Here is a 506,007-nt window from a genome sequence, read left to right on the forward strand (position 1 = left end):
GGTAAGAGAAGGGATGTGCCGAGACGGGGGAGGGAGTCCCCAGTCTATTCATGCCCCTCCCTCCCCGAGATTGGATGCGCCAGTGTGATTTTGACCATGAATTCTGTTGTATGTGATTGGATAAAGACTTAACGGGGGAAACTAGTAATGATAGCAAAGCAAGTGATGCTGCAGCTCCATCTGTAAATCGAGAGGCGAGGATTTGAAGGTTAAATGTGCTGCGAGGCTTTTGCTTCCTACACAGCAGAAGAAAAGCACTTCCCTAATTTTTCAGTTCCTCAGCCTTGTTTGTTTGTTTGTTTTGAGAGTAGAATAAATGTGATATGCTTTTGGTACATGTCATTGACCTAATGCCAAATTGAAAATCATTATTGTGCCCACATACATGTAGATGCTATTTCATGTTGTCATTATCATTGTTTGGTATTAAAAAGTATTTGTAGGGCCAGCTGGTGCATAGTGGTTAAGTTCAAGTGCTCTGCTTCAGCAGCCTGGGGTTGGTGGGTTGGGATCCCCAGTGCGGACCTACACACTGCTCATCCAGCATGCTGTGCTGGTGTCCCACATACAAAATAGAGGAAGACTGGAACAGCTGTTAGCTCAGTGACAATCTTCCTCCAGGAAAAAGAGGAAGATTGGCAACAGACGTTAGCTCAAGGCCAATTTTCCTCACCAAAAAAAAAAAAAAAAATTTCCTTGTGTGAATTGTAAAAGTAATTTTAGAATACATTGTTATTTTTATTGATATGTTAAATACAATCTATATGAAAATATGCAAACTGCTATGTAAATGCTAATGAAAGATAAAACTCCTAGCCACCTCATCTCATCAGACTGTCACTCTAAAGTCATCCCAGGGGATATTTGATATCTAAAATGGGTCACGTTTTAATATCCTTTCTTCTATACCACAAATTTGTTTTCAACAAAATCATGAAATAACACAAATTCATTTCTCATATGAACGAAAATTTGTACTCCCTGAACTTAAAATAATACACTTTACAGTCTGCATTCTTCTTTCACTGTTTTAAATTTTAAACATGAATAGTCACACGACTAGAGAATTGAAATGACTCTAGTTCTGTTTCTTTATAATCCTGTCTGTGCTATCATGTTTATTTCAAATATGTTTAAATGCAAGAAGATAGAAGTAGCACAAGCTTCGAGACAGGGTGTGAACTGAACGCATGTAGCTGAGTCCCCGTGTGCGGAGGATGCGGGCTACTGTGCAACAAATTAACTCCCACGCCAATGCAAGCTTCATTAAAAGGTAAGTAATAAAAATATCAAGAGTACTTACAGTAATTATTCAGTAGTCTCATAAAAGATTTTTCAGAGAGGAATTTTTAACACTAACATTATTTAGAATTGCTGCCATGTGGTGACTAAAAAGAAAAAGCAGGCCAACTTTTGATCAGTTTTATTACTGTTTTTAAATTCCCTACAGCCAATTCACCTTATGATTGCCAGCAGGTGGGTGAACTGCTCTCACTGCTCTGGCCTTGGTAAGCCACTGGCCCATCCTATTTAGAAATTCTGGAGTCCGGGCCACTCTCCTAAAAGCCGGAGCACTGAATAGCAACTGCTGTCCGAGGAAATGTGTCATGACCGGCCGTGGCTTCACCCTGGCTTCCATGCCAACTCTCTTTTTCCACTCCCACCTTTCTGACAGAAAGGCATGAAAATGGAACTGCCTGCTTACGGGGAGGTAACCTCCCAAACTGATCCTTTTTGAGTGAAGGGATAGAAACCTCAGTCATCGCAGCAAGCCAGGTGATGAGAGGAACCTGTGATGAGGGTTGAAGGATTATGTGCGAGAATTGCTGCTCTAGAAAATAAATGGCTAGAACTGAGGTCTGATTAAAGAGCATGCTTTTCTTCTCTCCAGTAATGACTAGACAAAGTTGTTGTTCGAAAGTCTGACAATTTAAAGCAGATAGAAATAGTGCCACACGGAAAAGGGACGAAAATGTATTGAGCACTTACTGTGTATCAACACTCTACTCGCTTTGTCTCCTTTAAGCTTGATAGACATCATTTCTATTCTATATTATAAATGCATTGAAGATTAGAAGAGGGCGTTTACACACAGAGCTAGGGTGAACAGTAAAGGAAAATTAGCTTTTGTTAAGGATTTATTTTGTGCTAGCCACTGAGTGTCTTGCTTTAAATACATTACAAAAAGCCTTGCAAAATACATATTATTATTCTCAGAGTACAGATAATGAAACTTAGTGCAGAGTTTATGATACTCAAACTTAGCTCACCCCACATTAACATAAAGCAAGCTAGTAAGACTCAAACCCAAGAATGTCTAAATCCCCCCATAAAACCTGCCTAATTTACTACAACACGCTTTCCTGTGGATGTAAGCAGTGGTTCAAGGCACTAAAAATAAATCAGGCCAGACCTAATGAAAGTCAAGTTCAAAGTCTGAAATAAATTTGATAAATCCTGTGTCCTGATTATAAGAATTGGTGTCTATGGGAAAATTTGATGTATGCTGGCTGCAGACAAATGCTCTTGCTATCGTAGCCCAGTAAATGGAGTGGAACAAGGCAGGCATGTTTAGAAGAGAAAGAATGATGATGACAAACTGACAAGAACCCGTGCTGTTATTACATCCATGCTTTAGTTTGGTGCCCCCTGAAGCAAGTACAGGCTGGAGGATTCCAGCGTGAACAGCTCATTTGGGAGGTGATTCAGGACATGCTGGTAGGGGAGTGGGCAAGTGGGGTAGGGAGGGGAGGCAGCACGTGAAGAGGCCATTCAGATTTTCTTTCCAGCTGGTAGTTTGTGGTTGATGTGGTATACGGAAAAGATTGGTGAATCCCAAGGTCATGTGCTTATTGTCTCACCTCCTTACTCATAAAGTGGGTCCATTTGTTCCATATTTTGGGTGATTCCATGATAATGTACCAGCATTCTGTCAGCTCTCAGTATCACATTTATGCCTCTGATCGCTGATCACATATATGTATCAGACCATATATGTATGAGTTGGTGCCCTCCAGGCTGGCAAAGGCCCAATGTCATCAACTCACCACCAAACGCAGTGTGTGCTACCTGCAAAAGCTGAAGAGGCTGATCAAATACTGTGATTCTTTCTTAGTAGTAGAGGTGCAAGGTGTAATACTTGTGCTTGGACCCCAGACAACTGGACCTCTAAGAACTTCACTATATAGCTTGCCTCTTATCTCTGAAGGACTTACCTTCTAACCTCAGGCGTCAATGTTTCTTGCCCGAGCGTTCATAGAATTTGCCCCTTCTTGCTCCTCAGGTTGAATTAACACAGTATCATCTCATTAATATGGTGGACCAGCTCAACGTTTAAAGGAATGTCCAGATGATCAAGGTCCCTTGGACTGTACTATGAAAGACAAAAGGAGAGTAAACAAACACCCAGGACAAGACCTTTAATGTGTACTGGTCTCAGTTCTAAGTGAATGCCAGCTTCTGGTTCTACTTGCTGGTGGTGATTGAAAGAACTCAATTACCAGATCAGTAGTAGCATGATTTGTTCTATAAAGATAGCACATCTGGCACTGCAGCTGAGATTAGGCTTAATTCTTGGTTAAGTTTACAATAGTCTTTTGTCACTCACCATTATGCATCTATTTTTATCAAGAGTGAGACTGATGATTTAATTATTTTTAATGGCTGAATAATATTCCATTGTGTGTGTTTGTGTGTGTGTGTATCACCTTTTTTTTAACCATTCATCTACTGATAGATACCTGATGGACACTTAGGTTGCTTTCATATTTTGGTGATTGTAAATAATGCTGCAATGAACATAGGGGTGCATATATCTTTTCAAATTAATGTTCTTGTTTTCTTCAGATAAATACCCAGAAGTGGTACTGGTGGATAATATGGTAGTTCTATTTTTAATTTTTTCTCACATTCATTTACATAGTAAAATGATCACCCTGATGAGACTAGTTACCATCTGTCAACCTACAAAGTAATTACAACATTGTTGACTATATTCCCTGTGCTGTACGTTACATCCCCATGACATTTATTTTATGACTGAAAGACTGTACCTCTTATCCCCTTCACCTATTTTGCCCTTTCTCCCACCCCACTCCTTTCTGGCAACCACCAATTTGTTGTCTGTATCTATAAGTCTGTTTCTGTTTTGTTTTGTTTGCTTACTTGTTTTGTTTCTTTAGATTCCAAATATAAGTGAAATCATATGGTATTCTTCTTTTTTGTCTGGATTATGTCACTTAGCATAATACCCTCTAGATCCATGTTGTCACAATGGGAGGATTTTATTCTTTTAATACAATATTGTATGTCAACTATACTTCAATAAAAAAATTAATAAAAATTAAAATTAAAAAATCCAAAAATCCACTAGGGGCTGGCCCTGTGGCCTAGCAGTTAAGTTTGCATGCTCTGCTTCGGCGGCTCAGGGTTTCACCAGTTCAGAGTTCGGATCCTGGGTGTGGACATGGCAGCACTCATCAAGCCATGCTGAGGCAGCATCCCACATGCCACAACCAGAAGGACCTACAACTAGAATTTACAAGTACGTACTGAGGGGCTTTGGGGAGAAGAAGAAGAAAAAAAAAACTCCAAACCATTTTAAACGCTGAAAAAAAAAGAGTGAGACTGCTGAGTTAAATAGGGATGTAATGAGGATCCTTTAAGTCCTCAAGGATGGCTCTAAGTGCTGCCATTTCTCAGGGAACAGCTTTGCTTCCAATGTCCCCTCTTGACCAGGAGGGAAGTGGCAGTTTCAGGGGCTTCCACTGGGCCTTTCCTATCATGGTTCTTACCCCACAAACCAGAGAATCAATCTGAGGTTTCTTCCAACTGCTAAGTCTATCAAATCACACTACACACTCAGGATCTAGGGAAATAACCCAGGTGGGTCTGTGGACTCAGTAGACCCACAGTGAGACAGACTTGGGCCAGGAATCCGTTGATCATCTGGTTTCTGTATGACTAATCCCCAACCCCTCAGAGGGGGCATGATGGTGTTTTGGGTCCCTGATGTCAGTTTCATTCAAATGCTGTATCCAGGAGGCCTAAAAGGATTTGCGTACTTCCTTGTTCTCAGTGTTCAGATACTCTAGAAATGGTAGCAGGTCCCTTTGAGGAAGAGTTGGGGGAATTGTGCCTGATGCCTCTTGCGATGTTACAGAGTTTTTCCTAAAGGAACCTATCCTCCCATGCAATTATGGTTTCTTAGTCTGAGAACTGGCTAGGTCTGGAAACTGGGCAAAGGGTCAAAATTTTCAATTGAGGAGCTGAAGTCATCAACTCTTGATCCTTTTTGGTTAGAGTGGTGAAACAGCATTTTCATTGTCTGCCCATTTACCTTGCCTCTAAGAACACCATGGTCCATTAGCCATTGCTACAGATCCCTGCTGTTCAGAGCCCTGGTTGCCATTCCAGCCCTGCTGCCCTTTTCAGAATTCCATTCTCCTTGCCTCTGATGATGAAGTGCAACTACCTGATTTTGCTATTCAGAAATCCTTCTCTGGTGACACGAGGGAAACCCATTTCCATAGTGGTATTCCCTATCATCAACAGTGGCCAATGGAATGAGTTGTCAGATTTAGCAAGAAAAAAAAAGCAAAAGGATGTCAGTTAAATTTGAATTTCAGATAAACAGTGAATAATTTCTTAGTGAAAGTCTGTCCCAAACATTGCATCCTGCACGTTATCTGGCAGCCCTTCTTACACAGGACTTGTGAAATCTTCACAGCATTAGAGAAAGGAGTGTCCTCTGGGCCCTCTCAATGCGTATAGGCAATTGGTGGGATCTCTGGTCTTTCCTAATATTTATTCTATCACGACCAGCTCTCTGAGCCTTTGGCCTCTTCCTCAATACTTTGCCAAGGAAGTTCTGGCATCACCATCTTATTTATTGTTTGCCACTGTTTTTCCCAAGCGGTAAGGAGACATCTCAGCAGTACAGGTCTCCTCGGCAGGATATTAAATCCTCAGCCTGGGAGAGCACCCCTGTGGCAATAAACTCTCTTTTATCCAGTCTTACCTTCCATCCCTCGCCACAGCCCAGATCATCGAGATCTCTTCCCAGGCATGTTTCCTGGCTCATCCTGGTACATTTTGGCCAGATCCTGCAGCTCTTTCATTAAATAACCCCTTTCCTCCCATAGTAGGCCATGCTGAGATGCGGCCCTGGCTATTAGTCCAAAAGCAGAAAGGAGAGGTGGGAGTAGATCTTGAGGAAGATTAGTATCATCTTGAAAGTCATCTGCCTAAGGTGGGTCTTTGCGTGGTCTTCAGACAAGGGGGAGTGTGACACTTCTCCCAGCTCAGACGTTTCAGGGAAATCTGGGGTTCTGAGTCCTCGAGTGCATCCTCTCAATGTCCCCATCCCGGGTCTCAAGGTCCCAATCATTCTTTATCAGAGCTCTGATTTTACTACAGAAGGCCCTGAAATGAGCCTTCTAGATAACACAACTACTCGTCCCATCAGATCCTGGCTTGATTTTTCAGCACAAGCTACCCTCCAATTGCAAGAAATAAAGATCCCTCTAAATACCGCCATAAAGACTTTCTGGATTTTACCATTCTTTGAGATGATAGTTGGGTGACCTGAAGCTTCCTTCAGTACTTCACTTAAACTTAGCAACAATCAACTAATGCCACAACCTCTAGTTATCACTGTGCCTTCATCTCGCAGAATACTACAGATACTTCATAAGCCAGTTCGTCCTCTTGAACCTGCATCTCATTCTATAGCTGAATTCTTAAGAATGGTGATGCTATGGCACACCACAAGTTATCACCTCACTACTCAACTTCTAGCACCAACTGTCAATTTGGATTCTTCCAGAAGCAAACCCCTCCAATGATGATTAGATTACAAGTAGTTTATTTAGGACGTGATCTCAGGAAACTGGGAAAAGAATGAAGAAGGGAGAGAAAAAAAGGAAGGCAGCCAATAAAGGATGTATTAGCAAACAAGTTACCACCTTGAGCGTGTAAATTCCAGTGTAGAATTCAGGCCTCAGTGTTATCTACTGAGGATTAGGGAGCTGGGATGTCGATTCAGCAGTCCTCTTCACTGGTTGGTTGAGGGCTGCTCCAGACACAGGAGAAGCATTAATTCTCCAGCACTTCTGGCCTGCCCCAGGAGGGGTCGGAGCAGTGATGCAGACAGATGCTAGCAGTTGGAAGCTCATGGCTCACACTGAAGCTGTGAAGCCTCAGGAGAGAGGGGTGGGCAGCAACAGTATGTTCCACACAATGTACCAGAATTTTCCAAGACCTGACTTATTCAACAGATCCTGGTCTCTTTGGAGACTGATGTGTATATGTATTTTTACTTTTTTTATTTAAAAAATTTATTTACTTTCTTAATACTAAATCTGTTCATGTGGTTCAAATGAACAAAATTTTAAATGGGGACATAGAAATATGTCTCCTCCTATTTCTCTCTTCAGAGACTTGTTTCCTACCTCACCCCTCACAGGGAACCACTGTTATTTGTTTCATAGTTTCAAATATATTCTTCCAGAGATTATATTAGGTGTAAATACATATTCTCGCTCCTTCCTCTCTTTGTACACAAATGGCAAAAAAACCCCATATATATTATTTTCTATCATGTTTTTTCTACCCCGCAATGTGGTGGTGATCTTTCCATGTCAGTCCATCAGTATATCGGCTGCGTAGTAGTAGTAGTAATCCAACGTATAAAGGGAACATAATACAATTAAGGAGTTTACTAAACATGAGCATTTAAATAGTTTTCCATCTTTTGTTACAGAGATTCTGTGAATAACTTTAAAGGCAAGTCTTTTCACATATGTGAAAGGATATCTACATGTGTGAGTATATCTATAAAGCAGAAGTAGAATTGGTGTATCAAAGGCCAGATGCTTTCTAAATTTTGATAGCGATTGCCCAATTGTGCTTCTAAAGGCTTTAAGGAATAAAGCTCTCTAAAAATTTGAATGAATTTTCTATTATTCCTCCTTTCTGTAGGGAAATCTGCACTTCTTTAAATTGGTAGGACAAGTGAGTAAACACTTCGGGAAAATATCCGTAGTCTGTAAAATACTCAATGATGTTTTGAAATTGTCAGTGGTATTTTTATGCTAAAGAAATGCCCAAAGCAAAGATTAAAATAATTTAGTTGCTACTGTGTATAAATAATTGATAAGATCCTTGGAGAAAAGAATTCTATTTTTAGAGGATGAATATGGAAAAATTTGACAGCTTTTTCTTAAAAACAAAGGAAGCCCATTTCGGCATGTCTGTTCTGACAAATCATGTAATAGTTTTGTGGAATAAATCATCTGTGTGAATCCTCACATTTTGAACACCAGGAATAAATACTGCAATTGATAACAATTCTAAACAGGCCCATTTCTTAGTCAGTATTTGAGTTTGAATTTAACAACAAAAAGTCAGTTGCTATTTTGTTGTTGCTGAAGAATTATTTTCTATAAATTATGGACGCAGAGGTTTTTCTTCATGAAACTGTTGACATCATTGCCAGAATTTATCAAAAAGCATGTGGCAAAAGGAGACTTTAAGTGCACTTTCTTTGATTTAGACAAGTCACCCTCACTATCCACTTCTGTTGGAAAAAGGAAATTAATTCCTTACACTCTCCTCAGGCTGCAAAGATAGTCTACACACCCAAATCCTTCTCTTTCCGCCTACAAGATTGATTAATCTATAGCATAAAAAAATGTAAATCTTTGGGGATCTTGTCACTTTTATGATCTGCAGAAGATGAATTCAAAGAAGATTTCAATATTGCTTGGCCCTCTGGCCCCAAAATAATATAGCCATGTCACCAGGGGAAAGTCTGCGGGAACATGCTGTGCTGTAATAGTTTACAGATTCATAAAAAGTATTGATCAAGCTTTGCTTCCTGTAGCTCTAAATAGAGTATTAAAGGATTTTATCTTCTAGACTATAGCAGCCCAATAACGCTAAGCATGGCAATGAACAAACACATGGAAATCAAATACAATCAACAAACACAAAAGCACCTGGCTTTGTATTTAACTCAACTTATCATCAAGTTAATGGTGCAGTCATGTAAAGCTTCTCCTTTTATTTAAATAACGAGCCCTTTTCTGATGGACAGCTTTATGCTTGGCCACACAGGCTGTTTGTAGAAGCAGAGCTGGTAGGCAAGCCACGGCAGAATAATTTGTATAGCTTCAACAAAATTCCAGAAAGCATCCACCCACTTTTTTTCTGGTTATAACTTCCCTTCCATTTTCATAAGTTTTGCTGGTGCACTGGGTATTGAAAAATTGATGACATCGACATGACAACGGTGCTGACATTTCAACCTAGTTCTAATTCTCAAATTCAAAGATCAGATAATTCTAGACTCTTACTTTCTGAAACGGGCTTTCAACAAATCACAGTAACATTTAACTTTCATTCATTTTTCTGAAATTGTAACTACGAATTTTTTTTCCACAGGTAATGTGGTGTGGCTTTGCCATTGCAGTGCCAAATGTTCTCCACATTGCTTAAGATTTTATTTCTCCCTGGTCAACTGTCCTTTTAAATTTAGGTGTTTTTGTAGATATTTTCATTGGTTAGAAAGAGATCCAAGAATGGCAAAATTCTTTTACCATTCTTTGACAAGAAAACTTCAGTTATATGAAGGAGCTATTTCAGATCAAATAATATCTGCACTATTGTCAATAGGGATAAATTCTGTAAGTAAATTTACGTGTGTGCTATTGTAAAAGTCCAGAAGTCTCTGATTCTTTTGATATGGAATAAAATATAAAGATGTCAGTCGACTTGCATACATAACCCCAAATCTATTTATCAAGTTATGTTTCCTAACATGTAGATAGTCTCAAAGAAGAGGGATGCCTCTATATTTTCTTCCTTTGGGAGGGAGTGGTGAGTAGGGAGGGGCTGAGGTACTGGGAATTCTCTGGAAAAGGCACATCTCCTTCATTGTTTCATCAGAGAAAGACCTAAAACTTAACTGCTAAAAATGTTATTTGCATTTTGCATTTTTGCAACACTTACTATTCACTAGTGGTTAATGGGTATTTAAACATTTCTCTAATTAAATCGGGAAAACAACTAATCTTCACTATTAACGATTTTCTTAAAGAGGCTTTCAACAGAGCATCAAGGCAATTAGTGACAACTTATTTACCTCCATACATGAGAGAAATCTTGTTTTTCTCAATAGTCATTTTATGGTAAATTCAGGTATGATTTTTATTTTAGTGTTGATGAAACCAGACTTCTTCTTGGGTCCACACGAGAGAATAATTTCCAACTACACTGAGCTCAGAGATTATCTTTTATCTTGAAGAAATAAATTCTCCATCAAATAATGCACATATTTTTAATGGAAAATCAATATCACTTCGAGAAATAAATCTTTCATTCTCAAAGATATACTCCGAACTTAAGGTGAACGATGAATTAACAACATCTATAACTTTACTAACATAAAAAATTACCACAGGTGCCAGCCCGGTGGCATAAAGGTTAGGTTCACAGGCTCTGCTTCAGCGGGCCAGGGTTGGGAGGTTCAGATCCTGGGCGCCAGCCTAGCACTGCTCGTCAAGCCATGCTGTTGTAGCATCCCACATAAAACAGAGGAAGACTGGCACGAATGTTAGCTCAGCAACAATCTTCCTCAAGCAAAAAGAGGTAGATTGGCAACAGATGTTAGCTCAGGGCCAATCTTCCTCACAAAATAAACAAACAAAGTTGCAATGAAGATGCTTAAACAGCGTAATAACGTGGTATACAGATCCAGTAGAAAAATTTTGCTGTTTTCAACCATTTCTGTGAAAGTAGCTACACAAACGAATATTCTTGAAAAGACAGCTCACGAATTGTAGATTGTACACACACTATATAAGCAGATATATAACCCGGACTAAGTTCCCTTTTCTGTAAAATGAGGAAGTTAAGATAGAGGTTTTCCAAGATTCCCCTAAGTCTATAACTAGTCTCATCACAGAACATTGGCTGCTTATGCTTCATGGTCCAGAGCTCATCATTTGGATGTCCCACAGAGAAGGTGTAGCTGTGTTCCTACTCCCCGTTTGGCCTTCTCAGGCAAATTTAATCAGGCCTAGCTCAGACTGCTAGCTCCACAGGGGGATCCATGGTTCCACTGGAAATCTGCCTTCAGGAGGTTCTGCATTTCCCCATTTTTCAGGACAACATCTGTCCAAAACACAAACATGTAGAGATGCAGGGCCTTAGGCATACATTCTCAAACCAGGCCTCTAGCTTTCTCTAGCTCTACTTTGACTGGTAGTGAACACTCCTGGAGCGGAAGCTAGGGGGTGACACACATAGCTCCTTGGCTGTCTGTAGCTTCTTTAGAAGTGTAATCACCAGCAATGCTTGAACAAAATGCCCATCAACGGACTTCCAGGTCTCCTAGAACATGTCCAAAACTAAAAGAAATGCAATGTACTGCCTCCAGGAAGTGCTATGAAGCGACAGCAGAAACTACGCTAAAGGATTACTAGTTCCAACAATTTCTTTCAATCTGCTGATCATTTTTTATTTGCTCTATCTGCTTGATTAAAATTTCTCTGGCTTAATGATTAGGAGTTGTTTAATTCTGTGTTTAGTTACTAAATTTGTTACTCACGTTTCTGAGAAGTATAGACCCCTTAGCCTGGGTTAGAAGCTACATCCTTTTCAACAGATTTGGATGTCTCTGCAACTTATTAATGGTGGAGAGTTACTTTTGTTTCTTCTATCGCATAACTTCATGACTAGTACATGCTAAGCCACTTGTGGGAAATACATATCATCCTGTGTGATTGCCCTCAGTAGCAAAAGTAAAGGCAAAAAGGGAAATATTTGATACGGTATTCATGTGTCTTTTTGTTGATTACCATAATTTAATAGTAAATTTAGTAAAGATTAACTTACTACTTTTTTTCAGTATATTTTCTTTTTATAATTGACTAAGTCCACAGTGTTACAGATAATCAGTACCCTGACCCATAGCTCCTCCTTTCTGTACATCCGAATGAACCATTCTTTTATTGCTTAGATTGGAAAATAGAGAAAACACAAAGTTTTTTACTTTTAATTTGTTTCTTTTGTTTCAGAAGATCAGTATTTGGTAGATACAGCAAATAAATAATAACAAAAAAATACGTATGTATGAAAATTAAACCTTAAACATCTAAAGAAAGTTATAAAAATTAGAATATAAAAGCAAAACACTAATTTTAACAGGACTTTGCACTTGTTTATTTTATTTGATGATAATAGAAAATAATAATGTAAGATAAATAACTTTATTTAGAATGCAGAATATACCACAGTGAGAACAGTGTCTTTTTCAGCATATAAAATATCTTATTCCCTTCCAGAAGTAGAAAAGAATCCTAACTGAGAAGTGTGGCACTGGGTAAATTAGAAGATAAATATTTCAGCTTATATATTCAGAGGAGAAAGATGTGTAAGAGGCTGAAGAATGATCAATACCGTTCAATGGATTATCAAAGTCCTGAGGCATTTGTTCTGACACTTTATATACGTGCCAGCCTTTGTCAGTCGGCAAACTTTCGTCAATAAATAGATTGCAAAGAGAGAGAACGAGCGAGAATCAAAGCTTGGCTTACTTTATTTATTTTATTTTCTGGCCTTACTTGAATTTTCTTTATTGTTTCATAAGCGAATGTCCTTCCTTATCCTTTGCCCAACATCACCTGTTTCATCTATTTATGACACGTGACACTCCTATGACTTGTCTTAAAATCCTGCATCCTGCTTTGAAGTTAAAGACAGAGAGTTGGAGAGAGGTTTTCCAAGACCCTACATGGGGATTACACAAACTAGTACTAAGATTTTGATATAGGGTTAAATCACTTGAAGCAGTATGTAAAATATTGAGGTAGGTATTTTGCATTTTGTTTTGTTTATATATCTTCTTACCTTAAAATGATTTTCTTTCTCTCTTCAAAATAAAAAGGTTAATCAGAAATGGTCATGACTTCCATTTAATATTAATAGTATAAAACAATTTAGCTTCTTAAGGAAACAAACCATGCACTCCTATACTTTTAGGATAAGTGTGAGATTTCTTACCATTCAGAGAAACATATTTCACTTCTTTTAAGATGTAAAGGTGTTTTATGGGGTATTCCTGGGCTCTAAGAATACCTGAAGAATTCAGTAGAATATCAAGACAATGGGAAACTGATTAACTACTTTTGATATTTCTTGAATGCCTACCCTGTGCCATGTTAATTTCTATAATAGCTCTCTCTGAGATAGTCAGCAAAGTTCTAACTTGCAGGGTATAAAGCTAAAGCTTTATCTAATTTCACTCCTTCCATTAACCCATGCTGCTTTCCCAAATACGGAAAACTTCAGCTAAGCAGAGGGACAGCGCAAATATAACATGTGCGAGACGCACACAGGGAAAATGCCTCCTTCAGATGCCATTTTGCCAGGAGGGACTTAGATGTCGGTCCTCTCTGAGGACCTGTGTCTTTAGTGTAAACGACAGTTGGGCTCCCATCAAATAACATTACTTTTTGCAAGAGAAACTTGCTGGAAATTTTATAAATACATTAAAAGAAACTGCTGTTAGAAATTCAGCTCACACTATGGATGACATAATTTACTCTCCAGCTAAACTAAGTATAATTTCAGAGCCAGAACTTGGAAGGCAATGGTAGGATGCCACCAGAACATGGAAATGGGTTATAAATTTGTCGTTGAGGAGACGTGAGAAACGACTTATTTAGTATCCACAAGTGTATCTACTATTCATGACTGGGATTAATTGGTGAGAGAAGTTACTAGAGCTTTATCAATGACATTAATCTCCAGAAAAAAATGAGTCAGTAAAAGAAGGTCACATCCTCAGAATTCAGGGGGAAATTATAGTGTTGATGGATGAGGGGAGGAGAAGAAAGTCTAAAAATTGGTATCCAAGTCTTTAATAATGGCCCAGGAAACAGGGCATCCTGATAAATCCAAGTGCATGATTCAAGCTCTCTGTCAGGTGGATGTCTTTGTTACAGATGGATACATCAATTCTCACAACATGGTATTACGCTAGCCACAGGGAGAGTTAGTATGTAAATAAACCACTTGGCTTCTTTCCATAGTTTCTATCAACCCTCTGAAAATAGTATGAATTACCTTGTATTCTTTCCTAGCTTTCTGTCTTACTCTGTCTGGGCAGCTATATTTCTTGTTGAAAATAAATACAGTTACATCTGAGTTTTTACAAGTGCTCTGTCTTATCAACTCTGGATGCACTAAAGAAAACACAATTTCTGTGTGCAAGCTCAGGACTAGTACAACTATGATGGTCCATTTCAAATAATACTATTCTGAAAGGTGCAGTCTGGTTTCACATATTTGGTATATAAAGTATGTATTGTGTGGGGGTGTGTGTGTATGCATATAGAAGAACAGTGTTGGTCTGACAATACAGTTTTCAACTATAGACCAACGTCCTTCCTCATGTATAGCCTGCCTGTGTGTCTTTGAAGCTGAGCCATCAGTCTACACCACATACCATCAGTCTATACCTCTATCCCTTCTCATCGCTGCTTCCTACTGATCTTCCGGACACTTGGTGTTTGGCTCATAGCCTTACTTTCAACCATACATCCTGCCGCAACCTGCCAAAATGCTCTTGGTTAAGAACGATGTAAAACTGATGATTCAGGTTCAGTTTAAGCTTCAGAGGAACTTGGCTAAAAAATCTAACCAACCAGTACAAAAACTGTAGGTCAGAGCTATAGGTGAGGTGACCTGGCTACCTGATGTAGAGTGAGAAAACTGCCAGGTCACAGAAGCCATAGCCTTATGTTTGCTGGCTTTGGAGCCATGAGGCAGGAGGAAAGAACAAGCCAGCACTTGCTCTGCATCAGTGAAAGATGTGTGGCCTGTAGTGTTCCAGTTCCCAGTATGGCAGCAGAGCGATAGCGGGATGGCTTGCCACTACATCCCATCCAAAGGCCACTTCCTTTCTTAACTGAAAAATAAAAAAACTGCAGTCTGAGATTCTCCTGTTGTCCATGTTTTATTTTCCTCAGTCTCAGCCAGAGAGCTTCCATTCAGATGCCTGAGTAGACTGGCCTCCTCTTTCTGCACCTGCAGCCTGAGTTAGCACCTCCCGGGTTGAATTAACATAACACCAAGATCCTGTGTGTCTCAGTTTTCCAATTTTACAAAGGTTAATAAAATACACAAAGACGTTGATGTGCCAAGTAAATACCCTAAATATTGAGAATTAAATACAAATTCCCTTATCCCAAGCTGGAATGGGATATATTGCCCATTGGAATACGGGAAAACTGCGTATATTACCCCACACTGCTGTTATCAGTCACGCCACCTGAAAAACGAGATCACGTAAGTGGTAAAACAAACTAATGAACAACAACAACGACAAATTTCTGTGATTCACCTTATTAAAATGCCAGTAAATTTGTGCCCATTGTTCAAAATCTCTTAACATGTGAGGTACTAATAATTTAGAATCTCCACTCACTTTTAGATTAGGATTGCATTTCTGTAGGTGTTATCCTCATCCACTTGATGTTTTCCACTTTCACTGAACAATAGGGATCTAATTCTATTTAAATGTCGGTCATTGGCCAACGTCCCTGAGGGTCTATGTCAGTTCAAACTGATTTGTTTATTGCTCGTTATGAAAGTGACATAATTGTTGAACATTCTCAATCTCTGAAGTGCTAAAGTTTAGACAGTAAACTTCCACATCTTAATCATTTGTATTCCTATAGGCTCAAACTATTTCGCTAGTATTTTTTACTTCAAAATCTGCAACTTCAACCTGTGCAGCATTTCTCCAAAGCATATTCCACAAAAATGCCTGTAGTATTGCCAGAAACTGCCAGCAGCATTTTAGGACTTCACAAACCACCTGAGCTCCCTGAGTTTTGGCAGAGAGAGGAACACTCTCCAGGTTTAGTGCTCTCTTCCCAATTTTGCTTATTACTTTGAAGTTCTCTATTCTTTGTTCACTCTTTTGATAATGTCACAACTCTCAAAAATACAATCCGTTTGGAGCAATTTGGGATGAAAAGGGTAATCAACGACCTTCGCCATTCAGCTATTTCATACCCGGCCATTTGCTGTGTGACTTTTCAGTCCCTTTGCCATTTACAATAGGCAGAATTCTAAGACAACTCACAAGATTCCCAGTCCCTGGTATACGCACACCGTCTCCTAGTTATTTAGTGAAACACTAACTGAGGTACTGCAGAGAAAGGGATTTTGCATATGTAATTAGCTCCAAAATCAGTCGACTGTCAGATAGAGAGCTTATCTAGGTGGGCCTGATCTAATCACACGAACCAGTTAAACATAAATCCAGAGTTAGAGAGAGACAGTGAGAGAGAAAGGGGTCAGAGACACTGGAAGTGTGATAAGGAATTGACAGGGAAGAGATTCTTTGGTGCTGGCTTTGGAGATGAAAGGGACCATATGTAAGGAATGTGTGTGGCCTCTAGGAACTGAGTGTGGCCCCCAACTTACAGCCTGCAAGGAAATGGGGACCTCAGTCCTAGAATCACAGGGAACTGAATTCTGCCTATGGAAGTGGGCCCTGGGCTCCAGTTGAGAATATGGGCTGGCCAACACCTTCATATCAGCCTGCAGGATGCTGAACAGAGAACCCAATGATGGATGATCAGACTTCTGACCCAAAGAGCTGCCAGCTAATAAACGACTGCTGGACTAAGCTGCGAACTGCGTGGTAATTTGTTACATAGCAATAGAATCAACTATTCTTCAACTATTTCTTGTCTACCAGTTTACCAGGCAGATTTCAGAGAGTTTGCCTCCCACCTTACTTTTTAAAGTTCTTACCAGGGATTTGAGCTCAGAATTGAATTCTACATACGGAAAAGGGTGGTGGGGTGAAAATGTAAGGAGCATATCTAAGTCTACGGTATTTCCATGTGAGGCCTTATAGCCCTTATAATGATTCCTAAAGACTTAGTTTTCAAAAGCAAGAGAAATCATGACCCTGTCTACTCTGCAGATATAAAATATAACCAATTTTTCCTTTATCAAATGTATAAAAGCTTTCTCTAAGTGCTTTGATAAAAACAGTTACTTCACCATATAACTAGTCCATTGGGTCTATACTTACATATACATATATATACCATTTGAGAATTTTTTAAGCAGTATATTTCATTTTCTAAAATATATAATATGTAGACTATAATTCTATATTACATATATATTTGGGGTTATAATTAACAATAGAGGAAGTAGTCAGATATGTTAACTCAGTACATAATATTTATTGTTGAAACTACTCAATTCAACAGGGAATATTTTAGATACCAATGTAGGTGAGGGCATACATAAGGAAAAATTGATATTATCAAGAATTAAGACAATAATGAGCTAGTATTCCCAAGATATAACTATTTAATTCATAAACATTCATGGATAAAAGAAAAATGGAAAAAATAATGTTAAGAAAAATAAATGACTTTCTCTACTAGTGTATGGAAAAAATAAGTGTTACTCACCAGTGTATTATGATAGCAAAAAATAGGAAGAATAATGCCATCAGGGACACAACATGTTATTCACTGATTAAACCTCTTTAGGGACCTATGAACACACACAGATGACCCAGAATAAGCTTGAGAGAGAGAAAATGTGAATGAAAACCCGATAACCACCTACAAACATTTGAACATTGAACCTGAAATGGAGCTATATATCATTTCACTCCAGCTACAACTAAAAGTGATAACAGGACTTTACAAAGGGTCATTTTAACCTAATCTTGTATAAAAGTCCTCAGTGAATCATCTATTCTCTTTGGGATTTGAAGACGATTAATAACTTAACGAGCTAGATTTCTTTAGTCAAAATAAATTTATGACCCTAGTCAAATTGAAGCGGTTTTTAGAAGTCTCTACTGCTGTTCCATCTTAAACATCTTTAAAAATTTTATTTCTCTAAATACTTTCTTTCTATTAAAAAATATTTTTGATGATCTTTTGCGTTTCTAATAACTCTTTTTGGACATTTCTGGAACTAGCACAATTTTTTCCAAGTCACCATAGGGATAATCAGTACAAAAATGTAGTAACATAGTAAATTACATTCCTATGTCCTAAAAAGGATAATATATTTCTTTGTGCAAAGCATAATATTTCACTGACCGAAAGGTAATATCATATCTTACTCGTAGTTCAATGCTACACTGCCTAAAACTTAGATAAAGGAAAACATATTTAGGTGCTAAGGATTGTAAAGATAGCATTTGCAAGAATTTTTAATTTGTAAAAAAGAGCAGCTCTGTGGAGACCTTTTAAATTAATTACTGGAACACCATACTTACCACAAGGGGCTGTTGTAAATTATTTTTTAAAATATTAAGTTACATGATTTTGTTCATTTGCCCTGCAACACAAAGCTCGTTTCAAAGCATATAATAGAAATCTAATATTGCTAAATGCATATTATTTTTTAAAGGCAGTTGATCAATTCACGCAGCAAATATTTATTTTGGGCACACTATATTGGCAGGCCCAGTTTAAACCACTATAAAGACTACAATGCCAGTCTTCCATGAAATCTCTAACAATGGCTGTTCAGCAATAATAAAAATGCTTGGCTGGAATTCCTGAAAGGTTATGACAAGTTTAAAGTTCAACTTTATGTTGATAAGCAGAGCTATGTATATTCTGAAGTTAAGTTTGATATACTACTACCTGCATAGCCACTGGCAAGATTCCTGTAGATTCCATCTCTCCATTCCCTCTGCTTTTCCACCATTCCTAGTGCTAAGGTGTTCATTCAGGCCACTATCATCCCTTGCCTAAATTAATGCAACAGCCCCCTCACTTGCTTCTCTGCCTCCAGCCTTATGCATTTTCCACACTGCAGCCAGCGCGAGCTTCCTGAAGTGTTATTCTCTTGCTTATTACCTTGTTCTCCCCATATTTTTATAATAAAGTTCAGATTCCTTAAAACAACATACAAGACCCCTGCAAACATTTGCAACTTCACATTACTCACTCCAGTGTATTATATGCTCTTGCCACACTGAGCTATTTTCTGTTCTGCGAACACGTCATGCTCTCTCTCACCCCGGAGCTCCTCAGGTATGTTTTCTTACGACAAAAAAGTCCCCCTTTCCCCATTCCCCCACTTTGTTCTCCATCCCATTCTTCAAATTTTAATTTAGTTGCCACTTCTGGAACTTTCCTTGATTCTCCCTGACCACTATCCCAAGGTTAAGGGGCCCTCCCATCTCCTCCGCCTAGCATTTCTTACTAAAACATGACTGTCTCTCATTGCTTTTCTCCAACGAATGTTCAGTTCCATGAGACCTCATAGTGTCACATCCTTCACACTAAACACAATGCCTTGAGCATGGTAGACACCCAATAAGTAGGTTTAATGAGTGAGAAATGAATGATTAAATAAATTAATCAGGGAAGGGCTCTCCTTTCTTATCTGTTAAATAACATGATTGAACTGGAAATAGATTTATTCTTTAGTAGATAAAGCCTGGCTTTATGATTTCTGTCTAGCTACAGAGGAGTCCAGGTGGCATGGTATACCAAAACTGGGTACATTTAGGAAAGTTTAATAAGCAGACGATTTACAAAGATGTAGGCAGCTTTCAAAAAAATCATCCAAGAATAGTGTAGACCTCCAAGGCTAATGAAGGGATTGAAGGGGTGTGGCGTTAGCACCTTTAGGCCCGGAGGGAAAAGAGACGGAGTGGTCCTAGAGCCCAGAGCAAGTAGCAGGCGTTTGAGAGTGGGGTAGCTCCCAGGAGCCACAACCTTTGGAAGAACATTTTAGCGCCCCCTAGACAACCTGGAAGAAAGCAAGCCTAGGGAATGGGGCTCTTCTGTCTCTCTGACCTCCTGTGCCAATATCCCGTTGGCAAAGCCCAGCTGGAAGCCGAAGGACAAGGAACTCTGTAAATACAGTCCAAACAGGTCTGCGCTCTGACACAGCGCAGGATGAGGAGGTGACATTTGACATGGAGGGGAAAAGAGGAAATATTCACCACAGTGATCTAATGTTTCAAGAGTTGGCAAATAATGATTTTTATACAATGCACCAAGACAATGAACTGCTGTGTGAGCACAATTCTGAGTAAATGGAGAGAAACATGTCGTACAACCAGCTGGGAACAAGCATTGTAATCAGTGAGTTTCACTAAAACTAAAATAATCTGACCTTCTAATGTAAAGGTTAAAATTACTTTGCCTCATATACTCCTTTTCTACCATGTTTCTAATCTTCTCCTTCCCAATCTAAACACCATATCATAACAAAATTCTATCACCCTTGAAGTTACCTTCCTTGAAACCATTGTCAGGCCCTTATGTTATAGAAAAAAGGTCTCTAAGTACTGCAGACTTTATCTACTCTAGTACAAGAAACTAAGGATGCCAAATATGGGATTCTGCAAGTCTAGATTGCATGAAAATTGTGAAGTTCAAGATTGAGTGGGGCTCACTGAGGTTCAATCTGAATAAATAAAATTTTAAATATCTTTCCTTTTAATTTTCAGATTTCTTACCTGCTGTTATGGGTTGAATTGTGTCATCCCAAAATTCATATGTTGAAGCCCTAACCCCCAGGACCTCAGAATGTGACTGTATTTGGAGGTAGGGTCTTTAAAGAGGTAACTAAGTTAAAACAAGGTCATGAGGGTGGGCACTAATCCAGTATGACTGATGTCCTTCTAAGAAAAGATTAGGACATAGATAGGTACAGAGGGAAGACCATGTGAAGACACAAGGGAAGACAGCCGTCTACAAGCCGAGGAGAGAGGCCTCGGAAGAAACCAACCCTGCCGACACCTTGATCTCGGACGTCCAGCCTCCAGACCTGTGAGGAAATAAATATCTGTTGTTTAAGCCACCCAGTCTGTATCACTTTGTTACAGCAGCTCTAACTAACACACCCCCATCATAGCTCTTGCAATTTCAAGCTGACAAATTTCCTCCATAACTCTAGGATGTATTTTTCTCCCATGAATTACGTTGTTTCTAAGGGATTTGGACAGCCCACAATTTCATAATATGATTGAAACAACAGCGAAATAGTGAAAAAGGTTCCCAAATACCAGGAGCACAGCCAGTATTCCTCAGGCAATGAGCTAGGGCCTGCTGTTTCCTGTCATCAGAGAGTCTGTGAGACCCACTTCATGGGCATGCAGCTGCCGCTGGGTACTTTTCTTCAACAAAGAGTAAAAGCAAGCAAGACCCTGAGATTGCTGTTGTTTCAAGGTGTAAAAGTTCAAAGAAGGCCACAATTTTAGTAGGAACGCCAAGGATAAAAATGGAAAGAGACCTTGAGGAATCTTCCCTCTACAGATCACTTTAGCCAAATGAAAGATCCATTCATAATCATATGCAAAACGACACCAGAATTAATTATAGGACTGATTCTAAATTTCATCATATACCTATAGGGTGATTTACGATTTTTGTTAAAGACGTAAGTTAGAAACAAAAATAATTGACTTGCTATATTGTCTGTGTGTGTATGTGTGTGTAATTCAGACATACAAGGTCTTCATGTTATAATGAATAAACTAATTATTTCCACACACCTAGAGGTAGACCCCCATAGAGAATATTCCTCAAGGAGAAATAATTCTATTTTAAAAGATGTTACAATCCATGAAACAATAATACAACCTCCATATTGATTCAAACTATTGTTTATTTATATTCACTATCAATAAATCTAAGTCTGACTATGCTTAAAACCCTTTGGTGGCTTCCCACTACACACGAAATGAAGTGTAAATGCCTTATCATGTCCCACAAGCCCTCCATGAACTAGGCCCTATCACTTTTTTTAGCCTCAGATCATGTCTCACTTTGGCACAGCCCATTTGGCTTCCCTTCTGTTCCCCGAATACACCAAACTCTTTCTTATCTTAGGGTTTTCGCACATGTTGATCCTTCTACCCAGAATACTGTTCCCTAGGCACTTGTCTTAGTTTACTCTCTCTCAGCTTTAAGGACACAGCTCAAACATCACCTGCTTTCCTGAACTTCTACCTCACTATCCCCTCTCTCATATGAATCCATACAACCCTGGGTATATCCTCCATAGAAATTTTCAATCTTTACTTATCATGTTTATTTTACGTCCTTGTTTAGTGTCCTTTTCCCACTAGAGCACAAATAGCATGAAAGCAGAGATCTTATTTTTCTTATTTACATGCCCATCCCCAGAGGCAACTGTGACCATGAGAGATGTTCAATAAATATTTGCTAAATAAGTGAACAAAATATATGGTTTCCATACACACACACATACATATATATATTATATAATCCTTAATGCTGTCAATCTTAGCCCATTGTCTTTAAAATATTTTTCATTTTTTTCAATCTTGAAGACAGCTTAATGCTAGATTATTTGGTCTTTTCCATGGATCTTATTTTAAGTTTAATTTGATTGCATCAATAAATAAACCATGCTTACCTACAGTACGGTGGGCAGTACACTTGGCACTTGATATAACCATGTAGTTTTCCTCCCGATTCTCTTTCCATTTTCCATATTTCTCTGAGATTATGGAGCTCAGAAGTGCAGAACAACTGGTAAGAATCTCCCTAGAATTTGCTTACCCTCAACACTTTTATCTGTAAATTGGAAATAGTGATACCAAACCTCTACACCTCTAATTCTGTTGGTGTTGTAGTTCTGTTTCCATTAACTTATCTTCCTAGCAAGTCTTTATATTTATACAGTGGATAAATGTCATAAATGATTATGCCACATCCTACTGAGAACTCTATTTTACTTTCCTGCAGACAAGAAATACATGGCAGGAAAGAGACGGTTTGAGGAAAATTTTTTTCCTCATGCAGATACAATTTAAATCCTAAAACAAATGTTTAAAAGAGGCCAGTTTAATCTGATAAAGTGACAGGCTACCTAAGGTAGGCAATGGTATCTATAAATATTTACTAGTTCTTTCCATCAACAGACATGCTTTCTAAATATTCAAGAAAAGCAGGAAGGAATAATAAACACTGGGCTTTTCCTTTCCTTCCTAATTGGATGCTTTTTCATTGCTTGTAAAGATCAGATTTTGGCTGTCCTTTGCTCATCCTGCAAGCTATAGTCATTTTTTCCACCACCTATGATAATTCGTTACGGTTAAAAGTAATACCAGGTTATTGCATTTAATCCAAAGGGTAATTTAAAAGTTATTGCATTTAATCCAAAGGGCGATTTAAAAGTTTATTCATAGCTAGAGAGGGCCTGTTAAACATTTCATTTTTACACTTTAATTCCTGGTATTTACCACATTTACAATAAAGTCATCAAATTGGGACATATTTGTTCCTCCATGCCTCATGTAAAGCGTTTGCTCTCCTCCTGCTTCCTCATCACATTGAAACACATTTCACTTTTACCTCCTGTGAAAGTCTCCAGTCAGCTTGACAACAGACACGGGCGAGCTCCTACCCTGGGGAAGATATTTGCACATCTGACCCAGAGGTATAGACAGTGTTCAAAAGCTAATATACGGATATTTACTCCTCTGCTTTTAGTGGTGGTTGAAAAAAAATAACATGAGAGTTCTATAGTTTCAGGACATTTGCATAATGTATAAGAGATTTAGTACTTCATGAAGTGCAGTCAAATGTGTCTTAAAAATGCAGACTGAATATCTATCTATGTGCAGATTTGTTAAATAGTCCTTCCACTTAAATTGAAAAATAAAACGTAAAAGGTGTATCAGCTATGATGTTGTGAAACCTTCTAATGTGGTCACTCAGCACTGAAAAATTACATTGAATCAATAACTACACTACTGATTTCCTCTGTGCATGGAGAATTTTTCAAAAGAACATTGGTATTTTGAAATTAAGAATTAAACTGCTCAGTGCAGTAGCTACAAGTTAGAATGTGAACCAAGAGAAAAGAGAGCAGACGACGAAGCACATAAGAGATAACAGTGATATCATATCATTGAGGTATTTTTAATATCCTAACAATTAACTCATAAATGCTAAAACTATGATTCCCCATGAACTTAAATATGACAACATTTTGAGGGAGTTGCATGAAGACACATTTTTCCTTGGAAAGTTTATTCTTGGATGTCACCATGTGTTAGAAAAATGTATTGAAGGATGGACTTTAGCCAAGAGATTATATCCAGAACTCATCTACTTTTACCTTCATATCTAAAGTTCAATTACAAGCCAGAAATAGTGCCTTTTGTCCCCTAAAATAAGGCAGTCTTTCAAGTTTTAAATCCCACTGTCACCAATTCTCACAAATACAAAAGCAAGACAGTAAATATCTAAGAGATATTAACTTCTTTCTTTCCCTCTTTTCTAAGTACTATGAGAGAATTTGTTTAAATTCTTTTTTGCAACGCAAGGGAAAAAAAGACTTTTAAGTAGAACAAATAGCCAAAATAGTGTTTAGAATAACTGTGTGTTGACAGAGATTCAGATGGGAAGAACTAAATAAACAACATGAGTTTAATGATCCCTGAATTAGTTCTGTTTTCAGCTATTTTGAATATCAACTTTAGAAAATATTTGTAATACATTTCTGATATTATATTCTAAATTTTATGAGGCTACTAAGTACAGGATTTTGTGAATTTTACACTAATTTTTTGATCTTATACATTCGTTTCAAAAATCATTATTTACCTTCATTTAAAAAAATTCCCCTGTTACCAATACACACTTTCAATGAACAGTGGACAAAAAGTCCTCAAAAAGGCTAGGACGGTCACCATGGTCTGTGTCCCCCAGGGCTGAATTGATATTAAATTTGGTGAGGTGAACCATATATCACAAATACTCCCAGTGCTCGACAAGGAAATATTTCATCGTATGGGAGGGGTGCATTTAGAATTACTCTCTGCCCTCAGATGCCATATTTTATTGGGATACATCATTGACATATTCTCTTGATTTCATCAAATCTCTTACAACCTTGCTTGCTTTCTCTCTCCTTTTCAAACACAGACACACACATGTATATCATTGAAGAGAAATCATATAAAGCTATCTTGATCTTTCTTTTTCTTTTACTTCCAGAAAATCTTTCCTTTTTTCCTGTAGGCTTAGCCTTTCTAAATTTAATGATATGTAATTGAAATTCATTAGTTATCACCTTATTAAAAGGGACCACATCTTCTTAATTTTTGTATCCAAGGCACTAACACAGAGTGCCCACACTGACTGACAGCCATGCTTGGTAAATTAATTAGTAAAATATTTGTTAAGGAAGGCTCCATCACTCACTCTTCCCTAGACACCACTGAAACTTACAGTATGGAAGGCCCGTCATCAATTCAGACCATTGCAAATTACTTTTTATTTTGAGTTAGGATCTCTGAGTCATCTATCAATATCTCAACTGCCCATACCAAAAGCTGAAGTCACTTTGGAAAATAAAAATGTATGTGCCCAAATATTGCTATAGAGGAAAGTATTGCACTTTTGTGGTAACCTGTTCACATAGAATTTTCCCTATTTCAATCATCTATCAAAAAACATCAAAAATGTAAAATATAATTTCTTTATACAGAGGCACGTTTGTATTTCCACATTGTACATATTTCCAATTTAGGTTTTTCTATAGATTAAACACTATATTATAAAATTTTAATAAGATTTCATCGTTCAGACTGAAAAGTGACTATTTGGAAAGGTTTCATTTTTTATTACTTTTTAAAGGAAATTCATACTTGCTTAGTTTAAGAAATTACATACATAACTTCCCCAGTGACTTTGATTTTCCTAAAATAACTGCAAGCAGTTCTTATTCAATCAACCAATCAATGCATATTTATTGACTTGCTCTATTTACCAAGACTATTAGGTGCTGACTATTCTAATTTATTTGACCTTGAATCATTGCTTTATTTGGGCTGCAGATACATAATAAAAATGGCGACATATCTTGTTTCATTTTTATTTATTTATAATTATCTTTTAGTTTTTCATCTGACTGACATTGTTTTGTCATATATTAAAGTTTTCCATTCTTCAGGGCTCAGAGTTCTTCCTCACTTAATATTAATCCTATGCTTTCTCCAGTAATTTCTTTTTCCCTTTGTTCCCAATAGTCTTCTGAATACTTAATTTGTCCTTTAGTTATATATGTCTGGTCCTTGCTGTCATTCTTAATTTTTAAGAAAATAATCTCGTCCCTAAAAAAGTGTTAAAGACCGAGCTCAGAGAGTCAAATCTTTTTAATTTCCCCATCACACAATAAGTTGGCTCTACACTGAAGTGCAAAATTTGCTATACCGTGCTGGGTGTAGCAGGATCACTATGCTTCCAGAATCTTCCTAGACTGTAAAGTTTACTGCTTTGTCCTTTGCTCTACTTATTCCTGCTATTAAAGCCTTAAAACCTTTTCCTCTTAAATTTCAGAGAGGAAGTTCTACTTTGTATGATACCACATTCTGCATCCTGTAGGTCAACTTCAGCAAATCAGTCCCGCATTCCTCTAGTGTGCTCTCAGTTTTTGTTTTGAATTTCTTCTACTGAGGAAAAGCCTACACCAGCCTTTCATTTTCTGATTAGAATTTGCTTTGAACGTCACTATTCAGGTAAATTGATTTGTGAAGTTGACTAATCATCTGAATAGCTTGATCAAAATAATTGACTGTGATCAGACGTCACAGAAGTTTTGAAGTTGGAAGGGTCATTAGGGCCCACCCAGTTCAATGCCTGCATGTGCTACAGATGATAAAACCGAGCCCAGGGAGAGAAGACTTACCCAGCTTCATGGCACCAAATCGAGTTCTTCAGCACTCTTTCCAGTTCATCTCATTAGCTTAAGCCAGGTCAGTGGGATAGCTTGTGTTCTCTTGTTTGTGAATCAACATAAATCATGTTCTTTCATTATTTTCCTTGTTTTACTCCTGCTCTACAGAATAAAAGCAAGAGAAGTTCCCACCGAATAAGAACAGAATAAGAGCAAGAGTAGTTTCCTATAGCTACCGGGCTATCCTCTATTGACTCGTAAAAATACTTCTTTCCAGGTAAATATATCTCTGTTTTCCCTCAAGGAAACAGTTGGAGCCACAAATAAGATGGCTTAGAGGTATCTGCAACCCCTATATGACCTTGTACATTGTGCTTAATGCACTTTTGCTGAATTATTATTTTGGCCATTCATTAAGCCAAGTTTTCACTGAGAACTGCGTGGTTGAAGAAAAGCACAAATGCGAAAACAGCAAGAGCTATCCCATAATAGTGCTGTACCCACACCTTACAGTAGCTCTTTTGTACATAGACATACCAGGAAAATTTCCTTCCACACTGTTATCCTACCCCTCCACCCCTATCTTCCTTACACACATTATTCATAAAAGGTGAGCAGCTCATTGGGCTCCCTCTTTATACTATTAGTTACATTTTCAAAGTCAAGTTTGGCTGCATTTCTTATGCTTAGTCCAATATTATCTGTATTGTGATGATCAAGTCCCCCTTCCACAAAGGCATTCTTGCCATCAAATGTAACTTGAGATTTGATGCAGAAACTTCTTTTATGACTATGATTATTACTAACCTACACATTAAAGGATCAATGATCCATAAGCTTCACACTTGCCCCCAAACAGTCAATAAACATTTTAAGAAAATCAAAGAACTAAACAAAATTAATAGACCAGAGAGCTTAGAAACATGCTGTGAACCAATGTTTTAAAAATAACTCACCATGTAAAAATAAGCTTAGTTTGCCTACGAAATTTAAAAAGGTGGTATTTTCACTTAAGCACATAAGTTCCAATCAAACGCTATGAGAAGATGCATCTTATACTGATGCCTGGTATGCATTTTTAGGCGATTCTTTGACGCTTTATTCATCAACCTTGGATATTCACAAAATTCAATTTCCTTAGTTATTAAAAATATTTTTAATGGCTTTGGACAGAGGTTCACAGTTCTAAGAGTTTAATTTGCTATGATAGATGAATGAAATAGACTCTGAAGAATGGAAAATCCCACAATGGACTAGCAATGCCTAGCAGTACATCAATCAAGCAAATTCAATCAGAAGTTGACCTGACCACACCTAGTTTCCCCCATTAGCTACAGAAACTTTAAGAATTTAGAAGTAATCGAGTGATAATGATATTCTTGCTCCATCCCTTTATTTCACAAATGAGAAGGCACAGGCCACAAAAGTTGTATAACTTTCAGCAGCCAAGAAGTGGAGTCCAGATCTCCTGAGCCCGGTGGCTGGCATTTCTTCACTGCTCTGGTTACTGGATGGTCACAAGGCCAAGAGTTCATAGGACATGGAATGACATCCATGGGACCAAACCAAAAGTTACCAAGTTAAATTGTTTAATTCATTCAACAAGCACTCACGAATTGCCCACCAGTTAAATACAGCTCAGGGACACCACCTTGCTTCTTTAGAAGTCCAACTGCAGGAAAGGAGCTTCATTCCAGGGGTGAATAAGGACCTTCACTGCAGGAGGACAGGCAATATCTGACTTAAGTGTTAATGATGAACCAGCAGACATATAAATTAAAAATAAAACTCTTATAACAGAAAAAATAAATCAGGCTCTGAATGGGACAAGCAAGTCCTTTAATAGTATTTCTTCAATGAATCAAAGATCACTACCTCCCTACGTGTTATTCCTAAACCACTAGTAAGACAAGACCTGAAAATGTAGAAACTTGATAACATCTCAGTTTGAAATATATATACAATATCTCATAACATAGCAATGAGATAGGCTTAACCATTTACCACTTGAAAAAAAAAAAGATTTTGGGCCTGCTGGTGGCATAGTGATGAAGTTTCCCAACCTGCTTTGGCACCTGGAGTTCACTCGTTCAGATCCTGGGCACAGACCTGCACACCACTCATCAAGCCATGCTGTGGCAGCATCCCACATACAAAACAGAGGAAGCTGGGCACAGCTGTTAGCTCAGGGCCAATCTCCCTCAAGCAAAAAGAGTAAGATTGGCAACGGATGTTAGGTCAGGGCCAATCTGCCTCACACACACACAAAAATAGTGTTTCTTTGTTAATTCGTAGAAACCGCCTGAATCAATGCCCAATCAAGGGTCAGGTTAATTTTATTTGCCCCAGTTTGGTCAGATTTGGCACAACATTTGGAATTAATTTTAAAATCTTTTAAATTTAAAGATTTAATCTTTTTAAATCTCAGTGAACTGTCTCCTTTAATGATTAAAACAAAAAAATTATCCTAATCTTGGTCTTTGCAAAGCCCTTTACAAACTGCCAACTTCAGCTTGTTCGATTTTGAAACGCGTGGCCTGAGAGATCTACGAGGTCTCCAATCCCGGAAACGGCCACTTGGCTCTTTCGTAGGAAGACTGTGCCTTCCGCGATCCTGCTACTGGACTCACCAGGGCAGATTCCCGTACTGCGCCTTACGGACCCATTATCATTAATATAGACATTTTTTAAAAAATCTGTAAAGCAAAAGAAATTCTAAGACTTTGGAGTCAGTATTTGAGATAACCTACCAACCTATTGATTTGTCCTTCAGGTGCTTCTGGAACACCTGGGAAAGCAATCCGAGACAGGGCAGAGGTGAAGAGGGGAGGGTGAGTTAGGGAAGGAAGGGTGATAATTGCTTCCAGGACCACGAGTGGGTGGCACTGGAGCCCTGGGACGGGCCGGGGCTGGGAGGGAGGGCGAGTCAGCAGCAGAGGAAGGCCAGAGAGTAGGAGGAAGAGGCAACGACAAAGGCGGAGAATAAGAGGCAGAGCGGGCGGGCGATCAACGCGGGAGGCGGAGCTGCCCGGGCAGGCGGGCGGGCGGGAGCCGGGGCGGCGCCGCAGCCCCGCCGGCCGAAGGAGAGGGCGAGCGGCCGACTCCGCGCCGCCCCGCGCCCGGCTCCGCGCTCACCCGCGCCTGGCGGCCGCGCTCCCTCCTTCCCCCCGCGGCCGCGGTGGGGCGGAGTCCCCGAGAGTTTGCCCCGGAGCGCGGGGAAGTTTCCTGCCGCCGCGCTGCTCCTGGAAACGCAGTCGGTGCCCGCGCCCGTTCGCCAGGTAACCGCACTTGGGTGGGGGCGTGGGGGTCCGAGATTGCAAGGGCGGAGAGTGCGGGGCGCCGTTCGCAGAGAGGTCTGGCTGGGCGGGGAAGTGCATCCTCACCTTTCCAGGTACTTCGTCTCTGTTGAATGTTGAATGCGGGAGGCATCTTCCTTTTCTACCCCCGCTCCTCCCCGCCCCCCATACTGGAACCTACTTCCATTCACTTTATTGGACGTGCTGGGGTTGGGGTAGGGGGTGGTGTCCAGGAGATGAGGGGTTGCGAAGACTTTGAGAGGGGTGGCGAACGGGGACGGGGTGCCTGAACTTGTTAGCTACCTGTGCTGGATTCCTGGGCCCTGGCGGGACACCTTGGACTCCAGGGTTCCGGTGCCAGCCCCCACTGGGGGCGTGCAGAGGTTGGAAAGAGGACATCAGAAGGAACAGTGTGGAGTTTCTGATGCCGGTCTATCCGGTCCTCCAGCATGTTTGGCAGAAAGATGAGCATCTCTGCTGTGGTGCCCCTTTTGCATCTGTCCCAAACTCCACGACCTTCCTAAGGCTCTCTTGCTAGGGCGGCGGGCAGTGTGGGAGGGAAGTTAGGAGCCTCGGAGCCCAGGTTCCACGTGGCCCCAGCAGAGGGATTGGGAAGGGGGATCTGGGGCGGGGGCCTTGAGGCGCTTTGTGGAGAGCTGGAAGTGCGTGGTTGTTTTGTTGCTGCTGCTGTTACTTTCACACGGTTCCCGCTCCCTCTGTCTTCTGCCCCGTTTGAACATCCTGCCTAGCAGCATGCTTTTGTTAGAAGGCTAAGAGGTGTTATGTTTGATGCCTGTCAGGAGTTATTTCCAACGAAGTTCACAGGTGCCAAGCCAGAACTGCCGCTTCTCCTCTCTGCTCTCCCTGCAGGTTCACCCCATCTCCTCCCACAGGCAGACTGTTCCGGAATAGTTCCCGGGGTTTTGAAAGGGATGGCAAGTAAATGATAGAGTGTGCGTGTTTGTGTGACTTTTTTCCTTTTATGTTAACAGAACCAAATCAAAACACTGGGGATGTTTAATAGGACTTTCCTTGCGCAGTTTTTATAGTAATTGGGTATTATTTACCAGTGTTTCTTCTTCTTCATTGTAGCCTCAAACATTGCGTTAATCTCTCTATACACAATTTTATCTATACTGTCACTGTTCCACTGGGTTTAAAGAACATGGGCTTCTTTTAGACTCACATATACACACCAAAATACAGTATGACTATATTTAATATTTATCTGTCTTCCTGATTCGTTGGCCTGGCACCTGCCAATTCCAGTACATAATCATAACACCATATGCCTGTCTACAAAATTGAGGGTAAGGAGAGTGTTATTGTTTTTCGTGGGCGACAGTACCCTGGACTCCCAGATTTTATTATTGCTTTTTGGTTTATTATTGGTTTTTAAGGGCTTCGGTCAAAGTGAATTAAATATACAGAACAAAATTGCAATACTTCCCAGTGCATTTAAAAAGAACACAATACCTGGACACTTGGAGTTGACTCGTTATTGAGGAAAAATTAAAATCCTCTCATCACACAGAAGACATTTTGATTGAATATCATTAATAAGAAATAGCAGATGTTGAATGCCTTGAGAAAACGAGGAGAATTTTCCTTTTGCCTCATTCAGTTTTTATCTCCTTTATGACAGTAGCATCCCCCAGAAAATGAGCACCTTGTCCGTAGATGTTGGTGTGTACTGACTAAACACCGTATTTTTTAATACGGAGGCTTGGTGACAGTCCAAAAACATAAATGTTTTAAATCATTACCGACCATCTGTTCTCTCCCACTCACTTAAAGTGCAGTGTTTTATTTTCACAGGTATCAAAATATACATTCTCATTTCATACATTTCCATTAACATCCCAAAAGCTGTCGTGGTATCTGATGTTGACCCAAGTTCAGCAACTGTTGTGTTTGGCTTATTTCACTATAAGCTCCTCTCCTATTTTCAATGAAAGAAGAAATCAAAAAAGTTTTAAAGCCTTTGGCCAAGGCTGCTGTATACTCCAGTGAAATCTGATTGCTTTTTTTTTTCCCCCCACCTTTTTGTTAGCAGAGAGAAGCTGAGATTTAGTGCAGCTGCAGGCTGTTCCTGATGACATTCTTTCCCTTCCTTCCGGGTCACAGGGGCAGCATTTGGTGCTTGGAAGCAGTGCATTAAACAGCCCCATGACTCCAGAAAATTAGTATGGTTTCCAGAAGAATGTAACATCTTCCCAGGAAGAATTTACAGATGGGAGACTAAATATTCCAAACCCCAAATTAAGTAGACCTAAGACATGCGCATTGTCTCCCACACAATTATTGGCTATGAATAATATAGGATACTATATAGGATATGAATGAAATGTCTGTGTAGATATATGTTTTATATTTGTATTTGAGAATCTAGATGAGTTTTTATATAATCAGTAGATAAATTCACATCCCTAATTTTGTTCGAGTCATCATTAGAGCAAGATTTGAGGTTTTGAGTCCCCCCCATCCAAGAATGCTTTCCCATTTAGGGGTGTTTGCTGTGGCTAGAACTGCAATGTTAGGATGTTGTTATGAACTCAAAATTCAGTTGCAAATAAATATGTTGTTCCTTCGGTGTGGCCAGAACATTGGGAAATTCTTTTTACTCAAAGCTAGGTGTGATGTCCCAAAGTCCTTTCATCTTTTTAAGGAAAAAGATATTGACAGTCTTGCTGACACTTTGCAGATAATTGATATGTACTTGAAGAATATTAAGAACCAGAGAAAGGTGGAGCTCTTCCTGCTGAGCTGCTACATGCTGTCTACTGCCCTGGCCTTGAAAACATAAGATTCTTACAACCAGGGTAGCATAGAAGGGAATGAACCCAAACTATAGATAATTTTGAAAATAAAGTTGCCTTTAAAAATATGGTCTAATATAAACCTTTGGAAATACATAAGTATGTTACCTCTTATTTTTCTGCATACTAAAAATGAATTATTGAAGGAAAACACTTTCACCATGTATAGTAAGCACTCTGAATTATTCATGTTAATGAGAGGAATAGAGGCAGAGATAATCCAAAATCATGGTTATTTTAAAAGTCATTTGTGTTTGTTTTTGGAATGTATTACATGTTTGGTTTAAAAAAGATTTTCGTTGTTGTTGTGGGCAAGTTGCCTTTCTAATTATTTTGTTTTGTTTAGGTTAATTTTTAAATGAGCTTACATACCTCAAACAACAAAACCGATTTATAAGGAGATGGTACACACGGGCAGCCTGCCCAGAAACGAGCTGGGTGACAGAAATAAGCAAACCTAGTGTGACAGCTTTGCAGTAGGTTATATATAAGTCACAGGAAGAACAGCAAGGCTTGATTGTATACCTGCTTAATGAATATGTGTTAAAAATTAGACATGTTCCTGGAAAAAATAAAAGTCCTTCATCAAAATTTGAGAAATTCGTGGGGCCGGCCCAGTGGCAAAGCTGTTAAGTTTGCACCTTCCACTTCGGTCGCCCAGGGTTCGCCAGTTCAGATCCTGGATGCAGACCTACACACCGCTTGTCAAGCCATGCTGTGGTAGGCATCCCATGTATAAAGTAGAGGAAGATGGGCACAGATGTTAGCTCAGGGCCAGGCTTCCTCAGCAAAAACAGGAGGATTGGCAGCAGATGTTAGCTCAGGGCTAATCTTCCTCAAAAAAAAAAAAATTTGAGAAATTCAGTCCAACTTTACATGTAAGCGTGATTAATATGTTTTTAAAAAATGATAGTGGGGTGCTCCTGAAAACCAAATAGGAATATTCTCATTTATGAATCTTACTAGACTGAATTTTTAAGCATGAAGTTTTCCTAAAGAATACACGCATGTATGTGTTAAGGTGATATGTATGTACTTTCCAAAAGAGGAAACAGCAAGAAGCCATGAGAAGAGGGAGTTGGGTCCATTTGATCTCTGCACCTGTGCCCCAGATCAACGCACATTTCTTCCAAGAGAAGCTATTGAGTATCTGCTGTTGCCGTGGACCTGGGTAGATAAAGTAGTTGAAGTTCAGCAAGATTGCCAATTTAACAGATTCCTATTGTGTTTTTCAACAGCTCTCGGGCAAAATAGGTTGTGGATGAAATAGTTACTTGAACAAGAAGTTGATTCACACCATAGCGCTTGCTGTTAAGCATCTCGTTTATAGTCAATCTTCAGTTGTCTATGCATTTTGTTTAATTGTTAGTTCTGCGGACTGTTAGAAAGAATTGAGAAAACCTCTGTGAAGAAGGTTAGAGCTGCCCAAAAACATGATTGGAAAAGCAAATAAGATCATTTTTATTTCAAGAATTCAAAGCAAAAAGTATAATTGTAGCTTTTACAGCATTGAGCAGAATGGTAGTAGAAAGATAGATGTCCCTTTCAGAATGGTGACAATGTTCTCATAATGAAGGTGCTTACTCCTTAAAGTGTACAGGTACTTCTTTTTTTAGGAAACATTTTTGTTTTTGATAGGGCATGACATTTTTTTAAAGACTTGAGTCTTTAGAATGAGTATTTTAGAAGAAATATTGTGGTTGGAAATATAATTGAGACCCACAGGATATATTTTATATCCATTTATTAAAGGAATTAGTTTCTTTTGATCAGTGCCTAAGTCTTAGGATCAAAATTATGCATTTTGTTATAGAGTTGGACAAGATCTTAAAAGTAATTTATTCCAATGTCCTCATTTTACAGTTAAAGCAATGGAGGCCCACAGTGATCCCTATGAGCTGCTAAAGGTCACAGTGGTAGTTAGTGGCAGAGCAGAAACTAGAAATTTGATCTCCTGATTCTTCATCCAGCTCCCTTGTAGAGAGTTGGGTAAGGGGTGTTAACTCTTTCTGGCCATCACGGTATCAACTGTACGTGATAGTCACAAAATGAAAAATGGTACAGGGGTAAATGCAGAGGCTGGTGATTTTTCTGTCTTCTGTCATTCACTGGAATTCTCATTGTGGACAAAACTGTGGTCCTCAACCCTCTTAGACTCTGTCCTCTTTTTTAATAACAAATATTTTATGTTACCCACTTAGTATCTTGAAATGTAATTCATCAATAATATAGCTACCGAATATACCTGTAATGAAAAGGAGTGATACAATGAAAGTAGTTTGTAATAAAATGTGCCATTTCACTGTACTAATGTTTGGGGACGACGTCATTGGAACACATGTTGAAGAAGTCAGAAGCTTGCACGTATATATAATGAATAAATTTGGATGTAAGACAAATAAAAATATCAGAAGACATTCCATACAAAAAGCACAGGAAAATGAAAGAATGAAGATAGACTGAAAGTAGTATTATAACTACATACGAGACTTATTTGTATTTGATAGCAGAAAGATGGAAATAGTGGTAATCATTGTAGGGAAAGTATGCCAAGTCAAATTATAGACTGTTGGAGAAAATGTGGAACTATGATATTTTGCAAAGCTGAAAGTGAATATTGTTAACATACTTCCACCAAAATTCCAAAACTACTTTATGGAACATTTTCATGTTGTTACTAGTGTGAACTCTCCTGCAAGGGACTCTGCAGGTTACCCACCATATCATCAGTAATAACAGACAAAATATTTCTAAAATGAAAATTATTTAGTGTCAATATTGCCTTTTAAAGTTTATTTTTTATTAATATTGTAGTCTGTGACTTGTAGAATTAGGAGACAGACTACATGAAATGATTAAATTATTCACTACAGCAATGTTATTCTAAATCTTTGAGCTTTAGCTGGAAATTCTTATAGTTATGATTATGTACCAGATCCTACAGATTGATATTCCTTGTAGGTTTAGTTCAGTGGGGTATTGCATGTTGTATGGTTTATTTGAGAAAATTCTACTTGAAGTAGGGCTCCTTTTCTACTAAGAGTCAACAGCTCTCCCTTCCCCCAATAATTGTGACAAACCTAAGCATACCAACGCTTCCCAAAATATTCTCTAGGGGTAGCCTGGCCCTGATGAGAGTCATAGGGCTAGATAAACAAGATTTTTGTGATGGCATTGATTATTCTTGGTGCTCTGACCTCTCTATGATTAACTTTTTTCTTTTCTTTTTGGTGAGGAAGATTATCCCTGAGCTAACATCTGTTGCCAATCTTTCTCTTTTTGCTTGAGGAAGATTGTTGCTGAGCTAACATCTGTGCCAGTCTTCCTCCATTTTGCATGTGGGATGCCGTCACAGCGTGGCATGGTGAGAGGTGCATAGGTCCTCGCCAGGGATCTGAACCTGTGAACCGGGCAGCCCAAGCAGAGCGTGTGAACTTAACCTCTATTCCACCAGGACGGCCCCTATCTCTACTCTTTTTAGGTGAAACCATCCCACTTGTCGACTGGTCTCCTGCCTTCAGTGGTCAGGATTACAATCTTCACTGACCATCAAGCTCCAGCTCATGTTCTCATCTTTTTCTGTCACTGTCACCTTTATAAAGATATACTTCTTCAGGTCCTTCTTCCTCTCAGGAATCTATCTTTTGTGAGTAACCGTGAGTGTTGACAAACTAATGTGCAAGCTGGCTAATATTTTAGTTCTCCCAGGTTTTAGCCTTATTTAAATGCATGTCTCATGAAAACATTGAAGGCTTTCATATATAGAGAGAGACATTATATGTCTCTGGAAAAAAAAAAAAACAACAGGAAAGGAGATATTATTAGAGATCGTATTTTTAATGCCCTTGAAACATGGTTATGCAAAGAATCACTCTGGTCCAATATTGGAAGTTGCACCATAAAACACAGTGCTGTGAAGTGTGCTCACAGAAGAGGCCAAAATATGTTACCAACCCAAATAAACAGTTGTATTAGGATTTTTTGTATTGCTTGAAATAACATGTCCTGGGCCGGCATAGAGGAGTTGGGATAGGGAGGGAGTTATAGACCACTGTGTTGTGTGCCTTGGATTATTTAGTCTATGCACCGTTGATGCACTAAAAGTGCACCAACATCTCTTCTCTTTGCAAAATATATGGTATTTGCAGAGATTAGAGAGTTTTGAAGATTCCCCGTAAACACAATATACAGCAGAGTGTAGGATCGCAGAAGCAAGGAGGGAATTGAGAGTGAAACTCAAGTTTTCTTACTTCTAATGTTCTGTCAACTAGACCATAACGTAAGACCTGCCCTTGATAATTAAGAGTTAATATGAAATGTCATTTCAGTATTAACTACAGCGAGCATCTTGAATTTACCAAACCATAAGTAAGAATTTTTTTTATTAGATTACTTCCCACTCCAGGCCCATCTTAGATGTCTTTTATAACATTATGTATCTCATTCTTTTTAAAGAAAGCTTTTTGATTTAAACTCTTAACAATTGAGATTGAAGTCATAATGCATCTCTGTGTGTGTGGTGTGTGTGTGTGTGTGGCTACACACACACACACCACACGCACACACACATAGCCACACACACACAGAGACAGTTGCTTTTGCACAATCACGAGATTCTCTACATAGAAGGACATGTTTCACCCAATTGAGAGAGGCAGCTTTTCTTACAAAAGGGGTGCAGCAATTGTACAGGACACAATTCAATCTAGGATTGTTTGGCTGCATATTGTTCATTCTTACTGGAAGCTTCTTGGTCAATTGAATGACCCAACACTCAACCTCAGACTGACCCCTAACTTTATTTGGTCTACTTTTGTTACAGTTTCTAATAAGAGTATAGTTGTGCAATGGGAATTGAGAGAAGATGAAATTGAGGTTGTTGGATGGTGAAGGTGATAAGGAAAATAAGGAGCTTCTTTCATTTGAGCATCACAAAGATCTATATAGGTGATGAAATTTTATTGGAATATCTGCCTTTTCTTGTTATGCTTTTTATTCTTGTATGGAATAGAGGCAAAGATTGTGTAAGTAAAGCCCTCCTTCCTCTTTGTAACTGGTAACTCCACTATACAAGAGAAAACCTTCTTTGTCAGAATAAACAGATATGACACATTCCGGTCACTGGGTTCCTAGTGCCTCCTTTTACTGTGGTACTTCAGTACTGCCCTAAAGTGAAATCTAAAACATTAAAGAACGTATTTAAGAAAAGGGAAAATACACCTAGTTAATGTCGTGAAGAGATATCAGAAGCCTCCGTGAGGTATGTGTGAAAATGGGAAAACCAAATAAGACAACTTTGTCAATTCAAATCAAGAATGTGATACCTACTCTACCATTAGTTTCAGAGGCAAGAAGCTCAAAGCTGACTTAGCTTTTTAGTCATTTATATTGTTTTCTTCTTCATCACAGAGGGAATTAGAACTGTGACCTATAGTTACAGGTTACTTTAAGCAAATATAGTCTGTGAAGATTTAGATAAAATGATGATATGGATTATATACTTTAAAAAAGAAATTTCAAATTTGAAATGTAGGCAAAATTTTTTAGAACTGTACTTCTAAATAAACTTGATTTTTCCACAGCATTCTTTGAACAGTAGAATAGAATGAAGATAATTTATTCCCCACCCCCAAAATCAATTTCCTTGATGTATTAAGAAAAATGCTTAGGTGTTATAGACATTACTGGACTAAAAGCAGTAACTATCAGTACTCCTTTGCCTTCTAATATTCACACTCTATTTTCACTTAGGAGTTTTTAACATCAGAGAATGAGATTCTATTACTGTGACAAAGTTGGCATTCAGCTGGAGGCACTGGGATAGTCTTACTGGTTATTTGTGGCTGGAGCTCAATTGTACTGATTGTTAAATATTTTAAGTATTAATCCTGTGCTTATAGTTTCGTGACTTTAATACATATATAGTAGATCTATCTCACTTCCTGAGAAGTCATATTTTCAGATTTTGCAGATCAGGGAATTATAACAGCATTTAAAATAGAAATAGAGTTGCAAATTACTAAACTCCCAAGTAGCAGAGATTATTCATCTAGTCCCTTAGAACTTTAGTTCACCTTGAGTTTTCCCAACATACATACACAGAATACTCTCTGATAAGAATTCCTTGAAATTATTGCCATACGTTTTATGCAGGGCATGCTACAAAACGTACTAATGGCTCAGAACGTCCCTCTAAGTTCCCCACTTGTAGATGCAGCTGTGTACTGACATTTCGTCTTGTCTGTTTTAAGGAAACATCAAATGAAACATGTCAAAATCAAACTTCTGATCTCTGCCCATCTCACCCCAACCCCAAGGATTCTCCAGGTCCTCACCTGGATTTTATCCTTTCCATCACCTCCCCTTCCACCTCATATCAGGGCCTTCACCCACTCATTGATTGTTTCCTCCAAAGTATGTTACAAATCTGCCTTTGGCCATCACTCAAGTCTAGCTTTCACCATTGGTTGTGTAGAGAACGACAAGGGCTTTATAACTGGTCTCTTGGCATCCGATATTGCTGTCCCTCCAAATCCATCTGCCACTAAGGTGCAAGAGGAGTCTTTTCAAAATGAAAATATGGTAACTATCACCCCTTCAACTACACACATCACTTAAATAGATTACCATTGCTTTGTTTATAATAAAGTACCTGATTTTTTGAAACCCAGCAAAGTCATGCTCCTCCAGTCTCATCTTTTTTGATACTCCCACTCCCTCCCTCTGATTCAGCTGGCTGGCTTTCTTCCAATTGCTCTGACTCATCCTACTGTCTCCCATCCCCACACCTGTATATGCACATACCCAAACACTGCCTAGTTAACTCTTAGTGAACACTTCAAATATCAACCCAAATGTCACTTCCACCAATGAGTCATGTCTTCCTCCTGGACTGAGCCAAATCCCCTTGTAACACACATATACACACATTTATGTTTGTCTGCAAATAGTTGCAAAGAGCTGTAAATTCACATTTATTTATGTAGTTATTTAATTAACCACTAATATAGGGACCTATCTAGTTTGATGGTCTTTATATTCCTAGAAAATACTGCAGTGCCGGCCCAGAGTGAGAGTGTAATAAGTATTTGTTGAAGAAATGTTGACTGAACATCCCTATCTTTAACCCCACGTGCGCACATGCATACACATATACTACGCAGAAATACACGCTCACATCCACCCTCGCATTCTAGTGAAAATCAATTAATAAATTAAAACTTACAAGCTATCAGGCCCCACTTTTTCCTTTCTTTGTGACCTCTGCAAATATCACACTCTTCTTTCTTCGCCTTCTCTTCCCTATCAGTGATTCATTCAGAGCTGACTTGAATGTGCTACATTTGCGAACAAAGTGAGGCTGGTCTATTGAATTTCTTACCAAATAAACAAACAAAATGCCCAGCATCCCTTTACATTATTTCCTCTGACATGTGAAATCCCTTGATAATTTCAGGAATTTTAAAAGGCTTTCCTTTCTGGGGGTTTTATGCTGTGCTGTTTGTGCATATTTTGGCATTAGACAGTGATCTAAGATTGTACTGTGTTGCAGAAAAGAAAAGGAAAATTCTTTGGAGGTTACCTATCCATATGGTGCCCATATGGAGATAAGAGAAATGAAGGAGAACAAAAATCAAAATAAGAATAAATATATGAAATTGAAAGAGTAACATAGAAGTCTATGTTGTAAATTAAAAGTTTATACTTTTAAGAATTGCACAAAGGCTTCCAACTATGGCAAAAATGGTTAAGGAAGAGACCTACCATGCTCACTGGCACTTAGTATTTCTAGGTACTATTCTAATATTTGTGCCTAACTTCAAATTCCTGTATTAAAATTGAGTTGAATTAGTCTCCTTTTTATTTAAAGCCTTCTTGCTTCAACTAGTTCAGGGGAGTATCTGCTAAGCCTGGAACACTTTGTGCCAGAAGACAAGGAATTGCTCAAAAATTGATGGGGACACATCAGAAGGACATAAGAGCTAGATTTCAGGGACTCTCACTGGTCCAATTTGGGATCATTTGAACATAAAAAAATAGTAATGTATGTAATGGATTAGGGCACCCTGAATAAGAAAAGACTCTGTCAGCCCATAGTATGTGCAGTATGCAGATGGGGTGGAGAGAAGGAGAGGCTCTGTTTCACTCAAGAACATAAGCTAATAATTTTTTTTAAATGATGGAATTGTAAAGTCACCTCTTTGCAACTGCTGTTACTAGAATAATCAAAGGATAAGCCACCATTGGGTGAATGGTTGGTGGGGACAGGATATTCAGACTATCTCTACATGTCCACCCAAAGATTGCTTATTAATTACAAAGAGGAGAAAACACCTTTACAGGGAGAAATCTGGCAGACACCAGGTTAACCAAATGACATCACGAATGACTGACATCAGTCACACTTGACATCACAAATAGTGGGACAAGCTGACATCATGTACCTCTTGATATGACACATACATGGAGTAGGACACACAACACCTCTGAATTAATTTTGTCAGAAGAGTTTCACCTGAATCAAATCACAAGGAAACAATCAGACAAACTCTAATTGGAAGATATTCTTCAGTATAACTGACCTGGGCACTTCAAAAATGTCAGTGTCATTAAAAAAAAGTCTGGAAAATTGTTCAGGATCAAAGGAGACTAGGAGACATAGCAACTAATTGCAAGGCATCCTTCTTATTAGATTTTGGATGAAAAAAAGCTAAATAGGATAATATTGGGACAATTGGAGGAATCTGAATTTGGGCTGTAGATCGTGTACTAGTATTACATCCATATTAAATTTCCTGATGTGATAATCATAGTGGGGTTATGTAGGAGAATGTCTTTTTGGGGGAGAAGATATATTTGGAAGAATTTAGAGATGAAATCTCATGATTTCTGCAACATCCTTTCAAATAGTTCAGCAAATTTTTTTTTTTTAATCTAGGAAAGAGAGAAATAAGAAAATGTGGCAAAATCTTAACAGTTGTTTAATCTAGATAAAGATTGTATAGTATTCATATTAATGTTAATTTTCTGTAGGTTAGACATTTTTCAAAGTAAAAATTGGGTGAAATATGCTATGATTTTAAGCCAACTATGGAATGGATGAGATCATTGTCATGTTGTATTAAAGTGAGCTAGCATGTTCAAAAGTTGTTTAATTAGTCAATTAGTGAAGTGTCCTCTCTGAAGTATCTAAATATTTTCATTTGGCATTCCATAATATTCCATAATTTATATTTAAACACTTAAGAAAATGCTATCCTTAAAAGAATATGTTTTAGGCAATATAGGAGACAGTACCTAATGAAACGGAGAACTAAGGAGTTAAAAATTCTTGCCTAGAACAAAAACTTTGAGATAAGCTGTGCTAACTGCAGCCGGGCTTATTCAGCATAATCGACTGTTGTTCAACACTAACCAGGTCTGTCTGTCCCTCCTTAGTATATGAGTGAGCTGTCTTTCTCAGGAAGTCAAGGCCCAGACGTCAAGATTCAGCCTCACAAGGCCAAACGCAGGCTGAAGATAAAACTAACCAGAGAAGTCCAGACAGTCAAGGAAAAAGAAATTCCGTCTTCAAGGCTGAGCTCAGGCTGGTGGGAAGGCTCCAACAAGCAAAGCCACATGCTCTCCCTCCCCTACCTCAAACCTCAGATAAAAACCCCTACCTTTTTCTCTTCAAGGAGGTAGATCTGAGTTCTAACTCCCTTCTCCTCGCCTGGCTGCCTTTTGATAGTAAGCCTCTTGCCTTGCCGCAAACCTGATGTTTCACTTATTGGCCCTACTGTGTGGTGGGTAAACGAACCTGTTTTTGTGTTCAGTAGCACTAATATAATACTATCGGTAAACATTAGACAAATTAATATTTTTTCCATTTTTCAGTTATATATGAGAACTTTTCAACATAAGAAATTTTAAAGGGAAATTAGGCAATATGGTTTTTCTTCTTCATATTTTTCCTTAATCATTTGGTGCTTGCCTGTAAAACGAAGTGTAAGATTACTGGTAATTTTCACTAAAATATCCACAACATAGTAGACTGCAGTGTGCAGTGTAATATAGACCTGGCCAGGGCCCCAGTAAGATTTGGATCCAGTTTGATGGTCAACTGTACATCGTCTGGAAGGTGGGCAAGCACTGTGTGTACTTATGTATTAGAAACAGGTACTGAAAGCCCAATACTGTAGATTTGCAAATACCAAAAAGACAATGCTCTCTGTTTAGTCGATTGAGGGATGATTCTATATGAAGCGCAAAGGAAAAGAGGTTAAATAAAAAATACTCACAAAATTTGTAATAAATTGACTCTTCAGAAAAATTTTAACATCAAAATAAGCATTTAAAATATTCTTCTTACCATGAAAGTATGTGATATAATATTTTTACTCAGATCCCTGTGACAATACTTTGCATAAATACTTTTCTGATGACTTTTAGGGCTTCTTCGGATACGTGCCTTTCACAACACCAGAACAAGTAGAGTAGTGCTGCTTGATGTATGATAAAAAAAGAACTTCTAGATCTTATTTCTTAAGATACAGAAAACCGAAGATAAGAATATTAATAGAGTTCTTTCTCATTATATTTCATATGATAGTTCATAAATTATAACAAGCAGAAGAGGTTTGAGTTTCTGAAAAAATCTGAAAGAGCCAGTCTCTTGATACTGACAGCTTATGCTGTCTGTCTTGAGGCTAAATTTCACTGTGATATGAACATCTCACAAAAAAAATTATAATTCATCTTCAGCTTATATTAAGACAAATATTACTAATCAGTTTGAACTCGGTATTGTTTTAATATGGGAAAAATAGTAAGTGATTATGGGGAGAGAGTTGGTTCTTAAAGAGTCTTGACTGTCTTCAAATAAAGGTGATAATCAGGGCCGGCCCTATGGTGTAGTGATTAAGTTCATGAACTCTGCTTCTGTGGCCTGGGGTTTGCAGGTTCGGATTCCGTGTGCAAACCTAGCACCACTTGTCAAGCCATGCTGTGGGGGCATCCCACATAAAATAGAGGAAGATTGTCACAGATGTTAGCTCAGTGACAATATTCCTCAAGCAAAAAGAAGATTGTTAGCTCAGGCCCAATCTTCCTCCCCCACACACACAAAGGTAATAATCGGTTTAGCTCTTATACCATTATCCCTCTACACCCCCCCTCCAAGCTACTCATGTGTATATCAGTAATAAGACCATCGATACCTGTCCTAGTGAGAAAATTTTAAGACTTGAGAGAACTGGGTGAAATGGAATTTTGTAATCTTATTAAACTAATATATTTTTATTTCATATATTTTGAAAAAGTTCTAAGACCGTGAACAGCATAAGTTAAAAGTTGTTTGAATTTATTGCAATAGGAAAAGTGGGCTTCCATATATTTGGCTTTAAAAGAGAACAGCTATGCAAACAATTTGTGTAGGTAATTATTAGCTAGAAGCTATTTGTACTCTAAGTTTACTGAATATACACATATGATAATAAAACTTTGCACAAATAGAAACTTTTGATAATAAGTCCATGTAAAAGATTATGCCTTGGGGAATAATTCTAGTAGTTGTAAATATATTGAATTCCCTGCACTAGACCAAGTATGTAACTATTTTTCATTTATGATGTTTAATACATCATCATTTTACCTAAAGTCTCAGAAAGGATAAGTAAAACAAACAGTGGAAAATGGTGGTGTTCTATTTGCACATATATTCAAAACATTGCAATCACAAAAGAAATAGCAAAGTAGAACCGTGAAATCTGTTGCCAGAAATGAGCTAAACTATACTCAAAATCATAGTTATCAGAAATAAATATCTGATGATTACCTGAGCCAGCCCTGGTGGTCTAGTGCTTAAGATTCAGTGGTCTCTCAACCACAGCCCTGGGTTGGTTTCCTAGTCGGGGAACCACACCACCCGCCTGTCGGTTGTCATACTGTGGTGACTACATGTTGCTATGATGCTGAAAGTTATGCCACCAGTATTTCAAATACCAGCAGGGTCACCTAGAGAGGATCAGGGGAGCCTCCAGACTAAGACAGACTAGGAAGAAGGAAGAAGGACCTGGCCATCCACTTCCAAAAAAATTGGCCATGAAAACCCTATAAATTGCAGCAGAGCTTTGTCTGATACAGCACCAGAAGATGAGAATGGCTTGAAAAGACCAGGCAGGGTTCCGCTCTACCGCACATGGGGTCACTGGGAGTCACAATTGACACAAGGGCACTAACAACAACAATCATTATCTAAGAAGTCTTCCTGTCATTGGAATCACTAATTAACTGCTTTTTTGCTCGTTTGTGGCATCCATTCACCTGCTTAGAAAAAGCACTTTAGGGGCCCAGCCCTGCAGCATTGTGGTTAAGTTCGCCCATTCTGCTTTGGTGGCCCGGGGTTCGCTGGTTCATAACCCAGGCACGGACCTAGACACCGCTTATCAAGCCGTGCTGTGGAGGCATCCCACATAGAAGAACTAGAAGGCCTTGCAACTAGGATATACAACTGTGTACTGGAGCTTTGAGGAAAAGAAGAGAAAAAAAAGAAAAAGTACTTTAGTAGTAAAATAAAATGTAGAAGAGCTGCTTCTCTTTATGAACCCTGTACATTTATAACACTTCATGGAACTGTATATCCCCACCCCCAAGTCAGCTTTACTGTGTGTTAACAAAATAAAAATAAAATGAAGGATCCTTCCAGTTCCTTTTGCTCATTTTAGACTTTTGTTACATTTTTATTATGTTATATTTCGTATTTACATGAAATCAGTGCTCAAAACCAGTCCTTTCATTACTGTTTTCCTTCCTGAGTTATTTTGATTTATTTTGTGGATAGTGAGACTTCATCTTCACAGAGTTTATTCTAGGAGGGCTCATGTGGACTACACTTCCTGAATTTTTGCTTGCCTGGTCCTTATCCCCCTCCCCCGCCTTTCTCTTTGCTGGTATCTCTGTCTCAAAGTCATAAGATGTTTCCTGTTTCACTCTTGATGTCGTATATTCTGTCAGTTTAGATAGATTTATAATGACACGTATCCACCTTTATAGTATCATACAGAGTGATTTCACTGCACTAGTGAAGTGCTTACCTCCTTCCCCTCTAACTCCTAGCAACCATTGATCTTTTTTCTTGTCTCCATATTTTTGCCTTTTCAACAGTTGAAATCATATAGTATGTAGCCTTTTCAGATTGACTTCTTTCACAAGCATATGAGTTCACCCCATGTCTTTTCATGGCTTGATAGTTGATAATGTACACTGAATAATGTTCCAGTGTTTGGATGTACCACACTTTATTTATCCATTCACCTACTGAAGGACATCTTGGTTGCTTCCAAGTTATGGCAATTATAAATAAACTTGCTTTAAATATCTGTGGGCAGGTTTTTATGTAGACATAAGTTTTCAACTTTTTTTGGTAACTACGAAGCAGCATGATTCCTGTATAGTATGGTAAGGGTATGTTCAGTTTTGTAAGAAACTGCCAAACTGCCTTCTGACGTGATAGAACCATTTTGCTTTCCTACCAGCAATGAATGAGAGTTCCTGTTGCTCCACATTCATTCCAGCATTTGATGTTGTCTTTGTCCTGTGTTTTGGCCATTCTGATAGGTGTGTAGTGATAGTTTGTTGTTGTTTTAATTTGCATTTTCCTGATGACATATGATGTGGAATATCTGTTCATATGCTTATTTGCCCTCCGTATATTTTCTGTGTTGAGGTGTCTTTTTAAGGTCTTTGGTCCACTTTTTGAGTTATTTGCTCTCTTACTATTGAGTTTTAAGAGTTCTTTGTATGTTTCAGATATATCTTCTGCAAGTATTTTGTCCCAGTCCATGACTTGTCTTTTCATTCTCATGATAGTCTCTTTTGCAGATGAAAAACTTAATTTTAATGAAGTCTGGCTTATCAATTCTTTCTTTCCTGAATCATGCCTTTTGTGTTGAATCTAAAAATGTTAGCATCAAACTCAAGGTCACCTAGATTTTCTTAAGTTATCTTCTAGGAGTTTAATAGTTTTACATTTTACATTTAAGTCTGTGATGCATTTTGAGTTAATTTTTGTGAGAGGTGTAAGTTCTGTATCTAGATTCATTTTTTTGCATGTGAATGTCTAGTTATTCCAGTACCATTTGTTGAAAAGACTGTCTTTGCTTCATTGTATGTCCTTTGTTCCTTTGTCAAAGATCAGTTGATTATATTCATGGGAGTCTATTTCTGGACTCTCTATTCTGTTCCATTCACTTATTTTTCTTTTTTTTTCACCAATACCACACTGTCTTGATTACTGTAGCTTTATATTAACTCTTGAAATTGGGTGATATCACAGTCCTCCAACTTTGTTCTTCTCCTTCAATATCGTGTTGACTATTCTGGGTCTTTTGCCTGTCCGCATAAACTTTAAAATTATTTTGTTGATATCCACAAAATAATTTGCTGGAATTTTGATTGGGGTTGCGTTGAATCTATGGATCAAGTTGGGAAGAATTGACATCTCAGCAATGTTGAGTCTTCCTAGCCATGAGCATTTATTTAGTTCTTTGATTTCTTTCATCAGAATTTTATAGTTTTTTCATGTAGATCTTGCACATATTTTGTTAGATTTGTGCCTAAGTGTTTAATTTGGGGAAGGTACTAATATAGATGGCATTGTGTTTTTAATTTCGAATTCTACTTGTTCATTACTGGTATAGATTAAAGCAGTTGACTTTGGTATATTTACCTTGTATCCTACAACCTTGCAGTAATCACTTATTACTCCCAGGAGTTTTCTTGGTTGATTTTTTCGGATTTTCTATGTAGATGATCATGTCATCTTGCAAACAAAGATAGTTTTATTTCTTCCTTCCTAATTTGTATACCTTTTATTTCCTTTTCTTGTCTTACTACATTAACCAGGACTTCCAGTACGATGTTGAAAAGCAGCAGTAGGAGGAGACATCCTTGCATTGTTCCTGATTTTCGTGGGAAAGCTTCTAGTTGCTCATCATTAAGTATGATGTTAGCTGTAGGTTTTCTGTAGATATTTTTTATCAAATTGTGGAAGTTCTCTTTTCCTAGTTTACTGAGAGTTTTTTGTCTTGAATGGGTGTTAGAGTTTGTCAAATGCTTTTTCTGCATCTATTGATAGGCTCTTAGGATTTTTCGTTTTTAGCCTGTTGATGTGATGGATTACATTAATTGATTTTTGAATGTTGAACCAGCCTTGCACACATGGGACAAATCCCACTTGATCATTGTCTATAATTCTTTCTATGTATTGTTGGATTTGATTTGCCAATATTTTGTTGAGAATTTTTATGTCTATGTTCATGAGAGATATTGGTCTGTAATTTTCTTTTCTGGTAATAACTCTGTTTGGTTTTGGCATTAGGGTAATTGTAGACTGAGTTAGAGATTATTCTCTCTGTTTCTATCTTCTGAAAGAAAATGTCGAGAATTTGTATAATTTCTTTCTTCAGTGTTTGAGAGAATTCACCACAAACCTCTCTGAGCCTGGCACTTTCTATTTTGGAAAGTTATTAATTATTGATTCAATTTCTTTAATGGATATAGGCCTATTCAGATTGTCTGATTCTTCTTATGTACATTTTGCAAGATTGTGTCTCTCAAAGAACTGGTCCATTTCATCTAGGTTACCAAATTTGTAGGCATAGAGTTGTTAGTAACATTTCTTTATTATCCTTTTAGTTTCCTTGGGATAAATACGGATGTCTTCTTTTTAGTTTATGATGTTAGCAATATGTGTCCTCTCTTGTTTTTCTTAGTTAGTCTGGCTAGAGACATTGATTTTATTGATCTTTTTCAAAGCAGCAGCTTATGGTTCTGTTGATTTCTCTATTGATTTCCTGTTTTCAATTTTATTGATTTCTGCTCTAATTTTTTTTATTTTTTTCCTTCTGCATGTTTGGAATTAGTTTGCTTTTTCTTTCTAGTTTCCTAAGCTAGGAGCTTAGATGATTGATTTTAGGTAGTATGTGCATTTGATGCTATAAAGTCTCCTCTAAGCACTGATTCTGCAGCATCCCACAAGTTTTGATAAGTTATATTTTCATTTTCATTAAGTGCAAAATATTTTTAAATTTCTCTTGAAATTTCTTCTTTGTTCCATGTGTTATTTAGAGGTGTGTTGTTTAATCTCCAAGTATTTTGGGATTTTCCAGCTATCTTTCTGTTATTGATTTCTGATTTAATTCCATTGTGATCTGAGAGCAGACATTCTATGATTTCTATCCTTTTAAATTTTTTAATGCCTATTTTATGACTCAGAATGTTGTCTATCTTGGTGAATGTTCCATGTGAGTTTGAGAAGAATGTGTATTTTTGGTGTTGTTGGATGAAGTAGTATAGATGTTCATTATATTCAGTCAATTGATGGTGTCGTTGAGTTTAATTTTGTCCATGCTGATTTTCTGCCTGCTGGGTCTATCTGTTTCTGATAGGGGGTATTGAAGTCTCCAACTATAGCAGTGGATTCATCTATTTTTCTTTGCAATTCTATCAATTTTTGCCTTCCTTAGTTTGATATTCTCTCTTGTTAGGTGCATATACATTAAGCATCATTATGTCTTCTTGGAGAGCTGACCTCTTTATCATTATGTAATACTCCTCCTTATCTCTGATAACTTTCCTTGCTGCGAAGTCAGAAACAACTTAACTGAGTCCTCTGCTCAGGGTACCCCAAGGCTGCAATCAGGCTTTTGGCTGGGCTGCTGAAGCCCAGGGTCTTCTTCCAGGTCCATTGAGCTCATGGGCAGAATTCAGTTCTTTACAGCTATAGAACTGAGAGCCTCCGCTCCTAGAAACTGCTCTTCTCCAAAGGAAGTTCACAGGTAGCTTTTTACTTCTTCCAGGACAGTAGGAGAGCATCTTGAACTTCAGGGAAGTCCTGGACCTTCTTTTAAAGGGATCACCTGAGTAGGTCAGGCCCACTCAGGATAGTCTTTATCTTTTTCATTGTGTAGAACATGATGATTTGATATATGTATACATTGTGAGATGGTTACCATAATCAGGTTAATTAACACATCCATCACCTCACATAGTTACCTTTTGTGTGTGTGGTAAGCATGCCGAAGACCTACTCTCTTAGCAGATTTCAAGTATACAATACAGTATTACTAACTATAGTCACCATGCTATACGTTAGATCCCCAGAACTTATTTATCTTATAACTGAAGGCTTGTCCCCTGTGCCCATCAACTCCCCATTCCCCCAGCCCCCTAGCCCCTGGTAACCACCATTCTACTCTCTGCTTCTATGAGTTCAGCTTTTGTTTTTTTGGATTCCATATATAAGTGAGATCGTACAGCATTTGGCTTTCTATGTCTGGCTTATTTCACCTAACATGATGTCTTCTAAGTTCATCTATGTTGTTGCAAATGACAGGATTTCCTTCTTTCTCATAGCTGAGATAGTGCCTCTTTTAATTAACGCAAAGGCAACCAATTAAGGACATTAATTAATTCTGTAAAATTTCTTTACCTTTTTCATATGATGTTCATTAGAAGCAAATTTCAGGTCTTGTCCACACTCAAAGGGAGGAGATTATGCAGGGCTGGGCCTATTGGGGTTCGTCTTAGAAGTCTGTCTACCCCAGAGATCTTGACTTGCATATTTAACTCCCTGCCTGATGCCTCTACTTGGTTTTGTCATAAATATCTAAAATTCAACATGATCAAAACTGAGCTCTTGACTTTCTCCTTTGATTCCCCCATCTCAAGTGTCATCTCAAAACTTAATTTTAAGTTTTTTCACTTCTCTCCATCTCTACTGCCATTACCCTGATCCAATTCATCATCATCGTCTGTATTTGTAGACTGCAACAGCCTCGCTCTCAGTCCATTCCTCATACAGTATCGAGTGATCTTAAAGCGTAGATCTAATCCTCTCTCTCCTCTGATTATAACCAGTCAATAGTTATCTGTTGCCCTTTAGAATTGTCCTAATGGACCCGATAGGACCTTGCCTGTCTTTCCTAGCTCATCTTAGACCACTTTCCTTTTATTCTTTAAGCTCCAACCATACTATCGCCTTCCAATTCCTACAGATTCCTTTCTCTTTCAGAGTATTTTCACATGTGATGCACTCTATGGAGAACTCTCTCCGTTTACCAGCACAACTTTGCACGTGACTAGATCCGTCCCCGCCTTCAGATCTCAGCTTGAACATTACCTCTTCAAAGAGGTCTCCCTGACCAACATGTCTAAAAGAGGTTTGCTGGTCCTTATAACCAATATTCTCTACCTTGCCCCTTGCTTTTAGCACTTGTCATTCTTTGTAATCCTAAATTTCATTTATTTTAACTTGTTTTCTTGATTTTCCCTGGCTCACTTTTGTGTCCCAGTACCCAAACAGAGCCTGTCAAGTAACAGATCATCAAAATACATTTGATGAATGACTAAAGCACTGCTATTTTCGTCAATATGGCTGGAGTAATTCAAAGAAAGCTTTATGGGAGAAGTTGGCCTTGAGCTGTCCATTTGTAGGCTAGAGAATCAGAAAGGAAAAACATTCCTTGACAGATGGTAAAGAGCAAAAACAAATTGATGGATGTGGAGGTGAGCATGGAGTCTCAGGAAATCAGTAGACCGGAGAGGAGGCCTCATGTTGGGGAACACAGGAAATTAGGTTACAGAGGTGTAGTGACCACCTTATGAAGAGCCTAAAAGGCAGACAGCAGAGCTTCCCACTTTAAATTTAAAAAAACTTGATGGCTTTTTAAGAAAAGGAAAAACATTTATTAAGCAATATTTAAGAAAGATTATTGAGGCAGCATTATTTGTGTTGAATTGAAGAGATTATCTGAGATAAGTCATTAATTCAGGAGTCTTTTTGTTCATTTATTCAACAAATATTTATATTCCATTCACTATGTCTAAGGCATTGTGTTTGGCATGAGGGTACCGTGAGCGTTGCTTCAGAGATGAGTCCTAAAGAACAAACAAGGACCAGCTTGAGGTTGGTGAAGGGTTTGAAAAAGAGAGAATGTTGGTATGCCCAGGGACAAAAGAGAACACGAGTAGTTCTTAAGAATTTAAATAGTCCAGCCTACCTTGAGAGTAGAGTTTGAGGTAGAGGTATGAGTGATAAAATGAAAGAAGTGATCAAGGCCAGCCCCATGGCCTGGTGGTTAAGGTTGGCATGCTCGGCTTCTGCGGCCCTGGTTGTGTTCCTGGGTGCAGACCTTCAGCACTCATCGGCAACCATGCTGTGGCGGCAGCCCACATACAAAATAGAGGAAGACTGGTACAGCTGTTAGCTCAGAGCACATCTTCCTTAAGCAAAAAGAGGAAAGTTGGCAATACGTGTTAACTCAGGACCACTCTTCCTTAGCAAAAAAAACCAACAGCAACTAAATAATTAATCAAGAGTTAGATCAGGAAGGGCCTTGTTTGTCATTATAAGAAATTTGGGCCAGCTAAGCAGTGTAAGGAATGGTAGAGTATAAAAATGGAAATGTCCAATTGGCATTTGGAAATAATGAGGCCAGAACAGGTGATTTATTGGAATTGGAACATGGGTTAAATTTTTATGTTTGCAGAAATTAAATCATTTCTTGGGGGATGGAGCAGAGAAGAGAAAGTAGACCTCCAAGAAAGAAAAAAGAGAAATGAGTGAGGTTGTTAAAGCCTGAACAAGCAAAGATCCCATAGGAGCCAGGGATGTGAGACCTTTCAGAATGGTTCAAAGGTCAATAGCATGAAGAGGTCAGACGTGAAGTGGATATATTTTGCTGTGCCAAAAAGGAAATAATTTGTAACCATAAAAAAGGAAAGTTTCTATGTTGCCTGGATGACCAATTGGCAGCTAATCAGAATATTTCACTGTAGATATCCACTTTTGTGAGTACCTTAGATGCGGGTAAATGATGTAATGATGTCAGTTGTTGGAACATAGACTGTTTTCTTAAGACAAATAGCCCCTTATATCGTCCTTAGGTTATCAGTTTATTTAGTCAGCTCTGACTTTTGGTAACTAATACAAAAGTAAATTACCTCCTTTTGAGCAAAGTTTAATAAATTTCATAATTTTGGCATCACTCTGTGTAAGTTATTTGGGGACTACACTTAAGTTTAGTGGAAAGAATGTAATTTGGAGATAAGGCTGAGTTTGGATTCTGGCTCTGCCTGTTATGAGTTATGTGCTCTCTTTTATTTTGGCATTTACTTCCCTGTCTCTAACAATCTACATTTTGGAACTTCATATTTAGTTTCAGGCTTTATCTATTTTTTTTTTTTTTTTTGAGGAAGATTAGCCCTGAGCTAACCACTGCCAATCCTCCTCTTTTTGCTGAGGAAGACTGGCCCTGAGCTAACATCCATGCCCATCTTCCTCTACTTTATATGTGGGACACCCACCACAGCATGGCTTTCTTGCTAAGCAGTGCCATGTCCACACCTGGGATCCGAACCGGTGAACCCAGGGCTGCCGAGAAGCGGAACATGCAAACTTAACGGCTGCACCACTGAGCTGGCACCAGGCTTTATCTATTGATTATCCCCCATGATAGAAGAGAATTTGGTTATGTTTCCTTCCTCATCTTACCACACATCTACATCCTTGTCTTCCCTCCCAAGCATCCTTATCCTCTCAATATAGTGACAGTATTTTCTTTCCATAGGTATTCAATGTTTTCATCATCGTGACTGTGTAAATGTTATCCACAGCTTAGCCATGCAATTTAATCTAATTTTTTCCTTTCCTGCATCTTCTCTTTTCCCTAAAGTTAGTAGTGTCTTGCTCTTTCATTTGCTTAATGTTCTAAGACTTTATCACTGATTCAGGCAATCTCTTAATCATTGTCTAAATATCCTGTCTAGATGTTCAGAGAAATCAGCTAGTCTACCAGGTTTATCTTTCTAAAAAGTTTTTCCCAAGCGTCTGTCCTGCTCCAATTTGAACTGCTTGCCCTCTAAACCTCTATACAGTTTTCCTCCTTTCACTACTGGCCAGAAATTTCTCTTACGTCATCTCTCTCCTTTTCGGGACCTGCTGTTTTCTGTATCTCATTTCTTCCTCTTATCTTACTCTCTTGCTTTGTCAGGTCCTCCTGTAGCTTTTTGGGAGGTAAATTTTTTGAGAACTTGTCTTAAAAATGTTTATTTTACTCACATCTTTGATTGAGACTTTGGTAGAATTTGGTAGCATTTAATAGAATTTTAAGTGAAAGTGATTTTCCTTGAGGATTTTGACGGCATTCTTGCTCCATCACCTTACTCTACGTTCCAGTGTTGCTCTTGACAAGTCTGACGTCATTCTGGTTCTTGATCCTCTGGATGTGATCCTTTTTGTTTCTCTGTGACAACACGTGGACTCTTTTGCCATTGATAGTGTTCTGAAATGTTAATATGATGTCCTCTGATGTGTTTATTTCTTATCCATGGTGCTGAATGCTCAATTATCCCTTTAAATCTGGAAACTCACGTCCTTCAGTTCCCTGAAGTTTTCCTGAATTGTATCACTGATGGTCTCCTTCCTTTTGTTTTCTCAGTTGTCTCTCTCTGGGACTCCTATTATTCAGATGTTGAACCTCTAAAACTTATTTCCTGTTTTGCTTTGTTTTGTTTTCTCTCCACTTTTCCATCTCTTTGTCTTTTTGCATTACCTTCTGAGCAGTCACCTTGTCTTATAACCTGTGCGTTGAGTTTCCTATTTTGGTTTTTTCATTTGCAAGAGCTTTTTTTCTCTCCCTCTCTACTTTCTTTCTTTCTTTTTTTAAAATTATATATAGGGTCCTGTCCTGCTTTGATGGAACCAATATTTTCTCTTATTTCTCTAAGGATAGAATGAACAGTTCTTTTGAATTTTTTTTTGTTTAGGTAATGTTGGTTTTGTTTTTTCTCGTGTTCTTTGCCTTGGTTCTCTTCTGGTTATCTGTTGCTTCTCTCATGCCTTTCCTCTTGTTGGGAACCTAGTGTACCTTTCCTGGATTGTATAGCACACAGCATCTTGCTTCTTTTTTTTTTTTTTAAGAGTGCCACCTGAGCTAACAACTGTTGCCAATCTTTTTTTTCTTTTCTTTTTCTGCTTTTTCTCCCCAAATCCCGCAAGTACATAGTTGTATATTTTACTTGTGGGTCCTTCTAGTTGTGGCATGTGGGATGCTGCCTCAATTTGGCCTAATGAGCAGTGCCATGTCCGCGCCCAGGATCTGAACAGGTGAAACCCTAGGCCTCTGAAGCGGAGCGTGAGAACTTAACCACTCGGCCATGGGGCCAGCCCCAGCATCTTGCTTCTTGTCCGTATCTGTGGAAACACTTTGATTTCAGCATGTGTGATCTTTTAAATTAGTTATCACTCCTCTGCTTGTGTTTCATTTTCTAGAACTTTATTATCATCTTTCTCTTATAATCATCTCCTCTTCCTTTGTTTATATCTTTGTAAATATTTATGTTTTATATATATACATATTTTAGTTTCTTTGCTTTTATTTTAGAGAGATTTGAGGAGGGAGTACCTGAGTTCAGTCTGCCCTCACTTAGCTAGAAATCCTCTTCATTGAATTTTTAACTAAATTAATTAAACTAAACAAGTACAATAATAGTATTAAAAGCATCAGTAATTATTCCTAAGTTTGTAATACTCTTGAGGTTTTACTATACTGTTTTTATATGTTTTGTTGTATTTCCTGCTTTTTTATGGAATGTTAATTTTCAGAATTATATATTATTCCTTCTTTTGCTTTGTTGACATCATTTCAGGCTTCCTGGTATATCTATACTTATTTCAGTAACTACCTTAGGCAGTTACTTTGGTATTTTAATATGAGCACTATTTTTGTAGTGTGTTCTTTGAAAATCCCTTCAGAGCTTACTATATGATTTTTGTCAGTAGATACTTTTGCAGATTTAATTTATTTTTCTTTTTTAAACCAAGATTTGTGGATTAGCACCTTTGCTGTTTAGTTCATGTTATTTCTCTATTAAATGGTTGCAGGCTAAGTACAGATGGACTAGAATGTGAAATGAGGAAAGAGAGGGAACATGTAAGAGAATTTAATAAATATTTGCATGAGATTGCTTGAAGCTAGTGCTTGGATCACAAGTTTTACTATCTATAGGAAACAAATCATATTCATTTTAGAATATACATGTATTTCTAGTGTTTTATAGAGTTTTATGTTGGCCATAGAATTTGACTATTTTATGGAAAGCAGTATTATCCTTTCTATAAGATACATTATACAATAATAACAAGACATCAGATGTATAGAAAATATATAATGAAGAAAATGATCAGTCTTCCAAATAGGTATTGACTGTCTAGCTAATCATTAACAAAAATAATCTACTCAACATATCTGGCATAAGGATGCTCTCTAAAATAATACCTTTACAAGGATTTTATTGTGATGAGCAGAAGGGGGAATTTAGAAATAATGTAATATATAGGTGATGACATATAAGAGATATTTCATCTAGATAACCTGTAACAATAGTATTTATGTTTTATTGTCTCACCGTAAAAATACTTATTTGATAGCTAGACAATTTGTTGAATTTAGAGCAATGCCAAACTTTTTGTCTAAATTATTCATCACAGGAATTTGTTGCAATAGGAGTAATCTTAACTATTCGACATTAATTAAGTACAGATAGTGCTATTTTCCTGTAAAAAGTAACATTCCAAAAGCAGTTTGAACCATTCTGTTTTGTATTGTAGCTAACATTCTAATTTGAAGTACTGTGTACTCATAAGAAGTGAGTGGAAAAATTAAAATAACTTCTAACTTGCTGCTGCCTGTTGCTTCTCTAATGCTGCCAGGTTTTGTTTGCTTGTTTTTTGAGGTCTTTTGGAAGTAGATATATTGCTATGAAGCTTTAAATTTCTCTCTCTCTCTCATGAATTATCCTATTTTAGGATTATATCACGTTTTTCAGCCATAATGTCCCACTAAACTCACTAGATTTTGTAATTTCTTTATATATTGGACTCTCTCCCTGAAAAGCAACTCCCTTTATTTGGTTGACATGAAAACTTATGGAGCCAGGTCTGATTGCCTAGTGGTTAAAGTTCGGTGCACTCCACTTCTGCGGCCCAGGTTCAGTTCCTGGGCACAGAACCACACCACTACTTTGTCAGTAGCCATGCTGTGCCGGCAGCTCACATAGACGAACTAGAGGGACTTACAACTAGAATATACAACTGTTTACTAGGGCTTTGGGGAGAAAAGAAAAAGAGAGAGAGGGAAAGATTGGCAACAGATGTTAGCTCAGGGCAAATCTTTCCCAGCAAAAAAAAAAAGGAAAACTTATGTCCTACTATCACTGAAACAGAAAACAAAAATTTAAATTAGCATATATTGCTTGTTTACATAGTATCCAAAGTACCTCATTATTATTTAAGATTCAAGGGTATACAAATAACATTTGTATATATAACCACTAGCTTTCTCTTCTGTGCTCTATGGTAAAGCACAGACTCTTTTTCTCTTCTGTTACAGTCTGTGAGACAGTTCAGACTAATGGTTGGAATAGTCAATTTCTCATCTTTCAATTTCCCTCCTCAAAATCCTTTGGTCCATTTTGCTCTTCTCTTGATAAGTTCCATATTGACCAAGTCATCTTTTCTGGTTTCATCTTATTCAACTTTTGGGAAGAATGTATTTCATAACCCTCATTCCTACTATTCGTTAAATCCTTACCTTACATTTATTTATTAGACAAATATTTACTGTCTACTGTATAATAATATCCTATCTTGGTTTCTTAACTGCATGTTCCTTATGACATGTTTCACAATACTTTGCTTTGCATGTTTTTTTAGAAGGTCTATTCCCTGTTGTTTGGACAGAAGGAAACCCCTAAGGCGCTAACCTGTAACCTGTTTTATTCTCCCATTTTATCTGTGGATGCACTCAAGTTTAGCCATCAGTTTTATGGTACTGATTCTTATAATGCTACCCATCCATTCAATCCTGCTTGGATTATTGTATCTACTTCTGAGCCCTGCATTTAAAGAAAAGTATTAACAAATGTGAATGTGTCTGGAGGAGGATGATTAAATTGATTGAATGCTCCTAAATCATGTCCCATAAGGAATGGCTGAAGGAATTGTGTGTATTTATTGTTTATCCCGGAGTAAAAAAGATTAAGGGTAGACAGGATAATTGTTTTCGATAATTGGAAAGTCTGTCATGTAAAGGAGAGAACAGATTTGTTATGAGTTGTTCTAGAAGACTCTACAAGAACCAGCTTGTGTAAGTTATGAAGAGATATGCTCAGATATTCTCTGATGAAGATCAAGGATTAAACCTCACTCATTTTGGCTTTGCCTGGCCCCGGGCGTTAGTCCTAGTCAGGCCTAATGGATGTTTATTGATTAGATTGAATTGGCTTGAACTAAAAGAATAAACCTCTCTAACAGTAAAAGTAGACTGCCTTTTGAAGTAAAAATACCCAGTCTTTCAGCAGATACTTATTGATTAACTACAGTTAAGCTGTCCCTGTGCTCAGCATCTGGATTATAAAGATATTAACATCTTAATATTGTAGCATACTTCTATGGGCCAAGCATTCTTCTAAGTAATTTTCATGTATTAACTTATTTCACAGCAACCTCACACAGTAGGTATTTTCATTATCCTCAATTTAGATGTGAAGAAACTGAGGTACACAGAGGTTACATAATAAGCTATGTCACAAACTAGTAAGTCGTTAAGCTGTGATTTGAACCCAGGCACTCAGGCTCCAGAATCTTCATATTTAACTGTAATACACTACATAGTAGCGTAATGTGTATGTAGTGTAGTACATAGTTCGTATGTAGTACAAAGTAACTACATACTTAACTTACACTACAATAAACTGCCTCCCGTAATGAAAGACAAGAGGATGTACATGAATGAATGAACAGAAGGATTTTGGGATTGGAATATGGTCTAGTCCAATTCCTGCTCTGAGGATTTTCTGGCCAATGGCTATCTTTCTCTTCCTGAGTGCCTATTGTCTTTCTTACCATCATTCCAGTCTTTACATTGCCTCTAAGTAATCTTCCCAAAATGCACTTGATCATTCCACTCCTTTCGAACCCACCCTTGGTTCCCCAGTGTCCAGAGGACAAATCTGATCACCATAGGTTGATGCCAAGGCCCTCTGTGGTCCTTCTCCACCTCTCACCTCATCTCTCACTGAACTCTGCATCAGACCATTTGGTTACATGAGCCAGGCCTGCAGATTTCTTGTCTGGAAAGATAACAGGGTTATTGTGAGCATTAAATTAAATAATCAATATAAAATGCTTAGAATAGTACTAAAATATAATAACTGCTCAATAAGTGTTAGTACTATTATTTCCGTTAATTTCTGCTTATCCTGACAAAATTCCTACACCCCAAATATAGCCTATTCCTTAGTTCTCTTACTATATTTACAATTACTTTGTAATAGATTGAAAAATACAAGAAATCTATTGGCTCTTCTAATTTACAAATTCAGAGGCAGAGTGGGTGCATTTGGTCTAGTCAGAGCTTTTTTCCTGTTTCTCTGCAGGTTTCTCAGCTTTGCCTGCCTCTGTGCTGCCTCATTTTTTAGGCTGGCTTCCATCAGGGCAGCCAGAAGGCCTCCAGCAACAGCATGAACTGTGTGCTTTCTTGTTCACACTCACTGGGAGAGAAAATATTACTTCCCGTGACCATCCAAGGGAGGCATCATTCTGATTCAGTCACCCCTGAAACAATCCCTGTGGTCACCTGGTGTGGTGGGTTGAATGATGACCCCCAAAAGATAGTCCACCTTCTAACTCTCAGAACCTGTGACCTTCTCTGGAAAAAGGTTTGTGCTGATGTCATTAAGTTAAGGATCTTGGGATGAGCTCATCCTGGATTATTGGTGTGGGCCCTAAATTCAAGGACAAATATCCTTCTATGCCATGTGGAGGAAGTTGGAAGCAGAGATTGGAGCCACCAGAAGCCAGAAGAGGCAAGGAGGGATGCTCCCCTAGAGCTCCAAGGGGAATGTGGTGCTGACTACACCTTGGTTTGGGACTTCTGGCCTCTAGAACTGTGAGAGAATAAATTTCTGTTATTTTAAGCCACCATTTTTGTAGTGATTTCTTACAGTAGCCACAGGAAACTAATACACCTGGCCTTTCCTGAACCAACTATTTTGACCAGGACTGTGGATTCATTACCCAGTTAAGATTACACTATTTCAGGCCCATCACTGGAGCTGGAGGCGGGGGACAATCTGCTCCAAACTGTGTGGCTTCCACACAGAGGAGGAGAATGGATATTAGGGGGGGCAACATAGGACCCACTTGAGAATCCTTTAATTCCACTTCCTACTTGTAATCTACCCATTTCTATTGGTTACACCACAATTGATCCCAACTTTTATTGAAGCCCACTTTTATTTAGCACTTCTTAGGCTTCATTATTCATTACGACAATAACTAAAACTCAGTCATTTCATTGGACTTGCTAACGTCTTTACCCAGTCCATAGTAATCAATTATCTGGCAGGATCCCTTGCTGATAACACCTTCAAGCCATCTTAGACATGACCACTCAAATTACCGTTTTCTTGTACCACCATTGCCAAAGCCTAGGACGAAAAAACTTTTCAAGGACTCCCTCTATCTTCATAGGCCCCTTTAATAAAATAGAATTTGACCCCATATGCACCTGTGTATTACTTATTGTGATCCTGGTGATTCCTGACTGGCATGTAACTACATGCTAAAATTCTTGTGACTGTGCTTAAACAAATGTAAAATACAACAATAGTTTTGTATCATCTATATTTAACACTTTGAAATCTATAGAATGGGAACAAGTAAAAATGAGGAATGAGATGAACATATCATTTAACAATAATCTCTATGGGTGGTGTTTTTTTTTTTTCCCATCTCTAGTGCAAACAAATGTTTGCAAGGGCCTTTGGTTTTAGTCTTATGCAATCTTTAAATATAGACTATTGGGGCTGGCCCTGTGGTCAAGTGATTAAGTTCATGCACTCTGCTCCGGAGGCCCGGGCTTTCACAGGTTCTGATCCTGGGCGCAGACATGGCACCGCTCATCAGGCTATCTTGAGGCAGTGTCCCACATAGCAGAGCCAGAAGGACCTACAACTAGAATATACAACTATGTACTGGGGGGCTTTGGGGAGAAGAAGAAACAAACAAACAAACAAAGATTAGCAACAGTTGTTAGCTCAGGTGCCAATCTTTAGGAAAAAAAAATCACTAAAATGAATTTACAAAAAAAATAAAGATAGACTCTTGTTGCTTAAAAGAAAAAAGCCTCTGCACTGCACACTAGAATGTAAAATATCAGTTTAAAACTTTTTCTTTTAAAACAAAGAATATAAGAGGAAAGCCTTGTCTTGTTAAAAACGTTAATTATAATTAAATTTTAATTACAGCTAAAAGTAGAAGGTACCTGTTAAATAAATTATACAGGAATCAAAGTAAAAAACGTATAAGGAAGCACCTATAAATTAGTGTCTAGTAAGGGAATATGTTTTTATGTTCTGTATGACAAAACACATTGAACAATTGAGCTATTATAGGAATAGACCATGAAATACTATACCTGAGAAACCATGGGAAAAATATTTGAAAGATCAGTATTATTTTACCCATTCATAGCAATTTCCTTTAAAATGTTACTTTGTTATTTATACTGTGTTAGTTTTCTTTGCTGCTACAACAAATCGTAGCAAATTTAGTGGCTTAAACAGCCCAAAGGCATCATCTTACAGTTTGTGGGTCAGAAGTCTGGCACAGGCTAAAATCAAGGTGTCAAGAGGTGCACGTTCCTTTTTGTAGGTTGCAGGTAGGATTCATTTCCTTGTCTTTTCTAGTTTCTGGAGGCTACCAGCATTCCTTGGCTCGTGGCTCCCTTCTTCCATCTCCGTCATCTCCAAAGCTAAGAAGGTCTGGTGGAGTCCTCACATCACATCACTCTGACCTGCTTTGCTGCTTCCCTCTTCCACTTTTAAGGACCCTTATGATGACATTGGGCCTACCCAGGTAATCTAGAATAATCTTGTTATGTTAGGGTCAGTTGATTAGCAAAGCCTTCATTCTATCTGCAACCTTAATTCCCCATTGCCATGTAAGGTAATGTAATCACGGGCTTCAATGACTAGGAGGTGAACCTCTTTGAGGGTGCCATTGTCAACTTCCTGGTCTTTTTTGTAAAAGATTTTATTTTTCCTTTTTCTCCCCAAAGCCCCCCGGTATGTAGTTGTATATATTCTTAGTTGAAGGTCCTTCCAGTTGTGGCATGTGGGACGCCACCTCAGCATGGCTTGATGAGTGGTGCCATGTCCACGCCCAGGATTCGAACCAGCAAAACCCTGGGCCACCAAAGTCGAGCGCTCGAACTTAAACACTGGACCACACGGCTGGCCCCCACCTTCCTGGTCGTGATAAATTATTCTATGGTTAAAATGTTACCATTGGAGGAAACTGGGTAAAGGGCACACAGGCAGTCTACTATTTTTCCAGTTTATATGTGAGTCTAAAATTATTTCAAAATAAAAACTTTTAAAAAATTTTGAGAATTGAGTGAAAGTATATAGAAATTGCTTACAGAATTTCAACAATTTTATAATAATAAAATGGTTTAAAATATTTACTTCTACAGTAGTAAATACATTAAGTAATAAATAGTAAAATAGAAATCACATTTCCTCATTCAGTTAGAAGTAATTGAGTCAAAACTTACTGTCTTATAGTTGTGAACACATATTACAATGACTGAATAAGATGAGTACCAAGGTTTTTCTCTTTAGATGAAACACTGTCCGAAAGTGACTTAAGTGTCATGAGGCTGAATGCCACAATTTAATTTCACTATGGTTGATAGAGACAATATATTTCTTAAATGTTTATGTGCCCACAACACCTATCAAATAAAAATCTAGGAAGCCGGCCCTGTGGCCGAGTGGTTAAGTTCACATGCTCTGCTTCAGCAGCCTGGGGTTCGCTGGTTCAGATCCTGGGCGTGGACCTACACACCGCTCATCAAGCCATGCTGTGGCAGCGTCCCACATAGAATAACTAGAATGACCTACAGCTAGGGTATACAACTATGCACTGGGGTTTGGGAGAGGGGAAAAAAAAGAAAAAGAAGAGGAAGATTGGCAATAGATATTAGCTCAGGGCCAATCTTCCTCACCGAAAAGCATACTTAAAAAAAAAAATTCCTCATACCAGGTTACTTAAATGCTTTATAATTTCCCACTGTTTTCATAGTTTTCCAAAAAATCATTACATATTATTTTTCTTAATATTTCCTAAAGCTGTCAGATAGATAGGGCAGATTTCATTGTCCCATTTTTATAGATAAAGAAAATAAGTCTCCAAAGTTTACATGGGGATTTCTGGTCAAGAGAGGGAAGTATGTTTATGTTTTGGTATCCTCGTTTATTTCCAAAACAAGCCAATGGAAGATGACAGAGCAGTTAGAAATTACGTAAGATGTTCTCGAAAGGTTTCAAAATTTAGAATTTAGGGAAAAAATGTAAAAAAATGCTGAAAATTATTTGTGAAGTCAACTTCAATTTATTTATCAGAAAAGGAGAAAGATAGGGTACTCAAGCAAAAAATATAGTGTAAGAATGAAGCATTGTGATTAAAAATAAATCCATGACAAGATATATCCTATTGAAACTGTGGGCAGTTCTTACATTATTACATTGACAACTGATTTCTTGTTAATATCAGTGGTTGATAGAAGACAATGGATATTAATCTTCAGAGTGCTGAGAGAAAATAATTTTTATACTCAATTCATACTCAACTGTCATTCTAGAATGAGGACAAGAATAAGATAATTTTGCACATACAAAATCTAAGATAATTTGACACACTGTTATTCACTAGAAGAAATAGTTAAGGCTGTAGTTCAATAAGAAAGAAAGTAAACTCAGAGAGAGGGTGTACTATTAAAATATTGAGACTGAACACAAAATATATAAAATTGATAAAATACCAGTAAATTTAATCATTTAATAATTAATAATAAGAATTTATTTTAAATGATTGAAATTGAATAGAAAATCTCAAACATCATCATGGTGAGGAAACACTGTTTGATGAGTGTTGAAAGCATCCTAAACTTTTTGTGAAAACTGTAAACTTTATTAGAAAAACCTATAGTTAAGAAAGTATTTTTTAAAAATTTAGGGACCAGCCCATGGCCGAGTGATTAATTTCAGAATTTGGGATATAACAAAATCAGCATTAAAAATCAGTAGTAAAGAGATAAGCTACTCAATAAATAGAGTTGGACAAATGTTATCTGTATGGAGTGGATGCCTTACAATGCATACAAAAATAAATTCCAGGTGGAGTCAAGTACCACATATGAAGAGCAGAACTTTAAAACTTTTGAAAGGAAATATAGAAGAATAATTTTATTATTTGAGGGTAAGAAATATTATATTGGAAAATTCATAAAGAACACAAACTGAGCTTGATATCGCCCATCTCTGCTGTCCCCTACCTTGCTCTGTGGTTTGGGAGCCTCACTGGAATGTGCTGCATAGAAAGGCTTCCTGGTCCTCAGGCTATCAGTTGGGTTTGCCAAATGAGTCACTGACAGGAGGTCTAAGGACAGGGGGGAATTGAAGAGGGGATAGTTATTCTCTGGTTCCCTCAACACATGGTTACAGCATGTTGTTTGTGTCCCTGTGCAATAGGCTATAGCTCCTGTCAGTTATCCTTCCTTCCAGCTCCTTCTGCAGGTTCCAGGAATGGAGCTCTGCTTCCTGTCTTCACTTCTCAGAGTGATTGCTATTACTTGCCCTTGGCGACTGCTCTGTCCTTTGTTGGTTTCCCCAAACTCTGATCACATCTATTTTTTTTTTTTTTTTTGAGGAAGATTAGCCCTGAGCTAACTACTGCCAATCCTCCTCTTTTTGCTGAGGAAGACTGGCCCTGAGCTAACATCCATGCCCATCTTCCTTCACTCTATATGTGGGACGCCTACCACAGCATGGCTTTTCCAAGCAGTGCCATGTCCACACCCAGGATCCTAACCGAGAACCCCGGGCCGCTGAGAAGCAGAACATGCGAACTTAACTGCTGCGCCACCGGGCCGGCCCCTGATCATATCTTTGTAAATTGTCCCTTTACTAAACTCTCCACAATTTCATGAGTTTGAATACATCACGTTTTCTTTAAAGACTCTGATAAATCAATAAGGAAAAGAATGACAAAAATTGATTTAAAGCTTCTGCATAATAAGACAGCCACACCACCAGCAAAGGAAGGAAGCAAGGGAGGGAGGGAAGAAGGAAAGAAAAAGTCACAAGACAGGAAGATTTTTGTAATGCTTATAACTGCCAAGGAATTACCATCCAAAATGGGAAAAGAACTACAAATCAATAAGAAAAATGGGGAAGAAATGTAAACAGGAAATTCACCAAAGAGGAAACTAGATTAGCAACAAAACAAAACAAAACTCCAGAGAATTACGTTTTCAATCCATACACAACTTCTGAGCCTCGTCACATCTTCTCCTGCCACCTGGGCAGCTGTGGGTTGAAAAATGGCTGGGAGATAGATGCCTGAGGCAGTAAGGGCGAGTACTCTGTCTTCGAGCTTGTCTGGGAACGACAGCAATGGGGCAATCACTGGAGGGCTTACAGAGGAAGAAATCACTGGGTAAAGGGGTTCAGGATAAGACCCATGCTGGGGCGGTATTGATGGAGTTGAGTTTCACAGGAGCCTGGAGGAGATGGAGGAAAGAGTGAAGACTCTTGTTCTTCAGAGAGAGAGGCAAAAAAGTATGGATGGAGACAGATGATAGCCAACTTTGTGAGGGGCTGGTAGTAAATTGAGAAAGTTTGTCGTCCCTGATGGTCTCTTATTTGCTCAGAGGGTGGGAAAGACGCAGAGAATGGTACTGCAGCTGTCGGAGAGGCAGAAGGCAAGGACTGCTGAGGTCCTGCTAAGATTGAGGCTGACAGGTGGTCCCCTGGCTCTGAGGTGGTTCTTCACCAAACTGCATAATTTAGTCCAAACTGACCTTTCTAAAATTCCATAACTCCCTCCCTAAAATCCTATACTTCTGCCAAACTGGGCAACTCATAATTTCCTCATAAATAAATTGCCTCTATGTAGAAATTTATCACTATACTCAAGTCCCAAAATGCTGCTGTTGGTAACCAAGGTTATTTCAAAGGATTTTTTTCCAGGTTTATTGAGATGTAATTGACATACAGCACTGTATAAATTTAAGGTCTATGGCATAATTATTTGACTTACATATATTGTGAAATGATTACCACAGTAAGTTTAGTTAACATCCATCAGCTCATATAGACACAAAAAAAAGAAGAAAAAAATTTTTTCCTTGTGATGAGAACTCTTAGGATTTACTCTCTGAACAACTTTCGTATACACCGTACAGCAGTGTTAAGTATAGTCTTCATGTTGTACATTACATCCCTAATACTTATTTCTCTTATAACTGACAGTTTGTACCTTTTGACCCCCTTCCTCCAATTTCCCCTCCCCACCTCAGCCGTCTGCCCCCCCCCCCCGCTGCCTCTGATAACCCCAAATCTGATCTCTTTTTCTATGAGCTTGTTTTGTTTTTCTTTTTAGATTCTGCATATGAGTGAGATCATACAGTATTTGTCTTTGTCTGTCTGACTTATTTCATTTAGCATAATGCCCTCAAGGTCCATCCAGGTTGTCCTCAATGGCAGGATATCCTCCTTTTTTATGACTGAATGATATTCCATTGTATGTATATAATCTTCTTTATCTATTCATTTATCAGTGGACACTTAGATTGTTTCCATGTCTTGGCTACTGTGAATAATGCTTCTGTGAACACGGGGTACAGATATCTCTTCAACATAGTGCTTGTTTCCTTTGGATATATTCTCAGAAATGGAATTGCTAGATCATATGGTAGTTCTGTTTTTAATTTTTTGAGGAACCTCCATACTGTTTTCTGTAGTGGCTGCATCCGTTTACAGTGCCACCGACAGTGCACAAGGGTTCCTTTTTCTCCACATCCTCACCAGCATTTGTTATCTCAAGTCTTTTTGGTGCTAGCCATTCTAACAGGTGTAGGTGATATCTCATTGTGGTTATGATTTGCATTTCTTTAGTGATTAGTGATGTTGAACATCTTAAAAGAATAATTTTTAAATTGTTGGAAAAGAGAGAATGAAATGAAACAATTATGTTTACAATTCTTTTCATAATTGTTAGGGGTAAATCTATAGGATGTGCAAATAACAATAAATATATATTTTTTAAGAATGTCATGTAGACCTCTCTTTCAGTATTTTAATAGTCCATATTCCTCCATTTGGAGGTTAGGACTAAGGATTTACAAGTACAACTGGAGAATTAATTATCTGTATTTTGCTACTGGTGCTCTAGATTCAGTTCAATGCCACACACTGTTGAGTACCTGTTAGGTTCAAGGTACTGTGTTTATGAGCAGGAAGAGGAAGGAGCTGTACAAAATACAGGAAGCCTTTGACCGTGGAAGCGTTTTATAATGCTTGTACGTAAAATAGCATTATTCCAAGTAATTTCAATCTCCAGTAGTCTGCACTTTGTCCGCAGGCGTGGAGGTAGATGTATGATCTCCAAATAGGTGTGTTTTCCCATCATGACTGACCTTCAGGTTTGCTTAAAGCAACACTGCTGCTCCCCTGGCCTCACCTTTGTTTAATGAGAGCCATTTCCTACTGCCAGCGTTGGGTTAATGGACTGAGATGGGAGAAAATCAAACGTCTCTCCATTTTACACCAGATTGCCTTTCTGCCTTGTGGCTTTAATCACTCAATCCTACTCACATCTGCCATAATAACAATTATGGGTTTTCTACTGACTTCTTACCCAGGAGGATATGCCAGAGCAACATCTCCTGAAGAAAGGAAGGGCAAATTCTTAATCTTTTTCCAGCATCACAGGTAATAATTTTCCTCTGCAAACCCCCAAGGAGGACTTCTTTTGGCTCTCACACCCACCATTCCCACAGGTTTGTGGCTTTGTTCTGATTTATGTGTTTTCTTCTATCCTCTTTCTTCTGAGATAAGTTTTAATTATGTAGACAGATTGTAGAAGTCTCTTTCTTCTGGTAAACAACTATTTCTTTGTTAGTAGTAGATTTCGTTCGACTGCTTTCCTCCTATCTGGATCTTCTTGTGTGTCCAGGAATTATGTGTGCTCATTGTTTAACTGCGGCGTCAAGAGAGGAGACGACTGGCTTCTCTTTGTAGCTTTCCTTGAGGAAGTTAATCTTGGAATACCTCAAATTGCAAACCTCTCGGGAACTGTTCTTTGTTGCGTGTGTTTGGAAAGCCCATATTTTAGTTTTGAATCCATAGAGGAGCAAAGTGTCACCCATTAATAAGCGGTATAGTAATCCTCTCAGTTCTTCTACTTGTTCAAAAACTTCCTTGACTACCAGTCAAGAAAATGCTCGAAATCCTCAGAAGCACTGGGGAAAATGTTAACCGCTGCCCCTTTCTCAGGGGACTCAGAGAAGTGGATTCGAGAAGGCTCCGCAGGTCATGCTGACAACCACTGTTCTTACTCTGGCCCCTTCTGGTAATAATTAAAATAAAAGATAAAAAAAGCATATCTATAACATGCCTTTTTGGTGTTGTTCTGCATCAACACTGTTAACTATTTGGTCGTTTTCTTTTTTCTACTCAGGAGATCACTCTAGTACATTCACTTCTAATTCTGAATTTGTAGGTGACCTTTGAGGCCCAACATTTGTATGAAAATTGGTTTTGCCAAGAATAGCTAAATATTATCCTTTAACCAGCCTAGCGATTTCCCACAGCAGTTTTTAACTGTTACCTGGCACTTCACCAAATGCCTCTTAAAAAGGCTAAATCAATATTCTCCCAGAAGTTTTTGAGGCATATATGGAGGGGGCAAAAAAGAGAGAATTTTTAGACACAGCAGTGTGTGTGATGTCCTCACCTGGTGGAACCATGTATTCATTTCATCCAAAAAGGGGGAGTGGTCTGCGGCCAAGGAGCAGAGCCAAGGTCTTAGGCTAGCTTTAGATAAAAAGCCATGACCTTGGCCTCATTAGCCGGGCTGCTAACTCTGTGAGCTCATATTTGCGTGGCAGTTCATGAGGAGCAGGGCTTCTTAACTTGGGTCTCAGTGAGTGTACATTAATATACTGATATTTTATGCAAGATTTTGTGTGTGTTTATATTTTCCTAAGGATATGTTTATATTTTCATTAGATTCTCAAAAGTGGATATGGCTTTAAAAACAAAAGGTTAAGATTACAACAAATGAGTTTGTCCTAAAACAGTCATTTCAGTATTTCTGTAAATAAAGTAACCTTTGATTACTGAGGTAGATTTCTGTAATCTGAGGGAGATTCTGTACTCCTATGTTATTGTGAGAGCGCCCTTGAACTCTGACCTTTTAATATGTATCCCTTTATGCCTCTGAGGGATTTTAAACGTACCCTTTAAGGTGGAGAAATCTACTACTTTTACATGAGAGGGAAATGATACATTGAACTCTCTATTTTTGAACTTTATATATTTTTAAGCCATAAAGTGATTTTTTTCCTTTATTCCATGAACATGTTTTTCAAAACTCCTTCTTCAGCAATCCGTCTGTTAGTCGTCTCTCTCCTCACAATCATTTTAAGGTAACCTGAACCCTAATTTACTCTTTACAGTGTAGGAGGGTTTAAGTCTGGCAATACCATCACCTAATTAAATGTTAGGGTGTTACTTAGTAACTGTAGGGTAATCCATTCCTTAGATAAGATAAAGGTAGACAACAGAAAATTGCCCCTCTAGAGACATCTTCTGTAGTTTCTTCTCGTCTTCAGAGTGTTACAGTTCATGGAAGACTTCCATATTGTTGACAGCCTGCATATTTATCCCATATTTGGGAGGAAATGCCATTTGCAAGGTAAAATGTGGATTTTTTAAAAATTCTAGGTAACCTTCATGGAAGGAGCCCTTAAGAGAACAAGAAAGGATTGAAGCTTTCTGGAAAAACAAATCATGTGGTCTTCAGAAACGAGGAGAAATGCAGCCATCTGAAATGGTCATGAACCCCAAACAAGTCTTCCTCTCGGTGCTGATATTTGGAGTAGCAGGGCTGCTCCTCTTCATGTATTTACAAGTCTCGATTGAAGAACAACATGCAGGTAACATCTTGACTTTTTTCCTATTTTAATTGTAATGGTCATTTTCTATTAAATAAGCTGTGGTGTTTATAGAGATCTACAAAGTCAGAATATTTCCAACAACAACAAAAGTTAGATACGAACTGAAATCCCCAGCTCCTAAAAGAAAGGATGATTGTTCAGTGCTAGTGAACATTTGCTTGGTGGCTTGGGGCAACACTTGGAATTTTTGTTATCTCAGAGGGAAGCAGCAGTGGCCCATTAGCCCAGCAAGGACTGCTTGTAGGGAATTTGTCTACTCTAATGTGTAGCATTTATCCTACCTCTGGTGTGTCCACTAAGTATTAGGTACAAGCCTAAAAGGAGCTAAATGTACAGCAAACTCTCTCTTTTAATTCCTTCTTAATTTTCGTGTTGGTACTCAAAATTGGTGTAGAAATTCTTTAATTCCTTTACTCTAAAGCAGGCTTGGCAACCCTTTTCTATAAAGGAAAAGTTAGACAATATTTTAGGTTTTATAGGCTATACCGTCTCTGTCACAACTACTTAACTTTGCCAATGTATCACAAAAGCAGCCCTAGATTATATGTAAACAAATGGACCAGGCTTTGTTCCAATAAAACTTTATTTGCAAAAACAAGTGGTGGGCCGGATTTGGTCCACAAGCGGTAGTTTCCTGATCCCTGCTGTGCTTATCTTGCACTTTCGTCATCTTTGCGATTGCAGCACTTTGGAGGCACTCAATTACTGTTAAAATGGTTTATGTTTATAATGAAGGAAACAAAGGAAATGTTTTAGAGCATCATAGAAATATATACGCATAGGTGTTGTGAAATTCAGTTGTTTTCCATTAGCGGAAATAGACTATGGCTTATGACCATTTGGGAAAATAAAATAAAAACAGAAGAACAATTTCTTGATTATTTCCAATTGTGGCCTATTTTTAGATTATTCTAGCTATAAAGCCCATGGGAATCTACTCTGAAAGATACTTCAATGTTGAGTGATCAAATTCATTTTAAATACCACAAATATCATTTTAAAGTTATTTCCATTCTTAAATCCTTTTCCTTGCTTTATCCTCATAGACACTTTGGATTTATTTAATTTATATAGTAATCCTTGGGAAAAGAGTTTGCATACAATTATTTTCTAGAGAATATGTAACATACTGTAAAAACTTACTCTTAATTCCCATTACAGTTTACATAAACTAAATATCTTTGAAGTTTTCTGTATTCCTGCAATAATTTATCCCAGTAACATGATATTTGATGAAACCATCTGTGATAAAATATATAGGCTGATTCCTCCTGCAGTACAACTCCTAGCACAGATCTTGCCATGTAGTAAGCCTTCAGTAGACGTTTGTTGAATGAGTAAATAAAGGAATGAATGAATAGATTGAAAACTCACTGCAGATACAGACTGGAATGCAACCAAGAGGAGGAAACAAAGAGATCTCGTCATTGGGAGGTTTGCTAATATCATAGTGTCATAACAAATTTCACAAGAAAAGGATCACAATAAGGCTCCAATACATAAAAGAAAATATATTTGTATATACAGACTAATGGAGAAATGTTATGATTTAGTCATGTCAGTAAGAAACTACATGGTCTCTGGAGAGAGTCAAGTCATATAATAATACCTTACATATATATATAAGGCAGTTTGCAAAATGTGTCCACAAGCAGCGATAGCTACCATTTATTGAAAGCTTAATAAATGCCAAGTGTTTACATATATTTATTTTCTCTAATCCTAGCGATGTCTTACCAGGTGTGATGTTCTAAGTTTACGGATGAGGAAACTGGGGCTCAGGCAGACAAGGAACTTATCGAAGGCCTCACCTGTGCCAAGCTGCAGAGGGAAATCTAGGATTTGACCCCAAAGTTCATGCCTCTACTCTACACATTGCTTCTGTGAGGGGAAAAGGTGAATAGTGTTACCCCCTGGAATACAGTCTCAGAGTGACTTGTCCAAAAACACAAAGCTAAGAGTTGTCAAAGTGTGACCCATCCCAAGGTTTTCCTACTCCTCATGAGCTCTCAAAGTGCCTCCTAACCAAAAAACTGGATAAGATATAAATATATAAAAAATGCCAGAGTGTCAGTACAGACATTTTAAAATCACTGACTTGGTAAATCTAAGCTATTCACTGGTTCATAGATATGTAACCTCTTCTGCAAGTTGGATTCTTAATTGAATTCATAATTTTTCCAAGTTGGGAAATTATTTTCCTCAGTTAAGATAGGCTAGTAAAACATTTACCATTTATTCTCTTAATTTTTATCTGTAATTTACCAGAAGTACTTTATCTGATTTTGATATATCTTAAATGAATTGTATAATATTTCATAATCTACTCATGACAGTGAGTAGAAACAGTGAGTATTCCTTTAGATAGCGAGTATTCCTTAGGCAAGTATTTTACTGAAGAAAAGTTTAGTTCTTCTTCAATAAGACTTCCATCTGGAGTCTAGCCTTCTCCCAGGCTGGTGCCCTGGGTTGTAATGCTGTAGCTTTCTAGATAGACAGGTACATATAGATTTTATATGTGTTTCAAATGACATCAGGCGCATCAGGCATTTTTAAAGGGTGGTCTCTTTATAAATCAGAAAGTGTTGAATGTGTGCTTTGATGTGAAGTTAAAAATTGGAAAATCTTGGATACTTTGGAATGATCACTCGAAGAACTTTGGAAGATGAGTTGGTTTTGGCTCCTGAAACCCTCTGTAAGTCGAGCAGATTTTAAAACTCTGAATGGTTTTGATTGCATACACATTGCAGTTGTGTATGAGAACTCTTAGGTTCTTTTCATACATTTTATTTGAGGCCTTTAAAATCTAGTAAGATATGGACTATGTTCTGTGCCTTGCTAGTTTTCTTGGGTTTCTTCTATTAAAATAAAATGCTTTAGAATTACCAAAAAAAAAAACCCTTAAATATGCCCTGATAGGCTAGTAAAGATTATGAATAGGCAAGATGTTTTTGTAAGTGAAGAGGAAAAATGTGTGACAGAGAAACTGAAATCTATCCAGTTGTACAGAGTTCCATAATAACATTCATTTTTCAATATCATCATCAATTAAAATAGGCATTTCTTTGTGCTAATTTTCAGTATGTGGCTATATTATTATGACTTTTATTTTGTAAATTTTTTTCCCAGTTGCTAAGAGTACAAATTTTATATTCAGAGGAGTCTTGAAAATATCAGATCTGTTTGTTAGCTCTGTGATCCTGGGCAAATTCCTTAGCCTCTCTAAACCTCAGTTTCCTCATCTGTAAAATGGGGATAATGTTTTCCACATAGGGTTGCAGTGAGGATTAAAGAGGACAAGGCCTGTAAAGCATAGAGCATGGTGCCTGGCAAGCAGTAGTGCCCAACGAATGTGAGCTCTTTTTGTCCTGGACGTGACGCAGAGTATCTGCAGACTTGCTTTTTCTGAGTTACCACAATTGAGACTCAGCCACAATTCAGGAAAGTAATCCTAAGCTTGTGCCTTGACTGATTAAGAGAAAAAAAATAAAGGCTCAGTTCCAGCTCTGGTTAAAATGTTGGGAGACTGTAACTGGCTCAGAGCCATCGCGTTTCACAGTGTAGAAGTTGGAAGGAGAATGATAGGATTGAGTGCAGAGAGTGTAGTCGGCGTCCAGGAGGATCTCATGTCCATACAGGCTGCCTCCAACGTCAGGGTATAGGTTCATTCAGTACTGTTTTTTGAAAACTTAATAATCAGAGGTGCCAAACACTGTGGTGAAGAGAGAGATCTAATAGAGAATCAGATATGATCCCTGTTCTCAAGGAGACTGTAGTCTCATGGATTGTAAGGGAGAAAATGGTCTTGAGTCAAGGCCAAGGCGTTGGTACAAAAGGCCAATCCATTATGACAGAACGGAGACAGGCCCTCCATTATGAGGCAAAATAATGAGTCAGGACCAGGAGAAAGAGCCCAATCAGTTGTCAGGGATGCAATTGCTGACCAGATAGGAGCGGTGAAGGAGTGGCTTAGGGGTAGGGGCAGGGTTGGCAGGCACAGAGCACCAGATCAGAGCACAACAGACATGTCTGTGGGAAAGATGCCATAATGAAGAGGGCCAATTCAGGATAAATCACAAGAATGGGTCGTTTTTTTCTCAGCTACTATTGAGATTTGAAATTTGGTGCTCTTCCAGGTGGAATCTGACTGCTAAGTAGAATAAATGCCAAAAGGTCTGGTACTTAAGTGTTTTGTTTGTCCAATAAGACAGGGTTAAGACCCTATCATAACAAGAATCAGAATCTCAGCTTCAGAAAAGGATTTGAAGGTCATCTTATACACCACTTATTTTTATTGAAAATATACATTATTGAAAATATAAATCCAATTACATCACTCCTCTGTTTAAAACTTTTCAGTGATATCTCATTCCCTTTAAGAAAAACTTCCTCGGGCCCACCAAGCTATGTGGGATGGAGCCGCTGCCTGCCTCCGTGGCCTCATCCTCTGTTCCCTCACGGTGCTCCCGGCTTCTGTCTCTTCTTCCACCAAACCAAGCCCTTTGCCAAGTCAGCGCTCTCACAGCTTCAGAAGCTGGGATGCTCTCCCAGCTCTCACCTGTCAGGGCTTAGCTCAGATGTCACCTACTTAGATCACCCCCACAGTCAGCCTCCCCCCACCTTATTTATTTCCGTCAGAGAAATGATCATAATCAGCAATTGCCTTGTTTAGTTATCTGTTGATTTAATTATCTGTTTATTGTCAGCATCCATTACTGTTTTACAAGTTCCATGGGTCCATCTCAGTTACTTCCGTGTCCCCATTCCACAGCGTGGAACATGTATTTGGTGGTGCTCGGTAGTATTGTTGTACGGGTGGGTACATAATGCTTCACTTGGTTTTCCGACATCCAGCCGAATGACTACATAGACCGTGTTTGAATATTTCTGGGGACAAAGAATCCACTGCTCCCCGAGGCGTCCACTCAACCTCACAGCTACCTCCTTGGAAGGCTCCATATATTAAGCCAGAACTCACCTCCTTGACTTCTTCCACTTGTCCTCGTTGTATCCTGGCACCGTATGGGGCTCACCTTCTTCCATAGCATGGCCGACCATTTTCATGGTGAATGAAAGGTCAGATTTTTTAACCATTTCATGAAAAGACCATCTAGGTCACTCTCCTCTGAACCATAACATTTACTCTATATTTCTTTTAAAATAGGTTGTATTCTAGTCTTCTATGAAACCTGTGTTAAAAATACACATATCTAATAAAATCTCCTATCAAGTAATGGAGAGTTACATACACATATTTTTAAATATACGAAGTAGTGAAAATCAAACAGATCCCACTGAATAGCCTATGTTATTTTTTTCTTGAGATTTTCCAGAATTAAGTTTAGACTCAACTATTCCAAAGTAACGTTGTTCCCTGGATTTATCCTGCATTATGAAAATCTATATAAACAACTTCCGAGCATTTTTATTCACGACTCATAATTTTCTAAATAAATCAATTTATTTAAACTAAAAAACCCAAAAAATAAAACAGTTCACCCATTTCTCCTACCCCTAACCCCATACCTCTGGCAACCACCAATCTATTCTCTGTATCTATGAGCTTGTTTGTTTGTGGTATTATTTTTGTTTTTTTTGGTAAGGAAGATTGTCCCTGAGCTAACATCTGTGACAGTCTTCTTCTCTTTTGTATGTGGGATGCTGCCACAGCGTGGCTTGATGAGTAGTGTGTAGGTCCATACCTGGGATGCAAATCTGCAAACCCCAGGCCACCAAAGTGGAGCATGTGAACTTAACTACTGTGCCACCGGGCCAGCCCCTGTGTGTGTGTGTGTGTGTTTTTTAATGTATTTTTGTTTTAGATTCTACATGTAAGAGAGATCACGCAGTATTTGTCTGTCTCTGTCTGACTCATTTCACTTCTCATAATGCTGTCAGGATCCATCCATGTTGTTGAAAATGGCAAGGTTTTGTTCTTTATCACTGAATATTGTTCCATTATGTATGTATACGACAGGTTCTTTATCCATTCATCCATCAATGGACACTTAGGTTGTTTCCATATCTTGACTGTTGTAAATAATGCTGCAGTGAACATGGGGGTGCGTATATCTTTTGAGTTAGAGTTTTTGTTTTCTTCTGATATATTCCCAGAAGTGGAATTGCTGGGTCATATGGTAGTTCTATGTTTATTTTTTGAGGAACCTCCGTACTGTTTTCCATAGTGGCTCCACCAATTTACATTCCAACCAACAGTGCACCAGGTTCCTTTTTCTCTACATCCTTGCCAACACTTGTTGTTTCTAGTCTTTTTTTTTTTTTTAATATTGGCACCTGAGCTAACATCTGTTGTGAATCTTTTTCCTCTTCTCTCCAAAGCCCCCCCAGTGCATAGTTGTACATTTCTAGTTGTAGGTCCTTCTGGTTGTGCTATATGGGATGCCACCTGAGCATGGCTCAATGAGCGGTGCCCTGTGCATGCCCAGGATCCAAACCAGTGAAACCTGGGGCCACTGAAGCAGAGCACACAAACTTAACCACTTGACCCTGGAGCCAGCGCCTCTAGTCTTTTTGATAATAGCCATTCTAACAGGTGTGAGGTGATATCTCATTGTGGTTTTGATTTGCATTTCCCTGATGATTAATGATGTAGAGCATCTTTTCATGTACCTCTTGTTCATCTGTGTCTTCTTTTGAAAAATATCTATTCAAATCTTCTACCCATTTTTTTTTTCATGAGGAAGATTGGCCCTGACTTAACATTTGTTGCCAATCTTCCTCTTTTTGCTTGAGTAGTCTTCCTCTGTTTTACGTGGGATGCCACCACAGTGTGGCTTGACGAGCAGTACAGTGGAACGTGGGAACAGAACCACTAAGCCACCAGGCCGGCCCCTTCTACCCATTTTTTAATTGAATTGTTTGAGGTTTTTTGCTATTGTGTTGTATGAATTGTTTGTGTATTCTGGATATTAGCCCCTTTTCAGATACATGATTTGCAAATATTTTCTCCCATTCAGTAGGTTGCCTTTTCATTTTGTTGTTGGTTTCCTTTGCTCCAGAATCTTTTTAATTTGATGTAGTCCGAGTTGTTTATTTTTGCTTTTGTTGGATTTGCTTTTGTTGTCAGGTTAAAAACATCATCACTAAGACCTATGTCAAGGAGTTGCTGCCTATGTTTAGTTCTGGGAGGTTTATGGTTTCAGGTCTTTTGTTCAAGTCTTTAATCCATTTTAAGTTAATTTTTGTTTATTATGTAATATAGTAGTCCAGTTTCATTCTTTTGCATGTGGCTGTCTAATTTTCCTAACGTCATTTAATGAAGAGACTGTCCTTTCCTCATTGTATATTCTTGACTCCTTTGTTGTAAATTAATTGACCGTATATGTGTGGATTTATTTTGAGGCTCTCTATTCTGTTCCATTGAGCTATGTGTCTGTTTTTATTCCAATACCATACTGTTTTAATTACTGTAGCTTTGTTATATAGTTTGAAGTCAGGGAGCATGATGCCTCCAACTTTGTTATTCTCTCTCAAGATTGATTTGGCAGAACCAATAATTTTTTAGCTATTAATTGTTAATATTTTTACATTTTTCTTAAACAGAAACTTGACTTTTGTTTCATACCTCTAACTAGACTTTTTTTTTTATTTCTACTTGTTTCTTTCTGATTTACACTAAATAACTAATGATATCTGAATTTAGTTCAGGATTCAGCATTAGCATCTAGGGTCGACTATTTAGCAATGAATTATCATAGCTAGCATATGAAAGAATCATGTAGCTATAGTCCCACCTTTTCAAAATTTATTGTCACCAATCTAGGCTCTATAGGACTCTGATCCTGAACATAGTTGGCCTATCTTCTTTTTGGTCAGTGATGTGAACTTTCTGTAGGTCAGAGTTCTATTCAGATCCCACATGTTATTATCAATGGCAAGATAGCCAAAACAGATGGCTACTTTTAATTTTTTCTTTTGCTAAAGCACAGTAAACATCAGTAAGCTCGGGTTATATTTTAACCCTCCTGTGTTTGTGTGAAAGTGAGAAGTAGTAGGTACAAGCTTCTGATTTCCAGCAAAGTAAAGCCACCTTATTGCTTTTTCTCAGACGATTCAGGACTTCACAAGCAAACTGGCCTCCATGCTTTGGTATTTCTTAGGAGATCTCATCTTGCTTTTTTCAAACTAAGCACACTTTGTAGCATATAAAGTTTTGCTCCTAGACTGGGTTTGCCTAATTTCTCTTGAGCCTCTCTGATGAGAAAGTGTATTCTTTCCCTCCAGAATCAGGCTATTCATCCTGATTGTTATGTTGCTGTATTGAAATTCTGTTTTCTCCGAGGGGATCATTGTACACCTGAACTGTCACATGGAAGGACTGTATGCTTACTGCCAATCATATACTCAGGAAAACAAAATTGCTTTGCTTTAAAAAGTCACTCATTTGAGTTACTTCCTCTGATTTTGATGAGGGTGGCAACTATATTTTAATCAAATGAACACGTGCTCCCTCTGCCCACATCTGGATGCCGCCATATCCCATCTTCCTTTTATGTAATTTTCCCATCTTAGGGCCTTTGAGTTAGCTGTTCTCTTTTCCGGGAACATGTTTTCCTTGGCTGTTTCCATTGCTGGCTTTTCCTTATCCCTCAGGCTACAGCTTAAATATCACTTTCCTTCAACATCCCATGTATGGTAGATATCATATCCTCTGATGTTTTCTTTCCCAGCACCTGTTTTATTATTTCTTAAAGTTTACTTCATGGCACTTATTCTGATCTGTAATCATTCTTTTAATTTACCTCTTGTCTACCTTTCTCAAAAAAATATGATAACTTTCCAAGGGCAGGGACCTTGTATGTTGGTTAGGAATGATAGATGTCAGAGTTGCTTAAAATCTTCTGAAACTGAATAATGTTCACTGGCCAAGCTTTGCTACAGAGTCAATCCAATCAACATGGATTTTAAAAAATATAGCAGTAAATTGAATGCATTTGTCCTCCAAATATGTTTTGAGCACATGTAAACAATAATCCTATTGCTTTAGCCCACCACTCGCCCTTCTTCGGGGTGCCCTCCTCTGCCTCCATTTCTTTTAGGGGCTTCTCCTCCTCTCCCACGCCATCTACAGAGTTGTAGCAAAAACTACCATATTATAATGGAGCCCTTCATTTGGTCCATTGTCAGATGCCCAACCAACACTAGGCCCATCATTCATAGTATGCCACATTCACTGGATTACTAGTGCAGGGAATGGGTGGCTGATTCAAGCTTGGCCAGTGATTTCCTTTCTTGGGATTTAGGTTTTCGACACTGGGAGATTGGGCCCGAGTGCCTGGACTATGTGCTGCAAAACTCGGAAGCTATGTGGCTGTTTCCTACCATGTGGGCCAGAGCAGCTGAAGATCCTAGGCTGGAGAGAGAGAGAGTAAAAGCAGCCTGGAGGAGAGGAGCAGAGATGTAGAGGGAGCCTCAGCAAGTGTTTGGGTGCCTATGTCTGCTACTCCCAAGCGTCAATTCCGTTCCTGTGTGGTGTATTTAAGGTGACTTGTAGGGGCAGAAGAATTTTCCTTTCTTCCTTTCTGAGTTCTTTGACTGGTCTAATAATTAAATTGACATAAGACAGATTAATAGGAGAAAAACAAATTTAATTTCATATGTATTGAAGCCCCATAAAAATAAGAGACTCAAAGAAGTGACCAAAGCAGGAAGCTTTTATACCTTTTAGACAAAGAAACTATAAATTTTTGAAAAATTGACGAGACAAAGGAGTTTGGGCTTGTGGTAGTAAATTGGTGAAGAAGTCATAAGGTTTGTTTATACATTCTTCTCGACACTAAATTCCCTCTCTGTGGTGATAAGGACGCCTTCTACCCTCCCAGGACAGGGAGGATGACTTTCACATGGAGATTTATCTCCTGCTTTCATGGGGACAAAGGAGGGTCAAAGTGGCTTTCTTGGACCAGCTGTTTCTGAGTATCTTTAATTCAAAATCATCAAGATGCCAAACTGGCATATTTTAGGGTGACATATTCTGAACCCCTACAAGCTCAGGTTGGGTTTCTACAGGGGCAGCCCAAATAGTCCTCACAAATACAGTCTGGCTCTGATATCTTAATCTTCTTTCCCAGTCTCAGATGACGTTAAGCAAACATCTTTCTCAAGGCGGGGTTACTGCAGCTGTGAAAGGCCTCTATCATAAAGGACCCCATTAGCTTTATTCATCTCTTAGAGTAGGGTCAAGGAGCAGATGGCACAGAACAATGCTCCTTCACTGTTTCTGATTCATTTTATACCGTGGACCACAAGATTCTGCCTTATTTTCTGCTATGCCCTAGCACCTAGCAAGGTGCCTGGCACGTGGTAAATCTTTGCTGAATGAGTCAACCCACATTGAAAGCTAAGCTCAGCAGAGCTAAAGAAGGCAAATGAGGCTGGCACTTAACTCTGGATTTTTCAGAAGTTACAGTGTTTGGTTTGGAGGGGGTTTTCTCCAAGGATGTCCTGAAATGTCTTCTTGAGGTTAGGAATGAGTTACCTGGAGAGGCTTATTTTCCCTCTTGCTATGTTTTGTTTTTAACAAAGGCTGGATCATCGTTTAGCAGACATGTTAGGAAAAGTTGAAAATTAAATAAGGAATTGACCTTTTAAGGTCCTTTATAATGTTAAATTCCCTGTGACTGTCATTTTGTGTCTGAAAGACATATTAACAAATAAACAAAGACAGTCTCAGAAGCTCTCCATTTGGGAGGTAGGATTTTGTAGTGAAAAGCAATGAGCTCAAGCTACTAACTTCTAGCCTGTTTTGTGTCCTTGAACAAGTTGATTAATCTCTCCAGATTCTGGTTTCTTTTCTTCAAATTTCATACCTTCTTCCTTGCTCTCCTCAGATAATCACCATCCTAAGTTTGACATTTATCACCACATTCCTATGCATGTCTTTATAATTTTTTAACACTTGTATTTATTCTTTTTTCATGTTTTTAGCTTTATATAAAAGGTGTCTATCTGTATATACCCTTTGGCAGCTTGCTTTCTCATTCAATATCAGGTTTTTGAGATTTATTTATATCGATATATGTGGCTCTAATTCATTCACCTGACTGCTATGTAACATTTCATTATGTAAATATGCTGCAATTTATTTGTCCGTTCTCCAATTGATGTGCATTAAAGTTGCTTCTAATTTTTTGCTATCACACACAATCCTGCTAAGAACATTCTTAAGTTATCGCTGTTCGCATGTTCGAGAGTTTTTATAAGGGATCAAATTGCATGTTCTCAAAAATAACATCAGCTTCAAGATTCTATGATTCCTTATTACATCTTCTCCTCTGCTCGTGCAAATCAAAACAGGACTTCTTAAAACGCTGTAAATGTTTAATGATAATCCTGGTAAAATGGATACAGAAATATTTATTTGGATATGCAGATTTCCATTCAGAATTATGGATGGAAAGATACAAATATAGAGCACAGAACTTACTCTCACAGTACTTCTTGCTTTATTGGTACACCAATGGAGTAGTTAACAGTTCATAGTTAACAGTTCATAGTTAACAGTTCATTGAGAATCTACTAAAATGATTACCAGGTCATTACTTTGAGTATGAGTGTAAAGACCTCACTCACTAAAAATTTCATAGTGACAGGCAAGTTGACTCCTGCTGGTGAGTGTTGATTTGGTCCGTAACTAATACCACCTCTCTAGTCCAAATTCTCTAATATTCCTAACGAAAATAAGCTCTTTCAAATGCCAGAGCATCATCTAGCCCTAGCATCCTCCTTTTACAGAGGAGCAACTGAAAGGCTTAAATTTGTGTAGCTAGTTAGTAACAAAATTGGCACTAAAATGTGATTCCTGCTAACTGCCTGTTTTCCATACAATGCTCTGCCCCCTCCCTTCCTCCTGGCTGCCCTTCCGCTCCTTTCCTCTTGAGATAGAAGAGGATTCAGGACGTTTTTGAATTATTGCTTTTTTTCCTGAAGTGACTTGAACGTGGCCGTTCCAAAACCCAGTTGAAAAGTCTAGCAACCAGATGCAACAGGAGCAAAGACATGGTTTCTGTTCTCCAGTTGAAAAATTGGCACAGAGTAGAACTTACTGTTGTAACAGCCCAAACGTCAGAGTTCAACAGGACAGAACCAATGTCTTCAGGAACAACTTGCTTGGCAATTTTCTTTTCAAAGATACCTTTCAGGAGTAAACCAAGCAACTAAGAGGTTTGGTGGGAAGTTTCGTGGTATTCAGTTCATCGCCAACTACAGAGGAATAAAGTTTGTAAAGAAAACATGGATTGTTTTTAAATAAAATAAGGACCTCAGTTTTCACTGTATTTTCTCAGCTATGTTTCCCCGAGTCACAGAGTACCAAAATTTTATGGAGTTTTGTACATGGGATTGAAATAATTTTGTGCTAATCCAGCAGACAGAATGAATCGCTGGTCTCCCCTTTGCTGTTCTCAGCCTTTTAGCTCCATCTCTTATGGCGTGAGGCCTGGGTGGTAAACATTTGTTTTCATGCCTGCCTCCCCAACTGGCAGCCCACTGAGGGGTTAGGACCACAGCACCTGGAACATAGGAAACCTCAATTAAGAATTCAATGGAAAGAAGCAGGAGAGAGATTCCAGAGACAGAGAGTGGCCAACCGTTTATCCAGGACTCACAATGTGTCAGTCTTTGGTGTGATCTAGGTCTGTTTGTGAGCTTTGTAGCTCTAGGTATTTCATTTTGCCTCTTCTGAAAAATTATACAACTTTTGGGTGACTGATCATATTAACCAGTCACGTGGGGATATATGTGTACCCAGAAATCATTTAATTAATGATTATCATATTAATGGAGCTGTATCTTCCCAATAGTTAGAATAGCTATATGCACTGGCCCATCTCCCCCACTTTCCTAGGCTCAGGATGTTGGGGAAAAAATATACTCTCCTTGGGGTCACTTAATCAATTTGGAATATTCTTGCAGGGATGTTTTGCTCAGGTCATGAAGAAGCCTCATAAACTATTTCACAAAATATTACATTTCATGGTGTCGTCCCTCAAGATCAGTCTGGCTGTCTCTTTCTATATCTGGCAACTGTAGACTGTGATAGAAAACTACATGAGACAGATTGGTACCAGGATAAATTGACTGGCTCTTAATGTTGCCTGGCAATGCTGGGTTCCCTATCGAGCTTTTTCTCTCCTATTTTCCAGAGGCAATTTCTGATAGGTAACTTTCTCCTCAGTGCTCCGAGCACATCTGCTCCCCTATGTCTCTCTGTGGATCACCTCTTCTCCTACTGCACGTGAAAAAGATAGCATCAAAGAAAACTCTCAGAGCTTTTTCCACACAAAATGCAGACTTATCAACTTCTGTCCCATCTCTGGCTCTTCCCTCAGCTACGACTTCTTCCTCTTCTTTCATCTTTTTCTTCTCTCCTCCTTATCCTCTCACTCATATTCTGACTTCCAGGGGGTCTACTTACTCAGTGATCTAGCTCATCTTCTATTTCTTTGCTTCTCCTGTATCTTCATCTCTTTATCACTTCCTTGTATCTGTATTTATACATGATTCAATCTCACTGACCTAAAAATAAAACAACTCAAATATGCAATTCTTTCAACCATATTTTCCCTCTTTCCCCACTCTATCCCTTTCCTCCCCTTTAACTTCCTGAAAGAATTTTGTGTAATCACCATCTCTACTTTACTACTCTCCACTCACCCTCCTCTGCTTACTAAAGTCTGCCCCCATCAACCACTGGTCCTATTCCCGCCCGTAACCTGCCTGCCATTAAATCCAGTGAGTCCTTCCCAGTCCTTATGTTAGCTATCTGCAGCACTAGATACTTTGTTGTTAGTGCTGTCTAGTGGATTCCACTCCTAGCGACCCTGTATACAGCAAAGGGAACCCTGCCCAGTCTTTTTGGGCCATCCTCTGACCTTCCGGCGCTGTATCAGACAATGCTCCATTGCTATTCGTAGAGTTTTCATGGCCAGTTTTTTTGGAAGTGGGTGGCCAGGTCCTTCTTCCTAGTCTTCCTTCTTCCTGTCTTAGTCTGGAACCCTGCTCATGTTTGAAATATCGATGGCATAGCTTTCAGCATGACAGCAACACGCAGCCGCCGCAGTATGCATTAGATACTAGTGACCCTAAAATGCCACCTCCTCTTGATGTCCATGAGGACAGACTCTTCCAGTGTTCCTCCTCTTCTGTGGCTGCAGTCTCAGTTTCCTCTTCAGACTACTTTGTTTCCTTTTCCCATCCCTCAGATGTTGATGTTTCCAGAGTTCTACCCTTGGCCCTCCTTTCTTCTCACTCTACGTGCTTTCCCAATGTGATCCCATTGATAGAAACCTGATCCCTCACAGTTCCCTCTGGTGCCCTCTGCTTCCTGGTCATCTATGTTTAAATACCCCACAGATCCCTTAAACTCAGTAAGTACAAAGCTCAACTCATCAATTTTCTCCAAAGTCTGTCCCGAGGCAGTTGCCCTACCTAGAGACCTTATTGCCATTTGCGATGTCTCCATTTTCCTCTTCACTCCTCTGCATGAAGCTCTTCTTGGCCCCCCAGTGGCTCTCAGGACAAACCTAAACTCGATAATTTGGCTGTCAAGGCCCTTCATGATATGACCTCTCCTTAACTCTCCAGGCTCATTTCTGGCCACATTGCTCATGTTGCACTTACTCTCCAGCCATACTAAATTTCTTCCGGTTCCTTGACCTGGCCATTGGGTCTCTCATCCCAAGGCCTCTGCAGGTGGCTCTAGAAGCATTTCCTGAGTCTCGAATGTTTAAGTTGTCCCTCCTATGTGCTCCCTGTACCTCCCTATTAAAGCACTCATGATGGTGCAGTTGGAGTGTATGTTAATATCATACTCAGTGCCCTCAACCCACACAGATGTGTGAGGGTGGCACTAGGGGACCATTTCACCATGTGTCCCCTGTGCCTAGCCCGTGCTTCCGTTGGCCATGATAGCTAGGATTTAGTAACTCAATTTGAAAATACTGAGTTAGAAATCTTGGAAAAGAAATATATGTATATGCCTTCTCTTTTAGGTGCATACATGTCAGCCTCCCAACTTGCATAACCATGAAAATGATGTTTCCTATCATTGTCTGTGAGAATCCACCATCTGATTTCATGGAAAGAAAAATGCAGGGCCAGTCCCAGTGGCCTAGTGGTTAAGTTTGGTGCTCTCCACTTCGGTGGCCTCGGTTCCCTTCCCGGGCACAGACCTATACCACTCGTCTATCAATGGCCATACTATGGTGGCAGCTCACAGACAAAATGGAGGAAGATGTTAGCTCAGAGTGACGCTTCCTCAGCAAAAAGAGGAAAATTGGCAGCAGATGTTAGCTCAGGGCAAATCTTCCTCAGCCAAAAAAAAAGAGAAAAAGAAAGAAAGAAAAGAAAAAAAACTGCATGACTGTACTCCATCATGGTGACATACTTTTGCAAAACTTCATCGTACAGTATTTTAGTGATAATGTAGTTAAATTTTAGTGTAATATAATTTTATGGTTTTTCTCTGTAATAAAAAATTTCACTTTATAGGTTAGTTTATTAAACTTCTATTCTTTTGCTCAGAGTCCTCTCTTCTCTTATTTTCTCAATTTTACCTTATAAAATTTCTCTGTTTTCCAGAATGTTTTAACTTCATTTGGGTAGTCTATCTCTGTGGCCTATAGGGTAAAACTTATTGTCCACCATATTAGTGATTTTTATAAGCCAGTAAAGAAGAATGTGGGGGCAGAGTTGACATCTGTGACATTGACAGCTATCATCTCAGGAAGTTCCGCATTCATTTGGACTCATCTCAGAGAAGGAACAACATACATCCTGTGCAGATGCCATTTTCTTCTTTTCAAATGACATTTAACTGTTATGAAGGTGGCTGCTGGCTCCATATTTAGCCTCTTGATGGAGAGAGAATTTTCCTTATTAATTTTGCAGAAATTGAGAAGGCCAGAAATTGACATCACAAATGGTTCAGTTGTATTCAGAGAGGAAGCAATACAAAGGCAACATGTCCAGCTTCCCATGTTGTGGTAATGCACCGAGCACAGTACTTGTGGAAATGTCTAATTGTACTCTGAACGAAAGCATCACAGTGATAAATGTCGAATTCCAGAATGTTTATCATGTACCGTATGGGTAAAGTCACAATTAATAGTTGTTTGCAGCTGAAAAACGATAGACATAAATATTTGTATATTTTGTGGTCCTGGGAACAGCTTTCAAGTTACTTTTATAACCATCTTAATATGAATTATTAGTTTATATAAATTAGGCTCACACAATTTTGCATTTCCTGTAATGTGAAATATACTTAAAAATGCAAATGATTTTTATTGTAAGATATTCTCAGTGGTTTCTACATGACTCATCACATAATAATTAACTAAGGAAGACGTATATTGTAACACTAAGGAAAATTCTCAGTTTTAAAACTTTCTTGAGATGCATGAGGCCAAAGAATGTCTAACAGCAGGAAAAAACAAGAATAGCAGTCAGCTTTCATACGCTCAATAAACCGGTGTAGGTTTTACTAAGCCTTCTTTTGAGTTTGCTCAGGAGAGAGACAAATCCATAAAGCAGTCAGGCTGCTTATGAGCACACTGCCAGAAATACACTGTAAACAATGAAATTGCCTCCGAATTTTGGACTCAGAATTTTATGATTGACATTAAGGGTCAGTGCCTGCCTTTTAGATCCATCCCCAGAAGCAATTCAATAATCTACAGAAATCAGGAATCCGTTCACCGAATCACCGGCAGAAAATTAGGCAGAGACTCCCAGTTTGCTTTGGATCAAAGGTATGTCCGATTACCTAAAACTAAGGAAAAAGACATACTGCAACCTGAAATCCCCGATCCAAAAAGAAAGATGCTATGTTTTCGGAAGAGCTGTAAAGAGTTATGAGCCATCTCAAATAGATGGGAAAATGGTGATGGACTTAAACTCCTGGTAATGGAAAACTCATGGTAATGGAAAAAATTAATAGGTTTTAATTCTGTCATTCTTCTGAAATGTTTTACGTCAACTAAGTTGAGCTTGTAATGGCAGGTGTGCATTTGAAAACATCTGAACAAATTCAAATTTTACTACGGCAATATCCTTTGAAATTTAAATAGCATAAGTCTTTTTTAATTCACAGCAACAGGTAGGCAGCTTTTTTTCTTCTGTGTCTCTAATTTTGCATTTAAATTTCATGCTTTCTGTTTACAATTGGCAAGAGGCAGGTTATCCTTGATTTCTGCCAAGATGCCAAGCTTAACTTGGCTGATGTTGGATTCCAGAAGGCAAAGAGCCTTCTTCCCAGAGGCAATTTCTGATTAAGAAGAAAATGAGATCTCAGGTGTATTTTTAGCATCTGGAATTCTTAAATATTCATTTATTCAGTTTTGACTTCGGGGACCCTTTGGGTTGTTACATTTTTTGTGTGTGCAGTGAGTAGCACTACCACGTGAATCATTATATTAACTTCAAACAATTGTGTTGCCATTCCTTCCGGAAAGCTCCCTTGTAAGGCTCATATAACTTCATAAGGGTGTGCATCTATCCACATTTGTATTCTCTGAATATTCCTGAGAGTCATTGCCAGCCAAGGACTGCAGAGAGGAGAGAGGATTCCTGAGAGAGCAGGGTTTATGGAAACGTGACAAGACAGTATTTCATCTGCCTGACCCAGTCTGAAACACACAGATCCAAGGTTTCCTGTGGTGGCAGTGGTGGTGATTTGCAAAGAGAAGCCTTTTTGCCAGACTCTGGCTATCTGGTCAGATCCTAGCAGACCACATTATTGATGTCAGTGCATTAAAATGGGCTCTTCTCGGGCTGGCCCCGTGGCCGAGTGGTTAAGTTCGCGCGCTCCGCTGCAGGCGGCCCAGTGTTTCGTTAGTTCGAATCCTGGGCGCGGACATGGCACTGCTCATCAGACCACGCTGAGGCAGCGTCCCACATGCCACAACTAGAAGAACCCACAACGAAGAATACACAACTATGTACCGGGGGGCTTTGGGGAGAAAAAGGAAAAAATAAAATTAAAAAAAAAAAATGTTTAAAAATAAATAAATAAATAAAATGGGCTCTTCTCTTGCCACAGTATTTATGTCTGCCTTGGAGCATACTGCTCCCCAGCAATTCTGAAAGCTGACGGGGTGTCTTGGGGAAATGAGCAAATCTCCCTTGCTTTTGACATTCGTACCCCTTACCTCTTAGTCCTCCCCGGTCTTCTCCCTTCTTTTTGTTGTCTTTCTGTAGAATGTAACTAAACCTAGGACGTGATATTCTATCTTTATAGTATTATGGACTATCTTTTTCTACAAGTGTAATTTTCTATTTAAAAAACTCACATAATTCCAAAAGACTCGCTAGAGGGCTGCTGAGTCCTGTGGCCTTTTACCAGGATGGCTGCTCTGCGGAGTAGGAAGTCGTCAGATTTTCAGGGATTACTGGACACTGGCTCTAAATTGACACTAATTTCTGGAGACCTGAAACGTCACCGTCGGAGTAGGGGCTTATTGGGGTCAGGTGATCAATGGAGTTTTTAGCTCAGGTCCCTCTCACAGTGGGTCATCCCTGAACCCATCCTGTGGTTATTTCCCCAGTTCCAGGATGCATAATTGGACTAGACATACTCAGCAACTGACAGAAGCGCCACCCTGGGGATTCCAAGAAATATGTCTAAAGAAAGAACTTGACCTGATCTGAATGTTATTTCCTAATAGATGCATATTTCAGAGAGGTAGATCATCATCGATTAGCTCCAAGGACACTCCCACCGAGTAGCTGTGAGGCCATGGCTGAGGCTGTCCGCTCATCTGGATGTGTTTCCTGGCCTAAAACAGAAGGAAGTTATGAGAGAGATCGTTCATGTTTCCTCTTGGCTCTAAATGCTGATATTTTCATTCACTTGCAACTGGTTTCTTTCAGCAGTCTTTTCCTTGAGTAGTCAGACTGGAGATGTATTGAGTTCTTATCTATTTCCTTTATGTTATAATCAAATAAAGACGGCCTTGGCACTCCCGCACATTTTTAGTGATAGATTCTGCGATTAACGCTCATGCTTTCCTACACTCTTGCTTCCACGTGTATCAGATTTGCCTTCTCCCCTTTCCCTCTTGCAGCTCCACCTCTTCATTTTGGAGTTCTTGCTAGCTTGACATGAAAAATGTGCATTAGTAAGTCTAATGGATAATTACATCAAGGAGGCAGGGCAATGATCTAAATTTCAAATTCAGAATAATTACCTAAGTCTTAACTGTAACTAGCATAACATAATTACTTTTTCTTCACATTTTTTTTATTGTTCTACATATACAAGGCTGATTTTTCATTAACTTTTAATGCTGTTTATAACTCTGTTCTAGTTTATATTCAATGTGGCTTTGAATAGAGTTCAACTCACCATAAAACACAATATTGCAAAGCTTTAATATAGTGTTATAAAGGCTCTTACTGAGGCTGTGGGAAGAGCATTTTTATTAAGATTGTTTCATTTAATGGAAGGGACAGGCCCACTCATATCTGGGGTCATATCTCGGCAGTAGCAAAATTTCTGAGCAGTTCAGGATAGTAAATCAATTTTTAAAGTTTTTATGATGTTTATCTGATTCATTCATTTTAAGTACTTTGAAACATTTGCTCTCGGTTAGACTACATACTAAGCCAGAGCAGTGGCACTCCTGGCGTCGCCTCTCACCCATACCTCTGCTCTTACTTCTCTGGGCTGTTAGGGAGTTACCCCCAGCCTCTCCTCAAATTGGAATAAGCCACATTGACTACAGATATGGCAGGAAAATATCCGAAGGTATTGTGCGTAACTCTGGGTTTTAAGTGACAGAAATCCGTCTCCATGTAGGTTAAACCAGTAGATAAATAAGTAGATACATTCCACAAGAGAGTTCCTTAGCATCACCCAGGCCCTGGGAAGTCACAGTGGTTTCATAAATGGCTAGATCCAGCGTTCCAGTGACATCATCATCAGGACTGTCTCCAGCTCTGGCTTCCTCTCTTGGCTTTGCTTTCCTCTGTACAGTGTCATCCTCAGCAGGCTCCTGCATTTGATGGCAAAGATACCCTTGGGGAATTCCAGGCTTTTATCATCTTTATTGATAGCAATTATAAAGAAGAGACCCTTTTTCCCCTGGTGCCCATATCAATTACTAAAAATGGACTCTGATTCAGCCTGCTGGGGTCTTCTGCTAACCTCTGTACCAGTTGCTGTACCCATGGAAATAAATACCCTGACTGGCCAACCTGAGTTACAGACCTTCCTCTCTCTCACAGAAAGTGTGGTCTGACAGTTGACAGCCTCATGCCAGTCAAGGGAATGGGAGCCGTGGGGGCAATACTGCAAAAGAAGGCATGAAGGCAAGTTTTAAAACTGTAGCTGATATCCATGCTCCCATGTTCAACCCTGCAGGGGTGGAATTCCTGAGCTCTTAAAGGAGCTGACCTCAGAAATCACAATGAGAGATGAGTTAGTGGGAGTCCTCCTCTCTTTGGGACAACCCTGAGTTTCTAAAGTCCCTAGAACTGGTATTTCCTTCTGTGGTTGTGTTTCCTATTTAAATATGTCACATGAAGTCAGGATTCTCTACCTCTCATTATGCTGACAACAACCCCATAAGAACCACCATAGGTACCACTATGGTTCTCATTTTACAGTTGAGGAAACTGAGTCATAGAGAGGCTAAGTACCTTGCCCATGGGCACACAGCTAGTAGTGGAACAGGATTTCCCATTCTTTTTTCAGGTCATCATCACCTGAGAACTTTTTTCTTTTTTAACGTGGATTACCTGAGTCTCACCCTGGGACATCCCAATTCAGTAGTTCTAGAATTGGGGAACCTTACAGTTTGTAAGATGGCCACAGTTATTCTGATGTGTAACCAGGCTGCAGAGCCACTGATCCTGAGAGCAAGAAGGAAGCAGAACGGCAGAGGGCCAGAAGGTTTTAGTTATGGGATAAGCAATAAGAAAGAACAAGGGAAAAAAAAAATTATTTGATATCATTTGTGGCAACCTCCTGGTCATGAAATTGATCCTGTTAGATCAGGAAAAGAACATTCTGGGAAGAGGCTGAGTGGTACCATACACTGATCTCTCCTTCAATCACTGCTTTCTTTACCTGTAACCAAAATGTACTCAATATAGGCAACTGTTCCCTCTATCAGCTACAGTGAAAAACATGTCTTCTCTTTGGCTAACAAATGTTCTTACTAGTGTGAAATGCAAAACCTGAAGTCTCAGGGTGATTCTAAATGCTATTTCTTCTGCTTGGAATAGTCTTGCCCATCTCCTCAGCTAACTCCTCCTCATGCTTCAGTTCTCAGGTTCAGTATTACCACCTCCATGTGGCCTTCCCTGATCTACTCATCTCTGTTAGGTTCCTCCCTAGATATGCTCTCTATCAACACCTTGTACCTTTCCTTCAAAGCACTTCTGATGATTTGCAATTGTTGATTTACTTGTGTGACTGACAATCTAGTACTGACCTTCCACACTAAACTGTAAATTAGTGACTATATTTGATTATTTAGTGCTATATTCTTAGCATGCTATCCTGTACCTGACATATCCTAAATATTTGATAATTCTCTGTTGAATGAATAAAAAGGTAGATTCCTTTAAGAAACATTGGTACCCGGCATAAGTCCTCAAGGAGACATTCCCCTAAATGGAATTTCTCGAAAGAGGAAGTTGTGCAGAGAGGCTAGGAGCAACTTAGAAAAGGCTTAGGGAGTAAGTAGCAAAAAAACTGATAGGGAGGCAATTATCACCTGCAATTATGTATAGACATAAGCAGACAGAGCCTTACACTGAGAAAATAGCCAAGGAACCACTGGAAAGGGACAAGTAAGCAGGCCATTAGCTAGAGAAACAAGAGCTCATTACAGCGAAGTGGATATAATGTTCTTGGGGGGATTTTGTTGTTGTTTCTTTTTTCACAAAATATTACAACTAAAAAAGACTTTTAATAATACCTCTCCAGCAGTCCCCAAATGGAGGTCCCCATATCCCAGGTGTTCAGATTACTTGCTAGTGCCTCTTAAGCTCTGTTCAAATTTTCTGAAAGTCTAATGTGTGTTACATCTTTTTCTATAATGCAACTGAATGACTTAACAGAAAATGAAAGTCTTTTGCATTGGCTACCAGTCATGTCAACTCCAGGAGGTTATGGCTGCACGTTATTAATTAAAATGAGAAGGTGAAAGTAGTTGGTTTGGTGGGGCAGTCATTTACTGAGTCCGAGGGGAGATTCAATGGGATCTGGTGATTTTATACAGCGGCAATTCTCGTCGGCCCCCTACCCAGAGTCTATGGTCTTTTCAAGAACTCATGAAAATGTTTGAGTGCTAAAAGATGTAGTTTGTGGTTCCAAAAGAAAAAGAAAAAAAGAAAGGAAATTGCTAAATCAAAATTAATACATGTTCACTTAAATGCCTACAAAACGTAACTCAGTCAACTTCATTAATTGTTGAACAGAAATCATTAACATTTTCATTATACTTGAAAACTATGTAGTTGTTGAGCCAGGAGATTTTGATGTAGGTGTCAGGGGTTGGGAGGTCAAGAGGAAATGTGTCCATTCTGATAAGACCGAGGGGATCCTCAGGAAGAGTTGAGGGCCTTTTCAGTGGCTAAGTGAAAGAAGCCACCAGTGCAGTCTGGTGGTAATCTGAAATAGAATTTAGAGAAGAATTCCATTTGCAGTAGATTTTAAAAAAATAAAATATATAATTAAGGATACTTCTCACAAAAGTGTAAAACTTATACTCTGAACTACAAACCATTGTTTAAAGAACAGTGGCTTCAGTAACTCACACCTCTCCTACAAGAGATGTTGGAGAGGTCATATTAGTAGACTTATAAATCCATCCTACCCCAGATGATTAGTGGAAATCAAACTTGAACTTTAATCAGAATCACTGAAGGGTTTTTTTAAAGCATCCCCAGACTTATGAATTCCATAGGTCTTGGAAGAGGCCTGATAATTGACATTTCTAACAAATCCCCAGGTGATGCTGATGCTGCTAGCCCATCACTACACTTTCAGAACCACTGGTCTAACCATTGCCCTGGTTGTTCAAGGGTGAAGGAATGGGCATATGATCTGAATTTAGCCCCTGAAACACGAAGAGATGCCTACTGGAAAACATGACATACCTCATTTGGGAATGAACAATACCCTCTCCCCATTTTCCATCCTTTTCCCTTGGGATATTCTGTTTCTGGATGTGCAGCCTAGAAACAGCAGTGGCCATCTGATGACCATCTGTGACCATGAGGGAAGCTGCCTCATCATGAGTGAGTCTGAGATGGCCAGAGCGTGGAACTGGAAGAAATTTGGGTCTCTAATGTCATGTGGCCTGGAAGATACCTGGCCCGGGGCCTGAGCTTCCAGTTATATGAGAAAATAAATATCTTCATTGTTTTAGCCAGTTTGAGTCGGAAATTTCTATTCGTTACAGCCCAAAGTATCCTAAGTAATACCGAAATGTCAGAGAACCTGAAACCTATAAAGGGAACAAAAAGATTTTAGGTAGGAGAAAAAAAACCCATCAGATGTAAACAAAAGGAAATAGTAAACGTACAGTGTCCAGCAAGAGGAAATACAACCCTCGATCTAAGTGCAAGAAAGCAACAAAGTAAAGGCCAGTAGCAAATTAGTGAAACAAAACTTTTTTTAGGAGGCAGAAAGGAAACAATCCAAACCAAGAACTGGACTATAAAACTCTTGTAAGGAACTCTGCAGTGAACATTTATACTTTTGCAGTAGGATTTATTTTAATGTGTTTAAACCCTGAGGGAAAAGCTCTGTCTGCCTCCATCTGCCTTCCCAGACCACCCTGGTAATAAATTACTCAACTCCGCTTATGTCTAAACAGAGAAAATTAGACTTCCCCATCTCTCTGCTCAGCCAGGAGCTTCCCCTCCTGCTGATGGATAAGACATGGAGACCTAACTTCCCTCGAAGATGCCAAGGGCTCAGAGGCCGACTGTCCTGAACTATCTCTGATTACGAAGAGAAATATCAAATTGTCAAACTCACCTAGGTAACCAGGGCACAGCCTTGAGGTTAAAGACAAAAATTGTCAGAGTCAATTTTAGGATTCACTAAGAGCCGCTGTCAGACAAATGAAGTGGCGATGATGAAGTGATTCAGATAGAAAGTGATGGAAGTCAAGCAGCTGGCGCCAGCACCAATTAGAATCTGGCACTGGAGGAGGCAGTGTGCACATACGACTGTGTGCTCCCTCGGAATAAACAAGCTGTCATGGCTACATTGGGACCGAACAATTAGATAAACTACAGATCTCAGTTGGGTTAGTAAGAGGCTTTCTGTAGTCTTCAACTGTGGCCGCATGCCCATTTCTATCTAGGTGCAAGACAGCAGATATATCACTCAGTATTTTCCTGTCTAAATCCAGGGCAAAAATGAACAGCTCCCCACAATTTAAAATAACGCAACTCCTTTAGACTATGAACAAAAGTTACTTTCCTGGGTGAAATAAAAACAGCAAATCCCAGGAACAAATAGGCAGTGTCCCATGGGTTTGTAAGAGAAAAAACGTAGTGGTGTCTTGATTAAGGATTTATTCAAGGAGATGCAGTTCCCAGGTGGCCGGAGGCCATCTCAGATGTGGGCACAAATTCTTGATATTACAATATTATCTACTTTCACATGCTCTGTTTATTTGCTACATAAATCTTGCTGTGTAGTGGGAATTGCTGGAAACACTCTTGGCATCTGATTTTGAATGCAACTCAAGACTTCTGACCTCTTCATCCTACAGGTACCCCTTACTGCCTTGAGAATTATATGATATTTTGCATTTCCATTAATGCATGACATCATAGTCCTATATAGTAAGGACCATAGACAAAGAAGTACGCTGATATATGGTAACAACAAGGAAAATTTTAAAAGATATTTTAGTTCAAAATTTCTGGGAAAAATAAAGTTTCTGCCCCCTTGGCCTTGATAAAGAGCAGAACTGAAAAAAATAAAGAATGATTTCTACATCCCAATATGAAATGCATTAATAAGTATCATGTCTGTATATTGTATTTTATTTATGATTAACAATGATTATTTCTGTTTGATGTGATAAGAGGTGATAATAGAGCATGGTTTTTTCTACACCTCCCATGACTCTTTCTTCTCCTTTTATCTCTTCCCAAATTATTCAGATATTTCTTGGTAAAAAGTGAAATAGAATTATCTTGAAAAAGAAAAATATTCTTTGGAATAGAAAAATTCATATTTCTCTTTAGATGCATGTTTTTCTTTCCATTTTTCCTTTCCCTTGTATATCTTCCAGTATCTATAAATGTGTAAATGTGCAATCCAAACCCTCCGTCTCTTAAAGAGATTGTCTGTATTTATCATATAAAATTCTATCAAAGTAAAACATCGTTTGAATGTATTTCACACATATTTTAAATACCCACACTAGAAAAAGCTCATCTGCTTATTTCAATGAAATAATATACTTGTTTGCATCATTTTATATTCAATAGTTGTAGAGAATGATGAGTTAACTGGTGATAAAAAAAAAAAAGCAAAACTAGAGAATGTTGAGTCTCACCCCTCAACATTGGAAGTAGGTCCAACCACAGCTATGAGGGGAAATCTACACAGGTAGGTAGACCCTGATTCCAAGAGAGTCATACAAGTCTGTCCAGGAATAATTGGTGGGTTTCCCAGAACACAACTAGAGAAGGTTAACAGGATTCTGGGAGCAAGCAATAGGTTGGTGTCTAGGTGGGTAGATGGTTGACGTCAGGAAATTTCATAGAGAACTGCTCAGAGTAATGGAAGACTTCAGTCTCCAAGAAACTGGAGAAATGGACAGGGGACCAAGAGAGAAACAAGCCCTGAGTAATACCATGGACATGAGATTTGAGAGTACTACAGCATAAAGCAGAAATGCAAGTGGTAGGAAATCTGCCCAGTATGCTTTGCAATTGCCCTTCATCCACACTTCCATCCCCCAAACACAGTACACTTGGAGGGAAAAACATGCCATTAGAATAAAGCTTTGGAGATATTTATCAATTTAAGGTGAGTTTATGCTGAAATGATAGCAGAAGAGCTATGCTTATCTCAGTGGAATGTCCTCTATGATGACAAGGGAGCCATCTTCCTCCTCACCAGTGCTGTGAGAACAGGGGGCTAAAGACCACGCACACTCCAGAGCAGTGACAGACACTTGGTTAGGAAGCACACTATAAATTGGAACATTTTCAGCCTTTTTATCCCGGCACCAGTTCCTTACTGAAACCTGCATGTCAGCTATAGACCTACAGCCTCTGTTATAGCTCCCTTCCTGTGTAATTCCAGAGAGCATTTAACTGACAAAATTGGCTCATAAGCAGTGAGACCTTAGAAAGTTCTCAGCATGAGTCTTCTCTGTTGCTTATATGTAAAAACTGGGGGACGAGATGGCATCTAAGCAGCAGGGCTGTACAATGAGCTGAAACTGGAAGACCATAGCCAGGAGGACTCTGAGCAGATCTGTTATTTCTTAATCTAATTTTGGTAGTGCTGCAGAGATAAGCTTCCTAAGGTAAGTCCCCATCACACTACTGTTTAAAACCTGGTAACTCTCCATTGCCTGCAGAATAGAACTCAAACTCTATAGGCAAGTACTTTATACAATTCAAAGTGTCGCCACTACTTACCTTTCAAGACCACTCAACTATGCTTCTATGTCTTCATACACTTTATTCCTTCAGATGTCTTCTGCCTTTCCTTCCCAAAGGCCTTCCCACCCGTGGACATCCTCTTCATCCTTTATTGCCAGCTCTAAGCTATACCAGTCACCAATTGTCCAGCTTTGTCTTCAAATACACACCCACCCACACGTGAACATACGTAACCTACTGAGATATTGAAGTGTACCCAAAGTCCTATGATTATATTTTTCCTTTTGAATTATAAGAAAGATTTAGGTAAATAAAAAAGTTATTTTATGGAAATAGCATATTGAATAGGTAGATAAACTTGTCAGCTGCTTTTTATAGTTGATAAATTGTTGATTGCAGAATTTATCAAAAATTAAAAAAATTTTTCATGTTATATTATTTCAGGTTCTTTTTTTTTGGAAGATCTAATTGATTCTATTCAACAATTCATGAATTGGGCAGCATCCCATCCAGCAAATAGAAAGGAGCTCCAGTTATTTCAGTTTTTTGACATAGATCTTGCATAGTGAAAGGATGCGTTATGTTATATAAATGTCATGCTTTAATTTAAGCTTTATTCCTACATTTTTTACCATTAGCCAGAAACCAAACTGTAAATATGAAATCAATTTCCATTCAGCGTAGTTGGAAATAAATTATCATGTATGCAATATTTAGGAGGAGAAAAGTTTTATTATACAAATTATAAGTGTATTTTCTTAAGGTCATATGTAAGAAGCAATGACAACAAAATGGGAACAAATAGGTTAGGCTGGTAGGTGAACTTGCTCAACTCCAACAATAGCATTAACAAAATGAGAGGGCTGGTTTTCAAATGGAGCTAATCATTAAGAGGGAGAAGTAAGAAGAACTTTCCTTAATTAATTATTTTGTTCAAAGTTTAAGCTTGGCTGATTTTACACTTAGGGTGGGAGTGTCTCTGTTTCCTCAGAGGCAAACAAACCGACTGAAAAAATACACAATTCAGTCAATCAATGCTTTGGATGGTGATGCCAGCCAATTACTGAGAATAATGTGTGACTGAGTTTCCTGGCTATTTATGCATTGATTAATCTTTCGGAAATTTATTTGACTTTCTAGCTGTGTAAGTGGGATTTTTCCTCTAGACATTCAATTTATTTATTTATTTTTTTTTTAGTTTCACGAGTAAAATAGCCTGCTTATAGTGAAGTAAAATATTAAGTTTAGAAAGTGAGTTGGAATGCTCAAATTTGGAGATATATTTTTGATAAAGTGTATCATTAATGTTTTGCAATTTTTCCACATTTGTAAAGTTTTATCCTTAGTACCTTAAAATCTCCTAGGAGCTGTAAATTGTCCACTCTGATTAGCACTTGAAATTTGGAAATACAGATGATTGTATGTGTGAGGGTAGAGGGCTAAAGAACACTTCTGGTCCAAATAATCAGATTTTCAAAAGTTTCCATAACTGCATGTGTAATGCCACTTGACATTGCATAACGTGATATTCAAAAGAGTAGCCAAAGAAATTAAAACAGAACTTCAGTATTGAATTGGGTCTCTTGAGGAACGTGAAAGTGGGGCTGTTTCATTACACATAGTGATGCTTCTCAAAAGTTTCTTTCCTCGCTCTCTTATCCTCCCTCCTCTTCTTTTGTACCTTGTGGCTGCTTCAGAATTCCTCATACACCAAACCTCCAAAACATTCTCCCAGTAAACAACAGGCGTGACCTTTTTGCCTGTTGCCTCCTTTCTCTCGGTTCTTTATTATGAGGCTCTACATCTCTTCTCCAGATTCTAAATCACAAAGAGTCCTCAAGCTGGGCTGACAAAGACAGAGCTCTTCTTAGAGAGAAAGCGAAGGGAAGAAACTGGTCAAGGATTTTCTTTCTTTACTTTAAAGGAGTAGAGTGAATGATTTCAGGAGAGGAAGAGGAAAAGACCTTGAAAAACTCAAAATTAATAAATTGTGTCTTTGTTATATAAACTTGGGGGATTTGAGAGAAGTGGAAGGCCATGTTTATGTTCATAGTTATAAATTATTTTTTTCCTTAAAACATTCATTTATTTTACTAAGGCCCCCAGTGGTGTCTCTTTTTCTGACATTATTAGCAAAACAAAAGGAGCTAAGAAGAAAGAGGAAGGAAGGGAAGAAAACTAGAGAGGGAACCTTGAAAACCAAAATTAGTTAAATCTCATTCCCACAAATTACTGGAAGGTCGCAATTCCTCTGCTTAAAGTGACTAGCAATTGCTTCTTTTATTCATTTAACAACCATTTCTTGAGTACCTACTATGAGTCAGGCACTGAGTAGTCTTCCTGCTGCCTGAGATTTAAATGCTGGACGAATTTCATTTTTCTTAAAGGAAACAAAGTGAAAGCATGGAAAAGACGGATGCCATATTTTAGATATTCTATGGGATATAGTTATTTGTCCCAATATGGTTATTCTTCCCCTTGCTTCACCTTAATTTATGAAATTTGATTTAAATGATTATGGAAAGTACATGTCTCAACAGCACCATCAATCATTTTTCAAAGTTTAAATAAACAGTCAAAGCAGTGGGTTAGCAAAGATGCCACTTGTTTTGTGGAGACACGCCACCTGAGTCAGTAACTAGGGTAGTTTTGAGACTATCTTAATGACATATTCCAGTAACACTTCCCAATAGGGTCTCTTACCTGAACAAAATTTGATTTTATGAATAGCTTAAGGAAAGGGTCTTCGTTAAGGCTTATTTCACACAGAAAACAAAAGTAACAACTTCTGATATAAACTTCTACCTGTGAAAAGCAGGCGAAGAGTCCTTACCAAAGAGATTAGCAGAACACACGAAGTTTTGCATGTGTCCATCAGTCAGACACACAGCCTCCCACTTAGATACCATGACGAATCGCACCAGTGCCCTGGCTGAGTATTCCAATATATTCAGTCCAGCTTCTGTGACTTTAGAGACGGCCTTGGAGGGATGTGGAATTTAATTACATTGCGTGTAAGGGAGCACTTTTGTTGGGTACTCAGTGCTATGTCTGGCTCCTAGTAGGTGCACAGTTCATAGTGGTGGTGGTGGTGGTGGGAGTAGTGGTAAGGTAGTAGTTATTTGCTTTTAAAAATAATAGTAGTTATTCAGAGTCTGATAGAAAAATGTAAATAGCATGTTCTCTTGTGTAGTGAGCATTTCACTTGATATGCACTCAAGGTTTATCAAAATGAATTGAATTCTCATCCTTGTATATCGGGTTGTATTGATTCGTAATATGTCAGTAAATCCTAGAAATCACGTAATATTCAGAGAGTTCAGGGTGATGAGCCTCTGGCTTCTTTGTACTCACTACAGTAGTACTTATAAACAGCCATGTGAGAGCAAGGAAAGCATTTATTCCAGTTGTTATAATTAATTCTTTTCTTGAAGTCCGTTAATGACCAGCAGTTGATGATTTAAAGAAATCTGTGAACAAAAGACCACTTGGCTTCACTCGCCACGGGCATCTGTATACTCCCCTGTAGAGTCCAAGATTCTTCAAAAATTCTTTTTGGTTGTAAATGATCATATCACAGGATAAACTTGGTTTTGATAAACTCCACTTAAAGGACCCCTCGTGTGGTCTTCTGCATTTGCGGAAACCAACTCAGACCCATGCAGGTTATTTGCGACATGGACACCATTGTTTTTCTGACAGTGGATTTCCAGTTACCTTGGTCAGGTTATAGGAGTTTATGAAGAGGGAGCTTGACTGAGCCATTAACTTTGTGCTGCAGCACCTGGAAGTGAGGAGTGAGGCTGAACCAGAGGTTCCACCCGTCCCCGGAGACTGACCAGTGAGCAAAGGGCGTCGTGGCTAAGAGGCAACCGAGAGCAGAGTGACCGAGCACCATGCAATGCCGAGACCACGTTAGGCACTGCTGTTTCCACTATCTTATTATATGAACTTGAGGAAATCACTTACACTTTCTATACCTCAGTTAACTCATCTTTACTATAAAGGAGGAAGGTTGGAGAAAGTATCTTCTAAGGTACTTCCAAGCCAAAGAATTCTGAGGTTCTGTTCCTCATTCATGTGGTCATTTGTCAATTGTTTTCTCTCTCTGTGTTACACACTCAGTTGAACACTTGGGCAACAACAAGAATATGTTTGGCTACTACCATGTTAGCCTGACTAATGATTCTCCTTTTCACAGAGAGACAAATACAGACCCATTATACAGGCTGATAACTGATATGCTTTACCTCATCACATTCAAGTCAATCACAAACAGACTACTTTAAAATCCAGTACATTAAAAAACAAAACGTGGAGTCCCACCTATGCATCCAGCAGTGTTAAGCACTGGGGGCATAGCTTTGGCTAAAATAAACACAGTTCCTGCCTTCAGTGCAGCTTTGAGTCTTGAGGGGTGGCAGACATTAGACAGATAATCACACAAATAAATATTACAATTGAGACCACTCCTGTGAGGGAAAAGTTCAGGGTGCTTTGCGCGTGTATCCCGGTGGAACCTAATCTCACCCAAAGGGACAGGAGTCCTTTTGTGTGACTAAACTTACCCAAAGCTTAACATCAGATGTTAAGGTGATACTATAATTGTCCGAGAAGTTAAATAATATCAATTGAACAAAAGTCTCTATTTTGTCAACAAAGAACGCTACATACTTAGAGAAAAAAATCCACTGTTCACGATGGAGGGGAAATGACAATATAATCTTAAACCCTTTTTATTTTTATTGACATTATTTTAACAATTTGTGCCACTGGACAAAAGTAGACTGAATCCCCAAATAGGGAAAATCACAGCCATTGTTTCTCAAGCTTTAGTCCTCACAACACCTTCATAAATTTTGCCATAGCTGTGTATCACCCGTACTGTAAATTACTAATCTTTTTCCTTAAATTGATTTAAAAGACGCTTTACTTAGATTCACTCATCCAAAGATATCCATAAATTAGTGCAAAAGTTTTAATATGCTAGATTGTTTAACTTTTACAGTGAATGTATATCTATTCAAATAAAACTTGATCATCTGTATATCTCCTAACATTATCTTGAGTACCAAGATTTGGGAAACACTGACCACACCCTGTAGCCCTGTACACAAATACAGACCCAAACTTTAACAATGGAATAAGTCTTCAATGAATGTGGATGATGTGTAAGCCCACTTACGAGTCAACATCTACGCCTTTCAGCAGTTTTCTTAAATTTCCGTCATGAGGCCACCTGTGATTTCCAGTGGATTCTAATTTAATTAATAAATAATCATGAAGTGCCAACTGTGTAATATGATTTCTAAATACAGTGACCTCTGATCACTAAAGATTTGGAAATTTGGAGGGATTTTGATTTGACATGAAGACTAGAGCATTTTGTACCTCCAGTCTAAGAATATCCATACTTAATATAACTTTGCAACAACATGTTGGAATATATAGTTTCTCATAAATATAATTCAAAGCCTTTGCCATGGCAGTGAGAACCCTTGGGAATCCTGATAGCAGAAATGTCATTTCTGGTGGTTATCACCCATTCAAGAAGAGGGTGCAAGCCAGAAAAAGAATTTATTTTTCACCTCTGTGGAAATGTTAGCTTCACTCTGCGGTACTCAGAAATAATTATTCATGTAAAATAAGATAATTTCTTGAATTTTCAATACAGATTCCTCCTTTCTCTGAACAAGTTAATTATGCTTTAGCTCTTTCTCCCAAATACTATAACTAAAAGTAATTTTTCTGAGTCATAAACTTTGTGGGATGGGTTACATCTTACATAGTGATGTACTTTGGATTTAACAATAATTTAGAGATTACTGTTTTCTAATTACTTGAAAGCAAAGAAAATCAATTATATTTGGCTTTTCAGGGATTTAGGTTTCTGCATTAATAAATCAGCAGAGATTAAGGCATGTAGAACAAGGGTTTATCTGTGTCTGGGAACCAAGTTTTCCTGAAAAGTGTGCAAACTATTCTTAAAAGAGGAGAATTAAAGCAAGCAGTGTGCTTCACAGATAGGAAAATATACCTGCCTTGGCTGATAAAGGTTGGCTGCAGCAGTCAGATGCCAAAATCAATTAGGATGAATCCTGGACTATGGCAAGAGGGTGGGTGTATTGGTTGCTGTCAAAGCCCTATAAACTGGGTCTGAATGACATGTCATGGTTTCTTCCTGTTTATTTTATATAAAGTTATTTAAAATCTTAAATTGTCAGAAAGATATTTCAGGCCGCCATATTGATTTCCTTATCATGTTATGATTTCACTCTTATTGCCCATAGCATATACATACCAGGAATTCCACTTGTAACTGAACTGTGCAACTTAATTTTAGTTAAAAGATTGTTCTATTGGCATTTGTGACAGACCTGAGAATTATGGGGAAATTTACAATGTGCATTGCTTTTCTTTCAGACTAGCTCTTATTTCCTAACTGTAAAATATTTAGTATGCATTCAAAAAGCTCTCGTCCCACTAATTATCCAGTACTTATTCAATGCCAGGAAACAAAGATTTGCACATTTCATATGTGCCTTAAAGCTGTGAGTTAGTAAACTTTATGTTATAGGGAATCCACCCAAACAGTTATTTTATAATGTAAATTAACCTCTATATGTTAGTGTAGTGGATAGAATGCAGTTCTTGGAAATAGGAAACCTGGGTTTTAGTTGTACTGTAAAAATTGTATGAATCACTTCACCTTACTAGGGTGCTATTATCTCGTATGTAAAAAGAGGGCAACATGGTATATGGAGACAATCAAGGGCTTTAAATCAGAAAACAGAGGCGTGAGTTCTGTATTAGACACCTGCTAGCTATGTGACCTTTGATGAGCCACCTAACCTCTCTGGACCTCATTTTCCTCATCTCTAAATTTGGAGTTGTAGCTTAGACTTCATTGAGTTGCCATGAAGGTTAACTGAAATTTCAAAGTTCTAAACATTGTGTCTGGCCCATAGTAGGAACATAAGACTTGATAGATCCCATTCCTTTATCTCTAACTTACTGAAATCCATCTGTGGCATATTTAAAATGAAATGCCATATAATTTCCATTGCTAACATTCATATAAGTACACATAGATATCAACATAAAAATAGCTATACATAAAAGGAGATTGCTAAACCTACTTACCAATTTTGTAGCAGGAACTAAGAACTCAATCATAGGCATTTTGTTTAATGTTATCACCTGGCAGACAAGGCTTCTAAATTTTTCTAATGTCAGTATTTATTATGAATCTTGGAATATAAGAAAGGATTTTATTTAGTGTATATATATATATATATATATATATATATATATGACACAACAAAAAAAAATGAGAGTGAAGATTTTCTTTGAATAAGATTTTCTACTTTATTTAACATGAGTTCAGTAATTTGTTTCCTGCACCACACCCCAACAGTGAATGTGATGAGATATTCCAGTTTTGTCAAGTGGCCTCAGTTTTTGATGACTATGACCCTTTCAGTTTACTCTCTCTTTTAGAGCAAATGAGACATTTATTCTATGTATATATAGTGCCCTATACGTATTTGTGAGAAACATACAAATAAAAGTGGGAAAAATTAGTTTCCATGACATCCTTTATGTGAAAATGTGAAAATAATGTGAAAATAAACTCCATTTCCTATGTTTAACCTAAAATCTCGATGTCCAATAAAAGCTTCTTTACTTTTGATTCTGACTTAACATGAAGATGAAGAGTAAGATCATTAGCCTTTTTATGTTCGAAAGCATCAATCATGTCACAGCCTCTTTGGCCAAAAAAAAGAAAAAACAAAAGAGAAAAAAAGAGAGAGAAAAAGAAGAAGAGGGTCTTTATTAACAATTATGTGGAATATGGCTGTAAGTTTTGCAAATAGCATGAAGTTGGAAACTATGGGAAATTAACCAGACTATTAATTGATATGTTTTAATGTCAAATAAAATAATGACACTTTATTGGAAACAGTGACTAAAGAGTAGCCTCTTCTCATCTCAGTATACATAGGTTCTCAAGGGCCAACTGGCACAGCTGCCAGCCCGTTGTCCTTGGCATTCTGCAGTATTCTAAACTGGGTGCCAAGTCTGTGAAATCCTGTCCAGCAGCTCCTCTTTGTAGCATGTTACTAGACCTGTGCATCTCAAAGATGGCACTGAATTTACTAGCAACTTTCATAGATAACCCCCTTCTATTCCTAAGGGAAGTTTCCCAGCATATAGGCATAAAAAAAAAAGTGATAATAGCTGGAAATGCAGTGCAGATGGTTGTAACTTAATATAATGGCAACATGGGAAATCAGATGGGCAGGGACAAAGGTATAAATTATGGGTACATGTAACTTGAAGGTAAAGAAGACATTTCTCAGTACTCTGTCTCCTTTAACTTTGCCCAGTCAATCTTCCTTTACAAACTTTTAATTGCTAGTATGATTCTCCTATGGCCATATGTAAATTCCTTCCTGGTTTCATTTACCATGGAATCCAAAACTGTATACAAAGTAATCTGCAAAATCCTGGATGTCATATATTCTGAGATGATGGGAGAATTATCACTATTATAAAGTGAGAGCCTGTAATGTTACATTATACTTAAAGGACAGGAGTAAGTTTCCAGATTTCCCAAGTCTTTGAATATGAGCGTTTGTCCTTTTGAAGAGTCACCAAGTGGGAGGAATTGAAGGGCTAAAGAATCCCTAACATGATTGTCCTGTAATACCTGAAATTGTCAGGAGATTGCTCATTAACAAAAAGATCACTTTGGGCGCTCTGGGCCCAACAAGAGTATTCATAGGCCGCCATTTCTGCCTGCAGAGTGTCCTTTCACAAATGCTATTCACTAGGGGACTGGCTTGTACATTACCTTTCTTGGGAAGGTAGACTGCTAGTAAAGTTATCTGGTTGGTGATTATTAGCTAGAAGACTATTAGATACTCATGGCTTAATCCCAAAAGTCATTGTGAGATAATGTTCCTAACAATTTGCTAGTGTCTTGGGAGCTGGGGGAGGGGAAGGGCAGGCACGTAGGAAGATACAGTCACTATGAGTTATGGTTCTCCACATTTCAAATTCTTATAATTTGCAAAGCAGGACCTACTAAGAATATTGAAGTGAAATATGCCTCATACACTTTCTTTATGAAAAGAAGGCGCTCAGTAAATATTAAGGATGAATGATTGAATAACCTGCTGCAACCTGCTGTTGGAAAAACCAACCAACAAGGCAAAGATACTGAACAAAAGGGCAAAGAAGCTCAGTTAGAAAGGGAATTTTGCCAGTGTTTCTGCTAACGTTGGGTCCAAATGAGCACTGAAAGTAACAGGTACTGACAGCAGAGATGACAAGACAGAAACAAGCTTCCTGACACCTTTTTGAAGTGTTTTTTTCTCCTTTTCCTACTAGCTCCATGCTGACGTTTCTGATGTCAATAAATATAAATTTTTATAACAGCCTCTGGGGAAGAGAATAGAGGCCAATGCAAGAAAGCTAACTTTCAAATATCCAGTAACTGTTCTGCAGTTTTATTATTGTGTGATTAGATCCATACAGTAGAAAGTGTAAGTGGCTACCATTCTCTTTATAGACTTACTTTCAAGACAGTGTAACACACACTTCAATTCCTGCCTCATATGTATACATAGAAGCCATCCTGCTATCCATGAATCACTTCTCAAGGGTCTTCTTTGTGTTCCATTTGAACTTATTTAGAAAGTTGAAGAGGCCAGCTCATTCAAGAGACCCCACATTCTAGTTAAGCAAGAGTATCCAGGCTTCATATTCTGATACTTTCTCTTACTTTTTAGAGACCCTTGCAGAAACTCATTAGAATCTTATCTTATTCATCTAAGTACTCATTAAGACTTTGAATCTCTGAAATTATATAAAGTATACACCCTTCATCCAATTTTAGGCTTCTTCAGAGCTTTCCATCAGGAAACAAGTCACAAATTGTTTTATGGGTTTTTTTTTTTAAGTAATTGACGCCTTTGTTAAAAATCCCGTGCTTCAGAATGTGGTTTTGTTTAACATCAAGCACACCAGCTTTAGAGTCTGATAGGCTGGGTTCAGCTTCCAGTTCTGCTACTTAAGAGCTCTGTGACCTTGGGCAAATTATTTGATCATTTTAATCCTCGGTTTCCTTATCTGTTAGAAAACTCTTTTGATTACTGTTAGAATTCAATGAGGTGTTGTTTATGAGTGTCAACATAAAGAAAGCACTCAGTAAAGGATGCTATTATTTTTAGATTTTCTTGAGTAGTTTTAGGAAATTCCAATTCAATTTGCCAAACACCGTTTCCCCCAAGCTAATTGGCAAGGGCCAATTCACCAAATTTTCAGTCCAAAGAAAAATTTACTTTAAACTGTTAGACAGGTATTTTAAACTAGGTCTAGGACAGGTGGGTGCAGCCAGAGGTGGGAGTTGAGGCAAGAGTAAGGTCAGACAGGAGAGCTCAGGTGGGATGGAGACAGGTGGGAAAGCCAGAGGCAGAACCTCCGGAAGTTCTAGGCATCTGAAGTTTGAAACACGCCAAATTGGATCTTAGCTAAACCCAGCTGATAAGCCAGTGGGAGAGGAGGCAGAAACCATGTGGTGAAATTAACGCTTGGAAAAAAATTTGGCAAATCGGTCATTTGACAAACTAATTTTTGGTGAATGTGTTTTGTATAAATTAGCCATTTAGCAAATTGATCTGCTTTTCTATGAGGCCTATTTTTATAACAAGTGGAGAAGAATTAACATTTTGAATTTATCTTACAAAAACACATGTTCAGAGGCAATCAAATTGTAAGTTAATGTATGTACATCAACTTTGTAATACAAAAATAAATTTTTCACCTCACCCAAAGTTTTCACGTGCTTGGATCTTCCTCAGAATGTGCTTTGAACAATTCGCAACAAAATAAATTATAATGGATTCAAATTTTAATCATGCAAAACAAGCTTGTCACAATTCTAGATATGAGGATAAATGGTAAATAGAAAGAACACTGCATCACTTCTTTCCCAGTAACTATTTTAACAGCTTAATAACAGCTAAATGGGAGTTGATGAGTAAATAGAGCTATCATTCTTCAGGTTAATCTTAATGCCTTTCCTTGTAGCTCTCTCCATACTGGTTCCACATTTCTTTATGGAACCTTAATCACTTGGGTTGCAAATAAGCAATACTATATGATTTAATAATTTGTCTCACATGAGATCCAACACACCTTCCAACAAAGCATGATATTGTCTCACTCTAAAAAATATCCATTCCCTAAAAGATGTGAAAATCTCCTGATTCCTATAGGAATTTAAACCTAACAAATTGCACACAGCACACCAAATAAGCATTTAGAGAAAATTTTCTAGAGCTTGAGTACCCTTTCAACTGGACATATCAAAGCCTAAATGTGTTCCTCTTCCGCTGTCATCTCATTCCCTCAGGCAGAAAGATGCCTGAAGTCGTCTCTTCTCTGTGAATTGATAAAACTTCAAGCAAATGACAGTGGGAACCAGCTGTGAAAAGCTTTTGAAATTTTGCCAGAAAGTTTTACTTGGAAAGTGACTTGCTTTGAAAAATTAATCCCAGATTCTGAATAGTGTAATTCACTCATTAATTTGATTTTTCAGTTTTACTGTCATTCATAGTATTGAGGCAGGGTAAGTGCCACAGTGAGGATGGGAGAATCAGCAAAAAAGGTTAATGGACCCGTTGGATGGTCATTGCCGCAGAACATGCTTGGAAAGATGGAGGCATGGCTGTAAAGGAGCTTGCACTTATTTGGGTGTGGTAGACACACAATCTAAACATTATATGTTTTTCCATATAATATTTTCCTTTATGTAAATCAGCGCTAAATCTGAGAATTATCTGAAAGTAGGAAAACTTATTGAAGTTAATAAATTGTCATTTCTTTTACATTTAAATATAAAATGTGAACACTTCAATGAATTTTTCAAATATTATTATGACTATATTCAAAAGCAAATTGTCATTATCTAAATAATTTCAAATATGTGAATGTCCTTTGTCCTGAGTCTTTTGAAATTCCGTTCTGTGAGCTGTCTTTGTATTTAACATACTTTTTGAGATCCACTTTTGCGGTAAACTTGGTAGATCTTTTATTAGAGCTACATTTCTAGTAATTTAAGTACTGATTATCCCCAGGGGGGAGTATTCAGTCAGGGTGACTGATAAACATGTTACAGGTGACTTTAGGATTAAATCTTGTCTTGGGACAGAAAGCTCCCATTTATATTTTTAATTAAGTTCAGGCTTCTGTCCTTTATTTGAACCTGAGGAGTATCATGTAGCAGGAAGTTTCAGTTGAGCAGCACACCGGCTGTTTTCATGCAGTTCCACTTTGCAAACCAGGCAGAGAATCAACACAAGGTGTGCTTTTAGTCTGTGGGCTCTGCATAGTGTCTTTAAGCTCCTTTGTAACATTTGTTTTCATTCCAGGACCTTAGGCAAACTTAGGAGAAAATGGATATATTATTAAGAAAAGAAATACCACATCATCAGAATCTCATTAATTTATGATTCTGCTGATGAATATACTAAGTGTGAAGAGCTGAAGAGCAGAGTTCAGCACCTGGGAGACATGAAAATGGAAAGATGAAGCCCCTGCCCTCCAAAAGTGTATCAGCTAGGAGACTGGGGAAGACCAATGCTATCCTCAAATAACCATAATGCCAAGTAGATACACTAGGTTGTGCCATCTAGCGGCTCAGAGGAGGAGCAATCGCTTGCTCTCCTGTGAACAGAGAAACAGTCATCTGGAGAAAAATTGCTCCATGCTTCATCTGATGTTGGCTTGATTCTTTAAAAAGCACTGTTTGAGCTGAGTCCCTCTGAATATGTTTGCCAGCATTCTGTTCCTGACTCTTTTCTTTTTATTTCTTTTTGACCATCTTTCCCTTCAAGTCACCCCTATGGTTCATACTATCACTCCTAAAGAGACTAATTCCAAACACTACCCTGATTTTTCTCCTAAATTCTACCTCTTTGTTTCCTGGTCATCTCAGTCATTCTAGCTCAAACTCTTCAGATTCATGGAGCCAAAACTGAAGTCACAATCGCCCACATCAAATCTGAACTGGCACTATTTTTGTTATTATTTCTGTTATAGCCATGACCATCTTCCTGTTCACCCAGGCTTCAAAGTGGAGCTTCATCCTTGACTTCTCTCTAGACCTTTCTTCCAGCTCCTCCCTGATCCCTCCCCCTGCCATTAGTTAGTTGAAAAGGCCCTCTTGACCCCAGCTCCAGTATGTGGCTTACCTTCCCACTCTACGTGACATCCTCACTGCCTGAAATTAGATAGTTGGGCATCATGCGTTCTATGCACAGTGTCCACCCACGTTAATTCACTCATCAAATATTTGCTGGTATCTATTATATGTAAATCACCATGAGGTGTCAAGGATACAAAAACGAAAAAGAAACTGGAAGAGTTTCTTTTTTTAAAATTTTTTTTAAAGATTGGCATCTGTTGCCAATCTTGTTTTTTTTCTTCTTCTCCCCAAAGCCCCTAGGAACATAGTTGAATATTCTAGTTGCAGTACCTTTTAGTTCTGCAATGTGGGACACAGTCTCAGCATGTCTTGATGAGCGGTGCTAGGTCTGTGCCCAGGATGCAAACTGGCAAAACCCTGGGCTGCTGAAGCAGAGTGCACGAACTTAACCACTTGGCTATGGCGCTGGCCCCTGGAAGAGTTTCTTAGAAGACAAGAACTCTGTCTAATGAGAGATGCACATAATTAAACTATTTTTAAAAAACAGTGTGACAAGAGTACCATCTCTGCTTGGGGCATGAGGGGACATGTCCCAAAAGAAGTGACCCTTGAATTTTAAAGAATGAGTAGAAGTTAACCAAGCACAAAAGGAAGAAATGGCATTTCCAGATGAAGGATGAATAGGGACAAGGGCGTATGTTAGCTTGGGGATCTATGCAGATTGAGATTTATCAGTCAGTTGGTGACCCATCTCTTCCTTCTCTGAACTCCTTTAGGACTTGGAAGCTACTCTGCCTTGTTTTATGGTTATTGTAGTACTTGCCAGCTCCTGCCTAGATTACCGGTATTAAGGTAGAGACCATACCTCAGTTGTCTTTGAACTCACTATAGCACTTGTACCCAATAATGGCCCTAAAGATGCCCATATCGTAATCCCTAGAAATGATGAATATATTCCCCCACGTGGCAAATGGGGAGATTATTCTGGATTATCTGGATGGGCCCAATGTAATCACAAGGATCCTCATAGGAGGGAGACAGGAAGGTCAGAGTCAGAGGAGATGTGGGGACAGAAGCAGAAGTCAGAGCAGTGTGATTTCTGACTTTTGAAAATGAGGGCATCTTTGTGTACCAGGGAATGTGGACAGCCTCTCGAAGCTGCAAAAGGCCAGGAATGGATTCTCCCTCAGAACCTTCAGAAGCAATGCAACTCTGCCAGCACATTTTAGACCTCAGAACTGTAAGATAATGAAATTGCGTTGTTTTAAGCCACTGAGTTTGTGATAGTTTGTTACAAAAGCAATAGAAAACTGATATAATGTTTAATATTCATGAATATTGTATAGTTCATGACATGACAATATTTTCCTCTACATTAGCATGACAGTAGTAGAGTCATCTTTTTAAATTTTTGTATAGAGAATCCTAAATGTAACAACCGTTAGATTGTGCTCATTTGATAAAATAAGTGGAAAATTTTCATCATACAAGTTTTAGTCATCAAAGAAGATTAAAAAAGAAATCTGATGAGAAATTCCAGGTATTGTGATAAGGCCACTTTCATCAACTAATGATATCCTTTCCTTTGGAATACAGTCCCAGAAGATTTCTTTGGGTACAGTTATCAGAAAATATGTGAGGGCCTGGCCCAGTGACATAGTAGTTATGTTCACACGCTCTGCTTTGGCGGCCTGGGGTTCGTGGGTTCAGATCCCAGTGTGAACGTACACACCGTTCATCAAGCCATGCTGTGGCAGCATCCCACATACAAAATAGAGGAAGACTGGCACAGATGTTAACTCAGTGACAATCTTCCTCAAGCAAAAAGAAGATTGGCAATGAATGTTAGCTCAGGGAAAATCTTCCTCAGCAAAAAAAAAACGTGAATTTTTACGGAAGTTCCCACAAAATATTATTCTACATTTGTCTTTAGCTCCATAGAGTACAAAGATAATACTTAGTGTGCATTGCAAATCTTTCAGTGTTTTCAAAGAAGATCCATAATCCATTTTGATAGGTGTTGGTAGACAATGATGAAGCATGGTATAGAATGCAAACATTCAGCAGCCAGGGGTCTCAGAGGGGCCTCAGAGCACACTCACAGGTGTCACTGGCAGGTGGTAGAAACAAGCACTTAGGGGCCCTCAAGCCTATACAGGACATTGGCCTAGGAACAGAGCCACCCAGAATTTAGTCCTAACCTTAAATGACTTATGCTGATGCAAGATTACAAACACAGTCAATCCTCATTATTTGAGGATTCTGGATTTGCAAATTTGCCTATTTGTTAAAATGTATTTGTAACCCTAAAATCAATACTTGTGGCATTTCAACAGTCATATGTGGACATGCACAGAGTGGCAAAAATTTGTGTCACCCAAGGCATGTGTTCCCGCTGAGGTCAAAGAGGCCACACTCTGCCTTCTTGTTTCAGCTCTCCTACAGAGATGACCGGAGGAGGGAGACGGTAGCGGGCAGCACAGTGTAGTGCAGGAAGCTCTGGTTCTGGGGCCAGTTGGATGAGGTTAGAGTCCCAACTCTGAGACCTCTTATGGGGCAGTCTCAAGCAAGTCACTTAACACTTGAACCTTGCTTTCTCTTTTGTAAAATAAAGAAAAGTGGAATCAGGGCTGGCCCAGTGGTGTAGTGGTTAAGTTCACACACTCTGCTTCAGTGTCCCAGGGTTCACGGGTTCAGATCCTGGGCACAGACGTATGCACTGCTTGTCAAGCCATGCTGAGACGGCGTCCCACATACAAAATAGAAGAAGATTGGCATAGATGTTAGCTCAGCAACAATCTTCCTCGAGCAAAAAGAGGAAAATTTGCAACAGATGTTAGCTCAGGGCAAATCTTCATCATCAAAAAAAAGAAAAGTAGAATCTACCAGAATCAATTGTTTTTAGGATTTTAGGTTACAATATATGTGGGATATGTGCACGCACGCACATTCACACACACACACATTTCCCCTAGGAACAATGGTTCTGTGTTCATTAATTCAGTGTTTGTGGTGACTATAGAACATAACTACCACAATAATGAGAATCAACCATACATTTCAGTGTCGAATATTTTTGAGAGCAGCTGGAGCTGGGCATGATGCTACTTAGAAGACGACCGTAATCAACCTCAGTTGGAGGTGTATGGGCTGAACTCATGCCTTAGTGACACAGGGCAGCTGTATACCACACCCTAGTACGATGATTCTCTCTTGTAGAAACAATAATGGACAAAATAATGAATTTCATTTACTGTATTGTATTCTTTTCTGTCATTATGTAAGCAAAGTACATTATTTGCTTATTTATTTGTAGCAAGTTAGAAGTTTTACTGTTACAGTATTACATTTCAGAGATGCAGATAAAAATTATACAGAATTCATAGAGATTTAATCACTTTATCACTCCTCACTTTCCTCAAAGAAGTTTATTTCTTTATGCAAACCAAGGCTTCACCCCACAACGTTTATCTATTATGAAACTGAATTTTTGTTTTCAAGACTCTTTCAACAAGGATTTGTTAAGCACTGAGCTGAGTGCTGTGGAAGATTCAGATATAGAAGGTACTTTTTCTTCTCACCAAAGCATTTTTACTGTTCCTAGGGAAACTAAGTGAACATACAGAAAAGAAAAGGAAAAGTATATCATCAAATATATGCAAGTACATTGGAGTCTATATATTTAGTAGCTAACTTAAAGCGTTCCAAGAGAATTTAGGGAAACTGCAAAGCAGAATTTCAGCAATTGGAATTTTCCTTGATTTTCATTCATGTTCTAATTAAAATTATAAGTACTTTTCTCTCTTCTATCAATGTGATTGATTCCAAACATTGGTAAAGAAAAAGAAAACAAACACCCCAGACGCCACCAATGTCTATAACAAAAATTGTTCCAAAGTTTCTACACAGAGTCAATAAACTCTAGCTTGGTGGGTTAAATGAGCCATGTGAAGCTATACATTCAGAATTTTCTGCACCTTCTAAGAACACGGTGTAAAACGTAGAGGGACTGCCTCTTGTAGTAGAGTGAGAAGTGCCTGATCAGTGTTTGCAGTTATGCTTTGTATGAAAGCTACTAGAGTCCGTTTGACAAATCACCTCTCTCAAGGGCTAACTGTGTGGTTAAGTGATTGGTTATTCTCCTGGTTCACCTCCTTTCCCCTCATCTGGCATATCATCCTTGTCTCCTTTTCCCATTGTGTAAAGAAAATATGGAACAACCTCTGTACTAAGTTTTTTGTCAAACACGTTATTGGCCTGATTGTGGATGAAAGAGAAAGATGCGTAAGAGTCACTGCAGACAGGATGTCTGTTCTGGGCTTGTTCCGGTAAACACAAACAAAAACCTAACTGACTTTAAATAAGGTTTGGGGACTGCATATATTCATTCTGAACTCCTTGGCATTGGGTTCTGGGTTGCCACACCAACCCACAGCTATCCCAGGGTTCATTTATTGGTCAGGCACCAAAGTGCTCCAAGCATCCTAGAGAGTTCCCCTTTTGAGAATAATTTTTAAATGGAACCTTAGAGGGGTAGAAAAAGCTGAGCCTACTAAAGTGAGTCAATGTTACACACACACACACACACACACACACACCCATTCGTTAAAAACAAGTTGTCCCTTTAAATTAAATGAAATAGGACAGTTACTGCTACTGCTCTGGAATTGTCCCATATCAGAAGGCCTAAAATTTCTAATTATGTCATTTAACTAAACTCTCAGGAATCGAATCCTTTTCAATTAGAGCCTATTTTCTTGAAATTGCACATTTAGATAAGGGAGCTGAGTCCTTTTACCAAAGTACTTCATGCTTGTGGAGAAACGTCAGGTTCAATAATTTATCACCTGGATACCGCGTGCTTTGAAGTTGAGGACATGGTAACAGTGGTAATGACACGGTAAATTATGTTGCCATGGCATGACGGCCTCCAATGGCTGCTCGGGTTTCAGCTCTGTGGACTTCACATCTTTATCAGGACGTGGCTCAGAGGGGCGTAACGCGTTAAAATTGTTTGATCTCGTGGAATTTAACAGTTTGTTCCTTGGATTCAGGCATCCATGATGATCTTTTAGATACCGTAGGAAATCCTAAATATGGCAGATCTTTAAATATTAAGGTGTTTTGTAATCAATCTTAGTCATTCTCACACTGTATATTTGAGAAGAGTGAGTGTTTTCCATCTCTAATGGGAGATGTTAGAAGTTTCACGCTTGTGGGAGTACGTGTGTGGAAGAGATATTTCATTGGAGGTAATTGATGCTTAGTAAATGAGATTTTTAAGATTTATTATAAACCAAAAAAGCACTCCTGGTGTAGTCTAATTTTACACATTATCATGGTCCAAGAATCTACGTTCACATAAATTTTACCTACAAAAGGATAAATGAAGTAAATTTTGGAAACATGTCAGACTGTTTGGAGTCACATAGAATGTATTTTCTCAACATTGAATCAGAGGCTAAGTGAGAATGAGTGATACTTTTAGATAAGACCAGTTGGCAGCTCAGAGTTTGTTTTATTCTTCCTTCTTTGGTATCCTTCTGGAAATAAGGACTTCTTTGTGTGTGTGTGTGTGTGTGTGTGTGTGTGTATTTGTGTACTTTGCTTTTGTAAAGCAGTAGAAATTTAATATGTTTGCTATCTGGTTGGACAAGTTTATAAACTGAGTGTGACAAATATGAGTCATCCAGTGGAGCTCCTTGCAGCTAATGAAATGTAGCAGCAAAAAACCCCACTTCTCGTGAGAGCTGCTATGTGCTAGTCAGAGAGGCAGCTTCTGCATCAGCGCGGGGGCACTTCATTTTTCTTCATCAGTCATCTACAGTCTCTACTTCCTAGCTTTTAAAAATTAAAAAAAAAAAAAAATAGAAAAACATGGTGGGGGAACATTTTCTTTTTTTTTTTTTTTAGGAAGATTAACCTTGAGCTAACTGCTGCCAGTCCTCCTCTTTTTGCTGAGGAAGACTGGCCTGAGCTAACATCCGTGCCCATCTTCCTCTACTTTACATGTGGGACGCCTACCACAGCATGGCCTGCCAAGCAGTGCCTGTCCACACCCTGGATCCGAACCGGCGAACCCCAAGCTGCTGAAGAGGAATGTGTGCACTTAACCACTGCGCCACTGGGCCGGCCCTGGAACATTTTCTTTAAAGCATGGTTTTATTACTTCTATTCGATGACTGTGTTTTAGCTGTCAAATCTTATATATTGCTGTGCTCTCAGTATATAAATATATAAGATTTGTATGTATGTATTAGATATGATATAGTATTATATATGAAATGTATTTATATAATTACGTAAATTATTTATTATAGTTTTAAAATTACATATAAATTATATATTAATATTATTTATCTTACATTAGGATTTAATATATATTAAGTCATATATTGTGGTGCTGTCCTCCTCTATCAGTAATATGTTAAAAAAACAGGGTGTCATGACTGTTGCTTATGCAAAGCTAGCAAAAGAAAATATTGCTTGTGCTTTGTACAAGTAGAATACCAACATCAGGACACAAACCACTCAGCCCTATTACCAGAGGCAGGCTGATGGCACTATGTCAATGTGAATACTTGGGGTGCAGGTTGGGGGTTAGTCTGGGGGGTGGGAATCTTTTGTGGTCAACATCTCCTAGAGAAAGTCACAATTTGTCTGATGGAGAAAGGATAACAGTAGTAGATTCCATTTTATTCAGCTCTACAAAGAACACACAAAACCTTTTACCCCCCAGGCTATTTTGAAAGTGCTAATTTGTTATGTCACTCGCATTCATTTGAGAACATTTTTATAGTTTTTTCTTTGTTTAAAAACGCATACCAGTCATTAAAGACTCCATCAGTTACTAAGTAGATAGTATGCATGTGGATTCAGATATTTGGGATAAATGATAAAGAAGAAAATGAAATGAATTTGAGAAAAGATCCTTCATGCTAAACTGGCCAAAATGAATCACAGTTTTCAAAATAACATATCTCTTGGGAGAACGTTGCTTCCAGGCTTCATATCTTAAGGATGTTAGTCTCATAAACTTTCACACTTTCGGAGTGAATGGTAAACAGCTAGGTGTCATATTCAGAAGTGCTAAGATAAAATATGCACATCTGTATTCTCTTCTTAACTTTGTCACCAAATGTGCTACCTTAGGTGAGGCAGGTGGTTGTGTCACAGTTCTAGCTCAGTTTCGACTAATCAAAGATAAATTATACCTGCACCTCCTCATAGAGTTGTGGGCACAACAGAGATTAGATAAAATAAGGAAAGATGAGATGATAAATATAAACCCAGAGAAACAGAAAGTATGATGGACTGCTCTGTATACAGGAAAAAACAGATTTAGTCATAACAAGTTAGTAAAATACTGTTTAAAGATATACTAAATGTCAGAAGCCACAAATAGTTTCCTGGGGAGGAGCAAAAGTGAGTGAGCTGCGGTGGTGCCTGAATCCCTCAGGCCACAGATTGGCCTTGCCTTCTTCCAACAACAAGTTCTCAGCATCAGCCTTAGATCACCCCTCTGAATCACCCCCAGGAACTTTCCTGTCTGGGCTATGTCTTCTCTCTAGTCCTACTGCTAGTTTACTGCTAGTGCATACGCTCTAATGATGTCACCTCGGTGTGCCAGATAGTTGTTTATAGTCTGGGCTACTCAGTCTTAGCTACTGTCAGCTAAGTGCCATCCATGTGCTAGCCTAACTTGTTAACCCAGCAGTAACATCGTTCTCAGGCTGTCCTAGTCTCCAGAGTTGATCATGGAAAATCTCTCAATGAGGTCTGCACTCCAACTGGCTAGCCATGTCCCTCGAATACTCATGCTCTCCCTGTGCCAAGTCTCTGGGGCCTTGCGTGTCCCCTGCTGGTTGGAATTCTCAGAACACTGTGAGATAGATCAATATCAATTCCAGCATCCTCATCTAACAGCACAAAGGTCCTATTGCCAATGAGAGGAGGCCCAGGTACTATTTCTGCAATAGTCACCTGGTGATTTAGGTCAATGCTTCTCAAATTTCAATGTGCAAACAAATTACTTAATCTTGCTGAAATGCAGATTCTGACTCAGAAGATCCTGGAGTATAGGCTGAGATTCTTCACTTCTGATGAGTTGCTAGGTAGTGACAATGCACTTGTCCCTCACAGTTTGAGTTGCTAGAATCTAAACAGAGTTGAGTTGAATGTCTCAAATACAGAGGCAGCCCCCGTGGCTGGAGCATTAAGGACACTTCTTATGGAAAACTGCCAGCCACTAATTCCATCGGTTGCTTTAAGACTATAAACTGGAGTAGCGTCTTCTGCTAAGGCTTGGACTGGAGCGACAAAGCCCACTGTATCTGTTAGGAAAGAGCCTGTCTCTCTCTGCCAGGGCGGGCTGTCCCAACTCCCTGGATCTCATCACTGTGGCTTTGGGTCCAAGTGAAGCTGAACATCTGGCCAAGCAGGACTAGCTCACCTATGAGGCTGTGTCAAGGCTCTGTCTTGGTTACAGGTCACACATGTGGACACCCAGGCCTGCAACTTCAACCTTTGCACCCATTATGTTGCCTTACTAACTTAAGCCATTTCATCAGCTGTGGTAAATATGTTTTGCCAAGAAGTTGCTAAGAAGCCCTGTGGCATTTAGATGGTCTGCCTTCAATGCTCGTCATAAGCCCACTGGAATGAGCAAATCATGAAATTGACAATCCTGGTCATACAGCATTGCGAAGTGTGGGAACTGCCAACAATTACGCCAGAAGGAAGGCTTTAAGGATGTGCTACATCCTAGCTTCAAACAACAAAGCTTTGCTGTGGACTGCTAGAAGGCAGCAGAAACAGGGAGAAGAGGCTGGTGTATCGCAATCCACAATGGAAGAGCTGTTTCTCTGAACAAAGACTTCACAAGCTTGCTATTAGTTTAAGAGTTAGAGTTGCAAAGAGTCAGCCTCTCAAAAGCTCAGCTGTAGCCCAATCAAAGAACAATCTTCACAATGGACACTATGGAAATAGCTATTGAATCGACATTCATCCTGACAGCCACACTTATACGTACTGGTAAGCAGGAATAGCATCATCTTCAAATAGAAGAGACTGAAAATATGGAGAAGCCCACAGCCCACTTGATTATAAAATATCTCGAATGTAGATGTATGTCTTGTGGGAAGAAGGGCAAGTTGAGAGACTCTTTACAATAATTGTGAAGATGTCTATAAATTGATAGAATCTTAGAATCATGAAAATACGGACCCCTTCCTGAGGACTTCTGTTATTATATTAATGCCTGTCCATTATTTTTATGTCTTCAAGCAATGATAGCACTTTTATCTGAATAATACACAGTTCATTTTGTCCTGGCGATTAATTTCCCAACACTGTATTCATATGAGGAATGCAGATATTTCAATGGAAATATTAATTTCTGCAAAAAAACCAATAAATTAAAGTTTTTGAATTGAAAAAGATAGAGTATCTAACATTCACTATCTATTTAGAGGAATACAGCAATGTGTTTATTGAGTCCCTGGTATGACGTTGTCTTAGAATACATCTCACATTGCAGATGTGATTACTCACTCACTCTAGAGTGTGTCCCTGTGGTCAAGGACAATAGACACATCTACATAAGCAATTATCAAATAAGTTCAAACATTTTAAATATTAAAAGAGAACTATAAAAAGTGGACTGGACTTGTACTCTGAAGAGTGAATAGAAATACTGACATATATGAATGATGGAAGGCTAGGTAGAGAGGAGGCATAATTTCAGAAGAAAAGAATAAGATCCGAATAGAAAAGAGAAACTACTCTGGCTACACAGGGGCTTGAAGAGCTAAGGAGCCTAATAGTGGATGGTGAGACACCCCAAGATTAGTCAGAGCAGGAGGCCACTACCACCACGAGGACTGGAAGGACAGTAATGTTACTGGAGCCCAGAAGCCAGGGCCAGTTGGCAGAGGCTGACCAGCAGAAGCTGGGCCATGGAGGGAGAGGCTGACACTTGACAACTGGACCCATGGAGTTGTCACAGGACCCTGCGGGGCAGTGGGGGATGGAAAGTGGCATAAAGTCTGGCTACTCTCCTCCTTTTGTCGTCCAGACTTTCATCGATACCTACCATTGGCCAAACCTACCCAAGAGTACAAGAAAACCTGGGAAATTTAGTTTCTGGTGACATGAAGCGACACAAGATAAGGGTGGGGCATGAATTGGAGAGCAGGCAGGCAGTGGAGCAGCATAACTGGCAAAAGCAATGATCGCAGAAAGCAAGGGATGTTTGGGAATTGACAAGTAGTGCAGTTCACCTCTAACATAGGGTGAGTTAGGAGAGTTCATACCTCTTTTCTTCACACTTAACTAGAGGACCAGCAGAGTACCTGGCATATGGTGAGTCTTAAGAAATAAATCTTGATTAGACAAATGCATGAATGAAGGAATGAATGAAGTCAGGTAAACTAAATATGGAATCAGATATTAGAACCACATCTTGGAAGGTATTGAATGACAGGCTGAGAAGTTTGACATTTATGTGGTAGGCAATAGAGAGCCATCCAAGACCTTTATGTCTGGAAACATGATCACAGTTATGCTTCCTATTGGACAGATATAGAGATAGCCTTATTATATTTAGCCCCGTCAGGACAGGCTACATAATTTCTGGGGCTCAGTGTGAAATACAAATGTAAGACCTCTTGTTCAAACATGATTAAGAATTTTTAATAAAGACTTAAGATTACAAGACAGCAACAGCAGGGTGTTCAGAAACTGAGCTGAGCCCAGTGTTTTATATTAGATGCTTCTGAGAAATAAATTTACCAGGACTAATGTTAATCGTCAAACTTTATGCAGACAGTAGCCACAAGAATGTTCTAAATATAATTTAAGACAACTGTCATTATTTGGTTGATTCTTGAATGGACATTATCCTGCTCTTTCCTGGAATTAACTCTTTGTGGGCTAAACATAGGCAAATGGGGGCTTGAGACAAAAAGCTTCTTCCTGTGAAATAATTGCTTTTAAGATCCTGTAACATGTTAAAGGCTCTGTTGCTGAAATGTTAGGCTGTGTTCTCATGCTGTATTTCATTCATTGGTCTTGAAATACTTTATTTTCAACCTCTTCCTGGGCTCACATAGGAACTAGGACACTGATGTTTGGTTTACTAATATTCAATTTAGTACAATATTCATTTTGTCGTCATTTGTGTCTGGTGGTGCTCACTTCAATGTGGGTAGTCCCCCAAGTTATTTGTCATGTATCTAATTAATCTTCATTTTCCTGTTCGTCTTATACTTATTTTGCTTTGTAGCGATATAACACAGGTCTATCAAAAAAATCACAATAACTGAATATAGCAGGAATCTGGAAACTGGCGTCTCCCAGCATACAGCCCCTATGATGTCAACAGCTGTTCTGGAGTGTGTTCACTTGCTTACAGCAGACTGGTGCTATCTGTATAGTGGTTGGCATCTCCAATCTATCAAGACTTTATTCTCAGTGAAGAAAGAGTGTTGATTTTGTATTTAATATGAGTGTGGGAATAAGATTAACCTTTTGGAAAACTTTTCTATCATTCTGGCTTTTAAAATGTCACTTGTTTTCTCATTTTTCCATGTGAAGGACTTATAAAAGAAATTCTTAGAAATGCTTGCATTTTCTCATAGACATTTTAAACCGGAGAAATGGAGACAAGAGACCATGTCCCATGTAGGAGCATTGCTTTTTAGAACTATAAAGACATGTTAGGAAACTGTAAGGTATATTAGAGGGCATAAACAGCCCTTACTTAAGTTAGGATGGGAAAACTGGCGGTCAAAGAGTAAGCAATAAAGGTACCAGTTCCATAAATTAATTTTCTCTTATTCACTCATTTACTCATTCACCAACTATTTATATAGTCCCTCCAGCACTGTACATGTAGGCTATCCCTAGACTCATGAGCTTACAATCTACGGGAGGAGAAAAATAAGTAAAGAAAAGTAAGCAAGGATTTCCAGTCAGTTTGGCAACCTGAACTGATATAAAAGAATTTCCTCCCCAAATGCAAACACATCAAATGTCAGACAAAATACAACAAAATCTTTCAAGCTTAGCATTGAAACAACAATGGAAAACCTTCATATGCTAGAAACAAAGAGGAATTAAAAGTAAGAAATGTGAACAAGAGCAGAAGCTGATACCGTTCTTGTATCTACATTTGAAGAGAAATCCAAGCAACAGGGCCCCATGCAAACAAATGTATGGAATCATGACCATATTTGTGACAGGGACCTGGAAGAACCCAGCAACTGTCCCAGATGAAGCATTAGCGAGTAAGGTATGGGCCTCGAGAAGAAAATGAGTCACCCAGAAGAAACTGGAATCTCTGGCTTACATACTCTGTGGGTGTTGGATACAAATTCAGCTATCCTAGTGGGGCAGTCTGATAAATTAAAATAACACATGGTCCAAAGGTGGTGAAACACCTAGATACCATCAGAGGCAAACTCATAACTACCCTGTAGAAATATTTCCATGGCTGGGGAAAATGGAACGTCTACAAAGAACTCTCCCCATTAAAGGAGAGCTTGTGTGCAAAGATTAAAAAACATAAGGCCAGAATGCAAAAAGAACATTTACGTATATGTAAAAACACAGTGAAATTCTAGAACGTAAAAACAAGTAGCTCTTAAAATAAAATTTAATAAATGGATTGGACAGAAGACTAGTCACAGTTTTCAAAATTACTCATTTAGAAGGCAGATATGAGGAAATGACAGAGAATGAAATAGAGAGAAACTAAGAAATAAAAAAATGCCAGTTAAGTTAAAAGAGAAGGGCAAGGAAGTCCAACGTGTAGATAATAGAAGTTAAATAAAGAGAAAACAAAGAAGAAATAAATATTCAAAGCAATAACTATTGCAAATTTGCCAGAATTGAAGATTCTGAGTTGATGAAACCAATCAAATCCCAAATGTGATAAATAATTTCACATCTAGAAATAGCATAGTGAATCTGCAGAATGCCAAAGATAAAGAGATAAACACTCCCAAGAGAGAAAAGAATGTTATCTACACTGATGGTAAACATCTTCAGCAGCAATAGGTGTTAGAAAACAATAAATTAGCTCATCAAAGTGTTATGAAAAAATAACTGTCAACCTAGAACTCTGTACCTAGCTAAACTATCATTTTAGAGTTAGGAAAAAATATATATATTTTTTCAGGTATGTAAAGACTGAGAGAGTTTAATCTACAAAGAACCTCAATGAAATGCCAAGACCAAGGATAACTCCTGCCTTTCCAGCTTAGGCAACTGGGTGAATACTATTTCTGTTACTGAGCCAGGGAACACATAGGAGTATATTGAATTTTAGAGGTTTTGGAACATGTAAGTGGAGATGTTTGGTAGATAATGGGAGCTGACGGTTTTGCTGGGGATAGAGAGCTAAGAGTCATTGACATTTGAAAGATACTTAAGGATATTGGAATGGATGTGGTAGTCCAGGGAGAGAATTAAAAGTAAGAATAAAAGAGGACCCAGGTAAGAACCCTAAAAGACCCAACATTTAGGGGATGAGCAAAAGAAGAACATGAGGAAAGACTGAGAAGTATTTATCACAGAAAAAAGAAAAACCAAAAGAAAATGCTATCACATGAACAAAGGAAACAGCAGTAGACACCAGTGCTGCATGTTGGAGATGTCAGAGATGGTAGAAATGTCAGAGATGGGGGCTGGCCCAGTGACGCAGCAGTTCAGTTCACACGTTCTGCTTCAGTGGCCTGGGATTCACTGGTTTGGATCCTGGGTGCGGACATGGCAAGCCATGCTGTGGTGGGTGTCCCACACATAAAGTAGAGGGAGACGGGCAGAGATGTTAGCTCAGGGCAAGTCTTCCTCAGCAAAGAGGAGGATTGGCAGCAGTTAGCTCAGGGCTAATCATCCTCAAAAAAAAAAAGAAATGTCAGAGATGAAATAAAGACTGAAAAGCTTTCCACTGGTTTTACCCAAAAGGAGATTTTAGATGATTTAGGCAAGAAAAGAGTCATTGGAATAGTGGAAACAGAAGACAACTATAGTCACTTGAGGATTGAATGGGAAGTGAGCAAGTGAAGACAGTGAACGTGGGCAGCTCTCACAATTCTTGGCTGCGAATGAGGCGAGAGGGAGAACAGGAGCTGGAATGAAATGTAGGGCAGAGGGAGTTTCATTTGTTATTATAAAGGAGAGACTTCATCATATTTAAATACTATGGAAAGGATCTATTGGAGAACAAATAAGAGAAAAAGGATGTAATTTGTGGAGCTTGGAAGGTATGGGATCAAGAACAGCCTTGGAGAGAGAAGGTATACTTTTTCCATTGTGACAAAGAGAATGGAATATGAATTTCATGAAGCAGATGCATTGGCAGAACTTTGAATGGGAAGCCCATGCAATGGTGTCTATTTTAATCTCTGAGATACAAAATAGGATGATGTCCTTTTTTTGCAGATAAAGGAGAAGGTTGAAATGCCTATAAAACAGCCCTAGTGGTCTAGTGGTTAAGATTCAGTGCTCTTACCTCCAGAGCCCAGGTTTGTTTCCCAGTCAGGGAACCACACCACCTGTCTGTCAGTTGTCATACTGTGGCAGCTGCATGTTCCTGTGATGCTGAAAGCTATGCCACCAATCTTTCGAATGCCAGCAGGGTCACCCATGGTGGACAGGTATCAGCAGAGCTTCCAGACCAAGACAGACTAGGAAGAAGGACCTGGCCACCCACATGCAAACAAATTGGCCATGAACACCCTATGAATAGCAGCCGAGCATTGTCTGATAGAGTGCCAGAAGGTGAGAGGATGGCACAAAAAGAACCGATAGGGTTCCCTCTGTTGTACGCAGGGTTGCCAGGAGTCAGAATTGACTGGATGGACGCTAACAACAACAATTTGAAATGCCTGTAATGATTGATAAGAAAGAGAACTAAGGAAACCCAGGAGAATTTTGAGGCACCCTGACAGCCTGTTTAGAGTTGGATACCATGAATTTTGGGTTGTGTGTTGTGAATGTATCTTATCTGTGAAACGTGTGCATTCAAGTATTTTATTGCATCTTCACTCAACAGTCAAATGAAAAAGTAGAGAGTTAACTTTGATCCCAGAATGTGATTTGACCAGACAGTTAAGCAGAAAGACAAGAGAACAAGAAGGTTGAGGCCATGATAAGACAGAGTTCAAAGCGTGGACTCTTGGGGAAATGGCACTAATTTGCATATACAGTGTTCATTTATGGATCTAAGAGAGAGAGAATATTTTTAAACTAAGGTTGTTAACAATTTTTCACTTTTGATAAAGAAAATAATGTTTCCTGTAGTGTGACTGGCATAACTGGATTCAATGGTCAAGAACAATTTTTAGGATTAAGTGATTGGGACCTTTTTCATAAAGAATTGATCCCTGCCTCTCTTTATTCTCCTTATTTTCTCCAAATTAATTTCTACAAAATATTTGTCCTGTCTATAGGATCTTATCATCATTTCATCATTACCCTTGTAGGGGCATCACTGAGATTGGGAGAGAGAGAGGAACAGGCAGTGAAAGTTGCAGACGCAAACATTTATGAGAGCCTTCAGTGCACAAGAGAGAGGAAAAATGATCATTTAAAGAGTCCCCAAAGTAATATAATATGCCGTAGTTATAACTTGCTTGTTTTCTCACAGATTATAAAAAAAAAAAATCTGCTTTGAGTTTCAGTACCCAGACCATGCCCTGCTGTTGCTGCAGGAAAGTGATTGAGGGGCTGAGGGGCTTAATAAACTAAAAACTGGATAAGTATTCCCAGAATAATCAAACAGCCTGTCAATCTAAATGTATCAGATTTAACATTCTAAAACTCACAGTAACTATTCCTTTTTAAGTTCTACTTTTATAAAGGGGTGCTTAAGGCCTATAAAAAGTGGAGATAGGGACTAGGACTAGAAATGCTCAAAACAATCCACTTCTTCGTAAAAAGGGATAAATGAAAAAGGAATACCTTGGGTAGTATCCTGGCATTGAAATTGATAGAATTGAGTTAGTAGTTGGATTTCTTTGACCCTGTTTCAAGAAAGCTTTTTGTTTTTTCACTTTTCTTGCTTTTTAAGTTTCTAAAGAGGAAGAAAATGTCAGGCAGTAGTGTGTTGTCACTGCCACAAAATATTATTAAAGCATAACTACCAAACCAGAAAGCAGCACCCTGTAAATTTAATGCACTGTCAGTTTTGATCTAGGTATTTTGTTCTCCAAAGAGATGCTTAATCTTCTAAACAAAATTGAACTGAATGGATTTCAAAAAAAGTCTGTTGTGGTAAAGTGTCAGTACAGTTTACCAGCCAAATAACCAACTACAGACATTCCCATAGGTGAGTATTTGAATTTGAAACTGTGGTGTAACTATGAAAATATTGATCGGGTGGTGCAATGAAAAATGGTACCATTTTACTTTCAAGAAGGCAGTTAGAAAATTGGGTTATTACTACTTGAATTTAATGTTTTGAATGTAGAAACTTCTGTCTTAATAAAAAAATAAAATCAGAAGGATCAAGACCAAATGAGATCATAGACATGAAATGGAAGCCACTACAGAAATGTAAGGATTTATTAGAAATAATCTTTAGCAAGACTTGAAGATATTTACTGAACATAGTGATTTCCTGGAAGTCACTATATTTACAAAGTTTAATGAGACTTTAGTTATTAATCTTTTTAGAAGTGGCTTTAGTTATATTTTTAATAACCAAATAAATACACATAAAATGAAACATAATGAAAAAAGACAACTAAATTTACATGACCATTGTATGTAAAATATCAGCAACTAATTAAGACACTTCATTAAATAGTGAATGTAGGAGGTATGTGAATAATTTAGGCATTTTGGGGATAGTGTGATCCTGACAGATTTAAAGAATTATATTGATTTTTATTGTGAATTTAGATTCAGCATTTACTGAGAATATAATATTCAACATTTCTTTTCATTTTTATAAGAACTCTAATAGTTTGGTATTATTGCTTCCATCTTGAACATGAGGAGATGGAAATACGGAGAGGAAAGCAATTGGCCCAGATCACATGACTTAAATGGAAGAATGAGGATCCAAATGCAGGCCCTCCCTCTCTTTTGCCATGTTAATTCCTAGCAATACTCAAAACATGCAAATAACAGTCTTACAACATAGTCTTCTCCTTTTGATTTTGTTGCCTAGACCCCAAAGTCCTCTCCCTTTCTTCTGTCGCTCATTGTTTTAATATCCAAATAAACAGACTATTCCCCCATCCTACATAAAGTCCACTGTTCTCTGCTCCCTGCCCCAGAGGGCTTGTCATTTCTTCTGCTCATCATCTATTCCATCTTCTGCGTCACCACGTTCTTGATCCTACTCCATGTTCTGTACCCTAGAACAAAACACTCTCCAGCCTATATCAGTCCAAATATGGTTCATAACCTTTTGCCATCCTCACAAAACACTTGTGCCTAACCAACTATTATTGATTTGGGGGTTAGTAGAATGGGGTTCAGCGCACACAGAATTGGAAACCACTTAATATTGAAAGTATTTGTGATCCCAAACATGTGTTAGCCATTTCCTAAAAAGAGAATTTCTTCTGGGTTGTATCCTTCCTTAGGTTCCATGTGATCATCATATTCGTATATTCACTCAGCCTCTCACTTTTTGGAACATTTTTCAGGGTCGTTTAACCTCTCAAAAAGATTAATGAACAACTCCACAATTCCTCTTAATTCATTGTATAGAAAAACCCACCTTTCCTTTTCTCTATACTCTCTCAACTAAACTATCTCAGGAGTCTCACTTTTCTAACCAAAATGGATTTTTAAGGCACCAGGGAATTTTCCTAAAGAACCAGTTTCCCTAGAGATGGCATTCTGCCACTCTCCAGAAGGCAAAAAGTAGCTGCCATTTGTTTTGGTTTTAATAGCAAGCTTTCTTTGTTGTTACGTTAGTATTTTTAATACGTACGTATTTTCACACAGTGACTATGAAAAATACCAGAATGACAAATATAAGGCCTAAAATTGTTGGTTTTTCAGAATTGGGAAAAAATACTCCAAAGACCCTTGCATTCCTTTAAAAGCAGACCAAGCTGTGAGGTGTTCTTCACCCTGCCAACTTCCTTAATATATATGTATTTTAATTGCATTACGTGGAATTTTCCAGCCTTAAAGATGAAATATTAAAATGTTTATTGAAGAGTTTTCTGTCACTTACACACAGGAAGAAAAGCTCCAGGTGGTGACTCTTCTTTCTGTTCCCTCAAGTTTGTACACTGGAACCCTTATTTGTATGCACCAAAACGAAACATCTTGCCAGAGGATACGTATCCCCATGTGCCCTGCTAAGGAGGTGGTCTGTGATGCTTGAAATGTTTGAGATGACAAATAGCCCAGCAGGTCTGGCCTCTTCCCCTCCTGCCCTAAGCTGCTGGCAATCTACTTCAAATTGTGTGTGCATTGTAGGGTGAAGCGTGTATCAGCGAGTGCCAACCTCACCCCAAGCAGTGTCCTATTGAATATGGGATTAAGTGAGAGTCTCTGGGGACTAGCCAGAGAATGAAAGTGCCCATCATCACCAGAGGCATGATCAACTTAACAGAAGAAACCTCCACATTCCACGCTTCTTTCAAATGTTTATAGTGTCATATGCAATTCTGTCAAATATTTCTGAAATGGCAAAAAATAAAAACATGCACCAACCACATTTCTTGAGATGAATAGTTTACCCATCCTTGGGGGCATCATTTGAATACCAAGAACAAAATCTAGATTTTGAACTATCTTGAGTTGAAGCTAGCCTTGCCATTTTGTTTAAAGCCCAAGTAGTACTTTCCACTACAAAATGTCACTGGTCTGAATCTCAGGGAACAGAGTGCTGTGTTTGTGTTAATCCTGCATCGGAATGTGTCGGTGAAACACACACAGCAACCTGGCCCCATCCTGCTGACTCCATGAAAATGATGGCAGAGTTCACAACCTGCCTTTTCTTTCACTGTAAAGCTTACCTATTACAAGTGTGTGAGCTGGATTTTGTAAATTTTTCTTCACGCTTTGAAATGACTCTTTTCTATATATCTCTATATCGCTTTTCCAGAATTTCCAACCAGCTTCTCAAGAACTCAGATCAGCCTGCCTGTTAATGCTCAGACTTGATTTTTTTTCCCAAAATATTTAGCAGGGTCACAACAGAGTTCGAAAAAAAAAAAATATCAAGGTATATCTCATAGATATTCAGGGTTCTGGGAGAAATCTCTTAAGTGTCCCTAGAAATATAAGTAGATTGTGCACACGTGGAATTGACATCTCCTCCTTTGAGGGCTACAATAGGAAAGATGGAAAGCAATAATATGCAGGTCTACAACCCTCCAGGCCTCCCATGTCTACCGCCTTCATCCATGTTTAAATATAATTGGTTCAACTGGAGGATAAAACCAAAATTTTAAAAAACCGTAATATTCAAATCAACTCATAACTTTTTAAAAAATTTGTAGCAAATAGCGAATTGGGGAATTTAAAATCAAAGTGACAGATTGGGGCTATGTAAACAGCCAGTTCAGATAATTTTATGAAAAAAAACTTACATATTTTGCACAACAAAGGAAAAAGGATAGATATGACCCATTTCCAAAAGACTTCAGAGAACATTTTATACAAATGACAGTGGATCATTTATATCCTATAAGACCAGGCGAGGAGGAAAGGCTAACCCTGTCCCACTTTATTTACTTTATACCAGGATAGTACTTTTTAAGAATTTTTTCAATTTTTTAACACACAAATAACAATGATTCATTTATAAAGAAATTTAATGGAATTTAATTTATTTGTATTTTATCCCCTTAGAGAAAGCATTGCTAAGTATTTTTGAGATAGGAAACGGGAGACTGTACAGATGAAAAGGATAATTTAAATCAATCTGTATCTTAATTTCATATGGGAATCAAGCTGATGTCACAGATAATCTGAGGGAGTCTATGTGGTAAACAGTGCGATCTTTGGAAGTCCTGGATTCAAATCCAGGATCTAACTCTTACCCATCATCTTGGGCAATTCACCTCTCTGAGCCTCCATTGTCTCCTCATTTATAAACTGTGGATAAAGTACTTTCTGCTTCCTTCCCTCGGACTGCTGTGAGAATTCAGTGAGGATGTATGCATTTCCATTGTTTCTGTGCATTCTTACAAGAACAACCCTTGGTGTTTATGTCTTGACAGACCTGCCCCTATAATTGCTGGGCCTGGAGCAAGAGAACCAGCATAGACCCCCATTTCTTTCTACCTCCATCACAATCCCTCCACAGGCCCTCCAGCATTGTGAGGGGCCTCATGTACAAGTAATGGAACCAGTCTGCACACACATCCAAGCCTCAGGCATTCTCTGAACATCCCTCAGGCCTCAGGGTCCACACACCAGTGGTACAGTCTGGTCCCCTCTCTAGAGATCTGATCTGGCCAGAAGACTCATACAGAGCCTACAGGGCCTTGGGGATGTTTGGCCAGGGAATTCTGTCATCAGGTACTCAAAGCATGATCTAGGTAAGGCATGGACTCAGTGGGCAAACACCTTGGCCATCCTCACCTTATGTGGAGGTAATGTAAGGTTCCTCACCTTATCTGGAAAAGGACAAGAGTGGACCCTCTAAAGTGCAACCTCTGGCTGGGGAATAGTCTCACCCCCATAATTCCTGGGGCTTTCTTAAGGCCAATGCTCTTTCCTTCCAGTTTTATTCCTAGTTTCTTTAGCATAGAATATCTAGCTAAATGATTATTTAGCATTCTTAGTTCATTTAACATAGTGTAGTATTATTCTGTGGTTGGCCTATGTAGAATAGAGTATAGGATGTGTTCAGCTGCAAGTAACTAAAAACTTGGACTTAAACAAAAAAGACTTAAGTAACATGAGAAATCCCAAGATAGGGTGGCTCCGTGGTGCATTAGTTCAGAGCCTCAGGGACATCGTTCTGGGTTGTGTTCCCTTCCGTCATCCTTGTGGTCTGCTGGTTTTGTCCTCATGTCCCAGGCACCATACCCAGATGTGACAGCATCCACTGAAAGAAGAGATGTTTTCTCTCTTCTTTCCGTCTCTTTTTATTGGCAAGGAAAGCCTTTTAATGATGTTCTTCAACAGTATTCATCTCACTTGTCATTGGCCAGAAATGTCAAACAAGCACCTAAAGCAAGAGAATGGAACCAGGATGATTAGTTAACGTCAGTCATGTTTCATCCATGTCATGTGAGAGGAGGGCTGGGTACCAGCACAGAAAATAAGAGGAGAAATGACTGCAGGGTAAACGCTCAACAATGTCTGCCATAGTAAATAAAACTAGAAAGTTACTTCCCTCCCTGGGGAATGCCAAATTCTCTTGTGCAAATCTAAGCTTCCTGTGGCTGAAGACTGTTGGAAGACTCAATTTTCCCACTCCCTCCCTGTGCTCACCTACACCCACCCCCGAGGGTCCTCCAGAAGGGTCTACCGCTGTGCTGTGTCAGCACCTGGCTTGCTTTTTCTGAAATCATCATCTCACATTGAATGTCAATAAAAGATTTTGCCAGAAAATAGCTTATTGCCTTAGGTGTTCAGGTGATATTTACTTCTTCAGTCCTGGAGTGTCTCCCACTTTCTCTAGTATTAGGGAAAGGCCCATTTCCAGCCCCTCCTGGAGGCTGATTCGGTTGAGAGGTCTACAGATTCCTCTGGCCCCTTCCCTTGACTGTGAATTTCCTGTTTACTCTTTTTTTTAAATGTTTTATTTTATTGGGGTCATATTGGCTTATAACATTGTGTAAATTTCAGGTGTATATCATTATATTTCAGTTTCTTATAGACTGCATCATGTTCACCACCAATAGTCCAGTTTTTATCCATCACCATACATGTGTGCCCCTTTACCCCGTTTGCCCTCTCCCCAGTCCCTTCTCCTCTGGTAGCCACCAATCTGTTCTCCTTACCTATGTGTTTGTATGTTTATCTTCCACATATGAGTGAAATCATATGACATTTATTTACTCTTTACAGTAGCATCGCAGACATAGAATGCCCAGCTTTCTGCCTGTCACGCAAAAGGCTCTCAACGACCTTTGTTCTCTTTTTGCTTTCCCTTAAGTATCCACCTGTTGGTGAGCCTCTTCTACACATAAAATGTACTAGATAATTAACTTTTCTAGTAAATTCGGATAGTCAACCAGGTTTACAGAGGCTAGTTTTACATGATTGCAAAGAACACGGCAACATCTGAAAGCAGTAAATCAACATCCACAGCTCTAAGCACTTGCCTTATTGTCGCCCTTCTGTCCTCAAAATTGAGTTTCCCCAAATGTCTAAGGCCCAAACCTTTGATGCAGGCCCACGTGAACGAAAAGATGAGAATGATGAGGATTTTTTTAAGATAAAAAAGGAAAAACTTGAGGCTAGTGGGAATGAAAACCGTGCTGACATCTCAAAGAATAAAATTAAACTCACCTCTGGCCTCCACCAGCTTTGTCCACAAGCCAGTGAGGTGATGATTAAGAGCATCAAAAAGAGAGAGCAATGAAATGTGGTCGTTTCCTCCAGATGAAAAGCTGTGCAGGATGGTGTGTCTGTTAGCCAAATAAATTGCTGTTTAAAGGGAACAAACCCTGACTTCACAAGTCCAAACTCTGACTGGACTCATATCATTACCTTTCATAGTGAAATGTTTCCCCTTGTTACCCTCATACAGAAATTAACCCTAAATAATACTAAAGCTCTTCATTCAATGTAGGTTCTACTAATTTATCCTTTAAAAGTAAATCTACCTAGGGAAAATAAGGTAATTTTAAATTATTTAGCAGAAATCGCTGTTGAATCTTTTCAATGTTTCAGTTCAGGGAGTTTCTATATAATTCTAATGATAAATGGTAAAGTTTTAAAGCCTGAATGAATATTTAAATGTTGTTCCACATGGATATCCTATTTGATGGTTTACAAGTTGTAAAATGCTAGATAACTGGCAAATCTCCAGTTTACTTTTGGTCAGTAACCTGGACATAGGGTAAGATTGTAATACTTTTATAAAACCAAAATACGTATTCATCTATGTAGATTATACTTTAACCACACACCTACTAATAACAAGTTTTATTCTCTTCCATGAAAAGAAATAAGTTTAGATGCTAAAATACAAGGTAATAGAACATATTTATAGGTATAGTAAGCAAACCATCTTAGGAAAGAAGGAATCTAGGTGAGCCCAGCCTTAGGGGAAAAAATATCAATTGGTATAGATTGATATATATATCTCAATAAATATTCTCATTATGAAAACAGAAAAGGAGTGGCTTTTACTATCTTTTGCTGCATGACAAAGTATGCCAAAACTTATTGGTAAAATAAACGTTTATTTTGCTTGCACTTTTGTGGCTTAGGAATTTGGAAAGGGTTCAGCTGGGCACTTTGTCTCTGATCCAGATGGTGTCCGCTGAGGTGATTGGAGCTGGAGGATCCACTTCCAGGATGGTTTCTTCATTCACACACGTCTGGCACCTGGTTGGGGTGGCTGGAACATCTTGTTTCTGGTCATGTACAGTTTGGGCAGTTCTGTTTCCATGTGGTCTCTGTGTGTGGCTAGCTTGAGCTTCCTCACAGCATGGTGGTCTCAGGGTAGTCTGACTTTTCACATTGTGGCTGGCTTCTCCCAGAGCAAGTATCAAAAGACTCAGGAAGTGGAAGCTGCCTGATTCTTAAGCCTAGAAACTGGCATTTCTACCACACCCTATTAGTTAAGCCATTTACTAAGGTCTGGACAGATTCAATGGGAAGGGAATTCAATTCCACCTCTCAACATACACTCATGTTTATTCTAGCACAGGAGTGAATAGTATTATGAAAAGATTCCTTTACAAAATAATTTATTCCTGTTTCTTTTATAGAATGAACATTCCAAAGACATTTAGAATATTATATCATTTAAAAACAATTATTCACACCTAACTTACTAGAAACATGTTATTGCACAAAAGAAACAAAACACACATCCCTGCTTTGGCCCGTGGCTAAAGCATATGTTAGTAAAATTGGCATTCCCATTTTGCAGAGATATTTAAGACCTGGCAATCACTGGTTTGGGGTTTTGTTTTTTTTTAATCCAATCTGACTTCAACATCTAAAGGTCTTCCAAAACCTTCTCTGCCAACAAATGACTGTCTCAGAGTAAAGTTCTGAATATCAAAAGGTTTACCCTAAGATTTAATTCACCCAGGCCAGTGTTGGGAATCTGAAAGGAACTGTTGCTTGTCACATTAATTATGTGCTTGTCAGGTGGATCTAAGTGGGAAGAAATTCTGTGCTTGAGAATTTCCAAGACAACATAAAACTGTTGTTTCCCATACTGATTTTGCTATCTCTTTTAGAGGGGTCAGCCCAGGAAAAATCTGGGGGCATTCAGTTCTTCTCAGGCTTTCTACATGCTGTGACGGATGGCAGACCCCAGGGCTGGGGAGGGCAGATGGAGTGTCAGCTCTGCCAAGGCAGATGGTCACCCTCGGAGGTCCAGATCTATCTGTGTCGATGTTTCCGATGGGCCAGTTTCTGTAGCTGAGGACACACTGTCTGGAGTTCACAGCACGCAGTGTGCTCATAATGATTCTCTTTGCCTGAACATCCTAGCAACATGTCAACTAAGCAAATAGAAATGGCCAGAAGAGCAGGTAGAATTTATCTAAACTGGCAGGAGGGCAGTGAGGATCCACAGCCATGCAGAGGCTCATCACCCGTGCCTGCTGAGGCCAGCGCCCATGTCAACATCAGCATAATCCACACGTAAATAGTAAAATAAACTCCTCTGCCTTTTCATGCTATTGACCAAACAAGAACTATGCAGTTTATACTGTCTCGTGTAGACCACTTTAGACTAGTTGGTCTTAAAATTGGCCCAGTTAACCTTCTCTGTTCCTGCTCTACAGTACTTAAAATCTTCTCATATCCCTGTTCACACAATTTCTTTTGGTATTATTAAAAGAGAGTATTTACCTATATACCTAAAGAGACCATTGGATCTTAGAAAAGTTAGGTTACTTGTTCAGAGTCCTATCATTTGTTGCAAAGAGTAAGTTCTAGCAGTGAGGTCTTCTGATTTCTAGCAAAGCTCTCCTTTTCTGTTTAGATCGTATCAGACTTTTGATCTTCCATAGCTGCTGCTCACTATAAAGTGTGGATAAGGATTTGAACCACAAACCTGGGATTCTAAAATCCTGTCATCTTGGCTCATAATTGGGGAGAGGTTTTCATGTCAATTTGTGTTTCATCACCCCAATTTGTATTTGGAAAGAGTTATGACATGAGGAGGAGAGGAAAGAAATTTGCTGAAATGGAAAGCCGCTTCTCCCTTAGAAATTCTAAAGGAAGGCAAAAGAGAGAAGTAATGGTAAAGATGTCAGAAATTCTCAAAGGCTGAACTTCATATTATTTGTATAGATGAAGCCACTGACCTTGAGAATATTAAGAATTATCATATGTTAATAGGGACTACCTGACATGGAATGGTTGTAAAGAGAAGCACCCAGCAATACACTATTTGCTGTGTCAAGGTACTGTGGTGAAAGCATTGTAAACGTGATTGCATCATGTACTCAAAACATTTAGGATTATTGAACATACCACTTTATTTAACCCTCACAATGACCCCGTGAAGTAGGAACTAGTATTACCCCAATTTCCAGATAAATACAACATGATTTAGAGGTTAAATGATGTGCCCAATATCCTACACTGATTAAGTGGCAGAGTCGCCAGGTTGAGTTCTTCACCACTCTACAAAACTGTCCTCACTCTCCATAGGCAATAAGCCCAGAAAAGGTAAAAATCTCTGGTTCATATTTCAATCTTGCCAACCGCTAACTAGAACCTGTTACAAAAAAATTCTGAGCCTGCTTTCTCCACTGGAAAATAGAAGTAATTATCATCTACTCCATAGAATTATTGTGAAGATTAAATTAAATGATATGTTAGTATCATTAGAGTACCCAATTCATAGTAGATACTAAATAAATACTAAATTACTAAAAAAATTTCAAAGGCTGAAGGTCTTTTTGGCATTCTACTGCTGAAACATTGTGATTAGGTATTTAGCAGTTGATTCATTCAAACAAATAGTTTGATAAATAATAAATAGCTAGGAAAAAAAGTCTGCTGAAATATTTTTAACAAAATAATTTATAAAAAAATAATTTCAGGCAACCCTCCAAACCCAGGGACTGATTATATATGGCTTCTTGATATCCGAGGCCTTCCTCCTTCTCGTCCTTCCACCCCAACCATATTTTTTCTCTCTCACTTTTTATTTGTCACTTAGGAGTTCAGTGATTTGGCAAAGTTATTTAACCAATTTGTACCAAGTTTCCTTACCTGAAAATGGATATAATGTTTGTTAAAGGCTCATAATACTGTAAGGATAAAATTAATTAATTCATATAGTATGCTGATGACAATGATAAGTACATAGATATTGCTTAATAACATTTTTAAGATATTGATGCCAATTTTTTTTAAGATATTGATGCAGGCATTTTTTCTCTTATTGCTCAAACGCACGTTCTAAAGACTACTTTTCTCGTAAGTGTTGCATTATAATAGCTACACATGGCAATAGCAGTGACCTGTGTTTTAGGTTGGCTCTGCAAATCAGCCAGCACTGTAACCTGGTTACCCTGTCTACATGCCTGCAATTGAGGCATTTGAAGCGAGTAAATCTAAAGCCCTTTCCTCTCTAAGTCCCTATAAAGTAAACAGGATTAAAACCCTATCTCCTTCCACTTTTCTTAGTTAACTCAGAAGTATAGAAATACTACAGATTCTCATTATCCAAAAATACTGCCGATGTTTTTCCATTAAAATCTAGGTGAAACAAAAACAATATTAAAAAATTCATGGGAGTTAGCATCATATTATCTGGTAGTTATGTTACTCTCTCTCCCACCCCTACCTGCCACCTTTTGTTTTTTAATAAGTAACATATGCACAGTAATTTTCTTTGTCAGGTTTCTATGCCTTCTTCAGAGTGCATTTTGCCAAAGAATCATCGGACATAAATGAACATTTGCAGGTATCCTAGCAACAGGATGTGATTAATAATACCTCTCAGAGCAGGGCAGATAAAATGCCTGTGAGTGCACACAAACTCAGAATTGGCTACTGAGAAATTGGTGGTGCAGTGAGGGAAGCTTGATAAGATTCCATGACAGACTGTATTATACAGATGGAGGCAGGAAGAAGAGAGAGTATATTTTAGAGACTAGACTATTATCTGAGTATAAAAATACAGTGTATATGTGTATATATTCATCTACACATATACAATATGCTATGCATGTGTATGTATGTGTATATATATGCATGTACATTGTGTATATGTGTATACACACTGTCTCTATATACATATAAACATGTGTATATGTGTATACACACTGTCTCTATATACATATAAACATGTGTATATGTGTATACACACTGTCTCTATATACATATAAACATGTGTATATGTGTATACACACTGTCTCTATATACATATAAACATGTGTATATGTATGCACAAAATTTCGTTTTCACCAGAAGTGACATAAGATATTGTAATACAAATGCCCCTACTCATTATTAGTGAGACATCCTTGGATAGCTTTTTATCTGCTTGTGGTTTTAAAAGATCAGAAACAGTCATTGTGATTAAGGGACTATTTCCATATAGAAGTACTGAAATGTGCTAGAAATTGATATATATTTAATATTTCTTCATGGAACAATACCAACAACCTCAAAGCTAAAGCTTTTAAAAATATTAACTCAGTTTATAGAAATAAATAGTCATGAGATGTGGAATTTTAATGTTCAATTAAATACATTTTCTCAGAAGAAAAGTTTTACCCTGCAAATTTCATTTGTATGAGATTACAATCCCTTTTTATTCCTCACAGGCGGAGTGCTGCATCCAGGTTTAAAGAGAAAGTGCAAACCACACTTGAATGTTTTGTTTTTAAATAAGAATCTGTGATAAAGCACAACTAGGGCAGAATGCATGTTCATTATGCGGAAAGCCTCGCTGTTATTTTATGACCCACTTTTCTAACATCATAATTTTCTAGGTTGTCAGTTGTAATGTAAATACTTGGAAAAAGCTCTGTTCTTGGTTGTGCTTGCACTCAATGTTAGCAATATAAAATTTACTTCATGTTCTCCAGCATTTTGAGGTGGGTTGGGATATTACATAACTCTCTGTGTGTCAACTCCATCCCAAGCATTTGTGTTCAAGGCACTGTAAGGCCTGAGGTGACAGAGAGGCGTAGGATACACCCCTTGCCCTAAAGGAGGCCACAGTCGGGTTGGGGGCACAAACCTGTAATTAATTATGAACCAAAGGTATAAATCAAGGGCTAAAGGAGCATAAAAGAGGGTGATTAATTCCGCAGGGAGTGGGGAGTTGGGGGAGGTGTCACAAAGCAAGAGCTCGGCTCCAAAGGATGAATAGAGTTTTCATAGTCAGGAATGACATGGCAGGCCATCTCAGGAAGTAGAAACAGTATGAACGGGGGGTTGGGGTGTGAGGTGTAATTCCTGGCACAATTGGTAAGTATTCTGTATGGTGCTCGAAGGATGGTAGCAGAAGGTAGGTCATGGCCACATCTTCTAGGGTCATAAATTTCATATTAGGGAATGTGGATTTTGATCTTTAAGACTGCAGGGACAGAAAAAATGTCCCTAAAACCAACAAAATCAGTTAGGAGCCTGGAGAAAATAACCCCAGGAATAAGGATCAACTTCATGAACTAGGGCAATGGCAGTGAGAAAGGAGAGGACAGATCTGAAAGGCTCTGTGGAGAGAGAGCGTAATGATCTGAGGGTCAGATTAGATATGGAGGTTGAGTGAAGGGAGGAGCTGACGATCCTTAGGTTTTGTGTTTGAGTGTCTAAGCAGATTGGGGACAACTCTAAAGATAAGGAGTTTTGTAGGGGATTATAAGGATTTAAGTTAAGGACATGTGTTGTAGTGCAGTGGAAAATACAGATAGAAATTTCTAGTGGGCCTAAAACCTAGGAAGATTTTGGAGCTAGGGACATAGATCTGAGAATCATCTCTTTCTATGAAGGTGAACCCTGCAAGAATGAGAGATTGGATCACCCCTACAGAGCAAGACAGACTGAAAAGGAAACGTAGACGGCCTTCTCCAGTTAAGCAGTGCATGCTCTGTGTCCCTTCATCAATATAACATCATCTTATTGATCTAGTTTTCATTTTTCTAATTTGGAGTTGAGTGTATGTGTAACTAAGAATGGAACTCTATAACAGAACTAATAGGATAATAAAACTAATAAATAACGTTTGTAAAGCACTCTACAGTTTACAAAGCCCTTTCACATAACACGGGCAGAGAACTTTTTGAGGTCTCGGTAAAAAAGCATTATCAGCAACGCCTTCCAGTCTCCCTTCTGAAACATCAACCCCCAATATTTTATGTGAGTTTCCTCCATTTCTTGCTGGCTCTGCATGTGGAATTAAATTTTAATTAATTAAAATTAATTTAATTAATCCTCATAATATTTAATCCTCACAACATTCCAGATAAGCAGATTCTCATCTTCATTTTACAGATGAGAAAGTCAGGGAGATTGATTTACCACATCTAGCATCACTGTAGGTGTATTGTATTAAGTAATAAATTAACTCAAACTTTTATGATAAAATTATCTAATAGGTATTAATTGTCTATTACTGTACAACAATTTACCCAACACTTCGCAACTGTAAACAACAATAAACATTTATCATCTGACACAGTTTCTGTGGGGAACTCTGGAGTGGCTAACTGGATGGTTCTGGGTGAAGGTCTCCCATGAAGTGGCAGTCAAGGTGTTGGCCAGAGCTGCAGCCATCTGAAGGTTTGACCAAGGCTGAGGGATGGGCTGCTCATGTGCCTGGCAAGTTGATGCTGACTGCTGGCAAGAGGCCTTAGTTCCTCATTGGCTGTTGCCCAGAGGCCTGAGTCCTTTGCCATGTGTTCCACTCCATAGTACTGCCTGAGTGTCCTCATATTATCTGGCTTCACTCAGGAGTCATCTGAGAGAAAGCAAGATGGAAGCCACAGTGCTTTTTAAGGCCCAACGTCAAGGACTACATAAGGACATAAATACCAGGAGGAAAGAAGACGGAGATCATTGGGGTCCCCTTGGAGATGGACTACCATATCATATGATTTATGTGCACTACATTTATTGTCAACTTTCAGGATTTATGACTCTTATACAAGTTAAAGGCTCTCCAAAGAGATACTTTTTTAACATTTTCTAATTCAGGACTTGAATAACATTTTTAAAAATTCATGAAAATATTTGAGGCCTCTAGTATACAGAAATTTGTAATCAAATAGTAAACAGTAGCTTGCCCAATAAAAAAACTTAAATGAGGAGCTACCCTGTCACACTTGGTAATGAATGAAGCCTTTAAATGGACTATTCATGCCATTTGTCTGTTTGAATCATTGGAATAAATTGCATCAAACAAGTCCTCTGGAAATCACCCAGATGAATAGAATGCATTATTAATCACGTTGCCAGTTAAATGAATTCTACACTTCTGGCAGCTGCATGAACGGATGATTGTACATTGTCGCCTTATATTTTAGGATTTTAAAGACATGAAGGGATGGTAGACAAACTTGGATGAACTTTACATGCAGCTTCCATGTGCTGCATAAACTCTCAGTAAGCAGCTCCATCTGTGAATTGTTGATAGCTGACAAGAAAGCGATGGCTGGGAGAGTGCCCTTTGCCTACCCGTCACAAAACCAAGGCTGTCACCTCAACAGTGGTGCTTACACACACCACTGCCCTGGGGCCAAGATTCCTATCTAAGTCTGTAAGCATGCTGAAGGGCCCCACAGCCTGGCAGAAACCTTGACTGTGCTCCTGCTCAAGCTGTGGCCCCATCGTGCTCATTTGCATGCTGCCAAATTTCGTGAACAGAAGCCATTTCCTCAGCCTCACCTTCCTCGTCACCCACTTACTGCTCAGGCCCTCACAGTCTCTCTTGTGTTCCCGGCCCCACTCTGCTAAAACTGCTCTCTCACAATCTAGTACCAACCACTGGAACTCGGCAGCATCAGGTGCTGTTGGTCCCCCATACTTCCTGAAACTTTATTCATGGTACATGACTCTCTGCTCTATTGATCTCCGTGGATCTCTGCTTCTTATTAACTGTCCTCTCATGGTCCTACATCACAAGACAAAAGTAGCATTTTTGTTTTCTTGGTCACTCAGCCCAGCCCTCTGGGCCGTCTGCCTTTATGTAACCATTCACTCCCTTGTTCCAGCCATCTTCTCAACATGGACATTTTCTGTGTCTATAATTTCAATTCTGATCTCTCTCCCAAGCTCCGTGTCCCCATAGCACTCAAAACTCAGTAAGTCTTGGGGCCGGCTGGTGGCATAGTGGTTAAGTTCCTGTGCTCCACCTGAGTGGCCTGGGGTTCGCAGGTTCGGGTCCCAGCACAGACGTAGCACTGCTCATCAAGTCATGCTGTGGTAGGCGTCCCACATAAAATAGCGGAAGATTGGCACAGATGTTAGCTCAGCGACAGTCTTCCTCACACACAGAAAAAAACTCAATAAGTCTAAAACTGAACTTGTCACTCCCATGCTCCCATCACATTTTACTACTTCCCTGAATTGCATCACCACACCCAGGTGACCATCCATCTTGACCTTCCGGTCTCCCTTGCACTTCACATTTTGTAAATCCCTGGGCCCTATAAGTTCTGCCTTCCCGCTGTCTCTTGCATTCATCACCTCCCTTGTCTCCAATTCCACTGCCATTCTCAGTCCGTTACCTCTTGCCTAACCTCCAGGATAGCCCTCTTCCTATGCAACGCTACTGGTGTTCAAGTTCTTAAAGCAAGCTCTAAACGTGACTTTTCTTGCTCAAGTAGGCTTGTCCTACATAGCCCACACTATTTCTTTTGCCAAAAATCAATCTTTTCCCTATTTCAGATTCCCCAAATCACATGTATCTCTCAAGATCCGAGTCAAATACCATTTTCTCCATAACTTCATGGGCACCTCTTTATTTCTTAAAATAATCTCTTTATCCTCTCATAGCTTTAAACATTTTGTATGTTTTGGAGCACATCTCATTTCATGTTGTATTGGCTGTCCTTTATCTTCCCAATTAGGTCGTAAGAGGCCATGGTCTTATTTTATTCAGGTTTTCCCCATACAGTTTGTTCTATGAGGATTTGCACCTTGTGTATTTATTGTTGAGTAAATTACTCATACTAAGAAAATTTTTAAAACCCATCAGGGTATTTAATGGTACCCCTTTATTTTGGACTTTTGTAAATTGATTTGAAAGCATTTTTCCTGCCTTTCAGCAGTGCCCAGTCATCTCTAGACGTGTGTTTGACATGGCAGACGTAGTGATTGTATTTGGAAATTGCCGTAAACTGCACTTTCATCTGAGTTACATCTCATGGCCCCCACTGCAACTGATCTCCCACTTCTCATTTCAGGGAGAGTGGAGAAGAAAAGAGAGCAAAAAGTCACTTCAGGTAAGATTTTGACTAATTGGCTCCAGCTTTATTTTCTGTTTTTACTTCCACCTTTAAAAAGAAAATCTGTTTGCAATTTAAAAACTCACATTAAAAAAAGTAATAGTTTATGGTCCTAGAATTGATTGATATTAAATTAATTAAAGTATACGAATACATTTAGCTTTTGCACACTCATATCAATCATGTCTTTTTCCATCTACCATTTTATTTAAAAGAAAATGAGATGGAATGTTATTTAATTTTTTTATGATTACCTAATAAAAGGTAAGTCTTGCAACCACCAATTTTAAAACATGGAGTTATAATAGTTGATAACCATTTTATTTTCCCAAATATCTATGAATCTCAATTATTTTTCTTAAAACCATTTATGTAGTTGATGTTTTTCAGGACAGTGTTGATTACTTAACTGAGAAGAATCTTTACATTTTGGAGGAATTTTAAGAATTATTGCATTTCTAAACTCTAATATGTATCCAGAAGTGAATGCTGCTTTGGCACAGTGCCATTGCACATAGTAGGGGTCAATATTTGCTGCCTATACAAAAATAAGTTTTACATTTCCGTATTTTCATTGCTTGGATTTGGCTTAAAGTCGTGAGGTCAGATAGATTTTCATTTACCAAGTCGATCTTTGCATAAGAGCAATCTTCCAGCTCCCAATGCCCTCAGTTTGCCGATAATCATAAAAAGCTCTGATTTGGACTCCACCTTTCCAAGTCTCCACCAACCCATTATTCTATGCAATATAAGAGGTGCCAGCATAAAGACACATTGCTCCTAACCATTATCTCCTTTCAACTTCATTTCTTGTCTGGTAACAAGGTATTATGTGCATTTCCAAACAGTGTGGTCAATAGAAGACAAAAGTCTGCATTAATCAAAAAATGGATACACAGCCTAAGCTCCTGTCTCTTTTCTCCTTTCCAACCTTAGCATTCATCTCAGACAACTCGGCAACTTATTACCTGATGACTTCCCTCTTAAATGTCATTGTTTGCATTCTCTTTGTGGATCTTATAAAGCCTGATCATGAATACAAAAAAATATATATATAGGCAAGAAAGTGTCTGGTCTCCTCATAGATGCGATTACCTCCATTATTGCTCCTTGGGGGAAAATTATTTATACTGTTTCCAAATTGCTTTTGCTATGATCCTGTAGATACTGGCTTAAAGAAACTTTATAGCCTGGAAGAAAGCTAAATTGGCCAAAGCGTTAAACCAGATGCCTCTTTAAGGTCCTCCATACTCATGGATTCTAACATCTGTGTGACCAAGGTGACACAAAGGGCTAGAGGCAGAGGTAGGATAAGAACTCAGGTTTCTTCATGCCTTATTCTTTTCAATTTCCCACCGTCCTAACCTTTCTTTTCAAATCAAAGTCCTAGTCACTTTGATACTGTGTTGAGTTTCTTGCTTAATAAAATATTTTTCAATAATTGGAAAATCTTTTTAAGGCAACAGCATCTTTGGCAGGGAACACTAGTCACCATGTTATGAGGCAACTCTCTTTATTAATGGAGCTAATTTGCCCAACTGGTTCACAGTTTGTCACTGTGTCCGATTTCTATGAGAAAGTGAAAGAAACTGGCTAAGAGAAAGGGAAGTCAACGATAGCTAATGGACAGAGCTCAGAGTATTGGAGAAAATTGTTAGGCTCCTCATCATTTCAAAGAACACAGATCCCGCCCACGGGAAATCTATATTTGTAAAGATAGTCTGAGTTCTCAAAATTGGCACATAACCTTTACCAATGTAGTCATAAATATCACCACGTTCCGTTTGTGAAGCTGGTCTGAACGTCTGCATCTTTGGAGACCAAGAACATCATGGGCTTCCTTGCTTCTGACTTCCTGCCTGTTAGTCTCTGTATCATTTGTTGTTCATTCTGCTCAGATTCTGCAACCTGCCTGCTGAATTAGACAATACATCTCACACACGCCTGTTTACAGCAGCTCCATCTCTCAGCTATGGGAGATCAGTATTATGTCCTCGACCCTTTTAATCTACTCCTTCTTGTTGCACTGATCATGACTGAAACCAAAAAATTTAGAAAAAAATATTGTAGACAAAAATACTCCCATTGAAACAGGGACTTTGAGGACCCTCACTTTTTGGTTGGTTAAGGCTGGTTAATTCTTTGTTTAAGGAATGTTGCACTCAGATGAAAGTTACAGAGGTAAGTTTTTGCTCAGCATAAGAAATAACTTCCTAACAAGGAAACCTCCCCAGGACTGGAAAGAGTGAGATCCTGTGGGTAAAACTGTTAGGAGAATTTGGACCATCACCTTTAAGGGATGTTGATTAGAGATTCATGAAGTGTGGTGGGATCAGGCTCTTTCCAATTTTGTGTCTATGATTCTACTTACCATTATTACTTTATTGAAATGGCTCTACCGTGTGTGTATGGTTCCACACAAAGAAATCCTAAATGCCTCACACTTCATTATATAACTGAATGAATCATGTTCCAAAGCTTATGCTAAGTTAGTTTGGACTGAGTTGCTTAGTAGAGCATATAGCTAATGGGGTTCAGACATTGGAATAAAATTGTCCTATAGTCTATTTAGCTTCTTTTAGGGAGAAAGTTGTTTGAACCCTCATTGCAACCCTGTCCGTGGTGTCAAATATGATGCTCTTTTCGATAAGCCAGGAATAAGTCACAAGTAAAGTCACTGGTAAAGAAGAACAATGAGAATATGTATAACCCAATATCATTTTTGAAAAGTTGTGGTAAACTTAGCCTTTTTTTTAAAAGCAATTCGAAGTAAATATCTCTTGACACCGAGCTTAGAAACCCATGTCAAATTCATACAACATGGCCAACAAAATCAAAGCTAAATTTGGCTATTTGAGGTGGTAAAAAATATTAGAAATGTATGATAGCATAATGATAAATGGACACAATTTCAGGGGGCAAGTTCCTGATATCAGTAATTATCTTTTTTGCCCTTGATTTTTTTTAAAGACCCAATTTCTTCACAGAAAAATAGGAAAAAATGGCCAGCTATACTCCGTAGATTTTACATAAAACTCATATTGAGTTTGAAGTATTTTTATCTTATCAGAAGAAAGATCCCTTTTTAGGTCAAGGAATTCTTGATTTTAAAAAGCAACACAGCCAAAAAATGAAGAATTCTTGCAGAGAAAGGTGCTTGATATATCATTGTTTAGAAAAGCTATATTAGAAGGCTTACTAAGGTAGACTATAGAGACACCATCTGTTAAATATATATTGTTCCAGTTTTTCCAAGTAGAATGCTTTCAAATCCAGTTAAGTATTAAATAAAGAATGGTCCTGATGGACCAGAGAATGGAGTTATCGGTAGAGATGATAATGAGTATTTTAAAATAAAGTTGAGTATTTTGCATTTATGACATTAGACCATTCCTGAAGTTAGAGATGTTTTGTTCATTTGCATAATTTGCAAAAATTTACTGGTAAAGAAGAACAATGTTATTTTTTTCTCAACTCAAAAGGTGAAATTTATTATTGGAAATTCAGCAAATGGTAGAACATATGCCTTGCAAGCTCAGTCCCTTGCTGCTTACTCTTTGACTGGGCTTTTCACTTCTTTGAAATGTTCTAAAACAGCAACAGCACCTGCATTTCAAAACTTTAACACACATTGAACGCAGTCACTCAGGATTTAAAAAGTAGTTAAATAGATACTGAATAAATTCTTCCAACTGTGCGCGAATAACATGTTCACTTTCTTTTATGGTACTCATTTATTAAATGCAAATTTTCAAGAAGATGGCTATTTAGCATGATTTTTCTCTATGCTAGTACCATTTTTGTAGTGTTTTTTGCCATAGTTCCTATGCACTAGCAACAAACCCCTCAAAAATAAGCATGAGAAGACCTAATCTGTCATTGTTTTAATTATTAGTGACCAACATAAAACATATGAAGTTAGCAGGCAGAGTACGTTGTGACAAATACATTTAAGTAAATCATCATTCTTGAAAAGCCCACTGTTTTTTGCACGTTAATATTTTGTAATATTCTACATGTTTTACTCTCACTTTGTGAATCATTCTCCCAGTTAGAATCAAGTTCGAAAATGCATGTCGTCCTAACTTGTTCATAGCTTACAAAACCTCTTGTCCCCTAATACTGTGTTGCATATTTGAAAGTTGCCGAGAGTAGATCATAAAAGTTTTCATCACAAGAAAAAAAAATTATAGCTATGTATGGTGACAGATGTTAACTAGATTTATTGTGATGATCATTTCACCATGTATACAAATATCGAATCATTATGGTGTGCACCTGAAACTAGTATAATGTTATATGTCAATTATATCTTAATAAAAAAAAAAAAAAGAAGCTCTTGTTTTGACCTCATCTCCTTTGGCACCACAAAGGGGCAGGAAAGGAACCCGAGGTGACATTTATAAGTTGATATATTCGAATTGCTAAACCTTTTTTTTTTTTTTTTGAGAAAGATTAGCCCTGAGCTAACTGCTGCCTATCTTCCTCTTTTCGCTGAGGAAGACTGGCGCTGAGCTAACATCCGTGCCCATCTTCCTCTACTTTATACGTGGGACGCCTACCACAGCATGGCGTGCCAAGCAGTGCCATGTCCACACCCAGGATCTGAACCAGTGAACCCCGGGCCACCGAAGCGGAACGTGCAAACTTAACTGCTGTGCCACCGGGCCGGCCCCTTGCTAAACATTTTTGCGGTCCAGGCTTTGTGCTTGATATTGGAGATGCAACGTGAATGAGTTTGGCAGTAGTGTCCTCAATTCATTCACTTTCAGCTGGAGGAGAGAAGCAAGTATAGATGATTATAATACAGTGTGAAGCGTGTCTTTTAGAGAATTATGCACTAGGTGTCATGAGGATTTCAAAGAAGGCTTCATGGAAGAGGGGAGACTTGAGTTGATCCTTGAAGAAAGAATTGGGGCTTACTAGGTAGAAAAAGGGAAAGAGCTGGCTGTGCAGAGACAAAGACAAGAGAAAGTGTGGCCTACTGAAGGAAAGATTAGGGCTTTGATCAGAGTGGAGCACAGTCATGAACAGACAAGGAGCAAGAGATGTGGTCAGAAAAGTAAACATGAGCCAGAATCAACAAGGGCCCTTATGCCATTCCATGGAGTTTGGACTTTATGCAGTAGGTGTTGGAAGCTAATAAAGTACAAGGAATTACACAATCTATTTGCATTTTATAAAAATCCTTCCAGAGGAAGTATGGATTGGAAGAGGAATTGACTGGAGACAGAGTAGTCAGGTGGTATATCACTTTAATTATCTAAAAATGAAAGGATGAAGGTCTGAGGGGTCTTTCCTAAGAAAGTGGCATTGAGGTGGAAGCTAATGAAATGGAATGCAGATGTATTTACAAGAGAGAATTGGCTTGTCTGGATATGGGAGGTCAAGAGGATACTCCCAGGTCTCCAGCTTAAGAAATGAGATGAAAAGTGCATCCTGCATAGGGAACATGGGAGGAGGGACAGGTCTGGTGGGGAAAATGATAAATTGAGTCATATCTACATTTATTATAATGTGGCCTATGGGATATGGAGGCGGAAATGTCAAGAATGCTGAATAAGCAGTACACATTACAAGCCCGAGACTCCAGAGAGAGGTCTGGGATGCAGGCTTTCCTTTTCAGTCACTGGTACCTGGATGAGAGTTGAAACCCTGGTTATAAATGAGCTTGCCCAAAGGGAATGGGAGGTGTGAGAAGAGAAGAGGTGAGGATGAGTCCTTGGGAGATCCCTAATATTAATGAAGAACACAATAAGAGAAAGCAGAGACTGAGAGCCTAAGAAAGATAAATCACAGTTGTCCTGTGAGGAGCAGCAGCATTCTTCGTTTCTGAATCCAAAGAGGAAGAAAGTCAGAAGGAGGGACTGGTCAAGCATGTCACATGCCACAGAGCAATCAAATGAAATAAGCACTGAAAAATATCCATTGAAGTGGGGGGAGAAATCTGCTGGTCACCACAGAGAAATTATTTTTTAGGAGTTCTGGAAGTGAAAACTAGATAGCGATGAGTTGAGTGAGGGAGTACAGCACAAATGCAGCCTTGTTCTTTCAAAGGGTTTGTCTGTGAAGAGAAGGATAGAGAGAGAGACAGAGATACAGAGAAGGACATAATCATGAAGTCAGGGAATTGATGTGGACTGAGGACCTGCTATTTCTGGCTCTGTGCTCAATACCTTCTAATTTACCCTCAAAATGACTGTGTAATGTTGTATGGCCAACATTTTAAAACTTAGAAAATGGAGATGCAGAGAAGTCAAGTAACTTATCTTAGGCTCCATATATTAACTGATTTAGCCGGAAATGGAATCTAGGCAGTAGTGTGCTGGAGCCAGCTGGTAGTATCCTAGGAGATATCCGGAGAGAACTGCCTGTGCACATCTCTTCCCAACTCTGCCTTCAGCGAGGTCGTGCAGGTAGCTGAGAATTGGCCACAGTGGGAGTGTTTACACATGGAAATTGGCAGACATTACAAAGCAGGGTTGGTTGATCGATTGGTTCCTGGAGAGCCAGTTGTTAAACGCTGACAGGTGCACCCCTGGATCTAGGTCTGAGTGGTAGCAAAGCCTAAGCTTTTCCCATCACCCTGCATATGTGACTTGGCCAAGGTCACAAGATTAGCTAACAGATAGCAGTGTGAGACTTGAACTCAGACCTGTGGTCCACATCCGGCCCAATACAGGCCAAAGGGCTTTGATGAAAAAACAAGTAAAATCTCACATTCTATGACCAAATGGCCCAGGTTGGTATAAACAGCCTTACATTTATCCATCCTCTGGTTCTAAGCTACCAATTTTCTGCTTCGGCCTCTCAGGCAATCCATCTCTGGCATGTTTGCTTTTTTAAACAGCTTTCCCGAAGAACTGGCTCTCCGAACTCTGTTAATGCATTCTATTAAAAAAAAAAAAGATAACCAATTTTCTCCTGGGTTTATGGTTTCAAAACAATATTTATTATTGAGTGAAATAAAGTATCACAGATGCATTTTTCCATCCACAAAATGGAAGACTTACACACAGGCTGTTCATGAAAACAAGTCCCGAAGAGTTTATTTTTAAACAAAGTTCGTTTTCCAGCTAGTCGAATTTTTGATAGAGAATAAATAACAACACAGCTGTGCCACATTATTTCAAAAATACCTTGAATTTCATTGTGTAACACTGCTTTTAAAACAGTGTGTTTATGCAAACTAAACAAATCTGAAACAATCAGTAGCTGACGTAAGAGAAATTACCGTGTCACACCACATAGTCAAAGTGCAAATATGAAATCATTTCCCTGAAATTCCCTCCACATGTTTAATTTGGATTGCTATTGTAGCACACACAACAGGATTTATTTGCAGACAGTTGAGACTTGAAGCATGGTTTCTTTAGGTGGCAGGGGAGAAATATTATCTTTAGCTGCATCACAGTAGATTTCATCTGAAAGCAGTGTGCCTCATTGTATAACCGAAAAAAAGAACCTTTTATCTAGGTTGATTCTTACACAATATATGTGTTCCTTTCACCCAGGAAAGAAAATGAAGAAGAGCTTCATAATTTTGTTAGCCAAAAATTACTGTAGGCTTTCATCTTAAATATTCTATAAAAAAGCCACAAGGAATTCCCAATTAAAATGGAAAGTAACTCAAATAAAAATGGACGTCCAGGAGCTAGAGGATAGATCTTATTAAGGCAGCCCAGGCCAAAGCAGTTCTCAACAAAATGAGGCTCATGGTAGTTTGAATTTTTTGTGGAAGCTGCATCAAAGGGCATTCTATGTGTGTATAGCAGTCAATATAAGGGTAAGCACACTTTTATCTGACATGACTTGGAAATGGAGCATTCTAGGTAAATGCATATTTTGATTAGTTAAAAATAGAACTTATACTAACAAAAGATTTAAAACACCCACAGAAATAGAATATGGGAGATCCTTAGGCTCTCTTGTGAAAGGAGTCTTAAGTCATACCTGATTTTCCCACAGAGAAAACAATGAACTTGTATTTCTAACCAAGAAACAGATGCCCAGCTTTTTTTTAAATTTTCATATAAATGACCACAAACATTTTAATCAAGTGTAAATGATATACTTGTACACTGTGTAACTGAAAACTTCTTAAGTGAATGTAAGTCAGTTGAGCTGAGCAATACAGTAATTGATCATGTAAATTGTCCTATTATTTCACTGAAAATTCCCAGATAAAAGGATTTTTCAGGACAAGAGAGAAGTCAGGAGACTGTAAGGAAACAAGAAACAGCTGAAGACTGCTCACCCCAGAAGTGAGATTATGACTTGAGTGGCAGGTGGAGGAACCCTGAAAGGGGCGGAGCCTCGGCTGGAGAAGTAGAGAGAGCCGGGGAGGTCAGAACCAGGGGACTCTTTCAGAAGCAGCTGAGTATTCTGATCAGCTAATTCACACTGAGGGGCTAATAAATGGCCTTGAATTACTATATTATTGATTCCAGATAGCATATTTAAATTTTGTTCAACGTGATCATTAGTGTCTTGCCTTCCATTTGAAACATTTATAGAAGATGATCCTGACCACAGCCCATGCCTTTGTTTGAAGATCTTGGCCTTGTTGGAGTCCTTGCAGAATGTCTCTTGAATGCTGGCTATCCTTGCTTGCCTGAATTTGCTTATACATCTTCACTATGACCTAGTTATTAGTAAGGACTGTAAATCTCTGATACATTTCTCACTGCACAGAAACAATTTCTCAGTCAAATGTGGTCCTTTCCGCCTCAAAAAGACCCCTGAAATGCAATTGTACCCAAGCCTTCTCTGAAAACATATAGCTGTCTGTTTCACTGATACATCAAGACAAACGAAACACCACATTCAAAACCTGACTTTATTTAATACATCTTTCTCTTGTTTTCTTTGGCCATTTTTCCATCTGATCTGCTGACTTCCCTGCCGTTTCAAAATGTTCATCCCAGGATCCATAGATAAGCAAATATGAACTACGTTAAATTTAATATTTTTCATTGACCCTCATAATACCTAGAAATGTACTAAATCTTACTAGACCAATATAGTTATTTTCCCCACAAGGTTTTTAAAATTTTTTAATCTTTTAAAAATTGCAGTAAAATATGTATAACAAATTTTGCCATCTTCACAATTTTTAAGTGCACAGTTCAGTGGCATTGAGTACATTCACATTGTTGTACTACCATGCCCACCAGTCATCCAAAGAGCTCTTCTCATCTTCCAAAACTGAAACTCTATACCTGTTAAACAACTCTCCATTTTTTCCTTCCCCACCCTCTGGCAATGACCGTTCTACTTTCTGTCTCTATGAATTTGACTATGCTAGGTACCTCATATAAATGGAATCCTACAATATTTGTCCTTTTGTGACTGGCTTATTTCACTCAGCATAATGTCTTCAAGGTTCATCCATGTTGTAGCATGTTTCAAAATTTTCTTCCTTTTTAAGGCTGAATAATATTCAATTATATGTTTATCCATTCATCCATCAATAGGCACTTGGGTTGTTTCTACCTCTTGGCTATTGTGAATAATGCTGTTATGAACATGGGTATGTAAGTATCTATTTGAGACCCTGCTTTCAATTCTTTTGAGTATATACCCAGAAGTGAAATGGCTGGGTCATATGGTGTCCTATAAGGTTTTTAACTTAAGCAGGAAGAATGATTAAATTTGTAACATTCTCCAGATTTCAGAATTATTTGTTTATTTTTTCCTCTCTCTTGCTTTCTTGTAGATCAGCAATATCCAATAGAAATAGAATGTAAACTATATATGTAAATTGAAATTTTTGAGTAGCCACATTTTAAAAAGTAAAAAGAAATAGATGAGATTAATTTAATAATGTTATTTAACCCAGTGTATTAAAAATATATCATTTCAACATGTAATCAATATAAAGATAAAATAAAAAATTGTAAACGAGATGCTAGAAACAATGCATATGCCAGACATGTATATTACAATAAAGGTTGATAGAGTACATGATACAAAAGTCAAAGAAAAATATAGTCCTACCAAAACAATAAAGTTATGTTGAATGGAAAAATTATCTTACACTGCTTTAGTTTTTAAATTAAAAATTAAATTAATTAAAATTAAAATTTCAGTCCCAGAATGTACTAGTTGCATATCACATGCTCATTAGCCACATGTGGCCAGGGACCACCACAGTGACAATGCAGACCCTAGCATTTCCATCATCATTGGGAGTTCTATTGGACAGCACTGCTCTGGGCTGTGAGCTCTCTGAGGGCAGGGAACTTGCATCTTTTGTTTATCATCACAGCCTTATCGCCTGGTGCATAGGAAGTGTTCAATATTTATTTGTTGAATGATCAACTAAGTTTATTTAGCAGTCATTTATTGAATGCTTGCCATTTTCCAGGCACTGTCACTGTCATGGCACTGGGACCTTACCCAGTGAGCCGATACCAGCAACATGCCTCGTCCTGGAAGGCCTTTTCAGAGACTGAGGTCCTTGCAGGTTCTGTTTGCTTGGTTTCTGAGCTAGGTTTTGAATGAAATGGAAAAATGCAGTGAAAACAAAGACAGAAATTGCTTGTATGGTTCCGTTTTGTCTCTGGTGCCTCCAATAGGGCCTGGAAGAAGCAGACCCTCAGTAAATACTGGTTCAATCCACAAAGGAGCAAGGGGCTTGGTTAAATCATCAGACACAGCAAATGGCCCTGTGGGTTTCCTAAGGAAACAAGTCCCTAAGAATGGTGAGAGGGAATTGCAAAGGTAGTCAGGAGAAGATGGGAGAAACGGGCACATAGGTGAGAAGGGTGTGAACACCCTATACAGTGCACTTGAGGAAGTACAGAGGATCATCTCTAACCAATGCCAGAGTCGTGAGCACTTCCGTGTCCATAAATTCAAGTGAAAACTTTATTCATTCTGCTATAAATTTCTGTATCTTAATTCAATTTGGAAGCAAAGTCACTCATTTATTCATTCATTTGTTGAAGAACTATTAAAAGAATATTTATTATTTACAGCTAGGAATCAAGGGCAAAGCACTAAAGTTATATTTGAGATGGAGAGAAATCTCAAACATATTTTAAAAAGAACTTCTTTGATTTGATTATTTAGGAGAAGTGGGGATGGGATGATATTTTCTGAATTTTGTCTTCAGATTCATGATTGATGAATCTTGATTGCCCTGGAATGAGTCTGTGTGTCTGAAGAGAGAATGAATATTACCTTTTTCAGTGTCACTGCAACATTGAAAACAAAAATCACTGTGTTTCTTTGATAATTCTGTCTTTATTGCACTTGTTGGTTTTCGGTAGTCTGCTATTATTTTTTTTAATTATGTATGTAAATACAAGGAAAGAATATTATTTTGCATAAAGAATTCCTCTCCTACCTGCCTATGTGCTATTGGAAATGAGAGTCTACATTTAGAAGTAATTTAGGGGATTGGACTGAAAAGAGATTGCAGGATATCATTAACATTTGTCTCCCACCTTTAACACAACTCTTTGTTGCATGTCTTCTAATTGCAATCAATGACATTTATCAGTAACTCATTTGCCATTAATATAGGGGCCTCTAAGTTTTAGAAAATAATAGGATGTGAGTGATGATTTCTGTGTGTCAAGGAATGTTCAATCTTTTTTATTTTTTTTTTTTGCACAATGAACCTAACCAGTATTTGCATGCCTTCCCAGTGTGTGCTGTCAGCCAGGCCTTCTCAGCGGTGGTGAACAGTAGTGGTCATTGTGTGCCGGGGGGACAGCTGTGCACTGACTTCCTGGGAATTATAAGGGCATTTGTGAAAAGTCAAGCTATAGCATTCAAAATGCCTTAATCAACATGTTTGTACAATCACTGCTATAAAGTAAAAAAAAAAAATCCTCATATTCAGAATATGTAACTCATACTTGATTCATATGTAACTATGGTTGTTTTTTTAATATTAATTAAATGACAACAATAAACATCATTACAGTGGTTTAGGTAAAATAATTTTTGGCCTGAAATACTCAACACATGTCTATATAATTTATTATGATGTTTTTGATTGTTGAATATATTAGAAAGTTAGCATCTTCTCTCTTTATTTAACTTGATGCACATGTGCTGAGTATTTTTTAAAAGGTAAAAAGTAAATTTATTCCAAGAATTTAATTTACCTCTCTGGTGTTTATTGAGGAAACAAGAAAAAATCATTTTCCTCCTCCACATGAGGAAGAAAATCAAAAGAGAGAGAATTAATTGAATATTATTTAACTCCATAGCACAAGTCTTTAAATAACAACTTCCTCGCACATCTGGATTAGATCCTGGTTTCACATTAAAGTACCAGGGATGTCCTATTCTTAGTATTCTAATTATAGCCACACTGTTTGAATTGCTCTGAACTTTTCAGGAAGCATTTAAAGCTGGCAGTAGTTAAAGTCTTTGAGAGATTGTAAAAATTAAACAAACAAAAACTAAATGGCCTGAAAGATGGATTTCATTATCTCCTGTTTTAAATACTGTCTAGTGATTGGTGGCAGAAACAGATAAAGCAAACAGGCTCTGTTTATTAACTCCCCTCCCCCCTGCCCAGCCCCTGGTCAGTTCTAGAGATCTGCTGTACAACATTGCGCCTAGCGTTAACAGTACTGTATTATACACTTAAAAAGCTGTTAAGAAGGTAGATCTCATGTTAAGTGTGCTGACCACAATAAAATAAAATTTAACCTGAATAAAAGAAAATAGTCAGGTTCTATCTGCAGGTATAATTACACTAAGTAAGGTGAACAGAATGTCAAAACTGATCATGCAATGGTGCAGTCCTTTTCTCAGGCAGTTAGAGGTTTAGAATATAATGGTCCCACCTCCTTGCAGGCCATTTGGTCCTGTCCCAGACATCCATAATACATTTGGTCAAAGTCCTTGATACTTGGAAATATTTGGTCCTATCCAAGACATCCATGGAGACATTTGGTCCATGCCAAAAAGTCTTTGATATTTGGTGCTGTCCAAAATCACTTGGCATGAACCAAACATACTCATGGATGTTTTGGACAGAACCAAATGTCAAGGACCTTGTGGCGTGGACCAAATGTCTTTTGGACTAAATGTCTTAGGGACATTTTGAACAGGACCAAATGTCTGCTAATCATCCCACCCTGTAGTTGGGGAAATTGTTTTTTTTTAAGATTTTATTCTTTTCCTTTTTCTTCCCAAAGCCCCCCAGTACATAGTTGTATATTCTTCGTTGTGGGTCCTTCTAGTTGTGGCATGTGGGACGCTGCCTCAGCGTGGTTTGATGAGCAGTGCCATGTCCGTGCCCAGGATTCGAACCAACGAAACACTGAGCCGCCTGCAGCGGAACGTGCGAACTTAACCACTTGGCCATGGGGCCAGCCCCTAGTTGTGGAATTTTGAGACCACTTGGGTCTATCTGAAGTAGGGAGAAATGTGATCTTAAGTAATTAAACTTCCATTTTTCTGTATGTTTGAAATTTAATAATAAAATAAAATAAAGAAAAGGCATGGCAGGTTGCCTTTGTTTTTCCTTCTGTAGAAACCCTATAATGTAACTCTAGGACACATTATCTTTCCAGAAATTATTGTTGGATTCAGTAATCAGATCGCATCTTCCAGACAGTTCAGGCAAGCAGAAGAGAGAGAAGAATTTGTTTTTTGACTGTCCATCCACCTTCTTTCTTCCTTGAAATTGAAGAGAAAGGAGAGGTAAAGATCTGATCCCCCTCAGCTTTGGGAACTTACCTACAAAGGAGGATTCCTGCTTCTTCTGTGTCTCTTTTGACTAGCTGATGCTACTGATTCTCCTCTTTTCACCAGTTTGAATCATCCAGTGTCTGTACTCAGTCTGCATTCAAAATTATGTCATATACATTGTTACACAGTCATGAGGTATATGTGCTTTCAAATTCTGCACACGAATATTGATATATAATATGTAGCATTTTTATTTTCATTGGTTTTTCTAATTTTGAATAACCTGCTTTATCAGGTTCACATTTTTCTATTTTCAGTTGGTCATTATTCCAGAAGAAGAGATAAAATGAAATACTGGGGAGTTATACAGTGGGGTACCACTTTAGCTAGAGTAACCGAGAAAGACCTCTCTGAGGAGGTGGTGTTTTGAACTGAATCATGAATGATGCAAAGGAACCAGCCACAAGCAGTTCTGAGAGGAGGGAATGGCAAGTGCAAAGGCCCTGAGGCCGGACAAGCTTGATGGGTTGAAGGAACCAGAAGGAAACTCAGCATGACTGGAGCATGATGAGCAAGAATGAATGTGTAGGCAGCATCCAGGTTATGGAGGGCTGTGTAGACTGTGATAAAGAGCTTAGATTTTATGATAATTGCAATGTAAAATCATTGGGGAGTTTTAAGCAAGGTAATGAGATGATTTTTTTAAGCCCTCTGGCTTGGGAGGGATTCTAGAAAAAAAATGGAGATAGGGAGACCATTTAGAAAGCTGTTAACATAAACCAGGAGAAAAATGAAGTGGCCTCAACCAGGGTAGTTTCAGTAGAAATACTGAGACACTATCAGATTTCGGATTATTTTTGAGGTAGAAATGATGGCAAATTCTGATAGATTGGATGTGGGTGGATAGGAAAAGAGCGAAATAAAAGATGACTCTAGGTTTTTGGCTTGAGCAAGTTGGTGAATAGTACCATTATCTAAGATGGAGCAGAACATGAGAGGACCAATTTGGGGGCTGAGGATAAAAGGAGATTTCTATTTTGGATATGTTAAATTTGAGATGACTCTTACCTACCCAGGCAAAGAGGCTTCCTGGATATCTGTTGCAATTATCCAGCTGAGAAATAATAGTAGCCTGAACCAGCAATGTGGCAGTGGAGCTGTAGGAAGAGGGTGGATTTGGGAAAAGTTTGAAGAAGGAGTAAACAGGACTTGGTTAGTGATGACAAGGGAGCCATGAGGGAGTGAGAGAGGATTCCAAGGCCCCTGATTTAGGATGACTGAGTGGTGCCAGTCCCTAGAGGGAGCGCTGGGGAAGGAACGATTGAAAAAGAAGAGGACTTCATATTTAAAAAGGCTCAGCTTTAGCGCTTATGGGAGACCTAAGGCCATGTCACTGAGCATCTTTTTATTTGAGTCTGGGACTCAGGTGAGAGACACAGTTTAGAGAGATTTGGGAGTCACCAGTGTAAACATAGTCGTCGTCGATCTAACAAAGTGGAGGAAATTACTCAAAAAGAGCCTGGAGTGCAAAACCATGAAGAGACTGTATTCCGAATGAGAAGAAATAGCTTGATGTGGCTTATGCTAGTTAGCAAAGCAATCCCGAAAATGCAAAGAAAGGAACGAATAATGTAAATACCCTTCCAAATCAGGAGCGTTATTCTGTCTGCGGAGCTCCTCTTCAGCCAGAACTCACAACGAGGCAATATTGGACATGAAGGCAAGTCCCACATCCAAAGAGCAAAACCTACAGCCATAGAACAGGATGATAAAGAAGTCAGAAATTGCACACTATTGATGGGAATGCAAAACGGCATAGCCACTATGGAAATCAATATGGAGATTCCTCAAAAACTTGAAAATAGAACTACCATATAGTCCAGCAATCCCACTTTTGAGTATTTATACAAGAAAATTGAAATCTGGATCTCAAAGAGATATTTGCATTCCCATGTTCATTGCAGCACTATTCACACTAACCAAGATGTGGAAACAACCTAAATGTCCATTGACAGATGAATGGACAAAAAGGTGTGGTGCATACGTACAATGGAATACTGTTCAGCCTTAAAAAAGGAAATTCTGCAAGATGCAACAACATGAATGAACCTTGAGGACATTATGCTAAGTGAAATAAGATAGACACAAAAAGACACATACTGCATGATTCCACTTATATGAAGTATCTAAAATAGTCAAAGTCATAATCAAAGAGTGGAATGGTGGTTAGCATGAGCTGGGTAATATGGGGGTAATACGGGGAGTTACGAATCAATGGGCATAAAGTGTCAGTCAAGCAATATGACTACAGTCCAACATTGTACCTATAGTCAGCAATAATGTATTGTCCACTTAAAAAATTGTTAAGAGGGTAGATCATTGTATTTCCAGATGATATTTGGGCTGAGCGATTGTCTTTCAGGCATTTGAGGTCAGCAGAGGACAAGCCAGAAGTGATAGCTGCAGACTACTGTGACACGGGCCAATGACCCGGGTGCTGGCTATTAAAATAAACCTAGTTCTTCTGACTCCGAAATCAGTGAACGCCCACTCACCGGCAGCTGCCTCTTTAGAATAATAGAAGGTCTGTGTCTGGCAGGAACTCTGGAGATTATTTGGTGCTAATTTTCATTTTACAAATGGATTGAATGGAGCCCTCAAAGGATAACATGTTAAAAGTCAGACACTTGCTTTCAGGTGATGTCTGTGAGAGTATTGCAAGCGTTCCTGTTGCATCCTGATACTATTTATGGGACTCTCTTGAAAGGAAATGAAACCAATTTTACCTTTGCCCCATGTATGCTGCATAGCTGAATCTCCTCCTGGGGGGAGTCCAGTGTGAGGGTTAAGTGTGCGGGTCTAGTCTTAAACTCCAGGGCTGGAATCCCAGCTGTGTCCCTTAGGAGTCATACAACCTTAACCTCTCTCAACGTAGTCCCCTTACATGTAAAATGGAGATAGTAATAGGATTCTCTCATAGAATTGTATAAGGATTGAGTGCAAGAATTCCTGTCAAGCCCTGGGCCTAATGCCTAGCTCACTGTGTGTTCTTTTCAGCAATTTTTTTTATTGTTCATTTGGGAGGCAGCAAATCTCAGGAGTGAACAGCATGCCGGGCTAAGCCCCTGACATATATTAACGTATTTTTTCCTTAACTTCATCAGGTAAGTACTATCACCATTCCTACTTTACAGGTGAGCGGTTTTAGCAATTTTTTTATTGCTTTTGATAGTACTTTATATTACTTGCCTGTGTCTTTTAGCATCTAGGATGGAAACATTAACAACACACCCAGAGGTCTGTTTTTCTAGCATGCAATGTGCATAAAACAAATATTTGTCGAGGGAGTGACAAAGGAAGGAAGAAAAGAAAGAAGAAAGTGAGGGAGTGAGATTATAACATTGAAAGATCTTTCTTCGTTGTCTGGCCCACTTTCTGAAATCTGGAAACGTATAAGGTATTTTTATTATTCGTATTACCCCTTTTCTGATCTGTGAGATGTGCAGCCAGCACCTTGAGCATCACATAGGAAGGGTCAAGAGGAAGGGGTGTGTTTCTGTGTGTTTTCAGCATGGCAGACAGTATCAGAGGTTTGCCATTGTTTCTACTGCTAACCTCGCTCCCTGTACCTCTTAGTTTGCTCATACGGGGGGTGTCTGCAAGTCAGAGGTACAGAAGACAGAGACACAGCGCCTTCCCTTAAGGAGCTTGCATGTGGTAGAGACAGCTGATGCAGAAGGATTTACCTAACAACAGAAGCCGCTCTAGATCCTGTGCTGTGAGGGTCAGGAGCATGGACTCCACGGCCAGGCCACCTGGGTGTGAATCCAGCATCTAGCAGCTTTGTGACCTAGGCAAGTGAGTAACCTCTCTGAGCCACACGCTCACCCGTAAAGTAGGAATGGTGATAGTACTTACCTGATGAGGTTAAGGAAAAAAATACATGAATATATGTCAGGGCTTAGCCCGGCATGCTGTTCGCTCCTGGGCTTTGCTGCCTCCCAAATGAGTAGTAACTACCATAGTTCAGAAGATGACCGCTCTGAACACAGAATGAAGTCATCAAGGTTAGGTCTTGAAGAAGGAATGGGACTTTGTCAAACAGAAGGAAGACAGCCGGCTATTTCAGGCTTGGGAATAGAGTGGATGTGGCCTATTCAGGGGACTTTTAGGATTTGTAAAGGAAAGTTCCGAGTGACGTGGGTAAGCAGGAATCATATTTTAGTGAGCACTGAATGCAGAGTTAGAGGGGATCGTGTAACAGTGAGAAGCAGATAGAGGTTTTGGGGAGGAGATTAACATGGACAAAGACATTTTTTAAACACTTAATTTGGTAAATTAACATTAGGATGGACTGTAATCAGGGATACCAGTTTGAGACAATTGCAATACCATAGGCTTTGATGTGCTAGGGAACTTGGCAGGAATGATGAGGGGTTAAAAAAGAAGAATGTGTAAGAGACCTAGGGAAAAAAGGATCAAAAGGTGACCTCTGGAAACAGGTGTGGGGAGGAGACGGAGGAACTGGCTGGCAGGAAGAAAGCCTGACTGGCAGGAAGAAATCTATATAATAGACAGACATGTGCAAGTTCACAGGGGCAGGCGGTTTGGGGAAAAGGATTACGAGTTTCATTCACATCTAGTTGCATTTGATCCAACAACAGGGCACTGATGTGGAAGTTAGAATTCGGAGAAGCAGAATTGAAGCTCAGCTAAGGGTGTGTATATATTTGGGACTAAATCAAGTATAGGAGACAGGGAAAGAAATGAGAGAGGGTGAAATTTCTGAGGAGGTGAAGTGGCAAGAGGAAGGCAGGATAACATGCCAGCCAGTAAGCCCCCAGGAACAGCTGTGAGGATCACATGAGGTGAGGTATAGGACAGCACATACGGGGGCAGGGCTGATTAAATAGAGCATAAATAGGAAAAACATAGTGCGTGCATGATAATGAAAAGCTGCCTGCTTTTTTCTTCCCTCGCCCTCCCTCCCATTTCCTAGTATCTCAAGCCGAAATGAACATTAAGACCTTTTGTAGATGAGTGAATTAGGGCTCAGTGTTTGCCCCTGAGATAGCTGTAGAACCAGACCTGCCCTGTTTCGAGGTTGTTCTCACATTACAGGCTGCCGCTTGGGCTAGTCCGGTCTCAGCGCCTCACTGGATACGATTTGGTTAGTACTCGGTTTATACAAAGCACGCTCTCAACGAGCTGGATGCCCCTGCGCTGGGAGCCTGGCGCGAGTGCGGGTGCGCTCAGGAGCCCGCGGAGCACAGAGGACCCGTCAGCTGGAGCGCAGCTCCGTGAAAAGGAGCACCCAGTACAGACCCTGACTTTGGGTCTCGCCCTGTTTCTTTTTTTCTCTTGTAGTTCCTTTTAGTTAATTAACTAATTATGCAATCTTTAGAAAATGAAATAAGCTGTTTACTCATAGGCTCCTTAACTGTGTGCTCAAGTTAATTAATCAATCCATTGTTTCTAATATTGCTTCCAAAAAGGTATTGAAACGAAGTACTGTTTTATACAAAGGAGGCTTTAAATCTCAACCACGTTTATAGCCAAATAATTGCAACAGTTATTTTTTACACCAGATCAGTTAAAATCGAAGTAGCTATTTTCAAAAGTGTATAAAAATTATGTTGCATGTACGAACATTTTGCACAATTTAACATAATTTTATTGAAGGGATAGCCATTTGAGATCGTAACCTTTTTATGAATTCCTTATGAAGTCATAGAAATCTTAATACCTTTCTAATTTTCTTCTTGAAGGAAATAATTTGGAAAATGCCACGGACAGTAACATAGAAAGCATTTAACATAAACTGAAATCATTAATACTTAATGGAAAAACATAATAATGCATTCCAAGGCATTTTAAAACAGCAAGTATAAAATCGTCTCTTCTGGGAGGCCAGAAAGTTCTTCCAAACTGGTGCTTAGATAGTCTTACTCAAAGACGAGCTTGACGGAAATAGAACCTGTAAAACCCAAGGATTAGAAGGAAGTGGGTGGGGAGATTCAAATACCTTCATTTTAATTGCTATTTGTCATCACAGATTTCCACTGAGCTTGTACCCACGAGACCATTGGGTCAGAGGTTCTTCTGTGTTGTTTACTTTTTGCTGCAGAGGAGGGATGCCCTTTCAGGGTTTTTGTTCTGAAAAGAGTTGGCACTATCAATTGGCCAAATCTGTTTGCTGAAACCCCTTTTGTTTTGAATCAGTGAGGCCCAAGGTCAAGAAATACTTGGATTAACGTGAGGAAACCACAATTACAGGGTTCTTGTTTTGCAAATTTCTAAGACTTCTGCATCGTTTTCTGGCTAATTCTCTCTTCTGTTACTGTGTTCCCTCGCTGACCATTCTTGAGCTGTCTCAAGCCCCTTTCTGGGCGGCAGCAGCCCTCTCAACCCTCCACAGTCATCTCTGTCCTGAGACTCCTGGGCTAGAGGTAAAGAATGCTAAAATGTGAGGCTTGGAGGCCGAATTCTACAGCCAAATCTTAGTTCCACCTCTAGTTTCGAAATCCTGGACAAGATATGTAAACTCACTCTCTTCCTCCTTTTCCCTTCATTTAAAAAAAAAAAAATTATTTTTTATTTTAATTTTCTCAAAGTAATGCCTACACAGTTAAAGTATCAAATACAAGAGAAGTTCTTTTGCCTGGCTTCTCTTAAATGATTTTTCTGATTAAGCAACTCTCTCCCTTCCCTCGATTTAAGCTACTGACTGATGCTTACAGCTGCCTCATCACCGGGGCCTCACCTGCTGTCCCCCCAGCCCACCTGTAAACTGAGCCCACTTGTGGGCATGTATGTGGCCCAAGCGTCAGTTGTGCTTGTTCCCAAACCTGCTGTGCCAATTGTACTTGTTCATATAATTATTCAATTCAATTATAAGTTATGTTAACCAATGACATATGGGTGCATAAAAGAATTACTGTTTCTGTGAAACGTTTCAGAAAGACTCAAAGTTGAGTTACTGAAAATAAAATGCTGCAGAATTAGATGTGAAAGCATATTTCACATCTTATGTCAAATATTAGGTAAAATATTAGGAAAAACTCAAACAAATATTAAAGGATTCTGCTTTGTGGCTTTAAGTTCTAAATCCACTTAAATGGAACCGAAACTAGGAAATATAGATGCTGATTATGGGTGTGGTTTATGTAAAAAAGTGAAGAAGCAGAAACATGTAGGTAGTTCTATTCCATAAGCAGAAACCCAGGTCGTATCCCATAGGATTCTTCTGGTATTAAATTAGGTAAGGCTCACATACAGTGCTCCACAGCATGTCTGATGTTTAATAAGGATTCAGTACATATTTGTTGTAATTGTGGTTATTATTGATTTAATAATTGTACATCCACGTAATTTTAGAAGAAAAAAGAAAGTAAGGTTAAACCAAATCAATATTTCAAAAGAAAATATTGGGATAAACTTTTAAATCCAACAACCAAGTATTAGACAGCAAAGGACTTAAACTTCACTGTGATAATTTTTTTTGCATCAAAATATCTGTATGTAAAATTAAGAGGGTATTGATAATAACATTTATGAAAGGTTTAACTGGGGGAAAAACCCATTAGTTCGTGAAATGTAACCCTATTTCAATTTTAACATCAAATTGCCACATGGGCTTAAGAGACTGTCCAACCTTTTCCTGTCTTTGAGTTCTCTGTTAGGTAAGGATGATGACAGACAACCTACCATGCGGCCAGAAGAGTTACGTCGAGAAAAGTACATTGGTCCTATTTCTGTTCTCTCACTTGAGCATGAGCTCTGCTTGACTCGCTGAGCTATTCATGCTGCATGGAGCTCTCAAACTCTCAGGAAAAGGATCAGTGAAACGCTATTTTAAAAAAAAGGATTTCCCATCAAAGCTCTAGACCTGTTCACTTAGTATGGTGCTCATGCCAAGTTTCATCAGATGAAACGTGCTGTACCACCAAAAACAAAAATGGCTCAGAATAAAGTAATGTGATGAAGGGGGAAGATCACATTTCATTTGATTGTCTATGTCACTAAATTAGGACTTTAATATCGTAATCAATCTTGTAAGCACAATATAAGAACATGTACCCTAGATGTGGGGTTTAAACTCTTATTAATTTTAGGGACTCTGGCCAAACCCAATTAATTTCAGTTATGTGAAGCAAGCCAAATGCTGACATTTAAAGTCATTTTCACAGCTTGACCATAGAGGAATACTCATAATTATTTAATATATGATCATGTAGCAAGGAAGTCAGTCTATATTGATTATATGGACTTTGCCCAACATCCTAGGTAGTTGATACATTTAAAAACATATAGGAATAACAACAATTTAGAAGATATAGTCAAAACCTTTTTTTTTTTTTTGAGGAAGATTAGCCCTGAGCTAACTACTGCCAGTCCTCCTCTTTTTGCTGAGGAAGCCTGGCCCTGAGCTGACATCCGTGCCCATCTTCCTCTACTTTATACGTGGGACACCTACCACAGTATGGCGTGCCAAGCTATGCCATGTCCGCACCCGGGATCCGAACCAGCGAACCCCAGGCCGCAGAAGCAGAACATGCGAACATAACTGCTGCGACACTGGGCCAGCCCCTAGTCAAAACCTTTAAAGAGCTATACATACTGTTACTATTATTGGGAAGTGACAGAGGATGCCTTTTTTAGGAGACAAATCATAAATTCAAAATGGTATTTACTTTCTTTTTATCAGATCCTCAAAATTAATATTAATAAATATTAGCCCTTGAAAATAAATATTAGAATTTAATTGAATTCAATACATATTTATCCATGACACTAGACTGGGTTCAGGGAAGTTATAAAGAGGGGTAAGACTGGATCATCCTTGTATTCAACAAGTTTACTGTATAGTGTGGGAGACATGGATCCGTCTAACTAATACACTTTAGTTCTGTGATGTGTGGAGACCCAGACTAGACCAGGGAAGAGTACCCAATTGCTGAGTGTACTCTCATTCTTAATGCCCTAGCGTCAGGTTTCCTGAAACCCTTAAGAAATTGGCAAGTGGTGGCTTCCTGGGGCTGTGGAGAGGTGAATGGGGAATTGCTGTTCAGTGCATGAAGAGTTTCAGTCACACAAGGTGAAAAAGTTCTAGAGATATGCTGTACTACATTCTGCTTATAGTAAACAATACTGTACTGTACATTTGAAAATTTGTTAAAAGGGTAGCTCTCATGGGTTAAAGGGGTTTTGCTTTGTTTTTTGGAGGAAGATTAGCCCTGAGCTAACATCTGCTGCCAATCCTCTTTCTTTTTTTTACTGAGGAAGACTGGCCCTGAGCTGACATCCATGCTCATCTTCCTCTGCATTATATGTGGGACGCCTGCCACAGCATGGCTTGACAAGGCGTGTGTAGGTCCGCACCCAGGATCCCAACCAGCGAACCCCAGGCTGCCGAAGTGGAACGTGCGAACTTAACTGCTATACCACTGGGCTGGTCCCAAATCTCATGTTTTTTTACCGCCATACATAAAAAAGGAACTTGGCAGATGGCCTTGCACAGCCTTTATATTTGACTCGTTGTGGATGGGGGAAACAGCCTATCATATCACGTGTTTTAAGGAAATGACTCGATCATTATAAGCCAGAGAGCTTAAAAGCAATACCTGATGAGAAGAATTCCTCAAGCAATCAATAAACAACTGACCAGAATATCATAAGAGATAAAGAAGCAGCCTCAGTTGATTTTTCGAATAGCTATTTTTTCCACATCAATTTAATTTCCTTCCATGGTTACGTGACAGATTACATAAAAAATGAGAGTATGCAGGATAAAATCAGTTTTGTATGGAGGGAGATTTTGGGTTCCAGCCTAAACCACATTGTTATCACCAAGCCATGAAAGTATGACCTTAATCATGCTCCTGTTACATGGGTGAACAAGTAAATATCGAGTTGCAATTACATCAAAGTGAGTTGAAGCAGTGGATTACATATCAAGTTCCAACCCGTGGGGACCAGTTGTACTGTAGGACCTATAACTTATTGATGGGCTATACAAATGGCTTATAAATGCCTTCATCCAAAATGCAGAAATTGCTAAACCAAGTTGAGCTGTGGATCCCTTATACCAGGAAACTCCTGTCAATACAATTCAAAATGCCCTGGAATGTATCTTTCTAAATCATTCTAAAGACAGAATAGCATTTAATTGACATAAGTATAAACTGGTATGTTTTAGCACAAATGAAACTTGGTGAAAGATTGATCAAAAAGGCAGGAGCCAATTTGTCTCAATTGGGGTTAGAAAAGCAATATTATAAATGAATCACATTGATGGCAGGTTATTTCAGTGGAGCAGGATAGCAGGACAGAGAATTCATCCTACCACTGCTTAAACCTCCGTTCTTAAATATTTGTTCAAGTTTTTATCAACATAGTGTGAAAGGGATATTTAAAAAAAACAAGACAGTGGGGGCTGGCCCCATGGCCGAGTGGTTTGCACGCTCTGCTTCGGTTGCCCAGGGTTTCACTGGTTGGGATCCTGGGCGCGGACATGGCACCGCTCATCAGGCCACGCTGAGGCAGCATCCCACACAGCACAACCAGAGGCATTCACAACTAGAATATACAACTATGTACTGGGGGGCTTTTGGGAGAAGAAGATAAAAAAAGATTGGCAACAGATGTTAGCTCAGGTGCCAATCTTTAACAACAACAAAAAAAGACAGCATGTAGACAGCAAAACATTACAATACATGTCCATAATATAGGATATAATAGTTTGGTGTGCAATATATTATAAATACATTAAAATTATATAAAATATGTAGTGTACTGTACAGTATATAATATGTATTATATGTTTGTCGTCTTTTAAGGGAAAATTGGAATTGTATAATTTAGAAAGCGAAAGTCTAAATGGTCATAAAATTACCATCTTGCAGTTCCCTCGAATTGATCTCAGAATGAGCTAAGGCTCTCCTCTCCTCATAGATGACTAAACCAGAAGAAATATACTATGTTACATTTAGCAACTGCATTTGAGAGAAAAAAAATCCTTCTTGATTATCAAGGTGAAAAATCATTGGCTCAAGAAAAAACCCAAAATTGCTTTCTTAGAGCTTTTCACTGCAGATTAAACTATCATTAGTTCTGGATAATTTCAATATCCATGGGATCACTTCCCTCAAGAGCTTTTTTCTGTTATTGTAGATTTCAGTTCATTTACTCTTCTAAGCTGCACAAACCAAGGTGTCCAACAGTGGGCCACTGGCCACTCCATGCCAGGAGGTGCACATAGCATATCTATCCCAAGAACTAATTTTACCCCAAGAGATCTATCTCAATGCTCAAAGATTTTAAGCAGAAACTATAATTGTATGTCAACACCATGATATGTTATGGAGTAGATTACAAAGAATCCTGGGAAATTTTCTTTCTCTTGATGGATATTTTGCAGCTCCACCCACCCCACCAGTCCCCAGCTCCATTTCTCTGATGCAGAGGATACAGGCACAAAGTTCAGCCTTTTCTGTTGCCAAGTCTGAAGGTAATACCAGGTTTCCTAGTAAATGACACTAACCCTTTCCCCTCTTCAGTAGCCCAGAAACACAGGGGTGACTTCTCTTTTACCACCATCTCCCTGCCCGTGATTTTCTTTACTAGAAATAAAATATCAGACGCTTTGAGGCATCTTTATGTAGAAAGTTTCCTAAATGTCTTCACATGTGATGGTAATATATCAATTTCCTTTTTCTTCTCTTCTCTTTCAGGATGGGGGCCAGTAAATTACCTGCAGCCTATACCGGGAATCAGTGAGTAAATTCTCCATACTGTTTGAGTCTCAGGTAGTTGGAGATAAGCAGAGTGACACTAGAATTTCTGAAAACCCCATAGTGTCACTTTTAAACACCTGTTATGATAGTAACCATCCCCAGAAAGCACAGGTGAGGTGGCCTTCTTGGGGTGGATCAAGTCTTGGAGGGTGGAGGAGAGGAGCAAGCAAACCACGGTCCTTGCCCTCAAGAAATTAACAAAAGAAACCAAAGGCTTTGAAGGTAGATTTCAGTTATATGTAGTTTAATGAATAATTCATTTCATCTTATTTGAAAAAGTTGACATTTTTCCTACTTTCATTTTAAGACTATTTAGCACTTCCCTGGGACATTGCATTATAGTCTTTATTTTCCAAAAATGTCTTCTTCTAAGAGTATAGTAAAACCTTATTAATTCAGGTATTGCTAATACACAATTTTTGACGATTTGACCCAGACTAAGATGAAATTTACCTTTGAATTGTTGTGCAAGAAATGGATTTGATAAGAGGAATGGAGGAAACACCTGTAACTTATTTAAAGAGAATAATTGTTTTCATGGCTTTAGTATATACAGTGATCTTCAGGCAGAAGATTCAGCTATAGACTAAGGATCCATGTCATTAAGTAGATATGTCCTTAGAAAGACTTTATGATCAGATCAAAGTATTGAAAGTAATAAAGCTGCATTTATTTCAATAAATTCTGGCTTTCATAATTCAGGCTAGCTTGTCCCTTTTACTCTTCACCTCCCCAAACTCAGTATTCCAATCTAGTGTAATGTAACACTATTGTGTTGTATGTGAACGTAAGCATTTATTAATAAAAGAGGATTAATTCCTATTATCTGATTTTTTAAATTTACAAATATAAATTTTATTTTTTTGGATGCTTATCTGTGACATTGATCCCTTGGATGACAGTAGCATATTTACTTTTATAGGAAAAATGATGTATCATTCCCCTTCCTTTTTCATGACTTCATAGAGCAGGTAACGTTTTTTAATTTAAAACTCAATGCTTTCACAAAGCAGGCAAGACAAACTCCTGGGATAATAGTGAATATTTAAGTTGAGAAAAAAATAAGCCCCAAATCAGATCGTGCTCTCTTTGGGACATGTTTAAATTGGAGGAATAACTGAATCACCATTCATTTATTCATTCAACAAACACATAGTCAAGGGCAACGCTTATTACTTCAAGGTTTGTAGAGATAAGTAAAATTCTCTTCTTGTCTTCATTGTGCTGACAGCCTATGAGTTGAAACAGAGATGAAGATAATAATTTTCTCATGTGATAAGTAATGTGTTATCCTTATAAGCAAAGTGCTTTGGGAACACAGAGAATATATCAGTAAATCTGACTCGAAGGGTTGGGGAAATATTCATAGCAGGTATAACATTTGAGCTCATTCTTAAAGAATGAATAGAATTTCTACAAGTAGAGAAAAGGACAACATTTCAAATCAGTATGAGCAAAAGTAGGGAGGTATGGAAGTACCAGGATTGCTCAAGAGAAGCAGAGCAGACATGATTAGTCATAGAGAGCTGAGGGGGTGGGGCAGCGGGATATGGTGTATATAAAGGTGTGTTACTAAAAAAATGTGCCCTTCCTTCTGATTGGAAATAGCAGTTGGAGCTCAGAGAAAGATTTGAGAGTCATCTGCAGACAGTTGAAATGTCAAAAATGGGAGCAGATAAGACTGTTCATGGACAATTGAGAAAACTTTTAGAAACACGGAATAGAATCAACTTCTCCCTGAGACAGGAGGAAAGGAAGGGTAAAGAAAGATAAATTTGAAGGTAGTTATAAAGGAATTTGAGGGAGTCTATGTTTGAGAACTTCAATATTCTTTGCACTAGACGGTTGGAGAAGCATGGTTGTAGCATAGGAGGACACATGTTTGAATCCCAGCTCAGCTGCCGGCGATGATGTGACGTGGGCAGGTCACATAACCGATCTATGTTTCACTGTTATCTTCTGTAAAACAGAGGCAATAATACTATGTAATTTATAGGCTGGAGAACCACATAAGGTATGTGGAAGCACATTCTACACTAAAGCACTCTATTGACAAGTGACCTGACGTAGTGGCCAAAACACATACAGAGTGACCTTACTGAGCTCTTGTCTATAAAACAGGGATAACAATATATAACAGATATGAGGTATTGAGATTATTAAAGATAAGGTAAGTACAACATATTCACATAAAAGGGATCTTCAGATGGGAGCTGCTGGGTGATTCTCATCTGTGAATAGGAGCTTGTCTCCAGGGAAAAAGAAAAAAATTGCAATGGGGAATGAAAAAAAGAAAGGGACATGTAAAAATGTTTTTAAGCAGAATTAAGAGCCCATTCTGAAAACATGCCTTTGCATGTAGAGTCATACCTCTGAGCTCCAAAGCTGTCAAAATGGATAACTTGATGGTCTGGAGCTGGGGAAGGTCAAAGCAGGTACTATGCCATTGAGGGAACAATTGAAAATGGTGGTCAGTGCAGATCCCAGACGCTTGAAGGCCTGGCACCCCAAGACCTGTACTCCAGCCTCAACACTGAGTTGGCAGAATCCTTCCTGTGATCCTAAGGGTCTTGTCATTATCAAGTAAGTGAGCTGAGTTGCCAAATGTCCCCAAGGTTGTAGACTGTCCCATCAGCTAAGCTCCAGCCAAACGCTACTGCTCAGAGATCCGCCAGACCCCTGCCCGTCCCTCCTACCCTCTCACTTTTCACCCCTGGCTCACAATCCCTACCCCAGCCTATACCCAGCCTCCCCTTCCACTTGAGTTTTGAGTTTCTTCCTTAGCACACGAGGCAGTAAAAACGTTTTCCACCTCCTCCAGAATAGAACACTAGAATACGAACCAAGTAAAAAGGAGCCAGACTGCGTGCTACTTGTCCCTCATGCCTTCAGCATGAGTTCTAGATCTCAGTACTGAATTCACTGGTTGCAATAGGCAGGCCCATGCTTCCTCTCCCATACCTGGAAGTGGGTTATCTCACCGGCCATTAGCATAACAGCCAGTGTCCTCTTAAAATGCTTAGTGAGCTTTGGGGACCCCAGGAGAGAGCTGACAAGATCTATTTTGATAGTTACTAAACTTACCTCAGAGGGAGATTTGAATTACTACAGCTCATCCTCAATTTGCCAAATGGCAGTAATAAGGAAAATATAGGCTATATCTAGCTCATTACTGACTCCTATTTTAATTAATGTAAGACATTTCTCATTTGGGAACATGGGTGATTCATTCACTCAGTAATTATTCATTAAGAATATGCTAAATTCAAGGTGCTAGCTACTATCCAAGATCTTTGAAGATAATGAATATAAGTATCTTCTGTGAATAACATTTGAAACATTAAGAAAACCCTGTGAAATTCAGACAAAATTCTTGGTTTCTGTGAAAATACCACTGCAGAGATTCATTGTCGTTAGTGCAGTCGAGTCGATTCCAACTCCTAGCATCCCTGTGTACAGCAGAGCAGAGCCCTGCCCGGTCTTTTTGCACCATCCTCTCACCTTCTGGCACTGTATCGGACAATGCTTCACTCTATTCATAGGGTTTTTGTGGCCAATTTTTTTGAAAGTGGGTGGCCAGGTGCTTCTTCCTAGTCTGTCTTAGTTTGGAAGCTCTGCTGAAAGCTGTCCTTAAGAGACTCATTAGGGGTTGGGAAACCCCAGAGCTGTTTCTTCTCTCTCCTCACGCTTGGCTCCCAAAGCCTACTTTGCTGTGAATACCAACAGTGATCCCACAGAATTCACCTCTAAGCACCCAGCTTCCCATATATTCCTTTCAGTCGCCTGTGGTAACCTGCAGATATGTAGATTGTCCCAGAACATATAACATTCTCATCCCCCACACATGGTCCTTCCCTGTGTGGCGGGAGCCACGTCATACTGAAGTACAGCCCATCTCTGCCTCCCACAGGGCAGTAAGCCCCGTGTGATGCTTCTCCTGATTTGGTTTCAGACTGGATGTTCTCCCTCCATGTCACAAAAGCACATCAGCCTTTCTTGAATGCACTTTAACCATCAGGCGCCATGTCAACCAGACCAGAGCACCCTCTGCAACTACCATTTCATTTCTACCTGGTTTGTCCACAGTCTTCATTCTAAATCTGCTAAAGGGAGCAACTCACCTCTCATTAAAAATAAACACAGAAGGGTGATGTCAGCAGCATGGCAGAGTGAGTTGTTCCCTTTGTCTCTCCACTCTAAGTTACAACCAAATGGACATCCACTGACCAACAGAGGATTCCCAACACAGCACAACAGGACACCTGAGAGATCCACGCAGCTTTACATCTGAAGGTGGGTGGACTGGAGCCCCAGGAAGCAGTGGAACTAGGGGAGTGGACTCTTCCCTAACCCCAGGGGCAACGATCTAGGGTATAGATCCTCATGCAGCAGCCTGCACAACTGAGTGGAGACAAGGGCAGCCTGGCCAATATGCAACTGCCCATGGAGTGGTGGCAGCAGAGGCCCAGCCCATGTGAATGCCCATGGAATGATGGTGGCAATGATGGCCCCACTTGCACAAATGCCCACAGAGCAGCAGCAGTGAGCAGCCCCACCCACATGATGGCCAGCGGAGAGACAGTGGCCCAACCCACAAAACTGTGAGCAGACAGGTCAGGCAGCAGCAGAAAAAACAGCTCCTGCCCCTGCCCAATGGTGGCAGGTGGAACCTGCAATCAGAAGCATCAGGAACCACAGCAGAACCAGTGACCCAGCCTCCAGTGGTGGCACCCCCAACACCAGCTCCACTAGCAGCAGTGGTTGCATATAAGTCCCTGGTTCCCCAGGCCTTCACCAGCAACAGTGACACCCATGAACCCAGTATCCCTGGCAGTGGTGCAACCAGCTATCCCAGACAACCTGGGAATAGCAGCACAGGTGGTGCACAGGACAGCAGTATCCGAGCCTGCAGAGAGCCGCTGGAAACACAAGACCCAAGCTACCCTGGAAGCTGCAGAAGTGCTCACAGAGTGGTGATCCTGGTGGTGTCACCTGAGGCTGCAGCAACGTCTTAAGCAGCAAGGCACCAGCAACCCCAGAGGCACAAGTGGCACAAGGAGGGCACTGACAGCCCCTCTGGCAAAGGCGGAGGAGGGTGTAAACTACAGGCTCTCAAATACGATTAGAAGCAGCTCAGAACCAAAGTAACCAAAGCCATGCCCAAGTAAGAAAATGTGGTTACTACCACAAATGAGCTGGCAGAGGATCCAATTCATCGAATGCCATGGAGAACTACAGCAACACTCCAGAACAGAAGAAAGTGACAACTCTCCAGAAACCAAACCTGAAGTCACCGAAGATTACAATCTAACCAACAGAGAATTCAAAATAGCTGTCATAAAGGAACTCACTGAGTTACAAGAAAACTCAGAAAGACCGTCCAATGAACTCAGGAATAAAATTAATGAACAGGAGGAATATTTCAACAAAGAGATTGAAACTCTAAAAAAAAATCAAACGTTCTGGAGATGAAGAACACAATGAGATTAAAAAAATAATGTAGAAAACATTAAAAAATAGAGCAGACCTTATGAAGGAGAGAATTAGTGATCTTGAAGATAGAAACCTAGAAATTATTCAGGTGGAGGAAAAAGACCTAAGATTTTTAAAAAATGAATAAATTCTTCGAGAAATATCTGACTCAATTAGGAAAAGTAACGTAAGAATTATAGGTATCCCAGAGGGAGAAGAGGGGCAGAAAGAAGCAGAGAGCTTATTCAAAGAAATAATAGACGAGAACTTCCCAAACCTGGGGAAAGAACTGGACATGGAAGTACGTGCAACTAATAAAACTTCTAATTACATCAATGCAAAAATACCTTCTCCAAGGCACATAATATTACAGCTGTCAAAAGTGACAAAGAAAGTGTATTAAGGGCAGCAAGAGAGAAGAAAATAACCTACAAAGGAACTCCCAGCAGGATTTCAGCAGATTTCTCAACAGAAACCTTACAGGCTGGGAAAGACTGAAATGATACATTCAAAATACTGAAAGAAAAAAACTATCAGCCAAGAATACTCTGTCTAGCAAAATTATCCTTCAGATATGATGAGGAAATAAAAGCTTTCCCAGACAAACAAAAGCTGAGGGAATTTATCACCACTAGACCTGCCTTACAAGAAATGTTGAAGGGAGCCTTCCTACCGGAAACAAAAAGGCAAACATTTACAAAGCTTTGCAGAAGGAGATAAATAGACAAAGAAAATCAGAAAATTGCAGATCTATATCAGAATAGGTTAGCAAATGCTGAATTATAACATAAAAGATAAAGGGAAAGAAAGCATCAAAAATAACGATAAACACTTTAAGTGTTTGGTCACAAACTCACAACACAAAAAAGAATAATTCATGACAACAAAAACATAGAAGGGGAAGACGAGAGGGATAGAACTTGCAGAGGCTAATGGAGATAAGAGGCTATCACAAAAAGGACCATCCCATCCATGAGATCTTTTGTACAAACCTCATGTAACCACAAAAACAAAGACAAACATCATCTATCTTTTTCATTTCCTTACCTCTAACTACACCTTCTTCTGTTTCCTCCTTAATCAGCATGTCTCCCATTTCTGGATTCCTTGTGTATTTTCCTGTTTCCACCTCATCTCTCTACCCTTTATATATTTTACAGATTTTAGTAACCATTGGGAGACAGTCTTTTGGTTTATTTCCCACTTAGTTGGAAGAACACAGACTCATGTCCATTCAGTGGCAAACTCAAAATTAGGAGTGTGTGTGCAGCGGCATTTCATTTACATGTTTTCCTCATTGTTCTTTAAAAATCCTTTGCTGCATAGTGAAATGACGTTCAATGTGTGACAATCCCATAAATCCTTGCCAGCAAGAAGACAGTCCAGATTGTAACATCACAGACTTGGGGATCTTGATAAAATGGTCAAGGCAGAGTCTAAAACTTGAATCTTCTTCCTCAGGATCCTATACTTCCTTGGGTCTCCATTTGTAGAGACTGAAAAAAATGCTTTCCTTCTGTTTCCTGAGTGGAAGTAATTCAAAATCATTTCTTAGGGTCATTGAACTGAGAAATGTTCCTTGGATTTTCCTGAAGAAAATCATCAGGCAGGGTTTATGTCCCAGCAAATGGGTACACACTTTCAAGGATAATACCTTTTTACATATTGATGGCATACTTTCTCCCGGAGGAGAGGAGCCACATTTGTGGAAAAGCTTCAGTGTGTGTGATTTAAAGGAAGAGTTGCTCCTGGCCGCCTCTGCAGGTGCTCATGTAGATTCAGTCCACACTCACAGTGCTCCAGCCCTAGAGCTGTGCATTTTATAGACGTGTTCTCTGCGGCACAGTTCCTGGAAGGGACTGTCATTTATGTGTACCCAGTGTCCTTATGCTCATTCAGCTCCAAGGGAGGCAGGCACATGTGGTATTCATGACCACTGAAGATTGCAGAGAGATGGCTTACCTACAAGTGGGGACTCCAACCCCACACTGGGCATGGCCCGGGGCATTTTCTAGGGCACACGATGCTAGTTCCTCTGTGCTCAGCTTCTCTGGGGAATGAGGAGAATTGAAAAGAAGGTGCTACAGTGTTAGAATCAAGTCGGGGTTGTTATTAAGGTTAGAGTGTAAAGGGGGCAGTTGCCCAGATTGTTTGTGTCCCTACCTGGCAGCCCTGCACTTAGACATGCCTGGGACATGCTCCCCGCTGTCGGCCAGAACATTCTTTTCTTTAAATCTAGGATTACCAAAGCTAGTAAGAAGGGATTGTGAGAGACTATTCTACAGCCTTCCTGAGCTTATGTGAGAATTAGTCCTTACAAATCTTATAAGAATTGATGAACATGGTGATATTAAAAAAAAAAAAAAAATACAGCACAAACCTTCAGATTCATGGCCTAACAGTCTCAGCCGAAAAGCCCTCATATTGCAGGATAAAAAAAGTACTCTCTTCCAGTCTTCCCCACTCTGAGACAGACTCTAGTATCGAAACAGCTGCAAATTCTGCACAAACTGATGCTGTTATTCCCACATCCATAAAAACAATCCGTGGAGTTGTTGGCATTTTTTTCTTTTGTCGGGAAAGGGAATGCACATTTTTCTTGTATGGGAATAATTAGCAAAGAAAAAGTGGCATCCCACAGTTAATTTAGCTGTTCTTTTAAATATTTTCCTGGTACCTGAATTACATGAACATATTATTTTAATAAGCTGATCTGCAAGTGTTTTTCCCCTTCTCACTGAGGTGCAGAGTAATCTAGAGGGTCAAGGTTTCCAATCTTTTTCTCTTGCATTAAAATGATCTGTCATTTCCATTGTGCTTACACCCAAAAGTCAATTTTTGGTCTTGCTAAAGAGCCCTATAAAATAATTCAGTGGCTACGAAGATGGAATTTTTCTCAAAGTGTAACTACTCCCCTTGCTGGTGTATTGTGGCAATAACATTCATCCTTGAAAACTTAATCGTGATACAGGATTTTTTGTTTTGGGGTTTGTTTGGGGCTTTTGGTAATTCTTCATGTTTTTGAACTTCACAATAAATTGAGGCTTAATCTAATGAAACTGGATATGTTAATATTGTCATAAGACATTGTAAACCAGGTACGTTAAATTCAGTAGAACAAGAATGTTTTTCATGTTTCTCGTGCCTAGAAAGTAGGGAAATATTCTGAATAATGTTAGGGTTAAAGTTTTTTTAAAATAATAAAATTTCTTAATTTTTTAAATTGAGGTATGATTTATATGCAATAAAATGCACAAATCTTAAGTGGTCAATCCAATGAGTTTTGAAAATTGTATACACCCTGAATAATAGCCACTCAAAATAAGACATCAAATCTCGTATCCTAAATATTTCCCTCATGACCCTTTATAGTCAACTCCAATCCAGGACCCCACCACCTCCCTCCCACCCCTTCATCTCCCCACTACTGCCCAGGTAACCACTTTCTTAATCCTATGACTATAGATTAGTTTGGTCTATTCCTGGACTTCATCTAAATGGACTCATACAGCATATACTTTGTAAATGTTCTGTTCACATACCATGATATTTTTGAGGTTATTGCATATATCCGTAGTTAACTCCTTTTTTATTGTTGAATAATATTCCATTTTATGACTAAACTACAAATTATGTATCCATTATCCTATTTTTGACATTTGCATTGTTTCTAGTTTGGGACTATTATGAATAATACAGCTCTGAAAATTCTTGTGCTAGTCTGTTTGTGAATATCTGTTTTCATTCCCATTGGATAAAGACCAAGGAGTAGAATTCCTGGATCATAAGGTAAATGTTTAACATTGTGAGAAACTGCCCAGCCGTTTACCAGCAATGGTGAAGGTTCCAGCTGCTCCTCATCCTCACCAACAGTGGGGATGAAATGGTATCTCCTGTGGCTTCAATTTGCATATCCCTGATGGCTAATGATGTTGATCATCTTTTTATGTGCTGTTGTCCATTTGTCTGTCTTCTTTGGTGAGATGTCTGTTTGAGTTTTTTCTCATTGTTACTGGTTGGTTTGTCTGTGATTGATGGGAGGAGTTCTTCATATATTCTGGCTACAAGTCGTTTGCTAGATACATGTATTGTAAGTATTTTCCCAGTTTGTGGTTTGCCTATTCATTTTATTTTAAAGTGCTGTTTGATGAGCTGAAATTTTTAAATATGAGAAAGAGCAATAAATTACTTTTCTCTTTTATGGTTAATGCTTTTTAGTGTCCTGTCTAAGAAATCTTTGTTTATCCCAAGGTTGTGAAGATATTCTGCTATTACTCAAAAAGTGGTGATAGCAACTTTTTTAATTGAGAACAATCATAAGGACAGTTTTTAGGCAGATTTAGAGGCATGTTTATAATGACTGAAACACAGGGCTCTCTGCATTTTTATAAATTTGTGATTACGTGTTAATTTTCAAGTGTCTCCTTGATTTATCCTCCTTTTTTCTGAGAAATAAAAAGTAAATCTGGGTGTTTTGAAAACTGTCAGGATTGAAGTACTAGAAAAGAAAGCTCAATGTGAGCTTTGAATGTCCTATGTATGATAATGACTTTAGATAATGATCTTTAGAGTACAAGTGATTTTATAGCATTATTCACTGTCCTTGAGCAATGACTTCAATGCCAGGGAGCCACACCATGCTATTCTGTTCTTTATCCTCATCTTTGCAGCAAGAGGATAATAGCAAATTATCAGACTTTCTTTATAATATCATTCGTTGCATACATTGATTTAATATACAAAATTTGTAATATCTTAAATATATATGCAAGATATATATATATAATATTCTCATCACCTTAACTAAGGTGACACTCTAACATCACCTAGAGCTAAGGAAAGCTTTGAGAATATTTATTCCTTTGATTAATATTTATTGGGCAGGCCAGCCCTGATGGCCTAGTGGTTAAAGTTTGGCATGCTCTGCTTCAGCAGCCAGGGTTCAGTTCCTAGACCTGGAACCATACCACTTGTCTGTCTGTAGCCATGCTGTGGCGGTGGGTCACATAGAAGGACTTACAAGTAGAATATACAACTATGTACTGGGGTGTTGGGAAGGGGGAAAAAAAAAAAGAGGAAGATTGACAACAATGTTAGCTCAGGGAAAATCTTCCCCAGCAAAAAAAAATAAAAAGAAGAGGAAGAAGACTTTAGGGAAAAAAAATTTATTGATCCATACTATGTGCCAGGCAGTAGATATGCTGTGATGCACAAACAGACCAGGTACCAACCTCTAGGGGCTTACTATCTAAATGAGGAGAGCTGGTCAAGTAAACAAAGGGATTGTTTAGATTTTGTTAGATGTTCAGCAGAATATTATAGGGCACTGTGAAAGACAGTAACAAGAATTACCTCCTTTAGAGAGGCCTGTCTGAGCAGGTAACATCTAATCAGAGAGTTGGGTTGAGAGGGACCCAGCCATGGAGCAAGTGGGGGAAGAGGAATCGGTACAGGAGGAGCAACAGAGGTGAAAGCCTTAGGCAGGTAAGAGCCAGTGTGAGCTCGGCCAGGGTGGTAGGGTGCAGGGGCCAGAGGGAGAGACATGGTAAGGTGAGGAAGGAGAGAGGTAGCAGTAGGCTCATGGAAAGACCTGATTGGCCATGGTCAGGAGTTAAGTTGATGAAGACTAACCTCTCTTTCAGGACCTTACAAGCAAAGCCCACACTCCTCACAAAATAAGCATGAGGTGTTTATAGCTAGAATAAGGCATATTAATTAATACTTTTGTTTTAGAGTCTTGAAGGGTAGCTTATATTTATAAGTGGTGACTGATAGCATGTGGCCTGAGATGACTGGGGTCACTCACTGGGGTTCATTGAACAGTATTCTCAAGCCAAGATGTCCACAGAAGTGTGAGCCAGAGAGGGGGATACTGACCAGGAGGATGGGGATTTAGAACCCACCTAAGGGATGTGAGATACCTGTGCATGGACATACTGAAGAAGTGGGGAGAAGGCCAGGACTCCGAAGACTAAGTTGAAGCAAAGTCTTGAAATAATGTCCCAGACTTAGGATGAGACCATGTGGGGGACACCAAATCTCACATGGACCAACTCATTACAGATCATTCTCAGGCAGGTAGTGTAGACTGAACAGAGAGAAACTGGAAGGAGGGAATTCCACTAAAAAGAGTTTAAAAGAATTCATGTAAGTTATACAGAGTGGTAAGGGAAAGGAAGGCATGAGACCAAGAATTGTTGTGCAGAGACGTCTACCAATTGGTCAGGTTTGCTGATTAATTTTCAAGACCAGCCTAGTCTCTTGGGGTATAGGAGCCCCTACATGACCCTCTCTGGGACTTGAACTTATTTCAGGTCATTAGGAAGTGTGGACAATATACGTTAGCATGTATCCCTCCCCATAAAGTCTTCAAGAGAGGCAGGGATGTGGCTAGAAGCTACCAGCATGGCTCTGGGCAGGCAGATGAATGAGCTGGGTGCAGGGTCAAAGTCAGCATCCTCTCCCTGCCTCCATGCCCCTACCACAGGCTGGGCAGCATTAGTCCTTCCTCTTCTCAAATGAGCATTCCCCTCACCCTCTCCCGAGGTTGCACAGTGCCTGCACAGACTTACGCACAACTCCCTCTCTGGTGGTCATTTAAACTTGGGAAAATAAAAGTATGTTTCCCTCATACTGAAGAGACAAGATCCTTTTGAAAGAAAGATGTCGGGATGACTGAATATAGAGCATAAAACACCACGATTGTGAGCTTGCAAAAGAGCCAGAATACAACAGTTGCAAAAACATCTAAGCAGTAAAGTCAAGCAATTTTTTTTTTTTTTTGGAGCTTTAGGGTCAAGTTGGTTATCTGCATATGTCTAGAAATAAAACCTAGTTTTGGGAGAGGCTCAGATGGAAGTAAATATTCGGGAACAATTAACTTCATAGATGGGAGACAAAAGACTAGATGTAGAGATAAATGCATAAGGGCTGAGGGCGGAGTCCTTGGTGACACACACAGTGAGGATTGATAAAGGAATAAATTTTTTAAATGGAAAAGGCAGAGACACTAAAAGAATGGTAAAAACTAGAAAAGCAAGAAAGAAGGGCATCCCAGAGATAAGATCAAGGGCATGTCTAGAATGTGCTGTTAATAGTGTTTACTACCATTGAGAAAGCTAAGATTTAAAACAGGAAAAGTTCCCCCCGGTCTTTATAATGTGCATGCAGAAAATATTTTTCAATCAATCAGTTTGATTTTTTTTTCAAGAAATGAACTCTATTTCTTACGTAAAACCTCTAGTCCTTGATTCACTGCTTTTGCAGTCTAGATGCAAATCCATAGATATGCTCAGTTGTTTTGTAATAGAGTAGTTTGAGGGGCTCTTTTACAACACTAAATATATTTTTGTTGAGTTAGTTGCAAAAACATTAGTTTTAACAGATCTCTGATTCTTTAAAAGGCTTTCCCTTCATTGTGCTAGATATGTTTTCATACCTCCTGAGGCTAAATTTGGCTGGTTGATATCACTGTGGAATTGGAACATGGGAACATAGAACTAATTTCCTCATTTGACTTTTAAATTAGTTTTTTTGTGTGTGTTAACTAAAATTGAAATGTTTCAATTATGAATAATGCCAAGATGAACGGGTACACTCCATTGACTTTAATGAAGTGCACATGTTCTTCAGGCTTGTGAATGATGGCGTGGTAGTGCAGTCCTTGAATCTTATTATTTAATATTTGCTGCACTCACATATTTTATTTATGATACTACTTACCACATTCATAGCTTTTTAATTTTATGAACACAATTGAACTTAACATTTTTGTTTCATCAACTTTTCCAAGGGTTTGATATTACCAAGGGTGCCCCAACCTATTTTTACATAAAAACAAGAGTTGACAACCAATTTGTTAAATTCAAATAACTAACGTTTACTACATGACTATTATTTAAAAGGCAGTATGCCAGGAGCTTAATTTTCAAGGAATAAAAAAATCATCTAGGTAATTGAAACTTTCAAATAAAATTTTTAGTCTTCAGTGATCATAATAAAGCATGTATAATAAACACCAAACAACACTTGCTTCTAATATATGCAATAGAGTGGAGCACATAGGAAAATTCTGAATAATGACGTTGATTGCACAATACTTTGAGTAAGGCTCTTTGCTTATTTTTTTAAACCAGGAAGTCCTTTCTTAAGTTAACTCTTCAATGGTTGTTAGAAGAGTGAGATATGCTCAGATGCTTCTAAGTGTATTTAAATTTCATGTCTTATGTCTAGGGCTTAAAGCTCAAGCTATGGTTTTCTTGTTTGATTATTTTTGCTAATTTTTTCATGCCAAACAAGTAGTCAAATTATAAAAGTATATTTAAATTAACAACTGTTCATTCAGTATTAGAAGACTAAACAACTTAATAATTTGTGAATGTACTAATGTGTGTTAAAGAGCTTTGAAATGAACAGTGGATTCAGCATATGTAACGTGCTCTGAAAATTAGCTATTGCACAGACTTGGCAAGTGTTGTACTCTGTACCAATTCATGGAATGAGAAATTATGAACATCACTTTACTTGTTGCTATTGGATACGTTGCATGTGTCATGAAAGCCCTTACTGCTTGAACCATACAGTCCTTTATTTCATAAATGACAGAGTTTAAGTGGCCCTAGCCAAGCTCACACACTAAGTGAAAGAATTAGATCTAGAAGCCAGGACTCCAGTTTCTGGCTTGATGGAGGTGTATTACAGAGGTAACGTACATACTACAGGGGTTGCCTAGCATCTTGCACACTGAAAAGTTCGATGGGCATGTAATCTAATTTAATATCCAGTTTCAAAGTCTACAATTCTTTGATGGATAGCCATTAGCTACAGTTTTTAGCTCCGGGTCCAAAATGGTTGAAGGTAAAATTTATTTATCATTGCATCTTTTTGTTTTACTTTGGATTTTGAACTTGGAAAATATACATCCTGGACTAGAGTTCTAAGTCCATTATTATATCCTGTCTGTGTGATTTGAGGAATCTCACTTTACCTTTCTGAGCTCCAGGCTTCTGTTTTTGTTTTGTTTGTTTGTTGTTTCCGTGTCAAAGAGCTCTGTAAAGTGTACATAAAGTATAATTAACAAGTATGAATTTATTTATGTATTTGTTGGTTTGAGGGGTTGGGTGCCTACCAGTGGCGTCAGAGTCGGGGAAGATGCGTGCGTCCCCTTCCCCCAGCAACCTGTAGAAAGGCTTGGGCCAAGGCACAGCCACGTACACGTGGGTCTGTGCATCAAGGGAGGGGGAGCACACCTCCTTTGACAACTTTGCCCTTCTAAAGGGCAAAGGCAAGAGTGGCCTTGCCAGCAGAAGGCAAGCAATCTAAACTTAGGAGCCAGTGTGCAGCGAATTATCTGGAAATGCCAGCTGCTAACACCTGCCAACCTTGTGGGAATTTGGGTCCACGAGCTGCCTCTCCTGAGGAGGGGGCATGGGGACCAGAAGCCATGAATCCAGCTCATTACCTGACAACCCAGAGAGACCTTCTGGGTCACTCACTGACAAGCCTATTTGTCACCCTAAGACTGACAGTTTTGAAATGTTTAAATAAGAGAAATAGACACAATAGACAGTGATTTCAGCCATGCAAGTTAAACTGTACCCCTAGTTTACGTCTTTGTCTTTCTGTTTAAAGGCCCTCCCTTGTCTGTTTCCACGCCACTGCTGGGCTCTAGCTCTCACCCCCTCCCCTGGGTGGCTACGCTCATCCTCTGGTTGAATTTGCTAGTTCTAGCACCTCCACTCCACTATTCTTGGCTTGAGCCTCCTAGGTGAGTGTTACCCAGATCTGCCCTTGTCATGTTCTCTCTCTGCCTGACAGTGGCTCTCAAAGTTATCATAATCAGGCTTTCCAGTTCTGTCTGCATTCCAGCCCCTCCCTTCCACTCACACCAGACTTCTCATGTCTGCACATTCTTGACACTATGAACCTTTTAAGCATGTCTGTGCTATACCAATAAAGCACTGTCTGCCCTGTGTGGTCTCTGACATAAGACAAAAGTCCTATCACTTTGGTGGTAGGTTTCCACGCAGTTTTCCTGATTATTTCAGTCCACGCTGGTCTTTCATTTATCTGCACTCATGCTACCTTAGTTATTAAATGCTGATCAATTTGGAATTTAATTGTCCCACAATTGTTCAGCCTCCTGCCTTCCTGGACAAGACAAGAGACTGTTCCGTGAACTTCTGCTCTGTCATACCCTGCCCTTCCCACATCACATGCTTCATAACCACCTGCTTCTGGCTTCAAAGTACATAAGAGTGAAAGATGGACAATGTTGGGTCTATTTTATTTTTTCCCGCCATCAACCTTCCCCCTGTGGCTTTGTGCTTGATTCTGGCTCCCTTTCCTTCCCTTGGGCATTACAAGCCTTTGGACTCTGGAATCTGATAGAACTGGGCTCATGCCCTGGCCCATTGTAGGACCTTAGTCAAGTTGTCTGACCCCTCCGAGCCTCAGTTCCTCTATAAAATGCCCATGTATTAAGAGTTGTGGGGGGATTTTGGGGAGGAAGGCTGTTTCGTTTTATTTTATGGATGTGTTGACCATTCTATAATGCATGTAGAGAAGTGTTTAAAGATACATGTATAAAAGATGTTTCTAAAAGTGCTACTTGTGCACCAGGTTAAGAAGAGTGTTATTTCAGGGAATGGATGCATTGTGGATGAGAAACCCGAGATTCAGAAGAATTATGTTTCTTGTCCTCAGCCCCACAGTAGTAGGTGTGGAGTTGTGATACAAACCTAAGACGGTGGGACCCCAAACCTCACACTCTTCTCTTTCCTCCTGCCCTGTCTCTATGTCTGTGGAACATAGGATCACTCCAGGTGATGATAAGAGAATGTCTGTCTTGAAGGACTCTTACAATTACGTCAACTCATGTAACATTCATCCTTGGTCAATAACTTACATTAGTCAAGTGCACAAGGAGAGAGGGACTTCTTTCTCCATATCTCGCTAATACAATAATGGTCTGAAAGAGGACAGTTGAAGTGAGAAAAGCATTATAGACCATGAGAGGTGACATCACTTAAATCCCTGGGCTAAAAGCCAAGGATACTAGGTCCTGCTTACAGCTGTCAAGTATTATTTTGTTATCATAGATAAATTTACTCCATATGAAAAATTACCTATCTCCAGACATTTATAAATGAAATTGATTACCGAGTATTGTATAATTATATTTAAGTAAGGAACATAGCAGCCATGGAAATATCTACAATGTCTAAGACATATAAGCCTGCGCAGAAAGCTGAGGTTAAAGGGTGATATAAATGAAAACAATAAAAGTATTACTTTGTTACTTTTGCTGGTTTGGTTTGGAGACTGTGCTTTCAGGTTTCACCTCTGAGGCTTATGATTCGAAGTGTGTGTTTCTGATGCAACCCAAAGTAAGTTACCATGGATTTCATTCTACCAAAGGCAAAAAGAAAAGAAGAGGAAAACCTAAAGGAGACGAGAGAATGCTTTTGCAGAATTCAATAATATGAAAGAACTTCAGAAGTTGCGTTTCAGAAGATATGTTTTTAAAAGTATTTGATGCTACCCTTTTCGGCAGAGCCATAGCATAATAAAAGCTTATTTAATTTAATTTTCTACTGCATTACTCGCCAAAGTACAGGACCGAGCGAAGGAATGCCCTCACAGATTGCATGCCACATGTCAGAAATTTATTACTATACTCGCTGGCATTATTTCACCCATTTTTCTGTAATGTTTTAATTCTAAACTGAAGAAAGGGGAATTATACTAAAACCTAGATCCTAGTCTGATAATGACTTGGCAACCTCCATGGATCCAAATATCTGTGCTCATTTTGTTACTAAAAGATCCTGAACAACAAATTCAAATTACCCAGCATTCGTTAAGCAGTAGTGCACACAGAACACCATGCTAGTATCTGTGGGCAAAGAAAAATATGAACATGCCAACTCCTTGCCCCCTCCTAGGAGTTAGTTCTGTACTCTGTTCACTGAAGACTGAGGCCACCAATTCATGGAATGGGCTCCTCAGGCCAAACGTGAAACTGTTGTCAGTTTCTCGTCCATAAAATGGAGTGCAGTCCAGGCTGGTGGGGAGATTAACTGGTTTCTCAGATCCTTTTCTACATTAAAGTTTTGAGATTCTCTGACTGAGTCAGAGTTACACATATACACAAATTGCAACAAAATGTTAAGTAGAACGCAGCAGGGCCTCCTTTCTTCTTCAAGTCCTTGATGTTTATAGCAAAAACCTGCCTAAAATATAGAGGTATGTTTCTGTATGTGTGAGAGAGAGGAGCACAGGAAGAGAGGGAGAGAGCGCTTGCAAGTGACTTCCTTGGTTTCCAATTTGGATTTTCAGTATTTTTGACAAAGGAAAGGAAAAAGCAAAACAAGAAAACCAAGAGCCTACCACAACCCTGTGTCTCAGGTTTGAAGGGCCACTGTAGATCAACTCTTCATGGTGGCACAAAAGATACAATTAGAAATACTGATATTATGAATACTTCCTGTGAGCACAGCAGCATGCTGGATGCTAAAGGAATAAGAAAGCATGGAAGGAAGGGAGGGAAAAAATAGATACAGCAGAACTCGTTGCGGGTGGTTGAATGAAGGCATGCCTCCTGGCCAGCAAAGAACTTGTTTCACAATTTTATTTACAATTAATTTTCATTGTTTGCATCAAATGTTTTCCATTTAAAGAAACTTCTGCTCAAAACACACTATTTCTAACAGAAAAGTTTATTAAGTAACGGAAAATTACAAATTATGCAAAGAACTACATTTACTGTGGTTTTAACATAGCATATTTAAGAGGGGGGTGTAATGCTTTCAGGATTTCTATCTGATATACTCCAATTTCTGACTAATTATTGTTGCAGCTACATAAAAGGACCAGTTGACCATTCCAAAATTATTCTCCAGTTAGGTCATTCTCTGAAATAACCATTTCCTACTTCCTCTGGTTTGAAATTTCATCCTCCAAACCTCATCTTCCACACGCTCCTCCTCAGTGGAGGACCTTGCTTTGTGTTTCAGAGAAGTTAACAGAAGCCACCTGCTGAGAACTCTCTCAAATACCTACACCAAATCTGCAAGCCCATTTGCTTTTGTTCCCATTCCCTCCTCCCCCTCTTACAACTGAGGAAGTGGACCCACCTGCCATCAATGCTGAGTTCCACCTGTGCTCTGTGTCCCTTCTATTCTGTCCTCTCATGGACCTCCCTGAATGGTTTACTCACTTTTTATTCTGGATCTTAAACCTCTTCCTCTCTATGGTTGCTTTCTGTAAGTATTCACAAATGCTCTATTTCCTTCTTAAAAAAAAAAAATCCTCCCTGAATCCTGTATCTTCTTCCAACTACAGCCTTTTCCCCATCTCAAAAGAGTTATCCACATCCTTCCTCACCCCCCACCCATTTACTTCCTGTCCACACCAATGTGGCTTCTGCCCCAACCACTCTACTGGCTTGCTCTTGCTAATCATCTCTGTCTGAGTTGTTAAATTGAAAGGATACTTCACAGTCCATCTGCCTTGACCTGTCTTCATCTTATTACTCTTTCTTTGAAAAACGGGTTTTCCTCCTCCCTCTCTGAGTGTTCCTTCTCCATCCCTTTGAAGAGCTATTTTCTTCCATCTAAATTTTACATATTCGATTCCTTTTAATTCGGCCATAAGTCCACTTTGCTTTTTTCTTCCCTAGTGATTCCTATAAACCCGTTCCTATAAACCAGCCTCTCTTCTCTCCTTGCTATCTTCACAACATCAGAGGCGTATAACCAAGTGCCTGTTGGTGTACCACTATTGTATCCCCCTCAAACCTGCCCCTCCTCCAACATACCTCATCTCAGTAAATGTCACCTAATTGTTCCTGCTGGAAACATGAGACTTGACACTTTCCCTTTTCTTTAGCTCACATATTCAATTATCAAGTCCTATCCATTTTACTTCCAAAATATCTATCAAGCTGTCTCTATCTCTGTGCTTCTCCACCCGCCACCATCTCTCACTGGCTATGGAAACAGCCTCCTAACGGCTCTCCCCATGTACACTCTGACTCTGCTCTATTTCATTGTCCATATCACAGGCAGAATGAATTTTACCAAATGCAGATCTGAGTGTATCACTCCATAGCTTGAAATGTTTAAGAGGCTTCCCACTGTCCTTAGAGTAAAATGCGAGCTCCTTCACATGATCTTATGTGATCTGCTCTTTCCCTGTTGACCTCTCTCCCTACTTCCTATCGTTCTGTCTGACCCATTCACCCTGCTGTTGTACTGAGCTTCTCTCAGCGCATTGATCACAGAGTCTCCTTCGCAACCATGTGTTGTTCCTTATGTCAGAAATTCTCTCCCCGCCTCATTCCAGCCATCCCTCCCCACCTCCACTCTTTGCCTTGGGGTTCAGATTAAATATCACTTCCTCCAGGAAGTTCTCTAATCTTCCCAGCTCCTCTTGACTACATTTGTTCTCCCTGCTGTTTGCTAACACCCTCTACTCCATTATGTCAGTTACCACAAATGTACTTATATAATTATTGGGTAATTTTGTTTGACATACCTTCCCAGCCAGACTGTAGTCATCCTTGAACCTCCATCAGCCAGCCAATTTCCTAATACATAGTAGGTCTCAAAAATTTTTGTTGATTAAATGAATGAATAAATGATGAAGCTTCTCCTTTTTCTTTCTCTCTTTTAAGATCTTCATTCCAGCCACTCCAAGTTTACCTTAGGTAGGTTTCCCGTCTTGTAGGGAAACATCTGAATGAAAGGTAGAAACAGCTTTGATTCTGTTTTGGTCTTGGTCTTAACCCATTCCTTCTGAGGCTGTTCTCTGCTTTTTTTAAGAGAATAATAAATAATACAGGTGGAATTTAAAACCACTAATACATTGCATTATTCTCACAATAAATATCAAAGGGCTTTACTTCCGTTTGTTTAGATCCTCAGTGGCTTACATGAGTTAGTCCCAGGTCTCATAACTGACGTGTCATCAGGCTGCCTCTCTAGAGTGGGTGCCCTTCGTGGGTCTCTTGGTCCGTGTTTTCCTTTTGACAGATGTGGTACAGATTGAGAAGTTTATGTTCAATATTATAAATGTGAATTTTGACCTCATTCATCTACTTTTTAAAGTTCTATTTTAAACACGCTTTTAGTTGTAGGTAGCTGAAAGCACATCTCAGTAACCTAGATGCCTCTACCCACAGGTGAATTTTGATATTTCTACTTCTGATTCTCCAGGCTTTATGGGATTAGTAAGTCCCAAAATAAATAGATGTATAGATGTGTTATCTTGATTTAGATTTTGCAATAACGATGGTTTTTTTATAAGTCCGCACCCTTTTGTAATACCCCTTCTGTATTTAATAGGATATATGTATAGGGCAGCATGGTCAGAAGTACAGCCAATCATCATAGAACAAAACAAAACAAACTGGCCTACCTGGAAACACACCTGAACTGTGGCCTCTGGAATACTGTGTTTTGATCAAATGAACCAAACAACAATATATAGACACAATTAGTAGCATATAGCCAAAGAATCATTCATTCATTCATCTGGCCATAATTTATAGAATTCCAACTATACAGCAGTCATTGTATATTTAATAAATAAAAAATTTATATAAATAGTTTTTTAAATTAGCACCACATTTTGGGCGAATCAAGTATGATATCAATGTATGATACAATCAAAGGAATAGTCAACTCTTGAGGCATGTCCAAAAAGAGTAATTTGAATCTTCCAAGGTTCTATGATCTCTCAAAAGCAGGGTGAGACTTAGATGAAGGAGGCCTTGCCTTCTTTGTTGAGAAGGACCCACAGTCACTGATGCCCAAAGTACTCTTTAACAGGAGGCAGCTATTCGTGACATAATTGAAGGGAATAATTAAGCACAGAGGTAACATATTGCCAACAATTCACGTTTGGGTGCAAGAGACTAAAATCCGTTTCTCCAGTAAAGAGACTTTGATACCAACGTGGGGAATGTGCATGTCAGACTTGGAATTTTAAGAGTTGAGGTCAGCCTTGTGGAATAAATGGCAATGCACACACACACACACACACACACACACAGTGGGGACTTGAGTATTGAAATCAGACTGTGCCCTCTTGCCAACTTTCACACTATGCTTGATATTGTCATAAGTTCACTGACTCAGAGGGCTTGCTCATTGACCAGTGTCCTATTTACCAGCACTGAAGCTACTCGGACAACTTGGTGTTGCTGGCCTGACTTGTTAACCAGATCAGTGAGATTAGACCATTCTATGCACCTTTTTACTTGACAGGTTGAACAGAAGTAACTTCTAAAATTGCAGCAATCCCAGGAAGACTGAGAAATAATCACATAAATCAGTTGAATGTGGAAAAGGGGTTGTGGGGGTGACAGATTTTGGTACAGAATAACAGATCTGCAACTGAAATGGGATACAGTTTTCAGAAGCTGTTATTACAGCTATATAGTGACACACTAGGATGCTAGGAGGATAAAGAACTACAGATCTCTGAATATCTCAACCATACTTGATAGGAAGTGAATGAAAATTAAATGATAAAGTAGGCCAAACAGAAGTACAATAAAAATTTATATGGCAGGGAATACTATTTTAAACTCAGTTCATCATCTATGCATTGCTAGAGGATTTCAGAACAATGAAAGTACTTACTTGCCCCAAATTCATTGAAATTGGTTGACTTCTATGAATATAACATGCCCTCCCCATGCCTGGGGTGTAAATTTTTGAGATCTCTGAAAATAGATTCGTCAATGAGCATTTGATCCTTGCCAAATAAATAAATAGGAAAATTTAATAAAGCCTAGAGCGGCTAACCTCTTTCCCTTCGGGGCACTGGCTAAAGTCTATTATTCTGATTACATCAGAGAGAATATTCCAATTGCATACTGATCCTTTTAACTTCATGCTAATCAGTTTTCCTTTTAACTAGGTCTGTAAATAGGTGCTGGAAATAGGACTAGGGCGGTATTGGGAGTGGAAGTGAGGAAAACCAGAAATATTTGAAGCTAAAAATTCTGAATACAAGAATTAGAAGCAATTCCTTCTATGTGGCTGTAGAAATATAAATAAAAGTAAGTATGATTGACTTGGGTTCTAATTTAAGATCAGTTACTCACCCACTGGTCCCTAACCTTGTTCCCATCCCAGAAGTGGCTAAGGAATTTAATACACTTTTGTCAATAATAGTGGCTTGGGAGCTGCAAAGGCAGAACTATTCTATTCTTAAGCATCTCATGGCCATGAAGGAGTGTGGGAAAATCTAGGAAAATTACTCCGTCCAGGAGATTTGATACCTCCCCTGGAAGGCTGTCCCTTCCCCCATTGAGACCAATTGATGTAACCCTTCTGTTCCTTAGTTTCCTCATTGATAAAATGAGGATGATATGTTCAAGAATCTGTAAATGTATAAAGGGGTATACAAGGAAAACTTTTAATATCTCCCATTTGCCTTTTTTATTCAGACAATTTGTTAGATACGGTACAACAGGACTGGATTTGTTGGATGTTCTAGTTAAGCTCTTGAGCACTTAGATTCTAAACAGAATCTAAAAATAGCATTGATCAGAAGTAAACAAGGTCCCCAGGCTATCTAAAGGTCATTGTGACTGCTTCAGAGTATTGAGATTTTTTTTCTACCCAGTTTTTTTAAGAGAGAAGAAAGACACAGAGTTGGCCTATATCAATTATTGGGCTGCACATCATAATAACTATCACATGTTAAGCCCTAAATATATGCAGATATGATGCTAAGAGCTTAACATGTAATATCTTATTTAATCCCCCACAACAGTCTTTTTTTTATTATTCCCGTTTTACAGATATAAAAATGATGCTTGAAGAAATTACATAGCATGCCCCATATCCCACAAAAAGTTGCTAAATCAATATTTCAGCCTAAATTTTGATGATTGCAATATTTTTCCTCTTAGCTGCCTGCTAAGTTTATAGGGGTATTAGAAGTAATCAGGAGAAATCACAACTGGAAAAGAGTTGTAGAGCGGCATGTCATTCTTCATGGCTGTGCTGCTGTTTTATTGTTTCACAAAATGAATGAAAAGAAATTGTCAGGAATCCAACTCTTAATAAAACTTCACAGAAGAGGAGGAGCATGTGAGTGACTACACTCCCAAATAGTTTATTTTGTAATTGTATAACTGAGAGAAATCTGTTCTTGTAATGGGAGACTGTTGGTTTTTCCAGTTATAAATTAATTTACAAAGAATAGCAGTAACTCACTGTGATGGTGTCCAAGACCTACTCAGGAAACTTTCCCCTCTGCCTAATCAAAAGAAGTTGGTAATAATTGGTAATAAGGTGGACACTTTGTCCCTGAGACGGCCACATTTGTACCAGGAAAAGGAAACGTTTGGAACAAAATTACTGTGAAAGAGATTTTGAAATTGGACCTTGTCACTAGGGGGCACTTAGGGATATAAAATCAGCGTTGCCAAAAGTACTTTCTGAAATAGAACAATTACTGACATATGTCTTTTCAGGGGAGGAAAAAATATCTGATTATGGACATAAGAATTCAGGACATCTTCTGATGGACTATTTTTAGATGCCAAGTTGGTTAGAGAAAGAGCATTTAAAGGGAGCACCGTTTTGAAGTCAGAAGTCCTATCTTCTCTCTCCTTCTGTCTTTCACCACTGGAAGTAGACTGTGATGTTAAGGAAAAAAATAATAATAAAAAAGAAAGAACAGTGGGAACAAAAACCTTCGGCTTGCTCGGTCCCTTTCATTGCTTCCTCCTGGTCTCTTTCTCACTGTCCTTGGACCTTCCTTTCATCTTTCCATGAGGACATTCGTGCTCCCCTCTCTGTTGCTCACAGTTATTTGGTCTTCATTTTTACAGGCCTCTTTCATTTCATTTTTCCTCCCATTATGCCTAGCTTTGTTCTTCCGCTTTATTGTTGTTCATTGGTTTCATTAGCTGTGAGATTGAGTTCTCCTTTGGTTTTTATTCCTATCTTGTAGGGTTGTATTTTTTTTTCTTCTTTTCAGACACTTGCATCCCTATTTCCTTAAGAAATCAATAAAGTGTGTTTCCAGGATCTGTTTTACTTAAATCTGATGGTAATAGACAACATGTTATCTGAAGCCAGAAGAGAATAGTTTCTCACTCTGATCAAGTAAATGGGGAGAAAAATAGGAGCTAAAAAACACATTCTTACATTATAGTCTCCTGCAGGACACAAACAAGCAGAAAAACCTGTTTCATGGCGTGTATACAAGAGTAAAACCACAGATTGAAAAGTGAAAGGTGTGGCCAAAACTTGTTTTTGTCCACATGACACCAAACAACCAGTTTAATTTGATTTTTTTTTTCCAAATCCTCCGTTTCTTTTGGTTATCATGTGAAGAGGCTGTAAACTACATAAAATCATCAAGCGCTGTATTTAGGGATATCAGATATCTCAGCAACATCTTAGAGCAAAGATGGGAGACCTTCAATTGCCCTATTCCTTAAATGCAAAGGGAAAAAAAATCTTCCTATATTATGCACCCTGTCTGCGGAAATTACCCTGCAGTTATAATTAAGAAAATAATTGCAAGCACAATTTATGAGGTCCATGCCCATCATTTCATCCTGTAAATTGAAATACTTCACCCACCGACCTAGTTTGTGAGCTTTGGGCTAACCTCCCATGAGTGGTAGATCTGGGTCTTGAATAATGAAATGATGATCTGGGACTGCGAATCCTGAATTTGCTTCCTTGTTCCCCTGACTCACCATGTGGTCATGGGAAAGTCTACATAACATCAGTTTTTCTGGTAGGAAAATGATTAGTATAATTGTTATGTAGAGTACTTAGCGCTTTGATTTCAATAAGCCACTCTTAGCGCCCAGTTCTGCCCTCAACCTTTAAAGAAACTTTTTATTCACACAAACAACTAATGTTAATTCAGATGCCAGTTTTCACAAAATTATTATTTCAAAATTATTTTTAGGCTACGCTAATTTTTCTACTTATTTAAAGCTGAATCAAATCATAAGATGTCCTTCCAGTTAGTCCATCCACATAGTTGAATTATAATAAATGAATTAATTTTAGTTTTAGTTTTTTGCCTGAGTAGAAGATTTTTATTTGTCTACATTTTTGCCATGTGACTTCTCCTTCCACCTGGCACTACTCCAATGACCTAACCTCACATTTGATAAATTTATTTACACAGTCATTAATATTGTGTAATTCCTTAATGCCTCTGCTAGGTAGATAAAACGTTTGCTTTTCTTACACACTGTAGTACATTGCATTTCTATCTCGCATCCACTTCCTGGCTTCTAGGAATACAAAGATGGTGCATGAGTGCAAAAAGCTCAGTTTTTGTAGCAGGAGCCTATAAGCAGACTATCCTAATGCAAGACACTGTAACGTGCGATAATATATGCGACAACAGCAGGATAACACTTTATTGAACAGAGCAGTGATTTTATCAGGGGCCAGATGCCCTCCTAGGAAGAATTTTTGGAAATTTGTGAGGACAGTTTTTCGTTATCACAAAAATTGACGGTCACTGGCCTTTAGTGGCTGGGAGCCAACACTGTTGGACATCCTTCAACACACAGGTCAGTTCTGCCCAACAAAGAACCGACCTCAGTGGCACATGGCTTTCTAAAATCCTAGTGGACATTCTTGCAAATCATGTTTATAATTCGGGGGTCCTAGACCTTCACTCTATTTGAGATATAAACGCAAAGAAATTGTTGCTATTAGGGAAGCTAGATACACTAAATTTTCCAGAAAGTAATTTCCATGTAAACCAAGGGAAAACTCTTTGTTATTTTGTTCACGAATTGACCAAGAATTATTTCTTTGAAAAATTATGTCCCCAGATGCTGCTTTGGGCATTTGGAACACGAGTACACAGTCTGTATCGATCTGGGATGGTTGCTGGCACAGTCAGCGTTCTAGGAGTAAGTTCAGGCTTCTTCTACTTTGTTAATGCCTTTTGTGGTCTTACCTAGGAACTTCCATATTGAAGTTCGTATTGTTGTATTATAAATATTTACCCTTTAGTCCTCCTTTATTATAATTAGAACATTTAATTGACTTTTTAAAATTACGTATGCATGTAAGTTTTAACATCTATGCATTTTGTTTCAAGATGGCTGAATCGGTTAGCTATTGCTGCATAATAAACCACTCCCAAAACTTCATAGCTTCAAACAGCGACCGTTTATTTAACTCACAGTTCTGTCGGTTGGTAATTGAGGCTTCCTCATGATTCTGCAGACATGTGCAGGGGTCAGTTAGTCGGCTGTGCTAAGGTGGACCAGACCTTCTCGCATCTCTAGGGCCTCAGCTGGGACAACCAGGCTGCCTCGGCTCTACTCCTTGTCTCTCACCCTCCAGCAGGATAGCCTAGACTTGGTCACGTGGCAGAGGCAGGGGACTCAATCATGCAAACCTAGACTCAAAACTGTCACGCCAGACTTCTCTGGTATTCCATTTACCAAAACAAGTCACAGAGACTCCCAGATTCAAAGGATGGGAAAAGAAACTCCATCTTTTGGGAGGAGCTGCAAAGTCATATTACAAGGGGGTATGAGTACAGGAAAGGGAATTACAAACAACTGGCCACAAACATTTGTTATAAGACAGGTCTAATTGATGGGTCTAAGAGCCACTACTATAGTCAAAGCAGACGCGAGGAAACAGTACAATCGTATTTGCACTTAGATCATCATCCAGCAGTCTAGAGAAGGTGGATTGCAAGGATACGGGCATGGAATAAAGGAAGTAGCACGGCTGTTGCAGGCTTCCAAGTGAGGGACCGGTTTTTTAAAAATTAAGATTGATGCAGGCCCCCAGGCAGGGTTCTGCAGTTTGTGCACTTCAGGGTGAACAGGAACTGAAAGCTCAGCTACGTTGTTTCATAAGCTGTGGGCCCTGGCCCAGGGCTGAATTAGCTAAAAGGAAAGGGCACCTTTTCCTAATTCATCCACTCAAATCATGTGCCTTTTCTTTACTTCACCAGCCTCAAGGGGGAACATTTTTAAAAATGTGTCTTTCCACGGGAGCAGCATTTTGTAATTGGCACAAAGGGTCTATGTATGCTTGGCCTTGAGTCCAGAGGCTGGATTACTGTCTCACAATTCCACCCCTTTGCTCACGCTTTTCCTCCTGCTTAGAATGACCTTTCCCCTGTGTGCCGGGCAAACATCTTCTCGTCTTTCAAGAGTGATACTAGGATTACCTGTTCCAAGATTACCTGCTCCATGAGTGTTTCTGATTCCATGCCATTCCCCACCTTGGTAGAAGAGAATGCCACCCACCCCTTGTGTTGATGTTTTACCCAGTACAAACTTCCATCATAAGTAGGTCGTGTCTGAAACGGCATCCTGAATAATCCAGTTCTGTCCTGTCCAAGCTGCTCCTGCCCCTGCCACCCTCCTACCATGCATGTTGAGGTCGCCGAGGAAGGTGTGCACAGCAGACAGAATCAAGCAAAGGTACACTTTTTATTTTTATATTGTTTTTATGCCAAACCCCATAAAGGCTCTGCAAGCCAAAGTCAGAGGCAGGCCAAATGGCCTCCAACCCAGTCAAGCCATGGAACTTCCTTTCCCCTCCCGACTCGTTCCATATCCAAATCTCAGCTTGTCTTAACATTCTAAAAGTGAAAGCGCCCATAGGAAAGCAAGAAAAAATTGTTTGCAAAACAAATTTCCTTATATCTTTCCTGCTAATGCTACACCCAAATAACATTCTTGGGCTGGATGCAGTGTCTCTGCATCCCTCTCCACCAGTGTGAAGCCAGGGTACCGAGGGTGGAGCCTCTCCCAAGGGAATGGAATTCTCTCACTTCCTCCTCTTATTCTATCAAGATTAATGTCCAGTCATGCATCAGTCAGGCTATTTATTATCCCCTTCTGAGAAGATCCATGGATTCTTAGAAAACCTCAGCCATTCCTTTCTTAGACTATTTCTCCCACCCATGCCACTGCTCTTATGAATCTAAGAGATAAACACACACACGCACTCACAAACAACAACCAAAAACAATCAAAAGACTTGATTATCTAAAAATTAAAATCTTTTCTAAACCATGCAATGCCTTAGTCATATAAAAAGGCAAATGATAAACTAGGGGAAATAGAATTTACAACACACTTGAGAGAAAGGAGGTTAATAATCTTAGTATAAAGAGCTTTTACACATCAATAAGAGTTAAAAATGAACTCCCTAATACAACTGTGCAAAGGATGTGGGAATAGGCAATGAAAAGAAATGTTGTACACAATTAATCAAAGCAATCCTGGTGTTTGAAATGGGCAATATTAAGTGTTGATACCAAATTTTATATAAAACAGCAAAAATTGCTCAATAACGTGTATGTATAAATGTATAGAATATAGCAATATATAGAATATAATGGAGTACATGTATAAAATCTAACTTCATAGTGATTTGTGATATTATTGTTATTTTGGCAGTGACACATTGTTAAGTTTGATATGTGTATGTTTTCTGTGTCACTCTACTGTATTTAACTGTGGACTTGCTTCCACTGGACCACTGGTGAGTTTTCAAATTTATTCACGGTACCCGCCCCGGTGTCTGGCACAGAGCAGGCATTCAATGAATTTGTCTCAAGCGATTAGATTCTTGTGAAATATAGTTAGTGCTCTGTTCATTCTTGTCCCATTGAACTAGAGAGGAAAAGTATTTTACTGAATCAAATGCACTTAGTATCCAACTAAATTAATTATGTATTTTGAATTTTTGTTTTAATTTGTCAATAGACTTCCCTAAATATTTACATAACAAAAACTTTGCTACTATTAACTCTGTTATATTTTATAAATTATAATACTTGTAAAATTGTAATACTTGTAAAAACTGAAAGGTAGATCATTTTTATCCCTTTGGTTATGATGTAGAAAGTGAGAGAGAAAAATACAACTTTCTCAAGATATAGAAAATGATATACTATAATGAATCCTTTTACTTTTTCTAACTTCCATGTTTTCTTTATATACACTCTTAAAATTTGTAACACTCTTAAAATTTGTATTCTGTTTAAATTTAAAATTAAATATTGAGTTTGATCTTATAAAACATTTAATTACTTTTGGAAATGCATTTTATGAGACCAGTAAAGTCATTTTCAGTGATATGGACTAAAAATCTAATATCGTGCTTGGAACACAATTTTTGAGAACACACTACATCAGTGGTGGTATTTGCTTTCGAAAATGAATTATTGTGTTATGGGCTAAATCCTGCCAGAACTGATTTTGAAATCCAAAGTGGAATATTTTGGATACTGTAGTTTAATATGAACTGAACATGCAAATAGTATTTTTATTTCTAAAAGAAGTAATGACATGGTTTCAATAAATTGTTATATCTATTACCTGCTCTGTGACTCTGAACCATATATCAAGGGCGACATCTGAAGTGTAAGCAAATCCTGTTCTATATAAATGTAGTATAAGCATTTTCAAAGCTTGTTGCACAATCTCATTATCATGATCAGTTATTGCTTTTCTTCCCCAGAGAAGGGTTGTCCATCCTAATTTACTAGTGAAGAACTGATTTTTATTATGTTCTCCCAAGTGAAAAGTAGCTCCAATTCTTTCAAATGGAATGATAGCCAGAATGACTTATGGGGGAGCTGGGGGCGGGGGAACGGCTAGATCCTGCAGCTATAGAGAAAAACCCATTGATGCCAAAAATGGTGCAGCTGACTGTCCCCTTAGGGGATAGGCATGGCCTAAAAGGTCCTTCCCATACATTCCCACATGATATTCAATGATTTCCAGCATTTATAGGAAATTCTTTCCGATTTGATATGGATGAAAAAGAAGACTAAGACATAGTAGTCTCTCTGGATTTCTTTAAACTCTCGTTTTCTTGTTTTCATCTTTTCTGTTTTTTATTTTCCTTGTCCATTCATTATTTGTCCAATATTTTTTTAATATCTGTTTTGTGTGTGACCCAGTGCCAGGTCCTGAGGTTGCAGAGACAGGAGATTTACTCTCTCAGAAGGGAAGACAGATGTGCAAACCAGTAAGTGAGACCCAAGGGTACGAGTGCCGCAATAAAGCTGTGCGCAGGGTGCCACAAGGGCACAGTGGGGAGGAGGCGAGGTACACTCTGGAGTCTTCCCGCAGCCCAGCCTGGTGCTGCTCTGTGAAAGGAGAGAGCCTGTTCTTCAGATCTGACGTGGGGTTGTGCCCTAAGCCACAATCGGCCAGGACTGCTGCTGCTGCTGGTGATACTGTTGCTCCTGATGACAACGGAATTAAAAAGTTAAAGAACCAGCCATGTCGAATGGGAATTTAAAATAAAAACACATTTACATAATTTCATAATGCAAGGTTGTATTCCATAGTGTAGGACTGTGTGCTCTGTGGGGAAAATTAATGGCGGGAAATATGTATACTGGATCTTTCTAGGCCCTGACCAGAGGCCTGAGGCACACATTTGTAGTAGGCAGGAAAAATGATGGTTGGGCCTTGTTTCCCAGGCCTAGAAGACAGTGCAGGAACATAGTAAAGTGATAATATGCTAATATAAAGGAAAAGTAATTAGCAGTTGGAGATGAATTTTGAGTGGCATTGTATGGCTAGAGTACTAGAATAGCTAGTAGGCTACAGGACAGCAGCCATCTCAACCTCTTCCTTGTCAAAAGTTCCCAACTCGATTTGCAGGGACTCTTTCCCATGGAATCATAGCCACTCTAGTGATGCAGATCAATGGGATGATGCCTTTACATGCAGCTTAGCTGGAAACCTTCCATTGTGTAGAGAGATTCTCTCTTATACTCTGGTCCCTCCTCTGACTCCATGCCATAGGATCAGTTTAAATGAGATTATGTCATAATGAGCAACCATCCCCTCCCAGATGGTTTAGAAAAATGGATTTCATAATAACTCTTGTGCCTCGTAATAAATAATATTGAAACATTTTGGCTTTATAGCTAAAGACTACTACTAGTTATAGCACTTTCCCTACTTGGGATTTTGTTTGTAGTGGTATTGTAGAGAACTGCTTATTTCAGGGAAATCTCTTCCACCCTTCTGCATGATTGATGACATTTATTGAGCAATGGCTTGGGGTCAGGGGGAGTCCTAAGCATGCTACAACTCATCAGTAAAGTCTGCTGCTGTCCTCTTTTAAAGACAAAAAAGTGAAGCCCACAGATTGTACAAGTTGCCCACTTACCTAACAAGCGGTTGAGCAAAACTGGAACTCAGGTGGTCAGAGGTCAAGACCCATGCAATGACTCATGATGCCAAGATATATATAATTCTTCTAAAAAAATACTATATATTCTTCTGACGGTTATGGGACATTTGCTTAAAGATACAAACAATTATTGTTGACAACAGAAAAATATGGCCCAAATTAAATAATTTTCTACTGTTTTTCTCTGATAAATAGCATTAGGTCAAATTAAGAGATTGGGCATAGTTTATATACTCATATGTACACGTAGATATGATATCTGACATCATATTGTACACACATATGCACACAGGCATGCGCTCACACTACACACTCACGTACACACTGTAAAAGAACAAGAGACCATTGGACAGAAATCCAAGGCCATCCTTGAACTTGAGTTGATATTCTTGAGTCTGACTAGGAAATTATTAAGCTGCCAGGCTCTAGTATCATTTTGGGCAGCAATCCTTCCTCCTCCCTTTCAGCCTCTCTGGCCAATGGAGTTTGGTTTTGTCCTATGTAGAGTGATTGCTACCATAACTCTTAACGAATCATTGTAAAAGCATTGGCGAAGAACAGACCTTTCTTCTCCCTCATTTCCTGTGTCTAGAGCCCTCCAATATAAAGCTATGTTGCTGGCTAAGAGTCATGATTACAGAGTATAAGTAATAAGAGTGTATGTACAAAGTATGAAAGTATGGGACTGTGCATGATGAACTGTTTCCCAGAGCTGTCCCCCAGGCCTGCACACAGACTTCTGCATGGACAGAGTACCACAGGATGCAGTGCTGCACAAAGCATGATGGGATGCAGAGGATGAGTCAGATCCAGTCTTTGCTGGCAAAATGCGTAAGCAGTGGATAGATAATCTGGCTCTATCCCCAGATGGGCATTGCATATTGACTATATAATTTCTTATTACTAAAACTATTAAAAACAAGGTCTTTGCTAATTCCTGGATTTTTTAGTTCTCTCTTAAAAGGGAATCTGAAATTTCAACTGAAATAAAGGAAAACCCAACCTAAATTAGATACTTATAGAACTAAAATTAAAAGCAATTAAGATATGCTGTAAACTATTTTCATTTAATAATGGGAAGATAGAGCAAAGAAACTCTCTTTTCAGGTTCCCTGTTGTGTTAAAAACTGTGACATGGACTCATCCTAAATTTTTAATCTCAGTTTAAAGTTGTTAATAAAAATTATCTGAAATAGATTTTTTAAACACTTACTAAATTTTCACATATCTGTGAGCTCCAGCTTCAGAAGCGAATTTTTGTCTGATATTTGTAGGCTGAATTTGTATTAGTTATCTATTGCTGTGTAACAAATTACCCCAACACTTAGCCACTGAAAACAACATTTATTATTTCACAGTTTCTGTGGGTCAGGAGTCCAGTCACAGCTTAACTAGAGAGTTTTAGCTTGGAGTTTCCCATAAGGCTACAGTCATCTTAAGGCTTACTACTTCCTAGCTCGCTCATGTGAGCAGGCCTCATAAGATCTGCTTCCAAGCTCTGTCACATGGATCTTTCCTCAGGACTGCCTCGTGACATGGCAACAGGCTTCCCCTAGAAGTGAGCAATCCAAGAGAGAGAGCCCAAGATGCAAGCCACAATCTTTTTATAACCTAAAGTTGAAACTGATATCCCAACACTTCTGCCAAATACTGTTTCTTAGAAGGGAATCAATAAATTGTGCTCATACTCAAGGGGAAGGGATCACACAAGTGCATGAATACCAGGAGGCGGGGATCATTGAGAACCATTTTAGAGGCTGCCTAATGTGGTTGTGTATCAGAAACTAAACTGAAAGGAATTGGGGAAAAGAACTGGAGAAAAGATACTGAAAATCTCTCTTAACTTTCTCTCTCTCTGTCTTTCTTACACAAACACACACACACAGAGTAAGCATTTGGCTGATCATAGCTGTTAGAAATTAGAATACTTTAGTACTCAGAAGAATTGCAATAAAAAGGCAAAACACTTTCTAGCCTTTTGTTGTTGTTTTGCTTTTAGTAAGCAAACTTTAAAAAGATTGTTTATATTATTTTTAAAATACATGTATTAATATGTAAACATTTTTCTGAAGGCTAGAGTTATGGACTGAATTGTTTCCCCCCCAAAAATTCATATGTTGAAGTCCTAATATCTAGTACTTCAGAAAGGGCCTGTGCTTCGAGACAAGGTCTTTAGACAGGCATTTAAGTTAAAATGAGGTCTTTAAGGTAGGCTTTAATCCAATCTGACTGGTGTCCTTTTAAGAAGAGGAAATGTGGACGCAAAGAGAGACACTAGATATGCACGGACATAGAAGAAAGACCACGTGAAGACAAAGGGAGAAGCTGGCCGTCCACAAGCTAGAAAGAGATGCCTCAGAGTGAAATCAACCCTGCCAACACCTTGATCTCAGACTTGTAGCCCCTAGAACTGTGAGAAATGAATTCCTGTTGTTTAAGCCATCCAGTCTGCAATATTTTGCTGTGGCGGCCCTAGAAAACTAGTTCAATTCGTTGTTTTATAACCAAAATCTCTCTGTGTACTCTCCATGTCCCAGTTTCTCATTGGCCTTATATAGAACAAAGTAAAGGTTCTATTTTACTTTGTTTTAGTTACCTCTAGACATAGTTCTAACCGTTATATTTTTAAGATTGTTTGTATTTTTCCAAAGAAACAGATAAATTGAATTAAATCGTTATCTTTCTTTAGTTTTTTTCCTGTTATTCATTTATCATATTTCTTCCTCATTTGTCTTTGCCTCATCTTTACTAAGATAATATTAAACTGCCTTTGCAGTGTCTTCATAGCAATACTTGTGGCTTGATAGGAATCTCAGCACTATGGTGATAGCATAAAAAATTCAGAGATGAAGAACATTTCTTGGATCCTTTTGTCATTTTTTATGGGACACCCATTGATAAAATTATAGAAACACAATTCATTATCTGCCTTCATTTCTGGACCTAAAAGTTTTGACTTTTCCCGAGAGAATAACACTTAAAGTTTAAATTCTCTTGAATTTCTGTGATTTTTCTATTTCGTGGGATGGGCAAATACTCGGCTTTGGTGTTGAGTGCCAAAGAGTTTTCCAAAGTCATTGTGCACATTACACTCTTCCATTAGTGCTTGAGAGGTCCTATTATTCCATATCCTCACCTACGCTTGCCATTGCTTGTTCATTTTCGCCATACTGGTGAGTGTGTGTGGCATAGAATTTTCATCTCCCTGATGACCAATTGACATTGAGTAGCTTGTCATGGTTTTGGACATTTGAGAATCCTCCTTTATGAAGTGTCTTTTCAAATTCTACCCCATTTTTCTGAGTGGTTGACTTTATCTTATTGATTTGTAGGAGTTTTTTATATAGTCTTTTGTCAGATACACACATTGCACATATCTTATCCTTCTTGGTGGATTTTATTTTTATTATATTAATGTTGTCATTGAGTAGTCAGAGTTTCTTAATTTTAATGTAGCCAAGTTTACCAATTTTTTCTTTTTTGGTTAGTTCTTTTGTACCCTATTTAAGAAAGTATTGCTTATTCCAAGTTCATGAAGATGTTACCCAATGTTTTGTTCTAAAAGCTTTATTGTTTACCATTCTCAGTTAATTCTACAACCCATCTGGAAGTAATCTTTGTTTGTGGTGTGAAGCAGGTGTGAAGATAGGAGTAACCAATTGCCATAGCATAATTAATTGAAAAGACCATCCTTTCTGAGCCAGCGCTTTTTGATCATTGGTTATGCTACAGGCACTGTGCAAGTTGATACTTCATTTTATCCTCACAAAATCCCTATAAGATTGGTGTTTCCTCACTTCATAAATGAGAACTTATAATTAGATGAGTTAAATTAATTTCCCAAGTATTCATGGCTAGTAAATTTTGTGAATCTGGGTTTTCATCTTAGGGCTTTTGCAAAGCCTTCCTTAAAGTAATCGTAAGTCAGTGTCATCAAAAGGTATAATTACATTTTGTTAGTAAAAATCAAGATAGTGAAGGGGTTAGAAACCACTGGGAATGTGAAGGTGAAGAAGAGTTGACCCTAGAAAACAACAGGACCTTGAATAGTGTGTTGCATATAGTAGGACTCAGTAATAATTTACCAAATTGCAAGAGGCATCCACTTTGGAATAACTATAAAGCTTTGTTATTTATACTCCTAGGGCATATATGATTTTTATATACATGATAGTGGTTTCCAAAGCATGGTTCAATAACACCAGCATCATCTGGGAACTAGTTAGAAATACAAATTATTGGGCCTCACCCAAGACCTACTAAATGAGAAATTCTGAAGATGGAACTGGAAAATTGTGTTTTAACAGGTTCTTCAGGTCCACTAAATTTGATAAACACTAGCCCAGGGCCTACACTCTCACCATCCCTACTACAGAGGCTTCCTCTAACCTACCATGCTTGCTCATACCTCCAGGTGGGTGCTTATTGACAGTGCCTCTGCCTGGTTTCCCATCATGATTCCTAGCCTGGCTAATACCTTCTTGGAGATCAGCTCTTCTTCCTTACATATGTGCACACACACACAGATTTAGATCCAGTCCCTCATCACTCTTCTTGTCGTACTACTTTATAATTGTCTCCTTATCTGTATCTGCCACTAGACCATGAGGAGCTGAAGGCAAGGGCCTTTGAATTCCCAGAGTATGGCATAAAGTAGGTGTTCAATATAATTTTTTGAGTAAGTGAATTCTGTTCAATTTTATTCTTGAACGACTGTCATATTGAAAAGGAATTACATAATTTTTGAGTAAATCAATAAATATTTGTAGAACTCTTTTGTGAAAAAGGAATCATAGAAGAACGCACAGTGAATGGCAACTTCAAGAAGGCAAGGAACACTGAGATACCTGTCATAATAGGTGTTCAAGAAAAAACTGGAGTCTCCAAGGCCTCTTCAACCTCTTTCCCACCCTTCTAAATTGTGAGCTCCTTGAGGCCAGTGACAACATCCCATTCACTGTGTATCCCCAGTACCCAACAGGGGCTGGTATGGTGCCTAGCACACAATGAATTCACTATAAGTAAATGAATGAACAAGTTACTAATGGCATATGTGGAGTTCTGTTGTTGCTACTCTTTTGTTTGCGTGAATGTTTTTTGCTGGAGAGACAACTACAGTTCTAGATCACCCAGTTGGCCAAGTATGCAAATTCTTAGGAGCACCAGTAAAGCAGAGGGGAAAAAAAGTGAGAGAAGTTTTGCTTTGATAAACTTATCCAGAATTTTGTAATCAGAAATGTTTTAAGAAAAAATTTTAACTACAGTCTGCATATGTGTTCTGTGTTTTGTGGTTTCTTCCTTTTTCTTAATTACAAATGGGTGAAGGAACTAAGGAGTAGGGTACCATAATCTTTTCAGTGTTGGGAGGCTCTGAATTTAGCCCCTGGGCAGAGGCCAGACCATGAAGAGCCTTGTGGGTCTTGTTTACCCCGTGTAGGAGTTTGTACTTTATCTTAAAGGCAGCTGTAAGCCATTGACTGATGTTAAGGAGGGAAAATAACATAATAGATTTGCTTTTCTAAAGGTCAGTCTGACTGCTGCGTGGAGGATTGATTGGGGAGTGGGAAGAGGAGGATGGAGACTGGAGTACGGAAGACCGGTTAAAAGAAATGTTGAAACTGATCAAAACAGAATTGATGAGAACTTGAACCGGGGCTATGAGAGGACGGAGGAAAAGAGTGACTGAATTCAACAGATATTTATAAGTTGACTCAACCCACTGAATTTGCTGACAACGATAGGGGGCTTGTCAGAAATTATTAGAGTTAGCCTCAAATTTAATAGTAATAATTAAATTGTCAGGCCTCCGCTTCTTTGGATCTGAGAGGTTATGTAATAGAAGCCTTTGTTAACTACAAAGCACTGAATACACTCCAAGTGGGATAATTACCCACAGAAATCATACCTCCAAGTCCATGTGCCAGAGGCAAGCGCTAAGAGTTTGAAAATGAGTTCATGTTTATTGGTGATCAACAGCAGGATTGCACATGTATTCCTGAACAATGAACTTACTGTTCTTTCTCAAGTGCTCATTACAATGGAAATTAGTAACACTTGAATGATTGATACTGCTCTCCTCTAAACATGCCACTTAGCAAATACTTACTGCAGCTAAGTATGTTAGGAATTCACATGGTGATTGATGCCAGACATGAGTGGCTACTTTTTGTGAATGGGATGAAGGTGAGGACCTCGCCATGAAGAATAGCCTTCATATCCGCGTGGGTTATGAGCAAGATTTTGTTTATAAGTCAGCATTTGGCTGTGAAGGACTTGGTCTGGTTGTACATATTTGTGTTTTGGGCCCTGTATAAAGGAACATTTAGCTTCTTCTTACTGATACTTTATTTTATGGGTTTTTTCAAAACCCAAAGCCTTTATTGACCGTGTAAAATTCAGTCCACAACCAATCCTAATTTCCCAATCCACTTCTAATTTGGGAAACTAGAAAAAAATGATATGTAATATTCCAACTCTGCTATGAGAGTATGTGCAAAAATGAGAAAAACTAGGAGTCTTCTGTAGCCTTAATCCATTTCCATCAACCTCACAGAATTCTCCTTACATATTTAAGGATCCTTTTTATATAGACGACTATAGTTCAACATTTTGAAGAAAGACCAAAGAAGTGAAAAGTAGTCCCTATAATCTTTAAGATCACCTCATTTTTTCCTTTTTGCACTGGAATTTAGACATAGAATATTCTGGCTTCTGTTTTTGGCCATTGGGTTGCTATGAAATAATTCCATAACCTCTTTCATATCACTTTGCTCATTTTCTGGTTTTGGTAAAATATTCATTATTAACTGTTATAAATTATAAAATCTTTTTTTCCCAGGAAAAGTGTGGACTTTTTTTTAAACAGATTTGTATCTGATAGGGCTGCTTGCCTTAGGCAACAGTACTAGTAATTGAATCTGCATGAAGCAGTATAAACCCTAGGAATATTTGGAGGAAGGGAATCTGCTGTATAAAACAGAGTAATGGCAGGTTTATGTAGAAGGGAAAATTCATTGCTCCCAAACCTTCTGACTCCAGCATGTGACTCGTTGAATAACTGAATATTATAGCATGTATTGAATGTTAATTCTGTCAAGATTTCCAGAGTAAAAAATTCCACAAATTCTATATCTCTCTGGCCTCCACGTTATGTTTGGTACATAATAATCATTTCCATTATTATTTTTATTCGTGGATCAATTTTATTATGTAGTTGGATTAAATATTAGCTATTTGTGGTCAGCAAGAATGTTTTGAGAATCTCTTAGACTTCTGGGCAGTGGGGATTATAAAAATTAGTAAGACTTGTCTCTTGCCTTAAAAGAGCTCATAGTCTTGTCTGGAAGAAAGGAGGAGTAAATATGTCACTGTAATAAAGCATCGTAAGTCTATGGCGGAGGGTTATATAGAAGTACAGAGGAGGAACACCTAAGCTTGACAGGTCAGAGGTGGTAGGGGAACACAGAAGGCTTCCTGGAGGAAGATACACTAAATGGTCTTAGTGGCATCTTGACAAATGTGGGGATATAGCCTGGAAATGGTGAAAATAGATGCAACTTCTTTCAAAGTCATTGGGCAATATACGTCGTCATAAAAAAATATTTAGACCTAAAATTTCCCGTCTTTGAATCTTTGGTTTAAAAAAAACTGAAATACAGAAAAAATGTATATTTAAAAATATTAATTACATAGTTATTTGTAGTAATAATTTTGAAACCTACAATAGAGGGATTTTTAAGGAATTGTGATTTATCTACTCAAACGACTGTAGAGCAGACACTCATGATTTTTTGCTAAGAATTTATCACAATGTTCAGTGGTTTATTCTACAAATAATAGTTGAGCAGTCCATGCCAGCCACTGATCTAGGGTCTTTGTACTCAAAGTCAATAGACATGGTTCCTATTGAAGGAGCTCATGGTAAAATGGGGAATATTGATGATTCAATTAACTTAGGGGAAAAAGAGAGATGGACTCCAGTGGTGACCTAAGCTTGTTATTAGAATGCAGCTGAGGCTCATGTAAATCAAATTAGCAGGACATGTTAAGCTACCAAAAGGAGATGGTACAGGACTTGAGTTTTGAATGATAAGAAGAGAGAAAGGGAATGGAAACATAGAAAATTTCTTATTTTATAATGTTATTTGGGAAACAAAAGCAGACTATAACATTAGATATGCAGTTTGACCATAACTGTTTGACCATAACTATATAAAACCAACCAACCAAAAAAATACATGCATGGGAAAAAAAGAGAGCAAAGAAATAAAGCATTGATAGTGGTTGTCTGAGGATGGTGGTGCTATGAGTGATATTTTCCTCACTTCTGTTTTTTGATCTTTCCCAAATATTCTATTATGATCATACTGCTTTTTGTTTTGTTCTGTTTTTATTTTTATTTTATTTTATTTTATTTTATTTTTTTGCTGAGAAAGATTTGCCCTGAGCTAACATCTGTTGCCAGTCTTCCACTTTTTTTTTCTTTGGCTTGAGGAAGATTCGGCCTGAATTAACATCTGTGCCAATCTTCCTCTGTTTTGTATGTGGGCTGCCACCACAGCATGGCCCCCGATAAGTGGTGTAGGTCTTCACTCAGGAACTGAACCTGAGGCACCGAAGCAGAGCATGCTGAACTTACCCACTAGGCCACAGGGCTCACCCTGAACATATTGCTTTTATAATGAAAGAAATGGATGCAAGAGGTTGTCAGCAAGAGGATAAAAGGCACAAAGTGTTTACATTTTATAGGGGAACTATTCATGGTCAAATTCTCACAACAAAACAGGATGGGCACATTTCCAGAATGTAATAGCACAGGATAACATTCTCAAGGATAAAAGACCCTTCTGTTCCCCTGACATACTGGCCCTAATTCTAAAAAAAAAAAAAAAAAAATCACAGATAGAGGCTGTGTCACCTAAGTCACCTAGAAAATTCTTACTGCCTGCTAAAGTCATGACTCTCTCTTGGATTCCTCCCTTTATAGAAAACCCACTCTACTTAGCACTGAGCTAGGCACTGAATCTGTCACTTCCAATGCATTAGTGCCTTAAATTTACATAACACTTTGGAATTTATGAGGCACTTTCACGAAGTTTTCATTTTTATTGTCTCCACAGCCTTGGGAGGTAGGTAGGACCGATATTATTTTTCTCATTTTACAGTTGAAGAATTAAGTCTTAGATGAAGTTTCTTGCCTCCAGTTACAAAACTGGTAAGTGTCGGAAGCAACACTGGAACCCAGATTTCTTTCTGAACAGAGTGTTTGTTCTTCCACGTCACAAATTCCAAGTGATCGGTACTTCTCTCTTCAACTAACAACACCAGACCAACAGTTGTGAGGGCAGACGAGGTGGTTATTTTTAATTTATGTGGGCTCCAGTGTCTAGGGGAGTTCTAGCACTCAAACAGATGTTCCATACATTTTTCTTGGGGCAAACAACAAAAGAATTGTTAATACTCTGATTTAGTACTTAATAAACATACAGGTCCTAAATAAATCATCTATATAGATGTCATCATTGTCTTTAAGGTATCTATCTAAAGTGCAAAAAAGCAAAATAATTATATTAACACAAAAATCAGAAAAAGGGGAAAGAAAGAGATTAGTGAGAAAGAATGAAAAGGAAATCTTTGAGACAAAGGGATTCCTAATTAAATAAAGTAGAATAATTTATTATGAATTTCTGTTTACTACAAGAAAAGTAAATCGATTCCACATTAAATATCATTTTTAATTGAAAAAAGAAAGCAAGCATAGGAGAAGAGAATGTCTTTGAGAATCATCAAAGCACGTATTTCTTACACAGGCACACACCTGCTCTCCTTCTGCCTGCATCTGAAAGGGGCTCATTTAGCATTCACTGACGGCAGGAGAGTGTTTCTGCACTCCTGCTGAGCTCGTGAAGTTTTTTTAAAACTTATTAAGGTGGCACATGTAATCATGCCCTAGTGGCTTCAGCTATATATGCCCTTTGAAAAATTTCTAATGACCTGTTGGACACCCTGCATATAAATGTCACCACTTGGAATAAGAGTCGGACTTTTTGCTCATCAGAATGTTCTCTGTTTGGCTTCAGTGTAATATTATCCCCGATCTAATGAAAGCAAATGGATCTCAGTAACTCCCTCCTAAATAATACTGCATATTCTTTTTCTGTTATATGTATGGTGTTGGTACAAAGCTTAGCACTACACACAGGAACAATTCTACTGATGGGTAAGGAAAGAAAATTAAATTGTTATCTGTGTAGCCCTAGACCTTTTAGATTATTTTCAAAAGTCATCACAGCAACAATGATTTCCCCCATATTACTTTTGACTAGCATTGCAGACTTGGCTTTCTACATATATGGGAGGCATCTTTAAATCCATTTTACTTTTTTTCTTTTTGCAGATGACCTTTGGAAATGATTTCCAATAACTGCAGCCGACTTTAAGCTCAAGGCTTGGTAGTGAAAGGTCACTCTACATTTAGACTAAATGCGGATAGATTTGTACTCCCTGCAGCAGGCTATTGCTTTAGGACCCACTATTGTATTTGACCCAATCTTCTTTCTAACCCAAGCATTTAGACAGCTTCCATCTGGGTTTTGTTTAAACTGCTTTTTTTAACTTCAGTACAAATTAAATGGCTTTCTATAATAGCAAGTAACATATTTTCTTATGAGATGCACATTTTCCTTAGAAATTTAAGAAAATATAATGGGATATGCATGTTGGACTTCTCGTAAGATAATTCCGTGACTTTACACAGGATGCTTCTGGTCCATGCTAGCACTTCACACATTGAAAGGGTCTGGAGAGCATGCTCCGAGGCATGTGAGAGTCCCGGGTCCCTCGTCTTCCTCTCATTCTTCCCTTCAAATAGGACTGTTCCTTATAAAAGTGAGGGGAAGGAATAAAGCCTCTAATCCAGGCAGCTGTGAAGAAACCCTTCATGGGGCCGCATGACAGAGAATGCAAGGAGATGGATTTTTTTTCCCTCTTCTAAACTGAGAAGCAATGCCCACTTCTGCCCCCAGCTTCCTTCCCAGCCCCGGTCCTGCTGGTTTCCCATTTGAGCTTTATGTGGATTCTGTACCTGTGCCTGCCACGCCATGCGGCCTCCATAAATGAGTCACAGGGGTGCTTTTCTTGTCCTAAGAGAGTCCATTCATGGTAGAGAAGGACTTCAAAAACATCAATCTCAATTCAGCTTCAGAAATCTCAGTCTCCTCTCCATGTCTGAGCAGGCTCTAGGAATGCTGGCTGTCAGTGTCTAGGGAGGGAACACACCCCTAACCTCTGCCCTCCTGGATCCTTACCTCAGCCCTGCCCAGCTGGAAAGCAAGGTTGCTTCCTCTTGCTTGTGGGGATCTGGAAAGGACTCTGGACTGGGTGTCAGGAGACCTGGGTTCTGCCATTTACCAGTTAGTTATGTGACTTGGGGCTAAATCTCTTGTCCTCCATGCTGGATCTTTGATCTGAACAGAATGAGTTAATAGAATTAATTTTAATTAATTAATTAATTCAATGAAGCAATGTCCAGCCTTGACCACACCTCCTTTTTCTAAATGAGTATCTTTGATCAGATTCCCCAGGGAGAGAGTCAGGTTACTGCAGCTCTATCTGATTCTGATTACAAAGAAGGTGCCTGGATGTTCAGTCTGCCCTAAGAATGCAACGATATAAAATGATTTCTTATATTCGTATGGCATGTAAAAAATTCTAAGTTGCTTTCACTTATCCCACTTACAGTAGCTCATTTAACCCTGCTGATTAGCATAGATTTGGGGTACAGTGTCAGAACCCCTTCAAGTCTGCTGTGCTGCTAACAGGTACCCTTCAGAGGATTGCTCCAGGCACAGGGTGCTCTTCTAAGCTGGTGGAAGGTACCCACTGCTAACTGGCTAATGATAGAGATGTGTAGGAATACGAAAGTCCAACTCCTTTGCCTTGAGGTGGAATAAATTCTGAGATGTGATTTACCCTCCATAGCACCCCTCCCTCAAGAATCAGGCTGAGTCTGGCATCTGGAATCATCCATATTTGGCTCCTTCCTCCTCCTCATCCTGCTCCCCTATCCCTTACTGGCTTCTCCTGGAAGCCTGTCCTTACTGCATAACTTGCCCCTGAAACCTTGGCTCAGGAGAACCTGATGTAATAAAACAGTAGCTTTAAGTGACAAAGTAAGGTTGACACAGTAGGTACATTACCAAAAGATCCCTGTTGGCAGCTCTGCCTCTTAACAGCTCTGCAGCCTGGAGCAAGTTACCCAGAGCTTAGAGCCTCTCTTCTCATTTATAAATGCTCTGCCTACTGATGAGTTGTTGGGGGGGTCAGATGAGATCGTGGATTTTGGAAGTATTTGAAAGCTGCCAAACACCGTACAAACATAGGGAAACTGATTTTTTTCACCTAACACAAAACTTTAACCTAATACTAAATTCACTAACAAATTTTCAGTGGAAACCAACTAGCAGCAGTTTTAAGATTCAGAAAACATACTTCACATCTTAGTCTCCTCCCACCTCTTCCTTCCTCATACTCTTCATGCTTCTCTCATCTAAATGTTTCCTGTTCTTTTACTTAGCCCATCAGTGTTCCACATAGTCACTAAAGAAAGTGGAAAGTGCAGCATTTGCTTCTGTGTCTCAGTGACTTACTGTCCCCACCTGGCTAAAGAACTTTGCCATGCCTACTAATGCTTACCAGCATCCACTACCCATTCCTGAACACGGATTTTCATGTTATTAGTCCCTTATTTCTGTCATTTCAAAATGTATTGGGTTTTAAAACTTTTAAAAGGAAATAGACTTCTCCTTGTGTTGTCATATATCATAGATCAAATCTTATACTTCAGGTATTATAATGTTGTCATGAATTGATGGAACATGCCAAAATAGCGTTAATAGAATGTGTGACCCAGATGGTGGCTTGACTAGAAACATCTCAATGTATCTGAAAGATCATGACATGTGTCCAAAGTTTTTTCCATGAAGGCCCTACCAGATTCATGATAAGATTTTATTTTTAACAAGGATCTAATTAGAGAGCTCAGCATGAGAGAGTTAGAAGACATGAGTAGTCCATACAGTTTGGTACAAAAAGTATTTGTCAAACTTAGGCACCAGGGATAAAAGAAAGAATAGTACATAGTCCCTGGTGGAGGAAACAGATACAAAAACAGATCATTAAAAGAGACTATGATAAGTGCCCAGCACACTCAGAAGGATGGTATCCAGTCTGGGGTTCACAAAACACCTCACCGTCTAAAGCATCCCCTCTCAAGTCTTTATGAGATACTTGATAATCTCTTTAATTTCCCCTGGGACCTTTTATCCACTGACTTGCATCTTTGCTTCACTGATTCCAACTTATCCTTCAGTACTCTTCATTCATTTGTTCTTGCACACATTTGTCAGGCAGTGAATTCTGCCAGGGCTGATCTAGACACTGGAAATTCCACTTAGAACAAGACGGACCCAGTCCCAGCTATCTGATCGTGAAGCTTACATTGTAGTGGTCAGAAATAGCCAATTAACAAGGAATTAAATGCAATAAAATTTCAGATTATTTTAAGAGCCAGGAAGGAAATACACAGAGGAATCGTACCAAAAATAACCAAGAGAAGCCTCTTTAAGCTACCTGGTCAACGAAGCCCTCTCTAACGTGAGGCATTTGAGCTGAGACACAAAAAAAGAGAGTGTTCTCATGAAGGGAATGTCCAGCAAGGCTGGGAAGAACTTGGGGAAATCAAGTGCCTAAAAGGAGGCCAGTGTACCTGGAGTTCATGTACAAAGAGCAGGGCGTCAAAGGACAAAGCTAGAGGAAGGCAGAGGCCATCATGGGGGCCGTGGGAAGAAACTAGATTTCATTCTCAGTGTCATGCAGTGTTTGAAAACTAAAACCACATTTTGAAACACACTTCTGAAAGGAAATCTGAAATCAGAGCCCATGGCAAGGAAAAATGCCATCAGGCTGTGTGAGCCGGAGCCGTCGTCAGCTCACCCGGATGACTGCAGCAGCCGCTCACCCTTCAAGAGTTCATTCTTAACTCAGGTCCTTCCCAAAGTTAAGTGAAATCATGTTGTTTTCCTGCTCAAAACCCTCCCTTGGCTCCCTGCGTCATTCAGAGTAAAAGCCAGAATCCTTACAGTGGCCTCCAAGGCCCCACACGGTCTGGCCTCAGCTCCTAGGTCCTGGCTCGTCCCCATCTGCCCCAGCCATGTTAGCTTCCTTGCTGTTCCTCAGACACATGGAGATGCTCTCACTTTAAAGCTCCCTGCTGCTTCTTCTGCCTAGAACCCCCTTTCCTCGATAACTGACTCTTTCACCTCCTCCAAGTCCTCGTTCAATGATGTTGCCTTGATGGACACCCCAGTTTACACTGCACCCCTACTGTCATTTCCACCACAGCCCTGATACTCCCAGCCCCTTGTCTTACTCTTTTTCTTTTTCCATAACACTTATGGTCTTCTAACAGATTCTTTAGTTTACTTATCTATTGTATCTATGACTTATTGTCTACCTCCCCCTCTAGGATAAGCTCCAGAAGGCAGAAATCTTTGTTGGTGGGCAGCCATGGGAGCCATCCACTGACATTCAACTGTATCTCTTTCCAAGTCTAGTGTAGGGGTCTGGTTCCCTTATGCTCAAGTGTGGATGAGGCTGTGTGGCGTTTTTGGCCAATAGAAGGTGAACAGACAGCACATGTACCACGTCTGGGCAGAGTTTTCATGGCCAGCACACTCTCCGCCACATTCTCCTCTCCCTCTGACATAGCATCCACACCTTTCAAGATGGAGGCCATTGGGATCAGTCCCTGGGTGAGTAATTTGAGCAAAATCTCCCTGGCAGCCGTCAAAGAATATATAGCATGACCAAGAAATAAACCTTTCATTTTAAGCACTGTGACTTGGCAGTCTTTTGTTATCACAGCATCCCCTGGCCTAACCTAAGTCTCATTTTTTCAGTGATATGTCACAGGGATGTAGAGCAAAGCCTAGAGCATGGCAAAAGCTCAATAAGTGTTTGTTGAGTGAATATCTCTGTCTTTATTCTTAAGTTTTTATATGGCATGTTTTAAACTTAAACATACTAAAGTTTTCACTACCATCTGGATACAGGTTTTCTTTCATAAAGTATCCTATAACCAACCCAGTCAGCAATTGACATTAAGTACCTACTGAATGAGCTATGTCTTTCTTCGGGTCTCAGAGGAGTAAGCCACTGTATCTGCCTTGATGTAGTTTTCACTCTAGTTGCCGAAACAGAACACATATACAAAATCAGGTGTACCACTGTGCAGTGGTGGGTGTCGCATCCTAAAGTTATCCTAATTAAAATTATCCTGAGAATTTTGAGATGGGAGCAACCACTGAGGGTGAGGCTTGTTAGAGAGGGGTTGGAAGGCTACCAGAGCTGGGCGTTAAGGACTTAGACAAGCAGAAATAGAGCTAGGGTGAGAGCACTCCTGCCTGGAGAGACAGCATCAATCACACCCAAGCAGGAACGGATTTTGAAATGGTAGAAGGTAGTGTATATCACTCTGGTTAGAGGCCAGATTGTAAAGCTAGACTTCCTCAATTGAAATCCTGGCTCTCTATGTGCTGGCTCTGTGACCTTAGACAAGTCAGTTAACTTCTCTGCACTTCCGCCTCCTCATTTGTAAAATGACGGTCATTATAGTACCTTCCTCAGAGGGTTGTGAGGATTAAATGAATCAATGCATACAGTGTTTAGAATCATACCTGGCAGAGAGTAAGGGTTGCTTTGGAAAGAAGACTTGAGAATTGTGCAGACCTCAGATTTTGCAGGATCCTGACTCTGAGAAGTCTATTGTTTCATTCTGTAGGCAAAAATGTTTTCCACCAGCAGCTCAAAGGTTTTTATCAGAAAGCTGTAGAAGGTTAATATCACAGGGTGAGTAGGGGCTGAAAAGTGGAGGCAGAGAAACTGGTCTAGGGGCAAATGTGATAATCTCATTTGGGAAGATGAAGGCACGTGCCACAGCGATGGCCAAGGCAAGAAAGAGATGGCTGGTGAAGATGTCCTAGAGAAGCTGCTGTAGACCTGCTAACGGGCAGGCACAGAAAGAAAAGAAAGAAGGAAGTGACTCAAAGGTCTCAGGGTCTAGATGTCTTAGAGATAGAATGGTAACACCAACCAAAATGGTGAACACCAGAGGGGAACAGACTTTAATGGAAAGATGGAAAATTCTATTTTAGACACTGAACTATCAAGGTCAAGCTATTTAGAAGGAAATTAGATATGATAAACTGAAGCTTAACTAACTTAGGGCTATGCTCAAATGTCACTCAGAAAACCTGCCCCAGCTAGCTTATCTAAAATATCTCCCTCCTCCCCTCACTCTCTATCTCATCCCCATTTATTTTCTTCCTTCCACTTCATGGTGCAATATTGCATTATCTATTTGTGGATTTGCTTGTTGACTGTTTCCCTCCCCCCTTTCTATAATGTAAGCTCAGTAAGAACAGGACCTTTTTGTTCTTATCTATTGCCCTATCCTCAGAGCCTAGGATAGTGCCTGGCTCTGTAGTCTTTCAGAAACTATTTTGTGAAATAAAAACATATTTATCGGGGCCAGCCCCAGGGCCTAGTGGTTAAGTTCAGCACGCTCTGCTTCAGCAGCCTGGGATTGGTTCCCAGGCACAGACCTCCACCACTCATCAGTGGCCATGCTGTGGCAGTGACCCACCTACAAAACAGAGGAAGATTGGCACAGATGTTAGCTCAGGGCGAAAAAACCCAAAAAGCAAAAAAAGATATTTATCTGTGAGCACAATTGTCAAATATATGCTAACAACCAGAGGTCACCTTCAGCCTGTGTAGAGGCTTCCACCCTTATATTATTTGAAAATTAACAGGGGAAAAAAAAAAAGAGGAATGAAAAAGGAGGACTAGATAGTCAAGCATTAAAACATAAAGCTGCATAAATTCAAATAGACGGAGCAGAGTTGAGAGGCAGCCTGAATGTAGGTGGATATTTTGTGTGAGTGAAGGTGGCATTTCATCAGTGGAGGAAAGATGTATTTTTTAATCGATGAGTTTGGGCAAAACTGGCTAGCCATCTAGAAGAAAACTATATCTTGGTTCTTTCCTCAAGCATTGCCCCAAAATAAATTTAAAAATTTTAAGTATAAGATAAGAAATCAGCCAAAAATAATAAATCATAAAAGTACTAGAAGAAAATAGCTGATTTTTTAAAACAACCATAGATTAGGAAAAACGTCTCTAAGAATGACATGAAATGCATGCACCACAGTAGAACATTTAATAAACTTATTTCACAAATAGTAAAAATACCTACACAAAAAATATTTTCCACGATTCAACTCGAAAAACAGTGAAGAGGTAAAAATGCTTCAGAATTTGGCACACAAACGTCTAATTTCTTTTTTTTTAAAGATTAGTTTTTCTCAACACCTAACTTTTGTTTTTCTGCTTTTTTCTCCCCAAATCCTCCCAGTACGTACTTGTATATATTAGTTGTGGGTCCTTCTAGTTGTGGCTCTAATTTCTTTAAAGTGTAGTAAACTATTATAAATAAAAAGTAGATTGTGGAAAATGGACAATAGCAGAAAAAATAATCACAAATTATCAGTAAACGTGAAAGAATCAACCTCACTCATAATTTTTAAAATTCCAGTTAAAACCATGAGATAGCAATGGAAATGATTTCAAAGCTTGATAATGCTAAAGGCTAGAGAATGTAGTAAAAACATACTCTCACACATTGTTGGTAGAATTAGTGGACATTGATTCTGTCCAAAACATCCATAAGACATTTGGTCCATGCCAAACTGTCCTGAATAGTTGGTCCTGTCCAAAATGTCCATAAGAGATTTGGTCCATACCAAAAGGTCTTTGACATTTGGTCCTGTCCAAAAACCAGTCCGTGAACAAATTTGGTCTATGCCAAATGGTTTTGGACAGGAGCAAATATGGAGGACCTTTTGGCATGGACCCAATGTCTCCATAGATGTTTTGGGCATGACCAAATATGACCAGATATCAAGGACCTTTTGGCATGGACCCAATGTCTGGTGAATGTTTTGGACAGGACCAAATGTCTTATGGACATTTTGAACAGGACTAAATGCCCTGCAAGGGTTGGAGGGAATGTAAATTTGTATAACCTTTTTTTCGGTCATTTGGCAAGGACAACCAAAATTTTAAATTTACCCACCCTTTGGCCAAGGAATTCCAGCTTTGACAATTTAACCTACAGAATATACTTTTATGAGTACCAAAGGAAAAAGAAAGTTCATTGACAAATTGCTTGTAATTAAGACATTTCTAAACACATACAATAGCTAACTGCTAAAACGAGACAGGACTTCTATTCAGTAGAATACGATGCAATGATGGGGTATATCTATATGAACTGACAGGGAGATGTTTGCAATATACTGTAAAATGAAAGACAAAACAAGAGTAGCTAAACAAAACATATTGCTTGGTCCCATTTGTGTTAAAAGCAAAGAGACAAATGTAAAAGTCTTTGTGTATGCAACAAAAACTATAGAGAATGCTATATAGAAACTTCAGAATACTATACAAGAATATGTTAACTGTGGCTGCCCATGGGGAGTCAGACGGGGGTGAGGCGACACTTAGTTTTCATGTTATACTTCCACAATATTGGAAATATTTTCACAATGAATATGACTACTTTTAGAATTTCATAAAAGAAAGAATAAAGCCCCCAATATTTAGGTCACGCTATCCTTTTGACCTATTCCCCCCAAAAAGTGTATAGTAGTGTTTGCTTGATTATTCCTAAGAATAGAATTATGTGAATCCTCAGGCTAGCACAAAGCATCTGCCGACTGAAAGATTAGGAGGTTATGTAGATTTCCAGGATCCTTTGTACTTCTGCAGGAACTTCTGTAAATCTTTATTAGAGAGGAACAATTAAAGTCTTGTTTTAGTGCCCATCAAAGGACGAATAGATAATGAAGATGTGGTATATATATAGGCAATGAAATGCTACTCAGCCATAAAAAAGATGAAATTTTGCCAGTTTTGACATGGATGGACCTTGAGGGTATTATGCTAAACAAACTAAGTCAGAGGGAGAAAGTCGAATATCATATGATCTCACTCATAAATGCAAGATAAAAACAACAACAACAAACAAACAGACACAGAGATTAGTTGGTGGTTATGAGAGAGGTTGGGGGAGGGAGAAGGGAGAAAGAGGTGACCGTGCACATGTATATGGCAATGGACGGTAATTAGTCTTTGGGTGGTGAGCAGGATGTAATCTTCACAGAAATCAAAATATACTGATATACACCTGAAATTTGTGTAATGTTATAAACCAGTTACCTCAATAAAAAAAAATAAAACAATAAATAAATAAAAATGAAGTCTTGTTTTCATATCACTCGTAATCACCAAACGTTAGCCAAGGAGAACGGAAAATGCTAAAATGATTTGTGTGCCTCAGATAGCCAAGTATCCTTCACTTGTTCAGCTGATACCAACTCAGGATCCTTTCCAACATTGCCAAGGGAACTAGCAAGTGATGAGACAGCTGAGACGATGATGCCATAACAGGAAGATCTGTGCTTAATTCATTGCAAGACTGAAGAGTTATAAACAACTATGTATGTGTGTGTGTGTATGCCCATGTATGTGTGTGCAAGTGACTGTATGTGTGTCAGGGAGAGCAGTTCTCAGCATTTCAGCAAGGATTTGGTTTAAGTCAAGAAGTACTATATCCAATATTTATACTCTTGCCTTGTTTCAAAAGAATTTAAGGCAGGGAAATAAAATTTTTTAAATCTCCAAAGTACTAGATTACTATTCTTACAACTTAAAATGAATGTATATTTCTGTTTTAGAGTGAAAGACAACAAGAACTAATTTTTCAAGGCTTTGACTTACTTTTGCCATGCCTGATCTTTTCCAAGAATTTAGAAGAGATTTCTTTAGAAAAAAATGAAAGTGTCTTGGGGCTGGCCCCGTGGCCGAGTGGTTAGGTTTGCGCGCTCCACTGCAGGCGGCCCGGTGTTTCGTTGGTTCGAATCCTGGGTGCCGATGTGGCACTGCTCATCAAACCACACTGAGGCAGCGTCCCACATGCTACAACTAGAAGGACCCACAACAAAGAATATACATCTATGTACCGGGGGGCTTTGGGGAGAAAAAGGAAAAAAAATAAAATCTTTTAAAAAAAATGAAAGTATCTTATCAATTATAGGTTTTCTGTGATGTTTTTTACAATAGCTATCATAGAAATCCGTTTTTATAAAGTATTTCACCTTTGAAACTTACCAACAAGAATCTTGTTAAAAATTATTAACAATATTGAATTTTCCTAACTTACACTTCCCACCCCAAATGATCAGTAGAGTTTATCAATTGGGAATGCCAGAGACTTTAGAAAGAAACAGAACAATTAGTTGAGAAGAATAAAAACAGTATTATAAATAAACTATATATTTTTGCTAAACCACATAACATTAGGCATACAAACTGAGTTAGATCATACACAGGTTTGTTCTGTTCTAATTGCCAGTCTCCTCCCACTGGGTGGTAGAGTCAGGATTCCAGAGGGATTTTTTTCCTCACATCCACTTCTTCAATATCCTTTCTTGTCCCACTATGAGTAGGACAAGAGTCTCTCACTAGCCCTACCAGTTGGCCACTAGACTCTCTGATCCGCGTGAATTTATTCAACATCTGATGGCACTGATATAAGAGCTTGTTCCTGGTAACTCTCCAGGTACTTTTCACTGTTGTTGCAGGAGCAAAGAGAAGAGTCAACATGTATTAAGCTCTTCTAGGCACTTGACACACATCATTCATTTCATCTTCACAGCAACGCCATGAAATCACTTCTGTTTTTATCCACATCTCTCTAATTTGCAATCCGTGGCTTAGAGATGTCAAATAACTGCCCGAGGTTGCACAGCTAAGGAGTGGCAGTGCTCAGACTAGAACTCGGGTCTGTGGGTGCCAAAGTCCATGCTACAGGCCAGGGTCAAAGTAAAGGGCAAGCCAGATGGCCTGCTGCCGGGGGTGCCAATCTATAAAAAGCACAGAACATTACTGGAGTCAATGAGTAATGTGTTGTCAGTTCACTCAGGTTTCCACACACAAATCTTCACATAGTTATAAACTGGTTGCACTCCCACCAAAACAGACTGCTCTTGCAAGTGGAAATAACACTCCCTGGGCACCAGTACGTCTTACCTCAGATGAGTATTTTTGTGAAACACATGGCAAGTTGCACACTGCAGCTTCAGGCCCTGACCCACCAATCAGGTGACACTCACCTGAGGTTCACAGTCCAGTCACAGCCAGCTAAAATTCTAAACCCAAATAATGCCTGGCCCAGTGCTGTTAATTGGGAGTGATTCCTCGTATCGTTGTTTTGTTTTGTTTTTTATTGAGGTCACATGGGTTTATAACACTGTGTAAATTTCAGGTGTACATTACTATATTTCAGCTTCTATATAGATTGCATCTTGTTCACCACCAATAGTCTACCTTCCATCCGTCACTGTACATGTGCCCCTTTACCCCTTTTGCCCTTCCCCCACCCCCCTCGTATTAGGTTTTACATTGTTTTAATAAGCTTCCCAAGAAGTTGTTGACTTTGCACAACTGCAAGTAATAAGGGGAAGCAACAGATCACTATCCTAAACATGAAAAAGGAGGTATGTCTCTTATTTTCTAGACTAAAGCTCCCTGGCCTTACCTCGGACCTCTAGGGAGAAAGACCTCCCATATTACACCTTTCCCTGTGCATTGGTTTGTGGTGTGCCCTCTTTCTCATTGTGGTTGCTTCGTGCTCCTTCCTTGTGCTATCCTGTTAAATACAGCATCAAGCCTGCACATTTCCTTTGGCCTTGTTCTGAAAGGGCACCGCTCAAAACTTCTCCTTCTCCAAGTCAGAGCTTTCCATCCTTTCCCACATAACTGCACACAGAGAAAATGGTGTTACTGGTGAGGAGTACACATTTGTGCTATAAGCACACAAGACTGCTGGAAGTGGGAAGGCGAAGGGCCCAGAGACCTGGGCCACCCAGGACCTGGGAGCCGGGGCTCAGTATCTCGGCACAACTGTTTGCTCTTCCCAGTGCCCTGCCTGAGAAGCTCTGCCATAAGGAACACTAGATTTTCCATTACTGTAATCTGGGCCTACCTTTGATTTTCTCACTTATTGCAAATGCATCAGGAAAAATAAAACAGCACATATAAGTACTGGGCACTAAATGGGAAAAAGAAATTTGAAGTCTAAAATGATCATATCTGTTTCTGGAGGAAAAAAAATGCCTTCTCACCTCTCCCTGCACTTGCATGAATACATAATTGTCCTTTGCTGAGGCGCCAACCACACAACCCTCCCAGCCCTCTGCCTAAGACAGGTGCAAACAGACCGGAACGGACCGAAGCAGAGGCAGCCTGTCCTTATCTGGGCTCCAGCCTGGTAGCCAGATGGGTGGTTGAGAACCACCATACACTTTAGATAACCAATATCCTGTTAAGGTGGTTAACTGAAACGTGTAAGGCAAGAGCTGCCTCTGAGTAAATCCATAAATTATTGCATTCATTTCTTAGTGGCCAAGGTCAATGTGAGCAGCGAAATAAAGTACATGATCTGAATTTCGATTTGGTCTTCAATTTTTATAAAGCCCTAGATCTTGAGTAAATGTCATCAAACTTGTGTTAGAGACATCAAGATCTCAGTTCTGCTTCTAGTTTCTTATGTTAATGAAATTTATGGTTTCTCTCAAATTTATCTAAAATTTTCTTCTTATAAAACTAGGGCTTTGCTGCCCTGGTTACAAATGCTTGAGTTGTGCAATCATTTCCCCTTCCCTTCTTAGTGCTGTGGGAAGTAAAGTAGATCCAGCACGTCGTAATAGTGGCTAGATTTCTTGAGCACTTACCATGTACCAGCCACTGTGCTAATTAAGATACATGCATGATGGCATTCAGTCCTCATGAAAACCTCATGAGGTCATTCTTATTCTGATAATCCCCATTTTAGAGGAAGAAATCAAGGTTTAGAGATGCTAAGTACGTTGTCTGAGGTCACACAACCGGAAAATAGAGTTGGTAAGAATAGAATAGAATAGAAGCCTCATGTGTCGGACAACCAGGTCTGCGCTCCTGGTCACACATTCTGCTGCTACAGGATATCCTTTAAGTTGTAATAGGCGTTTACATTTGAAGAGACACATAGTTGTTTCACTTATTTTTTGAAGGCTCTTTAAAAATACAAGCTTGAATGTGTGCCGCCAGCCCCCTAGGGCTCTGTGAAGTTTTTCCATTTGAACAGCTGGGGGAGCTTGTAGGCAGCGAATCTTTTCATTCTCTGTGTTCTTAAAAATAGACCCAACAGCTCAGGAAGAAGCACCAGCCTTAGCTTTTCTGACTGGTCCCAGTGATGACTTACCAGGCTGCAGAGTTCTGGAAGCTTGGAGATACTGCCAGGCTTAACCGAAAGCGTGCATCGGAAAGAGGACAAGATGCAGAAGTAGTTCCACAGGCTGTGGCATCCCAGGAAGTGGAAGAGGAATGGGTCTTTTAAGTAATGTTTGGGCAAAGCGAGATGTCGTCAAATCCTTGAAGAGAGGCAGCATGAGGCAGCAGAAAGCGTGCGGAGTTTCGAGGTAGACTGGCTTGGGTTCGAATCTGGCCCCGTGGGGGAAGGGCTTTTAGTTTGTTTTCTCCACTCTTTATCCTCAGTACAGTGCCTGGTGGTTAGTATGCCCTCAGTATTTGCTGAATGAATGAATGGGCAAATTAAATAACTTATTAAAGCCTCGATTTCCTCATCTAAGTGATGAGTGTTTCTCAGAAAACATCAGCCCTAGAGTTCAAAACAAACAAACAAACAAACAAAAAATGTTATCATTATAAAACCAATACTGTTTCTCTGGCTCCATCCCATCTCGCTAATTATTTCTGTAAGTCTTCAGGGTCTGTCCTACTCGACTCAGAAACACAGTACCATCTACCACGTACCACCTGCCACCTACCAGTTTTCTCTCTGTTACATCAGACACCTGTACAGCTATTGGCTGCAGTGGCCTTGATCTCAGGGCCGAGGTGACATGTAGCCACCACAAGGGATGCAGCCGTCCTTCAGCCCTGTCAGTGCCCAGCTGGGCTGCAGCTGTCCCGAGGCCACAGCCACCCTGTATCAGTAAATGTCCCTAAGGAAACGGAGGCCACTCTCAAGTTGAGATAAGGAGAGACTATTGTGAAAGGGACCATTTCCAAAATGGGGAGGAGGGAAGGAGCGGACCACATGAGGCAAAGTAGTAACCCTGGGTTAGTGACAGGAGAGCTCTTACCACCGGGGGCTGGATAGACAGGAAGGGGAACAGGCCATGGGAGAATTCTGTAGGAGTATGTCCCTGTTTAAAGGCTACCTCCTTTGAGAAGTTTTTCTTGACACCCCCAAGTGCAGGCTGACATTGGCCCTCCTTCTCCAGTGTGCTGACCGTCCTTTGCCTTATTCCTAACGCCTATGACATTGGAATTGTTCTGTTTTCTCCCTGCTAGACTATGAGGAGGGAGTGGGCACATCCTCTCACCTCTGTGTTCCCCTCATCCAGCCCAAGACCCACACAAAGTAGACTTTCAAACAATATATCTTGAATGGTTGAGCAAATGGATGAACAAATGAATGCCTGTCCTAAGGTGCAGAGGAGAAAAGGCACATTCAGAGCCTTGCCATACCTTCTTCTCCAAAACAGAACTGTCATTCTCTTTAGATCGAGATTGATGCAGTGCGTTCATAGGAAGAAGTTTCTTAAAAAACAGATGTGTCTAAATCAGAAGTGAATATCGTCCCTCTACCGCAGGCCCCACATATAACCAAGTGTTAAAATGTTTCTCCTCTGACTTCTTTGTTTACATATAAATATATGTACTTTTAAAAGCAGATTAGTTATACATGCTGTTCTGAGAATACAATGAAAATATTGTTCTATATCATTACACAGATTTGATTGTATTATTTTTAGTAGCTACACAGTTAGACCTTTCCAAGCGTAACACTGAAGGCAGAAACAGGAAAGAGTGATGGCAGGCTCGAAGTCAGGAGGTTGGGCTCTCCGCTTCCCAGCTCTGTGGTCTTAGGCACATTAACTTCTCTAAGCCCCAGTCTTTACCGTCTGCACTACTGGATACCAACAGCCTTGTCTCAAGAGAGCGTGGGGAAGACTAAGTGGACAATGCTTGTGATGCGGCCAGCATGGTACTGATATACTGGAAGTGCTCACTAAATCCTGGCCATCGCAGTCATTATCTCATCCTTTGATTACCTAGACACTGTAAACAAGTAAAGGCAAATGACAAATTAGGAAAAATACTCACAAAATGTATAACAGGCAAAAATTAATGTTACTAAGGGAAAGAGACATGTTCTATTAAAAAAGGGAGCCAGGGAGATGAACAGAAGAAGAAATATCAACGTGCTTTAAGAATATGAAAATGGTCAACCTCTCTAATAAAAAAAGTGAGGCAAAGTCAAAACAATAGGATTGCATAACAGAATGTTTCCTAAAAAATTGTCACCATTTTTTTTAAGTCAAGTTGACAGAAGGGTTGGGAAATGGGCTTATAAGAATATTTTTAATATTAGTATTAGACACAGTAAAACTTTTTAACTCATCAATTTTACTTCTAGGAATCTTGCTCAGGAAGGGTCATGGATGTACTCAAAGGTATATATGTGATAGGGGCCCTTCCCCCCAAAAAAAACACAGTAAATAAACATCTTAAAAAAGGAAATTAGAGGCCAGCCGCGTGGCCAAGTGGTTAAGTTCGAGTGCTCTGCTTCAGTGGCCCAGGATTCACAGGTTTGGATCCTGGACGTGGACCTAGCACCACTCATCAAGCCATGCTGTGACACCATCCCACATAGAGGAACTAGAATGACGTACAGCTAGGATATACAACTATGTGCTGGGGCTTTGGGGAGAAAAAAAAAGGAAGATTGGCAACAGATGTTAGCTCAGGGCCAATCTTCCTCACCAAAAAAAAGAAGAAGAAGATGATTTGATATATTAAGAAAAATACTATGTAACCATTCAAAATGATACAGATTGAGGATACTTAATGGCATGCAAAGATTATGCATAATATATTAAGTGAACAAAAAAGATTTTAAAGTTTATGTGTTAGATGGTAACCATTTTTGAAAACATAAAAATAAAATATCTGGATGCACGTACCACAGTGTTAGAATCTACAGGTGCTAGAATCACAGGTATTCATTGTTTCCTTCTTATCTGTATTTCCTAAATTCTTCACAACAAACATTGATTTAGTAATAATAAATAAGATAAACTTTTTTTTAGCACAGCTATGTTAAAGGCTATGTTTCATTTTCAATTTATTTTAAATTCAAACTCTTTATTACGCAAGTAACACAACTCACTGTAGAAAGTTAGAATGTACAAAGAAACGAAAAGAACAACCCACCCACGAATCCATCACCCAGGGAGTCCTAATGTTTAATAAAAATAGGTTCATGATATAAATGCTGTTTTGTAACTTACTTTTATCATTAAATGTATCCATGGTTCGTTACATATATCCACATCATCATTTTCGATTGTCTAGGTTAAGAGGCCCACTGAAAGATTTCACCACAACTTCTTTAGCCAGTCCGCTCCTGAGAGCCTCTTAAATTGTTTTCAGACTTGCTCCTACCCAGCCTGGAACACACATGCTGAGCCAGATTTGTGTACTACCCTGAAGATTTCCTTCGAATAAATCCCAGAACGGGAATTCCTGCTTCATTCTTGAGTCTTTCCAATTCCTCTTGGTTGGTTAAAAATAGAGCAAGGCAATTAAAATTTGAGTAAGGCAATTTTTTTTCAATGGCAGTAAACCAAAATTCGGTCCCCTCACTGACAGAATTTCCTTCAAACTTCTTCTGATGGAAATTGAAGTAAAGCGTCTGCTCGTCTAGCTCTAAAGATCTATGGTTCTGGGGCAACTTTGTTGCAACCATGAGCTTAATTTCTGCTCTGCCTCAGCCACTGGCTCCCAAGGCCGCAACTGGATCTTGACCTGTAATTGCTCTACTTCAAAATCTGAAACTCAAAGATCCCAGTCTCTGACCACATCTTGCTGTTATTCTCTGGGCATTTTTGTTTTATCTTCCCCTCCCCCCCCCCCGCCCCCGCCCCAAGGAAGATTAGCCCTGAGCTAACATCTGCTGCCAATCCTCCTCTTTTTGCTGACGAAGACTGGCCCTGAGCTAACATCTGTTGCCAATCTTCCTCTACTTTACATGTGAGACGCCTACCACAGCATGGCTTGCCAAGTGGTGCCATGTCTGCACCAGGGATCCAAACTGGTGAACCCCGGGCTGCCAAAGCAGAATGTGTGCACTTAAGCGCTGTGCCACCGGGCCGGCCCCTATTCTCTGGGCACTTTTTACCCACCTAACTGTTCTTTGACCTCATAGATATTTCTGGGCCTTTCATCCTGCCATTCTCTACGTTATTCTCTGCCTTCAGCCACCTTCCTTCTTAATCTCTCCTGAGCCTCATGGTCCATCATCGGATCTCCCCTTCTTCAGGACCCTGCAGCCCTGGCACCTTCTATTTTCACATCGCCTGCCTAGAAAAGTGGAGAACATTACACAACGATGCTGACGGATGCCGCTTTGAAGTCATGACAAAGGCCTTTACATCACCCAGTATCCTAACATCCTCTTCCCTTTAATGATTATTCCAACCCTTCACTGCCTTAAATTTTCATCTTTTCATATTTAGCAGACTGCCTTGCTTCAGATTTTGGGGGGGAAATTGCAGCCACAGGAATGGTCTCTCTCAGCTTCCCACTTTCCCTACACACTCACTGTACACCCTCTCTCCTCATTTCCTCCAGGATCGGAAGATGGTGTGTCCCTCCTTAGTCCAAAGCCACGCCTGCGCCTTGGATATGTTGCCCACCTTCCTTCCCACCCGGGACCTGAAAGCTTCCATCACTTTCTGTCAAATATTGTCAACCTCTTCTTCTCAGTAGGCTTCTTGCCCTCAGCCCAGGACTATTTTTAAGTTCTCTGATTCCATTAATATTTCTACATTAACTCAATCTCTTGCCTCCATTTTCACTCAACTTTTGCATATGTGGAGCCTGGTCTTCCTGTTCCCACGTCCAAAGTCACTGACTCTGGCTCCAGCTCCCACCATTCTTTTGAAACTGTTCTTACTACACTCACCATGGGTCAAGAAGGGACTCTTTTTTTAGATCTTATCTCTGGCATACTTAGCACTTTCAAGTACTCTCTTCTTTTTTTCCCCCCAACTTGATATGATGAAAATTTTCAAACATACAGAAAGTTGAAAGAATAGTACAATGAGCATCTATATGACCATCACCAGGATTCACCAGTTGTTAACATTTTGTCTCATTTACTGCCCCCACCTCGTGTATGTGCATGTATGCGTTTAAAAGTAAGTTGCAGACATCATAACACCTCACTCCTAAATACTTCATCACGTGTCTCCTCAGGATAAGGGCATTCTCCTACATAAACACAATGCCATCTTCACACCTAAGAAAGTTGGCAATAATCCTATAATGTCTTCTGATATCAAGTCCTTATTCAAATGTCTCCAATAGTCTCAAGAATGTCTGTTACGACTATTTCCTCCCTGAACCAGGATCTGAACAATATTCAGACACTGAAGTTGGTTTTTATGTTTCTTTCTTCTTTTGTGATCTCGTACCCTAACCTTTTTTTTTTTTCCATGACATTGAATGGTTTAGGAGTCCAGGTCGTTTGTCTTTAGGATGTGCTGCATTCTGAGTGTTTTCTTATAGCATAGTTTACATTGCTTCTTTCCTAAGTAAACTGGCGGTTAGGTCCAGAAGCTAGGTTGAATTTTCGGCACTGATACCCCATGGGTAAGATGTCCACTTCATGTTACATGTTGTCACTTGTTCCTCTGCTTGTGGTGCCAAGTCTGATCACTTTGTTAAAAGTGTGAACAACAGCTCTCTATTTTAAAAGTATGTTTTTCCTTTGCGATTATTAGGAGATATATGGAGTAATATTTTGCATGATGGTAATATCTATTTTAGAATCCATTGACAATCACTGCCTGAATCAATTATTATATTGGAGATTTTAAACATTTTTTCTTAATTCTATCATTTCTTCTACATTTATTAGATGGTGTTTTTTAATAAAGAAATCTTCCCTTTTTTCCCCCTCTGCCTTTTTTTGTTTGGTCCGGGGAACCACTATGAACTCATTGATTTTTACTGATGCAATGTATTACAACCAGTTATAATCATTATTCTTTTTGGCGTGCACGTTTTTCCTAATATGACATTGCAAAACTCTTTAAGCCAGCTTCTGTGTCTTTTTGATATGACCTTATTCATTTTGAGCACTTCTTTGGATTGTTGGAGAAAAGAGCTATCTTTTGCCTGCCCCAGCCCTGGAATTGGTTTCTCTAAGGAGCCCTGGTTCCTTTTAATGGGGAATAGCATGTAAAAACTAAGATCTCAATGTTGAGTGTGCTCATTGCTGCTGGGGTGTTTGGTTTTTTTTTCCTAAATGATGGCTTCATATAATGTTTTCAATAGAAATTTAGGATTCCTCTGCCATGGACACTTCTCTTTTCTCTTACACTGAAAACTTGGGTTCCTAATAACAGTTATATATTTACTTATTCTCTTTATCCTGCAATATACTTAAAATTGTTTCAAACTTGTAATGCCAATATTACTACCGATGATAAATCTACTGGGTGAAGCTTACAATTTCCTTGCACTGCTTTTTTGTTCTTCGAATATAAACCATAAAGATAAATAATCAAAGGACTGTGTTCACAGTGACTTGAAATTATTTTTTTTCTGGTTTTCTCTGGTTTTCTTATCAGCCTGATACAGAGTTAAGTTCATTTGTTTCAGTTTGTGTTCAATTTTAGGATTTGCCTTTTTATTTAATTTCACATTTTGGATATGGAGAACATTCACATGGTTCAAAAGTCACAACTATATAAAAAGGTATTCTCAGAGAGGTCTTCTTCCCAATCAGGTCCTCTTCGCCCTGTCTACCCACACTCTCCCCCAAAAGTAACCATTTTCATTAGCATCTGGTTTATTCTCTCTGCATTTCTTTTTACAAATATGACCATATAGATATATACATATTCTTATCACAGAGACATTTTCCTTATTCTGTTTTTATAACTAAATAGTCCTCTATTGGGTGGATGCACTTATAGTTGTTTCTCATGGGTTGTTTCTTAGCTTTTGTTATTACTTGTAATGCTGTATTGAATAACCACATGTATATATTTTTTATATTGTAGAAGTGTATCTTCAGGGTAGGTGGTATCTTCTAGAAGTAGGAGTCAAAGGGAAAATTCATAAGTAATTTTGTCAGATACTGACAAATTCTCCTCCTACAGGGTTGTGTCATTGTGCCTCTGCTGCCACCAGTGAAGAGCAGATCCCTCCCAACTTCTTGATTCCCTTGATACCCATGATAACGCACCATTGTTAAATTTCTTATATCTTTGTGGTTACTCTTTCTCTTCACCTTTCCTCCCATCTCAGCCTCATTTCATCTCACTCTATACATTCTCCTTGAGTAATATTATTAACTGTCCATGTCAATTAACTCCTGTTCACTTCCTCACCTGATAACCCTGGTAACTTCCACACCTGCATTGGCAGTCCAGAGAGCACCCTGGAGCTCCAGACTCAGGTATTCCTCTGCCTGCTCAGCATTTCCATCCCTAGATGTCCCTTAGATAATGAAACCATGTCTGTATCAGAACTTATTATCTTACCCTCTAAAACTGCTCCTTAGATGGCACCACCATCCAAGTAAACATCAAACTTGGAACCTGCTAGTTGTCCTGATTTCTGTCTTTTGCTTATCCATCAGCAGCTGATTTTACTTCCTGTGCATTTCTGGAATGGGGCCCTCAACACCACTGCCCTCTCTCAGGACCTCCTCACCTCTCCCTGACAGCATTGCAATGGTCTTCTAGCTTGTCCTCTGCCTCCACCCCAGTCCTTCTGAAAATCCTCTCAACACAGTAGCCACAATGAGATTTTTTTATAGATTTCAAAGTTCTGCATTGCTTAAAGTGAAGGGTGTTGAAATAACTTGCTATAGTCATTGCCGAATAGCTAATCCATTAAAAGTAGTCTAGATTTCATGAATGTTCTGATGTGTTTGGGAGAAATTTTAGGTAGCAATTTAAAAGGAGAAGTGGCGGCCCAGGGTTCGCCAGTTTGGATCCCAGGTGCAGACATGGCACCACTTGGCACGCCATGCCGTGGTAGGCGTCCCACATATAAAGTAGAGGAAGATGGGCACGGATGTTAGCTCAGGGCTAGGCTTCCTCAGCAAAAAGAGGAGAACTGGCAGTAGTTAGCTCAGGGCTAATGTTCCTCGGAAAAAAATAAATAAATAAAAATAAATAAATAAAATGAGAAGTGGTATTCACAGACTGCTTTCTGAAATAACCCTTCCCAGGGCCAGTGTTGTTACAGAAGAAATATAATGTATCCAGTTATTTGAGCCAACAACCAGCATCATGCTATTATGACTAGTTTTTTACACAGCAAATATTCTCGAACAGCAGAAAAAAGAAAGTCCTCTTTAAGTAGTGAATTTAATCAAAGTCAAGGCAAAAGGATTTTCTAGTTGTATATAAGATTGTGATTGGTGATTCAAACTACCAAAATATTATTGACCCTAACTTGGTTAACAGAGAAGGGTGGAATGGGCAAGACAGTGAGAGGAGATAGGTTAGCATCTTAAATTCTTATTTATACCACTTGGGTGTAATTTAAATGTAAGGAGAATTACAGTGATGTAAGCGTTCATTGTAGCACTCTAGCGGAATTAGTATTATTTGCCTGTACCATAAAACTCTAAAGGCTTATGTTGTCTGTTGTTTCAAGGAAAAAAAGAAGAATGGGAGATTTTAAAATGAAAAATCATATAACAATTCATGTATAAAATGGTTTAGGGACTCATGAGTTTAAGTTTCCTGTTTAAATTATTACTTTCATAGCAACAACCAAAGTTGACCAGAGTTATACGTTTACCAAAGGGAAGGGAAAAAAAAACAAAAGAAAAGAAAATTAATCTGTCACCATTGTGAAACAGAATAAATCAACACTTTTTCCAAAAAGCAAGAAGCTAGGAATCAATGATGATTCAAATGAATATTAAATGTTTTCCTTTTAATTAATTTTAATGATGTAAAATAAATATCTGATTGGAAAAGAATTTGCTATGGTACAACTATAGATCACGTCCAACTTTGTTATTTCCACCCTTTCCTGGGTGTTTCAAAAACATTCCCACCACAGAAGTGATCTTATGACCCATCCGTATGCTAACCTACCGCCACCCCCTGCTCCCACCCCCTCACCTCTCACTCTCCAGCCAGCAGGAGGGGTGATTAGAATACACTTAGGACCTCTGAATTGTAAAGCAAGCAAACAAATGGCAAAATTCCCCCAAATGCCAAAATATACAAAAAAGTGAAAGAGATGAAATCCATCGGAATCCTGAGTCCCTCCTGTCCTGTTGGTATTGTACAGGAAAAATATCTCATAGGTTGATACTGGGAAAATGGTGCTATGTGGAGCCACCTACCAGCTGCCTGTTTACATTTGGTCTCTGCTGCCTGAACCACAGGCCCACCACATGCTGCAGCGTGACCCCCTGATCATACAGAGGGACCATTGGAAAAGGCTTAGCCTTCCCTCTTTCTCGCCACAGAACGTAATCTACACTATCCAAACAAACTCTCTGGAGGTCTGTTTACATCATGTACAAAGAGCTGGGAGACTGACTAACAATTACTGGACATTAACAATCCTTTCAGCTAGTTATAGCCTTAAGTGGGTGAATGTTGATATGTGGAAAAGAGGTAATTGAGAAAACATCCATATATACCATCTAGTACTCCAAAAGTTAGCTAAGAATAACCAGCTGTCCCAGTTCAATGTTGTTTTCTTAAAAAAAAATTCTTGCTTGAATTTGAAAGAAAAACAGCAGCCCATTTCAAAAATCTGCATTTGATTATTCTTTCAAAAAGCTAGTGTTTCTCATCATTTCCAAAGGTGAGGGGGAGGGAACTTTACTTTTAATTAGAATGTGGATCCTGCTGTAAGTGACATTGTGAGGTCCATTGATTGATGGTGTCATTTACACTTTCCCTGACTGTATACTAAGGCTTTGAGCCATCTCTAAGGCTAATTAGAAGCTGAAAGTACATGGGATCTGCAAATTTAGTAAGGGATTAATAAAACTCAGTAGTTTCTGGACAGATAATGGATGTGAAGCGAAGAAAATAAATTTAATGCTAAAATGTTAGGTGTGTTGAAAAACATGATTCTGACACTTAAAATGGTGAGGAAGACTTTATTTAGGTTTGTTGTAGTAGGGGTGCTTGTAATAGAGGAGAGAGAGAGGGCTCCACTCCAGATACAACAAGGATTAAGTAGGCATTTATAGCCAAGGAGCAGAGTGTGGGGGTCAGCCGGCAGTGATGTCCCCTACTAAGAGGGGACACCAAGGGTAGAGGAATCCTTGCTGAACTGACCTAACAGGATTCTTGCTAAACACAGGCCAAGGACTTAGACCCATCAAAGGTGGGTGACAAGAAACTTGATCAGATATCAAGGGTGATCACATATCAAGTGTGGGGGGACTCTTGCTAAACTCATTTAGCAGGATTCTTGCTAAGACTCGGCTGGACAGGCAGAAGACAGGACTGGGGTCAAAGTCAAGGCCTAGATGAGAAGAGGGCTCAGAGGATCCTGACTAAAGTTTGATCAGGGAGAGAATCTTTGTCAGGTGCCACATCGTAATTCACCCTAAGAAGTATCAAAAGATAAACAGGAAGTTGTACGCACTCTTCTTCTCAAAGCCTGTTTTGCATGAGAACCAGAATTGGTTTACTAGAGAGGCACCAACCCCCCAGTTCTCATGAGAAGTCCTGCTGCCTTTGTCGCAACTGGTCCCTCCAACCCCACTTCCCTGGAGCGAAAGAGCAGGATTCTGTCTCCTGTGCAGTGTGGCAGTCTGGGGAATGGAGGCCAAGGGCAGGACTTGGCTATATGCCTGTGCCTTTATGCCTGAAGGTAAAAATACGATTTTAAGCATTTTAATTTTTATTAATTGACTAAACAAAAGTTCTTGACTATTTGTAAATCATTTAATTTGATTGAATTTTTTTCTCTTTTTTTGACATTGAAAATACATATTATTCCTAGTTCTCTTCACTACTCCCTGGTCATTCCAGAGTAGAATACTTTGTTGTCTTGAAATTTGTTCTTAGCCTTCTTAACCACATTCAAAAACAGCTTCCATCTGGATTTGAAACACTCTGGTTTTATTCTCCTTGGCTAGGATATCCTGTGACACAAAGGAATGAGAACTGGAGTCATTGCAGATGCCAGGTATTGTGTTAAGCCCCTTACATATGTTATCTCATTGAATAACCAAAAATGATTCTATAATATAAGTATGTTTGTTCTTATTTTATAGATGAGTAAGCTCAGAGAGGTTGATATTTGCCCAAGGTCACACAGACAGAGAGTAAAGAATTTGAGATTCAAGTCCAGACATTCTGATTACTTGCCCTCACTCTAGACCATTACTAAAATCTGTGTTCTAGACTCAGCTCTGCCATTAACTTGGTTGGTGTCCTTAGACAAACTTTCATAAGCCTCAGTTTATAAATAAGGAAATTGACCTAAGTTTCTTCTGCTAGAACTTGCGATTGCCTTTATGATATTCTGATTTATAATAAGAAATATATATTTGGTCTTTGTCCCTGTTCCCAGCACGGGGCTCCGAAAACTCTTGGAATTTCCTAAGAGATGAGAGCAATTAATGTCTTTTGTTATGTTAATGAGGAGATTTTTGGACCTCACCAGAGGATGTGGGCCGGTTGCCAGGAGAACCAACCATGTGATTAGAGGGTTGGAACTTTCAGTCCCCTCCACCAGACTCCCTACCCCAACCTTCAGGAAAGGAAGAGGAGCTGGAGGTTAAATCAGTTGCCAATTGCCCATCAACAATGCCTGTGTAATGAATCCTTCATAAAAACCCAAAAAGATGGGATTCCAAGAGGTTCGAGATTGGTGAAGGTGTGGAGGTGCTGGGAAAGCAGAGCACCCAGAGGGCATGGAAGCTCCGCACCCCTTCCACATACCTTGTCCTATCCATTCTCTTCCATCTGGCTCTTCCTAAGTTACATCCTTATGTAAAAAACTGGTAATTTACTTACTGTAAAATGTTTTTCTGAGCTCTCTGAGACACTCTAGCAAATTAATCAAAAGTTGTGAGGACTTTTATCTAAGGCTGCTGGGTCAGAAGCACAGGTGACAACCTGGACTTGCCACTGGCGTGGAGGGGGCAGTCTTGTGGGACTGAGCCCTTAACCTGTGGGATCTGATGCTGTCTCTAGGTACATAGGATCAGAATTGAGTCAAGTTTGTAGGCTACCTGGTCAGTACCCATGAAAAACTGAGTTAATTGTTTGGTGTTGTGGGGGAGGAAGACATTTCCTCTACCCGCTCTGGGTTCTTCTGGCTGGGGAACAAATTGAATTCACATGAGACCAGAATAACAGGAGAAATTAAACAAAGTTTTATAACATGTATACATAGGAGAGGCTCAGGCAACCTGAGCAACTCGCCAAAATGGCTGAAGCCGCCACCTTAAATATCATCTTCAGCTAAAGACAGAGGAGGATGTTGGGTGTGGAGGGTAAGCCGATCATGGGAGATTACCACACCAGTACAGTAAACAAGAGTCAGGTTATTATGCAGACTTGAGTCCTTGCCTTCCACATTAATCAAGAGTTTCTAGAGATAAGGTCATCCCCGCTTCTTCCTGGTACAGAGAGGGAGACACCTTTACAGATGGAGATTTCCTTTACAAATGTAAATGTCTCTTAACAAAGGGTAAGCAAATTCCACTTTTCAGAGTTTCTTTTCTGTCTGCAGTTTTTAAAAGTAAGCAGCCCAAAATAATCCTCATGCCAAAGAGGCATATCTTGGGGTGGCCAATTCCAGTCCCCCACAGTGTGTTAAAGAAAAAATACACATTGGGATTGGTGTCAGGATTGTAGCCTTTGACTCAACTCCAGGACCAAAGAAAACTTAAGCTCTGAAACCAAACTTCTAACTTGCTAGTTCCTGATAGTAAATCCTTCTGTTAGCTTCAAAAGGGTGTCTTTTCTTATTCACTGTGGATGATGTAAAATTTGCATTCCATTACCTTAGGAGGCATAAAATGATTAAAATATAAATAAAATACAGTGGTCTCCTGAAGTTCTAATTTGGTATTTATTTCCCTCTCCATACTTTAAGTCTTGCACCCTGCAGGTTCCTCTGTCCTCTCTCTTCAGAAGACTGCCTGATAGTGACCTCTTTCCTGAGCTCACTTTCTGCCTCCTCCAGGATGTCTTCCTGGTATTTTAAACTTAACAAATGCTGAACTGAGCTAATCATCCAGCCTCTATGTTACTCACCAAATTGACTTCTTTAAAGATTTTATTTTTTCCTTTTTCTCCCCAAAGCCCCCCGGTACACAGGTGTATATTCTTCATTGTGTTTGCTTCTAGTTGTGGCATGTGGGATGCTGCCTCAGCATGGTCCGATGAGCAGTGCCATGTCCGACCAAATTGACTTCTTTAAACTGGCCTTATTCCTTGTTTCCTCCTTTGCATTAAGAGCATCTTCTTCAAGTAACCGAGCTTAAGATCTTGGTCATCTTTAATTCCTTTCTTTCCACTGTCCTACAGCCTCAACCCCCCATCTGAATCGTGAAGTCTGTTCTACCTACGCAGTGTGTCACCCATTCACCTACATTCTTCCATCTCCTTACCAGTGTCCTCCATCCTCAAGTCATAGCACTGTTAGATTGTTCTTCTTAAAACAATTTTGATCATTCTCTGGCTCAAAAATCTTCTAGAGATCCCTTACCAAATAAGTGTCAAGATCTCTCCTTAACTATTTAGGGCCCTCCATGATATTGGTCCATCACATGCATTTTGCCTGCCTCTTATACTCACTGATATACAGACTACACTTCAGTCAGGCAGGACTATTCACTGCTCTGTGTACACAGCCCATGCGTTTCCTGGTTCTGTGATTTTGCTCATGCTTTTCCTTCTGGGTGAAATGCCTTTCCTCCAATCTGCTTCTGTGAGTATCCTACCCAAATCAAATGCTGTCTCCTCCGTGAAGCCTCCCCAGGTTCCCCCACCACACCTGACCTCTTCTCTTTTTTGTTTCTGCCAATTCTATGGAAATTTTCAATCTCCCTCATTCTTTTTAGGGCCAAAGAACTTAAGTAACTATAAACAAATTTAGCGACCATCTGTACTTGCAACACTGTCATTATGCACTAAAGACAAAGCAAAGACGAGAGGAAGTGAAGTTATTGGCTAAATACCATATGGTTTGATAGTGGCAAAGCCAAGACCAAAAAAGTCTGAAAGTGAATCCATCACCATTTCTACTATATTAAGATTTAAGTACCGTTTTTTTTCTTCTCCCCAAAGTCCCGCAGTACATAGTTGTGTATTCTAGTTGCAGGTCCTTCTGGCTCTGCGATATGGGACACCACCCCAGCGTGGCCTGACAAGCGGTGCTAGGTTCATATCCAGGATTCAAACCGGTGAAACCCTGGGTCACTGAAGCAGAGTGTGCAAACTTAACCACGTGGCCATGGGGCTGGCCCCTAAATACCTTTTGATCTGACTACCTGTACAATTTACTAATAAATCATCCCTTTCAGCTCCATGATTTCATGCTGTTACTTTTTCTGTGTGCTCATCTTGTTTCCTCTACTTCTGTACCTCCAGAGCACCTAGCATATTCTCCAGAAAGATCGCTCGTTAAAATATTGCTTTAGGATCAAATGAATGAGTTTTGCTAGAGTCAAAGCATCTCTAGGCTTGGGGATAATCTGAAAATCCTTTAACCTGAACACTATAGCTGTTGAGAGTTCATCCATTCTTTTCTTTACTTTACCAATATTTTTTTGAGTGGTTCAAGTAACATATTTAAGCTCATAAAATTTAAACATTTAACTGAATACAACCAATGTGTTTATAAACAAGGAAGAGAAGCCATCATTAATGCATCTATGTCTCAGGTTGAATTAAATTCCTTTTGACTCTGATTGTTAACTCAAACACAAGTTATTTAACTGTTATTGAACCATCACTGTAGCCACCTCAAACACTTTCTAAAATGAACTAGAAAAAAATAATCAGCAATTTAATTTTTCAACTCATAACCATAAAATGTATGTAGGTACTTTTCACCTTCTTTTTTGCACAGGTGTGTGGGGATGCACACATACGTGTGCACTCACATGACACAACCCCCACATACACACGCAATCCACCTGCACCACGGTTATCTTTGAAAAATGGATAACTGCAGCTCCCAAGGGACATTCTCTGATGGTGGTGAAGAATTGTCATTCTTTATTATGACAATAATAATCGTTATTACTATTGTCATTATTATTTAAAGTCCAGAGTTGGTGCCTGAGTTTTTTAGCAGTAGAGTTATAAACAATGAGTACTAATTTTAAAAAATATCACGAGATCAAGGTAGTAGCTATACGTGACACCTAAAGATCCCTCTTTCTAGATAGCTCTCAGTGGGGGAGAGAACGCAATTGATAGCCCTCTTAGGGACGAAATGGCAAGATAACATGTCTACACTATATATATTAGAACATGGTCTTCTTAGCCATCCGTCACAGAAACAGACGGACTCCAACCAGCAGTTTACATCAAACTCATTTCCTAGACAGAGAAATTGAGGCTTGATGGAGAATGAAGTGTCGGCACAGAGAGAGGGGATCCTGAGCTCCCGTAATTCACTTCGCCCCTAGGTTCCTGCACCCCTCATCCTTTTTCCGATCAGCGTTTCAGGGCATTGTTCCTTCAGTTTGCACTAAGTTGGTTGGAGGTAGGCACCATAGGTTTGATTGATACTGCAATTTGCATCTCAAGGCATCGCTCGATAAATACAGTGCAATGAAAGGCTACTCTCTCACAAGCCAATTTCCCCCTCCGGGCTGACTTTGGAAGCTCATTGATGTCACTTCCTTCCTCAGTCAGCAAGTGAATTTTCTTTAATTCTCAAGACCAGCTGTCCATGCTGTCAACAGAAAGTTATTAAAATTCCTTTAAAGTGAATAAAAATAGCCTAAAAGCAAATGTACTTGGAAACAGGAAAGAATCAGTATGCAAAGTCCACAAACCTCTGAGCAAAATAATGTTGATCCAACCAGAGATTTCAAACACTGTATATTCAAGATGCTAGAAAAAATAATTAAAAGATACTAAACCACATACTTCTTAATCTTTTATTAGCAGCGGCTTATGCAGTTAAAATTTATCCCCTAAATTTCATTCCTCTTTTTCAAATATGATTTGAATAAATTTGGGAATGACTTAGGTTTTCCTTAAATGGGATTCCCTCCTTTTTTCTTGCAACTGCCAGGGAATATTTACATCTCCACCAGGCAAAGACTATCCATACGCAAGAAAAAAAGTTATTAGCAGCCATCGCAATCATTAGGGCCACAAAATAATTATATAATTATATATTTTAATTTATTAGGGTTTTAATAGCTCAAGGGAGGAGATCATGTTTCTCATATTTAAATGGCTGTGACTCACAGAAATGGTCTCTCTGGCTCCTGAGTCCCCATGATCCTCAACCAAGTGCCTGACCTCAGGAACCGGAAGGCTGCCCCGCTGCCTTCTGAAGCAGTCCTTGCCTAGTCCCTCGGCGTCACTCCTACCTTGTTACCTGAGGTGTACATGACCTGATACCTAAGTCCCTCCAAAACATGGCTATGTTCCCTGCCATTATGTCACCAATAGTCACCTTCCTCTTCCCTATTTGGACAGACACCATGAATCCCAGACTCACTCTGACCTTTGGCCAAGGAAACTTGTATCCAGCCTGTCTTGTCATCCTGAGACACAGCCCAGGTTTGTGTCTTGGGTTCCTGCCTATATCTGGGGCACTCAGGTGAAACCTGCCCTGGTGCTGCCCAGCCTGCCACCACCCAAGGCCCCTGATTGTGCATCCTGCCCAAGGCAATTAGAAAGAAGCCTATATATTCACTGCAGCTGTGCCAAGAAACCTTATTTTAGTAAATCATGGTTTAATGAAAGAAAATAGTAGAAGTTTGGGTAAATTCAACCTAAAAGGACAATTAAAATCTTGCTGATCTTCAGGAAAATTATAAAGCATGATGGTATAAGTTATCTAGAGTTAGCTCTCAGTCCTTCACTTCAACTCCCACATTTTTTAACGCTATTTTGTTCCTAACACACTGCTAGGATTCTACAGATGTTGAATAAAATAAAGGGAAGAAAGGACCTTTGGCATAATCACTGTTACTAGAATACCTAAACGTTCTTGGAAAATCAGTTGAGAACTAATAAAACATGGCTGCTTTCACAAAACAAAGTATTTGGTATGGTCCAGAATTCATCAGTAGTTGACTTTGGGCCCTAATGTGGTCCGTCTAATGCTTTTTAATGCATGTACTTTCCTTTCGCTAGGGAGTGAGAGCCAGGAGCAGCTTCCCTTAAAATGTGGGAGGCTGGTGCAAGCCTCCGCCACTGAAACAACTGTCAATCATTCCATAAATTTGTACTGAACCCCTAGTGCGCCAGCACTGGGCCCTGAGGACACAACAATAAGCAAGATGGGCATAGTCCCCAACCTCAGGGACTCACACTGTAGAATAGGAGACAAGCAAAAAAGCAAGCAAACATACAAATAACAAAATAATAGCAAGTTGTGATAAGTGCTGTGACAGAAACAAATGATGGACTGAGATCAAGAATCCTAAGAGGAGATGGAGAGACCAGAGAAGAGCCCATAAGGTCTTAATATTAAACTGGGACCTGAAAAATTCGAAAGAGCAAGGCCTGCACAATTGGAGAGACAACAGCATGTGCAAAGGACCAGAGGTCAAAAAGACCAGAAATTAATATAAGACTGAAGTGATTGGAGGGTAGAAAGGGAGAGGGGACAGAGAGAAAGGCAAGATTGGAGAGATGGGCAAGGAGCAGATGGCATGTAGGATGTAGTAAGGCATTTAGAGAGAAGAAGACTAGAAGAAGGGAACCACCAGAAGGCTAAAGTCATAATCCATGGGAGAGCTACTGATGGGCTGCCACGAGGCAGTGGCTGTGGACAGAAGGACATGAATTGTAGATTCTGAAGATACTGAGACACTGTCCCTACTGCCCATGAACTTCTCTGATAGCCCTCCCCTGCTCCTGTGTTTGGCTCCCTTGAACTCCTGGTCCCTGAGCCTTTTCATAAGCAATGGTTGTAGCTCTGTGCTCTTTAAAGGTAAAGGTTAAGACCCGAGTTCACCAAATTGATAGATCTGCCCTATTTCAGATCACCATATTGGTCGTCTTCTCCAAATTCTCATTCCTTTCTAAAATATTCTGTAATGGAAAAGAGGGGGGATGTGATACTCCAGAATCTGACAGCTGTAAAATATCAAATTATTCTATATAATACACAGAAAAATAATAGGCATATTTGTACTCCAAGAAAGAGGAAGAGATTCATAAGCCCACCTCCTTTTCCTTGCCCCATCTCAGGACTTCACAGGTGGCACCTTCAAAACAGCTTGAGCTTCCCTATAAAAAGGATAATGCTAAATGTAGGTTATAGTACAGAAGTAGACACCAAAATGTCACCGAAAAGGAGGGAACTGAGCTAACAAGCTCTTTGGGAGCAATGAAGGCCCGTTCCTGTCTTGCTCACAGTCGAATCCCCAGAGCTTAGTATCCCCACGTGACACATGGCAGCTGATCAGATATTTGTCAAATAAGTGAATAAATGAGCCAGATATGATGCTTTCTGATCTTTATTCCCTTTATCCATTTGTTACCAATTTCTCTCAAACATTTCTTCCATATGCTTCTTTGATTTTCTTCTTTATCTTTCTTCCCATTTCAACCTCCCTTGTCTAGGCTCAATCCATCACCTAGTTTATTCACCCCACGAACATCTCCTACATATTCTTCAACTGCTCTCCTTGCTCTGTCCAGTCTGTTCACCAGTTTAATTTTCCTTCATATCCTGTCTATGCTGAATAAATCATAATTGCGCCAAAATTGTCTACTGCTTCAAACATAAGGCAATTGACTTGTTTCCAGGGCACCCAACCCTACCTGAGTGATGGTATTTCTTCCAAAACCCTCTCCTCTAGTCAGAGCAGTCTTTTTCACAATGCCTTCCAAATTCGATCCATCTTGAAGATCTGGTTCAAGTTCCACCTTCTCATGAACAACTCCTACATCCCAAAGACGAGTCTTATCTAAACTTATTTTTAAGTTCTTGTATTCATCATATCTTTAAGCATTTGTTCAAACATGCCTATATACAGAAGATATCCTTGAACTCCATTAAGTAAAAGGCCAATAATAAATCAATTAAAATTGTGGTTCTTGGTTGTTTATGACACATTTCTGTATAAATTAAAAGGGAGAATAACAGTGGTCAATGGCAACACACCTCCCAGAAACCTATTTGTTCCCTAAGACCAACCACATTGGTTGCTCCTCTTCTGTTCCCACAGCATGTCATTCATAACTATTAAAATACTTCTCAGGAGGTGTTGCAGTTTATCTCTACTTATCTCTCTCTCCATCTCTCTCTCCCACTTAACCTTGACCTTCTTGAGGGTGGGCGTCCTGCTGTTTACATCTTTGCACACCAGCATTTAGGAGGCACCTGACACATTAAAGGTATTATATTTTTTAGAATGAATATACTATAAGGAAATGGACTCATACCTCCAGTCTGTGAAGTTAGGGGAAATGGCTAAACAACTTACGAATCTAGTTTTGAGGGACTAAAAATGGTCCAGAGGAGCTGGAATCTGAGAAATTATTTCATACGTGGGAGCCTATTGTTTAAAATAGACTTTAAATTGCAGATTCTTGCCAATCTGTGCCTGGCTTCAGAGGCCTCTTGGCCTTCTGGCTTTGTCCCATTTTGCTATGTGTTGGCATTTTTCTGAGGAGCAGATTCATGGCGACTCTTAGGTTCTCAAAGGGGCGTGTAACTGGGAAGAGTTTAAACTGTTTTGGCAGCAAAAGACTGGACCTGAAGTTTTATTCAGTTTGAGGTGATGAATCAAATTACTTACAATGGGAGAGATGAGTGAGTCTCATCCTAGAGTTCAGAGAATTTGAGGCAGTTATCCTAGAATTATAAATCTTGGAGAAAGAGGTCCCCTCAAATTTTGGTGAGGGTGGATTGGGCTGTTTCTATAGCTTCCATTCCTAAAGCTCATGATGGACAGCAGTGTCCCAAAACTATGTTCACTATAAGCTGAGCTGACAATGTCCATGACCTCCCTCTGCAGTTTATTCTGCTCCATTTTTTTAAGACATCATGAGATTAAAATGTAAGGATTCTGGAGTGGCTATTTCTATGTTCTGCTTAACCTGCCGCTCCAACCACCTTGCCTAGTGTTTTCATTTTTCCCCCTTCTAGTCCTCATCTAACCAAAGGCTGGAGGGACAAGACCCAAATGTGAGACAGACAGACTGGTTTTATCCTAAAAACCAGCTGTTGCTATGTGTTAAGACTAGCAACACTGTATCTTACGTCATTGGGTGTCCTTTCACTAATAGACCATGTGAACTTGAACAAGTTTCTTATTTGATCCTTTGTCTCCTTATCTAAAAAAACAGGAGTGATAGTCTCTGCTTCACAAGGTTGCTCCTGCGGTGCCTAACATAGGCCTGGGGCATCGTGGTTCCTCAGTCTAGGTGTGCTTCCTCCCCATCCCTTGAGAACAGCCAAAACAGAGCATGAGAGCTTGTTTGAATTCATTTCTCATGGCTGCTATAACAAATTACCGCAAGCTTTGTGGTTTAAAGTAATACAAATTTATTAATGTTGCAGTTCTAGAGGTCAGAAGTTCAAAACAGGTCTCACTAGACTAAAAGCAAGGCATTGGCAAGTCGTGTTCCTCCTGGAAGCTCTAGGGGAGAATCCATTTCCTTCCCTTTTCCAGGTCTTGAGGCTGCCCACATTCCTGGCTCATGATCCCCTTCCACCCACTGGATCTCTCTGCTTCCAGTGTCACACCGCCTTCTCCCTGCCTTTGACTCGCCTGTCTGTCTCTTATAAGAACCCTTGTGATTACATTGGGCCCATCCAGATAATCCAAGTTAATCTTCCCATCTCAAGATCCTTAACTTAATCACATCTATAAAGTCCCTTTGCCGTGTAAGATACTATATCCACAGGTTACAGAGATTGGGATATGGACATTTTGGGGGGGGGCCGTTATTCAATCTACCATACTTGCCACGTCAGCTTTCATAACCTACACATCTCTTCATTTTAACTATGGGAACAAGCCCATAGGGCTCACGTAATAACTTCCCCTTAAATTCTGTTCCTTCTCCCACTAGTATCATTATCCACAAGTTCCCCTAGCTAAAAACCCGGAGGTGGACCTCGCTCCCTGCTCCTGTACTTCCTGTGTCCAGTCTCCAGAACCCACCTCTGAAATGCCCCCTGCTCCAGGTATCCCTCCATCCCTGCTCTCACTCCTGGGCTGAAGCCCTCATCAGTCCTGCCTGGACATGGGACATGCTTATTGCTCCTTCTGCCACTGGTCTCCCCCTCACCCTCAACCCATCCTCCACACCACCACCCAAGCCATCTTTCTCAAGAACAGCTTTGGTTACCTCATCCCCCTTCTGAAAAACCTCTGCTGGCTTCCCACAGCCTGCAAAGCCCTTCTCAGTCTCAAATCAAGTCAACAACCTCCCAAGGCTGGTCTCTTGTCCTCTTGCCACACCACACACTTTCCTCCTGCTATGGTATGTGCTTGTTCTATATAAGCCACTCAGAACATCTCATGATTCACCCAACCCTCTTCTTGCCTCTGAGACTTTACTTACCTGTCCCAACTCCCTGAAATGCCCTTCTCTTTGCCTGCAGAATTCATACTTATTTCATTTTAATCCTCAAAAATCTGGAGGGGGTAGATATTATTAACTCTTTGATATATATGGCAAAATAGGACAGAGCATTAAGTCACTGGCCCCCAATCAAACATCTAGTAAATGGCAGGGCTGTAATTAGATACCAGGTTGTTGTCTGTTCCATTTTCTCGAGTCCAGTAGGTTACTACATTATTGGGTAGTGATTATTGGATTTTTGGGCTCTTATTTTCCTCTTGAATTCCTTCAGATTTCCTTCGTTCCCAAGGAAATGAAACTAAGATTCTGTAGTGCTGCTGCCACCTGTGACATCCCCTCCAGCCTATTTCCAGTTAGCAACCAGAGTTGAGTGGTCTTTTAAAAATGCAAATGGAACCAAGGCGTTCCTTCCAATGTCCCTACCTACACCTGGCCTAAATCTCCTTCATGGCTGACTTTCCACTGCTCTTGGCATGATCATAAATCTCCCAAAAATGGTCTACATGAAGTTACATGCTGTATGTTTCCTGCCTGGCTGTCCAACCTCATCTCACACCATGCCCCCCGCCTCACAGACTTCTCCACTCTGGCCACACTGGTTTCTTCTCTGTGGCTTGGACACACTTGCTCTCTCGTCACGCTTTGCACATGCCCTTCCTTCTGCCTGAACATTCTTCCCCCTCTTCTTGTCAATACTGGTGATCTGACTCAAAAAGCCAAATTTTTGCCCACAAACCATTAAATACTCATCTTTAAACACTTCACATGTAATCTGACAAAAGAAATCTAAATATTAAAGCATATCAAGAGTATCTAATTGGGCAATGCCATTAAAAATGAGGAAAATTTGTTCTCGTTAACTGGAAACTCCAAGACTGGCCCCTGGCATTTGTGGCAGTGGGATGATAGAATAGCTCACTCTTAACACCACCTTTCCATTTTCTGTGCTCCTTATACTTCTACCGTATCCCATATAACACCTAGCCTGGTACTGAACACTCAATAAATTTCCAAATATACTTATTATTGGTTGATTAGTTGACTGATAAATATCACTTATTCATTACGTGTCTTTTTTTTTGGAAAAGAGTTTGGCAGTCTACTAAGCAACTGAATATACAACTACCATATAACCCAGGGATTGCACTCCTGAGCATTTATCCCAGAGAAATGAAGACTTGTGTCCACATAAAAACTTTTACACAAATGTTGATAGAAGGTTTATTCATAATAGCTAGAAAATACCCAAATGTCCTTCAATGGATGAAAAGCCAAACAAACTTTGCTACATCCATACATTGAATAGTGCTCAGCAGTAAACAACAATGAACTCACAGGAATACACACAGCAACCTGGATGACTCTCCAGAGAACTATGCTGAGTGAGAAAAGCCTATCTCAAAAGGTTATAAAATGTATGATTCCATTTATACAACATTCTTGAAATGACAAAGTGATAGAAGTGAAGAACAGATTAGTGGTTGCCTTGGATTAAGAAGAGAGTGGGAGGGAAGTAGATGTGGCTATAAAAGGGCAACATGAGGGGGCCAGCCCCAGTGACCTAGTGGTTAAGTTTGGCCAGCTCCACTTCAGCGGCCCAGTAGCCATGCTGTGGTGGCAGCTCACATACAAAAAGAGGAAGATTGGCACTAGATGTCAGCTCATGGTGAAACTTCCTCAGCAAAAAGAGAGAGATTGGCATTAGGTGTTAGCTACAAGGCAGCATGAGGGATCCTTGTGCTCTGTATGCTCTGTATCTTGACTGTGTCAACATCAGTATCCTGGTTGTGTTATTGTACTACAGATCTTCCATATGTTACAGGCAGGAGAAACTTGGCAAAGGGTACATGGAATCTGTCTGCATTATTTCTTATAAATGGCGAGTGGCTGCACAATTATCTTAATTAAAATTTTAAGAGGACATATTTAATAAAGTGTATGTATCACACTGAGATGTGCACAAGCACATAGTAACTGTGGTGCCACAAAATTCCTTCATTCCTCTGTTTCCTAGTGGTTTGTTCGTTGTTTATTATGACTAAGGATTTATTTCCTTCTATTTAGGACATATATAACACTGATCTCTTTCAGGCTATTTTCATGACTGAAGTTTATTATTTTAGTGTCTTTATTTATACCTCTCTGTTGCCTTTCATATGTTACTCTCATTTCTTTGTGTCCTGACCAAGATACAGTTTATAAAACTATTGGTTTGTACTTTCATCTCTAGCAGTACTATAATAACAAAGTATAATAATGTCTTCATCATCTTCACAAGTAAGAGAAAAGTTTTAAAAAGTAGCACTTCTGCCACCTGCCACCTCCCTGTCCAGTCCTCAAGTTTCCACGAGCTCAGTGTTAGTTATACTTGAACAAGTTGTCATTGTTTGGAAACCTTTGACTGGCTGCTGTTCAAATTTTTCTTCAGTCCTTTTCATCTCTTTCATTTCTCTGCCAAAGTTTAATACATTGTTCTGGTCTCACCCTTCCCAGATTTCCATTTCACTTTCTATTATCTTTGTCTAATGTGGTTTATTTAGGTTTGACTTTTTTTTATTCCAGTTATTGGAGTGATTGTGAAAGTCTATATTGTGATACCAGTCCTTGCTCAGAGAGCCCGTGACTGCTATTAGAGTTTTGAGTGAGAACAGAGCAGGATTTTATTCATTTATGCATTTTATTCATTTTCATACTTTAATGTGAAATTTCTTTCTGCTTTCTCTTTCAGTGACTAGAGAAAAAATCCAGGAACATATCACCAACCAGGTATATCCTCACTTGTCATAAACTGTAATACAGAATTTTGCTTTAAATGTTAATAATTAAACATTTGTAAATTTTTTTTAAAAAAAAAGGCATTGGGGCCAGCCTGGTGGCATAGTGGTTAAGTTCGTGCACTCCACTTTGGCAGCCCAGGGTCCAGAGGTTCGGATCCTGGGCGTGGACTTATGCACTGCTCATCAAGCCATGCTGTGGTGGCATCCCACATACAAAATAGAGGAAGACGGGCACAGATGTTAGCTCAGGGACAATTTTTCTCAGCAAAAAGAGGAAGATTGACAAGAGATGTTAGCTCAGGGCTAATCTTCCTCAGCAAAAAATAAATAAATAAATAAAAGGGCATTGCTGGTTATGGGTATGAGTAATATATACATTATCAGTTCTAAGAACAAATGAATTGGTCATATGTGGATGATCACATACTTTCTTTGTCTCCCCCATCTCATTCCTTCCCTCCACACACCCAAGGATGGGAAACAGTGGAGAAGTGGGAATCTGCCAGTTCTCACTTGTAAGCTACTCTCTGAGCATGCTGTGACCTCTGCATTGATACTATCACGGCTGCAAATAGATACTTTTATCTACTTTTCCCTCAACTAAGGTGACTCTCCTCTGTGATTTTCCCAAGTTTTAATTCACCCAGCTGAAAGCCACTCCCTCCCAAACAGTTAAGAGCTGGATCCCTAGCTGTGGTAATGTACAAGCTGAATTTCCATTCCAGTCTTTGAGTTCTATCCACGTTAGCCAATGTCTTCCCGTCTGCTTCACTATTTTCTTATCCAATCTTTTTACTGATTTATTTTTTATATTTACCACCAGTAGATGGAGTCACTCTGTGTAACTGCTTAAGGGGCTTGACACAGGCAGCCACACATACAAATCAAGGACGGCCTTCGCCAAACCCTGTCTTGCCCCACCCCACCTCCTCTTCCCATAGGTCAGTATAGCTGCAGTTTCTCTGAATGCTTCCTGTGCCACTGGACTCAGGGAATGTGGATACTGACCTGTGACAAAATATGCCCAGGCTTCACTGTGGACATAAATTGCCATGTCTTTTTGTCATGGTTCTCTTCTCGGATAAATTATAACTCACCCTTGCCAAAGAGAAGAGTGGTAAATCTACATTTATACCAGACAAGAGTACATTTTCCACAGTCTTCTTGTAATGTACTCCAAATAAGTTCCAATTCTCGTCCCTATTGTCATTCCACCCAAATTAAGTTCTAAATTTACCTAATCTGTACCAGATGCCCTTTAACTCATCAAGCTTTAAAAATAGTTAACTTGTTTGGCTAATGGACTATACTGCAAATGCAGTAGGCAAAATCTAATGCTGATCAGGTGCCATTTTGCTTTTGAATATAATCTCAAACATTGACTCGTAGTAGCAGCCATGTTAATATTTGAAAATGCTGTCATTGTGCAATGGCAAAATCAGTTGGCTATTACAAACAGTTTGTTTGCCTTTTCAGCTTAGTTTCTTTATTATTGTATTTTCAATTATTTGTATATACTCAAGCGGTTTGGGAAGGCTGAGCAACAGTAGACCAGTAAAGTTTATTGCTACCATTTTTATTTATTTAAGTCACGTAGGGAATACATTTCCTTATAAAGAGACCTGTTTTCTTTATTAACAAGTTAAAGCAGTTGGTCAAGAAATATATTAAGGCCACGCCTTACGGGCAGATTTTCATTTCCTGTATTTTCCTTCTTTTTACATTTGGCTAAACTGATAGAAGATGTGGACACCAAAATAGAACACCAAATACTTACTCATAATCTTAAACATTGATTTGATGCCAGATAAAATCATAATGGCTGTCAGTCCCAAGAAGAGAGTGAAATTCTTTTGACTTTAACATAAGAGGGAAGGGTCTTAAGTATATTAGTTACATAGTCATTCTCAGAACAGAGAGCTGTATTGTTCAATTAGTACCTGCCAGCTGGTATTTCTAATTCTACAATGGAATTTCTATTCTTTCTTCTCTCAAGTAGGGAGGTGCTCCCCACTCTCAAGAATGTCCTGGCAGTACAATTCAGAGGCATCTTACACCTCTAATACATCTAAATTCTGGCAAAGAGCCAAGAAACAAAGTCTCACCCCTTCTTTAAATCACTGTGCCACCCAAAGAATTTGACCCTTCAAAAACATTTTTGAAATCTCACTTTGGATAATCAATACAGAGTTCTTTTATCAAAAAGGAATGTAAAATAGAGCACCGTTGAGCGTTAATCTTGCCCCTAAATCCTTCCCACCGGGCACTATATATTGTGTAATTAAATTGAAATTGAAAATCGAGTCCTTTTTTTTTCCCCCCCATTAGGCAAGCTACGAGTTGCACACCAATGAGAGAAATCAGGGCTGCGGTGGAGGGAAAGCTCAAGCCTGCTGGCCAACATCCAGCGTGCATTTCTAGCCCACAGCTATTTTACCACACCTGAGCTGGAGAACAAACAACTATTTGAGTTCTCCAGGGGGAACGCTGGGTTCTTTCCTGTGTAATTCACTGGGGAAATTAGTATGCTTTTTTAAAGTAACTTGTTAATGCAGCTTGTTTACGAGAAGAGGACAAAAATGAGCAGTGAACCGCTTGGCAGCTTATGTCCCAGAATGGGATGAATGCATGACCCATTTTTTTCAGCTGTCTCTTTGGCAGTTCAGTGCTGCAACAATTTCCTCTCTGAAAAATGTTCCTTATAGAGATGAAATCTCCTGTAGGTTTTCCGAATAATTTTTACTGTGGTAGATTAAAGATAATAGCTTAAAATACTACCCCAAATCCTTCAAAACCAAATTACAATATGGTCAGTAGGAGAATGGGAAAACTGAATATAAAAAACTTTTAACTTAACTTTTGGAAACTGCCTTATTATATAGCAGACAATTGAAACCTGTAGTAAATTAATACCTTCTGTTTCTGCCTTTCTGTATGGTAGATAACTGAAACCCATAGTGAATTAATACTTTGTTTTTATGCAGCTAGGTGACAAAGGGGGACACTGAATATAGGGCTCCGTTTCTTGTGGAGGATGTGCGTGTTGTGGTGAACATTCACAGTTCAGGCACCTGCTATGACAAACGCTTGTGTTCACCCATTGCCCAGTTCAGAGAGAGCCAACCCCCTCGGCGTGCTGTTACAGCTTACGGATTTGCTTCTGGGGCTGCTGTAACCAACTGTCCCAGCGCAGTGCTTTCAAACAACACAAATGCATTGTCTCACAGTTTTGGAGGCTGGAAGTTTGAAATCAAGGTGTCGGTAGGGCCACAGTCTCCCTGAAACCTGTAGAGGAGGATCCTTCCTTGCTTCTGGCAATAGCCAGCAATCCTTGACATTCCTTGGCTTGTAGCTGCATCACGTCAATCACTGCCTCTCATCACATGGCTGTCCTCCCTGTGTGTCTCTTCTCTTCTTATAAGGACACCAGCCATATTGGCCTAGGGCCCCCTAGTGACGTCATCTTAACTTGATTACATCTGCAAAGACCCTATTTCCAAATAAGGTCACATTCACAGGTACCAGGAGTTAGGATTTCAGCAGATGTGTTTGGGGGACACAGTTCAACCCATAACAAGCTGGAAACCTCAGAGGCGTCCTCAACTCCTTCTCTCCCTCTGACCTCCAAGCTCTGCTGGTGTGATCTCCTGTCGCCCTCTCCAATCTGGCTTCTCCTCCTCCGCCCAGCCCAAGGCCCCTGCTTCCTCCAGGCCCTCGTCTCACTTGCTGGGTGGCTCCTTAAGGCTCTCCAGCTTCAGTCTCACCACCTTTCCATTCATCTTCCATGCTGCTCCACTTTACTTTCTAAAATACCAATCGTCTAGCATCCCTCCACTGTTAAAAAGCACAAATTAAACAGAAACCCTGCCCCCACTTTTAGCAGTGATTATTAATCCTGCCTGTGCATTGTAATAGCCTGTGAAGCTCCCTTAGCACAGACCCTGAGACCCCTCCCCGACCCTCACCGCCAACCCAAGAAATTCTGGGTCAGTAGTTGGCTTCAGACATAGCACAACCCTTAGACGAGGCAAGAGGGGTCATGTGCTTCAGAAGACCCCAAACATCACAAACACAGAAATACAAAGACTTTTTTTTTTTTCTTTTCAGCCTCATTTTTTAAAGTTTGATAATTAATTAAACACACAAAATATATGGGAGCAGGACCACGGCTGAATTGGACCCTCTCATTGAGTGGGGTGGCGTCGGGCCGGGGGATAAAAACTCAGCCAGTGCTCTTTGAAACCAGAGATAGAGGAGCTGCTTTAGTTGCAAGGTAGCCACCCCACATCCCCGGAAGAGAGAGGACGTGTAGGCGGATGGCGTTCCTGGGGTAACTGTGCTTCCGCGCTTCCCTCTGCGTGGGAGGTAAGTGGAGCGGGTGGCTGGAGTTTCGGGTGGGTAGAAGTGCCTGGCAATCCCGAGTCAGGCAAGTGAGCCTGAGGTAAGAGGGCCTACCCTCCCCAGGAGCCTGCAGAGCCGGGCTGAGGCGGCCGCGTCGTTGAGGGGGCAGGTCCACCACTGCCGGGGAGTCCCTGGCCTGAGTCCATCTCCCCTACCCTCCTCCTGGAGGTCCAGGCAAACACTTAGGCTTCTGGTGGCAATATGGCCCTCAGGGCCTGGGGGGTACCCTTTAGCCTCCAAACTCAGAGCAGTCCTTTGGGACAGGCTGAGGCCCTGGGTGGAAACAAGCGCCAGGTCTTGGGTATCACCTACTTTAAAATTTTTAAATCTATTATTTTAAATAAAGGCATACAGTATGTGGGCCTCCATTCATACTCTTTCCCTAGGCCCCACAAATGTTAGGGATGACCCTACAGAGACATCGGCAGCTTTAAACACTCAATATGTGATTCTAATAAAAAGCCAAGGTTGAACCCCCGTGTCTGTTGTCCATAGGATAAAATCCTAACCTTTGAGTCTGCAATCTGAGGCCTTGTGATTTCATAGTCCTTTAGAAAGCTTGCTTCTCACCTCCAAAGACTTATTTCCCATTCTGCTCCCTTATGTAAAGTTATTGTGTAGTATATAAAACTGTTCGATCAACATGCCCCTTTCTTTGCATGTGCGAAATTTACTCATATTCCAAGACCTAACTTAGATACCACCTCTTCCATGAACCTTTCCTTCAGCGTGTAGCTGAGAATAATCTCTCCCTCTTCTGTGCTCCCATATTATTTTTCTGCCCCTTTGCTGTAGATCCTTGTATTTTCTACTCTATATTCTATTTATCCGTATATGATTTTGTAACCAGATAGTCTCCTCCTAAAGGGACGAAATCATGTTTGGTTAATTTCTGTGTTCACTGTTAGTTGGACCTTGCACATCATAAACACGCAACCAATTGCTGGTCGAATGTAAATTCTTCAGCTCACTAAATTATTATCCTAGTAGCCAGAGGGACTGCTCAATGTGGGCAGTCTACTCTCTGTACACCAGACTGCCCAAACCTGTTGTGTCATTGACGCTTACAAGGCAGAAACCAAGTGCTGTCCTTTGCCCTCCCCGGCAAGGAATCTGAACCAAAAACAGAAGGAACAAGCTAAGCCTGCACATGATTTCTACGAATAATGGTCACACAGTTGGAGAATGAAAGAGTCGAAGGGCAGGGAGACCCACACCATTGTTTCACCTTTATTTCTACATTCCATAATGCCTGTAGAATGTCCGTTAAATGATTTGCTCAGGTAAAGACTTGGGCAACTGATTTTTTTCTTGAATGTAAGTATGGCAATGCCATTCACTGCTGCCTTTTCAGTGTAGCGTGAACTTTACAACTTCTAAATTTAAAGTGGGATTGCATTACCTTGCACTATTCTTATCAAAATGGCCATGATCTCAAGGAAACAACTTTGACTTCAAGAGAGTTTCTCTTTGCAAGGTCACTACTAATGGAGCTAGTAAAGATCCCATCCCCCTAATTCTCTTTTAAGATTACCTTCGAGAGTTGGCAGTTGTGCTTTGAAAAAGCTATCCAACTTAGGAGTCTTTTTAAAAAATGCTTGAGAGCAAGACTGAAAAGATCAAAAAGTGGTGGCGCTAGTGGTGGTTAACAAAGAAGGGTTTATAAAAGATGGTCTTTATTAAAGGTCAGATGGCTTCATATCTAGAAAATACTTACATGTAAATGTAAAAGGTGAGCTGGGACTCGCTTCTTTAATTGGAAGCCAAGAAAGCAAAAATATTGTTTGAGGTTGTCTGTGGAAATAGATAATAGACAATAGTCCATGGAAATATATCATCAAGACAAAGGGAGGAGGAGAAAAATGGCCCCTGGGTGTTTTAAGCATGAACAGAAGAAGAATGTAATGGTTTGAATAAAGAAAATTGTTTATTAGCAACACTGCAAGATCTGTTAGGAATCAAATATGCAGATAATTCTCACTCAAACACTCAGAAGTCTTCTGAATAATTTCAACCAATAATTGTGCTAGTCACTCAATGCGTCATCTCATTTATTTGTCTCAACAACCCCATGAGGATGCATACTTTAATCTCCTTTTTATTCAGGTGGAAACTCAGGCTTGAAAGGTGTAGTAATTTTTCAAGTCCTGCCGTGCTTATCACTAAATTAGTAATAATAATGGTTGGCATTATTATTAAGTGCTTAATGAGCTTTCTGTGTGTTGGTAAAATTTTCTCTTGTAAACCTCACAGCAGTAACCCTGTGAGGTACCTATAAATCAAGGCAGTCAAGGCCAGTGAGGTTAAGTACCTTGCCCAAGATCACACACTAGCATGGAAGCAAGCAACCCAAGGCTACAGTGGAAGCACCAGCCACCATTCTATGCTACTTGGAATGTCTTTATTTAGAGGCACAGAGCTGGCATCAGAATCCATGTGTATCTCATTCTGAAATCGTTTCTCTTCAATCTTGTGTTATCACTACTTGTTCTGGAAGTTTTTCTTAACAGAAACGATCCCACTTATGACCACCTAATCGGCACTCCAATTTTGACACCAACTCTGAAGCAATTGGTTAAGAGACCCTAGCATACAGATATTTATGATGTAGTGGGTCTTTTTTTCAAAGCATTTTAACAATCAAGATGAGCATATACTCACTCTGGGATTCCTGTTGAGCATTAAATTGCCTTTTAATTAAGTGAAAAATCAAGTGAATCTGATCTTAGAGAAAAACTACTTGTCACCTGAAAAGAGATTCAAAGCTGGAAAACAAAAAAGTATACATTGGAATAATTTGTTGTCCACTGACAGTTTTCCTTGGCAGAGCCCAGACAGAACTATCATGGCCATAAAACGAAAATTGAAATAGAAACCTTTATTCTCATCAACTATAAAATGTTCTCTTGTTCTTTTATTTTCCAGAAAAATACCTTCTAAGAACTCTTTTATAAGTTCCTCACTATTAGTAATAACAGTATCATTGCATGTGTCCTCATGTGAGAAAATATGGGATACTGAAACAGTGCTGAAACTGTAGCATCTATTAAAAAGAATAAAAGTAGTTAATTTACCATCTAGTGTAAACAAATCACACCACCTAAGATGCTATCACCCAATAGGCCAGTGAAATATTTTCCCTAAGTGATTTCTAGTTAATCAGTTTCTCTTCTTTTTCCTCCTTTTTTTTTTCTTCAGTTTTTCTAATCATTTCCCTCCCTACTCGCTAACATCTGTACCTGAATGTGAGTAAGTGGGTAACTGAAACTTTTCAGCTTAGCAGATTTTATTAGTAAAATGGTTAGCACCAACATTTGTGATTTTTCTCTCAACATCTAACAACAAACCTCAGTAGCCAAGTTCTGCTAGCCAGGGACACAATTAGTAGAGACCCCCTCAGTACTCAATAACTCAAAGACCACCTGTGTAGAAAGTCTTTCTTTCACTTCTTGGGTTAAAGCTATGATCAAAATGGGGCATGGAGAGGCCGGCCTGGTGACGTAGCAGTGAAGTTTGCACGTTCCGCTTCGGCGGCCTGGGGTTCATCAGTTTGGATCCTGGGTTGGGACCTACGCACCACTTATCAAGCCATGCTGTGACAGGCGTCCCACATATGAAGTAGGGCACGGACGTTAGCTGAGGGCCAGTCTTCCTCAGCAAAAAGAGGGGGATCGGCGGCAGATAAAGAACTGAATGAAGGACTCATGTAAGAATTTGATATCTTCTGGAATTGTGTGAAAGAGGCACTTGAGTAGTCATCATTTTGAACAGAAGTTGCTTTTTGACATTGAAAAAAATGTCTTTTAAGAAGTAGTGATCAAAGGACCAGGAATATTTTTATAGTATACACCTATCATTGCTTAAGATATATTCCAAATAATGATACTAAAGTGACTATTTCCTTTGTATTTACAAATTAAAACACTTTCTATCTTTATCAGTTTGAATTTCAGTATTTCCAACAGTTGGCCACATAAGTATTTCTAAAAGCCCAAAAAGAAAACAGTAACAAGTAGTGGTCATTAATACTAGGCCCATTCTGTAGAATCCATGTTATATATGCGGTTTAGACCCCTTAGGGCAGATCCCCGAGGGATCCGTCGAGGGGCTTCCCTGATATCTTGTGTAGACTTTGACGTCTATCTGCATTTTGCTGAGGAAATGCTTTTTGGTTCTCATCGGAATCACAGGAGTGAAAGAAAGTACCCTAGACAATTTTTCTACCTCTCATTAGAGAGAAAGTGACCACACTTCTCTCTTTTATTATGCATAAATTAAAACCAATTTTATTCAAACTTTATTTTATAAAGTAGCGCTTAGAGAACAAATTTCTGGGAAGGAAAAGATACATAGACAAGTGCTGAAAATTCAGAGTACCAGTAAAGATCCCAGTGAAAGCTACCTTGTCTTTATTATCCAGAGAAGTGTTACGTTACATTCTGTGGTTGATCATCAAACAAGAGTGGAATAAACAGCATTCTTCACTGTTTCATCACTGGTATGCGCCTTGCTCAAAATGTATTAAAAGGGAATATTTTCATCATACTATTACTGGATAATTCAATTAGGCCAATGTTCTGTGGATGTGGAATAATGTAATTTACTATGTTGAATGATTAGCCAATCAGATTTCTCTCATTTTCTAAGGCAATGGATTGACTAAAATGTGACCATAAACAAAATAGATTTTATTAGGCATAATCTACTTTATAAACAAATGAAATTAATTCTTCGCCTGACCTAAAGCTTTGAAAATGAAAGACCAAAATTGAACACATGCTTCCAATTTTGGTTCTGTTACTAAGATGACACTTAATATAAAAGTTACAATTTAACTTCCCCTCAAGTATTCCATACTTGAGACTAAATGACTCTTAGAAATATGTTCATCAACAGATGGGAGCCACTTATGGCCTCATAAACTCCAAAGCAAGTGAAATTATCTCAGCAAAATAGAAAGATTACAAGAAAGCCTCATCTGGTTATCTCAGAGATGATTAATGCACTGCATATTGGTTCAATGGTGCAATGAAGATTGACAGATAATCACCCTTCTTCATATAGAGAAATACTGAAGAGAAAAATGCTAGTGATGTATGTTTTTAATCAATCAATAAGCAATTTCAACATGTGCCCTGTGTTTAGAGCTGTGCTAAGTGAGATGGAGGATGTGGAAGAAAGTGCCAACATGGAGCTGTTTGAAAGAGATTTTCTATCTTGAAAGAGAAGACTAACGTACCTTAAATACTGCACAGAATAACAGAGAAGTGGTATTACTTGCTTCCTTGTTAACGACACAGTATAGATAGTGTGGGAGTTTGGAGAAGTCAACAATCAATGAGAAGCAGCCAGGGAAGGATCATGGAGGACTATGAAAACCGAAACTATTCAGATTTGATTCAGCAGGAAATAGAATGTGCAGGTACTGAAAATTTTGGAGTTGAGAAATGACCTCAGGAAAATTAGTGTGGAATTTTCTTAAAACCTGTATTTTCCTTTTCGTTCCATCTCTACTGGTACCAGCCACCAGTCTCTCTCCAAGTTACTCTGACTGTCTCGTACTTCTTCTCTTACCAGCCCCAGTCCATGATCCACCTGGCCATGAGACTGAGCTTTATGGATCTCAACCACATCGTGCTATCCCCCTGTCTAAAACCTCCAATGGCTTATATTGCCCCCCTGATAAAATGCAAAGTCCTTCACGTGATCTCCACGATCTGATATTCCTGCAAGATGTGGTCCTGCCCTCCTTTTTTATTTCATCTTGTGTCACTGGGCCCTTCTCACTCATGTGACAGCCACAGCCTTCCCTCTGTCCTTCCACCCCGCCCAGCTCATTCCCACATGACGGCCCTTTGCACTTGCTACCCCTGGCTGAAATGCTCTGCTCCCAGATCTTGCTTTCCTTCTTGTCGTTCGGATCTCAGCTCAAGCAGCTTCTCCACAGATGGATCTTACCTGGATATCTGTTTAATGTAGTCTCTCCCACTCTCATCCTTCTGCTAACACTCTATCACATCAGTCTGTTCTAGTGTTTACATCACAGTCATCGCTATCAAAATTTTTTTGTTCATTCATTTGTTTGCTTGTTCATTGTCAACCTTCACCCACAAGAACCTGAGTACCATGAGAACAGGACCCCCATCAGAGATGTTTGCCCCTCTAACCCCTATACCATTAAATAGTGCACATATTAGATGCTCAATAAATACTTCTCGAATAAATGCATTGCTTAATTAATTCTGCTGTCAGGCTATGACAATAGTCTGGGCATGAAAAAAAAGTGTCTAAGTGGTATATGATAGTGGGAATGAACAGCTTGGAGGAAGGAGGAATAGAGTTTCGTGTCTGAACAGGGGAAATGAATGAACAATCTAAGACAAGGATTAACACAAGGTCCCTAGAGTCACTGCAGAAAAGTGACACTCTTGGCAGAGATGCAAAAGTTGTGGTTAGAAGCCATTTAATGAGTATATACCACATATTGGGCATTATGTATTTATTCTCTTTATTTTTCACAACTCTGTTAGGTAGCCATCATTATCTCTGTTTTATAGGTGGGAGGTTGGGTCAACTACCCCAAGCTGTTTAGTTAGGTATCCTGTTCCAGTGAGTGAGTTTGATTTGGTAGAAAAGTACTGATTTAAGGTCACTTGACAGTTGCAAGTAAAGCATGAAGTCTGGTCTTCAGAGCTACCTCCCTCCCATTTCACAAGTTGTTGGGCTGCAGTAGGTGTGGAATATGTGTCTCACAACCTACCTTAGCACACAGCGGTTCTTTTCCAAATTAGTCTGGGCACATGTAGACTGCCAAGGTTGTCTTCCTCATTCCGCAACCGTGCAGGGCTGGGGTCCAGGAATACGTTGAAGACACTGAGCAGAAAAGTGACTGGAGGAAGGTAGGAGATGAGATTAGTAGAGCAGGATGATACCAGTTACCTTGGAGACGACCACCTGAACGGTGATACAGCCCCCGAGAAACTAACCAAAATGCAGGACACAAACATTTTTTGCTTCCGTCTTTTTGGCTACTCATCTGATAAGTTACTACCTAGAACATGGGAACTAGATTTTGCTAAAAATGAGTTTTTATTTATTTATCTATTTATCTAGGGGCCCAGAGAGACAATCCTGCTGATGAGTCTGGGGAGTTAGGAGATGCTGCGACTGAACACTCAGGTGTCCTCTTAATTGTGGCAGGAAATAGATGGTTTTCCTCAATGTATAAATCCCCATGGAAATGACATCACAGAGCTGGTGTCTCAGTGATAAAAAGCCATGGGGACCAGGATCACTGGTCACTGGGATGTTATCTGGGACTGAAAGATGTCTTCAACGTCCCTGCTTTCATCTCGGATCCAGGCACACAGCTCACAAGTGCCCACACATTATTGTTTTTTCCCAGATTTGCAGCCACTAAAATGCCAAGATATAAAACATGTTTTTCTTGAAAAGGCCACCATGGATGGAGTGAAGACGTCATTACTCCATAGCTACTAAGTCTGGATGTATGTGTTTCTAATGGGAGCGTAGAGGCAGAAGAGGAAATAAAGACACCGTGCGGATAAGGAGCTTTGTTCTAAGGCTGGCATAAAAGCTGAGCAGATGATCACAAGCGCTGTTTGGCAAGAGACCCAAAGTCTGGGCAGCACTAGCTTACATCACGGTTTTCTAGAAGCAAGAGCCCAGTACCCACTTGGCCATGCTAAGCATTTGGGGTTGTTCAGCAGAGCAGCAGTTCCTGGTACCCAACATATAGAATTCAAATTGGAGGAGAGAAGCAACCACAGGGTGGGTGATGCCCACTGTCCACTCTAACTAGAGTTGACTCAGGCACATTTGGCCACCTCAACGTAGCCCTGTACAGAGGACAGTATGCACTTGGATCAAATAGCAAGGAAGCACTCTTCTAATCACAGATGTGATGGCACTGAGAACCCTGTGAGGTAAACGTGTGTTATACAAGAGAAACACAAGGTTTGGAGCCAGATGAGCCAGAATTTTAATCCCAGCTCTAGCAGTTGCCAGTTGTAAGACACTGAGCAAGTTTAATGGAAACAGGATTATGAGCCCCTGACAGAGCTGGAGTGAGGGTTAATTTGTACAGCACCTGGCACAAGTGAAGCACTCTGTCACTACTGATCCCAAACCCACTGTCACCATTCATTCTCTCCCAGCAGCCTTGGTCCAGGAGCTTTCCTTTAACTGAAGGAGACTGGAGCCCTGGCAAGGGCCAAGATAGGCAAACCAAACTTCGCTGCTAATTAGTGTAAATGCATCCCTCCTCGCTCGGGAGGGAGCATGCACTGGACCTGAGATTCTCAATATATAGGTCATGAGTCACAAGTGAGGCAAGAGGGTCTTCCCATTGGTCTGGGAACTAGTCCAGAAGCACTAATCTTTTCTTTGGTTTTCATGGGTGAATGGCACTCAAATCCATCCACTTCCATCTTGGTATAGTATTGGCTATAGGCTAGTTACTAGTGGCCTACCATTATAGGAGGCCCTAAGAAAATCCCCATATGGAGCCTGAGACTTCCTTCCCCCTGCTGTGGACAGTTTTCCTTTGTGTGGGGAGTAGATGGAATTAATAAGCTATGATATTATCTCTGAGTAAGGTATGCCCAGATGTGTTTGTACCGTCCAAGGAGCAGAGTACAGAACTGTAGTCAGGAGGGAGGGTGACGATGCCGTGTCTGAAGGACCTTTAGAGAATTATGCTTGCTTGCCTTATGATGTCTGTGTCTCTATATATAGACTAGGTAGAATCCTGTCCATCAGTGTCTCTATATAAGACAATTGTGGTAGATGTCAACACCAGCCCTGCCAGTGTCACTGCTGCTCTCGCAGTTGACATTGCTGTTCCCAGGGCTCAAGTAGATTGGGACTAGTAGGTAAGGGGTGGGGGAAGGCACAGGAAGGGTTGGGCCGCCTCCAGGCCCCCTCACCTCCACCAGTTGCACAGTTGCACTTACCTAGGCTGGGCTGCAGGTGGCAGGCACCCCTCTGTGACCCTCCCAAGTCCAGCGGGAGCTCAATCTATTCCAGCTCTGGGGAATGAGGTTGTACAGACACTGAAGACTCTCACCTCAGGCTAACAGATCAGGACCAGTGCAGCTCACACCTGGCCTTGCAAAGAAAGGGGGACCAAAAGGAGGGACCATGCCCCTGGTCATAGAGGCTTCTTAGTAGCCATTTCAATGACATCTTAAATCCAGTACCATCATCTTCAGGAGAAACAACCTATTTTGGAAACCAAAAAAAAAGCTTTAGGGGCCGGCTCTGTGGCTGAGTGGTTAAGTTTGCAGGCTCCGCTGCAGCGGCCCAGGGTTCGGATCCTGTGCGTGGACATGGCACCACTCATCAGGCCACGTTGAGGCGGCGTCCCACATCCCACAACTAGAAGGACCTGCAACTAAGATATACAACTGTGTACAGGGGGGTTTGGGGAGATAAAGCAGAAAAAGAAAAAAAACGAAAGATTGGCAACACTTGTTAGCCCAGGTGCCAATCCTTAAAAAAAAAAAAAAGAAGGTTGGCAACAGTTGTTAGCCCAGGTGCCAATCTTAAAAAAAAAAAAAAAGCTTTAAAATGTATAATTAATAAAATAATATTCTTAAAATAAATGTGATAAAATTTATCTTAATGCATGAATATATAAAACCTTACAAATCTCCATTTGATCATCACTTTGTTTCATTAGAGATTTGTTCGCTCTGACCCCCTCATATGGTAACCCACTCTACTCCTCCTTACCTCTCTTTCTTTCTGCTTTGCTGCTAGCTTATGTCTTACACTCTTCCTTTGCATTCTGTCTCAAACTGAAATCGCAAAAAGAAACCCTTCTCAGCCTGGCCTTGGGATCCCCATGCATGATCTGGTCACAGACAGCCCTCTCTTCCTAGTGCAGCGCCCAGGTAACCCATGGTAGCACTGAAGAGTGAGTGGCCTGCTCTAGACTGAGAGGGTTGGGCCAGACTTTGGGGAGGCAGCCTTGAGCAAAGCTGAGTTGTCAAACACGCAGGCGAAGTAAGCCCAAGGGGCGTGTGTGTCACTCAAAGGTGCTGACACAGGCAAATCTGATCTGGGGCTGGCAGATGCCTAACCAAATAAGACAAATGGAATGTGTTCCTGCCACTGTCACTGCTGCTCTCATGCTGGCATTACTGTTCCCAGGGCTTAAGTAGCTTGGACTAGTTGGCAATGTGTGGGGAAGAGGCAGGCCCTCAGGTATACGCTGCATCCTAGGATTGGGCTCTCCCCCGTGCTGGAACCCTCAGCCCCACCATTATCTTGACTCAGCTCTTGGGCTCTGTTTCTCTTTATGGCTGCTCTTAATTTTATTTCCTCTTTACCAGTAAGTGACCAAACTTCTCCATATTTTCCAGTCTGGAGTCCAGAGGGGAAATGGACTAATGGATTTAGCTAGTGACTGTCCACACACCTGGGCAGAGGCTATTGCCCCAGGCCCTCTCATTGGCTGCCAGCTGGCCTGTGGATAAGCTGCCCTTAGGGCAGGTGCCCATTCCTAATTGAATTAGTGTCCATCCCTCTCGTTGCTTACATGAACAGGAGCTGTTGCCGTGGTCATTTCAATCTGAGGTTGGGAAGGCGGGCATTCTGGATGACCTGTCCCGTGTAAAGGGAGAATCAGAGAAGAAAGCACAGAGACAAGATGCTTTAACATTTTGGAGAAACCTACTGATGTCAGATTCTGCATTAGGTGCTTTACAACTGCATCTATCTAATTAATGTTCAGAAAGACTCATCTTTCCCTGCCATTTGAGGTGGAGATTTTACATGACTTTGGGTAAGTGGATACAAAGAGGAGGCTTTGGTTGATATGACTCGAAATTCAGTGTTCTTTATACTCTGCTGATCTAGTCAGCCACCGTGCTCCTGGCCTCACAATAGCCTTCTTCTGTCTTACATTTCCATCTCCATCCTGTGACACCCCAACTTCCTCCTCCACTGCTGACCCATGTCTCTGACCCTCCCTGACCCCGTAGTCCACCCCAGTCAGTCTCCAATTCCTGTGTCACCTCATGGACTCATTCCCCTTGCCTAGGAAAATCTCTTGCTTGTTAATCCATGCCCATAACAACAGCCCCTACCCTAAAAAAGAAAAGTGTACACTTAGGCATTCCAACCCAAGGCAGCTGGTCCTTCTTCTCCGCCGTACTCCTGAAAACAAGAGCAAGAACTGCCTAGCAACTGAACTCCAGAACAAGCTGTCAGAGTCAGAGTGCCCTCCATTTCCTCCAGAACCCTCTGAAATAGGCTCACTATTATTGTTGTTCATCTTCAAAGCAAGAGGAGAAGAGGCTGGCTGACAAATACTAATTTTAGAAAACTAAACACCAACCTGGAGATAATAAAGAACCATATTCCAGATCTATTAGATATCTAAAGTTCCAGTAAAATAGCAAAATCCTAGTAGTCAAACATCCACTTATTCTTCTTTCATGCCAAATGTAATTGACTGGATTTTGTCATTCTCATTCACATTTGACATGTGCAACACAACGTAGGAGATGAAATAGGGAGGACCGAACATTTTGAATGTATTTCACTTTATCAAGTTGCAGCTTCCCATTAAGTTTTGAGTTTCTTTAAAAAGCAAGGTCTTCTGTTAATTAAAGCCCCCTAAGTTGGACTTAGAGAACTGTTCCCTGTTCCTAACTTCTCCACTGACTTTACAGAGTGACCTTGGGCAAGATAGACACAAGTCTGTCTTTATCTGTAAATTTGAAAACAAAAAAATAGCCTCATTTTCTCAACAAAACTTAGAAGGAAGATCAAATGATAAATCTATAACAGCATATTGAACCCGCTGGGGAGAAGCCTTATCTCCTTGTATACGTTAACGTTCTATCTGTTGTCAGTTTCTGATGGTCTTGCCAAACCAGAGAGCAGCCCAATTCTCAGTGGAAACTTCCCTGGATCTTCACAGGCTACATCCTCAGTCCTCATATTTTAAGCTTCTTTGGCTTTAAGGGAAGAAAATGGAAAGGAATTAAATCCAAAATTGAAAGCATTGGCAAATAAAATCATAATTTCAATCCTTGCATCCAAGATGACCATAGAAATTAGCTTGTTGGATCAACTTGAATAGCCTCACTACCAATCTGTTGCTTTGCGTGTATGCAGTTTAAACGATTTGAAGATTACAACCTGGAGAGGCTAAAACTCACCAGTTTCTCTCTAACCCGGAGTGTTCATTATTCCCTCCTATTACCTATAATTGTGCTTTCCTTTCTTGTTTTCTTTCTTTGCCTTTGCCTCCACTTCAATTGATTTTTTTTCTTTCCCATTCTGTCTCTCAATTGTCTTCATCCTTCTTTCTTCCACTCATCTTTATCTCCATTGAACATACATCATATCCTCTTAACTTTGTGAAATGTTAGAGAGAGAAGAGGAGGAAGAGATGAAAAAAGCAGAGGAAAACACTATCATTCACCTAGAAAATGGTTGTCACCTAGAGATAATAATTAAATATTTATTGAATAAATCAATAAAGATACATAATATTTATAGAAAATATACTTTGTGCTCAGCACTCTCTACACATATTTCCTATAATTCAGCTACCCTATGAGGTAGATACTACTATTATCCCCATTTTACAGACAAGGAAACCAAAAGTCCTAAATAAAATACGGGGCTGTCCCATGGCCTAGTGGTTAAGTTTGGCACACTCTGCTTCGGCGGCCTGGGTTTGCTTCCGGGGCACAGACCTTCACCACTCGTTGGTGGCCATGTTGTGGCAGCAACCCAGATACAAAAAATAGAGGAAGGTTGTCACAGATGTTAGTTCAGGGCAAATCTTCCTCAAGCAAAAAGAGGAAGATTGGCAACAGATGTTAGCTCAAGGAAGATCTTCTTCAGCAAAAAAAAAAAAAAGAAGAAGAAGAAAAAAAAAAAATTAGGAAAAGAAAAAGAAAATAGGTTAGTCAAGGTTCTCCAGATAGAAAATGATGGAACAGGGACACAAAACCAGGTCCGTATGACTCAAAATCCAGGCTCTCAACTACTGTACTCTCATGACAGGTATGTGCTTGCTGCTTTACTTACATCAATTCATTTAATGGCCATTAAACAGGGAATAGATTGCTTGATATATGATGCAGCTGAAAAAAGTCATAAATGACTAAGACTGAGATTTGAAGTACAGCATTAGCAATAGCTGTGTTACCTTGAGCAAGTTACCTGGACTCTCTGAGCTTCAAGCCCTTTATCTGTAAAATGAACATATCCCATATCCATGTCTCGTCTTGGGTTGATGCACTGATTAAATCAGCTTGCTCCATGCGCCAGCCTTTTATCAAGTCAAACAAAATGAAGAAGAATATTCAAGAGAGAGGAAACACGTCACAGAGACAGGAAATGGAAATGATTTTGCATGGTACACACCTTCTCCAAGAAACCCTCCCTGACTTCCAAGCCAGGCTTAAACGCCCCTTTTATGCTCTCCTAGCATCACATTCTTCTTGTGTCTCTCACCTGCCCTAAGTACGGTAATTCTTGATTTTCTTTTCTGTGTCTCTCTCCCCTACCCTGACCCCGAGGCTGCCCCATAGGAGTGGGGACCAAGTCTGGCTCACTAGCTATACCTCCAACTGCAGCCCAGCGCCTCATACACAGTAAGTGCTCAGGAAATATTTGCTTGATGAGTAGCTGAAGATGGAAGAGTGGGAGGTGAGGATGGAGGAGACAGGGACAGATGGCACTGGATATTAGGACTGATTACTCACACTTTTCCCAGTTGTCCCAGAGTCCTGTTGGAAATGCAGTCACAGTCTTCACTCCTCTCATAACTAAGCAATCAGCTTCTGATGCCCTTGACCTGAGGTTTGAGAGCGGTCGCTGTGGCACAGAGGGATCACGCAGAGATACACTGATCTGTATCCCTAGAAAGGACCAGCTTTCAAGCATCCCATCCACTCCCATCATTACTCTTTCTAATGGTTAGAACTTCATGATGGTGTCAAGAAATGTAACTGCACTCATAACTAGATTCAAGGTAAATCAGAAAAGTTTCATTATAAAAGCAATACTATATAATTAAACTAGAAAAATTGTTAAAGCTAAATGACAAGGGAAAAAATCACCATCTAATCACTGATATTATCATCATCAAATTTGTCTGTTAATTGCCCACCAAAGTCTCCCCACAACAGACACAGTCCACAATATTTAGGACACTCTCAGAAATGGCACCATCAGCACAACTTCGTAGTCAGCATGAAAGACACAGAGCTGACGGCAGGCATATTTACCATAAGTGCTGTCTTTCAACTTTGTAAAACCAAGCAATACTTCTTAGCTGGAAGCAAATAAATTCTTCCTGAAAGATGGCCATCATAATGTCGCTTGCTATGTGCCGGGAACTTTTATAAGCATTTTGCTTATATTAACTCATTTGATCTTCACCACCTTTGGGAAAGTGACTGCATTGTCCCCACTTTTCAGATAAAGTAACTGAGTCCTGGCAAGGCGAAGAAGCTTACCCACAGTCACTGCTCAACCAAAGCCCACTGCGCTCTTGGCCATTCCAGTGGTATCTGTCATTTTCAGGAGAAACTGGAAACCAGACTTGTTCCTACAACTCAAGGTTGGGTCCACACCAAGCCCTGAAGCTGCCAGTGGAGGGACTGTCACATTCCCACCCTTTTGGATTCTGAATCTCACAAAAGGGCTTCTGGGGGTTTTACACTTCTTCCTACTGCATCTCTGGTCCAGACTGGATTTGTGGAGGTGCCTGACTTCTCTTATACAAGGAGGAAGGCAGAGTCCCAGGCCCTCTAAGGAGCTCAGACAAGAAGAGGAGAGCATTTATTTGCACCACGAGCCGGTCATTACAGTGTCACTCACAGGCTCCTCTTCCCCCTCATCACTCTCCCAGTGGTGGAGTCCTTTGCATCACCGCCTAGATCCTCCTCTTTACTCCGCAAGGTACGATGAGAACAGGAAAAGTCTTTGAGCTCAGAAAAAAAAAAAAAACTGGGCTGACGAATGTCCTTTTTTTCTCAAGTTGTGTGACTTAAACAAATTAATATTTGTGAGGCTCCATTTCTTCATCTGGAAAATGGAAGTGAAAGATTATCGCAGCAATAGGTAGCAGTGTGTGCGCTGGCTCTGGCACGTAGCAGGCACTCAGTAAACGGCAGACGTTGTGAGCATTTCTATGCTCTGTCCAGGCAATGCCTGCAAGGCCCATAAATCCAGCTAGCACCTCCACCAGCCAACGCCTCCCAAATCTGTATACCCAGCTTTGGAGTTCTAATATCGACATCCAGATCTCCCGAGGGCGCCTCACAATCAAGATCTGAAATTGAAGGGAGTGAATACCCACACCTACCCCATAGCCTCTCCTACTCCCTGCTACTCCTGTTTGCTCTCTGGGAAATGGGAAGCAATTCTTTACGCTTCCTTCGCTCCAGCTCTTCCAGGCTGATCAGTTTCCTAAATTTGCCTCAAAGAATTCCCTTTTTATTCATTTTGACCCCATTGTCTCCGTTCCTCTCTGAAGAATTCCTGATGGACAGTCAATCACGGTTGTCTTCTAGATGACCCCCGTCCTCCCAGCCACACCTCCTCACTGCTGCTAGAATGTTCATTCTAAGTCCCTGCCTTATTGGAAACCCTGTCACCTGTGTGGCAAAGTCTAGACTCTATGTGGGCACAAGGCCCTCCTGGAGTGAATCCCAACCCTGCCTGCCTCTCCCTCTCATCTGAACCTGGTCCCCAAGTGTCCCTTCAATGGTGGCATATACCGTCTTCCCCATCTCCGGCTTGTCCACCTGCAACGTCCCACATCATCCTCTCAGACTCATGTCAGGCATCACCTCCTCTGCAAAACTTGCCCCCGAAAATCTCTTGACAAAAATTAAGTACTCTTTTCTCTGTTTCCCAAATACCCTATGCATCCTTTCATTATGGCAATTATCATATTTTTTGCGTAAACTGCTTATTTTTATCAATCCAATTGAACTTTTTTATAAAAACAATTTTTTTCAAATTTTTTTTGAAAACGAGTTTTTACCAAAACAATATCAAAACAAAACCGTTATGTCGAAACAATTGAACTAGGTTTATAACACTGCACACTGATCTTTAACAAACTTAAAGTACATGGGAGAGATAGTTGCCTAACCAACTAACTATAACAACTAACTAGGGTAAAATAAAAAGTGCTAAGCAGAAGACAACACTCAAAGTGAGTCACACTTGTCTTTATTCCCTGCACTCCCATGTGTGCTCTCCCTACCTCCGATAGTACATTGCTGTGGCCCTTGCCACCATGGTAATAGATTAATTCACTGGGCAATTTTTTGCTTAATATGTATTTTCCATATAAGAATATCATCTCCATGTGGGCAAGGACCATGTGCTGCCATCCCCGACATCTAGCACAGCACCTGATGTGTAGTATACGCTCCACGACTTTGAGGGCAAGAGAAGAAGAGCAATTAATTCCAGTGTTGAAGATCAGAGAAGACTTCACAGGAGGCATAGTGACACAGAGGCCTGAAAACCAAGAGGAATGACCTTTCAGTTTTACTCCAGAGTTAATGGATATTCCACAAATTTTTTTCATTAGACTTCTTCGAATACTTCTTTTTTTTCTCTGTAGTTATACATCTTTCAATGGACTTGGCAATAATATCAACTCTTGAGAGATACTTATGGAAAATTATGGCTTTCTGCCATAGCTTACAATTTAGCTGTGGTTAAAAGACTTTCTCCAGTGACAAAATCAAATAGTGTGAGCTGGAAAACAATTACTTTCTGTACGGGTGGTACAGACTAAGTTTTAAAGTTGTTTCAAAGAGAGTGGAATGTCTCACTGGAGACCTGAGTGGTTTGCATGGAAAAAGCAGGATTTTATATCAGCCTAGGATATTTGGAAAGTGCTGAGAAAGGGGGAGGACATGGGTGGGGGATGCTGAGAGCCTGATGAAAGCAAGTAGAGGACAGGGAACATGTCAAGAGAGGAGCAAAGCACACGGTGACAAGAGGGCTCATGGTGACAGGCCACCAATGCCAGCTAAGGGATCTGTTTCTTTCAACGTTTTATAGTTTTCGTTGTACAGATCTTTCACCTCTTTGGTTAAGTTTATTCCTAGGTATTTTATTCTTTTTGTTGCAATTGTAAATGGGATTGTATTCTTAATTTCTCATTCTGCTAGTTCGTTGTTAGTGTATAGAAACGCACCGGATTTTTGTACATTGATTTTGTATCCCGCAACTTGAATGTATTCCTTTATTATTTCTAAAAGTTTTTTAGTGGACTCTTTAGGGTTTTCTAGATATAAAATCATGTCATCTGCAAAGAGTGAGTGACAGTTTCACTTCTTCTTTTCCAGTGTGGATCCCTTTTATTTCTTTTTCTTGCCTGATTGCTCTGGCTAGGACTTCCAATACTATGTTAAATAAGAGTGGTGACAGTGGGCATCCTTGTCTGGTTCCTGTTCTTAGAGATAGCTTTCAGTTTTTCTCCATTGAGAATGATATTTGCTGTGGGTTTGTCATATATGGCCTTTATTATGTTGAGGTATTTTCCTTCTATACCCAATTTATTTAGGGTTTTTATCATAAATGGATGCTGTATCTTGTCAAATGCTTTCTCTGCATCTATTGAGATGATCGTGTGATTTTTATTCTTCATTTTGTTAATGTGGTGTATCACGTTGATAGATTTGCGGATGTTGAACCATCCCTGCATCCCCAGAATGAAACCCACTTGATCATGATGTATGATCTTTTTAATGTATTGTTGTATTCGATTTGCTAGTATTTTGTTGAGGATTTTTGCATCGATGTTCATCAGTGATATTGGCCTGTAATTTTCTTTTTTTGTGTTGTCCTTGTCTGGTTTTGGAATCAGGATGATGTTTCCTTCGTAGAAGGAGTTAGGAAGCCTCCCCTCCTCTTCAATTTTTTGGAAGAGTTTGACAAGGATGGATATTAAGTCTTCTTTGAATGTTTGGTAGAATTCACCAGGGAAGCCATCTGGTCCTGGACTTTTATTTTTTGGGAGGTTTTTCATTGCTGTTTCGATATCCTTACTGGTGATCAGTCTATTCAATTTTTCTACATCTTCTTGGTCCAGTTTTGGAAGGTTGTATGTTTCTAAGAATTTATCCATTTCTTCTAGATTATCCAATTTGTTGGCATATAGCTTTTCATAGTATTCTCTTATTATCGTTTGTATTTCTGAGGTGTCCATTGTAATCTCTCCTCTTTCGTTTCTGATTTTATTTATTTGAGCCTTCTCTCTTTTTTTTTTTTTTGGTGAGTCTAGCTAAGGGTTTGTCAATTTTGTTTATCTTTTCAAAGAACCAGCTCTTGGTTTCATTAATTTTTTCTATTGTTTTTTTAATCTCTATTTCATTTATTTCTGCTCTGATTTTTATTATTTCCTTCCTTCTGCTGATTTTGGGCTTTGTTTGTTGTTCTTTTTCCAGTACCTTTAGGTGCACTTTTAGATTGTCTATTTGGGATTTTTCTTCTTTGTTGAGGCAGGCCTGAATTGCTATAAACTTCCCTCGTAGAACCGCTTTTGCTGTATCCCACAGATTTTGACATGTCGTGTTTTCATTTTCATTTGTCTCCAGGAATTTTTTAATTTCTTCTTTGATTTCTTCATTCACCCAATCATTGTTCAGTAGCATTTTGTTCAATATCCACATTTTTGTGGCTTTTCTGGTTTTCTTTCTGTAGTTGATTTCCAGTTTCATACCTTTGTGTTCAGAAAAGATGCATGGTATTATTTTGATCTTCTTAAATTGATTGAGACTTGTTTTGTGGCCTAATATGTGATCGATCCTGGAGAATGTTCCATGGGCATTTGAAAAGAATGTGTATTCTGTGGTTTTTGGATGGAATGTTCTGTATATATCTACTAAGTCCATCTGGTCTAATGTGTCCTTTAGGGTGAGTGTTTCCTTATTGATCTTCTGTTTGGATGATCTATCGGTTGGTGTAAGTGGAGAGTTAAAGTCCCCTACTATTATTGTGTTACTGTCTATTTCTCCTCTTATGTCTGTTAATAGTTGCTTTATATATTTAGGTGCTCCTATGTTGGGTGTGTAGATATTTACAAGTGTTATATTTTCTTGTTGGATTGTTCCCTTTATCATTATGTAGTGCCCGTCTTTGTCTCTTATTACAGTTTTTGATTTAAAGTCTATTTTGTCTGATATAAGTATTGCTACCCCCACTTTCTTTTCTTTGCCATTTGCGTGGAATACCTTTTTCCATCCTTTCACTTTCAGTTTGTGAGTGTCTGTAGGTCTGAAGTGTGTCTCTTGTATGCAGCATATACATGGATCTTGTTTTTTATCCAGTTGGCCACCCTATGGCATTTTATTGGATCATTTAATCCATTGACATTTAAAGTAGCTATTGATAAATATGTATTTATTGCCATTTTGTCACTTTTCCTTTTTTTTGGGTGTTTTAGTAGTTCTTCTCAGTTCCTTTCTTTTTCTCTTGCTCTCTTCACTTGTGGTTTGATGTCTATCTTTAGTAATATGTTTGATTTCTTTTCTCTTACTTTATTTCCTGCTTGTTATAGGTTTCTGGTTTGTGGTTACCATGAGGATCCTATTTAATATACTATGCATATAACAGTCTATATTGAGTAGATAGACTCTTTAGCTTGACCTCTTTCTAAAAGCTCTACTTTTTCACTCCCCTCCTCCCACATTATATGTTTTTCTCATCATATATAGTCTTTTGTTTAGTGTGTGTATATCCATTACCCTCTTATCATTGAAATAGGTAATTTTAGTACATTTGTCTTTTAACCTTCATGTTACCTACACAGATAGTTGATCTGCTGCCTTTACTATACTTTTACCTTACAAGTGATTTTATTGCCTGTTTTTTCTTGTTGTTGTTTTGGGGTTTTTTGATAATTGTTTTTCTTTTATCTCTATTTGTGGTCATTACTTTCCCACTTAAATAAGTCCCTTCAGCATTTCTTGTAGAACTGGTTTCTTAGTGATAAACTCCTTTAATTTTTGCTTGTCTGGGAAGCTCTTTATCTCTCCTTCCATTCTGAATGACAGCCTTGATGGATAGAGGTTTTTTCCTTTTAGCACTTCAAATATGTCATGCCATTCTCTTCTCGCCTGTAGGGTCTCCGCTGAGAAGTCTGCTGACAGCCTGATGGGCTTCCCTGTATATGTCCCTTGTGGCCTTTCTCTTGTTGCTTTTAGGATTCTCTCTTTGTCTTTAATTTTAGACATTTTGATTATAATATGTCTTGGTGTGGGCCTCTTTGGGCTTCTCTTGTTTGGAGCTCTCTGCGCTTCCTGAACTTGGACGTCTGTTTCCTTCCTCAGGTGAGGAAAATTTTCCTCTATTATTTTGACAAATAAATTTTCTGCCCCTTTGTCTCTCTCTTCTCCTTCTGGGACCCCTATAATCTGAATGTTAGCACACTTGATATTGTCCCAGAGTTCCCTTACACTGTTCTCATTCTGTCTGATTCTTTTTTCTCTTTTCTGTTCTGCTTGGGTGATTTCCTCTGATCTTTCATCTAGCTCGCTGATCCATTCTTCTGCTTCCTCTACTCTGCTATTGAGTCCCTCCAGTGAATTTCTCATTTCAAGTATTATATTCTTCATTTCTGATTGGTTCGTTTTTACATCTTCCAATTCTTTGCTGATGTGCTCACTGTGTTCATCCATTCTTCTCTGCATATCTGTGAGCATTCTCATTATATTTTGTTTGAATTCCTTGTCAAGGAGGTTGCTAGTTTCTGTTTCACTTAGTTCTTTTTCTGGTGTTTTGTAGTGTTCCCTTGCTTGGAAAGTATTCCTTTGCCTCCTCATTATGCCTCTTTCTCTGTGCTATTTTCTTTGTACTAGGTGAGTGGGCTATGTCTCCTGATCTTGGAGAAGTGGCTTTATGTATGAGATGCCTTATGAGCCCCAGCAGTGTGCTTCCCTCTCGTCACCAGACCATAAGAACCAGGAGTGACCCCTTTGTGGGCTACTTGTGTTCTTCTGCTGTGGCAGGGTTGCTCCCACTGCAGGTACCCAGGGAGTCTGATCTTTCCTTCCCTGGCCAGCTGTTTGTAAATCCGGTTTGGAGGGGCCTCAGCACTGTTGGCTACAAAGTCTATTAGCACACTCTTATTGCAATTGCCCTCTTAATTGGGTTGGTACCCAGTGTAGCTGGTTGCTAGGCTCAGGGGCATACAGTTGTGATAGGCCTGAGGCCAACAAGGCTGATGTCAGTTCTCTTAGGAGTGCAGCTGAGTGGGGCTAGCCCTCGGCATGGAGGCACTCAGTTGTTTCAGGCTTTGGAAGGTGGGGCTGATCCTTTTTGTGGCTATTTGTGAAGCACAAGTCTTCTGCCGCTGATAAGCCTCACCCCTCTTTGGACCACATGCACTGTCAACACAGTCCTGGTCCGTGCACACTTCTCAACCCCCTGGAGCGTACCCCACCGTGACACTGCAGAGGCCCCCACCTCTGCCCCAATGCCCCCCACAGTTCACCTTGTCCTCACACAAGCCCTGCCCCACAGAGGCAGACACCCTTGCCTGCCTGTAGAGGATCAAGGCATTCAGTCAATGCAGGCTGAAAAGTAGCCTGAGGGCTTGCTGTTAGGTGGGGCCAGTCCCTAGGGCAGGTTGCCTGCCCTGGCTGAACGGGATTAAATCTGTACTCTAGTGGGTGTGGCAGACCCCTGGGCTAACAGCCCAAGGGACGCACCTCAATGGCCCCCACCAGTGTCCGTATCAGCAGGCCTGGACCAGCTCAGAACAAAGGCCCCCACCAATGTCTCAGTCTCAGGAGAGGATTCTCCTCTCACCAAGATGCCCCCAGAGCGCACCAGCTGAGTCTCGTTTCACCAAAGGACAGTCAGCCTTCTCTCTGGTGATTTTAGGTTGCTGCAATGAGTGAGTTTGTGCGTGGGCCCTTTAAGACCCGGATCTTTTCGGCTTTCGGCCGATAGCTTTTCTGGGGTGTCCTCGCTGCAGTTAATAGCCAGCAAAGCCAGACAGTAAGACCCCCGCTCTCAGTTGGGCTGAGTCCGAAGGATGGTTATAGCAGTATTGCCCCTGCTCTGGACATCACTCCTCCAGGGAGGGCTGCGTACCTTAGGTTGGCTCCTGCCTGGCCAGCTGAGAAGCTCCGCTGCTCCCAAAGGTGGCTTTTTTCCTCTCCTGCCGGAGTTACTGCCTCTTCTGCTTTCCTCAGGACTGTCCCTTGTTGTGGGGGTTCTTTTTATCCAGTTTTCAATCCAGGGTGATTCTTCCCAAAGTTGTTGTAACCTGGTTGTGTTCGTGGGAAGAGGCAAGTTCAACGTCTGCTCACAGCGCCATCTTGACGAGAACTCCCCGGCCGAGGGATCTGGACTTTAGTTTGTATATAGTTGAGCCAGTCCCAAATTTTAAGGGATGAAAAGTAAAATGTTTTAGGAAGACTAATTTGGTAATAATTTTCAGGGATACTAATTAGGAGGATACTAAAGAATATCCAATTAAGAGAGAACAAGTAAAAAAGAAAAGATTTCTTAAAAAGACATTGTGAGATGCAAATTAACCAATTTACTTTCTGATTGTTAAGGCATCTCTCTGATTTTGTGAGTGGGTGACCAGAATGTAATAGAACCATTTCAGAAATAGAAAAGTGCAGGAGGAGCCACTTTTGGGAGGAATGGGATAAGTTTGGCTTTATATACCTTTTGCTTTGGGAACAATTAGAACAGAGGAAGATGTAAGGGTTTACTCTTTTTTTAATTGTTGTTGTTGTTGTTATCACTATGATGATGGTGGTGGAACTTCATTGGTTTAAGCTTCAAATTTAAAATACCATTAACCTCAATTTTAGTCATCCAAGCCCCTCAGTCATGCCTGAAGGAAATGGGGTGGGGGTGGGAGGAGGGAGCGTGTCATCACATCCTATTAATAGTTTTTATAAGGTGAGTGATGATGAAGTGGTTGCTGGGAGGAGATCTAATGGCCATCCAACAAGAAGCCTCATGAGGTGTCCTTACTTAGAATTAACCCTTTGCCCATATCTTGATTTGGTCAGAGCTGAGGAAACTGACAAGTACTAATTAAACTAATGGGAGTTTAAAGTCTAACTTATGAGCAATGAACCTTTCCCTCATGCAGTGGTCTCCCTAGCCAAACTAGTCATTAGGAAGTGGCCTGGGGAACATGGACTTCCAGTGAAGGGAGGTGGATAAATGTGAGTGTATTTCATCTGGTCCATGTGAGGGCTGATGACATCCTTGCCTACTCCACAGTATTTGTCTCTGCTGACTGAAAAATTCACATCCACCATATCTGGTGTCTTTCTGTCCTTGATGGTATGAGATGAATTCTCATTTTTCTTCTCTTTCCTTTTCTATGCTTTAGTTCAGTGGTTCACAAATAGCATTACTGCCTATGGAGGGCCCAGAGAGCTTGTTTAAATTAGAGTCAGGAACCCCACCCCCCGAGATTCTGTGTAGACATGTCCACTGTGAGGCCTGGGCACCCAGATTTCTGGCAACCTCCAGGGGTTCCGAGGCAGCAGTGAGTGACTTTGAACCAATCTGATTTGGCAGGCAGATAAGGCTCCGAGCCTGCCATACCTACTTTAGCACGAGCAGCTCTACTTTGTGCCTATTTTATTTGTTTTCTCTCCTGCCAAAGATTTGTTTGAATACAGATTTTCAGCTTCTTAACAAGAACTGGTAGACTATTTATCTAAGTTAACCTTCACCTTTTGATTAACACTGTTTTTCTTTGACAAGGTCATAACACAATTCTTTGGAAACCCATCCTTAAGTTATAATCACATGTTCTCATTCAACAATTATTTATGGATCATCTCTGTGTGCCGGGCTCTGTGCTAGGTGCCAGAGATCCAACAGAGAACAAGAAAGATAAGACGTCTGCAGTCATAGTCTAGTGCAAGAGACGGGGAATGGGCAAAAAAAGACAATGCGGAAGTCAATAAAATCATTCCACATTGTGATAAGTGCTATGAGGAAAATAAGCAGGGGTCTGTGGGAGAGACTCTCCGAGGGGACCATAATTTAGACAAGGCAGACAGGGACCAGAGGTGACTTTCTAAGAGCTAAAAGAAGAAGAACCAGGCCTGTTGGATGCTAGGAGCTTAGATAACATGGTGAAAAGTGGCCAAAGAATTGCAAAACTGGAACTACTAATGAGCTGGAGGGTTAGATGATGGTGGTCGCAGAGACGGTGATGGCCGTGCGGGCTCCAGCAATGCAAAGGTCTATGCGAAATAGAGAACACGTCTGTTAAAGGTGAGGTGGTCAAGGAAGCGAGAGTTTATTGGGTGTCAGAGTCACTACACATAATGACAAGAGTGGGGATGGAGAAGCAAAGTCAGAGCTAGGAGCTAAGTCTTCAGTGCATACAGCGGAAAGATTAGTAGTAAAGGCAGATGACCGCGTGAGGGGGAGGAGGGGAGCTCAGCGGGACACTTGGGCTTCACAGAAGCAGGAGGCTTTGCTGGGGGAAGTGTCCTGGAAGCAGCAGTGGAAGTAGCATCCTGTCTTCTGAGCTGAGAGACAAGCAGTTCGAGGAAGTGAACTTTCATCTACTTGAGAAAGTGCAAGGGAAGCGGAGTCTTGGGGGCCAGCCAGGTTTCATTTAGAGAAAGTCATGGGAAACAAACATTCCAGAAGTCCCTGAAGATTAAAGGGGAATTTGATGACCACAAGCAAAAGTTCCAGAGGGCACAGGAGAAGGCACTTTTTGTTTTTGTTAGTGGGGCAGGGAGAGAACTAATTAGGGCATATGTAGAGACACACAAATTACAGTCTGCCTAGTAGTGGACAACCGGGGAACCTTGAAAGTCACTAGGTCACTGGAGCAAAATACCGTTACTCCTGCTACTATTAAAACAATAATAATAGCAAGTATTATTTATAGTTGTAGTAATAGAAGAAGTAGTAGTAGAAATATAGTGGCAGTTTATTTCAAACCTGTGTGAAGTACTTCCCATGCTGTCTACCAGTAACTCCGTAATCTTTCAAATCTCAAGTCAAATTTTATATTATCTGTGAAAACTTTCTGGATGACAAGTCATTGATCAGAGTAAAGGGAGATTCAGAGCTTTGAAGTCATCCTGGCAGTCTCTGAGAAGACAGCAGACAAGAGCTTTTAGAGTTGAAACCCCAAAGAGATGGCTCAACAGTATGGAGGATTTGGGCAGCGGTTTTATGGGGCTGCACAAGCTGGTGTTGCTCATATAATCTTGCCCTAGAAAGAGGCACCCTCCTTAAAGCTCAGCTAGTAAAAGGACCATGATGCCTGGAAGTGGCTCCCATCCACCATGCTTCGTTCCTCTGCTCTTTTGCTCAACTTGGTAGAAAATTCCTAATCAATCTTGAAGACCTAATTCCATTCATTCATTCATTCACTCATTCAGCAAATATCTGAGAGCAATTACTATAGGCTATAGACCATTCTAGATACAGGGTACAATGATAAATATAACTATATCTTTTTCTATATCTACATCTATATCTATATTATCTGTCTCTCCACATAGACTCATCTCCTCTAGGAAACTTTCCTCACCATTCCCTCCAACTCTAGGTTGGTGGCCCCATGTATTACTCCTGCAGCTCATCATTTATTCATTAATTTTTCCAATAACATGCTGATATGTATATGTATATGTATGTATATATATGAATATCTCCAGTCCAATATTCTCCTTAACCGTCCTTTTCAAGTCTAAGTGAGATCATGTTACTTCTCTGCTCAGAACCCTGCAAAGGCTCCCCAGTTCACCTAGAGTAAAGCTAAAGTCGTTACAATTTTTGTCCTATCGGAGGATGCCACCTTGTAAATCCTGTTTTCCGTGTCTTCCTTTACCCAGTCACTGTGAGAGTTGTAGGAAGGATGTGGTCAGATGAAGAGTAAAGGTAGATGGGCTGATTGATCCCGCTGACTAGAGAACTAAATTCTCATTCTACTTTTGTTGCAATTTTATATATCAGGACATCTAGTAGACTTTTCTGGATTCCTTAGTCATTCTTCGCTTGGGAAAGAGAGAAGTTCTCATACATGGATGAAAAATTGTATGCTAGTATGATTACAGTCATTAAATTATTCTAATAAATGAACTTAGAAAAGCAAAACATTTTCCAAGGGAAAAAAATATATCACTTTTTGCAAGTGCTTGAAAAACAGAAGCAATCATCAGGATTTTATAATCAGCCTTGCTACGATTTTAAGTTGTAATTTATGACTTTGAACTGTTCTGTGCTTCACAAAATTGTCCCACAAACAACAACAAAATTTTAATCAGAAAAAAGTTACATTTTGTATTTACATTCAGGTACAATAACTAGATCAGTGCTTGAAGGTAACATACTCCTTAATAGCTCAGGATAACTGACCTACAGAACGATGGAGTTACATTCTATTGCATTACAGGCGAAACTAAGATGAAAATTCAGGGCCCTTTCTTTCCATCTTATGGATACTTCTTTTTTTGTAGTTTGAAAGGTTATATAATTGATAACCATAGATGCAAAGATAGTACAAAGACAATAACAAACTTACTATGATCATAGATTCAAATTAACAACTAGTAGTTTTATCCCAATAATGTCCAGATAATTTCGCATGAGAAAATCTATTAATGTAATTAATGTAACATTGAATGAATAATAACATAGAAGTAACCAAAATATATATAATATAAAATATGAAACTGGTTCAAAATGATGCATAGATACCGTTTTTCATGGTAATGTTTTCTGGGAAGAAGCTTACTAGAAATGTATATTCAGCATGCTTTGCTAAACTTTTCTGGCAGCTTATATGAAATGTGCTCTCCTCTGTAGTATTTTGAAACAAAATATGTTAAGTTCCTTACCTGGTATATCCATGTTTGTGAATGTGCTGTCAACATTTCTCCTTTTCTATTTTGACAGAACACCAAGTTCCACCTACCTGAGGATCCCAAGGGAAAAAAAGAAAATCTAAACTCTGAGAGGCCTACTAGGGTCTTGACAGAGACCAGACACTCACAAAGAGAGGATCAATCTTTGGGTAAGACCACAGGGTTGCCAACAACTAAGTTGGCTGAAAAACATCAGAGAACTAAGACCCTTTTCAAGAAGTTCAATGAAATGAATTGGCCATTGGACATTCGCCCTTTAAACAAAACTTTAGTCCAAGACAACAAATGGAAGAAAACTGATGAGACCCAAGAGAAACGCAGGTCTTTCCTTCAGGAGTTTTGCAAGAAATATGGTGGAGTGAGTCGTCCTCAGTCACATCTTTTTCATATGGTATCCAGGATCTATGTGGAAGATAAACACAAAATCTTATATTGTGAAGTACCCAAAGCTGGCTGTTCCAACTGGAAAAGAATTCTGATGGTACTAAATGGATTGGCTCCCTCTACATACAACATCTCCCATGATGCTGTTCACTATGGGAAGCATTTGAAAAAGCTAGATGGCTTTGACTTAAAAGGGATATATACTCGTTTGAATACCTACACCAAAGCTGTGTTTGTTCGTGATCCCATGGAAAGATTAGTGTCAGCATTTAGGGACAAATTTGAACACCCCAATAGTTATTACCATCCAGTATTTGGGAAGGCAATTATAAAGAAATATAGACCAAATGCCTGTGAAGAAGCATTGAATAATGGATCTGGAGTCCAATTCAAAGAATTCATCCACTATTTGCTGGATTCCCACCGTCCAGTAGGAATGGACATTCACTGGGAAAAGGTCAGCAAACTCTGCTATCCATGTTTGATCAACTATGATTTTGTAGGGAAATTTGAAACTTTGGAAGAAGATGCCAATTACTTTTTACAGCTGATTGGTGCTCCAAAAGAGCTGAAATTTCCAAACTTTAAGGATAGGCACTCTTCCGATGAAAGAACCAATGCTCAGGTCGTGAGACAATATTTAAAGGATCTGACGAGAACTGAGAGACAGTTAATCTATGACTTTTATTACTTGGACTATTTGATGTTTAATTATACAACTCCGTTTTTGTAGTTTGCATTCATTTTCTAAAACCCTATATTTACTTCATGATTATGGCCTCAAATCAGCTAACTGTAATTTTCCTATAATTCTCTGTATGAGAGAAATTTAACTAAGTGCAGTTGTCTTGATTTAATGAAGATTTTTGCCAAATAGTATGACACCAATTGGCACAAAGTTATAGGAAAATTACCTAACAGAGACATGTAAACAACTTGAGTTGCTCTAAAATGTTTGGAAAAGAGCTGCTTTTGCATTATGAATTATATTATAGAAGCAATAACCTAGCCAGCTGCTACATTCGCTAAAACAGCCTCTTGCAATGGGAGGAGAAGGGTTCTAAAATAGCATGAGTATATGTCTGCATCCTGGAATTTGTTGTCTAAAATGCATGGATATATTTTTAGCTGTCTGTGGCATATTAATCAAACATTGGATACTTTTCTGACACCCTGGAAATCGTTTTACCAACTATAGTGATAAATCAATTTTGAAATGATATTTTGGACCTGGGCATTTTGCTTTAGATTGGAAGGCATTATGTGATTTAGAATATGAAAATATAGCAGAAAAACCAGATGAGGCTATGGCTTTTTATATTCAACAGCCAATAAAAAATGCACAACATGCTAAGATCAAAGCAACAGAAGCAACCTTCCTCTTCCAGAAAAACTTAAGGGAATTGATTCTGCTTTCTTTTGAGCCCTCTATGCAGAGACCAAATGAACACCACTGCTAAAGGTCTTCGCTTCTGAAGCAGGCAGTTGAGAAGTTTAACCCTCATCAGATATAAATGTGCTCCTAATTCTGCTTTAATTGGGCAGGGGGGAAATTGTTTCAGGATGGAATAATCATCAAAAACAAAAGTTACCACTCTGAATATAGACCTCAAACAATAGCAAAGTCTTATAAGAATATTATTTGAATCAAAGCATCATGTGCATAGCTTTATATGTGGAATATTCTCTAAGAATAGCTTATTTTCAGTCTAATTATTCAGCTTGGGAATGACTTTTTAAAAACTAAGATACCACTTCAAAGATACATTATGTTCTAGAGAATAAACTTAACAAGAGCCCCTAGAAATGTTTTTTAATAGGCTCATGCATAAACAAATTAAGTATTTTCTTTTTAAGTTTAAATATTCTTTACTAACAGAGTCAAATACCATTGCATTCCAATATTAAATCAAAGTCTTTGGAAAATAGGACCATGTGTCACGCCTATGAAAAGTTGTAATGTATTTTAGAGACTTTTTCCAAGGGACCCTACATTAGAAGACGCATTTGGATAGGAACTTAATTTAATTGGTCGACTGTTACCCTGAGTTAAGCAAACCACTGTTTCAATGCATTTCGTGAACATGGTCCACTTCTTAAACTATCATTTTTTTTTCTTGTCAGTAAATATTCGGCAATGTCTTTCAAAGAAAAGTAGGTATTAATATTGGAATATTAATAGACCAAGATAGTTAGAGCTGTACTTACTGCATTTTCATTTTCCATTTCATGGCTGAGTATCCATGAATTGCTTCTCTCTTGACACACGCCTGCCCCGTCCCAGCTGTGTCTCCCAAGGAGTGGCTCTATACTGGGCTTTCAGATCATAAGCATTAAACCCTCGAAACCACCTTTTACTCTTTTTCCACCCCATTTATTCTTGCCTCTAGACCATACACTTAAGCTGTGCTCTCTGTTTTTAAGGAGTTTTACTCTAGAGTAATCTAAATTGTATAATTTAAATTTTGCTATCCCATGTAGAATGGATTCCTCGTCACATAGAGACATTGAAATTATCTTTTTATGGAGAGAGAGAGAGAGAATAGAAAATATGCCAAGAAGCCTGAAATTTTATTCCTAAACTAAGCAAAACTAGTTTTAGATGGTCTCTGCTATAAAAGATAGAGGTAATTTTCTCAAAGTTACTCCTAACACCATATAAGGAACAAACAAAACAAACTTTCTTTTCATAACTTTGGAAAGAAAAAAATGGAAATAAAAAAATGGAAATAAAGGTCCTCTCTCTCTTATTAGCATTTCTAATGTACTTGAGAGGATGGTGTATATATATATATATTATACATATACAATTATATATATATATACACACACATATATAATACACAAATCTGTGATTGTTGGTGGCATTGACGGTAGAGAAGAGGGGTGAGAGGAAGAAAATGGTATGCAATGCTCTCTATCAAAGCTGCTCTGTCCCTTTTGCTATGTATGCTCCTTTCCTGACCCTTCCCGCCAAGCCTGATAACCATAGGTGGTCCTTCAGTCATTCTTTTCCTAAACGGACTTTCTGATGCCAGCTGACATCTTGTGTGGTTGTGCGTTCCAGAGGCCATGTGTGTTTTTATGAAGGAAGAAGACATTTTCTTTATGCACCTACTCTTCCTTTTAAATGACTTCTTTTCACGTTAAAACCAAAGAAGCCAGGCATCATCCTGGATTCCTTGTGACTTTAAGTACTTCTTCCATTTATCTCCCCTGAATTGTTCTGCTTTGAGACCAGCTTACATTCACCTTTGTCATTTCTGCCTGTGTGTAAACCCCACGTTGTGAGAATCTCTGCTCCTTTGGACAGCCATAATTTCTTGGGTCTAGTCCCCTAATGGCAAGTGACCAAATATAGACTCATCTTCCAGATGTCCAATGTTCCCATTTTAACATTAGCATGCTTTAGGTGTAATTATAAGTTCTCTAATTAAACCCTGAGGATCTTCTTTTCGTAGGCAGCAGTAATACACTGGGCAGGCTCCTTCACTCTGTTGTTCTCCTATCTGGAATAACTATTAAGAGCAGCAAGTTGGCAATTAAATTCAAAACCAGTTATTTAACCTGGTAAACTACCTATGGATATGCATTATTGATGTGATCGTGCCCAGAAGCTGCCGCAAAGTTAGATGGAAATCTATGTACAGGAGACCCAACTTTCTGATTTTCTCACATGTGTTTGGAAATGTGGGGCCACTTTCTAAATTCTTCAACTTCATGGTCTATAAAATATTATCTAGCAATTCAAGAATTACTTGGACACCACTGATAACTAGAAAGAGGAAAAAAGACTTTTACACTTTATTCATGAATAATTATTCTTCAAAAAGGTATTATCTTCTAAAGTATATTGTGTTTAGCTGAAGGGAATATATAAGCAAATGCAGAGAATTTTGACAATTAGAGTTCCCTTTGAAAAGATCAGTTGCAGAACTAGTAGAACTTGGAATTAGTTGGGATGACAATGAACATCTCCCTACTGTGAATTCTCATTTGCCCTCTTCGGGCATCTTTAGGCTCTAGGTCTTGGTGTTATACCACTACCAGACTCTATTCTTAGAATATTATCAACTTAAATATTTACTTTATTTTTCTTTCTTGCTTCTTCTTCTTCTTCTTTTTTTTTTTTTTTTTGCTGAGGAAGATTCACCCTGAGCTAACATATGTTTCCAGTCTTCCTCTTTTGCTCGAGGAAGATTAGCCCTGAGCTAACATCTGTGCCAGTCTTCCTCTATTTTGTATGTGGGTCACCACCACAGTTGGGCTGACAAGAGGTGTAGGTCAGGCTAGGATCTGAACCCACAAACCCAAGCCCCCAAAACGGAGCACGGCAAACTTAAACACTATGCCACAGGACCAGCCCCAACTTAAATATTTACTTTTGCTTTCTATTACCTATGTGCAGAACAGCTAAGGGCAAAAAATATGTATTAGCATCTTGAAAGTTTTTTGATACGAATATGGATATATAAACACGTGTGTGTGTTTAGCTAGTTAGCTATCTAGCTAGTTAATTATCTCATTTCAAATTAGCTTACCCCTTTATTCCTGCTGAGTTAAACTGACAGATTCAAAGATTTTGTAAGAAATGAGGCTTCCTTCTTCCTCCTTTTTTTCAATTCCCAGTCAATCATGGGACACAATGTTTTTAAAAGAGAAAAAAGTCCCTGGAACAAATTTAACCTAACAAAAACAAAATATCATTTTGACAAGAAAGTCCAGACAGCTACAGGAGTGGGCAAGGTCAAGGGGAACAGAGTCCAGGAAGGAGGGAATCAGCCAATTTTCCACACACAGGCACTCGATGGCTGCTGAAGACCATCATAGCTCAGCAAGCCAGCCAGAGTGACAGCTCCGTAGCTACCTAACCGACTAAGCAGTGGTACATGGTCTTTTTTTCCTGAGTCCGCACCCCAGTGTAGTTGTTAGAGAACCCTAAACAGACTCAGGAAGACTATATAGAAAAGAATAGAGGAGCAAGTTGACTTAAACCAACTGAAAAACACCATGAAAAACATCAGGATAAATAAGTGTGCAGCTAGGAGAGGGCAGACTTCTCCCAGGCCCGCGGGACCCTCTACCTGAGGAAGGCCCAGGCTGAGGAGATCAGCGCAAGGTGTTGCCTCGCATCAGTTAGTTCTCAGAAGGCCTGCTCAGTCCCTTAGTCCTTTACCAAGAGCATATCCTTCCAGGCATATTCACATCCATTTACGCAATCATTTTTTCCCATTGCTAAGCCTCTGCTCAAGTCTTAACTCTATCTGAAATACTCTCCTCTATCTCTGGACATCTGTTTCATGTTCACTCACCAAGGAATCTCTTTAAATTATTTGATTTGGAGTCTCATCACTTCATGAGCTCTCTGATCAATGGAAAAAGGCAAAATGATTTTCCTCTGATGTCACGTGTGTCAGACTCTTCTCTTACTAACAAAGATGCAGGCATTCCTCGGGCCGGCCCCATGGCCCAGTGGTTAAATTCACGGGCTCCACTTCGGCGCTCCAGGGTTTCGCCAGTTTGGATCCTGGGCGCAGACATGGCACCGCTCATCAGGCCATGCTGAGGTTGGGTCCCACCTGGCAGAGCCAGAGGCACTCACAACTAGAATATACAACTACGTACTGGGGGGGCTTTGGGGAAAAGAAGAAAAAAAAAGACTGGCAACAGATGTTAGCTCAGGTGCCAATCTTAAAAAAAGAAAAATGCAGGCATTCCTTTCATTAATTTATTTGTTCATTTGCGATATCCATTTTCATATGAATACAAAATCTCTGTCGTCATTGGAATATGTCTGAGGTCTTCCAAGACGAAAGGTACTGTGTCTGTTTCATTTACTTTGCGTCTTTTCTGGCAAAGCACTGCTTGGAAAGAAAGAGTTACTTTAATAAATGTTTTGGACGATGTAGTTTAAATGTTCGACTGAAGCTTCTCTTGGTGTCTAATATGTCTATTTCTGCCTCATCACTTTCAGGCTTCTATAGGATCAGTGGTTCTAAAGAGAAGGTGCTAGGGCAGGGCAATTGCGGGAGGTGAGCTAAGCCATGTGCCTTTCCTATACTAATAGTCACACCTTAACCTAAAGCACAGCTGTGTTCTAAGGTGACATATTTGTTTATTAAGTTCTTGGAGGAAATGTTGAAAAAATGCATGATTCTGGTCAATATGAGAGCCATTTACTGAGCATCTTCTAGGTAACAGACACTGGAAAAATACTTTACATACATTGACTTAATGACATGAAGAGTGTGTCTAATCCTTTTCCAAAAAAAGTAGAAGTTGGGTATTACTCCACCCATCATTTTATGAATGAGAAAACTGAGAGTCAGAGAGGTTTAGTGAATAGTGACAGGGCCAGCTTCCTGCCTGGGTCTCTCTTGCTCCAAAGCTGAGACCACACGACAGCCTATGGGCCACATCTGGCCACAGATATGTTTGGGTTGGCCTACAGTGCATTTTATTTCCTATTTAAATTAGTTGCCAACATTTTAAACTTGGAACTCTCTCGTCAATGGTAGGGAATTTCTGTGATCCTGCATCCTACATGCCCACCTGAAAATAGTTGGGCAGAATCGAGGCCAGCCCCTTTAAAGAAGAGATCTCTCGTTGTTCATGCTCTCCATCTAGCCGTCATCCCTCATTTACCTTACCTGGCTGGCCCCGAAGTGTCCCACTTTTCAACCCCTGTTCTGAAGTGTGTGCTCTTTCACCCACTAAGCTTCCAAAGGAAAAGCAATTCCTGAACCTTTTCTTGGACCATATTTGTGTTGTGCAAGCCGTGCGGTTGACATATTCTGGGTTTCCTTATCCTCAATCAAAATGCTACTTGTCCTTTCGTCTTCTACCCAATGGGATCGCCAAACAATATTTCATTGTTTAAGGAAGTCTCTTTTGACCAACAACAAAGTTGTTGGGAGAAATCCAGTACCTCTCTTTGGCATCCTTCTGTCTTAGCCACTGGGCCGCCCTGGCAACAACATTCCTTCCCATCCTCTTCAGCAGAGATGAGTCATTCTCCCATGCCCTTGGAACCTCAATGCCTAGGGACAGAAAGTGGTTCCCACTGACACATCCAGACTGCTATTCCATAACTTTCCTTCAAAAACTCCTCGTTTTGAAGGTGTACCTGCCCTTCCTCAACTCCAAAAATTGCCTGTTTCCCAGCTTCTTCTGAGGATTTCCCTATGTGGCTACCTTATTCCTGCTGTTATCCTGGGTGACTTTAGCATTCCCAGCAACATTCTACTATCTTTGCTCCTTACTTCTCTATCCTCCTGCTTCTCCCACTTGAACACTTGGAGAGCTGGAAAAAACAGAAACACAACCACGGGAAGCGATAACCATGACTCGTTCCCCAAAAAGCAGAAAACCTGTGACAAACTACATATTACTTTCTTTTATGCATTCATTTCCTCAAAATACTTCCAAAGTTTAGAAAATGTTCTTCAGAAATATTATGAACTCAAATGTACTCAGAATGCTACAGTATCTACTAACTAACTTAAAATGACAATATTATTAGAATGACTATAATTATCCTTAGGAAAAAATAAACCCTGATTTAGTTTATCAGTTCCTCAAAAAATAGTACATGGACTGCCTGTTTCAGAGTTTCCCAAATTTTTGTTAAAAATAGATTCCTGTGCCCCACCCAAGAGGTGCTGAATCAGAATCTCTGAACCCCACTTGAAAATTTTCTTTTTTAACACTCTCCTGGGATGAGTCTTAAATACCGCAAAGTTTAAGCATCATTTATGTGTGTGTGATTGTTTTTAAATCCTGGTCGGTTATAGGTGACAATAAAGTCTGCTGATTTCATTCCATTACTTTGTTGAAAAGTTAAAGACTCTCAGCTCAGAGAAGGGTGGTAGGGTGGTAGGGTACCAAAGTCTTCCATGGGACTGTGACCAGTACTAAAGCATAATCTTGGCTCTGAGGTCTGCCAACTGCAAGAAGTGGAGCTGAAATGATGAAGTGAGTTATGGGGACAGCGCTGGGCACTGCCCAAACTTTTTGAAAGCTTTCAGGAGGAAATGGGGAAATGGAAACTTTCTCTTTTTGAAACACAGAAGACAAATGTGGACTGAAGGCAATTTTGGCAACTCAACTTCACACTGAACTAAGTAAAGACAGGATGAGTTTCTCCAATAAAAACAAAAAGCCATTTTCAAATTGACCTAAGATGATTGAAAATGGAAAATGTTTGCTATTTGAGTTATTAGTTTGAAAGCAAGTGCCCCAGGAAATATTTTGCAATTTAACTTAAATGGTAAAGATGCACATTTTCTTGGACTTCATTAAGGAATTTGTCTCTCCTTGCCTTTCTATTAGGTTGAACCATATGACATTACCAACATTTGACCATCTCTGATGTACAAACCCAGCCTTTTCTTATGATTCCTGCTGCCTACCCAATTCTGGGCTCATTAGCATTCACTTGGCCTATTAGAAATGGCCTCTGAAAAGGGCTGAAAAGCCCTAGCCCTCCTCATTCTTCTCTTTTTTCTCTTTCTTTTTCCCTCTCTTTTTTTTCCTTTTTGGTTTTTAATTGTGGTAAAATACACATAACATAAAATTTACTGTCTCAACCATTTTTAAATGACATTAAGTAGTTCCACATTGTCATGCGACCATCACTATCATCCATTTCCAGAACTCTTTTCATCTTATAAAACTGAAACTCCACACCCATTAAACAATAACTCCCTTTCCCTTTCCCCCAGCCCCTGGCAGCCAGCATTCTACTTTCAGACTCTCTGAATTTGACTACTCTAGGTATCTCATATAAGTGGAATCATATAAGACTTGTCCTTTTGTGACTGCTAATGTCCTCAAGGTTCATCCATGTTGTAGATGTATCGGAATTTCCTTCTTTTCTAAAGGTGAATAACATTCTCTTGTGTGTATAACTCCTCCCTTTAATCCACTCCACACACATTGAAAATAAACTTCCTACAGCATCATTCTGCTCCCAGTTTCTCATTGCCTGGCTTCAGGGCCCCCAACAATATAAAAGTATAACCCTTACTCAATATCTCCAAATAACTGCATCACGCTCATTATCATCCAGCCAAATTGAACTATTACATTGTTTGAAAAGACCCTTGCCTTTCCTGTATTTTGTTCCTGACATTTGCAATACCTGAAGTGTCCATTTCTCCTCTCTAACGATCTCTTCATGTGGGCCCTCCAACATGATACTGTGCCCCCAATCCCCCCACTCCCACCACATCCCCTTCTCTCCTCCCCCACCACCCCTCACTCAGCTCGATTCACCCACTAGGCCTGGGGAATCTCTTCCATTCTCCTTGCTTTAATTCAACCCATAAGCTGATGATTCCAAAATCTCTTTCTCCAGCCCACACCTCTGTCATGGACTTTGACACAGATTTCCTACTTCCTGCTGGACCTCTTCACTTGAATGTCTCATTGGCACTTCCAACTCAACATGACTAAAGTTGAACTCATCATCTAACCTCTAAACTTGCTTTCTCCTTATTTGATGGCATCACCATCCATCTCCACTGTCTCCTATGTCAGGAACCGAGGAATCAAGCAGACTTCTCTCTGTGCTGGCTCCCCACAGCCATAGGAAAGACCATTAAGTTCATCACCTACATTTTTCTCAAGTTTCTCCTCTCCTCCCATCCATTCTGCTGCTCTCCTGGTTCCAACCCTCACCCTCCCTTGCCTGCAACACTGCAATCAATACTTTCTGTGCTCCCACTCTTGTTCCCCTCAATGCCACCCTCCATACTGCCGCCATTGAAATTACTCTACAAATTAAACCCAAGCCTGGCATTTCTCCACTTAAAGTTCCTTAGTGGCTCCAATCATCCAATTCTGTTTCCTGACATAGGATCCACTCTACATACCTACACACTTTGAAAATAAACCTCCTTCAGTGTACTCATGCAGTGTCTCCATGATCCCAATCCTTCTCCAATCACGTTTTCTGCCAATTCCTGCCTCCCTGTCTACTCTCCAACAACCTAGAATAACCATGATCCCCTGACATCGGGTAGTTTCCTGCCTCCTGGGCTTTTACCCATGCTGTCCCCTCTGCTGGAGCACCCACTGACCACTCATTCACCTCCCCGGTACCCATTAATCCCTAAACTCAGCTCAGGGAGGCATTCCTCGCCTCTGCCTTGGCTCTGATGAGATGCCCTGCTCTGAGCATCCATGTGATACTGGGAAGCAGTATACTGGGGTAGTTAAGAGCCTGGGCTTGTCATCAGTAAGAACTGGGTTTGAATTTTATATCTTCAACTTTCAAACTTTGGAACCTCTTCAATTTATTTAACTTCCCTGAGTGCTAGTTTTCTCATCTCAGAAATGAGGATAGCAATACCTACCTTGTAAGGTTATTGTGAGAATGAAATGGAAAAATGTGTGTAAAGTGTTTAATAAGTACTCAATAAATTATAACTATTGTTATTATCCCATTAGAGCCTGTGTGTATCTCTATCTTTGCACCTATAGAATTCTAATTATTTATGTATGTATTTGTCTCCCCCAGTAGACTGAATTTCTTGTCTTGTTCATCTTTGTAACCGCAGAGAAGGCACTCATTAAGTATTTGTTGAAGAAATGAATGCAGGAACGAATCCCACACATCCTCCCCTGTGTTCACATAGCACTGTGTCCTTCCCTTAAGGCACGTTCTGACTTGTATCATAACAATAAGAAAATGTGGCTTAACTTTTCTGTTAGATTTTAAGTTACCTGAGGGCAGAAACTATGTCTTGCTCAATAAATGTACATCTAATTGAATTTCAGACTTTCAAGTGTTGCTTCCTTTTAATAAGATAATGGTTTAAAATAGTGGGCTTCCTAACCACAACATAGAAACAAATAAACTAAAAAGCCATTACGTCGTTCATCTTCAGCCCCTTTCTCTCTATGAGCTCTTCACCTTGACCAGGTTGAACATGCATCTCCTCAGATAAGCCACGCTGTTCCCTGCCTTGGAGCCCTTCTGAGGGCAGCTCCCTGAGCTGGGAACACTGTGGGCCAATCTAATACCTCATTAGTCTTCAGAAAATCCTTTCCTGACCCCGAGACCAGGTTCAGTCATTTGCAGTTACTTTTCCAAAGTTACATGTTCCCAATGGAAAAGGAGACCATTCTCTGTGTCAGGGTAAGTCTCTGTCACATTTCTTGCTTTTTCCTCAGCACTGAGCATGTAGCAAACTCATGTTGCTCACTCAACAAACTCGTGTGATCGACTGAATAAACAAAGCTCTGGCTTTTAGGCTTTCCTTTACACAAGACATTGGTAACTGCTAGATTGAAAGGATTACAGAGTTACTTTATGACTAACTTCTTAAAGACTGCATTATAGGTGACAGAAGGAAAGGCAGAAGTATGGATTTGTTCTATAATGGAAAAGACTAGGAAAAATTAAAGGTGACTTCTATGTTGACCAAAAGCGCTAACTGATCTGATTTCACTTGGGAGTAATGTTGTGGTGAAACTCTTCCAAAAATTGGAATGGGCAAGAGAGGGGCTGGAGAAAACTTTGTCAGCTCACACCACTGGATGGTGGGTCCATCCAATCCCAAAGTTCCATCTTGCTGAATTCCTGACAAGCTGTATTCATTTCTGGTAGGGACTTTGTAGAACAGGTGTCATTCCCGTTTCTGTAGCCTTCCAGGCATTTCTTGCGGGTAGTGACTTTGCCGTGCTTCTTTACCTGTGTAATCTGCCAAGCCTGTGAGCCTCCCCACAAAACTTAATGAGGCTCAACATGACTAATACTTTGGCCTTGTGGCAATAGACAAATCCACAAATCTCCACTAATGCCAGTGATCTTATAAAGTCTATACAATCAGCCTTTATGTTCTTATTTTCCATTTATCCCCTGGCAAAGGTAACTACTTATTATTGTTTAATCTGGGTATTTCAGAGCCCCCTATTTGGTCTCGTAAGTGGGCCTTCCTAGGTACCCTACATAAGGCAGCTTTGGGAAGAACATTGACCCAAATGGTCCCTCTGTCATAAGGATCAATCTACTATGCAGTGGCCCCATTGAGCAAGGCCAGTACATCAGCTGCAACATGAGACTATCTTGGTGGCGGCCAGGACAGATTCTCGGAAATCACTGCTATGCCCTTTCCCAGTGCCACCATGCCTGTGTCTGTCCCTGGCCTACTGACTGTCAGATTCATTTCTCATCCTTCCTTGCTTTACGTCAAAGGTCACTTGTAGGCTGCTGCATTTCCCAGGACCCTGAGTCAAGTGGCTCTGGCTGCGTTCAGACAGTGAAAGGGATTCGCTGGAAGTTGGAGGTTAAGGAAGGGAGGAGCTTGTGCATTTTTCCTTCTCTCTCTTCTTTGGATGATGTCTGATAGCAGCTGCAGGTTCTCCATGGCTCCAGACGTCCCACTGAGAAAACCCAGTGTCAAAGCATGTGTGATCTGTACATGGACGAGAGTTAATGCCCCAGGAGGTCAACTTTTGATCAATGGAAATGTGACCATGTGCATATATTATTCCCCTTTCTCTCCTCAATAGACAGTACTGAGATGTTATTTCTGTATTCTTTTCAACAGTCCCACAGCTAATGGCAACCAGCTATATATTACATCCTTGCACTGGACGTCCCCCCTTCCCTGATTCACTCCACTGACCCTCACTTCTGCTCACTGGGATTGTACTACCTGATATAGGACTAACATGTAAGACCCCTGCCTCAGATAGTGTTTTCTGGGGAACTTGGGTGGATTCATTTCCCAGGGCTGCGATAACAAAGTATCAGAAACTAGATGGTTTAAAACAACTGATATTTATTCTCTCACAGCTCAGGAAGACAGAAGTCTGAAATCGAGGCTGTAGGGTTGGTTACTTCTGGAGACTCTGAAGGAGACTTTGCCCCATGCCTCTCTCCTAGCTTCTGGTGGTTGCCAGCAATCCTTGGCATTTCTTGGTTTGCAGCTTCATCACTCCAATCTCTGCATCTGTCATTACATGGTGTTCTTCTCTGTGTGCCTCAGTGTCTCTTCACATGGTCTTGTAAGGACACCAGGCGTTGGATTTAGGGCCCACCCTAACCCAGTATGACCTCATCTTAACAACTAGTTACATCTTCAAAGACCCTATTTCCAACTAAGGTCACCTTCCACGGGTCCAAGTGGACATGAATTTTAGGAGGACACTGTTCAACCCAGCACAATGGGCTATAATATTTGGAGACAAGAGTGAGGTAATGGTGATTCTTAGGAAGCAGTGGCATTACAGTTACTAAAGCTTTTACCTGTGGTTAGTTAGTGGTTAGATAAGGTTTATGTGGAAGGTGAGTCATTGAAATATGCAGTGTCTGGATAATGATAATTATAAGGGTTGTGGAGTGAGCTGGCTTCTTTTAACAGCATTTGAAACCTTGAAGAAAGAAAACGATAGGCTCAGGGTGGCCTACTGCCAACTCAAGGTAAACTCTCAGAGCCAGAGACCTTACGACAGTTTTGAAGTAGATTCTCAACTCTTGAAGCAGTAAGACAGATTATGCTGAAAACTCAGGCCAGAGATCAAACAGTAATGATGGCAGAGCTGAATACATAGCTCACCAGTTCCTGTATGTCAATGCCGAGGCCCTGAATGGAAGAGAGTGGGACACTAAGATCTGTCTGTGGTTCTTTAGATGGAAGGGTTTGAGAATCTTAAACAGAAGCAGCCCCATTCTCCTTTCTAGAGGAGAACAATCACACCTTCCATGAAGACCACAGAAAAACATACCAGAGGCAGGTATAAGGCAATGCTTGTTTTCCTCAAGATCTTCCATCACCACCCCTCTTTACTTCCAAGTTTATAATCAAGGTTAGCACAGCCCAACAGAGGAAGTTCTGGAATAAAAAAGTTTGTATTCCCAAAGCATTGTAGGACCTCACCAATAGGTCTCAGCAGGAATGAGGGGAACACATGTGACATGGGATACTTAGCTGTGCTGTACCGGCAAGGAGCTAATCCTGATAGTTGGTTGGGCTGGCTCCTTGAATCTCAGATATGATGATAGCCTACAGAAAATGAAATGGAGATGCCAGAACTTTTTGCACAGTACTGAAGAAGGGGTGAAACGTTTCAGAATATTCAGATTTTAGAGTGAAATTCATATGTAAAACCCTGATACTATGATACTGGACTATGATAACCAGTATGGATCACAGAACACTCTCTTCCCTAAGACAATACGGAGTGCACTAGTGAATGGACAGCAGCATTTTTGAGAAGCTCAAAAATATTTCTGTAGGGCAGGATTGACGTTGAAGATACTATGAAATACCTGAACTCTATAATATCACTGGAGAAGATGGGGTTTTGGAATGGTAGAAGCCAGAGTTGCACTTGGCTTTCTAAGACAAAGTAGATATGATTACCATAATGGGAAAGAAGGCTGGACTAGTAATCAGGGGCTTGATCTGCAGGGATCTATGGCAATGGTTAATAGATTATTTGTATCTAAGGGTGAGATAGCTGGCCAGCTGACCAGGAAGTTGCTCAATTTGTGTAATCAGAAAATTTGAGCACAAAAGAGCAGATGGGGAAATCATTTGCCTCAGTGGAAAATCATGGATGTCCGTGCAGTTTCTAGATCTATTCTGGTTTATAGACAGAGCCCCTTGGTTGATGAGAATATTATATTCCCTTGAGGAAGGACCTTGAAAAACTCCTGCAAGAATATGTAGATACAAATAATCCACAATCAATCCATAAATAAAAATTTGGAGTGAGTTTATTTAATGAGCCAGTTCTTAGGAATATAGCCCAGGGGGCTTCCTTCCCCAAGGAAGGAAGGGCACCAAAGAAGAGGAGTGTACAGAGTGATTATATACCATCTTGAAATAAAGAGCATACATCACATATGACAGGAATATTCCTTTTACTAATGTCACAAGATGCTTAGCTGGCACAGCACATCAGTGATCACAAGGTGAACCCAGCAGGTTGGTAGTTAATCTCTAGTTTCCAGGAAGAGATGCTTATCCTTAAAGAAATGCCCAAATGAGAGGAAGCTACATCCTTATCTTTTTTGAGGAAGATTAGCCCTGAGCTAACACCTGCCACCAAAGCTCCTCTTTTTGCTGAGGAGGACTGGCCCTGAGCTAAGATCTGTGCCCATCCTCCCCTACTTTATACATGGGATGCCTGCCACAGCATGGTCAACAAGCAGTGCTTTGGTCTGCACCCGGGATCCAAATCATTGAATCCCGAGCCGCCGAACCAGAACACGTGAACTTAACAACTGCACCACTGGGTCGGCCCCCATCCCTATCTTTAAGGGCATCATTCTTGTCTTTGGGACACTGTAAGTGTTTAAAGCAGATGTACAATGCATGCTCAATAGGCCACATCAGGTCCTTTTGGAAAAACAAGGTAGGGCCGAATTCGGTTTAAACCAAATGGCTTCCTCATATATTCCAACATATCCTATTACTTTTCATTTATTTATCAAATACATGGTGAATATTCCCCCAATATTTTCAAAAATGGACTTGCCACTATTTTTTAGGGTAACAGTGCATTGGGGTAAATACCTTGATTTTTCCAGGTTTGTAAGATATGGGATCTGAACTGACATTAATACCTGGGGACCCAAAATCCATTATGATCCTCCAGTAAGAGTGGAGGCATGTGAAGAACTGGTGACAAATGAAATTCCAACATGTATCTGTTTTTCAGTGAGCCCAGTGGGTTCACAGACCTACTCTGTGTTTATTTCCTCTGTCTCTGAGTTTGTAATTGGGATAGATAGACTTAGAAGTGGCATAATTCTCACATTGGTCCACTTAGCTGTGGAGTCAGGGCCATTATGATAGGAAAAGACAAGTGGAATCCCCTGAAATTGCTTCCAGCCCTGGCCCAGATGCTAAATCAGAAGCAATACCACATCCCAGGAGTAGTTTTAGATTAGTCCTCAAAGACTTAAAGGATGCAAGGGTGATGCTCTCCATCGCATCCACATTCAAGGGCTACTGTAATCGGAACCAAGTGATAGCTGACCAGATGTGGTGTCTTTGTTGCAACAAATCAACGTGGTCTCTAACATCTGGTTTATGGATTTTGATCTAGTGAGAGCATTCTTCTGTTTCAGTAGAAAAGATCGAACAGATCACCTTCACACAGAAGAGAGAGAATAGTCACTATCTTGCTCGAGGTCTATGTTAATTTTGTTGCCTTTTGTTGTAGTATGGTCCACAGGGACATTGACTATCTTGATATTCTGCAAATCATCACTGGCTCACTAAACTGATAACGTCAGGTTAATTTGCCATGTAGAACAGGAAATGGCAAGTTTCCCAGATGTCCTATGAAGATACACGTGTGCAACAGAATGAGAGATAAACACCATGAAAATTTAGGAGTCTGTCACATCAGTGAAGATTTTAGGGCTATGGCAATCTGGGAGATGTGGGACATTGCCTCTATCATAAATGACAAGTTGTTGTACCTTATACCTCATACACTAAGAAAGGGGCTTTGTTCTTGAAGGGCCTCTTTGGATTTTGGAGGCAGCAAATAGTGTACTTGGGAATACTGGTCTAACCCATGTTGGGAGCCACTCAGAAGACTGCCAGTTCAGCTGGGGCTCAGACCAAGAGAGAAGTCTGAAGCAAACCCAGGCTAGGGTGCAAGCTGCTCTGTCACTTGGCCACATGACCCGGCATGTCTGATGGTACCAGATGTGTCTTGGATGGATAAAGATGCTGTGTAGAATTTCTGGGAAGTCCCAAGAGGAAAGCTACAGCATATACTTCTTCGGTTCTGGAGCAAAGCCATGCCTTCAGCAGGTTAAAACTACTCTCCATTTGAAAAATAGTTATTGGCATCTAATAGAAACTCTACCTGACCATGGGACAGCAAGTGCCTCTGTAACTGGAGCTTCCTGTTAATAATGGAGTATAATCAGATCCCCAAGGTTATTAAGTCAGAGGTGTACAACAGCAATCCATTATACAACAGAATTGTTATATTTAGAATCAGGCCTAGCAGTTCTAGAAGGTATGAGTAAATCACATAAGTAGGTGATGAGTAAGTGGCCCATATTCCCACGTCACCTGCCTCTATTGCATCGGTGCCTCTCCTTCAACTTGGAGTAGGTCACAAGGAATCAGAAGGGGGATTCCTTATGACCAACTGATGAAGAAGGAAATAACCTGGGCCTGGTTCACAGAGGGGTTAATGTGACATGTGGTTTTAGACAAAAATAGACTGGGCCCCATTACAGCCCCTCAGGGGCAGTTCTAAAGGGCAGTGGATAAAGAGAATTTCTTGCAGATGGGAAAGCTGCAAAAAAATACATTTTGGTCATCCACCTTGCACAGAGGGAGTAGCTTGAGAGGTGGATCTGCAAGGGTCCCTGGGTAGAGACCAATGGCTTGGCTTTGTTCAAGAAAAGGCCTATAAAAAAATGAGGTTGAAAGATGAAGGAAATGATGTCCAGGAGGAGGTATGTGGACGGTCCTATGGGAATGGGCGCACACAGTGCATGCAGATATTTGTGTCTTAGGAGCATCCACTCCAAGAGAAGCTCTCAGCAATCACATGGACAGGACGGCTGTCAGTTTGCCTCTCGGCTCTACCTCCTCAGTGCTGGTACAATGGGCCCATGAGCCAAGTGACCATGATAGGAGCAGGGATGGAGGCAACGCGTGAGGCCAACAGCATAACTCCCTGTTACCAAAACACATCTAGCTATTCCCACTACTCAGTGCCCTATCTGCTGCCAGCAGAGACCAGACAGCTACATGGCATCAGTTGATTGCACTGAACCTGTCCCACTCTGGAGGGAGCATCAGTTGGTCTCACTGGAATTATATCTATTCCAAACGTAGGTTTGCCTTTAGTGCCATCATGGGCACCACCATCCAAAGCACTCAAAAAGCCTGATGGAACAGAATCAAGAACCCAGAAATAAACCCACATGTCTATGGACTGCTAATTTTTGACAAGGTAGCCAAGAATATATAATGGACAAAGGGAAGTCTCTTTAAGAAATAGTGTTGTGAAAACTGGACAGCCACATGCAAAAGAATGAAAGTAGACCATTATCTTACACTATATACAAATATTAACTCAAAATGGATTAAAGACTTGAATGTAAGTCCTGAAACCATAAAACTTCTAGAAGGAAACATAGGCAGTGTGCTCTTTGACATCAGTCTTAGCAGTATATTTTTGAATACCATGTCTCACCAGGCAGGGGAAACAAAAGAAAAAAACAAATGGGACTACGTCAAACTAAAAACCTTCTGCACAGCAGAGGAAACCATCAACAAAACAAAAAGACAACCTAACAATTGGGAGAAGATATTTGCAAATCATGTATCTGATAATGGGTTAATATCCAAAATATATAAAGAATTTATAAAACTCAACAACAAAAAAAAACAACCCAATTAAAAAATAAGCCAAGGATCTGAACAGATATTTTTAGAAAGAAGATATACAGATGGCCAACAGACAAATGAAAAGGTGTTCAGCATCACTAATTATTAGGGAAATGCAAACCAAAACTACAAAGAGATATCACCTAACACCCATCAGAATGGCTATAATTAAGAAGACAAAAAAATAACAAATGTTGGGGAGGATATGGAGAAAAGGGAACACTCATACACTGCTAGTGGAAATGCAAACTGGTGCAGCCACTATGGAAAACAGTATCGAGAGTCCCCAAAAAATCAAAAATATAATTACCATATGGTCCAGCTATTCCACCTCTGGATATTTATCCAAAGAACATGAAAACACAAATGCAAAAAGGTATTTGCCCCCCTATGTTCATTACAGCATCATTCACAATAGCCAAGACTTGGAAGCAACATAAGTGCCCATCAATGGATGCACGGATTAAAAAGATGTGGTTATATATATACAATGGAATAGTACTCAGCCACAAAAAAAGATGAGATCTTGCCATTTATGACAATATGGATGGAGCTTTAGGGTATTATGCTAAGCGAAATAAGTCAGAGGCTGAAAATCAAATACTGTATGATTTCACACATAAACGTGGAAGATAAAAACAACAACAACAACATACAAACATATAGATACAGAGATTAGATTGGTGGTTACCAGAGAAGTGGGGAGGGAGAAGGGTGACAGGGGCACATGTACACAGTGACAGACGGCAATTAGTCTTTGGGTGGTGAACATGATGCAATCTACACAGAAATCACAATATAATGATGCACACCTGAAACTTACATAATGTTATAAACCAATGTTACCTCGATAAAAAAAATATTTTTAACAATAAAAAATAAAACTCCTCTCGCCTTTGGGGGAAAAAGGCAAAGAAAGGAATCGCTATACTAGCAAGGGAATTTGACTCTGATCTCCATAAGAAACTAGAGATGCTGCTACCCAGCAGGGCAGGGAGGAGGACATCTAGACCCAGTGGATTCCTGGAATGTCTCTTCGTGCTTCCATGTTCGGTGAGAACAGTAAGTAAACAATTGCAGCAACCACAGTCCAACAAGCATCAAGCAACTAAATGTCTTAAATCCCTGAAGGATGCTGCTCTGACTCATAACACCAGACAAGCAATCCGATCAAGCAGAAGTGCTGGCTGAGGGTGAAAAGATTTAGATTGGGTCGTGGAGGAAGGAGGGGATGAATGTCTATCATAATCTTGAGACAAGCTGCAACAGAAGGGAGCCTTCTTGTTTTATTCTTTTAGAAAATTTTGGTTTTGAAGGAGACTCTCTGCTTGATTGAATTTATAACTTCCCTCCTGAGGGGACAGTGAGGACAACTTGTTCTCACAAAAGTGGAGGCTCATGTTGTAGTATGGGAGGCTATAATGGACGGCAGAAGTGGTAAAGGGGGGGACTGTATTGGACACCTCACAGACACCACTTCAGATCTTCTCAGCCTAACCTGCCTCCTTTTCAGCTGCCACTGCAGCAACCAGCTTTGCATGGGCTCCAGCTAACTTCCTGTGGTCTCAAGCTGACAGCATCTTACCTTATGCATATACTGCGTGGCCTCTTGTGCCTTTCCCCAGGGCTTTCCTATTAATCCCTTGTGGGAACATTAACACCCCATCAGGTGAACTTCTGACCAATGGAAAATGAGAACTAGTAGATAAATTCTTGAGATGCTGGGTATTTTTTCAGCTGCTCTGACAGTACCTCAGTATCAGGCAAGTAATCACCCTTAGTGGCAGTTAGCTAGAGAATGAATCCTTAAATCTGCTCTCTCTCTTTCCCTGCTTCACTCTTCTTGTCCCTCACTTTTGCTCCCTCAGGGGCATCACCTGCACTCTATCAGTGTTTAACCAGAAAAGAAGAATCACTAGGAATGAAATAGAGTGAGGGAGTTTTTTGTATTTTTTTTTTGAGGAAGATTAGCCCTGAGCTAACATCTGCTGCCAATCCCCCTCTTTTTGCTGAGGAAGACTGGCCCTGAGCTAACATCTGTGCACATCTTCCTCTATTTTATATGTGGGATGCCTACCACAGCATGGCTTGACAAGCGGTGCGTAGGTCCACAACCGGGATCTGAACCGGCAAACCCCAGGCCACCAAAGCAGAATGTGCGAACTCCACCACTCGCCACGGGCCAGCCCCAGAATGAAGGGTTTTTTTTAATAGGAATTTGGCTTTAGTGTGAACCTGTTAAAGAGTCTATGAATAGCTGTTGTTTATGTGTCTCATGCTAGACAGGGCAGATAGTTGGAAAAGAAAACTGCACATGAAGTGGGTGAGAGCAAGGACAAACTAGAACCCACTAGGATGAGCTGTAACCCCAGGACAGACTGGTACCTGTGTCAGTCTCTTATTACCCAGAGGTCTTTCAGTTCCATGATGCGGATGACCTATGGGAGTCACAAGTCAGATAAGCTGAAGGAGAAAATCTGATGGGGGCTGGGGGAGCTGCTAGCCTGGGGGCTACTTCAATGGGTTTGTGAACAAAGTAGCCTTAGTGGCATAAACAGAGACTATATGTGGTGTCAGAAACATACTTCAAGGCAGATCTAGCCAGAGTCACTGAGTGCCAAAACTGCCACCAGTAGAAAATACTACCCTACTCCACCCCCACCTCAATTCCAGCTGCTGATATGGCACCATTCCCAGTCCCCAGCAGCACCCGCCCGCCATCTGGAAGACAGGCTAATTACACAGCATCACGCCCATTATGGAAGGAGCAGTGATCTTCTCACTATTACTGCTAGTCATCCACTAGCGAACTTTCTCAGTTGGATCTAACTTCCTATTCTTTCCACCCTGATCCCACACCCTGGGATCCATTCCCACACATGTTCCCCAGATGTCTAGAGTTCTAAATATAAAAAAAAACAAACCTCCTTAGACAGGGATAGAAGAGTTGCATCTATTGGCAGAGGAGTATCAGCAGAACTTAAGGATTCAAGATCCTGAGCTTTATGAGAATATGCCCATATTTCTCCATCCCAATTTTTAGAATTCTCTACTTCCCAATCAATGCCCTATTTAATATAAGAGATCCAGTGAGGTGGAGAATCCATTGTATGTTGTAACTCAGCTACTTACAGGATTAGAATTTGGGTTTAGTTTTCATAAATCTCAGCCCTGCAGCTTCAGAAGATAAGGGGTTTGGGGGAGGGAGCACTCATAGAGACTTTCAGGTCCCTTATATAGATCTTGTGCTGGGAATTTAAAGCACTAAATTCATCATTTTCTTTCCCCAAGCTCTCCAGCACACTTAGAAGCAACCAACAAATCCCGTTAGACTCCTTATTTCCACTGAAATGGTAGCAAACAGTGGTCACCTAAAGCCACACCTTCTACAGGCACTTGATTACAGATGAAAATCTAGTTAAATGTTTGCCACTGAATGTGAGGAACTACCCCTGTCCCCCTTATTACTGTAAACAGTATCATTAATGCTTTTAAATCTCATCAGTTAAGAGAACCAATTCCAGATAAGACAGAATCAATTCAGAGAACCCATTCTTAACATTCTGTTTTTGTTCTTCTAGTACCAAATTTTCTCTCAGTCAGAATCTGATCAACAAATAGACCATTAGGATTGATGTACACTAAGGGATTTATTATAGCGATTTGACCTTATTCCATTGTGGGAACTGGTTAAACAGTCTATGTATGGCTGGTGCTTTTGTGTCTGGAGTGGTCCTGGAGTGAGCAGAGCAGGCAGTTGGGGAGGGAAGCTGGACATAAAGTGGAGGAGAGCAAGGACCAAGTGTAACATATACCCACCTCTCATGGCCTCTGAGCCTCCAACTTTGCTAATGCCAGTGACCTCACATGAAGCTGTGGCCCTTCATCATGGAGCCAAATCTACACTTGGCCCAGGAGTCAGAGAAGCTGACTGAGGCAATCCAAGACATCCAGTGTGTCCTTTATCCATAAGTCATGCTAAACTAAATCATCCTATAAAAGGTAACTGTCTACCTTTCATTTTTCATTGGAATATTTGAAAGTATTTTCATATTCCCTAAAATTACAAGTTAAAATTGAATTTAAGAAGCTCTTTTCAAAAGAGAATCATCCATTTTTCTGAATAATTAGTGGCACAAACTCAGAGAAAATAAAGCTACTAGGCTCTCGTTAAGTGTAATTTATATTACTCTAGCTTTGTTTTTGCTGATCTATTTTCTACATTTTCCCATTATACTTAATTTAATTTTAAAATATTTAGTTCCTCCTTTGTACATGCGAACTCTGTAGGAGATAGGCATATAAATAAGATTCTGCACCAAAGATTATATAATTTAGAAGGGAAAATAGAAATTTTTTAAAACTCAGAATGTGATAAGTTTCATACAATAACATTAAAGAAAGTTTTATGATAATTTAAAGAAATGAGAAATTACATCCACGAGTGGAGAGATTCAGGAATAACATACTAAGGAAATGGCATTCTGGCTGCATGTTGAAGCTTGATTTGGATTCCTACAAAAGTGGAGGAATGGGAAGAGGAGATCTTTTAAGGCAGAGAGCAAACAGCACAGGCAATGTTGTGTTTAAAAGAAAGCATAGCATGGCTTTTGATAATGAGGAGTATTCCAGATTGGCTAGGGTGTGAGAAGGATTTAAGGGAAAAGAAAGGTAGGTTGAGGGCATAGATCAAGGGACTTATTTCTGGGCTTCAGAGTTGGTGCTTTTAGTTAGTGGTCCATAGAGAGACACTGGGAGTTTTTGAATAGAAGAATGACAGATTCAAAGCAGTGTTCCAGGAAGATTTCTTTGGCAGTCGTACATAGAGAGGAGAAGTGCAATGAATTAGCAAGAGCCCCAGACTGGGAGGAGGGGCACCTGGGCAGATCTAACCTGTGTCTAATTTTTTGGCAAGTCATTTCCTCCAGTGGACCTCAGTTTTCTCCTGTGAGAAATCAGGAAGGGGTATTTAGTTACGTCTAAATTCCCTTCCAGCTCTAGAAAGGAAAGAAAGATCAATCATAAGAGGTTTTGCAACAATGAAACCTTAAAATAGGTGACGCTTACATCTGTGGTTTGCTTTATTACAAAGAAATTAAAGATAAGATTAAAAGAAAACATTCCTTTAAGATACTCATATGGGACATCTTTTATCAAAGAGTACTCCAAATGACTTCATCTCATACTGGCTCCAAAAAGAAGTTGGTAAGCAGTTTTAATAGCAATAGTATCTCCTTCTATCTATATACATTCTTAAACAATTATTAAGTACTTGCTGGAGTTACAAAAGAGCCAAAATGGCAGGTGAGCAGGCAGATATGGGAAAAAGAACCTGAGACAGCTCCCCAGTCTCTAGGGAACAGCAGGCAAGCTGCACAGTTCCCTGTGCCCTCTGTCGCCCAGAAAGCATGGAAAGGCAGTGAGCTAGCAGGGAACTAAGGGGGCTCACAGTGGTGAGGATGACTCCGAGCACTTGGGCCAATAACCAGAGACACTGCGACATAATAACATTCATCTCAGAAGATGCCAGAATGACAGGGATCAGCAACCAGAATTCACAGTACAGCTGTGGACAGCTCAGCAGTGGTAACACAAGCCAGAAGGAGGCCCTGGAGGGCACTTCCTTCCAGAGGCTGTGATGATATTTCTGCTGCTCAGAAGTTAAAGGTCACCTTAGAAAGGAAGGTGGGAAAGGATGAACCCTAAATTGTGAAGATTACCTATAAGATACTGAGAAAACCCTGAATGACTGAGTTGACTCAGAATTGGTGAATAAGCAATTAAGTTACGTTACAGAAAACCAAAGAAAGTACAACTTGAACACCCTGAGTGTGTGGCTTGTGAGAATCACACTGAGTTGATTAAAGAGTGAAATGAAAGATGAAGAATTTATACAGAAAGTATAGACTATTCTTTCAAAAATTTTGATTATATAAGGGGAAATATAGGATGGTGGCTACAGGGTTTGTTTTATTCTAGGATGGGAGAAACTTAAGCATGTGTATATGTAAGGAGAAATAACCAGCAAAAAGGAAGAGGTTAAAGACAGGAGGGAGAAGAAGGATTGGTGCAGGAAAGTCCTTGAGGAGACAGAAGAAGAGGATCCAAGACAATTGGGAAGATTAGCCTTGATTGGGATGTAAATCTTTTGTAGAGTAAAAAAGGGAAGAATATTTGGATTCAGAAAAATTGTAGTGGGTGGGAGATAAACTATTTTTAGATTACTAATTTTAAATTACTAATGTCATAAATGAAGGAAGGATCATCACTACTAATCTCATAGACATTAAAAAGATAATAAAGGAATACTACAGACAGCTCCATCCCTAAAAACTTGATAATTAGATGAAATGGACCAATTTTTTGGAAAGACACAGTACCAAAACCCACACAAGGAAATAAAAATAACCCAAATAGCCGTATATCTATTAAAGAAATTGAATCAGTAATCAGTAATCTTTCAAAAGGAAAGCACCAGGCCCAGATGGTTTTGCTGATGAATCCTACCAGACGTTTAAGGAAGAAATGCTCCAGTTCTCATGATCCTTTCCAGAAAGCAGAAGGAAAATTTCCAAACTCGTTCCATGAGGTAGCATTACTAAAACAAGATAAAGTCGTTAGAATAAAGAAAAACTACAGACCAATATTTTTTATAAACATAGATGTTTCTTCAAAACATAGACCATATGCTAAGCTATAAAAGCCTCAATAAATTTAAAAAGATTAAACCCAGAGTATGTTCCCTGACCACAATGGAAATAAATTGGAAATCAATGACAATCAGATATCTAAGGAAGCACCATATAGTTGGAAACACACTTCTGAATAATCCATGGGTCAAAGAAGAAATTACAAAAGCAATGTGAAAATATTGCATACTGAATCATAATAAAAATATAATATATCCAAATTTTGTGGATGCAGCTAAGATAATGCTTAGATTCCTCCATTAAATGATTTTATCAGAATATATGAAAGGTCTAAAATCGATGACACAAAATTCCACTCAAAAAGCTAGAAAAAGAAAAGCAAAGTAAATCCAAAAGAAGTTGAAGGAAAGAAATAATAAATACAAGAGCAGAAATCAATAAACAGAAGACAAACAATAGAGCAAATAAAGTCAAAATTTTGTGAGGGGCTGGCCTCGTGGCGTAGCAGTTTAAATTCGTACACTCTGCTTTGGCAGACCAGCATTCGCTGGTTCAGACCTTCAGCACAGACCTATGCACCACTTATCAAGCCATGCTGTGGCAGGCATCCTACACATAAAATAGAGGAAGATGGGCACAGATGTTAGCTCAGGGCCAGTCTTCCTCAGCAAAAAAATTTTGTTCCTTGAAAATATCAATAACATTGATAAATCTTTTGTTAGACTGTTCAATGAAAAGAGAGAAACACAAATTACTATTTTCAGGAACAAAATATCCTACAGATACTAAAAGGATGATAAGAGAATATTACGAACAACTTTATGCCAAAAAATTTGACAACTCAGATAAAATAGACAAATTCATTGAAAAATACAACTTACCAAAATCGATACAAGATGAAACAGAAAATCTAAATAATCCCACATTTATTGAAGAAATTGAACTTATTATTTAAAAAAAGAACTTTCCCATTAAGGAAATTTGAGGCCCAAGTGATTTGACTGGTAAATTCATTCATCATTTAAGGACAAATCTTTCCAATTTTACACAAAATCTTTCAGAAAGTAAAGGAAGAGGAACACATTTCAGCTTGTTTTGTGAGAATAGCAAGTCGAAATCCAGCAATATACAAAATGGAAAATATAGATGAAGAAGTAAGATTTAACTCAGGAATGTAATGTTGGTTTAATGTTCAAAAATCAATGCAATTCATAATATTAATAAAATAAAGGAAATAAACCATATGATCATTTCAAGAGATGCAGAAAAATATTTGATAAAATTTAACACTCATGTATGATTTTTTTAAAACTCTCAGAAAACTAGAAATTGAAGCCAACTATCACAAACTGATAAAGATAATGTAGCAAATGCTTTCCTCCAAAGGTGGAGAACAAGGTGAAGATGCTCACTCTCATTCCTTCTATTCAACATTGTACTGGAGTTCCTAGTCATTGCAATAAGATAAGAAAAAGAAATAAAAGGCTTAAATATCACAAAGGAAGAATGAAAGCTATCTCTTTTTCAGATGACATGATAGTATATGTAGAAAATCCCAAAGAATCTGCCAAATAACTACTAGAATTAATATGTAAATTTATCAATATTGCAAGGTATAAGGTTAATATATAAAATTCAATCACATTTTTAATACTATCAGCAACTAGACAATGAAAATTTTTCTAATTCCGTTTATGTAGGTAAAAACTAAAACTCTGAAGAATAAATTTAATAAAAATATGCAGAATGTTTTACACTAAGAACCATGAGATTTTCCTGAAAAAAAATTTAAAGACATATATATGCTTATAAATTGGAGGACTCAATATTATTAATACATCAATTCAGACTGATCTAGACTCAACACAATCCCAATCAAAATCCCAATGGTTTTTTTTGTAAAAAGTGAAAAGCTGTTTCTCAAATTTATATGAAAATACAAAGGACCTAGACTATTCAATGCATCTTGAAAAAGAATAAAGTTGAGGAGGGGCTGGCTCCATGGCCGAGTGGTTAAGTTTGCGCGCTCCGCTGTAGCAGCCCGGGGTTCGGATCCTGGGCACGGACATGGTACTGCTCGTCAGGCCATGTTGAGGCAGCGTCCCACATCCCACAACTAGAAGGACCTGCAACTAAGATATACAACTATGTACATGGGGGGGTTGGGGAGATAAAGCAGGGAAAAAAAAAAAAAAGATTGGCAACAGTTGTTAGCCCAGGTGCAAATCTTCAAAAAAAAAAAAAAAAGAATAAAGTTGAGGAAACACACTCCCTGATTTGAAGACTTACTACAAAGCTCCAGTAATCAAGATAGTGAAGGACTGGCGCATGATGTGTTAAATCAATGAAACAAGGAAATAGACCCACTCCTGTAAGATCTTTTGATTATACACAAATTCAGCCAAGCAATCCAATGAGGAAAGTCTTTTGAACAAGCGCAGCTAAAGCAACAAGATATCCACATGGAAAGAAATGAACCTTGGTTTCTGCCTCACATTATATACAAAATTAATCTGAGATGGATCATAGACAAACCCAAGAGCTAAAACCATAAAACACTTAATGAAAGAATGAGAGAATATCTTTTTGACTTGAAGGTATGTAAAAGTTTCTTAGACAAGTTTCAGAGAAAGCAAATAGCCATAAAAGAAAAGAAAAAGGTAAGTTAGATTTCATAAATTTTTAAAAATTTCTTCTCATCAAAAGACACGGGTAAGAAAATAAATATGGAAGCCAGAGACTGGGAGAAAATATTCATAGAACATCTATCTGACAAATGACTGGTAACCAGGATATAAAAAGAATTCTTGTAATTAATAATGAAAAGAAAAACTACCCAATTAAAAATGGCCAAAAAGTGGTCACCATCACTAGCCATCAAAGATATGCAAATGAAAGCCACAATAAGATAACACTCCACACCCACCAAATGTTGGAGAAGTTGTAGAGTAACTGAGCTCTCACGTATTGTTGCTGGTTCTTAAAGCTTCTGCCTGGAAGTAACCCATCATTATTTCTCAGCCAAAGTGACTATCACGGTCAAGCTTGAGTGCAGCCAGGTGGGGAGACTCAAGACTTCCTCAAAGAGGGCACCAGATACTGGCGAACAGTAATTCATCTCCCTCGAGTATAGTCTCCTTTAAAGTTAGGACTATGAGTCCTACTTCTTTCAAATCTCAATTTGATTGAGACAATCCTAAGCACCAGGAGACCCAAAATACCTTTTGGGTATTTTGTACTGTATGTGTTGTATGGGTGTTTTAGTATTTATAGCACTGTTTACTGGTTGCTTCATTTTGTTAGATTCCCACAAGCCTTTCAAGTTCCTTAAAGAAAGATATTATCATTTTTATATAATGAATGTTTAGCCCAGAATCTGAACTATAATTTACGAATCATTGAACGTTTGAAGAAGAAATGAATGAATGAATGAATGAATGGAACAATAAATTCCTAAGTTGATTTTTTTTTGAAAGATTGGCACCTGAGCTAACAACAGCTGCCAATCTTCTTCTCCTTTTTCTTTTTTTTCTGTTTTATCTCCCCAAATCCCCCCAGTACATAGTTGTATATTTCAGTTGGGTCCTTCTAGTTGTGGCATGTGGGATGCTGCCTCAACGTGGCCTGACAAGTGGTGCCATGTCCGTGCCAAGGATCCAAACCAGTGAAACCCCAGGGCGCCGAAGCGGAGTGCGTGAACTTAACCACTTTGCCAGGGGGCAGACCCCCAAGTTGATTTTTTTAATTGACTTGTTATAGTAAAACAAAAGATTGTTATCAATGATCTTTATGTCAACTTACATATGAAATAATTATACTCCTAAAAGTTAAAAACACATTTTTCAATATTTTTAAATGAGGTCATTTTTTCTGGGAAATAAATTTTTAAAATTAAAATCAGTTTTAGATCACTGAACTATTATCACGAAAAAATTTTTGAAACTGTTTTATTATAAATAACTGAAACACCTGTCCTGAGCTCTCTGTTCCCGACATTGCCAGTGACCATAGCAAGTACAGATTTTATGAAATTTTTATAAAAAAAGATAAAAACTTTAAATTTTCAGCACAAGGAACCTGAAATAACTATAATCATCTTTGCGTTGAAAATGAGAAAAGAAAATCCAATCATTTGTGATGTATTTTTTTAATTTTCCTGAATGACAGATTTTAAAATTCAGGGTAAAGCTGAGTTGCCAAAACTGGTTACCTACTGCATTTTTTATTATTATTATGGCCATTACTATTTTGATAATGCTTGTGACTGTAGTTACCCTCAAATCCTTTGTGGAAAGAAGTCATGTGTAAATACAAATGAAGGCATTTAAAGGTAGACTCTACATTTTATGGTAAACAGTTATTAAAATGCTGACCATTTCAAAATAAGAAAGAATGAAAGATGCACCATCACTTACTGAACGTTGCCACCTGGATATACTCAAGGCCCTTCAATCTCTATACTAGAAAAACACACGAGAGGTCTTATCTCTCTCTTTTTTCCCCCTCATTCCGTTGTCTACCTTAATGTACTACCAGCTCCCTCCCCTGCACAATCCCAAAGTCACTGCTTTATCTGAGGCCATCACTGTATCTACCTCTTTGGGCCTCCCGCAACAGATTTCTAACAGCTCTCCCTGGGTCTCTCAGTATTGTCATTAGAGTGACCTTCCTGGAACATAAATATCACTCCTCTGCCTAAACCTTGCTGATGACAGGAGACACAGTAAATGAACTGGGCCATGTCTTACAGAAGAATACTACACAACCTCCACAAATCACACTTTAGAGGAATATTTTGTGATATGAGAACATGTTCATGACAACTGAGTGGGACAAATTTCTTATGGAGTATGTCCATCAATGTCTTACAGCTTTCAGAATAAAGGTCTTTCACCTTCGTGGTTCAATTTATCCCTAGGTACAGAATTTCCATTTTTAAATACTGTATGCATGTTTTTAAATACATATATTACTGGGTAATGTCTTTTAAACACAGAAAGATCCTTTTTGATTCATTTCTGGTATGTGACCTGTCTGTGGTCAGCTTGAGACATCTTCTGCCTGGTTGGGGTTGGGCTGGGCCCCCAGGATTAGACCTGTCCCAGCAGAAAGAAGAAATACGAAGACAGTATTCAGCTTTTGGTTATTGAAATGGAATGTTTGTGATAGTCTTGAAAGCCACTCTTTACCAAAACAAGAACAAGAACAAGTTCTTTTAGCTCCTTTCTATGCCCTTAACATATAAGAGACCAGACTGGTGACAAGATCATAGAGTTGCTTAGATGTGAAGAAAAACTCAGGATACAAGAGAGAGCAGTTGTTCTCCAACGTTTGATCTCAGAACTCCTTCACAACTCATTAAAATTATCGAGGACCCTAATAATTTCTACTGTTTTAACTATTAATAGGTATTTGTTTATGTGGGTTACATCTATTGATAGTTACCTTGTGCCATAGACTGAATGTCTGTGTCCCCCCCAAAATTCATATGCTGAAGCCCAGATCCCCAGTGTGATGGTGGTTGGAAGTGGGGCCTTTGGGAGGTAATTAGGGTTAGACTAGGTTGTGAGGGTGGGGCTCTCGTCATGGGCTTAATGCTCTTATAAAAACGGGAGAGACATGAGAACTTTCTCTCTTCCATGTAAGGATGCAGCAAGAAGATGGCCATCAGCAAACCAGGAAGAGAGTTCTCATCAGACACTGAATCTATGGCCACCTTGATCGTGGACTTCCCAGCCTCCAGAACTGTGAGAAGCAAATGTCTGTTTTTTAAGCCACACAGTCTATGATAATCTGTTATAGCTGCCCAAGCTAAGACATCATACTAGAAATTCAAACTGAAAAATTTTTAAATATTTATTAATGCACCTAAGATAACAAATCCACTACTGTAACAGAAATTACATATTTTTATGAAAAACATATTTTCCAACCCCTAAAGAATGAGTGTGAAGAATGGAATTATTTATATTTTTGCAAATCTATTTAATGTTTGGCTTAATGGAAGACAGCTGGATTCTGATATCTGCTTCTCCATACATCCTGTTGTGATATATTGTTTTGGTTAAAGTATAACAAAAAAATCCAAAGGCTAGTCTGGTGGCATACTGGTTGGGTTTGCACACTCTGCTTAGGTGGCCTGGGGTTCATGGGTTCAGATCATGGGTACGGACCTATACACCACACATCAAGCCATGCTGTGGCAGTGTCCCACATGCAAAATAGAGGAAGATTGGCACAGATGTTAGCTCAGTGACAGTCTTCCTCACCACAGAAAGAAAAAAACATACAGAGCTTGTCTTTCTCTATCTGACTTATTTTGCTTAACGTAATACCCTCTAGGTCCATCCATGTTGTTGTGAATGGGATGATTTTATCATTTTTTATGGCTGAGTAGTATTCCATTGTGTGTGTGTGTGTGTGTGTGTGTGTGTGTGTGTGTGTGTGTATGTATATATATACCCCATATCTTCCTTGTCCAGTCATCAGTTGATGGGTACTTAGGTTGCTTCCAAGTCTTGGCTATTGTGAATAATGCTGCAATGAACAAAGGGGTACATGGGTCTCTTTGAATTGCTGATTTCAAGTTCTTTGGATAGCTACCCAGTAGTAGGATGGCTGGGCCATATGGTATTTCTATTTTTAATTTTTTGAGAAATTTCCATACTGTTTTCCATAGTGGCTGCACCAGTTTGCATTCCTACCAGCAGTGTAGGAGGGTTCCTTTTTCTCCACAACCTCTCAAACATTTGTTATTTTTTGTCTTAGTTATTATAGCCATTCTAATGGGTGTAAGGTGAAATCTTAGTGTAGTTTTGATTTGCATTTCCCTGATGATCAGTGATGATAAGCATCTTTTCATGTGCCTATTGGCCATCCATATATTTTCTTTGGAGAAATGTCTGTTCATATCCCCTGCCCATTTTTTGATCGGGTTGTTTGATTTTTTGTTGTTGAGTTGTGTGAGTTCTTTATATATGATGGAGATTAGCCCTTTGTCAGATATATGATTTTCCACTATTTTTTCACAGTTGGTGGGTTATCTTTTCGTTCCAATCCTGTTTTCCTTGCCTTGTAGAAGCTCTTTACTCTGATGAAGTCCTACCTGTTTATTCTTTCTATTGTTTCCCTTGTCCAGGGAGACATGGTGTCGAGAAAGATTCTTTTGAGACTGGTGTCAAAGAGTGTACTGGCTATATTTTCTTCTAGAAGTCTTATGATTTCAGGTCTTGCCTTTAAGCCTTGGATCCATTTTGAGTTTATTTTTGTGAATGGCGTAAGAGAATGGTCTATTTTCATTCTAAAAAAGAAGTGTTTTAACAGCCTTTTTAGATAATTGTGGATATTCTTCTTTGATACTATGCCAAAACTCAACAATTAATAGTTTCTTAAAAGTTAGTTACAATATGGAATCTGAAGTCAAATAAATGAACACTTATACTGTTACGTTAGAGTCCATTCATTTATCTTAAACTCTGAATGGATCTTTAACCCATGCATAATTTTAAACATCATACATTCATTGATCATTTGGAGAATATTAGTTCACCATGTTTTGTAGATTTTCCAAATGTTGACATTTTTATTTTACAATATTAAAAATCACATCTATTTCCATCATCACAAATCTCATCAGAAAAATCCTTAACTATTGGGGAAGCTATCAAGTTCCTGGCAGTAGATACAAGTTTTCCAAATGTCTACTTTTTGGTTGAAAGCTCAAATTTCATTATTGGCAACAAATAGTTTTAGTTGTTTTCCTTGATATGACAGGCTCACTTCATTCATTTTTGAGAAAATGTCCACCAAAAATGCAAATCTGACTACTCAGAGATTATCTGTTTATCATAGTTTATTACAGTATCATAGATTATCAGTTGTTCTTTCAGGTAAAAAATGGTGTTCCAGGGAAAAAGCTGCTAGTTCAGCTCACAACTCAGATAATTGCATAAGTGCCTTTCCTCAAAACAGCCATCATGTTTCAATATGAATCAGAAGTACTTTATTTGTGCTTCCTAGTTAGCCAGAATACAGAATATTAAAAAGATGTACAAGGAAAAATTGAGACTTAATATAGTTTTTTTCTGCTTTATCAAAGATGTTCCTAAGTGAAACTAGCAGGTTACTTTTAATTTCTTCCATGTCTCTTGGGGGGGTGGGGTGGGTGTGTTTCCTGTGTGGTGTTCAGAATACGACTACTGGTACAGTTCAGAGCTGCTGCCTGGGTTAGTGCTACGTTGCTTTGACATCATCAGTGCAAATGTCACAGAGTGCAAAGGGGAAAGAATTTCTCAATATTTTTATGAAAATAGTTTTGATTTCATGGACCCCCTGAAAAGGTCTCAGGGACCCCCAGAGATCTGTGAGTCACACTCTGAGGACTGCTGACACAGAGGAACTAACCACCCTTTCTTGCCCAAATGCTTTAGGGAACGAATTGGAGACAGAGGTAGAAGAAGCCAGAAGTCAGTCACCTGGCTTGGGGACATTTGGAGAGGACTGGTGGCATAGTGACCTGGGCATACTGGGAGGAGGTGATAGGGCTCCGGGAAATGCCTTACTTTTAGCAATTTCCAGCAGGACATGAGTGATGGTGCCGCTGGGCAGCAGTGGAAGGTAACTAGTAAGGTGAGTCTGAAGGAGCACTTCTGGCTCCCTCTGGCCTGTGTGACCACTGGAGGGAATCCAGAGGTTTCCATGAGCCCCATGGAGGGGTCACGAAGGTGCTGGGAGGATCACAGGATCGCCACATTTGAGATGAAGAGACCACTAAGAGATACAGACTTACTTGGAAGCAAATGAGAAGGACCAGGGACTCCTGCAGTAGGTACCAATACATCACATCACGAGACCAGATGACCCAGGGGCATTTTGCAGTCGCTGGGCAGGAGTAGATCAGAACAGCTCCTCTACCACAGAGGTCATACTCACCGCCAGAAAGGCACATAACTTGCTTCATACACTCAATTGTCACCTTGGAAAGGAGAAGGGAAAGAAGTGGAAATCTGAAAGACTGAGCATTCAACCACAGAGTCTAGCTCATCCAAAAGAAATTATTTAAACTGGTCTTGATCGGGACGCTGAAAAGACTGAATATTGAAACAGAAAGCAAGTATTTTTAAGACCGAGAGATGGTTCATTCTTGAGCAACGTTTCCCTACAAACCATCAGGATAAGACCTCCTAGACAGCTATAGAATTAGCTTTAGAATATTGTGTGAGTAAATTTATAGGACGCAAAAAGAAGTATGTTCAGTGTTACCAGCAGTTATCTCTGGGTGATGGAGTCACAAATTTCTATTATCTTATCAGACTTATCTGAATGTTGTTCATTTTTCATAATAAAGAACTATTACTGAGGGCCAGCACTATGGCTGAGTGGTTAAGTTCAAGCGCTCTGCTTCGGCGGCCTAGGGTTTCGCCAGTTTGGATCCTGGGCCGGGACATGGCAGCGCTCATCAAGCCGTGCTGAGGTGGCATCCCACATGCCACAACTAGAAGGACCCACAACTAAAAATACACAACTATGTACTGGGGGGCTTTGGGGAGAAAAAGGAAAAATAAAATCTTTAAAAAAATAAAAAGAACCATTATTTTAATAATCCCCTGAAAATATGTGGTGATGTCATATAACCTGAAAGATAATGTTTACATTCCTGAACCTGGCAGAAAAATGCTTCTCCCTCTGCCCCAGCTCTACCTCCTCATCGTCCTCTCCCACCCCCTCAACTCTGTGCCCCTCAGGCCAAGCTTGCTCAAGGTTTAAAAAAAATTCTAGCAATATATGCATACTTAAATAGAGAAACAGACCGCTATAGCAAAGTACAGGCCAAGGTTCACACAACATTTGTGTTACCCCCAAATATCTTTGTATTAAAAAGGATATCATTCGTCACTTCCAGAAGCTCACTTGATTAGCTAATATTTGAAACAATAAAATTACAGCAGAATAAAAAAAAAGCTTAGCAACTTCTTAGAGAGGCACTATTTAATACAGTGGCCACTTAGCCATGTGTTGCTTACTGAGTACCTGAAATGGGACTAGTGAAACAGAAATTGAATTTTCAGTTTTATTTCATTTTAATTAACTTAAAATTGTTACTCAATTCAGTTATGGGAAATTTTTAAAGTATGTTTGTGAATCTACTTTTTCAACTCTTAAGCTTTATGACATCTGAATACAAATCAAGTATTTCCAATGAAAATTTAGCATCCAAATGGAGAGAGACTGTAAATACAGAATACTAAAATTCAAACAGTAAGAAAAAAATGTAAAAGTTTTCATTACTAATTTTTTATATTGATTATAGATTGAAGTGATAATATTTTACACACGTTGGGATAAATAGAACACAGTGTTATAATTAAGTTTACCTGTTTTTACTTTTTTTAATGTAGCTACTAGAACATTTTAATTGTATATGTGGCTCGCATTGTATTTCTATTGGACAGTGCCGACTTCAAACTTGCTGTGATAGAATTAGACCCAAATAATTTTGTTTGCTATACTGATTTTTTTCTGCTTTTGACTGTTACTACAGATCTACTTAAAATCCTTCCACATCTCAACTGGAGATAGTAGTATTCTTTTTTCGAAGATTGTCGCTCATAAGTACTATAATCTCCAAGCTACTTACCCAGGTATGTGCAGTGTGTGAAAGAATGAATACTTACGATGAGTATGTGCTTATGAGGAGCATCATTATGTTACGGCAATTTGTTGCTATGACATCTCTTTAAACCTAGAAAGTTCTGTCTTTCTTTCAAAGCCATGCTAGGGGAAAACGGCTCCAGACATTGGGCACTTTTGTATTAAAGCTAACAGTACTTTTATTTTCTATTTGCCATTATGACTCAACCTCCTTTGTCTTGACTATGTGGCAAAGAATTAAACAATTAAAATTTCCCAGAGGTCCCTTTTCTAAACTCTTAACAAAGCCCTAGCAAGTGCTTCTGTCTCTTATTCACAGCAACGGTTTTTGCCTTTCAATGAAAAAGTAAAACTGAGAACAGTTTCCAGAGCTTTCAGAACTTTTTCCATTGAAATGCAAATACTCCTCTGGCGCCTCTGAAAATTCTGAGAAATTGTTGGGTTCTGGCGATGTTTCCAGAAAACCTGGCATTCTTCTCCTGTTCATGGCTGGTTTATGTTCTTCTCTTTCCAAGTGCATTCAAGTAAAGTCAGCAGTTGACTGTCTCTTGCAGGGCAAACTCCCAACTTGAACCTTGAACAAAAGAGTAACTTTTTCGTGCCAATTTTGGGATTGTGACAACCTCACAACCCCACTTTGTCACATCTCTCCAAATGCAACTGAGCTTCCTAACATACACCCTTCTCAACCCTGTCCATGACCTGCCCGGTAGGCAGCTTTTGCAGTGACTAGGCACACACTTGAACAAAGATCACTTGTACGTTATAAAGATAATGACAGACATTGTCTTGGGGCTTCTCCAGTGTGGACATCCTAACTGGTCTGAAAATTATCCATCCACAGTTTTTATTATGCCATACAGCCCATGCTCTCTATTCCAAAGTTTCAGCGCAAAATGAAACCACCGACATTTTCTATCTTCATCTCCTCAACAGGATAAGCAGTCTGAATGGGTAAACCAAGAGAGCAGCTTCCAGCTGTTCAATGAACACATCACCAGATTCTGATCTTAGATAGAATCAACTCAGATATGCCCTCCTTATTTTTCACCTATAATATACAACTTGGCTCCTATTATGCCATCACATAATAATAATTTGAAAGATGACGTTATTCACTGTTTCACATGTATTTATCTCATCTAGGAGTTGGAATCATGTCTAGTTTTCTTTTGTAGCTCATAGATTTAGCTCAGTGGAAACTTTTCTAATGATTGTGGCTTAAGAAAGAACTTATCTAACAGCTCCTAGGATACTGGAGGAATGAACACGGCAAATTCATGCTCAGGTAGAAGATAAAAAGATCTCATCTGGGATAGAGCGACAAGTGGCTAATGTATGTGGAACCAGAGCAAAGCAAAACTAAGAAGAGAGGCCGGCCCCGTGGCCGAGTGGTTAAGTTCACGCACTCCGCTTTAGTGGTCCAGTGTTTGTCGGTTCTGATTCTGGGCACAGACCTACGCACTGCTCATCAAGCCATGCTGTGGTGGCATCCCACATAGAAGAACTAGAAGGACTTACAACTAGTATATACAACTAGGTACTGGAGCTTTGGGGAGAAAAAAAACAAAACTAAGAAGAAATGACCTCTCTGCTATTAGGTGCTATGCAACCTCTCAATCTAGTAAATCATCTTCAATCTCCAAACACACCAAGTATCAGATACTTAAACATTATAACAAAACCCACGTTAAAATTCTTATAAAAAATTCTAGTATAAAAATTATTGTTAAAAGCACAACTGTCCACTTTTATCAATAAATCTCTCTGGGACTCTGATTCATCTTCTGAAAAGTGAGGGAATTGGACTAGACAATATCCAAATTCCAGTGATTCCATAAATCTGAGTGATGAACATTTACTTAATAAGTAATACTTAATAAGTACTTAATAAGTAATAAGTCTTAAATAAAGATTTGCAAGCCTGTGGCCCAAAATAAAATCAAAAGATCAGTACTAATTTTTAACAACAAAATTGACATATACAGTTAATAGTGATTTTTCTTGAAAATGCAAAACATTTTTTAAAAACCAAATGGTAGAAAAGATCAAAATACAAAACAACTTTTAGCGTTAGTCCCTCACTACTGTTCATACCTGGACACTGGGAGGGCTCAGGCACAGGGCCAGGCACATAGTACATATTCAGGAAATTGTCCTCTAGCCTCGTGTAAATACATCTCAGAGCACTCTGTGAGAGCCCAGATAGCAGGTCTGGAGAACTGCGGACCAGTCAGCATCTTCTGGACATGATGTGAATGAGGAGAAAGTGGCATCACTTACGTGAGCCCCACTGACCTTGCCCTGTGGTCAGGGAAGGCTCTTCTCCTGGACCTCCTCTCCCAACCACCCGTCCCCACCAACTCTCCATTCCACTCTACGGCTGGCCAAGAAATAGTTTCAGAGCATCTTTCATACACATTTGTAGGCTCTTGTGTATAGCTTTATTGGAGTTCAAACTTGAGGCTGTAACTAAAGTTCTAGTGTCAACAGCGCATTTCCTGAATACAGATTTTAAATGGTAGTAAATTTAAGAATCCAAAGTACTTAAAACTATCATTTGCAAGGCAAGATGTTGTTTGGAAAGTACCATATAGACAGTGGATTTCCCTTTTATTTTACACACACACAACCTTTCCGTAGTAAGCTAACAGGACAGACATGAGGACTGGGGAAATGAGTAGAGGCTATCCATGATCAATGTTGTATTCCAAGAAACACAGTAAACTTAGTATTTATCACCAGGAGAAAAAAACGTATTTTTCTTACATTTGATAGATTACTGATGGAGGTATAATATATTTAAAAACTATTGGGGCCAGCCCAGTGGTGTAGTAATTAAGTCCGTGCACTCCACTTCTGCAGCCCAGGATTTGCAGATTCGGATCCTGGGCATGGACCTACACACCACTCATCAAGACATGCTGTGGTGGGCATCTCGCATACAAAATAGAGGAAGATTGGCCCAAATGTTAACTCAGTGACAATCTTGATCAAGCCAAAGAAAGAGGAAGATTGGCAACAGGTGTTAGCTCAGGGGCAATCTTCCTCACCAAAAGAAAACCAAAGCAAAACAAACTATTTAAACTGGGAAATAAGATCTTGAGTAGGTGATGTACATATGTGGAAAGTGAAAATTCTTTAAAAGTCATTTGCTTGATTCTTACAATCTTCCAAGCAAGCAAATTGACAAAGGAACCAGTGCAATCACATCAGTACAAATATTAGGGAAAGACTCTCCTTGGTTAAATCATAAACTGACTCTAACTTTATCACTCTGCCACACATCTCCTATTTAGAAAGCCATGGTGGGGCTCTACCATATGGCACAGAACAGTACAGAGGATGGTGGGATCCTGGGTAGAAGAGGCAGAGCGAGCCAGCCAGAGCAGCAAACTGCTTTAAATCAGCGCTTCTGTTACAAAGCAGACAGAGTGATGTGTCAGTTTGCACAGAAATAAAATGAAGAATTGCTTTCAAACGCCTTAAAATGGTCCCTGCTTTGAGGCATTGGAAAAAATTGATTTCGGTAATTGAAAGCGAGTTTTGCTGTGCATGAACAATCAGCTTCGCGGAAGCTTCTGCCTCCACGGCCCACTGACTGTCCCCATCTCTGAATTAGGATGTTCTGTGCCCACAGACAAGCAAACAAGGCAGGTGGGCTAAAATCTGTGTCTCTTTTTCCAAATGCCTCTGAACGTAAGTCTGAAAGTTAGTTATTACAAATGCCAGTTAAAATCTTCTGCAAATGAAAGCAAATTTCTTCCCTGATGCGTCCATGTTACTAAATCTTAACCGAATGGAAGACTAACCCAATCCGGATTGAATTTTTTTCACCTGATAAAGGGAACATTGTCACAGACAGTGACAATTTTCAACCACAGTACAGGTAGCCAAATTATTTTGTTTGAAAATCTATCTTCTCAATTCTAAATAATGAGATTAAACCCTTATTTTTTTTTTCTATCAGTGGAAGTCTAATCAAAACAAAACAAAAAATATCAAGCTTAGTTTCACATCCCTAAAGATAGGAAGGGATTTTGGGTGATCTTATTCTTTACCAGGCTGCTTCTAAACATAGCTACATCCAAAATATTCCAAAACAGCCAAAATAATCCATCCAATATTTTAATGACCTTCAGAAAAGATCACTATCCTCTATCTCAGAAATTCTGGAATTGTCAAATCTTTAAAGTCAAATTGTTCATACTGAAATTCCATCCATCTCTAATGTAAGGTGAAGCAATTGGACACAAATTTCTGGAACCTTCACCAAGCCCTGGAATCACCCTGACCTTCCTTCTTCCCCAGCCTGCTAACCCTCTTGTAGTCACATGACTCCTGCTCTACCCAAAGATGATGCATTTAAAGACCTAAGAACAGAAATTGGCATATAGTAAGAGCTCATAAAAACAGTGATGATGATGATGACAATTGGCCCAGCCGGCATGGGCTGCCACTTCAGTGCTGCTGTCACCAAGCACTGGATGTTTTTTTTAAGTGGGAACTGTGCCAAGCTTGACATAACCCCCTCCATACATTTTCCCTCTTCCTCCTCCTGACTGTAGAGCATTGCTAGAGAATGTTACAGAATTTTGCCAGTCTCCCTACAGATTCATGCTAACTTCAAATGTGCTCCTAGTCAACCAAAACATTCTTATTTATCTCATGTGCCTTCCCGAGCATACTCTCTCAACAAATTAATCCAAATCTTCTCTATCGTAAATCTTCTCCACCTGAAGTCTCTTCTCCTTCCTAATCCCCTCAGGAATTGATTTTCATCCTATTTTATGTACATCAGTACCTTGCATAATACCTGAAAGATAGAGTTTGTTTGATACATACGTATGTGATTGAAACTAAAAACAATACTATAGTTTCCACAGAAACTTCCATTTCCTTTTTTCTAAAGAATTGGGGAAAATCTTAGCCAAATGCAGGTAAGAAAAGATTTTCTATGTTCATCCCATTCAGGCCCCTCACCTCCTCTTTTTTTTTCTTTCCTTTTTTTTTTTTTTTTTTTGCTGAGGAAGATTAGCCCTGAGCTAACATCTGTGCCAATCTTCTTCCACTTTATATGCGGTTGCCACCACAGCATGGCTGTTGAGTGATATAGGTCCGTGCCTGGGATCCAAACCTGCAAACCTGGGCTGCCAAAGTGGAGCATGCCAAACTTAACCACTACGCCATGGGACCAGCCCATCAGGTCACTTTTTCTTGTCCTGTTTCCACTACTTTTACTGTTCTGTGTCCTGCATTACCCTGTTCCACTTGGGTCTGCATCAAAATGGTCACAGTGGTGACTTCTATGATACTAGTTTTTGGCACTAATTGCACACAGCACCCCATCTCTTGGTCTGCAGTTGTTCAAGTTCCCATTTTGAAGAGTTTTCTTCACAATATTTGCACACCTCTAGCTAATTCTATTCTTACCATAAATTGACAAATATGTACAAATGATGGAACCCACAGTACATGTTCCCTTTGAACTGTCTCTCTTGTTTCCTGGAAATAGCTCTCTCTTTTTGGCTCAGTTCTCTGACTCTGGAGTAATCAACTTCACTCCTAATATTTGCAAGACTGTGCCCCTCTTCTCTTCCCAGTCACAGCTCCATGCTACACCATGAGGAGCCTAGCGTGCACAAGTGTGGACCTCCAGTCCAGCTCCATACACACGCATCTGCTAACAGCTCTTTGTCAGCCACTGTTGGGACCTAAGTTTGCACACATCCGCAGTGTGGCCCAGGCAGGGAGAGGGATGCAAAAGAAGAGGCTGGCTCAGACCTTAGAGCAGAGAATTCCAAAGTCCCAGTTATGGAGCTTGTGGTCTAGAAGGGCTCAGGTGTGCCCGAGAAGGAAGATGGCTCACCCAGAGGAAGGGCAGAGGCTTCTGAAGCAGGGGCCCAGTGAAGGGCCCCATTGCCTGCATCTAAGGACAGTACTGCTGCACTTTCAACATTTTCTGATCTGCATAACAGGTACCAATGGACAGCAGAGCCCAAGGCTTTCACCTGAAAAAATGCAAATCTTTTATTCAGAAGTAATTAATTCTGTAATGATTTCTGTGCTGCTCTATCAAACATTCCTTGATCTATGTAGCCTGAAGGGCTAACCATTTTTTACCACCTTCACATAAGATACACATAGATCTTCATTTCCCACCCTTTTTCATTCCATCTTGATATAAGGCATTTCCTCCTGAATCCTCTCTTCCTTTCCTCCTTTCTCAAAAAGTGTCATTTCTCATCATGGAGGCAGGATGTACACACTAATAGTATGCAAGGTGGCTTTAGGTGGTACACAGCATGGCTTTTGTGAAAATTATATACTGAGTTTAATACCCATTATGAAAATCTAACCAGCATAGCAAACTGGTGATACTGTTGCATATTACTGCTAAGTAAAAATCTGAGTTGAACAATTATGTTCATTGTAGCATTATTTACAATAGCCAAGACTTGGCAGCAACCCAAGTATCCATCAACGAATGAATGGATAAAAAAAGATGTGGTATATGTATGCCATGGAATAGTACTCAGCCATAAAAAAAAGACAAAATGGTGCCATTTGCAACAATATGGATGGACGTTGAAAGTATTATACTAAGCAAAATAAGTCAGATGGAGAAAGACAAATACTGTATGGTTTCACTCATTTATGTGGAAGATAAACAAACAAACAAACACATAGATAAGGAGAACAGACTGGTGGTTACCAGAGGCGAATGGGGTTGGGGGAGAGCAAAAGGGATAAAGGGGCACATATGTAAGGTGATGGATAAAAACTAGACTATTGGTGGTGAGCACGATGCAGTCTACACAGAAGCTGAAACATAACGTACACCTGAAATTTACACAGTGTTATATGCCAATATGACCTCAATAAAATAACTTTCAAAAAAATCTGAGTTGACTTTAAATATACATATATTTATAAGATAGTAGTAAGGAATTGACTTAGATATGGAAAAAATGGTGAAAGTAGAACAGAAATGATAAAAGTTTGGGAAATGCTGTGTGCAGGAGAGCCCATTAGGAAAAGATACACATTCCTTGTCCGGGGCCTTCCACTTCCCAACTGTACAAACCTGACCCCTGTCAAACCGAGTCTTCTCATCTGCCTGTTTCACAGGAGCTTTGGGAAGATCAAATGGAGAAATACACGGAAGCATTATAATGTGGTTCTCTCCAAGGCTGGCCTCTCTGGAATCCCAGTCCTCGCATTTCCAGACTCTGGCTTCCTCAGCTGTGCCTTTCTTTTCAGTAATTCATTTTTCTCCTATTCGTTACTATTGGCTCATTCCCTCCTACTTGGTTGGATTTCCAGTAGCCTAGAAATAAAATCCTCTACCTTACATCTTAGTCAGCTCGGGCTGACATAACAAAATACCACAACTGGGTGGCTTCAACAATGGATATTTACTTTCTCACAGTTCTGGAGGCTGGAAGTCCGAGGTCAAGGTGTCAGCAGGGTTCGTTTGTGGGGAGACCTCTCTTCCTGGCTTCTGGACAGCTGCCTTCTCTCAGTGTCCCACACAGCCTTCCCTCTGTGCACGTTCACAGAGAAAGAGAGAGATCTGTGATGTCTCTTCTTATAAGGACACCAGTCCTATCAGATTAGCACCCCACCCTTATGACCTCACTTAACCTTAATTCTCTCTTTAAAGGCCCATCTCCAAATACAGTCACGTTAGGGGTTAGAGCTTCAACATATAAATTTGGGGAAGGACACAATTCAGTCCACAACACTTACTATTTTCTTCTTTCTGCACGAGCCAAACTAATGAAATGATAAATATACACTAGTGATTTCCAACCAGAGGTTAAGTCACCCATAATGCTTTTTAAAATCACAGAATCCCAAGCACCGTTCCAGATCTACTGAACCAGAAAAGCTCGAGAATGGTGTCCAGGGAGCTGTACTTTTTGCATCTATACAGGTGAACTGATGTAATACCCAGTTGAGAAGCACTGAACCAGTTCCTGGCTTCACCCTCAACATCCACTTCTTCGCCATCCACTCTTTGCCCATTCTCTGATTTTGATTCTTATTATTCAGTTGAAACAGTTCTTTCAAAAGCCATCAAATGATTTCATAATTGCAAAATTGCATGGCATTTCTACAATCTTTATTTCCATTAATGTTTCTGCAACAGTTGTACCATAGAGTTTCCCTATTTCAGGAAATTCCCCCCTTTTTTGTTTTTCTGGCATTGTACCCACACATGTTACACCTCTAGCTCATCTGTGTTCTTCACCAGCTCTTATTTCCCCATTCCCCCAGGTACTGTCCTTGGCATTTTTTTTCTTCCTTTCCCACAGTGTCTAACCCATTCCGACAACTTCAAACACTATTTCTATGAAAGTAATTCTAAAATTTTCAGACCATTCTTGTGAGCAGCTTTCCCCACTAACCACTTCCAGATACTCATCTCCTCAGGAAAGTCCCATCGATTCCTCAAACCCAGCATATTTGTTTACTTATCAAATGTTGAAAGACAATTTAGCCAGGCCCTGTGCTAGATTCTGGGGATTCAAGGTGAAAATCAGACACAGTTTCGCTTTCCCCGAGCCAGAAATTAGTAAAGAAATGTAAACCAGAAGCTAGAATGCACCATAAAGTACCGCTGTGAGCGGGGAAGCCCAGAGTAGGGAGGGGCACAGCCAATCCAGATTTGAAGGGCAGGAAAGGCTTCTGGGGGTGGGGCAGGGCACGAGATAGGTGTGGCCATTTCAGTCAGCTCTCCCAGGACTTTGAATCTTGAGCAAACCAAGAACATGGGACATGCATTTTTTTCACACACAAAGAAGACTAGAGCAAACAGCAGAGAAGAAAGAAAACAAAGCTGAAGAGTGATGTTGTGGTTAACGGAAGCAAGTGTTTCAAGAAGGAGGTGTACTGTGGTGCTTAAGACCTCTGGCTTTGGGGTCACAGAGACTTAAGTCGGAGACTCTGCACTTCTGTTTGTGAGCTGTATGACCTTGGGCAGTTTCCTCGGTTTTCTTACTTGTGAGATGAAATAATAATCCTTGCTACATCTTCGGGTTGCCACGAGGATTAAAGGAGCTGCCCTGTGTAAAGCACTTAGCACAACGCCAGGCACATATGATCATGGACAAGCGGTCTGCAGGGTCAGGTGCTGGGAGGCTCAAGGAAGATAAGGATTGGAGCGTGTCCGCTAGAGTCACAGAACAAGGAAGGCCCTGGGAACCAAAGAGAGCAATTTACAGGAAGAGATGGGGGCAGAAACTAGATGGCAATGGGTGTGAAAGGATGGATCACGAAAAAAGCAGAGACATTAAATGGAGATGATTCTTTAAGCATATTTGGCTGTAAAGGGAAAAAGAGATTTAATGGTCTCTGTTGGGTGACTTAGGGTTAAGGGAAGATTTATTTCGGTGTTTTTTTTCAATATAGGAGATACATATCCATGTTGAAAAACTAATAGAAAGAAACAATATTTACTTAGACAATTGGGATACAGTAAAAGGGAATAATCGATCAGAAGCTGTGGGTCTCCAAGTGTGGTTCACACCATTAGGGGTCCCTGAGACCTATTCAGGGAGCCTGGGCAATCACAACTATTTTCATAATCATGATAAGAGGTTACTTGCCTTTTTCACTATCTGACTTCTGTATTGTTGGTGCAAAAGCAATGGTGGGTAAAACTGTTGGCACTTGGCGTGAATCAAGGCACCAAACCATCATAGGTGTGGTTGTCCTCTCCATCATCACACACAGCAAAATCAGTGTCAGGTCCACTTAAGAATGTCCTTGATGAAGCACAAAAATTACTGATTTTATTAAATTTAACTCTTGAGTGCACGTCTTTGTAATAGTCTATGTGACAAAGTGGAAGCACAAAGCCCTTCCACAGCAGACCAAGTATAGTAGCTGTCTTCGAGACTGATGGAGTTGTGGGCCCCTTTGTTCAGGGGATACCATTTTTACTTTAAAGAATGGCTGACAAACTATGGCTACTCAAATGAGAGTTTGGCAGACATTTTCTTGGAAATGAGCAAAAGGAGGCTGTCACTTCAAGAAAAACTGACAGTATTTGTTGCCAATAATAATATTTAAACTTTCAAGTAAAAATTATAATTTTGGAAACTCTGTATCTACCATCATGAGTTTGACAGTTCTTGACACTTAAATACTTTTCTGATGTAATTGGTGGTGATATTATTGAATATGACATTTTTGTTATTATGAAATAAAATATGCCAATATTTGGAAGATCTGCATAACTCAGTGAACAAATATTTTCCAAAGGACTACGCATTGTGTTCAAAATCATGCCTTTTTAGTAAAAGATTAGTTCAAAGAGAAAAATAGATGGATGGATTTTAAAGTAACAAGATACGAAAAATTCATTAACACGCTTTCAGAATCCACATTGCAACTAGCCTTTAAAAAACCACCACTTGTTGAGTTTTGGTGTAATAGCAAAGAAAAACAACTACAATTATCTGAAAAAGTTTTTAAAATAGTCTTCCTTTTCCAACTATAGTCATGCACTGCATAACGACATTGCAGTCAACAACGGACTACATATACGACGGGGGTCCCATAAGATTAGCACCATATAGCCTAGGTGTGTAGTAGGCTATACCATCTAGGTTTGTGTAAGTGCACTCTATGATGTTCACACAATGACAAAATCACCTAACGACACATCTCTTAGAACCTATCTCTGCCACTAAGCGACGCATGGCTGTACATATACGTGTGAGGCAGGATTCTTTTCCCATACTTCAACCAAATGATCATTTCACAACAGATTGTATGCAGAAGCAGAAACAAGAATCCAGCTGTCTTCTATTAAACCGGACATTAAAGAGATTTGCAAAAATGTAAAACAATGCTACTCTTATTTACATATATTGGGTTTACTATTGTAATCTTTCAGTGAAGTAATAGTTTTTTTTTTAATGCTCTGTTTCAGTTCCTAACATGGTAAGTGTCAGTACCTATAGCTCACATAAAAAAGAAGCTCATTGGGGTGATTAATAATTTTCAACTGTAAGGGGTTTCTGAGATCAAAAAGTTCGCTCAAAAAGCTGGATTAGAGAATGGTACTAGAGAAGGCAGGAGAGTGTGGGACCCAGAACAGGAGTGGAGGAATTCATCCAAAACAAAGGGAGAGAGCTTTCTCCCTTAAGAAACAAAGAAGGGGGCGAGGATTAGCAGATGCCAAGACATTTTGGGTTTGGTGGCAAGAGTGCCAAGGATTTCTCATCTAATGTCTTGTTTTCACTGTGCTATCAGGGTTGAGGACTTCCATGGAAAGTGAGGGGAAAGAGCAAGAGGGGACAGAAGTTTGAGGGATCCAGGGAGCACCTGTGGAAGACAGGTGAACCACCTGACCGGAGCCATGCAGGGGGGAGACTGAGCAGGATGGGGACCCAGCGTGGGGTGAGCATTCCTCAGCAGGGACCCCCTGCCACTTGGCAGGTGCCTTCACACAACATCCACCAGCTGGTTTTAATAGTTATTTCATTGCTTATCGAGTTAATATTACTGCCATACAGAAACAGAATAACGAATGCCCTTCTGACTACCACAAACATTCTAACAACTTTAATGTTCTGCCATAGGTAACTGAGACTGAATGTTAAGCTAACTCATTTCCAGAAACGTTAAAATGTCCTAAATTCCTTTATTAGTTTCTTAGTTCACTCTTCATATTCTGATTTTATAAATGTACAGTTTTTAAATTCTGCTTCTGATGTTGATTTTGAAATGTAAATCTAGGAAATTGGACAATTGAAGATCTTGCTGTCTTATTTTAGCTTCACAGAGCCAACAACAATTTTACTGGGGAAAATGGTTAAATGGATTTGTTTTCACTTTCTCTTCTTAAAGATATATAATATGGCTTGGGGCCAGCCTGGTGGCGTAGTGGTTAAGTTTGCACACTCCACCTCGGTGGCCAAGGTTTATAAGTTCAGATCCCAGGCATGGACCTAGCACCACTCGTCAAACCACACTGTGGTGGCATCTCATATAAAATAGAGGAAGATTGGCACAGATGTTAGCTCAGCAACAATCTTCCTCAAGCAAAAAGAGGAGATGTTAGCTTGGGGCCAATCTTCCTCACCAAAGAAAAAAAAAGAAAAGAAAAGAAAAGATATAATATGGTCTGTTGACTCCATGTGAGGATGTGATGCAACCAGAAATCTCAAAGCTCAGCTTCCTTGTCTGAAATGAGCAAACTCCAATGGTTAAAGTAAAATCTTCAGAATTCAAACTCCAAGATTGGTTCATGTCCTCGATTGTATAATTTTAATAGGTAACTACCATTAGAACTTTAGTCTCAACAACTATGGAAGCACTTATTCTCTTTTCACAAAAGTAAACTTTTAGAGGATTACACAATATTCTGAAGCACTGGAGAAGTTATATCCCCATGTTGGATGGAGGTCATCTCAGCTGAGGTCAAGGTCAAGGACCCTCACAGATTCTGATACTAGCAATCTCTTTCTGCCTCCCTAACATTCCCAAGACCCACAGGCCACTTGGTGCAGGTCTTCTTCTATTCAAAATGTTGTATAACATGAGACGGGTAATAGGAGGTTTACATACTTATTCTGAGAAATTTGCAATGTAATATGTTATCGAAGAGTATAATGTTGGTACTACCAAGACACTTCAGAGTCTTTCATTTATTGCACACAACAATCTCTGATTTTAAGGAATTATTACAATAATAATAAAGAATTGCTCTTGAAAGTTTATAAGGTGATTTTCATATGCCCCTTTGGGTGATTATAAAGACTTTTACTACAACAGAAGTATAAACTATACACTGAGTACATCTATAAAGCTATTTACACCTTGTTACAATGTTTTATTGTACCGACTACTCCCACATGTCAATGAGAATCATAGTTCATTAAGTCAGTACATCACTAGTTCACTAAACTGTTTTTTAAAAAAAAGTCCTCCCAGGGCCGGCCCGGGGGCCCAGTGGTTACGTTCCTGCGCTCCGCTTCGGCAGCCCAGGGTTTCGCCTGTTCACATACTAGGCATGGACCTAGCGCTACTCATCAAGCCCTGCTGAGGCTGGGGTCCCACATAGCAGAGGCGGAAGGACCTACAACTGGAACATACAACTATGTATTGGGGGGCTTTGGGGAGAAGAAGAAGAAAAGAAAGACTGGCAACAGATGTTAGCTCAGGTGCCAATCAAAAAAAAAGCCCCTCCTTGGGGCTGGCCCCGTGGCCGAGTGGTTAAGTTCGCAAGCTCCGCTGCAGGCGGCCCAGTGTTTCGTTGGTTCGAATCCTGGGCGCGGACATGGCACTGCTCATCAAACCACACTGAGGCAGCGTCCCACATGCCACAACTAGAAGAACCCACAACGAAGAATATACAACTTTGTACCGGGGGCTTTGGGGAGAAAAAGGAAATAATAAAATTAAAAAAAAAAAAAGCCCCTCCCATTTGAAATGAAAATGCTATTTTTTAAAAAGGAAAAGATTATCTAACCAGTTTACAAGAACAGTATTCTGTGTTTGTTAAAAGACTCTATCAAATGATCCTGAAATTAGCAAATTTCCCCCCACAAACTATTCTGTTTTCAAAAGAAAATGAAAGCACAGACTTCCTTTTAAGTCTCTTAGATAAAGAGGATAATATATAAAAAGAAACACTTGTATCCTGAAAGAATTAATGTCCTTAAAAAGCAACAACAGCTCCATAGGGGCCAGCCTTGTGGCCGAGCGGTTAAGTTCTTGCTCCGCTTCAGTAGTCCAGGGTTTCTCCAGTTTGGATCCTGGGCATGGACTCAGCACCACTCATCAAGCCATGCTGAGGCTGTGTCCCACATGGCAGAACTAGAAGGACCTACAACTAGAATGTACAACTATGTACTGGTGGGCTTTGGGGAGAAGAAGAAAAAAAAGAGGAAGATTGGCAACAGATGTTAGCTCAGGGCCAATCTTAAAAAGGAAACAAAAAGCAGCAACAGCTCCATAGTAGACAGAAAATGTACTTGTATAATATACATAATATTACAAATTTAGTTCAATTAACTTCTGGCCTTCCAGGTCACTTAAACTCTCCATTAACTCAGATCTAAACCAGGGAAGCAAAACTCTGTTTATCTCATAAACACATTGAAAAAATATGTGAAACCACTTTTGTAAACTCCTCATTCATTCATTTACTCATCTAACCAACCAAAATGTATTGACCACCTTCTATTTTTCAGAGTTGCATAAACAACTAACACATAATCTCTGCCCTAAAGAATTTACTTCTTGTGTTAGAGATAAAGACATAAACCGTTAATTGCCAAGCAGTATAATTATAACTAATGAAACCCTATTTGGAAACCCCATGCACAATTCCTAATGTTTGTTGTCAAGTACTGGTTATAAGGCCTTTGATTTTTGTACCTCCTTACTGGGGCAACCCACATCTTTTTGGGAAGGATATGAAGGGCGTTTGGTATTTACATGCTTGGAAATTGGAGAGGTACAAAGCTATTTTAGAGGGCGCTGTGAAAGACAAGAGAAATGACATCTAAATAAAATGAGAGGAACTGGGAAGGTTTTGCAGAGAAAGAAAAACCTAAATTGAGTTTTAAAGAACAAAGTATGAGTTATCTAGGCAGGGACTTCTAGGTTGTGAGAAAATAGATTTCTGTTGCTTAAGCCACGCAGTCTGTGGTCTTTTGTTATGGCAGCCTTGGGAGACCAATACAGTCGCAAGTGACTAGAAAGAAGAGAGGGTGTCAGGGATGGTGGAAGGTGAGGATTAAATGAGTTCATGTAAAACAGTTAGCTGCCTTCGTTACCTCTCACGCACTGAGTGTGGGCTTGGTAGCAGGATACTTCCTGATGACTCTTTCCTCCTAGAGATGCTATCTCCATCCCTGACACAATATGGAACCTCGCTCCTGGGACTTGACATCTTGAGATAGTCATGGAAGAACAGGAGTGCTTGAAGGCCAGCCACCCCAGCAGCTGAGGCGGAGGTCTGCTCCAGCTTCTGGAGCTGCCTGGGGCGTTGCCACTTGCAAGCTGGTTCTCCAGCCTCCCTTTAATTCTTTGAGCCTCAATATCCTTTCCATAAAGTCTACTTTGCTTTGGAAAGCCAGAGTCATTTTCTGTTTCAGCTAAGGTCCCTGCCTACAATTTTCATCTCTTTCCCGACTGGAGAATGAGAGAGACAGATGATTTTGGACCTATAAGATTGTTGGATGACATTGAGGCGAAAGTTTACTTTAAAAATGATACATTTTTAGAATTATCAATCTTCATTGGTGTTTTTTTCCCAGCAGTATTCAGTGGCCTGAGTGGAAATGTGACAGCCATAAATGTCATTAATTATCATTCCCAAAGAGTGACTGAGCCAATAAGGAGATGACATATGAGTCAGTTTCTTAGTTTTTAAAAAAATTTGCTGAGACATTTTGGATTAACCTGTAAGACAAAGTTTTTAAAAATATTCCTTCTGTCTTCAACTCTGAAATGTGGCCTTGGAATTATCTACATCCATTTGAAGCTTATAAAATTTTATCATTTGTATTAGCACTTTGCGTTTACCCAGCTGTTTATTTCAAAACTCTTATACGTACATTAACAACATTGTTTCTAACTTCTTGCCTGAGCTAGAAAAGACATTATTTCATTCTGTAAATGCAGAAATAAGATTAAGAATACATGGCTTTTTTGAGGTTTGACACGGATAAGCTTCTTGATTGATAATCGAATGCCCTTTTTTTATCATAAGCATCAGCATCATCACTATGTACATTTATTAATTCTATTTGCAAAGCACTTCTGCTAATATGACCCTATTTGAGCCTCATTCACTTGTTTAAAATTATTCCAGAATGTTTTTTCATCTTTAAAATGTGTCTTGGATCTATACTAGGTGCTGAAGATACAGCAACTAATTACTAAAGTTAATTAATTACTAAGGTGGCCAGGAAAGTGTCTCCGGCTCTCATCGCAATCACAGACTAGTTAGGAGTTAGACAAGCAAACAGGTGATTCCGGCAGCCTGGGAACAATTCTATGATGGGATCTGGGGAACCAAAGGATTATAGAAGCACACAAGAGATGGTCCAAGCGGGAATATGGACTCACCATAACTCTGAAAAAGAGAGGACAGAGATAACGCGCCATTCCATTTCACAGATGAAGAAACAGGGCTCCGGGAGGTCCAGTGGCCTACAGTCAATACAATTAAGTGATGGAGCCAAGATTGCCAACTCTTACCCTTTCCTTCCACTGCACAATGGTATTCAGTTTATCTAAAAAGAGAGAGCAAACTAGCATCAAAACACCAGTGGATGATACAAATACATTTCCCAGTTATAACTGTGGAGTATCACATAGACTCACGGGTTGCTGAGGGTTTTTAAGTGACTAGAGCCCAGCAAGTTTGAGATGGGGAGGTTTCATGGAGACAATAAATGCTGAGCAGTTCTTAAAGAGGAATCAGAGAATCCTGTGGCAAAGAGAGAAGGGGAAGGGATTGAAGATGAAAGGATCACCTTGGTTGGCTCCTTAGAGGTGGGAACTAACAAGATGTGGCCACGCGTGGTCCTCTACAGCAGGCACCCAGGCCAAGCTGTAGCTAGAGATAAGAACATTCAGGTGAGGTGAAACCACCCCTGAGACTTGACAGCTCTAAGAGGCGCTGTGACTGTCTCCCAATCTAGATTTCTTCTGATTGTATGAAAAAAGGAAGCACAGAAGTTAAAGAGAAGAATGCATAATAATTTAGGAAAGATGCAAGCCAAAGTTTTGTCTAAATTATTTAGGGAATTCCTAAATAACTTGACTATTGAGAGTCAGTCACATTTTTGGTGGCCACAGATTGTGACCATTTCTGCTGTTTTCTTAGAAAATAGAATCTTAGAATCTAGATTTCTTCAAAAATAGATTTCTTAGAATCTAGCCTTATTCTAAAAGCGTTTTTTTTAACTGCCTCGTTTTTTGGTTTACTCCTCCTGTCATAGTCCCCTTGTGCATAGAATTTTAAACATCTTGCTCTTTCCTTGAAACTGGGAATATCTTTGTTAGTCTATTAAAAATGTGAGGATTCTCAGCCTTTTTGAACAATAGGTCATAACAATCGCCAAAATGTTGGTTTAGCTCTTAATATGTTCAAATTTAATTTAAATTCAAACGATTGCTGCTATAGACTACATGTCGATTATTGACCATTTCAAATATTTTGGTCCAACCCATTAGATCCCAAAGTTCCTTGCTCCCCAGAGAACTGATTTTTGACGATGGATGTCTAAGCAGCCTTTAAAATGCCCAACCAAATGCTGAACTGTCATAGTAGCTGGGTAAGAGATAAGGGGTAAGAAAAGTATCCAGTCATCCAACCACATTTCTGCTTTTTTGTACAAGCTTCAGGTGAAATACAGTCACTCAATAAAGTCCTTCTCTTTGTCTTTCCCTCCCTCCCTTTCTCTTTCCCCATTCGCCTAGAGAGGAGAACCCTAAACCCCTTGGATCCCTGCCAGCAGCACCAAAAGAATCTCTTGACTATTTTCCCAGGGAATTCCTGCCTTAAATGTCAGCAGAGCACAACTTTCCAGCCAAAGCAGAGTCTGCCTGGATCTGAATCAACGAAAATGTGCCTGCTATACCAAAGGGGAAAACTGGGATCCATGGGGCATGGGGCAGGAGTGGAGATTTAGTGAAGGGTTCCGAGTCCATTGGAAAGGTCAAGGTTTTCTCACATTCACCTCACTGAGGAACGGGAGGCCAAGTCAGACATTTTGGTTCCTTGCTGGAATTTTGGTTGTGATTTTTATTTTCCTCTTTTGGTGGTGAACTATATTTCTGGAAACCACTCTGAATTATCACAATAAGGTAACACCTCTTTGAAAAGGAAATGAAGCTCCGTTAAAGCCCTTTGTTATGGTGGTTGCGGTTGCCGCTGTTGTTCTGTTTGTTTGTTTTTAAGGAACATACTGATATATAAGTGCTCTGGTAGGAACTCATGACACTGTGATTCATGAAAAGCAAAATAAGATTTATGAGGTGAGATCGAATCTACCCCTACTGGCCTGGAGACACTTCCCGTGTGGTACTGAGGCATTGCTGGCATTTTTAGTGCTTTTGTGTTAGTCTTCAAACTCTGAACACAGGAAGAAATAATAAAAGTCTTGAGGGCAGCATTGGGAGGCGCTCACAAATCCCAAAGACACATCGGCACCAAAGGAAAACAGTACGAGGTAGTAGATTAAAAATTCAGAAGCAAAGTGTGTTAATCGGCTAGTTTTTGCTGAGTACTCTTGTAATTTTCATTTATCCTTCTTTAATTTTCCTCATATGTTACTGACCTACAACTTGACAAGGCTATTGACAAAGCTGAAAATTCACAAGTTTGCTTGACATAAAGGAGTGATTTTAAACCAACATGCCTTGTTACCAGCCCCCCCCCCCGCCCGCCAGCAAAGATCACAGCACAGAACAGTAGGAAAGTCAAGAAGATTTCATCAATAAATTATTCCATTTTTAAATGAATTAAGCTCCTTTAAAGTTACCAGTGGGGGAAAAGATTAGATTCTAAATCTCATTTGGTTCTAGGATCAGACCAGTTCAAAACTAATCAACTTAGAAGCTATTACTTATATCGGCCAAGTTCCCCACCTCATACTGCCCCCCATATCACCACAAGCTCATTTTAGCTGCTTCCTTCCATCATTGTAACCTGCGTGCATCGCCACAGACAATCCTATTGGAAATTTCTGTCCCGAGTCCAAAGAAAAAGTGGGCAAGTAGCTGGTTATCGCACAGGGCTGAAAGGTTGCAGGAGGATCAATAATACCATCTCAAATATAAAAAGGATGATAAGTAATGCGCAATAAGAAAAACTACCTCCAGTAGGTGAAGGGTTAATCCCTGGTCAATTTTAAGCCATTCTGCTGAGAATAATAATAAGTGTATCAGTTGATGCCAATTAGGGTGGTCCTTCCCTTGATGGGAACAGCCATCCCTTTGGAACTAGACTGTCAACACATTCTACCAGGGCAGTGATCAGCCAGCCAGAAGAAAGGGAAAGGGTCTGAGAAACTGTGGTAACCAAGTTTTGTTGGCACTTTGTAAAATGGTGACGGGAACTGCCAGCGCCATGGTGTGAATGCTAAAGATCCTAGGGCAACTTGCAAAGAGTGGACCTGAAAAATGCCCCCCAACAACCAGCAATCCCCAGGAGCACCACTCTTTGTGGGTGCCTATGGATAGGACCACAGGCCTCATCCACAGGAAGAACCTAACACTGCAGCATTGCTCCTTGCGCGCATGGACCTCACAAACACTTCTGACTCAATGTTCTTAGAGTCAGACCAATTACATTTAGCACATCTGCCTAGAGAGTCAAAGTTTTCAAATTTCTAAAAAAACATTTTGCACCCCTTTTTTTATCTCATTCTAAAATCTGAATGGTAAACAGCTTTAAGAATCAACCTTTTAAGTCTTCTTTGTAAATTCACATAAATTCCCCCTTTTCTTCTCATCAGAATTTGTTCTGACTTTCAGGGAGCACATTCTGTAAAGGCTGAAACCCCTGATGGACAACCATCAGTGCTCAACCACATTATTAAAGGATACATTCAATCTTTGTTATCTGAGAATGCTTCAAACAGTAATAAAGTGCTCCTCTGAAATTCACACTCAAAATCTTAAGTCCTCTTCCTAAGGAGAGCTTTTCACTCATTCCCAGGTCTCAAGTACCCAAATGAGACAAGAAAACAAAAAAACTGTGATGTGAAAGTACAATAGTTTTTGTTCTTCTCTCTTCTGTATTTCTTCTTTGCCACACTTCATCCTGAAAAACACTTGGCTCTGAATGAGACGATAGGTGGAGAAGCGGGGCAGGGATGGGGAGAATCCCATGGGTAAATGTAAATTGTCACAGTTCTAGTTGTTGGCTTCAGTGGTGGGCTCACGGACATTCATTGAATTATTAAAAAGTAATTAATTAACTATTACAAAATAAAAGAGAGCCATATACGTACCAGTGATGATAGAGTGTAATAAACCAAGGATTGTGATTATTTCAATTCTAGGCACCTGAGGTCCTTTTAAAGAAAAAAATTGAGATAGTGATGCAGGCAGCTAATTCTCAGACCTTCCAGAGTTCACCAAACTCCTTAGTCAGGGATGCCCTCATGTGCGGTTGCACAGGGCCCTGCATTTAGGAAGGCCCCACATTTAATTTAATGTCTTACTGTTGCAATCTTGAAATTCTTAATAATTTTTGAACAAGAAGCCTTGCATTCATTTTGCACTGAGCCCCACAAATGATGTAGTCGGTCTTGTCTCTAGGTTTCCAGACAGTATATTTACCTACAGTTCCCAAAAATCTTCTACCCACCCAACCTCTGTATTTTTAAATTTGCTACATCTTACCCAACAATTGTTGTTAATATAGCAGCCAGGTGAGTACCCTGGAGTAGTCTCATTTCCTGTTTTTCCTTCCTTCCTCTTATCCAAATCAGTGCCACCCAGGCTACAAATGGACCTGCAGTTATCTTTATGCTTAAACTGCTGCTTCTCAGTTCAAAAACTTCAGATAGAACCCACTGGATATTTTGCCACTCAAAAACAAACGCACTGCAGCTGAGATTTCAGTCATCTCAAGTGCTGGATAATGCAAATCTGTTTTCTAATGGTTGCCCGATTTCAACCACAACACATCACCAAACAAGACAAATTCTCAGCAATTCTTTGTAAGAGAAAGAACTCAAAGCTTTGGAGAAATCCTCCTTTTCAAAGATTACCAGCTAAAGAAACAATGTAAGCAAACGTTTTTGTGTTCCTGAAATGCCCTGTGTCCATAGTGATCAGGTAGAGAGAAGTTATTTCAAGTTCAAATATAACTTGGCGATTGCCACATGGTGCAGAATCTTTCCACCCCTAGACTCCAAAAACCCAATCAGACAAGTGGCCGTAATCTGACTCCCAGCACACTGGGAGCTGCGGGCAGGCAATGAGAGCTGCACTCTGGCCAGGGAAGGCATGAGCGACAGACCTGCAGCCAGGCGGTGGGGGTAAGTCCTTCTTTGCCTTAAGGGAACAATGCTCAGGGCCAAAAGATGAAACTCAGATTCTTTTACTACAGGTATTTGTGCCCTCGCAGGCAGAATCTAAAAGGAAACTCTAGGGCAGATGGGTGGTTCTTTTAGATCTGGGCACTGGGCACATTCATAAGAGAGGTACAGAGAAGGTAGAAGGGATGCTTTGTAGCAAAATCCTCCAAATATGCCAGACCTGTGAAAGCACAGGAAAACTACCCCATGGAGGTAAATCTATCTGTAGTATTTTCATCAGGAAAAGTACTCACCCGGGGGCTTGGCTGTCGGGAAGTGGATCGGGGCTGGGTGTTCAGCTAGAAAGTAATGTGTCTGGGTCAATACAACCAGGGCACATCAACAAACCCCCTTTGTTCTGGGGAAAAAGAAGCAAAACAAATGGTGTTGATCCATATCCAGAGTGTGAACATTGATAATCACAGCAGGGCGCTATGGCAGACGCTGGGGTGAGCACTTGAAAGGCCAGAGGTATGTACGTGCTTCAGAAACTTTGGGGTTCAAAGCCGACTGAGGTTGGTCACTCTGCCCTGTAAGGAGGTCAGATTTTTGTGGGTTTTCTAAAAAAGCTAAATGTAGTTTTAAGGAATATATTTGTGTTTGTGTTTGTGTTTTTTGTTTTTTTAGTTTCTCTGGCTGATGAAAATTTGAAGCTAGGAGAACGACTGAGTTTCTTAAATTAGGTCTCTGGAGAGGTAGACAGATGCATAAGAGAATGAGCAGGAGAGCAAACTCAGGGACCTGGGGAGAGTGAGGGGAGAAGGGGAGAAGCCAGGAGGTGGCCTCTCCCTGGGCCCGCCCCTCCTGGTATTCTCCTATTTGGCTGAAAAGGGACCTGCTTCCTGCCCACCAGCTGCCTTAGCTTCCTGCTTCGTCCGCTTCCTTTTCCCCACTAAATCCAGCCACAGATGACCAGCACCTGTGATACCACCTTGCCCCTTTGCCATCCCGGCTACAGCCGTGGGCAGCTGGTGAGTTCAGAAGCCACCCTCACAACTTCTTTTTCAATTTGTGAGTTCTTTGAGTTTCTCCCGCTTTGGGATATTTTTAATGCCTCTCCCAGGGCACCCTATTTTTGCCTCTTTATTTTCTCTTCTCTAGGGAGTGTGATGTCATTGTCCTCCCAGCTGGGGGGTTTCATAATTACTCAATTTGAGCAGTTCACTTGGGCAACGGACGCTGGGGGCAGGGCTGGCTGTTCCCCTTCTGGAGCCACCAGGACTTGGGCAGAAAATGGGTTTCTCTTTCCAACTCTGAAGCAAAGCCCCAGATCAAACCAGAGGCTGAGCTGAGATCTAAAGGTCAAGGGAAAGTTCCCCTAGCTCTTTTGGGCACAGCATTTCCCTACTTCCCACCCAGAACCCAGGCTCCTGGGGACAGTAAGTGATATGGCCGGGGAAAGGGCTCCACTCAGTAATGTGTGGAAAGGAAAGCTGCCATACCACAAATCTGTTAAAATATGTGGCTGTCTTGCCCAACCCTTTTCATAGTCCTCTGTGATCAGTCTGCTAACTGCTCTCCACACTCCTTGGCTTCCAGGCTATCACAGGCAAAGGATAAGGGCACATGTTTTGAATAATGGAGTAACCGGGGTAACCGCCCCTCCAAGGGCGATCCTAGCCGTTTCTTGCCAGAACGAGCAGTTGGCATTAATATCCTCAAACTTCATCCCTGCTCAGCTCCAAAGATCCGCAGACACTAAGAGGCAAAGAGACTGGAGGAAGAAAGTGTCTTCCCTCCCAATGGCTGCCCTGCTGCTCTCCAACCTCCCTCACCCTCCCTCACCCTCCCTCGCTCTCCTCCCTTACCCTCCCCTCCCCCCTCCTCCTCCGCCCGCGACCATGACACACACACACACAAGCTCCCCTAGGAAGAGGTATCCCGTCTTGCAGGGCCAAGCAGAAGGAGGAGCAGGCTGTCCAGAAAACACTAGAGAAACACCGCTTCCCGCGGAGCCTCGCACTCTGAGGACCAGTCCCCCTGCCACACCCCCTTTCGTCCTCGCCTGCCGCGGTGGCGCCTCCCCGGTTTTCAGCCGCACTAGGGCGCCTGGGCGGGCGGGCAGGGTGCCCGGGGCGCTGCTTGCAGACGCCGGCCTCCAGGATCCCTTTGGGGAGCTTTATCTGAGGGGTAACCTCAGGGTTTGAGAGAGGGTCAGGCAGGAGAAGGGACTGTCCCCTAACACTACAGAAGGACCGCAGAGGCCAGGACGCAGCTTTCCCAGGCGAGGCTGCCGGGCCGCCGAGGAGGCCTGCGGGCGGGCAGGGCGCAGGTCCCAGGCTGATAAGCGGCTCTGTTTGTCCACCTGGCCGTTGCCCGGGAGCCTGGCAAGGGCCTGGGAGTGGCCGCTCCCCTGCCTTTGGAGAGGCGCTGCAGGCTCCTCTGGGGCTGAGAGTGACACGTCGCGCGCCGCACGTCCAGACCCGGGCGGCCACGAGGTCCCTCGGCGGCCCGGCTCCGGGACTCCTCCCGCTGGCAGGGACAAAGAGGGAGTGTCCCGTCCCAGCTCAGGCCCTGCCAGTTCCCGCCGCCGAAGCCAGTCACCATGAGCTCCCCTCCCCGCAACGAGTTTACCTTCTGGGAAGACAGACTTCCAGCATTCCTGGCTTCCCAGCAGACCTCCGGTTAATCCAGTCTGAACTGGGGAGAGGCGAGGGAGCATCACGCTCTAAAAGCCAGTTTCAGAATGCTAGGTTCAGCAATAAATTAACGAAACTGATAAAGAGCTCCCTTTTTAAAATTGTTTTATGTTCAAAATATAAATAGTATCTGAAAAGCACATTGAACTTAAAAACTTGTTCTGAGGGAATTAACTATAGGGTAAATATATTTTACTCAATTTTTAAGGAAATTGATATAGACATTTTCCTTTCTAGGAACAATTCAGATAATTTTCCAGTGAAACTGGATGATCTTTGAATATTAAATAAAAGGAGACTAGAATAACAATCTCTTGATTATTAATTAAGGAGACAATTAATTAAGGAGATGTTCCAGAAGCATTCTTTCTTGGTCTGCAAGTAACCATGAGAGGGGCCCTGCCCACATTAGGGCAATACTACAGGCCTGGCATCTTCACCTAAATTCATAAACCCTGGTTTGGTAGCCTCTGAAGCCAATTTGTCTTTCTTTTCAGTAAGTGTGGACCTTTGTGTAGAAGAGAGAGCATCATGGTGGCCTTCAAAGGGGTCTGGACTCAAGCTTTCTGGAAAGCAGTCACCGCGGAATTTCTGGCTATGCTTATTTTCGTTCTCCTCAGCCTGGGATCCACCATCAACTGGGGTGGAATGGAAAAGCCCTTACCCGTCGACATGGTTCTCATCTCTCTTTGCTTTGGACTCAGCATTGCCACTATGGTGCAATGCTTCGGCCACATCAGTGGCGGCCACATCAACCCCGCTGTGACCGTGGCCATGGTGTGCACCAGGAAGATTAGCATCGCCAAGTCTGTCTTCTACATTGCAGCCCAGTGCCTGGGTGCCATCATTGGAGCAGGCATTCTCTACCTCGTCACACCTCCGAGTGTGGTGGGGGGCTTGGGAGTCACCACGGTAACATCCTTAACTCTTCTTTTCAAACTAGGACTCCAGGCTTCTTACATACTCTGCTAGATGACACCCTGGTGGCCTGAGAGACCTTCTTAAGATTGCTGATTTATTCCCAAGGAATTTCAGATGATTCTTGATAGGGGTGAAACTGATTCCACCAACACTGACTATATCATATGAAATCATTGTTTGCTAGTGAGTCACTTGGACATTGCTAAGTCTGGGTGGCACAAAAATCGTGTTGGTTTTTTTCCCCTCTCTCTCATCCCAGTGACCATACTGACTATATAGTTAATCAAAGGCGTTTTTATTACAATTATTTGTTGGTTCCCTAGCATAGGAAACAGTTTTGTTTCTTGTCATGTTCATAAGATTTAAAATGATCTACATCGAATCACACTTGAAAAAATAAATGGGCCTTTGATCCTAGTTTTGTTCTTAGCTGATTAGGAATATCATTTGTTAGCTCAGCACCAGGGTTGATTAAAAACCCGCACACAGTTTAAATGTTAATTGAAATGTATATTAATTAATTTAAACCTAATTAATGGATTTAATCATTGCCTTATAAAATTCCAAGACTCAAGAAACTCTTTTCTAAGATAAGTGCAGCAGTGGCACATTTTGCTCCCTTTGTAGAAACGGACATTCAGCACAAACTCCCGTTTAGTCATTGTAAGAGTAATGAATTACCTGTGATGGCCCCAAATGGGTAGAAATTTATTCCTTCTTTTTTGGGGGGTCTGGGGGACAGTGTCTCAATTGACAGTGGGATAGAAGATTCAAATTAACCATCAGTTTTTACAGGGATAAAATATGCTTTTCTCAATGTTATGTTGTCATAGAAAATGTACTCTTGCTTCAATTCAGATGGAGTATTTTTCTCTTTGTAGGTTCATGGAAATCTCAGCGCTGGTCATGGTCTCCTGGTGGAGTTGATAATCACATTTCAGTTGGTGTTTACTATTTTCGCCAGCTGTGATTCCAAACGGACTGATGTCACTGGTTCAATAGCTTTAGCAATTGGATTTTCTGTGGCAATTGGACATTTATTTGCAGTAAGTTTCCAAGTCCATTTAAATAATTGATCCATTTCATTTATCCTCCCCCTAGAGCTGGCCTGAAGATGTTGTGTTTTATAGCTGTAGTTCTTTAGTATCCAGCCACGTCTGTCCATTTTCGGTGATTATTATGCTAACTGTGATGAGAATGTTGATACGGCTGCTAACATCTTGAGTTCCTCTAACTAACTTGGCAAATGGCAGCAAATTCCCGTGAATGATACCTGTTAGTAGCTGTGTTTCAGCAATGCCTGAAGTTGTTTTCTTTTTCCCTCTAGATCAATTACACTGGTGCCAGCATGAACCCCGCCCGATCCTTTGGACCTGCAGTTATCATGGGAAATTGGGAAAACCATTGGGTAACCATCATGTTGATAGTTTCCATCTTTCTACAGTTGAGGACAAGTACCCATGGAGCTCTTGGTTTTTATTTTTTTTTCATTATATTGCTCACTAGTTTCTCTTACTTCCTCTCAACCTTGACCCCCTCCCCCTACTTTATTACATCTTTCATAAAGACTAGGGAGAGACTAGAACAAACCTGCTGCAAAACATCTCGTCTTATATCTGCTTTGGGCCTTCAGTAATAGCCTTTTTTTTTTTAAGCACTGCTCTGGGTACTGTATCTGACAGACTGCAGCAGAATATATTGTACATGGAGGTTGCCTATGTGGAACAAGTTACAATCAGGATGGTGTAGTGAATATGGTGTTTAATAATTGAAAATAAAGCCTTCCTGACAATGACAGGAAATATACTTGCCAAAAAAAAGAAGAAAAAGAAAGAAATGCTTAAAAGCACTGCCTATAGCAAATATTTACCTTTTTGTTTACAGAAGCATGAACCCAATTAATAGTATGCAAGTTGGAAGCATGTGAACTGCAGATGGTGAGGAATAAATGGTGCAAATGTTTACACTATTATCACCATAACGAAAGGCAGAAAAATAAATGACGTTCAGAAAAGGCACACTTTTCAATATCATGTCTAATCTACTTATTAATGTGGTGGCAATGCCTCCAGAGAGCAGCGGTATCCATTTTTAAATATCACAATCCATTTTATTTTAATTGTTTCTTACAAAAAAGGAATTTAAATCCATTAAATGAATAATATGGCATTTTTGAAGGCCACTCACATACTAACATACAATAACCGATAAAAATATGAGACATATGTAAGCCAGCTTCAAATGGGGCTAACTTTTACTGTCATTTATATGTTGTGAATGCTATTTTACACCTTTTATTTTTAATTCATGAATATAAGAATATGTCACTTATGTTTTAATCTCACACATACGGTGATTATTGACCCAGTCAATAATCATGACTGGGTCCACCCAACCATGAGCTACATTGCAAATGAGGAGAAATTGCAACACTGCTATGTACATTCTTCTAAGAAAAGTGTACCAAGTCTTTACCAGTAATCTGTACCATTAAATAACAGCACGAGAGTCCACGTTCAAAAGTAAGAATTTGGATCCAGCCATACGAAAACTTAGTCAACAGTACTATTCATGAGATTGGTCATTTTGCCACTGATATTTCCATTTATGTCTCGAAAGATTTGCCACATTAACAGGAATGGAAATTTTTAATGGGCAGTATATAGATCTTATAATAAAAGTACTTTTAGTTTAACTTATAAATTCAAACTATTTTTGTAATTAAAATTTAGAAAAATGACAACTTTCAATTTAATTTATGAGGACTTTAATATGTGGATGAAAATATGTTTTATTAATTACTTGTTAGTTTCAGTAAACTAGTTAAAATTTAAACAGTAGGAAAATTCTTAGCTTGTTGATTGAATCAAGTTTCCCCTTGTTGCTATTTTATAACACACTTAATCCCTACTGAAAAGGAATGTCCATTCTGCAGCAATGGATGTGGGAAACTTAGAACGAATTTAAAGTATATTTGCAGATAGATAGACTGATAGACTAGAAATAACAGCAAAATATTAATGTGAACTTTTTGTATAGTGTAATTATGTTTTATAGTTTTCTTCTTTATACATTTCTGTATTTTCTATATTTTTAGCAATAAAAATTGTTTATCTTATAAATTTTTAAAGTTACTTTAAAGTACATTATGACTTTGTTTTGGAAGAGCAACTTGAAATCGAGATTTGTTTATTTTTGAGAGCTTGCAGCCAGATGTGTCCGTCAGAGGTCTTTCGGGGAAGTGTTATAATTATGTCACAGTCCTTATTCTCCCTTGTGGGATTTGTAGCTTATGGAACAGAACGTGTCTAATGAGATCTCACCAAAGGAACAAAGAGCAAAGACATTCAGAGGAGGGCTCTCCTTGTTTCTCCTTTGAAAGGGCATGGAGAGGTCAAGTCTCACATAGTTTCTTTCATGTTCAAGATAAGGAACTTGGTTCCTGCAGTCACCCTACCAACAGTTTTTCTCTTAGGTATATATATTCAGCTTCAGCTTCAAGTTCAAATTTTCTTTAGATTTTGCAATGAGGATGCTAAGTGAGATTAATTCCAGAGAGTGTTTTAAGCCAGAAGCATTCATCATATTTTTTCATATGGGAGAAGCATAGTGTAATGGAAAATAGTATAGTGGTTCAAAAGAGAGATTTGAAATCAGACAGACCTGAAATCCAGCTCCACCGCTTGCTAAGCAAGAAATCCTAAGCAAGCTTCTTGCCCTCTCAGTGTCAATTTTCTTACCCATAAAATGGCGATAATAATAATATCTACCTCAAAGGTTATTGTTAGAATTAATCCAGGAAAAGCGCTAAGTACAGCCAGCTCAGGAAGAGTGCTCAATAAACAGGGTTTCTGTTGCTCAAGTTTATCTGTTGAGTGTATGTCTGATTTCTACAGCTTACACGTGCTTTAAAGGAAGTGTTGAGGTTTATCCAACTCAAAACTTAGCTTATTCTAGACATATATGTGATATGATAAAAACTTCCAGTTATTGAATTAAAATCCTATGGAATTGTTAATCCTCAAGTAACCATCATCTGTAAACTCAGTACAGATCTTTTCACCAAGTGAGCATTGGCAGAACCATGAGCATGAAAGCACTCTTCAAGAAGAGTCATAAACAAACCATGAGGTTTTCTGTTAAATCAAATCACCAAATTTTAGAGAGGAAAAATATGTAACATAAGGAAAATGACTTAGAGCCAGCCTAGCCACATACATCTTTAAATTGTCTAGGAAACATGCGATGGAGCAGGTTACTATACAATTGGAACTATTAAGTATTATACAAGAATTATTTCAATTTAATCCTGATAATCCATGAGGTATGTATTATTATAATCCCCACTATTCAGATGAGGAAATTAAGGTTTAGGAAGTTAAATAACTGATGTAAGCGTTCACAAAATGGCTAAGTGGTAGAGCTGGGATTCCATGTATCATGCTGTACTGAATAATGAAAGCCCCAAATGCTAAAATCTGTACTACGATCGTGATTATGCAGAAACCAATGTAAGACGGCAATGTTAAGAAAACAAGATAAGTACTCTCCAGAAATTCTTTTTTTTTTTCTAGTTTAATTGAAGAATTCTTAGTGTCTGCTTAATTTGCAGTACCACCAAAGAGGAGCCATCTTTACTTTAAGGATTATCAGAAAATACAAAGAACGTAATTAATGAAAGCAGGAAAAGAGAAGAGGAAACAGTCTTTTCTTGTTTTCTGTTCAAATGTTATTTAGCAATATATGGCTCTCTGGTGTGCATTTGATGTATTTTCTTTCCAATTCTTCTCTTTTTTTATGCATGACACATTTGTTCTCTTAATTTAAACCAGCTATGTTCTATAGTCATGTGTTGTTCAAAGGAATAGTTTTATTCTACTTACACTCTATAACTTCCATCTTTGCCCCAGATATATTGGGTTGGACCAATAATAGGAGCTGTCCTCGCTGGTGGCCTTTATGAGTATGTCTTCTGTCCAGATGTTGAACTCAAACGTCGTTTTAAAGAAGCTTTCAGCAAAGCTGCCCAGCAAACAAAAGGGAGCTACATGGAGGTGGAGGACAACAGGAGCCAGGTAGAGACCGATGACTTGATTCTAAAACCTGGAGTGGTGCATGTGATTGACATTGACCGGGGTGAGGAGAAGAAGGGGAAAGACCCATCTGGAGAGGTATTGTCTTCAGTATGACTAGAAGACAGCACTGAAAGCAGACAAGAACCCTTAGAACTGTCCTCAGATTTCCTCCCACCCATTAAGGAAACAGATTTGTTATAAATTAGACACACGCAGGTTTGTTGTTTCATGTCATATTACTCAGTCTAGATAATAAATATCTCATTATTTACCAAGGAGGAATGGAAGAAACCTATTGTGAATTCCAAGTCTTAAAAAAAATCTTTTAAAAATATCCCAAAGCAAATATGTATCTAATTTGTCTAGGTGCCATTCACTAATAATCGATTTAAAATGCGTGTCAAGATTTGGTTAAGTCTTGCCTGACAAAACTTATAGACATACCTATCAGCTTACTCCTCCTCTACCGTGAAACTGGCATTGTCAATCTTCATTTGAGTATTTATCCTGTTAACTCAAGTTTATCAATGGCAAAGTACAGTATGTCACAGAATCATGCACATTCAAGAAAGAAAATATACTGAGCTCTTTTATGGACAATCCCTTATTTATAAACTACCTCGGCAAAAGAATATTAACAAAGATCATTGCTAATGAATTGTTTCCATTTATATTTCAAATACCCAACTTTCAACCCAAACTCCAATTTATAATATTCCTTCTCCCTCCTCAATGCCCAAGGTAATGGAGAACTAAAGCCCAGAAATTTGAAGAATGTTCAGAAACCCTGTATAATTATTAATTCCACCCACTAAAACATCCAAATCATAAGGAACCCCTCTTGAGATTCAGGACAAACAGACTTGTAAGATCTTATGGGGGTAAGGGGGGAATTACCATCATACAAAAATCATAAGGACAAAGGAAATCTGTATTTTGGCCTCAAATAGTTGATCTGTTTTCAGTGCACATCCTCAAATACACTACCTGAAGTTAACAATCTAAGCTTTTAACCACTTAACAAGTCTGCTTAGTTTTTTTAACTTACTGGCAAAACTGGGGGTTTTGTGTGTTTGTAACTTTGGTTATCTACATTTAAACATTACTGAGACATATTTTTGATAACAAGAACATAACTAGTTGAGTCCTGACTTTTTGATGATTATTAAGCTCTGCTCACTCTGGAAGGTGTAGACCAGTCCTGCCCAGCCCCAATCTCTATTGCCCTCTCACTTCTCATGACATTTGTTGATAGTCTTCACTGTGTGTGTAATAATATTTTAATGAATTCAAATGCATGAGAGACAAGGAACAACATGGTTGCAGAATAAAAGGGTGAACATATCACAGAACTGTGTATTCAAAGCTGCCTAGGTAACCAGTCTCACTTGCAGAGGTATTGTATGTAACGCAACACATTTTTGAAGTGTTTTCATTACTCACCCATTTATTTGTCAAAATAGTTTGTCTTTCCTGTACCGCTTTGCCTTATGTCAATAGAAAGGGCTCTGGAAACCCCAGTTTCTATCATCTGAACCGTCTAGTCTAGCTTTTTATCTTAGACAAGGAGCTGCAAATATCAGTTTCACTGAACAAAAGCGAGGAGTAAAGCAAAAATCAATCACTGCAAAGAGTGGCTTGTAAATAGCTGATAATCAAGGGCCTCCTTCTCCCATGCACAGTTCCAACTGTGTGCCACTTTTTAGTGTTAATGGCAGTTGTGTGTCTGTGGCAGTGAGATAATGGACCACTATTAAACCTGATTCTCTTCGGTGCTAGAAAAGTGATGCATAAGTTTGCCAGAGAGTCCTCACACAGGTAGGCCTGGGAGTGCTGCTAGCGTTTTTTATGGCAGGTGTGAAATCCCAGGCTTCCTTCTCAAGGATGTAGCCAACCACCCCCTTCGCCAGTGATGCACGTTGCTTCCTGTTTGTGGCAGCATCTATAGGATCTAGGGTTCGATTCTAAGGATGGTTTATGCCCGTCTTTTCAAATGTTTGCACAATATACCACTAAAGGCTTAAAATTGGGGGTGGTTCAGCTTATAACATAATACTATCAACCATCGGCAAACAGGTCAGTTCAAAAATAAGTTACGTTAACAAAGAAAAGTTAAACCGAATTTCTGAATACGCTTACAATTTACTGGCTTATAATCATTTTTACTCAGTCATATGATTTACTTCTTATACACTCATTTCCAGTTAGAGCATTCAATAAGTTAGTGCTTGAAAAAAAAGGGTGAACGATGTTTTTGTAATTTGTTTTCCAGCAACTAGCAGAGTGCCTGGCACTTAGTAGGTATTCAAAATAAGTGTGTTAGTTAATAAAAATATATAAATTTCATTTGAGATTTAAGAATATGAATAATTTTCCTTTAACCTTTATTTTGCTCAATATTTAATAAAAGCATGGTTTCAAGGACTATTGAGGGAAGGCAATGTAAACGTAAACCCATAAAATATATTTTTCCATTCTACTATTTTAGAGGTACGCAGTGAACGAAAGCTTTAGCGCATTTTTTCCCCGCATATGAGACAACATATTCTGTATTTCACTCAAGGCTCTGCCAGTAAAAAGTAATGAAATTGTACCTTTCTAATGACATCTATGCAGCAGGGGTCTATTGCCTTGTGGATGGCACCAAATTATCCAAGTGTATTAGGAGACTAGGGCTTTTTCCTTTAATCCCTTCTTATTAATGAAGTGCATCATGCTGCTCCCAGGAGAGTGCTGCTGACAGATACACAGAAAAGAGATCAGAGAGAAAAAATTGGAAGGACATAAATGAATTATATCCAGCCAGGAAACGATGCCAACCATCTCTTCCCTAAGGAAAAGTACACAAGAGCCCCCAAATTATAAGGTGGTTCCTACACTGAAAATGTATATAGTTTGCCAAAAGAGTACAAAGAGTAAGAGTCATTTTTTAAATTTTCAGGGCTTTCTTAATAATTTGGGGCCCAGAATTTGAATGCATGTTTTTGTTGCTGAAGATGACATTTTCTTCAAAGAGTCCTAAACTTTTACACTGGAAGGAAATATTTTCTGATACCTAAATAGTTTCCTAAATTTAAGATTCCTACACTTTGTTTCTGCTCTTTGACACTTTTCATAAATTCTTGTACTTTCTTTCTGTCGTCTGGCCCTTTTCCTAATGAAGTTGATAGGTGCTAGCAAGAACTGCTACTCAGTCTGGAAGATTTTACAAGGAGACTAGAAATATTTGAATAACATACATCATGGAATTAAGTTGTCTAATTAATTATTAAGGTCTGAGTCCAAATAGCACAGAATAGTCTTCTTAGGCTGTGAAACTAGGCAACTCATTTACTAGTTTAAACTCAATAATCAACAGGAAAGTTTCAAAGAAGAGTAGCAAATTGAAACGCTAAAATTCATCCTATTCTGGTGCAGCCCTTTGTCGCAACATGTTGACACTGTCCCAACATGTTGTAAACGTTTGACAGAGAAATTGCCTTTGTGACAACTGAAGATGATATTGGGAGTTCAATATATAACGTTATCAAACAATAGAAAGCCAATATAAATTCTCCTCATAAGCACTAGAGAATATGCAAATTCAGAATATTTTATACCTGAGAGGAATTGTCTTTCATAATGTTTATGGCAACAAAAATATTAGGAAGATATGGTGACTATTTGGAAAGTGTAATGTAACAAAACTCACTTTCTTCACCACAAATTTTGTGTGTTTGCATTGGTATTGTAGTACTTTATAGATCACCCCAAAAGTGTATTAACTTTTGAAACCCATAATTCTCTGAAATGCATGGAGAACATTTAATTGAGGCCCCAAAACTGTGGCTGCTCACTTTTGCAAATGACCATAGCTTGTGAAAATACATATCAAATAAATATGATACGATATGTACAATGAACATTAAATTTAAGAGCAGTTATAATGGTACCCATGCATGCCAAAATCCAAGAGCTAAAAAATGTACCTAATTTATATAACCCATTGGAATATATTTCTAGATTCTCTTCAGAATTAATTAAATAAGCATGCAATTTATGAAAGTACATAAACAATTGTTTATCACTTTTATGACCCAAATCACAATAAACTTGTAATTCATGATAAACTGGTGAGAATAAACTGAACATATGGTTATATTCACAATTATTTATTAACTGAAATTTTATTCCAACATTAGAGCTAATATTAAGGAGATTTAAACTATAATGTCTAATATTCGGAATAATCTATTAAACGATTAGCATTGTGGTTGATTCCCATGAATTATGTTGTATCTCATACTACTAAGCTTGTGCAAATAAACTTTTTAATGTTTTAAAAGGCAAGCACTGTGTTTGATGATGTTTGAAAATTCATTCATAGTTTTTGCATGTTAGATCTTAGGAGCATCCTGTAGAATGACCAGAAGATTTAGATATTTGACTATAACCAACACCAAATGAAATGATGGGAGGATCCATATAATAAAATGTATTTTTTGAGAGCCTGCAAAGTATATACTGTAGTATGCCCTGATGTAGACAGTGAAAATTGCGTTTGCATGGGCTTAAATCTAAATTTCCACATCTATGTAGAATAGATCATTGAATATTAGCGATCATTATAGTGAGTCTAAAAGTGAAGACTTAAACATCTGTGACTCAAATAGATGACCCATCCTTAGGGCATTTGGCAGATTCTGTCTACCCAGTTGGATAGCATAGACACCATGAGTACTGGTTTAGTCCCTTGGGTTCTTGGTTTGAAGGGCTTCTCAATTTTGAGAGGTTAGAGACCCTCAGTGAAGGATTGAGGACAATCTCTTATGCAGTGTGCAACCCATCAGATGAGCGGTGAATGACACCTCAGGAGCCAGGTGGATATGCACCTCTCTTATAGCATTTGTCACGTTGTAGTGAAATCATTTGTGTAGGTGTCTGTCTCCCCTGCTAGGTTCTAAACGCCTTTAGGGTTAAGACTGTGTCTTATTTATTCTGTATCCCCCACCCTCAATTGAGCACTAGGCTTGACATTTTGCTCAATAAATGCTTGTTGCATAAATGAATAAAGAACTTAAGGATTATCTTACAATCATTAGGAAATGTCTAATGAGCACTATCCCTCAATTTAGTTGTTTTTTGCTGTTGTATATGTGTGTGCTAAATATTTGAATTCTTATAGTTCCAGTTAGGATCTCAAAATTAGCTCAAACACCAAAGCAAAATAAAACAAAAAAATGCACAGAAAGAATGAAACACTAATTGGATTTCTAAAATTTATATCTGATGTGTAGGCAACAAGACATGTTTTCATTGCTATATTTATACAATGGCCAGATGTTAGATGAAATTTAGCTCAATGACTATTTCAGCAAGAAAAGTATTTTAACAAGCATGGGGAGCCAGAGATATAAATGTCAGCCTGAGTTTAGATAATTATCCTGCTTGAAAATGTCTAAAACAATATGTCACCTGAATTAATTCTTACTATTTTTTAGTTTTTCCACCTCTTCACTTCTCAGGTTTAAGGAGGCTTTGAGGACCCTTAAAAGCTGAGTTGACTTCTGCTGCCTCCACATATTCAGAAGTCTCTGAGAAACCGTGACATTTATTTTTGCAACCTTTGTGCATAGCACAGTGGTAGTACATGGCTAGTGCTCAATGAATGCAAGATGAATGGATGGGTGAATGGATAGATGGATGGATGGAGGGATAGATGGAGGGAAGAAACACTTCAGTCTGGAGGAATTAAGTTACTCTGTGAACAGATGGAAATCAAATTGCTTTTCTCCTTATGAAAGCACTGGCCAAGGATCAGAATGGTAGAGGAGGAAAGCACGGAGTCGAATAATCATCAATAATGAGCATATATATGCTTTAGAATTTATAAATATTACTCTCAATCATTTAATCTTCAAGGCTCATCGTGAGGTAAGTATTACTATCATTCTCATTTCCAAACATGGGGAAACCAAGTATCAAGAAGATTAAGTAAATTACCCAAAATTATACCCAGTGGTAAAGCAGAAACTAGAATCTGCATCACGATTAATCCCAATCCCCTGTGTTATTCCCCTTAATCACACACAGTTCCCCCATTCCTCTATCAGCCTAATTTCCCATCAGCCATGTTTCCTTAAGTGGCAAGAAACATATTCTATCCACAGTAGGGCAAATCCTTATGTACAATACCAACAAGGTGCAATAAATTAAGTACTACAGACCTGGAGTAAGTATTACAGAGCTTAGAAATGATCTCAAATAAGAGAATAGGGTTGACTGTTGAAATGGGTTTACTTTAGGATACTTTGGGTGATTTAGAAAAATTTTGATTGGTTTTTCCTTAGGAAAATATTATAAAGACCACTATTTAAGATATGTTTCATTTGGTACAGAAAAGAGAGTAGGGGATTAATTGCAAAGTTACTGATAGGTGTCCCACATTTCAATAATAATAATAACAACTTTCAATGATTGAACACTTCCTCTGCACCAGATGTATACTTTACCCTGTGTACTCATTCCTCATAGAAACCTTAAGAGGTGGGTATTGCTATTACCCTCATTTGACAGTTGAGGAAACCGAGGTTTAAGAGAAGTAAGTAACTTGTCCAAAGTCAAACAGCTACTAAGTGGTAGAAGTGGGATTTGAACCCAGGCAGTCTGTCCATAGACTCCACTCTTAGCCTCTGCCCTGTATTGTCTCCTTCCGGTGGTGCTGGAGGTTTCCAGTCCTTCCAACTTTCATATCTGCTTTTTCCAAGGCTTTGACTTTTCATATCCAGCACAGATTGCAGTGTGTTTGAACCTCTCAGTTGTTGCCAACTTAACCTCTGATTATCATTCTGACCACCTCTGAAGGAAGACTGAAATATTCAAGTGCAAACGCCACAAAGATAAATCAACTAAACTTACAAAGTACTATTTTTGAAAGGGATTTGGAATGGCCAAGAAAACTTTCTTTAGTGAGCAGGGGTATGACAGAAACCTCTTATACACTATACCTTCCACTTTTTAGCTCAGATTTCCTGGTTGGTCTTTAATTTATCTAATTTGATCATTTCTCTTTGCCCTTCACTGGGACAAGTAACATGTATTTCAATTCTTCTTTACCCATTAATCACCCAATCAATATATATGCTTGAATATCTATTTTGTTCAAGGCTCTATAGAAAATTTAAATAAATTATATTTATTTATTAAATATTTATTTTATTGATAAAATAAAATTTAAATAAGGGAATCAGTTAAATGGTGTTTGACAATACTTACCCTAGATCAGCCAGTAAGTTTACAGACTGTATTTTTTTTAATAAAATAAAATAAAGGTATTTTTGAGTGGGCCAATTGTAACATTGTTACAATGGCAACAGCTTTGGGAAACAATTGCACAGAATGACCACTGCCAGTACTTTCCCTTTCCTTCAATAGTAAGAGGAGAAAATTTGCATTTATAAAATGGAACTGAACACAATTAGTACCTCCGTTTCCAAACTAAAGGATTGGCGACTAAGTCTCCAAATATTTTGATTCAGACTCTCAGAAGACAAAAATTGTTTTAAATATAGAGATGTACAACCAATGACTGTGGAAAACTGTTTAGATTTTGGGCCCCCAGAGGGGAAAGACAAGAAAAGAGGCGAGGAGGGAGAGAAGGAGGGACGGTCGGAGGGAGGGCTGGCAGGAATCCCTCAGTTACAGCGAAGTCTGTGCAGAGGGGCTCCTAGGGCTCCAGCCCCATCCAGCGCAGGAGATGAGAAGACAGCAGTTGCCCCTGTGCAGAGAAAAGTCCCTGTCCTAAGTTAGAGTGTTCTTGTCATCCTATATTGTAATTAGCGCTGCTGTCATTCTATATCGCAATTAGCCCCAAAGAGAACTGGACTAGGCATTGTCTTCAACAAACTTAAGCCCTCATCTCAATTTTAATTGTCAAAATGTCAGGCAAAAGGGAAATAGATCCCTCCCAGGAAATGAAAGGTCTCGCTGAATCTCGATTTTCAGGAAAAAAGGCAGGATGAAAGCAGGATCTCTCCATTTCTCTGAAGAAATCTGGCCTCTAAAATTTATTTCTTTAAGAAAGAAAAATTATGAGCCTACATCTCAGCACATGGATCCTGGAACTAACTCGCCATATTAAGCTACTCCAGAATTTCAATGTCAAAACTTATCACAAAGGACGTAAGTTTTATCTTGTTGTTTCAAAAGCCAATCTTCTGGAAACAGTCGCAGTAGAACTGAAGAGTGAGAGTGGCTGGGATTTCTCTAGCGACCTGCTGTAAAGAAGAGTTGAGAAAGACTGAGAGAGATTATTCAGCCCTGTGGTGTTGCTACATTGTGGTTAAATCATTCATATTCTTTGAACTCTAATAAAAAATTCTCATCAAACAATGATGACATTTTCATCTCATCAAAGTTTAATCACAAGAGTATTGTAATTCTGATTTTCCTCACCTCAGTTCAAATTGAAAGTAATTGTCAGACGTCATTTTAATTCTAACCATTACATCCCTTCTTACATGTTCTCCCTCACGTTATTATGGCCCATTTTGTTCTCTAAGAGGCATGTCATTTTTTTCTGCTATTTAAGCAGTTTTAAAAGACCTCTGTCACCTACTTACAAATAGTACACTTAAGGTTCATTTTAAAAAGCATTTGAGATAACAAATTAACATAAATAGAAAATGTTTCCTTGAAACGCTGAGAGACACGAGGGGTAATAGATTCTGCCTATGGAATTGTTTGATGTTGGAAAAACTCTTAATTGCCTGAATTCTTGATGGTTTCAAAAAATTTTTTTCTTAGCAAATCCCAGCATGATGGGCTTAAGTTGTACAAAAGCAGAGAGGTAAATACAAGCTTGTTTAATTTTCTCCCATTGACATTTTGGAGAAATAACTCTCCTTTAGTCATGAAGCATCCTGGGATCTGGGCTGAGAAGTGAGAGCAATTTTACTCCAATTGAGAGAGAGAATGGTGGCTCCCTCCAGGGGATGGCAAGTAAGTCCTTATCACCGCTTCCAAGGATGTATGGAAAGCTTGCAACAAAATCCAAGAGCATTGTGGAACTGGGGATAATATGTGTGTTGTATTTTCTGTGTTTTCCACAAGGGATTATCATCAGAATCAGAAGGGAAAAAACGAACATTATAATTATAGAGACCTAAGAGACCTGACTTAAGTAAAAGGGTCGGAGGGGAACATGGAGGATAGAATGTGGAGCCATTTAGGTGGCAATGGTTCTCATATCTGTGTCTCTGTCAAAGAACAGAAAGCTCAACCAAAGCAAGGATCCTACACTCAAATTCTTATGGGGTAAGTGGGCAAGTGATGGAAAGGAGTCAAGAAGTCCCCGGGGAGACTGGAGCAAACTTGACTCAGCAGATTCTTGTCATCTATGACCTTGGGTCCAGTATGGCCTGATCTTCTAGTATTTTAGGCAAACTTGAAATTCAAAACTATACATGTAGTCTCAAATTCTTAAATGTTGGGTTAAATGTATTTTTTTTTAAACTATAGAGGCAAAGAAAATATGACTGAGGTTGGACCAGGCTCAAGGATCATCAGTTTGAGATCTTTAACACCTCTTGGACATCTTCATATAGGTTCCTCAAACACCTCAAAAACATGTTCTAAGCTAAACTAATTGCCCTAATTTCTTCCAGCTTGTTTCTCCTCTTGTGTACCCCAAACCACAGAGTTGTCTAAGCCAAAACATGGCGGTCAGCCACATGTAGTTCCCCCTTCCCATTCAATTATTTGCCAAATCTATGATCTCCTAAATCCATCTTGCCTCCATCCCTACTGTCTCTACTTTGGTTCAGGCCAATGCAATAATTATCTAGATAATTATATTAGCTCCAAACCCAGTGGTCCTCAACCAGGGATGACTTGGCACCCCAGATGATAATTGGCAATGTCTGGAGATATTTTTGGTTGTTACAACTCAGGGTAAGTTTCTGGCATCTAATGGGCAGATGCCAGGGATACTTCTAAACATCCTACAATGCAAAGGACAGTCCTCTATCCCCTAACAAAGAATTATCTGTCTCAATATGTCAATAGTTCTGAGGTTGAGAAATCCTGCAACTGGTCTACCTGCCTTCAGTCTTGCTTTTCTCCAAGCAAGAAGGATAACTCTCTCTTAAAAATGAAATATTTCAAGGTTATCTTTTAAAATTGAAATAATATCTTTTCATCTTTTAAAGGTTATCTTTTAAATGAAATCATTATCTTTTAAAGGTTATCTTTTAAAAATGAAATCAGGAGGCCGGCTGTGTGGCCTACTGGTTAAGTTCAGCATGCTCCACTTCAGTGGCCTGGGTTCACAGGTTCAGATTCCAGGTGCAGACCTACACGACTCATCAGCCATGCTGTGGCAGTGACCCACATGTAAAACAGAGGAAGACTGGCACAGATGTTAGCTCAGGGCTAATCTTCCTCAGCAAAAAAAAAAAAATATATATATATATATATATATACATATGTATATATATCATATTTCTTTAGTAAAATCTGGGAGATATTGTTCATTTTTCTCTCCAAATCCCACACACATACTTCTTTGCAACAAGAATCCTTTTGCTCCAGAGAAGAAAGGGCCCTCAGTTCCATGGAGTAAAGGTTTATTAGGCTTACCCAATCAAAGTAATTTAGTTGCCCTCTTCAGTGATTGGTTTAGGAAAGGGCCTGAGAATAATTTAATGTCATCTGAGAAAATATTCTCTATTCCTGAAGGAGGCTGTGATAGATTTAACTGCAAAGATGGCATAATAACAAAACATTCCTGTGTATGTGTCTCTTTGCGATATGACTGCTCTTCTTCCCACGGTGGGGTGAAATCCATTTCTCATCTCTTGCACTAGGGCTGTTCCTGTAACTTGCCTTTACCAATAGAATGTTGCAGAATGGCATTGTGGGATTTTTGAGACTAGGCCTCAAGATGCCTTGTAGCTTCAGCTCTCACTTCCTTGGATCACTGCCTTGAGATTGCCATGTGAAGCTCAGTCTAGTTAACTGGGAGATGAAAGACCTCTTGGAGCAGGGAGGCCAGCTGCCCCAGCCATCCCAGCTGAGGCCCCAGACATGTAAGTGAGGTTTTCTTAGACCATCCCGCCCCAGTTAAGCCACCAATTGACTGACTGCAGGTGAATGAGTGAGTCCAGGAGAGAGCAGCAGGCCTGCCCAGCTAAGCCCAACCCAAATCGCTGACTCACAGAGTCATAAGTGAAATGGTGATTGACTGTTTTCGGCCATTAAGTTTTGATGTGGTTTGTTATGTAGCAGTAAATAACTGATACAGAGACATAGGAAGGAACATGGCTTTTTCCCTCCTTCCACCCTTTGGACGCTGTTGCGTGAGGAAGCAATATCGGGCTTTTGCAGCTATTCTGAGAGACATACCTGGCGCACTGAGAAGAGCAGAGTAGAAAGAGTCTGGTCCTTCACGATGTCACTGAGCTGCTGAATTAACCTCCCTACCTCGAGTCCTCTTGTTACATACTAAAGCACAGTAAAATTCCCTTATTGTTTAAGGCACTTTTATTTGACCTCTCTCTCACTTGCAGAAAAAAGTGTCCTTCACTGGATTTCCACTGTCCTTAGGATAAAACTAAGTCCACTCACGATCTAGTCCCGCTTATCCTCTAGCTTCATATCTTGGTACCACCCACCTTGCTCTCTTACTCCTCTGCCCATCACACTTACCTTGACCTTCTTTCAGTTCATCAAATGAGCCATGCTCTTGCTCAGGGCCTTCACGTGTCCTATTCCTTCTGCCTGGAGCTCTCTACTAACCCAACCACCACACACCATCACTCTACCTTTCATTAGGGATTTGGTCCCTAATCCTCCCACCACAAGTGTGGAACTTCTGAACTGTGCACTTCACCATAGGGTGGTCTGACCGGGCAGTTGAGGTGCAGAAGCCTTGACGTCACTATCTTCAGGCCTTTGTTCTTAGGCTGGTCAGATTCCCCAGAGAAACTCTTCAATCCCCTGCATGCAAGGTGAAGGCCTGGCTGTTCAACATCTCGAAGCTGAATGTGGGAAGAAGTCTGGGGGGTGATCTCCACGTCCAATGTCAGATGCACTCCCTTAATCCCCTGTTTTCTGTACTGTATCTCCATCCTCAACTGAGCCCAGTTTCTCTCTCTGGAAAAATGAATCCTCCTTTTCTTGCCAAGGTGGTTGGTTGTTGAGCTGGCAAGGTGATCTGGAAATCTGACAACTTCAAAAACTCACTTTCAATCAGTCCTTCTCATTTTAGTTTGTCTAAGCACTCCATTTCTAGAAGTTCCAAGTGCTACCCATTTCCGAGCTGTGGATTCTGAGTACAGAGAGTTGGATTTCATCTTTCTCTACTTGAGGCTAACTTTCAGTTCTCTCAGGTGCTTTATCACTCATCCATCAGCTTTCCAGGTTACAAAATTTGTACTTATAGCCTCCTTTCCTGTTCTTCCTATCTTTGGGGGCTTAAGACTTTTTAAAAATCACTTTAGAATTGTTTTATGAGGATCTTGGGAGGGAGTTAAAATCTTAATCTGCCATCTTTGTACAGGAATCCTCCAATCTCTTCTGTTCTTGGCTTAACATTACTTCCTCTGAACCCCTCGAGCCTGCCTTGGGTGCCTCTGCTACAGCTCCCCTGTCAACACTTTGTGCTCCTCCATTGGACATGTGCATGTGGGTGTGGATAGCACCAAAACACAAATTTATTTTTGTCTCTTCCTGTTCCTTTAAACTGTTATTCAGTGAAGATAATCTTCGGCTGTCTCTAGAAGTTGACATAGCCTCATGATTTTCTGCTTACTCACATGAAAAAGACAAATTCACAAAACCAGATTCACTAAGTAGAATGTTTCCTGCCCAAAATATTAAGCAATTCCTCAACCTTCAAAGTTAAGAATGCTCCCTCTCACCCTTGCTAAGGCCTATAGTTGGCAGCTGCCTGACTTCCAGGAAAAGGGTAAGACGAGCTTCTGCTCTCTTTCTCTCTTCTTCTCTCCTCCTTTCCCTTTCACAGTGGCTCACTCAGTTGTGAGCAGAGGGGAAAGTAAGCAGAGTTGCCAGGTTTAACAAATAAAAATACTGGTTAGGTAGCTTTGAGCTCTCTGATCTGTCTCGTGATTATTGCTCACTCTTTCCCTCATAGATTATATTTTTGTTTTGTGTCATTTGTTTTTTAATTCTTTGGCATTCCCATCCCTAGAGACTCCTCACTTGCAAGTCTCAAGACGAGCTGAAGGGGCCATGTTCCATCTTCCAGGCCTGCAATCAGCTCTCTGACCCTGGTTCACAGCAGGAATTAAGATGGTTCCAGCCTGGCCCTTTCTCCCATGGGAAACACTCAGACATTCTCCATTCTGACAAACTCTGAGCATGCAGGCTGATCCCTGTGCAGCATCAAAGCAGCTCATCATCCTTTCTGTCCCCCTCTCGATTTCCCAGGTCAGAGTTAGGCTCCAGTCTAAGGTGACCCCATTCCCAATACACACAGCAAGCTCTCTAAGTAATCATGTTAAGAGTTTGAGGTGAAGAATGTGGTATTCCCTTTCCATCCTACCCTTTCGGGTAAAACCTGTGGGCTCATAACCCCATTTCCTCTAGGGAATTCCTTCTCAAATCCTTCTTTCTGCTCTACAGACTTAGAAAGCCTTCATCTGGATGTGGGTCCAAAAGTTAAGGAACTCGTTCTAGTATATTACTTTATAAATTACATGTCAGGAAGAACCTGTTTCACAGTGACTTTGATTTCTCATGTCTGTCACAGCAATGTCTTAGTTGAAACAGAGGCAGAAAGAGTTCATTTTCAAAATTCTCTTTCACTTCGTAAGATGTCTGCGTCTGCCCACTAGTTCACAAAACTTGCTGAGGATAAGGGGTCATTGGAGCATCTCCAGAACCTGGCACACAGACAGCAATCTGTAAATATTTACTGGTTGGTAACTGAATGACTGAATTGGCCAATACTGGTTTTCAACACCAGGCTGTTACACCACAAATGGCCGTCGATTATTTCTCTCTACCCAGGAGAGGCGATTTTTAGTTTCAATTTGCAGAAAGAACAGAAATGCTGTCTTGAGACAAAGTTACAAGTGAAGGTCGTTAAAATTTCTTTTTCAGAAGATTTTAACATGGGATCAATATCCTTCTGTTTCAAGTGGTTCAGGGACTATACTTGATAAGGAGTCAATTAAAATACCCAACTGGGGAGATGTTCCAACATCATAATTCTATGAAAATACAATAGCTTTGTCTCATTTCTATGAAGAAACTGAAACTAGATTAGCAGAAAATTAAGTTGGTCAGGACTCTTTTTATTATTTAAGCCAAGGGAAACATGAAAAGTAAAATTATATCTTATTCTAAAATTCTATGATCCTATGATAGGAATAGTGGAAAATAATTTGGACTTTTCAAATACTTCCAGCCATAATTTTTCAATTTCTAGTTATAAGCATTTGGAACATATTATATTAGAATTTCTGTCTTGAATCGTTCTCACATTAATACTGAATTTGCTGGTAGTTATTCAAGAAAGAGTGGAAAAGTTTATCCAGGGTTATAGAGAGGATTTTGGACCACATAAAATTTACCTGATGTAAATATCACCTAAAGTGAGTTTTCTTTCTAATCTATTATTACGGAATTCATGAATTTATCATATGTACACCTAACTGTTTCCCAAAAGGATTTAAGGCAGATCTCAATTTTTAAAAAAAGATATCTGGGTATACAGAGTCAATATAGGAAACAACAAAGGCTCTAGACAGAATGACACATCTATATTGAGTCGGAGGTGAGACATTCACAGCACTTAAGCACTAAATTTAGCTCTAAAATTTCTGATATCAAGTCAAAAGAGGAAATATAATGGCCTATATTAAATCTGCCATGACATAAAAGGGAAAATATCAACTCTTCAAGGGTTGCTATTTTAGTTTTGTACTAATCCAGGAATAATTTATCCTATGATTCCTCATAAAATGATAGCTAACACATAGTGAGTATCTATTTGGTGCTCAGCACTTACCTAAACTCTTTATATGTATCAATAATTTAATCATCATAACAGAACTGCAAGATAGATATTATCCCTGCTTTACAGATTAGAAAATAAAAGCACAGAGAGATAAGTTACCTGTGGTTACTGCTAGAAAGCAGCAGCCATAATCTGGAACCCTAAAGCTCCTGCTCCTGACTGCCACATGGCGTAAAATCTTCTTCAGTGGCTCCACAGATGATGTCAAAGGTATCCATTTCTTACATCAACACTCAGTTGAAGCCAGGGGTGTAATGTTGAACTTAATGTAAGCATTTGCACTATTAAAACTTAGCTAATAGAACTATTGGAACTTAGCTAACGACACACAAATTATTCATTACTCAGTATACTATAGGAGTAGTCCTCGACCCCCATGATGCTTTGAAATTTATCCTAATGCAGAGGATGCCCCAATGTGGCTCGGCTAGAGTAGGGATGGCATCACAGAGGGAAGGAAAAGATCGACCTGACACAGGGGGCTTCCTCCCAACATCCAGGATGGAAGAAGCAACCAGAGAGCTGCAGGCTAGGTCTGTCCCTCCCTCATGGTGTGTTGACCAACCAAAGATTGTCATGCACAGTTTATTCAAAAAAAAAAAAAAAAAAGCTGCCAATATTGAAATTTGCGGGAAATTTTACAAGCTTCTCCTTAAAAATTGGATAATGAGGCATGCCTGGACCCCCATCCTTGCAAGCTGCCATGGCCAAAGCTAAGGGCTTACACTCCATTTGGATGAACTGTGTCTCTGTCAACCACACTCTGCCCGCTCCACCCTGCCTCTTCTCCCAGACCCCTTTGACTCATGTGTGTCACCTCCTGGATTCTTGGAGGCATTTGAGATTGTATTCCTCATGACTAGGAGGCAGTGAGGCAAGACTTTGAGCAGTGAGTTAGAGCAAGCACTTGTGCCATGAAAAAAATTAATTAATTAATTTTGGGTTTCGTCTTTATCCTCTATGTGGGAGAGATCTTGTTTAATTGATTTGCAGGTGCCACAAATATATCTAAGTGCAAAATGCACCCAAGTGGAAAAAACTGAATTCCTTTCAGAGATTGCTGCCCTAAATGAGACAAGGAGAAGAAATTCTTAAATGTGCCAGGAGAAGAGGTAACAAAAAGAGAGGAAGAAAGAGGTGGGAGCTCGGAGCTAGGTGGTGGGAGGCTGTTCCCCTGAGATGTGATTCCTCCTAGTGACCTACCAAAGCTCAATTCGCGCACATGCGTGTGTGTGTGCGTGTGTGTGTGTGTGCGTGTGCGTGTGTGTGTGTGTGTGTCCCGCCACAAAAGAGAAAGGAAGGACGGAGGGCAAGATGGCAAGCTAGCTTGATATGAGTTTTTATGATGCTGAATTCTGCATCCAAAGTTTTACTAAAGCCAGCAGAAGCAGCCAGTATCAACACGGGGCCCAGAGATAGAAAAGCATAAAAAAGACAGCTGTGGGGACTTGCAGAAATTAAAATGAATGCTCTGGACTCTCAAGACCTGGGAGGCAGGCTTTCAAGCCAAATCTAAGCAGATCTCAAAGGTACAGGGCATCCCAGCTGACCTAGGGTCGCCCCAAATGAAGCCTATTCCCCACTCAGCATCCAGGAGGGTCAAAGGGTTGCTGTAGATACGATAAAGTTGGTAGATAATTTTCTATTAAAACTCAGTCTCTAAACAACTAGTTTCCAACATTTAATGAAAATTTCCTTTAGTAACATTAGACAGATTCGGATGTACAATTTCCCCCTGCCCTGACACACACGTATGCACATACACACATTCCTTCTCTAAAAGCAAAATAATAGCAGTAGCAACAACCACTTATATCTTGGTATTATGACAACCTTATCCACATATATTCTGGAACAATTACAAGGACTTTAGTGGGAAAATAAAAAGGGGAAAGGAAAAAAATAAACCCGATGTAGGATAATTGCACTACTGGTAATTTCTCGGGATTTACATTCTAATTTTTTTCACTTTTCAGCTGTTTTGAGAACAGTTCCCCGGAAGCCAGGTGTTAAAGGTCAGGATGTGACTAACCTACAGTGAAAACGATGTTGATGACAATAAGCAACAACAGGAATCAGAAGAAATAACTGTGATGATAGCAATAATCCTGGAGGTGCCATCGGAGCAAACTGTTGCCATGGAAACTGAAAATGGGGGTGGGGGCAGAGGTAGAAACTCTTTTACAATGGAATGCTGTTTTCCTACAACTTCTGAGAATCAGTTCATATATTGTATTTTTTTTAAAGATTCAGATAAATAGCAACCTTTTGTGATTATACACAACAGAGTTAAGGACAAAAGGACTTGCCAAGATCAGAAAGGATGTGCTGGGGTGACGGGTTGGGATATTCACCCTCAGGTTTTGCCTCAGAGAAACAGCAGCACAACATCTTTTTAGAGAGAATTCATACCAGCTTCACCATAAGGAATACACACAACAAAATGAAAATGTTCCAAGCGTGGTATTTCTTTTCCATCTTCACAGTTGTCCAGACAGTTCAAATTTAATAGTGGCACACGTTGCTCTTTAAGGCACAAGAGAGATACTTTCTGCGTCCCAGGATTGAAATGTGAAGGGATATAAAATCTCTCCAGCTATTTCCAAGAACATAAAGAAAACGTTGGTGCAGAAAGGGGTCAGAAAATCCATCTGGATCACTTTTGAGCTTGGCAATCCTATATCTTCAGGGTATTTTTTGTTTAAAAACATTCATCACAATGTTACACAATTATATATGAAATCATTCTTCCTGTTAGGCCACACCCTGGCAAACACTTGCAAAGAAAATGGCTCTCATTTCTTGGGATGGCCAGCCTGTCCAAGTGCGAGCTGTGACACTGCTTCAGAAAGCAAGCCCAGAGAGAAGTTGGGCCACAGAAGGTATGCCAGCCCCTGCCAGCCAGGGAGCCCACTTGCAAGGAGACCAAAGAAAAACTCACTGCATATGGTGGCCTCACCAAACCTGGTTCACCATAAGTACCAAAGATTGACATCTGCAGTGACCAGTTGAGCTGGCACTTATTTCACAAGGAAGAACAGTTTTCCCCTCATTTGGGTTTATACTTTATATTATTATAAAATATTCTCTATTCTCCATTCTCTTTCCTACCTGTGAGACAATAGTTACTAATTTCTCTTCCTTTTTCTTATGCTGAATAAATACACCATGACGATAGAGATATGATATCTGTTCAGCGCATGGAAGTTGGTCTGTTGAGAATACAATAATTAAAAATATTTGCCTTTTGGGGCCGCCCCACGGCCAAGTGGTTAAGTGTGGATGCTTCGTTTCAGCCCACCGATTCACAGTTTCAGATCCCGGGCGGGGACCTAGCACAGCTCATCAGGCCATGCTGAAGTGGCATCCCACATGCCACAACCAGAAGGACCTACAACTAGAATATGCCACTATGTGCTGGGGGGCTTTGGGGAGAAGATGAAGAAGGAAAAACAAATATGTAATATGTGCCTTTTCAATTCCAGGAATTGAAGAGATGCCATACTTTGGCCATAGTAAGTGCTCATTGTTATTATTAGAGGTGACAAGTGGACATCTGGTAAGTTTTGCTACTGTAAGTCATTGTAAGACATTCGTACACTCAAGTGGAAAGAATGGGAAGGCAGCATCATTCTATAGATTTGTACTGCAGATTCCTTTTCTCACCAAGACGAGGCACATCCATTAGAGCCAGACCGGCTCCGGAGAGTTTGCTGGCAGAGGAAGTCGGGCCAGCATCCTCGGCGGATGCCCCGCATGGACGGCAGGGGTCTTCTGTCCTTCCTATAGTAACCCCCAGAAATCTCCCAAAAGATACCACCACTTAAAGAGTTGCCCCAAAAGTAAGTAAGGAAAAAAGCTGTAGGACGAGAAACTGCTCTCACGACTGCAGCCGTGAGGCATCTGATGACAACAACAAAAAATACCCGTCAGTCCAATTTGAAAATATTCTTGAAGCACAGACCTGGCTCCAGGTTGCTCCTGAAGTCTCACAAAATGACTACTTCCTCTGAGCACCTACTCTGGGCTAATTTAGAATTCTGCCAACAGTCTGGAACACAGGCCTCAGCTCTTTCCATTCCTAACGATTCCGTTTTCACAATCATCCCACCAAGTTGCTAGAGGAAACCCGAAGTAGTATAAAACGCATATTCAGTTTTCAAAGTTTTTGCTCCTCAAGTCACTTTGATTTCACTAAAAGCAATCAATCAAAGGACATCTTGTAAGCTGGTATCCCAAACAAACAGACTAACGTGTAGCAGGAGTGATTTGAATTCTAAGAGATTTTTCCCTGAAATAAGCTTTGTAGTAAAGGTTGTGATGCCGAGAAAAGATAAAAAGGAGCAAAGTTGCAGACAGAGTTCAGAATGACTTAAAAATCAAATACCATCATCAAATGTTAGGAGTTTAGCCAGACGAGCTCACAGCAACATCTCAGGCCTCTGTTCTTTCATTAGGATTTCTATTTCGTATACTCTGAAGGCTGATGTCAAGGGGTGAACCAGCCCTGGGGGGCCCCCTAGGGAGGGTTCAGAGGGCTCCCAGTCAAGGTTGGCCCTATCATTAGGCAGAACAGGCAGTAGCCTAGAGCTGTGAAATATTAGGAGCAATGAAAATACGTAGTGACTGGCTATTCTGTGACTGACTGTAGGCTTACAGGCACCAACATTTTCTAATCCACCTGGGGCAATAAATGTCTTCATCTCCACCTCTCCATTCAATCAGGGACATACAGTATTGATTTCCGACATTAAGTTACACTGAGGGTTTGTGGGGTTTTTTTTTACCTTTATTGTTCAACACAGAGATTTCCCATTGTTTATAATACAAACGTCTTTTAGGAACAAAGAAAAAAATGAATAAAAGGAGTTTGAGTTACCCTGCACTCAGAAGTGTTTTAATACACAGATTTCACTAATTTATACATTTCTATTGCCTGAATAAAGACTCACCGACTCCCTAAGACAAGACCAAATTGTAGAGGACTCGGCATTGCAATTGTGTAAAGTCAAGAGGCATTATCTAAGGGCAACCATTCTGTACGTTGACGCAATGAAAGAATATGGAAGAGTTGCTCGTTGACATTCAAGGACCTACATACTTGATGATACTGATTCAAAAACCCTCTCCTAACCAGCCTCCATCCAACCAAGAAAGAGTAACCGGGACTCTCATTGCCCTCTGTAAAACGCACTGTTTGGTACCCATGCAATGCCAAGTTCTCATAACTCGTAGACCACCCAATAGTGTCCCCATACAATTCTGCCCAGGCCCCTGAGTCAGATGCTCAGCAAGACACAGAGGTTCCTGTTCCTAAACCCAGTGTTGCCAGTTGTACTTGTTACCGTAATTATGTAATTTAACTAAGTATTATTGAAGGAACTTATATAAATACAAAGAGCATAAGATCTATTTTGACAAAAGGCACATCAAATGTGTTGAAAAACCAATAAAAATGTTGCTTCAAAAATGCTTTCATATGAAGTGTGAGCAAGACAACTGTAAAGGATCGAAAAGGGGGAAAATCATAAAAATCTAGACGAATACTGATCTCAGATTGCCTTGTAAATTTCTGTAAGTTCTCCCTTCACTTAAGAAACTGACTCTGAACATTGTAAATGATGCTGTATGCATTTCACTTGTTCCAAAGAGCCAAGGAAGAACATTAATCGGCAAGTCTGAGCTCAAGGACAAGGTCTTGACTTACTTCACAAGGCTTGTGAATTAGTGTATGATTATGGGTTTCCAGTTTAAATAAAGCCTGTAAAATTTGTGTAAGCTATATTTTATGATTCTCCACTTAAACAGACTTTTTTTTGATTGAGCAATCAACTAAGCGTTCTATTTTGATCAAAGAAGAATGTTATTATATAACACATGGAAATGGTAATTGGGGGGTTATATTGAGGTAATTTCCCCTTTCTTTAATTGTCAGGGGCAACCTCACTTTTAAAGATACAGAAATACTGTATATATCCTTGGTAGTGATCTTGATAATAGGTTGACATCAGCATCTGTTTCCAGCTCAGATGGCATACAATTCCCTCCCCTGCTAAGAGTTACTGTTTCTGTGCCTCTCCCAAAAGATACAATAAAAATAAGATTGAAAATGGGCTTTTAATCTTGGAGTCATAAAAGAAATGTTGAGGGATGGGGTTCAAACCACTCCCAGATGAGACATCTCAAGTTGAGAAGAGAAAGAGCATATGGTTTTCCATGTGTGAGGCTTCCTCTTGCAGAACAATAAAGGCAAATTACAGACAGGATCAGGAACATCCTGATTATGGCTTTGGTTTAATCTGTTATATCTTGGATTCTGGGAAACAAAGCAGGGCAACATGCTTCACTGTCTAGCTTCATCCACACAAGCTGTGATTGTTTCTACACAGAAGATCAGAGACTGTTATAGGGTGATGATTCTGAGGTTGTCTAGCTGTCTCAATGAAAAATGCCCCAGCTGCAAATTGATTTCCAAATAGCCAGTCCTAATGGGCCACTTTTAGTGAATAAACAACTGAACCAAATCTTCTCATTTTGTAGTTAAGGTGAGTGGACAAGTCAACCATATACGATCTGATCAGTTTACTCATTAAAGAAAAAGTTGATTTGTTTGTTCTAACACGTTGCCTGTGTCACATATACATAGTAGTGACACAGCAGAAAAAAATTTGTTAAACAGCTAATCATTTTATAACTTATCCCTATAAACAGAACAAAATTCTATTATCATGGGATTTGATATATCCAGAATAGGAAATATCCAGGTTAAACTATGTTCCTGCAAACATCTGCTAACCTGTGAATTCTATGACACAGCGTTACTTTTCTTTGCCTCCTTCTCAAGACTCATCCTCTCTTTATATCCCTACCATCCCTCTAGCTCTATTTAATCAGCAAGGATTACTGCAACCATTTTTCTTAACTTTACAGTCTTGGTCAAACTACTGTCTCTGTACATTCTAGGAAAGATTCACCCTAGAAGGTGAGCCACTTTGAAACCACACCATTAAGCTGGTAATACCCAGGATCCCTATAGCTTCCTGTCACCAGACACAGGCATCTTTGTCTTAGCAGAGTCCTAAGAGGAAATCTTGGAACATGTTTGCATTATAGCTCCCTGCTGAGAGCTGGTAACCCCCTGGGATTCCACCAATCCTTACTTACTAAAAAGGAGATAGCAGAGAAATAACATATTGGCCACCTGTTTATTTTTATTTTAAACTCAGAATTTCCCAGAAAAAAATGTAATTCCAATGGGAGCATTCCAAAGAGAAGCCTGAAAGATACATAAAGTTGTGCTCTCAAAGTGGAGGAAAGAAAAGAGGAAGAAGGGAGGGAGCGAGGGAAAAAAAGGAAAGAAGGGAAGAAAAAGGAAAGGAAAGACATGGAAAGAAAAGAGAAAAATGGCACGTTTTCTATGAAGAAATTAAATACTATTTTAAAAGATAAATATGAAGAAAAGGGGTAGAGAGTCACTGAATAGCTATAGCTTTCTTGAGGTGATGACTATATAACACTCTCAGAGAAAACTCTAAGAGTGCAGGAGAATGTAAACTAGTGGGGAGTTACGGACTATCTCCCCACCACCATTGTGCTCCATTGACAGGAGGTTTTAAAAATACATATTCAGTTGGAGCCTAGAGCAGGGGCTCCGCCAAAGTGCTGGAAGCATTAGTCATTGTCTCATCTCTGCTCAAAGCCACAAAGCATCATCCACAATGTAATACTGATAAAGGCTTAAATGTTGGGTACCATGCCATGCAATTTTCCTCACTTCTCACAGCCACCCCAATTTAAAACAGTCTGTAGATACTTTAGATGTAAAGTTAGATTGCATATTTGAGATTTTTCTTGTTTCCTGCAATAGGCCTGTATTGCTATAAGCTTCTCTCTTAGAACTGCTTTTGCTGCATCTCATAGATTCTGGACCATTTGCATTCCCATTTTCATTTGTCTCAAGGTATGTTTGATTTCCTCTTTGATTTCTTCATTGACCCACTGTTTACTTAATAGCATGTTCTTCAGCCTCTATGTGTTGGTGTTTTTCCCAGTTTTCTTCCTGTAATTTATTTCTAGTTACATACCATTGTGGCCAGAAAAGATGCTTGATATGATGTCAATCTCACATTTTTCCAAAGAAGACATACAGATGACCAACAGGTACTGATCAACTAGTCAACATCGCTAATCATCAGGGAAATGCAAATCAAAACCACAATAAAATACCTCACACTTGTCAGAATGGCTGTTATCAAAAAGACAACAAATAACAAGTTTTGGTGAGGACCTGGAGAAGAGAGAACCCTCATTTACTATTGATGGGAATGTAAATTGGTGCAGTCACTATAGAAAACAGTATGCATGCTCCTCAAAAAATTAAAAATAGAACTACCATATGATCCAGCAATACCACTTCTGGGTATTTATCTGAAAAAAATCAAAACACTAATTCAAAAATATATATGCACCTCTATGTTCATTGAAGCACTATTTACAATAGCCAAGATATGGAAGCAACCTAAGTGTCCATCAGTAGATGTATGGATAAAGAAGATGTGATATGTAGATACAGATATAGATGTAGATATAGATATAGATATATACACAATAGAATATTACTCAGCCATAAAAAAGAACAAAACCCTCTCATTTGTGACAACATGGATCAATCTAGAGTATATTATGCTAAGTGAAATAAGCCAGACAGACAAAGAAGACTATGGTATTCTATTTCACTTGTATGTGAAATCTAAACAAAACAAAGCAAATATTAACAAACAAACAAGAAACAGACTTGTAGATACAGAGAACAGATTGATGGTTACCAGAGGGGTTGGGGGAGAGGGGAAGGGTGAAACAGGTGAAGGGGATTAGGAAGTATAAACTTTCAGTCATAAAATAAAGAAGGCATGGGATGTAATGTACACCACAGGGAATATAGTCAACAATATTGTGATAACTTTGTATGATGACAGATGGTAGCTAGTCTTAGGGTGAGCATTTGAAATGTAAATAAATGTCAAATCAGTGTGATATACACCTAAAACTAATACAATATTGTATGTAAATTATACTTCAATAAAAAAAAGAATAAATAAACAAGACAGTCCATAGAATACAAAGATATCTGCATTTGGATGTTAACTGCAACAGCAGCTATAACAGCAAAAAAGAGAATATTACAAAAAATGAGCAACAATAGAAAATGGTGAAATGTATTGTAACACATCTATGCAATGGAATACTATGCAGCCATTTTTGGTTTAAAAAAACAAAAATTAGTATGTGTGTGTGTGTTACAAATGCAGAGAAAACGAGACAGATATTTATAGAACCATAGGAAATGTAACAATATAGGAAAGAGTTGAAAAGGGTACACACCATACTTAACAAAGACTACTTCTGATAGAGAATGAAATCGGAAGAATGGACAAGGAATATTTTTTAATTCCTATTTACATAATTCAAAATTTTTAGAATTGTATACTTTCTTTTTTGTGATATACGAGTATTTTCTCTCAAATTTCAAAATGTAAATCTTTTGTGACAATAGTCCTGTGCACACTCTGGGTAGGAACCACAACTTCCAGCATCCCAAGGGTTTTTAGGATGGAATTTGAAGAACCCTAGACATAAGAGAGGTTCCCGTTATAGAGTCAGGAAGCCCCAGAAGAAGGCAAGACAAGAATTTGTGGGCACACCTAACCTCCCAGGGTCTCCAAGAGGAGAAGCTGCTGAACACAATTTGTGGAGTTTGTGACCATGTCAGGCTTAAATGCCTGGCATATGAATGTCAGAACTGAGAGCTAGACAGATACAGACAACAGATTGGTGGCTGTCAGAAGGGGGTGTTGGGCATGGGTGAAATGGGTGAAGGAGGTCAAAAGGCACAAGTTCCAGTTATAAAATAAATAAGTCATGGGGTGACCTTTTTTTTTTAAAGATTTTATTTTTCTTTCTCCCCAAAGCTCCCTGGTACCTAGTTGTTTATATTTGTAGTTGTGGGTCCTTCTAGTTGTGGCATGTGGGATGCCGCCTCAGCATGGCTTGATGAGTGGTGCTAGGTTGGCGCCCAGAATCTGAACCTGTGAAACCCCAGGCCACTGAAGCAGAGTGCATGAACTTAACCACTCAGCCACAGGGCTGGCCCCAACTTATTTATAAAATGAATAAGTCATGGGGTGAACAGCATGGTAACTGTAGTTAATAATATTGTATTGCATATTTGAAAGTTGCTAAGAAGTAGATCTTAAAAGTTCTCATCACAAGGGAAAAAAATTGGTGACAGATGTTAACTAGACTTATTGTGATGGCCATTTTGCAACATAAACAAATATTGAATCATTACATTGTACACCTGAAACTAATATAATGTTTTATGTCAGTTCTACCTCAATTAAAAAAAAGAAAAAAGAATTGAGATCTAGGGGCCAGCCTGGTGGTATAGTGGTTAAGTTCACACACTCCACTTTGGTGGTCTGGGGTTCACAGGTTTGGATCCCGGGCATGGACCTATACATTGTTCATCAGGCTGTGCTGTGGGGGTATCCCACATACAAAACAGAGGAAGAGTGGCACAGATGTTAGCTCAGGGCCAAACTTCCTCATCAAAAAAAAAAAAGAAAAGAATTGAGAATTAGAATATCAAAGATTGCATTTCCCTCCTAAGGGTATACTACATGGAGGAGTTTTTAGAAGCTAGCCTTCTTCTTCAAATATCTTGGAAAGTTGCATTGCTTATTTAAATTAAATTTTGTGGATTCCATGGGTAAAGAAGAATACTCTCCAAAGTGGTAACAGAAACTGTACATACTGGTTTTTTTTATTATTATTATTAATGTTATGATAGATTACAACCTTGTGAGATTTCAGTTGTACATTTTTGTTAGTCATGTTGTGGGTACACCACTTCCCCCCGTGCCCTCCCCCCACCCCCCCTTTTCCCTGGTAACCACCAATCAGATCTCCTTATCATTATACTAATTTCCACCTATGAGTGGAGTCATATAGAGTTCGTCTTTCTCTGACTGGCTTATTTCGCTTAACATAATACCCTCGAGGTCCATCCACGTTGTTGTGAATGGGCCAATTTTGTCTTTTTTTATGGCTGAGTAGTATTCCATTGTGTATATATACCACATCTTCTTTATCCAATCATCAGTTTCTGGGCATGTAGGCTGGTTCCACATCTTGGCTATTGTAAATAATGCTGCGATGAACATAGGGGTGCAACGGACTCTTGAGATTTCTGATATCAGGTTCTTAGGATAGATACCCAGTAATGGGATGGCTGGGTCATAGGGTATTTCTATTTTTAACTTTTTGAGAAATCTCCATACTGTTTTCCATAGTGGCTGTACCAGTTTGCATTCCCACCAACAGTGTATGAGGGTTCCTTTTTCTCCACAACCTCTCCAACATTTGTCACTCTTGGTTTTGGATGTTTTTGCCAATCTAACGGGTGTAAGGTGATATCTTAGTGTAGTTTTGATTTGCATTTCCCTGATGATTAGCGATGATGAACATCTTTTCATGTGTCTATTGGCCATATTCATATCTTCTTTTGAGAAATGTCTGTTCATGTCCTCTGCCCATTTTTTGATCGGGTTGTTTGTTTTTTTGTTGTTAAGCAGTGTGAGTTCTTGGTATATTATGGAGATTAACCCTTTGTCGGATAAGTGGCTTGTAAATATTTTTTCCCAATTAGTGAGCTGTTTTTTTGTTTCAATCCTGTTTTCCCTTGCCTTGAAGAAGCTCTTTAGTCTGATGAAGTCCCATTTGTTTATTCTTTCTATTGTTTCCCTCAACTGAGGAGTTACAGTGTCCGAAAAGATTCTTTTGAAACTGATGTCAAAGAGTGTACTGCCTATATTCTCTTCCAAAAGACTTATTGTCTCAGGCCTAATCTTTAGGTCTTTGATCCATTTTGAGTTTATTTTGGTGTGTGGTGAAAAAGACTGGTCAATTTTCAATCTTTTGCATGTGGCTGTCCAGTTTTGCCAGCACCATTTGTTGAAGAGACTTTCTTTTCTCCATTGTAGGCCCTCTGCTCCTTTGTCGAAGATTAGCTGTCCATAGATGTGTGGTTTTATCTCTGGGCTTTCAATTCCGTTCCATTGATCTGTGGACCTGTTTTTGTACCAGTACCATGCTGTTTTGATCACTGTAGCTTTGTAGTATGTTTTGAAATCGGGGATTGTGATTCCGCCGGTTTTGTTTTTCTTGCTCAGGATTGCTTTAGCAATTCGCGGTCTTTTGTTGCCCCATATGAATTTTAGGATGGTTTGTTCAATATCTGTGAAGAATGTTCTTGGGATTCTGATTGGGATAGCATTGAATCTGTATATTGCTTTAGGTAGTATGGACATTTTAACTATGTTTATCCTTCCAATCCATGTGCAAGGAATGTCTTTCCATCTCTTTATGTCATCGTCAATTTCTTTCAAGAAAGTCTTGTAGTTTTCATTGTATAGATCCTTCACTTCCTTGGTTAAGTTTATCCCAAGGTATTTTATTCTTTTCGTTGCGATTGTGAATGGGATTGAGTTCTTGAGTTCTTTTTCTGTTAGTTCATTGTTAGTGTATAGAAATGCTACTGATTTATGCACGTTAATTTTATACCCTGCTACTTTGCTGTAGTTGTTGATTATTTCTAATAGTTTTTCTGTGGATTCTTTGGGGTTTTCTATATATAAGATCATGTCGTCTGCAAACAACGAGAGTTTTACTTCTTCGTTACCTATTTGGATTCCTTTTATTTCTTTTTCCTGCCGAATTGCTCTGGCCAGCACCTCCAGTACTATGTTGAATAGGAGTGGTGAAAGTGGGCACCCTTGTCTTGTTCCTGTCCTCAGAGGGATGGCTTTCAGTTTTTGTCCATTGAGTATGATGTTGGCTGTGGGTCTATCATATATGGCCTTTATTATGTTGAGGTACTTTCCTTCTATACCCATTTTACTGAGAGTTTTTATCATAAATGGGTGTTGGATCTTGTCGAATGCTTTTTCTGCATCTATTGAGATGATCATGTGGTTTTTGTTTTTCATTTTGTTGATGTAGTGTATCACGTTGATTGACTTGCGGATGTTGAACCATCCCTGTGTCCCTGGTATAAATCCCACTTGATCATGGTGTATAATCTTTTTGATGTATTGCTGTAATTGGTTTGCCAAAATTTTGTTGAGGATTTTTGCATCTATGTTCATCAGTGATATCGGCCTGTAGTTCTCCTTCTTTGTGTTGTCCTTGTCAGGTTTGGGGATCAGAGTGATGTTGGCTTCATAGAATGTGTTAGGGAGTTCTCCATCTTTCTCAATTTTCTGGAACAGTTTGAGGAGACTAGGTATTAAGTCTTCTTTGAATGTTTGGTAGAATTCTCCAGAGAAGCCGTCTGGTCCTGGACTCTTATTTTTGGGGAGGTTTTTGATTACCATTTCTATTTCCTTACTTGTGATTGGCCTATTCAGATTCTCCATTTCTTCCTGATTCAGTTTGGGGAGATTGTAGGAGTCTAGGAATTTGTCCATTTCTTCCAGGTTGTTCAATTTGTTGGCATATAGTTTTTCATAGTATTCTCTTATGATCTCTTGTATTTCATTGGTATCTGTTGTGATTTCTCCTCTGTCATTCCTAATTTTATTAATTTGCGATTTCTCTCTTCTTTTCTTGGTGAGTCTGGCTAGGGGTTTGTCAATTTTGTTAATTCTTTCGAAGAACCAACTCTTTGTTTCATTGCTCCTTTCTATTGTCTTTTTTGTTTCAATATCGTTTATTTCTGCTCTTATTTTTATTATTTCCCTCTTTCTACTGACTCTGGGCTTTGTTTGTTCTTCTTTTTCTAGTTCTGTTAGGTGTCGTTTGAGGTTGCTTATGTGAGCTTTTTCTTGTTTAGTGAGGTGAGCCTGTATTGCAATGAATTTCCCTCTTAGGACTGCTTTTGCTGCATCCCAAATGATTTGGTATGTCGTGTTCTCATTTTCATTAGTCTCCAGATAAAATTTGATTTCTTCTTTAATTTCTTCAATGATCCATTGTTTGTTGAGAAGCGTGTTGTTTAGTCTCCACATTTTTGCACCTTTCTCTGCTTTTTTCTTGTAGTTGATTTCTAGTTTAATAGCATTATGATCAGAAAAGATGCTTGATATTATTTCAACTCTCTTGTATTTATTGATGTTTGCTTTGGTTCCCAAAATATGGTCAATCCTTGAGAATTTTCCATGTGCACTTGAGAAGAATGTGTAACCTATTGTTTTTGGATGAAGTGTTCTATATATATCTATTAAGTCCATCTGGTCTAATTTTTCATTTAATTCTATTATTTCCTTGTTGATTTTCTGTCTGGATGTTCTGTCCATTGGTGTTAATGGTGTGTTGAGGTCCCCTACTATTATTGTATTGTTGTTGATGTCTTCTTTTAGTTCTATTAAGAGTTGCTTTACAAATTTTGGTGCTCCTGTGTTGGGTGTGTATATATTTATAAGTGTTATGTCTTCTTGGTGGAGAGTCCCTTTTATCATTATATACTGTCCCTCTTTATCTTTCTTTATCTGTTTTGCTTTGAAATCTACCTTGTCTGATATTAGTATAGCGACACCTGCTTTCTTTTGTTCATTATTAGCTTGGAGTATTGTTCTCCATCCCTTCACTCTGAGTCTGTGTTTGTCTTTGGGGCTGAGGTGTGTTTCCTGGAGACAGCATATTGTTGGATCTTGTTCTTTGATCCATCCTGCCACTCTGTGTCTTTTGATTGGGGAGTTCAATCCATTTACATTTAGAGTGATTATTGAGATGTGGGGGCCTACCACTACCATTTTGTGTCTTGTTTTCCTGTTTTCTTCAGTTTCCTTTGTTTCTCGTCCCATGGTTTAATCTGTTCTGATGTAGAGCTGCTACTCTCTGTTGTTGTCCTTCTACTTATCTCCTCTGCTCTTGGTTTTGTAGCCCCTTTCCTTTTTTGGATTTTTCAGGAATGAGGGTTTTCCTGAGGATTTCCTGAAGAGGAGGTTTTGTGGCAATGAACTCCCTTAATTTTTGTTTATCTGTGAAAGTTTTTATTTCTCCATCGTATTTGAAGGATATTTTCGCTGGGTAGAGATTCTTGGCTGTAGATTTTTGTCCTTCAGATTTTTGAATATATCATTCCACTCTCTTCTAGCCTGTAAAGTTTCTGCTGAGAAATCTGCTGATAGCCTGATGGGGGTTCCTTTGTAGGTTAGTTTCTTTTGCCTGGCTGTCCTTAGTATTTTCTCCTTGTCGTTGACTTTTGCTAGCTTCACTACTATATGCCGTGGAGTTGGTCTTCTTGCATTGATAAAGTTTGGAGATCTATTGGCTTCTGTCACCTGAAGATCCATCTCCCTCACCAGATTTGGGAAGTTCTCAGCCATTATTTCTTTGAATAGGCTTTCTGCCCCTTTCTCCTTCTCTTCTCCCTCTGGTATACCTATAATCCTTACGTTGCATCTCCTAATTGTGTCTGATAATTCTCGGAGAGTTTCTTCATTTCTTTTTAGTCTTGCTTCTCTCTCCTCCTCTGCCTGCAGCAATTCTATATTGCCATCTTCCAAATTGCTAATTCTTTCCTCCATATTATCGGCCCTACTGTTCAGAGCATCTAGATTTTTCTTAATCTCCTCTATTGTGTTCTTCATTTCCAATATTTCTGTTTGGTTCTTCTTTATCGTATCAAACTCTTTTGTGACATAGCTCCTGAACTCGTTGAGTTGTCGGTCAGAATTCTCTCTTAACTCATTGAGAATTTTAATGATGGCTGTTTTGAAGTCATCATCATTTAGGTTATATATCTCATTTTCTTTGGGATTGTTTTCTGTGTATTTGTTACTTTCTTTCTGTTCTGGAGATTTAATGTATTTTTTCATATTGCTTGATGTAGTTTATTTGTGCCTCCGCATGGACATAGAGTTTAGTTGCTCCTTTCACTTGTTTCAGCTGCTGCGGTGGGGGAGCAGCTGTTTATACTGCACCAACCAGGAACCCTGTCCGCAGTTGCTAACTGGGCCTGGGCCCCTCCTCGTAGCCACAGTGGCCCTTTGGATTCCCTCCTCTGCCGTGGGGGCCGTCACAGGGGGGCTTCAGGCTGCTGGTGCCTACTGTTGCAGCCCACCTAGATGTGCTCTCTCCTTGGGGTCTGCAATGGTGTTATGGGCTTTTCCAGCGGCCAGGGGTGGGATCACTTATATTTGTCGCTCCGTTGCTGTCGGCACCCACAAAATCTCACTTGTCCTCTATGGGTCGCAGGAGAGCTATTGGCATCTTCTACAGTCTGTGGTTAGTTCACCTAGCTATGCTGCTTTTGCCCTGGGGTCTTCCAGCCTTGTGGCTGGCGGCTGGGTGCCTTCTACTGGTGCTGTGCAGAGGCTTTCCCTAAGGCTGCTGTGAGCCTGTAGGGTTTCCCCCTAGGCTACGAAGCTGGGTCTCTGGAACTCCCCCCAGCCCCAGTCCTCTCCGAGATCTCCAGCTATCCCTAGTCCCACGGGGCGGGCAGCGGCAGCTGGGGGTCGCCCCGCCCTCTGGGATTCTCTCCGGGCCTCTCCCGGAGCCGTGAATGCTGGGAGTGGCCCCTCTGCTAATGGCGGACAGAGAGCTTTGTCTGCTGCCCGGGCGGAACTCCAAGGCTTCCCCTCCGGGTCGCAGAGCTGGCCTTTGAAACTTCCCCCAGCCCCAGTCCTCTCCGAGATCTCCAGCAATCCCTAGTCCCACAGGGCGGGCAAGGGCAGCTGGGGGTCGCCCCGCCCTCTGGGATTCTCTCCGGGCCTCTCCCGGAGCTGTGACTGCTCGGCGTGGCCCCTCTGCTAATGGCAGACAGAGAGTTTTGTCTGCTGCCCAGGCGGAACTCCGGCACTTCCCCTCCGGGTCGCAGAGCTGGCCTTTGAAAGTTCCCCCAGCCCCGGTCCTCTCCGAGATCTCCAGCAATCCCTACTCCCACAGGGCGGGCAACGGCAGCTGGGAGACCTCCGTACCCTCAGCGACTCTCTCTGGGACCCTCCGGGTGCCGCAAACACCAGGTGGGGTCTCCCCGCCAATGGTGGGGAGAGACTCTCCCCACGGGCTCAGGTGTGCAACTCCAAAGTTTCCCTCTGCGTTTAGGAGTAATTGTGGGGGGTTTAGGTAGGATTCTGGTCACCTGTTTCCACCGTCGCTCCTCTGTTGTGTGCTCGCTCCTGCCCTAGATGTGTGTAGTTCCTCTGGGGGCGTCCGTTGGAAGAAAGCCGCTTGCGGGTACTAGGCTGCTCGTCGGGGTCGGAGAGTTTTCACCTATTTCCACATCCTCCCGGAGGAAAGTCCGTCCGCCTTCTGATGTATAGTCGCGTGGGTGTCTCAGACGTCCTGAGATGCTGTCTGGATATCCTTTGTCAAGCGATAAGTGTCCAAATAATTGTAGACTCGAAGGGGGAGAGACAAAGAGGACTACTCACGGCGCCATCTTGGATCTTCCCCCCCGTACATACTGTTTTTAATAAGTGTTACCCTGCCTGCTCCCAAAATCATTCAGGACAACTGAAAAGTAGTATGTCATATGTAGCAATATGTAATGGAGAACAAATTTTTAATCTTCAATTAAGGAGTCATTTGGAAACAAGAAGAGTTTGAGACTATGTCCTTAATATAAACCACTGTTGTTGTTTCAATTTTCTGATAACAAGGTAACTTATAATTCCCCCGCAACAGAGTAAGTATGATTATGTGTCATATTTGTGAATAGTCACGTATGTTGTCTCACAGAAACATCCACCTCTTTCCACAAACTAAGTTTGATGTGGTTTCTCTACATTTCAAAAGTCAATGTAGAATCAATTTTCTCTCCATACAGTACTTCATTTATTCATTCAACAATTTTTTGAGGCCTTACATACTGTTGTTCCAAGAACTCTGACATGTGAAAATTCTTTGTAAAGTAGAAAGTGCTGTTCAAATATTCATGATCATTTCCATTTGAGCAGCCATTTCCCAGTCTGCTGTTTCCTTACAGCGGTTATTGGTTACTCTTGAGGAAAAAAGGAGAGAATCTGGTGAGCTTGACAGAGGTGATAGAGAAATCTCAGCCCCTTCCACCTTTTACAAGATTATCATGTAATGTTGTACCCACAGGAAAGGCGGAAGGACTCATGTAGGCGGCCTAACAGCATGCGGAATGTTGGTTAGGCAGCACCACCTCATGGCTGCTGGACAGAACCTATATCCTCCACCTTGGGAACATGGCCGCTCTGTCACTTTTTCCTAGATGGGTTTTAGATATAGGCAGCATAGGCAGCGACCCTATTATTTGTGCCAAGGGCTAAAGAGCGCTGGACCACCTCCTTAAACCTGGTAGAAAAGTCACTAGACCCTGTCAGGCTTACTCAGAATCAATGGGAACCACTCAGCCTACTCAGAGCCCGTAAATCCAGGGCACCACAACTAAGAAGACAGCACCTCGTGTTCTGTTTAAAGGCACCTCTTTTGATTCTCGCTACAGCCAGGGAAAGAAGAAATAGAAACTTCTTATAATAAATCCTGCCATAACTTAGCATATGTCTAAAAAAGAACCTCAGGCGACATTTAGACTGACATTCTATTTCCAAAGATTAACTGGAAAGAATATAGTGATTGAATGAGGAACAATGTCCCCTCCTTCTCATTGTGACACATAGATCTCGAGGAAATGCTCTCTCCAGGTCTGTCTTCTCTAACCATGAGTGAATGTCACCCGCAAACAGTAAGGTATACTTGGGCACCAAAAATGCAAAGGGGTGTTGTTTATTGGGTTAGCCCATGAAAACTTCTAACTTCATTACTTCCTCATTTTTTCTGGGGAAAAAATAATAATACCATATATAATGAACACACCAAACTTTCCACCTCTCGCATCCTCTCTCACAGCTGCTGAATCTGGTCTTCGTCTGCAAGGCTTTCAATCCTTGACCTTTACCTCCTCACTCAATTCCTTACTGCTCTTGCTTCTTTTCCTTGGACATACTTCCAAGATGCTGGCTTTCTGGAGCCCACTAATCTACCTCCACACCCTCCTGTCCAATTTTTAATCTCACACTATTCCAGTCAGTCATTTTGCTTTTGATCCCCATTTTGAATACTGAGCGTTGTGCGGGTGGGGGACGGGGGACAGACACAACTGAGTAGATTGGATCCGCAACAAGTGCATGCCTTCTAATCCATCTCACCTTAGTCCACTGAGCAATTCTGTCAATTGTCTCTACTATCTCTATTGAGCTTCTCTTTACAGCTCTTCCAATTCTTTTCCACCCTTCTCAAGCTCCCACCAATCCATAGCCAGATTACCCTGTTACCTACTTCACTGAGATGATGGATGACCTCCATTTGAACTCCCTCAATTATCCCCCCCTAAGCCTCAAATTTCCCTACTTCTCACTTTTTTCCCCTTTTATCCTCATTCAACCAGAATTGTCCTCCTAGGCTAACTTTTTTCCTCAGGGTATTCTCCTCCCCTTTCCTCTCAGATATTTAATCTATGGATCACTGCCTCTCTTCACATCTTCCATCTCTCTCTCTCTCCTTGCGCATCTTCCTTCTTTGGTTTAAAAATACAACTCTTCTCGCGAACCTTTTTTGTCCTCAAGATAAAGTCCCATCCTGCTCCTCTTGTTTGCCAACAAAGAAACAGTAGCTGGAAACTACTGGAAACTATTTCTGGAAACAGTAGTTGCAACTCATTGTCACCACATCATTCCACCCCTTTAACATTCTAATCACTATCAGGTTTTTCTGCCACTATCCAATGGCATTCGGACTTTCCAAGGCACCAGTATCCTCATTACCAAGTTGGATGATTTTTCCTTGGGTCTCACTTTTTTCTATCTTTCCTCAGTATCCAGCCTTGTTTACCACCCCCTTCATGAAACCCCTCCTGCACTGGCTTCCAGAACCATATCCTCCTACCTCTCCACTCATTCCTGCCCACTGTTCCTGCTTCCTTTACCTTAGAGTTACCTCCAAGGTAACCATGTACCAGGCACATGGGATACCTTAGGGAACAATGCAAATAAAAATCTCTGCCCCCATGAAGCTAACATACTAGGAGGAGACAGAAATTAACATAGTAATTAGACGAATTATTTCACATGTTAGAAGGTGAAGCAGATATGATTATTATCTCTGTCTTGTGATACGGAAATGATGCCTAGAGAGAGTAGGTAACTTGTACAAGTGCAAATAATCTGCACTGGGATTACTCCAACCCAGAGCTCTGACTCCCAAACCCACATTCATAGCCACTGTGCTGTACAAAATCTCCAATGCCTGAGCAAAGACCTTTGGAAAAGGAACCCTCAGGTAGAAAAGAATTCTGTCCAGCAGACCTTGACTTTTCCCCCAAGCTTTGCCTTTCCATGGTACATGTTCTCTTCCAGGACCCTGATACCACCATGCTTAACCCCGGCGCATATTGCTCTCCATGTAAACTTCCAACCCAAGGAAGAAAAGAACAATCTAAAGTTGGCCTTGTTTTCCTTCACTCACCTAACAAAGACAGACTGGAATTTTGAAAAATGTCAACACCTAAGGAAAAAGTTAACTTGAAAGTACAAAGACAATACAAGAGGCGTAACTACAGTGAATCTTATAAAGTACAGGTTTCTGAGTTAGGCATAAATACGTAAGTGACTCACCCAACTCATCAATTCCATCCCTCCCCTTGCTTTTGAAAAAGGTCTATGTATAAGATCTCTGAGGCTTCTGTGTTCACTGTCCACCTCCAGGCTGAGAGACCCGGCAGAAGGCACAGGGGACTCCCACTGCACCTCCATGCTCCAGTCCTTAAGACACAGGTTATTAGCTCTACCCTCTCATGGAACAACTATTGTGTCTCCACCTCTTCATCCTATCTCCATTCAGTTAATAGTCTTACTAAAATGCACCAATTAGAAGTTCTCAATATAATGATAACTTAACTATGCGGAAATTCATAAAAGTCGAGTTGAGTTAACAATTATTTATTTCCTACTATATGCCAGGCCTTTAGCCTGATACCAGATGGGCATTTAATCAATATTGATTGAATGAATGAATAAACAAATAAGTAAATAAATGTTTTACTGTCTGCTGAGGCCACACAGGTGAATGAGACATAGTCCAGTCCTCACGGAGCAACTTTAGCTCACTTGCTGAACATGCACACATACAAAATTCAACATATTCAAAAAGAAGCTCTTCATCTTCTTATTAAAATAAATCTTGTCCCGTTTCCTTACTTCCTTTAGGTTCCCCGTTGCACTTAATCCCACAGTCATTTGTACCTCCCTCTCTCTGGGTCTCAACACCTCCACACCTCCTTTTCCTTCCCACTCTCACTTTCCCAGGTCATGATTTTACCAGCTCTCAAGTAAGATTGAATAGCTTGCAGACCGGACACAGCAGCTCCATCTGTCCTGTGACCCCACTCCCATCCATGCCATCCATTATCCACTCTTTCCCCAGAATGATCTTTCTAAAATCTATATAACCACATCAACTCCTTTTTTCAAAAACGTGGACTGGCTTCCCACCTTCGTCTTACCTGGCAGTCATAGCCATCCACAGTCACGCCCCAGCCTCCATCTCCAATCTTCCCTAAGCCATGCCCTCCCAATTTACCTGACCTCCATGCATCCTCGCCTCAGCCTCATTGGATTATCCTCTGCTCTGTAGCAGGCTGTGCTCTCTCCAGCCTCTGTGCATATGTCCAGGCTGTCCTCTCCTCCTGAAATACCCTTCCCCTAGTCTGTACCTGCTACCATTCTACACCTCATCCAAGGCCTGACTCAAATCCCTCCTTCATCCAGATGCCTCCCAAGTTGGAAACATCCTCCCTCTCTTTTGTTTCTCTTAATGAAATCCATTCATACTTTTATTACCACATGTTTTATAGTCTTTCTAATGTTAGAATCACTCCTATCTGTCTCCCCTGTGGGATTTTGAGCTTGCGGACTCTATCTAACTCCTCTTTACAATCCCTGCAGTACTCAGCCCCGTGGTGGCTGATTGGCTTGAGAGTAAAATATTTTGTCTACAAGTAAAATGAGCATAGCATGGTGCTAATGAAGAACCACTGAAGTTAAACCTCTTTTTAAAAAGAAGAAAAGACACAATTTTGCATGAAGAGAAGTTAGTCCCCTAATTATGGAGTGTGTTTCAATCTTATCAGTCTTCCTGCACATATGTAGTCTTCCAGGAAACCCCAGTAATTCCTCTACAAATGCAAAGCCATATTCACAGGGGAGACTGAGGAGAGAGTTTCACTACCCCAAGCTTAATTCATCACCACTACTATAAATACAACTCAACGTACATGGCCTGCAGACAGTAGGTCAATAATATTAACACTCACATGAAGGATGACCCCAGCAAAGGACAGAGTAAGCTGGAAAAAATATGAAAACAAAATTTAATTTGTCCAATGCCAGCTTCTGAACCATCCTAGAATACAGCCTCTTGATAACTAGAAGGCATTGGGGTGGGGCGGGGGGGGGGGGCGCTGTAGGAGGAAGAGAATTACTACTTCAAGGGGATTGAGACAAAGAGAAGGACCCACTACCACCTGCTGGTCCCCAGCCAGTGACATTCCATGTTATTCAACCTGATATTTGCTGCCTGGATGCTTATGAGACCCCTTCGTATCTTCACGACTTGTCCTGTAATTTCTCCATCCCATCCTTGGCCACACAATGGTGGTCGGCACACTCCTTTCTTGGATAACTCCATGTATTTGCTCAGCTGCCCTAACAAATTGCCACAGACTACGTGGCTTAAACATCAGAAATTTATTTTCTCTCAGTCTGGAGGCTAGCAGTTCGAGATCAAGGTGTGGGCAGGGTTGTTTCTTCTGAGGTCTCTCCCATTGGCTTGTAGGTGGCCATCTTCTTTCTTTGTCTTCACGTCATCTTCCTCTGTATTTGTCTGTGTCCTAATCTCCTCTTCTTATAAGGACACCAGTCATACTGGATTAGAGCCCACCCTCACGACATCATTTTGATTAGTTACCTCTTTAAAGACCCTATCTCCAAATATGGTCACATTATGAGGTTCTGAGGGCTAGAACTTCAACATATGAATTTGGCAAGGGGACACAATTCAGCCCATAACACTCCATGAGATGTCACGTCCCCCTCTGATCTCTGACTCTGGCTATTACTCATCTCTCTGATGGAAATAAAGAGACGAATGGCTCTGATCCCAAATCCCTGAATCCTCTACAACTTATCAGTCTAGTGGTAAAAAGAAACTAGAAAAGATGAACCTAGAGAAAAGACTAACAAGAACAGTGTGTGTTTGCCTGATGTGTTCCCTCTACGTGACCTACCAGAGGACGTGGGAAAATTTGGAAATGCTGGGCCATGGCTCTACAAAAGAAACATGACAAGAATGGACCATGTCTCCTACTTGCTGGATACCCTGGCATTGACATCCAGATCATTCCTTGAATTCACAGTCACCAGTCAGCTTGGGTCATTTCTGCTGCTTTACACAATCAAACTTAACCCCCAATATAAGCTCATCATTGAAAGCCCTAATGCCAATTTCAGGTTCCCTTTTATCCCATATTTTCCCTAATGTCCCTCTCCAATCTTACCCCACATTAATAATTTTATTGCACTATTACTGATACTGGTGTTAACATGGTTTATCAAAAAATATAACAAAATTTTCCTTAACAAGAAACCAAGCTGACCAAAATTTTGATTAAACTTTTTGCACAAGTTACTTTTTAAAGAAAAATTCAAAGGATAATGAAAACTAGTAGATAGTGGGTTTAAAAAAAAATAAACTTCTAGAAAATGTCCCAGGATCAATCCATATTTAGTCCAATTTCCTTCAACTTCTCCATGTAAAATATTGTACAATGAGAATTTATCCTCTGACTGATAACCCTGAGGCACTGTAAAATTCTTAATCATCAAAAATGCAATTATGCTCACTATACTGTAATTACTAAGGAAAGAAAGTGCACTCATACATTTTACAAAGATTTTCTAAAGAGAAGAAATGGTAGCTTATGTGTGTTGGAGGGGAGAGTTTCTAATTAACTTTCAATTAATCAGAAATTCAAGTAACCAGAAAAATCCCATTTCTTAACATTCCATGAGCACTTGCTCTGTGCCGAGCATTGAATTACTTTACTTTAGAAAAATGCAAGAAAGCCCATTTCTTAATAGACAGATGGAACATCTTTGTGGAAATACAATTTAACAAATGACTCCGCTCTAGATTTGCATATGAAGGGAGGTCATATGTAAATACACAAAGCTTTGAAATTTTTAGATAGTTTATACATCTAAATACGAAGGAGATAGTTTTCAAATTTGATCTCATGAAACCATGAAGTGTTTCTCGCTGCCATAGGAACGTTTTAACTATGACACAGAGTTTCAGTAGGGACAGACCTTTTATGGTACAAGTGACCAAAAACTCAACTCAGATAGATTTAATAAAGGAAATTTGTTGAGTTGCGGCTGAAAAAGCCAGAGGAAGCTGTGGTGAGGTTGCATGCAGGAGCTGGAAAGATGTTATCTGATGCTGACTTCTTCCTAAATTTGCCAAATTCCAGCTCTCACATCCTCACATCCTTATACCCCATCATCCAGAGGGAGAGAGAAGCTCTCTTCCTATAGCATTTGAGAGGAAGTGTTGCATTTTTCTTTCCCAGAATCCCCTGGTTCTGATTGGTTTGAAGGTCCTTCACCGAGCCAATCACAGTAGCTAGAGGAGATGGGGGTAGTCTGATGGCACAGCAATCAGGGGCTAGCCTGAAACCAAGGGTAAGTTCAATTCTACCCCTGAGAATGAAGGAAAGTGGCTTCCAAAGGAAATTCAGGGTACTCTCAGGAAGGAGAAAGGGAGACTGGACGCTAAAACATAAATAAATTAATGTCTAACTAGACCCACAAACACAAAGCACACTCTGAGGGTTTGGCTCTTACTTCCCAGTCTCGGCATCAGGTCAACTGCAATTGTCCTATCAACAGTTTTTTAACATGTTTATTTTAAGGAATTTTCATAAGTGAGGAACGGGAGGGTGGAATAACAAGTTAAAGCTGCCCACCTTCCTCTAGAATTCTGGTAAACTGAGTCAAAACATAGACATCCTGAGCATAAGTCTCAATTGGCCCTTCGGAAAAATAGGAACCAGGGGTCAGTCCCTGGAATATAAAGTTCAAAACTTCCTAATAATAATAGTAACCGACATTGGGTGTGTGCTTACTGTGAGCCTGGTATTGTTCTAAACCCACCACGTGCATGGAGTCATTTAATCCTCACAACAACTCTAGGAGTGGATCCTGTGATTACCCCCATATTACAGGAAGAAACTGAGGCAGAGAGAAGTTAGGCAACTCACCCAAGATCACACTGCTAGGAAGTTCATGATCTGAACTCAGGCCACATAGCTAGAGGAAGATGAGGGCATGACTCAGGGGGCCAGAGTTTTGAGTATGGCTTGCTCGTTGGTGGCAAGGGACACTTCCAGTTTTGATAATTGGTGCCGTCATTCAAATGTGCTCCAATCCAGCTTCAGGCGTATGTATGCCACATTCCCAGAGAGAGAGCACTATACAGTCCTGAGAGCCCAGAGTCAGCCTTGGGAAGCCCAGCAAGAGTACCTTCAGCGATACAAGTAATGGGTCAACAAAGCCTCGACAGGAGTGGCAGGGTCACTGTGGGCAGCAGAGAAGTCTCTCCTCTGAGAGACTGGAGTAATGAGCACCAGGTAAAAAGAAACCGTAATGGCCTCCAAGGAGAAGAGCCTATGAGCCAGAACCTGCCAAGGGGAGGGCAGGCAATATGCGGACATGGCCCCTGAGGTTCTGCTGGATGGAGAACCTGGAGCCAAAGACAATCATCGCCACACTTATTATTGTTAACTGCCCTTCGAAATTTGTCCCTCCAGCCAGTTTGACCTGGGAAAGTAAAGGTTACACCTTATACGACATGATTAAAGGAAAAGTGTTACATTAGCAGATGCAGAGAATCCTAGTAATTACCATGATTTCGTTTTTTAACTACTCCTTTCTACTTTTGCCCAAACATTGGAAGGCAGGGATGAGATTCTAGAATGGCAATTGTCACAAAACACGGCATCCCATTAGACTAATTCTCTGGACCCACTGCAAATGTAACACACACCAAAAACACACACCAATAGAGCCTCCAGTCCAAGCTGAGTGCAGGTTTTGACATGTACAGTGCAGCTGCCAGTAAAAATCCTGCCACTGAAAAGAAGAGCTAAAGCAACAGGGGGGCACCCGGCTCAGAAACCGCAGGGGGCAAAGAGAATCTGAGTGAGCAGCCGGAGCAGCTAGAGACCAAATGTTAAAACAAAGAGTGTCAGAGGCGCACAAAAACCTCTGCCGCCGGTTTCCATGCACACTGTTTTCTGCAATCTTTAATGGTTAAAAAAAGGTTGAGGACAGGGCCCAGGAATTTCTGCCTTGGTGGCACAGCTTGCTTCCATCTAGTGTAAGTGATTGGTGGCTGCAGTGTGCCACCTAACGGTGACACCAGTTGCTTCTGATTCAAGTGCATGATTGCATTTTTTAAAAATCGGAAGTTTCTCTTCTCACTCTACTTAAGTGAAATGATAAGAGCATGAATAGCTTTGTTACAATTACAAACAGTAGGCTTGCTTTAATTTTTTATGGCACTAATGAAGATCTTGCGTATGCTTCTAAATATGAAAATTCAGATTAAATATCAACTAGGTGTGATAACAGCTGAAAACTGGGTGAGTACATTGCTAGGCTTCATGAATATAAAAACCGAAAAGGCTGGGCTTAATTTACTGCCTTCCTTCAAATCCAGGCATTTCAGGCTACATTCGGCTACACCTTCGTTTTCTCCGTCAATCCCTGTGTTTTAACCAAGTGGCAGTTCCCGCACAAAGTTTTAAAACTAAACCTGTTGAAGTTAACAGTCCTTGCCTGAGAAACACATTCTCTGCACCATCATTTTCTCCGGCCACTTATTTCCTTGCTACGTTTTACGCACACATCTGATCAAATACGTTCCTTGAGGGCTATACTCTGGAGCATCTGTCCCCACTCAGATCTTATATCACAGGGGTGAATTGTGAAGGAATTTACATCACATTTATAATCAGGGTAAAATTACCAGGAAGGAAAAGACCTAAGAGTTCAGTACTAAATAAGGAAGAGTGGGCCTGCCTAAGTGGTAGATAAATGCAGTACTGATGGCATAGAAAAAGCAGCCCCACCAATCTGTGGTTCTATGCCTCCATCCGCTGGCAGGTGTATTGAAAGTAGACAATTTCTGTATCAGCCATCTTTTTTTACATTAGATGTGCATCTGTGTGTGTGTGTGTGTGAAAATTTAAGTTTTGGGAGATGGAGGATGATTAAGAGAATGGTGAAGCTATTTTTCGGCAAGGAGAACATGATAGTAAAGCTATGAAAGGAGACATAATGATTTTCTCCTTTCATCCTATGATTTCCTGTCAATTGCTTTAACGTCAATTGCAGTGACCTCAAGTTTGGTGCCTCAAAACAGTAAGATGATGAGGTCAAAAGATGCTAAAACCAAGCAACTTAACCATAAGTCAGCTTTTTATCCTTGCACGTCCAGGCAAATGCTAAATGCTCAGCTCGTTGCCAGTTATTTTTTAGACTCAAGATGTCTTGTAAACTAAGCAAATCATCCAACATATGCGAGATCCACAATGACATCACACAACAGTCTCATTAATAAATTTGTACGCAACATCCCTAGAGGCAAGAGAAGTGATATTTAAGAAAAACAACGCCTTGGTTGAAAATAATGATTGGTGTTTCCAATAAATAAGGTAACGAAGGCCAGTGGAGGGGGTGGGTGTAGGGAGAGGTCTGGTGGGTGCTATGTGATGACTTCTGCCTGCAGCTCTGTGCAGCCCCAGTAGAATTTGTTACTCACCTTCCAGAAACAGCGCTAGGCTGCAGGGCCTGTGCTGAAACCCAGAGGCTGGGGCAAGGAGGTGCTGCGAGTGGCCTGCCGCCCCACTGCTCTGTGCTTCTCCAAGTCAGAACTGATTTTCCTACCCTTCCAGACGTGAAAAGTAGGCTGTGGGAGCCTAAGATGTTCTTCCACAAGCTCGAGAAGCCTTTGCCCATGGTGCTGGGCTTAAGGGTGATGGCGCTGCAGTCTGGACTTACTCGGGACATTATTTCATGAAGAAATTTGAGAATTTTCAGAATTGTCAATTGCTTCAAAGGTTGCTCTTGGGGTCTAGCTTGGAAATATTTGCCTCTTCAGCCCTTAATTGCCTAAAGCTTAGATTACAGGTCTTTTGGGTACTTGGTAAACCTATTATTATATCATACTTTTAGTCAATAAAAGGGTTTTTTGTAATGGAGAAGAGCTAACGGCAACTCATGGGGGAGAGTCTAATGGAACATCTAAAATCCAGTTGAGGAGGCGGACAGTTTGAGGGCCTGTGTGACATCCTCAACAGGGAAACTCACACCTTCCTCTTGATGTTAAAGATTGTCCTTTGATTGCAGACCCTAGGTTTTAAAATTTTTTTTAATATTTAAATTTTAAAATATTTAAAATTCATAGTCCCCAGTCACACAGGAAAACCTCTCAGGAGCTGCTTTCGTCATTCGTCTCCCATCCACTCGCCTAGCGAATGTTCTCATCCATTCCCTGCTTCCTAATGGGAAGACGCTCTCCAAGTTTAAGTAAATAAATAAGTTAAAATCAACCCCAGCTGCAATAAAATCACCCACGAGCTTTTACAAACTCTGGATGCATGCTCCTACCCCAAGAGATTCTGATTTTAATTGTCAAGGGTGGGGTCCAAATATCAGCATTTTTTTTACTCACCAGATACATCTAATGTGCAGCCAAGGTGAGACATATAATTTTAAATAATTGGGTCTAATTCACATACTCACTTGACATCTTGCGAGCCTAACCTTGGGTTCAATAAGGTATTATTAATGGTGAACTCCAAGAAGGCCCGGTTACTCTCTCAAATGAATCTTGGAGCTGTCTCAAGTCTCTCCCACGGTTTACACGCGGTTGGCAGAAGAAGGGTGTGTTTCTTAAACCATCAGAGGCCTCATTATGCTACCCTGGCTCTTTAAGAGTTATGTTAAATTTTGCTCTATTTTCTATTCGGACAAAGCTTTAAAAGGATTTTTTGAACTGTTTACTACATCCCTGTCCCTCTCTCTCATCTTGAAAGCAAAGGAAAATCTTCAGGTGTCACAGTCATTTCCCAAAGGGTTTTTAGGATGAATGATACAGCTCCTACTGATGTCATAAAAAACTCACTGTGTTAAAAATAATAATAATAATAAATCAAGTCCCTTGAGACTCCTAATCATAGGAAATTGGCCATACACCTAAAAAGATCAGCCTTCCATGCTGCTCAAATTTATTTAGTTATTTATTTTTTGGTGAGGAAGATTGGCCCTGAGCTGACATCTGTCACCAATCTTCCTCTTTGGTTTTTTTCTCCCCAAAGCCCTAGTACGTGGTTGTGTACCCTAGTTGTAAGTCATTCTAGTTCTATGTGAGATGCTGCCACAGCACGGCTTGATGAGTGGTGCACAGATCCACACCCAGAATCTGAACCCTCGAACCCCAGGCTACCGAAGCAGATCACACGAACTTAACCACTCAGCCACAGGGCTGGCCCTCACATTTATTTTTGAAAGAATGTCTTGAGAAGCAGGAGCCAAAGCAAGAAAGTCACAGGCCCTTTGCACATGTTCTGGAAACAAACAGGCCAGACAAGGCTTCAGATCCCTGGGTTGAACTTTAACATCCCAAACTGAGTCTCCTTTCCTCTACTGAAAAATGGGGGAAATAAAATTGTCCTACTCCTCTGACAGGGTGGTTGTGGGGACAAATGTGATCGAATGGGTGTAAGAGTGTGTCATCAACTATGAAGCTCCTTACACATGAAATGCTTCAGTATGGGGCAGTAAAAAAAAGACACCACTGACTGATCAGAGGCTGCACAGGGACTGTTCCAGTTCCCTCACATATGTTCTGCAAACTATTACTCCTACATCACATAAAATTGTCTGTAAGACAGGTATTAGAAGCCAAGTTTACTCCAAATACTTAAAACGAAGTTTAATAAATCTTCCAGGTAATTCATAATAATTCATTTTTTATGAACTTAATATCAATCAGAGATGTGAATAAAGATTTGTATCTTTTAATGTATTGATCAACATTTATTGAGTACATACTATGTTTATACCACAGCATTGGTGACAAAATTATTTATGATACCAAAAATATGGGAAAATCAAGATGTCAAACATTATAGGAATAATTAGATAAGGTTGTGTTTTATCTCAATTATAGAATACAGTAACTAGAAATAATGTTTTGAAGAATATTAAAGACATGGGGAGGTGTTTATGAGATAATCTAAGTAAAAAGTTAACATACTAAATGAAAATACATAAGCAATCTCAATTTCAATATATATGATTGAAACACACACACACACACACACATATATATATATATACACTAAAAATGTTTTTTAAATTACTTCACTCTGGGTGGTAGGATTATTTTTTAATTTTCTATCTTACATTTACTGAATTTTCTAATTTTTCTATACTAAGCATGCATGATCATTATAATCCCAAGTGAAAAACAACTTACTTTTTCTAAAATAAAAAAGACAGGGGCCGGCCCCATGGCATAGTGGTTAAGTCCAGTGCATGCCGCTTTGGCAGCCCGGGTTCATGGGTTTGGATCCCGGGCATGGACCTACACCACTGTCAAGCCATGCTGTCTTGGTGACCCACACACTAAATAGAGGAAGATTGGCACAGATGTTAGCTTAGCAACAATCTTCCTTAAGCAAAAAATAGGAAGATTGGCAACAGATGTTAGCTCAGAGTAAATCTTCCTCACCAGCAACAACAAAACATAGTAAGTGTGTAACAATGAACATAAATTATTGTTCTTATTAAACATTATAGTGGAGCCTCACTAATGCTCTCATTTGGCATTTCCCCACATTATACTGTTTCCAAAGTATATTGACTCAGAAAAATTTAAAGAGACTCTCTTGTATTTAAATGGTCTTTATAAAATTAGCTATTTCTTTGTAGGTATTTAAGCTCTTAGAACCACCTTTTAAGTTGGAGTACAGCCATTCCAACTGAGGTCTTCTGGTTGCTATGACAATTTATTTCTTATCTCTGCTACCCTGTGATCCCATCACTTTAGCACTTGGCAGTATCTTCGTTGAATTGTTTGTGTAGTGATGCAGAGAAGCTTTGAACATTCTTGCCTTTATATAATATTCTTTTATAAAGAACTAGTCCTTTGCAACCTGCCATTTGAAGAAAGTTCAGAGGGGGGAAGATAAATAATTCATAAGAAATAACAAGAGAACCATCATGCCTAGGTAGTTCTAAGCATAGATGCATATGCCACAGCTGAGTTGTAAATAGGATTTGAGTAGCATAGTTGATGTGTATTCTGGTTGAGAACCAAGCCTGGGCTTATCTTTTGAAATATACAGAAAAACAATGCTACCATCCCATCGTTCATGTATTCTTTCATTCATGAAATATTTAAAGAACCCCTCTTCTGCACAAGGCCTGTGCTATTTGTATAATGGGGGATACAAAGAAGGAAAAGATAGTCCCTACCTTGAAGAAGCTAACATTTGGGGAAGAATGGGGGGTGCAGAGTGTTGTCACTGGGAAATGGCTGCCCAGCCAGAGACGACATTTTGCAGCCCCCCTTGAATCCAGAGGTGGCCATATGATCACCACCACTGAAATGAGAATGGACGTGATATATGTTACTTTCAGATCAGTGTTTTTAAGAAGCTGGTCTGCCTTTTCCACATGTTCATCTTCTCTCTGTTGGAAGCTAAAGAATCTAGGTCTTAGGAGATGGCAGAACCCCGTGAAATGGAAGAAGTGTGGGTCCCTTGCTCTGGTGGTTTTAAAATAGGTCCACAGGGGCTGGCCCGTGGCGCAGCGGTTAAGTTCGCGCGTTCCGCATAAGTGGCCCACGATTCGCCGGTTTGGATCCCGGATGCGGACATGGCACTGCTTGGCGCACCATGCTGTGGTAGGCGTCCCACATATAAAGTAGAGAAAGATGGGCACGGATGTTAGCTCAGGACCAGTCTTTCTCAGCAAAAAGAGGAGGATTGGCAGCAGATGTTAGCTCAGGGCTAATCTTCCTCAAAAAAATAAATAAATAAAATTAAAATATAAAAATAAAATAGGTCCACAAATTCTTTGATACTCTTCCCTTGAAAGTTTGAGCTTAATCCTCACCCCCTTGAGTGTAAACTGGACTTAGTGACTCACTTCTATCACATAGAATGCAGAAATAATGACAGAATGTGGCTTCTAAGGGGAGGTCATAAAAGACAAGGCTCCATCTTGTTATCTCTTGGGTCTCTGACTCTGGGGAAAACCAGTTGCTATGCCATGAGGACACTCATGGACAGGTGGCATGAGTCCACAGTAAGTCAGTCCACTTACTGTGAGTGAGTCATTTTGGAAATGGATCCACCATCCCCAGTCAAGCCTTCAAGTGACTACAGCCCCAGCCAACAGCTTGACTACAACCTCATGAGAAACCCAATAGTCAGAACCACCCAGCTAAACCTCTCCTGAATCCCTGACCCACAAAAGTCATGAAATAATAAGAGTTTCTTTAAGCCAGTAGATTTGGGGCTAATTTGTTGTCTAGCTAATTTGTTATCTATAATAGATAAAACTAATAAAGCCCTTGGGGCCAGCCTGGTGGTGCAGCAGTTAAGTGAGCACATTCTGCTTCTCAGCAGCCCGGGGTTCACTGGTTCAGATCTCAGGTATGGACATGTCACCACTTGGCACGCCATGCTGTGGTAGGTGTCCCACACATAAAGTAGAGGAAGATGGGCATGGATGTTAGCTCAGGGCTAATCTTCCTCAAAAAAACAACAAAAAAAAAAACTAATAAAGCCCTTGAATCACCATGTAGAGAATAGCCTCCAACAAATCACAAACACCATGTTGGACAATCACATTAAATCACTAAAAGTTGGAGGTTTGTTTCTTAGAGCAGCTAGCACAACCTTGACTAATATGAGGAGGTTACATACATTTGTATTCAACCTCCCATGTACCTCAATGTTTAGCATTTTTAGGCATTCAATTAATATTTATTGAAGGAATAAATGATTATTTGAAAAAACCACACATGAGCTAAAAGAGATGCAAACCAAATCCCAGAGACACTCAGAGGACAGAGAGCTTCTTCATTTGTGAGAACAGAAAATTTTTCTTGGAACTGTGACATTTGATGAGTGCCTTGAAATGAAAGAATGTTGAGAGACAGTATTGGGAACAGAGTGTTCCAGCCAGGAGTAACATCGGAAGAGCAGACACAGAAGTAAGAAAAAGTGGAAAAATGTGAGGGCTAATTGATGATCCAATTTGACTGAAATGTTGAGTGATAAGGAGGTTGAGGAGTCAAAATTAGAAGGAAAACCTGGGATCAAACCCGGAAGACTTTAAATACAAAAGAACTGGGTTTTAATTTTAGGGCCATTGATAAAAATGGCATGAATAGAGCCACACTTGGCCTTCATGTGTAAGACAATTAGGGTGGGAAGAAATTAAAAACACCTAGAATGTTAGAAGACCACTGAAGTAAGCTGTGACAGGTCACAAGGGCCTCTCCTCCCAGAATGGAAAGAAGGAATGGGTGTGAGAAACACAGGAAGAGCTTAGGCCCTTCCTTGGTTTCCCAGGGGGTGATTATGGCTTTGTCTTGAGCAGTTGCCACTATTTCTCTTTGTGAGTAAATTCTGTAAGCATGGGAGAGATTTTCTACGTAAAGTTAAAGCATGAGATATCAAAAACATTTGCTTTAATCTTCAATAGCATCATGTTCTAACCAACTGAGCTAACTAGTCTTTGAGGAAGACCACACCTGCATCTTGAGCTGGTCTAATAAAGGGAAGCCAGGTACCAATTCACCAGTGCTGCTCATTGCAGAGCCTCAAAGCATCAGCTGTTCTTTTGAAGCAATGGATCCCAGGAGGTGGGAACTTCATAGGTAGAATACATCACATTGTTCCAAGGAATTCAAGCTTACGTTCAGCCCAGCTAAGAAGTAATCTGTTCTCCTCAAATAAGCAAGCTGTGAAATTCTGTAGGAAAATGGGAGAGCAGGAGGCAAGATGGAAAAAAAAAAAGTCATCTCTGGGTTCAAGGAATCCTCGTGCATCTTCAAACAAATACCTTCCCTCAGACATTCTCTTCTCTGCCTCTGGCTTTCCTATCCAGGTCTTTCTCTGCCTTTGTTACCTGTCCTCACGCTCTTACTGACATTTGGCCATTTCCTATGGTGAAACTCTTCCTAAAGCTTTGGTCTTCCTAGAAGATGGACTAATTTCATCCAGCAAATCTTCATTCCCTCTCTGTTTCTGTCATAAAAAATTACTCACCACACACCCTTCATCTCTGTTTTTGGGGTGGGAGCCGCTCGAGCCCACACTTAGGAATCCTCTGCAGCACACAGAAGGAAATGAGAAAGTTGCTGGTATATTTCAGCTTGCTTTGTTAAAAACAACTCTAGGCACTACAAAGTGTGTGTTGTTAATATGCGTATGTGATATCTTCGAGGCAGAGCTGCCTTTAAGGTGCATTTTCAGTGGGACAACATCTTCCCACGTGAGGTGGGGAACAACAGTGGATCATACGTGTGGGAAGGAAAAGCCTGTGCACTATGTACAATACTTACTCCCTTTGTGTCTTGGCTGCTTCTCTCCGACTCCTCCCCACCTATTTTATTAATGGTTTCTACAATTACTGGTAACACAGCCTTGCTACCAAAGAAAAATTGGTGACTGTCTGACAGATTGTCGAAAGGAGGGGCAAGAGAGAAGATGTATGTGAAGAGAAACAAGAGGATTGCCACTACAAAATGGAGTTTCTGAAGCCAGGGTATTCCAGGATATCTGGAGGTCAGAAATCCAGTTGGGTATAGGATTCTCGGATATTTTATAAATGAAAAGGGAGCTCTCAGAACAGGAGAGGTCACCCTGAAAGTACATCTAACTATCTAAGACAATGCTTATCAAGGGATTCCAAGTGGGAGGCCCTGAGAAACTGGATGGAGCATATTTTTATAAATCCATTATAAGGTAAAAGGGACAAATTCTAAGCGGAATGCAGTGGTTAAAATATCCAAGGAATGGATTTGACATTTTTTCCTCTTATTTATTACTTGGTGTACAAAAGAAGGATTTCATATTACAGCCAGAAACAGAAAGAGTAGCCTCTGAAAGAACTGTCACATTAAATAAGTAAACAAATAGATGTATAGTCCCTAAGAGGAGTATCAAGAAATGCTGTTACAACTTGGCTCTGGTTAGTGGATTTGACAATGGAAATGTCAGCCCAGCTAAATACAACTGGGTTCTTATTCACATGGTATAGCAGAATTCCAAAATGGGACACAACTTAAAACAGGTTGGAATGATTTTGCCCATCAGAATGACTATATTGCACCTGAAACCAAAAACTAATATTGAGATTCAGTAGAAGGAGAATATTTCTACTTGTTCACCTCCTATTAGTTTACAAACATCAAGTGTTCAGTGGATATCGTATATTTATATTTTAATATTGGAAGGAGACTTGCTGGGCAGAAGGAGATATTTGTACTTGAAAAGACAAATCTCCATTATGTGTTGTGCAGTCAGCATTTATATCTTATCCTTTATTATATTTAAGTGGAATAACTGGTAATAATTGTCTTAAGAACATTTGGGGTTTTTTTTCAAACTACTATAGACTTAGAGTTTTTAAGACATATGTGACTACACATACTAAAATTTTACGGACTCCGTTTGGTTCCATCACAAAATTTTGTCAAGTTAAAGAAAACATGCCTAGGTCCCCAACCAGACCTTAGTGATGACTCAAATCTTTTCTTTTATTTCTTAGTGAACCTTAAAAGAATGCATGGGTCCTGACAATATTACTATAATCTTCTTTCCTCTTCAATCCTCTAGCTTCCCAAATCTGTGATTACTGACACACTCCAGAAAATTCTCTTATCTATGCTCTTCCCTCACAAATACCTCTTCCTCATACACACGCACACACACACACACACACACACACACACAGGTCCTCTTGCATAACACTCTCCAATTGGCGATGATGGCCACAGCCCACATCCCCTTTAACAAAGCAGTTACTGTCACCTCTTCTCTCAGGAGAACAAATCTGTCAGAGTGCACAACTTCCATCCTTTCCTTTCCTTGGCTGTTCCTCCCCTCTCCTGCATGGGGGCTGTGTTAATATTAACATGTCAATGTTTTTACTCTCTGTAACACACAACACACACACACACAATTGTGTGTGTGTGTGTATATATGTAGAGCCATAGAGAGAGAGAGAATGCAAGCCTCCTGCTCTCTGGTCCTTGGCTCTCTCAGATGATCCATTCTGTAAAATCCCATCCAGCCCTAAGATTCTGTTGCTCTGTGTTCTATGGGGTCTCTGGTAAACTCAGTTCAACAAACCCACATTACAGAACCTACTGTAAGCCCCATCCCCGCTAGAAAGCAGAGAAGTGGAAAGCCACAAATCATCTTATACCCACTACATTGTTTAAGGAAAAAAAAGTTAAGTCTGACAATACCAAGGGCTGTAGAGAAAGCAGATCAATGGGGAATCTCATAGAAGGCTGGTGGGAGAATAAGTTGGTAATCCACTTTAGAAAATAGTTTGGCACTGTCTTGCCAGATTGACCACTTGCAGGCCCTACTCCTAAGTGTATATACCGCAAATAAATGCTTACACATGTTCTGGGTTCATACCAGCAAAATATAACAGCAAAAATGATAAACAAGCCAAATGTGCATCAACAGAAAATGAAAAAACAATTGTACTTTCACACCATAGTATATTATGTATCAGTGAAAATTATTAAACTACCACTACATGCCACAACGTGAATACATTTTGGAAATATAATTTTAAGTAAAGAAAATAAATTTCCAGAAACCTACAAGTGAGATGATGGGATTTTTTTTAACATAACTTCAAAACAAATACAACTAAATGGTTCATTGTTTAAGCATATACATATTGACTTAAAACTGTATTTAAGATGAAATGCAATGGACATGAGTGTTAGGAGAGTTGTTATGCAGGGTTTGGGGTGGAAGAAAACTACACCGCAAGGTGGGAGTTTTTATAACATTCTAGCTCTTGGATTGGGTGGTTTACAGCTATTCCATTTATTTTTCAGCTTTATAACTATCATTTTTTACATAACATTTTTAAAGTATCAAACAATACGACAAAATAAAAAGCAAACAATATTAAAAATTTGATGTTCTCAATTTTTTAATTAGTATCTAAAAATTAAAGCATTTATGAAACAATACTTTTATTTAAAATGTATTATTATTACTATTCTTTTAAAAAAACCTAATCAATGTCAGTTGTTGTGCTAGGCACTTTCGAAATTCAAAAAGAAGGGCTTTCATCAAAGAGTCAACTCTCTAATGGCAGGATGGGAACGTCAAACTGGAGAAGTAAGCGTCATTAACACAGGTCAATAGATTCTCTCACTTAGCTCATATTCAGTGTCAAGCTAAGCCAAGGGACGAATGAGATAAAACCCCTCTACTGGAGGACTCCACACATCAGTGTAGTTCACACGGTTTAGGAAATAACGGAGGAGAGACAACGTCACCCGCTAAATCTAGCAGACGTTTACCTAGAGAAGGGTGTCACAGTCTTCAAACATGCAAGATGCCACTCAGAATTCTGACCTATTTCCCTGGTGCCCTGAGCAGGCCTCATCCTCCAGGCCTTCTCCCTCCCTACCCTCAGCACTTTGAGGTTAAATGTTTGTTAATGACCCGACAGAGTTACCCTCTTCCTCAGAGCCTAGCTGTGCCCAAGAGCACTGAGGATTCTGAGAAGACATCTGCTTAAAAATGCCCTGGCAGGGTTTCACAGCCATCTCCTCCACCAAAAAGGCAGCTTCCACACGTCATAACACAGGGCCAGTTCCTTCCCCGGGGTGGCCTCTGGAGTGGATCTCCAGCTCTTGAAAATGTAAGAGGCTTTCAAAGCCTGCCTGCTTTCTCTCTCACCCTTTCAGTTCCAGTCTATGCCACTCAACTCAGGCATTCGGAGAGCACCTTCTGCACTAGGGGCAGCAGGAGACCCGAAGATGAGGTGAGGTCAGCCCCGCCCTCAGGGAATGCACAGCTCAGCAGGACATGAAGAGTTGTGAGGAAGAATGTCCAAGCACTGAATGCTCTAGGACATCCAATAGAGAGAGAGTCCATCTTCGGGGTAAATCAGAGAACACTTTGTAGAAAAAACAACATTGGAAATAGGCATTGAAGAAGGCCTCTGGCTCTCCCCAAAACCCATCTAAAGCTACATGTGAAGACTCAAGAACATCGGGATTCTACAGCATGTGACATCCCACTGCAGGCAAGGAGTCTCCATCACAAAATTTGACAGAGAGAGAGAGAATGTTTTGTTAATTTGTCTAAAAAGTTCAGATATCTGCTCTCCAAACCTATCTCTCCTCTCTTACAGTAGGAGAGCAGTCCCCCTCATCCACAGGGGAAATGTACCAAGACCCCTAGGGGATGCCTGAAACTGTGGATAGTATTGAACCCTAGATATACCATGTTTTTTTGCTATATGCACATACCTGTGATAAAGTTTAATTTATAAATTAGGCTCAGTAAGAGGTTAACAACAATAACTAATAATAAAATAGAACAATTATAACAATACAGCTGGTCCCTGACTTAGGATGTTTCAACTTAACAATTTTTCAACTTTACAATGGCATGGAAGCAATAGGAAATCAGTAGAAACTGGAACTTCGAATTTTGAATTTTGATCGTTTCCGGGGTTAGTGATCTGTAGAATGACCCTCTCCCAATGCTGGGCAGTGAATTGCAGCCCCCAGGCAGCCCCCTGATCGCGAGGATGAACCACCGATACACTTACAACCATGCTGTACCCAAACGACCATTCTGTTTTTCACTTTCAGTAGAGTATTCAATAAATTACATAAGATATTCAAGACTTTACTATAAAATAGGCTTTATGTTCAATGATTTTTCCCAACTGTAGGCTAATGTAAGTGTTCTGAGCATGTGTAAGCAGGCTAGGCTATGCTATGATGTTTGGTAGGTTGGGTGTATTAAACGCATTTTTGACTTACAATGTTTTCAACTTACAATGTGTTTATTGGGGTGCGGCCCCATCATAAGTCAAAGAATATCTGTATACTGTAACAAAAGCAAATGTAGATCTTAGCAACCTCAGCATACGATTTTTTTTCTTTCCTCATTAAGTTGAAAATGTTTAACTTTTCGCTTAAAGAAAGCACTTTCCTGCTTCTCTTTGGCATATCCAAGTTGCCAGCATCACTACTCATGATCTTTAGGGCCATTATTAAGTAAAATAAAGGTTACCAGAACACAAGCACTGCGACATTGCAACAGTCAATCTGATAACCAAAGTGGCTGCTCAGTGGTCAACAGTGGGCAGCGTATACAGCTCGGATCCACTGGACAAAGGGATGATTCATTTCCCCGGTGGGACGGAGTGGGAGGGCAAGAGATTTCATCATGCTATTCAGAATGGCCCACAAGTTAAAACTTATGAATTGTTTTATTTCTGGGATTTTCCGTTTAATATTTTTGAACCTCGGTTGGCCAGGGGTAATTGAAACCACAGAAAGTGAAACTGAGGATAAGAAGGAACTGCTGAACAATTATAGATTCCACACACCTCTCTTTAAAAGACTCCTCCATTCTTTTCACATGCTTTGCTTCCACTCACCCCCTCTAATACCCTGGCATTTCATTAAATGGTAGGAAAAGTCATCCTCAACAGATAGGTTAAGGGAGCTAAGAGAGGTACTTTGCCATTGGCTTCCAAGGATCAGCCTTCCAGTAAAATTAACAGCCCTCCAGTTTACACAGGAAGCACTAAGGTAGCCACTAAATGCCAACTGAACACTTGAAAAACAGGTCAGATGTTATTTGGACGTAAAACTTCTACCATTAATGTACATAAATGCCTACTAAAAAGGCAAGGAGGAACAATCATAAAGTAGGTGGACAGACTGGCTGCCAAAAATGGACAGAGAGGGACTTAAAAATGCGTCTGGTACCAGGAACCCAAGTGCAACTCATGGATCCACATCAGCCAAGTGATACTAGCCCAGACTGCCTATCAGGATGAGTCATAGAGCTGGGTATCACAAGGGCATCTGTTAAAATGAAGAGAACAGTATCTAATTTAAATTGGTCTCATCTCAAGTCACACTATATTTAAACTTATGTAAGAGGAATCAGGAAAAATACCCTGAAAAGCTATGTACCAAAAAATAATCATTTACAACTTATTTGCGTTTCTCTTAGTTATTTCGGACAAAATAATGTTAATTCTCTGATGAGTGAATGAGATGGAAAACAGTCATCCAGATGCCTGAAGACCCTGAAGAACCCAGATAAAAAAGGTAAGTATTTTGGATATTTGAGATCCTGAACTGTAGGAATTTCTGCTGCCTTGTGGAACATGCTAACGTAGATTCCTAATCCAATTTGTCTGTGGATTAGCTGATCATTCCATATTTTCTCTCTTTTGTATTGTCAATTTCCAAAAAGAAGTTTTCAAATAATGTCTAACAGAATTCTTGACCTGGTCTTGCAAAGAAGTGCTACAGAATCCAAACACATTTCACAGAGTAGAAATCATCTACAGATGTCTCTTTCGTTCTGTGGAAAGGGACCCCATCAGTACCCCCACAGAAAACTGTCAGTTCAGAGAAAACAGAGAAACCTACTGAAGCAGATTCCATTCAATTCAACTCAGCAGGAATTTTCCAAATTCTCCCTTGTGGCTGCCAGAGTGCATTGCTGTCTTGAAAAGTATTTAGCATGGTCCCTTCTCTAAGATGATGATGGAGAAAGGGTTCTGAGATTTGGATGCCAATGGACTTGGTACAATGCCAATGGTAAGTGATAACCATTAAATTCTCTGATAGCTCAGATATTGCCCCATCTCACCACTGAAAAATGTGAGGGCTTTGTGTTCACACCATATACTGGTTCCATGCAGTAGGTCCAGCATGCAGGAACAGAAGTCCCTGCACAGAAGGACATTTATCAAAGACATATAAGAGAGCATTCAATTCAGGAAAACTACTAAGAGTAGCCTAGACTCTGTTAAGATTAAGGAACAAACGAAGTTACCAATATTGCGTTGACTTCAAGGACCTTTCAAAACGATAGAGGGCCCCAAATGGACCTGGATGTCATACCAAGGAATTTTAGTTTGAGTACATAAGCTATGATTTTTTTCAGTTTTTTTCTTTTTTCATTTCATAAAGCACATGAAAATGATGATTCTAGTAGTAGTATATAAATCTAACAGTCAATAAAGTGTTTGAGGGAAATGATAGACTCTAAAAGAGAAAAGACCTAGGGCCAGATGCAAGACGGATGCTATAGAAAGGAAGAATTCAACACATAGGAAAACTTCCTAAAGGTTCTAAAATCACTGAAAGAGAGAATTTGTTGTTGGTGTAGGAGTCAATTCTGACTCCTAGCAACCCTGCGTACAGCAGAGCAGAATGCTGCCCAGTCTTTTCGCACCATCCTCTCACCTGCCAGTGCTCTATCAAGAAAATGCCCTGCTGCTATTCGTAGTTTTCATGGCCAATTTTTTCAAAAGTGGGTAGCCACTTTTGAAGAAGTGGGTAGTCCTTCTTCTAGTCTGTCTTGGTCTGGAAGCTCTACTGAAACCTGTCCACCGTGGGTGACCCTACTGGTATTCGAAATACCAGTGGCATACCTTTCAGCATCACAGCAACATGCAGCCGCCACAGTAAGACAACTGACAGATGGGTGGTGTGGTTCCCTGACCAGGAAACAAACCCCTGCTTCAGCGGTCAGAGTGTTGAATCTTAACCACTGGACCACCAAAAACCAGAATGGGCTACCTTATTAGGTGATGAACTCTCCATCACTAGAAACATGCAAGATAAGGCAGCCCTTGTCAGGAATGCTGTGAGGTCATTCCTATAATGGGGTGGGAGGTGGTACCAGACGACCTCTAAAAGCTGGAAGAGCGGAGGGCTCCATTATACGGCTCCCTCCTGGCCCTCAGAAATATGCTGTGCTTCGGTAAGCACAGCTATATCAAACCAGGAGATGTTAAACCATCATTCCAGAGAGCATGTTAATTCTGAATAGCACAGGGACCTGGAGATTAGTGAATAATAAATAAAGCATTTCTTCTTTTGTTGGTAGCATCCGTCCCTGTTCATTAACTGTCTTTCTGGGCAGCCACGGGGGTTTCTGAGAGGTGTGACACCTGTGGGTATTCTCACTGCTGAGCAGAGTCACTAAGCAGCCGGAAGCATGCTGCTCCTGCTCCCCAATGAGAGAATCCAGAGTCTTTTCCTTTTTTCCATCCTCAACACCTTACTTCCCCTCTCTCCTGCTAATCTACATACATGTTCACACCCACTATCCATTGGCACTCATCTGTTAACGACTTAGACTCAAACACTGGAAAGATGAGTAATTATGGCCTTGTTTTTAAGCTATACTTTTCATTTTTTTAAGGTCATATTATGGAATGTCTTTTTTTTTTTTCTTCATTGTTCTTACTTGAATTTTTAGAATTGGAGGCTTTTTTTCTCCTCAGAAAGCAAATTAGTTATTTTTCACTGTAGCCATTTTTTATTTTGATAAATGAGAAATGACTGAAAGCAAGAACTGGAGATGAACTCTCCTGATCACAGCTCATGAGGAGACCTCACAGTAACTTCCTCAGTGGCCATTCATTCATGACCTACCCGCTACTCTTGATCAGCACAGGTTACCGACAAGCCACAGCCCGCGGTGTCTTCCCAGCCCTGATGCTCACAACCTCTCTGCAGCATTTTGCATGTAGGCCCTTCCTCCGTGAAACTTTTTCTGGCTTCTGTACCACTGAATTCTTCTGATTCTCCTCTTATTTCTCTGATGCTAATTCTATGCCTCTTTTGTTGGTTTCAAATTCTCCTCTTTCCATCTAAATATCAGTCTCCCTTTTCTTTCCATATTCTTCCCTTGCCCTCAAGCCCTAATTCCCTCATTGAAATTTTTCTCAAAATTGTATCTATCCCTGACCCTTCTTCTCAGCCTCAGACCTGTTTGTCAACTGCCTGGCGGACATCCCCACCTCGACACCCCACGGACCTTAGAACCACAACAGCCCACTAACTAGTCACGTAACCCCCACAGGTCAGTTCCTTCAGGGTCTCCCCAGCTGGAAAACAAAGGAGCTTAACGGAATTATCTCCAAGCTTCCTCCTAAATCTATAATATGGTGATTTCATCAGATGTGGAACTCATCTTCTTCTCCCATAATAAGCTCTTTTTCTTGTCTTGTGCTTGACTCCTTCCAAAGTAGACTCAAGACCCCAAAGATCTCTAGGCATGGTTAAAAACAGAAAAACCAAATCTGAACCAGGTCCTGCCTCAGCTCAGCGTTCATCACACCTTCCGCCACCTCAGTATCTCTCCGTCTGCCTCTTAGCTTTATCTTCTCCTGGACACAGGATAATCCAGCTTGCATTGAGGTGGTTCACTTATGTTTCCTAAATACCTACTCCCCAGATTCACACCTCTGAGGCTTTTCTCATGCTTTTCCTCCTCCTCAAACACCTCCTTTCACTCCCAAATTCCTTTTCCTACTGGAATCACACCCACTTTTCAAGACTCTTTTTTCCATAAAAAGTAAGGTTTTCTGATCCCAACAAATCCAAAGCGTCTCGTGGACATCTCTTAGATGCTCTTTGCCAGTGGTTCTTAACCTTGGCTGTGCATTTGAATCACCTGGAAAGCTGTCCTGAAATCCCAGTTCCCAGGCTACGCCGCAGACCAACTAAATCAGGAGCTCTGGAGGGGAACCTGTGGTGCTGCTATAGCTCTCCAGGTGGTTCCAATATGCAGTCAAGGTCGATAACCACTGCCTCGCACCATTTATCACTTTCTTCCTTGTAGTTGTAATTACGCTGTATTTGTCTTATTCCCACTACTAAATTTGAAACTCCTTGAGGGCACAGACCATCTCACCACATCTGCTTATCCCCTGCAGTTCTTAGTGAGTCAGAGATGCAATAAATATTGTTGAATTGAATTAGGAAACTTGAAATTAACCATAAACCTCAATTTTAGGTCTCATGTGTCATTTTAGAAGAGAAATCATATTACTGGAGGACTAATTTGAATTCCAAAAAAAAACGAAAACAAGGTGCTGTTTGCTGTTACCAAAAATATTCTAATATGACTTTGAAATCAGAATAGCTCTTGTTAAAGACCAATGACCTGCAAATACGTGCATGGCTGATGCTGTCCTTTGCTTTTACACTTTCCTTTCTGAACTCTTCACAAATAAAATGAAGGTTCTATAATTCTTTGAGAACGGACGTAAAAGGTGACTGCGTCTATGTTCTCATTTCTAATTAAAATAAACAAAAGCTGTCAGTGACTTACACAGTGCTCTGCCTTCCCCAGCTCTGAGACAGAAGGTACCACAAGCAGAACCGCAATGTGAACTTAACACAGAGCATCTGACCTCCTTTCAGGAACCGCAGAAAATGAAATGAAAAATGAGACAAGGAAGACTTGCCAGCCTTTCGTGCGGCTACAGTTGCTAAGGAAACTGCTTTCTTAGCTTCAACCTGTCCAGTACAGCCCGTTTCACATATTCTTCTGGGTTTTTGAAAATAACAATATGAAAGAGGGAAAAGATGATAGAGAATAAAAGTCAGGGTTGTCCTGGTCCAAACAGAGCCTTGTGCTGTTTCTCCCTGCTATGCTTTTTCCCAGTCACCTAGAATATTTGCCACCTCGCAAAACCCCCTGGAACTAAAATCATAGAATTAGCCAATAAGGTAAACAAAACAATAGGAAGCCCTATTTGACATGCAGCAGTAGCTAAAAAACTGCTTCCTTACCCCAGTCGGGCTTTCTTTCCTGCTGGGAAGGTAGGAGGCAACTCTTAACACCGCAGGAGGAACACCTCAGCCCTCTCCTGCCCCACATCTCGGGAGAAAGTACTTCAAGTTTCTCAGCACCGTGAATGCGACCTGGAGCTCCGAGGCAGCACCCACACGGCACACGCGAGAAGGCGCGGGCGGGGAACTCCAAAGGCTCCTAGGCAGGCTGCTCAGGGAACCGAAGGTGAGGAGGCCCAACGTGCCTCGTTCTAGGCCCTCGCAGAGGTTTTAACAACAGAAGGAAGCACACAGAAGCATATGACGGGTGAGGAAGATGGGATCCCATCCACAGCTAATTCGAGGAGCAAATATTTCTTCAGCATCTAATGACAGGGCACCACGTCTGGGGAGCAATTCATAGGGATTGATTTTGAAAAGTAATTTGGTGATAAATATTGCTGTACTGCATATTCAGGGATGACGCCATGTTTTTCCTCCATTTTCCATCAATTTTTCTTTTTGCTTTCAGTTGGAATGATCTATTTCCTCTTCCAATTCTACTTGAATATGGCATAAATAAAAGTTCTCTATACAAGTCACTAGCAGCACTGTTTGCACCGAGGAAGGGGAGGTGGGTAGCTGGGAGAGGGCTTTTCACTGTTAACTACTTGCACCTTTTGAATTTTTAACTATGTGAATATTAGAAAATAAGCAAACAAGGGGGCTGGCTGGTGGTGTAGTGGTTGAGCTCATGGGCTCTGCTTCATCACCTGCCTGCTTCCCGGATTTGGATCCAGGTATGGCCCTTCACACTGCTCATCAAGCCATGCTGTGGTGGCATCCTACATACAAAATGGAGGAAGATTGGCACAGCTGTTAGCTCAGGGCCAACCTTCCTCACCAAAAATAAATAAATAATAAAATAAAAATGAAAATAAGTAAATAAAATTTTCAAGTAAAATTAAATGCTGCCTACCTACATTAAAATAGCCAAACTATACTATGGATATTTTTTTAGGATGCCTTAGGGGAAATGTGTATGGATTTTTCTCAAATTTATATGCTCTTCATAGGATCCAGATAATAGATTAAATGTTATCATCTAGTTACTAATCCTATGAAAGGCAATACAAATATTTTTATTATATTTTATATAATATATATGACATATACTTTTAAAATGTGGAATTCTATATTATGCAACACAGCTTAATAAATTATTCTTATTCAGACTCCTGCAATATTACAAATGAGCCAGCAATAATGCCCTAAGAACTAAAGACATTTTGGGTGTTCTCAGTCCTTACGTCAAAAAGCATTTCTCCTTAAGACTTCAGGAGAGAGCCGTGCTGTACGAGGGAAATGGACTCACCGTAGTGTGAAACTGTGAGCAGGCTGGTCAAATCATAACCAGCTAACTCTGACCAAGTTACCCAATTACATCCTCTTCCTCAGCTAAGAAACAAGAAGCACAGTATGATCACAGCAATTTGAAAAGGCTAGTTAACGACCAGTGGGATCGTCTCAGATGGAGTTTGGAATCCATCCAAACATTGATGATTTGGTTTTTTTCCTCATTTTACAGGTGAGTGAAAAGATGCCAATGGGTTCCCTTAGATGCGTGTCTCCTGACAGGGTGGTTTCCCCGGAGGTTATAGCTGGAGGCTAGTAGAAATCGGCTAAACCCAAAGATTACCATGAGGTCGCATAGAACCGAGTGAACATTTTACACTTCTGGAGACCTGCTCTCCAAAATCAATAAGTCAAAAGGATTTCCTGTATCTAAAAAGCATGACTGTAGACTACACAAGAAATCCACTTGAAATACAATATGACGAGCATATTATAATCTGGCTTAAACTCAGAGTTCTGCCCTCACCCTCTCCTGCAGGCCTAGCAGGAATGATCCGTGAAGCAAGTGAGGGATGGTCTGCAGTGCTTCTCCACACATGTCAGGGGTTCCCAGCCCTGCCTGAACGTTAGAGCCATGCCCGGAACAAGTGGAGAAGACCCAAGTCCCAGACCCACTCCAGAACAATTCAATCAAAGCCTGTAAGTGTGGGGCCCTAGGTGCTTTCTACGCTGAGTCACTGGTTTATATGAAGAGTACTTTCCAAATGTGATTAGTCAAAGGTAAAAATATTTCTGAATGCAAGGGCCATCTCAGGAAGGTCTTAAGATATTAGTTGTTGGGCCTGTGGTCCCAAGGTAGGTAGATGTGTGCACATGCATGCGTGTGTGTGCATGTGAGTGTGTGTTTCGTATGACAACGTATTTTCTCCGTGTTATTGTTCTTTGGTTGGTTTGCTTGTGTTTACAAAATTGCTTTTGCTGATACAAACTTGGGGCAACCCAGACACAGAAAGGCATACCTCAAAGAAGTAAAAGTTGCACCTTCCTACTAGGGAATGCTTTCGTTGTATGGGTGCCAATGACGTTGCCTGCCCGAGAATGCAAACTCCCATGTGAAACCTTGGCCAACCCTCCCTGAGCTGGCTGAGAGATTCTACTCTGGGCCAGGAAGCATTTTCTCTTCCCCACAGCAACCAGTTGGCAAGGACTTTGCTCACACACGCAGATTCTCTCTCTCAGGTCTCGTGGCCAGGAGCTTTTTGGGCATTCTGAGCAAAACTTCTCCTTCAAGGCTTCCTCGTCTCCAGCGAGCACATCTATACGCTCTACACACATATGTGTTTTGGCAGCGGAGAGATTTCCTTGAGGATTTCCTTTGAGGATGCATTATAAAGCACTGACTTCCGGCAGAGCCAAAACGACCTGTGGACAGAGGCATCAGCAGGCAGCATATGTGTTCCCTCCACCTAGCAAGAAATTCGACAGAGCATCTTTGGGTCCGGGGAAAAGAAGGTGGGCAGAGAGCTGAGGAATGTCTTCATTTCCTTTCCTGTCATTAAGCCCCACTGGAGCCTGGGGCTTTGTCAGCTCCAGGCAGACTCCCATCTCCAACGTGAGGCCAGGCTGCTTTGATTTTGGGATCTAACTCAACTTTGTTATATGCCAAATACCCTCCAGGCTGTCCTACTTTTCTGGATCTTCTCCTGTGTCAGATCTCCTGTACAGCTCCGTCTTTCTGTCCTTTAGGAGAACAGCACCCCGCCACCACCCCACTGTTCCCAGAGAGAGAGAACCCTAAGCTGGTTTGCCTGCTATTTAAAACACGTTGCAATTACATTTGGCGATCTTAAGTGAAGATTATGAAAATGTGAATCACTATGATGAAATTTTACCAGCCAGGTTTGAAAATAAATGGAGCATGCTCTAAGTTTGATTGAAAGAAAAAAAAAGATTCAAAAATCATTTGAAAATTGGGCTAGGGAAAAAATTCCTTCTTCTCTGCCCCTGCCCAGGTTTTTCTTGGTTCCTTTCTTCCCTCCCTATCCAAATCCGACTTACTTCCACTTCTAGCGATTTCTCAAGTCTGAGAAACTAATGGAGGTGGAAGTTGGTTTGTTTTGAGAAAGCAAAAGTATTTCAAAGCACACAGGCTCCAGACGGATTTATGGTGCACTGGAATTTCACGGGCTCTGGAGTTAGGTAGACGGGTTAGGTTCCTGATCTGCCACATAATAACCGTGTACCTTGAGCAACTATCTTGATCTCTTTGGGCCTCAGTTTCCTTGCTAGTAAAAGAAGAAGAAGATCGGAGGATTATGATAAGTAAATGAAATAACATGACATATTGGTGTCAGGAAATATTGTCTTTAGAAGATGCAACTCGGTTAAGAGTGAGGGCTTCAGAGTTCAAGTTACATTTTTAAACTTACCGGTTGGATAACCCAGGGCAAGTTACTTAACCTCTCCAAGGCCCAGTTTTTTCAAATAGTAAATAGAAATTTAAAATTTAGCTCACCGTATATGGCACATTTTAACGGCTTGAAAAGTCATAATTTTCGGAAAGCCTTATTTTAAACCTCTTTTAGATTTATAAAGAAAATTATAATATTTTCCTATTAACATGTATATAGCTTTGTCTCAAAATATTTGCTTTACTGGTTTATGGGAAATTTACTAAAGAACATGGTTATCTTTCTTTATAAACTAAATACGTTTGTGTTTAGTTAAAGGAGTTCTTTTTTCACATTGACTGTTTGTTTTGAGCATTTGAATCAAAGATAACATTGTACTAGTCAATACGACATGGCCACAAAAATGTTTCTGTCCCCAAGTGTAACTAAGCTATGTCACCTTACACAAGATAATCAGCTCTATTATTGATGCGGCCCTTGGTGAGGATCTTAGGAGTAAAAAGTCAACAAGAGAGAAGCCCCCTTTGTAATTAAGGATTTGGGCATGCCACTGGAAAGCTTGTCTGGTTCGAATAGGAGCCTGGGGATGGGGTGTGGAGGTAAGGGAGAGGTGGGCACTGTAGGAGGACTGCCTTCCAATCAGGAGCCCAAGACCAGACCAGCAGAGCAGGTGCAGCCTGCCTGATCAGACAATGCCCAGCAACCTAGTCTGCTCCCATGACTTTCTGTTACGGACATACCATACCGACAGGACATGATCCGATTTTTCCTACACATCAGCCACATCCATTGCAAGAGACAACACGCTCCAGAGTAAGAGAATCTGGTCCTGGGAACTCAAGCAGGAGACTGGGGGACAGCTGACGGCAATCCGTCTTTTCTTTTGTTTATTTGTCTGGTATCGAGATTTTGCAATTTGGATGACACATATGGATAAATGAGATAAAAGTGTGCAACATTATGCAATAGCAGGGTGCAAGAATGAACTTCATGTGACTTTAAAGAACCTTCGGAGTCTGCATAGTAGGAATTGTATGCAATTATTATTTTCAGAAATTAACTGAGAATTGAAGCACTGAGGATCTCCCATGTTCATAAGCGAAGGGCACTCAACTCATTCAACCCTCCCTCTCTACCATATGCCCTTGCCCACCCGTGAAAATGTGTGCACACGCACACACATACACATATGCACACATACACCTTTCACAGCACCCCTCAAATCGCCTCAGGTCAGCAATTGCCTATTTACCTTTCCTACCAGGCTAATAATCTCAGGTAGCTAGAATCTCCATTCTCCGCTAGACACATCACAACCCCCCACCGTGACTGTTAATTAAAACAGGGACTAGCACTTGCTTATCCCCATTCCATGCTTCATTATGCTGACACATAGTAGGCATTCGTTAAGGCAAGGGAGGACGGGAAACATGGAGGGAAGAAAGAAGAAAACTTTTACAATTTAACAATAACTTGCCCCAACTTCAGTCATTATCTTGTTTCTTTTCTCATTTTTGCTCTAATTCCAAGGTCCCAGGGGGAAAGAGTGATTCAAAATCAAAATCAAATACTTTACTGCTCAACATAAAAGCATTTCTAAGAGAAAGTCTACAGATATAAAAATAGATGCTGTATTATTTATCCATATGCATATGAACAATCAAAGGCAGATTTTTTTAAAGTTCCACCGTAAGGAAATGGTTAAGTAAATATGATACACCTATATAGTATAAAACTGTGCCACCTAAAAATTTGTGTTTTAGAAGAATATTCAATTGCATGGAGAAATTCTCACAATATATTTTTAGGTGGAAAAAAAGCAAATTGTACAACAAAATATACAGTAGATCCCAATTTTGAATATATATATCTATATCACAGATATAAATATGAAAGAATAGAAAGGTATATCCCAGGTGAATTATAAGTGATTTTTATTTCAACTTTATACCTTTACACATCTTCCCCAAAATTCTTACAAAATTTATATATATTAAATTTATAATCAAAAAGGAAATTACTACAAGAAAATAAAAGCCATATGAATACAAAATTGGAAAGAAATGATTTAAGAAAATCTCTTCATGCCAGTCAAGATTCCCAGAATGTGATGGTTAGTACCAGATGTCATAGAGGCAGGAAGGGTTGTTATACTTATTGTTTTCCAGACAAAAATTCCCAGAAACTTCCATTGCTGTGTGAGTAATTTCTCATTACTCTATACAATAAACCAAGTTCTTAGTTTTACTGCTCATTTTCCAAGCAAGGCTGACCATGATCTCTAAGGAAATACATTATACTCAAGACTCAAGACTTTATACTCAAGACTTTATACTCAAGTTCTTCTGAAAACTGCAATGCCACCACAGCTAGTTTTGTTGCTGTCGTTGTTGTTGCGATTGTCTGCTTATTTGTTTGTTTAGAAGGGCTGTAAAAACACAGATCCACACACAGACAGGAAACCGTAGAATAGCGACCTCACTGTTTCGAAACTCAGGAAGACGTGTCTCCGGGTATACCATGATAACATCTGCTTCTAATTGAGATGATTTATCAGTGTGGCCATCAGCAGGAACGGGTCAGCAAGAGCATAAATCTAGTACAAACACCTTCAGCTCTGAGCCTGAAAACACAAAGTCTGGTCTTGTTCCTGATGTTATGCAGCTAGCTGGCTGAGCCCGTGTAAATCAATTAATCTCTCAATAACTCAGTCTCTCCATCTGCAAAGTGGAATTAACATTAGGCACTGAGTACCGATTTGTATCTCCGGCCACAGGGACGTTCTTCTTCACTCATTTATTCTTCCAATAACCACATACGAGGGCCTCCAATGTGCCAGACATTAATCTTCCAGGTCCCCTGTATCCAACATCACTCTGTCCCCACAGACAGGGTGCCTGAGGACTCCTGGGCCTCCTGGTTTGTTTGTTAGTTTTGGCTATGTCACTAGGACCTAAGGAAGGTCAAAAGCAAATACACTGTAAACAAAAAGATGACCCCACAGGCCACAGCAGGGTCAAAAGAGGGATGATTTGGCTTCTTTTAAAAAATGTTAGAAATACTTGCCGGGTCTCGCCAGCAGGAGAGCAGGGGCTCACTCGACTCAGGAGGTTTAGCTGCACAAGGAAGAGCAGACGCCATTGCTTCTCCCCAGCAGTAAGGCATCCGCAAACACTAGTGTCCACGACTTCCTACCTCAAAGGAACCTTGGTCTTCAGATGTTTTTTTTTAATCAATTCTGGGATCTCTGAATTCTTTATAACAGTGCTAGGGTTGCCATATGTGCTCTGAGTCATGGAGTGAGCATGACCAGAGCCCTTTCCTTGTAAACAGTGGGGAAGTTTGATACCAGTTCAAATGGATGCATGTAGCCTGGCACAGGGCGGAGGAAGCCGCGTTTCCAGAACATGTCTGAAACGAGTAGCACTGTGTCTTGTTTGAACATTGTCTCATTTTTCATATTTTTCTTTTTTGGGTGAATCCAACGCAAGCAGGCAATTCCAAAGCTTTAATTTTAAACAGTAAGAACTCTTCAGAAATATTTCCCTAAATAAGGGGACTGGAACAGAGGTGGGATTACAACATTCACTTGTGTCGTGGACACAGGTCTCCATAAGCAGGAAGGAATTCATGTAGTCATGCAGGGCGAACAATAGGAAACAAAAATGTAGCACTAGAGGAGAGTGGCCAGCATTAATCCCTCTATGAGAAGAACTAACCTGAGAAGTACATAAGCAAGCACATAATAGTAGTCTACACTACTATTAAAAAAAGTGTACATCAATGTGCATAAAAGCATTATTCACAACAGCCAAAGGGTGGAAGCAACCCAAGTGTCCAATGGCACACGGATGGATACACAAAATGTGGTGTATACCTACAATGGAATATTATTCAGTCCTAAACAGGAAAGAAATTCTGACACATGGATGAAACTTGAGGACATTATGCTAAATGAAATAAGCCAATCACAAAAGGACAAATGCTGTCTAATTCCACTTACATACAGTACCTAGAGTAGTCAAATGCACAGAGACAGAAAGTAGAATGGTGGTTGCCAGGGGCCGAGGGACACGGTAATGGGAGTTATTGTTGAATGGGTACAAAGTTTCCATTGGGAAAGATGAAGAAGTTCTAGAGATGGATGGTGGTGATGGCTGCACAACAATGTGAATGTACTGAACGCCACAGCACTGTACGCTTAAAAATGGTTAAAATGGTAAATTTTATGTATATTTACCACAATTTTGAAAAGCTTAGTATTCATAGAACATCTTTACCAAAAGTTAGAGTAACACAGTCTTTGACCACGGAAGATTTCTGTAAACAAAGACAGTCATCGGGAATCGCGTTGCTGTAGTGATGATGTGTTTACATCCGTTCATCTGCCTGCTTTCATACCATGAGGCTGCGGGGGTGTAAATGACTGTGGGGAATGTACGGCAAAGTCTCTAGGCATAAAGAAAAAAGAAATTCTTTTCTCCTGCAAACTCAAATGCTTCTCATGCACCTGAAGGCTGAGTCTCTGACCTTCGTTGGCTCCTTTGCACCACACACTATTATTCAATCATATTATCATCAAGCAGCATTGAGTGAGCACCTACAGTATATAAACCACCAGTTAAGTCACAGTGGGAATTAATTATAATTATAATCAATGAGATGTGAAATACAATCCTTCTGAGACATAATAGTCTACTTGAGATGATAAAACACCTGTGTAAAGATAAACACCAATGAAGGATAGCACTTAAGTACCAAATCAGCTTAGCAACTCTGAGAAATAAGAAACTTATAAAATAGAAAAAAAGCGCTAAATAACTTCTCTAAAGTTATATTGCAAGATTGCAGGCACTACATATATTCTTGCATTAATAATATCTACTATTTATTGAGTCTGTCCTATGCCAGGGACTCTGCCAAACTTTTTATGTAGATTATCTTATTTACTCTACGTAAGAGCCTGTTGAGGTAGTTATTAACATTATCCAATATTCCATATGAGGAAGCAGGTTTAGTGAGGTTAGATAACTGTTTGAGACACAGCATTGCACAGGGTTCTCCTCCAAGGTCTGTCCAACTCCACAGCCCTTACTCCCCTTAACTCTCCTTCTCTATTGAACTTGCAGTGTCATGCTCTATATCTGATTTCCTTTTTTGCATCCCTTAAATGTGCCTTGAATTGTCACTTGGCTACAAATAGAAAAATATAAGATATTTGGCAGTTACCATTGCTGAACATGTAAACTATGTTAATCATCTAGAGCAAATGATATTTCGCTTTAGATACCCAGAGTCACATATGGACAAAAAAAAAAAAGGAAGAAAGGAAAAACCCCAGGTTGTGATTTTGTACCACAGAATGACAATTAGCATTCTAGGAATCACCCGTGCACTAATTAATCATGGAAGTCGCTGATGGCTTTAGGACACGTGGATAAGAAACTGCTTTTAATACCCAATTCCATATTAAGGACAGTCCTTTTCATGATTCTAGGAGAAAAGATAGGTATTAACATCTTTGTAATAACATCATTTATAACGGCATATAGAGATAGCCCGCGATTTGAAAGTCTGAATGTTGACTTTAAAAGGTGTCTGGAGACTGGCCTCTTGCTCTCAAAAGACTCCATCCAAAGTCTCTGGCTTTCTACATCCCACCACCAATAAAAGTGAGCATTCTTCCATAGCAGTCATTCACTCTTAATATGATACCATCGGTAGTGATTATTAGAATATGTGGTTTGGGTCATTTTTGTAACAGCGAGCATTTACTTCTACGGATTCATCCACAGATTTTCCGGCCAGATGCCCCATTGGCAAAGCCCCGGAGCCTTCCCCTCATTAGTTCCCCGCTCCAGCCATCCGAGGTAATTCCTTCCCCTCCTCTCTCCTGATCTGCCGGTTGCAAACAGACTCTATCTGAGGAATAAACAAACCTTGCGGAATGGATAAACTAGGCTGCTCTGAGGTATACATTGGAAGAGTCTGCAGGCTGAGAGCTTGAACTCGGAAGGAGGCTGCCTTTCTCCGCCCCTGACACCTTCCCTTGGGCAGGGTTAAGAGCAAGGTGGAAAGGACGAGGCCACCAGTGAAAGGGAGAAAATAAAGGAAACATTTGCTGCTGTGGAGAAAAACCATCTATGTGCTTCAAGGTCCTCGATTTCTGTTCAAATTTGTTTTAAGGACTTTTTTCAGGTTAGCTTTTATTGTAAGACACTTGGAGACCAGTTTTTAAGTGAGCTAGACTTTGAGTCTCACTGCTACGTGAGCAGAGAGAAATAATGCAATGCATGTGTGCATGCAGGCGTGCGCGTGTGTTTTTTAACTCGGCAATACCATATTTTAGTCCCCAAGGTTTCAAAGCTTGTCAATGATTAGGGGGAAAACAGTGAAGTAAAGACTGTTGAAAACATGCCACCACGGAATGTATTGCTCTCCTAATGACTTTGCCTCAAGGCAAGAAAGACACAAAGGGAGCTGAACCTGGAAAAGAGAGAGGAAACTAACATTTACTGAGTACTTACTGTGTGCACAGGTGATTCACTTAAGGTAGCTTATTAAATCCTCCAACACACCTTTCAAGTTAGTATGGTTAACTCCATCTTCTGGTTGCGGAAACTGAATCCCAGAAAGGTTAACTTATCCAATGATCCAAGGAAAGTGGTAGACATGGAATTCAACCAGGTGTTTCCACCTTCACCCAGCAGGGAGAGGCTAACTGAATAGAAAAAGTGAGAAAGCCAAAGAAGATGTCTGCTCATTAGCTAACCACCCACCAAACTAAGCATGACTTGTCTGTGCCTTTGACAACCACTGATAGTCAAATACAGCATTTCAAAGGGCTCTGGAAAAGCTGGGCATGACTACAACTTCCTAGGGCATATAAAAACCCCATAGGATGCACAACCTGATGACAGACAAGGGTTAATTAAGGGGCTGTTGATTTTCTAAAGTATTAAGTATACAGAATCCATATTCAATTTTACAAAGAGATCCATATTAAATATTTTGCTCTTTTATTCTTAGCCATTTAATAAATAGGTTGTTTTTTAAAGAAAATACATAATCAAGGGAGAAAATGAGAATGTGTTAATAATCCTCCTGAGTTAGACCATAAACTCACACCTAAGACAGCATCTCTAAACCCACTTTAACACATCCTAACTATAGGAAATAAACCCTCTCTAGGGCACTGGACTTACAGATAGAAACTTACGAAATGACAGCCACAATTTTTTTTTTACATTCTTCCCATCAAGGATTGGGATTAGGAGCACTCTAGGGTTAGAGCCCCTTGAATCTAGGTGGACTTGACTGTTGACCAACAGAATATGGCAGAAATGACTCTATGTGCATTCCTGGACCTTGAATACTGACACTTTCTTGGAACCTAGCCACTATGCTATGAGGAAGCCCAAGCAGCCCCATAGAGATGATCCAGTAGAGGGGAAATGAGGCCCTCAGCCACAACCCCAGCTGAGCTCCCAAATGACAACCAGTAGCAAATATGTGAGTCAGCCACCTTAGATTTGGACCCTTCAACCCCTGTCAAGCTGCCTCAGCTGGTGCAGTGGGGAGCAGAGAGAAGCTATTCCCCTGAGTCCTGTCCAAATGGCAGATCTGTGAGCAGAATAAATGACTGTGGTTGTTTGAAGCCACTAAATTTCAGTGTGAAATACAATGCAGCAATAGGTAACAAAAATATTCCATTGCCTCCTTAGCATTTAATAAAATTTGAAATTACATAGATATTTGCTTTTATCTTGTTTGTGGTCTGTCTCTCCCACTAGAGTGTAAGTTGTATAAGGACAGAAACTGTGTCTGTGTCATTCATTTCTCTACAGCCAGCACTAAGCACTGTATCTTGCCCAGGAGAGGTGCTCAATAAAATATTTGTTAATTGAATAAATAAATGAGAGCAGCATCATGCTCATATGCTGTACTCCTTCCTCCCTACTTAAAAGATCAAAACTAGAAATTGGAACCATTTAAAACATTCTTCCAGTACATTGATATTTCATGAAACAAAAGAACAGAAACAGTTGAAAAAGATCAACAACTCAGCAAATATTAGACCCCACCCAGTGTGAAGAGAGGACACCCAGGGTCTCTGGTCAAGGATTATAGGTTGCTGAGCAGAGCCCATCAAACATTCCGACACGGTCAAGTTGTCTACTCTAAGATATATGTTCTCTGGGTTAAACATGCCCTGTTTCATCACTTATTACTCCAATGACATTAAGAATGACAAGAGCACAGGATTTGATCTTTGGGCAAGTCATTTAATCTCTCTGTGCTTCACATTCAAGATCTGTGAAGTCACTATGTTAAAAAGTCCTGTTTAACATGATTTTTGTATGTTTCAAATTAAATAATAGTTGTGAAAGCTTTTTTTTTTTTTTTTTGGTGAAGAAGATTAGCCCTGAGGTAACACCTGTTGCAATCTTCCTCTTTTTGTTTGAGGAAGATTGTTGCTGAGCTAACATCTGTGCCAATCTTCCTCTACTTTATGTGGGATGCCACTGCAGCCTGCCTTGACAAGTGGTGCTAGGTCCGTGCCTGGGATCTAAACCCATGAACCCCAGGCCGCTGAAGTGGAGTGAGTGAACCCAACCACTATGCCACCGGCCCAGCCCCAAAATCTTTTTTTTTTTTTTTTTTTGGTGAGGAAGACTGGCCCTGAGATAACATTTGTTGCCAATCTTCTTTTTTGCTTGAGGAAGATTGTCACTGAGCTAACATCTGTGGCCATCTTCCTCTATTTTTTTTTTTTTGAGGAAGATTAGCCCTGAGCTAACTGGTGCCAATCCTCGTCTTTTTGCTGTGGAAGACTGGCCCTGAGCTCACATCCATGCCCATCTTCCTCTACTTTATATGTGGGACGCCTACCACAGCAATGGCTTGCCAAGCGGTGCCATGTCTGCACCCAGGATCTGAACCTACAAATCCCGGCCCGCCAAAGCAGAATGTGCAAACTCAACCCTGTTCCACTGGGCCGGCCCTCTTCCTCTATTTTTTATGTGTGGGACACTGCCACAGCATGGCTTGATGAGTGGTACATAGGTCCATGCCCAGAATCTGAACCCACGAACCCCAGGCCACGGAAACAGAGTGCACAAACAACCACTACACCACCAGGCTGGCCCCAAAAAGGATTTTTAACTGAAATGCAATTTGATTATTAGTTATCACCATCGTTTTCATGAAGGTCAATGAGTTAATGTTTGTGAAGCATTTAGAACACTACCTGGCACAGAGTAAGTGCTATATACACAATTGTTTAATATAGTAAAATAAATGGGATTGTCTTCCATCCACATACTAGAGTCCTCCCCACCAAACTTTCCCCCCTCTCTGACCTCACTCCATACCACTCTCCTCCTTGCTTTTTGTGTTCCCGGAGCACCAGCGCTCTTCCTATGGTCTAAGCTTTTTCCCATCTCAGCACTCCGGCACTAGCTGTTCCTTCTGCCCATAGAATTCTCCTCCTGGATCTTTCTATGCATGCCTTGTACTCATTCGTTAGAATTCAACTCTTCAGAAAGGCTCTCTCTGACCTTCTTATATAAGTAAATTATTTCTCCTTTTCACTTATTTTCCATAAAACCTTATCCTATATATAATTATCTTATTTATTTGAGCACTAATTTACTGACTTTCTCTCCCCACTGGAACATAGGCTAACTGGGAGCAGAGATCTTGTCTGTCTTGTTTGTGGCTAAATCCCCAGTGTCTAGAAAAGAACCTGCACTTAGTAGTTGTTCAATAAATATTTGGGGAATGAACGAACAAATGAAGCCTCTCTCCTGGCTACCTTCTGGAGCGTCAATGATCTCTGTAAAGTGTGTTCCCCAGTACTGGATCAGTGCACTAGGTGATATCAGACCAAGACCCATTGCAAATACTAGTGACATCTATCAGCGCAGCCAGAGATCAAATCAGCTTTTTTGACAATGACGTTCTAATCTTGACTCATCGTGCTTTGAACTCAAACCCCTGAGCCTTTTTTCAATATGCTACTCCTAGACATAGTTCCCCCTTTCTGTATTTATGCTTGTCCACACCTGGCTGGTGCCTTTATCTGTTCCCTCCCGCCCATGCCTAAGGCCGTCACAACAGATAAAAACAGTACAGCAACCATCAGCACAGGAACTGCCCCGGGCTCTGCCTACAACCTGCCTCCTGCACCCTCTTCAAGACCTCTCTGTCACAGATCTCTATCTGCCTGGCTTTGCAGCCAGATGCTCCCTCCCTCCCTCACCTCTTTGGATATTACTCTGTTGAACGGCCTGGCCAGTTTTTAGTTCAGCATCTCCCCAAGACAATGCCATCCTGCCCTTTACACCCCCATCCCCCACACCCGAATACTACACGCAAGTCCAGGCTTCTGAACCCAATCCTTCCTCATCTGGGAGACAAGAACAGATAGTACTAGTGTGTGTGTCTGTGTGTGTGTGTGTGTGTGTTGGACCTAAGCATGAGATTTTACATTTATCCCTGTTGAAGTCTATCTTGTTAGATTTCACCCACTCTCCCAATGTTTCCGGGTTTTTATTCTGTCGTTCAATGTATTTGCTGAACTCACCCTGTTTCCAATAATCAACAATGGTGATCAGAGTGTCATGAATGGTCTCTTCCAAGTCACTGATAACAAATATTGAACAGTACAGATTAAAGACAGACCCTCTTCAAACATCCTCCAGGTTGACAACGATCTTTTAATCAGCATCCTCATAAACTAGTGGTTCCATCAATACAGCCTAAACATGGGGTCATCTGATCCACACATTCCCTCGAATTCACAAAAGAGTTTGCCAGCTGCCTTGCTGGAATTCGTTAGTTTGTTTGCCCATGGAGTTCTGGTTCCATGCCTACAGGCAGCATATAGTTAGGAATTGGAAATACTCCTGTGAGGATCGGGACCACCCTTAACTTTACCCCCATCAACCCACCAGGAATGAATGCGGCCAGGGACCAAAGTTCAGGACGATCTGCCCAGAGCCATGTAGACTAAAAAGGAATGTCTGGCTACACCTAGCAGCAATTACTGCCTGCTCAGTCTTGACAGGCTCACCCCCACCTCTCAGAGGGCCACAGAGGATCCAGATGGATTCCCCTGCCTGCCCTTGTTGGATTTCTTGAGGAGGACAGATTGATCACACACCCATATGGCTGTAGTTCAAAGCAGCGATTTAAGCAGCAAGGTGCCCGAGGGAGAGGATGTCTTTCTGCCAGAGCGAGAACACAGGCAGCTATAAACTTCGAAGTCCAAACCCAAAAATGCTACTACATTGGAGTGGGAATGGGGAAGCCACTCAGGGAAGTCAGTGGTATCTTTTAAAAGCATCTTGCACTGTAAATAAAGGAAAGATAAAGGCTAGAATTACTTCCTCTAGAGAAAAGTGGAAAGGCTACCTTTAATCTGAACTTCCTGAGCCTCTGTATCTAAAAGACACACACCAAAAAGCTGAGGGATGAGAAAAAAGCAAACTGTTTTTAACTGTAACATGGCTTATTGGTTTTATATTGACATTTTCATTGATTTCTTTTCCCCATTGACTGGGTCATACTGGTAAATATTGATACATGGTTTTCTTAATAAAGATATAAACAGACAAAGAAAAAGACTAGAACATTCTTCCACTGTTTGAGGAGTTAAAGATTTAACACATTACAAATGCATTGTCCTATTAGGTGACCAGCTAAATGATGACCATTTGGAGTGAGCAGTATGAAAAATGTGGGCAAAGAATGTCAGAAAATGATCAGGACCCAGAATTTGTAACTCAAATAATTTTACCCTACTTTCTAAAGTACATCCAATTTGGCTCTTCATTAAAACTGCAAAAAGTAGGACCACTTGTTTTCCAAATTCCTAGAAAAAATAAAACAAATCAATTTTTCTTTATTAACTGAGAAGAAATAAGCATGAACCTTTTAACTACACAAACATAGCAGAATCATAGATGCCAAATATTAGAAGGCATGAATCCAAGTTGCTTTTTGAAAACATCAAGAACAAACATACCTTTGTTCATTCATTCAATAAGTATTTAATAGGCATTTACTATACGCAAAATCTTTCACTGAATACTTTGCGGAGGATACCAAGGCATTTCAGAAACCATCCTTCTTCTCCAGAATTATGTAATGTTTTTATAGAGGTAAGACAAACCTAAACACCTATAATAAAGGAAGAATTGTATGTGATAGCCCAGTGTTATCAAATAATGTTTGCATCAGTTATCTGCTGCTATGCAACAAATTGCTACAAACTTAGCCACTTAACAGACATTTGTTATCTCATAGATACTGTGGGTCAAGAATCTGGGCACAACTTAACTGAGTCCTCTAATTCAGGGTTTCTCACAAGGCTGCAATCAAGGTCCCCAGCTAGGGCTGGGGTCTCATCTGAAAGCTCAGTTAGGGAAGAATTTGCTTCTCTAATGTGATAGTTGGAAGGATTCAGTTCCTTTTGGGTTGTTGGACTGAGGGGATCAGTTTCTAGCTGGCTATTGGCTGGAGATCACCCTCTGATCCTTGTCATGTGGGCTTCCCAAATATGGTAACTTGTTTCATCCTGCCTGCAAGGAAGAGTGTCCACCAGCAAGACAGAAGTCATAAGCTCTCGTAATGTGATCACGGTATTGGCACCCCCGCAAGATTGAGATATTCTATCCATTAGAAGCAAATTCCTCAAGGAGAGGAGGTTACATAAGGTAGGGAATTTCAAGAGACAGAGATCAGTAAAGGCCATCTTGGAAACTACCTACTACAATATTTAAATATGAAAAATAGCAAAGTACCAAAAAAAAGAAGAAAAGCACCCATTCAAGTTTGGTCAACATTTTCCGCTTATTACATAAGGTGTTTAAAAACAGGAGAAAAAGAGAAAAATCTTAGTAATCTTTGTTGCCCCCTGGTACTGGAAAGATAAGGATGACAATTGTCCTAGAGTTACCCTCACATGGGGAAAAGAACAGGAGAGGAAGAAACAAGGCTTTACTGGGTGCTGCTCAGGCAGGCACTCTAGAAGCTACCACCTATCCAGACAGCTCAGCAAGAGCACTCCTTTGGACTTTTTTCCATAAAGCAACAACTAGACATGAGCAGATGGAAGCACTTCATTGCATTGTTAGAAAAGTAACATTTGGCTTGAAAATGACAAAGGAACCTTTCAAAGTCATCAGGGGATAGAAACCATCTACCTTCTGAAAATTAGACCAGTAGGGTCTACTTAAAAAGTCATGTGCCACATCAACTTTTCATGATTTAAAAGGCCACCCATGTCTTCACCATTCACTAATGGTATCATCAACAACTGACCCTTGCAAAAACACAAAATTCAGAGGACTTATATTTTCACGTTGTCTTGCTATGTCTTCTACTTAAGTGAATAATATAATACTCCGTACTCTATACAATACTTGTTTGGAATTTTTGTTTTAAAAACTAGCCTCTTTATCTCATTTGCTGCTTTGAAGTGCTCTAGTATATATATGCAATGGATTAGAAGTGAAGTTGGATAGATACGACAAGTCATATCCACAAGCAGCAAGTTGAAACAGCAGCATCTCCTGCATTTCCCTTAGAGGAAAGTGTAAGGGCAGCATTTGCTTCTCCCCCTTCTCTCCTACTCCAAAGCAAACTGTTGAGAGTTCTTTGGGAGATACCTACAGGTAAGAAAGCATCACTGCTTTGACTTTGCCAATGAACTACTAGTGTCAGCTTGCCACTCGAGCATCCTATCCAGGTGTAAAAGGAGAAACCCTTCGGTTGGTTCCCCTTCCTCTACCAATGCCCTAATTGATGAAGATCTTTATCTGCATGGAGTAAGTCTTGGCTGACGCTTTACATTGTGACAATTATTATCAAATGCAAAGATCAGGGGCTGGCCCGTGGCCAAGTGGTTAAGTTTGCGTGCTCCGCTTCAGCAGCCCAGGGTTTCACCGGTTCAGATCCTGGGCGCGGACATGACACCGCTAATCAGGCCACGCTGAGGCGGAATCCCACATGCCACAACTAGAAGGACCCACAACTAAAAAAAAAAAAAAATGCAACTTTTTACTGGGGGGATTTGGGGAGACAGAAGCAAAAGAAACAAGACTGGCAACAGTTGTTAGTTCAGGTGCCAATCTTTAAAAAAAAAAAAAACAAGCAAAGATCAGTAGCTAAGAACCGTGAAGTAAAAGAAATTTCCCATGACTTATTTTAGTGCCACTGAATGGAACCTAAATCTACTATTGGTAACAGTCCCATTGTGTCATATGTAATTTTTCCTCCTCCCAATTTCTCCCCTTTCTGCTTTCCCGGGATCTCTCCTTCCTTCTCTCCTGTAACCTTTAAGATTAAATATCCCTCTCCCCAAAGAGTGATGATGGCATGTGGAGGCTGCCTTCCAGCGCGACGCAGAGAAGTCAATGTGTTCTTTAAACTCTAGGGTCAAGGTCCAGGCATCAGTATTTTTTAAGTTTCCTAAGTAATGATTCTACTGTGTGGCCAGGGTTGAGAGCTTCTCCCATACCTGGCCTGATTCTCTAACTGTATTTGGTTTTCATATCTGAAGGAGTAGAAAGAGGAAAAAGTTATGGAGCGTGTCAGAAAGACACCAAGTCTACCGATTTATCCATAATATGGCAGGTCCAGTCAGATCTGTGGATCTCAAACTTAGCGCACGTTAGCATCACCTCAGAAACTGTTTTAAATGCTAAAGTCCCGCCACACCTCAGAGCAGTTAGGTCAGAATCTCAGGAAATGAGACCCAGATGCTCTCCCAAGAAAGCTCCCAGACAGACCTGTTCCTCCTCCAATGAGACCAGCTTCCCCTCAGTAGTTTTTAAAGATCTCCAGGTGATTGTAAAGTGCAGCAAGGCTGAGAACTATTAAGTTAGGATCATTTCATTTTATGATCTAACCAAGCATGACGTTTTGAATCAAGTTTATCTACTTCAACAGAAATGCTAACAATTGCCTAGCCTTCAGTTCTGTGCATTTCAACAAACTTCTGCAGCAGTCAGTGCCAGTGTATTAGGAGACAGGGATACAAAAATGAACACGACAGGCTCTGCCTTCCAGAACCTTAGAGTCTAGGAAAGGAGACAGACATAAGCAAATGCTTCTGATACAATGTGGTAAATGTTTTGATAGACACTACACAGGGACTTAGGGATTATAGAAGGGAGTACTTAGTTCAAGGTTGTGGAGACAGGGTAGAGGACAAAGAGAATAGCAGTAACAGAACAGCTTCTTAAGGACAGCTAAATGGGTTTTCCAGTTGACCATGCACAGAGGATATCCTAAGTAGAGGGAACAGCTTGAAGCAACCAACCGGTGTGAAAGTCCATGAGGCATAAAACTCCAGAGTGTGGTGTAAAGCTGGAGAGAATGGAAATGGGGCAGAGTGGAAGGTAAAGCCCTAGTTAGGAAGCATATGGCAGGTGATACCCAAGGGCTGGGCTTTATCCATCAGAAAGGGTCACATGAAACGTGCAGGGGAGTGCTGGGATCCATTCTTGATTTTAAAGAGGGGACTCTAACAGCATCTTACCTGAATTCAAGGATCGTGAAGATTAGCTTGAAGTAGTCCAAGAAAGGAGTTACAAGGGCTGAAACAAGCCAATGGCAGCAGGAAGAGAGAGGAGAGGAATAATTGGAGATCTTAGGATTGGGTGCCGGACTCAATGTGTCCTGACTCTTCGGAGTGAGCAACAAAGTGAATGAATGGTCCTGCGTTAACTGAAGCAGGGCATATGAGGCGAGCTGGTCCCAGGAAAAGAAGTCTCTCTGTGCACCTTCTTGGAAGAATTTCATAATGATCCCAGTTACAACGTGTGACTGATCCTCAGAGACACCCCAGGGTCCGGGACTCAGCTGCTATCATGGAGAGCTTGGCTGAGTGCCTTCTCATCCCCTTGTCTTTCAAACCACAGAGCCACTCTGGGTGGCTGCTGGAATTCTTTTTTTTTTTTTTGAGGGAGATTAGCCCTGAGCTAACTACTGCCAGTCCTCCCCTTTTTGCTGAGGAATCCTGGCCCTGAGCTAATATCAGTGCCCATCTTCCTCTACTTTATATGTGGGACACCTACCCCATGGAGTGCCAAATGGTGCCATGTCTGCACCCGGGATCCGAACCAGTGAACCCCGGGCCGCCAAGCAGAACGTGTGCACTTAACCGCTGCGCCACTGGGCTGGCCCCCTGGAATTCTTGACTTATGTTTTAGGATAAATCTTTTCTCAACCAGAACTCAGATGAGCTCCCCAAAAATTCATCTTTCAATGCTGCTGGAATGTTGCTTTACATCTTGTCCCCAATCTCAGAGTTCCAGGACCCAGGACTCCTGATTCTCATCCAAAGTGGGGTCTTAGACTCACTATAATCCCCAGCCGGGGGGACAAGCAGGATTCCTGTTAGGCTCTGGATCACAGCTGGGTCCACATTATTTCCACAGCAGTACATGGTGGTTCTGACAGAGGAGAAGGAGAACGGAGAGGTTGAGGGCCCTCCACCTCAACCTTTAGATCACTCTCCAAAGCCTGGTTCTCTGGGACACGGTGGCTTGAGCTGGATCAGACTACCCCAGGCCAGTCAGTGACCCTACACCACCTGGAGGGATCACACCACCCGCTCCTCTAGGAAAACAAGGAGAATGGTGATTTAAAACACTAGACAGTGAATTAACTCCTCCAAAAATTCTATGCTACTTTAACATCCTGTGGTCATGTTGTTTGGTTTTTTTCCTATTTCAACAAAAGCTTAAAATTTTGTCAAAACCGAGAGAACTGTAATCACGCCTTGTTCTGCTGACATTATTCACACTTGCTAATGATTAACTCCCTTTGACACTGTAGCGTTGTCGAAGGCAGAGTTGAACAAACACCTTCAGGGGGCCCAGAAATGAGTTACACTAGTCTGGGCCAACTGACTTGGAAGAGCTCCAGCGCTATTTCCCTGGTTTAGACTTGTCCTAAGGGGCATTTCCATTTGGGGACCTGAAGTTCTGGAATTCCTTCCTCTTCCTGGTTCAACAAAACTCTAGTTTATTGACCTTCAGGGCACAGTGTAAGACATCTGTTAAGTATGGCATTTCCTTGACCTGTACAGAGAATTCTGTCAAATAAAAAAAGGTTTGCCTTTTTTAATTCCAGATTTTGTATTTATAGCGTACGTGCATCCAGGCTCTGATCTAAAGGAGGTCCCTTTTTAAAAACCCAGGAAACAAAAACGTGTTGCTCCTTTGTGTCAAAACTGCTTCCTTTGGGGTATTACCTTAAAGAAGGCCTTTCTTTCAGTGTGACGAAACCTTGGATAAAGAACCAAGAATCCTTCCTTTACTGCACAAGGGGAAGAGAAGAAAATTTATTGAACAGCAAATTTTTATGCTTCGCATGGAGAAAATCAGTCCTGCAAGAATGCGAGGAAATTCCTGTACACCAGCCAATCAACTGTTTTATGAGCACTGTCTAATAGCGCATGCTCACCTTGGATGAAAAAGGTAGTGAAACGTAAACCAGCTTTGGAACCAAGGAAAAGGAACAGAAAGGCTTACAAAGCTCCCACCTTGCATGTTTTCTCGCCAGCAACTGACGGCCCGGCAACGCTTGGCGGGTCTCAGAAACAGAGGAAAGAGGCTAGAGATGACATGTTCTCCACTCCCAAGGAGGGGTCCCCTGGGTGACACTTAATACTGCTTCATCTGGAATAGGAAAAAGCTTCAAGCTGAAAGAGGCCTGGGGTTAGATTTCTATAGTCCCTCTATCAGCTAAAGAGAGAGGCAGGAAACTTGCACAAGGACTGGTGGACTCCCAATCCCTTCATTTTATCAGGAACAAGCTTCCCTAACTTTAAAAAAAGAAAAAAAAAGCCAAGCTTTTATCCCAAAATGAGAAATTTCTTCTTTAGTGTATCCAGATCAAAAGGGGAAATAACTCCAATTTGTTTATCAAAAATGTAGACATGCCCAGGGGTTCTGATAAATTGAGATCTATGTTTCCTGTAGGATTTGAGCCTGCACAGCTTACAAGAATGCTAGACTGTTTGCAATGTCTTTAATAGAGACAATGTCCTCAGACCTTTCAAAGCCAGTATAATTGAAAATCTTAGGCAGGAGAAGATTAAGCTGTTTGATCAAGGATAGAAAGAGATACACTTTCACTGAAGTTTAAGAGGAGCCAGCAAGTTGAAAAAGATGGCAAAAGGTAGACTCAGGACTATATATAAGAATTTCAGGAGTGAACACATAACACTCTTCGTGTAACTTCTTCATTATCTAATCATCTAAAATACGGATTACATCAATGTTTGAAGAAAGAGGAAGATATCTTCTGATTTTTTTCTATACATAAGTATTGAAGAAAACAAATTATATAATCTTAAACAAAACATGTGATTATATATTTTTTCGTGGTTTCTAGAAGACAAGATGGAGTCCACAGAGAAAGAAGAAAGGGAGTCTATCGTGGTTCACGTTAAATTACTAACGATAATAAAAAGTATTAAACTTGGTGGAGGGTCAAAGATTCTGCCCCAGTGGGCCATTTTCTGGTAGATTTCCAGCAGCGGGAATGAACTGCATGGACCTGTCCATCCTATTTTTTCTAAAAGCAGCTGCTAAGATGAGGTACCGTCTACAGATAGAGAGTGCGGCTAACTGGCACCTGTCCAAAGCTAAACCCTCAGATTGGTTTTCATGGGCACCCTTAATTACACCAGAGTCATCCAGCAAAACAGAGCAGGACATTCCCTGTCTTGTGTGGTTTTTGCTGATTGAACGCAAACTAGTGCCAGATCCTTCTTAAACAGTTTGGCCTAAACCCTGTGGCCATTTGCAGTGGTAAGAAAAGACTTGAAGCCAAGATTCATCTGACTTGAAGAGTTGTTTCAATTTTTATGTTCTGTTCCAAATAGCAAGTTTTATGAGGGCACTGGCTAGAGAACCCAGGTGGGATCAAGTTTTGGCTGCAAAAGGAACGAAAACACAGAAGAATCTGATTGTGATAGGAAAATGTTGATATGGAAAATCCACCGTTGTATTGTTCATTAGAGCTGCCATAACACAGACTGGGTGTCTTAAAGAGCAGAAATTGTTTTTTTCACATTTCTGGAGGCTAGAAGTTCGAGCTCAAGGTGTCTGCAGGTTGGTTTCTCCTGAGCCATCTCTCCTTGGCTTGTAGATGGCCGTCTTCTCCCTGTGTCTTCACATGGTCTTCCCTCTGTGCGTGTCTATGTCTTAATCTCCTCCTCTTATAAGGACACCAGTAATATTGGATTAGGGCCACCCAAATGATCTCATTTTAACTTAATTATCTCCTTAAAGACCCTTTCTCCAAATACAGTCACATTCTGAAGTACTGGGGGTGAGGAATCCAACATATGAGTTGGGGGTGAAGCAATTCTTCCCACAGCAACAGTTAAATGTGTTAGTATCCCCACAAGGGACTGCTGCAAGGAAGAAAGAGAATCACAGACACATGAATTTGAACTGCATGTGATTTCTTTGAAAAAATTCAATCTGCCATCCATGTAGCTAAAAGTTACCTGCACTTGAGATGGTAAGGTTCAAGAGCCCTGCTTCCCCCCAGAAAAGGATTGAATTAATCCCTGAAATTATGTTAGAGAGTTTCTGCACTAAACAGAGCCACAGAGAATCATGCTCCATCCTTTCCCCAGGAAAAGGAGGTCAGAGTTTGTTGATCTACATAGATATCTACTTATGGCCCATGAGAAACATAGACGACACCTAGCATTGTACTTGGCACAGAGTAGACCCCTTCAGTAAAGGTTAATTGTATCATAAGCATCTGGTTTGAAACAAGTATGGGCTTTGTAATCCCAAATATTACAAATAAATTGTTTTAAGAACTCAGAAAATGTATTTCTCAGGGTCAGATCACTGAAATGCATTTCAGTTTCCTTCCCTGCTTCCCTTTTTACTATTAATTTATTAAATAAACATGTATTTAGCATCTACTAAATTCCATAAACCATACTAGACACTGAAAACAGTGTTTACCCTGGAGGAGGTCGCAGCCTAGGAGATGAGGCAGACATAAAAACACATGGGTAACCAAGTAACAGGCCAAAGCTGTGAGGTAGGTGTGATAGTTTCTTTTATGTGTCAACTTGGCTGGGCTGATGTGCCCACATATTTGGTCAGTCTTCTGGATCTTTCTGTGAAGGCATTTTTTGCATAGAATTAACATTTAAATTAGTTGACTTCAAGTAAAGCAGATTGCCCTGCATAATATGGGTGGGCATCATCCACCACTTAAAGGCCTGAATAGAACAAAGATTGACCTTCTCCGAGGAAGAAGGAATTCTGCCAGCAGATGGCCTTTGGATTCAAACTGTAACTCTTCTCTCAGTCTCCAGCCTGCTGGCCTACTCCATCAGATTTTGGACTCACCAGCCTCCACAATTATGTGAGCCATTGTTCAAAATAAATCTCTTTGTCTCTCTCTTGCCACATATACATATATATACACAGACATACACACACACACACACACACACTCTGTTGGTTATTTTTCTCTGGAGAACCCTGACCAATAAAGTAGGCTTAATTTTTTTTACCCCAAAAACTTACAGAAGGTTTCACAGAAGAACTGTCATCTGAATTGGATCTGGAGAAGAGAATACTTTCTAAAACCAGCCAGTTATAAATCTGGCTAGAGACTAGGTCAAGGGGCAGTTTTTCTAAAACCAGTTTCCATCAAGCAGATAAATATTCTCGAATCCAAAGTTCTCTACAAGAATTGTTTTTACTTTCCATTTTGATAATCTTTATAAATATTAACATAAGCACACTTCATATCGCTTGGATAACTACATAATAACAGAGGCTTTCGTGCAATTTTAGCATCTCCTATTGCATTTACGTCTATGAAAAGTTTGCATGAAATGAAATTAAAACAGGATCTACAAATGAGACAGTGAGAGAACTGAGACTCCACATTGCACATCCTGTGCTGGGCTGCATAATAGTTAGATCAAGGAAAGCAGAGGTGTGCATTTAAACACACACAGATTCATTCATATGGGGTTTTTTCCAAATAATTTGATATTTTAATACTTATAAAATGGTAATTAAACTAATGCAGAAATCCTTCCCCTACACACCTAGAAATGCTGTGCAAAAATTGAACAGTTGAGCTTTGAAAGAAGAAAAGGAAAGAGAAAGAAAGAGACAAAGAGAAAAGGAAGGAAGGAAGGAAGAATAATGGCTGAGTATTTCTCAAAATCGATTAAAAGCATGAATCCTCAGATGAAGAAGGATTTTTAATCTTAAGCAGAATAAATAAATTAAAAATATCGTAAATTAAAGTAAGTAAATTAAAAATATAATCAAATTAAAAAAATTTGATATAGTATTGTGAAACCAGAGAGAGAAAATCTTAAAAGTAATTAGAGTGAAAGAACAGACACGCCTAAAAGGAAAAACAATTAGATAGGCAAATTACTTCTCAGTAACAAAAGTAGAGGCCCAAACACAAGAAGACAATGAAATAATTTCTTCAAAGTACTAAAAATAAAACTAGAATTTCATACCCACCTAAACTACCATTCAGTGAAAACTTTTTTAGACAAATATTGAAAGAATTTAAAATTCATACACCCTCAATTAAAGAATTATGAAATGATGTACTTTTAAATGGACTCTAAACTCCCCACAAATAAATTGAATTTAAAATAAGTGATCCCAGGAATAAACCCCTAAATACACAGTGAACTAATATTTGACAAGGGAGCCAAGAATGTTCAATGGGGAAAGGACCATCTCTTCAATAAATGGTGCTGGGACAACTGGACAGCCACACACAAAAGAATGAAACAGGACCCCTACATTACACTGTTCACCAAAATTAACTTGAAATGGATTAAAGACTAAAATATAAGACCTTAAACTGTAAAAATCCCAGAAAAAAACATAATATAAAAGCTCCTTGACATTGGTGTTGGCAATGACTTGGATATGACACCAAAAGCACAAGCAACAAAAGCAAAAATAAATAAGTGGGACTATGTAAAACTAAAAGTCTTCTGCACAGCAGAAGGAACAATCAACAAAATGAAAAGGCAACATATGGAATGGGAAAAAAATATTTGCAAACCATATATCTGATAATGGATTAATATTCAAAATATGTAAGGAACACAATACAACACATTCAATAACAAAAAATCAAATAACCTGATTAAAAAACTGAAAGCAGACTTGAATTGATATTTTTCCAAAGAAGATATACAAATATCCTACGGATAAGTGAAAAGATGCCCAACATCACTAATCATCAGGGAAATGCAAATCAAAACCCCAATGAGCTGGAGTGATGTCAGCATCATCCTGGAGTGAGGTCTCTCAGAAATCTTTCTCCTCCAATATACAACCAAAAAAAATCCATAATCCAATGGAGGACATCCAAACACAACACAAAAAATGTCAGAGAAACCCACACAGCCATACGACGGAGGGTGCAGAGACTGGAGCCCTGCTTGAAGGAGGTGGAACAGTGTAAGAGAAATCTTCACTCCCTCCCCTTAAAGACTGCAATCCAGGACCACAGAAGGCCTCCAGGAGGAAAGGAACAGGGGAGAGGACATTTGTTCCCGGGAACATCAAGGACTCCCAAGGGCCCTTGCAACATAGAGGCAAGGCCTCTACCAGGCAAAAACTTTCGCGGGGCATGACCTTATCAAGCCAACACCCCAGAAGAGCAGAAGGAGAAAACTCTGAGAGCATTCAGGACAAAGCACCCCTCCTTCCACCGGCTCACCGTGGCTCCAGCCCCTGGGATTTTGGCTGAAAGCAGAGGGCTGAGAATACATGGCTCTTGATCCCCACCCAGTGGTGATAGGCAGTAACTGTGACCACATAAAACCAGGATGTGAAAGAACAGAGCAACTCCCTGTAGCAATATCAAATATTATATTAGATCTCCAGACCAGAGAGAAAATGACAAGTACCCAGAAATCGGTCCTGAGGATGCAGAAATATGTAATCAAAATGACAAAGAATTCAAAACGGCTATCATCAAAAGACTCAATGAGGTAAAAGAGAATGTAAAGAAATAATTCAATGAGTTCCGGAGCTACTTCACAAAAGAGATTGAAACTATAAAGAAGAATCAGTCAGAAATATTAGAGATGAAAGACACAATGGAAGAAATAAAACAAAATATGGATTCCCTGAATTCTTGAGCAGACACCCTAGAGGAGCATATCAGCATAATCAAAGATAGACATGTTGAAATGCCCCATACAGAGGAGGAGAGAGAACTAAGACTAAAAAGAAATGAAGAAAGTCTCCAAGAAATATTCGACTCAATTAGGAAATGCAACATAAGAATTATAGGTTTTCAAGAAGGAGAAGGGAAGGAGAATGGAGTAGAAAGCTTGTTCAAAGAAATAAGAGCAGAGAACTTTCCAAACCTAGGGAATGAAATCCATGTGGAAGAAGATGCCAGATCTCCTAAATATGTCAATGTAAAAGGACCTACTGCAAGGCATATAGTAGTGAAACTGGTAAAACTGAATGATGAAGACAGAATACTAAGGGCAGCAAGGCAGAAGAAAATAACTTACAAAGGAACCCCCATCAGGCTTTTAGTGGATTTCTCTGCAGAAACCTTACAGTCTAGGAGAGACTGGGATAACATATTCAAATCATTGAAGGACAAAAACTTTCAGGGGCTGGCCCCGTGGCCTAGTGGTTGGGTTCGCGCGCTCCGCTGCAGGCGGCCCAGTGTTTCCTTGGTTCGAGTCCTGGGCGCGGACATGGCACTGCTCATCGGACCACGCTGGGGCAGCGTCCCACATGCCATGACTAGAGGAACCCACAACGAAGAGTACACAACTATGTACCGGGGGGCTTTGGGGAGAAAAAGGAAAAAATTTAAAACAAAAATCTTTAAAAAAAAAAAAAAAAACTTTCAGCCAAGAATATTCTATCCAGTGAAAATATCCTTCAGATATGATGGAGAAATAAAAGTTTTCCCAGACAAACATAAGCTAAGGGAGTTCGTAGCCACAAGACCTCCTCCAAGAAATCCTCAAGAAGGCTCTCATACCAGAAAAAAAAAGGGGGGGAGAAAAGGGTTACAAAGCATGGAGTAAGGAGTTAAATAGGTAGACAGAGGGGCTGGCCTGGTGGTGCAGCGGTTAAGAGCACATGTTCCACTTCAGCAGCCTGGGGTTCACCAGTTTGGATCCCAGGTGCAGACATGGCACCGTTTGACAAGCCATGCTGTGGTAGGCGTCTCACATATAAACTAGAGGAAGATGGACACTCATGTTAGCTCAGGGCCAGACTTCCTCAGCAAAAAGAGGAGGATTGGCAGCAGATGTTAGCTCATGGCTAATCTTCCTCAAAAAAAAAAATAAATAAATAAGTAGACAGAATCAGAGCAGGATAGCAAATACTCAAGTATAGCATTAAAGACAAAGGGAAGAAAAACACCAAAAACAAAGATAATCTTGTCATTTTAACCACAAACTCATAACACAATATGGAATAACATGTGAGAAAAACAACTTAGTAGGGGAAGAGGAAAAGGACTGGATTAGTTTAGTCTAAGGAAATTAGAGGTCATCAGAAAGGGACTATCTTATCCATGAGATCTTGAATACAAACCTCAGGGTAACCACTAAACAAAAAAAGCAGAACAGAGACAAAAATAGTAAATAAGGAGAAAACAAAGAAAAACAACATAAAAAACTACATAACTCAATTGGTAGACCAAAATACACAGGATGAGAAACAAAGAAAATGTAGGAAAACTGGAATATGAGTGACAAAATGGCAGTATTAAGCCTTCATATACTGATAATCACCCTAAACATGAATGTATTAAATCTCCAATAAAAAGACACAGAGTTGCGAGATGGATTAAAGAACAAGACCCAACATATGCTGCCTCCAGGAAACACATCTCAGCTCCAATCACAAACACAGGCTGAGAGTGAAGGGATGGAAGATGATACTCCAAGCTAATGCCAAATAAAAGAAAGCAGGTGTTGCAATACTTATTGGTAAAGAGAGACAAAGAGGGGCAGTATATAATGATCAAAGGGATACTCCATCAAGAAGAAATAACAGTTATAAATATCCATGCACCCAACATAGGAGCACCAAAGTACATAAAGCAGCTATTAACAAACCTAAAAGAAGACATTAATAATAACACAATAATAGTAGGGGACCTCAACAGTCCACTCACGTTAATGAATAGATCATCCAGACAGAAAATCGACAAGGAAACAGTGGAATTAAATGAAAAGCTAAACCAGATGGACTTAATAGACAATTTATAGAACACTCCATCCAAAGACAGCAGAATACACATTCTTCTCAAGTGTGCATGGAACATTCTCAAGAATAGACCATATGTTGGGATACAAGTCAAGCCTCAACAAATTTAAGAAGATTGAAATAATAACTAGCATCTTTTCCAATCATAATACTATAAAGCTAGAAATTAATTACAAGAAAAAACCTGAGAACAGGACAAAGATGTGGAGACTAAACAACAATGCTATTGAACAACCAATGGATCATTGAAGAAATTAAAGGAGAAATCAAAAAATATCTGGAGACAAATGAAAATGAAAACATACCATATCAACTCACATGGGATGCAGCAAAAGCAGTAATAAGAGGAAATTCATCACAATACAGGCTCACCTTAACAAATAAGAAAAAACCCAAGTGAGCAGTCTCAGACTACACCTAACTGAATTAGAAAAACAAGAACAAACAAAGCCCAGGGTCAGTAAAAGGAAAGAAATAATAAAAATTGGAGCAGAAATAAATGCCATTGAAACAAAAAAGGCAGTAGAACAGATCAATGCAACAAAAAGCTGGTTCTTTGAGAAGATAAATAAAATTAACAAACCCCTAGCCATACTTATAAAGAAAAAAAGAGAGAAAGCTCAGATAAATAAAATTAGAAATGAAAGAGGAGAAATAACAACAGATACCACAGAAATACAATGGATTTTAAGAGAATACTACGAAAAACTATATGCCAACAAAATGGGTAATCTGGAGGAAATGGATGAATTCTTAGATTCTTACAACCTCCCAAAGCTGAATCAAGAAGAAAATAGAGAATCTGAATAGACCAATCACAAGGAAAGAGATTGAAACAGTAATCAAAAGCATCCCAAAGAATAAAAGCCCAGGACCAGATGGCTTCCCTGGGGAATTCTACCGAACTTTCAGACAGGATTTAATACCTATCATTCTCAAGCTATTCCAAAAAATTAGGGAAGATGGAACATTTCCTAACACATTCTATGAGGCCAACATCACTCTGATACCAAAGCCTGACAAGGACAACACAAAAAAGGAAAACTACAGGTCAATATTGCTGATGAACATAGGTGCAAAAATCCTCAACAAAATTTTGGCAACTCGAATATAGCAATACATCAAAAGGATCCTACAGCATGATCAAGTGGGATTTATACCAGGGACACAGGGATGGTTCAACATCCACAAATCAATCAATGTGATAAGCCACATTAACAAAACGAGAAATAAAAACCACACGATCATCTCAATAGACACAGAAAAAGCAATTGACAAGATCCAACAGCCATTTATGACAAAAACTCATAACAAAATGGGGATAGAAGGAAATTACCTCAACATAACAAAGGCCATGTATGAAAAACCCACAGCCAACATCATACTCAATGGGTAACAACTGAGCGCAATCCCTCTGAGAACAGGAACAAGACAAGGATGCCCACTATCACCACTGTTATTCAACATAACACTGGAGGTTTTGGCCAGAGCAATTGGACAAGAGAAAGGACTAAAAGGAATCCAAATAGGAATCCAAACAGTGAAGAACTGAAACTCTCACTGTTTGCAGATGACATGATCTTATATATAGAAAACCCTAAAGAATCCATTGGAAAACTATTAGAAATAATTAAAAACTACAGTAAAGTTGTGGGGTACAAAATCAACTTGCAAAAATCAGTTGCATTTCTGTACTCTAATAACGAACTTACAGAAAGAGAACTCCAGAATACAATTCCATTTACAATAGCAAAAAAAGAATAAAGTACCTAGGAATAAATTTAACCAAGGAGGCAAAGGACTTATCCAATGAAAACTATAAGACATTACTGAAAGAAATAGATAATGACATAAAGAGATGGAAAGAGATTCCATGCACATGGATTGGAAAAATAAACATAGTTAAAATCTCCATATTACCCAAAGCAATCTACAGATTCAATGCAATCCCAATCAGAATCCCAATGACATTCTTCACAGAAATAGAGCAAAGAATCCTAAAATTGATATGGGGCAACCAAAGACCCCGAATTGCTAAAGCAATACTGAGAAAAAAGAACAAAGCTGGAGACATCACAATCTCTGACTTCAAAATGTACTACAAAGCCGTAGTGATCAAAACAGCATGGTACTGGTACAAAAACAGACACACGGATCAATGGAACAGAACTGAAAGCCCAGAAATAAAACTGCACATCTATGGACAGCTAATCTTCGACAAAGGTGCCAAGAACATACAATGGAGAAAAGACAGTCTCTTCAATAAATGGTGTGGGGAAAACTGGACAGCCACATGCAAAAGAATGAAAGTAGACCATTATCTCATGCTATACACAAAAATAAACTCACAATGGATCAAAGACTTGAAGATAAGTCCTGAGAGCATAAAACTCCTGGTAGTAATATAGGTAGTACACTCTTTGACATTGAACTTAAAAGGATCTTTTCGAATACCATGTCATCTCAGACAAGGGAAACAAAAGAAAAAATACACAAGTGGAACTTCATCAGACTAAAGAGCTTCTGCAAGGCAAAAGAAACTAGGATGAAAACCAAAAGACAACCCACCAATTGGGAGAAAATTTTTGCAAATCATACATCCGATAAGGGGTTAATCTCCATAATATATAAGGTACGCACACAACTAAACAACAAAAAAACAACAGCCCGATCAAAAAGTGGGCAGAGGATATGAACAGACATTTTTCCTAAGAAGATATACAGTTGGCCAACAAACACATGAAAAGATGTTCAACATCACTAATCATCAGGGAAATGCAAGTCAAAACTACTCTAAGATACCATCTTACACTTGTTAAAATGGCTATAATCACCAAGACTAAAAATAACAAATGTTGGAGAGGATGTGGAGAAAAGGGAACCCTCATACACTGCTGGTGGGAATGAAAACTGGTGCAGCCATTATGGAAAACAATGGAGATTCCTCAAAAAACTAAAAATACAGGGGCCAGTCCGGTGGCACAGCAGTTAAATTTGCACATTCCACTTTGGCAGCCTGGGTTCACTGGTTCGGATCCTGGGTGCAGACCTAAGCACTGCTTGTCAAGCCATGCTGTGGCAGGAGTCCCACATAAAATAGGGGAAGATGGGCACGGATGTTAGCTCTGGGCCAGTCTTCCTCAGCAAAAAGAGGAGGATTGGCAGCAGATGTTAGCTCAGGGCTAATCTTCCTCAAAGAAAAAATAAATAAATAAATAAACTAAAAATAGAACTACCATATGACCCAGCTATCCCACTACTGGGTATCTACCCAAACAACTTGAAATCAACAATCCAAAGTCACATATGCACCCCTATGTTCATTGCAGCACTATTCACAATAGCCAAGACATGAAAACTATCCAAGTGCCCATTAACTGATGATTGGATAAAGAAGATGTGGTATATATATATATACAATGGAATACTACTTAGCCATAAAAATAAGACAAAATCATCCCATTTGCAACAACATGGATGGACCTGGAGGGAATCATGCTTAGCGAAATAAACCAGACTGAGAAAGACAAACACCAGATGATTTCACTCGTATGTAGAATATAAACAAGCACATGGACAAAGAAAACAGTTCAGTAGTTAGCAGGGGCAGGTGGGCAGAGGGTGGGCACAGGGGTGAAGGGGAGCACCTATGTGGTGACAGACAAGAAATAATGTACAACTGAAATTTCACAATGATGTAAACTATTACAAACTCAAATTTTAAAACAATAAAACATTTAATTAAAAAAAAAAAAACCACAGTGAACTATCACCTCACACCTGTTAGAATGCCTACTATCAAAAAAACAAGAGCTGGGGCCAGCCCAGTGGCATAGTGGTTAAGTTCTCACACTGCTTTGGTGGCCCAGGGTTCACAGGTTCAGACCCCTGGGGCAAACCTAGGCCCCGCTCATCAAGCCATGCTGTGGTGGCATCTCATATACAAAATAGAAGAAGACTGGCACAGTTGTTAACTCAGGGATAATCTTCCTCAGCAAAAAGAGGAAGATTGGCAACAGATGTTAGCTCAGGGCCAATCTTCCTTACAAAAAAAAAAAAAAAAGACAAGAGCTACCAAATGTTGGTGAGGATGTGGAAAAAAGGGAACCCCTGTGCACTGTTGGTGGGAATGTAAGTTGGTACAGCCACTATGGAAAACAATATGGAGGTTCCTCAAAAAATCAAAAACAGAGCTACCATTTGACCCAGCAATTCCACTTCTGAGCATATATCCAAAGGAAATGAAATCACCATCTCAAAGAGACATCTGCATTCCCTTGTTATTCACAATAGCCAAGACATGGAAACACCTGTGTCCACAGATGGATGGAAAGACAAAGAAGATAAGGTGCCTATATACAATGGAATATTATTTGGCCATAGAAAAGAAGGAAATCCTGCCATTTGTGACAACGTGGATGTATTGAGGGCATTATGCTAAGTGAAATAAGTCAAAAAGAGAAAGACAATACTGTATGATATCACTTATATATGGAATCTGAAAAAGCCGAACTCATAGAAACAGAGAGTAGAATGGTGGCTGCCAGGGACTGGGACGTAGGGAAAATGGGGAGATGCTGGTCAAAGCGTACAAGCTTCCAGTTATAAGATGATAAGTTCTGGGCATCTAATGTACAGCGTGGTGATTAAAGTTAACAATGCCATACTATATACTTGAAAGTTGCTAAGAGGGTAGATCTTAAATGTTCTCACCACACACAAAAGAGGTAATTATATGAGATGATGGAGGTGTTAATTAACCTTATTGTGGTCATCAGTTCACAATAGATACACGTAGCAAATTATTACATCGTATACCTTAAACTTACACACTGCTACATGTCAATTATATCTCAGGAAAGCTGGGAAACAAATAAAAGAAATGATGAGCAAAGTAATTTCTAAGCATGTGTATGAACTCAAGCAAGCAATGACTGTAAAATACTGGGAAACAATAACATGTACTAGGAGGGGGTGATTTTAAAGCATTCTAAGATCACTGTATTTTAAAGAAAATGGTAAAGATATTCATTACTTACAGATTTGGTTTGGTCAAATGGTCATTTAAAAAATTTAAAGATAGCCACCAGGAATAGAAAGGGGGGCGAAAGTAAAGAAAAATCAGGCAGTTAGAAAGCCCTAAAGGAGACAGTAGAAGTAAATTTCAAATATCAGTATCTCAATCAACGTAAAGAATCAAACTCATCAGTTAAAAGACGGAAACTCTCAGATTGGATAATTTCCATTCAAAGGAAGTACAGGGATTACAGAACAAGATAAATGTTATCACAAAGAAAACTTGGACTTCAAAAATGCAAAATATGAGACATTCTGCAGGAAACTAACTTGTTCCTGAAATAAGTCATTAAGTTTCGGAAATAAGTCAATAGCATGAAAGAAAAAAGAAAAGGAGAACTGTTCTATATTGAAAGAGACTTAGACATCACAACCAAATTAACTACATGCCTTGTTTAGATCCTGATTTAAATTGATGACTGTAAGAAAGCAGGAGAAAATTAGAGGAACCAAATTATATATTGGGTATTATATGATACCAAAAGATTATTACTAATTTTCTTGGATGTGATAATGGTATTTTGTTATGAAAGAAAATGCTCATATGATTTAGAAATATATACAGTGAACTGCATAGGGTGAACTGACATCATATCTTGGAAGTACTTTATGCAAAGAAAACAAAACAAAAAGAAAACGAACATTTTAAAAGGGGTAGGGGAGGTAAATGTGATAAAATCTTGATAATTGATTAATTTGGTTAATGTCTATATTATTTCTGAATAAGTTTTTAAAAGATTTTGGTCCAACTATATGCTATTTTCAAAAACACCTCTAAAAGGCAATGAAACACAAAATTTTTAAATAAAATGATAGAAAATAATAAAACACATAAACACTCACCCAGAGTAAAGCTGGAAAAAAACTATGTTCATATTGGACAACTAGATCTTAAAGCAAAGAACAAACGAAAAAATGGGGGAGCATAAAGAAGCTCATTACCTAATGATGAAGGGAAAAATTAATCACAGAGGGAGAATCCTAAAGCGGCGGGTACCTAATAACATCACCTCCAAAGTACATAAAATAAAAATTGGCAGAGGTATAAGGATTTGAATGGTGTCCTCCCAAAGATATGTCCTCATCTTGACCCCCAAAACCTGTAAATGCAACCTTTTTTGGAAAAAGGGTCTTTGCAGATGTTAATAAGTTAAGGATCTCAAGATAGGATCATACTAGATTAGCTGGGTGGGCCTTAAATCCAACGACAATTATTCTTATGAGAGATAAAAGAGGAGAAGACACAGACCCAGAGAAGCCCATGTGAAGATGGCGGCAGAAATTGGAGTGATGAAGCCTCAATCCAGGGAAAGTCTGGAGCCACCAGAAGCTGGAAGAGGCAAGAAAGGATTCTGCCCTAGAGCCATTGGAGGGAGTGTAGCCCTTTCACCACATTGATTTCAGACTCTGGCCTCCAGAACTGTGAGAGAATAAACTTCCACTGTGGGAATTTGTAACAGGAGCCCTAGGAAACTAAAACATCTACCTCTCTCAACAGTTGGCAAATCAAGAAGACAAAAGCAATAAAACATATAAAAGATTTGAACACTATAACTAGTAATTTTTCTCTAACAGGCTTATGTGCTATCCTGCACTCATTATTTTTAACAATACACATTCTTTTTAATTGCACATGAACTGTCTATAAAGTTGAGTAATACTATAACAGAAAATAATTTAAGTCAATACTGTAGAGCTGAAATCATTTTTGCCCTCTAAAAGAGCAGATGCATAGCCCAAATGTAAGAAAAATTGGCTTAGAACTTTCTGACCCTTTAATCTGCTAGAGACAGCTTGTCATCTTTGTGCTTAGGAGAGAATATAGTTCACTAATTAGCCACAAATAAACAACTACACCCAGGCTTTTAGTTTTATCTATTTTGGACGACTCTTAGAAGAATTAAAATTTTCAAGGACATATAGATTCCATTGTCATTTCAAAGTAAGTGCTCATGCTGGAGTCATTGTCATCATTACTAGCAGGATAATTACTCTTAAAATAACAGTCCCCGGAAGCAAGAAGGCTCTTTTTTCCCCCTGGTGTTGCTGATCAGCCCCGAGGCGTCATAAGTAAATATACACAAAATTAACATGCTTAAATAAATTTTGCATGAATCAGATCATACATTTTATATGCCTCTCACAAAAGGAAGTAGGTTAACAGGTGCAACACATTGGACATCTAGGCAAGAAAAATGTAGACAATTTTCAGAAAACAGCAATACTTATTTTTCTTAACTAGTATACCAACATAAAACAAAAATCAAAATAGAGCAAAACGATGAGAGAATACTGACAACATGGGCCCTCTCCTTTCTTCTTGAATTGCATCATTCATATCATTACCTCCCCGGGGCAAGGACTAAGTTATTATTTTTTGGCACAATTCTGTTTAACCATGCAAGGCATGTACACTTCCAGCTTGTAGAAATGTTAGATAATAATTTTATAAAAAGACAAAAACTCTTCACTACTTCTGCAACCCATTGTGTCTCCTGGCCCCCAGTGAGGGCAGAAATCTTTAGAACTGAATCCATTTGGAAGGAGGGACGTTTGCCCAGTGAAGCATAAAGTGTGTCCTAGGATATCTGGGAGAAAGGTCACTGTGCCAGGGTTTCCATTTCATCAACGATACACTGTCACGGCATTTCCTGGAGGGATCATGTAATGTATTTGGACAAAGACCTCTGTGGTTGCCCACTCTTAGTGAAAAGTCAGCTTTGGAAGGAACAGTTAAGGCAGAAAAAGACAATTCCTTAGGGCAGCTTTGCAGATAGAGCCACAAAGCCTCATGACCCATAAAATACTTTAAGTTCTAACCAGCTCTTGCCACAGAGCAGTGTCAGAATCACATCTAACAGCATGAGCTGCATCTGCCAGCAGACGTCAAGTGATGGCTTCCAAATTTCTGTTTAATTCTCACTCTTCCTCGTATTGTGGTTTCTTTTGGAATGAGACGGATTGGTTTTGAATTCTGAACCTAGAGATCTGTGCTAATTTGCATGTCTGCCTTAAAGATGTGGAATGATACCTTCTGAGAAGCCACATCAAAGGTTAGGTAAAAGCACATTTCTTGTGCCAAATTTCAGAGCAATAATGTGGTGCCCCAATTGCCCTTTCTGAAAACAATTATTTTTTTTCTTTTTTAAGAGATTCTCTCAGGCAATAGCTAAACAGCTGATTGTAAACTGATGTATAAATGCTATTCCTTGACTTTCAGGAATAGAGCAGTTGAAATCAAAATCTTGAATTAATTACAGCATGTAAATGTTTCATGGATACACAGAAGCACTTTCCTTTTGAGAGGCAGATATAAGCTGGTGATGTTAATGGGGAAGAGAAATGCTTAGAGCTTCTGGTAGGAGAAACGAGCGCTTCCAGAAGAGGGCTGTCCCACCCTTGGAGGACGTTCTGCAGACCTGCAGCTGTAGAGGTTGTCCCTGCCGACCGCTTCTGGACCCTTACAGCTTTCTGCTCCAGTAGATTCTCAATATCATGTCAAAGGCTGTCTTCCCCATTGTTTTCAACTATCCGCACTTTCCTGAGGACGCTACATTCATTTCCCATTGCCCTAGACATCAAGACTTAGTCTGTCCTTCAAGAAATTGGGCCCTAACATTCCACAAAGATTCTACAACCAAAATACCCTACATTTCAAAGCCCTTCCAGGGCCCCCCAGTGGGTTTCCTTCCTTTGTCTCCTCCCTTCCTCTGCTTATTCTCTGCTCCCCACTACCCCTCCCACACATGCCTCCAAAAAAGAAAGGTAAGCTCTACCTGTCTGTTTAAGCCACACTGACCTCGCACCACGAACTTTCACGCTAGCCCCGCCCTCTCCAAAGGTAAATAGTTCCCGAATCCTTTCTGTCCTCTTTGCCTCCTTTTCAACTCCCTAAGAGCTTTTGCAGCTCTGCCACATGCCTCTTTGTCCCCTGTTACACTCCCACCTCACCTCCATGCACTGGATTTCCCTATTCCTTGGCTTTTTAGTGGGGGCCTAGCAGAGTGCCAGGTGGTATACACATTCACGAGATAAACATGGCATATCTCCCAGAGGTAACAATTCTCAGATTGAACAGGGGTGGAATGAGGGGGCAGGAATTAAGTAATTTATCTAAGTAATTTGAAACATTATTTTTGTATTAAAACAAACACGGATGTGTTATGGAGTAGAATGCAAAAATCCACATTAATTTTTAAAATGAAAATGAGACTTGAAAGAAGTTTAGCGTCTGTGGAGGGTGGCTCCTGGCAGCACCAGGAGATCTCTCCGCTCATACGTTCTCACTTTCCTCTACCTGAGGGGTGAGCAGAGACACCAGAAAACACCTGTCACAAAACCGGGCTGCTCTTAACTTATTGTCAATTTCTTCTTCACCAAATTGAGTACCTACTATGTATCAGGCCCTGTGAATATAAATATGATTTAAACACAGTCCCTACCTTCAAGCAGCCCACAATTTAAAGAGACTAACATAAATAACTAGCTATAATAGTTAATAGTAATAACTTTAATAATAAAAATAAAGCTATGTGCAAAATGTTATGGTACCACATATAAGGTAGCAATTAACCATTTCAGACAGAACCAAAGAGTTCAGTTTGACAATCTACCTGTATTCCTTAAATTGTGTATATTTTTCTACCATATCTTCTACTATCCACGAAGCCTGCCTTAGGCACTACATTTCCATGTCTAATTAATTTACTTTGCATAGTACCAAATGCATAGAAAACCTAATGTATTCTTTTGATGCTGGGAAATGGGATGGTTAAGCACGTTGTGATGGGTTGAATTGCAGGCCCCTCAAAAAGGATATGTTAACGTCCTAACCCCCAGTGCCTCAGAATGTGACCTTATTTGGAAATAGGGTCTTTCCAGAAGTAATAAAATTAAGATGAAGTCATTAGAGTGGCCCTAACCCATATAACCTATATAAAGGGGAAGTTTGGGCACAGACACACACAGAGAAGATGAGGCGAGGAGACACCGGTAGAAGATGGCCCGTGACTGGAGTGATGCATCTATAAACAAGGAACACCAAGGACTGTGGGCAACCCCAGAGGCCACAAGAAAGGATTCTCCCCTGAAGCTGTCAGAGAGCGTGGCCCTGCTGACACCTTGATCTCAAACGTCCAGCCTCCAGACCTGTGAGACAACAAATTTCTGTTGTTTAAGCCACGCAGTTTGTGGTACCTGTTACGGAAGCCCTAGGAAACTAATGCACACATGTTCTCCATTTCAGTGTAAGATTATAATCTTTTTTCTAAAAGTCAACCTCAGCTTTGTCTCCCTTAGCAATGTTCTCTGCTTGAAGCTAGCTGCCAAGTCAACTTCTCTACGGCAGTAGCTCTCAAAGTACCATCATCGCTGGACCTGTAGCATGAGCATCAGTGGGGAACTTGTTAGAAATGCAAACAATCCAAAGACCACCCCAGATCTACTAAAATCAGAAACTATTTGAGCAAGTTTTCCAGATGATTCTGGTTTGAGAACAGAGGCTCGACTGCATGTGTCAGCCAATCTCACTTTGCCCCTGAATCCTACTCTATTCCAACTCTTAAGGATTATTAGATATTAGTTCTCATCTCCTGAAATATCATAACAATAAAAATAAGCCACAGCTTTCATATTATTGTCTCCCAACTAGACCTGCAAAGACGCAGCAGAGTTTCTTTGGAAGGACCTTTAATTCTGTGGCAGAGAAAACTGACAAGTGAAGAAGTGTAGGGATTGTTGAAATTTTGTCCCACGCTTGGCCTGGCCTTCTGTCTCCCAGGTGCCCTGGTATCCAGCGTCTTCATCTACAGCATGTCAACCCAAACTCACCAGACCACTTTGTCCAGGCCTCTCTTCCCGCAACACCCCATGACCCAAAATTTCCACCTCTCTCTTCTTCCAACAAAATGTCCATTCACTCAGAAGTTTGGTCTCAACAAAGTGTCTGGAGGAAACTATTGGAGAATTTATAATCATAATATTAATGACAATAGCCTTTCCTCTTTAATTAGCCCAGGTTGTATAATTTTATTTTAAATGTGATTTTTCACCCAAACGTACTCTATTTGGACAGGTTTCGAGCACCTCATGGAAATAAAACAAAGATCTGTTTGTTTTCTTGTTTTTCGTTTTGATGGTGGATTATAGGACTGGGTGTCCAGTGCCCTTTAAGTGACAACAAGCTCACAGAATAAACATTGGGCTCATATGAGGCCAGTCCTGTCTGGCAGCTCCGTCTCATCTCTGGTCACCAGCCTGCCAGCTTGTTGACCTTGAAGAAATGGCACCAGGCCTATCCCTCAACTTTTGCTGCATTCCATATTGGGTGGGTTTTTTTGGATATTTCAATTTCTTAACAGGAAATTTTAGCTGCTGGTTTGAATCTAATTGAAGTATTTTGTATGCAGACCCTGAGACCCTCAGGCTAGGTTGTATTTTTAATAAATCAAACAAATAAATTCCAAGTTTTGTACTAACTGAAATGTCCTCATGCCTTTAATGGTGGCCCCTTAAATGAAAATACTAAGAAATGCAGGAATAATGCCTTCTTAGTGGCAAACAAACCTTATGAAGCGATGGGGGGGAGGCCAACTTTAAAAAGACAATGAAATTCATGGCATAAATTGTCCTGGAAATTGGCCCCCAGTTCTCAACTTGCAGAGATTACTCTGAACCTAAAGCTATGGATAGGGGAAAAGGAAAATTAATGTCTAATGAACATTGTGCCAGGTGCTTTCCTTCTGTTATGGGACAGTTGGATTAAGAGACTTCAACTAATAGATATTGCCCCCTGAAAAGCAACCTTAGTTCTTGGTCAAATTTTTAGGACTGATTTAGGATCAGCCAAGGTTAAACCACGTAGATTTAACCTTGAATCTAGTAGATTCATTCCCAAACTAACTCCTTGCCCTTAAACCTGAATGGAAACCAAACCAGCTACCAGAGGAATGGAATCTAGGCCATTGTATCAGTTAGGATATTGTTTTAAATAATCAAGAAAGTTTGTTGGTTCATAATTGCAATGTCGGTGGGAAGATAGATTTCAGGGTCTGCTTGATTAAGTAACTCAAAAATGTCGTTAAGAAAGGATCCAAGTCCTTGCCATCCCTCCACTCTGCCTTCCACAGGACAGGCGACTTCAACCCAAGTCTTTTTCCTGGTGGCAAAGTGGTGGCAGCAATTCCAGGCTTCATGCTGATATGTCACAGTAACCAGAGGAGAGACACAGTCTTTTCCAATACCACTCTCAGAAGAGTGAGGTCACTTTTTTCCCCAGAAGTCCCCAGCAAAACTCTGTTTTTTTCTTCATTCATTCATCTAATACTATTCATTGAGGACCTACCACGTGGCAGGCACTTGGGATTCATCAGAAAATAAAATAAAACTTTCTGCCCACATGGAGCTCAGGTTCTAGCAGAAGCTTACATTTTAATGTCTCTTGAGCCTCATTTGAGCCGTCCTATGAGCTCTGAGGTTCTGGCAACCTCCCTGCCTCCCTTTGGTCCCCCAGCCTTACATGTGGGAGCTGCCTTCAGCAGTTGCTGATTTCTGGTTAGCTGAGCGTCCTCTTTTTATTCTTTCAACCTTTGAACATCTGTGTAACCAATCACCTATATTAAACCTCCTCTGTTTGAAACAACAATCTCTTTTCTTGATGGGATGCTGACTGATACAGGATGAAAACCTAAACAAAGATGTAGCTACTACTGGAAAAGTTGTGAAGGCGAGAGTGAATCCTGTGTAGGCATCCAATCACTGTCAATAATCACTGATGATTCACCAACTAGAAGACTTGTGAGTGAAAAGCCATGAGGAAACAATACTAAGAGGAATTTCGTGTTTCTATAAAGTTGACACATATCTGGGAAAAACTGGTGAACTGATCTCCAGGCATTTTTCTGCATGAATTGCTTTGAACTGAATGTAAGGAAACCTCCTAGAAGACATTTTCTGAATAGGCACCTAGAAGCAGAGAAGGTACCAGAGGAGGGAAGGAAAAGGGAAGGAATTATAGGAAGACAGCATGGTAATGTTTCCTCTATCCAGCCACATGGTCTAAATCTGTGGCCCATGGAGAGATAGGGTGCAAGTCACCACAGGCGACAAGCAGTGCTACTTGAAGCCCAGGTGACAATTGGCTGGAGCATCCTCGGACTCTGTATAGAACTCAGCAAGCTCTTGTTCATTTTCTTGGGTCTCATTCTAATCAGGCTTACATCCCCATCGTTCCACCAAAACTGCTCTTGTGAAGGTCACAAATGACCTCTGTGTTGCCAAATCGACTGCTCAGATGTCAGTTCTCATCTTCCTTCATTATCAGCGTCACTAATCTTTTGTGTTCTTTTCCAAAAGTTTGTATTTTAGAGACATTCAGCTGCCCTGAATGAATGCCAAATAACTAAAGGAAAACTAATCAGTCTAACAATTTGACTAGTAAGAATGATGACAACAATAATAGCCAACATTATTGAGCATTTACTATGTACCAGTTACTATGCTAAACACATTACGCGGATTTAATCCTCACTGCAGTCCTGTGAGATGAATACTATTATTATCTTCCATTTACAGATGAGGACTCTCAGGTATAGAAAAGATGAGTAATTTGCTAAGGTCACACAACCAGTGTGCAGACTAAGTGATACAGCCAGGCAGTCTCCAGATCTCCATTATTTGACCTCAACAGATCAAATTCCATATCAGAATTTTTAAATTGCTATCCAGATAGGTTTTATATCCATATCAGAAGGCTAGAGAACTGAGCTCAAGGAAGTCAGCTTCTTGGAAAGGTCTCCTTTTTTTGCCTTCACATTACTGGCATAGCTCAGGCCATGGTTGGCCATGGTGTACTTACCTGCAGCTGGAAGGGTCACAGCAGCAGTCTCAGGAGCCAGGTGGGGCATGCAGCCCAGTGAGCAGGTGGTCTATGAATGGCCATCAACATTCAAGAAGACTAGAGCAGGACAAAAGAAAACCTCAAGAGTAGATGATGCTCTGATTAAAGACCAATGCAGAGATCTTTGGAGGGTCCCAGGGATCTGGATATGAGGTTGGGGTTCAGGGATAGAACCGTTATTCCCGAAAAAGGAACTAGGAAAACAAAACAAGATAGTAGCACTAGAGAAAAAGCGTATTCTGCAGATTATAGGAGAATCAGGAACAGTGAACAAAACACAAAACCATAGGCTCCAGAGGGACAGGAAACTTCTTGGTCTTGCACCATCATACCCACCATACAACTGGGCACACACCCCATATTGTTCATTGAGTTCCAGTCATCTAGTCTCAAGCCAAAGACCTGGCACTAATAGTTTGCTCAAGTTCCTATTCAGTGGACATTGGCATTTTCATGGCAAGAGGTGCTGTTCCAGTTCCCTCATACTGGATCTAAGAGGGCTGGACTACAATTTCTTGACCATCTCCATCCTAGGGATATATGAGTACTAATGAGTACGAGCTCATATAGTACTAATACAAGTACTATACGGGTACTAAAGATCAGGCTGATGCTGGGTCTGCTGTTTGAGGTCTTAGCAACCAAGAGTGGAGGGTAGAAACTAGCTGGGTCAAGCCTTTTTCTTTTATCTTTCTTACCATAAGTACTCCTCATACTTCTACATTTCTATGTCATTGTTCATTCAAGTCATACCGCTGACAGAAGGCTAAACTATCACCTAGTGCTCTCGAAGTTTGATAAAACTGATGGGATAGTCCGATATTTTTTGAATAACCTTAGCAATGGAATCAATTAAGATCAGAAGCAGATTATTTCCAAAAAATCTATTTTTTCCCTTTTGTAAATGCCCTTTATTTATTGATTTCAACCTGGCTAAAATGTTACTGAGACTTTTTTGACCCTTGTTGAAATTCTCCATACAAGTGACTAAATGCTAAAACTAAATGGCATCAACACTCAGAACTAAATCAACCAATTGAAAAGGAGCTCGTCCACATGAGTACAGAGTCACCTGTGTTTTCATTAATACATTGATTTTCTAATATCCAAAAATGCAGAATTGTGCAAAACTATGAATTAGTTACAACACAGCTTTCCAGGGTTCTCAAAATATATTTTGTTTTCTGATGACAATGGTGTATTTCCCTTTTTTTGTAGTTTTATCATCCCATGAACCATAAAGTCTCAGTCCCAGTTATCAAAATTCAATTCCATGAGGCCCCTGTATCATCAGAAGGTTCATGTCACCCAAAAGATGGCATTTAGAGTCAACACTCCTTGCTCATATTCCATTTTAATCCTTCATTTCAACCCTTCTATCTTACCAAAAAAACCACTATCCTAAAGCAGGATGAAAGAAGGGAGTAGATCTTTGAGACTGTTGAGTAAAGACCCCTAGAGTCCTAAGTTTGAATTGGAAGTAACAGTGTAAATTCAGTATAAACAAAGACTGCAAAATAATTATGAGACAGGGGCCGGCCCCGTGGCCGAGTGGTTAAGTTCACCCGCTCGGCTTCGGTGGCCCAGGGTTTCACTGGTTCGGATCCTGGGTGTGGACATGGCACCGCTCAGCAGGCCACACTGGGGCAGCATCCCAGGTGCCACAGCTGGGAGGACCCACAACTAAAATATGCAACTATGTACTGGGGCGATTTGGGGAGAAAAAGCAGAAAAATTTAAAAAAATATTTTTTTTAAATTATGAGACAATTAGAAACAGGAACTCTAACCGGATATTTGATGATATTAAGGAATTAATGCTAAACTTCTTAGGTATAATAATGATATTATCATAGTGTTTTTAAAAACAATCTTTATCTTAGAAAATGATACAAAAATATTTTTCAATAAAATGATATGATGTCTGAGATCTTCTTAAAAATACTGCAAGGGTGGAAGAAGCAGGTGCTGAATTCGGATGATGGTATATGGGATGTTAATGGTGCTAATCGGTCTGGCTTCCACTCATGAGGAGAAGAATCAGATTGAGGATGAATAAAGGACAAATTAGACAGCAATTCATAAGAAAGTCAGTTAGATATGTCATTTGGGGGTGGAGCTAGCAGTAAAACCTTAGTGGTTTTTTTTTTTTTTTTGAGGAAGGCTGGCCCTGAGCTAACACCCGTGCCCATCTTCCTCTATTTTATATGTGGGATGCCTGCCACAGCATGGCTTGATAAGCGGTGCATATGTCCACACCCAGGATGCGAACCAGTGAACCCTGGACCGCTGGAGCAGAGCACACAAACTCAATAACTACACCACTGGGCCGGCCTCTAGATTATTTTTTATTTCCTAAGGAGGTTACTGTTTATTACTTCATTACTTCATAAAGACTTTATTGTGTCTTCAATACTGAAAACATCCTTGACCACCATGTAGCTTAAGATCACCCCAATCTGTGCATCTTGGAAAATGTTAATTCTGCAATCTCTAGTGTGCAAAAGGCTGAGAAACATTACTATGTCTCTCAGTGCATTTCCAGAACTTTCCCCTCAATACGCTTGAGGTACCAACAGCTAAACATTCATTACGAAAAGTAAACGCCAGGGCCAGCTCAGTGACGTAATGGTTAAGTTTGTGCACTCCAGTTCAGTGGCCAGGGGTTCGTGGGTTCAGATCCTGGGTACAGACCTACACACCACTCATCAAGCCATGCTGTGACAGTGTCCCATATACAAAGTAGAGGAAGACTGGCACAGATGTTAGCTCAGGGCCAATCTTCCTCACAAGAAAATAAAATGAAATTTTTTTAAAAAGAAAAGTAAAGTAAATATCAGGGGCAAGTTTCTGAAGACTAACTTCAGTCACTCTGGATGGAAATGATAATAATGATAGAAATTATTCCAGTTTATATATAGAAGGAAACTAATGTTAAGATTAAGTAATTTTTCAAAAAAATTTTCAAAAAATCCAGTAACTAGTAAGAAACAGAACCAGGATTCGAAACTGGGTCTGAGGGTATTCCAGACCTGCTGCCAATTGCTGAATGTCACCTGGAAGAACACACATTCCTGTTTCCTCTTTAAATTCACAACCACAAATCCTCAATGCATACTCAACTCTTCTGGAAAATCCTGCTACACTCCCCTATTTAGTTCACTCTTCCACTTTCCAAAAAGATGATTTCATTCCTTTTTCATTCTGCTCAAATGTCCAGTAACTCCTTCCCATGCCCTCTCTCATAATCGTTGACTTTGCCTTATGCAACTTTAGAAAAATAAAAGCCATCAGAAGGGAATTCCATGGTCTTCCACAGACAACTCTGTCAGCCGGCCCCATCTCTGCCAGTGCTCCCTGCCCTCTCTCCTGTTCCTAAGGCAGACTCCTACTGCGCGAGGTGTCTGGTGAACAAACTCTCCTTCACCCCTTCTCCCTTCTGGAGGAGTCTGTCCTTATTAGCCATTTCTCCTCTACATCTCAAAGACACAGAAACATGCCCTATTATCTACCATCTATAATACATAAAATAACAACACTGCCCTGTACCACACATCCTCCTCCAGCTACCGCCCCATTTCTCTGCTCTCCTTCATAGCAAAATGCCTTGAAAGAGCTCCCTCCAAAACATCCTCCTCTTTCTCCTCTCCTTTTCTCTCCTCCACCCATGACAATGAAGCTTCCACTCCCACCAGAGAAATTGCTATCATCAGAGCCTCTAATGACCCCCATTTTCCCAAAGTTAAGGAGCAATTCTCTTAACCAACATACCCAAACTCTCAATATCTCTCAACACGGTTGGTCATGCCCTCCTTCTTGAAACAGTCTTCTCTTAGCCTTCGTGATACCAAACCTCCTGTACCAAGGCAGGGATGAGGTGAGTATATTAAAGGAGCAGAAAGAAAACCAGTGTGGCTGGAGTGTAGTGAGTGATGGAAGAGGAAGATGACATGGGGTTGGAATACCAAGGGGACAGAGCATCAGATAGGACCTTTTAGGTGAGGGGAAGAAGTTTGGGAGATTTTTAGGGGATTTTAAGTGGGTGACCAATGTGCTCTTTTTCCTTTCTTTTTTTTTTTTTTTTTTTTTTTTTGCTTAAGAATATGCACTCTGAGCTAACATCTGTGCCAGTCTTCCTCTGTTTTGTATATGGGTCACCACCACAGCATGGCGAGTGATGTAGTCGGCACCAAATCTGGGCTGCTGAAGTGTAGCATGCTAAACTTAACCACTAGGCCATGGGACCAGCCCTTGATCAACGAGCTCTTAACTAATGTTTTTACAGGTCACTTTGGCTGACTGTGGAAAGTAGACAGTTCAGGCATGAGACTAGGAGCACAGACAGTAATTAGAAGGCTCATAGTAAATTCTAAGTAAGTGTTTGTTAGCTTGAATAAACTGGGAAGAAAGGAGGGCACCAGTAAGCAGAAACATCTGGAGGACAGAAATAGAACCAAAGAGTGAAACTCCAGAGGACAGATAAAGAGCTCTTGGAATTAGTGAGGGGACAACTTCACCTATGGGATCTGGCCCAGTTCCCAGTAAACCCAAGAACTGTCAAACGAGGTTTCCTGTCTGGATACGCCCATGGAGCACATTTGCTCCTCCAGATGGTGAACGCACAGCCTTCATCAGCCGCTGTGATGACTATCAGGCGATGCTCTGCAGCGGGGAGGATTTGACTCATTATCTTCCACTGTGGCTGTCACATCACGTTACTCTTCAGGTCCTGACAGAACACTCTAGAGGCCCGGTGCATTAGGACTTGACACCAGTTACCCAGTGCTGTGCCTCATTAGAGGGAGCAGGAAAGGAACGAGCGAGGGACAACCTGCTTTGTACTATCCCAACTCTCTCCACGACTTCATTAGTCTGTTGATCTTTTTGTAGTTGTCATTAGGGGCTCAGAGTTTTATGTCCTGGTCAATTTCCAAATGACAGCTTTTAGTGTCAAAGTGATCAAGGAGAGCTGCTTTCCCCTCCCCGGAGTGACAGCAGCAAACAATCACAGGAAATTGATCATGTTGGATAAACTCACCTGATCCTAAAAATGATACTGACTTCATGCTCCAGGGCAGGGCAAAAACAACTAAAAAATAATTGCCAGTACACCCCAGAGGGAAATTCTTTCCCTTCCCCAAATTTGACAATCAATCTAACCCAGTACACGTGACTAAAAATCACTGCTGTAGAGAACATAATTCCATTTACACACCAAAACACCAAGGCAATTTGGTTTGAATTCAGGGTCATTCTGTCTGGATTTTTATTTTTCCTTATGAACAACTATATCTACAAGAGCTTCAAGGGCTTACAATATGAAAACGACAACCAGATCTAGAACAAATAAGCATGTCCCTATCAATCCTGGTTAGATTAGCTAGTCTCTAGCCATGTTTTGATTATTTCTTCTCAATTTTTACTATATTAAAAAAATATGTGGGGGCTGGCCCAGTGGCGCAGCGGTTAAGTTCCCACGTTCTTGGCAGCCTGGGGTTCGCTGGTTCGGATGCCGGGTGCGGACATGGCACCGCTTGGCAAAAGCCATGCTGTGGTAGGCATCCCAAGTACAAAATTGAGGAAGATGGGCATGGATGTTAGCTCAGGGTCAGTCTTCTTCAGCAAAAAGAGGAAGATTGGAAGTAGTTAGCTCAGGGCTGATCTTCCTCAAAAATAAATAAATAAATATGTGGCACATTGCAATGTTCTTTTCTACCTAGTCTCGGAGTTAAATGTGCTGGCTATCTTCAGAAAACACACCACATTTTGTATTATATTTGTCTTCCACATATGGAAAGTCTCTAGAAGGGTTTATTCATCTCTGTAGAAGTCAGGAGTCCAACCTGACCAATATGATTCCAAGAGGGGCTTTCTAAAACCAGGAAAAATAGTTTGCATTCCTTTACATTTAATTTTCAAATGCAACCTGGGCTTTTAATCTTTGCAACCTTTGAATTCTTAGGGAAGTGCTGGGGAAGGCACTTTGGGTAAAGTTGCTCTCTGAATTAGTGAAAGAGCCTGCAGGGTTAGGTTGTGGCTCTATAGCGTGTGCTGTCCTTTGAAGATCTTGAACTAATTAGGTCCTGTCTGCTCACCACTTACAATACCTGACCTTCCACGGGCAAAATGACCTGGTGCTCATTTGCATGTTATTTTGAATATGTTCCATTTGCAGTTTTCTCTCTGAGGGCTCTGCTCTGTCCCCAAGCCCTTCAAAGACTAGAGGTTTTCAGTTACCATCCTTTCCCCACAGAGCCGCTCGCCATGGCCGTTTGCCTCTACACAGCCTACCTGGGTATTTCCAACTAGGACAATGGCCCTGGTTTGTGTGCAACAAACCAAGTCATTTGGAAAAGAAAGCCAGGTTCAGAGGCCTAGAAAACTAACCGGAATCATATTCCAGAACTGTGTTTCCTAGACTCTAGGTTGTTTTAATAGTTAGAAGGAGATTCAGTAGCCAATAAAGATGTAAGAAACTCTAATTGATAAAGGACAAGGGAGACATTGGAAGACAAATGACAAGCTTGCCCAACGTCATCAAAGGACAGTATCTGCTTATAAGCAGTTGTGTCACCAGTATTTCCCATCCACAAAGTACAGTCTACTTATTTATCCACTTATCTATCTATTTATTTACAAGACGGGTATCTCTTCTTTTCTTCACACCTTTTCCTGGATGTATAACAAAGGCCACAAAACTTAGGAAATAAAAACTACAATTGGAAGTTGTGTGATGTGCATGGTTTCTTGATTTGTCCTAGAGGGCTTCATGGTCAAGTATTTTTGACAAATCTAAGGTTAAATCTACCTAAGGATAGGGTGATCTAAGATCTCAGGATGAATGAAGCTATGCCAACTAGTTAGGCAGTGTGGGTTCAGGTTGAATCCCAGGCCCACTATTGATTTATCACTGTATTTCTTTGGGCAGACTTCCTAATCCCCCTGCATCTTAGTTTTATTAACTTTCAATGGGCCCATAATAACACTCATAGGGTTATTGTGAGGATCTAATGAATAATATATGTAAAACAGTTAGCACAGTTCCTGGTACATTTTAGGCGATCAATGCTACCAGTTCTTTTCCTTTTTGCCTCCAGTTAGATTTCTAGAGCTATACATCAATCCAGGTTTATAAAGTTCTTAGAAGTCCACACTTACATTTTAACATGATCTGTAATAAACTTGAGCATAACTACGAGGTGTTTCAGTTTTCTTCGAGATCCCAGCTTACATCTTCCCCTTGTCTATTTGAAGACTAAAGCCGAAACATCCGTGCCACATGTGGCTACTGAACACTTGAAAAGTGGCTTGTACAATTTGAGCTGCGCTGTAGGTATAAAATACTTAACAGATTTCAAACACATGATACTAAAAAAGAAAGTAAAATATCTCATTAATAATTTTATACTGATTACACTTGTAAATGATAATATTTTTATATGTTGAGCTAAATAAAATGTACCATTAAAAATAACTTGACCTGCTTCTTTTTCCCTTTTTAATGTGGCCACAGAAAAATTTTAAATTACGTATGTGGTTCATGTTCTATTTCTATTGAACACTGTTGGTCTAGAGGATAAAGACCCAGAGATAACCTAAAGGCTCACAAAAGGTATGGTGTTAGCCAAGTTCACCAACACTCTTTGGGACAAACTCAAAGCATTCAGGGTCCATGCACTTATTTACCTCAGTCCCCTATTGCGCCCACACATCACAAAAAGTACTTCACATCTGGCACCGCTGACACCTCCCCCTCCAGTCCTGCTTTTTCTGCTGGTGACAAGTATGCAACCACTATGGAGAAAGGTCTAACACAGTGTTGTCTCTCAGTCCAGATGAGCCACATTGCAAGTGCTCAACAGCCACCAGTCGTTAATGGGTACGGTATCGGACAGCTCAGCTGCAAAGTATAAAGCCACTAGGTTTTCTTGAGTATAAAAACTGAGACGAATTGTCAAAATAACCAAAATACAGCCTCCCCAAAAGAACTAATCTCAAGCCATTTCCCTAATCCTTATCAAGCTCTACATTTTTATAGATTACAATAATAACCTTTGTATAACAATAGCTTCTATTTCATAGTTTTGGATTGGCCTGGCAATGAGAAGTGTCTGTCCCATCATAGGCTTACAGAACAGAAAGATATACAGTCTAAAAGGAGGCAACTTAATCTCCCATTTGCTACTAGTTAGGAGATGTTGCATTTTGACACTTGAAGAATTCAGAGCACACATCTTGACTGATTGCAGGCTGGATAGGAGACATAACAACATGGAAAAGATTAGCCACGTGAGGAGTCTTGAATCAAAGGGTCTTTTCAGGATTTAGTGGATATTCCTTCCCTCCACTAAATGACAAAAGACTTTTAAACATCATAAAACGCTAATCAGTGTGCTTCTCAGTTTTCTAGGGCCCCATTAGCAGAGCGGTTCTGTGTTTGAAATGGCATGTAGCCTACACAACCACTGCAATTTATTTTGTACTGAAGATTGATATGTAATTTTCAAAGTGACATCTTCAAAATGCTGGGGAAATAAAAGTTAACATTTTCTACAGAATTCTGGTAACAAAGGCTTGCAAAGGAATTGATTGTTTATTACCTTGGGATAAATGCACTTTGAGACTTTTCCCCCAAAGAGAGAAAGTTCAAGTAGAGGTAGTGGCCATGAAGAACAAGAATGCTATTGTGAGCGACTGTTGTGTTATGCTCTGAGGACTAACTTTATTGCTCCCCCTTCTTTAATTTGACCAAATATCTTAAATTGATTTATCCACTTTACAAAATAGATTCACTTTAGAAAGGCAAATCTGTATTTTTTTAAAGAGCAGATGTCACTTATTTGAGTCATTGGACCACACAGGAAGCACAGTGGTAAGAACAGTGGGATTAGGGGGCTGTCTTCTTCTCCTCCACCTCTCAACTCTACCCAAGCAACCATGGACTAGTCACTTAGCCCCTCTGGGTCTCTGTTTCCCATTAGCAAATTGAAAGTAATGACTCTAGCTCTTCTCTACTGCACAAAGACGTTTGGATGGCTAGCAGAACTAAGGGTTGGCTCATTCCTCTGCCTTAACCACACCGGGAACATAGATTGACTACTCACCCCAACCTCCAACCACCCCATCCAGCTCAAGGAGAGAGGCAGAGAAGGAGAAGAGAGGTCTATAAAGCAGAACTCAACGAGAAAAAGTAGTGCACTGAAATCAACTAATCCTAATGGTTTGAAGAAAACTCAAAACTCATAGCTAATTTAATCTAACTTCATAAGTCACTAAATGCTCAGTGCCTTTTCTGTCTCCAGCACCATAGTAGCCTCTGGAGGCAACCCAAGAGACCCTCCAGACATGATCACCACAAACTGTTTATTATCTTGCCATGGAGAAGACATTCATTCATGCATCCAGCTGAGCAGGTATGGACAACTTTTGAAAAATAAAGTAACAAATTGTCTATTCCTGTTATGCTGAAGTATTAAGGATGGAAGGAGAAGGAGAGAGTAACGACTACGCCTAATCTCATATGTGGTGGTCAGAAGTGGAGAAAGTGTAGTGAGGTTCTGCATAAGCCAACTTTTTTGTTCTTCTTCTGTTTCTCCCCAAAGCCGCCCAGTACACAGTTGTATATTCTAGTTCTTGGCCCTTCTGGATCTGCTATGTGGGACGTCACCTCAGCATGGCTTGATGAGCAGTGCTAGGTCTGCGCCCAGGATCTGAATCAGCCAAACCCTGGGCTGCCAAAGCAGAGCACACAAACTTAATCCCTCAGCCATGGGGCCAACCCCTATGCCAACTCTTGAAATTCACTATGTGGTGATAGAGAAGCAGGGTATTTTTGTGTCTTCAGACACTGAATAGGAAGAATATATTATTTCCAACTATGAAACATACATAATTAAACTTATGGATTTTTTATATAAAATATCAGATTGTAACAAAATGTTTGTAGCTTGCTGCTTCAATTTATCCTGCTCGAGAGGACATGTTCACCACCTTTTGCCCTTAGAGGTTCTTTGGTGTGAGTTTTTGAGAACTTAACTTCCTGAATTTTTCTGATACCACCAATGGTACTTGTCACTCATGTATTTCAACAGACAGATCCTCAGAGATGATCCTCATGGAGGCACAGGGAGAACAGGCTAATATTCATTCTTCTAAGAAACAAATGCAAAAAAAAATCAGGCTGTGCTATGGGATGTTTATGGAGATAAATAGCACACATCCATGAAGAACTCAGTGTGCAATAAACATACCCAGCCCATCTTTTTCATTTTCAATCTACTTATCAATAGAACTGAGTTCAAAAAAGTCCTGGAGTTCTGTCAGGCAAATGGGTTACACTGGAGATTCTGTTTAGAAGCAAAGACGGACAATAAAGGACTTGCCTTTCTTTCCTCTGAACTTGTTATTTTCCAACTTTAAAATGCTTTTGAGGAGCCGGCCCCAATGGCACAGTGGTTAAGTGAGCACATTCTGCTTCAGCGGCCTGGGGTTCACCAGTTCGGATCCCAGGAGCAGACAAGGCACTGCTTGGCACACCATGCTGTGGTAGGCATCCCACATATAAAGTAGAGGAAGATGGGCACGGATGTTAGCTCAGGGCCAGTCTTCCTCAGCAAAAAGAGGAGGATTGGCAGCAGTTAGCTCAGGGCTAATCTTCCTCAAAAAATAAATAAAATAAAATGCTTTTGATAAGAGGAAATAACACACAAGACAGGACTTCTGCTTATAGAGAATAACAGAAACTGAATTTATCCTCCTGCCTTAAACAACAACAAAATACTAGAACAAAACCTACGACTAGTATTCAGACATTAAACAATAGGCAGTAGGGACTGTGATCCCTGAGAGAAGGGTGACTGACTACAGTTGATGAAGGCAGGTTTCAGGGTGCAGGGCAGGGAGGCAGAATCTAAACAGAGACCAGCAGTCCTTCTAAGTTGAGAAGGCAGAGATCAGAGTTCAGAGAAGCCAAGGCAGCTGAAACTTGTGGGACAGAGAGCCAGGGATTAGGGAACTGCATAGTGAGAGAGCTCTGGGTATCTGTAGAAGGGTGCTCTCAAGTCTTTGGCTGAGTAGTGAATACTGATCAGCAGTAAATACTGACCACATGCAAGAGAAGAAATTATCTGAGTTGAAAAAAGAATCACTAGAAATGAATACATACAACAATTTCCAAAGCTCACACAAGGCTGGGAACAGTCTGTGCCCTCAACCCCAGCAAAGTGGAAAGACACTGTAATATGGTGCATCAGGCAGAATCCACAAAAACGTACTACCCTAGCAAGGGATTAAATGAGACCTAGACTAAAAGCTGCCCTGGACGTGCCATAACAAAGCTTATAAGCAAATCAAAAAGACAAACTGATTCCAAGTCACTTAACTGTGCAGCAGAACAAAATCCAACAATAGTTTTTAAAATGTAATAAAATCCAGCAAGCAACAATTAAAATTCATGATGTATAGGATTAAATAAAAAATTACAGGGCATGAGAAGAAGCAATGAAATATGTCCAATAAAAACAGAAAAATCAATGAATAGAAACAAACCAAGAAATAACAGAGATGGGACTAGAAGATAAGGATGTTAAAACCAATAAAGAATAATAATAAAATTAAAAACTACGGCTAATAAGCAAAAAGTAAAGATAAAATGGAATCAGAAAAAATTAATCTAAAAGTAGGAAGGAAAGAAGATAAAAGGCAGAAAGAACAGATGAGACAAATAGAAAACAAATAGCAAAATGGAAGTTTTAAACTCAAATAGATAATTACATTAAATATAAATGGTCCAAGCCCTTAAATTAAAATACAGAGTTTCTCAAATTGGCTAAGAAAGCAAAATCCTACTACATGCTGTCTGCAGAAAACATACTTTAAATATAAACTCATGGATAAGTTAAAAACAAATGGATGAAAAATTATACACATAAAAAGGACTAATCAAAAAAAGGTTAGAATAGCTATATTAGACAAGTTAGATTTTAGAACACAGAATCTGGGATAAAGAAAGAGATTTTATGACAGAGAAGTCAACTCATCAAGAGGATTATATAACAATCCTAAATGTATGTATCTAATAACAGAGTTTCAAAATATACGAAGCAAAATTGACAAAATTTAAAAGAAAAATAGACGATTACAGTTGGAGAGTTCAAAATCTCTCAGTAATTGATAGAACAAATAGAAAATCAGTACAGATAAAGGACACTGAAACAACCTTATGAATTTGACCTACTTGACATTTATAGAACACTCCACTCAACAGTGCCTAGAACAGTCACCAAGATAGACAATAATGTGAGCTGTAAAACAAGTCTGTGTATATATATATATGTGTGTATGTGTGTATGTGTGTGTGTATAAATTAATGAAATTTAAAACAGAAAAACTATGAAAACAAAAGTTGGTTTTTGAAAAGATGAACAAAATCGATAAACTTCTGGCCTGACTGATGAAAAACAAAGGAGAAATGACATAAATCACCAACATCAGGAATGAAAAATAGGATGTCACTACAGATCCCACCGCTGTTAAAAGATAAGGGAATATTTCAAATTTTGAATTTGATGCCAATAAGTTTGACAATATAGATGTATTGAAAAACGTATTTGAAAGACACAAACAACCAAAGCTTATTCAAGAAGTAGATAACCTGAATAGCCTCATTTACAATAAAGAAATTTAATTCATAGTCTAAAACCTCCACATAAAGAAAACTTAACATAAGGAATTCACTGATGAATCCTTCCAAACACATAAGAAATAAAAGATATAAATTCTATGCTAATTTTTTTCATAAAAATAAGAGGAGTGAACACTTCTTATCTCATTTTATAAGACCAACAATACTTTGATACCAAAACCCGACAAGATATTACAAAGAAAAATAATTACAGACTAATTTCCTTCATAAACACAAACAATAAAATCTTTGAGAAAGCTTAGAAAATCAAGTCCAGCAATACAAAAAAAGGATAATACCTGCTGACCAAGTGAAACTCATCGCAAGAACACGTTTGGTTTAATATTCAAGACCTATTGGTGTAATTCACCATCTTAACAAACTGAAAAAGAGAAACCACAAGTTCGTCTCAATAGATTCAGAAAGAGTATTTGACATAATTCAACATCTATTCACAATAAAACTCTCAGCAAACTAGAAATAGAGAGAAACTTCCTCAACTGGATAAAGAACAGCTGAAAAACCCTGCAGCAAACATTATACTTAATGGCAAAAGACTAAAAGTCTCACCCCAAAATCAGGAACAAGGTGGACTTCTTTCTCTCAAAGACTGGGAGAAAATATTTGCAAACATATACCAAATAAAGAACGCGTATCTTTAAAACTCAATAATAAGAAGAAAAACAAACCAATTAAAAAACAGGACAAAAAATTAGGTTAGACACTTCACTAAAAAAAGATATAAATGAAGATACGAATACAAATGGCAAATAAACACAGCAAAAGATGCCTAACATCATTAGTCTCTAGGGAAATGCACTTTAAACTCACAATGAGATCTCATTAAATGCCCATAGAACACTTAAAATTTTAAAAACTACACTGACTAGGATGCTGACAAGGATGCGGAGAAACTAGAATCCTCATTCACTGCTAGTGGGAATGCAAAATGGTAGAGCTCCATTGGAAACAGTTTGTCAGTTTCCTATAAAATTAAAAATACACGTACCATATGACTCAGCAATCTCTCTCAGTATTTATCAAAAAGAAATGAAAATATACATTTATACAAAGTCTTGTACTCAGATGTTCATATCAGTTTTATTTATAATAACCAAAAACCAGAAACAATACAAATGTTCATCAATTGTTGAAAGGATAAACAAATTGCAGTCTATTTATTTAATGGACTATTACTCAGTAATAAAAAGGAAAAAACTAATGATACATGAAATAATAATGGATGAGTCTCAAACATTTATGATAAACAAGAGAAATCAGTCACAAAAGACTGCATACTGTGAGATTCCGTTTATATGAAACTCTAGAAAAGACAAAACCATAGTGACGGAAAGCAGATCAGTGATTGTCATGTACAAGAGCTAGGAGGAGGAGAATGCCGACAAAGAGGCACAAGGCAAGTTTCAGGGTGATTACATATGCTGCAATAGACATTTGCATTGAAGTTTTTGTGTGAACACATGTTTTCATTTCTCTCAGGCATATCCCTAGGAGTGGAATTGTTGGATTGTGTGATAACTCCAAGTTTAACTCTTTGAGGAACTATATCTATATCATGATTGCAGCGGCGGTTACACACTATATACATACGTCAGAACTTAGCAAATTATATACCTAAACTCGGTCAATTTTATTGCATGTAAATTATGCCAGAATAAAGTTAATTTTTAAAGAAAAGACAAAAAAATAGAGATCAAACAAAAAATAATCATGATTAATCCTGAATTATACAGCTTACTGATGCACAGTGCTCAAATTAACAAGATGTTGCCAGAATCTCTACTCGCTTTGCGCTGTGTGGCCCAGCCAAGTGCAAAGTCTCTTGTGCCTATTACAGAGTTGTGACAGGAACATGGGCGTTAGAGAGAAAAGGCCTGGATCATCCTCCTGGAGCCATCGCCTCCACCAGATGAGTATGCTAGCTTCACTGCCTACAAGTCCCCCTGCTTCAAGGACCCGCCACCTCCACTTGGCGCCCCTCCAGCCCCTTGCCAGAGCACTCTCTGTGAGCACTGCAGCTTAGGGCTTCCTTCTTCAATCTGAATCGGTCTGCTTTCCATCTTTCCAGATTCCTCATAGTTTATGGTCCACTGAGAAGATTCCTTCTCTTGTCTTTAAATGTGTGTGTGTGTGTGTGTGTGTGTGTGTTTTCTATCATTTCTAAGGCCTGGGACAGAACACTGTGTGCTCAGTTTACCTTATCATATCTCTCCGAGGTCAGTTTTCTGATCCAAAAATTATAGTATAGTCTCTTCTCAATTTTGTTGGAAGAATCAAATAACATAATGATGTGAAAGAATTGTGTAAATGGAAAGCAAATAAAAGACTTATAATTCAAGTCAATGTGTTCTTTAGAGTGAGTTAAAGCCAAACATGAGATTTCTCATTAAGAATTTAATTCTTTTCACTAATAAATTTTTCCTGTCCACATATGTCCACTTGAGGTCTCCCACTCTCCCCAGGAAAATCCTAAAGTGTATTTACCCGGAAAGATAAATGAAATTAGTGTTGGATTTTTAGAATGATAAATAGATGAGAGATGACTAGACAGATGATTGATAGACAGATGAGAGAGAGAGAAAGATAGAAATAAAGGGAAAATTTCCTTATTTTCAAATGTTTTAAACATACTTGTATGTGTCTTTATTTAAAAGTGATGAAACTGATCTAGTACATAAGAAAATCTTCTGAAGTGACTGACCTTCTAAAATTCTGACTAAAAACACAAATGGAAATACATCTGTCATCTTTTCTCCATCATATAGCACATATTTAAAAGTCTAAGTTTCTCTAGCTTCTCTAAGCAAAGAGAAGTGGATTCTGTGCTCCTACTTATGTAAAATTGCACCACAAGCACTCACCTGATGGCGTCTGCTCAGTCGAGCCTGAAGTTGCCCAGCCAGAGGTTTTCTCAGGACAAGAGAAAGTGCTAGAGGAGAAAAAAACTGGTCAGGAGCCAATGTCAGACCTGGCTGACACCCCAGACAAGAGTGGATTGAGTGGTCAGACCTGAACTACACTTGCAACATGCTAAAGTATGCGTTCCAAAGTAACACTAACCATTTAACACGTTAACAAGTAAAACTTGTCATGCACAAAAGTGCGCAATATCAGGTCTAAATTCCAACTATATTTAGCTAACAAAGGAAAGGTTGAAGTTGGCCAGAATTATCAAACACAAAAACCAATTTGCAGTCATTGCAACATTCCAGCGGATGCTGGACAGCGCCCACAACCAGAAAACGAAATGAGCTTAGTAACTCACACGCCCGGCCCACCGCAGCGGCTTAGCCCATCAGGCAGAAGTGAGAGGGCTGTTGTGACCAAGACATTTGCTCACAGGGCTTCCAATGCAATAGAGATGCATGTGAATATCGAGTAATAGAGAGTGACATTCCTTATGTTGTGTCAGTTTTAAAATCCAGTGAGATGGAGATATAGATGTCAGCGCCTAGGACAGGCCGTCTTCATTGCCCATGGACATTGCACTGCCAGCACCTGTCCGCTCAGCAGGTTGTGTGCCTTGAAGTGGAGAAATACGAGTGATTCCTCCCCAGCCTCTCCTCCCCGGGCTGCTGTGGCCGTAAAGGGGGCGCCTCCCCTCAGTCTGTGCCAGCACATGGAGAGCAGTCAGGAGAGACCACTTATAATTATTTGATGCAGATGGTCACTTCATTAGCATACATGCCGAGCAGCCTGATACAAGGGGTTGAGCTGCCTACCAAGTCCTCCTCCTGTGCAAGCCTTCGGGCTGTCTGGCCACGTCTTTTAAGCAAAGAAGAGCCTTCTCGCACCACTCTGGTGGCCCATGTTGCGAAACAGGTAGAGGGGTTTTAGGAAATCCTAAAAGAATGACAAGTTCCTGGGTTTGTGTGACTTAAAAGCCAGACACAGATACAGATGCTCACCTATTGCCAAATGAGGTCATCAGAGTGTGGAACTTGTCATTAGAGCTGGCAGGTTTCTCAGCCCCCGTTCCAGGGGTTTAGATCGCGTGAATCCGTAGCAGGTTCTGAATTGTAGAAATGGGTCCTCACAATAACACTGAGCTAAGACTCATCTTGACCAGTCACGTGTCCCAGCACAAAGAAAGGAAACCAGGTGGCCGGAACAGCTGGACACTCGGGTCTCCAAATTTTAAAGTGAGAAGGGAACTTAAGAGACACACAAGTCCTGTGGTTTTTCAAAGACGTTTGAGGAGCACATCTTATTTGCAAACGACATCTCTGAGTGAATGCCATTGGAGAGAACAGGAAAAGTAAAAGAATTTTGAAAGAGAGTTGGGGACCCAGAACCCTGTCCACCTGTCCTCCTTGCCCCAAGATGCCACAGGAGAGCTCGTGCAGGAAACCTAGGTCTCTTCAGAATGCAATTTGGAAAACCCGGATTAAAGATGCTTTTCTTGTGGAAAGGGAACGCAGCCCCAGGGAAAAAGCCTAGTGGCCTGTAATCTAGTCTCTCTCCTCCTGCTTGGCAGGTGCTCCCTACTGACTCCACAGACTCTGAAGTGTGACTAACAGAAATGCAGTGACTTCTTGGACAAAGAGCAGTGCAGTTCACCCTTGGCCCTGAGTTCTCTCACACATACAATGGGATCCCCACCAAGGGGATATAGACCGTCCAGCACAGCCCGCAAAGCCCCTCAAAAAGACGCCTTCATCGGGGCTGGCCCCGTGGCCGAGTGGTTAAGTTCGCGTGCTCCGCTGCAGGTGGCCCAGTGTTTCGTTGGTTCGAATCCTGGGCACGGACATGGCACTGCTCATCAAACCACGCTGAGGCAGCATCCCACATGCCACAACTAGATGGACCCACAACGAAGAATATACAACTATGTACCGGGGGGCTTTGGGGAGAAAAAGGAAAAAAATAAAATCTTTAAAAAAAAAAAAAAGACGCCTTCATCATCTCACCATCCACCTGCCTTCCAGCTCCATGCCACCAAGAGCACACACATCCAGCCCATGCTATGGATTTTGTGCTGAATTTATAAGGCGATCCCACCTTCACAGGGAAACAGAAATGAGGAGGCAGGAATCTGAACCTGATCACTAAGGACAGACCATCTGTAAGAATATATGACCCTCCACTCCTTCCCACTCTCCCCTCACCAGAATTTTGCTGCCTGAGTTATCTGAATAATTGCACTTTGCCTGACCTTCTGTTGACACAGCAGAAAAAAAACATTCCTGTTCACAAAGAGAAATTTCCTAGGATTCTTATCCACATATCTTCTGTGGATTTTTAAAAGTCTTTTAACAAAAAATTGCACCATTCTTAAAAAGTGCCAGCTATCTGGAAGGCATGCCTTAATCTCGGAGTGCAAGGTTGATTTGTATACCTAAGCAATCATGACTAAGATGCTGTAGCCACATTTATTTAACAGTTCACAGAAGGCTCCTTGCTCAGCGCAGTCTGCACGCAGCTTTTCACTAGTCAAGTCAACATCAATGTCCTTTTAAAAACACAGTAAATCTCTTTGATTGGGACTTAAGGCTGGAATCATTCAATTTGTGTTCAACTAAACTGTCTTATCTCCATGTATGCCAGGCTGTCCTGGCATGTCCAGAACGACATCCCAGCATGGCCTCAGATGCCCACGCAACAAAGCAACAAGCAGGAGCATTCGAGCAGCACGGACAGGCTTTCTCCAGCTCTCCCACCACTGGGATCCCAGGGATGACGGACACGAAAATGTCACGCGATCACTGCTCCAAGAACAAGAAGATGGCTGCTCCTCCCGTATAGAGACAAAGAGTGGCCTCAACACAGACCTATTATTAATCAAGGGGAAGAGACGGCTACATATGTATTGCCTGTGAGTGATCTTAGGCAGAGTCTGCAAGTGCCAGGAAAAATATTCCTGTCAGGAACATTTTTTTAAGTATAGCATTTCTCCTGCCATTTCAATGCTCTTTTCTTTTTCATTCATTCATTCCATCACCAGACATATATCAAACAACTACTACATGTAGGCATTATCTTGTACATGAATGCATTCACTCATTGCCTCATCATGTATTCATTCATTTAACAACCAAGTATTGAACAACTATTTAGTACCAGAAGTCTTGCAAGGTGCTGGGCATACGGAGAACAGACACTATGGCCCTCTTGGAGAAGGTCAAGGGGCATTAGTGCTGAGTCAATGGCTGCTTGGCACCAGGCCCTTGCCAAGAGCTCTATGGCCATTGTCTCATTCAAGACTCATGGCAATCTTGGGCCCATTTTACAGATGAGGAAACTAAGGACCCACAAAATTGAAGACACCATCCCAAGCCTTTCTAATTCCAAAGTTGAAATTCCTTCCAGCCCATTAATGACTATAACATAAGAGGAAAAGGAATGTGCTATAAGAAAGATACATAAAGAATAACATTACAGCACCATCCTTTCCATCCAAAGATGACAGCAATTTCTGTTTTTCTTTCTGTACCTGTGGTTAAAAAGAGATGAATGATGTGGAAAAGGGTTTGGGAGTTTCTCAAAAAGTTAAACATAATTACTGTATGATCTGACAATCCCAGTCCTAGGCACAGAAAACTCAGAGAACTGAAAACATTTGTTTTTATAAAAACGTGTACATGAATGTCCACAGCAGCATTATTCATAATAGCCCCAAAGTGGAAACAACCCAAATCTCCATCAAATGATAAATGGATAAACAAAATGTGGTATATTCATAAAACGGACAAAGTAGGTTCATGGTTGCCAGGGGCTCGGAGGAGGGGGTAAGGAAGAGTGACTGCTGATGGGTATAGAGTTTCTTTTGGGGGTGATAAGAATGTTCTAGAATTAGATAGTAGTGATGGCTGTGCAACCTTGTGAATACACTAAAAACCACTGAGTTGTACACTTTAAAATAGTGACTTCTATGATACGTAGATAATATTTCAATTTTAAAAAGAGAGAGAGAGATGAATGGGCTGCAAGGAGTCAAGAAGCTGGCAAGGATTCTGCTTCCTCCTCTCCTCTAAGTCGTGGCCCAAGAAGAACTTCACTAAAGGACCCCTTTGCCGGCTCCTGCTGCTTCAGGCGCTCACGGCAGGGAACAGAAGTCACTCTGGGGGAGACCCCCATCCCTAATGCAGAGAAGCCGGAAGGGCAGCCCTAGGCCGAGTTTGGAGGCAGGTGACGTTTATCTCTCCAGCTCCCAGCTGTCCTTTCCCTGAGCCGGGCCCGGGCTGAGTGTCAGGAGACCTTGACCCTAGTCTCAGCCCTGCCACTAACTTGCTTTTTGACTTCAGACAAGTCTTAGTGCTCTTTCAAATGGGCTAATTCTTCAGACTTTTTGCCTTAAATAAATGACTGGGAAGGAGAGGAATCATCCTTACCTATTTTTTTCTCTTCTCATATAATGGCAGCTGCGTACTTAACCTTGGGGAATACCAAAAATCAAGCCAACAGCCACTGGATGGGAATGTAAAGCCCATTAGCCCTCAGGCCGCCAGATCTAAGGTGGACAGCCGCAGACGGGAAATCTCCTTCAAGAAAATGCACCTCCATCAGGGGCACCCCGGGAAGCTGAGAAATTCACACTACCCAGGAAGGGCCGGCTGGGTGCTTCAATTCATTAAGTCGTAGATCTTCTGAGCTGGAAGGGTCTTCCAGATCATTTAGCTTAGGTCCCTTGTTTTATAAATGAGAAAGCTGAGCCCTGGGCGCTTATGTTCCTTATCCCCAAGCCACAAGCTAATGGAGGCACAACCCTATTCTCTCCTGCCTCCTGCCCAGGGCTCTTTTTAACCCAGCACACTGCTTCTTTAGAGTCATCTCTTATTTGTAGAAATCCTATGCCTACGATGGCCAAAATACATTTGTCCTAACACCTGCGTCAGGCCTGACCCTTGCTGAACCCACTGTAGCTTAGACATGAAATTTCACTCTTTTAGGGCTTGTTTGCACGTTCAGAGTAGATTCCCAATTATATGAAAGTCAAGAAAAAGCAAAGAGTATCATTTAGGGGAAAGTAAATGCTGCCCCTAAAATTCTTATCTTAATTATGAGAGTCTTAACCCACGAAACCGTTCCTCACCATCATAGCATCTGTTTCATGGGTTAAGGTGGTGGTTTTTTTTATATTGTGACTATTAGAACTCTTGACTAAAAGTGAGAGGAAACCCAACTCAAACTAGCTTGTGTAAATAAAATAAAATAAAAATTTATCAGCACACAGAGGTAGACTTTAGGCAAGGCGTGATCCAGGTTTCAAAAATGTCACCAAAGATTCGGTGTCCCTTTCTCTACCTCTCGACTCTGCTCTCCTCCATAGTGGCTCTGTGCTCACAGAGACTCACTCCATTCCGGAACTTACACACTCTTACCTTCAAGACCTGTGGAGAATAGTAAACATCCACTTCCCCGAGAGCTCCAACAAAAGTCCGAGAATTGAGTCTCAGTGCCTCAGCTTGGCTCAACAGAGTTACTTTTTCTCCTTCCTTAGAAATATTGTTGTATTTTCATTCTCTCTGTGATATCGCACACTAATTAATAAAGGGTCATTAAACACAGAAGAGAATTCTGCTACCATTTGACCTATATTTATTAATAAAGATAATCTCAACATCAGACCACACCTTCTCAAGAGTGGCTTTCTCACTCAGCTAGGACACCAAAAACCTATAAAAGAAAAAAGAAAGACCCTGACAAGAATCCTCTATGAGGTCCACACAATATTTTCCTTAGACTAAGAGATTATTCTCTGGAGGTTTGCATTGCTAATTATAATACACAGTTTGAGACCTTGAAATTGATCTAGTATGAAAGCAGACTAAAGCCTCCTGCTATCTGGGATGATTCATCAAAGCCAGAAAGTGTGCCATGTCACCCCCCACAAGAGGCAATTGCTGGAAAACACGCTATTTTTGTAAAGTCATTTGGCTTGGCAAATACAATCATGCTAGTCAGGGTCAGCCCCAGGCAAAATGTGAAATAGGAAAAGTTGGGTCTTCACTGTTAGCAACATTCCTCCTCCCAATCTCCTTTTGGAGCAGAACTTTTCTCACCTTTCAGTCGCCTTGACCCTTCCCACCCCCACACTAGTGCCCTCGTGTTGCACCGGGATGCCCAGACTTTCTGTCTTTGGGGTCAGGGTATCCCCTCTCTTGGAAATACTTCCTCATTGTTATCAACAAACATCAGTAGAACACCTATAATGTGAAAGCATTTGTAGGGTGAGTTGGACATCTGTTACTTTTTTGACTACACTGTATCACTTTCCTTGGGAACCTGCGTCTTCCTTATCCTATGCAATTCTTGCGGGGCTGTCAATCAAGCGGAAACACTTCCCTCCACAAATAGGTGAACTGTCACTCAGGCTGACCAATCAGAACAAAGGACTATGTGACTCAAGTGAGACCAATCAGAGTCGTTCTTAGGGATGGCTATTAAGGCTGAGACAGACAGAATATTTTCCTTCTGCTATATAAGCATGTACTGTAAGAACCATAGATGCCTGATACTGATAGTGTCCATCTTTGGGCTTGAGAATAAAACCAACCCAGAAGAGAAGAGAATTGAAAATGGGAGAGATACGGTCTTGATGGCATCATTTGAGTATTGGATTAAGCCGCACCTAAACTTTTATCCCTACATTTTTCATTTACCTGAGCTATTAAATGATCTCTTTGGTTAGATTTGCCCATGTCATTTCCCCTGCTTTCAATCTAAAAGCTTAACTGATATAACAAGATATCGAGAAGTATAATATATCAACACTCTGCTATATAATCAGCCAAAGAAGGCCATGGTCTAATGGCCCAGGTAAGAAATTCAAAGTAGCCATCAACAACACAAGCTTCCTGGCAGAGCTCATTGCTTCCCAGAAATCTGTAACCAGCTGGCTGATTTTGCTGCCACATGGTCGCTTCTCTTCACTCTCTTTCTTGATTCTTAGATCTTCACGTTGATTACATGGCACCCCCTTGTCTGCCCCTCCACTGGCCTCATTCACTGATTTCCTCTGAAAACTTTGTCCCATAAATTTTGAAAGGCTCCAAGCTTTCCCCAGCAGACAGTAGATTTTCAGCCTTCATTCTTCCCCTCTGTTTGTTAACACAGGCTTCCCTCTAAATAGATCCCTGATGCACTCAAACCTCAGTCACTGTACAGTTGTACAGTATCACCCTCCTTGGATCACCGCCAACTCCACTCCATCCTATTTATCTCCTAGGATCCCTGGTCCCAGCCTGTGCAACACAAATCGCTGAGACATGAGTTGAGTATTTAGTATGTACCACTGTGCTAAACTATTCACACGCGTTGTCCCACCCTGCTCCAAATAACATAGCTACAATTTTTCCAACTTACTGAAAAGAATGTCAACCTGAAGGTCCATATCTGCTGAAACAGAACTAATTCCTAAATGCATAACCCAGCTGTATTCCTCACTCTCCAGCCTCTGTCTGCCCTTACTTACATGTCCTCTGTTGTATATTCCATTGACATTCCAGGCTAAGTTTCAAGGGACCAAGGAGATGTTACTCAGACTTTTGGTCCAAATTCATTTTATGATCTCTCCACTGTAGATTTCTCCACATATTTCACTGTTAATACGAATAAAGTTACTACTACACTGGGTTGGTATAAAGACCTCAAGCATGAACTCAAACTAATGATAAAGGACGAACAAAGAAGAAACTGCCAGCACCGGGCTTCCACCGGCTAGCCAAGGCCAGAGAGGAATTTCTGACAACCCTCTCAGAAATAATAATCCGTAACATTTACTGGATTCTTACCATGTTTGAGGCACTCACTCTTCCATATTCTGTGTATCTATCATCTCATTTAGTCCTCACACTATCAATGAGCTGGGTGCTATTATTCTTCCCATTTTATACAAGGAACCCAAGGCAGAAATGTTAAGTAATCTGCCCAAAGTCACATGGCTTGTCTGGTTTCAGAATGCTTGCTATTAACAAGGATGTAGTACCACGCAATGGTGTCATAAATCAGAGCATCACCTCCCTGACACGTTCATTCACATAAATACCAGTGGAGGGTGGCCTAAAAGTGGAGCAATTGTAACTGGGACATCATTTTTCTATTGTTGCATAACAAAATTACCACAAAATTTAGTGCTTAAAACAATACACATTTATTATCTCACAGTTCCACAAGTCAGGAATTTGGGTACAACTTAGCTGGACCCTCTGCTGCAGTCAGTGTTGGCCAGGACTTGGGTCTCATCTGAGGCTCAGGGTCCTCTTCCAAGCTCATGTAATTGTTGGAAGAACTCATTTCCTTGCAGCTATGGAACTCATTATGGCTTGTCTTTTTTTCAAGACCAGCAGAGAGGGCCTCTGATCTCAGGGAGGGCCAAGTCTCTCTTTTAAAGGATTCATCTGCTTAGGTCAGGCTCACCCAAAATAATATCTCTTTTGAATAACTCAAAGTCAACTGAGTAGGGACCTTAATTACATCTGCAAAATTCTTTCATCTTTGCCATATAATGTAACATAATCATGGGAGTAATATCCCATCACTTTTTCCATATTCTGTGGTTCATAAACACACTATAGGTCCTACCCCGACTCAAGAGGAAGAAATTATACAAAGGTATGGGTCATTGGAGACCATCTGAGAATCCTGTTTACCATGCCATCCACACCAGGTCTTGGGTTGATTAAGTAGCTAGACTTGCTGCCCACAAATAGGACCATTCTCTAATGACCTGATTCTGTCAGGGCTTCCATCTAGAGGGTAGAACCTGACACCTAGTGTCCTGGTAGAACCAGAACATGTCTTTTTGTTACCAAGGAGCCAGAGCCTTAGTGATTTGCAGTGTGGTCCTGGTACCTCTATCCATTGCACAGACCCACCTACCAGAACAGAGACACAGCTACTCCACCTGGCAGAGCAGCTCTGCGATGATTCAGTGCTTGATGGGTAACACCTTGTACACCCTCTGGATTGAGACTTTGAGGACTATCTGGTCAATAAAGCGAAAACCAAGAAGACAAGGAAGTCATCGATCTGGAGGGAAGAGGCAGAGGGCAGAATCCAGGTAAAAGCATCATGAGAGAACCCAGGATGCTGCCTGGACAAGCAGCAATCACTACTTCTCACTCCCACCCAAATTATCCTCTCTTCCTTCAGATCACTCACCTTGTTCCTGAGCACTCCAGGAGCTGACATTAAAGCTGGCAAATGAAAAAAAATAACTATGATAAAGACAAGACTTGATAAATGCATGATACAGGTAATGAATGTTAGGAATTCAGATGGGGCAGAGCTCGTGTCTTCTCAGGTAGTTCAGAAAACACTGCAGAAAAAAGATAAGAATTGAAGTGGACAGTTGAGGTAGAGTTGAATTTCAATGGCAGCAAGGGTGCATTTAAAGCAATAGAATATACATTTACAAAGGCACACTGTCAAGACAGCACACAGCCTATTGAAAATACTTTTCCTAGTTCCCTTTCCAATCAAACTGGACTTCCTATCTCCCATTCCTTGGGGCCCTAATCTCTTTCCTTTGATCAGATAAACTAATCCTTGCTAAGGTGCAAATGGATTGATGAGTAGAATATTTGCATTTTAATAGGGACCTTCTGGACATAGAGCCTTAAACCAAAGAAATGGCTACAAATCCTGGTCATCTCTAGTACTATGATAAATTGGTAGGGGAGAAATTATAGGGTAGCTAAGTTTTCATTTTCCCTCAAATCACCCTTTTTGCATGTAGAACTGATGCTCATCTCAGGGTTCAGAGTTTAATAAACCTCAGTTTGTCTAGTAAGGCACGTTTCTCATGGGAATACTGGTGTCCATGTGCCAGGCACCCAAAGCACAGCTATGTAAGTAAAGCAGACTCAAAAGCCCTGGTATTTTTCTAAATGCTCCATAGGTCAAATGATAACTTCATACGGGCCAAAGCTGTTCGTGCCATGGACTTGTCACTCCAGGTCGACAGGATGGCAAAGTCCCTTAACTACATTAAAACACTATAAATATAACATGTTGCTTTGGGATTTCTTGATTCTAAATGCTCTCAAGTTTGGGAAATCTTGTGAAGCGATGGTTAAGTAACAAACAAATCATGAAGGAAATCGTCTCAATTATAAGAAAAAATGATAAATAGCAACGTCTTTTCACTTTAAGGTTTTTTGGGTTTTTTTAAAGTAGTAGTGGTAGCGTTGATCTGGAAAGGATATTCTATCCTGAAGCATAAAATGGGAGGTAACTATGATGGTACTGACAATTTTCTCACTCTAGCTCACATTCGTTTATTCGTTTCTTTTAATCACAGGTACTTGCCATCAACCCAAAGTTAAATATTGTGATACTACTGATACTGAACTCAATACATTAATGAACCACAAAATACATAAGACTATCAAAGTCCATGGCAGAAGAACTCATGAGTTGATTTTTGAGACAAGAGAAAAAGGTTGGATTGGACCGTACCTCAACTTCTTTTGGGACATGAACCAGTTCTTTAACCTTTCTGGATTTTACTATTCTCCTTAGCAAAATGTAGGCAATGCCTTGTCAACCGCAAAGCAGTGTCATCATAACTTGTTGGATCTTTGTTGAAGACCCAACTAAATACAAAGTTTAAAGTATTACTTATTCTGTATTACACTTTTCACTCACTACAATTCAGCTTTAAAATATAACGGAATATATAACAAGGTTACTTTTGTAGGCATTCTATAAAGACTTCAAAATCAAAGACTATAATGAAGTATATAATTAACTTTTACCACATCCATACGATAGAAGAATTGGCCTCATCCAGTGGCCTTTATTGGAACGTTGATTAAAGTCAAGCTCAGAATGGCTGTTGTTGGCTACAGTTTAGTACCTGGTAATTATATCAAGTGTCCCTGGTTCTCAACATGAGGATACCTTTAAAGAATTTCTTTTCAATTCCCAGAAGAGCCATTGTAGGTTTCTCACTTTCTCTGAAGTTTAACATATGTACAATTTCAGACCAAACACATTTCTTTTAAAAACCCACATATCAAAATTGTGCACTGCATCTTAATGCCGTCTGTGCCCCAGTATGTAATTTGTTTGGGGTTTCTCTGTTGCTTTTTTGTTGTTGTTGCCTTACTTTGAATAAGTAAATTAACCAATGAATGCCTGAGGACACGCAGCACATGTTCAGGGTTTGTGACACAGGAGGGCATAAAAGCAAGGATGGTAATATCTGCTAATAGAACTTCCCATCCCATGAGGGGGGTTTCATTTCTTTTGTTTGCACAATTTAAATAGGCAAAGCTACTCCTTTAAATGCCATGAACCTTTTGTCCCTATGAGATTTCCGTTATCAGGCCACAGTCTGTCAGTTTGAAACCATTTCCTTCCCAATTAGCTTGCAGTTGGGTGGTGCGGCCTGCTGTTTTGCGGTTTCTCTACCTTCATTTGACCTTCAGCATCATCTGCAGTGCTCTCTGTTTAACACCAAAATCACAGTGAATGCAGAGAGGCACCTGGTGTGTTTGCTCAAGAATTTTGTGTTTGAAACCTTACAGCTTGGGAGGATTTGGGGGCTGTGGGTTGTCTCTAGTTGAAGGTTTCCTCTGTGACCAGGATACTTTCTCTTCCTGGCACTTCAGGGAATAAAGATCCAGGAAAATCTCCCATCCATTGAAGGCATTAGCAGCAGGGCAAGAGAAAACACCTTTACTGGCAGATTCTATCTCTTCAACCCTTATCTTGTTTTAACCAAGATTTGGGCTATTTCCCCTGAAGCCAATCCTCTCTAGCTATTTCCATCTCCCTTTCTTCCTGTTCCAAAATGATTGCCTGCAGACAGAGTACAATGACCTAAACATCCTTTCTCACATTCTTCTCTCTCTTTACCACCACCACCCAATTATCAAAGACAACTGGACGGCACAGAATAACAACGTAAGTGGGAAAAAAATCAACGAATCCAGTGCAAACACCCAGTCTGTCGGAAGAGATCCCAGAGCAAATGCAAAATAAACACCAGCTCCCCCAGCAGTTCCGTAGCTGGAGGCAGAATCCTCCACTAGAGTGAACTGCAGCGTCTGATAACAGCCAAGGGCATAATTAAGGAAATCTCTAAGTCAAAAGAGAAAAGAGAAACCTGTTTCCCTGAATATATTAGGGTGTCATTAGGGTGCTGGAGGGGATGTAAGAAATATTATAGGATCTCAAAAGTTTTTTAAAAAATTAGAATCTTGATCTTAAAGCTTTAAAGAATTTCTTCATTTCTAGACAAAGCAGAAATTGGTTTGTCTTTTTGAAATTTCAAAAAGATGTAAAACCTTAAATATCATTTGATTCAGCGTTGTTCTAGAAGGGAGGAAACTGAGGCCCCATAACGTCAAGGCACCCAGTCAAGATGAACGAAATGACCCACTCACACAGAGCAGCTGCCCAGCTGAGCACGAAGGCGGCTCCTAACTCCCAGCTCATCTTCTTCCATACTTTCTGGGGTGATCAGAAGAGGCTTGGGAGGTAACAACGACAGAAAAGAGACGTCTAAGCCTTCAAACTGTTTATTCTGCATTTTACTTGGAGTCTGCCTCTTTTGACATTTAAATCATCCACCTTTTGCCGGGTGAGAACTCTGAAAAGAAAGAGAAATGGCAATCTGGCCTAAGAAGTTTGTCTGACAAAGAAGCAAAACCAACAAATGTCACAAGGATTAAAGCTAAGCATCCAGCCTACACAAAGAAGCCTGAGTGAGTTTCTTATACTAGGAGCATTAGCCTGAAATCAGTACTGCCCCGAGCTCTTCCATCTGTCAATCAGCAAACAGGAGGGCGGGTACTCAGAGAGCTAAAGGGATGAGTTTCCAAGTGAAATCTAAGGAATATCAACAGTAATTTGTGCTAGAGGATATCTGTCATTCCATCATAACTATCATCTTTGCTATCAACATCACTTTCTACCTAGACACCCACCAGAATGGCTGAATTTTAAAAGACAGATGACACCAAACACTAGCAAAGATGTGGAGCAACCAGGACTATGGTGCACTATTGATGGGACTAACATGGGGCGACCACTTTGACGGGGTCTTACAGTTTCTTATAAAACTAAACATACACCTACCCTATGGCCCAACAATGCTTCTCCCAGACATTTACCCAAGAGCGACAAAAACATACATTCCCCAAAAAACTTGTACAAGAATATTCATAACAGCTTTATTCATGAAATCCCAAAATCAAGAAAAGTCCATCAGTGGGAAAATGGATAAACTATATCATATTCATATAACGAAATACCATTCAGCAACAAACTACTCATACACACAACAATACGTATGAATCTCAAAAACAGGCCGCTGAGCGGAAGAAGCCTCATAGAAGAGTACACTGGTGGGAAAACTGGAACAGTGGTTGTCTCTGTCGAGGGGAAGGGGAGGCAGGAGTTTACTGGGAAGAGGTGTGAGGGAACTCTCTGAGGTGATGATAATGCTTTCTATCTCGAGGAGAGGTTGGGTTACATAGATATATGTATTTATTAAAACAGTAAATGAGCACATAAATCTTACATCAAAAGAAAAGAGCTATAAACAAATACTGAACTTCAGTAAAACGTGCTTTATGAAGTATTTAGGGGGAATTAGAACAGTGTATTAGTGTACTAATGTCTGCAATTTAGTTTGAAATGCATCAAGAAAAGATACACTCATAGATGATAGAGGTATGGCTAGATAGATAGATAGATGCATGATAAAATAAGTATAGTAAAATACTAATGGCAGAATATAGTAGGTCAGTATATAAGTGTTCACTATAAAATTCTTTCAGCTTTGCTGTATGTATGAAAAGTTTTATAATAAAATGGGGGGGGCAAATCCTTTGAGACTTAGAACTATGCTCAATCTGTTTTAGCAAATCTCTCTCTGTGTCTCTCTGTCTCTGTCTCCATCTCTCTCTTTCTCTCTCTCTCTCTGTCACATATACACACATATACACACTAGCTTGTTCTCTAGGAGTTTTCCAATCCAAGGTATAAAGTGAATGTGAACACATCAGTAAGAAATTTCTCTAAGGGTCCTTTCACCGTGCACGGGAAGAAATAGGGTGGGCCCATGGCAAGTTGGTGCCGTTTGACCAGCCTGGCCTTGGAGGCTGGATCTACTACTTCTAAACTGTCTATCATGTCTGAGCCTTACTCTTTCCATCTGTAAAATGGTTCATCATCAGCTACCTCTGAGAGTTGGTATGAGGATTGAGATGACCATGGTGACCTTGGTCCCCAGGTAGGTCCCTACAAAGCACTCAATATATGAACCTCTCATCAGGTTGGGCACCAACAAGCAGCACTCAATTTAGTTCGATAACAGGTTAGCTTCAATATACTAGATAATTGTTCATTTAGGGAAAACCGTACTTGAGAAGTGCGCACTGTTTTGACATCCTAATTTCCTTCTGAGTTTTTCAAATATAACAATCTGGAGGCAGTATGGGACGCATATGAGAAGGAATATGCACATACTTTGTACATAGCACAGTGCTGTATAAACCAAAGCAGACAAAATACTTCCATCGAGCTAGGGGCGTTCCTTGTTCGTTTTTGTAATTTTTCTAGTTCTACATGCACACACAGGCACATGCACACAATTGCCTGTGCACTGTTGGAAGGATATCTCAAAGGGCATCCATTTACTCTTATTTTCTCTTGAGGACCCCCCACCCCTCACCCCTCCACAGAGTGTAACTACTTCATCAGCATTTCCTTGGCTCGGCCAGGGCCCTGCCATGCACGACAAAAGCCCTCTGTTTCTCACAACTGTGCTTGTGCCAAAAAAAAATCTTTGTGCCATGCCAAGATTAAAATCTTCCCCATGTTTTATGCAAATGCCTGTGTTTCAACATTGTGAATTCTTAGATAAAACCATACCAAGATAGTCCAAACTGTATATACTCATTGTATAAATCATAGTTTTTGAGTGAGTTATTCAAAACATGTTGTCCCTGGAGGGTGGAGACCCATCCTCCTTGCTGCAAAGCCAGAGCACCCCCAAACAAGAAAACACGGGATCCTGGCAATCCTAGACAAAGCCACCAGCACACTCTGATTAACCCCCCTTGCCAGTTGAGAACACTCCCTCGCCAGTTTCACAAATAGTGCACACTGCTTTGGGACCATTGCCTCTGACTGAAGGATACTCATCATGAGTTGAGGAAGTCTGAGAACTGAGGACCAAGGTAACTTGGCAGAAGGCATCCACATAGGGTAACTTGTGAGCCGAATATAAAAGTGCTGTTACATGAGGGTACAGCTGGCCCTCTCTGCAGGAGACCCTATACATTATTTGCCCAATACAAGGCGGGCCTAATTTATCTGCCTGCTGGGGAACTGAACCATAAGCAGGCATTGTGTCTGTTCGCCTTGACACCACCACACCCAGCACACTTCCAGACGCATAGAAGGCCCTCAATAAATGTCGGTTGGACTAAAAGAGAAGGCTGCAGGATGGAGGCAGGACAGTGCAGTGTTTATATGCACAGGCTCTGGAGTCTCCTGGGTTCAAATCTTGGCTCTGCTATGTACTAGCTATGCAAACTTGGATAAGCTATTTAACCTCTGTGTTCCTGTTTTCTCATCTGTAAAATGGTAGTAAAGGGCCTGGCCCTGCGGCCAAGTGGTTAAAGTCCCACACACTCAGTTTCAGCGACCTGAGTTCACGGGTTCAGATCCCGGGCATGGATATGGATATACTCTACTCACTAGCCATGCTGTGGAGGCATCCCACATACAAACTAGAGGAGGATTGGCACAGATGATAGCTCAGGGATAGTTTTCCTCAACCAGAAGAAAAAAAAGCTGGAGGATTGGCAATGGATGTTAGCTCAGGGTGAATCTTACCAAGCAAAAAAAAAAAAAAGGTAATAAAAATAGACCACCAGTCTCAGGGTTTTGTGAGGATTGAATAAGTTAATATGTATAAAAACTCATAGAACAGTGCTTAACTTATGGTAAGTGCTATATAGATGTTATCTATTATTTTTGTCTTATTAGAGCAAGTCAATAGGAGTACAATTTGCACGAGAAATCTCTAGGCTTTCTTGGGAGAAAATAAGAAGGAAACTGTCAGACCAATAAGTGGGCACCTGACCACTACCCCTAAAAAAATTAGGCACATTGGAGGGAAGACAAGAAAGACAATCCTATAGTCCCCTGCGATTCTGGTATAATTATTCACAGCACTTCTATTCACTCTCAAAATGGTTGCGGTTTGGACCACAGAGTATGTGATCACGAGACACGTGATCCACCTCCAGACGCTGGTTCGGAGTGATGAAGAATGCAGCTGGTGCCTCACCAAATGTGCCCTTCAAGGACCCGCCAGCTCTGATTCTGGGGGACCCATTCAAAATTTTTTGGTGGAAATCACTATAAAATGAAAGAGCAAAACCCTTTGATCACCAAAGAGTTGTAATTATTGGAGAGAAGATGGATGCTCTCCCACTCTGAGAACCCTAGAGCTAGGACGGTGATGCGTGGAAGGGGACAAGTCAAAAGAGGGGCAACGCTGTGAGAAACGGAAGTGCAGGGAGAGCAGAGCAGCAGGGGGAAGCTGGAGGAAGCTCAGGGTCGGCCCCAGCTGTGATGACAGGCAATGGCAGTAGCCAACCCATCATGGGTACCCAGGAAGATTGTCGAGTGCCCCAACTCTATCCTCCAGAAGGGGCGAGGCCTTGGGAATTTGGAGACTTGGAGACCCAGGAACCACACTGGGACTAGCTCCTGCGTCTAGCATGTATCAGGTACGTAACAAATTCTCTTTCTGAAATTCAACTGTGATCACCCTATCCTAGGCCCAAAACTTACTCGTCTGTCCACAAAACACCTGCTGACTCCTAGAGATAAGTTGCAAGTGTGTAAGCCGGGGAGCAAGACACCTGTCCAGAACACTCTCTCCTTGCTTGTTCCTCACGTATCTGAGGTGCTGAGCTATTGCCCCAGCTTTAAGCTCATGGATCTACAGGGTAGATTTTTTTTATTGAGGTATAACTGACATATAACACTATATTAGCTTCCGGTGTACAACATAATGATTCGATATTTGTATATATTGTGAAATGATCACCACAATAAGTCTAGTTAACAACCATCACCATACATAGTTACAAAATTGTTTTTTCTTTTTTTCCTTGTGATGAGCATTTTTTTCTTTTCTTCAGGAAGATTGGCCCTGAGCTAACACCTGCTTCCAATCCTCCTCTCTTTTTTTTGCTTGAAGAATATTGTGCCTGAGTTAACAATGTGATGAGGACTTTTATGACCTACTGTCTTTATAGGCTAGATTTTGATGCCCACCTCTGAGCCTTCCCACTTGGTGTTTATCACGTAATCCTTGGATATCAGGCCTTGGAATTTTCTAGACTGCAAACAGGCTAGCCCTTTGGCCCCCGAGTTTCCCCACTGCCCAGGAGAAACTCCTTGCTCAAGGCTGATTCTCTCAGAAGCAGCAACTAGCCCAGCGGTGGCCACAGAGCAGGCACTCAGTAAACTTTGGTGAATGAAGGAAGGTGTTTGGGGACAATGCTTGTCCCTATTCTCAAGCAGAGGGAACTGCAGCAGCATTAACACGCTTCACCTCTCTGTACGTTCTCTCGCTGCTCACCAGGAAAGCAAGACGAACGCATCAACTTGGGGAATGGAGGGGAAAGCATCTGGTGATGCTGACTCAGCTCCTCGCTCTCTGCCATCTAGTGAAAGGGTCTACCTGAGAAGGGAGGCCTGCTGTTTCCAGAGACGCCTGTGCTGGGAGGGTAAGTCCACCAAATCCTGGCCTTCAGGATTTTCAGCCCACTTGCCCACAGAACAAAGCCATGCTCTCCAAGCTCAGCTGGATCTGTGTCACAACACTTCTTCTACAATTCTTTGTTTTTAAGTCATGACTTTATCCATCCAGTATTCGTTATGCTCATTCCGAAGCCACTGGGAGGACCAAGATCAAAACTTGAGCCTCTTCACTTTCATTTCTTAATGAAATCTCTGGACTAAGCACACGATTTCCGTGTTTATATTGCTCAGAGGAGGATGGAGCGCTTCGTGTAGACACCCACGGGAAGAAGGAAGACACGAGGTAGGTGGCGCCGCTGTGAACCAGTCAATAAGGAAGAAGGTGATGTGATCCAACGGTGACAGAAAGTAAACGACCTGGAACTCACGGAGCTGCTCCTGTCCTGGGACACTTGCCTTGACAAGCTGTTGGTTTAGAGAGGAAGGGCCGATCTTTCTAGGGCTACCACGTCCCTGAACCGGATTTGCCTCCTCCGAGGACCACTGCCCCTGCGAGGGTTCCAGAACACAACAGCTCTTCCCTAGAGAAGCAGAGCTCAAACTCTGGTCTTAGGATCCCTTTACATTCTTAACAATCATTGAGAATCCCTAAGATCTTTTGTTTATGTGGGTTATAACTATCCATATTGCCCATATTAGAAATTTAAAAATTTTAAATTATTTATGTAGTAGTTTATTTTAAAAGAATAACAAACCAATTACATGTTAACATAAATAATGCTTAGATAACATAAATAGCATTTTTTATTTTATAAAAAAACTATATTTTCCAAAACAAAAATTAGTGAGAAGAATAATGCTGTCTTACAATTTTGTAAATCTCTTTATTGTCTGTCTTAGTAAAAAATAACGAGATTCTTATATCAGCCTCTGCCTTCAATTTGTTGCAATATGTTGCTTTAATTGATGGATCTGAAGAAAATCCAGCCTCACATAGATAGGAAAACAGAGGGCCTCATAGAGCCCCAAGGGGTCTTGGGGACCTCCAAGAGCCCCCAAACAACGCTTGAGAACCAGGACACTAGCAGACTCTTGAAGTCATAAAGGAGGGGGACAGGCGGGGTTCTCGTTCCCACCATCTCTCCTCTGTCCTGTCCTCTTTGATTCCCACCTCTTTCTGCTTTGCAGTCTTCCTTTTGAATGTAGATAATGAGGAAAAGCCTCACCTGAGAGTGTCTTCCACTTGGGAGGACTCCCCCACCCACCCACTGCCGATTGCCAAGCAGAGCATGCAGAAAACCAAACTAGCAATTTGCCTGGAATAGTCTCTGCTTTGAACATCCCCTGGGAACCCAGGGCAACAGCAGGCAGCTCATTGCATAGATAGCCATCTAAACATTGGTTCTCTCTTTTTTCATCAAAAATGTCATATCTTCTCCTCATCTGCTTTTCCTTTCTTAGTATCACCCAACAGTCTCCCCAGGTATGCCTATGGGACACTGGGGGTTTTATAACATTTAAGAGCCTCTGGGTGAGATTCATTTGAAGAGATAAAGAAAGATCCCAGAAGGAGATACAGACACCATCCTGAGAGATTTTAAGCAGAAGTAAAGTCAAGGATCCAAGAGGAGAGATAAAGGAAAGAGGGACTGCGTGCTTGTGTGTGTGTGTGTGTGTAAATTTTTCATATGTTCCATCATAATTTTGAAGGAATTATTTTGAAAACAATAATTTGATAAAAGGAAATATTTGGGACCCAGAGCGGGAATAAAAATTTCACTTAAGAATTATAATATCCATACCAGGGACCACTCCATCTTCTAAGTAAGCATCATGTATCTACTTCCCAAGCAACCCATGTCAAAAGTTAGCCAATGGACAACGAAGGCATGTGGATTTCTCACCATCATCTAACACTACAGTTGATGTCTATGTCTGCTGGAGTTTATCACTGATTTCCGTAGACCTGAGTATCCTTGGCTTTCCTTTCTTACAGAATATTTAGCTGAATGACTAAGTGCTATTTTTTCAATATCTCAAGCAAGGCAATTAGCCTCTGCTGCAAATTCTCTGCATAATATGATTGCCGAGCTATCAGAAGTACACACGCAGCAGCTCAGAGCGGTGGTTTTAATGTTCACATGCGCCTCAGCCACTCACCATAAACAAACTCGGAAGCCTGTGTGCTCACAAGCACCTGCATCCACGCGTCCTTTCTCTCTGCAGAGAAGAGGCAGAGGCAGCCTTCCTCCTCCCGCACCCATTTATCCCAGTCCTGCTAGTATGCCTCTCATTTGTTTTCCTTTCTTTAGAGCCCTGGAGCTTTAATCTTATAAAGAATTGCTTAGGGACAGCCTCTCCAGTCTCTGCTCTGGAAAGAAGCTTTTAAACTCTCAGGAAATTGTGAAGAGGCTAGGCAGAGGGGGTGGGGCTAATTCTCAGTCACCTTTCACCCTTCACCACTGCCAAGCTCAAAGGAGCACTTTTTATCACCTCTCCCCACCCCACCTTAAGAGAATGTTATCAACCCCAAAAAGGGTCTCCCTTTCTCTTTCTTCCTCTCTCTCTCCCTCTCATCCCCTCCCTCTTCTCTTGCTGCAAGTCATCAGAGTTAAATCCTTCTCATCCTGGTTTGTGGATGAGAGATGTGCATTACACATACTGGGGTGTGGGCAGAAATGTGCAAGCATTCCAATTCCTTTTTCTGTTTCCATCCCGCTCAGATGCCGGCTGCCCCAGAGTCCCTGTGCCCCTGGGAAGTCCTTGGTAACCAACCCCATGCCCTCCAGGAAAGGACAACAGCCACCCTGCAGCCCTGCGCCACCCCCCACCATACCTCATTAGAGGGGCATTCAAAGAAGCACATTAGCTGACAGGGCTCTGTGAAGATTTTTTCCATTCCCATAGGAGCATCTTCCCAAAGGGAGATTCAGATCACCGCCTTGGTTTGTTCATCGCTGCAACTTTAGTTTGCAGCTCCCCCTTTGCAGGAAATCAATCAACAAATATTTAATCAGCACCTACTATGGATCTATCACTTGGAGAGGCTCCAAGTGAGAAACAAGGGAGACTCAAGCACAATCTTTGCCCTCAAGGAGAACATGACCTATTTAGGAAGAAAAAGCTAACACAAAACAATTAAATGCTACACTGTGAGGATCTAAATAAGGGAGAGAGTAGGAGGAAACTATATCCTAGAAAAGAGAGAATTTGTCTTAGCACTTGAAAGATGTGTAGGATTTAAACCAGAGAGGAGCGAGGTCACCAAAAGCAAGAGGAGATTGTATAATTAGGGGCACTGAGGACACTGCAACAATTAGAAAGCAGATAACACCCCGGGAAGTCTTGGCAAATAGGATGATTAGAGACCAGAGTGTGGAAAGTCAGAGACTTCGGTAAATTTGAACACAATCTTGATGTTTTCTGTAGTTCATAATTTTAGATTTTCCCTTAGATTCTTTCCTTGAAAAACAGGGCATATTTTCACCAGGTTCTGGTGGCTGAGATGTCTGGAATTATGTGATGTATACTTTATCTGAAATTCAATTTATAGCTATGAATGTTGCCCTTTTCTCAAAAAAAAATTTTAAGTATTATTAAAACAAACAGCAAACAATAAAAATGTTCATTTTAATGATTCTTTAGGGCAATTGTTTTCAGCCTGGCTCCTCTGAGCCCTAGGATTCCACAGGGAGGCCTCCGGGGCAGCCTTGGGGCATGCAATAGAGATGCCAATGTCTGCCTGGATGCCTGAGAGCAACTAGACTTTTATCTACTTGTTATTGGGTTTCCATTTAGGATTTTCAAACATACACATAAACAAATCCCTGATGCAAAGAAATCCTTGGTGACCAGTCCTTTGTGTGTCATCAAAAGCCCTTATCAATTTACTGGAGTTGAATCCTGCACACACACGCATACACACACACACACACATCGCTGTGATGATAATATTATTGATGGATTCATTCTTTTGTTTCTCCAGAACTTGTTGGGGCCCTGCTAAGCACCCAGCACTTTCTAGTCAACATCATATAAGGGGTGAAGTCAGATTGGCGGACTTTGGCCTTGAACACCAGGATAAAAAATGGATGTGAGGAGGCTGATTAATGACAATGATGATGATGACAACGATGACGATAACACCAAAGCTGATCACCTACTATGTGCCAACCACTGGATACCACATACATTATCTAAGAATTTTTGCCACAATCTTATGAAATATTATTAAACTGAGACTGACTGAGGTTTAAGACATTTGCCTATAGTCGTATGGCTAGAAAGAGGTGAAAACCAACGTCATAGGTCATGCTCTTAGTCACAAGGATTAATTCACGTGGTTTTATAACAAAGACACACTGCTAGAAACATCCCTTAGTTCTTTAAATATTATTTTAAGCATATGGACATTTTCTGAATATTTTTCCTACAAACTCGCTCAGACTTACAGGTTAAATAACCCATCCTCCGGGCCCCTAACCAGGGAAGGACCCTCCCACTATATATTTCTCCTCGCCCTGCCAGCCCATCTCACCCTCATGCTCTAAGGCCACACCCAGCCAAGCCCAAGAGGACGACAAATGAAAACAAGAAAATGGGGACAAGACTTGAGGACCCTTTTAGAGAAAATAGGAACTTCCAGACTCAAACACCATATATTTTTGAAAACATGTGACTATTAACTTCATCTCATAGCTAGTGACACACACCCTGTAACAACGTTAGTCCAGAACCCAAGCTCAGAAATCACATTATTTGCTAAAAAGATTTGGGTACTATTGTTGCACTGCAATAAAAAAATAAAAAAAAAAAGTAGAAGCACTTCTAAATTGCTCCTGGAACGGGGGGTTTCTCACAAAATTGCCCAGTTGCACCATAAGTTACCATTACTCTTGCGGTCAGTATGAACAAAATCAGGCATACTTTGCAGAAGTCCGCAAAATTAATGGGGTCCTAAGCGCCTCCTTATTTGTTGGCATCAGCAATGCATTATCAACAGAGGCAGGAGGAGGAAAGGGAGAACATAGGACGCCACAAAGATGATCCGTTGCTGGAGTTATTTCAGTACACATCGATTCCACCAGAGAGCTTTTAGAACATTTTCCATTATCCTACGAATCAGGTTGTTTTACATCAAACAAAACAAAACAAAAAGTACATTATTAGCATAAAACAATATTAACATTAATAGAAAGAGAAGCAGGATGTTTGGGGGGGTGGGAGAAAATAGCTCACATAAGTGGCCTACTCATTTCAGTCAACTTCACTGTAGGTGATAAACTGTGAAATTGCCATAATAATATAAGCACAGAAAACAAACAGCAATTTCATTTGATAGGGAAATTGCATCCTGTTACTGGATATAAAATTCTACAGCACGTTCAATGGTATTTTCAAAGCATTGAAAATGGAGACATATGTTTTCATTTTTAAATGCAACTATAACGTAAATAATAAATCCACCACAATTTGGCTGGTCCAGAGACTGCTGGCATCATTAACTCAGGAACCCAGAAATCCAAACGCTCTACTTATCTTGCTAGGCCCTCAGCCAGAAGTCCCTCGTAACTGTGGATGTTAAAACATGCCCTCTGCTTCATCTACATTTCTGTCTTGCTCAAGGGTCTTCTGGGGTTCCCCATCGCTACTTGTATCACAGTTTAACCACTCATTGCTCTTTGATGCCCTTCTTTCTCCTCTGCCTGTATTCTTTTTTATTTCTTCCTACTTCTCTGCTCACTCCTTCAACAACAAATCAAGCCTATCTTCCCTCAGCTTCCAAATATTGTCCATTTTGGTAAATTGATTGAAAAATGTCCGCACTTTTCCCTTCCCTGTATCCATGCCCTTTGAAATGTGACTTTGCAGCCCTTCTCATCAAGACGGCTAGGCTTATCATTTGCTTGGGCCAATAGCACACAGTGGAAGTAACAGAGACTAGAACCAAACTAATCCTCAGGGGGCCTCATGTGTTTCCACCTTCTCTTAAAACTCTGCCATGGCTGTGGGAATAAGCTCATGATAGCCTTCTAGAGGATGAGAGACCGTGTGGAGGAGAGTCAAGAGCTCCAACCGACAGCTGCCAACCCCCAGGAGACCAACCTCGTCAGCCCAGGGATTGCAACAGACACAGAAAGAAGACCAAACCAAGACTGAACCCAGCCTAAATTGCCAGACCCCAGAATCAGATGCTAAATAGATGGTTGTCGTTTTAAGCCACTAAGTTTTTAAGGTGGTTTGTTACACAGCAACAGCAAACTATATTGTCTTGTCCTCCTCTTACTTCTCTGCATTACTCACTCCTGACAGAACACTTAACTCTTCCAGGAATTCTAGTACGCCTTGGAAAAAACACTCACCAACCAACCAAATCAGATCCACCACTAATTCCCGAATATGAATGTGTGGGTAGATGGAGTCACCAAGCTAAAGGGATAAGGATGCGATTCTCAGTTTCTACCACCACCAACCTCCATGTTTTTTTTCACTTTTCCTTTTCTGCCTCAATATTCCTTAACGTAAGAATGAAACCTTTATTTACCTACTATGGAGAAATTACTAAAACAAACTATTTCAAAATTCTTCATAGATTACATGACACTCATTAAGCTTCCCAATTTTAAAGCTGAAAAAGACTTGCTCTCTTTCAAATTCACCCAGCAATGTAAAGTACCTCTGTGAGGCAAACAGAATTGAATCCATTGATTCCCATGTAATTTATTAATTACAACCCTGACAAATACCTACAGAATCTGAATCAGAGCTATTGTGAGACAGGGGCTCTTAGGCAGTGTTTAAACCATAAGAAACAACATTTATCCCAACTACAACATGCATAACACCTTGCGTCTCATTCCACTCCTAAAATGCCCCCAAATTTTATTTTCAAACAGGCGTTTTAATTGGTTTGTGATTCTAAATTAAATTTGTGTATTACGGCCACACATTTACCATTGACAAATCCCATTGGTCTAGCACAGCACTGGGAACATTGGAACAATTGAATCATTTTGGTTTGCATTGAATTTAATTTGAACATTGCTGTAATTATTTGTATAATGTATCCAGAAAGACTATATCAACATCTCATGGACTTTGCATACACTAACTGTACTCATTTTTAGCTTCATGGATAGGCAAACAGAGATTGAGAAAATAATTTAGACTCTTAGAAAACATATTCTTAGAAGTGCCATAGGAAGAAACAGTCAGGATTAGGCCTGGCACTAACTAAAACTCAATAACAATGAGTTAAACATGTTAGAGATTTCCTTCTTTCTCAAGTAAAAATTCAGATTGTAAGAAAGCCAGGTCTGTAAGATGGCTTGCTCCCTGAGGTCCTTAGGGACCCAGGCTCCTTTCAGTTCATAGTTCTGCCATTTCCAAGATAAAGCCCTGGCCTCATGGCACAAGATGGTAGTTAGAGTTCCAGCTATCATATCGCCATTTCAGGCAGCAGGATGAAGCAGAAAGAAAGAAAGAAAAAACGGTAAAGGATACACGCCAGCTATTTTTTGAGAAAATTACCTGGAGGAGCTGCTTAAGTCCCATTGGTCAGAGTTTAGTCACATGGTCACACTGAGTCACAAAGGCATCTGACAAAGTCTCTTTTAAAAATTAGTCATGTGTCCAGCTATAATTAGGAATTTAAGAGGGAAGAACAAATATCAGATTAGGTAACTAGCAACCAATCCAGAATGTGCTCTATGTTGGGGAGATTGTCTTTATATTTTCTCAGAGTATAAAATTGTCCATAACTTGCCAATTTCCCATTTTGCCCTTATTTTGCACAGCAGCCTCCTAATGGACAAGCTCTATCTCTAACATCCCATGGCATAGACTGGTAGCAAGAGACACTTCCCCAGTCAGGACTCTCTTTGCTGAAAATTGAAAAACACTCCACCAAAACTGGCTCAATCCATAAGGGCGTTTAAGGGCTCACTTAAATGAAAAGTCCAGAATGGGACTCTCTTCAAGAATGATTTGATTTGGGCTCCACTGATGCCATCAAGACCCACTTTTGTCCATCTCTCAGCTGGGCTCTGCATTCCTTTACTCATTGACCTTATTTTTTGTCTACATGTGGTGGCAAAGGGGCAATAGTGGCACCAGTGCACATGTTTCCAGTTTCCAGTCCCTTGGGAAACAACAACAGTCTCATTGTGCGTGACTTTGATTGGGTCACATAAGCAATCGCTGTAACCAAGGAGAAAGTAGCACGTTGAGCGCCTTAAGCCAATCAGCAATTACCGCTGGTGTTAGGGATGTCTGATGCCTTTTAACCCCTGTGGCCTGAGAGTAGGTGGTTTTCAAAAGGAATTTAAGATATCATTTTACCTTAAAAACAGTAAATGGATACTGAGCAAACAAGAAATCCTTGCTATGGAGACATATTTCACACACAATGTGGGATTCAGAGGTATTTTCCATGACTCAGGATATAACCACTTCCCAAGACATTCCCAGGACCATAAGGCTAAGAATGAAACCAACTTCACAGGCTTGACATGATAATTAAATGATATAACATACTTGAAAATATATAATATAACATCTTGAAGCAGGAATAGAACCTAAGATACCATTCCGTGATAGAGACTATTACCTGCTCTGCCAGATTAGGCCACTAGAAAATTGTCCTCCTCATCATTAGCGTTCCCAGTATTCCGTGGTGCCCAATTAGGGAACTAATGAGACCCTAAGCCAGGCCTTTTATGCAGTATTCTGTTCTCCTTTCGTCATCTGAAGTCTGTTCACCTGCTGAGCCTTTTCTGTATCCCACTCTGTTCCATCTCTTTTATGAAAACTTCTACACTAATACTAGGGAATTATTAGCTCCTCTGTCTTCAGTGGCCCGAAGTTCTCATTTCATGTCCACAGTCTTCATCACATGAATTTCTAGGTAAATTTGCTATCTTCCAGCACAGAGTCTCTGTAAAAATGTAGCAGTCCTCTGGAATGGCTTCCCTCTATAACTCCTACTTGTACTTTCTCTCTCTGTCTCCTCCTCCAAGGAACTCTGGGAGAGGTTTACGCGCCCCAGGTTTGGGCAGGCAGCGAGCAGCTGTCAGGTTCAGGTCAATCTAACTGTGCACACCAGGAACGTCCCAAAATTTCCTTATATGTACTATCTGTGGATTCAGCAGCTATTTGTAAATGGTGAATAATAATAAGTGTCATCTATTGAGCATCTACCATATCCCAAACTTTCCTTGCATATCATTATTTTTCCTCAAACCCAGCACATTAGCAATTTATTATTCCTATATCAGACAAGGAAACTGAGCTCAGAGACATTCAAGTTTTTACCAAACATCTCACGAGGGTGAACCATGAAACTGATTTCAAACCAGGGTTGTCTGATTCCAAAGTCTGTTTTTTCCACTCTGATATGCTGCTATGCAAAAGCTGTTGCTTGACGCTGGCCCGGTTGCACAATGGTTAAGTTCATGTGCTCTCCTTCAGTGGGCCTGGGTTTGGGGGTTTGGATCTTGGGCGCAGACCTACATCAAGCCATGCTGTGGTGGCATCCCATATACAAAAAAGTAGAGGAGGATTGGCACAGATGTTAGCTCAGCAACAATCTTCCTGACTAAAAAAAAAAGTGCTATTTCTTAACCATACTGATTTGGCTGGAAAGCAATTTACTTTTACATTTGATAATTATTTCAAATAGAATTGTAGTTATGTGTGATGATTTTGCACCAGTGTACTGTCTCACTACAAATCAGGATTTAGCATGGAGGCAATGAGTGTGCTCCAAAGATACCCTCCCTTGGCCAAAAAGAGTAGGGCAGGGTTTGGAAGGCATTTTTGGCTGGGAGCCTATTTTAGTTCGGGCTGAGCTCCAGGACACCATGAATAGAAGGAGATGCAAAGTCCATGCAGTATAGAGTAGATAGGACTATACATTAGACCTTGCAAAGTAGTTTCAAATATTAGTTCAAGCACATCCGCATCACATGCAGGTTTTACAGTGCAGGTTCCTGGGCTCCACTCTTGGGTGACTCTGCTGCAGGTGGCCCATTGACCACACTTGGAGAATGACTGTCCAAGATCTCAAAGCCCAATTTAGGATGCAGAAAGAATCAGGAGTGGTTGAGTGGAAATGGATTCTCCTCTTGAGCATGCCTGAGATTTGAAACATTTACTGGAGAAGATCATTCTGTACAAAAATCTTCTGACCTATAATGTTTCTAGAAAGTGTTTTGAGAAAGAAAAACATATTTACATATATATTCTTAGAAATGATTGAGTTCAATCTTTTCCATTGAATTCAGTTTACTATTTTGTAAATTAATTTATTACTGTGGGAAAGTCAAAGCTTCAAAGAAGCCTACTGTGGATGATCTCTAAAAGGAAAAACCTTTTGGAAAGCAAATAATTGCCTCTGATTGGTCCACTTTGAATCCTTGATATTTCTTTCCATTGAATGTTGTCATAGCAGGACACACCTGGTATCTGGTTTGTCTAAATACTTAGAAATTCAAATTGTCCAGTTATCAAAGCACCATCCTTATTTCCCGAACATGTATGGCTGGGCCTTCAGGAGCCACTCACAGTGATGTGCAGAGACAAAAAATATCTGTTGTTCCAGAGGGTCTATGTCTAACTTTCTAACAGATAAAGACAATAAAAATGTTTGGGTCCAACACTGCCATATAGTCTGAAATTCCTTGCCTACTGAAATCCTAGCCAAAGGCTTTCTTTAGTTTTGTATTAAATTATCCCATTTGGTTGGTCTCCTTAATCAACTTAACTGATTATTTGCCAGATCACCATTTCACTTTGTGCAGACCCCATATCAGAGCTCATGGGAAGAATTTCTTGGGCCCTAACTCCTTTCTTTCTTTTTTCTGAACGCTCAGACCGTCTCCCTTCTCACCTTTAGACAAGGCTCCAGCCTGCAACCTCAGGTTCACAGTGCTTTGTGGCTCTGTCATTTGGTTTGTCTACAAAAACCAGTCATTTCAGATTTTTATTTCCCATTTGGGGGCGAGATGATTTGGGGGAGAGTTGGTGAGGCGACTGAACAAAACCAGTTGAACAGTTAATGCTTTAACCTTGCGTATAATTTATACAATAAACAAAGTCACATGCTCCCCTAATAATTTAGATGTAAGCAAATGTTGATTTATTCAGGAAGGCTACTGCCAGAAGCCAAGCCTGCAGCACTAAAATTTGAATTAAACTAGGACAGAAGCAGGCTAGTCTATAATAACATTTGTATAATTTTATTTTTGCCCTTGGCTCAGTTCATTTCCTTGTACAGTAGATGCATGAAATTGGTTCTCCAGCCACCTTTAGCTGATGTTCATTGATATCTGGGCAGGCAGGGGAGCAGGAGAATGCACCTTTCTAAGCTTTGTGTTTTCAATCACAAGGCCTTGAATTCCTAGGTCATTTCTGACAACGATTATCTTTCTCTGAATTGTGTTTTTGGCACATATCTCAGAATAGCTTCATTTAACCTCGGGATGCGGTTTTCCCCTCATACTGTGAGGGGGCTCTTAGAACCAAGACTGTTAAATAGATGCAAATGTTGTGCTGTTTTCATTCCTTTATTCAAGCCCGGGGGCGTGAAATCTGAGTTCTCTTACTCTGCTTTCAGCGGTGAAATAAGGGCCTTAGGACATTGTTTAAATGATGATCAAAAATAAACATTAACTTGAAACAGTGAGGGACCAACCCCCCCTTTTGCTGTTAACCTTTGACTTAAATAAAAATTAGGAGCTACATCTTACAACTTACCACTTTTGTTAGGGGACCGAGGCTCCTTTTGAGGGATCGGGTTTAAGCCAGTAAATAATTTGCAAGAGCTTCTGAAAAGTAGGCGAAGTTTTCCATCCAAACAGAGCGAAACTTGGTTTTTCACAGTATTTCCCTGCTATCCGACACCCACCAGCACGCAGGGGACACAAAGGAAAACATTCTCAAAACCCACAATCACTCGAAATGTCTTACAATTTTTATTCAATCTCCTCCATAGTTTCATTTCAGGCAAAGTAACAGCTCTTTGGGGGTCAAAAGTTCTGAAATAAAAAGAATTTGTTCCCTTAGGTCAGGAAATCAAATATGGTAAAAAAAAATTTTCCCTAGCCTTTTGTTTAGAGGGAGTTAAGAAGGAGAAAAAAATCCTGAAAATTGGAAATGAAAGAATTGGTATTTGCACTTCATGTGAAATACGCATTTCTCTCTCACTTCTTCCAGCTGAGAAGGTAAATAGCAGCCCAAGTGTTTTGGAGGCAAATATTGTTCTGTCCTATTCTTGGTAACAAAATCTGCTCCCAGGCCTTCTCCATCCCTGTCTGATTGTGCCCTGGGGCTGCTGCAGGCAGCCAAAGGAGCCTTTCAGAAAATCCAGGCCATGTTTTGACTTCATTACAAATTCCAAATAGAACAAGTTTTCGCCTGGCTTAGGCTCGGTTATGAAAGTTTCCCACAGCTCTCGAAAATATACAGAATAATAAATGGCGGGGCAGAGAAACAGGAGGCAACAGTAATTCCATCAAAGGCTTCTAGTCACATCATAAACCACAATGCAGTGCCTCAGGAGCTTATGTCACTAGGACCCAGAGATAAAATGTTTTGCCTTCGGCCCTGAGGTCATGCGTTGGGGCAGAAGCTTCGAGGTTCTGTCCTTTGTTCACAGGCTGGCAGAGAGAAGGGCACTTGATCCCGGACTAGGAAGAGAAAGAATGCCTCTCTCCCCTACCCCAGGGCCCCCTGGCCTTCCCTAGGGACACGCCGTGAGGTTCAGTGAGCATTGTGAAACCTTCTCACCCCCGGGGGTGGCTGTGAAGCTTCAAATGTTTGGGGGCATTTCCAGCATAAAAGCAAAAAATTGATGAGTTTCAGTGGGATAAGCTCTGAGGCGCAAAGGAAAAACCCCTGAGGCGGTGGGCGGCAAGAGGAAACTTTTTATTGTCTTGCTGCGGATTTCTTCTTTCATTTTTCTCTTCTTTTCCTTTTGCTACTTTCTTTATTAAGTCAAGATGTTACACGAATGCACCAGTGAAATATTACATGCAGACTTCTTAAGGAACCCTTTCCTCCCCAGTTTAGGGATGAGACTCCAGTTTGGCCATATTCCTGTTCCCCATCGGTCCTCCTCCTTCCTTCTCCCTCGTTCCAGGTTCTCCCTTCTCTCTTTTTTTTGGGGGGGGGGGGAGGGGCAGGGCGGGGAACATAATACAACAGTTTCATGACAAATTCTAGAAAGCCATTTCCTACCTTATGAGAACTCTAGCTATTGACCCTACTAGCTTCCTCAGCACGCCCTTCTTTTTCCACATATTTTTATTTTAGAAAACACACATGAAATACTTAAAATAACACCAACAATGGGGGATTTACATTAATTTTTTCCAAAATATGCTATTAACATATCCCTAGAAGCAAGTTTCATTGACTCCTTGTTTTTTAAAAGCCAGTGACTATAGCGTGACAGTTCCCAATCCATCATGCTGACATCAGATTGGTGAGCTGTGGCTTTATGACATCAGAGCCATGGATTATGGCTTTTCACATGTGGTTTACAATGCAGTCATTGCCGTTATCCATACATTATACACTATCCTCCTGGAGCCACTGAAGTAATGAGAGAGACATGCTGTGGTTAGTGATTAAAGACTGGACACAAAATTGTCCCAAAACTCATTTTTAAAAAGTCTTTCAACATGATCACAATTTTATTAATGAGCTTTGGCTGGGAAGAACACTATTGTGTCTCTATCTCTGTTTCCCACATTTAGTTAAACTTGTAAACTCATGCTCCACATGGCCTCCACTGGTAACCATATTCAACGGAAGCGTTAGATAGAGTCTAAAAGAAAATATTATAGCCTTTTCCATTTATACACTACCTGGCAGAGCATACACACCTTAAAGATACACAAGGATTTAGTAAATATTTCTAATTCAACCCGACTAGGATTATAATATAAAGAGAAACTATTCTAATGGAAAATTTACCATTTGCAGGGAGCGATGTGCACGCGCACGTGCCTGGGTGCATGTGTCTGTATCAAGGCGATGGAGGAAAAGGAGCCAGGAACAAGGTGAAAAGAAGTTCATTCACCATCTCAAGGAAATAAGAGCTTCAGATTTTTAAAATGAAAATATACCATTGGCATCAGATACTAATCACAAGGTAATTCTTTTTAAAGAATTTCCTGAGTAAGACACACACACCCAAGACACCTTTAGGCTAATATATGCACCTAGAGACTAATTCTGCCCTTGGTTGTATGCGAGTTAGCTGTCCTTGGAGTGAACAAAAGCAGCTTTCCATGTTACTCTACCCTCCTATAAAAAAGAAAAAAAAAGCCACTTCAGAAGATGTATACGGATAAAAACATATCAGATTAAAAAACACTCCTTGAGGGCAATTTGGATGAAAAGTTAAGCTGGGCAACATCAAACTAGGCCCCTTCCTGTAAAATACATCAAATTCAAAGAAGTGCTTTTTTTTAAATTACTAATCTTTCTAATGACTCTCAGATTCCCATCAGCCAAAGTGTTTTTTTGGGCAAGAGCAGTTTTTACCTATGTAAAGACGGCAAGGACTGGTTTAACAGAAAACACCCAAGATATTAATCACGTGGTAAAAAGACTTTTCTATTCTTTGTCCAAGGAGAAAGTCTTTGTTCAAGGAATTTCAAGCTCAGAGAATCCGACCCTGGAGAGGATACTCCCTGTCAATCCAGGGGACTTGTACGGTGGGTCGTGTCCCTGGGATGCCCCGTCAGTGGGCACCCCGAGAGAACCTCCGCTCCAGCACATCCTCTGCAGCCTCGCTGGAATGCGTTGCAACACGAGGTCACCTCCCCCGGACCTCTCCATTGACAAACCTTCAACAGTGTAAGATATCAGATGTGGGGCCAGAGGTTGTGAGGATTTTTTTCAAGTATAAAGATAATTCCTGACCTCACTAGGCTACATTTCAGACTCCATATATGTCCATATCTTACACCAACCTAGGAGGCACCCAGTGTTCTGTAACTCTACTTGAAACTATATTGTAGTCAGCCTTCTGCTTTCATTCATTTATTCATTCAACCATTACTTGTTGAAGACCTACATTGTCCCAGGCATTGCTTCTAGGAGCTGAGGAATCAGCGGTAAAGGGGACAGATGACATCCCACTCTCAAGGAGTTTGTTTTCTACGAGGCAGAGGAATCAACAAACCAGCCAACAAATGAAGACAATACTTTCAGACAATGATTAGTGGAATAACAATAAAGGAACGTGATGATATAGAGTCAGGTAACATGGATGGGAAGGCCTCGTCGGGGAGGTGAAGATGTTGAGCTGAAACCTGAATGCCAAGAAAGAGCCAGTTGTTGCAAATCTAGGAAGACAAACTGCGCCTGTTTCTTAGTTATGACATTTACCCCTATTCTTGTGTAGATTGTACAACCTCACGACTGGCGTCTCAGAAAACTCAAGTGATTTCAGGCGTAGTGAGAACACTTACCTTTTACTTACCAGCAGGACAACCCCAGGCATTATGTCTCAGCTGAGGGCATATTTAATTACCAAATGTTCTGCAAATGTCTTCCAAATTGTATAGATAAAGCCATCTAAACTGCTGACTGCCAAGAGCATGGACTTCATCCTTTATCATAGAAACGCCCATATTCCCTGATGAATTTGCATCTTCCATGATTCAGCATTCATTTTAATTTACAATTACTTCTTACATTCCTCTAAACAACCGGATCCCTCCAAAGTGTGTTTGCTTTATTTCATCAGATAACTAACTTCATTGCTAGATAAGCAATTTTATGTTTGAGAAAAAAAAGCAGCTGTCCACTGTTCAGGCAGCACACTCGCGATGCGGGCCAGATTTACAAATGATTACTTTAGCTTGTGGCTTACAAGAAAAGACTTTATATCACATATTAATTTTTCAAATGTTTTCTTAAGCCCCTTTTAGCCTTTATGGCAAACCTGGAGGCCAGGTAAAAATGAATTCTTGTGATATGGTTTTGTTTAAAGGCATGAAACTTTGCCATAGCCTTTTCCCCATGTCACATCTGGACACTTCCCTTATGGTTGCTTAGGTGTCTGATGGTTTGTCAGAAAGCTGGCCATAACTTAGGCGGAAAACTGGACTCCATTAAAAAAACATTAAAAGCTGAGAGGGAGGCAAGTTGATGTGGCATGGCTCCCAGCAATAAGGAAGCAAGAGTGCATGCTGAAGCTTAGAAATAGAAAGTGATGTCCTCATAAAAACATGGCTCCAGGCTGGTGTGCCACTAGAAATTCTTCTGTCAGTTTAGAATATTTAGCTCTAAGGGATTTCGACTTTCAAATGTATCTTTGGATGCAAAATAGGCTGCACAGGAGGAGATAGCATTGAAGAAGGGAAAGAAGCATTTGCTCCCAATTATGATCGGTTTATGTTAAACTGAAGTTTTTTTTTCTCAGATAGAATATTTGATCAGGAAGTGTGCAAGAGGGTTCGATGAGCTATCGTGCTGACATCAAGCGATCCGCTGGCCTTCATAACTAGAAAATGTTGCTGATAACTGATAGAGCTAAACAATATTAAAAGCTTCAGCACTACTGGTTATCAAGGGAAACTTTCAGCCTAATTGGAAAGCTCAAAGCTTCAGGCATCTGAAGTCTTTGGTTTGGGGCTCTTCTCCAGCATTCCAATGCAGTCTTTCCAATCAATAACGGGATGCTATGCATAGCACCATCGCGAGGCTTAACTCCTCTGAGTTTTGTATTTGACTTGTTAAACTGTAAAAAGAGTTGGAGAAACAAACAGAAAAGAAATATCTTGGTCCCTAGCTGCCAAAATAAAAAACAATCAAATAAACAAATACCAGTGCTCAAAGAAAACAGAAAAGGGCAAAATAGAAAATTTGTACAGATGTATTTTCATGCACAAAACATGAGCATCTCGGGTGACCTTCCTTCGTGTGATCTGTCCTTCAGGGTGCTGGGCAAAGGGGTCATCTCTCCAGGCAGATTGAATTATGGGGTAAGATTGAGTTATGACAGTGTACATTTCCCCCTAAAACCTTCAGACATGAGGCTTTTTTCCACAACAGACTGTGGTATTTTTCAGCCCAACCTAGCTATAAGCAGTGGGTTGTGGACGCCGCAATTAAAGCATCCAGAGGAAGCCCAGGACAGTCAGTTCCTCAGAGCGACTGTCATCTGCACCTGGAGTACTTCACAATTTTCTTAACCAATCTCCTTGCACAAATCGAACAGCAGAATCTTCATACTCTGGCCATTCTGCTGTGTATGGAATTGTGCGCTCTGGAGAACTTCCGCTCAAATCAACAGGGAATGTTGAAACTGGAGCAAGGTCTTCACTGGGTTTTGAATTTCCCTTTTCCCCCAAAGGGTCACCAAACTACCTTCATCAGAGGTTTGAAGGGGAACATAGGAGACATCAGCAGTAGAATGAGAGGTGAGGAGCTGAATAACTTTGAGTGCAGATCAAATCCAGCACCTGCTCCTGCCCTTTGGTGTGAAACATCGGCTTCTGGAAGTGGACGACAAAAGCCTCCTTTGCGCCTGGGATAAGACAGAGACAGACCTCAATTTGAACCTAAAGATACATATTTATTTATAGTTTTCTGATGGAATTAAATCTTTGAATATTCTGAAAGAAAAATACATATTTACTCATATTTTAATATTTCTGAAATCAGAATCTATCTTACAATCGCTGTTGGCCAGGAGTGGTTGGCCGTGGTTGTCATTGCCTGTACACAGGCCTAAAACCTGTGGAATGGCTCAGACGGGAATCCTAGAGATGACAGCGGAGCAAACTTCTGGGAAATAGTACATCACCAATGCTCTTCATGGCACAGAGGATGAGCCTGTGCAGCAAAATTGGACCATTGCTGACTCCAAGTTAGAAAATAATTCATAAGAGTGACACTCTGAATGTGAAGACTTATAAATACCTTCATCAGTTTATTTCATTTATATTTTTCTTTTTACATATGCACAAGAGACATAGATAAGAAAAATCAATGCCAAAATAAGTTCAACAACCTTACCAATAAGTACATAATAAAAATTCAAAGGCATCGGAAATCACTGTGCTACAGTTGTGGGAATATTTCTTGCTTTCTTAATGGTACATAAAATCGCGGTGGGTCTCACAACCGGTGGTATCTAAAATTCAATGAAATGAAAAATTTGTGTGACCTAGAATAGTTTACTTCACAGCTCTGAACTTCAGATTTGTCTTCTGAAAAAGGAGAGACATAGCCCCCACGTCCTGTCCCGGAGAGATGAACTGACGGAGCTAGCCCCAGGAGAGTTCACAGAACTGTAAGTGGCACATTGTCCATTCCTAGTCAATGGCAGTAAATATCATTCTCTAGTCATCTCTCTACTTCATCCGGGCGACCATACAAATACCACAAACAAACTCATTTACTCATCCCAGGGTGCTTTCCTTTGTTCCTTCAACTTGCTGCCTCTGCACCAGGTAGACAAAAAACAAATGCCAATAAGGAAGGCCTTGACGGCAAGCGTAGTTTTTGGTGATCATCTGTGAACTGAATGAAATGAAATGATTATTTGGATCCAGTGTTCTACTGATAGAATGATTGTGGCACCAAATCAGATTTCTTTAAATGCCACTCCAGGAGAATAGTAAAGAATACATCAATCTCCAAGTAGGTGGAGGGAAATGTTTTCCAAAAAATTTTTAACTAAAAAGAAATTGACAATCAGAGAATGAACCAACTAAAATGTTTTTAAGTTAAAAGGCTGAGCAATAGTTTTTTTTTTCTGATTCTAAAAGATCCTATTAAAAAAAAAAGGTGTGAGTAAATGAACAATCTTCAACCGAAACTAAAATTTTTAAAACTATCTTTTATTTTTACTTGATTTTTCCTCTTTGAAGACCCATTTTAAATGGCGGGTTCTTTGTCAGTGGATAAACAGAGAACCTATAGGCTTCTCCTGCTATTTCCTCTCTTTCTTTACCAGTATTTTTCTGCACAGATCTTTCCCACAACACTGGATATCTTCCTTCTGCTTGGGTAAGATCACCTTCGGTGGACTCATAATACAGAAGAGATCAAGTTAGCCAATTTACACGCTAGCAAATGTGCGACGCTGCCTTCTTAAAAGGCTACTCAGAGAGAGAGATGGACATCAAACTAGAGAATATCAGGACAAGCCAGCAATAGTAAGTGTATTCTTAGATGTTTGGCATTTACTACCAAATTACAATGCCATAGTTGTAGGTCAATGTACACCTCAAACAAAGAAAATAATCTGTTTCTAACACTCAGGGGGAGAAAAGATAATATAAAGTATAACACCAATAGAAAATAATTACACGTGATAGAGATCCAAAGAATAGTGAACTGAACAAGGAAGCATGGACATCTGCCTTCACCCTAGATTGCCCTCCCTTCAGTCAACTAAGCTGGGCCTCTCGTACTGTGGTTGCAGTTACAGAATCTTCACAAGACCCACTATTTCAGGCTGTTTGCTGTTGTGTATCTTTGCAAATAAATATTCTGCACTTCCCAAAACAAGCTCACGTGGTGCAGGTGGCACCCAGAGCAAAGAAGAGGCTCCATAACCTGAGACCACATGGCTGCATGCCCATAGCACACCACAACTGCTGCTGGAGTAAAAAGGGGGTGTTCCCCGCACTCTGCCCAGCTCTGCTAAGCCGGCCCCACACGTTTAGATAAATATAGCTGCCTAGAGTTTATTCAGAGGAGGTGGAGAAAGACAGTACAGCTTTGTGCTCCAACAACCTCTGCTCCAACAAAACCGCTCTCATTAAGGACACCAGTGACTTGTGGTCCAATCTTCTGGGCAGTTTTCAGCATCTTTTCCTCTCTTGATCATATCCTCCTTAAAATCCTCTCTTCACCTGCGGGCTTCAGAACACCATCTTTTCTTGGGATTCTTCTTCCCTCTCAGAGTCCATGGGCTCTGCCTTTTAGGTTCTTTCTTGTATCACCCCTTGAAGGTTGATGTACCCTAAGGCATCTTACTCTATGTGGGTTCAACAACCAGCAGCACAGGCATCACCTGGGAGCTTGTTAGAAATGTGAATGATCAGATTGAAGCTTTGAGAATGAATCTACCTTCCAGCATCGCCAGTCTGATGCCACCTCTCTCTCCCCACTGCCACTGTCTTAGTCTGTGACCTGATTATCCTTCGTCTGGAATACTAATCAGCCTCTGAGCTGGCCCCCCTTGCTCCCTTCTCTCCGCTTCCACCAAGTTTTTAAATGCAAATTTTATCATATCTGAGGCTGAATAATGCCCCCACCAAGATGTCCACATTCTATCTCCGGAAACTGTGAATATGTTATCTTACATGAAAAAAGGCATATTGCCGATGTGGTTAAATTAGTAATCTTGACATGCAGAGACTATCCTCGATTATCCAGATTGGCCAAATGTAACGACAAGGGTGCTTATAAGATGGAGGCAGGAGGATCAGAGTGAGTAGTAGGAGTTGTGACAACAGAAGCAAGAGATCAGAGGGATGTGAAGAAGAGGACCTAATCCAAGAAATGCACATGACTGCTAGAAGCTGTAAAAGGCAAGGATATGGGTGCTCCCTCAGAGCCTCCAAAAGGAACACAGCCCTGCTGACACCTCGGTTTTCTATTTCCAACCTTCAGAACTGTACGATAATAAGTTTGCATTACTTTAAGCCACTAAGTTTGTGGTAATTTGTTACAGCAGCCATAGGAAACTAATGCAATCTAATACCCTCTTAAAAGTCTCTTATACTTACTGCTCTCATATATTCATTTCCAGTCTCACTGTGTGATCCCCAATCCATTCCCTAAAGCTGAGCTCTTCTGCCCCTTGAAGACTTGAACACATGCTGTTCCCTCCAACGCCCTTTTCATTCTGCCAAACTCGTACCTCTCCAGGCCCAAGTCAAATGTAACATTTTCTGTAGGTGCCAGGAGAGGTACCCTTCTTCCTGTCTACCCACTGATAGCACTCTGTCCAGTCATGTGTTGCATAACAACGTTTCGGTCAAAGGCAGACCACATGTATGACAGTGATCCCATTAGATTAGTACCATATAGCCTAGGTGTGTAGTAGGCTATACTGTCTATGTTTAAGTACACTTTATGATGTTCACACAATGATGAAATCACCTAAGAATGCATTTCTCAGAATGTATCCCCAACGTTAAGTGATGCATGACTGAAATATTCCACTGTGGCTCAGAGATCTTGAGAGGGATCTTGTGTAAATGAGGGGTCTCAAAGCCTGAGCTTCATTAGCTTCATGGTAAATCTGTTTCTGATTGAGAGGAAAAGGGAAACATAATTGTATGTTAAAAGTAAACTGTTAAGCAAAAAAATGAGGAGCTGTGTAGAGTTTCTTTAAGATGCAGGTAACCTCCCTTTGCCTCAGCTTGTCCTCTGGCAAGTTGGAATAATCATAGCATCTTCTGCCTTGGGTTACGGGGTTGATTACACTTCAAGATAATCCACATACGTGGTTGGCACCGTAGCTGTAACATAATCGTGCTCAGTAACGTTCACTATTAACTACTCTTCTTTATTAACATTCAACTAAAGTTGTTGACATCTATTGAGCCTTTATCATACAACAGGTACTGTATTAAGTGTTTTATGTGTAGTCACTTATTTAATCCTCCACTACCCTCTCAGGTAGACACTATTATCATCATCCCAACAGATGAGGAAACTGAGGCACAGGGAAGTTAAGTGGCTTGCCCCAGCTCAAACATTAAACAACAGAGCTGAGATTCAAATGCAAGCAGGCTGACTCTAAGTGTACACGTTACCACTGTGCTACACATTTCATTGATTCTAAAATATGCATTTTTCTTACAGGATGGTCTTATAATCAATGATTGTCATAGTTTAATTGGCTGCATTCTTTTTTCTTGTGAGACATAAAATAATGTTATGTCCTACCATTGATGATATCTTGGATTCTATGAGATACTGTATTGCTTCATTACAGAGCCAACGTGGAGAAGCTTGGTTCGCACTGGAATTCTCAAATAAGAGACCTCTTCACAATCCAGAAGAGTGATACCAACATTAGTCCAGGACTTCGCAGGGGCCAGAAACCTTCTTTTGTTTTCAGGAGGAGGCCACGGGGAGCAGACTTCTCCTCCCGTACAGCTGAGAGGCAGAGCGGAGCCTTGTAGGGCAGACCCAGGTCAAGGCCCCCAGGCAGCTTGTCCCCGTCCTCATCCAGAAGGGGATGAGGGTGCAGGATTCCTGGAGTGCATTCTCACAGATGGGGCTGAAGGACAGCCAGAGTTCACAATAACAAAGGCCCAGAGGCAAATTAGAGGAAGATTCCGTGTAAATCCCTTAGAGGAAAACTCTCCCAAATTAGACACCATTTCCTAAAGAATGGCAGGGCTTACTGAAGCTTCGTTATACTAATGTCTCCAGTCAAGCTTGCGCTTCAGCTAACACGTGATTAAGCTTAGTAAGAGATATATAAACAGAATCATGGTTATTTTATGATAGGGAAATTAAGTTCAACCTAAATCCATGATCTTTCCTTTCCAGGGGTCCTGAGGCCCCTATCCTGAGGGTAACACTTGCAACAGGCCACATCCTAAGACTATAGTTCAGATCTTATATTTATACACGTCGTAGCCTCTCACAGGCCTTTCTCCAGGTATTTGTGGACTGAGCGTAAGAATGAATCAATGGAAGAATGAATGAATGAGACGAGATGAACTGCAATATTCTCAGAGCCCCAGAAGTCCGGGACGGGAGCTAGTTTAGAGGAGGCTGTTCAGGGTCAGGTGCTCTGAGATCATTGCTGGTCCCAGGAGCAGGGATATCTGGTTGACTTTAGGGTATAGGAGCAGGGTCATGCTCATGACTGCAGTAGACTATATACCGGACCCTAGTGGTAAATGCAAAATCTCCAGAATGTTCTCAAGCCCTAAGAACTCCAGGGAAGTCCCCAATTTTTTTTTTCCTGAGGAAGATTCAACTCTGAGCTAACATCTGTTGTCAGTCTTCCTCTTTTTTTGGTAAGTGAGCCGCCACCATAACATGGCCACTGATAGAAGAGTGGCATAGGTCCATGCCTGGGAATTGAACCCAGACCGCCAAAGTAGAGCATGCCAAACTTAACCACTAGGCCATCGGAGCTGGCCCACTGAATATTTTGAATATATTTAAAAGAGACAGAAAGAGGGAAAGAAGCCTTCAGGCTCATTTGGAGCTGAGCTCTTCTGCTGGACTAGGAAGCAGGGGCAGGCATTTCTGGAAGGAAGAATGACACTTATCAGGCTCAGAGTCAAAAGTAGAGCTTATTTCAGCTTATTTTCATGACTTAAAGAGTGAGTAAAGTCTGGATGCAGTGGATGGGGAATGGGCAATTAGGAAGATAAGGGGAAAGAAAGCCTAAGAATGATAAAGACACTTTCACTTCCAGTTGAAAGGAAATTGGGAACAACTGTCACGCTTCTAAGAAGGGAAATGAAAGGATAGGAAGCGAAGAAAAGGGAAGGAGAAGGCAGGGAAGGAGGGAGGAGAGAGAAGAAGAGTCCCCCCATAGGATGAAGAGGATTCTTCAAGAAGCCCAAGGCAGCATCCTACTATGACTTTCACTGCCCAAGAACAGACACCCTGAAGCCCCTTCACCCCTTCCTCCAATGTCAACCGCATAAGTTGTATGTGACTCACAGGAGAAAATAACTTAGAAAAATAAAAAAAGCCATTAGATTTCAAAGCCGAATCATCCAAAAGACCCTTACTTTCAATAAGACAGAAATATGCATACACTTAGTCACCAGGCAATAACTTGGGTTGTTAAAACAATGGTAATAGTTAGAACAACAAAGGTTCTCTGGGGTTTTTTCCTATGAAGCATTCTAGGTGCTACAGGGGAGGTGACATACTGGTGCCTTATAAGCGACTCCTTCTTAATACAACTTGTGTGGGTGTCTGCCAGTGAGGAGGAGAGAATTCATTAGTCTTGTACACCAGGTCGAAGTCTGAGTGTGGGAGCTGCAATGGGCAGCCAGCTCGCCACAAAAGCTAGGTTTGATATTATAATTGAGGGTGACTCCCAAGAGAAAGTCTGTAACAGTGAACTTGAGGGAAAAGGGCAAAATCCAGGAATAAGAAGAAAATGGCTAACAGCAAGCTGAAGGGCAAAGAGAAGCTGAACCCTTGGAATCAGCTGGAGGCTAGTTAAGACACCATGTAGAGGTGCTCAAGGTCTCCGTGCCTCTGAGCACAAAACCAAAGTATGAAAGAGGGAGGTAAATTGGAGACTGTTAAACAGAAAAGTGTAGATTTATGAAAGCAGCCTTTAAAAACTGTGCACTTTTTCAGAAACTAATGAAACAGAAGACTCCTCTGCCTCATCTCCCCTCCTCCTTTACCATTGCTAATCAAAAGAACTGACAAATAAAATAAAAGATGGGGAAAATTTGAAGGGGAAAATAAAAAGACAGACAGAGAGGGTTTGGCGAGGAGGGGAGGAGAATTCTACATTTGAAGACAGAATCCTACAGGTGAGACTACGGGCAAGAGTTTCCAATTACGGGGAAGGGTGAAAATGGCAGAGAAGATATGAAATATCGTATTTGTGTTTGTTCTGTACCGAAAATGAGGATCTTCCTACCTCAAGGACAATTTTCACAGAAAGCAAAATGTACTGTGAGGGAGGATGGCGGGCTCTACACATTCACCAAGCAGCCCAAACAGGGCTGTTCCACCTACCAGTGAGAGCGTGGATTGGATGCCCCGCCCCCGACCCTGCAGCTAAGAAGAGACCCAGCTATGACCCCCGAGGGCCCTTCACTCCACACTAAAGTATTCACCGCGGCCCAGCCAAACCCGAACACAAACACCCACAAAGGTATCTCCTTTTTCATAAGATGCTACTATAGTTCTGCCTCTGATTTTTTTCTTTTCCTCCTCCCACGTCTAGTCCACACTACTTTCTGATAAATCGGGAAAATTCAATCTTCTCTGCCCTTCCTACTACCCTGGGGAGGCCTGGGGCTGCCTCTAAGGTTAACTTTGAATGACTACGCTTGATCTTAAATGACCCCCCCCCTTAGCACTCCACCCCCTCCCACAATTCTTCAGCGTAAATATTCTCTCAAACCTGTGCTTGCATCACACAGTCCATTTCTCAACTGCTCTGTCCTCTTGCTCTTCTCTATCTTTCCAAATACTGTATCTCATTTAAGATTCACCTCATTTTCTA

General features: G+C 40.0%; 2 protein-coding genes and 2 long non-coding RNA genes across 12 annotated transcripts; 2 read left to right on the forward strand and 2 right to left on the reverse strand.

Annotated features, from left to right (window-relative positions):
- Positions 1-3,225: 3,225 nt before the first annotated feature.
- LOC123286917 (uncharacterized) lies at positions 3,226-29,624 on the reverse strand. Its single transcript, XR_011504486.1, has 4 exons — positions 29,491-29,624; positions 28,350-28,452; positions 26,749-26,898; positions 3,226-3,373 (listed from the first exon to the last, which is right to left on the reverse strand). It is a non-coding gene; the product is annotated as an uncharacterized lncRNA (long non-coding RNA).
- A 153-nt stretch (positions 29,625-29,777) lies between these two features.
- CHST9 (carbohydrate sulfotransferase 9) lies at positions 29,778-281,680 on the forward strand. Of its 6 annotated transcripts, none has more exons than XM_070513269.1 (7): positions 29,778-30,014; positions 69,749-69,960; positions 142,309-142,347; positions 167,432-167,521; positions 167,745-167,786; positions 247,226-247,263; positions 278,613-281,680. In XM_070513269.1, exons 2-7 carry the CDS (start codon positions 69,840-69,842, stop codon positions 279,696-279,698), a joined length of 1,416 nt encoding a protein of 471 aa, XP_070369370.1. In that variant the 5' UTR covers positions 29,778-30,014; positions 69,749-69,839; the 3' UTR covers positions 279,699-281,680. The 6 variants fall into 6 exon arrangements, with proteins under 6 accessions (XP_070369370.1, XP_070369373.1, XP_044630459.2 ...); XM_044774523.2 differs by lacking the exon at positions 29,778-30,014 and adding an exon at positions 67,435-67,800; XM_070513270.1 differs by lacking the exon at positions 29,778-30,014 and adding an exon at positions 68,893-68,945.
- Positions 216,750-269,365, reverse strand: LOC139045665 (uncharacterized). Of its 2 annotated transcripts, XR_011504485.1 has the most exons (7): positions 265,430-269,365; positions 264,885-264,993; positions 262,240-264,066; positions 260,651-260,918; positions 258,436-258,564; positions 222,906-223,322; positions 216,750-220,527 (listed from the first exon to the last, which is right to left on the reverse strand). It is a non-coding gene; the product is annotated as an uncharacterized lncRNA (long non-coding RNA). The 2 variants fall into 2 exon arrangements; XR_011504484.1 differs by lacking the exons at positions 216,750-220,527; positions 222,906-223,322 and adding an exon at positions 233,624-233,885.
- Positions 281,681-335,466: 53,786 nt separating the features above from the next.
- Positions 335,467-348,683, forward strand: AQP4 (aquaporin 4). Of its 3 annotated transcripts, none has more exons than XM_014828373.3 (5): positions 335,467-335,680; positions 338,856-339,270; positions 340,161-340,325; positions 340,607-340,687; positions 344,190-348,683. In XM_014828373.3, exons 1-5 carry the CDS (start codon positions 335,649-335,651, stop codon positions 344,466-344,468), a joined length of 972 nt encoding a protein of 323 aa, XP_014683859.2. In that variant the 5' UTR covers positions 335,467-335,648; the 3' UTR covers positions 344,469-348,683. The 3 variants fall into 3 exon arrangements, with proteins under 3 accessions (XP_014683859.2, XP_070369374.1, XP_014683861.2); XM_070513273.1 differs by lacking the exon at positions 335,467-335,680 and adding an exon at positions 336,013-336,190; XM_014828375.3 differs by lacking the exon at positions 335,467-335,680 and adding an exon at positions 336,569-336,690.
- The last annotated feature ends 157,324 nt before the right edge of the window (positions 348,684-506,007 follow it).

Source organism: Equus asinus, chromosome 7 (assembly GCF_041296235.1).
Source record: "Equus asinus isolate D_3611 breed Donkey chromosome 7, EquAss-T2T_v2, whole genome shotgun sequence".
Lineage (NCBI taxonomy): Eukaryota > Metazoa > Chordata > Mammalia > Perissodactyla > Equidae > Equus > Equus asinus.

Bases quoted from the DNA above. Each gene is read 5' to 3' on its own strand.
- AQP4 (XM_014828373.3), top strand. From the start codon at position 335,649: ATGAGCGACAGACCTGCAGCCAGGCGGTGGGG. The intron at 335,681-338,855 runs GTAAGTCCTTCT...CTTTCTTTTCAG, and splicing joins CCTGCAGCCAGGCGGTGGGG to TAAGTGTGGACCTTTGTGTA. The intron at 340,326-340,606 runs GTAAGTTTCCAA...TTTTCCCTCTAG, and splicing joins CAATTGGACATTTATTTGCA to ATCAATTACACTGGTGCCAG.
- CHST9 (XM_070513269.1), top strand. From the start codon at position 69,840: ATGCAGCCATCTGAAATGGTCATGAACCCCAAACAAGTCTTCCTCTCG. The intron at 167,522-167,744 runs GTAATACCAGGT...CTTCTCTTTCAG, and splicing joins TTCTGTTGCCAAGTCTGAAG to GATGGGGGCCAGTAAATTAC. The intron at 247,264-278,612 runs GTATATCCTCAC...CTATTTTGACAG, and splicing joins AGGAACATATCACCAACCAG to AACACCAAGTTCCACCTACC.